Here is a 531,217-nt window from a genome sequence, read left to right on the forward strand (position 1 = left end):
GTGTCTTGGTCGCAGGCACATACCGTGTAGGCAGCCTAGTAGAGCGAGCAGCTGGGAAGATGGGGCTGGCCAGGGGGAGATGTCTGGAGCCCCAGGGAATGGGGGTTCTAGGGTGGGTTTGGCCCTGGAGCCAGCCTGGGTTGGGGATTTAGGGACTGAGGGGGTTCATTCTCATTATCACTTGTCCCCCCAAGTTATGTCCCCAAGGCTGTGGGTCAAGGCTGCCCCACTAGGGCCTGGGGCCACTTAGCCCCAGGGCCTCTGTCTGGTGGGTGGCCTGGGCCTCCTGCCATCAGCCAGAGCTCGCCCTGAGCCAGCAGGGCCTGCCACCGCCCACACCCTTGTCCCCACACTGGGTCTCCGTAAGGGCAGCCTTGGCCCTGAGGGACCAGCTCCCCTGGTCTCTACAGCTTCCCTCAGAGGACACCCCCTTATTAGTTGTCCTCTTCCCTCCATCTCAACCAGGTTGGAGAGATTTATATACCCCACATAAACCATACTTCTAAAGGAATAATTCATGTACTCTCTTTGCCATTAATCTAACGATAATCAGAACAGGGTCAACGAGGCCCGCGGAACTGCTGGAATTTCAGCCCAAAGCAGATATTGTTCCATCATGGCATCCTTGTCAAGAGACCGCGTGGATCCTGCCGGACTTTTTGAAAGAAGAAAACCAACGCAGGGACTCAGCATCCTGGATGGAAGTCTCTGAACTCAGAATTTTTGAGTTGGGCCCAGTTGCCCACTTAGCCTTTTAGGGGTGTGGGGTAAACACGCATTTCTTGAATAGTTAAGATAGTCCAAGCGCTGTGCTGAGTGACTTACATACATTACCTTTATTAACTGTCACAACATACTGAAGGGGTGGGTACCATAATTAGTTCCTATTTTATTTTATAAGTGAGGAAACAGGCTCATGACTTGCCCAATATCTAAGCCAAGGTGAGAAAGCAGATTTCTGTAACTCCAAAGCCCTCGGCCCTGAGCCCTGAGTGGCTCCAATGTGCTTCCTCAGCTCTCCAGCCTGTGCAGGGCCCTCTTGTAGCAACTGTTCTCCAGGGATCCCTTTGCTACTCTTAAGAGGCAGAGAGGTCTACGCAGGCTGGGAAAGTGGGGAGCCTGGGAGCAGAGGTAGCTTTCCACTGGCGTTTGTGGGGACCCTCACTCCCGCAGCAAAAACATGTCACTGTGCCCACAAGTCCAGGGGTCGAGGCCTGGTTCCAGCCGTTATTAAGTACGGACGGTGCATCCTTACTTTGCTGGTGTCCGCAGCAGACCTGGGAGACACACTGGGCTCCTGCGTCTCACTTTACAGATGTAGTCTTTCCAGACAAGATTCTCACTTTACAGAAAAGGAAGTGACTTCCTCAGGGTCCTACAGTGAGCAAGAGGCAGGTTAGAACTTTTCCCTTACACTGCTACGGGATCTACAGCTTATATCACATATAACCAATGATCCCCATCCATCCATCATCCATCCACCCGTCCATCCACCCGGTCAACTTCCCAGGTCCACATCCATTCACCTACCCTTCCTCCCTCCCTCCTTCCCTCCCTCCCTCCCTTCCTTCCTCCCTCCCTCCCTCCCGCCCTCCCTTCCTTCCTTCCTTCCATCCTTCCTTCCATTATCTAACCTTTTATCCATCCTTCTATTCATCCATCCACACAACCAGCCTCCCACGTACCCATCTTTCTTCGTGGCAGATGGGATTGGAGAGATTAGAATGCCCAACGTGTGAAGAGCTTTGAGTGGCATGTTATACTTACCCTAAAAACATTTGGTTATTTCCAGGGGACAGATCTGTTGATGAGCTCGGCGAGTCATGGTCTTCCCCGGAATCGCCACCCCAGGGCCCAGCCAGCACAGGCCTGGGTCCATGGTCCACGTCCAACGCTGGAAAGTACAAGATGGCTTCTCTCCCCAGACACAGCCTGCCTTCGCCCAGACAGGTCTTCTGATGAGGGAGCGCTAGGTCCCATTTTGTGCCTGACACCATCTTCAAAAGGCTCTAAGGAGGAAGAGTTGAGATAATCTTTAAGGAAAAAAAATCAGGCAGCCAGAGAAAGGAGGACCCTTGGCCTAGAGCTGGGTGAGCAACACAAGGTCCATGGGAGAGGAAGAGGCTTCCAGAGGCTGCCTTGACAGGCCTGGATCGGAGAAACCCAGAATGCCTGGACTCTTCTCTCTCCGAGGCCTAGGCCCCTGCACATGGAAGGGCTTCACCCCTAACCTTCTCTTCCATCCCACCGCCACCGCCAGCTAAGACATGCAGCTGGTGGTGTTTTAGTCACACCCACTCTGTTGCCTAGAACCCATGTTTTCTGAGGCACACCCAGCGCCCCACCAGGAGGCCGCCTTTCCCCTCTGGGAAGGGGTGAGCCACCAGGAGGCCGGGCCATGCAGAAGCACTGTATTTTGTTCTAGAAGTAAGTGTCAGCTCAAAATAAGTGCCTGGTGTCTAGATCATCAGAGTAACTTGGTGCCCAGCAGGCAGGCAAAGCCCTGGGTTCCCGAGTGATTCCAGGCTGACATTCCTGAGCAGAAGTATACCTGGGATACTACTTGGCCTACAGGCCTTGACCTTCCCACCCGGTTCTGGGGAATCTTGAGCCAGGAATAGCCTGGGGCGGGGCACAGCTTGGTTCTGGTAGGCGGAAAGAGGTCAGGAGCCGAAGCCGTTGCCTGGAGCTGGCTTGGGGTGTGGGGGTGAGTCAGGGGCCAGCCCACCCCTGGAACCTCTGAGGCTTGGTGGATCCAGCTGCCAGCTTCAAAGCCCTGTGACTCAAGCTCGAATCCCACCCCCACCCCATCCTCCCGTGGACGAGTGCCCAGCACTGTACCAGGCCAGGAGTAGCAGAGGGCAGGGATGGGCCCATCTGGGGTCTGGTTCTGTTGCTCCCTGGCCATGTTGACCAAGGGCACACCTTGGTTTAACCTTCCTGAATGTCAGAGGTCACATCTGTCAGAGGCATCAGAGAGGAAAAACCCCACCTTACAGCTGCTCCGTGGCTTTGGGGGCAGGAACAACAGAAGGTCTGGCTGTTGTTGGGCTTGGGAGGGCTCTGCTGGTCAGCCTCTGTCCTCCTTCCCTCACCCCGGGTTGCAGGCATGCACAGACGGGGACACACTTCTGGGAAGGAGTGGTGTGGGGGCGCTCACTGGGACCCCACACTCTGCCTCTTGAGCACAGTGGGATACCCTAAAGGCAAGTGTTTCATGGGCTGGTGGCGGCACAGCTCAGGTCTTCCTGTCCAAGGAAATCTCGGGCGCCGCTGTGTTTGGGATGAGTTCGGGAAACTGGGTTTCCAGCAGGGCTTCACGGAGCCTCCAGTGGGCGGTGAGCTCTGTGAGTCCCCCGGAGTGCTGTCTGAGACTGGCAGGTGAAGGTAACCGGGATCCAGGGACGCAGCTCCCAGGCTGGGAGTGGAGAGATGTGGGGTGCTGGCCTGGGTTCTGCCTCCAGCTGGGAGGCTGCAGGAAAGCCCCTTCTTTTGCCGGAGCATTGGCTTTGTCCTCCACGAAACGAGGGGCTCTGTGGGGGCCCTGGGGACTGGAAAGTGTAAGATCAGCTGCAGCCCAGAAAAACCCCTTTAGAGAGAGCCTTCTGGACTCACCCAGGGAAGTTTGGAGTTCAGCCTGCAGAGAGGGTACCCTGGGGCTTAAGGGCCCAAGGAACTCTCCCCTGATGCTACTCTCTCATTAAAGGAAGAGCCAGCATATCTACAGCCATCTCCCCATCATTCACTGAAACCATCCTGGGCTCACCAAGTGCCTGGCACTTTAAGAATTAATCTGAGAGGACTCATGGACATGGGCGACAGTGTGGTGATTGCTGGGGGGAAGTGGATATGAGGGGACTAAAAGGCAATGTGAAAAAAAATACAATAAAGATAAAAAAAAGAATTGACCTCAGTTACTATTTAGCCATGCCTGGTCCCTGGTGCCAGACTCCGCGCAAACCCGTTATGTCCTCTAGTGCCGTTAACAGCCACAGCAAGGGGTCACTTGTCTTATTATCCCCATTTTACAGATGGGGAGCAAGGACACGCAGCCCTGCGAATCCAGGTCTGCCTGCCGCACGGGCTGCCTTCGAAGCTCTATGCTGGGAATGTGATCTCATGTAGAATCCTCATGGGATGCGGCTTATTATTATTACCCTCTTTTCTTCAGATGGGGAAACTGAGGTAGCTTGTCTGAGGTCATCCATTTAGCAAGGACGGAGCTGGGATTTGAAGCCAGGTCAGTCTGAACCCTTAGTCTGAGCTCTCAACTTCAATTCTAGATTTTCCTGTCAGGGCCAGAGACTCCCCAAAAGCAGGCCCTGGGGGTCGAGTCCAAGGGCAGCAGTGGAAGTCCCCCTGTTCCTCAGCCTGGTTCCGGGGCCCTTAGCAGCAGGAACTCAGAGAACTTTAGGAGAAACTGCTTACGCGCTGCGCAGGGTGCCTACTGGTGAGGTGAGTGGTGACTCAGGGTGGGAGGCCCTGAGCAGGCAGTGGGGACAGCCCAGGCCAGGCCAGGCCAGGCCAGGTTATTGCTGGGGTCCCCTGGAGGAAGAGGTTTGGGTAAGGCGGGGCTGAGTCACAGTAGTGAGATCACACAGGGAGCTGGGATGGCCCAATGACCTCACGCTTTCATCTGAGCCTGGCCAGGAGCCTTGGGCCCAGGCAGGCCCGGTGGGCCCACCCTGGCAGGGAGGACACATTCCCTCTTTGTCCACCTGTAGCCATGGGGTATCTGTGAGACCAGAGGGTCTTCCTGCAGGTTCCCTGAGGCCTGGTGGTGCTGGAACCTTGCAACCCTGTCAGACTGGGAAGCAGCTGGGATAGCGCCCAGAGCAGGGATACAGGGAACAGAATCTCGCTCATCTCTTGGGCTATGTGACCTGAACCAAGCAATGCCAGCTCTCTGAACGCTGACTTCCTCCTCTGTCCTGTGGATTCATGTGAGGTCCTCACAGGCTGATAATTCTTGTCTAATCCCCGGCACTCAGCCGGTGTCCCAAGTGGGCTGGGGAGGGAGGGAGCCAGCCATCGGCAGCCAGGACCCCACAACAGAATGGAGGGCTGCAGCAGACAGGCCCTGACCACCCTGGCTGCAGACTCGCTCACCAGTGTCCTGGCTGTGTGGCCTTGAATGAGGGCTTTTTGAACTCTGGGTCTCAGTTTCCACATGTGTCAAATACAAATAATAACCCCAGACTTTCAGGGGGATGAGGTCACAGGGTTGCTGAGAGCTCACACCACCGGCTCAGGCTGATACCGAGGAGGAAGAACGTAGGACCCAATCCTCTGGGGCCCAGAAGCGGGGGGTCAACCCCCTCCCCCACCATCATGCCTGCCTGGAAGGCATGCCTGGGAGCCTCGTGAGGCCACTGCCTGCCCCCCACCCAGCACTCCCCAAGGTTGGTCCAGAGAGGCAGAGGATTGCCAAGGTCACACAGCAGCCAGTTGAATGGATCCACCATCTGAGGGGAGGGGGCCTTTATCTCTCCAGATAAGAAGCCCTGAATGGGCCCAGAAGGCCCATGGCCTCAGATTTGGGTGAATCCTGGGGGTGGGGAGAGGAGGGCCAGAGCTGGCCTGGCTCAGGCTGATCATAAAGCAACCATTTCTCCCAATGCCATTTCAGCCTGAGTCAGTCAGGGGCTGCGGCAGCTTCTGAGTTCATTGCCTGCCTGCCCACCCAGCCTTGGAACCCAGGCCTCAGGCACAAGGCAGGTTCATAATAATGACCCGGTGATAATGACAGCTGTGTGGGGAGCTGTGCTCACGTGCCAAACATTCTCTCTGTCTTCATTCATTTGATTTTCCAAACAGGCCTGGAAAGCAGTCGGGGCAGGGCAGGACAGGGCAGGGCCAGGGAGTAAGGTTCAGAGAGGCTGAATGAGCTGGTCAAGGTCACACAGCCAGGGACAGAAGAGAAGGGTCTTCAGGGTGCAAAGCCGTGCCCTATGCCACCATGCAGCAAGCATCCTAAGCCTGCTCTGTGTCAGACCTGGACTGCGTCTGTGGATCCCTGGCCCATTTGGGGTTTGGGGAGAGGGCCCCAGAGGCATCAGTATTTGCCTGGGTAGGGATTTGGGAGCATGGATGGCCTGTAATGAAGGCTCTGGGCCAAGGATCAATGTGTGCTCTTGCACCTGGCTCTGTGTTGGCTGAAAGGGAAGGACAGACAGAGAGCTCCAGGACCCCAGAGGAGGGGTCCTTGCCTCTGTCGTGAGGATCAGGAGGGCTTTCCGGCGGAAGAGACTACTGAGCCAGGCTGTGAAGGCAGAGAAAGCCTTCCAGGCATTGGGAGCAGCATGGGTAAAGGCTGGTAGGCTGGGAGGAGTGTGACTCGTCTTCGAAGCTGGAGCGAACAATGTGAGGGAGTAAGTGATGAGACGGAGCTAGGGGGACAGACCACAGGCCTTGGATGTCCGGCTGGGAGCTGGCTTTCTCCTGAGGCTGAAAGGAGTCAGCTCACATCTGTGCTGTGGAGATCCAGGCCGGGGGGCACCCAAAGCAGTCCTGGGTGAGGGGTGGGGGAAACTCCCTTCAGGGCCTTCCCTGGGCTCTCAGATGAGCCCTTGGTCCACGATGCCATGGTCTGGAGAAGTACTGCCTCGTCTATCTGGACACCTGAGAACAAGTCCACCTGCTGGCCTCCTCACTTCTGCAAACTCAGGGCAGGCCTCTGACCCCAACACCCTACAGCTCTAAAGATGTCCGCCCTCTCTGAAACCAGGCTGCAATGTGGAAAGAGGCCAAGCTGGCAGAGGGATCATGGTAGAGACCCTCCTGCCTGCTTTTCTAACTCGGTGCTCCCCAGTCTCCTGGCTGCCCTGAGGAGGGCCTTCCCAGCGTAGCCTGGCCTGGCTGGTGACCTCCTGCTTTGCTTGGCTCCTCTCTGTACTTCGGTGTTGGTGCAGATGACCCGGGAGGAAGGTTTGTTGAACCAAATCTGCCTGTTCTTCCTTCCACTAGTCACATGGGGATCCTCTCTTGTAATTTCTCCGACAAACCCTGGAGGGCGCCCTTCCCCATATAGGTAAGTGAATGGAGGTTTAGTGAGAGGAAGTCGGGGACCTACTGTCAACCACCAAGGGGTAGGGGGAAGGGGGGCACACACAGTTGCCAGTCTCTGCACTGCGCACAGTAGCATATAAGGGATGCATGCAGATTCTGGAAACTTAAAAAACCCCTTTCAAACCCTAGCTCTGCCGCTCACTAGTATGTGACCTCCAGGAAATCAGTGTCTAAGCCTCATCTGTAAAATATGATCAAAATAGTACCTTCCTTATAGGGTTAGTGTAAGAATTGGGGGAGATAACTCATACCAAGGGCTGATAACCGTGCCCTGCACTTCCCATTTGGCAGAGGAGGAAACCGAGGAGAAAGAGAAGCGGTGCTCCCAGGCCTGGATTCACCACCCAGCCAGCCCCCTGCACCCTGCCCACCCTCCCACCCTCACCTCGGGGCCCCTCCGCCTGACCCTCCTTGGCCCAGGTGGGGAGAAGATGGGGTCCCCACTGTCTCTTCCTCTTATGCCTGTTTCGGGAAATCCTCAGGCTGGGGGCCCAGAGTAAGGCAGCTGCAGCAGAGCATGAAGAGGGAAACCTGCGGCAGACCTGCTGGCTGCCGCTCGGCCCGCCCTTGCCTCGCGACCAATTTTGGGCAAAGCTGCGTGAGGCCGGCATGCTACGTGACAGCCGTGAGTCAGCGCGCAGGAATGCGCAGGACGCTTTGTTCCCAGTTCTGCGAACGAACGAACGAACGTGCTGAGACCGGGGCGCGGCGGGGGCCTGACATCACTGCGCAGGCAGCAAGGCCACGTGCGCCCCCCCCTTCCCTCCCCACCCTACCACGGCTCCTGGACCCTGGTCTAAGGTCCTGCTCTGGGGACTCCGAGAGACCTCCGGAGGCCCCGCACCTCCCCCTCCCCCGCCCCCAAGCCTCAGGGGCTCTGGCTGTAAATGGTCCTGGCAGCCCAAGACCGCCCCCCCCCTACCCCGCCCCCATGTGGGTCCCAGGGAAAAAACTCTGGGAAGGGCTTCCCAGGAAGAGAAAGGCAGCTGCCCTGGAAGGGCCAGTGGGTGGTACCCAGAGGCCAAGCAGTCACAGCAAGACCCTAAGGCTGCCTGGGTGACACTTTTGGGGGCCTGTGGCTCCTTCTCCACATTGAGGCTGGTGTGGGAGAAGAAAGTAGAGCAGAGCCCTCCAAGTTGGGCCTCCAGCTTGCTGTGTGTTTCCCCCAAGTCTCTCCCTGTCTCTGGGCCTGGGTCTGGCCAGCGACAAATGGGGTGGCGCTGGCTGTCCTGTGCTTCCCCAGAGTCCTGTGTTGGGTAATGAGGTCTCAAGCCTAGAAGCCCTTTGGAGAGTGCAGGGGCCTCGGGAAGTCTTTGGAAACTAGAGATGGCCACACTGAGGCCTGCTGTGTTCCAGGCTGTGCCGGGTCTTTCTGCATGGGTGCCATCTAATGGTCAGAGCAGCCCTGAGTGGTGGCATTGCTGCTTGTGGAAACCAAGGCTCAGAGAGTGCAGTCATCTGCCCCAGGCCACATTCTAGCACTGGCAGAGCGGGTGGGACTGGGGCCCCGTGACTGGGTCCCCCTTCTTCCCGGGTTGAGGGGCAGGCTGGGCACCACAAGATGCCGGGTGCTGCTGACGTGGCCGGCCCTGGCCAGTGCAGCAGGAGTTCTGAGGCCACTTTGGGTTGTCCTCAAAAGGGGCAGCGGTGCCTGGAGTCAGAACACTTCTTGCCCTGGGCAGCTTTGGGCGAGTCGCTTACTTCCTGGGTCTTCCCATGACTGCACTGGGGTTTTCCCATTTTAGCCTCCCTGGAACTAAATGGCCAAGTCTATGGGTAGAACCTATAGGGGGCAAGGCAGGGCGGCCTGCGGGGTATAGGAGGGGTCCTGTGGGTGGGAATCTTTCATTCACTCTCTTCATCCCCCCTTCCCTCATCCACAAGGTCCTGGATACAAAGTGCCCCCACACCCCCCCAGTCCCATCCAGTAACCAGATAGCACTGGAGCATTGGGGTCGCAGTAGGCCCAGTGGCCTTTGACAGGAGGCCACCTGTGTCAATCCTGGTTTCGGGGACTTTGCAATTGATGGGTCCTCACTAGTCCCTCCCCCTGCTCAGTCTGTTCTGGAACTCTTTGGCTTCTGTCCTTCTTAGGCCATATGTTCTAAGCAGGGGAGGTAGTGATAACCTCTCCCCACCCCAGGGCTGACCTGGCAGAGGCCTTGTTCCCATCTTAGTACCTGCCCTCTCTTGGCACCCCAACATGGCCCCTGCCCAGTCTCAGGTGGTCCCCAGGGATGGGCACTGGCAGAAGAGGTCGAAATCCCCAGATGGCTCTGAGCCTGACTTCTTCCTGTGGACAGGTCTTACACATTGGTAGCACAGCTGTGACCTGAAGAAGGCTGATGATGCAGGGGCCCCAGAAGGCCCACAGTCACCTGGGGCCAGAGATTCCTGCATCTGGGATAGTGCTGTTCGTGCTGCCCACTGTGCTCGGGCCTCACTTGCAAACCCCTTTCCTGTGGCAGAGGCTACACTGCTCAGTGGTTAGACACTGGGCTCTGGACTCGGCACGCCCTGGGACCTGGGTAGGGTCCCCACCTTTGCCCCTCAGATCCCACATCTATACACGGGGAGCAGGGTCCCCTTTGTGAGGGTCCAGGGAGTTACTAGGCACAAGCACCTGAGTGCGCGGTGGTTGCTGGGTTGGCATGAGCGCTCCTGAGTTGCAGTCACTTCCACTTATGTCTGTCGTCTCCCCTGACCGGAGTCAGTGACAGCGCAGCTCCTCCTGTCCATCTCTGTGGTGGCTCTGTGGTTATAGATTCTCCTGTTTCCCCAGCAGGAAGGCCGCCTGGTGCGGCCCGTCACAGCTCAGACCAGGCCACTGCGCCTCAGAGGGAGACAGGGCCCTGCCACCTGGTAAGGCAGAACCTGCTCGTGGCCTCAGGTAGAGGACAACGGTCTGTGAGACTCTTTGGCCTTCAAGTCCCAGAGACTCCAAGGTGTTGGGAAACTGGAGAGCAAGTGTCTGCACATGCCCCCTCAGCACAATTCTTGGCACCTGAGAGCCCCGCCTCAGCCTGGCTCGCCTGCCCGGATTCCTGCTGTGTGGTTTCCCCTGTGCCTCTCCCTCACGTCCGCTGGCAGAGCATCCCCAGCTGTTTGCATTCCTCTACTGTGAAGACGGTCACCTTAGGGCCGGGCCGGGCCTGGCTAGGACACCGCTGAGTGTGGGAACGTGCTGGCGAGGATGTGCAGGGGCACACCTGCAGCCACGTGTCTCTCTGTGCCCACGCATGGCTGTGCCCTCTGTGTCCCCGTGTGCATGCGAGGCACCGGCACTTGTGTGGGCATGCACGAGTCCATTAGGGGTGCAGGGGGCTATTGTGCAGGAGAGAACTTAAGATTCCCTAGGGGTCCTACAGGCCAGAGGACCTGTGCTCACACTCAGTATGGGGGGTGGTGTGTGTTTCCCACAGCCGAGGGAAAGTCACGTACTGAGTGTGGCCTCATTTGGGCCAAGTTAACAGCCATTGGAGGAAGCAAGAGAAGGGGGTCAGCATGAGACTGAGTGTGGAGAGCCCGTTTGCCTGGTGGAGCTGGATGTTTCCCACAGACTCCCCGGTTTAACCGGTGTAGTAATCCCGGGAGGGATAACAGTGAGATCCGAGGCTTGGAAAGGGCCCATCACTTGCCCAAGGTCCCACAGCCTGTAAGCGGTGGGGCCAGCCTTCAAATGTATGTCTGCCTGACTCTAGAAGCTGTCAGGCAGGGCAAAGAGGGAAGGGAAGTGCTGCAGGGGCCACAGCACAGTGGAGACCTGTGCCCTGCAGAGCCCAGGCCAGGCCATTCCCGGGCAGGGCGGGAGTCTCGGAGCTGCCCATCCAGGCCCCTGGTATCTCAGCCCCCACCTGCTTTGGCTGGATGATCATAACAAACGTGCGTGGATCCGCTGCTCTGTGCCAGGTGCTTGTGTAAGAGCTTTGCGTGTAGTAACTCATCTAGTCCTCCGGACCGTCTAGAAAGCCAGTGCCATTATCAGGCTATTATTATTACACTATATGTATATAATAAATATTATACCAGGTATAATATTTATATCCTATCATACAGAGGATACTAATAACAATTATTCTCCCTTTAGAGATGAGGAAACTGGGGCACAAATGTGTTAAGTAACTTGCCCAAAGTCCCGCAGCTGAAACGTGGCGCACGCAGTGTGGCTGCAGAGTCCGAATGCCTAAGCTGTACCCCTGCTGCTGGGGCCAACTTCTCCCGGTGCACGAGACCCCAGCCTCACACCCCTTCTGCTGGGTGGTCACCAACTCCATCCTCCATGCAGGGCCAAGGAAATCGAAGGCTGGGCGCACCTGGCCCCCATCTCACAGATGGGGAAACTGAGTCTGGACTGGTGTAATGCCCAGGCCTGAAAAGATGACTTCTAATGCCGGTGCTGCTCCAGCTTTCCCCACTTCTATCTTGCTGTGGGACGCAAAGCAAGCACCCTGCTCTCTCTGGGCCTCAGTTTCTGCTCTGCCCCAGAGAGCAGGTAGGAAGGGCTGTCCCGAAGTTTCCAGCTGGGGAGTCCCGGGAGGAGGCGGGCAGGCCTGGCAGCAGCGCGGAGTGGGCAGGCCAGGGAAGGTGAGATTGGGCCAGGGCCGAAGCTGAGGCCCAGAGCAGGTTTTCCCAGGCCGTGTCTGAGTAATCCTGTGTCTATATTTATCTCCTCCTTCCTTGGGCGAGCAAACAGAGCCCGATGCCAGCCCAGCCTGCCACCTCCCGTGCCGGCACCTTTCTCTCGCCTGCCCGGTGGCCCTGGAGAGCACTAAAGTCTTGGGCCCAAGTTCAGCTTGGCCCACGTAGGACACACAAGGCTGCTGGACCCCTATGGTTTCCGTGGCAAATTTCATTGTCAGTGGCAGCTGTGGCCACAGCCTGGGCAATGGTGCATTGGGGGCCAGGGGAAGCCCTGCCCCACTCAGGAACAGGGGCTCCTCTTATCTACGACAGTGACTTTCATTTCTCCATTCACGCTTTGGCCTAAATGGCAGTTGCCCGTCCCTCCAGGAGCTGAAATTCCTAGGGGAAGATGTCTGCGTGGTGCAGCAGTCTGGAGTCAGACTGCTCTGGGGTTGAACCTGGTGCCCTGGCCTTGGGCAAATAACCTCTCTGTGACTCAGTTTCCTTACTTCTCAAATGGGCCAAGACTTCCGACTTCCCAGGGATCTCGTGAGCATGAAGTCAGAGGCCTTAGGTGCCAACACACGGGATGAGCCCTGCTGGGGGGGTGCTGCCTGTCCCCACCTGCATCTACCATCCCAGGCCCTGATCCACAGCGGCGACGGTGGCCCACACAGGGCCCACACAAGGCCCACACAGGACACATATGTACACAATTTCTGCAAAAGGCACACACTGATGGGCATCCCTGATTCGGAGCAGTGTGTGCAGCCACAGACCCAGGATGGGATAGATATGCAGGGGCTTGGGCCCCAGGAAGAACCAAGACCCGAGAAGGGAGCAGAAACTAACTTTGCTGAGACTGTTCCCAGAGGTGGAGGCGGCAGGACAGCTGGCCAGGCAGGCCAGAGGGGCATCTTGTCAAGACATGGCTGGGCCCGGACCAGGCCTGGCTCTGTTGCCCCCTGACCCCAGCAGAGCTCCCCGCTGCTGGTTGGGCCCTTGACCTCATTCTGGCCTCTGCCCTGGCAGTGCCACTTTCCTGACCTCTGGGAGCCCTGGGCCTGGTGCACGTGCACCACAGCCCTCCCTGCTCCCAGGCTGGATTAGGCAGAGTCCGAGGACGTGCCGGGCTGGCAGGCTCACGGGCGGGGCAGGTGCCGGCCCTGGGGCTGCCCTATGCCGGCTCAGGACTGGGCTGCAGCAAGGCCTTGTATGGCTCTGGCAGGGGAGCTCGGTCGGCAACACCCATCAGCTGGGCTGGCACTCCCAGCCAGGCTGCCCGGGCCCCAAACCACGGTAACCAGAGCTGCCGGGAGTTGGTGGATTAGCATGGCTGCCTGCCCACCCACCTGCCCATCACCAGGGCTGCTCTTTTCCTTTCCTAAAAAGGCAGCCGGGCAGAAGAGCTGGGCAGGTGAACTAGGGCCTGGGGCAGAGGAGCACTGGGTGGGGTGGCACAGGTGGCTTTGCCAAGGGTTTGGGAATCTTAGCCCTGGCCTTGGGCCAAACTCTTCCTGGCTCTGGAAATCAGTTTTCTCATTTATAAAAAGGGGTGGTAGGCAGCTGTGTGTCCCTTAAGTGGCTTTGATGGGATTGGGGGATATGTATCCTGAGGTCACCCATCCCTGACCCAGGTTGGAGGGCTGCTGGGCAGCAAAGAGGCCCAGATTCTCTCTCCATGGGAAGCCAACCCCTTCCCAAATGCAAGGGCTCAGTTTTAAACCCCGGAGCTGCCACTTACCACTATGACTTTGGGAAGCAGCCTCACCTGAGCTGTCTTCCTCCTCTATAAAGGTGTGAGGCGGTAAGTGAGCCCCCACCCAGGAGCTCATGACCCCAAGATGACCCCTTACGGTGCAGCCCCAGTGTGCTCCCCTTCAGCCCCTCTCCATCCTCCCCTGACTCTTTCTTCCTCCTGTTTCTCTCTGTTAATGCCCATTTTGGGCTGGCCTGACTTCCGAGGCTGGCCCGCCTGCAGTCACCTGGCCCCAGGAGTTTCTAGGACAGAGCACGGACTCCAGGTCCTGAGCTCCGAGAGAGTCCAGGTCTGGGAGTGAGGGCGGGACCTTTGAGCCCTGAAGGTGCAGCGCAGCCCTGGACTGGGAGGCAGGCAAAGCTTGCCAGACCTCAATGCCAGACAGCAGCCCAAGCCCCCCTGAGGCTCTGGGTCAAGTGTGACTGGGGTCGGTCACCCTGCCACTTGCCAGAGTGTGATCTTGGCCTCTACCCTTCACCTGCAAAATAGGGGTGTGTGCCCCATTCTGTTCCACTGCAAAAGTGAAAACTGCTTCTAGAACTCTAGAGAACGGCTATGGGAGGCCCTGTGGCAGGTGGAAGGGGGCAGGTGGCTGGTCCTTCGGACAATCCACACGCACTTTGCGTGCTGTTGAGAATGGGAATCAAAGCTCTGAAGCTCTCTAGGGTTTGTTAAATGCTGAACACAGGGCCTGGCACAGAAACAGGGCTGCTTGTTTCTGTAGCATGACAGCATCTGTCCTGACTGATGCACCCTGGCTCGGAGCCTGGGTCTCCACCCGAGTGTCACAGTCATCAGAGGTGACTGCACTTTCCCCCTGCAGGACCCACTCGCCACAGTGAACACGCACGTCCGGCCTCTTCCTCTCCAGTGGCATCTCCTTTCCTCCGCCTCGTCACACACACCTGTGGTCAACACTGGCTTTGTCCACAACCGTCCCAGCTAAACGTGTAAAGACAACTAACTCAAAACCTGTTTTTCTGTTTTTATCCAAATCTGTCAGTTGACCACTGCCCTTTTTCCATTTGCCTCCTTCCCAGCCCGTAAGTTCAGTGGTCTGGGACCTCACATCTTCATTTGCCAATGCTCTCACCTCCCATACCCCACTGTCTGTCCGTCCCATGACCTGGCACAACCCCCACTCTGGATGCATCTCCCAGTCGCTTCCTCCCTGCGGCTGGGGGGGGGGGCAGGCTTCCTCCCTGAGGGGGGCAGGCTGCTGAGCGTTGTTGGAGGAAGGGCCTGGGTGACCAGAAGCGGAAGCCAGCCCTGGCTTTCACTGGTGCCCTTCTTGGCTTTCTCCTGCTCCCTTCCAAGGTCATTCACACCTGCTCAAACCTCCAAGTCTCTTTCCCCAGCAGCTTCCTCCTTCCCACTTAGCAGGTGACTTCACTCCATCTCAAAGAGGAAATTCCTCTGCAGGAGTGCCCTCAACAGCAGATGCACTGACTTCCCCTGCACCTCTTCTCTTGGGTCACCACTGGAGGAGCGGCTGCCTTTCCTCTGAATCTAGCAGGCTTGAGTCTCACATCTCCGTCACACCAGCCCTTAAACACATTCAAGTCTTTCTTCCCTGGACCCCATGCCCCCTTCCAGCTGCTGTCCCAGGTCTCTACTGCCTTCCACCCCAGGCCCCTAGATCCGCTCCCTCACCTCCTCACCTTCTCCTCAGTCCTCAGCCACCATCAGCTGCCTCCACCATTTATTCGACACCCAACAGTATTTACAGGGGGCCTGCTGTGAGCCGGGCACTGTGCTAGGCCAGCGTTTCCCGTAGTCAGTAATGATCCCCTTGGTGCCGAAACACACAGACCCTCAAAGGTTCTTAGTGCTAAACTTCCAGGCAGCATTTTGTGTGATACAGCAGGCGGTTAGACAGAAATGGGCAGAGTAGGAATGATGGGCCAGGTACAGAAGGTCACCAGAGTGGAAAGCCCCGGTTGCCTAGCAGGAAGCAAACCTGGGAAAACAAGTAAGGTGGGACCTCAACCCCAGGGTGACCTTTCCTCCTCTAGCATATCCATGGTCATCCAGTTTAGCCCCCTGACCTTTCATGTTGCTGGACATATAGTTTGAACCCTCCCCTGACTTTTCCTCCCCTTAGAGCAGGAACAAGGGGGTCGGGGAATAGCCTCATATGACTCCCATACAAGCCCTTGCAGGACCGCTCCCTTAAGCACTAAGCCCCCAGGACAATGAGGTTCTGACCCGCATCAAATAATCCTAGGAACAAAGTCTCAGGTCTGTTGATTACAGAGACAAAGGTGACATCTAGGCCTCAGCTGTGTTTCATCTCCAGGCCCAGAAAAGCAGCAAAATCAGACAAATCGACACCATAACTGACATAAGGACCAGCTGCAGTGACTAATGGCCCCCTGCCTTGGTGCTGACCAATCAGCAGAGACCACGACCCTGAAAGGTCACACCTGGAAAGCCGATGAATATTCTATTGAGATCCTCCCCTAAACTCCCAGCCTTAGGAAACCAGATAAAACCCCTCAAGACCAAGGACCCAGTGCTCTCTCTCTCCCCCCCTGCATTTTTAAAAACGCAGGACAGGGTTCAGAGAGCTTCCAGGCTGGCGAACATGTGGAGGTGCTGGGGGACTGGTGTGCTCAGAGAAAGTATGAAATCCTCTTACCCTTAGAGAATAAACCAGTAAGTGTAAGCAAATGTTTCTCTGAGTTCCCTGAGCCGCTCTGGCAAATTAGTTGAACTCAGGGAGGGGGCGGCGGGAACCTCTGATCTATAGCTGGCTCCTCAGAAGCACAGGGGCGCAACCTGTGTCTGCGACTGCCCTTGAAGTGGGGGTGTGGGGGCAGTCTTGTGAGACTGAGTCCTTAACCTGTGGGATCTGCTGCTATTTCGGGGTAGAGATAGTGTCAAAATTGAATTAATTGCTAGGTGATGTGGAAAAAAAAAACCCACTCTGGAGAACCAATCCCTCCTGTTTGCCCGTCAACCTCTTCGGGGCTCCTTCCCCTCCTTAAGGAGTTTTCCAGGAAAGGTTTTTAGGGTGACTCAGACTCGTTGGACTACAGCTTTTGTTCTCGCTGCCACAGCAATTATGGCCCCATGTGATTGAGTAATTAATGATGTCATTATTTGCTTAAGGATGGCCTTTCCTGTTAGAATGTAAGCTCTTTGGGGGCGGGACCATTTGTTGTAATCCGTGATTGGTCCCTTACTCTGGTGCTCAGCAAATCGTTGTTGAGTACAAAAGGTGGGGACCCATACCTATCTTTTTCATCCTTGTGACCCCAGGACCCCGCGCAAGGCCTGCTCAGAGGGTATTTGCTGAAGGCTCACTATGTTCAGGGATGATGAGACGCTGTGTACGCCACCTCACTTACCTCACGATAACCCTCCGCGTTACAGAGTAGGAAACCGAGGCCCGCCGAGGTTGGGTAGCTTGCCCAAGGTCGCACGGGCAGCGAGTGACTGTGCCATGATCTTATTCCATGTCCATAGTGAGTTGAATGGTGACCCCTCAAAATTTAGTCCCCTGTTTTAATCCCCAGAACCTATGAGTGTGAATTTACTTGGAAAAAAGGTCTTTGCAAATGTATTTAATTTAAGGATCTCAAGATGAGGTCATCTTGGATTAGGGTTGGCCCCCCATCCAATGATGAGCGTCCTTAGAAGAGATGGGGGTTGGGGGGGGGAACCAAAGCATGTCAGGGACTGCCTGCCACCACCAGGCGCCAGGAGAGAAGCACAGAACAGGTTGTCTGTCCCTCGCCTCCAGAAGAAACCCACCCTGCGACACCTTGATTTCAGACTTCCGGCCTCCAGAACTGAGGACACGGTTCTGTTGTTTTTAGCCACCTCATTTGTGGCAGTTTGTCACGGCAGCCCTGGGAAACTAATATAGACCCCAAACCGCACGGCGATGGCCCTAGGGTCTCCTCGCTGGGCCTGGAAGCGAGGGGTCACAGAGTCGCCAGCTGTGTGACTGTGGTCTGGTCACTTACCTTCTCTGGGCCTGATTGCTCTGTGGCAAATCGAGCCCTTGAGACACCAGTGTCCCTCCGACCCTGGCATTCTACATTCAGCTCTCAAGGAAGACCATGAGCCAGGCAAGCAGGGCTATGTTGGGATTTTCAAATTTATTCCAACATGCTGTCTTTTTCTTTTTTTAAAAAATATCCTCAGGCTGAACACTCAGCCAGAGCTGTAATAAAGGCAATTATTATACGTGTAAAAACTTCTCATTCACAGTACAGATGTAATTTACAACAAAGGTCACGCACATCAATGCTGAGTGTTTGCTTCCTCTTGTACGTCAGACTGTGCTTTAGACCTGCGTGGACTGTTTTTGTGGAGTTTTTTTTTTCTTTTGCACTGATATATACCATACCAACATTGCAAGATGCAAGTATAGAAACTGGAGATTAAATAAAATTACAGGCAAAACTACCCCATCCCCATGTGGTGGCTGTACATATCTACAGTATGATTTTTAGAATGTATTGCCATTTAAGAACATAGAAACTCTCTACAGACAATTTCACGGACAGAATACATACACCTTTCAGAGAAAAAAGGCAAATATTTATCTTACAGCATGTATCTTACATTTGCCGACACGTTTCCTTTTTCTGTTTCTTTTCTTTCTGTTTCACACTAAATTGAGTAAAGTGATCATGCGTGCTGAAGCAGTTTTCTAATGGAAAGTGAACTGGACTCACGACACAGAAGCAGAATTTGTGGGACAGGCCTCAGGAACCGTCTCCCCTTGGTCAATGCTGTGGGCTCGTCCCCAAGGACAGCTGCCCAGGCAGGACTTTTGCTTAAGCAGGATTTGTCCAAAGAAAGGTGGAGAGAGTAGTTCAGCTCAGACATACTGCTGGTTCCCGCGTCAAAGGGCCAGGTGGGAATGGAGTAGGGGTGAGAGGGATCAGGAAGTTAATTCTCTCAGACTTTTCCCCACGGAGCACCTTGAGGGTCTGGAAGGTGGAGGTGGGAGAGTGAGCAGTTCACTGCCTCAGGCTGGGGGCAGGGGTGGCTTAGGGGATCTCCTCGGGTGGGGAGGGGGCCTGGGGAAATGTGTCTCAGAGAGAACTGGGGTTAGGATCCCGAGTGACTTTGAGCTTGCTGAGGGTGAAGGGTGTTCTGGAGGGTGGGCCTGGGGCCAATCGCTTAGAATCCCCAACAGAAGTCAAGGGATGTCTGCGAAACCTCAGCAGCGTGCTCCTCCCCCGCCGGCCAGCACCACCTGAGGCCCAAACCTGGCCTGTGCCAAGGAGGGACCGTCCCCACATTTTAACAGAGCATGCAACAGGTGCCTGTGCCAACCAGCCAGCACTGTGCCCCCCACCGCCCCCCAGCATGGACAGCAGTGTCACAGGCAAACCGGAATCGTGGGTGTGGTCGGGAGCAGGGCAGGGGCCTGGGATCGGCATGCAGCAAGAGTCTCTTTCCAAGTTGTGAGGGTGTGCGGGGGCCAGGCTCTGTGCTCAGGGAGTGGGAAGAGAGTCTGGCAGAGGGGTTAGAGCTATAGCCAGTGACACACAACCCAGACTGGTGGCATTGGCTCCACCTCTCTGAGCACCTGTGTGGGCAGCAGCCCTTAGCCCAGATTCTGTTTGTGGAATGTGTCTCTGTTATTGAGAAATGGGTCTCCGGTGACTCCTGGTCTCGGTCCCCTCTACCTATGCCTGTGGCCTGAGTGACCATGAGGACTCTCCCCTGCTGGCCACACCGTCCATGTCTGCACCTTCCAGGAGGGAAACCTTGTGGGTGGGCTGTCTGAGTACAGAGGGGACAATGCCCGGGGGAGCTGGAGGTGCAGAGCAGGTGAGTGGTGTGACCACCCCAAAGTCAGGAGCTAATCCAGCAGAGCACCCGGTCTGCGGCTTTGTGGTTCTGGGGCTGGAAGATCAGGCCCTGGAAGATTTCAAGCCCGGGCTGAAATGGTGCCTTTATCCAGCTCCCAGGCCTCAGCACTTGAAATCTCTAGTCCAGGGGTAGAACTGAAAGGCAAGGGTGAGAAAGGGCCTGGCCTTGGCCTGGGCTGAGTGATGCCCGGTTCCTTCCTACTTCCTGCCAGGCCGGAACAGTGCCAATATGATCAGGGCCCGGCTTGTTGGTCTGCTCCCAGGGTGGGCGAGAGTCCCAAATACTAGGTCAGGCAGCCGAGAATTGCTGAGAACTGCTTGCTAATCCCACTCCCAGCACCTTGGAGCCCATTGGCCCCCAGGAGACCCTTTCCCTCTTTCCCCCTTTTTGTCTTAGCTCTGAGCGAGGTCAAAGGAAAATGAACCCGTTGGTGTGGTGGAGGCCGGACCAGTGACTGGTGTGTGTACCCAGCAGGGGCCAAGCAAGGCAAGGGCCTGGACTGGAGGAAGAGGGGGTTATGGCTGAGTCTGGGGTGCTCACAGCAGTGCAACCCTCTCTCCCTTCCGGTGTCCGTCTGAGTACCGGCCCGGGAGTGCTCTGCAGCTGTAGCACCCCCACTGCCTGGCTGGGGGCTGAGCCGGCCAGGGGAGCCCCTGCCCTGCCACGTGGCCTCGGCACCCAGCCTGGGTGGCGGGGGGAGGCATGTGCTCTCTCCCCCTTGAAGAAACTAAAGAAAATTTCTGGAGGGTTGAGGGAAAATGCCCCTCTTCCAGAGCAGGGGAAATATGCTGGAGTTCAAATTCCACATTTCAATTTGAGACTTTAATTTCTGGCCACGTTATTTTTCTTACAAAGCAGGCTTTTGCCCCAGCAAAGGCAGGGCAGCTTCTTGGAGGAGGACGTGGCGACGAGGATGGAGGCACTAGCTAGAACTGACTGCTTTGAAAAAGGACTGAAGTGACTCAGGACAGTTAAAAGAAAGGTCAAGAGAGTCTGGGGAGCGTGGGGGAAGAACCCAACAGCACCCTCTCTTCCCACCACCCTGAGGGGGGCGGCGGCGCGGCAGCGTGGGGCTCAGATGCAGGAACCAGTCCTGCAGACTTCCTGTGCCGAGCCCTGGAAAAACCCAGCCGTGAAGGAAAAGGGCCCTTTGTACCCCACGGACCATTTGTGAAACGAAACCCAAGCCCCAGTTTCTGGAGTAGCAAGGCTATGCACCTTGGATCTTGACCCCTAGGGTCTGGGCCCTGCCACTCCAGCCTTGAGAGTAGTTTCTAGAACAAGGAAGGCAACCTGTGCCCAGCGCCCTGAGAGCAAGGCCTAGGTCAGGTGCTCAGGAACCAGGAGATGGATGGTCAGAGCTCCCTTCCCAGCTCAGGGTGTGGGGGTGGGGCTGTGGGTGGGGAGGTTGTAGGGGTCCATTGCTCAAAGGCCAGGATGGGCCCAGGACTCAAACCACCTGGGCATCTGGGAGCCCTGGCCTGGAGGAACCAACCAGCTCCTTCCTACCTCCTGCCTGCTATTACTGTGTGTTGAAATCCTAGGAAAAGAAAGTTTCTTTTTCTTGGGAAAAAGAAAGTTGGAATTTTCTGGGCTTGCCCATGGAGGCTGAGTGGCGACTCCATGCCTGCGTCTGTCCCTCAGTCTGGGGCCACTGGCCCCTCTGCTGGCAGTGAGGGGTGACCGCCAGCTGGGGCGGGCTAAAGTGGCAATAAACAGGACATAAACATCTGGACGTAGGAGTGCTTGTTTTTCCATTTAATTATATATTTTTAAAAGTTTTTTTCTCCCTCAGTGCATCCCTTATCCCTCAGCAAATGGCTGCCTCTCGCCAGCCTTGCGGGGTGGCTGCTGACCCCCGCAGTGGAGCGTGAGGCCCCACGTATACCCTTTCTGAAAAAAGCACAAAATATTCACAGCCTCAAACTCCTCGTGGGTTTTTTTATGTGTGTGTATGTTTTGTTTGTTTCTTTTCAAGCAACGAAAGGTACAGAAAAAGGCACAGGTAACTGCATACATGAAAAGGTACAACCGAGGGGGCTAAGCAGAGGCTGCTGGGACACAGGGACAGACAGGAGGGGCAGCCCACGAGAGTAAGATGATCGAGGAAGCTGGCTGGAAGCGTCTGTTGCCGAACACTGGAAGCCAGATGCCGAAGCTGTCAGAGAGAGGCTAAGTGCTCGGAGGGCCCCTGTCCGTGGGCTGGTGTGCCGGCGCCCCGGGCCCCCCATTTCCTAAGGGCTCGGAGGGGCCCTGACTGGTCCTGGGTTCCCCAGAGAGGGTCCTCCTCTGGGCTGGGAAGCAAGTGATGGCCTCTGCCAGGCAGCCCACGGAACTGCTGCTGTCCAGTGGTGGGGCAGCGGAGGTGGGGGGGCTGGCCAACGTGTGCGGTGACTCCACGCGGGGGCTCCAGGACTCTGCCTGGCGGCCCTGGGGTGGCTGGAGCGAGGCCTCGGGCAGGGTGTGGGGGCTGTGCGTGGGTGCAGGCTCTGCAGACACGCCAGCCTCACGGGCCTCCCAGTCGGGAGGTCTGCCTGGGCCACCGCTCGTCCTCTCCCTCTCCTTGGGGTAGTCCTTGCCCTCCAGCTCTGAGGACAGTGTGAACTTGGAGACCTTAGCCACGGGGGACACGGAGGCTGACGAGCTCTCGGTGGGACTCCAGCGGCCTCGCTCCTGGGCCTCCCTGGCCCCTGTCAGGTCGCTGCCACCCCCTGAGAAGCCACTGACCCAGGTGGGCCCTGGCAGCAGGGTGGGTTGGGCCCCAGGCCGGGCCTGCACCATCTGGATCCCGCCGATGGGAATCAGGGGGCACGGGGCACGGGCCAAATGCTGCGAGTGCAGAGGGAGGTGGCTGAAGACGTTCTCTGTCCGGGCTGGGACGTGGCCGTGGAAGTCATGGGGGGCGGAGAAGGGTCGGGAGGAGATAGGATGAGCAGGGCCAGGTGAGCAGGAGGGACTTCGGGACTCGGCCTTCTGCTGGGGTCAGAAAACAAGACAAGGTAAGGCCAGGTTATATGCTAGGCCCATGGACACCTCAAGGCCTAGAAGAGAAGGGGGCCTTGCCTGAGGTCACAGAGCAAGTCCCAGCGGAGCTCCCCACCCAGGAGCCCGCCTGTGTGGGCGCCCTCTCTGCAATGGGTGGCCCCCAGATGTGCACTGGCCCGGAGCTGGGCCCCACGCTTGTCACACCTGCGGCCCGCGCATGTGCCTGTGGGAGCTGGGGGTGCTCTGGGGGGATGGGGTGCCATGGCCCCCATGCGCCAGCCCTCTATCTTGGTTCGGTGGTATCTCCTATTCCTAAAATGTCCTTGACCCAACTTTACCCCTGGACATGAGTTCCCAGTCAAGGCTCCTGACCTTTACCCACCACCAGGGATTTTAACGTGACCCCGAATTAAAAACCAAGGAGAGACTTCTACATCATGCTCTTCCAGCAGCTTGAATCCCTGGTGAGGGTGTCGACGCTGCTGGAGGTGAAGGGTGGTGTAGGGCCACGGCACACGGTGATGGGAGGGATGCAGGGGGCAGAGGGAAGTTAACAACGGTGGTGCCATTAGGGCTGGGGATCTCGAGGAGGTGGCGATAATGGTGTGCTGGAGTGCCATGACGGCTGAGAGGGTGTTGGCGATGGTGACAGTGACGGTGCTGAGGGTGTGATGGGGATGGTGTTGGCTGTGGCATCTCTGAGGATGCTGGTGACACTGATGCTGAGATGTGACAATTTAGGTTAAGCTCTGCCATCTGCTCAAAGAACATGTGGGATGGGGATGGGGACGGAGTGGGAAGACACGGGCATAGGACTAGCTCCCGAGTCCACTCTTTGCTGTTTCTGAGGCTAGATCAACTGGTTTCAGGCACCCGGCATGGCGCCTGGCACAGACGGTGCCCCATGAACCTTTGCTGAGTTATCAGGGACCACTGTGCTGGCAGGGCTGTTTAGCTCCAGGCCTGGCACCTCAGGGGAGAGTGACTCTGCAGCCCCCAACCCACCAGGAGGAGTGAGAGGCCCAGCCACTCCGGGGCAGGAACTCACCCATGTGGAGGCACAGGTCTCGGGGCTTCTGCCAAGAAGCTTGTGAGGTAGAGGCGCGGGCTGGTAGAGAGCCCGTGGGGCCAGCCCTGAACTTGGGCCACACTCGCCCGCCGAGGGGCTGCCCGGCCCAGCCAAGGCCCACTTCCCTGGCAGCACTGACCGTGGTGGTGACTCAGCCTGGCTTGGTAACCGTCTCCTGGTGGGTGAGTGTCGGGGGGTGCCTGGGTCTGCGGCGCCCTCATGTTCGGGGGGCAGATGCACTCGAGGGGGCAGCTCCCTTCCCAGGGGGTGGAGGGTGAGAGGAGACAGCTCAAGTCTTGGAGACCCACAAGGGAGAGGGCCAGTCTGGGAGCCAGGCGGGCTCCGGGCTGAGGCCTGTGGCTCTCTGGACGGTGAATGTTGCTGGGGAGACGAGTCGCTTTTGGTTAGTGGGTGTTTGTGGGCAAGTGGTGAGCGGCTGCTTGCTTCTTTGCCCGGGGACCACGGCCTTCTCGGGGACAAGGCCTTAGAGCTCAGGGCTGAGCTTGTGTCCTTCTCCACGGGGCCTGAAAGGGCCGGTCCCAGCCGGGGGAGGCACAGAATGCTTTGGCTGGACGTGGAGCAACTGCCTGCTTCCGCGACTGAGCCACCCTGCGTGGCCTGGCTGCCAGAGGTGGCGTCTGGGGGCCGGGGACCCCGAACAGGTGAGGAGTCTGTGGGCAGCGTGGCGGGCGGGCGGGGCAGGGGTGCCTCTGAGGACGGTCCTGATGGCTCGTCCTGGCTCTCATCCTCATCCTCATCCTCATCTTCATCCAGGTCTGAGTCCGAGTCCGAGTCCTCCAGGTCCGAAAACTGGTGCTCCGCCACCGCCTCTGAGCCCTCCTGCCCTTCCGAGTCCTGGAATGGGTCGTCACTGGTTCCTGCAGGGCGAGCACAGGAGGCCCGGGGTCACAGCTGGCCCCATGGCTCCTCCTCACTACGCCCTGGGGTCCTGTCTGCAAACTGAGCCCGAGAGCCACGGCAATGGCACAGGATCATGGAGAGGATGAGGGACACCGCAGACAAGGGAACACTTTGTAAATAATCACAGGGAGCAAGTTACCTTGTATCGACCCTGTGCCGGGTCTAGTTCTAAGGGCTTCATGGACATTAATTCCTTCAGTGCCAACAGCCCTGCGAGGGGGCACGATTCTTATCTTCCTGTTCCAGGTGGGGAAACTGAGGTAAAGGAGATTAAGTGACCAGCCGGAGTAAGGTAAGTAGTGAGGCTGGGACTGAAGCACAGTAAGGAAGACAGGCCTCTTTTCGTTGTTCTGATTTTTTCGTTAATATGTCAGTGCTGGCTCTACCTCGAGCAGGTTAGTGCCCTTGCTGTGCCTCAGGCTCCCCTTAGTCAAATGAGAGTGACAGTCTCACCTCACAGGATCTGAGAGTAAATGCATACCTAACCACAGCGAGGGCTCCAATAATTATGGTCGCTGTTAATATGGTCACGAAGAAACCGATTGTTCTGGGACACAGCGGCCACGCTGGCCAGCCCAGCGGCACAGGGCCTCAGTTTGTCTAAGCGTGCATTTGACGCAATGGCCAGGCTGCCGCTACGATGGCCTCTGGCCGGTGGCAGGCCCCAACCTCTGGGGGGTTGGCCCAGTGGGCCTCAGGTGGCAGAGCAGGGCCCTGACCTGCAGTTCCTGCCCAGAGGACCTGCTGCCCTTGTAGAAACCTAAGCTGCTCCCAGTCAGGGTGGGGGTTGGGAGGGGAGCTTCAAAATATCAGCCTCCTGGTCTGGCTTCTGGTATAGCACAGCCCCAGCCAGCGGAGTCACCTCTAACATGACACAGGTGTCACTGGGGCATTAATGAAGCTGGCAGCAATCAGGACTCTGGGGGAGCTTCACTAACATCGGGCCCGCCTGGCAGGCTCCTGAAGGTTTGGGTTCTGCTGGCCCATCTCTAGGCTCCTCGCCTGTCCTGCCACCCCATGAGGACATACGAGCACCCATTCCACTACCGACAGAGAACTGGACACACACACGGACTCAGGCCACCTGTGCACCCGGGCTTCTGAGCCCCACCATGCCAAGATGCCCAGGGGCCAGAAAGCGCAGCATTCACGCATTCAAATAGTTCAACATGCAACAGTAAGATGCATGAAATGGGCGACAGTGGGCATTCAGGAGGATGTAGGTCAGAAAGCTCTGGGGTGGAGCTGGGGCTGGCAGGTGAAGGGAGCAGGTGATGGGACGGGGGAGACACCTGGGACTGGGAAGGAAGCAGGGATGTGGGAGTGAGTTGGGGTGCAAAACACGCTTTGCAGTTTTGCTCCCCACAGGCATTGCCTTGTCTGCCTAAGACTTGAGTGGAGGCCTGCTTCACCAAGCCACTTGGGGAAACCCAGGCCCACAGGGAGGCAAGCGGGGCTTCTCCAGGGTCACCCCACGGGTAGTGGCCGAGTCCAAACTAAGGTTTACAACTCTTGTGTTATTATACTGCCAGTTTAAAAATGATTTTATGCCTCAAGAAGTAGAAAATGGTCTGGGTTTGAGTCTCAGCTCCACCTCGTCCTTGCTGTATGATGTTGGATAACTTACTTTCTCTCTATGTTCAGCTCTCTCATCTGAAAAAGGGGGTACGAGTAATAGAAGCCCCCACGTGAAGCTGTGGGGAGGACTGCAAGGGTCTGACACAGTAAGTACCCGATAGACCTCAGCTATTATCTGTCTCAGGGACCCAGGGCTCAGCAGCCAGCCAGCACTACAAGCATTTTGCAGTTTAGGTCAGAGGGAGAGTCGGGACCAGGGTCTCCTGACATCCAGCAGGGAAGGCCCCTAAAGACCCCCTTTAAGGATGAGGAAGTTGAGGCTCAGAGTCGGGCAGTGGTCTGCCCTAGACACCTGTTGCTGGGTGATGGAAGTCAAGGGTCCTCTGCCCAGAGCAAGTTTCGCCAGGACCCCCACATGTGGGCTTCTGCAGGTCTCTATGGAATGCCCCTATCCTGGGGGTCCATTCCTAACGCCCCAGGGCACAGTGGGCCACTGCTGGGATTCCTGCCTGCTCATGGGCCTGGGAGGGCAGAGGAGACCAAATGAAGAGCGCACGGGAGCTCAGAGTTTCGGCCACACGGTGGCGCTAGTGCTCAACCTCTTTCCACCAGGGTGGGGCTGCGGCATTGGCTCGGGGCACCCGGAGGCAGTGGATCCCCAGCTATACTCCTGATAGATACTCGGTGACCAACAGACAAGCTCCTCCTGGAATCTCCCCACGTGGGGAGTGGCAACTCCATCCTTTCAGCTTCTTAGGCTACAAACCTTGGACTCATCCTTGGCTCCTTTTTTTCTGATGCACGCTCCCCCCCACCCGCCCCTCCCCCGTGTCAGCAAAACCTGTTGACTCTACCTGCAGAATGCGTGCAGAATCTGACCACTTCTCCCTACCTCCACTAAGCTCACCTGGTCCAAGCCGACCAGTACTCAGCCTGGGTCACTGCCTCCAGCCGCACCCCCTACCGGCTGCCTTTGGCACACAGCCAGAGTCATGGAAAATCAGGGAAGGTCACTTTCAGGGATAGCCAAGTCTGGCCCTTGACCTTCACCACCTTAGCTCTTTCTGACCTCACCTCCCCCAAACTCTGATCCTCATGGGCTCTGTACCTGATGATCCCTCAGCAAGGAGAGGACCCTTCCCAGACCCCACGTCATTCTGTCTCCCCTGCGGTCCCAGGCCCGGGAGCCAGCAGGGATCTGTGGAGCCTTGGCGGGGATCCCAGCAGTGGCCCGCTGCTCCCTGTGGGGCATTAGGAATGGCCCCCCAGGATAGGGGCATGCCATAGAACCCTGCAGGAGCCTAGATGTGGGGGGTCCTGGCAAAACTTGCTCTGGGCAGAGGACCCTTGACTTCCATCACCCAGCAACAGGTGTCTAGGGCAGACCACTGCCCAGCTCTGAGCTTCAACTTCCTCATCCTTAAAGGGGGTCTTCAGGGGCCTTCCCTGCTGGATGTCAGCAGGCCCTGGTCCTGACATTCCCTCTGACCTCAACTGCAAAATGCTTGCAATACTGGCTGGCTTCACACCATCCTAACAGAGAGAGGCCCCTCCCCACACTTCCAAGTCCCTCCCTCACAGTTTTTGCTTCATGCTCATTGCTCCTGCCCAGTACACATGTTCATTGCCCGTCTCCCCTCCAGAATGTAAGCCCCTTGAGGGCAGACTTTCCAGCACCTAGAAGAGGGCTATAACAGGGCTGCTGCTCAGTACTAGTCCCATAGATTTCATCCTCAGATAAGGTGGGTATGGTCATCCTTTCTGTCACATTGGGAAAACGAGGCTGAGAGAGAGTCAGGGGCCTGCCCAGGGTCCCACAGCCAACTCCTGGTGCGGTGCCAGTCATCACCTCTCGGCTCCCACCCAGGGAGGGCTCAGGGGCTCCCGCCCAGCCCCCAGGCAGTGGGGTTGACATGGAGCCAACATTTCTGTGTGACTTTGGGCATTGATTGCTTTTTATCTGTCTGAGCTTTCCTTTCCTCTGCTTACAATGGGCAATACAAGTTTCCACCACCAGTCACGGGGACTCAGTGAGACTCCTGTAAATAGCCTGACAGACATTCTTGATAAGAATGGTAACCTCATTCCCTGTTTTGGGGGAGCAGTCCCCAGGTCATTCAATAATGGTTATTTACTTCACCTAAAAGAGAGTATGATCTCATTTGTGAGACTGCAAATATATCCCCAAATCAAACAAAAGCAGAACACACATGAGCGCACGTGCGCGCACACACACACACTCACACACACACACACTCTAAGTCCTGATTCTGATTTTAGGAAATCTGGTCAAAGGTTTGCCAGGTGCAGGAGGAATGCCTACAGTCTCCCCCCTACTGGGGGGACTGCCAGTCCACTTGCCAAAGCCCCTCTGGCCTCCTCCTTGGGTGCGGAGGCTGGGCAGTGTCCAGCCAGACCCATTGCCTTCCACTCACCTTTTCCTCTGCCTTTCTCCCCAGAAACTGGCTCTGATAATATGCCTCTTGCTGGTGAAAGACTACGACCGGGATGTGGTGCTGGGGTGTGGGATGGGAAGGGGAGGAGACAGGTCTGGCTTTGACTCTCTTCAAGCCACCAGCTCTAAAGGGCGCGGGGCTCAGTCCCCTGCCCAGAGTGTGTAGCTGTGAGTGTGGGCATGGAATGTATGTGTGTACCTTATAGTGTCACGGTGAGGGTTTGCTGAGATAATAATGGCATATGCTTAGAACATGCCTGACATGTAGCGGGTGCTGTTAATGTTGACGAGGATTACTCATGTATGAATTCCCTCAACACACATTCACGGAGCACCCTCGAGTGCGAGACCATAACGCACAATAGTTATGGCTGCACAGAATGTATTCTCAGTGTGTGGAGAGGGCGGTGATCCTTCTGTGAATTTAACCTTGTCTCCCCGTAATTGGGAGGACTGGAGGAAAGGGCATGGAAGGGGGAGGGGAGGGAGAGGTACACAGAAAGAAAGGGGAAGATGGGGAGAGGGACAGGTAGAGGAGCAGGCGGTGGAGGAGGAGGGAGCGTTGGGGAGGACACGGTAAAGAAAGTTGGCAATTCGTTACCTTCTTCGGCTTCCAGCTCCTCCAGCACCCCCGTCTCTTGGCACTTTTTGCTGTGGGCTTTCGACTTCATGTGCTTAGTCAGATTCCCTGGAAAGGAATGAGAGCAGACTCAGGCATGGCTGGAGGACGGGGGCCAAGGCAGGCCCAGGGCACCCAGAGGCAGCACCTGGCTGGTGGGCCGTGGCTTCTCAGTCTGGCTGAGGCCCTGCCAGCCTCGGGCGCTGGGCAGGGGCCTGTGCTCAGGCTGGGATGTGCAGCCACAGCCACCGTTCAGAGCTGTACATGGGAGCTGGGGGCTGGGGGGTGCTGTGAGGGGACACAGTGCATAATGAGAAAGTATGAGATGCTGGTTAAAAAACAAACAAAAAAGAAATTAAAAGACATCTCATGTGCAATAGGCTTTCCTGCTTTTGCTTTAACTCTGGGCCCGGGAACCAGTGACACTCTTCAAACAGGGCGACTGGCTTGGGCACTGAGGGTGCCCTTCCGCCTGAGGGGACCTCTGGGGCAGGCCACAGGGGGCCACGGGGCTGGGGCCCAAGCCCTGACTTCCTTAGAGAAGTAATGCCCTGGGCCTCAGTTTCCCTCAGGCCACTTCCTGCTCCATGCCTGTGGAGTCCTCAGGGGGTGGCTAACTGCCCCAAGTACTCAGTTCAGCCCCACAGCAGATGGGTGGGGGCCACTGCTCGGTGAAATCAGGACACAGGTACCAACACCTTCAACTCCCCCTCCCCCCAACATATGCTCAGCACTTCAAAGGCCACAGAGCCCCGTGGGCAGCAGCGCTCTGTGAAGGAGAAGCAGAGCACACCAGCCCCGGCCTGGCCGGCCCCAGGAGGATGCAGGCCCGATGCCTCACAGTGTTCCTCTGGGCCCGTCCACACTGTGCCGTGCGCACTGCTTCTCTGTGGACTGGTATGCTCCCATGTGGTTGTTCATGCTATAAACCGTAAGTTCTCTGAGTTAGGTGCTCTGTCTCACTAATCTCAGTAATTGGTAAGTTTGAACGGATGGATGGATGGAAGAAAAATGGACACTTGAACAGAGGAGTAAGAGACTGGTGGGTGGGTGGATGGATAGATGGATAAGACGAAATGTAAAGTGAAAGAAGGACAGATGGATGGGATACTGGATGATCAGATATGCAGATGGAGAGAGATGAGGATAAATTATTACGTGAAAAAGTAAACAAGAGGATAGATGGAAAATGGGTCAACAAGCAGATGGGAGGCTGGAGAACTGGATAGGAGGATGGAAATGTGAGTACATGGGGGATGGCTGGTGGGACGGGTGAAGAGATACACAGTCCCATACACACATATGCACGCACACATGTGCGCACACGTGTATACACATGCGTGCACACATGCACATGTGTGTGCATGGGAGGCCGACAGGCAGGAGGACGAGGGAATGTGGGAGGGTGCGTGGAAGGGAGGACTGGTGGGAGGCCAAATGTGCGATGAGGAGGAACAGAGAGGACAAGCATACGATGGGAGGACATATTAGGTGTGAGGATGGGAGCAGTGGGTGAATGGGAGGGTAGACGATGGATAGGTGAACGGGGAGAGAGCCCATGACGGACCAAAGGGTGATTCTTAATCATTCTGAGAATTTTAAGGAACCTTCAGGGTTTTGCCGAGAGGGTAATGGGATTGTCAATCTGAGATTTCCTGTGGGGTACAGGCCCAGGGCAGCAGGGATGGGAGAGGAGCTGCTTCTCTTTCCCCATAGTCCATGATTATCCCTTTGCCATCTCTGATTTTCCTCCTATAACTGGACAGAAACCTGGATCTTTCATTGCTGGCCAGAGGGGGAGCAGAGTCACAGCTTCCAGGGTCGTCCTGGGGCCAAGGGTTTCCAACAGTCGCTACCCAACATCATAGGCCTCATCCTCACGGCCACGAGCAGGCCAAGCCGGAGGAGAGTGTCAGGGGCAGTAAAGGCAGTGGGGTCTTCCATGGGCCCGAGACACGAACTGTCTCCTGAGGTTTGGGGACCCACCTGCCATCCCCTGACTTCCCCAGACCACAGAGGACTGTGAGCACTGCTCATTCAGGCTGTGACATGATTGCCGTGCATGTTCTGCCTGGAAGGTCTGGGTCTCTTTCCGACCAAGTTAGACGCCGAGCACGCAATGGGTGCACAACAGCCACGTGTAGGAAATGCTCTTTTCATCACAGAAGCGAAATCTTGGAAGGAATCTCACAGACCATGTAACCCAATCCCCACCAGGCCCAGGGTTCTCTGCTTTCGTCCTAACTCCTGGTCCTCATGCTGACGGCACCATTAGACAAGGCTATGGACGGTCTCAGCTGCTGGGCTGCCACATGAGGGCCCCTGGTGACCCACACAGTGAACCAACCAGCCAAGGCCACGCTGCCAGTTAGTGCAGAGCCCCATCTGGAACCAGGTCTCAGGACTCCAGGGGCCTTGCTGCTCCACATGGCTGCATGGGACCCGGATGGTCTAGGAGCTCGATGGCTTTGAGTTTGGCCTCTGCCCCTTGCTCACTGAGTGCTCCTGGGCAAGTTTCTTAACCTTCTCGGCCCCAGTTTCTGCAACTCTAAAGTAATCCCCACCTCTCAGGGTTGCTGGCCAGTTGATGAGAGAGCATATGCAAAGCGGAGTGTGCCTGGCAGAGAACAGACGCCCACCGCACGAGACCACCTTCCTCTTCACGCCATATACCACCTCCCCTGCCGCCCGAGACAATCACTCTTTACTGAGCACCAGGGGACTGCACCACATGCCACCCTGAATGTGGAGGACAGAGATGCTGAGATGATGCTGGTGATGCAAATGGCTCTGCCCTTCAGTCCGGGCTCCGGCGCTCTCAGGAAAAGGTACCAGGCAGCCCCAGGAGGACAGCTTTCCTCCACCCCTGCCGCTGGGGTCTGTAGGGGGAGTCAGGGAGTCCAAGGCGGCTTTGCCTGGAGAGGCTGTGTGGGTTCCAGGAGCAAACTCTGGATTAGCAGCCCTGCATGTTATCAGCACTCTCCCTGACTTCCCCTCCCAGCCAGTCTCCTCCTCTGAACTGAGGGAGGTGTACCCAATGGCCGCAGGTGTCTTTTGAAGCCTGGACATCGCTTCTCTGTCAAGAGGCAGAGCCTTGCCATGCAGAGTCCTCAGCTTCTCCTAGTCATCTCAGGCCCCTCCCACCCCACGCCCTCCACCAAAAGTCTGGCAGTCCTGGAGTGAAGGAGGAAAGGCGGGTGGAGGGAAAATGATGGGTGTCTGGAAGAGAGGCAGAACCTCCACTAGCAGTATTAGCTGATGACCCTGTATGCCTGGTTTGGCTCTGACCAGCCACCCTCCCTCTGCCCTGCAGCCTGATGGACACGAGGCCTTCCCACAACTGTCAGCTCTGTCCCCTGAGGCGATTGGTGCAAGCCACCTCCTTGGCCTCGGGAACCATCTGAGAAGAGGAAATGGGGCCCCCAGACCTCCACAGGGACATCCTGGTGGGCCTTTGCCACCTCACCCACTGAGACCCCCCTCAGCTAGTGCCCAGGGGCCCGAGCTGCCACCACAACGTCTGACACAGAGACGGAGACAGAGACAGGCAGACAGAGACGAACAAGAGGGGCTCTCCAGGCCTGGGAGCAGTCAGGTGGTGGGGACGGAGGGCTCTGAGGACCACCAGGCCTAGCCTCAGCCCTCCTGCAGCCTGGCTGGGCCAGAGGCCCAGGGGTAGGGGGAGGGGGAGGGAGATAGAGGCCGCCCAGTGGAGGCTGTGAGCGGTAAGAGAAGGGGACCCGTGGCATCTCAGTGATGGTTGAAGGAGGGCACATGGCCCAGCGAGGAGCAGGAGCCTCGGTGTCCTGTCCCTTCCCTCACCACCCCATGTGCAGAGAGAGCCAAGGGTGAGCTTTCTCTGCATCGACCCACTCCCAACCAGCCCCTCTGTGGTCAGAGTTTGAGATTCCACTGTTTATGATTTGCTCACTGCTTAGGCTCTAGAAGGTGCTGTCTTCTGGAAGCCTCTGTAAGCATTTAAGAGCACTCAGCATATCCCCTGATCAGTAGTTGGAGTGAAGCCTCAGGGCCAGGCCTGCAGGGCAGTGGGGACGCGGTCTGCACGCCCACATATCTGCCCCCAGGGCACATGGAGGGTCTGCCATCCCTCTGCTCAGGTTACACACTCTGGACCCTACAGGCCTCCGTCCTGGCAAACAGGGACCATCGAAAGGGTCTGGTAGGCTCAGCATGGCTTCCAATGCAGGCATTGCTCAGAAAGAGGTGTTCCGGCCAGGGCCCCAGGCCTGTCTCACACCTGACACAAAGAAAACCTGGCCTTTACTCTCAAAAGAGGCAGAGACTACTCTGACCAGGAACTCAACCGGGTGGGCTTTCCAGGTGTCACATGCAAGGTGATGGCTCCCCAAGGCGGTGGCAGCTCCGCATGCCCCAGGGCTGGGAGGTACTCTCAGGACTGGGTTCCTCATACTGAGGATAGAACAGTGTGGTCCCCTGGACACGCCCTGGGAACAGGTGCAGCAGTTATGACCCACTCTGTAGGCACCTGATTGGCCACCTGATGTTGCCACTCTGTCCAGAGAAGGGGGGACACACTCACAGAGAGGAACACGGTGGGGTAATGCCCACAAGGCAGGGGTCTGGTTACAGCTCTAGCTTTCACAGCTCCTTCTGTTTTTTAGACTCACTTTCTTCACCTGCAAGGGGCACTTAGACAAGTGATTTTTGACATTCAGAGTCAAAGACTGTTATTCAAGTCATCAGCCACTTATTCCCATCTTTCTTCTCCATAAAGTCCCACCTGGCTGCTAAGGCCAGACGAAGTGGGATTATAGGGGACGCATGGGGACGGAGCCCATGTCCAGGGCTGGGACATGCTAGATTGAGCTACCCTGGATGTGGCAGGGCTTCAGGGCTGGATGCACCATGGGGCAGGGGGCAGGCCTACAGGCCTATCTGCCCTCTCCACGTACCCTTTGGAACACTGTTTATAAGACACTCAAGAGAGAAGAGGGTGAGGACAAGGAAGGAGGGGGTGCCCCTATTCAAATCAAAACCTTGGCAAGAAAGTTTGAGGGCCACTGAGGATGATGGCAAGAGGAGGGAGGGGGGCTGGAGCTAATTAATTACTGGGGTTAGGAGACCAGAGACGGGCACCCCACCAGAGATCAGGCCATGGCCAGGGGCTGTGATAAACTCCTCCCCCTGACTGATACAGAGAGAACCCAAGGGCTGAGAGAGGAGGAGGAAGTGAGGAAGGCTTCATGGGCCCTCAAAGCTGCTGCTCAACCTCTCTCACTGGGAGCAGCTTTACCGACAGTAGGAAGGTCAACAACTGGCAAAGGGAAATCAGCTCTTGAGTTTCAGTTTCCACTGAAAAACCATAGGACTCCAGTGGGGCCGGCGGGAAGGCGGAAGCAGGGCCCTTGTGCTCAAACCCTGACCCAAGGATCTGAAGCACAAGAGGCTGAGGCCACCGGGGGTGTCAAGAGCTGCAGGCCTTTCTTCCTTCACCTCTGTCTGCTCAGCAACTGGGAAGCAAAGAGCAAGCTCCTGCTCCTGCAGGAGCAGCCAGTGGGAGGAGCGGACGAAAGCTGGGCTCTCGGACTCAGCGCCGCTCATCCACACCAGGCTCCTGGGTGCCATGCGGCCAGGCCACAGGCCGTCTCCCCTCGCAGCTGTGGGATGCCTATCCTCAACAGTCAGTCCTTCTTCCTTTCGCAGGTGACTGCCAGAGCCTGAGCTGGCTCTGCTGAGGAGCGTGGCGGAGGGCCGGGATGACAGGGCTGCCAGTCTGGGTGGGGGAGGGCCAGGCCCTGTACCGAGAGCTGCAGAGAAGCTGGGCAGAGCGGGGACACGGTCTGAGTGGTGAGGTGGTTGGAGGCAGGGGTGAACTCTGGAATGACAAGTGACTATGCGAGTGTGTTAAGTGGCTGGGAGTGGGATGGATTTCCAAACGCAGGAGTGGCGGTGACAAGTGTGGATGCTGGCGTTCACCAGGCCAGTGGATAAAGGGCTACGGAGACATGCAAAGGAAGGGGTGATGAGATCACAGCAAACCAGGAACGGTGCGGGAGTGCCGCCAGGTAATGGGGGAGTGCGCAGGGGCAGGGCCGTGTGAAATCCAAGAGGACAGGCTGGGGCCGCCGGGGTGCCACTGCCCAGTCTGCAGCAGGCTGCTCTGCCACTGGGGAACCCAGGAAGTGGGGGTGCCCAGGCCCTGGGCAGAGAGGTCTGGGCCCCTGAGCTCTGCGCTGGGGCTCCCAGAGGGGAGCCCCTGCAGTGGGCGGGGGTGGCGCCCCAGCTGACTGTCTCTTACCTTTGGTTTTAAAAGCAAAGTGACAGTGCTTGCACACATAGGGCCGGACGTCAGTGTGGGTGCGGATGTGTTTCTTCAGCATGCTGGGCTTCTTGCAGCGAATTCCACACTCCTCACAAACATATTTCCCTCGGCCGCGGCCTCGCACATATACATACTCTTCGTTTGATTTGTACCTATGAGCAACAGGCGTCATGGTAAAGGAAAAAAAAGGAGGAGAAGAGGCAGGTCCCCACCTCAGAAGATGCACGTGCCTCGTAGCGGCATCCTGCCCGGTACAGAAGTTGGGAGAGGAGGACGCGGAACCAGAGGAAACCACGGTGGGTGACGGGGGACAAGTCACCCCGGGGGATCCAGCACGGACCCCCACACCTGCCCTGCTCCTCAGACTGGGGGGCTGCCTCCTCTGTGCCCCACAGCAGCAGCAGACCCTGGTGCTTCCTGTGGGGGCAGTGAAACCACAGCTTTGCAGGGGGATTTTGGTTCCAGAGCCAGCCTGGCACCAGCTTCTGCCCACAAAGAACAGCCACTCTGTGCCACCAGAGGAACAAAGAGTAACAAAAAGGTAACATCCACAGCTCTAGCAGCTACCATTTACGTCTAGCTCAGTCTGTGCTGGGTACTTTACCCGAATTGGGTACCACAATTGCGAGGAAGAACCCTTAAGAGCCCGAGGCTCCCGCAGCCAGAAAAAGATAGAACTGGGATCTGAACCCGCCTGCCCACAAGCCTGTCCGCCTCCCACGGGGCACAAGTGCTAATCAGTCTGCTAGGAAGCCACCCAGATGCTTTTGTGAGGGGAGGGATGAGGGGTGGCCATCATTTCTCTGTCCTTGGAAGTTGGAAACCAGGCGCCCTGCACTCTCTCCCCCACCTCATCTCCGAGAGCCAGAAGCTCTCAGCACCCAGATTTTAGCCTCCAGGGATCACGTGGAATCACAGTGGGAAATGCTAGAGGCTTTCAGGAGCCTCCTGAGGTGGCCGGCCCACCTGCTGGGCCTCAGGGACACCGACTACGATGATGACACCATTGGACCTGAACCAGATGCTCTGATGTCCACTGAGAAGGAAACCCCCGGAGCTCACTCAGCACCACCCTTACCAAAACGCCTTCTTTTCTCATGCTACAGGCTTGCGAGTCCCCTGAGTGCGAGGGGAGGGCTGCAGTGGCAGAAGGGCCCAGGGAGGGGATCCAGCCCAATTCCAGAAGAGCTTCCTGATGCGTGAGGCCTGGAGGTGCAGGACACAGCTGCCTGGAGGGAGGGGTGGCCTCTCCTCCCACTGAGCGTGCCTCCAATGTCCAGCCAGAGGCCTGCCTGGGTCCTCACTCACCCCTGCCACACGCCCCCAGGTGGTCGGAAGTTCAAGCTCCGGGGACAGGAGCAGAGGGGCAGGCAGGTGGCTGGGGGATGATGAGGGAGTGACAGCAGCTAGGGAGTGACAGTCCTGCTCTGCTGGGGCCATTAGTTTACCCTGAGAAGACATCACAGGGGACCCTGGAGCAGGGAGCTGACAAGCAGCGACACAGAGGTCACCATCACAGACACACTCCCATGCTCACACATACCACCTCCCACTCTCACACTCAGACACACACGCTGTCACTCACTACACACCCTGACATGAACTCATACACACCCACATGCCGTCACGCTCACAAACACACGCTCACACACACACATTCACACATAGACTGCTGTCCATGAGTACAGGTGGATCCTGTTTTTGTCACCTCAGCTTCGGCCGACTGACCAATGCCTCTCCCGTTGTCTAACCCTCTTTCTTCCCCTCACAGGCCCTGTCTGGCTGGTTAGAGTGTCCAGTCCTCAGGTTGGGGGCCAGCTTTCCCCCTGATCCAGGGCAAAGCACCACCTCGTGTTCAAGGGGAGGAATTGAAGGCCTTGGGGGTGGGGGTGGTGGTGGGGAGAAATGATTCTTTTTGCTCTTATGAAGAGCACCGTAGGGGCCCACACGGGACATCTACCTCCCAGAGACAGCACTTCACCCTTTGTGGCAGGTTTCCCAGGCCCAAACCTGCTCCCCACACCTGGATTTAACTCCCGTGTCCTTCTGTGCCTGGGGGCCCAGTCTGGGGCGGGGCACATTTTCCCAGCTGCAGAAGAAAGAAGTGACAATGGCTCGGCCTCTTCTTTGCACTGGAGGTTCTGCTCCTACCTGGGCACCTCCGCTCGGCCCTGCTCGGCGGGTCCATGACATCCTGTTCCCTCCAACCTCCAGCGCGATGGCGTCCTGTAGCGTTCCCCTTCCCTTCACTGCACAGCTGTAGTGCACTTCATGAGGCCCCTCCCACACTGGCCCCCAGCCCCCTGACTTCTACCATATTTCGGCTTCGCTCTGTAAAACAGCCAACCTGGAAGCAGGCACCAGAGCCCACCTAGGACAGCTGCTCTGGCACCCCTCATCTCTTCCCCATAGCAAGCCTATGCCACCCAGTCCTCCCAAAAGGAGACACACGCACCCAGAGAAGGGACTCCGAGCCTTAAGGGTGGCGGCCTGACTTGGTGGCGGAGACCTATACACCATGAAAAGTGTGCTCAACCTGTTGGGGAGCTCGAGGGAGGAGCCTGGGCTGGGAGGGACATGGGAGGACAGTGAGAGGTAGTGGCAGCAAGGGGGGACCCCAGGCGGGGACCCCAGAAGCAAAGGCAGGGGGATCTGAAGGCTTGGAAGGTTTGATGGGTGAGAGAGGATGAGGTCGGACAGGCAGGGTCATTGTTGGCCTCGAGTGCCACGCAGAGAAGTTTAGACTTGATTCAAGTCACCCCCAATTCTCTCTTGACTGGGTCTCCTTTTCAAGCTCCTTCTTTGTCCCTTCTTTCCCATGCTGGCACTCCCCAGGCTCCAGCCTGCACCCTCTGCCCTCATACCTCCCCCTAGGGGAGCTCCCCCTGCACAAGGCCTGACTTTCCACCTGGACCTTGACAGCTCCCAATCTTCTCTCCAGCTCTGACCCCTCTGCTGTACATCCACCCGCCCCTTCAGCATCTCCGCTGGTGGTCTTAAGGCACCTCATACTCCACGTGCTCAGAACCACGTTTCCATGTCCCCCCACCTGTACCACCTGTAATACTTCTGGGTCCCTGTCTCAACAAGTAGCACCCCCACCCCATGGTTGGCCAGGGCAACATCTTTGGTGCCTCCATTTCCTTCACTCATCACCACACCTGCCGATGTGCACGCCAAGGTGCCGGCCTCCCTGCCCCCGCTAGCCAAGGCCATTACTCCGTCCTACACCACTGCATCCTTTCTGCACAGAATGGCCAGGGGGCCTTCCCTGAATACACTGACCCTGCCAATCTTCCCAGACCCTGCCCACTCTCTCAGAATAAAGCTCTGTCCACCCCCCCACAGGGGGTACAGAAGGCCCAGGACGCCACCTGGCCCAGCAACCCCTCCAGCTAATCTTTCACCAATCCTCAAGATCCCCACCCCCCGCTGCACTTCCCCACCCACCACACCACACTCGCCCAGTGCCTCAGAGGCGTTTCCCACTGGTCTGCCACCTGCCCCGGCACCACCACCACCCTCTTCCATCTGACCAGCTCCTCTGCTCCTCCAGGGCTTTGCCAAAGGCCCTTCCTTCTGAGCTCTCTCCCACGCCTCTAGGCCCGTGGCCAGCACACACCCATCGGGCAGTGTGTACTGTGATGGCCTTTCCAGAAGTGTGTCCCCGCTGGCCCCATGAGGAGGGCCCCGCGTACCGCACTTGCGGGTGTGTCCCCAGGGCCTGGTGCAGGGATGAACCCAGCGAGTGCGCAGTGCTTGTCGGCTGCATAGAAGAAAGCCAAGCCAGGGCCTTCTTTCCCCAGATCTGCTGCAGTCAGTTTCTCAGCCTTGACATTCCCAGTCCCTCAGCGCCCGACACTGTGGGCTTTCCAGGGACATAGCACAAAGCCAGCCCCTCCTACCCAGGGTGGCCTGGTGGAACACTCCCCACTGTCTGGTAGAAATGGCTCTGCTCACTGGGTAGCAGTCAGCATGGGACCTGGGCTGGAGTTCTAGCTTCTGCATGAACTCACTGTTGACCTTGGGCAAGTCACTTCCCCTCCCTGGAAGTAGTCAATCTTCGTTCCTTTTAAACACACCAAGTGCCTCCCACACCTGATGCCATTCAGTGCTCCCATCAACGCTTTACTGTTGTCCCCATTTTCCACAAAAGGGGACCAAGGCCCAAAGAGTTTAAGTGATGTGGCCAAGATCACCCAGTCAGCCATGTCTGCACCTAGCACCTTGTCGCCACACAGACTTGCTGCAGAAATGCTTTTCGGAGATGCAGACCGAGGTTTCCTTAGCACTTTCCTTCTACAGAATCCCCAAAGTGAGGCCTGTAACACCACAGGCCAGCAGGAGCTGCATCGCTCTCCACCCAGCCCTTCCTGAAAGGCCACCAGCTCTGGGTGGGACCCGCAGGTGTTGACAGCCACAGAGAAATGCCCTGCAAAGAGCCGGGGCAGGAAACCAGAAAACCATGGTGGGGCCCCTAGGGTGCGGCCCTGCTTCCCTGCCTGTTTCAGGGCTGCGGGACAGCCCAGTGCTGTGAGGCCTGAACGCTGCCGATTCCCAGGACAGGAGCCATCTCTCGGAGCCCTACCACCTGCCTGTCTTCTGCTGCCCTGACAAGCCAGGGGTTTCAGCCAGTCTAGGAAACAGCGTTTTGGTTTTGTTTTTAAAGAAAAAGAGCTGTTTCTGTGGACTCCAGAAGGTCTGAGAGGGACCACAAGGCTAGACAGCTCGGCTGCCTGAGGTGCAGGGCTATGAGGCCAGAGGCCAGTGTAGCAAAGGGGCTTGGCAGAGGGGGCCAGAGCTTGTGTCCTGGTCATGGCCACGGCAACAGGTGTCCCAGTCCCCCACCTGGAAGCAGCTTTCTGTTCTGCTGACTTGGGTGATGAGTGGGGCTGCCTGGGGCACCGTGGAGCTGCCCAGATCTTCTGGATCTGTTTTCATTCTTACACTGCAGCTCCAAGGCTCATGGACTCAAAGGAAAAGAAAAAGAATCTCAACCCCCTGATCAGGAGGAGTTGTTTCCTTCTGATCTAACAGAGAAGGAAACAGAAACAGGGAGTTGAGTGTTTTGCCCTAAGTTACAAGGCTGCTAGACAGTTATAAGCAGGAACCAGAACGCACACTGGGCCCCAGTGCTCGTGGGCGTGACCTAGTGCAACCTCCTGCCTTCAGCAGCATCTCCAGTCCCGCAGCTGGGGATGCTGGGCTGCCTGACTCTGAATATTCAGCACGTGATGACTTGGGTTGTGGCTCTACACTCTCGGGAGGCACTTCTCAAAGCTGCAGCTTCCACTAAGCCCAAAGGGATAGCACCTCGCTCTGCTCCAGATTCCAGAAGAGGGGATGCGTTGGAAATTAAATGGATTTCAGGCAAGGTGATGGGTGAGTTGTTGTTCTTGGACTCTACATATGACAAAGACTCAACAGCGAAGCTGCTCTGTGAGGTAGTGAGCTCCCCGTCACTAGTGCTGTTCACCAAGAGGCCAGACCCCAAAGCAGGAGAGAATAATGGTTATTTCAGGCCTATGACATGTCCAGCCTGCTGATAGAGGAGGCTTTAGGTGGATTAGCTTGTTTACTCTTCTAACAAGGCCATAAAGTGGATATATTTATCCTTTAAATATTCCATGTTTATTCCAATAAATATAAATAGATATATTTATTTATTTCTGACCAAATGGAGGGCGAAGGCACAATGGGGGTGGGATAGCAACACGACGGAGCAGGTGGGCTGTGGTGAGCTGGAAGACAGGCCCCGCCCTCCCTGAGGGTATCACCATACCCCCCAGTGGGTCTTCCTGGGTGTGAAGGGCTATTTTAAAGACTTTACATGCATTGCCTCATTTAAATGGCACGGCAGCCCTATGAGACAGCGTCTCTAATCATCCTCAGTTACACAAAGAAAAATCAAGTCATAGAGTTAAGTAACTTGCCTAAGGTCATACCGCCGGTAAGGTGACAGAGCTAGAATTTGAACCCAGGTTACCTGTTAAAAATACAGAGTTCAGGCGCTCAACTGCGTGCTTTGAAAAACACTATTTAAGTCAAATAAAATAGAAGGAGTAGTAGACTCAGTCCAGAGCTAAACCTCTATCTCAGAGTAATTTTCCCAAGGTCATACGGCCGATAGGGGCATGTCTCACCTTCAAGCCCATGACTTTTCTCTCTGCCAAGATACATTTTTCTCTTAAATGAGGGGAGGAACTCAGTGGCTTCCATGGTACCTTCCCAATCTGAGATTCTGTGAGGCTATTTGGCACATATATTATTCACTTATCCACATGTAATTAATATTTTATTACAAAACTTTCCCCTCTCTCCCAAATTTGGATATTGTGAAGGCTCACCAAACTTCTGATTTTATCATGGTCTTGTTGCTAAGCATGCCTCTCCCTGGGGACTCGCCTTGGGTGTGATCACACAAAGCCAGAGGCAGATGCCGTGAGAACCGCACACGCTTTTGCAGGCAGCCAGTGTCCTGTGCAGCGAGGCTCAGGGTCGGTTCCCAGTGGCCGCTGCGCCCTGGGAGGTCCGGCCACAGCGAGCCCGTCAGCTTGTCCGCAGGGATGGCTGCTTTCTTGGTGAAGCTTGAAAAGGAAGGGGCGTCTATGGGGAGAGAAGCAAGGGCTAGCTGGCACAGCTGACTGAGCTGTACATTTGCTAAAAATACTCAGTTGTTAAGAAGTAGGGGGAACACGTCTCTCTTGGTGAAAACTGAACCAGGGAGGCTGAGCTGCGGGTCTCAGGGGACATTCACACTGGGGTCTGGGCACACCCCAGATTCTCCTTTCATCAGGATTCTACAGAATCATACCATGTCCCAACATCCGGGATGGGGGCATTTAACCTGTAGCCCAGGCACAGGCCGGCCGTGCCAGGAATTCCACGGCACACGGGTAATACCAGCACAGGCGCCCAGCCCACCAGTGGCGTGTCTATTTTAAGCAGTTTTCTGTGTATTTACGCAACAACACTTACTAAGGCCTAGTCTGAGCCTGGGGCTGGGCCAAGGTTAGAACTACAACTAAATAAGGTCCTGACCAAGCATGAGTAACAGGTACTTTGAAGACCGTGAAACAGAGAGAAACGGTAAAGGAGACAATGCACCAAGTGCCCTGGACAGTCAGGGGAGGCGATGCCTCTCATCCAGGTCTCTGAGGGTGAGTTGGCCCTCACCTGTGAGGGCTGGAGGAAAGAGGTCACAGACGCAAGAGGTCAAGGACCTTCTTTTATACCTCCCCCACCATCCCCACTGTGGCTCGCCCCTTGTCCATTTTGCAGGCTTGCATTTGTGCCGTTTGGGCCATTTCCTCGGTTTTTCTGTTGTGATTTTTTATTCTAGGAGAACAGCACTGCTCACAGTCTGAGACCTAGCACAACTCTAAAACTAGGAGGTGCCTTTTATTCTAAAGAAATTGGTACTGCAAGTGCAGATGCTGTGGAGTGAATGGCCAAAGGCAGACTCTTAAGGACCGCCAAGCAGGCACTAGGCCTGGGGTGAATGAAGCAAGCTCGGGTCAGAGGAATGCAGCCAGGGCCCTGCTTCTGGCCACTCAGGGAGGTTGGGAGGGAGCTGGGTCTCTCGTGTTCAGAGAGGTGAAGTTGCCAAAGAGGAGTGGACTCCTTAAATGTGCACGTTACAGGGAGTTGCTCCAGCCTTCAGGGGGCCCTGCCGGTTCTCGAACCATAACTTCAGCTCATGCTTGGAAGCAGAGAGGTGGGAGGCTGAGCAGCAGGGATCTGGGCCCCTCCCTGGCCCCACCCTCTTAGTGAGTCATTTTTTTTTCAGAGTAGGCACTGATGTAAACTTAACTTTGTAAAAGAGAGTTCTGTGAATTTAAAAACAATTTGAATATTACTGTTAAAGAACATTCATGCTTGGAAACTCCTTAAAATGTCTGACTTCCAGAGTGGGTGGGGCTTCGTGCATCCTCTGAGTTGGTCGTTTTTACTCAGATCCTGGAACCAGGGTCTCAGAGTTTCCCAGGTTGCTCCTTCCCCCTTGAGACAGCTCTCGACTATTAGGCTAAAGTCGTCAGTCTGTGTTCCCACCGTGGTCTGAGCTCTGGCCAGTGCGATGCCTCTTCCACGTGACCTCTCCAACGATGGATGCCACACTACCCAAGATTCCTTTCCTCTAGACCCAACATTTCCACGTGCTCAAACAATTCCACTCAGGATGGATTCCTGATTCCTCCCCAGATGGTCTCGGATGCCACAGCAGCCAGAGGCCCTCAGGTGGGGCCGGAGCCAGTCCAGCCTGAAGTAGGACCACGGCCTCCTCTCTCCAGTGTGCTTCCAGCCTCACCTCCTTGTTCCCAGGCAGGAAGCAGTCCCAGAATAGGGAAGTGACCAGATCCTGCAGATTGAATTACATGTCTTCTTCTTTACTAAAAACCACTAAAAAGAACACAAGCCAAGGTCAGTGTAATTTTTGATCATGGAAAAAGAAACAGGTACCATTTGTTGGGTGCTTATTCTGTGTAGGCACTTTATACAGGAATTATATTGTGGAAGCCCTGGCTCAATTCTACATGACAAGTAGCAGGAATTGAGGTTGGAAGGTCAAGTGGAGCCTGACCTAGAAGAGCCTCAGATGCCAGCCCAAAAGCCCAGCCTGTGTCTTGTCAGCGGTGGGGGATGGGGAAGGTGTTTGGGTAGGTCTGTGCTCCAGAAGCACCCCTCTGGGCTGTGCGCAGCGGCAGCAGGAGGGGGCGATGCCCAAGGCCGTCTACAGAAATAGCTGATGAAATATGTGTATACACTAGGCGCCTGACCAGTGCTGGTGGGCCAGTGGCTGCGAGTTGCTTAGTTTTTAGTTCTGTACCAGAGGCGCAGCAGACCTCAATAGATAGTGGCTACTGTCACTACAGATGGGGGATGAAGGGTACCAGTAGGGTGGGGGGACTGCCAGATGGGACAGGACTCAGTCCAGGGAACGGTGGCTGCATCTCCATCGTGGCCACCAGAGGTTAAGTTGCCAGAGGTCCCTTATGAGTGTGCAGGATAAAGGCTGCTGGGCAGAAGGCAGGTGGGCTGAAGCACCGCTAAATGGAGGGCGTGAGTGGAACTACCTCCTTTCACCCTATCTGTACTAAGAAAAGGCTCCCTCAGGGCCTGAGAGCAGTAAATCCAGCCCACAGAAAAGCAAGCAGTGCCCCCCTCATTGAGCAGGGAGCTGAAGGAGACGGGCTCCAGAGGCAGAGCAGAAGCAGCCCTCGGGAGGGCCCAGCTCCATTCTCAGAACAGACGCAGCGGCAGGTTTTCAGTAAGGACGCCCCAGGCATCAGAGCACCTGTGTTCATCCTCTGAAGCCTGGCGGCCTTGCAGGGTCAACAAGGTGGCTGGAGCCCAGAGAGGGCAAGGGCCTTGCCCAAGGCCACACAGGTGCTGACAGCAGAGCCAGGATTACGACCTGAGGCTCCTGTCTCCCAAAGCAGGGCCGGGGCAGCCGTGACTGGGCGTGACCTCAGTACCGAGGACCACTCACTCCCCACGCATGTCCCTGCATCTGGCCCAGTGCCCAGTCGAGAAGTGAGTCAACAGAGAAGTGTCTCCAGAAAGCCTGTGGGAGACGCTCCAGCAGCTGGCCCTGGACAAAGTGTTACAACTGCTATTTACAGCATGTCTAGTGTGTCTAGTGCCATTTGGAGCAACCACGGCAAGAAGGCAACCCCGCGGCTGGAAAGTGGTCCAGAGATGCAGAATCAGCCCTCATCGGCTGCAGGAGAATGGGTCCTGCTCACATTTCCTGCAGACCTGCGTGTGCTGGCTGAGAGGGGCGGGAGACACTGAAGGGTCCTCCAGCCTCCTGGCTTCACAACAGCGTGTGAGGTGGAGATAGTTGTCCCTGCTCCAGAGATGCAGAAACTAAACTCAGAGAGGTGCAGGGCCTTGCCCTCAGCCACACAGCTGGCAAGTGGCACCACATCACCCCTAAGATCATGCTGATCTGGCCCACTTTGACATTTTTAAACTTTCATATTTTAAACCAGATGTGGATTTTATTAAATGGATTTCCCCTGCCTGTGGACTCTAAGGCTGGACATTATCCGAACCAGATAGAGTGATAAGTGTCAGGGTGAGGTGGGACAACAGGTCCTGGGAGTTTGGAAGGAGACGTGGTGTGTGTCAGGCAGTGGCAGGTGGGAGAAGGTCGGGGAGCTCCAGGGAAGGGGGGCACTCGACCAGGGCTGTGGAGGACAGGTTGACAGTGGGGTCTTGGGTTGGAGAGGAGGAGAGGGGGAGAGGGCTCTCCCTGGAGGGAGCAGCACGAGCAAAGGCACGGAGGCGGAGAAGCATGGGATGCACAGAGGCAACAGTTTGGGGCAGAGAGAGGCACCTGAGGAGGTGGCTGTGGCCTAATCAACATGGGGAGCTTGGGAGGGTGCTGGGGAGCCAGCAAGGCTCTATCTGAGCCAGACTTTAGGGTCAACTGTGCGGTTATAGGAATACCAGGCTTCAGGGATTTAAAAATAGCCCCAAATGCAAGGAGTGTTTGCAATGTACAGTGATTTTCATTTGTTCATTCCCACTCTTCCCTCGAAAAGATGAGATGCGTGATATGGCCTCTTCCTTTTGATAGAAAAGAGACAGCGGCCCTTCCCCATCCCCCACTGACATCTGTGACCCCACTGCAGGCTCCTTCCTGGCCCACCCACCTTCCTCCTCCTGCCTGGCCACTTCCACTCAGTGACACCCACTTCCTTCTCCACAACAGCCTCACCAGCACCCTGCTCCTCCTCCAGCCTCAGGAGGAGGACTTTGCCCTCACCAGTTCATTCCTCTGGAACAACTCCCCCCACCTCCAGGTCTTTGCGGACTGCCTGTCATCCCAGGACTCAGCTCGAACACTGTCCTCACACATGCTTCCTGAGCGCTGCCCCGCCCTCCTGGCCAACGGCCACACACGCAAAGCCACCCAGCAGGTGCCAGGAGTGGGGCTGCAGGACTCAGACGAGCAAGCGTTTCCTGGGGTTCACAGGAGCCAGGTGCTGTGCCGAGCACAGTGCCCACGCCAACTCCTTCAGTTCTCAGAACTGGCCTTCGCTGTGTCCCTCTCCCCACTTTACAGACGAGAAAGGGAGGCACAGAGGGGTTTGTGACCTGCCCAAGGTCACCCACCAGCTGGTGGCGGGGCAAGAACTCAAACCCTGGTTGGCTGGTCCCAGAGGCCATGCTCCTGACCGCCACCCAGTCCTGCCTTTATCCTGCCTGCCAGCTTCCTCTGCCGCTCCCTCTCCAGTTTCTAAGCCACCGCCAGGAGTGATATTCTCGTGAATTACTTAAAGGACTTCAGTGACGCTCCTGGGAGCGGTGCTCCCGACCCACCTCAGGGACCCACAGCTCTGAGCTCAGAGACAGGCCTGCCTGAGCACGTGTCCGTGGTTCCCGCCCCACTGCAGCCTCCTCCACAGGGCGCACAGTCACAAAATCGCAGGTTGGCCACACTTCTCTAAGACATTAAAATAGAACATGACAATGAAATCTGTCTAGGTGCCGCCTAAACCCACCCTGATGATTTGCGTCACAGCCTGTGGGAGGCTGTTGCCCAGGTAGCTGCCAACACAAAGAGCCCGTGAAGCAGGCCCAGGCGGGGAGCAGCCAAGTGCCCAGAGAGGGAAAGAGAGTGCGAGGGATTCCTGGAAGGAGGAGCCAGCATTCGAAGCACGGCGTGTGCATGCACACGATGAGCTCTCGAGAGGAGACAGCCAATGTCCCACAGGCCCCCTGTTAACAGTGTTGAGAACATGACCAGGTCCCATGGGAGCCTGCTGGAACCCCAACTGTCTCTCACTCTGGGCCTTGTGGGGGGCCCTGGTGCTTGATCCAAACACCTTGGTCTCGTCATCAGACAAGGAAGAAAGAGGAGGAGCTGAGTCCTCTGCCAGAGCCCCTCTGAACCCGGGGAGCCTGTGGGGGCCCAGCTTGCTGCTCTTGGTGTGCTGTCCCCAGCTGGGAGGGCCCTTCCTGGCGTGCTGGGCAGGGGGCCCCGGGAAGGGAGGGGAAGGGCATCTCCACTTCCGTGAGACTTGAGCAAGCGTGATGTCCTATTCTTCTGGACCCCAGAAAAAGTCTCACTGTGTTTGCAACAGCCTTTCCCCTGCCTTGGGTACGGGCGGACCTTTGGGGGTCCCTGAGGAGGATGGGGCAGACAAAAGGCACATTAGCCCTACAAGGGGGAAGAAGAGAGCCTGGAGCAGGGCGGCGACATCCGTGGGCCTCTGCTCTGCTCTGTCCAGCACCAGACCCTGAAAACACCCCGTGGGAGTCCAAGCAGGGAATGTCCTCCTGCTGGTAGAGACCACAGGTGGCCCCAGTCCATGCCGCTGCCACCTCCTTCCAGCCCCAATGGGAGCTCCTGGGTCACTGCTCAACCTGTGGCTGGCTGCCCAGGAGCAACTTGGTTCCTTTGGTCCAGACCCATTCAAGCCACCACCTCCCACTCTGCCCCACGGGGGCTCCTCCCTCCCACTGCTGACCACAGAGGAGGATGCAAGTCCCCAGCTGCATCCTCCTTCTCATGGGAAAGGTTTGGCCACTCACTGGAGGATGAAAATTCAGAGTCAACAGAGTCCACCAGCAACAGGACTCAAACCTCAGGAAAGTCACAGCTCTTCAGAGCCTGGTCCTGAGCTTGCAAGCTAAGCAGTCCCAGAAACTTCTGAGAGAGATTTGAGGCAGCCCAACCGCTAGATCTGCTGACGTTCTGAAGGTCTGCGGGAACTGGCCTCCTCCTCTGTGCTAGGGGGTGAGACCCTTCCTTCTGAATCAGCCTGCACACAGCCTGGCCCCACTGGACAAACGCTTTCCTCCCTGCCCCTGAAGATCCTGCCCTAGGCGGAACAGCACAGCCTCTGGACAAGCCCCCTTAGCCCTTGCAGCCCCTGCCAGCTGCCTCCTGTCTTTGCCACCTTCCCTGGGGAGGTGCCCTGCCTGCTCCTGGCTCCAGTTCCCAGAAGTTCTGCTCAGCCTCTGGCTGACTGCCTTCTGGCCCCAGTCTGCCAGCCTCACTCGCCAGTGGGTCATAAGGCCTCGTTCACAGCCCGGCTGCCTTAGGCTCATTTTGGCTCCCGTGTTGGGCCCTGTCTGCTGCCACTGTGTTCCTGGGAGCCTGCCTGCCTGGCATGCCAGGCCCCTGCTGCCCTGCTCCAGCCCAATCTGTCTTCTGCTGGCTGCTGGGTCCCAGGACACGCCTCCCCCAACTCTCCTGCCAGCTGGGCCGTCCTTTGGTCGGCAAGCCACCCTGGTGACAGATGACACCTGTCCACTGCGCAGATCCAAAATTCTGCTTGGAGTTCAGGCCCCGCTCCTTCTATGGTCTGACGCCTTTAGCTCCCTTTCTTGGCCGTGGCAAATCCCCTTGTCCAGAAAACGCCCTGACAGCATCTGTGCCTTTTAAGCTCCGTCCTTGGTTCCTGGCGTCCCTGTCCCCTTTCTGCCAAGCCAAACCGGTTCTCTCTTTTTAAAGTTTTTATTTTGCAACAATCCCAACGTACAGAAAAACTGAAAATCCAGTGAAAAAATTATTTTTTCCTGAACGTTTAAGAGCAAGTTGCCAACACCACGTCCCATCACCCCTGAACTCTTCAGCGTGTGTGTCTTCCGGCCAAGGCCATGACAGGCGCACTGCCTGGTCAGACTCCAACTCCCCATGCCTGGGCCACCTTGAGTGGGGGGCCTCTCCAACCTACTTGGCTAAGCACCCTCCCCCCAACCAGTTCATCCTGTGCTACCTCCTGAGCCAAAGGAACCCCCTGGGGTCGACCACACTCACACACACTTATCACCCAGCCCTCCCTCCCTTCCGCCTGTTGGCACATTTGGAGTCGGTGTCAAGAGGCTGGTTTCTTTGGTTAACGGGCTGTGTTAATGCTTCTGTGGACAACGGTCTGCTTATTAGCAAAGTGAGGAGTTTGGAGCAAGTGATTTCTAGAGACTCTTTCATAGTAACAGTAACTGTAGATACTTATTGAGTAATTATTACGCACCAAGCATTACAAGTTCCTTACGTGTAGTTGCTTAGTTAGTCCCCATGAAGACCCTTTGAGATGTGATTATTATTATTGTCTCCGTCTTACAGATGAGGAAACTGAGGCACAGAGCAGTTATGTAACTTATTTCAGATCACTTGGATGGATCCAGGATTCCCATGCAGGTGGTCTGGCTTTAGAGTCGACACTCTGCCACCAAGTGCTCGTCAAAGGGGAGACCTGGGCACGTGCCCTTCACTAGCAGAGGCGACCACAGGGTCGATACTGACAACTCACGGCAGCGTAAGAGGCCAGCTTACTATGCGCCAGGTGCTGTGCCAGGTACATACAAACATGTTTTCTTTTTTCTCACCAACTTGGATAAACAGGTACTATTACCATTCTCATTTTCCAGATGAGAAGCCTCAGCCACAGAGAGGCTAAGTGATTTTCTAATCAGTGGCTGAGCCAGGATTTGAACCCAGGTCTCGCTCTATTGCTAGACTGAGACAGGTGCTCCCCTCAGAGGGCAGGGAGGGAAGGATGCCGCTCCTTCCCTCTGACTGGCAGTGGGGTGGGATGGAGCGTGCCAAGCTCCAGGCAAGTGTTTCAACGTGCCTGACTCTATTCAACGTTCATCACAGTCCCGAGAGGCGCCTGCACCTCCAGGCTGAGGAAAGGCACCCCCGGAGCACCAAAGACTATGACTGAAGGTGACGAGGCTGGCAAGCGCAGGTGGCAGGATATGGTGGGCTGGGCCTTCATCCTGTGGACAGCAAGGAGCCGCTGATGCTCGGGGAGAACAGACCACAGCTGGGACCCTCATCCAAGAGACTCCAGACCATGGGGAAAGAACAACTCGCTCTTTACCCTAAGTTGCAGGGCCCGAGGATCCTCTAGAGACTGTTATCTCCTTCACCTTGCTCAGCCCCTCCCCTGTGTTCAGACAAGTCAATACACAATACCGGACTCTGGGCTCCAAAAGGAACTTCTTTCCTATTCTTCCCCGAGCTATCTCGTCTCAGGCTGGGGCACATTGTCAAAGGCTCCCACCCAAGAAACGAGCTTGGATTAGGTTCTCTGACCTTTAGAAAAGGCCAGCGTCTCCTCAGGGAGAGACAAGGGCTTGCCATAGCCCGCGCAGCTCCCCTGCCCAGGCCTTTCCTGCGGACCGTTCCTGAGCGACGTCTCCCAATACTGAGTGCAGAGCGGCCATAGCTCATCGGCTGACAGGGCCTGGCAAGTTCCTGGCAATGTGTCACATCAGAGACGGTGCGCCTAAACCACATGGCAGATGAGAAACCGAGGTTCAGGAAAAGCCCCAGTCTCAGAGGTAGTAATGGCAGAGTCAGGCCTCAGACCCAGGCCTGGACTCCAAGGTCAAGTGCTTTTCCACATCCTCCAAGCGAATGAGGAAACAAGAGACCCAGACAGGAAATGCCACATGCCCAAGTCTCCAGCTCCAGGCATCACACCACGGCACCTCCCTCCCTAGGGGAGGCCTCACTTCAAACGATGCCCCAAGGTGGAAAAGGTGCGTGTGCCATGATTTGCTGCTAATAAGATTCCAGTGGACTCATGCTCAGCCTCACTGCCAGGCCTTCATCTGCTCAGCAGCCCACGTGCCATTTTCTCTTTTGTTTTTGTTTTTGCTGTCAATGGATTCCTAGGTACAGAGTTGGAGCTCACCCTTAACTCTCTCCCTTCTGAACTGCTGTCCACGCCTGGCCATCAAAGACACACTCCGGCTTACAGCTTCCGGTGGCTCTCTGCTGCCTGGGCAGAAAGGCCACCTGCCTGCAACGGGACAGGGTTGGAAGGGATTGCATCATGGAGCTCAGCACAAGGGAGCCATGCCTCCAAAACCTGACGGAAAATCATTCCCAACCCGGAATTCTACACTTTATTCAACTGACAAACAGAAGGCATTCCCAACACTGCCAGTCACATGAAATGCCAAAAAACCTCTCAGGGACCCTTTTTCAAGAAGTCCATACTGATGGACGGTCTCAGTGAAAATGAGGATGTAAACTGAGGAAGAAGAAGACATATGTTTCCAGAAAGAGGAGTCTCACCATAGGAGGTAAAAGGATGTCCAGGGTGGGGTGGAGACCCCCAGACGGCAGCTGTGTGCTAGGCAGAGGGCAGAGGGAGACCCCGTGCAGCCTGGAGCCGTCTGGGTGACCCAGGGAGGTTCTAGTAAGAAAACTGACTTCACGTAGTTTTCTGTAAGTTAGTTTTGGGGAAGTCCTTTGAGCACTCAGGAGAATGGTGCTAGGCTAGTACAGAGAGTCAACCTATCTAGACTATTTAACATTTGATACTTTTTAAAAAAAGATTTTATGTATTTATTTTTAGAGAGGGGAAGGGTGGGAGAAAGAGAGGGAGAGAAATATCAATGAGTGTTTGCCTCTTGAGCACCACCTACTGGGGACCTGGCCCGGAACCCAGGCATGTGCCCTGACTGGGAATCCAACCCATGATCCTTTGGTTGGCAGGCCAGTGCTCAATCCACTGAGCCACACCAGCCAGGGCTCACATTTGATACTTTTACTTGGGAGATAATCTTTATAAAGAAATAGCTTTTCCAAGAACACACACACAATTATCATCCACAGTGAAAATGGAAAACTTGTATGGGAAAGAAAAAGGAACCACAGGTTGTGATGTGACTGGGCTGTGAGTTATATCTGGCAGCACTCTAAGGAGAGGATGGGGGGACGGGGAACAGGGGGCAGATGTGGAAGGTGGAACGGCTCTTGTGTCATTCATTAATGGAACACTGAGAAGCTGAGTCGTAGCAGCCCAGGCACATTATTTAGAGACACGGAGGTAAGCCCAGGGGAGCAGCCACAAGGGATGAAGGTCACTGTTCCTGAGGCTGGGGAGGAGGCAGTGTGCGGAAAGGGAAAGGGTACTGCTGCTCTCCATAGCAAAGTGTACGGGACTATGGGATGGCCCAGCTCTGTGCGTGTGTAATTTTTATGAAAATGAAAACTGAGAGAGAGAGACAGAGATTTCTATGAAGCTGCTTCCCCCACAGGAGAGACAGGGAGAAGCCAGCCAGCCTCCTCCGGGGTGCCGGCCTGACTCCCCAGGGTGGGAAGAAGCCGGGACTCAGGCACAGGCTATCCAGGCCCAGTGGAGGCCTTGGGGAGGCCCTGGCTGCAGCCGTGGCTCCCAGGGGCCAGCACACGCTGGGGTGAGGGCTTCACTTCCTGCACTCCCTCCTCTGAACATGAGCCCCCTGCTGCCTCAGACCCCCTACAGGAACCAGGGCCAGCGCCTGCTGGGGAAATGGATCCTCCTTTAAATTTTAATAGGATGCATTTAGGTCTTCCCTGACAGTCCTCAGGGCTCCGGGGACTCTGGCCCCAGCATACTCAGACACTCAGTCTGCCCCACGATCAATACGTCTTTTTCTTTTCCATTTTGCTTTTCACGTTGTCTTTTTTTTTTCTGTTTGACTGACTTGGGTTTCTTAGTGACATAATCAGCTTTCTCTAATGTCTGGAGTGGGCGTTCCCTGGGAAGTCCTTTGAGAACTCAGGAGAAAGATGCTACGTTGGTGCAGAGTCAACCTAACCAGACTACTTAACATCTGATGTTTTTATTTGGGGATAATGTCTACAAAGGAATAATGTTTCCAAGAACCGAAGTGGTTTCCTGGGAACAGAAATTTCCTGCGCTTGTTTTCAAAATAGCCACTCACAGGTCTGTGTTGCTGCAGAACTCCAGCCCACAGGTGGCCTGGACCCTCGAGAAGAGGCCTGCGTTGGGCTGACAGAACCCCGCCTGCCTCATGCCCAGCCGTCAATTCTGCCTGCATCACACCTGGCACTTCTCTTCCATGCTGTTCCTGTGGGAGAGCTGCCCTTCTCCCCTGCGTTGGCCCCGCCCCTCGCACCTTCCCTGTGCCTCTGCTCTGCCGTCTGTCCATCTGTCCCTCCTGGCAGCGGTGTCACCTGCCCCTGCTATAAACCGCTCCTAGCAGCCTGTGCATACACAAGAGGATCTCTCGGTTTAAACACCCGCCTGCTCGACCTCACACTCCTTCCAGCTCCTCCCTGCACTCCCCGTTTTCCCTGCTTCCCCCCAACAGCCAGCCCCTTGAGCCAGAGGCTTACATGGTCTGTTGCCGTAGCTCATTTCAACCCATGCCGTCGGGATTCCATCTCCACCCAAACAGCTCCGTCATGGTCATCAGGGACCCCCATGTGGCCACCCCCATGGACACTGGCCTGTCTTTACCTTCCTGGGCCTTGTCTTTTCTCTCTTCTCCATCTCCCCATCCAGCAAACCCCACCCCCTGCCAAACAGTATCCACGTATTGACAAATGCATCCATGAAAGGGAGATTTCCAGCTCAGGCCTGTGTCCTCTGAGTGCCAGGCTCATGCATCTATCCAACCCTCGGCTGCGTGGCTGGTGTCTCGGCATTAACACGCCCACCGAGTTTTAGTCTCCCCTTCCCCAAACCTCTTCCTGACTCTCCTCTCCCATCCCTCAGGAAATGGCGCCTCCACCCATCGGCTGCTGCCTCAGGCGGAAAAGGGGGAGTCATTCTGGACTCTACGCCTCTCTTTCTCACCCTCCATGTTCAATCCATCAGAAGCCCTATGGTTCTGTCCGCCATCTTCTCTGCCATCTCCCTGCTCCAAGCCACTGAACCTCTCACCAGGACTCTGCCACATCCCGCCCCTGCTGCCCCACTGCCAGCCCCTTCCTAAAGTCCAGGTCATCTTTCCTAGGAGACATGGAACGACAGGATTTGGGGGGAAGGAAAGAGAACAAAAGCCACTGTGGGCACATGTGATGGGGGTTGGACAACTCACTCCCCAGCCCACCAGGGCCACGCACAGAGCAGTGTGGCGGCACTTCTGGGGAGAAGCCTAAGAATTACAGACAGAGCAAGAGACTGGGTCTCTCTCAGTAACAGGACAGGACCCGGGCAGCTTGGACTCACCCAGGAAGAAGAACAGCCCCTATCCTGAGCTTGGTGCCCAGGACCACTCCTCTCTGGCCCCCTAGGACACAGCAAATGACCTTGGCTCCCGACCCCTGACACTTGCCCCATCACTGAAACCACCTGGCTTCACAGTCCCCACACCACGCCTGACTCCAGGAGGGCGGGTTGGTCCTGCCCAGCCTGGTTCAGCCCTGACTCTGGGTCCTTGCTCCTTCCTGAGACCCAGAGCCTCGATCCCGCTCTCGGATTGTAAGAGCTGCTGCATTCAGAGACCTGCTGCCTCCCCTGAGGCCTCAGTCAATCCTGATCATGTTGAACAGACTCCTCTATTTAATAAACACCCTTTAGCATTGCCTTGGTGCCAGGCACCGCTCCCAGCACTGGGGAAATGGCAATGAGCAGAACAGAATTCCTGCCCTTTCACTAGTGCTCATGTTCTGGTGGAGGACATAGAGACAAACTAGTAATGCATGAAAAAAAAAATAAAGCAGGGCAGGGGGAACCAGACATTCCAGAGGAAGGTACAAGTGGGTGGATGGTCTGGAAAGGCCTCACCGAAGGGTATGAGGGAGCCATGGGGCTCCCTGGAAAACGTGTTCCCGGCAGAGGGCACAGCAAGTGCAAAGGCCCTGAGGCAGAAACTTGTCTGACAAGGAGCCAGGAGACCACTGGCTGGAGCACAGGGGCCGAGGTCAGAGTGGAGCTTACGCTGCACACGCAGGCCGCGCGAGGGCTGGGGAGGGCGCAGAGCAGGAGCGGCAGGGTCTGTTGACCTGCAACACGGTCACTCTGGTTGCTGAGTTATAATACAGCGTGGTGGAAAAGGACAGACGCGGGAGATTATGAGAGGGCCCTGGGGTCATCCAGATGCAAGATGCCTTTGGCTTGACCCAGCAGATGGGGAAAAAAGTGGGCAAATTCTGGATAGGGTTCAAGGGTTGACAAGAATGGTTCTGCTGATGGATGTGAGACAGAATAGTTTTGGGGCTGAATATCTGGACAAATAAAGTGGCCTGTGCAGAATCGGAATACATGTTTTGTTCCTCACTGTCAAAAGACGTCCCCCTTTGGCTACTTAAAGACTTACAAAGAGACACTGAGCAAGTGTGTGGTGACGCACACGGCTTCTCTGCCTGTCACACATGTCACAACTTTCATCACCAGCCCCTCAGTGGTACACATTGCTTTGTTCCACTTTGGATGTTAAGTGGCTTCCTGAGGGGTTTAGTCTTTATACCGACCCACACAGCTCCAACTTATCTCTATTTATTTAACTCACAATTTCATCAACTTCTTCCCTGATATGTATTCAGACGTAGCAAGGATTAGCAAACACAAATTCAGCATCCTCCTTGATCTGAAGTACCCAGTGAGACGGGACTAGACGGAGTGGAAGTTTAGAAATTTGGGATTAAGAAATATACCACACTTGTAGGTTTCAAAGCCCAAGAAGAAACAGGTTTGAAAAGAGTTATTAGAAAAGAAATAGACTTCACATTTTCAAAGTTAGAACTTCCCTCCAAGCTGCCATTTCGTACACACACACTCACAGTTAAAACTGCAGACACACCGTGCAACAACATGGATTTTTACTGTGCCAAACCTAGCGTGTAAACTCTTCGACCTGAACAAAAATAAGCCCGGCGACTTTTAAAGTGCACAAGACAGAAAAACACACCTGTTAAAAAATAACTCCTTCAAGTGGAACAAGATAGAATTAAGTAAACTCTCAAAATAATTTCTTTAACAAATGTAGCAAAGCCCTATGAGTCATCCTGGTTCTTCAGCATCTGCCGTGCTGTGCTCACCGGACGCCCAGGTGCCTGGACACCTGGAGGGGGGCCAGTGGAGACCTGACCCTGGGAGTCATCCACCTATAGATGGTCTATAGGGTCCCCTTAGACAGAGAAGAGGGGAGGCCCAGGTGCTGGGCCCCGAGGGCCCTGAAGTTTAGAGATCAGAAGGTGAGGTAAACTCACCAAAGACGTGAGGAAGTGCCACCGGCAAAGGAGGAGGAGGTCAAGAAAGATGCAGCCCTGGAAATCAAGAGAGTAACAGGGAGGGGGCAGGGACCACCTGTGTCCAGTGCTGCCGGCAGGTCAGGAAAGAGAAGAAGTGAGCACTGACCTCAGAGTTCTGCAGGGCAGAGGTCGCTGCTGGCCTGGATAGGAGCAGTTTCTGGGGTGATGTAGGCCCTCTGCCAAAGAAGCGTGTTGAAGGTGGGAAACTTGAGGTTTGGGTGTGCGGAACCGAAGGGGTCGCAGAGGGGCAGTGGCTGCAGAGACGTGTTGGGCGTGTGCGGTGGGTGAGAAGAGATGTGTCCAGTGCCCTCTGCAAACAGCACAGATGGCCCTCCCTCAGCTCAGACCAGCGTCCTGCAGTGGGCAGGTCTGGCACAGACTCTCTCTGCCAAAGGCTGCAGGTCTTAGGGGCGATCCTGGGCAGCCCCCTGCCCCTGAGTCACGCCACCCCACACTCACTGGCCCAGCCCACATCTGGGCTTCTGTTTCCCCTGCCCTGTATTCCAGTCCTGAGTTGAGGCTGGGCTGCCACTCAAAACCCAACCCACTCCTGCCCCTGCCCGTGGCCACCTTTCTGAGTATGCCCCACCCTAGCTGGGCCTGCCGTACCTGTCTCTAACCCAGCACCTTGCACCCCCTAGCTGGACTTGGATGACCACTTTTGGAAGCCAGGCAGTTCCTATCAATTTTACTCTCTTCCTCTTCCATACCAGCCCTTCAAGCTGAGCGCTCATCTTTCTTTGCAACAAATGAACTTGAGTTAGGACAATATAGCATCACCCTCAATGAACAATGTAACTTTGTACGTGTGAAAACAACATTCCGTAACAAAGGAGCCCTTGTAGAATGACCAAGGCAAATGCACAGGTGCTGGGTGACAGAGCCAGCACATTCCTGAAGGGGCACTCCCAGAGGCTGCCCGAAAAAGCAGGCTTTGTCCAGGCGTGGAAGTGACGGGGAATGCAGACAGGGTGTGTACCGGGAAATCAATCTGACGAGTAGGAATTGACACAGGGCGAGCACAGAGCATGGCCCTCAGATCCAAGTCAAGAGGTGTTGTGGGGGGAGACAGGACTGGATTTCAGCACCAGTGTTCTTCCAAAGGTAACACAAAAATCTAGGGGGAGTGGAAGAACCTGGGAGGTCGGTCAGAAGAGAGGGTCCATGACTGCCCCTTGGAGGCTGAGTAGGATATGGCAATGGACGGACCCCAGCAGGCACAGAAGGGATGCACCCCAGGGGCCGGCCAGACTGCGAGGCCAGGAAGGTTGGGCTGTTTCCACCAGATCCTGGAGGTAAGGCAGCCGCAGAAGACACTGGAGCAGAGGAGTGACAGGCAGAACCATGATCAAAGACACTCAGTGGCACCCACACAGGGCCCTAGAGAGAGGGCGGCCAGAGCCCTGAAGAGAAACCACATCTGAGTCACGGACCACTTTGTGTGGACATCAGTATTTGGGGACCCATTGGAAGGGGAAGGATCAGGGAGAAGAAAGCATCCAAGATGACAGCAAGGCTTTGGGTGCAAAGAGCGGGGTGCATTGTCTGAGCTCTAGATGTGGACGGAGATGCTGTTGGTGGCAAGTGGAAGACTTGGACGGCACACGCTGAGTTTAAGGTGCCCTGAGTCTCCTAGTCAAAGGTGCCCAGGAGGCATGAGAAGCAAGGCTCCATAGCCAGAAGTGAGGTCCTCGCTGGAGACCCAGATTTAGTGTCCTTGGCATGGTGACAAGGAGATCAATGACAAGGGAGATCACTCAAGGCCAGGAGAAATCAGTCCAAAGGGCCAGACACGGGAGTCTCCACTACACCCAGACTGCTGACCAACCGCCTTTTCCTCTCCCCCTGTCTCCGCATCACCCAGCCTTTCAGGCCTGGCTCCGCCCCCTCCAGGAAGCTCTCCCTGACTACTGCAGCCCAGCGGGGTCCCTTCCTGCTGTAAGCATCTCAACACTGGCAGTCCATGCCTCAGGCTCATGACATCCCTGGCACAGAGCACCCATAAGGCACTGAATAAATAGCTCCTCGATGAATTGCTCAGTAGATCAATTGCTGGGTTGGAGGTCAAGAAGAAGAGTAAGGGGACTAGTGAGTAGTTGACAAGCAATAAAAAGCCTCATGATGTTGGACTCATACAGCATCCACTCTGCGTCTCATCACGATGAATTAGATCTATAATATATGGATCAACATGGAAATGTCTTGAAAACACTGTTGAGTAAAAATAACAAGTTGCAGCTGTGTGTGAAACCTGCTGGAGTAGTAAGCACTCTCTACGAAATCGCCCCGGGGTCGCCCTGGCACACAGAAGGACTGCACTTCCCCACCCCCTCGGAGGTGGGGGAGGCCTGTGGCTTGCTCTGGCCCACCGAATGGAGCAGAAGCTTTGGGACGGAAGCTTTAGGACCCCACGCACAATTCACCATTTTCCCTTCTTCTTCTCTCAGCCCCCGTCAGTCTAGGTCTCTCAGTGATTCCAGGGAACAGAACACCACTGCGCACCCTTGTCAAACATGTACTGGACTGAAACATAAACGCTCGCCGTGTTTAAAAAAAAAAAAAAAAAGCAAGAAAGGAAAAAGGAATAATGAGCCTCAGTGAAACACTGGTGATCTCAGATGGGCGTGACTGAAGGATTTATTGTGTGTTTCTGAGTGCGGGACACCTTCGGCGTGTGGATGGGGAGGCAGGTGGCTCTGTGGTTGGCTGTGTGGAGGGCTGTATGCCCGGCCCCATCCATGAAATGCCAGCCACGCCCCTTGTTATGTGATAACTAAAAACACTCTCACCCCCACCTTCCCAAACACTCCTGGGGGTGATGCCGACCCCCAAGTGAACCATAAATGTAAAGGGGTCACTGGAGGCAGGGCTGGGAGGCACACTCGGGCCCAGACAGGACAGCGGGGCTGCGGGAGTGGAGGGTCTGACCGGCGATACCACAAAGTCCCCCAAAGTGCTGAAACTGGACGTGGCCAGTTGAGAGTGGAAGGATATTCTTCGCAGTGGACAGAACGGAGGGAGGTGTGCTGGAGGGAGACAGGAGAGATGGATGTCATAGTGGTAAAATTCCCCAATGCCCGTGAACTCCGGCCTTTTGACGAGTCACACAGCATCCTCTGATGATCTACAGTGTGTGATTATCCCCTTCTGCAGGTGAGGGAACAGCTGGAGACGGAGCAGACAGTCTGAGTGGAACAGAGGCGAGCGGGAGAGCTGCTCTTAAAGGGCACAGATTAATGACCTTGAAAGAGAGGGGCATTCTGAAACAGAGCAAGTGGGACTAAGTGACAACCTGGATGGGGTTAGGGTGGGGTGGGGAGGAGTGGCGACCGATGCCCAGACTGTAGGAGGAGGAGAAGGGGACTCAGGCGTAACTTTTCACCTTTCAGTTGCTGAAGGCAGACCATGTGGCCGGGACTCCAGCCAGTAGCTGGAGCTATGAGCCAACCAGGATGGGAGAGGCCCCTGCCAGCTGCCCTCCCAGAGCCCAGAGCCCAGGCTTCCTGGGGCACGAGGTCGCAGGGAGCCGCCTGGGAACCAGACGTTTGGAGGCTGCTGCCTCTCAGGGCAGAAGCAAACTTCGTCCCACACACCAGCACCCCCTGGGCCCCAGGGTCAGTCTGAAGCAAGAGGGAAGAAGGCAAGTCCAGATGCACCAATTGGTGAATTCTTGCGTGGCCTTTAAAGGGCCCAATGATATGGGGACCCAGGGACACACGAGGGCGCTCTAACCAAATAGAGGGGAGGAAACCAGTCCATCCCCCACAGGCAAAGGGGCTCAGGCAGTACTTTGAAAACCCTTCGGTCCAGTGTTTCTCAACGGAGCTGCTATTAGAACTCTGAGCAGGTGGCTTCTACCCCCCAGGGACAGTGTCCCTGCCACTTCAGGGTATTTGCCATCCCAGACCCCCTCCCCGTCACTGAGAACACCCAACTCCCCAAGTTTCATTTCCAAACACCCCTTCTCCAGACAGTCCCTGCTGCTCAGGGCCACTGCAGGGTGCCCACTGGTAGCCTTGGGCCGTGTGGCGGCCTCTGCTCTCCCCACCCTTACAGAGGAGCCCGGCACCTCCCTCTTTGACTGTGTGAGTTAGGCACCCACAGGGGCTGGGGAACTGCAGGCCCAGGGACAGCTTGTGTGGATGGGGACTGCCGTCCTTGGGAGGTCAGCTTTCCTTCGTGCTGTCATCCTTCAGGACAGGGAAGGATGAAGGCTGCGTTAATAACACTGGGGACACAGACACAGGACCCTGAGACAGACACCACGGGACCTGACACCGATGTCCCTGGGAGCAAACACAGGGCCACACAGAACACAGCTTGCACGAAACTTCCACAGAGTGAACCTGAGACAAGGCAGCCCCCTGGAGCCCAGAGGGCCCACCGTCGTGAGTTCCAAGATGTTTACATTGTTAGGTTCCCAGAGACGAGCACCAAGGTGCAAACCCAGGGATGAGAGGCAGTAGGTATTTACCACCCAACAAGCCCTGGGCCCCGGCCAGTCAGGACGAAGACAGGTGTAAACAGCTCGCCCATGCCAACTAGGCTATTGGCCCAGCAAACAGCCTAGTTGGCAGCGTGTGAGTCCCCTGTGGGACAGCAGGCATGCCGAGGTGGCTGCTTGGGTAGACAGAGGTAACTTTTGGGGAGCACACTCCGAGGTAAATGGCAGTCTGGAGAGAGCCTGGGAGACTTGCTATCAAGCCCACTGCAGGACTGGAAACCCGCCAGCGCCTGAGGAGTGAGGGATGGATGAAGACCCAGACCAGCCCACCCACAGCTCCCAGTGTCCCCGCCCCCACTGAGGAGCGCGGTGTTCCGAAACAGAGGTGGCCTGTGCATCCCACAATGGTGGTGTCTGCTGGAAGGCACAGCTGGAACCCCAGGGTCCCTGGGCATGGCCCTGCCAGTTGAGACGCTCACCACATCTGAACACAGATGGGCCCATCCCAGCCCGCTGGCCAGGTGCGAGTTCTTCCTCCGCGGGAAGCAGACATTGCAAACCGAACATGATTCTTACCCTCCTTCGAAGATTTTGATCCTCGCTGGCTCCCCTCTCTTGGAGGCAGGAGTGTCCTCCTCCGGCTTCCCTCGCTTCTCTTCTTCCTTCTCCACTCTAGCTATATCTTTCTGGCCTTCCGGGGAAACCAGCGAAGGGAGGTGAACCTGGCCCACCGCAGGAGGGACAAAATCATTGCTGGTTACATGGCAGTAGTGGAACGATGCCTTCAATGGCATTGCATGCTTACACTCAATTGTGGCTCACTTCATCTCCACGCTACCCTGTGGAGAGGTGCTGTGACCCTACTTTACAGAAAGAAGGAAGCTGACCCCCTGAGAGGTGAAGGGCCTTTTTCAAGGACACGTGGTTAGTTGGTGTCAAAACTAGGACTCGGACCAGGGCTTTTGCAGGGGAAGACCAGGCCTTCCCATGACAGCTGTGTTTGCTCTTTCTTTTGCACTAGTCAGGGAGCTGCTGGGGACAGGTCCTCATCTTGGTCTCCCCGGTCAGGCCAGCACGAAAACAAGACTCCACCTGTGGAGATTAACTCGTCCAATTCTGTTTTACAGATCAGAGAGTCAAGGTCACCCAGCAGGTTAAGGGCACTGCTGAGAGCAGAGTGCAGGTTTCCTGAGAGCACCAACCAATGGGACCTCCCAGAGCCAGGCACATGGAGGCTGTGCCGGCCCACTGATGGGCATGCCCCCCGAGGGTGCGCTGGCTCTGGGCTGTTTGTCTGAGGGAAACAATTCTTTTCACAGGCCCCCGTGGGGAGAGCTGGCTTCATGAGGGTGAGTCTTTTAGACCCCCTGATGGCAGCAGGGGGTGGGCACGCCCATGAATAGGGAGCAGTGATGCTGGGCTAGTGGCTGGAGCCAGCAGCACTGGGAATAAGATTCTCATCCTACTTCATGACACTGTCACAAAGACACTGCTGCTCGTGGCCAGCAGGACAAGCAACTGTGTGTCCTGATGCTGGGACAGCCTAAGAATTGCAGCCCCCTGTGCCTGCCACCAACAAGGAGGTGCCGGTTGAGAATCTGGGAACCTGAGTTCTAGCACCACACAGGCCACTGCATGCTGGGACGGAACATGCCAGGGAGTCAACTGGCGTCATTCCAAGAAAAAGTTTGCAGGTTTCAGCTCATTTTAAGAATTTCAAATTTCAAAGCAATGACTGCCAACCGCAATGAAGCCGAATTAATCCTTTTTTATTAAATGGCCTTTTAAGTATGCAGTCAATACAACGGAGAGGCAGTCCGGATCATCTGAGAGGGCTCCGGAGTGAGAGCCAGTTTGGAACCCACGCTCTGCCGCTTACTGTGCAGCCGGGTACAAACTACCCAACTGCTCCGTCCTCTGCCTTCTCATTCACAGAGTGGCCGTGGAGTACCCTAACTTCCCAGGTGGTTGTGGGATAAAAGTAGAGTGTAGCTGTAAGTACGAATGGAATTACAACAGCATCTGGGGTGTAACTGCAGCCAGTAAGACACACCAGGGCATGAACCGGTAATGCTGTTCATTGCGAAAGTGGAAATCTCGTTTAGGGATGTCTGTAGACTGACAAGAATATTTACAGAAAAAATTTGGGAAGCAGTTCTGCGAAGAATATCCAGCGGAGCTAAGGACAAATTCAGTGCCCAAATGATAGAGGAGGATGTGACTATAGGAAAGTTAGAGAACACCGTTTTGTTCATTTGTCTCTAAAGTGAATTTAGTTTGGGAGATTTATGCCTGATTGGGTTAAAGCACCTAGTCTGAAGAATTACTTTAAGGTTTTCTTTCCTTAAATGATTAAAAGAAGAAAAACAGAGTTTCTGGAGTCAGACAGGTCTGGGTTTGCCAAATATTTGCCATGGGACCTTGCCTTCTCTCATGCTCTGGTTCTCAGTTCCCTCATCTGTAGAATGGAGGTGGTCCCGCCCTCTCCCCCCACCCCCCGCCCCACATGGAGACAAGCGTTGGCTGGGCTCCAGGGCCAGGCACGGTGCCTGGCACAGTGAGGCTGCTAAGCAACAGACCAATCGTTAGTCCACAAATGCTAAGTCATCATCATACGTCATGGCCTGAATCCTCAGGCTGGCCTTGTCAGGGTATGGAGGTGTCATTTTCCAAATTTCAAACTTCCTGAACCTGCAGGGACCTGTTGATTTTATAGTGTTCCTGATGCAGCCTTGGGTCAGAGGCAATGGAAGAGTAAATGTGAGCCTGTAGTTGGGCCAGGTGCTACACACAGCATAGCTAGGTCACGCTGTGAGTGATATTGCCACCTACTGGTAAAGAGGGATATTGCAGCCCAGCTCTATCTGCTCTCCTACTCAACAGAAAAGAATCTCTGGAAATGAGATTTGCGGTGGTACCAGAGAACGGAAAGAACAGGTGTGAGAAGAAGGAAAGCAGGAAACAACTAACAGGGCAGGAAGAATCATATGATGGAGTGGTATAAAGTTCAAAAATTGCTGTAGGCCAAGTTTTCCAGACAGTCTTTTGGAGACTTTTCTTTTCCTGGCTGAGGGTGTGTCTTTGATTTTACAATAACAGCTAATGGGAAAGCAGGATCACTTTCAAGCTCATTTTACTGAAATGTATCTATTCCAATGGCATGAGGGACACACTGACAAAGGAAACCAATGAATGTTTCCTGGTAAGGTGGCCAATCCAGCTGACAGAGAGGAACTCTGCCCACTCATCTGGCTCTACTTTTGCCGATGGAACCTGAGGAGACTGTGGCTTTAAAAACTCAGCAAAGTTTTTAAAAAAAATCAACAGGGAGAAGAAAAATAAGACTGAACTTACCTCTGTCATGCGGGGCTTGCGGGAGCTGGATGGCACGAGCCTTCCCGTCTCAGGATGCGGAGCTGTGGCCATGGTGTATGTCTCTTTGCTCACCTTCTGCTTAGACCTCAGGAGGGACAAAGCAGCTTTAGTGGAAACCCCTGGAAGGTTGGGGTTGTACAAACTTATGCACCAACCAGCGTAAACAGAGGACCTCCTATCTGCGTGCTGGATGTGATTTGGCTTAATGTAGTTTAAATAGCACCAACTGACATTAGTGGTTGTGTGGAGGCTGGGGAACTGCAGTACCTTCTTTGAGTCCGTACCTTCTTGAGACTTGGCTGGTTTGGGGGACGTTTCTGACAGAGGAAGCTGGGAGCTGGGAGGTGCCAGCGAAGGGAGGTCAGGTTGTTCCTTGGAATCTTCTTTCTTCACACTCAGAGAGGGCAGCCCTCTTCGGTGAGGTTTGCCAGATGGCTGCGCATGCTCTTTCAAAGCCTCTGAGCCTGGAGCTGTCCCGATGGGTCGTGTGGGGTGAGGAAGGGGAGGAATTTCCTTCGGGTCAGATGGATCCGTGGGCAGGCTGGACAGCAACTCTAGCTCCCTCCTGCCCTGGCTGCCCAAGGGGGATTTCTCTGGCCTCTTGCCATCCTCAGGGCTGGTAAGCACCACGCTGCATGGTTTTACCAGTTCTAGTTTTTCATCTGCCTTGGAAGCCTCCTCTTCCTTCACCCGTTTTTGCTGCTGGGTTTCCATGGTAAGTTCAAGGCTGCCAGCCGGCGAAAGCACACGTTTGCTTCCCCCCACTGTCGATGAACTCCCCTCCAGGCTCAAGATACTCTCTGAGGACAGGGAAGTGCCTTTTCTGTCAGGTAATGTCACAGGCACTCGCAGGTATGGAGTCTGGAAACCTCTGCTCAGCTCCTCACTTACCCCAGCCGGTCCGGGCCCAGTCTCGTACACATCTGCCCCACACACTGCCGTCCCTTTGCACGAGGGCTCCTCAAACTTGGGAGGAGCTACAGTCGCTGAGCTGCCTTGGGACTGGGTGACCAGGATCTGGGACAGGGTGGTGTACATGGCGCTCCCGTAGGATGGCATGTTGGTCTGAATTCGGACCGGCACAACCAGGGACACCATGGTATCTGGACAGGTGGGCAGGGCCAACGGAGGGGCTGACGTGGGCAATGAGGAGCTGGCTGCGGGAGCCACGGGGGGCAGCTGGATGTCACCGCTGTACTCTGTGCTGGGGGAGAGGCCGGCAGTTCCAGTGGCCAGTGGGGCCGGGCTGGTTTTGATCTGCGGCAGACGGCTTTCCACATCGCCGGGGAGCTGAAGGGCAAACTGGGATTGCAGAGGCAGGTAAAACCCAGAAGAGAGTGCTGAGGAGGACGGGTACGACATGGGGAGAAATGAAGGGGGCTGCCGGAAGGGGATGCTGGCTGGGTGAGGCATGAGCTGGGGCAGGTGGAGTGGGCCTGGGTGCAAAACGGTAGGCTGGAGAGGAAGTGGCGGGGCTTGAAATAAAGAGGGAGGAATGGGGGGCATGGAGTATGGTGAGGAGAGGAGGCTGGACATGGCCTGGGTGGAGAAGAATTCTGAAGACTGCCCAGGCTCATGCTGCAGGAGGTGCTGGAAGGAGAAAAGGGAGACAGGCGGGGGCAGGCACGGCTTCTCATGCAGGGGGAGCTGGGCACCGGGGTGCTGGAACACCTGCAGGGCTTCCGTGTAGGGCGGAGTGGACCCCAGCGGTGGCCTGTCCTGCACCTGGCTCTTGCCTCCCGAGTGCCCAGTGTGTGAGGTGGCTGTTGAGGAAATCTGGGGCAGCGAGCTTTTGGCCAAAGTTTTACTGGACGAGGGCTTTGGTTCCTCACTCTCCTGTCTTCCCTTGGGGGCGGCCTCAGGCTCTGTTTCTGGAAACCTGCTCAGAGAGGCCTGTCTCACCAAAAAGCATTTTCTTCTCTCTGGAGGGGCCGCTGGGGCTGCTGGGGCTGCTGGGGCTGCGGGAGCCACTGGCGCTGGTGCAGCAGGGCCCGCCAAGGACAAGCTGCCATAGTCGAATGATTTGCTGCGCCTCTCCGTCATGTGGGCAGAGTGGGAGACGTTGGGACTCTGCTCTGAGGCTGACCTCCGCATCTCCCGGGTGTGTGGGTGGTGGCTGGGGACAGTCAGCATGTGCGTACCCAACGGTTTGGACCGAGTGTCGGACGAGGGCCCGGGGGCCTCCCCTTTTCCGTGGTCATCCCTCTCAAAGGAGGCGGAGCGGCTAGACCCGCTCAGGGAGACACTGCTTTCCTGGCTTGGGCTGCGGGACAGAGGCACAGAGGACTCAAAGCTGGACTCCCCTGATGACTGAGCCATCTCCGCCAGGCGCAGTCTCTTCTTCTTGGGTGGCAGCTTCTCGGCTGGGAGCTGGGCAAGAGTCTGGCTGCGCTGGGGCCACTGGAACTCCTCTGTCTTCTCCGGCTCCTTGGGGGGCGGCTCTGGCTCTGTGTCCTGCCGGTCGGGCTCCTCAGTTACCAGGATCTCAGGAACCTGAATGTTGGGCTGGCGGACCAGCTTAGGCTGCAGGGAGTGAGCCGAGCGTCCATGCGGGGTGGGTGGGGGTGATGAGAACGGGGCCGGGGCCGGAGACTTGTCTTCCCCTTCCAAGCCACTGGGCTGCTCCAGAGAGTCTGACTTCTCGAAGGAGCTGGTGTGCTGGATGACAGAAATTTCTTTGGACGTTGCTCTCCTCTCCTTTCCTGATTCCGAACCGGACCCTGGCTTGGGCGTCCTTGGCTGGAAGCTCGAGGGTCCCTCCAGGGAGGGTGCTGCTTTACTTGGTTCTGCTGGTGACTTGGTGGACTCTGGGGGAATATTCCGAGCAGCATCGGATGGCCTGGGGCTGCCGAACTGAGTTTTTGTCGACTCAAAGGCAGGTGGCTCCTCCTCGTCCCCGAGGCTCTTCTCTTTCCTCCTCTTCCTCAGCGGAGTGAGCTCCAAGGTGGTCCCCAGTTTATAATGCATCATCTGGGACCAGGGCTCGTGCTCGGCCTGACTCTTCTCGGCCTCCAGAGACACGTGAGCACCTGCAGAGATGGGCTTTGTGATCTGAAGCTCTGAGCAGTAGTATTTCTTGTGGGCTTCGTAGTTGTCCCTTTTCTTGTACCGAGCACCACAGATGTTACATTCATAGATTACCCCTTTTGTTTTCAAGCCCTTCTTGGTCTTTTTGGTGAGTTCGCTTTCCTTGGGTTCCGGCTCCTCTGCGGGTTTGGGGGCTGTGTCCTTGCTACTTGGCCCTGCCTCCTCGGAACTGTACTCCCCTCCCAAAGGTAGTTCAATGGCCGGCTGGCGCTTGAGCATCCGCGGGTGGGAGGTAAACACTTGACTGCTGCGGCTCAGGGCTTCGGAGTCGGCGATGTGGTCGTCGAAGGAGTAGCTACCGCGGAAAGTGTGGTGGGGGGTACCGAGGGTGCAGGGCGCAGAAGGCATTGAGTGGCTTCTCAGCAGAGGCACAGGGGGGGTGGTGCTGGGCGGGTGCTGGAGGCTCAGCAGTGATTGTTCAGGCTTGGTTTTCTCACTGTGGGACGCGAGGGGCTCCCGGTAGAGGCTGGATTTGGGAGACTCCATGCTGCTGCGCCGCGACAGCGAGCTCCTCCTGGGCTTCACGCTGTCTATCTCGCTGGTGTCCACCACGGCCTCATTGATGGTGATGAGCTTGGTGATGTGCTCGATGACCTGTGTCCGGGGCACAGACAAGGGCACCAGGCTGGGCTTGTCTTCGGTGGACAGCGGCAGGAGGGGCTGGGTGGAGGTGGCCGTCAGCATGGTGGTCCGCTGCCCGATCCGCCCGCACTTGCCGAAGATGATCTCTGCGTAGGACCTGGCGTTGGTGTTTGGGGGGCTGACCTGCTGCTCGGCGCTCTCCGAGCGGGAGAAATACCCAGATTCAGTACTGCCTTTGCTGCCGGGGCTCAGGAACGCCTGCTCGTCGATCACCTTTTTCCTCTCACTCAAGCGGAGGGCCAACTTCTGCTTTATGGTGTGGGTGTCTTCAGGTTTATGGCTCAGGGGGTGTTCGGATGAGGGCTCCGCGAATGGAGTGGGGTCCTCGAGCGACTGGGCCGAGCTGGACTGGGACAAGGAACAGCGTTCGTGGCTAGAACCCTGGCTCCCAGAGCTGTACAAACCGCTGGACAGGAGGGGGTGCTTAGGCCTAGGGGAGAGCTCTGCATGGTGAGTGGACGTGGTACCCGTTTCCTCTTCTGAATCGGTGCTTTCTCCCTCGGTGGGCTCCTCAAACTCTTCCCCTGGGATCCTCTCCATCTCCAGCCCCGGGGGGTACATCTCGCTGCCCACTCCCGAGGCCAGGCCAGCTTTGATGCGGTGGGCATGGGACTTCCTGTGCTTGTAGAGGTTACTCTTGGTCTTGAAGGAGAAGCCACAGGGGCCGCAGGGATAGGGCCTCTCACCCGTGTGTGAGCGGATGTGTTTCTGGAGCACGCTGGGCTTGGCACAGGGCCGGCTGCAGTACTGGCAGATGTACTTGCCCGGTTTCTGGGGTTTCCTCTCCTTCTTGTGTGCCTCTTCCGTGGGCTTCAAGGGAACCTGGGAGGGACGGGGCACAAAGACTTTGGGGATGCCAGGCAGGTCTTCTGGGGGGATGATGGAAGCATGGGAAGGGAGGAGCTGGCTCTGAGGATGGAGCCCAGGGCTCAGGAAGGAGCTTGAGGGTCCAGGTCTCATGGGGTCGACCAGCTGCCACGTGGACCCCTCCAGGAGGTGCTCAGGTTTGCCAGGCGACATGAATGCTGGTGTCAGAGGGTGCTGCGGAAGCTGCGAGATGTGGACAGAGGCTTCGATGGAGGGCCTCTTGGAGGGCTTCTGCTGCTGGCCCGTTTTCTCCTGAGAGCCTTCCCTAAGAACCGGCGAGGGGCCTGGGAAGGGCTGTGGGGCTAGGAGCTCTTGCACGGGGCCTTCGGGGGCGGCAGCTGTGCTGCTGCCTGGGTACGGCACACTGGCCGAGACACTGGTCTGCACGGCCTCTCCTTTGGTCAGCCGCTTCCGGGGACTTCCCTCAGCCTTCTTGGTGCCCTTGACACTTTGTTCAGGATCCATGACCTCCACAGAGACTTCAGATGCTATTCAGGGAGGGTCAGGGCAGGCTGCATTTATGGGTGATCCAAGTGTCCCGAGAAGGCGTCTGGCTTTGGCCACATGGGTCAAGAGTGGAGGAAGCCAAATCCAGGACGGCTTTGGGAGTTTTTTGCAAGTGTCACTGGCTGTGAGTGGACTCAGAGCAAGTCATCAGGGCATGAGCTAGTCACTTCGGTGAGGCATGGCCCTTTACTTTGCAGACAGAAAATGCACCAGCACTTTCTGCCTGAATGTCTGTCGTGGAAACGTCATGAAGGACGTCAGTGTTGCCATCGTGTTGTCTCAGTTGGCAGTGACAAGTGGCCCCCCATGAGTCCCCTGTGTGCTATGCGAACTGCTGAAGGCTAGAGACGCCTGTGTGCGTGGCCCAGTCATCCCTGGTCCCAGCACGAGAGAAGCCACGCTGGATGCTGCAAGTGGCTCCGTCTTCTTTTTTTTCCCTTTAGTCCCGTGTTGGAGATCAACAGCTGTGGAGGGGAGTTCACGCTCTTCTATGTGACAAAAACACACACACAGAAACACACACACAAGAGAAGAGAGAGTTACTGCGACTGGTCCACAGCCTGGCCATCTCTGGCTCTGCGAAAGCCAGTGAGATCCCTAAGAGCTTAACCAGGGAGATGGAAGCAGAACCCACGGCCCTGGCTCTATACATCGGGGCACTGCCTATCCCTCCCTCAACCACATTCACAGGGCTGTTGGGTGACTCCAATTCCAGCTGTGCTTCTGAGGACTGCAGCTGTGTGGGGCATCAGGAGCAGTTAGGGACAAGAGGCCCGGACTCCAGTCTCTGCTCTGCGAGCCCCTCTGAGTGGGTTTTAGCTCCCTGAGCATCAGTTGCCTAACCTAGAAAATTGATAACAGAAATTCCTGCCTCAACTGTGCTGTGGGGCTACAGTGGGCCTGAGGACGTGGATGCCACTGGACATGGATGCCACTGGACAAGGCTGGCTGGTGCAGGAGGAGGTGCTGGTGGGGTATTCAAGGATAAGCTTTCCAAGGGGTAGGTTGTTCTCAGGTATCATGCTCTCCTGGGCCCTGGATGCTGAAGGTGTCCAGGATGGGCATCACTCGTGGCTCTTCCTCCTTTGCTAACCCACCTCTCTAGCCATGTTTCATGGTGAAGCTAGAGCCACTGCCCTAGTCTGGGGAAGCTCATGGTCTAACACAGTCATGACCACCTGATCTGCCAAGCAAGAGCTGAGAGGCTCATTCTGGCGGGTTCTTCCAGTTTTGCAGCCGTTCCTTCCCCAGTCAGTGTCCCAGGGGTACCCTGGAAGTGGTTCAGAATGGCAGTCCTTTCCAAGCTGAGGGGCAAAGTTGTTCCGGGTGGACCCCCAAGTGCGTGCATCCTCCCGGGGCCAGCCGGAAGTCAGGCAGTCTAGGCTCCTTGGGCTCCGAGTGCTTCTCAGGGCCCCCGTCCCCAGCAGCATGGTCAACATTTCAAAGTTGGTTGAGACAGAAGTCTGGACTCTAGTCTCAACCACCACTTTTCTTTCCAGTGGAGAAAACAGGACCACAGTGGGAAGGGGGTCTGCTAAGGAATCATGTTCCTAAGAGGCAGGGCTGGCACTGAACCCAGGTTCCTGTGGCTGGAGCTCATTCCCCAGCCACTTGCAGGTGATGGTCCCCTGGGTGAGGGCCTGAGTGCATGCCTGGTTCCTCCCTGGCCTTCTTCCCTCTCCTGCAAGCAGGCTCCGCCCCCAGCACCCTGACGTCGGGCTCCCTTCGTGCCCTTGCCCTGCTTTTCACCAGATATTTTCTGATGCAGACTTGAAGGGTTAGCTCTTTGTACTTTCACAGGGTGTTGAGAAAGTTGACAAGTCTGAGAGACTCGAATAATTGTCTCACTAATGGCAGGGCCTCAGACAGAATGACATGCCGTGGAGAGGCATGTGGTTCAACCTGTTAGCTACACATTATACACTATAAATTTATTCCTTTTGTGTTTCCTTTCCATCTTTGTTCTACAAAGAATTCAAGAAAACTATAGCAAAATTGTATAAATATTTATAAAAAATGACAAGCTATAAATAAATATAACTATAAATAAGAATAACAAATCAGAACACAGGAAAATGTAAATAAGGCAGGAAGTCAGGGTTGGAGGGATGGAACTAACACTGGAATACCAATCATAAGGGCTCACCATGTTTCTATAGCTGAGCTATACAATTGTATCTGAGCTTCCCAGCAGCCGAGGAGAAAAGAGAGATGTGGTCCATTACAGAGCCCTTACAAGATAGAGATGAAGAAATATCTCAGTTCCTTGCAGGAAGCAAAGGATTGCTTGAGAAGAACCTACTGTGTGGTGCAGGGGCAGTGAATGATTATGCGATCACCTGTGTCTCCAAATGACATTCCTCCCACAAATGCAGTGACCAATGTTTGTCATGGAAGGTCACAACTCAACAAAGGCTATTACGTGAGCCATCAAAGCCCTCCTTTGACTCAGGCAGAGAAGGCATCCTCCCAAAGCAGGGCCAGTGTAGGTATGGCAGCAAAACATCATTTCATCATATAACCATCAGTAGGGGGACCATGGAAGGTATCCTTCAACCTTGGGCATGCTTGAGAGTGAAAGAGGCATTACCAGGATTATGGCGGAGCAACAGGAATAAACCAGGGCTGTCCCAGGCGAATTGAGATAAATGGTTACCCTTATAATCAATATTTACCTGGGACCCAAACCAGGCACAAGTGTTCACTGTGGATATCTGTTATAAACTTTTGATCTTGCTATGAGGACTGAAATTACACCATGGCCTCCTAATGGATTCTTAGAGATTGGTTATCTAGGCCAATCCTCCCCCTTGACAGATGAGGAGACTGAGGCCTAGCAGGATGATGTGATTTTGCCTAAAAATTGCACAGCAATGGTGGCAGAACTAGACTGTCCTATGCCTCTGGCCAGGGATCATCTCCTGCCTCAGTGAGCCAATGCCCTCTCTGACTTCAGTGGTACGGTGGGCACAGCAGCCTGTGGCTCTCTGCTCTATGGGAGCACTGGCTTAGCCCTGGGGACATGGCTACATCTCTAGTGAGGAGTGTCAGCAGGTGTCTAGGGGGTTAATAGCAAAGGCGGCCTGCTGGACAGGAGAAATGGGGAGCCTGGTTAATGGTGGGAAGTTCTTCATGGCGGTATCATACCAGGCCTTGATTATCCAAACTAAGAGGGGTGGAAGTGCTGAGTCACCTAAAAGTCAGACAAGACAGGCGTCATCTGTAGTGTGGACAGAGCACTGTTCTCCATGCTGGTCTGGGACTCCTGGGCCTGGCTGCACCTGCATGTGGGGAGGCCCGCAGGTGCTGTGAGTGGATGATAAAGCATTGCCCATTCTTACTATTTCTACTGACCCTTTCATGCAAGGATGTCAAAGCACCACCCCGCCCCCACAACATTAGCTAGAATCAAGCTTTGTTTATTCTGATGGATGGGTGGGACACTGCCACATGACTAGGCGGTAAATTAACAGTCTGAGTGGGGGTCAGCTGGCCAAGGAGGGCCCTACATTGTCCAGTCCCACAGTTGTCCCTTCACTGAGCCACCAGGCTCTCCAGAGGCAGGTTGGGAAATGCATGCCAATGGCTGGGGTTTGGGGCAATTCCTAAGCCAGGTGGGAGCCGTGGGTGGATGACAGAAACAGTCAGGAGACTACTGTGTCATCAGGTGACTCACCGGGCCAGCACCACGTGCCTAGGGTCAGCATCCGGCCTACACCTGTGAGCTGGCCTGGGGCTCCCCGGGGGGGGCCTCCCTACTTGCATGCTCTGAGAGAGGTGCAGCCAGTACCACCAGCTCCCCAGGTTATGGAGTCAGGGAAGCCTGGGAGGCAGAAAGCCCACCCCTTTGATCTGCAGGAAGGGTACCTGAGCCACGGTGCCACACGGGTCCTCAGCCTCCTGGGTCAGTGCTCTCAGCTGCCCTGCTCTACACCTCATGACAGGTCTGAGGTTCTTAACACAAGAGGAGTTGGGGGGCAGCTGGGACTGTGGGTGCAGATGTGGATCAAAACTACAGGAACTAAGAGGGCCTCAGCCTTAGAGAGGATTACAATTCAGGTTGGCATAAGCTTTTTCTCACTTAACTCCTCTAGAAGGGAGGTTTCTAATCACTTGGAGCACACCAAGAAAAAGACTTTTCTACCTTCTATTCTTCTGAGAACTGGTGAAGGCGCCTGTAAAAGCCACCAGTGACATGAGGTCAGAGGTAGAGGGTTTCCCTGCCAGGGCCCAGCGGGGCCTGAGCCTCAGGCCACAGGGGGATAGACGTCCTCTGCTGGTGGTGGGACAATGGCCATGAGGCCCACACTGTCTGCCACTGAGGCCACAGCCCTGGGAGCTCTGGCTCAGAAACCAGCGTAGAACCATGAGGAAAATCTGAACTTCAAGAGCCAGTTAGCTAACATCAGACAACTCAGCTCCCACTTCTGGAAGCTTCCATATGTCTAGCTGTTAAGACAGCCCAACAGGAAAGAGAGCAGGGTGCTGGAGCTGCAGCCACGAAGGCCTCAGGGGAGTTAGAAGAGATGGAAGAGCCACCAGGGCCCAGGCAAGACGGCTTGAAGCTTTGAAATCAAACAAGAAAGCAACTTCCACACCCCAGGCATCAGGACAGCATGGCCGTAGCCCAGAGGGGATACGCCAGAGGGCTCTGCCAGAGGAGAGATGGGAGGCGGGCTCTTTCAGGAGGCTGCTTCCCCCCATCCGGGCAGGAGGCCAGCGTGAATCTGCCTTGGGCTCTAGACTGTGGAGCTTGGCTCACCAGCCGAGTTAGATAAGACTGAGGCAGGACAGGGACAGGGGCCAGATGCCCAGGTTCTATTTGGTCAATCAAACTCCAAATTTGTGTGGCTTGATAAAATTCTTTGCTTGTAATTTAGTTATACACGCACAAACATATGCCTGCGTGCAGGCTAATACGCTAAAATCTGGTCAAAATTTTACAGACGGTAATAAAACACTGATCTTAAAAACACCAGGAAAGCAGGACTTCCTCCTCATTTTAAAAGCTGAAACCTAGTGCAGAAGGTTGCAGGTAATAACACAGACTAGGGTTTAGGCCTGAAGGACAAGATGGGGACCTGCTGTGAAAAGCATCCTGTCGCTAAGCCCCCCCCCCCCCCACACAGCACAACACCGCACAGCGACTCCAAAGGCAGCTTTGAAGCGCGTGTGCGAACCCTGACTCCACAGCTCCTAACTGGAAATTCTCGGAACCTCTCTACTCTCCAGTCTCCCCACCTGTACAATGGAGACAATAAAAGTACCACAGGTCTGGTTGGTTCTGCTTTCCCCGTCTCCTCTGGGCTGACTCTAGCAGCTCTGGTCCGCACCAGATTTGTCTAGACCAGAAGTTCCAAAGATTGGCTGCAGAACAGAAAGCCTATGCAGCTTTTTCCTTCTTTACATTATTAAACAATGAAAATGTACTTGAGCAATTGTAAGCCATTGTAGAATTGTACTATCTCCTGCATCCCCCTGCCCCCCACATGCCCTTCCTCACAGAAGCTACGGTTAGTTTCCTATGTTCTTCCGACATTCTGAGGCATTTTGAAGGAACTGCCTCCTGATTTGCTTTGTTTAACTTACACATGGACATCCAGGTTCACCTCACTCTTTCTAGGGGCAGCTAGTATTTCATTCGGCGCTGTATTCATGTTCAGCCAGTCCTTTATTAAAGCATACGAAGGCTGTTTTCAGCTTGTTCTATTCCAGGAAACGCTACAAAGAACACCCTCTGCATACTAGAGTGAGCACAGCCACAGGATAAATTCCAAGAAGGGGAAATGCTTGGCCAAAGGGAGTGCACCGTGCAGCTTCTGATAGGTACTGACAAATAGCTCCTCCAAAAGCACAAATGTACATTCCGATTCTGCGTGTGAACTGCTTCTCCAAACTTTATTTTTCTACCCGGAATATAACCAATGTCTTTAATATTTACTAACATGAAATCACTGTACTAGCTTCCTATTGCTACTGGAACGAATTGCCACGGACTTAGTGGGTAAAAACAGCATAATTTAGTATCACCCATTTCTAGGGGCCAGAAGTCCGAAATGGGTCTCATTGGGCTAAAATTGAGGTGGGGCCGTTTACCTTTCCGCAGGCTCCAGTGGTACACCCCAGCTTCAAAGCCAGCCGCGGCCTGCCTCATCCTCCCCACCATGAACGGACTAACTTCGACTGCACTGCCTCCTTCTTTCCCTTGTAAAAACTCTTGTGATTACGTTGGGCTCTCCTGGATAATCCAGGACAACCTCCCCATCTCCAGATCCTTAATGTAATCACAGCTACAGAGTCCCTTTTGTCATGAAAGACAACATATTCACAAGGTCTCAGGGATTAGAACGTGGACCTCTTTGGGGCCATTATTCTGCCGACCATAATGGCATCTTATTGTTTAAAAATCTGTATTTCTTGATCTCTAGGGAGGCTTAGAACTTTACATGAATGTATTAATTATTTCATTCAGGCAATTGTTTTTTAAATTTTTTGCTTCTGTGTCTAATGAACTATATTTTTCTTACTTGTTTATATAAACTCTTTGATATTGGGGATATTGATCCTTTATGCAGGGTGGGGCAAAAGTAGGTTAACAGTTTTGAGTACATGAAACAGATTATTCTTGTACTATTACTTATTAATTATTGTGTTATATTAACGACTGTAAACCTACTTTTGCCTCACCCTGTAAATAAATTGCAAATATTTCTACCTATTTATTATTAGTATTTAACTTGGCTACAGAGAAAAATTTTGTTTCTATGTGGTCAATGAAACAAAAAGTCAATCTTTCCCTTTATGACTTTTAGGTTTCACGTCCAAGATTATCTTTTAGCATGTCACCGAATCTTCTTCTGGTTCCTTTATGGTTTATTTATGTTCTTCCCTCCTTTTGCCCCTCCGCTCCTCTGCCATTCCGCTCCTCCCTTTCAATCACCGTCTTGACTGCATCTGGCATTTACCTTTGTGTGCAGCGTGAGGTAAAGATAAAGCTTGATTTTTTTCCAACATAGCTAGCCAGTTGTTCTAACATCACTATTGAATAGTCCCCCATCACCCCACCAAAATTTCCTGGGGTGTCTTCTAAAAGCACAGGTTCTAGCTCCATTCTAGATTCACCGAAACAGGTATGTGGGCATCTAAGAATCTAAGCTTTACAAGATTCCCCATGCAGATCCCACATATGCTTTTCTACAGCCGGGCATTTGCAGAAACTGATGACATTCTTCCACCTTGCCTCCAGGTTCCCAACCTTCCCCCACCTCACGCCACCCCACTCCACCATTCCTCGTGGTGAGAGAAATCTCTTCAACTGCCAACCTCACCGGACTTCTCCCTTTGTAAAGAACCCTAATGGCTCCCCACTGCAGGGATTCAACTAATGGCATTTCAGCCCCACTATCATCAGCCTTCCCGACCTCCTCGCCCACCCTGTGCTTTTACATCAGATCTAACCCATGCGGTCTACGGCTCTGTGTTTGCACATCGCTGTTCCCTAGGGATCGGGCAGAGCAAGGAGTCTGGAGGCTAATTCCACAAAGGAGTCAGGGAATGCTTCCCAGCAGATGTGTTTGAGCTGGTCCTTCAAAGATGGGGAAAATGACGATAGATTCGGAAGAAAGAGATTCTAGTCTAGATGGGAGGTACAACCTATGCAGAGTGCAGGAGGCTAGAATGTGTCCACAAAGGATGCTGAGTTTTCTGCCTTTCCCTTGGCCAGGGCTTTGGGGCTCCTGAGCCCATATGTCCTGGCAGGGGTCCCACATTTCGCTAAGGTGGGTTCAGCGCATAGTCAGGTATTTCTACATGTTCCCTTGTAGGCACTAGGACAAGAAAAAGTCCCAAACAAAAAAGTTGTACCAGACAGGTCTAACAGCTGGGGTCAATACCGATCTTCAGAAAGCAAGTAAAAGGCAAAATCTGGCCCCATGTGGTGGCCAGGGCTGTGCTACTGGGCTGGGTCAGGCTTCTGGGATGACCAGCCCCTCACACCGTCTGGCCTGGATTCACTCGTGGACAATAGGCCTCCCTAGGGTCTGATGGATTGCCTATGTTGGGAAGAAGTTTCCCACTAACCCCGAGAATCCCGAGATTTCTGGTGTGGGTCAGATCTGTGGGTTTACCAGTTCATGAGCACTTCCCGGCAAACCACGCTTCTCCTGGAATGGGCAGAGACTGGGCCTTATTCAACTTTGGATTTGCAATGCCTGGCACTGGACCCAGCACTGAGTCAAATGCTGAAAATATTTTAAAAATGCTTAAACGATCATCTACCATGTGCCCAAAGTATACTAAACATTCACATATTAATGCTCATACATGTCCCCTTTTTGCATATGGAAGACTGAAGCTCAAAGAGGCGAGGCTGAGTGCTTGACACGACACAAGGAAAGGTGGAGGTAGGATATGAACCCCAAGTGCAGGCCACTGTCTAGAAAGCCCCCAAGAGTGCTGACCTGAGCCAGAATGGCCCAGACGGATTGTGCCTTTTTTCCTCCAGGAAGTCTTCCCAGTTAACTATGTCCTTCTCCACTTGCACCAAAGTCTCCCCCTCAAGCACAAATCACTCGGCGTGACCCTGCTCAGAACTGAGTTTTTTGATAAATGCTTCTCCCCGCTGACAATGAGTGGTGGATTAGTCACTGTCTGGGAGGCTCCCAAATCACTTCCCTTGGGTGACTGTGGTTTCTGCCTTCCTACTTTTCCTTCTTCTCCTTCCCAACCCTAAGACCCAGCCAGGGCTTAGAATTTCTGCACACTGGTCAAAAAGCAAACTCTATTCATAGCGAAGAGAGAGCAATAGGCAATACCCAGTGAGTTATATCTGGCTAGTGTTTGTCTTCCTGTTGGACAGGCCAGGGACTACGGTGGAACTGACATTCCCAGGGAGGACAAGGTTTCCAGTGACATCCCCGAGGAAAGCAGGAACACGTTTCACAGTCAAGACCAGGCAATAATGCAGCCAGAACTCCACGCTGCTAGACCTTTGAAAGCCCAGACATAGCCCTGATTGTTTGTGGTTGTGATAACTCAGGCAAAGATGGTTCAAACCAATGTCCTGTGTCTAGTCCGAACAACTGAACTCTTAATATGTGTTGGGGCTGTTCTTAGTGTTTACACAGTAACTATCAGGCAGGGACTATTATCATCCTCATTTTACAGATGAGGAAACTGAAGCACAAAATCACACCGCTGGCAATGGCAGAGCAGGAACTTGAACCTGGGCCATCAGATGACCTCCACAGTGCAGAGCCTCAAGGCAGCTGGGGCCAAGCCAGCCTTGCAGACAGGACTAAGATTTAAATCATAGTCCTAACACTTTGGGTCACCAGACCTTGTTCCTAGCAGCCTTCCTTCCCATCATGTGGCTGGTCTTGTGAAGAGCTTTTATTTTTCTTTCACCTAGAAAAGTAGTGACAGTGTTTAACTTTTGTTCCCATTGAGATGGAAGATGAACTGAGACCAGGAACTGTAGTCTTGGCTCAACAAGGGTCTGATGAAACCCAGATGCTTGCAGTTTATTAATCTACTAAGTTATCTATGGTTACAAATCTAGTTACTTACGCACCTACTCATCTCATCATTTATTATATCCACCTGGTTACAGTAAAGATTAAAAAAAGCTTCCAGATACCCCTGAGAACTTGGCAAGCATCTGAACTCAGCCCGCTTAATCTTACATGGTCCAGGAACTACCTGTGGGCGAAAGAGCTTAAGAAAGAACAAAGCCTGAAATGAGGGGTGCACAGGGCCAGGCGACTTGTCTCTGGCTATTTGCATTCTGCCAGTCTTGCATCAATGTCACCTAAGAAAGACCTGTACTCCACATTTGTCACGGTGGCCTACGCTCTCATCAGTTCCTTTCATGACATTTTGTTTCTGCACAAATGACCGTGGTACAAAAGCCATACCTGCCTAAAAGCTTCCTAGGTAGTTAAGGCTCCTCTGTCTACTATGAAGGGAAATACACGGAACACACTATAACACACACATGCACACACACTGTAGAATAAACTATGTAAGGACTAATGACCGGGGAGACTAGGTGATATATACAGTGTATTCAAAAAAGTAAACAATGACAAAAGTAGGGACTGCCTGTGGTCTCTACCATTCTTACCCATGCGACAGGATGGATATAACTGTACTGGTAGCGGGACAGTAGTTACAATGATCACTTTGAATTCACTTCACTCAATCTTCAAGCATTGCGCGGACCTTCTTGATGCCAGGCCAACAACAGGAAAACAGAAAAATTATAGACCTTACTATAAAGTGGACCATGTAGTACCAACACAAGGAAAGATAAAAAACAAAAACAAAAACAAAACCCCAATGGAAACAATAGAGTAAGGAAACAGACTACATACATAGTCGCCTGATTTATAATTAAGGTGTTACCACATTGGGTGAGAAATGATAATCCTTCCAATAACTAGTGCTGAAGCAATCAGGCATCCATAAGGTAAAAAAGGAAGTAGGTTTCTACCTCACACCATACACAAATATTAATGTGAAATGGACGATTGGCCTCCATATAAAAGATTAAACAATAAACCGTGCAGGACAAAACACAAGAACATAGCTTCACGAGCTTGGATCCAGCTGAGATTTCTTACACAGTTCACAAGAAGCATAATCACCTAACTATAAAGGAAAGAATTGATAAATTGGGCTTCATTAAAATAAAAAAGTATGCTTATCAGAAAATACCAATAACAGAATAAAAAGACAAACTACAGGCTAGAAGAAGATATTTGCATACATATCTGACAAAGGACTCATCCAGAATATTAAATATCCCTAAAAATGAATTTTAAAGAGGCAGAAAACCTAATTAACTTTTGGCAAAATTTAACTTAAAATGGATAAAGACCTAAACATAAGAGCAAAAACGATAAAACTCTTAGAAGAAAACACAGGAGAAAAGCTTCATGACATGGGGTTTAGCAAGTAACTGCTTCGATCTGACAGTAAAAGCACAAGCCACCAGCGTAAAGACAGATACACTGGATTTCATCAAAATGTAACATGTTTGAGTGTCAAAGGACACAATGAACAGAGGGAAAAGGCAACCTTCACAACAGGAGAAAATATTTGCAAGTCACATGTGTAATAAGAAGTTAATACCCAAAATATAAAAAGAACTCCTACCACTCAAAAACAAAGACCAAACAAGCAGGTTAAAAAATGATGAAAGGACTCGAATAGACATTTCCCCAGAGAAGATATGCAAATGGCAACCAACACATGAAAAGATGCTCAACATTATTATTCATTAAGGAAATACAAATCAAAACCATGAGAGATACCCCTTCGTGAGCTCTGGGATGGCTACCACAGAAACGACCCCAGAAAACAAGTGTGGGGGAGAACGTGGCGGCATCGGAACCGTGGCGTCTGCTGGTGGAGATGCAAAATGGCGCCGTCTCTACGGAAAACAGCATGATGGTTTCTTAAAAGAATTAAAAATAGAATTCCCCTATGATCCAGCAATTTTACTTCTGGGTATACAGTCCGAAGAATGGAAAGCAGAGTCTCAAAGAGATGTCTGTACTCCCATGCTTCCAGCAGCATTAGTCCCAATAGCCAAAAAGGTGGAAGCAAACCAAATGTTCATTGATAGACAAATAAACAAACCAAATGTGGTATCCACATGCAATGGAATATTGTCCACCCTTAAAAAAGGAAAAAACTTCAGACACAGTCTACAACATGGATCAACCTTTAGGACATTTTACTAAGTGAAATCAGCAAGTCACAGAAAGACAAATACTAAATGATTCCAATCACAGGTACCTATAGAAGAGTCAGACTCAGAAAGACAGGTGGTTGCCCGGGGCGGGGGGAGAGGGAAAGGGGGTGGTCATGTCACGTGTGTAGAGTTCCCGTTTTGCAAGATGGAAAGAGTTTTGGAGATTCATTCACATTGCAGAACAGTGTGAAAATAACACTACTGAACTTAGAAATGGTTAAGATGGTAAATTATATATTATGTGTATTTTACCACAATTTTTAAAAAGGACAAAAGATTTGAATAAGTATTTTTTAAAAGATGTTATATAAATGGTCCATAAGCATATGAAAAGGTGATCAACATTATCACTCACCAGGAAAGTACAAATTAAATCCACCACACACTCACCAGACTGGCAAAGATAAAACAAACAAAATGATACCAAATGTTGGCAAGGAAGTGGGGCAACTGGAACTCTTCTTGTACATTGTTGGTGGGAAGGTAGGTGCAAGCATTTGGACATCTGATGGGCAAAATCTTCAAAGCTAAACACTCACCTACCCTATGACCCCCAAACTAAGAACATGTTCTACAGAAATGCACATATATGTCTGCCAAAAACCACCAACAAAAACGTCCACAGTAGCTTCATTCACGGCAGCAAAAAGCAGGCAACAGCCCAAATGCTACCAACAAATAGAACGGGTGAATCGAACTGTGGTGTATTTATACAAGAACTATTAAATAGTAATAAAAAGAACAAGGTGCTGCTACAGACAAAAATATGGAGGGATCTCCCAGACATAGTAAGAGAATTCAGGTACAACAGACCGTTTACTGTGTGATTCCACTTAACTGAAGTTTAAGAACAGACCAAATTAATGTTATGGTATTAGAAATCAGAATAGTGATTTGTTCTGGTGGGGCAGGCAGGTATTGACTAGGAAGGGGAAAGCAGGAGCTTTTAGGGGGGACGGAAATGTTATTCATTAGGGAAATGCACATCAAAACCATGCATATTATACAGGTGTATATATGTAAAAAGTATTTAAGTTGTATATGCAACTTATGACATGTGTACACTTATGCTGTGTGCATACTTATGATATGTGTACATAATTGTATGTGTGTTATTCCTTAATTTAAAAAAAGATATGGAGTTTTCCCTTGAAAAGTGCAAAGCCTCTAAGGACACCAACAGAAACGGGTGACAAAAGGTGGCAGAGGCCATGACAGAAACGGTTCCAAGTACAGGCTGCGGGGCAGGGAGTGCTCAGAAGGGCAGGCTTAGGGAGGGTGCCTGGGGCTCCCAAAGACAAATGGGATCTCACCAAGCAGAAGAGGGGACTAACGTGGGCAAAGGCACGGCGAGGCTGGGGAAATACTGTGTGTGGGAAGGCAGGTAACACAGTAGGGTCAGAGGGTCGGACGTGCCCAGCACAGCCGGCGGGGGGGGGGGGCGGTGAGGAGGCTGAGGACATGAACCAATCAGGCTTCAGATTTGTTTCCTTACATGAGTTCCCTGTAAACATTTGCTGAGTGAATGAACAAGCCTTCCCTCAGTCATGAAGCATCCGATGCCTGGAGTCACAAGACAGGTGCACTTGCGTGGCAGCAAGTGCGGATGAGATACGGCATTGGTGGGGTCGTGGAGCCCACTTCGTATAAAATTGTTCACCTCCCCAAAGTCGACTGTCTTCCAGTCTGCAAAATTCAAAACCATCTTCACTCCTTCACAGTACTGACTCTGATATAAAGCTGAGGGTTTTTTTTTCCATATTTACTCTTTCCTCCCACTTCCTTCTACTCCATCTCACCATTTTTGATAGTCTAACATTTTTGGTTATTCTAGTAGCCTTTAACATCTTCAGATAATATACTTAAATTGCTCTCTCCTGGTCTGTCAACTTTAGCTGTACCCGCTCCCTTCCTGCTATGAACAATGAGGAAATTTGTGCACATTCTCTTCTTTCCGCTTCCTTTTCCCACCCATCTTCAATAATTTGTTACTTATACATTATTACTCTTACATTGTCAAATTTCATAACATTTATATTTTCCTCTATAATTATAGAGTCTATAGGTTAACTCTACAAATTGAAACTAGTCAACAAGAAGATTGTGAAGATATTATTTCCTGGCGAACTACTTAGTATGAACGGACCAAAGAGAAAGAGATATAATTCCACAGGACTGAAAATTTGTCACGAGAAAAAAAGTCAACCGATCAATTTTCCGACAAAGAGTTTATGGCTTCTTCTACTTCCTTTTGAATCCTATGCCATCATCTTTTTGGATTCCTTTTTTGATTGACAGAAGGAACTCCAGGAGAGTTTTTTTTCTACCAGAAAATATAGATGACTGAGTGAAAAACTTTATGAATTCTTACATTAAAAAGTCTTTATTTTGCTTTCAACATTAGAGGGGATAGGATTCTTTTTTTTTTTAATTGGACCATTTATTTTTTATTTTTTTAATATTTATTGATTATGCTATTACAGTTGTCCCATTTCCCGCCCCCCTCACTCCACTCCACCCTACCCACTCCCTCCCTCCCACATTCCTCCCCTATATTTCATGTCCATGGGTCATACTTATAAGTTCTTTGGATAGGTGGAAAATAGACAGGGGGAGGGTAAGGGATAGGATTCTTATTTCGAAATCATTGTCCTGCAGACTTTGGAAAGCGCTGCTCCAGGTCCTGGGCGTCTTGTGTTACTGATGAGAAATTCTGATGTAAGTCTTAGCTCTCTCTGGAAGCTTTTTGTTTTTTATACTTGATGTTCTGAAATTTCAACAAAAGGGGTCTAAATTTTCTTTTTGCTAATCCTGTCCTAAATTTAGTGTGCTCTTTTAATTTTAAAATCGGTGTGTGTTTCTTCAACTGAGGGAAAATATCTTTTGCTGTATTTTTGCCTGTTGCTGTCTCCCTCGGCTATTGTCTGTTGCCTGCTTCCAGATCTCCTGCTGGACGGGCACTAGCCCTCCTGGACCTGCCCTCCATGGGCATTCATTTTCTTCTCCTCGATGTTTTACTCTACATTCTGGGCTATATTCTTAGTTTCAACATCTAGATCCCCAACCTGTCTTCATCCTTATTTATTCGGTCATTCAGTGCACCCACGGAATTTTTCTCAGGAGCCATATTTTAAATTTTCAATAATTATTTTCTTTTCTCTCATTACTCTGTCTTCATAGTGACTTCATTCTAGTACATGAAATAATCTCAATTATTGTTGAAGATAATAATGATAATTTATTTTAGGGTTTTTGTATATTTGAACTGTTTCCTTTAGAGTAAATTTTCTTGTTCTTTTTTCCTATCTTAGGCCTTCTCTTTCTGCTACTGGTTTTCTCCTAATGTTTGGTGATCTCGATTGTCCATATGTACTTATGAATGAAGGACGATATCGTGAAGTCAGTGTATGTGTCCGTGTTAGGATGCAGGTTCTAGTTCCTGTAACAAGGACCCAACTGCAAGGGTGGCTTGGACAGATGCTCATTTCTGTCTTGTGCAACAGTCTGAGTGCCAGTGGCCTTGGGCTGACACGGTGGCTTCACAGTGTGGGAATCTTTGATCTTACTCTTCTGTCATCTACGACATTCGGCTTCCATCTCGCACCATCACACCCACATCCCAGTCAGCAGGAAAGAGAAAGGGGAGAGCAAGACTGGGAGTCGTGTATATATGATTTGGGTTCACAACAGCTACAGACCACACCTAGCTGTTAGGAAGCTGAGGGAGTGTAGTCTTTAGCTGGGTGGCATGTGTCCAGCTAACAATTCCATCACTACAGAAGAAGGGAAAAAAGGATACTGATGAAACAATGAACTGGACAGGGCTTCCCATGAGGTCTTTGGTCTGTTTTTCTGAAAGGCTCACCCTTGAATGTGATGGCGGGGTTGTGAACCAATCCTGTGGGAGGGCTCCACGTACAAGGGTGAAGCATTACAATGGTGAGTCTCCCTCTAAGGACTGTGAGAGGAAGCTGGCCAGGGGGCTCCTGCCATTGCCAAAAGAAGGGCTTTACTCCTTCTTTCACTCCTTGGTGGACATAGTGGTAGACTGCACCCAAGGCAGAACTCCCAGAGCTTCCCTGCTTGCACCCTGGGAGGTCTGGCTCTCCCTCAGCTGGGCTCCTTTCTCAGACCTGTGCCCCTGTTACTTTCCTTAGCATTTACTGGGACTTGGCCTGCCACTGGCTGCCTGCCTGCAGAAAGTGAGAGGGGTAGAACTGTACTTGCTGTAGGGAAAAGTTCTTTAAGAGACTGTAACCCTGGCAGCCCCTGCTTGTTCTTTGTTTTGTTGGCTCTCAGTCTGAACTGTGCTTAGAGGTCACTTAGGCCTCTGGGGCCAGACACTGGGCTGCAATGGCTTCTGCTCCGATTTCCCCGTCGATGCGGTGTCATGGGCTTCCTTACTTCCTAAGACTTTCTAACATTTTTGGTCCAGAGAAGGCTCTCTCTGTCATCTGACAGTTCCCAGGAAAGACAAGGAGGTGGACGTTGTGCTCTGCAGTTGGGAAATCATTGCACTGTGACTCATTGACAGAGAGGCCAACATCCCTCCCGGGATCCTGCCACGTAGGAGGGGAGATGGGCCCTTTGGTCTGAGGGCCATCGTCTGCAGGCTCCACAGGGCCCACGCTTGTGGAGAGCCCATTTGACAGAAGAGGCAACTAGGGCACAGAAGAGTGCGCAGCTTGCCCAAGGACACACATTCAATAAAGAGCGGGGCTGGGAGCCAGGCACGCAGGTGGCTCCAGAGAGTGTGCTCCTGACTACCTCCTCCAGGAACTTGCAAGGGTGGCGCCTGCATAATTAATCAAGGAAACATGAGAATTTTGCTCCAGGTGTAGGGGGCGGGACCCAAGCTTGGGGATCTAGCAACTTGGCTTGACACCCACTTTACTGGGCTACCTGGGCAAGCCGAACCCACTCTGTGCTACTTGCTCCCATATTTGAAAAAGGAGGGTACTGACCACAGTTGGGCTCTGGAGATGTTACCCACACTGATTCTGGATGCTTCTGCTACCTAGGCCGGGTCCACCAGCTGCCCCAAGAATAATCCCCTCAGGTGGCCTGATGCCAGTCCTCACTGAACCTTCCAACTCATTCTCTGTGGAAATGGGCTCCTGTTTCCTGACATTCCAGGCTTTTCCTCCAGGACATGACTGGACCTCACCCTCGGGCCTGGCTGAGATATTCCACCTTGTGCCCCCTGCACACTTCCCTAGCCTCCAACCTGCTTTTTCCCATTTGGTCCCACCTTAGCCCTAAGGCCTCCCCGCCCTTCCTGCCTCTGGGCCTTGGAGCAAGCCCCTCCCTTGGCCCTGCTATCTGATCCCTCTTCTCTTCTTTGTCCAGTCAAATCCTGTTTGTCACCCTGCCAAATTCTGCCCTCCTAACCTGGCCTCCAAGGTCCCAGACAGAACCAATTCCCCTTTACTCTGGGCTGTGGGTAAACCTCTGTGCAGACAATAGTAACAACACTAGTCATGGCAGCTTGCGTGGGAGCCATGAGTGGAGCTCACCAAAGGCTTTCACAGTCACCATCTCATCTAATGGACCAGGTTCTTCCCTGCAGAGCCAACCTACTGTTTAGGCTCCATCTCCCTGTCCCCCACCCCCTTGGGCTGTAAATACTTTGTCTGAACATTGCTTCACTATTGAATAGTTCCTCAAGGGAACAGCCCTCTGGGAAGGGCCTTAATATATTGTTTTGCAGATGAGGATACAGAGGTTCAGAGAGGTTGTGGGACCAGGCTGGAAAGTGGTTGGGCTGACCCTACGGGCCAGGCCTTCTTATTCCTAGTGGCATGCTTCTCGAGGCGACCTTGCTCCCTGAGTCTGCACCCAGGATCTGACTCATTTCTGACTTCCTGCTCCATCCTTAGCCCTGGCAAATATGGTGTCGTGAACTCAGGAACCAGGAGAGATATGTTGACACAAAAAAATGAATTCTTGATTTATTGATGACAGCCATTCTGAAAGGTGTGAGATGGTATCTCATTGTGGTTTTTACTTGCATTTCTCTGATGATTAGTGACGTTGAGCATCTTTTCATATGTCTATAGGCCATCTGTACGTCCTCTTTGGAGAAGTGTCTATTCAGGTCCTTTGCCCATTTTTTAATTGGGTTGTTTGTTTTTTTGGTGTTGAGTTTTATAAATACATCATAAATTTTGGATATTAACCCCTTATCAGATGTATTGGCAAATATGTTCTCCCATTCTGTGGGCTGTCTTTTTATTTTGTTGATGATTTCTTTTGCCGTGCAAAAACTTTTTAGTTTTATGAAGCCCATTTATTTATTTTTTCTTTTGTTTCCCTTGCCTGGGGAGACATGTCCAATAAAAAATTTCTACGAGCAATGTCTGAGATTTTTCCACCTATGTTTTCTTCTAGAATTTTTATGGTTTCAGGTCCTACATTTAAGTCTTTGATCCATTTTGAATTATTCTTGTGTGCAGAGTAGGAAGGTGGTCTAGTTTCATTGTTCTGCATGTATCTGTCCAATTTTCCCAACACCATTTATTGAATAAACTATCTTTAGCCCATTGTATGTGCTTGCTCCCTCTGTTGAATATTAACTGACTATAAAGGTGTGGGTTTATTTCTGGGGTCTCTATTCTGTTCCCTTGATCTATGTGTCTGTTTTTATGCTAGTACCAGGCTGTTTTGATTACTATGGCCTTGCAGTACAGTTTGATATTAGGTAGCATGATTCCTCCAACTTTGTTCTTCTTTCTCAGGATTACTCTTGCTATTCGGGGCCTTTTGTCATTCTATATATATATTGGAAATGTTTGTTCTAGTTCAGTGAAATACATCATTGGAATTTTGACAGGAATTGCATTGAATCTATGGATTGCTTTGGGTACTATGGACATAAAAACAACAAGTGCTGGAGAGGATGTGGAGAAAGGAGAACCCTTTTGCACTGTTGGTGGGAATGCAGATTGGTGCAGCCACTGTGGAAAGCAGTACAGTGATACCTCAAAAAATTAAAAATGGATCTGCCTTTTGACCCAGCAACCCCACTTCTGGCAATATATCCGAAGGAACCCAAAACACTAATTCAAAAGAACATAAGCACCCCTATGCTCATTGTAGCATTCTTTACGATTACCAAGATATGGAAGCAGCCCAAGTGTCCATCAGTACATGAGTGGATAAAACAACTATGGGACAGTTACACAATGGAATTCTACGCAGATGTAAAAAAGAATAAAGTTGTACCCTTTGGTAGAGTGTAGAGGGACCTGGAGAACATTATGCTAAGTGAAATAAGCCAGTCGGACAAAGATAAATACCATATGATTTCACTCATATGTGGAATCTAATGAACAAACTGAACTAACAAGCAAAACAGACACAGATTCATAGATGGAGAACAGATGACAGCTAGTAGGGGAGGAGGTTGGGGTGGAGGGATTGAGCAAAAAGGAAAAGGACTCATGGACATGGACAGCACTGTAGTAGTTGTTGGAGCAGGCAGGAGGTGGTATAAGGGGGCTAAATGGTAACAGAAAAAAATATAACAAAGATTAAATTAAAAACAATAACAAAAAAAATGAATTCCCCAAGGCCTGGAATCACTGTCCTAGAGCACCTCCCTCCAGAGCACCACGATGCCAGCCCCCACCCCCACCCTTCATCTTCACACTTGAGAAGAGGGGCAGAGGTAGGATCTTGAGAGCCTGAAATCCTGAAGCCTTTTTCCTTCACCCAGAACTGCAGAAAACCCAATGGCACTTCTTCTTTGTCCTGAAGAAATAGGACAGCCTCTGCTAGTTGTCGTCCTTGCCTATCCAGCAGGGTAAATGCAGCACACCTCCTCCCAGGATACAGCCCCCCAGGAGGCTCTGAAGCAGTTAGAAGTGGGGGGCTGCAGGGCTGCCCTGCAGAGTGCTGGGCACTGAGTCATCTCCCCGGAGGCCAGGCCAGGCACAGCCCTGCTCATTGGCCCACAGGGACTCCCACTCCCTTCCCAAGAATTCTAAATCCTTCTAACAAGTGACAGTCCTCTCCAAGTGGGTTTCCCGGTAGGTTTTGGCCCAAGTGAGTGATTTCTCTTTCCCAAAGGGGATCACACCCCTGCTTGTCAGCCCGGGCCACTCATAGCTCCTCTCTCTTGCGGCAGTGACAGCTGCCAATTCTGGATTGCTCACTGTGTGCACAGGACCGGGCTCCAGATGCTGTACTAATGGTTTCACATGTCATATCTTCCTCGACAGAGTTTAGACAGCACAGGCTCTGTTTTCACCTTTCGTCCCCTTTATGTTTTCTGTGCCTGCTCCATAGTAGGCACTCATGGGTGTTGGTGAGTGAGCGAATGGAGCTTTAATTGTGAAAAACCTTACTTTGTGGATAGTTTACAGAAGTCACTTTAATCCCTTTCTGGAAAAGGGGGATATATTAATTTCCAAAACTAGAGAGTATATTAGTCTGTTAATGAATAGAATTTTCTAAATTTTGAGTGTCTCCTAAAACTAACTTTGGGAACCTGCGACATTAGATGGCATCTAGTATAATTCACATACCATAAAATTCACTCTTTGAAATGGATAATTAAGTGGTTTTGAGAATATTGACAAGGCTGTGCAACCATCATCACCATCTCATTCCAGAACGTCTTATCACTCTACAAAGAAGCCTGGTGCCCATTAGCAGTCGCTCCACATTCCCTTTCCCTAGTCCCTGGCAACAACTCATTTATCTACTTTCTGTCTCTATGGATTTGCCTGTTCTGGCCATTTTATATAAATGTAATCATATACTATGTGGTCCTTTGTGTCTGGCTTCTTTCACTTAGTGTATAATGTTTTTAGTCATTTACTTTTAAAAATCAGCATTTCATGTTTCTCAGAGCACCCGGACTCCCAGGGGTTCTGTGGCCATAATGCCTGTGAGATCACAAGCAGCCACGGACCCCTGGGGCCGCATGGGGTCTGGGTGGTGCGGGAGGCAGATGGGAGAGCCCTGTCACAGCAAGGGCAGTCTGAGGCCAGCCACAGAACTAGTGGTCAGGAACCAACCAATCACATGTGGGGACTGCACTAGAATGTTCCTTGGTGGAGGAGAAAGCCCAAAACCCGATTCTCTGGTGGAGAGAGAGGAGGGTTAAGGCTGCCAGCCCTAGGTCTGCCATTCTGAGCCTGAAGGGACAATCGCATTTCTGAGGTGGCCTCCAAGCTCAACAGGAGGCGCAGGGCTCCAGGGCTTGACTGGATCAGACCTGGACGTGCAGAGCAGGCAAGAGCCACCCATCCTCTTTGCCACCACCTTCTGCATCCTACCCAGGCATCCTTCGAGCTGGGGAGCAGCTCCTGGCAGGAAATCCCACAGGCCGAATAGAACCAAAAAAGAATGCTTTGGTTTTAGGTTGTGTACACTTGAGTTGATTACTTAATTAATGAGTTATCTCCCCCCCCTTTTTTTTTAAATTTAACTTGCTTTATTCCATAGAGGATCTAAGGTGGTTTACAAACACAAAATTAGGCATAAGAATTAAAAAGAAAAAAAAAAAAAAAGACAAATCCGCCCAGGGAGATGGCAGACAGAAGGTGTGGACCAAAGGGACGGACAATCGTGGGTAAGTAGATTAGAAGGCCACACGTGTGGCCCTGTACAGGCCCTGGGATCAGGGCACAGCTTCCTGGCAGCCAGAGAAGAAAGGACAACACAGCTCATCGCACATCCTCAGTGTCCTGGGACAGACACACCTGCTCCTCAGGAGAAGCAAAGCTCTCCTTGGCACGCAGATCTGAAGGGGATTTCTCTCGTGCTGTTTTCAATAGTGAGCCACTCATGAAGTCATTCCTCCGGTGCTTCTGGGGCTCCGACCTGCCAGCGCTGGGCGGGCTCTGCTGGCGTCTGAGATGCCAGGTGGGCCCCACCCTTCACACCATTACTCTTGTTTGGGAAACACGGTGCCATTTGGGGACCACGGTTCCAAGTTTTGCCAAAAACACATACCGTCTGCACTGTTATTTATGTAGTGCTTTAACTTATACTGACTTGTTAAAACATTGCCTCATCCTAAGCCATAAGGATCACAGGTATAACTGCCAATTCTAGGCTTTTATTGAATTAAAGAGATTATTATTATAATAAAGAACCTCACCCATGTTTTCATCTAAAATCACCTCATGTTCTATTGATCACAGAGCTGGAAAGGCCCTTGAACAGCATCCGGTTTAAAGCCCACATGTGACAGAGGAAGATGCTAGAGCCTGGGGAGCAGAAGGGACTTGCCCCAAACAACAAGGCTAGTGACAGGGCAGGTGCCAAGACTCCTCCCAGACGTGCTTCAGTCACAGCCACAGATGGATCCGTGAACATTCACGTAACCAGAGCCCGGAACTCACCGGGGGAGTCGCGAGCGGGACTGGGGACTTGCCTAACCCTGCAGCGAGCCCTGGGAGGGCAGGGACCTGGTCCGTTTTGCTCACCAGGGTAAATCTAGTTGGTGCTCAGAAAACAACTATGGGACATGAACCCCAAGCTCAGGACAATGGTCTCCTCTGGAGGTGGGGGGAGGGACTTTCGACTGTGGAGGGCTATGCAGGCTTCTACTGTATTTGTTGAAGTCTTCTTTTTTTAAAATTTGTCGATGACAGTTGACACTTAATATTATTTTACATTAGTTTTGGGTGTACAACATAGTGATTAGACATTTACACAATTTATGGAGTGGTTCCCCTGATAAGTCTAGTACCCACCTTGTACCATTATTATAATATAATTGGCTATATCCCCTCTGCTGTACTTTACATCCCTGTGTATTGAAGCCTTTTTAAAGTGGGTGATAGGTTTACTACTGTTTGTTATATTACTGTCTATTTTGGTGTTGCTGTTTGGTTGAAATATTTTGAAAATTTAAAAGTGCTTATTAAATAGATGAATAAATCTAGTATCCCCAACGAGTGTATACAATTTCTCTCTGCTAATATGACTCTCTGCTATATGACACTCTGCCCCATCTCAAGTGGCTTTAACTGAAGTGGAAGAAATGGCTCTGATTTCCATGGCAGGCACACCCGGTGGGGGTCTTCTCAGCTCGTCACCTCTCCCTCTACTCCCAAAGCCTGTGGCACTTGGGTGGGGAATCTGAGCATAACTGTGGCCAGCGGAGGCAGAGTCCATCTCAAATGGGCCACGACATCACTGGTTGGCTCACGCAAACCCGACCAGGTCTAGAGAAGCCGCTGGGAGAACCCCGGCAGGCCCCTCGAGGACTCTGCGGGTGAGCGCCACATCAGAGCAGTGGGTGTCTCTGTAAAACCAAGACACCAACCAATGTCTTTGCTCCCCACCTGCAAAGAGCGCCGGTCTTGGCATATGCAATTTGTGAACATCAGACTATCTTGGGTCAAACGCCAGGCTCAGATGCACTTTGAGGTTGGCATGACGGATCCACAAAGTCTCAGAATCCCGGGATTGGAAGGGACTTCCAAGGTCAGTGCCACAAGCTCCCGTGGAAGCCTCACACCTCCCGTTGGGGCTGCTCTCCAGAGGCTACACAAGTCCTGGGGGAGCAGCACTCATTCTTCTTTCTTTTGCAAGAAGGTGGGGAGGCATTTTTTGTTTTTATAAAAGTGGAATCATCCTTGCTTTTCTTCTCTGCACCTTGCTTTTCTCATGGAAAATCTTTCTAGGTCAAAGGCCAACATTTTTTGAGCAGGTAGAACACACCAGGCACAATGCTAAGCACCTCATGTACATCAAGCCTATAGGGCAGACACTATTATAACCCCCACATTACCAAAAAAAAAAAAAGACTGAGCGTCAGAGATGTTCTATAAAACAGTTTTGTAAGACGCGGGACCCAGAGCTGAACCCTGGAAGTCCGTCTCCAGACCTGTGCTCCTAACCACTGCATTCTACTGCCTTTCTAAACACACACAGGGCCTGTCTCATTCATTTTTTTTGACACTATTACAGATTTCCCCCATTTTCCCCTCCTTTGCCCCCCTCCATCCAGCCCCCTTCCCGGCCTTCACCACACTGTTACCTCTGTCCATGGGCTATGCATACAGGCATACATGTCCTTTGGCTAATCTATTCCAGTTCCCCTCCCTCCCTCCCCTACGAGATCGGTCAGTCTGTTCCAGATATCCATGCCTCTGGTCCAATTTTATTCATCACTTTATTTTGCTCATTAGATTCTGCACATAAGTGACAGCATATGGTATTTGTCTTTCTCTGACTGGCTTATTTCTCTTAGCATTACAATCTCCAGGTCCATCTAATAGCTGAATGATGGGCCATGGTTTAGATACAACAGTTCCAAACTTTCCTGACCGTGCAGTTTTCCGATTTTTTCTAACTTTATTTTTGCCACTAAAAATTTTCAGCAAACACCCTTTGTACACATAACTGAGCAGACTGGTGCTATTGTCCCATCGGCCAGATTACCGGAAGTGACACCAAGGGTCACAGGGCGTGTGTGTTTTGGGTTGAAGTAACTCTCGGGGCCCGTTGTTTGTGGCATTTTCCGAAGGCTGAGCCACGTGATTCTCACTCACTAGTGTTGATTCTGTCCTGAGGACACCTCTGACCCCTCTTCTCTTTCTCAGTTTCTTCAAATGGTCCTCTGACATCATGGTTGGCTGTCCCTATGGGTGCCTGGTCCAGACACCTCTTAAAATGCAGCACCCTCTGGGGTGACCTTCTCCCCAATGAAAGACACATGCAGAGGGGGACAGTATCTATTCTGATGTCAGTGGTGCACTAGGAGAGATTGGAGTAGGTAGGGTTCAGAGTTCTTATCTTCAGCTGTTCCCCAAATTACACGCATGCTTTCCTGAGCAGAAGACCCTTGGCAGGGTGTTAAAGACCAGCCAAATTCTACCCTCACACAATAAAGAAAAAGGAAGCTCATTCTTCACTTAGAGAGAATACCGAAGATTTTGGAGCCAGATGGATCTTCGCGAATCTTCTAGCTCAATGCCTGTTTGCAAAAGAGTTCTGGAGGGCAATGACCAACCCAGGTTCATGCACTGGGTGTACGGCAGCATTTACATGAGCGGGGAGGAGGGTCATGGGGAGGGGGGTACTTTTCTCCAGCTCCCTCTGCCTGCTGGTTCCTAGAAACTGTCTTACTAGAAAGGCATAGTGTAAATATTTTGCTAAGCAGCCAAGAGAGGAAACTTACCCAGGCTGAGCTGCCCTGTGCTGGGCGCTGGCCGTGGACACAATGCTCAATGAGGGCCATTATCTAGGAAGGGAGGGCTGTTTGTTCCGCTGCGGGTCGGTGCCAGAGCCCGGAGCCACCAGGCTTGCCACCCTGGCTGCCACACAGAAGAGTCTCCTTGCGCTCAGCAGACTCTGTGGTTATGCAATGCCGGGCCAGGAGGTTAACTCTCCCCGGACAGGAGCCAAGTCTTGTTCCTTCCTGCCTGAGTATGTCCATTTGAAAATGCTCAAAATTGAGGGCCTCAGTGTTTGCAAAAATGCTTGGGCCCCGAACATGCTAGTTTATTCCAAAGGGCATAGTGTGCCCATCCCTGCAGCTCCTGGCACACTCCCACCGAGGCCCTGGGCCCGGGCCACGGTGTCTGCCCACTGCTCCTCCGGTATCGCTCACAAGCCTTGCAGTCCTGCCTCCCAGTCTGTGCGTCTGCCGTTTCCTCTGCCTGGAACGTTCTTCTCCCCTTCTTTCTCCAGTTGTGTCTAGTCCAAGTCCCCTCTTTCTTAAGCACAAGTTCCATTCCATAATCTCAAAGTCTTCCTTGACCACCCCAACCACGAGTGAGCCGTTTTCCAGATGAGAAAACTGAGGCTTAGAGAGGTTGACTAGCCCGAGAGCAGAGTGAATAAGTAGATCGGCAGGGCCTCTCTAAACTCTTTCTCTTACATCTTGTGTCCCATCTGTCAGTGGGTCACATCAGCTCTGCCTACACTGTACCCAGAATCCAACCAGCTCCCACCATCTAGTCTGCAACACTGTCCCCTCCTGATGGCAGCCCCAGCCTCCCAGCTGGTCTCTGGTGCTGCCCTGGCCTCCTGCGGAGTGGTCTCCACACACAGCCATGGGGACAGGGAGGGGCTCTCAGAGCACCTGGCAGGCCAGGCACTCTTGCACTTCTCAATGGCTGCACCCCTCTGCCTGTCCCCACTCTAGCCTCCTCTTCTCTGAACCCCCACACCCCCCCAGCCACACTCGCCTCCTCGCCGTCCCTGTGAATGAGCCACCTCTGCTCCTCACCAGATGACACAGTGCTCACCCCCTCACCCGTCAGGTTTGCTCAGACGTCGCCTTCCCACCAGGCCCCTCCTGACCACCAGGAGCCTTTTCTTTCCTGTCATCTTGGCAAGTAATACACATTTTACGTAAGGAAAAGGTAATATCTTTTTTTTAAAAAAGACTTTATTTATTTATTTTTAGAGAGAGGGGAAGGGAGGGAGAAAGAGAGGGAGAGACACATGGATATGCGACAGAAACATCCATCAGTTACCTCCTGTACGAGCCCCGAAACCCAGGCATGTGCTCTGACCAGGAATCGAACTGGTGACCTTTCAGTTTGTGAGATGACGCCCAACCCACTGAGCCACGTCAGTCAGGGTTGAGAGGTAATATCTTTATTTTAGTGATGACTTGTTCATATCTTTACTACCTCCCAAAATATACAGTATGTGATAAGGTGATAATCAGGGGTGGTCAAAGTAGGTTTACAGTTGTAACAGAAATATCTAATTAGTAAATAACAATAATACAAGAATAAACCCTGTGTTTCATGAAATCACAACTGTAAGCCTGCTTTTGCCCACCCCTGTAAGTTTGTCTATTTTCCCCTGTTAGCATGTGACTCCAAGAGGCAGGAATTTTTGCTTTGTCACCTAGAAGGCATGCGGTGCCTGCTGTTTAGGCAGGGCTGACTGTAAGGATCCACCTCATGGAGGACAGGTGATGGTGATGATGGTCCCGGTGTCCCTGTGACATAGTGGGTGTGTAGTAGGGGACAAGTGTGGTGGCACATGCAGGATCAATGGCAGGACAGGCTCTGAAGGCCCCCGGGAGGCCAGCGGGGAGGCTGCCCGGATGCTATATTTTTAAGGCCTTATAGGGGAAACATCCAGACCTAGGCCCCAGCGCCTCCCGGCCCAGCCCACGCAGAACTGCTCTGGAGCAGAAATTCACAGAGGCGGCCACAGAGGCTGCTCGGATGTGGCTTCAAGAGCCCAGGTGTGGTGGGCCCCTCCCTGCTTTTAGGCACATGGAATCTGCAAGTCCAGGAATGTATACTTTAAAAAGCTCTCCAGTGGGTGACTTGTAGATGCCACTGGGCTTGGGGACCTCAGCTGAGTTCCTCTGCACAGAGCTTTGTCCCCGATAAATATCTGGTGAATGACTAAAGAGAGAGATGGAAGGGAAGGGGTGGGAGGAGCTAAGATGGTCACAGGGGAGGAAGAAGAAGGCTCCCAGGGACAACAAGATCCCAGGATGCCTGCCAACCAGAACCCTGCGGAGACAGAAAGGCAAGGCTTGTCCTAACAGGCGGGGTGGGTGGATCCAGTTCTCACTGGCTCTCCCACACCTGCAGCCAAGCTGGCGGGAGCACAAATCTCAATCAAACAGAAACTCGTGATTTCGCTTTTACTTGGATTGACATTTTTATTTACCCAGGGCACAATTTCGTTGAGGTCGGCTGGTTTTCTACAGAGGGGCCCCACCTGTGTTACCTGGGTGACTGACTGTTCAAATCTATTTTCTTAGTCTGCTCCAGCCCATCTGGACTCCACTCTCATCTCTGCACACTCTTCTCCTTTCCCTGAGCCTTGTCTTCAGGGTGCCTGTGCGCATTCCTCAGGCTTTGACTCTTAATTCCCTGCTGTCTCTGTCTGCATTTCTCACCTTGTCGAATTAGCCGCTCCTGCTGCTGCACACACCACTGGCCCTGCCCCGGAGATCCCCCCTCCCTGGAGATCCTCGGTCCTGCATTCCAGCTGCCCCACGTCTTGGTGTGGCCATCCCGCCAGCCTCTCAGGTTCAGTAGGCTTGGTACCAAGCTCATCTTTTCTCTTCCTCTGCCTTTGGTGCCATCATTCTTCTAAGTCCCCCAGGATTGCAACATCAGCTCGACCTGGGAACCCTGCTCCCCTGCCGCTGCATTACCCCTCTATCCATCCACCCCACCCACTCCCTCATTTGCTCAACACCTACTGACCAAGCATCACTGGGTACCAGGCTGTGCTGGGCTCTGGGACCAGTCACCATGCCTGTCCCTCTTCCCTCTGTGGGACCTCCAGGACCACCCCAGGCCCTCAGATTGTGAGGAAGCCTGTTCCGCCCTAGGCAGTCCCACATCTGCAAGTAACCCACAGCATGACCTTGGGAAAGTCACTTGCCAGGTCTGAGCTTGACTGTCCTTGTCTGCTCTTTGAAAGGATTATTTATTCCTGCCTCACCTCTGCCCAGCCTGGCTGTGACACCCACAGGTGACATCAGTCTGAAGGATACCTAAGATCACCACCCCCAACCATGCTGTAGCCTTCTTCATTCCTACAGACCACAGCGTTACCCTCCCTGCAGCCTCCCGGCCTCCAGTCTGAGACGAGCCCCAGATTTACATTTTCAAGAAACACCCCAGACAATTCCGCTGCAGGGTGTGTGTGTGTGTGTGTGTGTATTTGTATACACCACACTTTGAGAAATTCTGGGTCACAGGATGAAGTCCAAATTCCTTCCCCCTGCGGTCCCCGGTCAGACCCTAGCCAGATCCTAGCCCTGCTTTCCAGACGTGGGTCCGTCCCATCAGCTGCCCTCAGGAGGATACTCAGAGCTCACCAGGCTAGTCTGCCCACTCACCACCCTGAACCCAAAACCAAGTCTGCCCTCCTGCCAGTTCTGCAACACAGAAAGCCTCCCTGACCTCCCTCCTCTCTCCGAAAGTCGCTTTCCCACCAAGCAAGGTCCAATTTGAGTGCCTTCCCCTTCCTCTCTACAGGTCAGAAACACCACGTGCCACTGGTCATGAGTAGACACAGGCGCCGCGGTCACCTGCCCGGGGCCCTGGGTGGCTCACATTCTAGCTCCCTAACTAGACCCTGAAGGCCACCACCCCTCTCACAGCGCTCTGTTCAGCAACAAATGCTAACTGCGCACCTGCGAAAACCTGAACACCTACGGAGGCAGAACTCCTGCCTGGAGGGGTGTCCGCTCTAAAGGCAAAGGGTACGTGCATAATTGGTCAGAGGGGAAATAAAGATAGGAAACCACAGCATCTCAGAGCGAAGGTTCCTGAAGCCACAGGCAAGGGGCACACAGGGGGCAGGGAAGAAAACCGAGGAAGAAGGAACAGCATGTGCAAAGGATTAAAGTGTGAGGAATTCCGGGGGAAGACAGAACGGCTGGATTGGGAAAGCTGGGCCGAGGAGCTAGACCCACCCTGTAGGTCAGGGGTCAGCAAATCCAGCCCGCTGCCTGTTTTGGTGCACACAGTTTTACTGGAACACGGCCACGCCCATTCTCCTCCACACTGCCCAAGGCTACTTTCACGCAACAACAGCAGAGATAAGTAGCAGCGAGAGAGACTACCTGTCCAGCCAAACTTAAACTATTTACTAGCCGGCTATTGAGAGAAAAGTTCTACCGATTCCTGCCATAGGCTTTGGAAGACACTGGCAAGTGTTAGGCAGCGGACAGCGTGGTCAGATGTGTGTGTTATCTTTCTGTCACTCTGGGACAAGGTAGCCGCGGGCTGGAGCAGACACGCCAGTGGGATGGGAAGGTGGCTGGGAGGCCAGTACAACTGTCCAGCTGGGGTATGGGTATCGACGACAGCTGTTGTCTGTTGAGAGCTTTATGAAGAGTTGTTGCGTGCCCTCATTGGGGGAAGCCCTTTACAGCTATCCCCTCATTTCCTCTGCACAGCTACTGCAGGTACTGTTGTTATCTCCTTCTTACAGTGGGGCACAGAGAGGTGAGGCAGCTTGCCCGAGGTCACACAGCTGGTATGCACCAGAGCCAGGACGCAAACCCAGTGTCAAGCTCAAGGTCTTTGGGGTCGGGCATGTTTGCTTGTTGACAGATGCCTTCCAGCTTCCCTGAGAATTCTCAGAACACAGTCCTCTACAGGAGAAAACCTACCCTGAGTTGAGTCAGGCAGGAAGTGGGAGGCAAGAGGGTGGCTATTTTAGAAAAGCGACATGAAAAACCACGAAACTTCCTACCTGTCCCGTTTTGCTCCCATCTGTCCTCGGAAACAAGGCTGTCCCTCTCTTAGATAAAAAGGTGTTTCTCCCCACACAGCGGCTCTGCTGCTGGTGGTGGGAGAGAGCGCTAAGCTTAGCACACGTTCGCTATTTTTAAAGACTATATAAACAAACAGGGCTACGTAAATAAGAAAAAAAATGAGGTCATCCTTTTAAAATCTAAAAATGTCCCTTTTCTATGGGGTGAGCAGCAAATACTCAGAAAGAACTGGTGCTTTTTTTTTTTTTTTTCATCCCCAAGAGACCTTCTGCAGCCCACAGCCTCTCAAAGCCAGCAGGCCTGCCCCTCCCTTCCTTGCACCCACAGAAGGGGGGCAGGAGGCCTAGGAAGAGGGACCCCTGGGTTTTATTCCTGGCTCTGTAGGCTTTGCCTCTAATGATGCCCAATGCCATTGCCCAACCCCAGCCACCACCTGCGTGGGGCCCTGGCAGTTTACTCACAAGCTCTGCCCATGTTCATGTGCCTTCTTCCTGCCCAAGGCTGGCTCGGCATGCTGACCCAGCCAACCCCGCTGCCATCCCTCTCCTCTCCCATGCCCTCCCCCAACCTTGATCTGCTGAGTGGCCTCAAAGGCCCTTTGCATACTGAACAGAAGCCATTTGAAGGCTCGTTCCTCCCCCACCTCCATTTTAAACTTTGCCCATGTTCTTTGGGACCTCTTCTTCCAAGCGGCTGGCTGGAACTCATCAGAGCAGCCCCCAAGAGCTGCGTTGAAGTCATCGACGATAGTTAGGAGACACCTGAAGCTTCGGCAGAAGCTCACGAGGAGGCTTCTGTGTGTTTCCTGAGCACTTTTTCTACTCCTGAGCCCTCTCCCCTCCGGTTCCCTGGCTTCTCTCCTCCACCATCTTTTACTACTTCCTCCCAGCTCTCAGCATCTATGGCTCCTCTGTTATCCTTCAGCAGAGAAATGAGAACCACCAATATTTGCCGAAGGAGCAGTTTTCAAATTGTGTTCTGTGGAAGTGTTTCAGAGGCTCTTTCAGCGTCACATGAGAATTTTATTCCAAAAATATACTTTGACCCCCATTAAAACCTTTATGGAAGATGGACCTGCCCCTTAGAACGCGGTCTGTCACACACTGTAACACACTGCTGAGCACAGCCAACGGGCATGGCCAGCTTGACTTGGTTTGGGCCTTGGAGGAAGGCCTGGGTAGATCTTGAACTTCAGGATTGAACTATGCCATCAACTAGAAAGATTGGAGCTCTTCACTGGGCATCTTTAGGTTGTTGTTTGAGTTCAGGGCTATACGTGCTTAATAGGCCCCACCAACAAGTACACTTGAAAGCTTTCAGCGATGCGGGAACGTATTACATGATTATCACAAAAATGCCATAAACGATCGTGCACTTCCTGTCTGAGTGTTGTAATAAGAAGGAATTCAAGCAGTTGTTTGAAACCGTCAGTGATGCAAACCAGAATTCCCTCTTCCTTCCCGAACGTCCACATGACGCAGGACCCATCCAGGGCTGCAAGGTACGCCGTTAGAAATCTGCTACCAGTCACAGCCTCTTCCTGATACGACTTATTTCCCTCAACGCTGCAAAACCCAGCCAAACAAACAAACAAACCAACAAAGGAAAAGGGCAACACTGGACGTCGCAGCTGATACAGTGATACAAAGATCATCTGGAGCACAGGCCGCAAACTTCTATAAAGAGCCAAATAGTAAATATTTTTGTCCTTGTGGGACAGACGATCTCTGTCCCAGCACCTCAGCTCTGCCATCGGAGTGGGAGAGCGGCCACAGATACCGAGTAGATGAATGGCGTGGCTGTGCTCCAGTGCCGTTTTACCTGCAGTCACCAGGCGGCGGCCTGCACGAGGCCCTCTGGTTGTACTGCGCCCACCTCCGATCCTGACCCTGAAGCTCCCAAGCCTTTATGCATCAGAGTCGTGGTTCCACTGATGGGCTTTGATACTAAAGAGGTATTAAATTTTTTTATTTCAAGATTAATGTGTATTAATAAGCTACCGCTTTCACCTGTTTTGTATTATTGCCATTCCATACGGGATTTGACTTTTAAAAATGGCTTCTAAGATGATAAAAGTCTGCAAACTACCAGCAGAGCGCTTTGCTGCTGTGAAAATTCTTTCACACCCATTTTCAAACAAGGTTCGCCCTCTAGTCACTTACTGGGAAATCACATTTATTCTGAAAGGAGCCCCAGCCCAGGTGCCTGCTGAATGGGGGGGAGGCTCTGACTCCATATCTCCCCGCCCTCAAATCATCCCACACATAGCTGCTCCCAGGCCTCGGATGGTGTTAATGAGCCTCTCCAGCACAGGGGCGTCTGCGATGCCACCAAAGGCTGGCACGCGGCAGGCTCCTGCCTGGCACGCCCGCCGGCCTGGACCCGAGCCTTCCGCCTTATTCAGATGCCATGTATTCCAGCCCTTCCCTGATGGCTGGGGAGATGTGCCAGCAGTGGGCATGAGCGCCGGGACACTCCAGAAGCACTGAGTCAGCACCCCATTAATCATAGATGCTTTTATCCCCTAGGAAGAGCACGGGAAGGGGTGGGGACCAGACTTCTTGCTGGAACTGACAGCTCATTTCCCTCTGAGCCGGTCCCATCCTCTACAGAGCCTTCCACACAGCTGGCAGAGCCCACGTGGATAAAAAGAGAGTCTGGCAGGGAAGTAGGGGGAGGGCACACGCCAGGGAGGTCTGGGGAGGCCTCCTCACTCCACGCTCCCCGTATCTCTGCTTGCACCCCTCAGAGGTTTCTGTTTCCGGCCTAGTTCAAGTACCCACTGTACCCCTGGCTGAATAAATCCAGACTGCCCTGAGACTGCCGGGGGGAGACCCACGATCAGCTCACTGTGACACGTGCAGAAGGAAACAAATGCTCAACTGAGCACCCTGAGGTGTCAGCCCAGGAAGCCAAGGAAGGCGGACCCATCCGTTATGGCTCTATGGATTCCTATGAAAATGTAGACATTCCTGGGGGAGGGGCATCCTCGAAGCTGTCGCTGCCTTTCTTCAGGAAGCACCTTGGTGGAAAAGAAAGTACAAGGTCTTTTGGAACAGGAGGAGTCTCTGTTCCTTACTGGCTGTGTGACTGTCTTTAAATTACTGAACCTCTTCATGCTGTTTCCTTATTTTCACAAGAGGGGCAAGAGAACCAGCTTCACTGGGTTTCCTTCAGGTCCCGGTCTAGTATGTAAAGTTTCAGGGCCCATGTACACTGCCAGGCCCGTTTTACAGCCTGATTCTTAGGGACTCATGCACTGGGACCTGATGGCAGTGCGGTTGGATGGCAGAGCATGGCAGATGTGTCCCAGCACTGGCCCGGGGGGACAGAGTGGTGGCTGTGCTGCCTGTTTGAGTAAGAGGGGCTGCTCATGTTGGGGAGCCCTTGCTGTGGGTACAGCATCATTCCAGGAGCCTTACCTGGATTTTCGCAGCAGCCCTGTGAGGTAGGTACCACTGCTTTCCCATTTTACAAGTGAGAAAGATGGGGCAGAGAGCCTGAGCAACTGCTGGAGCTGGGATTTGAGCTTGGGAAGACCCAGAGCCTTCACTAGTAAGCACCACGTCAACCATCCCTGTCTAAACGAGGCTCAAGTGCCTAGCCCGTCCTCAGAGTCTGGAGGATGATTCTTCCACCTCCGCTGAGAACCTTGGTCATGGCCTGGGCCTGGTGGGCCTGTGTGGTGTGGCCCAGCTATGGGCAGAGGCCTGGGCCGAGCCACCCCGCGGTTCAGCAGCTACTGTGATGCCATCTCTGAAGTTTACCTAAGGCCCACTTTCCTCTCCGCGAGAAGACTTTTGCATGGAGGGAACGGGATGGGGAACTGCTCACTGTACACCAGGCTGGGAAGCACCCCTGGGACCCAGAGCCAAGCCCACAGACCAAGCAGAAGACGAGCGCTTCTGGAGCTCCAAGTATGAGGCCTCAGAGCACCCAGACCTTGGCTATATCAGAATCAAGACACAAACCCCTGCAGCCCCACCCCCTAGGAGTCTGATTCAAAGAGCATGGGCCAGGGAATCTACCTTTTTGGGGGTTTTCACTAGGCACTCTTGCTCCATCCCTGGTGATTCTGACGCATCCACAGCCGGACGAAACGCCCAAGACGTATTCCCGACCCAGTAAGTTTCTAACACCACACTCCTAACCTGAATTGCAAGCTGAACTTCTAACCTAAAGCCACAACACATACCTGCAGAACAAAAAGGAGATCACACCCCCCCACACACACACCATAATGCTGGGGCACCTCCCCAGGACAATTCGGTAAGTACCATTGGAGCTGGGGCCCTGCTCCCGGAATGTCAGAATTCTAAGGTGCAGGCCATGGCCCGGAACCTGACATTCTTTCAATTCTTAATGAAGGGGAGGGCTCTGAGGAGACGGTGCTCAGTCTCCGGCATTCACTGTGCTCCTCAGACCAGGCAGTGGATGGACAAGAGCTTTCCTGGGGCAGGGGTGGGTAGGGCAGTGTGGGGGCAGAGAAGAAGGTGGAACTCCCAAAGGCAGGACAGCACAGCGGAGCTGGTGGGTGGGGAGGCTGTAGTCCCTCCAGAGGAGTGGCTGCCAGGGACAGAATGGAAACTGAGGGAGTGGGGACACAGGACTACATTTGGGGGAGACAGTATGGGGCAGTGAAAGAGTTGCTGGCCCTCGAGGTCTCTACTCCTGGCCAAGGAAGTCTGTAGAACATCCAGCTTTCACAGGGGCTCAAAGAAGGCAATAACAACAACAATAATACTACATTTAAAGAGGAAGAACACTAGCAAGCTTATGCAAGAGAAGCCAGAGTGGCGCCCCCAGCAGGCATAGTCAGTAACGGCCCATTTCTTACCTGTGCTGCAGGCACCACTTTCGATGACCAAAACTAAAACGCTGTTCTCTCTGAAAACCAGCGTTCATGTCCACTCCTGCTGCAGCTGCCCTCCTCTCACACTCGGCTCTTCCCTCCGGAAGGGGGAGCTTGCCTGGTCAGTACCTCTTGAGGCTCCTCCATGAACTAGGTCAAGGCTGCGGGTTTGGTTCTCAAATCCTGCAGGGGACAGTTGAAAACCATGGTCAAGGAGTTTTCTTGGTCAACTTTGGGTTGCTTGTCTCGGTGCAGGGCTAGAACCCCACGTTCTCCAGGGAGGTCGGTGGCCACCTTGTACCCAGCTCCTAACCTCTCTGAGGCTCCACTTCTTCACCAGCACAGCGGACAGGTTCTGAGACGGCCCTCAAGGCTTCCTGCCCCTTTGGTGTGCACGTCCTGCATTATCCCCAGGACTGTAAATACGATAGATTTTACTCCCACGATTAGGTTATATTACAGGGCACAGGTGACCTTAAATTAGGGAGACTATACTGTGGGCTTGACCTAGTTGACAAAGTCCTTCAAAAGCAGAGTGTCCTCTGGCTGGTCACGGAAGAGGAGGTCACAGAGATGAACGAGGAGGAGACTTTGACGCGCACTCGCTGCCTTGAAGGTGGATGGGGTGTGTGGAGAGGGGCTGAGGGCAGCCTCTGGGAACTGGAGTCCCCACCGCTGGCAACCAGGGAAAAAAACAGAACTTCAGCCCTCCAGCCACAGGCCCTGGATTCCATCAACAACCCAAATGAGCCTGGAAAAGGGGAATTTCCCCCAGAGCCAGCAGGCATGAACTCAGCCTAGAAACACCTACATTTCAGCCCTAGCAGAGAATCCAGCCACTTAGAACTGTGTGCCAACGTGAGTATTGTTTTAAGCCGCTAAGTTTGAAGTAATATGTTATACAGCAAGAGAAAACCAATACAATCTGCCAAAGTGACTCACAGTCGGGCAGGAGTGAGAATTAAATACGAGACATGGGAGCACACTGCATTCCCCAAATCACTAAACAAAACAGCGTTTCAGGCCAACGGAGGCCTGGTTCAGGGCAGGAGCTGGACAGTGATTGCCAGATGAACGGACGAATGAGTGAACTTCAGTTTTCAGTAATCAACCTGCCAGGCTGTTGAAGGGTCAAATGAGAAAATACGAGGAAAGCGCTTTATGATCTAGAAAGCCTGAGCTGTTTTACCTGAGTGTGGTGCGGTGTGGCATCCACCTGCTGACTTGGGACCATGCTCTGGTTTATCTGCTGGAGGCAGAGCGGTGTGATGGTGAGAATGTGGCTTCTGGGGCCAGGATTCCTGGGTTCAAGTCCCAGCCCATCTGCTCATTACCTTGTGTCTTTGGGAGGTTTCCTAGCCTTGCTGTGTCTGAAAAAGGGGGGCTGAGAATGGCAAGTACCTCCGAGGTTTTAATGATTCACTACCTGTAGAACAGGGGTGTCAGACTCAGTTTCACCGGGGGCCACATCAGCCTTGCTGTTGCCTTCAAAGGGTGGAATGTAATTTTAGGACTGCATAAATGTAACTACTCATTAATAGTTAAGCGAGAGCTTGGCGCTGCTGCCGGGTAGAAACAAGGTGTTGGGACAGATAAAACAAGGTGGAGGGCCAGATTCGGTCCACGGGCCTTGTGTCTGCCACCTGTGCTGTAAAGGGTCTGGACCAATGTCTGGCACGTGGAATGGCCACTGTAATTGCTATGGATATTGTCACTATACCAGAGTAGACCCAGTAATCTATTTCTGGAGTAACCTGCACGCAGGCCTGGGGCATTGCCACCTTCCTCCTCTTGGGCACCCTACTTTTTACCAGCCTGACAATGGTTAGTGTTTTGGCAGCAACATCCCACTGCTGATTCCTACAGAATATTCCGGTGACCCTTTTGCTGCCTGCCCCATACTTGCCGCTCTCAAATCCAGCCAGCCATGTCCCGCCCACATGCCAGAACAGCACCACACCACCACACAGTGTAGTTGAACTTGCTCTGTGGCTCCTGATCATTTCCTGACCCTGTTGTCCAAGTTCTTCACCGCTCCATGGTTTTCCATCATCCCCAGATCTGACCTCACACGCTCCAGTAGATCCTGGTTCTTACTGAACATGTCTGTGCTCGATCTCGCCCAGTGTGGAAACACTGCTTCCTCGGAGCACACGATTCTATGAACGTGGTCCACGATTTCCCACCTCTGAGCCTTCGAGCACGTCTACAGGCCAAATCCTGCCCAGCCTCCTTCGAGACTCACTCAGCTTTCCCACTGGGAAATTCAGTCCTGCCTTCCCAGAGGACCCGCAGCACATCCGCTGTGCGGTGTCTTCTGAGACGGATCACAGTTCCACGTGCACAGAGGCTCGAGGAGTCCTGCACCCCTCCTGGACTGCAGGAACCGCGGCGGGGTCAGTCTGACTCATCCCCCACGCCCAGGATCTGGCATGCTGTCTTACACACAATCAGTGTGCGACAATTTTCTTTTGACCCTAATTCAGTTGTTCATTCATTTAACAGATGTACAGTCAGCGCCTATTTGGGCTCATGCCTCGCGGTAACTGCTGGGGATACAAAATTCAGTCCCTACCTTCAAGGGGATCACATTTCAGTCAAGGGCTCAAAGGAATGCCTTCTCCCTTCTACCATTTCTAAGCTACCACATGGTGAAGGCAGAAAGAAGAGAGTAGTCAATTCGGATGATGTCTGAACATGTGACAGAAAGAGAAAGAGGCTGTTTTGAACTAAGGAAGTAGTGTGAGTAGGTAGGAGACCCCAAACTGGCCAATGTTCAAGAAATTGCATGCTGTCCACAGGGCTGGCGGTGAGGGGCAGTAATAGCTCATGAGCAAAGAACTTGTTATATGAGATAGCCTGCACTTGACCTTATGATGGAGGGAGGCCACTGAGTTGTTTTAGTGAGTGAGGTGATGGTCAGACCAGGGACATGGCTTGAGAAGATGGGATGAGGTGGAGGGAGGGTGCTCTCCCACCCTCGCGTGAGGCCAGCACCACCTGACTGCCACTCCTGGCTCCAGTGGCCGGCGGGAGAGGTAGTGGACATGCTGTAACCCGCCACCGTGGGAAGCTACACACACCTGAGGTTCTACATGGCAAACTGAGCCCATTTGTTTACCACTTCTCCCCCAAACACTGCTGAAATAAAGGGAGAAATGTGTGAATAAGAACAGACCCATAGTAGCACCAGCTGGTCAGCAAGTCTGAGGAAAAGCAGACGAGTGGGAGTGACAGAAAATCTAATCAGAGCGAAGCCAGCCTCGCCCAACAAGGGCAGGGAAAGGCCCATGTGCCAAATACCCGGACACTCGCAGAGGCGGTGGGAGCGAGGGCACAGCAGGGTGGGCTGGATGAATTCCTGGAATCCAAGGGTGATGAGTGGATCCTTCAGGTTTCCAAAGAGGCTAAAGTGGGGCTGGGGAGGGGAGAAGGGCAACCACCCGCCCCTACACTGTCTTTATTAGCATGCCATTCTTCCTCCAGGAGACTCTAGGGCTGGCAAATGGCTTGACTGTATATTACAGAAACCTCCTGAAGACCCATCGGTTTTTCAATCGATAGTGCCCTAAGGTTGATTGAATCCCGTGATTTACCTCAAAATTCCTGTTGCCTATTTCCACCCATCCCACACACCCCATTTCAGGGACTGCCCATCCTTAGCAAATCCCCATCTCGCCCTGTCCCTCCGCACATGTCAAGGCTCTGGGGAGAGCAATAAACGTAGCTTTGTCTCTGACGGGCTCTACAAGAATTTTGAGAATCAAATTGACATTGGACTTGACACCCACATCATCCACTGCTAGAGGGCAACAGAGCGAAGACGACAGAGCTCTGAGGAAAAAGAGTTAAAATCCTGAGATCGAAGACGACAGAGCTCTGAGGAAAAAAGAGTTAAAACCCTGAGATCTGTTACTCACCCAAGTCTCAAAGCCAAAGAGAGAAGGACTAAAAATAGTGCGCCGCCCACTTATCTTTACTGAACGAAATTACTCAAGGAATTACTCCAACCAAATAGAAGCTGTACCAGAATAAGTAATTCAAGAAAGAGCAAGACAGAATGCACAGGAAACAGTGATGAACAATAAAAGTAGAAAAATGTACAGTCAGATCTAAACAAATGTTGACAATAAGTCTCCTCTTGTTGGAAAGTAAACACCATTTAATTCTTGACATTAATAGAGAAGTGTGGGCTTTCATTTTTTATTTAAGGGTAACTATTTCTAGAAGAAGAAGAAGTTGCAGACCTTTTAAACCACTGTGTGTGGAGGGGGGAGAGGAGAAACAAAGAAAATTCAATTAATTGTGCAATTAAAAGGGAAAATTAGACAGGAGTGAAAAAAGTATCATAAAAATGACAAAATAAGATACATAAAGTTAGACCAAGCACATCAATAAATACAAGAATGTGAATAAATTAAATCACTCTAAAAAACCCAGCCATAGGCTGTTTGGGAGCAACACACTTAAATTGACAAAGAAAAGTTAAAAGCAAAGAAAAGGCAAGAAGCCATAATAGGCAACACAGCAACAGAAAGAATGCAGGAAGGTCAATGTTAATATCAGCCACAATGCAAAAATGTGAAGCAGAACGAAACAGGGCGTTTCATATTGCTAGGTCTATTTCTCCAGGAAGAAACAAATAGCATCAGCCTTTACCTTCACCCTGAACAAGAGACCCATACAACATGCGAAATAATACATTCTTAAAACCACAAGAAGGCGGCAAAACAACAGTGATGGCTGGTACTTACAATTTTATGGTACAAGGAACCTCCAGTGAAAACTAGGAGGATGTGAAGATAGTTAGAAGCCTAAATTCATACACACTCAAGAAACACAGAAGAGGCCTTTTTTCCACAAATGTCCTTGTACTAGATGACAAGATCTCAGATCCCAACACCACAGTCTCAGCTCTTGGGGCAATGGATTAGAAATTAACAAGTAGCAAAAAAAATAAAACAGTAACCTATGCCCATGACGACTTAAAAATGCTTTTCTAAATCACTTGAGTCAAAAGGGACAGCAAGCCTGAAATTGTAGAATATGTATAATAAATGTCCAACACTGAGAACGCTACTTTTAAAAAGCTGTGGAATGTAACCAAAGCTGCATAAAGAGAAAGATACAAACCTTAAATGCCTTTATGATAAAATAAGAAAGGTTGAAACTCAATGAGTTAAGCACCTAACCTGAGAAGCTGAAAAAGGAAAAAGTAAACCAAAATGATCTAGACGGCAGAAATGAATGAAGTTGGAAACAAAAACACACGCATGGGAAAGTACAGCAGCTGCCGTGACAGAAGTATAGAGCTGCGGACTGGTTCTCGGAGACCAACCGCACGGACAGACAGACCTCTGGCTCACTGGACTAGCGGCAAAGAGCAAAATCACAAATAAGTGTTAAGAAAGGTAATATAAACATGTATATCAATATTTTTTAAAGTTTAAGAGCATTGGATACACAATCTGATGTCAGTGATTTGAAACTTGATGATGTTCTAGAAAATTATAAAGCATAAAAACTGAAGAGGGAGATATCCTAAATAGACCAATAGTGACAGAAGAAATACAAAAGGCTGTCAAAGGTGGAATTCCAAATTAAGAGAAAGACTGGATTATTTAACCGGGAGAGCTGCGGCCACTCTCTGACTGCCTCCTCATTCAACGAGTATTTATTAAGTGCCTGCTGTGTGTGAGACACTGTTCTGTGCCCAGGAGACTGAGCAGTAAACGAAACAGGAGAGGACCCTGCCTTGCGGAGCGGAGGATCTAGCCAGGGTAGGGGAGTAGCAGGCAGACGAGCAGATGAAATAAACGGCGTGACAGACCAGGATACAGAGTGAGAGGGTGGAGAACTCTGTTGTAAAACAGTGTGTGCACCACACTCAAACAGAAATTTATTTGGATTGAAGACAAAAATGAGACAGAGAAGCAAATCCACGAAAATGTCAGAACTATTAGAATATTATTATAATTTAATCTTGGGAAATAACTGTGAAAACCTGAGCTGGACCTCACTGTTCTAACAAAAGGAGACTAACAAATTTCATTACATAAAAATGTTAAGCACCACGTATATCAAAAGGCCCCACCAATAGTTACAAAGCAAACGACAGACTATGTAAAATATTTGCAACGTATATAAAACAGGGGCAGTACCCACAGTATGTAACAGGCACCCACAAAACAAGAAAAGCCACAGAGCTAATAAATGAAGAAAGGAAATAGACAGATCATTATTCAAGAAATGAAAATGTCTCACACAGACACGCAAAGATGCTGGGCCTCAGTGGTAATGAAAGGGCACACGTTGAAAGCCTTTCCCCCATTTGATTGGCACACAGCAAAATGACCGCTACCATCCAGGGTTAGGGAGGAGTGGCCAAAACCTATGTTGACCCAGCAGCTTTACACACACACACCATCACCTTACACAAGCCTACACACAGGTGCACACGCACACGTGCCCACTGCAGCACTATTTTTAACAGTGAACACAGAAGCCACATAATATCCATCAGCAGGGGACTTGTTTAATAAGTAAATGATGATAAATCCTCCAAATGGAACAGTAATGGGACAGTAACTTTTCTTAATTAAAAATAAATGTACACTATCACTAACAGAGATTCACTGTGACTTTATGTGTCGAACCTGGGGTTTGACGCTCCTCATGGGCATCCCCCCTTGCTCCTCACAGCCTGCTGGGGGAAGGCATGACTGCTGGCCCCAGCACCCACACGGGACTCAGCTCAGAGACCTGACGGGGGGCGAACTTGGGGCTGTGTGGCTCCGGAGCCGCATGCCTCACGGCTGCACACAGTCCCTTTCGCTGAGACGGTGTGAAGAAAGGGGAAACGCAGCGTCACAGGCGTGTGCCTCAAAGGCCCCCGGGGGACAAACACCACGCTGTGAGCTCGTCCTCTGGGTGGGACTGTGGAGTGGGTGGGGTTTGGAGCATGCATTTTCTTCCTCATACAGGTCTATCCCGTTCATTTCTTTTTACAATAGGTAGGTATCACTTCTATAATTTATAAATGATATAAAAGTGTCTTATTTTTCAAAAGCAGCTGAGCAGGGAAGGCCTACTAGGGCAAGAGGGGCCCATCTCCAAGGTGGCTCCCTCCCAGGGCAGGAAGCACCAGGGCCAGCTCCTCTGCAGGCCCCACCCAAAACCACAGGGAGGGCTCCCCCACTCCCTCCTCCCCTCTTCCCGCTCCCTGTGAAACCACAGCATCCCAGCTTGTCCTCTGCTGGCAGTGGGTCAGTGCCCCACATCCTGCCTGGGCACTGGGGACTGTCATGACTTCAGGGCAGGCTCAGCAGATGAAGGGTTAAAGAAAAACCCAGATGCCCTCTGGGACTCACTTCACAGATCGCAGCACGAGGCTTTCCAAGGGCTGGCAAGGAAGCCAGTGGCCTCACACCCTGAGCCTGGGGAAGGTGGGTGAGGCTGGTTCTGAGGCCAGGGCTGCCCTCCTGACATTGTGAATGGGACATCGGGGGAAGCCGAGTTTGACCTGCTTGGGGTGGGAACGCGGGTAAGCTGAGTTTGATCTGCTATGGGTAGGAAATTGTGGAACTTATCTTTCTATTTTAACTTTTCTTTCTGCTATTGTGGTCTGCGGATCAATAGAAAAACAAGAAAAACCAAGCCATGAAGCACACACAGCACAGCCACAGGGAGCAATCTCTGTGGATCCTGCTGGGCTACTTAGCAACTGGGGGGGGGGGGGGGATGGAGAGAGTTACTGGCATACCTACCGGACAGCGACACCGGGGTGGCAGCCTGGACAGCACAGGGAGCCAGCCCTGACACCAGAGAGCTTGGGCTCAGATGCTGGCTTCGCCAGATGCTCAGCTACATTCCCTCACCTCTCTGAGCCTCACTCCCCTTGTGAGTAAAAAGTGAAGGTCATCCCTCCCTGGGCCTGCTGTGTGGATCGGATGAGGCCAAGTGTGGGAGTGATCTAGCACGGACCCAGCGTACAAGAGGTACTCAAAACTTGATCTTCTTCAGTTACGGAGGAAGCCCTTCCAGGTCACCCTCCCTCTGCCACTCTCTCCTCTTCCTGGCTGCACTTGAGGGACTGGCTCTGCAAGCTCTCTTGCCTCCCTCCCTGTGGTCAAGGCTCAGGGTCTCACTTTCGTGGGGTGCTGTGTTTGCTTCAAATGCCTGCACTTCAGGCTGGGGACGCTGCCACGTGCATTAGGCAGCTGCTTCTGGATCTTTCCCGGTTCCTGGCCCTGCTCTCCATGGAGCAGTGTGTCCCAAACAAGGGAGGTGAGCAGAGAGAAAGGCAGCGGAGCTCGGAGCCCTTGGTGTGGACAGGGCATGCTTTGCAAATACCTTGGAAATGTTTTTCAGTAAAAGCAGATTTTTTAAAAACAGAGGATGCTGCTACACTTCCATTTTTATTTAGAATTTAAAAAGAGGAACTTCAAGTGCAGGGTAATGGATTCCATTCAGTGAGAGGCAGAAATATCCAGTCCCCTAAACTCTGTGTTGGGATTAGGCATTGAAAGTACTCGTGGTTTTCAGGCACTGCTGGGGAAGGGGAGAGAGGCACTGAAAGAGCCGCAGGAAGAGGAGGTGCAGATGAACCCCCAGGGGCTGCGTGAGAGGTGGAGGTGCTGCAAGCTGCCGGGCCCAGGGAGGCTCCAGGAGTGGTTTCCTGCTATACCAGGCCACACCTCACTGCGGCCCTCTCTCACCAGAAGCCGCCTGAAGCCAGGTGTGAGACAAAGCCCACAGGACTGGCCCACACCTGAGGTCCCGCTGCCTCCAGCTCGGCAACGTGGGACAAGACACTCCCTGTCACTGGGCTAGACCCCAGGGTGCAAAGGTCCCTGCCTCAGGGGGCAACAGATCTGGAAGGGAAAGTGGGTCAGAAAATCAGCAATTACGGCCCTTTCTTCCAAGGCGCCCCAAACTTGGGCTGCTTTCCCCCAGGAAGGCTCAGAACATCTCCCCAGTTCACAGAGATGGAGGGGCGGGGAGGGAGGGAAACCAACATTTCCTGAGTGCCTACCATCCACCACGCCGCCCCTATGCTATCGCATGGTCACACTGATGCTGCGGGCAGGTGAGCAGGTCTGCTCACCGTCCGACGGCTGAGGACTTGAAGGCCTGGAAAGCAGAGATGCAGAGATGTGTGGGGCCCTGTGGAGCAGGAGTGCCCCAGGCTTTGGCGGTAGATAAAACCAGGCACCACTAGTCTCTGTTGTTGTGTGACCTCAGGGGAGTCGTTTAACACTTCGAGTCTCAGTTTCTCCCCCCCTAAAGTGGCAGCAATCATGCAAATGCTGGGTTGGTACAAGAATCAAATAATAGAGTCAAAGTTCCAAAAAATGACCTTTGCCCCCTTCCTCTTTTGGCTATTTCTGATCTTTTAGCTTTGCTTATATTCACAATGATTTTGTCTTCTAAAACAAGATGATTGCAGATCCCACGATAAGACTGCTGCAACTTATTTACAGGGAAGACACAAATAAAAGTGGGTTGAGCCCTGGCTGGTGTGGCTCAGTGGATGGAACGCCGGCCTGAGAACCAAAGGGTCGTGAGTTTGATTCCCAGTCAGAGCTCAAGCCTGGCTTGTGGGCCAGGTCCCCAGCAGGGGGCACATGAGAGGCAATCACACGATGTTTCTCTCCCTCTGTTTCTCCCTCCCTTTCCATCTGTCTAAAATAAATACATAAAATCTTTAAAAAACAAAAAAAGTGGGTTGAGACTCAGGAGACCCCAGAACTGCAGAACCTCAACCACTGCCCACAGTGGGGATGGAGAGATTGTGAAACCAGGTGTGTGTTTGAGGGAGAATTATTTTCTGCCCCCACATGACTGCCTCCTTAGCTCAGAGGGGAAGCCAGTAGCCCAGGGCCCTCCAGGGACCCAGACAAGCTCCTGGTCTGCATTCCAGCCTGCCCCACTGTGCCCAGTGCCCGCCCCCCACCAGGTCAGCCTCGGTCAGGTAGGAAGGGCTATGCCAAAGGAAACTGCGCTACTGAGCCTCTGGGTCTGCTCTGCTGTTCCTTTTTTTGGACTTTGTGGCTGTTCTAGTGGGTACCTTTTTCCATAGAAAGTTTCCATTGCATCAGTTATTTACATTGTCACCACCTATATGTAGGCTGTTTGGAATCAGTGAGCCAAATCGGGCCCTGTGGGGCCCCTCACAACTTACAGGGGTGAGGAGTGCCTGGGGCAGCCTCAGAGGCAGACAGCCCCACGTTCTGGGTTGTTTGACGGGTGGCAGGAATGGCCCCAACCCTGGCAGAGCCACTTGCATATGCTCAGTCCCTTTGGGAGGCCGTTTTTTAGATGGGATTTAAGAGCACAGGCTCCTGGGTTCGAACCCTGACTCTTTCATGTCTTAGTTGTGTGACCAGGGGCAGGTCGCTAACCTAACGTCTCTGTGCCTCAGTGAACTGATTTGTAAAGTGGGAATTACAGTAGCACCTTCCTGGACGTGGGGGCGACTCCATCAGTTAATCCATATAAAGTGCTTGGAACAGTCCCTGGCCTAAAGCCTCAGTAGATGTTAATCAGTATGGATGGAGTCCTCCTTCCCTATCACTCTTGCTAAGACCCCAGTGGCCCGCCCCCTCTCTGGACCAACGCACAACAGCGTCTGTACTCCCTCTCTCCATAAGGCCGGATAGACTATCCTGACACGCAGCCCTCACCACGGCCCTTCCGTGGTTCCTCCTGGAAAGTAGTCTACCCTTGGGATGTCCTTCACGAATTCGCCAAGCTGCGTCTGACATCAAAAGCCCTGCTCTTGTCAAACTCGCTTGCTCCGAGTTTTCACGCTGCCCTGCAGCTCTCTCTGTCCTGAATGCTTTCCCCCTTTCACTGCGGCCTGGTGTATCCAACCACAGCCGCCCTGTGAGCCCAGCTCATATGCCACCTCCTCCACAAAGCCCTCCCTGCCCTCTGCTCTCAGGCCAGAAACGATCTCTCATTTACAGCACTTGGTCTCTTTATTGTGGCATTTCCCTTTTCTCCCCGGTGAGTGGAATATAGTGCACACGAATGCTCGTCGGCATCAGAGACAAACCACACGGTCTTTGAGGACAGGATTGGGGTGTGTGTGATTCATCTCTGTATCAGTCACAGAGCCTTGAACACCACTGGCAGCAATAAATGAGTGAATAAACACTGAGTTCTCTCAATTTACTACCCTGGGACAGGGGAAAACATCAGTAGGTGTGTTGGTGAAGATGAATCAGCTGCCCAACAGCATCCACATGCTCTCATTGGTTCTTGAAGGAGCCAGTGGACTGGGTGTCAGCCAGAGCCTGCCACCCCAAAGGGCTCACAGTCCCGTCCCGGCCAGGGTCCCATGGCTGAATCCCAGGTGAGCAGCCCACAGCTGAGGGTCAGACTCAGAATCTGGGCGTGGGGGCCTTGAAAGTCATGCCAGGAATCCTGAGGAGCCCAAGAGCCATTGCTGACCTCTGCCTCTCCCTCTTCTATGTCACTAGGTTCTCAGTGAATTGGCTCTAAGCTCCTCTCCGCCCCACCGCCACGGGGCCCACTCCCCATGCCTCACAGAGTGGTGTTTCTGCATCACGGAATAAGCGCCTCTCACGGTGCTCCACTTCCCGTGCTTGCTGACCGCCACCAGAAATCCAGGTTCCATAGTCTCTTCCCCAGTGTCTCTTCCCTAGTCTCTTCCAGACTCACCCATCTCCTGACACTGCCCCTCACCCCTTGCCCTCCAACGACTTGATAATACCAAACGTGCTTCCTTGTTCCCAGGCTCCAAACCCTTCTTCATACTCTCCCCACTCTCAGGGATTCCTCCTCCCCTCTCCGCCTGGCAAACTCCCACCCACCTCTGTGAGCTCAGCTCTGGCTGCCCCAGCCCCGTCACACCGGGGCCACACTGGTATCCCTGTCTCTCCTGGCCCTTCATCCAGAGCTTTGCTGTAACGCTGACCACAGCGCCCTGTGACAGCATCCTGCACGCCCATCCTCCCCACAGACGGCGAGCACCTTCGGGGCAAGAACAACATGTACCGTCTGTGTACCTCCAGTGCTTATTAGCACAGTGCTTGGCATGTGGAATGAATGAGTGGTGAATAACAATGAATAAACACACCACCACTGGCCTGCCTGCCATGTTCCAGGGTGTGGTCCCTGACATCACCACGTTCAGGAACTCACTTTCCAGGACAAGCAGCGGGACAATTTGCCAGACTGGCAGGTCCCCAGTCCACCTAGACCAAAGGGTTTTCCTGGGGGACCTGCAGTCTCACTTTGCGCTGCAGCCCCAGGACCCTGAACAGTCTGATGCTGTGTGGCCTGGGAACCTGGACATTGGCTGAGGCTTTGGGGCGGTCAGAGAGGAAGAGAATCTGAAGGGCGTTTCACCTTCCACACTGTTGCCTTCCTCCCTTCCACTCTGCTCACACCTGGCGCAGACTGTGCTCACCTTCCTATCGCCTCCCCCTCCCCCAGCCACACTCCTGCCTCCTTACCAGGCCATCCCTCCCTGCCGTCCTCTAAACAGCGAAGCTCCCAGAACAGCGTGGGATGGCAGGACACAGGCAGGACCTGGGTGGGGTCTGACCCAGCTCTGGCCATGTGACTGACAATAAATCATGTTCCCCTCCAAGCCTTGGTTTCCCTTTCTGTCAAACCAAAGACTAGAATATGTCCATCTGTAAGGACCCCTTCTATCCAAACTCTGGAGGAGTTGATTTATTTACCAGCCACAATAATCCTTCCCAATTGAAGAAAAACAAACAGAGAGAACCACGTGTCTTTCTCAGTTCCTCCTGAAAGCCAGGATGGGTCTCCAGCTCTGGAAATATGCTAGGTGCCCCTTTGGTCCTGGTAGGAATGCCTTCATTTGGTGGCAATTTCTATGTCCTGTGAGCCAGGGATTTCAAATACACTTGCATAGGCATTTCTTTTATTCGATTTTAACATTCAGTAACATAGGTCTTTCCCACTCTCATTTTTGACAAAGAGGGGCTCAGGGAGGTGAGTGGCTTGTTCAAGTCCCCAGCTAGTGTGTGGGAGAGGTGGAACTGGTCCCCTGAGGCCCCACCACATCTGCCCAGGAGCTGGCCTCTCCTGCAGGCAGGATGCCTGGGTCAAACAGCAGCACCCCCATCTCCCTGTGCCTTTCCATGTGCTTTTTTCATGCATAGGGAAGCACCTAGAGAGCCAAGAGGCACAAAGCCACCCAGTGGCTGGTGGGAGATGCCTGATTCCTAGAAGCCAGGTTCCTCCTAGGCCCAATATTCCAGAGAATAGGCGGTGCCAAGAGCTGGGCTCTGCCCAGGCAGACGAGCCTTCTTTATTCCGAATACTCCAGCCCCTCTGCCATCACAGGCTGCATGCCTTTGAACCCAGTCCAAAAGAACAGAAGCTCTGCCCCCCAAGACAGGGCAATACCTCATTCCTCCTGGCCTCCCAGGCCATTCTGACTTCAGGGATCCTCCTTGGAGACTCCCAGTGAGGACTGACTGCATAGGGTCTGGAGGGAGAGAAGGGGAGAGCCCAGAGCCCTACAGGGAAGGAGCCAGGGCTGCAGTCCTGGGCCCTCCTTCCAGCCTGGCTCTCCCCAGTTGTTAACCATGGTCTTGTGTTGTTACTTTGAGGACACTGGTCCTATCTTCGAAATTACACTGTAAACTCTTCAATGGAGGACCCACCACAGGACCCCTGTGCAGCCACTCGCAGCCCGTGACTCCCGGCCATGCCCTGCATGGCATTTGTCACCACTGCAGTTAAAGAACTAATACGTAATGGCTTATCCTCTGCATAAAGAATATGACTTCTCAACGAAGGACGAGGCCCTGTCAGTCTTGTTACCAAGCTGTAGTCCAGCCGCTACCATAGTATCAACACAAAATACATACTCAACAACCATGTTTTAGAGAAATAGACTCATTCAGCCACTCACTCATGCATTTAATTGGCAGGAAAGTGGACCAGCCCCAGAGCTGAAGGTGAGAGAGCTGTGTTCTGATTCCACCTCACCCCTAGGTCCCCATGTGCCCTGAGCAAGGCATTTCCACTCTCTAGGCCTCAGTTTCCTCATCTATAAGGTGGAGAGTGGGGTCAGATTTTCCATGCCACACTTGCATGATGCTGAGGTGGACGATCTCCTTATATTTTGCACGCTGGGCACCTCATTCAGCTCACCCATGTTCTGACCCTACTTTTCCACATTTCCTCTCGGTTTCACCCAGGTGTAGGCATATGGGTAAGTGCCCAGTAAAGGGGAGAAGGGCTCCCAGGTGGGGTGGTGACATATGTCACAGCTGGGGGAGGAGTTGTTGCTCCCAGCTGCATCTCTGGGAGAGAAAAGTAACAGTGGCAGTGATGCTTACCCTGGACAGCAGTGCGGTCCGAGGGCTTTTACATCAATGTCTTTGATCAGAGTTACCAGGTGCCACAGCCAGGCTGACCCCCGGGCACCCTGTGTTCAGGTCTAGGCCCTTTCAGCACATGACAGAGTGTGGCTCCTACTAGTCTGGGACACAACTAGCTCCAACCGGCAGAAGTCACTCACTTTCCATCTGGGTTCTGTCAGTGCCCCGGTGTGTGGCTCTGTTCTTTTTCTCTTGGGTTCCTCTTCTCATGGGGCTGCTGGGGGGCGGGGGGAGTGAGGCAGCTTACTGGTAGTTAAAACACAGCCAATGCAAGGTCTCCAGAGTGACAAATGGCTCAAGAGTGGCACAGAGTATCAGGGAAGAAAGAATGTACTTAGAGGCGATGGGTGGAAGAATTGAAGAAGCAAAGGGCTTTGGAGGGAGATGGGGGGTGGGTAGCATTCCAGGATGAGGAGCTGGCCTGTACAGGAGACCCTCCGCTGGGCTCTAAAGAGCTGGGTGCTCATTGAGGGAGAGGTCACATTCCCACGGGGGCAGGGTGCTGGCCAGAGGGGATCTGTGTCCAGAATGAGCCACAATCAGATCTCAGGAAAATAAAGAACACATCTGCAACTCTCTTCTCCCCATTACGTCCCGGCCTCCCTGGCACACTGCCTGCTGCTGCCCTAACACATTTCCACCCAACTCAGTGGCTTAAAGCAACACAAATGTATTAAGTCAGAAATGGGTCTCATCGGGCTGGAATCAAGGTGGCGGCTGGGCCCCATTCCTTCTGGAAGCTCTAGAGAGAATCCATTTCCTTGCCTTTCCCAGCTTCTAGAGGCTGCCCACATTCCTTGGTTCATGGCTCCTTCCTCCATCTTCAAAGCCAGAACGGCGGTGGCGCTGTCCTCACAACGCATCCCTGACACTGAGTCTCCGTCATCGTCCCCTTCCACGCTCAGAGGCCCTTGGGATAGCATTGGGCTCAAGTGGATACTCCGGGACAGTCTGTCTATTTTAAGGTCAGCTGATGAGCAACTGTAATTCCATCTGCTACCTTAATTCCTTCTGCCACGTAAAATCACGTATGCACAGGCTCTAGGAACGAAGGTGGGGACATCTTGCCGAGGCCATTATTCTGCCTACCATGCTGCATGGAACACATCTCCCCACACACAGCTTCAGGAGAAAGGCAGAGAGGGAGAGGAGACAGGGGTGGTGGGGTGGGTGGGGAGACAGGCAGGCAGACACACACCCACACCCTGCTAGCGGCGGTGGCGGCGGCGGCAGCTTCCTGGCTGCCTGCTTAATGTACATCTCTCTTGGAAAACTCGTCATGTTTCCACACTGAACCGGGCACGTGCAGTTTCCACAGTGACTGCAGGAGCAGAGCCAGAAATAATCTCACTGAAACGGAAAACATCCCTTCTGCGGTGTTCCTCTTGCTCTCACACACTCACTCTCCCTGTCACTGTGCATTGTGGGCGGGGGAGGCTTAGGTGGGTTCCAAGTTGGAGGCCCTTTCAGGGTTTGGGGATGACTTGGGGCTCCTCCCCTGGCTCCAGGTGGGGGAACACAGGTGCTGGGGTTTGCCCCCAGGGATTTAACTGCTAGGCTGGGCTGAGCGCCCTCACTTCCCACCATTCTTGGTGGGCTGGGATTCTCCTCTCCTCCTCATCCTCACTGCCCCTGAGCTGCAGGTCCATACAGTGTCCCAACCCTTCTCTGACCTCATGCCATCAAGCACTGGCACCCAATGGGCACCCCCTTGGGCCAAAAGCCTATTCTCATTTTTATCCCCTCCTTGGGCCTCCAGGGTGTGACTGGGCCCTGCCCTGTGGCAGCTGAGCCCACAGAGGGAAGCGGCCAGAGGCCCACTCTCCCGAGTCCGTCCGTTCCCCTCCCCCTCGCCTTCCCCCATCACCCGCCCCCCCTTTTGCTTAGGGCAAGCCCCTGTTGGCTGCTCTGCATTCCTGCCCTGGGACCCCCACCAGGGAAGCTCAGTCCAAACCCTGCCTCTTCCCAAAGCCCCCTCACCCTACAGGGAGTTTTCCTCTTAGAACAAGATCTTGGCCCTTGTAGGGGCCAAAAAATTTGCTAAAATATGTAGACCACCAAATGTCCATGCCCCTCACTCCTATGACATAGTGTCTTCAGGGTCTGGGGAAATCTCTGCCATAATTTCTCCCGTTTAGATCCTATTCTGTCAAAGGAAAACAAGAGTCAATACACCTTCTACACGCTAGGCACTGTGCTAAATATTTTGCATGCACTAGTTTATTTAATCCTCACTTAAACTTAACTGCTATTACCCCCTTTTACAGAGAAAAAACAGAGACTCAGAGAAGGCCAACACCTTGCCCGAGGCCACACAGCCAGAAGGTGGTTGAGCCCGACTGGACTCGAATGTGCCAGACTGCAAAGCTGAGGCTGTAGCCACGGCGCCACGTTGCGGGTGGACGGTGGAGGGAGGCACACAAATGATCTGTGCTAAATTCGAGGTAACGTGTTTCCAAAGTGCCTCCCAGAAAGCACTGAGGCGCGCAGGGCGTCTCCACTTTTGTCTCTTTGTACATATCACGATTCAGTGTAAGATTTTACTTGGGTTGAAAAGGAGTGAGGATTGGGGGGGCTTCCACTACTTAGAACGTTTGGAAATCACAGTACTGATAACAAGCCCAAGGCTCAACAGCAGACGTGGCCTGCTCAAAGGCCAGACCCTTGGTGCCGAAGCCAGAGGGCTCGGCTTGTTTCTCCTGCTCCTTGTGGGAACTTCCATTTACTCTCCATCCAGCCTGGCACAGAGCTTAGGATCAGATGCAGTGTGGGTCCTGGCTCCTGCCTTCCCGGGGCCGCACGCCTGACAGCTTGCTGGGGAAGCCCCAGTCTCTGTTTCCTCCTGTGTAGAGGGGCGCCTGTGTGGGCATCCCACAGCAGACGTGCCGTGCGCCGGTCAGGAGCAATGTGTCGTGTTCACGGGCAACAGCGCTCAACCCCCGAGTCGCTGTGACAGAGAGGGAAAGCGCCCTATATTTTAAATCAAAAGCCTCCAGCAAGTTCCAGCTTCTATCTCAACACTCCACCCATGTGACTTACTGTGAGTCTTGCTCTTTGAGATTAAAAAAACGCCTCTGTAAGGGATTGGTATGAGTTTGAAATGAGGTAATCCACAGAAATCCCAGAGGCACAAGCATCCCTGGGGCTGTGGAATTCCAGGCTCCACCCTGTCCTGTTGTCTGATTCTATAGCTGAGGGCAGAGCCCAGGAATCTGCATTTTACCAAGTGCCCCACCCTCCCCATAACTCCATGGCAGGCAGGCAGCAGACCAGGCTTTAAGACATCACTCTAGGAAGTGCTCAATGTGTGTTTATTAAACAGAAGAGTGCTTGAACATCTGCTGAGCTACACACGGCTGCAGGGAGACATGGGCCAGAGGAAATAAGTAATTTTCTCCAAATACATTTCCTGTGAAGTCCAAAGGATGGGAATTGGGTTGGGGCTTCTAGGACTGGGAGGATGATGCAATAGCAGCTCCCTTCCCCGAGGAGCAGAGCGTGAGCTCTTCCCATTAAAACACATAGAGACCTGGCTGGGGGGTCATGCCCAGTGGCTCAGGATCACAGGTGGGGAGGGATGTTCAGGGAGCCCCCCAAAAACTAGTTCCAGACCCTGTTCTCTTCAGCATCTTCATGCAGACAAGAAAGAAAGAACTGAAAATATGCTCATTAAATCTGCATCTGGCACCCAATTTGGCAGGGTTGCCAAAATTCTGTAAGACTAGAATTAAATTAGCAAATTGGAAGTAAAATGATTTTAAGCAGACACGATGGAATTCATCAGGGCCAGGTGGAAGCTAGTGGGGGAGGGGACCCAGGAAAGCCCACATGCCGGGAGTGGGAAAGCACGGCCAGGAGCAGAAATAGCAAAGGAACAAGTCCGGGAGCAGGCTGGACCCAAGGATGAAGATTCGCCCTGGGAATGTGCCGGCACAAAGCCGGCCCCACCCCGTGAGGTGGAGAGGCTCCTTGGGGAGACCGGAGGCATGGCTGAGAACCAGTGCAGGCCGCCATTTCAAAGGGACCAAGAAGAAAGGATGCAGTGAGCTGCAGGGAAATGAGGCGGGGTGGCTTCTCCAGACTGGGCCAGCAGTTGGTATATTGATGGGGCTGTAAACACCACAGCATGTTTATTGAGGGGGTAGTTGGGGAGTAGGGCTGGGGGAGAGGAACACAGGAATGGACACGGCAGGGGCGGGGGCACAAAGGCTATGGAGAGGAAGAAGAGGGTGGAAACGTTTAGGGGGCCCTTATTCACCATCAGACACTGTGTGAGGTGTTTGTCAAGTATTATCTCATTTAATCTTCTCAGTAACCCTGTGCTGTAGAGATTAGTCTGCTTTGCATTGTTGGGCTTTCTTTTTTGTTCCCTTTGTATAAAAAAATATGTTTTATATTTTTTAAATATATAGGTATTTAACGTAAAAAGTGGACAAGCCCCCTTCACCATCCCAAATTCCACTCCCCAGATGAAACTGCCCCTAACAGCTCCCTGTTATGTTCCCACACTGTTTCCAGGGGCACACAAATGTGTCTACATGTGCACACACATGCATAATCCTTGCACTGTGCGCATAAAAATAGGGTTGTATTGCACATAGCACAGACGGAGCCTTTTCCCAGGTGAAAATACGTTGCGAATGTCCCTCCCATGTCAAGATCTGTAGGTTCACTTCTTTCTCTTTAAATGGCTACAAAGTAGCCCACAGGAGAAATGCACTGTCAGTCTTTCCTGCACTGCCACTGCTGGACATGAGGGTCATTTCTAATTTCTCCCTACTGCACACAATGCTGCAAGGGAACACCCTTTTGCATATTTAGTCTTGTGTACATGCGTTTTTCTATCGCTGGGGAATTGCTGGATCAAAGCAGGCACGCGCAGTTATAATTTTCACCCATACCCATCCAGGCTTGCACGCCCCCCGGACCCTTGCCAGCATCAGATCTTCGCTATCTTTTTCCATTTTTGCTGTCTATAAGCATTTTAACTTACAATCCTTTGGTTTTTAGTAGCTAGAGTATTAGTCATACATTTATGGGCTTTCTCACTTCTGCGAGCTACCTGTTTATGTCTTTTGCGCATTTAAAAAAAAATTGGCTGTTGTTTTAGTTGGTCGATGAAATTCTCATAAATTATAATGACTAACAGGTAGCCTTCAAATAACTTGTCTGAAGTCACACATGTCGGATGACAGGCTAGGGACCAGCTGAGCCAACCACGGCATACTCAAATGTTTGTGATGCTTCCTGCCTCCCCCCACCTAACCCAGAGAGAAAGAAAGTCCCTCTTCCATTTCCCCCTCTTCCTGTTACTTATCCTTTATCTATGGGTTCTTCAGGAGCACACTGTTCTCCTACGCCAGATAAGGAAACTGGAGTTCAGTTTCTGACCATGGCAGTCACCAAACAGAACGGACCCTGCCTCTGAGATGGCACACCCCCATGCTTGAGGACACGCCCAGAGGAGTGAGGAGCAGGATTTGGCGGGTAGGATTTATGCATGGTGGTAAGAGTCAGGAAGGGAAATGTGTAGGCTGAGGTGGGTTCCAGTCTGTGAAGGGCTTCAAAGGGCAGGCAGGTGGTTTACAGGGCTCTCCCCAGGGGCAGCATGGGGCAGGGCCAGGCCAGGCCCAGGCAGGGGGGGCGAAGGTCGGCCTATTTAGAAATTGTCATCAAATCAAAGGGTGCTCTGGGCCTGACTGGGCATGTCCAGCGACCACGCACACGGAGAGTAAAGATGCTCGCCTTGTAGGGTGACAAACACACCGAGGATAAGGAAGTGCCGGGAGGCCCCTCGTGTGGAAGCCACACTTGACAAAGGCAGACTTTTGGCCGTTAGTGGCATTTTTCAATGAGGTTCCTTTTTAGCTCCAAAAAAACCAGTGTCACATGTGGGTTTCTGGGTTGGAGACCCGCCACTGAGTTGTCACATGAGCTCGGTAACACTTCTTGGTAACACTCCCGCGAGCACGGCGCACGGGGTAGGGGGAGGGTCATTTGCATGCCATTTTCCATTTTTCTTCTTAGAAAAAAGAAATTAAGTTAACAAAGTAGGAAAAAAATGTGAGAAATTGACATGCTGAAACGGACGTGCAGAAATAAATTTCAGAGTCACAAGTGAGCATTCATTTTTTTTTTCCCCAGCTTTGACCTCAGATCACTTCAGTGTTTCCCAAAATGTTTTTCTGTGGAACACTGCTCCTGCTGTTCTTTTCACATGCGCATGCGCCTACACACTCATGCGCATGCACCCTGTGCATTATTAATATGTATACATACTCTATCATGTATATACGTGCATATGCTCCAATCCAGATCGGAGAGCTGCACACGAGATCTACCTCTACACACACACACACACACACACACACACACTTTTTTGGAGATTTCCTACGCACTTTCACATATTAAAGCTCCAGACGTCCTGCAGCATAAAGGCCTTTAAACTTTCTCACATTACTTGGTGGTACCACTCTTATTTTCTTCTGTAACAACACATCTTTCTACCCTGTGGCACCTGTGTTCTATGGAACACGCCATGCGAAACGCTAGCTTTCTGTACTTCACAAGAGCAGAGCCTGCTTAAAATAAAGAGCCCATCCCACCTTGGAGTGGCTACCCTACTCTTAAATATTCAATGCTCTCTAACAGACCACGATGATGGCTTCCTCTCCATCTGAGCCTCTTTACCTCTCCCATATTTCAAGGTGACACCCAATGCCCATGTGCCAAGGTGACGCATGGAGTGAGTGGCACAAGCCCTCTGGAAACTGTGAGGAGACCGGGTCACCCAGACAGGCTAAGCTGTGCCACTCAGCAGTTGCAAGGTGAACCTGGGCCAATCACTTGCTCTGGGCTTAGTGGTTTTCAGCCAGAGGGTCCCCAGAGACTTACCTAAGGCAGCTCACTTGTTTAGTGAATGGGGAATCACTGCAAGGAAGGACCAAATCTTGGAATCCCTTGACCTTGCCTCTTTTCCTTCATTCCTTGAGACACCCCCCAACCCCCGGCTCTCAATATTTTCTAGCATAAAAGAAAACCAGGTTACTGTTCATGCCTTCCCAGGCCTCTCATTGTGTTCTCACTACTTCGTAATCCTCCTTCGTAGCCACGAGTCACCACAAATTCACACAGTCACAGAGTACAGCTCTAGGGATAAAACTTGGTTTCCAACTGCCTGCTAGAGCCTCAAGTGAAAATGATTTGGTGAACTTGCCTCACAGGGAAAGGGTGTACTTGGTGTAGCCTAAAATATAGGTTATATGGTATACTAGAAACTCGCTGGGGACAGTCTCCTGGGGAGACACTTCCAAGAGCACATTCCTCCTCCAGTGTGCTTACAAGCGTTGGTTTATAATTTTGCTCCTTCTCACACAGGCAACTCTAGATAGCACGCTTGGGATGACTAGAAGCCGCAGGGATTCAATGACTCAATGACTGCTTACGGCTTTTCTAAGTAATCCTGAGGAGGCCAGCTAGTCAGAGTGTATGTGGATTATTGATTTATTTTTAAATACATTTTTCACTTTGGAATAATCTTATATGGGCAGAGAAGTTGCAAAGTTAATAAGGGGAGTTCTCATAGACACTTCACCCAGCTTCCTTGAATGTTCACATCTTACATCACTAAGTTTTGACATTTGTCAAAACTAAGAAATTGATTTTGGCATATCGCATTAACTAAACTACAAAATTCATAAGTATTTCATTGGTTCTTCCACTGGTACTTTTTTCCTGTTCCAGGATCCAATCCAGAATCCCATATTGTATTTTGTCACCGTATCTCCTTAGTCTATGGAGTTATGTTTTCAAGAAATAAATATCACCCTTGTCATCAGGCAGTGTGGTATGCTGAGTGCCCAGCTACCCTGTAAGAGCAGCAGAGTCTGGGTCTGGGTGTCTACTCTGCCCCTCACTTGGGATATAGTCCCGGGCTTGTCCTCCAGGTATAGAATTCTCAGATTCCACATCTGCCACGTGGAGATGATACCTTGTCCCTTGTTAGAGGGCTAACTGAGACAGTCTCGATGGACAGGCATTTTGAAGGCTCAAAGCCAAATTCACTCAGAGCCCTTTGGAGCTCACTGTTATTATTATTAATGTAGCGGTAACGATGTCATGAATTAGACTCACTATCCTGTATCAAACCAGCGTCTGAGCTGCCTGGCTGAGCTGACCATTTCAGCCTCAAATAGATCTTGCCACAGACTCCCATGGACGCCGTAGAGAAAGAAACGTCTGCCTAAATTGCTCTCAGTTCTATACTTCCTTCATGGCTCTGCTCAAATGTCACCTTATCACTCCAACCATCCCAACATTCAAGAGCCCCCTGAATCCCTCTAACTTCTTACCCTGCTTTCTTTTCTTCCACAGCACTCACCCCATTTGCCGTGTTGCACGCTTACATGCTCCTTTGCTCATGGCGCGCCTCCCTCCATGCGTTCATCAGCTCCAGGGGAGAGCTGACTGCTGTCTGTGTAGGCCACTGCTGGATCCCTATGCCTGGAACAGTGCCTGACACTTGGTAAGTGTTCAAGACATTTGGGAAATGAATGACCTGACCCTCGGCTTTACTTTGCAACCTCTTGCCTCCATCCTAATAACCTAAAAACAAACTCTTCCTAACCAAAAATACTGATGAATTCAAGTAAGAGGGAAGCCATTTGAGAAGCAGGTGACTCTAAGCCTTCTGGGTCTTCTTGGAGAAAAAAGAAGGGAGTATTGCCCTTCTTTGAGTTTGATTTAATGCCATTAATATCCCTTCACCTGCCTTTGCTCCCATGAGCAGCTCTGCCAATTAGAAACCACAGTCTCTTCCGTGTCCAGGCTGCCTGCTGGCCTCTCCACACAATCAATTCCAGCAGAGCCCAGGCTGGAAAAAGCTGGTGAAATCTCCACACCCAGCTGGCCCTCTCCCTTACTGTGGCCACTCAGCACTCGCACATCAAAGGCCCACAGGCTCCTCAGAGCAGGAAGAAAGCCAGGGAGGGGGCCCTGCAGACTGGCCTAAGTCAGGACACCGATGCAGAGACGGCAGGGAACTGGCAAGTGTACAGTGACCTAGTGGCACGTCTGGGACTCCCGGCTCCCCACCTGGTCCTGACTCCTCTTGGGCTGGAGCCACTTCCCTACACCCACCTTTCAGCCAGGGGCATGTGCTTATTTCTTTGAGCACCCATCTGGCCGTCTGCCTACCTGGCCCATTCTGGGCACTTGAGAAACTTGGGCAGAGATGGATGAAGGTGATTCTCCACAAAGCAGCAACCCACAGGACAGCAGAGCCAAGAGGCAGACAGAAAGGAAATGGGGGTCACATTCGTTGACAGCCGGGTCCTCCCTATCATCTCACCTAACGCTCACAGCACCCTGCGACGGAGGTGCCGTAACCACATTATCTAAGTGAGGAAAAGGAAACAGACAAATTAAGAAATGCAACAAATCACACAGCAAGCCGTGGCAGAGCCAGCAGTAAGTGGAGCTCCTCCTGGCTCCAAAGCCCTTCTCTGCCCAAGCACTCTGGTAGAGACCCTAAAACCCAGACAGCGCCCCAGAGTGGGACAGGTCCTTAAAACCACAAAATATTGCTCTGGTGGCGGAGCCGGAATACCCCCATTCTGATGATGAGAAAACTGAGATCTGGAGAGGAAATGCCGCTTGTTCATGACCACGTAGCTGCTGAGTGGTTGCATCTGCTAGCTTCTGACCTTGCTCCTCGTGCTCAGCCCAGAGCTAAGTCCGCGGAAGGACTCCGGGCACTGTTGATGAATAAATGAATGCACAACAGAGTAAGGTAGAAGTACAACCTCCTGTGACTCCCACGAGCCAGGTGTTTCCCCTGTAACTGCCCTGTATTAGGAATGGGAGACCAGGCTGACGCAGTTGAGCACAAGCCTGCACTCAACACTAGTCTCCACACCTCGCGCCCCCTCGCCCAGTCCACGGGTCTGTCCGTATGGAAAGTGCCATTGGCTCTGCTCCCTGTCCAGCCATCAGCTCTCCTCAGCGCTGGAGTGATGTCATGAAGAGGTATTCTTTGGCCCCCGGACTGCTGTTTACAGTTTGGAGGGTACCCTCTTCTCAAAAGTCTAGTGTTTGGAGTGAACTGGTCTGTTTTTATTTAGTAGCAGCTAACTCACAAATACTGCAGTTGTCGTCATTATTGTTCATTTTTCATAATAACCACTGAAACTGTTGTTTACTGTTCACCTACCCTGTGCCAGCCCCAGATATTTCATAAGAAAACTGATACAGATGGTCACCTGTAATCCATCTAGCCACCTTATAGGGAAGTGTGAGCTTCCCATATTACAGACAAGAAAGTTGAGGCTTATGGGAGCTAAAGGAACTGGGCCAAGGTACATGCTAGAAAGCAGGAGATGCAAACTCAGGTATGTGGGGTTTCATAGCCTGTGCTCCCGCCATGGGGCTGGTGTGGGCCTGGGACAAGAAACTGGAGGCAGGGGAAGGGCCTGCTGGAATTTCCAGGCATCCAGCTGGTGGAGCTCTCACCCCCAGCCTGAACTTCTAGCACCAGGTGCGTCTCCACATGCCCAGATGCCGTCCCCAGAAGCTCTGAATCAGATCGTTGGGGTAGACTAGGAACTCTCCTATTAAAAGCCCTCAGGTGACAGCAGAGAACATCCTCGGTTAAGAGTCACTGCTCTCAGTTCTCAGGAGGTCATTTTCTCACATCTACACAGTCTTCTAGAAGGTTCCAAAACATTTCTTAAGAAATTCACGTATTGGTTTACAAAGAATACCATGACTTTGTAATTCTAGGATTCTCAAAAAAGCAGTGATAATTCTGATCATCCACAAATGGGGTGTGAAGGTCTGTCTTTATTAACAGTGACAATCATTCCCAAACAGTGTGCTGTTTGTGAAAAAGACTTTGGAGCCCAACATCCTGGGTTGCAGTCCTAGCTCTGCCCTTTAACAGCTGTGCAACCTTAAGGCAAGTCAATTCAACAAAAATAGTTGTTCAAAGCCTACTATGTACCCACAAGCCCTGGGCTGGGAACACTGAAGATTCAGAAGTGGACCAGAAAAAGCCATGATCTCTCTTAGCTCTGAGTTCCTCATCTGTAAAATGTGCACGAGCAGCTCCTAAATGCCTAGATGTGCCAGGCACCTGACATGCAGGTTCTCACTTCACACCCCCAGGGCTTCAGGAGGTAGGTTCCCCAATATCCTGCTTTGCAGCAGAGGAAGCAGGGACCCAGGAGGTGAAGCAGCTTGGGCGAGCCTGCAGCCTCATGTGGCAGTGGCTGAGCTCTCTCCACCTCCACCATTCCCCTCTTCTCGCACCCTCCCCCACTTGGCAGATGAGTCCACAGAGTGTACGGAATAATAGGAGAGAGTGCTCTGCAGCCGATCAGGAACCACACAGATGTATGACATCATGGTTATTAATAATGGAAACAGCACAACTAATTCACGACCCCTCCAGATGGACCACCTGAACTGTTGCAAACCTCCTGCAAATAGAGCATCAGATTGTATATGGTAGAATTGGGAGGGGCCTTAGGAGTCCAACCTTTTCCTTGTTTATAGGGATGGGGGTAGACAAGATGGGGAGGACAGCCGTGTGAGGTAGCAGAGGCAGCCCTGCCCCCTCCAAACCCAGGATGTACTCAGTCTGGCTTTAGTGATTGAACCATGAAGATAATTAGGTCCCAGGTTAAACACCAGTACTCTCCCCACCTCCAAAGGACACTAGTAAGGGAATCAACAGTGAACTGCATGTATGGCCTCTCTATGTGCCCTCAGCCCAGCTCCTTCCAGCCCTAGGGTCTTCATACCTGCTTCTGCTAGGAATACTCTTTTTCCAAATCTTTGCACGTATTTATTATTCAGGTCTCAGGATAAATGTCAACTCGTTAGAGAGAACCCCGTAGGCCCCATCTTTAGCTCCCCCTATTCCTCACTAATGTTCACACTGCCTTGTTTGAGTTTCTTCATAGTGCGTGACATTACCATTATCTTGTCCATTGCTATTCACGCTCTCCCTTCCCCCTGGAATGCAGGCTCCATGAACAGAGGATTAAAAAGCTTTGATTGCTAGAATCCCCAGAAAGGTGTCTAGGACCCAGCAGATACTCCACAAACATGTTCAGCGAATCTCCTTGGATGCTTGCCTGGGTCACAGCCATCCTAGAAGCCAGCAGTCTCTCACTCACTCATTCATTCACTCATTCAATAAGTGCTTATTGCACCTCTCCTCTGTGCCAGGCGTTCTGCTAGGCACTGGGGATTCATTCCAACCACACAAAGGAGACCAAGCCCCTGCCCTGAGAGAGCTCTGATGGCTGATTAAAACAAACACAGTAGAAGCCAGCGCTATAGCAGTCACCTCCCGTGTGATCAAACAATAGCTGACCAATAAGGGTAGGGGGATAGTTAAGGCATAAAAGAGGAGAAATGGGGAAACACTGAGGAAATGCAAACATCAGATTGGACCTGCAAGCGTTTCCCACATGCTCAATACTTATCTCCAGGAGCTGGTGCCAGGCACAAGCTCTGTGGATCTGGGGACAGGGGGACATACGCATTGCCACGAGTGCCTCCTGGCTGCAGCCTAGAGCACAACAGGCGAGATGGATGTGTGAGAGAGTGTGAACAGGAGTAGATGTGTGCATGTACAGGAGCAGGTGAGCGAGCATGTGTGCATATGTAGGAGCATGCGTACGAATGAGTGTACAGGATGGAGTGCGTGAACATGTGTAAGAGTGTAGGGAGAGAGGCATTTGTGTGTAGAGGTGGGTGTGTGTGTCAGAGTCTACCTGTGTGTTTGTTCACATCTGTGATGACGCTGGTACTGTTACTCTTCAACACAGATTCCACATCTGGTTGAACTGGACATGCTAAAGTCCCCACAACAAGTGGCGCATAGTGGGTACCCCATCATCATTGAATCCATTCAAGAAGAAATCGTTCAATTCCTATGTTTGTCAGATTCATTCTGCAGAGTGTCCACATAAAGCAGCAAGACTGGTTCCAAGAAGAGAATTCTCAACTTCCGAATGTAGTTGACTGGTGGGAGCAGTGGATGAGGACCCTGGGTCCTGGTCCCTGTTTTACCACTAACTATTGAGTGTCTTTGGGTCACTGTTTAGCTGTGTGATCTCATGTGAACTACTCAACTTCTCTGGGCTTCGGCCCACTCTTCATTAGAGAAGGCAGTTACAGCTTAGCTCTCAAAGCTTGGTTGCAGGTCTCTACCACCACATCATCGGTAGCCCCTGGAGCACTGTTTCCTGGGACAGCCAGCATGCGTAACTCGAAAAGAGGCTGGGTCACCTAGGGGAAACGTTGGGTTTGACAAAGGCAACCGTGTTCTTTACTGACTACTTCTCAGAGCCTTTAGTTTGCCAATATTGATTGTGATTGGCCAAAAGTATAATAGGGAGCTTGCAGAATTTGCCAGACTAACTAGAACAGGGCAACCTTATCTCGTGGCACAGCCTTCAGAACTAATGTTCCACGGAACACGCTTTGGGCTCACGGGCTCCTTTTCTAGCGGATGACTGCGCAGAACTGGTGTTCGGTCTCCCTAAGTCACAGAGCAGAGCCATGGCAAATACCAGCCCCAAATCACCCAAACCACAGCAACTGGCACGTGCACAGGGCTCTACACTTACTAAGCAGTTCCACTTATATGATCCCAAGTCTCCCTGAAACACTGCTCTAAAGACGCTCCTCCCATTTTCAGATGATAAAACACAGCCTGAAAGGAATTAAGGAATCTGCCCAGAGCCACCAAATGATGGGCCCATAATTTGCCTTTATCAGTTTCCCCTGTGTCTTTGATCAAATCGTCAATAAACACATGATATGTTTTATAGATACAAGCAATTGCAGCCACTGAACAGAGCCCCTGAAAGACGCTGAGGCTGAGGACACCTGCACTTGTTCGGAAGCCCCCACCACTGCGGTGGGCGCCTAGGAACCCTGCGCTGGGTGTGAGAAGGGGAGGGGAGGGCGCTCAGAGAAATGCCAGTGGAGTAGCAGCCGCTCTGGAAACACCCAGGCTGTGAGGCTGGGAGTAGCTCCCTGCCAGTCGCCACACCCTCCCAACCGTGCCAGCCAGGTACAGCGCCCCAGGCTGGACCCCCAGTACCAGGCGCCCCGCTGCAAGGAGGGGTGCGGCGGGAAGAACCAGAGCACTGCTAGTTCAACTCACTCCCAGTAAGCCCCACGGTTGGTGGTTCTGACAGTCCGAAACTGCCACCTCCAGGGGGAAGCATGACCAGGGCTGCCAAACCCATTCAGCAGTTCCCACCAGCGCGCTGTGTCCCACGGTGCAGGGACTGCGAGGCCTGGGAAGAGTGGCGGCCGAGGGTCTGCTCTTGGAAGGCTGTGCCCACCAACGGCAAGTGGGGCTGTGCCAGGTGTGAGTGCGTCGAGAGAAGTGTTAACGCGGGGATGCTAGTGTCACCCCGGGACGGTAACCCAACGAGTGTTGGGGAGACGCAGGCGGACAGCGCGTGCACCGGACAACCCCAGGCGCCAGAGGAGTCCCGGAGGTCCCGGGACTTGGCACCGACACGCTCCAGCACTCGAGCCCTCGCCCTCCCACCCAGCTCCCGCCAGTTCCTCGGCTGCCGCCTCAGCCGGGGCTGCTTGTCTGCTTGGAGGTGCCGGGCTCTCGGGGCTGTCAGGCCGCTGCGGAGGCGCGGTGCGCCGGCGCTCGCTGCTTACCTGCGGGCAGCCGCTGCTCCGCGGCTCTGGGCTGGACTGCGCTGCGCTCGACTGGGCTGCGATGGGCTGCGCGCCCGGCCTCCGCGCGCCTCAGCTGCGCCCGCTCGCTCTCTCGGCTCCGCCCGGCTCGGCTCCGCCCGGCGGTGCCCCGGGCGCTCGCTGGCGGCCCACGCGGCGCGGGGTGGGCGCGGGGCGGGCTGGCGCCGGCGGCAGGCGCGGCTCCCGGCCGCCCCACGGCCGCTTGGAAGCTCCTTATTTGGGCAGTGATGTCAGGGGAAGTCGCAGGGGCCGGACCACCCACTTCTTTCCATTCACTCCCTAGAGTTTCCTGTTGCCCAGCCCGGGGGACCCCGGCGCCCGCACGCCTGGGGCTCCTCTCCTCCCGCTCGGCCTCCGCAAGCCTTGCCTCGCCGCCAGCCGCTCCACAGTCGCTGCGCGCCGGGGTCTCGCTGGGCTGGGGCGCGGCGGACGGGCTGCAGCCGGGGAGGGTCTGTATTTGGGGAATCCCCGAGTCCTAGCGGCCCTGGGCCGGGAGGGTCTGAGCTGCGGCCTCCACGGTGACAAGCCGTGTCACTCTGGGCGCCGCCCCTCCCTTCTCGCCGGCCTAGGCTCCCGGGCTGTCATTTCCTCCCCAGCTCTCCGGGGAGGGCAATCAGGGAAGCCCCGGTAGCTGCCGCCGCCGGGGCCCTGCCTCGCGGAGCCCCGCCTCGGCCGCACCCAGGCCCGGCGGGTGTCCATCCTCGTCTCCAAAGTGCGCGCTCCCCGCCTTGCTCCCGAGGGCCAGCTCCGCTCCAGGAAGCCCTGGACTCCCAAGGCGGGAATTCGCCTTAATGAGCACTGGGCGGGGCGGGCCTGGCTGGGCTTCCCTGGGCTCCAGCTTGGGGGTTGGGGGTGGAGGGCAGCCCGGGGCTTCCCATTGGCCTGAGTTTACCAGAAGCTGCCGGATCCCAGGTCTTGGGACCTGAGTCACACCAGCTTGCACACTTGGGCCAGCCCCAATCAGGCCCCCATCTGCCTGCCTCTTTAGAGGGCAGAACAGAACTGTATTGTAGAGGTTCTATACACTGAGGCTTACAAATGGCAGGTGATTTGCCCGAGGTCAGGTCTCTGCAGAACCAGAGCTGACCCTGGCTTTGGCTGACTCCAGGACTGGCCTCTCCTGGCCAGTAACGGCCTCAGGAGGTTATGAGGCCTGGGGCCAAAGTCAGGACTAGACTTAGGCAAACTAGATGCCCAGGGTGCCACTCCCTCTGCCGGTCAGGAAAGTTCAAGGACCCACAGAGTGACTGACCACTATGCTGACAAGGGCTTCTAAGAAGGTTTCTTGGAGGCCCTGGGCTTCCTCTGGCTCCAAAGTGATGGCCTCAAATTCAAGGCCATGCCTGTCACAGGAAGTGGGTTCCCTCTGACCAGAGGCCATCTGGGCCCAGGGCACATGGCTAGTGGCCCTGGAGATTTCTGTGCTTTCTCCATAAAACAGCTTCCAGCGGAGCCTCCTCCCTACCCCCAAAGCAAAGTCAGAGCAAATAAACCCCTTCCAGACCGATAGCTTTAATGGAAGGAATCCTGACTTCCTAGGGCACCACACTCCTAGGTGCTGGTGGAGGAAGCCGTAGCTCCAGAGCTTGCAAGGAGTGGTGGGAGGTGTAATTGTGGCTGGACAGGGGGCTGCATATTCCTCTGCACAGTTGCACACTGGCCAGTCACCAAGCCTCCAGTTGTTCTGTTGATCACCAACCCCCATTCTCCCCCATCTTCCATCAGAGCCCAATCCCAGCTCTCCCTGGGTCATCCTCTTTCCAACAAAGCCCCAAGGAGAAGGACCACACTCCCTGATCTGGCATGCAAGGCCCCACTGACTAGCTGCATCTCTTGCAGCTCAGCTGCCTGTGTGCCCTCTGCCCAGCCGCCTCACCCCAACACAACCTTTCACCAGCTTTTACTCTGTGGGGTCTCTGCATAGACTCTCTTCTGTCCAATATACTTCTACTGTCCTTCACACCCCAAATCAAGCCTGCTCTTGATACAGGTCCTTCCCTTGATCAGGGCAACTGGGACAGGGTGAGACCTGGGACAGGTCTGTGCCCCTCACTGCAGTCCTGCCCTACCCTGCCCCCACTGTCCTGCTTACTGTGCCTGGCTGGGAGCAGCTCCAGGCAGGAGAAAGTGGGTGTCATGTTATAATTCATATGCCCCGAGGGGTGACTTTCTGTCATTTGTACAAAGGCTCAAATGACAGCCATGCTCCTGCACCAGGATGAGTTCCCTCCCCGGGTTCCAAGAGGTGGTCACGGAACTTCCAAAGGGTTCCTCACCTTCCCGTGCTGCCCCAAACAGCTCAGTAGTTTCTTCCTCTAGAGACACGCTCATTACCCCAAATTGCAATCAGCTGGGAAAAACAGCCCTTCTCTCAGACTGGGAGTTGAACTTCCTTGGTTCTTCTCTCCTGCCTGGACTGATAAGTTCACAAACATTTATTAAGGTAATGAATGATCCTGGGGGGCAAATGAAAGACAAACTAACCACAGGAGAAGCAGGATGGTCCCACTCAGAGCTGTGGCAGAGGTTCCCAAAGGCCTGACAAGGGCCTGGGATGAATGGCGGCGTTTTCTGCCAGACAAGATTGAATGAATGCTCAGGAACCTGGGCCAAGGTGCATTCCCTGGATGGCTGCCCTGCTGAGGCTCATTCCTTGGGCTGTTCCTTTGTCCCAACTTTCTGTGGCTTGGGGTTGTCTCCCCCTCCCTTCTCATGGCAAAGCCCTGTGCAACCCCATCCAGGCAGCCTGGCACATCCCCACCCCTAAACTCACAGTCCTGAACTGGCCATAGCAAAGTGGGAGGGAAGGGATCAAGTGCAATTTATCAAGCACCGACACTGTGCCAGACGTAACCACACTGGATTCCCCTAAACCCTCCAAAGGTCCTCAAGCCGCACAGGCCCCATCAACCTGTGCCCATCCTCCAGCCCAGGAGTGTCAGCCCAGGAGCCTTCACCCAGCTCCTTCCACAACCGAAGCTGTGTCCACCTTGAGACTCAGCCTCCAACCCCATTCTGGTGCCAGTTCTCACTGGAGGCCAGAAGATCTCAGGACCCCAGCCTCAGACTCAGGGACACAGGGTGGAAGCTGGCAGCCCTACTTCCAGGCTGATGGCCTGAGCCTGACTCTGTTCGTGAGTTGTCACCCCTCCTCTGGACCCAGGGCACCTTTCCCACCCAGCGGCTGGAGGGGCCCCAGGTGGGAAAGCAGGTGGTGCCAGGTGTTTCCTATCAGCCCATCCCCTGCATATAACTGGGCCAGGTCTTGAGAAATTCCCAGAGCTTGGCCCTGGGGGCCTTCCTACATTCCTTCATTCCTCAGACATGAATCAGGCCCCTTCCCTGTTCTGGGAACATGCAACACACACACCTGTGGTCTGCGAGCTCCATCCGAGGATGGAGACTGGCAGGTAAATGGATTGTCCCAGAGCGACTACAGAGCTCTGCGGCTCTTAGCCAGGCGTGGGGCAAGGCAGAGGGCACACACACAAGGTGGGAGATAAGATTCATTCTACTTCTGGGGCTCCAATTCAGAGACAGTCTGTGGTCCAGGTGTCCCAGGCTAATTGGGTAATTGCTAAATGCTTGTTTCCATGGAAACACACACACACTCACACACACATTGGGCTTGGTTTTGCTCTAAAGTCAACATCCAGCTGTAGGGACTTTACAGGATAAGAAAGATTAGAGCTGAGGGCAGGGCTGGCATCTGATCTGTCATCTAGGAGGCTGTCTGTGAAAATTTGTTTCTAGCTCCTAACAAGTAAATTACAGATCCAGTTTGGGAACACACTGTCGTTCCTAAGGAACTGGGGACTGCCACAGTATTCTCAGGAAAGCTTTAAAGAAGGCGCTAAGCAACCACCCTGCAGGCCCTCCAGGTTACTTGCTTAAATCTTATACTTACTTACCAGCCACCCCCCTCTCCACCCTGCCTCCCATCGCTGTGATTTCCTGGCCTCGGATGCACTGCGTAGTTTTACTATTTGTGAGTACGCACTGCATGTGTGTGTGTGCGTGCGTGTGTGTGGTGGGTACTCTCCCAATAGACCTGTTCCATGCATGCAATTGCATTTCTCACGGAGGCAGCTATATCTCTCCTGGGACAGAGGCCTGGGACTCTTACGGTTTATGGAGTTTACCTCTCTAGGGTGGGGGGGGGGTCTCAGCCCCAACCTCTCTCCCCAGATTGAGGGCTGTGTTTCCAGCTTCCTGACTCAGTCTGGTACTACTTTATCCTTAACTCACTTCAACCTGATTCTGTGGGTAACAGTGTGGGCCTTGGAGCCACACTGGGCTCCAAGAAGCTGGGTTCATATCCCAGCCCCGCACTCACTGTGTGACCTTGGGCATGTTATGTGGTATCACTGATCTTGGCTTCTTCATCTCAAAAGGCTGCTGTGAAGATTTAGCAAGAAACAGCCATAGATTCCTTGATAGAGTACCTAGTATCTAGCAGGTACTCAACAACAATTGTTACTTTGTTCCCATGTTGTGACCCAGAATCCTGTTCCTCTCCTACTGTTTGTCTTCATTGATGGGGGCACCCACATCCAAGCCTGAAGCCATCGTCTCCCGGTTACAACAGCCTTCTCCTCGGTTCCCCCATATCTCCAATCCATTCTCTGAGAAGGTGGAACTCTCCAAAACAAATTCAACTGGTTCCCTGCCCAGCTGAACTATCCTGTCTATCAGTGCATTTTACAACCGAGCCTCAGCTTACCTGTCTAAGCTTCCCTTTCTCTGCACCATCCCTATCCACCCAATGCTCCCACCATACAGAATCACTGTTTCTGAGCCTGCCAAGTGCCTTTTGCACATGCAGTTCCCTATACTGTTCCCTTTACTCATATCTGCTTGGCTGGCTCCGTTCAGCCTTCCAGGTCAGCTCAGAGGACACTTCCCTTATGAAGCCCTCCCTGGTCCCCCAGGTGGCCCTATCTGCTTCCTTCTCCATGAACCTCCAGCTCTTGGTACAGACTGTCCTGGCTTGTGTCCCACAGTTGTCATTTTATTCATGTATCTGTTGTCCCTTTAGATTCTGAAGCTCGGTGCACAACCACAGCTTGCTCAGTGCTGGGAACCCCACAGGTATTCAGAGCGTGTTAAGGAGAGACTTCTGCTCCTCTGGCCTTCCTGTCTAGTAAACAGTTACAAGAGGCCAGTTGGCCTCAAGCCCATTGACTAGTTTCCCCCAAATGACAAAAGCGTCCTCTATTCCCACACTTCAGACGGAGGCTTTGGCTCAGCCCGAGTCCTGTGTCTGCCTCATTCTGGCTTTTTACCAGCATTTCTGGGGACTCCCGCAGAGCCTTCAGGCCCCAGGTGGGAAGGGCGGGGCCTTTGCTTCCAGGAAATCAGAAGGTACACACTCCCCTGGCAGCTGTGAGAACAGGTTTCCTCCACGCCAAGGGACCAGCTTGCAAGATCATCAATAACAACAAATGTTGACTCTGCTCATGGTTTCGTGCTTGCTGATGGGAGGTGCCGCAGACAGCATCAACTTCCAGGGCCTGGGCTGAGACAGTCTGGGGGCGAGTCCCAGCTCTGGCTCTCATCAGCCACCTCACTTCTCTGAGCCTCAGTTTTTACAGCTGCAGAATGGGGAGGACAACACATCTCAGGGAAGGATTGTGAAGATTAAATAAGAGTTAATAAAATTAAAGGAGAAAATGCATTTAAGTATGAAGAACAGAAGCTGGCATGCAGTAGATGCTCGGTAAAGGAAGCCCCCCCAACTCCACCGGAGCTCTTGTGGGAGACTCTGATGCAGGGGAGAATGAGAATGTAATCACATAAACATTAAGATAAGGAAAACAGTAGTAGGTATGACAAGAAAGAGAATTTTGGGAGCAGCAAGAGGGAGAGGGAAATTCTGGGATGGCCTTAAAACCCTTTTCTCTTGTGTGACTTTGATTTGACAGTATTGCTACCACCCATGCAGCCAGCCCAGGGCCAGGGGCAGGGGATGGGCAAGGGGCTGTCAGGAAGGAGTCCTGAGTGAGATCAATGAGGCACGCTGGGGCCTGTGCATCAGACAGCCTGGTTGCCGAGAGGACCCGCACACTTGGAAAATTACTTTAATAACAGTGAAGTAATTTTCATCACTCAAGACAAGAATGATGCAGAAGATACAGAAAAAGGGGTGAACATGGGAAGGGGTGGGCCCGGTTGGAAGGCTACCTTTTGGAACCCCCATCTAACAACAAGGAGGAAATCGGGAATGGTCTGGCTCCACCCGTTCTCATGCTCACTCCCTTGCAGACCTTCTCATCTCTCCAGGCAGAAGATGAGGTCACCAATCTTCCACCCTTCAGCTTTGGAACCTCCTGCAAGGAGGGCCTGGTCTGGGCAGGATCACCTGCTAGTTCCCTCGATACAATATGAATTTTCATATCACATGCCTTTGCTTGTGCTGTCCCTTCTACCTAGAAACCCTTCCTTCTCCCCCATCCCTCCATGCACCCTTCTCTTCAGCTCCTCTAGTAACTCTCCTTGACTACGTTGTGACTCATTCTGCAAAGTCTCCTTTAAACATCCTGCTTTTCTTCTGTATTGCTGACCACCCCCACCCTCAGTGGAGCTAAATGCCTTCTTCTCATTGTTCCTGTAACTTGCTTGGCATACATCATCGGAGAGTTAACCACATGATAGTAAAGTGTTTGTGTCTGATGCCCCCCAACCCCCTCCCCACTAGGTTGGGAGAAATCTGAGGGTCTATGCCTGGCACATAGTAGGTATTCTTCCAGAACACCAGGAAGGCTTTCTTCCATGCTTCCCATAGCTGGGGAATACAGCAGCCTCTGTCACTCCACCTGGAGTGCACAGGAAGCTCCCATTGACCCCTGAAGAACCCCACGCACTGAGCACAGTAGCTATGCTTTTTCTAGCCTGAAAACCAACCCTCTGACATATGTCTTCTGCAGGCCCTCCAGCTTAGCTCCTGGACTGGCTCCTCACACCAGCGAGCATCCTGGGGCACCTAGTGGGTACCACTTAGGAAGGGCTGGGTCAGAGGAACTTGGGAACAGAGGCAGGGGTGGCTGACTGGAAGAGCTGGGGACCTGGGGAGGGAAATGCAGGCACGTGGATTTGGTGGCTGGGTTTGGGCTTGGTGGCAAAGGATCAACAGCAGTTTGGGGGTGGGGCAGAGGGTGTGGCATTTAATTTTATGTATCCACTTGACTGGGCCGCAGGGTGCCCAGATATTTGGCCACACGTTATTCTGGGTGTGTCTCTGAGGGTGTTTCTGGTGAGATTAGCATTCAGATTGGTCGCCTGGCAGATGGCCTCCTTGATGTGGTGGGCCTCGTCCAATCTGCTGAAGACCTGAATTGAACATAAAGGCAGAGTAACTGGGGACTCCTCAGCCTGACTGTTGAACTGGGACAGTGTTGTTTTTTGTTTTTTGTTTTTTTTTCCCAGCCTTTACACTCAAACTGAAACATCAGCTCTTTCCACATCTCAAGCCTATGGGCTTTTAGCCTGGAACTCACACCATCGACTCCCCTGGTTCTCAGGCCCTGGACTCAGACTGGAGGGACACCACTGGGTCTCATGGGTCTCCAGCTTGCCAGCTGCAGATCTTGGGGCCTCTCAGCCTCTGTAATCATGTGAGCCACTTCCTTACAGTAAGTCTCTGGGTCTCTCCCTCTTTCTCTCTTTGCACACATGCATGCATGCAAGCAGGATATGTGGATATAAACATATAGATCTATCTATCATCTATCTATCTATCTATCTATCTATCTAATTGGTTCTATTTCTCTGGAGAACACTGACTAGTACGGAGGGCTAAGGTATGACTCCCCAAGATCTCAGGAGAGTCCCACATTCCTTATTTGGAGTCCCATTTGTCCAGCGACTACACACAGTGAGTAGGGATGTTCCACATCCTCATTAGAGCTGGCCCCACTCACCCTGGAGAGCCTCTTTGCAGGTGGGCACAAGTTGTCACTCCTCTGTGGACCCCTGGCACTCTGTAGGGAGCCTAGTACCTAGTAGGTGCTCAGTGATGCTGACTGAACAAACAGATATCTCACACTTATTTGGGTAGCCTTTATAGTTTGGGACTTGATCACACATGTAAACTCATGTTAGCTCCAAGGCTGTATGTGAAGCAGGACAGGGACCGTTGGCCCCAGTTACCAAATGAGAAAATGGAGCCCAAAGAGGACCTAGAGGTGGTCCCAACAGCAGGGACCCACCTCCGAAAGGTGCAAGAAAGAGTGTTTCCCTGGGTCCAGGTGCCTCTACCTCGCCTGCTTACAAACGTTCTCTAACAAATGGTCAGCGAACCCCTCGGACAGTCTAGGCCCCATTCTGGGGGCTTAGGGAAGTACATCAGTGAACCAAATGGACAAAAGTCCCTATCCTTGTAGAGCTTACATTCTGGAGGGAGGACACAGATAACAAATGAGAAAAAATATATGTAAGTGAATTATATAACATCTTAGAAGGAAGTGTACATGCTAGAAATATGAAGTGAAATAGAGTAAAGGAATAAGGAAAGTGGGGTGGGAGGCAGGTCACAAACTTAAACAGGGTAGTTAGGGTCAGCCTCCCGGAGCAGGCGTGGCATCTGAGCAAAGACTTGAAGCAGACGAGGACTTGAGTAATGTGGATTTTGGAGAAAGATCTTTACAGTCAGAGGACAGCCAGTGCAAAGGCCCTGAGGTGAGAATGTGCCAGGCAAATTCCTTGGGCCTGTAGGCGATTGTGAGAACTATAGTTTCAGGAGGAACAGATGAAGGCCATGGCTGGGGGTGGGCCCCCACAGTAGGCGTCCCATGGATACCACTCTTCCCAAAGAGCAGGACCACACTTGGGCAGGCCATGGGAGGGTCCAGGGATGTCTGAACAGTGGACAAAGAACAGGTGGGAAGAGATTTTCCTTGACTGCCATTCTCCTCAACTTCGGCCAGACACCCCCTAGCTCCCACCTGCATCACTCTATGTTCCTGTGTTCTTGATGCCTGAATTTAGAGTTGGGCCCCAGACCTGCTCGGACCCTTAGCGGTGGGGGTGATGTTGGACAGGTCATTTAACCACCTAGGGGAAGCCTTCAGTGCCAAAGTCACATGCATCCCACTCCTGAGGGGGAGAGGGGCGGTGAGGCCCTCAGGGGATTTGCGAGGAGTCCACCAGGTAAAGAGCAGAAAAGCTCTTTAGACTGCAGAGTGCTGGACCCCTGGCTGGCTGTCATATCATCACTCAGCCTCTACAGGGAGGCAGGGGCTCCTCTGCTACACAATGACAGATGTAAGAGGCAGATCAGTTCCCGCAGCCTAGATGAAGTCACAGTCAGCAGACTAATTTTAGATTGAGCATCTGCTCTTCCGTCCCAGAGATTCAGCTCTGTCTGGGATTCGCTCCGTCTGGAATTGCCAGGGAAACAAGCCCTGCTCTATGGGTGCAGACACTGCGATGCCCTGGTCAGAGCAGGCCGACGGGCCCTGCCGTGGGAGGCCCCCAGGAGCCAGGCCACACTGGGACATCTGCGCCCTCCTCACTGGTCTCCTGTCTCGCAGCTAGCAGCCCTGGGTTGTGGTGGGCGCCATCTTTGCGTTCCATTCGGCCTCTCGCGAAAGCGGTGAGTCAGAAGTGGACATCTCCATCAGAACAGGAGGACCTCTTGGAAATGTGTGACTCTTAGCCACCCCACACCCACAGCTCCCAACACAGGCCCTGAGGAGTTTATTCCAGACAAGGAAGGCCCAGTAAGCCCAAGACCAGGAAAAGCACACAGGAAAGGCCCACTGTTTGCAAATCTTCCCAGAAAGGCTTCTCAGAAGAGGTGACTTTTTTGAGTTGGACTTTGAAGAGTGGGTAGATAGGTGTTTATTAATGGAAAGACAAGAAAAGATCACCATGACAGGGGAAATAGGTGAAGAAACAAAAGCCTAAAAAGGCATTGAGTGTTTAAGAATGGCCTAAAGGGAGGGAGAGCGGAGAAAATGGGAATTCTCTGTGTGTGGGGAGGTCACTGGGCCTTGGCTCTAGGCTAAGGGGTTGGGCTTCTGCCTGCAGGTGGGAGCACCTATGAAGGGGCCTTTGAGGCCCCTGCTCTGACAGATGAGTGTGGTGGCTTCCTGGTGTGAAACCCAGCTCCCTGGAATCTGAGAGGGCAGCCTTCCTTGTGGCCCCCTCCAGGTCCTGTCTGGTCCTACAGGCCCTTCTCCTACCTCCCCAGCACGCAGGGTGGGCAGCAAGCGTGGAGTTGCCCCTGAAGGCTGGGGCATGCATCTCCTGACATCCGGCCGCTCACAGCCACCCTCCTGGCCAGTATGGTCCCTTCTGCGTCCTCGCCTCAATCCTCACTTCCCATGGTCAGAATCCCCTTTTGCTTCCCTGGATTCAGTTTCTCCACCCCCTACTGTCTCGAGATTCCTCAAGAATGACCCTGCATTCATCACTTCCTACCTCTCAGCACTGCCCCATGGCATATAGGAAGGCTTCATTTGAGGAAGGCAAATCGTGTTCTCTGGGTTACAGGATTCTACCTTTTCTTGTTGAATTCCTCTAACAACCCTTTGAGGCATTTTGCATCCCTTTTTACAGGGGAGGAAAAAGGGTTTGATGAGGTGAACTGGAGGCTGCTGACTCAGCCAGGAGGTAATGGAGCTGGCGTATGGACCCCAGGGTGCCTTCCACCAGTCCCCCAACCCCTGAAGAGAGCATCTGAGCAGCTGGTGCCCAGAGTGCAAGCAGTCAAGATCTCTGGCCAGCTTTGGTGGGGTGTGGGGAACTGGAAGAGGAGGAGGCCTGCACAGAGGCCCTACCTGGATGCCCTGGAGAAAGAAGGAGTTAAAAGCTTATGTAAAGAGATTTGCAAATAGATTCTCCAAAACAACATTTGGATGATTTAAGTGTTAAGGAATCAGAACCATATGGATTAAATGTCCCTGATGTTACGTATAGTTTTAAAAATTAGAAGGAAATGTACTGGGAACACACACACACATAAAATATGTAAGGCCAGACCACAGTTTTAGCTTCGTGAACGTGGAGTTATTTGAAAACACGACAGAGCATTCACCCAACTTCTCCCAGGCTGGCCCTCCCACCCCACCCCCTGGCTTCTCCCCACCAAATGGGGCTCAGCTCCCTCCCTCAAGACCCAGCCTGAGAAAGAGACTTCCCAGAACAGCAGGCCTGCGGCTGTAACCACAGGACAGTTGGAGCCAAACAGCTGGGTCAGGAACGCTGGCTGGGGCTCCCAGAGGCCAGATGGGTAGTCACAGGTGGAAGGAGACAGTGGGAATGCCAGTTCCCCAAGAGGGTCTGCAAGTACTTTAAGAGAAGAGGTTGAGTAGCTTCAGGTAGGCCATCACTTTGAGGTGTAGTGATGTCCGTTTATAATTGCTTTTGTACTTCACTCAACAATCCCAGCAACCTGGGAGGGGAGAGTTACCAGCCCCACTTCATGGGGGAGGGGGGGAGCAGGCTCGAAAGGGCTGGGTGCCCTGCACAGCTAGCAGGCAAGGGACCAGACCACACAGCCTTGATTTCCTTGTCACCCACCTGGGGCTAATCCTACTCTACCTCGCTGCTTGAAGCAAACCAAAAATGTGAGCCTTTGTCCATTTTAATTCTGAGCATTAAAAAAGAAATTGTTGGCTCCTCCAAGTTGAAGGCTTATCTGGCAAGTTGTTCCTGAAGACTCCCTGAATGCAAAGATATCAGGTTTGGTTGTGAGTCTCACTTGCACATGTTGAGCTGGGGGCAGGGGAATATGAGGCTTAGCTTGGGAAAAATTAGACCAAAAGTTGCATGGTCAAGTCCTGGTGGGGAAGATAGAAGATAAGAACAAAAGCCACCACATGCAAGGTGTCTTTCGGGTGCCAGGAGCGTGGTACCTCTCTGAACCCTCACCCCAGCCTATGCAGCGGGTGGAGTTGCCTCTTTTCTACCCAAAGGGAAACAGGTGCCCGGAGCCTGGGTAACTTTCCCAAGAGTACACAGCTGCATCTCTAACCCAGGAGCCCCCAGCACCAGGCCAGTACACTTCTCCTAAACCCAGCTGGCTGGAGCCAACCCTCTCCAAAGGCTTGGCTAGAAGCAATTTATCAGGAGAATTAATACCACAAAGAAGTACACCCAGCCCAGTATCAGGAGGGCTAGCACTGTCTCCTGCACAGCCAGGTTCCCTGTGTTTTGTCCAGTACCTGATGCTTGTTAAATGATCATTATATAAGTCAGTGGGTGGAGAGAAAAGAAGCATTCCCTCCCCTTCTCTCTTCCCCATCCCTCACTAGTGCCATTGTTTTGTGGACACAAGTGAAGGCTTTCACACTGATGTATTTATCCTGGCGACACTGTCCTGTTCAATGGCATGCAGTTTAGCCCCCGTCCAGACCTCTTGCGTGCTGAATCTGAGCCTGAGATATTCCAAGGATGTGGAAATCTCCAGGCAGGACTCAGGGAGAGAAGGAAAATGGGCTCAGGGGTGGGGACAGAGGGTGAGACTCCATCTCTGGAGCATCTTCCCCGTCCTCCACCCAGGACGTCAACTGAAAGTCTGCGGCAGTCTGATCATTGATGGCCTTCTTGTAAAGACCTATTAACAGGGCACCCTTATGTCTAGTCTTATCCCAGGCTGACCTGGCCACAGGCCCTCAAAAATAGTGTCCTCATATTGGGATCAGATCAAGTCACTTTTCAACAGCATTTCTCATGGTCAAATGTGTTGGGAAACACAGATTATTACACAGACCATTTGGAGGTTCCCAATGGGCATTTGCAGATGAAAGACAGCGGCTCGTCTTGAATTTATACTTATTGGAAAAGGACAAAGCCCTCCCCGCCCCACCCCGCCAGCCAGGGGTTCCATCCCCTGAATCCAATTTTCAAGCACACAGAATTCTTGCAATTCTGGCCACAAGCAGCACATATGGTGACCTTTGCCTGGAATGCTCTTCCTTACCCACTTAACTCCTCTCCACTCTTGAATTTCACCTTGTACCTCACCTCCTCAAAAAAAAGCTCTCCCTGACCCCCAGCCAAACCTACATATACTCTCTCTATACTCTCTCAACACCATATACTTTGTCTCCAGAGCCCAAGAATGGACATTTATAACTTCTTTTATTGTGTGTCATTTGTTGGCCTGATGATTGGCTCCCTCCTGGAAAACGAGCTCCATGACCGGGGTGAAGTGTGCACTTTGCTCACCAGCTTCATCTCTAGAACCTGCCACAGTGGCTACTGGCCCACGGGTTTTTCCCTTTCTGAGAGGCAGGCCCAGGGTGAGACAGAAGACGGCAGGAAGGTCCCCTGTGACCTCACTTTCCTCCCCGGGGGAGCAGGGGGAGGTGGAATGAGCAGGGGACTCAGACTCCAGCCTTGGGTGTCTCAGAAACTCATCGTCTGAACAGGACAAGGTCACATGACACTTCTGAGCCTCGAGACTGAAAGGACGTGCCGGTACAGGACGGCTTACGTTTCTGCATCATATTATTGACTCGGCCCACTCTTCCAGTCCCGGGGCAACGGGCAGCACTACCTTCTGTCTGTCCGGCACCCTCCCTTCCCATTCTTCTGGTAAGAGTACTCAGGCCACTGTCTCCCCCAGGCATGCCCCTGGCTGGGCTGCCCATCGCAGTCCCACCACCAAGTCCGTTGCAGTGGGCAGGCCACCTGCTTGGTCAAACACTACAGTCCCGGGCCCGGAGTAGTCATGTGACCCAAGCTGGGCCCATCAGAGCACCTCCCTGAGATATTTCTCAGGGTAACAACTGGGAGGAAGAGTGCTTTTCTATCCCGAGTCACTAGCTGGGATGGCGAAGGCCAGGAGCCACCAGTGCCCATGGCCTTTCTTCACTCCCTCCAGCCAAGGTGTCATGCTATGGGGAAGAAGAAGCCCAAAGGCAACAGCTGAGACTGAGGTCAAAACAAAAATGAGTAAAGATGAGAAATGAAAGGCTGATAAGAGTCCGATGACCTAATGACATTGCATCACTTCCTGGATTCGGCCACGCCTGAGGTTCACCCACTCCCCCATCCCAGTAAAATGAGACCCTGAGACAAAACTCAAGTGCTGTCTCCCCCTCCCCTACTCTCTTCTTAAACCAGAGAGAACTCAGTTTCTTGCCTTTGCATTTAAAAGAATGCTGCCTAATTCCCTCAGGTCCGAAGACAACCCACAGCACTCAGTAACGGAGGACGGCCGTAATGACCGTGAGCATGCAGGGGCTACTCTCACCTGTGTGCATGTGTCGCCCTGTCTAACATCACGACCAGCCCACACAGGAACAGAGACACATGATGGTCACATGACGGAAGGTAAGGAACGCTAGAGGAGGGTGTTAAAGACCCGGGCTCTAGTATTGGCTCTGCCATGCACTAGCTGTGTGATGCTGAGCTGGTTTCTGAACTTCTCTGGGCTTACCCGTCCTCCTCTGTGAAAAGAGGTGGCTGTGCCTACCTCAACAGCTGCCATGAGGAGTGCTGAGACAAGACCAACAAAAGAGCCTGGCGGTGTTCCTGGCTAGGAGGGCCTTCACCAACATCAGCTGAGCCTGCCAGATCTAGAGGTCCTTTCTAGAAAGATAGTTTTATACATCTTGTTTCTGCGTTAGTGTTGGCCACAGGTAAAAGAGGAGAGGAGTGTGTAAGAACCTCCCAGCTAGAGTTTGACACTTGGCCATTGGCTGCCAACTCCACAGGGACACTGGTTAGCTGGTGGGCCTGCTTCCCCACATGCTGGGTAGTCAGGTGTGTCCACAGGGATGGCAGCTCCAGCTGAGTGCTGATGGGTCACCGAGGCAAGGAGTCTGTTTATAGTTTCCAGACGAGTTTAAGCTGCTTCCTGTCTGCCCTGGACAGTGTTGAAAGGATGGGCCAGGCCTTCACAGAGGCTGACTTGACCCTGAGTCCCTATCTCATGGGTTGTTGGCTTTATTGGGGTGAGGGCTGGGTGTGTTTCCCCGCGCTGTGTTCACTGGGAAATTGGACAGTTGTGTCACCTTCCAAAGAGCAGTTCTGAAAACTGCTGCACAGAACCAATATTTTGGTTGCATTTTGCGATGCAGCTGTCAGGGAGATTTCCATTGAGTGCTGTTTACAGGGCGATTCTCCTCTGTTGTTTACTCCCTGCCATCCCCTCTGCGTGTTCCTGGCAGGCGTCTGCGTCTGCTGCACTCCAGGGCCGCTGGGACCTGGATGCTCCACTCCAGAGGAGGCTGAGCCGCTGGCCCTTCATGGGGGCCTCATTGTGACAACACATTAGGCAGTGGGCCACCAGACACTCCCCACTTCTCAGCTCAACTTTGCCCCCCTTAGCCAACCCTGGCCATGGCTGTGCTCTCTTAGGGGCCTCATTCCCACCAACTCAGGGGAAACTGTAATTAGCTGAGCTGCTCTAGGCCAGGGACTTGGCTTTCCTGTGGGCCTAGAGCTGTGGCCATGTCCATTTCCTCTTCCCAGGGTGGCCTCCTGCTCCCCTTCCTCTCCACCCACTCGCCTCTTCCTCAGAGCCACACAAGCACTGTGCAGGCAGAGCAAGACCACTGTCTCCCACCCATCCCCCACCATCAGAGCACCCTCTTGAGACAAACCCTAATCCCGTGGGGCCCAAGCATACCATGCCTCCTGGTTACGGTGACTGTGACTACTGCCCTACCCCCTCGAGGCCAGGTTCCTAGGCCTGCCAGAGCTCCACACACCCAGTGTTTGTGCCTGCTCACATCGTGACAGGCTTCCAGACACAGGACAACCCCAATCTCAGAGAGAAGGTGATAGAGATGAGGGCACCCAGCAGGCTTCGGAGGCAGCTCACCCTAGAGTCTTCGCCCTCATCCCTATTGCTGTGGCCAGGATTCCAGGGAGGAAGGGATTCCTGAGAGCAGGGTCTGGTAATCAAGGCAGAGAAGCAACAAAAAACAGGGGTGGGGGGTGATGTCTTCAGCCACGGAGTTAGGTGTTTGCAGGATGGTAACCATGGCCCAGGGAGAAGATGCTCTGCCGGAGATGGACCATGGGGATCCTGGTTAGGGAAGCTGACGTGATGACCAGGCCTTTGGGGTGTTAAAGACCCTTGCTATGGGGACCCCTTGAGGCTGGGTAAATATTGTTCCTTCTCCTGTTTTTTTTCCACCTCCCCAAAGCTACTCCCTAGCTCCTTTGACATACATCTAAGTCTGGTGGGTCCCAGAGTTACCACCATGTGGGCTTCTGGAAACCCACCCCATTTTGTGGGGGAGGGGGTTGGAGCCCCCAGAGGCCGTGGTCCATGCCAGGGTGACAGAGCTGGGTGAGACAGAGCGTGGATTTGGACTCACTGGTCAGAACACAAGTTCAGGACTCGCTCCTTGGCACTATGACTGCTGTCGAACACCAAAAGGATAGACTCTGCCCCCGCCAATCCCTGCTGGGTGTTTGGGGACTCTTTTTTGACTCTACCTGCAATGGAAGCTGCCAGTCTTCCCCCACCCTCTCCTAGTGGCCCAGAGCCCAGCTGCATGCATTTGGGAAGGGGGCTATTGGCAGAACTGAAAGGACAGTCTGCACCCCTGGAGTGTAAAAGAGCTGGCCAACCCACAAGGCACCCATGTCCAGCTGTGGCTCCAGCAGCACTGTGCAAACCAGGAGTGTCACTCCTTCCCCCAGGCTCTGGGCTCAGCAGCTAAAGGTTCAGCCCCACCCATCACTGAGCTCATCCTGCCCAGGCCTGGGAGGATGTGGGAAACCCAGTTCCATCTAGGGCTAGAATTAATTTTCTCACCATAAGCCACATGCCTTGTGGGTGCCTGGGGCTTGCCTCTCCTTACCTGTCACGGTCTTATTCTAGTGCCCTTGGGGGGCAGGGCACCCCCCTGTGGGTCTGAGCTGAGGCCAGTCCTGCTGCCGTCATCAGAACTTCAGGTTCAGCTCACTTTGCTGAGAGTCTGGTACCTGCCTGACCTCATGGCCATTCCCTCTGTGGGCTGGGCCTTGTGCCTCATATTCATAGTAACCACATCTGGGCCCTGCCAAGAAGGGAGATGGACTGGGACCACTGAGTCCCTTTCTCAGAGACTCTGGCGTCATACCTGAAGCACACACAAAGGCATGGGCAGCCACAGCTGTGACACCGTCAGTTCTCTGAGGGGAGCAGGCCTGAGACTGGGCCTTTCTCCAGGCTGAGCTGCTGAGATCCCCCCACCCCTCCCCCTCCACCTCCACCAGTTCCCCTCAGTGCTGACAAAGGGGTCACTCTGGCCTTGGCCATACACTCCGATTCCCTTCTCCCCAACCCCAGTCCCGCAGGGTGTCCCTCAGAGTGCCAAAACAGTAGCCAGGCATATACTTTATAGGTTCTCAGCCTCGTCACAGAGTCCAGCCTGGCCTGGCTCAGCCTATAGACCCAAGGCTGAATCGCCCCCTGCTTCTCCTTGACCTGATGGCAGGGCTGTCTCAGTCCCAGCCTGGGGAGAAGGGACGTCTTCTCTGCTGGTGCTGGAGGTACAACTCACCCTTCTGCCCAGAAACTGCTTTGTGCCACCTGATTCTCTTGCCACTTACTTAACCCCTGGAGGTTACCCCCAATCTTTTCCTATTGTATATGAAATATAAGTCAGAAAGGACACCCCTGAGGAAGCTTGTCTTCTATGCAAATAGTCATAGCTACCAAGTATTAAACACTTACTGTGTGCCAAGCTCCAGGCTACACATTTCACGTGTATTTAACCCTCACAATAATACTCCTAGGAGGTGGTCCTAATATTGTCCCCACTTTACAGATGAGAAAAAGGAGGCTCAAAGTCCACCTTGCTCTAAGGCCCTTCTCATCCCCCAGAAGCTGAGACTGATCAACGGTGTGTTTTATTAACGAGCTTCAAGATCTGGTTCTGGGGGTCCAGGCGCGACTCGCAGTTGAACTAAAGTGCAATGTGCTCTCTCCCCAGCAAGCAATACAAAAGTGCTCGGCTGCACTCACACGGCTTCAGGCCTCCTGTCCCCTGACCCTGAGGTCAGTTTATGAGCCACAGGAGACTAGTTGCCTTTGCACTACATTCCTTCATGGACACAGTCCACCCAGCACATGTCCTCTGGGCCAGCACCATGCAGAGCTGGCCTGTCCCAACCCATCCATCCCCAGGGACTACCCTAATAGGGTGGGCGGGTGCTCCAGCTGGCTGGTGCTACCCGAGGGAGGGAGGAGCCAGGAGAGAGACCTTGTGTCTGGCAGCACGCAAATCTAACTGCCACAATCTTGCAACCGATGAGTCCGCTCTTCCTAACCTGGGCTGGCTGCCCAGCGTTCACATTCTCTCTGATTATCTGTGAATCTGGTTCTTTTACCAATCTGCTCCCAGCTCACTGCTGGGAGTGGTGGAGCCCTGCTTAGACACACCGGCCTCCCTCGAATGCTCTCCCAGACGACATTTCCCCCGCTATTACATAATCCAGGGAGCCCAGCCCCCACCAGCCAGGCCTTTAATTGGAAAGCTCTTTCCCAAGGGCCTCGTGGATGTAACTTGTGCCAGCCCAGGCCCTCCTACCACTCCTGCCCCTCTGTGGGCTCTCTGTCTGTCTCACACACAGACACACCCAAGCACACAGATTTACATACCCCAGCACACTGGAGCGGCTGAGGCCACATCTCTGTCCATGCCACTGGCCACACCCGGCGTTCACTCTACAGTATGCTGCCTCAGGCCTTTCAGGCCTGTCCCCACCAGGAAGTCCTCTCTGACCACCGCCACAGGCCACATCAGGGTTGGCCTCCTCTGGGTCCCATAGCACTGAGCACTCGCTGTGCCGCGGGGGACATGCGTGTCTCCCTAACTAGGCTGTGACCTCTCCAGGGAAGGCACCCAGTCTGTCTGACCCCTCCCTGTGCACCCAGCACCCAAGTTGGCCTGGCCCTGCGTGGGAAGGTTGATGAAACAGGTCAGTGAGTTAAAGAAAGTATCGCACCGAATGCCCTGCGGTTGGTGACTTGGGACACTCTGCTAAAGTAGATTTATAGACTTCCCAGAATGTCAGCTGCAGAGAGAAGAGACCTGAGAAATTAGTCCATTTTTCAGAAGGAAATCTGAAGGCCAGCTGGGAACAGGTGGCACTCAAGGATGCACAGCCGTTGGTGGCGGAGCCAAGCATTCACGCGAGCTCCCAGGCCTCTCCCTACCATCACGCTGCCTCGGAACCTTGGTTACAGGCTCTGGGGCATTCGTTCCTCAGGAATGAATCCACCACCTTCCAGGACCTGGGTTCAGCCTGGGACACAAATGCCACCAAGACACAGTCCTGGTGCTCAAGGGATTGAACAGGCATGGGCCCCAAGAGCTGTAAAGTGGGGTGAAAAGAAAATAACAAAAATGTTACAGAGGTGCCACCCAGGTAGACAGGAGGGGTCCGGAGAGACATCTTGGAAGAAGTAACATCCAATCCGGGTCTTAAATGAAGGTTTGTGAGGAGGACTAAGTTGGAGATGGCAAAGGAGAGGAAGCGGTGGTTTGGTTAAAGAGGAATGTCAGAGACACAGAAACACGAAATGATACGGCAGAACGGGGAACTGCACAAGCCAAGTGCTGAGGCTGAAGCCCTAAGTGCAGTGGGAACGTGCACTGTGAGGTTGGCTCAGCGGCAAGGCCACATCAGGTGGGGCTCAAAAGTCACACTAACCCCCGTGGACTCCAGCTTATAGGTAAAGACCTGGCATGTGGAGTCCAGCTGCCTGCTAATTCCCTTCCTTCGTGCTCCCATCATCCCCAGAGGGGAAGAAAGCAAAGGTGGTGCTGTGACCCCACCCAGTCATTTAGCCAGGTGATTCCCCCACGGCCTGGAACAAAGTCTTCTCAACTCACAGGAACTCCTCCTGGCCACAGGTATTTTTGGGTCTTGGAGCCGTGACACACGAAGAACCGATCTTTCAGAAATGAGTACACGTGGACTTAGGAATGCGGCATCCTTAGGGTAAGTCCTACAAACAGGGGTGGAACTTTGTGTAGCCAAAGCAGCTTTCTGGGCATCTGAGAGAATAAGAGGGTTATTACATGGCCCAGGGCTCCAAGTGGACATTGCTGGGAGCTGAGAGAAGGCACACATCGGCTGTACATTTTCCTGCAGGATTGTACCTGCACAGAGAATCCTAGAGCTTCTACTCAGACCCTCACCAGGGCCCAGAACTTAGTAAACCTTCAGAAACACAAATCACAGGAGGCTGGCAGAGGGTGGAGCTAAGTCAGAAGAGGCTTAGGCCAGGGAAGCAGGGGGAGGCCACTGCCTTTGCACCCACCTCCATTCCAGCACTTAGAGGGTCTGCCCTCTACTGCCCTCCTGGTCCCCTCGCCAGATGGTGACATCAGGACTCATGGAAGAACCCAGCAAGTTGTGTGGGAGCACAGGGGAGCCCGATGACCATTAAATCCCTGTCTTACTACCAGCTGAGTGGTCCTTTGTTCTGACCTCTCTTCCAGGAGGCACTGCCCTCTGACAAAGCCCCTGGGCTGACCTCGGAGATCTAGTCAGGCCTCTGGTGTGACAGATGTAGAAACTGACCCGGCAAGGGGCAGTGGCTGACTGAGGGTCACACATGAGGCAACAGCAAGAGCAAGGAGGACCCAGGGCTCCTCATTCTCTGCCTTACCACCAGACATCCTGGAGGTGACTCAGAGAGACAGTCGGCACAGGAAGGAAGTGGGAAAGGGAAGCCCAGCCCGCTGGATTCCAGGTCACCACTTGGTTAGTCCAAAGCCACCAACCACCTTAGCCATGAGGCTCTGCCTGGTGCCTGTGACCTTGCAGCCCTTCCTCCCCAAGGCCACAGCTGCTGATCGTTTCCTCCAGGGTCAGGCTCACTTGGCCTCAGTGGGGTCTCCAGGGACTCTCTGCTGCACAGTCCCATGGTGCTTCCAACCAGCTGGGTCAGGGGGTCACCTCCATGGACTTGGCCAGTGGCCGAGCCTGTGTGGGCCAAAGGTTCATAAGTGAAATGAGATGAGGCGTAATTATAGCCTCATATTTAATAACTGGGGTGTGTGGCCAGTGTTCAGTGTTTATCATCTGCTGGCTATGGGTGCTTTGGTTAACTCGGTTTCCTTGTAAATCTGTAAAATGAGGTGATATTATCTACTTTCTAGGTTGCCTGGAGGATTGGGTAATACATGTAAAGCCAGCCACAAACTAAGCCATACACGATGGCTCTGCCATTGCTTACTTTGCTAGGTAGATGTATATACACCATTTCACTTAATTCTCACAACAAGCCTGCAAAGTAGATACGATTCTGCTCCTTAGACACCTGAAACTCAGGGAGGCGAGGGCACACAGCTCATGGCTAGTGGAGGCAGGATTTGAACCTGGGTCAATCTATTCCAGAGCCCAAGCATTTTCCATCAGGTGTAGCACCTTACATAGTCTGTGCTGGTGTTTGCCCTAGATGCTGCCTGCTTGTGTGGCAGGGTCTCTGTCCTTTCCCCCTGGATTCCTATGCTGGTTCTGCCACTTCCTGCAAGTGAGACTTGGAGTCTCTGAGCCTCTGGGGTCCCATCCGTCCCCCGGAAAATCGGCACTCGCTGGCCATCTTCCAGGAGGAACAGCTGAGGTGATGTGTGCAGCGGGGCTTGCTGCTGCTCTGTGTGGTCTGAACGCGAGATGTCCTCCTGTGGCTGGAAGCACTATGGGACTGTGATCAGCGCAGCCTGTAGTGGGGGATCCAGAAAACTGAGCCTGTAGGAGTATCTGCCTCAGCCACCACAGGAAATGCCACCGGCTCCTTTAGCACTGGGCTTTCCAAAAGCTGAGAACTGGCCTCCGAGAGCAAGGAGGGTGCGGCTGTAGACACAGTAGTCTGCCCCGCAATCCAGCCACATGGGCCTCCTGCTGAGTCACCATGGGGGCCAGACAGCTCCCCCCAGTGCCCCTCCCCTGATTGTTCAGGGAGAAGAGACCATCCCTTCCTTTGTCAGCCTGAGTCCCCACCTCAACTACTGCATGTGACTATAACGTATTTCCAATTTCTACCTTGAATCCTTGGTGGAACAAGATGAGGGTTTCTGTCTGTATCTCTTGCTGGGTTGTAAGTTCCGTAAAAGCCTGTGTCATCCTCTTTGTGATTCTCAGTAACCAGAACAGGGCACCTGTGGGGTTTTGTGGCGAGGTTCTCTCTCTGTCCACGCAGCCCATGTCCTGTCTCACCATATTCCCATCCCCCATGTCACAGGCTGGGCATGCGTTAGAATTGTGCAAAACAGCAAAGGGGAGGAGCAACGGCGGATTCCACTCTAAGCAAGTGAACTCATTTATGTTTATGGAAGTTGCCTCATGTCAGGCTATCTTGGCGCATCCTGGACTTACTTTTGGGTTCTGGGCCGTATCAAACAGCCAAGTCCTTGTTTACATAATTTCTTCCAGAAAAGAGAGATGATGTTTAAGATACAACATGGGGGTGATCAGGCGTAGGAATCCATCAAAAGCCTCATAAAATTGTCTTCTTTTCTCCTTACATGGCTTCTGATGAGTGCATGTGACTGGCTACTCCCAGGGCACAGAAAACACTGTCTGATCTGGACACAGCTGGATCTTTTAACTACTTGCTGGATCCCTGTACAAACCCAGCCTCTCATCTGGCCTGAGGAGCCCTGGCGAAGGCGGATTCAAAGCCTTCCCGGAGTGGGGGTGGGGGACAGACAGAGAGCAGGAGTTTCTGAACCCTGAGAACCCAGGGAGTGGTTCTAGCTGCTATAAGCCTCTGGCTTTCATCTATGAAAAGGGAGAATAAAACCTGCCCTGCAGAGTTATTACAGGATCAGTATGAGGTTATAGCATGTTAAAACAATTAGCTCAGAGCAGGGTAAGAATCTATTCATTCACACCACAAATGTTAATTTAGCACCTGCTATTGGCCAGACACTATTCCAGGCAACGGGAATCGTGTGCAGACGATGGCATAGTAGACGGTGGTGAGTGCTATTCAGAGAAGCCAGGCAGGGGACGGGGTGGTGGTAGTAGGGTGCTTTACCATGTTAAATAGGGGCCAGAGAAAGCTTCACCGAGAAGGAGACATTCAAACAAAGACCTGAAGGGAGTGAGGAAGTGAACCGTGCGTGCTTTCCCAGCAGAAAAAACAGCAAGTGCAAAGGCCCTGAGGCCAGAGTTTGAGGAACTGTATGAAGGTCAGAGGATCTGGTGTGTAAGAAGTCATTTGTGGCCACGTCATTGGGACTGTAAAGGCATTTATAAGACCTTCGGCTTTTACTCAGAGACAGGAAGCCCCTGGAAGCTTTCCAGACAAGTGTTGACACAACCTGACTTCTATAACGGACCAATAAGCTTTAGCTGCCCCTTCCCTTCAAAGCCTACTCCATACCCAGGCCTCTGCAATGGCAGCTCACGTGCTTTCTCCTTGCTGAGATTTCTGCCAGCTTTCTAAATCTCTCCCATCCGGGAGAGCCGCCTCACTCTCTGCCAAGTGCAGGCTGGAAAGGTGCCTTGAAGAGAGGCTGTGGTTGGGATGAGAGAGAAACACAGGAGTCTTAGGCTGAAGACCTTGCGCTTCCTTGATGCTCAGAAGACCTCTGGGCCTGGCTAGGCTGCAGTGCACATGTGTGTGCACACATGTGCATGTGTACAGGTGCACAGTGATGCTGGGGACACTAACAGAGTCCCTGGTTCTACTTCATCACCTGAGACAGCTCCATGCAGAACTGGGAATTTCATTCGGCATTCCCTCACCCTGCCTGTCTACCAAAAGGTGAAGTCATTTGTTTTAAAATAAAACAATTCCCATCTCTAGCAGAGCTTCTTAACCTTTTTTGGGTCACCTGCCCCTTTGAGGATCTGCTGAAAGCTATGTGATACCTCTTCAGAAAACCAACACAGGATATGCGCTCATCCTCTTGGAATTTCAGGGTTTCAGAGATCCCTGAAAATTCAGTGCAGAAACCATTATCTATGCCAATGATTTCCTAATCTGTAGCTCCAACTGAATGAGTGAATGAATGAGTGAATGAATGAAGAATAACGAAGGCGTCCATAGATGGAGGAACAGCAGGAGCTGAACAGGACAGACAGATGCAGCCTCCTTTGGGCACCAGGATTTTAGACGATGGTTTCTGCCGTCTTTAAAGAAGTCTTGTTTGACAGGCGTCCTGTGCAGAGGCGCAGCTCACCACCCCCTTAAGCTTCGTCTTGTCCAATCCCTCTGAGTGAGCCTCTTTTTAAAAGGTAGTACCCACTTCCCTGCTGTTCTCAGGGTGCCCTGAACAAAACAAAGCCGAATCTTTTCAGGGAGACTACTGGGCAACAGTGTGAATATACATTCAGACACATGAAAGTAAACAATGTGTTCTTTTTGACGTATAGCTGAGCCAGCTGCTGCCCAGGGCTCTAAGTCAGTCCTCCAGGCTTCCAGCCTCCTTGTTCATCTTGTATATCTGATACATCTCTTGAGAAGCTAGAACAAACTTTTAACTCATTCTTATTGTCACACCTCTCACTGTGAAGCTTTTAACCTAATCTTACCTGTTTCCAGCCACTGTTCTATATTATAACACATGGACACCTCCGGATGTGACGGGTGGGTAGGCGCCTGCCCAGACTCCCAGTAGCCGCAGAGAGCTCTCCTGACAGAGCAGAACCTCCGAGGCCCATGAGGAAACGGGTACTGAGGGACTCTGCAGCCTCCTTGCTCATCATTCTACCTCCTCCTGGGCACCACGCTCCAGCCACCCTGCGTGGGACTTCCCCAAAGGGACCCACTGTTTCTCACCTCTGTCCCCTTGCATGTGCTGTGCCTGCCACCTGGAACACAGGCCACCACCTGCTTGTCTGACAAGAAAGCCCTTATCTCTGGCGGAGCCTCGCCTCCCCAACCTCCTCAGACAGACCTGCTTCCTTCCCTTCGGATTCCTGCGTCCGCCCTTCAACACAGCACTTCCTCCGTGGTCTGTCCAACTTTCTGCTTTTGTTACACTGTCCTTGCAGCTTCTTATTTTGAATCTTTTTTGGGGGAACAAAGTTAGAGCTTAGATAAATACCCTTATGGTTGTTTATTTACATGTCATTTCCTGGCCTATGTCTTATTTACCTTTATTTCCCCAGACAAGAACGCAGCAGGAGACATATTGATATTTTAGCGCTTACTTGTTAATAAAGGGTCCTTCATAGAGGTGCTCTCTCTCCACCCATACAGTTGGATTGCCTGTCGTTACCTCAACCCCCCAGCTCTTAGGGCCCCATCTCTCATGGCCCTCCAGGGCCCCCACTTCCGATCTGCAGGGAGCCTGTTAGAACTGTGAGTAAACCATGAGGGAAAGGGCACCAAGGGACTCTCAGAGGCACACTATTCGACTGGCGTGATGGACTCACGTCACTGCGTGTCAGGTTCTGACTGCCCTGGTGCGGTTGTGCTTTCTGAGATCCCTGGTAGGTGAGGTCACTGGATGGGAAAACTCCAGTGAGTTGTCATAGTAACCAGGACTTTCAATTTCATGCAAGAGAGTTCCTGAGAGGAAAACACACCAAGGGGTGGGGGAGGAGTGGTAGGAATCCATCAAAGGCTTCCTCACATTGTCCTCCTGTTCCCTTTTCTTTGCTTCTTGCTGGTTTACACGCTCAAGGTAGATGCCATTATGTGTGGGCATCTGAGTAGAAGCTGCTGAAAATAGCCACCCGACTATTTCAGGAGCAGCTGAATATGCATGAGGCTATTTTAGAAGAGATGTCCCTGGCCCAGCCAATCCAAACCCCATCTTTTCCCTTGGAAATGCCAAGAGAAGCTGAATGGGACCTTTCTTAGTCTTTCCCACCGGGGCGGGGGTTTTCAGAAGCCACAGAAACAACACTCCAGCTAATGTTGGTTCTGCAGCTCGGTCAGTACTGCCTCCTGATCCTGTGGTCACGGTGGCTCCCGACCAGGCAGCTCAGCCCTCAGAGTCCTGCAGAGCCTGGGCAGCCTTCAACAACAGCCATGCCACAATCCAGTGGGCCTGGATCTTTGGGGTGGGGTGGGGGTGGTTAAAATCTTAGGTATTTCCATTTGCTTGTTCATTTATTCATTCAACACATGTTTAGTGCTAGATAAAATGTGTGAAGAATGTGTTGGGTGCTGGAGATTCAAAATTAGAGGAAGTAGATAGGAAAGTGAGTAGAAATAATGGTCGTATAGTTCAGAACCAGAGGGGGAATCAGGAGAAGGAGCCCTCCTTCTTTCTGATGGCTTGAGAAAGAAGAAGAGTTTTTAGCAGAGCCGTGGGGGACGAGCAGAAGGCCTGTAAGTAGGAAGAGGCCTGGCAGGCTCAAGGAGGGGCGGTGGTTTTGTGTGGCTGGGGTGGGATGCCCCGGTGGGAAGGACCGTGTGCCTGTGAGTCAGATAAGCTTCCTTCAAGCATGAGTTACGGTGCTGTTGGCCATGAGTTCAATGTTAATGAATCAACAATGCCTGTTAGATAAAGTATTTTTGACAGAAACACACAAGAAACAAGGTTCTGTATTGATCGGTTGACAAGAGGGTTGTGACCAGAGGCTCATGGGAACCTAATGCTATATTTCACCCAGGAGTAATGGTCCAGTAATCACTACTTCAGTGTTTGTGGGGACTGTATACAACACGGTCGCCGTGAATAGTGAGAATCGACTATCCTTTTCTAGATACACAACTGTACACTTTCATACAATTTGGAACATACCTTCCATACTCTTTTGACACCTTTAAAAAATCATACCTTAATATGTCAAAGGTATCTTTCCATGTCCCCACTTGCAGGTCCCCAGATGGCTGTACCTCTGTGAACATTTCTTCAATTATTAACCAGCAGTTCCCTACTAATGGACAATTTGGTTGCTTCCTATTATTTGCTAATTCTAAACAATACTGTGATGAACATGCCTATTGGTAATAATAATATAGCTAACATGTATTCAGTACTTACTATGGGCCCAGCCTTCTGTTAAGGGTTTTATTAAGTGGGATCTCACTTAAGCCTCACAACAAGCCTGTGAGGGCGATATTACTAGTATTATCATGCCCACATTAAAGATGAAGACTCTCATGCTTAGAGATGTTAAGTAACTTTTCCAGGGTCACACAGCTTAAAACCAGGTCTTTCTGCCTCTGATGCCTCATTCTTAACCAAAGTGCTCTGCTGCTTCTCACACACACAGTTCCAGGTACTTTTTGATTGGTTCTTTGGGGTGTCTGCTTAGAAGTGAACTACTAAGTTGAAAGGTATGCGTATTTGAACATGTGAGCACATTTTGTTAAGCCCACCCCCAGCAAATGTGTATCAACTCACAGCCCACTAACAGGGCTCTGCTCAAGTGTCCCTGTTCTTACTCCTTATTTCCCAGGAACTCCCGGTCTTTGAAATAGGCCCCCAGACGTGTATCTTGATTCTTTAATGAGCACCCTTCGATTCCTGGTGACCTACCCTTTTCAGAGGCTCACTATGCTGTGTGTTTTGTCCTTTGCAGATTGTTTGTTTGCATCCATCTTTTGCCTGTTTTTCTACTGAAAATGTGTCTTTACTTCATTTATGAACTCTTTCCACACTAGTGCCATTGGCTCCGAACCCACCGTGCATATGTCGAAATACTTTTCTTAGTTCATCACCCTTTAACCTTGATTATTGTGTTTTTGGCCCATGAGGTTTTAAATAATTTTCTTTCATGATCTCTAGATTTGGTTTTATACTGACGGAGGCATTCTCCATCCCAATAGTCCCTCATTGTTTTTCCTTTAGTACCTTTATGGTTTCATGCTTTCTCATCATTTAGCAATTTATTTTGGTGTAAGAACTGAGGTGTGGATCCGGTTTTCTTCTTTTTTTTTCTTCTCCCACAAATAGCCAGCTGGTTGTCTTTATAATATGTTAGAAATCACCTGCCTTTTTGTCTCTGATTTGAAATGCCACACTCACTTATATCTCCTTCTGGGTGCTCTGCTCCAGCCCAGTGGGCTGTGGGCTTTTCCCTTTACCAACATTGAATTTTTCTAAGCTATTCACCCATGTTTATCTTTCCCAATGTACTTTATAATCATTTTATTTAAAAAAATCATTGGGATTTTATTTAATTTATAGATCAATTCACAATACTTTCTTAAGGTTATTCTTGGATATGTTATGCTTCTCTGTCTTTGGAGAGTAAGGGCCTTTCCCCTCTATGCTTTCTCACTGGCTCACCTTGGTGCTATCTTCTTCACAAAACCTTTTCCAACCAGCTCTGCAGGAAACGATCACTCGCTCCTGACACCATGCCTTGCCCACATTGCTCCTTACTTTTGATCTTGAATTACAATTATTGGTTAGATGGCAGGCTCTTTAAAGGCAGGGTCCCTGCAGGACCTATTTGTGTGCTCTTGCCACATCTGGTAGGTGGTTGAGGCCATGGAGATATTTGTAGGATGAATGAATAAACAAATGAACAAATAAAAGATTTTTTCCTAGAAAGCTGAAAGTGAAGTGAACCAACTCTATTATAAAAATCTGCTTTCCCTCAGGCTTTCATTAGAAAACAAGAGTTCTATTTCTCCTCCTTTTTGTCCTTGGCTAAACCCCCAAGACCCTGTCAGAAGCAGAGACATGGTTACTGCAAGACTAACGCGCCATGTGCAACGTGCCAAAGAACCTCTTCACGGAGCCCACCTCCCTCTCTGGGACATCCCCACCCTGCTCAGGGAGGCTCTGGAGGCCTTGAAAGCCCTCCAGAGGAAGGAATGCAGGCACTCACTGTGTGCCTGCCTCTCTCTTAGACTTTTTGACAAGCACTTTTCCTTAAGGTACAATAATCCTGAAAAGTTGGTATCACTAGTCCCATTTTGCAGATGAGGAAACTGAGGCTCAAAGAGATGGAGTCCCTGGCTAGAAAGTGGCAGGACTAGCGGGAGCTGAGGCTGTGGCACTGTAAAGTCCTTGCCTCTCCCCACAAAACACCCAGAGAAGTAGAGTCTGGGAGGCCGAGGGGCCGTGGCCCAGAGAGGAGTCCCGTATGGAGTCGGAGAGAGAGGGTCCTGCCCTCACTAAGCCAAAGTAGTCCCTAGAGAACTTTCCTTCCCCCAGAGAAGCATGTGATGCTTACAGATTGTTCCTGAAGAGCATCAGACGTGGGTCAAAGAGCCACCAGGCTGAGGACGTGTTACATAGGTCGTACTGTCATCACGAAACTGGGGAGGGGAGGGATGGGAGAGGTGGGAGATGTGCCATGGGGGAAGAGGGTTGGTCTCCAGCACACATTTAGGGACATTCTTCTGCTTTCCTCCCAGCCTGTTCAGGGTCAGGGTTTCCTGACTTGGCCCTGCAGGCCACTCTTGGGAGTCCAGCCAAGGAGCCACTTCCTTATTGGTCTGGCAGCTGCTGGATAGGCCTTGGCTTATATCTAACCCTGGATTAAAGCTCCAGTTTCTTATGAAGAGCCGTGGGTTGGGGACCAATTCATTTACTGGTTTTGACACTGTGTCTGGCCCAGTGCAGGCCCCAGGGACATAGAGATGAGCAGCCCATGGGTCCCCTGCCTTGTGGCACTGTGTTCTGGTCAGAAAGCAGATCATAAGTAAAATGTCCCAGCCCTACCTAAGTGCTGGGGAGCCTAGACAGGGGCTGTGTGTGTGTGTGTGTGTGTGTGTGGCAGGGGGTGGGGGGAGGGGGAGGTAGCAAGCTATGGAGGTTGGCTGTGGGGCTGAGGCATGGGGATTTCCTCCTGTGGGCAAAGGGAGACTTCCTGCATTTTGAAGAAAGAGTCTTCCCATGATCAGATTTGCGCTTTAGAAACAACTAGGTATATTTATTTTCAATACATTGATTTTTAAAGTGAAAATGAAAGTGTCTCCATTTTGGAAAAACAGTACCAAACACGAGGACACAGAGCAGAGGGCTACCAACCTGGCTGACCTGCTGACCGATACAGTGCTGATGAGTGACAGGAGCCCTGGACATGGAGCGAGACAGACTCATGTTCATGTTCAAGTCCCTGCTACAGACTTGAGCAAATTATGCCCCTATCTCATCCTCAGCTCCCATGCTTGTCAAATGGGACTACTGTTACCCGATACGTAGGGCTCTGCCATCAGGACAAAATGGGATGTCAAAGGACTCTGTACCATTTGTCCACACTTGACAAAGGTAAAGCATTAAGGTGAGGTTCCAGAAGGCTCTATATACACAGCTGAGGACATTTCAGTCATCCAGCTGTCCAGCAGCAAACGCATTACCCAGCACTTTCTTGGGAAGTCTCCCTCAGCTGTTCCAGCTCAAATCCGAGCCTGTCCTATAAAAATACGGCGCTGTCCAGAGGAGCAACTGCTCGTGTGTTTGGTGGGCCACCTGCCCGCTGGGTCCGGCCTGCTGGGCCATGAACATCAACAACAGCCCCTTCCTGCTGGGAGGAGGAACAGGGAGCCGGCTTGTTCTCTGACAGCAGAGGACTGGCGGGTGACGGGGAACATTTTAAGGTGGGACACTTCTTCCTGCACTGTTGGCAACCATCTACATAAGGCGTCCATTATACGCGGGTCCCAAGCCAGCGGGCCTGAGCGGTTAAGCTAAAATTAGTGTAAAATGTGCCCCCGCCAGAGACAGAGAACATCCGAAGGTCAGATGCCTCCAGTCCGCCACCCAGGCAGCAGGGGGGGGCGGGCACCCAACAGCTGTGGCAGCAGCTGCCTCCGGTTCCTCTAGGGCCTGCCCAGAGACCCGGTTCAATGGCTCAGCGTGAGTTAAAAAATAGAAGGCAGAGTATAATTCGAAATATGTTTATTAAAAAGTCTGTGTATGGGCACAGCGAAAAGGTGAGAGGTGATGCCACTGAATACCTAAAAGGCTATCTCAAGTTTCGAACATGGAAATAGCGGGTAAATGCTTTTCCCATGCTTTCCAAAGGTTCCTCAATAAATATTTATTTCTTTTGTAATCAGAAGAAAAGATAATAAAGGGTTCTGTAAATGATATATTTACCTTAAATTAATTTAATGTGTATTTTAAACTTATAAAAATGATTATATGCTCATAGACATAGAGTATGATGTGTGTGCAAATGTTTTCATATTATCTAGTCCACCAGTGGTGGCAGCTTTGAGTCCTGGAATGTCAGGGCTGACTGGCGCTGAAGATCAACATTCTCCAACTCTTTATTTTATGGAGAAAAACGAGGCCCTAGAAGTAAAGCAATAAGCTCAGAAGCTACTTTTCACTGAGCCTGGTCCTGCTCTGGAGTTTCTCCAAACCTTGCCCCCTTTAATTCTAGAGTTAGAATTGTATTCTAGAGTCGTACTCTCATTTTATGGAGGCGGAAGCTGAGGTACAAAAGAAGTGACCTGATTCATTCAAGGACGCCCCACTAGGAAGCCACAGAGCTCAGTCCCAATCTTAGTTTTCCATCCATAGCCCAATGAGCTTGAAGAAAGAAAGTAAATCTTTGAAAAGTATCTGCTCCCCGAAGTCTCAAACATTCAGGAAGCCACCCCTTCAGGAAAGTTTTGAATTGTCTTTTCTGAGCCTGTCTTGGGTGTTGCAGACCTTCCCTGCCTCTGGGGACTTGTGTTCCTGTTGCCAGACCAGCCCCCAGGTGCCTTTGAGGGATGGGTGACAAATAGTGGTGTGGGGACCCAAAGGACACAGCGCCATTTCTTTCCCGATGTGGGGCAGGGTGGGTGAGTAGGACTTGCAGGAGAAGGTGGGCAGATGTCAGGCCTTAGGGACAGGAAGGGCTGGCCAGAGAGGCTGCCATGGACGCACTCCCTTCTCTGGTCCCTTCCAGCCTTCCAGTGAGTGCCCCAGACCTGACCATGCCTCCAGGCCGCCCCAGGTGCTCAGAGCAGAAGCCTTTGCTCCAGCTGCAACCTCTGCCTGCAGGGCCTGTCCCTCTCCCCGTTTGCTTCCTCGACTCTTCCGGGGCCCAATCCATCCATGCACGTGGGTATTGTCGCCAGTGAACACATTTCTATCGAGCGCCCACAATGCACCAGAGCAAGACTGACACAGTCCCAGCCCTGTCAGCTCTTCGAGAGGGTTCGGCGCTTAGGCTGCCTCGGCCTTGCGCACATGGACGCTGAGGCCAGAATGCCTGGGTTCAGCCTGGCTGCGCCATTTGCCTGCCATGTGTGCTCAGAACAATTACTCAGCCCCTGTGTGCATCCGTTCTCCTCATCTTTAAAAGAGGACGATCATAGCACCTGCTTCATAGAGTTGTGCAGGTAGAGTGAAAATCCACACAAAGCTCTTAGAACAATGCCTGGCATGTATAGGTCCTCAACGATCATCAGCTATTATAATCATTCTTCTTATTACCATCTGGCTTGGATTTCCTCCTTAGGATGCCCCTTACCCTCTGGCTGGCCCCTCCTCTGTGGTCCTGTGACACTTTGAATGTCTTCCCAGTAAAGCATCAGTGGTTATGTAGTGTGAGCAGTCGAGGGCCTGCCCACCTCCCTCTCTGTACTTGGGGCAGGAACCAAGTTTTAGTCACCTTGAGACAGGAAAGTAAGATGCTAGGAGGAAAATTCCTTGGCAAGTGGAATAGGGGAAACTGAGACAGAGAGCTGAACAAACTTGCCAAGCAATTTATGGCCAGATACAAATGGCCACCTCGAGGGAGATAACCTCCAGGCCTCAGTTGTATTTCAGCTCCAGGCCCAGGAAAGCAGCAAAACCAGGTGGGGGAGGCCAGAACCAACTGCAGTGACTAAAGACCCCCTGCCTTGCCACTGACCAATCAGTGGAGATCGCAGCCCTGAAAGGGCACACCTGCAGAACTGATGAACAGTCTGCTGAAACCTCCCCTGAGCCCTCCGCTAAGATTCCCCCTGCGAGAGAGAGAGAGAGAGAGAGAGAGAGAGAGAGAGAGAGAGAGAGAGAGAAGTGAAGGCAAAGGACCCAGTGCCCCAGCTCTCCCTCTGGGGAGCAGCCTGTGCCTTTCCCTTCTTCCTTGCGCACAGGCATGCACCTCCTCAACTCTAGCTGGGGTGTCCGACAGCGGCCCGCAGGCCACATGTGGCCCAGGATGGCTATGAATGTGGCCCAACACAAAATCACAAATTTACTTAAAACCCTTTTTTTTTTTTGCTCATCAGTTTTTGTTAATGATTGTGTATTTAATGTGTGGCCCCAGACAACTCTTCTTCTCGGTGTGGCCCAGGGACGCCAAAAGGTTAGACACCCCTGCTAGGGCAATGGGCAGCTGGCAGCTTGTCCCAGGCTAATCCCCTGAACCTGTCCCCAAGGCCCCCTTTTCTCTACTAAGCCCTTTCCTATTTTACTGTCCCCAGCTTTTGTAAATGTGTCCTCATAGTCATCCAGACTTGTGCTGTAAAGTCTTTTCTATACAAAATCAAGAGCCCACACACTACCGGCTGGCCCTAGGCAGGCCCGCTCAGGGCCAGGCCCCCTGCGCGGCGACAATCTCTGTCCCGGCCCCCAGCACAAACACAGAGATCATGCCTCCAGGATGACTTCAAAGCTTACGGATAACCTGCGCCCCCAACTCTAACCAAGAAAAGCCTTAGAAGCTCCTGGCCGCCTGGACACTGGAGGGGCAGGAGAAGCTCCTGCCCTTATCACAGAGCTCACTGATGTTCCCTTCAGCCTGGCCCGAGCTGGCAAAGCAGCTGGGTACCGGGCTCCCTTGAATGCTTCTCTGTGACGGGGAGCTCTGGCAGGCAGGTCATTCTTAACACCAACACCGCTGCCCTACCACACCAGGATGTTTCCCCCCCGGCTACACCTCTGCGCCTGCTGGGCCCTCCACCCAGAATGCCCTCTCTCCCTTCCCAAGTCTCCAGGTCTGAAAAACCCCCGCAGACCCTTCAGTGGCAGCTCACACGCGCCCTCCTCCACATCATGGCTCTCTATAGAGTCTGTGGCTCTCTCTCTGCTCCGCTTCTCTCGTGTTGTGTGTGTGCTTCTGCTGCCACTCTTTCTCACAGTGGATTGATATTCACTTGTTTATGTGTCCCGTCCCCCCCAGGGTCCACATTGCCTGGAACAGAGGCGTCTCAAGAAAGTGCTGCTGAATAAATTTTTAAAGGAAAGTCAAGTCAACTGTCTGCCTTCCTGCTAAGGCATATATGCTAACTTCTCATGCTACCTTTTGAAGCCAAACTCTCACAGGCCTGTCTAGGCCATCACTGCCCACCAGTAGCCACTGCCCATCACAGGGGTGTACGTTGACAGAGGAACGTGGAATGCAAGTGCCAACTACAAGACGGGCTCTGAGCTGGCCTTTCACAGGTGCTCTGGCCTGGGAGCCTGGAACCACCTGAGGAAGTAGGTATTTTAGAGATGAAGACCCTGAGGCTCAGATCAGACACACTGCTCCCCAAGTGGGTGACAGGGCAGTGCTGGCGTCCAGCTCTCTCGAGCCCCAGAACCTACTTTTGCTACTGTCCCATGGGATGACAGATGTGAAAGCATTTTGAGTTCCGCCAAGAGAGGAAACTGTGAACGCATGAAATAGCGAAGGATCACCCGCCACACAGAAAGCTCCCGGAGGGAGCTGCCTTGTCATTATCTAGACCCAAGGGGGCCTAAGAATGGCACCAAATTCTTAAAGGTGGCTGCCCCGGGAGGCAGACTGTTGTTCTTCAGGGACAGGGGAGGAAGAGAGCTGGGCGGGGTGGGAAGACGGCGGGGTGGGAATACAGCGTGGTGGGGAAGCCAACAACTGAGCCAGGGAGGCGGAAGTGATGGTGGAGGCGGGTACTGTGTGCTGAGCCCAGCTGGATGGTCAGCAGAGGCTCCCCAGAGAACCAAGTTTAAGGTCCAGGTGAGCCCACCGGTCTGGATGCAGGACAGAGGAGGGCCCCGGGAAGAGCATGGGCAAAAATAAGGAGGGGTGAAATGCTGCTCCATTTGGGGACCGCCACAGGGCTGGAGAGCAGGGGCGGGTGTAACAGAGAGCTGGGGGTGGAGGGGGTTAGGCTGGAGAGGGGCAGCGCCAGGTCACAGAGGATCCCTCCAGGCTGTCTCACCTGCTTTTAGCTTCCTCCTAGTCCCTAGCCCCCCAAGTTCCCATGCTTTGCAGCTGAGCCAGCCAAGCAGTGGTATATGCCTAGGAGCCTCTGAGGCTAGGTCTCCCTGCTGAGGAAACAGACACGTCCATCCCATCCCAAACACCCACACACCTATCCTCAAACCACCTCCTCCCTCAGAGGCCAGGCCTGGACCAGACTCAGGCAGCAGCCTGGAGGCAGGCTGGGGACAGAGTGTTGAGTTCCTGGCATGTATCCCCTGAGCCTTGATCAAGACTGAGAGTGGCATGGTGGAGGGGCAGCCTCCCGCCCACCAGAGAGCTCCAACTGTTGGACAAAGGGCCTCTGCATACTGTCCAGGCCTCATCTCCTAGGCAGCTCCCCCAGCCTGCCCTGCTGATCTGCCTGTGCGCTTTGGCCCTATACCCACTTCTGCTCTAGATGAGGGCCTCACTGTTAGGTTAACCTGGCCTCCTGGCCTGAATTGCCCCTCACTCAGCTTGCTCTTCACCCCCACATTCTGCTTCGGGCCTGCCCAGCTGTCTGTGTGCAGGCAGTCTCCGCCCTTCCCATCCGGGCCCAGGCAGCCTATAGTGTCTGTGGTGTGCTGCCCAGGCGTGGAAAGGCGAGGGCAGGTGTGTGGCTGGTGACCATCTGCGTCTGAGTCTGACATTAAGCAGAGTTTGCAGGAAGGAACACAGGCCCCTGAACGCACGTGGCATATACACAGCCTGGCCCAGGCTCCCTGTGGATGTGAGGCCCGAGTCCCAGGGAAGTGGCAGACTGCTTCTGTTCCCACCACCCCTCCCCCACCCCATGGCCTGGAACAGCCCGAGGCCTGAGGACCGCCCAGTTCACTGCGTCCGGCTCCCTCCCTGTTCATAGAAGGAAACAGAGACTAGAAAGGCAGGCTCTTGCTTGAGACTTTCCCGAGCAGGGTCAGACCCAGTTCCCTGGCTTCCATCCCAGGATGTGTGCCCATCTCCATGTGCTGCGTTTGCGGAAATGTCAGCTGAAGGGCTTTGGACATTTAGCAGCTTTTTCCTGGAGTCTCAGTAAAGCATGGGGATCCGTTCTCCTGGGGCGGATGAAGTCAGCTCCACCCACCTGCTGGCCACAAACGTGGCCCTGTGACCTTTGGGCTGTGCTGAAATTGCTGTGTGTCCTGTGGTGTGAGGAAGAGATGGCGGGCAGAGGCTTACCTGCCAAAAGCCAGCCGTGGTCTCATGGTTGAGATGTGTCAGAGGTTTCTTAGAGCTTGAAGGACTGTGTTGGAGGGAGACCTGTGGGCAGGAGAGAAAGTGAGACCATTACACCAGCACCATCTGTCAACCTCCACTTGAGTTTGAAAGATGCACCCAAAAGTGAGGAGCACAGCCTTGGTGAGAGTGGCCTCACAGCCAAGCCCCAGCCACCACCTCTTCCACACCACGGTCCACACAGGGCCAAGGTCAGGCTCCCCCAGGGACGCAGCCATAGCTGCATCACCCGCTCAGAGCCGACAGTCCTGTCACCAGCCCCTGCAGAACCCCTTACATTCTATTCCTTCGCTCAGGATGAGAAGCCGTCACTTTCAAGCACTCTTTGGTGCTCCCTCATCACCGTTGACCCTAATTCCTTCATTCTTCCCTCATCATTCATTCACATAAGCACTCCATAGCCACTCGGGAAAGCTGTTAGATGCTACCGTCAGGTCTCACAGAGATAAAGTCACTGGGAGTGATAGCACAGGTCTAGCAAGAAAGTCACTTGGCGAGACAGGACCAATGCCGTGGGCTCTCAACACTCGGCTTGCTGAGTTTCCTCACTCCTCTGAGCCATCCCTGTGCCAGACACTGGGCGAGGCGTCTCACATATGCCATGCAGAACGGCACGGTGCTTCTCACCATGTTCTGCACAAGGACTCCTTGTTGTGTGAAAGTATTTCTCAAAACTCCTGCTGATGGTAACTCTACACTTAGTATCTTTTCATTGGGAAAATAAAGAACAACACAAAAGCCACAATGAACATAATGCTTTACAATTAACTTGTATTTTAGTAATCACAGCACCACCACATATATTTAAATAATGGCTCCACATACTCATTTGAGACGTGTTATTTATGTCTTCTGGGCGTAAGGCTTTGACCTCTAGGGGATCCAGCCATTCAATATTCATTCAGGAGGTACTTATGGTGCACTTCTGAGATGCCTGGCCCCGTGGCCCGCAGGTTGGGGACCCTGGTAGGAGGAAGGGAGGTGGCTCTACAATGAGGCATGCTTAAATGCCAGCTCATTGTGTTTCTGCTCCCCAAAAACTGGTAATATTTTCATCTATGCCTCTCTGGGTTTTTGTTTATATACAGTTTCCTGTAGGTTTTTTTTCTTTTTTACTTAGGTGAAATCATCCTGCATATAAAACTTTGTAGCTTGCTTTTCTCAACCTTTCTTAATCTAAAGTTACCACATTCTTAAAGGGTATATAATATTCCATCAAGTAAATCAGAGGTCAGCCAGCTTGTTCGGTTAAAGGTAGGATAGTAAATACTTTAGGCTTTTTGGGTCATACTCTCTGTCCCCATTGCTCCACTCTGCAGCCGTAGCACGGAAGCAGCCATAGGCAATATGTAAATGAGCGGGCCCGTTTGTGTTCCAATAAAACTTTATTTATAAAAACAGGCTGTCAGTGGGATTTGGCCTGCAGGCTACAGTTTACCAATCCCTGACAGAGATGTACGCTAGTTTTTATTCCCATGTGTTAGCACTGAGATTTGCTTCCAGTACTCAGCGCTTCAGTATTATAGATAGGGCTGAGTGGAAGTTCCGTAGACTTTTTTTTGCTTAGGCTATATTCCTGGAAATTGGGGTGGCTGTCCCCCAAAGCATGGATATCTGAGGCGAAGCTGTTGGTGCATGCAATGAAATTGCTCCCCCAAAACAACCCACCAGCAGCGATGCGACAGCACTCGTTTCCCCAAACCCGGTGCACAGTGGGTGTTGTCCTCCAAGACACTCCCAGCCTCCCCTGCTTCTCTGTGTCTGCACTTTGCTTTTGTCTGATGTTTAAAGCTTTGGTCTGCACTTATTCTTTAATCTTCCTCATGTCCTTTTTGAAAGCAGGGGTCAAATTCAGGGGACGGGGGAGCCAGGGAGGCCCAGAGTCCTGAAGGCCCAGTGCAGATGGCACTGGCCAAGGAGGCTGACAGCTGCCCCTCTCTGTTGGGCAAAGAACTTGGGGTATGGACAGTAGCTGGAATGTCCAGAGCCTGTGTCACTGTGGGCCAGGTAGGGGTGGGGAGAGGAGAGCATCACAGAGAGAAAGGAGCAACACGGTGGGAAGGGAAGGAAGGGGTTTTGGGGTTTATGATGCCGGCTTCTATCAGGTTCCACGTGTGTGAGCTTGGGCAAGTTCTCTCACCTCTCGGAATGTCCCTTTTGTCATCTGTAAAGTGGTAAAACAATCAACCGTGCAGGGTTGTCATGAGGATTCAACATTGTCCTCAACACCAGATCTCACGCAGTGCCTGACATGCAGAAAGGACTTACTGTGTCTTTGTGAAGTCGAATTGGCTTGCATGCTAGGGTCTTAGGAGTGAATATTTTTTTAAAAGAAAGAGTACGGATCCAGTGCATACCACATGGTGGGCCTTCAAGAAGTAGTTGATGGATGAACGAATGAATGGAACTTTGAACCCAAACGGCTCCAGCTTTGTCACTTGTTAGTTACACAATCTTGAACAATAAACCTCCCTCTTTATACCCCAGCTTCCTTCTCTGCAAAATGGGTTTACTGAATAAGGATATTTACCTCGTGCTCACAGATGAGGAAACTGAGGCATGGGTTTCAGGGTCTCACAGCTGGTACATGGGGAGATCAGGGTGCCCACCCACAGGCTTGTTGTGAGGATGAAATGAGACAAGGAGTAGAAAGTTTCTGGCTCAATACATGTTCATTCTTTTCCATCAGCAGGACGGTCTGCCAGCCTGGGGGTGCTGGCCAGGGAAACTGAGCACAGGGGTGTCTGCAGCCACGACAGGGACCGGGACTGCCTTTGAGGCAGCTGTGCACCAGCTGGGAGGTGTGCTGGCACCAACACTTGGGAGGAAACTTCCAAGAGAATTCTCTGGAGACCACCCTTTCCAGGGGCTCTTTCCCAAGGCGAGGAGGGTACGTGGTGGGTGGATAAGCCTAGAGGACAAATGCATGAACGAAGGTCCTGCCCCATCCCTCCTCCCAGTAGGTAGAACAAGAAGCCTACTATTAGCAGTAGGGTGAAGTGATTGAGAAGGGACTCTGGGTCAGCTTCAAATCCCGGCCTGCTACTTATTAGCTGTGACCATGGGACAAATCACTGATTCTTCCCAAGCCTCAGATTCCTCATCCATAGACGAGGAAAATGAGAGCTGTATGACAGGGTTGCTGGGAGGATTGAATGAGAAGCTGCAGGCCAAGCACCCAGCACCTTACCTGCCCCATAGTTGGTGCTCAACCATGGTTTCTTATCTGCAGCAAAAGACCTGTTCCAGCCTGAAACCCACCCTGCCAGGGGGTGGTAAGCCTGGGAATTGACCTTTATCTTGAAGGTCTTGACTTCAACGTGACTTTCATCTTGAAGACTCACGAATTGTCTGGGGCTGTCACAAGTTTCCTGTAACTGGTGAACAGAAGACACGCTGATAGGGTTTCTAGAGCGGCTGGGAGAAGCCAGGAGGGGCCACCCCCTAAGTGAGCAGCTCCAGGAGCCTCTAGAGAGATTTGACAGAATCCTCTGCCCATGAGAGTGACACCAGAGGGGGCTGCCTTTGTGGGAACTAGGCAGAGTGCTAACATGTCTCCTGTGCCAACTGGCCGTTCCCATGCAGTTAAGGTTGTGGACCTTTTACCCACTGTGAGGGACGTGTACCATGCCAATGTCTGTTGTGTCTTTGGGTCAGGCACATGCTACTATTGCTGGTTTTGGGCCACTCAGCACCTTTTCTCCCTACTTCTGCAATAGCACCCTGACTCCATTTTGGGGAATTAGCTCCCCTGGTCTTAGTGGAGCGAAGGTTCCCTGCTTTCCTGCAGCCCAGGGGAGGGCACGAGGCTGAGCTAGGCATATTGAATGTTCTCTTCCAGGCCCTGGGTCTTCTATTTCTGTGGCCATGACAGGACAGCCACTGATCAGTTTGTTTTCTGTTTCCCTGGGGGGTCCTGGATCCTTTTCTGAGCCTGGTTCTCCAGCCTTCCTGTCAGATCTGTGAGATTCTTATTATCCTTCCCATTTAATTCTCTCTTGCTGAAGTTGCCCTAGCAGCAGCTTCTGTTGCTTCCACCAAAGAGTCTGGATGGGTGCAGAGAGGAAGAAGTCAAAAGGGCTTTGGTACAAAGGGCTGCGACCAGGTACTCTGGCACCAAATGCAAAGAGGGAAAGTTCAAGTTGAATATTAGGAGCTACTCAGTAAAGCTATTCCTCCCTGTTTTTTCTCTGCTGGAGGAGGCCTGCTTTTTGGGGGGGACAGTGCGGGGGGTAGACCTTCCACAGGCCCAGGGAGTAAACCATGATTAATCCAATCTGGCAGAGGTGGTATGGTTCCTTGTCAGCGACTGGTTCAGGCATGGGCATGTGACTCAATTCTGGCTAATGGGACATATTACTCGTACTTCACAGCTAAGGGAAGTCTTTCTCTGAGTCTCTGGGAAAGGACTCCTTTGCTAATAAAAAAAAAAGTTTCAGGGACAATGTTCCTCTTCTGTACCACCCACCACCCTATCTGCAAGCGGCCACCAAGACTATCTCATGACCTTGGGTGAGATGATGCTGACTGTGGTTAGGTTGGCAGAAGGAGGAAGCTAGAAAGAGTGGGAATCCTTGACGTCACTGGGCTGCTGAGTTACTCAGCTTGGGAACTGCCTCTGCCTTCAGGCTCTCAGAGTTAATAAAACCCTATTGTCCAAGCCACTTGTAGTTAGGTTTCTGTTACCTGCAGCCCACAGCATCAGAACACCCAGCCAGAGTTTCAGACTTGGGAGTGTGTATCCCAATAGCAGGCTGGCACTGCAGCATCAAGGGCCAGAGGCAGGAAGGGGCTCGAAGAAGGGAGCACCTGGAGGTTGGAGTAAGCTTGTGATGGGTTCAAACAGGGCCACTCACGGCAGTCTCCAACAGTGGCAATCTCTGAAGCTGGAAGAACGGCAGCACCATTTTCTGGAAATCTTCCTTGTTTAGAGCGAGAAGCACGCCAGCACCTTGAGGGCATGGGGAAGGGAATCTAGCCAAAAGTGGGGTTTGGGTGGAATGGTAATAGCTAGTCAGGGTCTCAGGGTGTGGAGTTCATGTGTGGCTCTGACTCTTGTGGAGAACTGGAGTCCAAGGCAGGAGAACAGAGGCAGAAAGGAGCAAACCCAGTTCTGTAGAGTCACCAACCCAGCAGGGTTTGAGGGAGGCTGTAGCCCAGTGGGCAACCCACCACCACCCATAGGAATGCCAGGTACAGAGTTCAGGGCAACCAGGCCAATGCCAGGCCCTGCCAGCCCCTTGGGCACTGATGAAATTTGGACCACTTTAGCTCAGGTGTTGGACAGGCATGCTGGAGGGATGGTGCCTTCGGTGGAGCTGGGAGGTCAGAACTAACAGGGGCTTAAGTAAGGAAACACTTTCCATCAGGATCTCTGGTGAGATTTCCAGCTTATGCCAACCTGAGTCTGATGGTGTGCAAGCAACCCAAGTGCCTTGGGGAGACAGCCCTGTTCAAGTCCAAGGGGACAGCTGCTGAACCAGTACTCCCTCCATCCTGTTCTTCATGCATCAGCCCTGGGATCAGGTGCTTCCTCCTGCTACATTCTCATTTGCGTGCTCCCCCTCTTCAGAGCACCCACCGCCCTTCTCCTAACACCCAACAGACCCCATAAATTGTCCCAAGGGGTCATCTTCAGGCCAGAATGATCCCAAAAGGTCATCTAATGTACCAACCTCATGTGACCAAAAGGAAAACAGAGGTACAGAGAAGTGCAGGGGAGTGCTCTTAACCTGTTGTGAGCCCAGGCAGTCTCATCCTCTCTAAGGTCCGGCCAATTCTGACATTCCAGGGCTCTGCTTCAAAAGGACCAACATGTGAGCAGGAAATGAATTCTTCAGAGCCCCCTGGAATGGCTCCAATTTAATCCTGGAGTAAGGGTCTGTCTCTTTCCCTCATCTCTCTTCTTCTAACACCTGGGTCCCCTGCACTCACCTGCAAGCTGCACCCAACTTCTTGTTCCCAAACCAACCTTCCCTCTTACAATCATTAGAATCATGTAAAGAACCTCCAGCCCAGGCTCTCCTCTAATATTGTGCCCTGTTTCTGGAAACTGCTGCTGTCCTGTTCCCGAGGTCCAGCACTGCCTTATTGCTCAGTCCTGGTCCACGGTCCAGCTGCGGTCCCACACCCCAAGCCTGAGTCCCCAGTGGCTGGGCTGTGCAGCATGGTGGTGATATGGTGGCAGCCAAGAGTGGCTTCCGAAGCAGGTGCTCGTCTGAGAGTTATGCATGAATTACTTTATCAAATCCCGAAGAGGGCCATACCAGGCAGTTACTATCATTATTCCCATTTTACAGATGAGGCAGCGGAAGGCCCTGTTGCCAAAGGTCACTGGACTGGTAAGTGGCAGTGCCCAATAGCGCCCTGACAGCCGCATGTCAGCCATTTCTCTGGCCTCTGCTCTGCTGCGGGCCTGGACTGGATTCCTCCCACTGCTGTCCCCTGGGCTGGCCTTGAGCAACGGCTCTCCCTGTGGGCAAGGGCAGTCGCCAGTCCCTGGCCTCTCTCACTCGCTACCACTCTAGGCTTCTGTCATGTCCTTCAGAGAGGACGCGACAGGACCTGGTTATTTGCAAACGTAGACCCTATGACAGCATCCGTGGAGCTGGCTCCCTCTCACTCGCTCACTGGCTGTTGCTGGACTATGGCTTCAGGGGCCGACGGTGCCAAGCATCACCCACCACCCAGGGGAAGCTTAGTGGCACAGTGAAAAAGCCTGACAGTCCTGTGCTTAGATCCCAGCCCTGTCCCACAAGGCAGTTCCACGGGAAGAGTGGCTTCTTACAGCCTCCAGCCCCCCAGCTGTGAAACGGGGTAATGACACCGATCTTGAGTGGCCTCGGTGAGTACACATGAAACACCTCCGTCCAGTGCCTGGCTTTCTGTGAAGGCTGGTTCCCTCCCCGGCCTTGCCCTCACTGGCTCCTGCTCCTCTTGGTGTGCACTGTCTCCTGGTGCCAGAGAGAGCCTCTCGGGGTGAGGAACCTGAGCAGTCCCGATGATGCCCACCACGTGGCTGGCAGGGACCTAAGCACACTCAGCATGCTCGAGATAAATATAGGGTCCAGGCACCTGATTCTAAACAATGGGCTATTCTGGGGCTTTAATTGCTCATCAAGGGGAAGGCAGGCTCTGGGCAGTGACCAACCCTGGAGGACCAGGACAAGCATTGGGGTGGAAAACAGACAAAGGTGCAGGTGCGGCAATGCCAGCCAACAAGTTAAAAATCCCAGACTGTCACGGAGGGAGGATGATTAAAAAGCCTCTGGGATGACCACTCTCACAGTGTGCAAGTGGGGAAACTGAGGATAGGGAGGAGAGTGCTTCAACAAACGTGCAACAAGCATCTCCTCCAGGCTGGCTCTATGCTCAGCTAAACAGTGTGTGAAGAGACAGATGGGACACATGCCATCACACTACCTGTGACAAGGGCCAGGAGGAGGTACGGACAGGCTGTGGGAGCAAGAAGGAGACACACCATCCTAATCACATGGGTCATTCTCTAGTTCACCGATGTGCCTGGTGCTCACACGTGCGAGGCACTGTTCAGGGGCTAGAGACACTGCCCTGAACAAAGTCCAGTCTGGCCTTCCTGGGGCTTGTGTTCTCGTGACAGAGAAAGGCAGTCACAGGTAAAGGAAGCTGTGTGTGACAGACTGCCAGGGTGTGTAACGCTATGAAGAGAAATACAGGAGAGGAACCTGTCACTGGATGACATTTCAGGCAGCAAGGTTGATGCTAAATTACAAATTCTCTTTATTGCGCGAGATAGGCAGGCAGTGAATGTTCTTCTGAGTGTAGAGGGAAACGAGGCCCTGGGATGGCCTGCCTCGGGGGTCACAGAGAACCAGCAAGAGTCAGGACTGCCCCAGCTGTCTTGTCTCACAGGCCAGATCTAACCCCTGCATGGTGCGACAGCCCCTTGTCCCGTCACCACCACCCCTCCCTCCATCCTCTCCAGGGATGGGGTGGGGGTGCAAGATGCAGCGTTGCCAGGTTGGGGGCCAGAGCCAGGCCCCTTCAGCCACCACCACCTCCTGGCTCACCAGTTGCCCACGCTGGCCTCAGTCTGTGGAGACAGACAGACCGTCCGTCATCCAGACGTGGCAGACTTCTCCCGACCCTCTGCTACCTCCCATAGATGTCAGTGATGCTTTGGTGTCAGACACACGTGGTCCCTCCACTTCTGAGCTGTCTGACCTTGACAAGCTCAGCAGAGCATCTGTCAAAGCTGGATGTGGTGCCACTCTCGTAGAGCTGTGGGAAGATCACGTAAAGTGAGTGTAAAATGCCCCCAAGTCTGTGGCCCACTGTGGGTCTGAGAAGCTCAGGCACCTCCTGCATCGCCTCCCTCCCCCTAGGCCTGGCCAAAATTGAGCCTGGCCGAAGGCCCAGAGCATCTTCCCTCTGCAGGGCTCCCACAGCTTTGAGAGCGCTGGTGTTCTCTGCCTGTGTCTGTCTGGTTCCTGAACAAGATTGACAGCTCCCAGGGAGCAGCCTCTGGCTCCTGCACAGCCCCGAGCCACCAGCCTGGGGCTCAGCATAGAGTCACACTCAGTCTCAGCCGCTGCTCTGTAAATGTCCCCACGCAGCTTCCAGCCAGGAAAGCTGAACTTGAAAAATAATGAGGAAGGTAAAACCACGGATTCAGAGTCAGCTTCTTTACCAGCCTAATAACCCTGGACAAGTTTTCTTCTCTTTTTTTTGGTAAATGAAGATAATCAGTACCTAAGTCTCTGCAAAATTACATGGTGATTTTAATATTATTGTTCCATTATATAATCATAGGTTAAGACAAGAGTTTATTCAATTTGTAACCTGGTACTGTAATCCCTTCTGCCATGTCCAGCCCTCAGAGAGTGAAACTCTCCAGCGACAGGGAGTTATACCTGCCGGGCCGCCATGCCCTGTGTTGACCGCTTCTGAGCATTGGAACCTTTGCTGCCTGTTGCTTGAAGGCCTGCCATGCTGAGCTCTGGAATGCAGAGAAGTAAGTGGGGGGCGAGTGTGAGGGAGGGTCTGGGAGAGGTGCAGGATGTTGGGAGGGTGCTGGGAGCTGGCACCTGGAAAGGACACCTCCAGTCACTGGGCCAGGGAGCGCTTCCTGATATGTCCCTCCACCGGCTGTCAGCCCCCCTTCCCAGATAAACTCATACTAATGCGCCCACTCCGCCCTAGGCTTCAGAGCCAGCCCAGCCCTTCCCGAAGAAGACATCCTGCCCCGCTGCATCCTGCCTGGGGCTGCTCAGCGGCTGGGCCACAGGGGCCTGGGTTCTCAAGCCGTGATGTATGATTAATGACTCTGATGAGCTCACCAGCCCAGGGAGGGAGGGCCATCCAAGGGGAGGCCAGAGGAAGGCTGGTTATGGATTTTAACCCTCTGATGTTACTGGCTGGGAATTTAACATCAATAATTCAAGGCAGTAGGGAGAAGAGGGTGAGAAAAATGCAAAAGAGAGAGGGAGGTAAAGACAAAAAGGATGAGGAAGGGAAGGAGTGGGGGAGGGGAAAGAGAAAGGACAGCAGCACAGATGCACTTACTGAGTTTCCCATGTGCCACTTTTGCCTCCTTTAGCTCCTTTAAGCCTTCTCTCCATCTGTGAAGCGGAGACTGTCACCCTCATTGACCAGATAAAGAAACCGAGGTTCAGAAAGGAAAAGCAAGGGCTTCAGGGGCGGGGGGGTGGGGGGAGCTATTGATCCAGGGCTGCTGACTGCACAACCCAGGGTGTTTCTACCACACCTTGACTCTGGAGTGTAGCCAGGTCAAGGAGCCCAGAGGGTCTCTTCCGCCTCAGGACATTCAGCCCCAGCTCGCACTCTGGGGCCACGGGCTGTGAGGAGTTGGGAGGGCTTTGTCCCCAGGGAAGAAGCCAGTCTCTGGCCTTCTGGACAGCACCAGAACTTTGTTGCTGGAGCTGAAAAAATTAACTGCTATATTTAAAAGCATTGTTCAGTTGCTATGGTAACAGAGGGGCTAAGAATAATATAAAAAGAAGACGATATGCCAGGTTGTCACTGGCAACCCAATTTTAAGGGTGTGTGTATATGTTTTAAAGGGAGTAGGGGGGGAGGTGGTGAGGTTCAGACTGTCTTCCCTGCTTCCTCCGGCACCATCTGGCCTGCGACATGTCCCAAACACAACCAGGGCTGGGATCCGACGGGTCTGCCCGAGTCAGGGGAGAGCTGGCACATCCTGGCCTTGAGCCCAAAGATAAAGGTGACTCTCATTCCCTAATTGCTGCCCCCTCCTGACAGCCACCCACTGCCTGGACAGCCTCCCTCAGTGGTGGAACCCCAGCCGGAGGCACCTCTCAAACAGATGGTCCCAAAATAGCTTCCTTTCTCTGACCTGGGAGCTTGAAGCCAGCCTGGCAGACTCCCTGGGGACCACCAGGGAGAACAGATGGTCGAGAGAGAAGAGCTGGAGACAGATTTATTGATCTGCGGCCTGGGTGTCAGGGCTGGGAGGAGGCTTGGGACAGTCGTGGGCACAGGGTGACCCTGGCTCTCTGAGGGGTCCTGGACAGAAGGACTAGGTCTAACTTTATTGTGGAGCCTGGGCCCAGGTGACCTGGAGGGGACCCATAGCAGGCCTAAGGAGGGACAGGGAGGTGGATGAAGACTGTAGTCCCTTGTACACCAACCAGCTGCTTGTTGGGGATGAGAGGGAAGCACCCATGGAGGCATGGAGAGCTGGGCAGGAAAAAAGACAGACAAAATCCCTAAGAAGGTTTATTAACAGTCATGTTTTGGAAAGAGATTTGGTGTCCTTAACTCTGTCATAGGCATGCAATCTGGAGGAAAGCTGTGAAATCAACCTGACCAGGGTCCCCAGGCCGGCCAGCTCTGTCACATACTGCTGCGTGACCTTCAGCAAGGTCCTTAGCATCTCTGAGTCTTGGTCCTGCCATAAGGAAGAAGACCTTTCTATTTTTCTAGGACTGTAGTTGGCTCTCGATAAACTGAAGTATAAAAAGCGCCAGGCCTGCACATAGAACATCCACAGTAGACAGCACCATCTACCAGGAAAAACCATCCACTAGGAGAAGGCTGATTTCTCTATGCCAAGCCAACCCCAGGGAGGCACCTGTGCAAATAAATAAGGACTGAGAGATAGCTGGGGAGGTGCCGTTGCACAGAGATGGCTAGCAAGGGCACCCAGAGTGGCCAGATGTACCTGGGGGCCAGGTAATGCCAAAGGAAGAGGGAGGTCTAATGGAATGAGGACACGAGGGAGAGGGAAAGACATTCCAGGCAGAAGGAACGGCTTGAGCAAAGGCAGCAAGGTGGAAAAGCATGAGGAGGGTCTGAGGCCTGCGGACAGGCTCGCTGGGCTGGAACCTCCCAGCAAGGAAAGGTTGCTAGAGAAGGGAACTGATCGGATCCATGTTTCATGAAGACCCCTGTGGTGCTCGGCAGGGAAGCTAGATGGGCCTGGCGAACTAGAGGCAGGGAGGCCCATGGGGATGCTGGTGCAAGAGTCCAGGCCAGACTTAAAGGTGCCTGGGCTGAGGCAGAACAGGGCTTTGTAGTTTACAAGGCACATCCATGTGTTTTACCTCATTTGGTCAAGCCAGGATAGGCAGAGGGTACTGCCCCTCCCAAGCTCTGCCCCATCCCTGCTGACATGGCTTCCCACTCATCACATACACACATAAGTTCTCAAGCATCCCCTAGAAGTGGGCAAGTCCAGGAGAGCTGAGGGGGGCCCAGATTAAGGAGAGGCCTCATGAGTCAGTGTGATCAGGGAGGGCTTCCTGGGAGAGGAGTGGTGGAGGCATTCTGGGCAGACAGTGTAGTGCAAGTAAAGCTTGGCTAGGGGACTGGTCACAGTGCACTGGGGAAATTGCTCCTGGAGCCTGCTGCAGCTGAGACCTTCTGCAGGAGAGCTGGGAGAAAGCAGGTAGGAGGTGTGGGCAGGGCTGGGTCCCAGACAACCACGAATTCCAGACTGAGGGGCTGCATTCTCTTGTGAGCAGTGAAGACCTCTGGGGAACCAAGAGGGGTGGAGGCAGGATGAGGACGTGTGAGCAAAGCAGTCTTAGGGAGCCAGCTGGGTCAGGCACATAATAGCCTGCTCCTCTCCCCAGCTCTCAGACACAGGATCCTCTTTCTTGTCTGGCTGTGGGGGCACCAGCAGCACACACCAAACATCAACAGCCTGTCATGGAAAATGGGTATGTTTATTTAGCAACTATTCTTATGTCAACAGGACACTGCCAGCTTCCCCATGCCTCCGCCTCGCTGTCTTCCCCTTTTGGGGAAAGCGAGTGGCCTTAGGTCCTGCTCTCTCAGAGCACACACTTCTGGTCTCACTTTCCCATGGCGGAGGTGCCCAGACTTGTGTCTGCGCCCCATGGGAGGTCAGGCTGAGTCAACCCATGGGCAGAGAGCTGCCCCAAATGTCTCAATGTCTGGGGACGAGATACTAGGTGGAGGAGTCTAGGCCAGGGCAGCCCATTCAGCTTTCACCCTTCTGCCTCCTTCAATAAATATTTTTGAGCACCTACTAGGCACTGGGCTAGGCACTGAATCAGACTATAAAACCCCTGTCTCCTTGGAGTTTAAATTCTAATTGGGAAAACAGATAACAGTGAACAAGTAAACATTGTCCGGTAGTAAGGAGTACTACGACAGAAATGAACAACTTGGAGAGGGGAAAGGAACATGACCAGAGGAGATGTTTGAGTTGAGGTGGTCAAAGAGGGCTTCTCTAAGGAGGTGACACTTCAGCAGAGGTCTGAATGAAGTGAGGGAGCAGTAGAAAGAGAATTTTGGAGAAGAGTATTTCAGACAGAGGGAATGGTACGTGCAAAGGTCCTAAGGCAGGAATGAGCTTTGTATATTTCTTTGACTTCTCATCTAGTGCTCTTGGGGAAAAAAGAAGCTCAGAGAGGTTAAGTGACTTGCCTAGAGTCACATTGCTGATTAGTGGCCAAGCAGGGCCAGAGGGCAAGTGGGCTGCTTGCTGGGTCAGGGCTCGTCTGCCACTATGTGGGCAACCGGCCACATTTCAGGACCCAGGCTCCAGCCAGAGTGTGGGTGCTGGCTGCTAACTGTGGGCAGAGGCAGAAGGGAGGGTGTGTCAGTTATTCAGTAAACAAATATCGACTGAGCGCCTACCACACGCCAAGCACTGGCTGCGATGGGCCCTGGCATAGAGCAGGGCACACTTGGACAGAAAGCTCATGCCCTCCTGGAGCCCACACTCCAGTGAAGATCAGAGAGTATGGGGATCACGGGATTCCAGGACGCTCGAGTCTGTGGGCAGAGTCTGGGAAACTCAGAGTGCAACTGGTTGCATGCTAGCCTCAGAGAGTTCAGAGTCACCCAAGCACAACTTCTTGGCATAGGACAGTGGACAAGGCCCTTCAGCAGCATCTGGTCAATGTGAAAGAGGCCAGACCTAAGGCCTGGTGCACTGAATGTCCCACGTATGGCAGCCAGTGGCAGAGCCAAGATTGTAACACCCAGGAGCCCAGGTTCCGGAGCCAGTGGGACGCTCTTGGGTAATGGAGATGAGTGTGGGCGTGGGGGCCAGACAGACTGGCTGTGGATCTGCACCCCGTGCTTGCAATGACATGGAATCTTTCTGAGCCTCAGTTTTCTCATCTGTAAAATGGGACTCATATGGCATCTACCTCAAATAGTTGTGAGGATTAAGATAACGTATGTAGAGTGCTTAGCAGGGCAAATGCTCCAAATGCTTGAAGTTGTTATAATGATTAGCGAAACTTCAAGGACACTGGTATCTTTCTTTGAAGGTGACAAAGATTGAACCCAGCTGGGATCCGAACAGCTGACCCACCCCAGCTAGCAGGCTTAGCATCCCACAGAGGGTCTGCCCCGGGTGTTAGCTGAAGGGGAATAAGGGTTGTCTCACTCTCATCTTAAAATAGCAACATGGCGTGCGTGGCCTGGCCCAAGCCCTCTCCCCTCCCCTTCTTCCCACTCCCTCCTCTGTCTCTGTCTCTCGTTGTCTCTGTCTCTGTCTCTGTCTCTGCCTCTCTCTCTCTCTCTCTCTCTCTCACACACACACACACACACACACACACACAGGCATGTGCTGCAATTATGGCCACAAGACCTTGACCTACCCCAGGGCAGTGGGAGACAAACAAGAGCGAAAGGAAGCAGAAGAATTTCCAGATTTTAACTAGAGGTTAAGGTACATGTTTTAATCCTCTCTTGGCTGGCCTAAAACTAGCCATGATGAAACTAGGGCCTACCCAGAGGTCAGGAGAGCTAGAGCCCGTGACCAAGTGACATTGATAAGAAACACACCCTTGATAGCGGCGAGGGACTAAGGCCAGAAGGCTGGAATGAAGGGATCAGACTGTGCTGTAGCGGCCATGGACAGAAGCTGCACAAAGGGCTACCAGGCACCCCAGAGGACTTCCTGGAGGAGGAGTAGGGTGTCTGTCATTTGAGCTTTGAAGGATGGGGAGAATTTGGCCAAACAGAATTTGTTGCTCAGTATGAGAACTGTACTCCAAGCAGAAAACAAAACAGAACAAAAAAGTTAAGGCATGGAGGTTGGGACTTTTAGGATGCAGAATAACAGTGAGGTTCCATCGACAATTTAGGCTTTTTCTAAGTTGGAAGACATGAGTAGGGAGGTGGAGCAAGAAGCCCTTTTTGCCTTCAGTTTTCACCTTTACCTTGAGCAAACAGCAGCTCCTTCATGCATGTGAATAACTCTAAAAAAAGTTGAGGCAGCCTAAGCAAGTCATTTTTCTTTCCTGTGCCTCACTTTTTCCATCTCCCAGACGGGTGTGTCCTGCACATGGGAGGGGGCTGCCCCAGAGCAGATGTTCCTGACCAACGGCAGTCATCGGCAGCCCACACTGCTCAGGGAGGTCTGTGGCCAATTTCTCTGTCCCGGCCAGGACATCCGTCTTTCTGGGGCAAAAGCCACAAAATGAGAAGGATGACATGGTGACCAGGCTCAGGAGAGACACACAGAGCCTCACCTTCCATCTCACCCCAAATTCACAGCAGCCCCAGGTGGGTATCTGAACCTTGAAGAGGTGCAGTGTCTTGCCTGAGACTTGTAGCTGGTTAAGTAGCAGAGTCTGGATTTGAACCCAGGACTGCTTGGCTCCCAGACTCTAAATCTTCTCCATCAGGCCAGGCCATCTCTTTTTCTAAGTGGCACAGGCCAAGAATGTAAATTGAGATGGAAAGCAATTCATTCTCAGTCCCACAAGGACTCAGACTTGGGAGGGCAATGAGGCTCAGCTACACCTGCCACCCAGGTGGGCAGACTCTCAGAGACGGAAGACTCAGCTCTGGTTTCAGCCAAGTGTCCCTTCTAAGCCATCATGGCCCTCCTATGTCTCCCCTGCCCTTCTTCCTCAAACATCCTCCCAGGCCTCCATCCCAGCTACTGAGAAGTCTTCAGAGCAGCCAGGGAATTCCATAATCAGCAAGATGTACCTGATGTGCCTGCAGCCCCAACCCTGATCAGGCCCTTGGCACTGCTCGCAGGCCCCAGACAGCAACTCTTGAAGGGACCAAAGAGGAAGGGAGATGCTGCAGTTGTCTCCACTGGGACATCCCACAGATTGGATGACTCATTCACAGGTTGGTTCTGTTTGGACATAGTCAGGACAGCTTGGGTTCTTCTAGAAAGAAATGTGTTCATCCAGTTCTGGCTCATCCAATTCAAGCACTGACCACCCCACGTTCTTTATTATTCCATCTTTTCAAAGCCTATTGTGCAAGGTGTGAGGGAGCTATAGGTGGAACCATGAATGTGCCTGCCAGTCAGGGGGAGGGAGAGCTTTCTGGGAAGAAGGAACCACACCTGCAAAGGCCCGGGGGCACAGAACGGCAGCACAGTCTGGGGTGACTGGAACACGGAGGTGGAGAGGGAGACAAGGAAGAGTGGGGGGTAGATCCCAGGGGGCTCTGTAAGCCATTCTAAAGGAACTTCGCACTGAAGCCTGGAGACCACAAGGCGCTATTAAAGGATTTTTTGCAAGAGATGATGTGACCAGATTTGTGGCTTTGCAAGACCGCCCTGGTGGGGTGTGGAGGGCAGACTGCAGAGCCATAGGGTGCAGGCAGAAGCAGCTACAGACATCCAGGTAAGGTGGCGTTGTTAGCAGTGGAAGACAGAGGAAGGGGACACACCTGAAAGGTTTCCAGTCAACAGGCCTCGATTGCCTTGGATGGGGGTGGGAGTGGTATGTCAGAAATGAGGCCTGAGTTTGGGGCACCCCATCCCTTCTGGGGTCCTTTGCTTTGCCACCATCTCTGTCCTCATCCCACTGACATAACTGGGAGTCACGGAATAGAATCCTAGGGGGAACTCCGTGAACTACTAAACTTCTGGCTCTATCACATGAACTGGGAATGATTTTACTAGCAGAAAATTTGCACCATGAAATCATAACCACACACGTACATCCGATATAAAAAAATATGCTGTGAAACGCAACAGAATTGGCCGATTCTGATACTTCTTACTAATATTTTTTTTCCAGTTGAACATTTCATTTTTCTGCCTGGAGGACTCATGAGCAGCCGCACAGTAGCCAGTTCCAAGAGCTTAAATAAAGCCAATGGGAGAAAATGTAAAATGAGGTAATTCTAAGTAATAATTTTGTTCTTTACTAACAACCGGGAAGAGACAGATACCAATCTAGCTTCGCAGTGAAACATCTCAGCACAGCTTTCAGAGCACGGGGGACAGCATCCCTACAGGTCTCTCCCAGTCAAGGTTGGAGAGAAATCAGATTAGGTATTTCACGCTAAGGAATGAATGACCACCAGGGTGCTCTGACCCCTCCTGGAGCTTGGCTGTGGACCTGGAGAGTAAGTAGCTCTCCCCACTGCCTTTGGACATCATCACCCACCTCTGCACCCAGAGAATACAGCTGCTAGTTTTGCCTGGGATCACAGCGGCCTCCAGGCAGCCTAAACACAGATCAACCTCTCCGGGTCTGCGAGAGTGGCATTAAGTAGTGTCTTGGGGTAGACTTTTGTGTCCCCTTCCACCACCATCCACTGTCGCCTTCCAAAGCTACTCTAAGTAAGCAAACTCTCTGAGTCCATTCGGACTGCTGTGATAGAAATTCATGGACTGCATGGCTTGTAAACAACAGAAGCTTCTCTCTCGCAGTTCTAGAGGCCAGGAAGTCCGAGATCGGGGGACTGACAGATTCAGTGTCTGGTAAGGACCCACCTCCTTGTTCATAGATGGCTGTCTCCGCCCTGTGTCCTCGCAGGGTAGAAGGAACAAGGCAGCTCTTGGAGTCCCTTTTACAAAGGCACTAATCCCATTTATGAGGGCTCCACTCTCATGAGTTAATAACCTCCCACAGGTCCCACTCCCTAATGCCATCACACGTATTAGGTGAGTTTGGGGGAACACATTTAGTTTACAGCACAGACATAAATTTGGGTAAAAAGCGTGCTCGCCTGCAAATGCAGCTTCAATGTAAGTCTTCTAAATGCTCTCATGCCCACCAGGACACCGCCCCCGAGACGCCCCTCAGAGGACAGCTGGGGAGGCTGGTTCCCCTGGGGGTGGGGGTTGCCTTCTCATGCAATGCCTAGGACTGAATGAACTGTAGAATGGGCTTTTCCTCAGGAGGGACTACTGTTCTCGCCAACGAAAGTGAATACGAAGGCCCATCAAGAGCACCATTCTGCAGATGGGGAAACTGAGGACCTGAGAGCAGAGCCTTGCCCTGGAACACACACTCAGCAGGTTCCTGAACATCTGGCCATACCCACCCTCCCTGGCCCTTTCAGGAACGCTACGCAGACTGGAGGTGTCCTGCTCCAAGCTGATGTCCCAGTCTGGGAGCAGGTAACAGGCAAAGGGGGCAGAACCCGGGCAGTAAGGTGTGGAGCATTGAGGCATCTGGTGTCATGTAAAGAATCAGAGGTCTGAGCCCTGGCCCCAGCTCCATACACACACCCTGCGCAAGCTTGGGCAAGTCACGGAACCTTGTGGTTTCGGTTGGCAAAGGCTGGGCTGCACGGGATCATTTCAAAGGACTTCTCTGGTTTAATGAATCCCTGTCTTTGATTACGGGCATGTGCGGTGGGTGATGAGGGAACAGTAGAAATGACTGTTTTTATCTAATCTGTGAGGTGCATTTTTTTCCTAGTGATAATTCAATTTTGTTTTATTCTACTTCTGAAGACTTCTCTGCAGGGATGGGGGGAGCTACTGGGCGTATGAGTGTAAATAGGGGTGCTGACACCTGGTCTGCACTGAGTGCACCTGCTGGGTCCTATCTGAGGCCAGGCTCTATCCCAGTGGGACAGCTCTGTGCCCTGATGGGGGTGACTCCCAGGTCTGGGCCAGGCTGGGGTGGGAGTCAGGCAGGGGCCAGCAGGAGTCAGTGAAGGACTCCAGGTAGGTCCTCACACCAAGACAAAGAGCGCGGCCATCTCCACCTGCAGCTTCACCATGATGGTCCCCAGAACCTTCCCGCCCACAGCCTCACACCAGCCCAGAGAAGGGTGGGCCAGCCGTTTGTTTCCCAGGTCACAGAGGGTGGTCAAGTGACTTGTCCAAAGTCCCACAGCAAGTGGATGACAAAGGCAGAACTGAAACTCAGGACTCAACGTTTTCCACCCTCTTTGAATGAAGCAGCCCACCCTGGGCAGGGTGGGCATCTGTGAAAGCACCTCTCCAGTGTGAATAGCACCCCTGGACTAAGAAGGCTTCAGGAGGGGCAGAAATGCACCATCTGTAAACGCTGGTGTTTCCCCACCTCTGCCACCAGCCTCTCCCAATAACAAGGGGTGATGGCTCCTTATAAGAAAAAGCTGTGCAGAGGTGAGGGCGCGGAGACATATCTTCCTGCTGAATCCTGCTACTATGGGGGGTGGGGGGATGTCCAACTTTAAGGGCTTGTGTGGAACCGCCTGATGCAGCAGCCCAGGAATAACTGAGAATCTCTCAGCAGCACCCAAATGATTGCCTGCTGCTGATGCACTGCCCTCTTCCAGTCCGGATGGGTGGCTGGCCGGATGAAAGACCCGGATCTGTAGGACTGGTACATAAAGCTAATGAGCCAGAGTCCGCATGGAAACTGCACGGGAAACCAGGGTCACCCGTCCTCTGTCCCTTCCCCTAACAGTCCCTGAAAGACAGGCAGGCACCACAAGAGACCAGGCTAGGTTCGACAACCCTGGGAAGCAGCTGTATTGTCCCCATCTTGCAGGTGAAGAGCTGATGACTCAGAGACAAAGTGGCCTGCCTGAAGGCCATTTTACGACCCACGTGCCGTTACCTTTGAGGGCCTCTCCCACATCATATAAAACATGTAGCATTCTGAATACATTCTTTGGAAAGAAAAAATTGAAAAGAAAACTCTGAAATTTTAAAATAATTTTGCTGTTGAAATTGCAGCGAGTAGCTCGTATGTTTAGCGACAGGCTCTGATGTCTCAGCAGTCGTCTGTAACCAGGGACCTTGGCAAAGCAGGACGCCGGGGCCTCACAGGGAGGGCCGCTCTTACAAACACCAAGCACACAGTTGATCTCGTTGGAATATATTACCTAAACATAATCAACCTGATCTCTTGTTTTCATATTTTGAAATAGAAACTTTTCCTTTCCATGTCTCCAACGGGAGCACGCGTTTCATACTGCAGCTGAGGCTCTTTCCTCGGTGAGGCGCTGCCTGCGGGAGCGTCGGCACCTTCTCCACATTGGCAGAGGGAAAGTGCCAAGGAGGACCCGGCAGACGGCAGACGGCACGGCTGGGACGGGATCTGGGGCTGAGGGTGTTTGAGGAGCTGCTAACAACTCTGAGGGGTGGGGCCTGGGAACATGGATGAAGACAGTCAGAAGGTACAAAATCCCCAGTTACCCCAGATACGTCCTGGGAGGTAACAGACAGCACGGCGACTGAAGGTAACGATACTGTATTGTATCCTTCGGAGTTGCTAAGAGAGTAGAGCTTTCAAGTTCTCATCACAAGAAAAAAACTTGTATGTCGGTATGGTGACGATGTTAATTAGACTTATACTGTGGCGGTCATGTCTCAATATACACAAATATTGAACCATGTTGTACACCTGAAATTTAAAGAATTTACCTCGATTAAAGAAAGAGTCGTGGATGTCTGGTCTTACACAAGAATAATGGTAGCAGGCCAAATGGATCGGGTGTTCACAGCATGCTGGTGTGGTATACACACCAGCTCATGGAGGTCCAGCAGTTGTCCTATTTTGGGCACAATGTCACATAGGTAGCAAGGGACCATGCCAGGATTTGAACTGGGGCAGCTGGGCCCTAGAGTCCAAGAGCTTAACCAGTCTGCTATGCTGCCCCTCAGGCTGGGGCAGAGGGACTAGGGCGAGTCTGGCGGCCCAGGCAGGCCAGGCCCCTATTCAAATGTCTGGAACTGCGGTGCCTTTGGAGATGGCTACAGGTCTCCATGGAGTGAAGGCGCACAGGTCTCAGCTGACTAGGAAAAAGAACTTTCTAAGTAGCAGAGCTGCCTGACGGCAGATGGGCTGCCCTGGGCAGTACCAAGCCACATGCCATTGGCAGTCTGTAAGGAAGGAGGCCCGTGTGCTGGGCACAAGGAAGGAGATTCCTGCTCTGGGTAGCAGCCGTTCTGACCCAGAGGGCATAACTGATAACACACCCTTCCTTTCTCAGACCTGTCTCTGTGCAGGCTTTGGTGGCTCAGGACAGGAAGCACAGAGGGCAATTTCTGCCTCTGGCCAGGTACCGGCCCAGTGAAGACGGGTTGGGGATGACCACAGACTTAGGAGCCTGGACTCGAGGCAGCCTGGAGACAGGAACTGGTATTTGCTGAGTTTTTTCTAAATGCTAGTTATTTGAGCTCTATGTGTGTTGTCTCATTTTCTCCGTACATCCTCTGAGGCTGATTTCTTAGTTCACAAATAAGAAGCCTGAGGCCAGAGAGGCTAAGCAGAGGGCCTGGGGGACTAGCAACCCCTGACTAGCCTCTCAGGACTATCTGAGAGCTGCCTTGGCTCTCCCACTGTGGGGAAGAGGTAGGGTGCTGCTGCCTTCCCATCTCTGACCCCCACCCCAGCCAGAACCCCAACCAGGAACCAAGGCCCAGGCAGGCCAGGCCCCTGGGGATCCCGAGGCAGTAGGAGGGGAATGAGGGGGGTGGGGGGGGCAAGCGGAAACGGGTGAGGGTGGGTTGGGGAAGACACTGACAGACGGAAATGAAAGTGGCCTTGAAAAAAAGGAACGAGGGAAGAAAAGCAGAAACTAAAACAAGTGACAAAGAAAATGAGAGTGTCCAGAGGAAGTGGCCGAGGGGTGCGGCGCCGGTGGAGGAATCCCCCACAGCCTGGTGTTTCCTCTCTTCTCAGAGACAGAGTGGGAGGCAGTGGCAGTTGGCCAAGTGCCCCATGCCACTGTCACCTCCTCACCTCGGGCCAGAGGCAGCCGGTGGCTTTGGTAAGGAAGACCTCCTCCATCTGAGCACCGATGCAGAGCCCAGGACCCCTAGGCTAGAGGCTGGGTGGACCACTTCCTGCTGGGTGCTGCTAAGACATTGATTCCACCTCACTGGGCTCCAGGGTCCTTTGGATAAACCCCATAACACTGCTGGGAGGAGTGTTCCTGAGCCAAAGCCCCGTGCAGGGTGAATGACCCCTGGAAGCCCTGGCTTGTGCGGGGGAGCACATAGGAGGTCAGGAGGGGCTGTGCCCCGAGCTGCAGTGCGCCTGCAGGGCGACATCACTGCCTTCTTCCCTGAGCAAACATTCATCTGACATTTACTGGTCTTAACCACTCTGTGCTCCATTGGCCATAGTAAGAGGCTAAAGAAGAGCCAGTCTTATTTCCAATTACAGGCTCTGCAAACAGACTCCCAGCTCCTCATCCCAACTTTCCCACTTGGAGCTGTGTCACCTCAGGCAAGTTACTCGACCTCTCTGAGTACCTTCCTTCATCTGTAAAGTGAAAACAAGAAGCACCCCTACCTCCTAGGTTGTGAGGATTCAATGAGACTGTGTATGTAAAGCACTCAGTCCAGAGCCAGGCACAAATCCATCAACCTCGGCCCGGGCAGCACCCAGCCTGGCGTGGAGCTGGACACTCTCCAGGGGCAGAAGCAGTATTGTAATGACAGGGAACACTAAGGGATGGGCCACTCAGTGCTGGGCAGGGATGTGGGGCTGGCTCTGCAGAGGCGTCAGCACAGGTGGAGAGGGGAAGGGGTGAAGGGAGCAGCAGGAGCAAAGGCACCGAGGCAGGGCAGGGGGTTCAGTGTCCGGGCATAGCGGTGATGGGTAAGGCTGGACTTGTCTTTATAGAGCAAGGGGCTGTCTCATCCAAGGCTCCACTGACGGGGTTCAGACTAAGCCCCGCAGCGATACAGGCTAGTTGCTGAGGGTGCTCTGTTAGCACCTGACCGCAGGGCTGGCTTCTGGGGCCAGCCCTTTTTAGCCTTCCTCCGCCAGGCTTTTGCTAGGGCAGCAACTGCCTCCAGATGGACTCAGGAAATTCACCCAGGGCATGGGCGTGGCTCTCGTGAACGAGTCTGGCCTGGGACTCAAGGACTAGAGTGAGGGCAGCTGCTGCGGTAAAGGTGTCACAAGGCACAATTTGGGGGTCACAGGAAGGGGAAGAAGGGGGTTTCTCTGCCAGGTTTGCTGTGTGCTGAAGACCTCATTTGCATAGAGGTCAGCTGCTGCTGCGGGTGGCATCACCTGCCTCTGTGTGGCTACAGTCTCGCTTTCAGTAACAGCCCCCAAGGCTGACTGGAGGCTACTCAGCCCGCCACAGCCACACAGCCCTCCACACAGCCGTCCAGGAGCAGCCAGGAATTGGATCACTGGCTCCATCACCCTCAGGGCTTCTGCTCACTTGCCTACAAGTCAGTGTCTCCATCTGTGAAATGGAGAAAATAAATGTACCAACCTCCCAGGAGGATTGTGGGAAGGAAATGAGATCCTGGAGGGGATGCACTTTGCAGAGGACCCACAGAGGTCAGACGTGAACGACCATGGGCAGCCCCTTTCCCTTCCTTGCCCATCTACTTCCTACATTACATTGGAGGGACTGGGTGGACCTGGGCCCATTTTATCCCTCACCCTAATTCTGTGACCTGAGGCCGCTCACTCTGCTCGTTATAGATCAGCTTATTTGTCTGCAAAATGGGGAAGATGCTGGCCCTCAGGAAAGGAGTGACAGTTGGCAAAGCTTATCCTCACTGCCTTCATCCCCACCTTTCACCTCCAGGTTCCTAGGACTTGATGTTAGAAAAGGACCTTATTTTAGTCATTTACCATTTAGTCTGAATGAGCCCCTGATGACCTTAGAGCTGGGATATTCTTGGATTCTTGGAGGAGTTCTAAGCTCCTCCCTCCCAACTCCCTACACGTTTTTACGGAAGGAGAAAGTGAGAAGCGAGGGAGAAGAAGGGCCATGGCCGAGGTCACTAGCTTGTAAGTAGCAGGGCTGGACTGAGAGCAGGGCTTCTTGAACACTATGACCCTGGGCCTCACAATTACTGTCCCTGTTCCTCTCATTATTTCAAGTTAACTAAAGGTCAGCCAGCCCAACAGCTGATTCTCCATTGTAAGGTGCCAGGTGCTGGAGATGAGGAAAGTGGTGTGTTCTTGCTTTCGACCTATGATTGAAAAGTCCCCATGTGAGTTTCCAGTCTCCCTCTCAGCCACACTGCTCTTGAGCCTCCCCCCAGCCTGCGGAGGGAGGAGGGGGCAGGCACTAGGGTACCCATGTTCCATATGATGTCCTATGGCCCTTCAGGCATGAATGGCTTTAACCTTAGGAAATGCAGCTGCAGGATAAGGAGCTCTCATCTTACCTTCTCCTGGGGCCTCTCAGGAGGCCACCACTGCCCAGAATTCCCCTCTGTCCACCTGGGGAGGCCTTGCCTAAGGCCTCAGAGCTGACAAGGCTCAGCTTAAGGAGGACTCAGTGGTGGGGGGAGCACCGGCAGCCTGGGCCTCTGCCCTCCTCACTGTGACCTTGAACATCTAGTCCTTCCCTCCTTGAGCCTTGGCCTCCTTCCCTGCAGAGTGAGGAGTAGGTGAGCTGACCCGTCCCTGCCCTGAGTGTGCCAGGCCCGCCCAGTGTGACACCCCTGGCGTCAGTGCTACTGGCCCCTCCTGCCACAGGTGCCCGGTGCCAGGAGGGCTGGCCCCCCGGGCAGAGCTCACACCCAGGGCAGAGTGGGGGCATGCTACAAATGGGCCACCAGTGGGATGCTACAAATGCTACAAATGAATCCACGGGGGACAAGGGGGGTGAAGTACATCCAAGCAGTTCTCTCATGCTCTCTGCACGTTAATAATGCATGGGCAGCCGGCGCAGGGCCCATCACAGGCCTGAGGTCAGGTGGCATCAGGAGGCCTCTAATGGTCCTGATTATCGGGGGAAGGCTCTCTGGTGGGATGTGGGCAGCACGGGCGGGAAGCCAGGATTCCGGGCACTTAGACCCTACAGGTGGAGAGTTCCGGGGGCGGGGGAGGGGGGCAAGAGGACGGCTTGCATAGATCAGACCCCTATTCGGGGGATTACATAGGGTGAGCTGAGGCTTCTTGCAGGGGGGCTGTGCATACTTGTGAAGAGGAGCAAGGGCCCAACCCCTGCAGACAGGTCACAAAGACAGCAGGGCATCATAGAGACTCAGGGCTGAGAGACATCCTGTCAGAATCTCCCCTGGGTGGCACTTCTGCCAGGGGCTGCGCAGCAAGCACCTGCACACCTGCAGGGCCGGAGCACTCATTACCTCCTAGAATGACAAGCAGCCCATCTTTAAACGGGTCTGACTGTGGAACCAGATGCAGCCACGCACAGCAGTCCAAAGAGCAGGAAGGTGCCACTGAGTGTTGGTTGAGTGAGCAAGGAAGGTGGATAAAAGGGCTGATGTGAGAGACCTGGTCCTGGGTCTTAATCTTGAGGGTCCTCTTTGTCTTCAAGAAGCCCCAGGCCACCAACCTGGCCAGCATTCCGGCTTCCTGCAGTGGCAGATGCTCTGCCAGAAGCCCTGAGCCCACTCAGGGTCCCATGAGCCTCAGTGAGCCTCTCAGCTCTGCAGCCCTGGGCTCGGCCCATGGGGTGAACAGTACAGAAGAATGGTAGGTGCTGGTGGTGGCCAGACTTTCAGATACTGCCCTGTAACCCTCATCTCCAAGTGTTCAGACTCTGGGCGGTTCTCCCACACTAAACGGAGCTGACATGAGTAACTAAGAGGATGCCTTGGAAATGACTTCTGTGGCTCAGCCATAAAAGGCATGCTTCCACCTTGCTCTCTCTGGGATCACTCTCTTGGGGGAGCCAACTGCCGTACCCTGTGGGTACTTGAGCAGCCTGTGGAGATGCCCATGTGGAGGGGAACTTGGCATGCCAGGCATGTGAGGAGCCATCTCAGAGGTGGGTCCTCCAGCCCCTGGCGAGTCCTCAGATGACCCCAGCCCTGGCCATCATCTTGACCGCTGCCTCAGGAGCGACTTTGAGCCAGAACCGCCCAGCTAAGCTGCTTCTGAATTCCCGACCCATGGAAATGTTTAATGTTTTAAGTGCTAAGTTTTGGGGTAATGTATCACGAGCAATAGACAGATGACAAAACCATTCTCAATAAATGCTGGTCAGACAAGGGAACGACTCCTCTGGCCAAGAGTGTTTCTCTGTGGGAGGGTCCAGCACTGAACTAGGCACTCTGGGAGTCTGTGGGGGACAGAGAAGAAACAGATGATGTGGCCCTGGCTCTCTCGGAGGCCTGACGGTGTGGTGGAGACTGACAGCCATAAGCAGCAGGAGCAGTGGGAGAATTCTGGATGGGGCTAGGCTGTGCAGAGGAGACAATGAAGGAAGGTGGAGAAAGGGAACCAAAGGACTGGGGCAGGGCTCTGGCTGGGTCATGGAAGACAGGAAGCATGTGGAGAAGCGATGCTTTCCAATGCTCCTATGCTGACTGCTGTATCCCTAACGGTACCCTCTGAGATAGGAGCTATTATCTCCCCTCTTCTGTGGATGTGAAACCTGAGGTTAAGCAACTTGCTCTGGGTCACAATGCCAGGAAGTGAAGGATCTGGGATTTGAACTGTGGAACCCATGGAGCAGAAAGCTAGCAGGGGACAGCATGCCCTAAGACAAGGAAGTGAGAGGTGCTGGTGCACACAGGACCATGCAAAAGCAGGGGACAGCAGCTTTGTGGGGTGGGGTGGGACATGCCAGGAGTTAGGGGCCACATGGCTTTGTGCAACCTCACCCCTGTCTGAGCCCCACCTCTTTGTAGGGTGCTCACAATTTGCCTCTGCTGAGCTTTTTGCCAGGGCCAAACAAGTTCCTTCTACAGCTCTGCTCACCCCCCATCACCCAGCACCTGGACCAGGAATCACCTCGTTCTAGGACCAGACCCTCTGCTCAGGCCTAGTTGCCCCGCCCCCCAGAACTGCTGCTGTCAAACACAACAAGTTACATTGTCAGGCACCTGCCTTCTCCAGAGAGCCCCTGCTGGGACCAGGTGAGGCAGGGGGTGAGCAGGGGGGCACAGGGCTTTCAGGTTTCCAGCCCCCACAGAAGGCAAGTGTGCCTTGAGTCACCAGAGTCACCAGAGTCACCAGGACCCAGCCCTGGGCCTGGTGCAGACGACATAGCCAGTACCTGTTCACAGAACAAACTGGCAGAAGCAAAGCTTCATTCTGCAAATACAAAGCAGTCTGGAGCATTCTGGGAAATCACACAGAGGAAATGTCGTGGTAATGAGTTTTCATGTTGGTACCCGAAGATCCAGGCCTTTGCTGTCATCACCTGCAGGGACTGCTAGGCAGGCCACACAAGGCAGTGCTGGGACCAGACGATGAGAGCCAGACAGGGGAGGATGAGGACACAAGCCAAGGGAGAGCCAGGGGATGGGATGCCCTTGGGGGCTGAAACTCCAGCACTGAGAGTCAACTGCCCAACGCCCAGGCACTAAGTGGCCATTACTGTAAAAAGCAAAGAGCTTGACACTGGAGGGTGGAGATTCTACCCATGGCCTAACTCTTGGTCTCTGTCCACCTCACCCTTGTCCTTACCTCCTCCAGCCACTCCAGTCCGTCTTGACCCCAGCCCCCTCTCCTCACCTCACACAGCGCATCTGGCTCTCAGTGGCTGCCGAACCCACCCTGGCCGCACTCTCCACCCCTGGCCCAGACTCTCCCCTCCCTCACAGCTGGCTGAGATACAGTTTTGCCCCTGCTGTCTCCAGCTCTGTTCTTCACTCCTGATCCAACCGCAGCTCCCACATCGCCCCTCATTGTCCCTCTGGGCAGGGAACAGAGTCTGCACCCACCAGACCCACTGGGGCTCTCTGTCTCCTGCATTAGTGAGTGGACAGCGCCTTTGGCCTCAGAGACCATGGCATCAAAATCGAGGGTCTACCACTCATACTGCCTTTGTGGCCTTGGCCAGCCAGTGGGCCTCTCAGGACTTCAATTTCTCATGTGCAGAATGGAAGAGTGACATCTGCCTCACAGGTAGGACCAGTGAGCCTGCTGGCATGTGCCTGGCACAGGTTTGGCTCAGAGAAGGCAAATGACAAACATTCATTCAGTGATACAAGGAGTGGCCTCTTGGCAAGTATTCCCAGCCATCCGCTCCTGTGCGCAGGGCTGGGGCTGGTGTGGGACACAGCCAATGGCCACTGAGCATTTTGATGATTGATCACTTGTTTTCACTGAAGGGTGGTCAGCAGAAGAGGCACGGGTTATATCTGTGACTCAGAAAGACCCATTGGGCCACCAGGGTAGAGGCAAGCTTGGGAAGGAGGAGGCAGAAGCAACGAGGCTAGGGAGGAGGGGGCCCTGAGGGAGGCTGGGCAGGAGGGACAGACAGCAGAGAGACTCTTAGGGGCAAAAGCAATGGTGCTGGTGCTCCTCGACTGGGAGGGGTGTCACGGGCAGGGGGGAGAATAGAGCAAAATGAGCATCGCAGCAGCCCCCGTCTACTGCCATGGGTGGTGCCTGATGCCGCTGGGTGAGATGCGGAATGCAGAGTAAAGGCCAACTTACGGCTGTGGGCAGTAAAATGACAAAATGATGCGTTTGGTTTTTGGGACGCAAATATATGATGATGGAAGGAGTTGTGACTTTGGGTGGCAAACACACAATATAATATACAGATAATGTATGATACAATTGTACACTTGAAACCTATATAGTTTTATTCACCAATGTCACTTCAATAAAGTTAATAAACATTTTTTAAAAAGAAGGTGATTATAGGGAATTCAGGGCAAGCTGTCGTGGGTAGAAAGTTTGCCACATCAGATGCATCCTTTCCGGTATCAAGACATCGCGCGCCAACATGCTTCAACAACGCTAGTAAATAGTTTGTTTCCACACACTGAAACCTCCAACAACCTTTTGCAGAAAGTACTATTATCCACTTGACAGGTGGAGAAACTGAGGCCCAGAGAGGCGATGTCACCTTGCCCAAGAAGATATCAACAAAGCAGAAAGAGTCCGTCACAAATCATTACTATCGGGCACCTACTCTCTGGGGGATCCCTTCCCATTTATAAGCACTTTAACAGCATCTGACACACAGCAGGTGATACAAAAATGCCTGCAATGATGGTGATGACGATGAGGAAGATGGCGGTGCTGACTGGGGTGGCACTGAGGATTCACTTCTCTAGTTTGATTTAGTCCATTTGGCAGCGTGAGGAGGAAGGGGTGAGCGTCCCTTAAAGTGTTGGGAAATTGAGCGGCAATGGTGTGGGAGTCTGGGGCACCGTGAGGCATGGAGCCCATGCAGGCCGGCATCATACCACACTCCAGCTCACTGGTTTAAGATAGAAGCATCCAGACCCTGCTCACAGCCCTTCTCCCAACTAGCCACTGCCACCACTCTGCCCTTGTCCCACAGGGGTCGCGTGCTAAGGCGCTCTTTGTAGTCCGTGATTTGGGACCCAGGCATTGCCAGAAGATTAAACCCATCTCATCTTCTCCTCCACCACAAGGCAAGCTCCGTGACAGGTGGATGAAGGAAGTCTGCACACTCCTGCCACCCACACGCTATCTAAATTCACCGCCAGACAAAGCCTTCTCTTTGTCTCCGCGCCTCCCTCCCTCCCTGCCATTCATGCGCTGATATTGTTTCCAGTAAGTGGAGGCTGGAGAGAAAGAAAGCAAGCAGGAGAGGACAAAAAACAGAGATGGGGGCAGGCAACAACACTGAATCGGGACCAAGACTTAGCCCCATTGTCCAAGTGACAACTCATTAAAAAATGATTTGTAGGCTGTTCGGGGGTCCACAGCCTCCAAAGAGACCCCTTCCCCTGTTCAGTGAGGTGGCATTGCAGCCAGCGCCACCCCCACCCCCCGATCAGTGTGTCTGGGAGCCCATGGTTATCACAATAGCCCTTCATGCTCCCACATAGGAGGTTATCTGAAGGTCCCCAAATTCTGATCCCACCCTGCTAGAAGCAAGGAGTACCCAGGCTGAAGGCCTCCACAGCAGCCATTTCAGGGAATCAGACAGGAGTCCACCCTCCAGTTCTCAGCTGGGTCCCCATTGGTGCTCAAAGAGCCTCTCCTTCCTACTGAGCCTTGGGAGGTGTGTCTCTGGTGCAGGAGGTAACAGCCCAGCAAAATGCCAAGTGCTCAGCTTCCCCTGGAAGGGGTGGATGGCAAGGCTTCCTGGCTTCAAGAAGGGGGGCGGGGACAGACTGCTGACCCAACTCCTTCTCGCCCATGGAAACAGGGCAACTCAGGAGCACTGTGTAATCTGAACAGGGTTCTTGAGAAAATTAGTCTTTCTAGACCCCTCTTTCTCATCTGTGAAATGAGAGGCTAAACTACATGCCACTCTTCCATGCCCCGAACACTTGGGGGGGCATTTGCTATGGGCAAAGGCGGCACTAGGACCCAGGACACACGTTTTTGGCTTCCTGCAGCAAACATTTATTGACTCTGAGACACTGAAGATCCAGGGGAAAGACACGGGAAGACCACGTGTGTGCTCTGGAGCAGCTCAGAGTCTAAAGGAAGAAACAGACTGGAAGCAGTGGCCCCATGCGAGATTAGGGCGTTCTAACCCTGTCAGAAGGCCTCAAGGCAAGTATTGAAGGACCAGAAGGGGTTCTGGCTCTTTCTCAATACAGGTAGGCCAACCTGGTGGCTGGCTGAGGCCCTTTGTCCCCTCAGGGCTGACTCCTCCAGGATCTAGCCACCCCCCACTTCTCAGACCCTGCCGCCCCCCACCCCCCGCCCCCACCACCACCACTCAGCCTCCAGGCACCAACTACGAAGCAAGGCCTTCTCCACCCTTGCCTGTACCCTCTGAGAAACATGGCCCCTCGTTCCCAGCTCAAGAGTGTGGGTGCCCACCTCTGAGCATAGACTCTGGGATCTGATTGGCCCAGATGAGCCACTTACAAGCCAGGTGGCCTCAGGCAAGCTGCTTAATGAATTTCAGTTCAGTCTCTTCATCTCCAGAGTGGGGTGAACTGTAACTCCTTGTGGGGTTGTCTGGAACCTGAGACACTGTGTGCCCTGGGAAGAGGAGCTCAGCGAGGCACCCGGGCCCACCTTCCTTCTTTCCCACTGCCAGCAATGTTCCCCGCAGCCCCATTTTTCTTGGCCAATTCCTGCCATCCTTCATGTCTCAGATGAGACCCCTGATGTCTGCCGTGAAAGGTCTCTGACTTTCCAAGCCTGCATTGGTGCATCTTGGGCCCCCCCAAAGGGCCTGTGACAGACTCGTGTCATTGGGCTTAGTGTCCAGGGTTACAATGACCCATTGACCGTCTGTTGTCCCCTAACCTTTGAGTGCCTTGAAAAGAGTCCTGTTTATGGACACGCATCTGCTTTAGCACCTTCCATTTAGAGACGAAGAGACATAGACTCAAAGGGGAGGGATGACTCGCTAATCAAGCAGGAGGCAGGCACAGAACTCAGCCCCAGCACTCCTGTGAAACAGCTGCATTTTAATAAGGGCCATCGGTGCCCTATCCCAAGGCTGTGGTTTGTGAAAAAACAGGAGACGAGGATATTTTTGGAAAAGGGTTTATTTTTATTTTTATTTTCATGGGGGAATAGTTTACAGATTTGTGAGGCTCCGTGGTCCTAAACTAGAGCAGGTGTCATTAACCTGCTCTGGCTTGTCCCTCATGCAGGCCCCGTGTGGGGGCCTTTCCTCCCCCTGCTCTCTTTCCTGTCACCATAATCTGTGAAGAAGGTCTAGATTCATGCCCATATCTATAGAGGACCAGGAGCTCAGGCATGTGATTTGTTCAAGCTGGTAACATGAACACTCAAATTTGGCACTGGCCACCTTTCAGGAAGGCAGGGTCCTCTTCCACCCTGCTCGGGCCCAGGCCTGAGTCGCAGGCTGCCAATGGAAGTGATGCCCCGTTTGGAGCAGGCCTGTCCCTGGCATTTCCCTCTAGGAAGGAAGAGCCCCCAGCCCAGGTCGGGGACTGGCACTGTCCCAGGGGAACGTGGCATATCTTTTCAGCGCATGGAGGCTGCTTGGAGATTTAGGGGATAAAAAAACATTCTTTTGTTTCAAAACTTAAAACGAACCCTCACAAAATCATGGAAAAGAATATACAATGTTTTAAGAATGCTATAGGGAAAAACATGAAACTCCCAAGAAATTCATTTCACCTTCTCTGTGGAAAGGGTTGAGAAATACTGAGCTAGTCCAACCCTCTCGCAGGGCAGCGAAAGAAACCGGAGCCCCGAGGCATCGGGTCACACAGTTAGCTCCCAGCACCCGGACTAGGACCTAGCAGAGAAGCACCAACAAGCCCAGGCTGAGACCTGCAGCTCTGCGGCCGGACAGCCCTGGATTCCAGCTAAGGTGCTGCCGCTTATGAACAGTACTGCCTGGTGCTGGTCATTTCTCCCCCTGTGCCTTATCAGTAGTAAAATGTGGCAAAGTTCTTGGCAGCATGTGAGCTAGTAGATTCACAGTCACCCCGCAAACAGGCAGCGCCCTGCCGTCCTTTTTTCCTGCAAACGGAATAAAGCAGCCTGTGAGCAGCAGACTGCCCCATCTGCACTCGGGTCCACCAGACAGTGGATTCTAGCATCTTTGCTCGGTTTGTGATGGACCACGGTGCCATTCAACCACAACGTTTCATGCGCTTCCCCAAATAGAGCATCCAAATGATGGCATGTGCTTGGAATAATCTCACAGCCACCGGAAGCCTGAATTCCCTCCGCCACCCACTACTCCTTGGAGAGGAAACGGAACATCTAAAAAGAGAACCCGAATAGATGGCTATGTGGCAAGAGCCAGGGAGATCTTGCTGTCCCTGTCCCTGCCCAGCCTCAGCCGTCGGGGCTTTCCGGGCAGCCTGGAGTAGGATTTCAACATCTAGAGCTGGAGATCACGTGTGCAGGGCAGTCGTGGTGACCGGGGAACTCCAGGAAGCCAGCCTGTTTCAGAGAAGTGCTTGGAGCTGGGGAGCACTTTGGTAGGAGCTGAGTGAGGTCAGAGAGGCTCTCTTGTCCTCAAGTCTTGGTGGCCCAGAGAGGGAGGCCCCATCTCTGTGGGACGCTCCTGTTAGTAGCAGAGACAACCGAATGACAGGCTGTCCCAGGGACTGCCCACTGAGCGCTGGGTGCTGTGCGTAAGTAACTGTTCAGACAGGCACACCGAGGCTCGGGGAGAGTGGGCAGTGTGCCCTCAGCTCATAGGACAAAGAACAGGGTTTCTCCACCTGCCATTTGCCTCTCTTGGAAGGAATTCTGGGCTTCTTCAGACTCTCTCCACAATTGCACCCAAATCCACCTACTATTCACAAAGTGCTTCTCAACCACAGACTCCTGATTTTATCTGATATGCTTACAGATGACCCTAGAAGGGCAGACAGGGAAATCACACCCACTTTATGGATGAGAAATATGGAGGTTCTCAGAGACCATGTGACCTGCTTAAGGCCAGGACTCAAGTCCAGCTTTTTTGTCCAGCCTCTCCAGGTTGCTCCAGAAGAGAGAACACAGCAGCGGTGACTCCGCATTCCCACACAACCGCGACTCAACTGTTTCCGACGTGTCTTCACAACCACCCTAACATCCAGTCATGGACAGCCCTTCCCACCCACAACCACAGTGTCAGCAGGAAGTCATCTATTCTCATTTCAAAGATGACAAGAGGGAATCTGAGAGTTAAAGTAACGCTTAAGGTCACACCGCTGAAAAGTGGCAGATCTAGGACCCAAACCCAGATCTTACAATTCCCACACACTGTCCATCACACCATACTGCTGGCCAGGGGACAGGATGAAGCCATGGGCACTGTGACTCTGCGTGCCCCATCCCCCGCATACCCGGGCTGCGGCTCTAAGGCCATCCAGAAAGCAGCGATTGCAAGACCTGTGGGGATGGGGTGGCCAGGAAGCAGGCGAGTGCACTAAGGTGGGGCAGGACCATTGAGGACATTCTCAGCTCCACCACTGCCTGCACGCAGCCGTACCTAGTGAGCCTGGTGTGGTCAGAAGAGGAGGGAACAGGCCTTGGGAAGCCTGCCAAGGTTCTGGAATGACACTGCCCACCTCTCTTTCCAGTCCTGGCAGAGGGAGCCCACAATAGCATTTTTGGGTGCAAAGAGTAGGGAGGAAGGAGAAAACCAACATATACAGAGAACCTGGCTCTGGGTGAGGTGTCATTTCTATTCATATGTTCAGTCTACAAATATTACTAAACATGCCCTCATTCCACAGGCTTGAGCTCTCACATTTCCTTCTTCACTGATTCCTACAAACGACATTCGGGAAGCCCCGACTCTGTGCACAGCACCACACAGATGCCAAGGAGGCAGAGAGGCAGGAGAAACCCACATGGGCGCTACAGGAGGAGCCCGCAGTCCTGGGGGCTGGTCCTGGCTCTGCCATTCATTCCCAGCCACGTGGCCCATGTAAAACCTTGTGCCCTTGTGGGACCTTGGTCTCCTCATCTCTGAGGATTCTAGAGGGTCCACCTTCAGAGTCCATGAAGCAGCCCCTGCTCAGACTACTGGTCTGCTCATGACCAGCTTCTACTGGTCATGACTTGTGGTCCCTGCCCTTGGGAAGCACCTCGGTGAGGGCAGCCAGGCCCAAAAGAAGGCAGGAAGGAACGGGGCAGCTGGCCAGGAGTGAGGGCTCAGTCCCCCTCTGCCTGGCCAGAGGCTGCTGCTTTTCTCTCCTCTCATCAGGCTCAACTAGGGAGGGTAAGAGAAGAGAGGAGCCAATTCCTGGGCACCTCCCACGTGCCCACCCTGACCAAGCATTTGCACATATGGAATCTTGTCTAATTTGTAAGACAACTCAGTGAGGCAAAAACTGAGGCTCAGAGAGGGAAAGTGACTTGCCCCAGATCACACAGCTAGGACAGGGAGGAGCTACGTAAGAATGCAGATCTGTTTGCCTTCAAAGAAAGAAGGCAGCTTCCTCTTCTCTCCCCTTCTTCCTTGTCCCCATCATCTTCCCTCCACCCTCCTCCCCGCAGCTAAAACGTGTTAGGCCTGGAGGAGCAATGGAACAACCAGATGTAGGAGAAGGGGAGCCCACCCATTCCCCCACCCCTGCACTCTCCCAGCAGAGTCTGGGGCCCTAGCTGTCTTTCCATGGTGGGAGTTTACTCACTCCCACAGCCCTGGCCCATCCCCACACTCCCATCCACCCTGCTGCAGTGACTAACTGCCCTACTGCTGACGAAGCTGCCCTCTCTCAGTTCCACAGCAGAAACCAACCCAGGCTCCTTCCTCTTGAATCCCCTCCGCTGTCTTCTTGACCTGGGGTCTTTTGTCAGCCCTGCATCACACCATGAGATAACCCACAGTACAAGTGAGTCACACTGTGGCTGCAGCCACACGGATCTGCTCCCTGAAAACACACTGTCCTACCTGCCTGCTCTCCGTGCTTGCCAGGGGAGGGCCCAGGGCTGTGGAAACAGACTGCCCGTGTTTGGATTTCCAGCTCAGCCACTGGTGGTGCGACCTTGTGCCCATTGCTTCACCTATCTGAGCAGCCTAAACTTCTCGACTTGTCAAATGCAGGGCTATTTTGAAAACTAAAAGCCATAATGTCTATTGAATGCCAGACACACAGGAGGTTCTCAACAAATCTTCCCTCTTCTCTTCAATTGTCTAAGATGTACTAAGAGGACTGAGGGCCCAGGGCATTTGTTTACATTGGTGAGTCAAGAAAAATGATAGAAAATGCTCTCCGTATTCTTGACTTGATTTGAGAAAAGATAAACAAACGTTTTTTAGAATTGATACTGATGTGTAATTCAGCTCTTAATTCTATATCATCTAGAATTGGTCCCTGAATATACCTGGCCCCTGTAACTGGAAGTTCCACATGGAGCTGGCACCAAATTTTATCTGTTCATTTGCCCATCCTTAGTCCATATATCCACCCAGTCATCCATCCATCCATCCATCCACCTATGCATCCATCCATCCATCCATCCACCTATGCATGCATGCATGCATCCATCCATCCATCACTTTGAATACCTAGTATATGCCAGTTGCAATGGGGGCTCAAAAAAAGAGGAGCTTCCACAGCTTCCCCACTACTGTTGGCTCAGACCCACAGCACAGGGAGTCAATAATCATTTTTCCACTGGTTGAATGTGGAGAGAGAAAGCGGGCTGCCTCCCTTCCCAGAATCTGGCTTGCTCCACATGGCCTTTCCTCTGTTCCACAGGTGAGCCTCCTAGTGAGTGACTTTCACATAAATAATTATTCCTCAATAAGCAGAGTATTCCCTGTCAGGGTAGAGGGCTTCACTAAAGTACATATCACTGTGTGCACCCCCACAAGAGAACTTCAGTGCTGTGTCCAGAGTGCCTGTGTGTAAAGCACTGTGAGGGGCCCGCAGTTGATCCTCACTACTCTCTCTTTTCTTCCTGCTGGGTCAGTAGAATACTTTACACATATGAAATGTCATCTTCATTTATTTTTGGTACAGCATCCCTCCCTGCCTAGAATTTCCAGTCTCTGTGCTTGTTTGAGAGGCTGTGATAGAGCAGTGAAGAGCCCTGTCCCTGAAGCCAGGGTCCTGAGGTTCAAATCCATCACTCCAGCTGCATGGCCTTGAAGAAGTTGCTGAACATCTCTGGGCTTCAGTTTCACTACCTGTAAAATGGGAATCGGTAACAGAACAAATTTCACAGGGTTGTTGTGAGAATTAAATGAGATCATGTCGTGTTTCTAATGGGGGACAGTGCCACATCCTACTGGGGCATTTTTAAATGTTAGCGCTCCAACGTCCAGAGTGGGGCATGGGAAAGCGTGCCCTTGACACTAGGGTGCAGGAACCAGAGGCGCTAAATCTTACAACAGGCCGTACATCCTGCAGAACAAAGAACTTCCCCTCAAAATATGAACTGCACCCCCACTTAGAGATCCTGTCTGAAAAGTACTTCAACAGGGCCCAGCACATGGTGGAGGCCTGCCAACCGTGAGCTGTGACTTGCTGACTGCCCTCTGCCATGTGAGCTCTGTAAGAGCAGGAGAGGGCTATGTCTGTGTTGCTCGGTGCCACCAAGTCTCCAGCACCCAGGACAGGGCCCAGCATGTGGCAGGCAATGGATGAATGAATGAATGAGCAAAGAAACAAATGAATGGATGGACGAATGGTATGTGTTCTATCAATGATTGTTGAGTGCCCATTTGATGAAACATGCCCATTATAAACACTGCTAATGTTCTCTGAGCAGCTCCAAACCACAGGAAAACAGGGGAAGGTGGAGGAACAGCTGTCTATCTCTGCAAGTCCAGTCGCACCCTGCCTTCAAGGCCCGAGTCAACTGGAGGTGATCCCCAGGGGCTAGTCGCTGTCTTTCTCTGCTGAGTACTGCTTACTCCTAAGCGCTTCTCTCTTCTCTCCCACCAGAACGTGGGGTAGTCCCCCTTGCTTCCCTCTCTGTTCCTAGGGACAGGGGACCTGGCCTGGCCCTTAGTTGAGCACGGCAGGTATCCAGTGATTGCATTTCTCCCCTTCCTTGCATGTCTGCCATCAGGAACCTTCACATGAATGTTGACACACCCGATCAAGCAGCGTGCTTGGGAAACAGAAAAGAAAGGGGAGAGGAGAGGGCCTTCTGAATGTTCTGAGCAGGAGTGGATTAACCAGAAAACCCTTACTTCAACCCTTGTCAAACACTTTCCCATCCTTTTTCTTTTAAGTCCTCACCCCAACTGGGGATCAAACCTGCAAACTTCTGATGTATGGGATGACACTCCAAGCAACTGAGCCACCTGGCCAGGGCACGTTTTCCCATCTTGAATCCCCCTCCTTCTTGCTAAGACATACATTCCTTCCCTACTGTGTGGAGCTCAGAGACCAGCCAGCCTTTTTGAAATGTGTGTCACTGAACCTTTACTGAGAGGACCTACAGAGCCACCTGCATGTAGGGGAAGGTCTGAATCAAACCAGGTCCCTGATAGTGGAGGCTCCCAGGCTTTATGGAGATGGCCATTTTCCACGTAAGGCCATGCAGGATCGTGCGTGCTGGCCAGATGGGCAGGATGCAGAAATTCTGGGAGATCACATCACATGGAGCTGAGGTCCTGTCACTCCTTGAAAGCTATGTTTTAAGGATCAAATATCTACGAAGAGCTGATGTTCTTGCATTTAGCTGTTTTCTTGTTTGTTTTGGTTTTGGATTTCTGCAAATTCTGTTCAATAGATGGTATTGGCCAGTAAGACTCTGACTAAGCACGGATTTATAGGGTGTGTTTATGCGAGGAGTGGACAGAAAGACAGCCCATGCTCTCACAGAGCTTATAGTCCCACACAGGCATATCTGACCTGTCAGGTGCTGCCAAGCGCTGTGAAGATGGCCAAGCTCTGCTTGAGGATAACGGAGCAGAAGGTGGGGCAGAGGGTCAAAGGGTGGCCAGGGGAGTTCCTTCTAATCAGGTGCCTGAAGGAAGTGAAGAAGCCAGCCGCACAGATCTCTGAGGAGCTTAGACGTTAGCCAGAGTCTCATGAATCCTGGTTCTGGAAAGCGTTGGGCTCTGGTCAAAAGTTGGGGGCCCAGCACCACCGAGGGAGGGAGATGCTTTCTTTTCCTAAGTTTCTCTTCTCTGTGGACATTCAACCCAAATGACCTGGAGACAGTGATTTCCTTCAGTCCTCTGACAATCCTCATGGTCAAAAAATTCTTCCTTATGTCTAACTTAAGTGTGGCATGTGTCAGTTTAGCCCTCTCTTCATACTCGCCCCACTGAGAAGGTAGAACACAGGGCATCGCCATCACCTGGTATCACCGTGGTGAAGTTCTCAAACTTTTCCACCAAAGTAACCTGAAGGGGTGAGGATACAGGATGTTTCCCCTCGGAAGGTCCAAGGGCATTGCCCAAAGCAGGCCTCATAAGCCAAATTGCCTATAGTCTCCTGTTTTATCTTTAAGTTCCATGCACATGTAAAATTCTACTCCATAATCCATGCATGTGTATCTATGTGATTACATATCCATGGATTCCACTCTCCAAAGAAAGATGAGCCAATTCTATGCTGTGGTTCCCTAGGCCTCGGGCACTCTGCATGGACCCCTGGGGACATGGCCACTCACAACTGAGAAGCACAGAGCAGAGGAAACCCCAGACATGGGGCTCTTATCATAACTTGCTCTGGATGCACCAGGTGTCTTTCCTTGAACAAAAGGAGGGGACATTGTGAGGTCTGGTTTAATCTTTCCAGGCAGCTCATGTCTCCGAGGACCTCAGTGGAGGGCAGCCTGGTGTGGATGGCTAAAAGCCTGAATTAGACTGGAGGTGCAAGAGTGGGGTTATGGGAAGAAGGGTCTGGTCAGAGGCTATCCCCCCTCCCCCCAAGAAGGGGGATATGGCAACTGTGTCACAGGCCTCCTGCCTGGGGCTTCAACAACTTCCAATAGCTTCTAAGAGACCTGGTACCAACATGGTGCTTGGCACATAATAATTCTCAATCAATATTTGTTCAATGAGTAAATGAATTAATAGTGAATGAATGAATGAGTGCCTAAGTTATAAAGAACTAATGAATGTCCTGAGCCTGGATGATTCTAAGGCCCTTTCTGATCCTAAATAGCATATTTGAGGAGGCTACACCACCCTTTCTGTTCCCACTCTACATAAATAACTTGATGTACTGCCTGCTGGCCCTATGGTTTCTCTCTGTGGCTAATGCAGTAAAAAGAGCCATAGATTATAAACCACTAATTGTATTTAGATGGAAATTATCTTCCATAAAAACAACAGTAATAATGGGTACCAAATGCCTGGGCTTCTACTAATCACTTCACAACCATTATCCATTTACTCCTTACACCAACTCTTCATCAACCCCATCTTCAGATTACAAACTAGGGACTTTGCAGAGTGACGTGTTTGTTAAGGAAACAGGGCCTGGGACTGTGGCTCTGAAGTTCTCACTCTTTGTCCTCTGCTTGGCTATGGGAAGCCAGAGCAAAGGAAAGGGAAGGGAAGGGGAGGGGAGGGGAGGGGAGTGGAGGGAATAAGATAAGAAGCTACACTGTGGTGTTCAGACCTCAGGGTTAGGAAGAGGAGAGGGGAGGAGAAAGGGGAGAAGATGAAATGACAGGAAGCTCCTCTATAGCTCCCGAGCTGCCATCCCTGCTCATGAGAACCAGGACCAAGAAGGGGAGGGGACTCTGGGCCAGGAAGGCATCTGATACTGAGAACACCCTGGGCCTCGGGGGCACTGCTGCAGGGCACCCCGACTCCCAGACCTGCATCTGCCAGCTTGCACCACGCACCCATGTGCTGTTGGCTGTCTAGGACGTAGTGTGGTCGCTGCCCACCTCCAAGGCTGCTGGTAACTGCCACCCACATTTCTGGCAGGGGGATGAGGAAAAGAGAAAGAGGCAACATTTTCAAAAAATAATACATATTGTGAATATTTCAGAAAGTGTAAAAAGAAAATCAAAATGCCATAACCCCATCCTAGCGATTTCCAGTGTTCATGAGTGTGTCCTTCCTGGTAGGCCCTTTTCTATGCATGTATGCAGTTTGGCTTTATTTTTTATGTCTATTAGATGTATTACATTTTTATTTTATTGATATCAGTGCCTCTTCGAGTCGTTGGAATGTCCAGCTATGTCACCACCTTTAAACTGGCATGATATTGTGTTGTGTAGATATACATTTCATGTAAATCATCCCTTACTGGTAGATGATTGCTGGGTATACAAAAAGCAATGCTGGAGTTGACATCATTAGGATAATGTCTTTCTGGAGACCAATTAAGAATATGGATCAAAAGTCTTTCAAAGGCACCATTTCCTTTGACCCATGATTTCACTTAGAAGCATTTGCTCATCTTAAGGAAGTAAGCAGGTGAGGAAGGCCACTGGCCCAGAGGACCCAGAGAACCTGGAGAACCAGGCATGGTATCAACACAGGGACCAAGGCAGCAATGGAAATGTATTCCATCGTTAAAGCTGGGGCCAGGGCAGGAATATGGCTTCTGTGTAAATAGTGTTTGTCTTTTGTCCTGAGTGCCAGCCATGGAGTTGGCACTTAACAAATGCCAAGTAAAGGGTGATTTGGTCTCAAAAGCAAGGTGGGAGCCTAGTTAGAGCCATTACAAAGGCTGGCTTGAGGCTAAGACTCCAGCATACTGGTCTTAGATTCCTCTGGGTGAGGCCAAGGGGCCCTCAGTTTCAAGGAGAGCAAACAAAGAGGCCAGGGACCAGGCAGGTGACTGGAATCTCCGGTTTTATGAAAAAAATGACACATCTAAACTGGATGTATCCTTGCTTTGTCCCTGATACAGAGAAGCCATCCCCTTCGCTCTTCCCCAATTCCTTCCACTATTGAATGAGAAACTGTGGTCTACCCACTGTTAAAAAGTGACCAGAGAGGTAAGATTTAAGTAGACTTTAGAGTAACACCGCCATCATCATCATCACCATCATCACAGCAACAGTAGGAGGGCAGTTAACATTACTGAGCATTTGTTTCCTGCCAGGTACTACTCCAGGTACCTCACTCGCCTACATCTTCACACTAACTATGGCGTTGATGCTGTCATAATCACCATTGTGGGGTAGGGGAGGAGAGAGGGACAACTTGAGGGCTACCCCTGCCCAACCAGAACGCCTCTGGCTTTCACAGGACCCGCATGAGATGTTATGCAAATCAATGGCTCTGTAGCTTAGAGCCAAAGTTAAACCAAAGCCCTGCTACAGCTGCTGGCTCAAGTCCGTTCTGGCTTGGAGTCCAGGCTCTGTCTGGGTCACACTGTTCTGATTCTTTGATCCTCAGAGATGGCCGAGCCTCCTGGTCAAGGGCTGGACCCCTGGGTGGGTCCTGACTCTACTACCACTTACTAAGTGCCACTTCCCGGCCTGCTTCATCTATAAAGTGCATATACCGACCTCATAGGGTGGTCGTGATGTTAAACAAATTAATAAACCCAAAACAGCTTGCCAGACACACAGTCAATGCTTATGAGTGTTAGCAGCTATTTTCTGTCCCAGATTCTAGCACAAGGCCTCAAACATGGAGGTTAATCAATAAATGGCAGTAAAATAAATGAGGGAGTGAAGGAACAAATTTCTGGAATATGAAATTCCATTAACTGACTAAGTGAGCACCACTCAGAGCATTAGGCTAGTGCAGTGACTTTCAACCGTGTGCCACAAAAATTTTTAAAACATGCAATACCTGACTATTTAGTCAGGGGCACTGACATCTTTTCCCTTAGATTGTCAAATAAAAAATGACAAGACCCAACACAACAATAGCCATCTGATGTGAATGAATCAAAATACACTTATTTTTTGGTCAGATCAGCAAAAAATATTTGTTGGTGTGCTGCAGAATTTTAGTAATTTACGTGTGCTATGAGATGAAAAAGGTTGAAAATCACAGGGCTAGTGCTTCCAAAGCTTACATATGTCCCCAGGTTACCTGGAAACCTTATTAAAATATAGAATCTATTAAGGAGGTCTGGGGTGGGGCTGGGCCTCGGCATTTCTAAGTTCCCAGGTGAGTCCATGGCTGCTGGGCTGTAGACCACACTTTGAGCAACAAGGTTTTGGTCCATCACTGGTCGTACTTTTGAGTGTGCAGGCTTTTCACCTGTAGTTAGCAAACCACTCGGGGCGCCAGGAAACATCCATACAACAGGTACCATTTATCAGCCACTGCGCTACCCGACCCAGAGTCCTCCCGTCCAGGGTTCTCAGGAACTGGTATGGGTGGGAGTCAATATGAAACCCTGAACTTCTGTCTGGGCTCTACCCCGTGATGTTGTTGGGCAAGTCCCTCAGCCTCTTTGGGGCTCAGTGTCTTCATTTATAAAGTGACATCAGCAACACCTCAATGCCCAGCTCTCAGAACGGCTCTGAGGGTAAAAAGTGATAGCAGATGTGACCATCCAGGGGGAGGGGCCATGATGAACTGGCAGGCTTCATTTCCAAGTTCTCTTCTTCACCCTTTGAAGTCTTCCTCAGAGGGAAACTGATAAGCATTGTTGTTTGCATAATGGCATGTAAGGGGACAGGAGAGGAAGTTAGGCTGCTAAATTTAGCAGGTGCTTACGCCCCCTCACCCAAGGCTCAGCCCACGCATTTCACCATGAGTAGGTGCCTTCTATATTTAACTTCTGCCTGCACCTTCCACTTGAGCTCTGACACTGAAAACCCCAGGAGGATGTGGTGAGGAGAGAAGGGAAGTTCACAAAATGTGATCAGAGGCTGACATCACATGAGGTGCCATCTGCACCTTCAGGTGTGTGTTCTTCCTGGAAGAAACTGTAGAGGTTCTTCAGCTTCTCCCCCTTTCTTCCTCTTGGAGCATAAGACCCACTGGGCCAGAGACCACAATGCACTTTAGAACCACTGCCCCGAGGAGGGGGCAAGGAACTGGGAAGTCCAGCAGAAGTCATGTGAAGCAGGATGGTTTTAAATGCCCTCCATTTACCAGGCATGGTGCTAAGGCATTCACACAGGTGATCTTGTTTAATCCTGCAAAAGCATCAGTTGGTACCCTACTTAGGCTACAGGTGAGCAAGTAGAGGCTCAGAGCCAAAGGGAGGTATCCAAAGCCTGTGATGGGTGGAGAACCTAGGTCAGTTTCCAAGTCTATGCTCTGAGTCCATACCACACTCGTCTCCTTAGCTACCTCCTCTGCAGGAGGCTGTTGGGGAGGCCAGAAGTTCAAGTCTCACCTGTGTCATCACTCAGGTTTGTGACCTTGAGATAGTCACTCCCCATCTTGGGTCTCAATTTCCTCACCTGTAAAACAAGCCCCCTGGGCTGGTTTTCTGTTTCTTTCCTGAATGTCTTCCTGATGGCATCAGAATCTGATGGTCCGAGGAAGTGAGAATAGGTCCTGGGATAGTTCTCCAAGTTTCAAACCACAGGCGACCTCTACCCTTTGCTTCTTTGCTGGTCAGCACACACGATTCTGATGCAATCACCAGTGGAGCTCACTCAGTCATTGCTCATTCCTCTGGGGAACTTTCATTGAAGGCCTCTGTGTTGGGAAGTTCAAAGGACACTGAAGGGACTGAGATAAACGGTGGTCCCTTACCAAGGTCCACCTCCAAAAAAAGGAGAAAGACATGGGAAAAGATGGCATAGCCCTACAGTGTAACTGATGAGGGGATGGAGAGCCCATAGGGCACAGAGGCTGGTGCCTAACCTAACCTGAAAGGGTTGGGGGAAAAGAACTGGTGGGAAAAAGACAAAATAAACATCAAAACTCTAGACCCAAAAAGTAAAAACCCTCTAGGCCAGCAGTTCTCAAAGTGTGGTTCCCGGACCTGTGGCATCAGCATCCTCTGGAAACTTGTTAAAAATGCAAATTCTTGGGCCCCATCCCAGACCTACTGAATCAGCACTCTGTGTTCTAACAAGCCCTCTAGGTGAGTCTGAGGCTCTGTTGGTTTGAGAACCATTAGTAGGGCAGGTCTTTGGAAGACAACAAAACCTTGATCTGTCAGCTCTCCAGGTCCTATTCAGAGCCTGTCTGAGAAAAGTAGCAATTCAGAGAAGTGATCTAAGAAATATGCCCTCCTTTTTCTCCCCCGGACACCCTAAGTGCCTCCTTTACTACGGGTCAGACTCCTGGAAGCTCCGTGTCAGGACGCCTTGCCACGCCTCTGCCCTTGGCTGTTATTAAGAACAGCTACAAGAAGCATCCATAGGGAGATGATCTCTGAATTGCTGTACAATGATTGTTGTTGATCCAGTTACACAAAGTTCCTTCTGTAAAATTCACATTGAGAACACAGTGGCAAGTAACAACTTGGTAAAGACTTTCTAAAAATGACAAAACCCAGTGCTGGTGAGTGTGTAGGGAAAGGACACGCTCCCACAATACTGGTGAGCATGGCAATTGATACTGCCTTTCTGGAGACATAACCGTCAAAAAGCGTTTAAAAATGTACCTCCCCTTGACCCAGCAATTCAATTTTAGAAATTAATCCTAAGGAAATAATCATGGTTATGCATGAGCATGTTACTGCAAAAATATTTATGCTAGCATTGTTTGTTGTAAATTTAGAAACAACCTAAATGTTTAAATACAGGGTTGATTACTCAGTGGCTGTTCATTCATCAGATGTGTATTGAATAGTCACTATATTCCAGGCAGTGTGTTAGATGCTAATGATATAGCTGTAGGTAAATAAATTAACAAAATCTATATCCTCCTAGGAGAGAAGACAAACAATGAACAAATAAGCAAGTATAATATATGAGTCTGTCTGGAAAAAGTCCAGCCATTATTAACATAATGAGAATGGTTTGCACAACATTGATGGAACCTGGCAGCCAAGGCGAATGGACTGGAATGAGCATGCGTGAACAATGACAACTTCACTGTGCTGGTCACTGGGGGCAGTAGACACTGTTGAGTGAGCATGTGTACTGTGTGGCCATCGCATTCAAAATGACTGAGCAAGTAGAGCAACGAATCTGCATCAAAGTTTTCATTAAGCTTGAGTGTTCCTCTGTGGAAAGTATTTGGATGATTCAGAAGGCTGCAGCTATGGGCAACTGGGAGTTGGCAGCTTCATCATGACAATGCTCTCATTCACGCATCACGTGGCACGCAGGCAGAGTTTTTGGTGAAACATGAAATCGCCCAGGTGACTCAGCCCCACTACAGTCCCAATTTGGTGCCCTGTGACTTCTGGCTTTTCCCAAAACTAAAATCACCTTTGAAAGGGAAGAGATTTCAGACCATCAATAAGACTCATGAAAATACAAGGGGGCAGCTGATGGTGATTGGGAGGACTGTGTGAAGTCCCAAGGTGCCTACTCTGAAGGGGACTGAGGCATTATTGTCCTGTGTACAATGTTTCTTATATCTTGTGTCTGCTTCAATAAATGTCTCTATTTTTCATAGTAATTGGCTGGGTACCTTCTGGACAGACCTCATACGGTGTGTGTCCTTTGGTGATGGGTGCTCTGAGTAACAAGGACATGCTGGGGTGGGAGTTCCAATGTGGAAAAGGGAGAAGGTGAAGGAATGAGCTGTGGAGATACCCAGGGATCCGCTGAAGGCAGCGGGAACTGTCTTCAGGCAGATGGAAATAGCAAAGGAGACCAAGATTGTGCAGCCCTCTGGGTGCATGTGAGGAGGAACAGGGATGCCTGGATGGCTAAAGCAGAGTGACTGAGCAGGGACTGTGGGGACATGAGCATGATGAATAGGCAGGCCATCGGCAACTTTGGCTTTCACTCTGGGTGAGAAGGCAGGGTATGGAGCCTAGGAGAGACTCCGGCTTGTGTATGAGACATAATCTTATGGCTTCTGGCTTGAGAACAAGTCCTAGGGGACAAGTGTAGAAGTCAGGACACTGATAGATAGGATGCTATTACAATGCTACACATGGCAGCATGAGGACTGGGGTAGTGACAATCGACTTCTGAATGTATTTCAAAGGTAAATTTGGGATTTTCTGTGGAAAGATGCCTGCCTGGGGTGAGCACATGTGGCTTCCTGAATAGATAATTTCACCTCTAGAAGCTAGAAGAACAAGCAAGGAAGAACAGGAGTCATCAACAGACTCCATACAAACCCATCTGCTTCCTCTGTTGGACATTTCTGAAACCTTAAGAGTTACCAAATTTTTATACCTACGATCTGGGAGCTCTGGCTGCCTGCCTAGACTCAAAGGCAACCAAAGAAATGCAACTTAAAATAAGAATGTGATTTAATTTTTCAGTTATCAGATAGGCAAAGATTTAAAAAGAATGATAACAGTCAGTGTTCGTGTGGGTGTGTGGAAACAGCACCCGTACACTGAGCGGAAGCTTAACTCAGCACCACCTTTTGGGGCACTTTGGTAATATGTTGTCACCGCCCTTTCAAAGGGACATGCCAAAGGGACTTCAACAGCTGAAACAATTCTGAAAAAATAAACAAGGTGAAAGGACTCACTCAATCTGATTTTAGGGCTTATTACACCATCAGAGTAACCAAGGTGTGGAATTAGCAGAAGGATAGATACACAAATTACTGGAACAGAATAATGGGCCCAGAAAGATTCCACACAAGGACTGGTGCCTAACAAAGGTGTAGAAGCAATTCCATAACGGAAGGGTCTTTTTTTCAACAAGTCCTGCCGGAACAATAGACTAGCCATAGGCAAGAGCAATGGAACTCAACATAAACCGGGTTGACCCAAAATGGGTTATAGATTTAAACATAAAACAAAAAACTATAAAACTCTTAGAGATAACATAGGAGAAGATCTTTAGGACCTAGAGGTGAGTAAAGAGTTCTTAGGCATGACCTTAAAAGCACAATCCATAAAAGAAGGGGGAAAAAAAATCAACAAATTGGACCTCGTCAAAGTGAAAAACATGTGCTCCACAAAAGACCGAACTGAGAGGAGACCAGCTACAGACAGGGAGAAAATCTTTGCAAACCACCTATCTGATGAAGGACTGTATTTAGAATATACGAAGAACTGTCAACACCCAACAGTAAAATAGATAAATAAACAATCCGATTAAAAAATGAGCGAAGGACATTAACAAACATTTCACCAAAGAGGATATGTAGAAGGCAAACAAACACACGAACAAAATTCAGTTTTATTAGCAATTAGCCGAAAGCAAATTAAAGCCACAATGATATACCATTGCACAGCTATTACAAGAGCTAAAATTAAAATAAAAAAATACGGACTATATCACATACGACGAGGATTTGGAGAGACTGGTCTCTCGTGCACTGCTGGTGGAATGGAAAATGGCACAGCTACTCTGAAAAACAGTTGGGCAGTTGCTTAAAAAACTAAATATATACTTAGCATAGGATCCAACCACAGTGCCCCTTGGCATTTATCTCAGAGAAACGCAAGCGTTTGCCTGCATAACCTGTATACAAATGTCCGTAAGAGCCCTATTTGTAGAAAATGAACGGCTGCCCTCCAGCAGGCGACTACTTAGACAAACTGCAGTGCGCGCATGCCGCGGGGCACTACCCAGCAATAAAAAGGAACAGGCTATCGATACTCACAACTTGGATGGATCTCAAGGGCAAAATGCTGAGTTAAAAAAAGAAAAACATTTTCAAAAGGTCATATAATGTGTGATTCAGTTTGCATAACATTCTCGAAATGACTGGATTACAGAGATGGAGAACAAATGAATGGTTGGCAGCGGCTGGGAATGACCAGGGGACGGGCTGAGTGTGACCGCAAGGGGTTAGCACAAGGGAGATCTTCTGGGGGATGGAGTAGTTCTGTATCTTGGTTTGGGTGGTGGTTATATGAATCTCCACATGTGATAAAGTGACATGGGGCTGTATGCGCACATTCGTAATGATGTCAGCTCCTGGTTTGGGTATTGTACTGTAGTTACATAAGATGCAACCATTGGGGAAAACCGGGTGAAAAGTACATGGGACCTCCCTGTAGTATTTTTGCAACTTCTTGTGAATCCATAATTATATTTCAAAATAAAAAGGCTTAAAAATCACATTGAAAACAAAAAAAGAAGCACATGCTCTTTGACCCCAAAATTCCACTTTTACAAGTTTATCCTAAGGTAATATCAAAAAGGCATCAAAAATCACTAGATAAAGATGATTATCTCAAACTTGCTTATAATAGTGAAAAATTAAACCAAATTACTTTATGCCATAATTGGTTAAATAGATTATTATAAATATATGCAATAGAATAGTACATAATCATTAAAATCGTGGTGATGATGTAGGTTTATATTCATTGATATAGAGAGACAGTCATAATATACTAAGGGGAAAATCGCCTACAAGTAGCATATAGTTTTTTCTTTAAGTTCATACAAATGTATAGACTGTAAGTGCCATAAGGGCCCAGATTTATGTCTGTATCATTTCCTCCAGATTCCTAGCTCCTGGTACACTGCTTGATACACAGTAGGTGCTTAGTAAGTATTTGTTGAATAAACATACCACACACACACACACACACACACACAGGAAAAAGTCTAGAAACTTATACACCAAAATATTGACAATGGTTATCTCAGAGTATGTGGATTTAGATTAATTAATCATATCATCTTTAGTTTATTTGTGTTTTCTATTCTTTAATGACAATTATGTATTATTCATGAGGTGTATTTTTAGAGTATGAATTCACAAAGTGTGGAACGTTCTGTGGAGCCCTCCAGTCTAAACTGCACAAATCTGAGGTTGATACAGTTGGGCCAAACCCAACCAAGGCTACCTGTCCCCGGTAGACAGATTTCGTGGGGCCCCAGGACCATTCCTAAGGGCAGAATTTCCAGGACTTTGGTCGGAGGGGCATTATGTTTAAAGTGAGAAACCTCGTAAGAGATTTAGACAACAGTGAGGACCCCTAAGAGCTAGAGAGTTGATGGGATGCTGTTCAGAGTGGGAGCAGTGCTGGATCTGGGGTCCATGGGGAATGGGTGGGATAGGGCAACCCTGGTGCACATCTGCCCTGGAGACAGGCCGAGGGTGGGCGCAGGACGGAAATCTGCAAACACATCTATCACCCAGGGTCTTCCTTACGCACGGCCTGCAGTACTGCGGTGGGCCAGGGCCACGGTTCCCAAGGCCCTTCTGCAGACAGGCTGCAGCACAATTCCCAGGGACCTTCGTGAAATACAGGTCCCTGACCTCAGCCCACTGAACCTGCATCCCTGTGAATGAGGCCCAGGAATCTGTCATTTTACAAAATGTCCAGAGTGATTGTGATAGAGTTGGGGAGAGTCCAGGCTGGGGGCAGAAATCCAACAGTATCACGTTAGTAGTTTTTATGCCATTTGTGATGAAGTGACATGGCTAACAATTATTGATTTGTAAGAAGCCTTTCCTCTAAAGAGTTCAGGGAATTTTAAGGACATTCCTGGGCTTTTAGACACGTCCCTTTAAGAGAACCAGGGGCACTGTCCCCATTACTTCCCCTTAGCATACTGTGACCCTCTGCTTTCTCAAAAAGAAGTACCTGGTGAGTCCCCAGGACACCCCACTCCCTATTTACTGATAAAATACACCTAACATGAAAGCTTAAACCACATTAAAGTGTACAATTCAGGGGCATCAAGTAATTCAGTGTTGTCCAGCCGTCACCACTATCTCGTTCCACAACTTTCTCATCACCCCAAATGGAAACTCTAATCATTAGCAGCCACTTCCTACGTCCCCCTTCCCTGAGTCCCTGGAAACCTCCAGTCTGCTTTCTATCTCTATGGACTTCAATCTCTATGGATTTCTATCTCTATCTCTCTGGGCATCTCATATGCCCAGAATAGTACAATATGGGCCTCTTTGGTGACTGGCTTCTTCCACTTAGCATCATATTTTTCAGGTTCGTCCCTATTGTAGCATGTGTCAGCACTTCCTTCTTTTTATGGCTGAATCATGTTCCACTGTATGAATATGCCACATTTTGTTTGCACACTCATCTGTTGATAGATATTTGGGGTGTGTCCACCTTTTGGCTTTTGTGAATAATGCTGCTATGAGCATTGATATACAACTTTTTGTTCGAACAACTGTTTTCCAGTCTGTGGGGTCCATACCTAGGGCAGGAGTTGCTAGATCACAGGTAACTATGTTTTTCTTATTCAGAAATCTGCAAACTGTTTTCTACCTGGCTCTCTAGCCCGTGCTCTGGCATCTTGGGAGTCTGTGGCAGAGTAGGAAGATTTGGGCAGCTAAGAGACCTGGGTGTAGGCCAGACTATGACTCCTAAGAGCTGTGAGACCATGTGCTTCTTTGTACCTCGGCTCCCCTGAAGATCTTATGGGGTGTTCTGAATATCAGACCAGTTATTCATTGAGATTAAAGGTGAGAGGAAGTGTCAGAGTAGCAGAGGGGAGATCTCTGCCCATCCCCATCACTCAGTGCTTGTAAATCCTCGGGCAATTACTTAGCCTCTTGGAGCCTCGGTTTCATCACCTATAAAATGGGGTGAATAGGAGTACCTGCTGCATAGCACTAGTGTGTTAAATTACTCAACTCATGAAAAACAGTAACTGCAAAGCCCTACCAATTTAGCTACTGTTATAAAATGCTGCCACCCATAGCAATAGTGGTGGTAAGGGGGCATGTGCTCACTTTCTCAGCTGGCGCCCATCCATGCCCTCCCCTCCTAACCTTCTCTCCTTCTCCCTCTAGTCTTCTTTGCTGGGACTCTTCTCTCTCACATGGACAAGTCAAAGTACAACTTCTGGATCAACCCGTCCTCTACGCTCCATGCCTTTTTGTGCAAACTTTCCTACATTCAACTGAGTGTAGACCTTAGCGTGGGTCACTGTGTGTGTGTGCATCTTCTCTAGGGCCTATTATACAGAGGACACTCAATAAATGCTTGTTGATTGAATAAATGAAAGAATAAATGTTCTTTCCATTGGGGCATTGGCCCCTGGGGCTGATCATGGCATGGGGACCTGGAGTTGGGGGTCCTCTCCCGTGGTGGCACCAGGAACATGCCAGAATCCTCCCACCATGCCTCTCCCCAGTCATGCAGTCTGGTGAACAGCATAGTCAGAGGTCACATCTGAGTCCAGGAGAGAGCAGAGCAGTGACAAGGCCCAGGCACTTGGTCACCACAAGTTTCTGCGGCTCTCTTGTGGCTCAGAAAGTGGTGAGGGGCAGGCACAGGCCCTCTTGCCCCAGCCTTCAACCCTGACCTCTCTGTCTCCCCACTCAAAATTAGACCACACTCTTTACTGAAAATAAAAGATGCTCTGGGAGGAAGCGTTTGTGGCCAGACATGGAGGCAGTGATGCCTGCCTCTCTGCCACTCTGGTGAAGGAGGTGACAGGGCAGAGAGGTTACAGGGACACTTGCTAGTGAAGGGATTCTAACAGAGAGAGGTCCCACTGGTGGGCGTGTGTGTGTACCTGTGAGTACATGGGTGTGCGCATGTGCATGTGTATGTGTGTGCCTGTGTGCACGTATGTGTTGGGGGCTGGGGCATTAGTGGATTCTGCCTCTCCTTCCCAGAGCCCCGCCACCTCAATGATACAGGGGCAGCCCGGTCTGGGCGGCCGGTCCATATGCCCCCAGAATGGTGCAGGGGTTCCTGAAAGTGTGAACACTAACATACAAACTAGAGGCCAAATTCAAGGAGAGTTCACACATCAATAGTGCCATGGTCACCTTGGGCATCTTCCCTTGGGCTTTAGTTTCCCATCCATCAAACATCATGGGAGTCAGAACCCTCCCTTTCACATCGCATTAGTGTCTCTGCTGTGAGCTGCCACTGTTGGTTGAGATGCACACTCAAGGTGACATACTGCTGACAGCTGCCCCATTGCCCTGAAGCCTCTGTTCCCTGAGGACACAGCTTGGTGCCTGAAGAGAGCCTGGAATCCTGGAGCAGCCACCTACCCAGCTGTTCTGTGCCTGCTGTCCAGGGGTCCCCCGAATCATCCCCCAGCTGCCACGCTTGGTCTGGCTTGCTGTGCCCTTCCCTGGATCCAGGGGGCAGGGGCAGCCATCCAGGGTGGGGGGAGGCTCCTCTCCCAGGCTTGCTTGGCCCTCCTGCCTGCTTTCCCTTCCAGCTGGATGCCCCCGCCCCACCACAAGCTGCCCAACTTCATGCCCCCCTGCAGCCTGAGCACCTGTCACTCACTAGACCAGTGGTCTCCAAAGCACAGGACACAAGGCTGTTCTTTGGGCATGAGAAGAAAATACCAGGGCTTCTATTTCTATGTATATCACATCATCCTATAAATTCCCATTTTTGTATCTTCAAAATCTATTAGTATGGTAGTTCAAATTATATATAAGTGTATATACACACACACACATGCTGGAGTGTGTTCTCAAAAACACTTTTGCTAGAGGAGCATACAATCAATGAAGTTTAGAGCCCACTTTAGGTGAGGGAAGATACATACAATGATAATGATAATTTGGTACTTGGTGATAAATGCCATGAGAGAAGTTTAAATGTCGTGCAAGTCCAAGGAGGATGTGATTGCTACCAACAGAAGGCAGAAGGAGAGTCAGGAAGGGCTTCTCAGGAGGAGTGGCTTTGGGGCTGAGTGCCAGAGGAAAGGGCTTACCCAGCAGAGGACTCCACAGGAGCAAAGGTGCAGGGGCTGGAAAGCAGAGTGGGCGCTGGGCCCAGGGCCTCAGTGCCTGGGGTACCCATGGGAAAGGCAGTAGGAGATGAGATGGGAAGGGTGGGCTGGAGACAGATGACACATGAGAAATGTTCAGGGATTGTGCACAAATAAGGAAAACAAGGGGGAGCCGATGGAGGCTGCCGAGGAGGGAAGAGCCAGAGCCCGACAGGGCTCTGGGGATTTGACTGTGGGAGGGAGTGTAAGATTGGCTGGGGGAGACTAGCTAACCAGCTGGAAGATGGAAGGTGATCATCCTACCCTCCCAAGAGGGCCTGAATTAAATCAGAAGACAAGAGAAAGGAAAGGAGGAGGCAGGTGTGGGAAATAGCAGAGAAGCTGATTCAACTAAACACTGTAACTGATAGGACAAGGTGGGGGTACTGTGAGGACAGGAGGAGCCAGAGAAGACTCAGCCTTCAATGCTGAGTAAACCAGAGGGCAGACACAGGTAGGGCCCCTGAAAGGAAGTGTGGGTGGAGAAGTACAGCCTCTGTTGTCTGGAGTGACGATTCCAGCCTTGGAGGGTCTGGGTTGCTGGGTTGGTTGGTGCTTTGTATTCAGAAGATGAATTCTCCAAGGGCTAAAGCTTTTGGTCTGAACCTTTCTGATGGAAATAGGTCTCTGCCTTCATTCTACAAATCCTTTGCATCCCTCTATGGGAAAGACATCATAACCAGGTACTGGAGACATAGAGAAGAACCAGAAATTCTGTCCCTGTCCTCAGAGGTGGGCAGTCCAGTGGGGAGACAACCATGTAGGGGAGTTTTTGACAATCTGTCAGCTGAGAACTCTAATAGGAGGCCAGAGGAGGCTGCAAAGAGGTAATGTTTTACACTTGTCTCTGGCTCAGTGGACTGGCTCATGTCTTCGGAACAATTCCAACCTTTTCCTCCTGACTCGCGGTCATCATAAAACCAGTTTTTAGGCCATCATTCCAGGCGTGGGTGGCATGGGACAGTGGCATGAGTGCTGGGTGCCCATGACCTTGCATCTTCAGAGAAACCATGACATCAACTGTGTCACCCTCTGCGAAACAAGCCAACCTCAGAGGGTGCAGCATTGTGGCTTTGAGATTTTGCCTCCCCCTCCACTCTTGCCTCTCAGGCTTCTTAGATAACCCTTTATTTCTGGAAGTAGGGAGCTCCCAGAAATTTGGGGGAGGAAGGTTCTAGCCTTCTGAGTGCTAGAAAAGCATGACTGCGTGGTTTGGCTTATTTCAATTAATTAATCTTTCCCTCCCTGGTTCCACCAACCCTTGTTCCTTTTTCAGCCTTCCTCTTCTTTCCCAGCTATTTATAAACCCCTCTTTCCTCAGTCTACAGCTCTGTTCCTTTCTCACTCTTAGTCCTGCTGTAAGGTCTCCCCAGGGAGGGAGGACACATTGACTGACCCTGAGCTCATCACCTGCTGCTTATTCCTGACGTTTCCTGAAACTTAGCCCAGTGGAAACAGCGCAAGCTGTTGAGTCAGCCAGCTGTCTGTCAATACCTGGCTCCTCCACCTATCAGCTGAGTATCTCTGGGCAGGTCTCTGAGCCTTGCTCCCTTAAGAACAATATGCTTTGCCATCATAGTCTTTGGAAGTTAATATTTAGTGTTGAATCATTTTGTAATTCAGGTACCAAATACTATGTTGGTCAATTTAAGGCAAGAAGCAAACTGAAATTGGACTTCTAGCTCTAGACTTCAGCTCTCACTGGCCACCCTACAGACAATCATAACTCTACACCTTCCTAGGCCCCTCCTCCACCTTCCCCAGGGTGCTTTACACATATGACAGGCTGCACGTCAAGCTTATTTTCTTCTGAGTGTTATCTGTCTCTCCCCCTAGAATGTAAGCTCCATGAGGGCAGGGAGGTTTTCTGTTTTGTTCCCCCCCCCACCTCTATATCCTCAGCATGCTGGACCATTCCTCACATATACTAGATATTTGGTAAATATTTATTGGTGATGGTATAAATGAGTAAATGTAATGGGGCTGTTTGAAAAGTCTATGAGATAAGGCTTGTAGAGCGCCTGGCATAGCATAGAGTAGGTGCTCAGTGATGCTGACCCCCTCCCATTTTACCATTCCATTGTCTTTCCCCGCCTGTTTACTGAAGTCCTCGGCAGTAAGGACTTCATGTTATGACATCTTCCCAAGTGTCCCTCCGAGCCCACCCTGACCCATGCTGGCTGAGCTATGCCTCCTGGACAGGTGACAGTTTGTTCCTGTCTTCACTACTGGCTTCTGCCTTATCAGCCTGTGTCTTGCCGCCCCATGGTGGCTTCCTGTGATGGGTCCCTTAGCCCGTGCCAGCTGGATCCAGGGCCTAAGCAGGCCTGAGCAGCCCTGAGCAGGGCAGACATGGTGTGTTCTCTGGCTGCAGCCCCACCTGCAGGGAAAATACTCATGATCTGAAGACCAGCACCTGGCGGGCCTGGAGCTAGTGCAGTGGTCACCAAGTGCGGCGTGGTTCTGCCCCATCTACTAACACGCCAGGAGATGTTTGAAAATGTCTGAAGACATTTTTGGTTTTTATAGCTATTCCCCCAATCAACTGCACAATATGAAAGTCTCCCCCAAATTGTTCTGCCCAATGGACACTCTGTACCATCCCCCACATTAGCCTTAAATGTGGCTGTAGCTTTGGCATCTGGCTGCAATCCCAGCCTCAGTCCCACTAGACGCAGGTCCCATCTGGCCTCTGAGGTTCACGATGGCTCTCACTCAAGCCCTCGTGTCTCTGGCCTGTCTGACACCCACTTCTCATCTGCACATTCTCGCGTACCCGGATTCCATCTCCAATATGTGGTCCTCCCTCCAGATTCAGCTTCTTTCAAGACTCAATGTTCAGTTCCACAAAGTTCTACTGAGCCTTTGCTAGGAAGGAAGCTTTGTGATGAGTGTCTTGGAGAACACAGAAACAAAGCAGACACAGTCCTTCCACCCCCAAGAAGCTTCGGTTTTGTGAGGGCAGTGGATTTTCAACAAGGAGACTATAGTACAGCAAGCCCTTCACTGCCTCCTCGGGGACTGGGCACAGAAAGCAATGAGAGGTGAGCAACCCGAGCACAGGAGAGGCTTCCCAGGGGAGGGGACACTTTGCATTTGTCCCCCAGCTTGAGAAGGATTGGGGGTGTGGGCCCTACCAGCTCTGATAACACAGAATTCCATGGAATAGCTCTTTGTCTGCCCTCCTATATCCTGTGGTCCCAAGCTGTCCCCAGGCTCTGCCTCAGGACCCAGAATCTTAGGCTCACTTCTGCTGAGCTTCCCAGAGCTGAAGGAATAGATATCAAAGCACCCAGTTCCTTGGATGTACAGACCCTTGTTAATCAGCTCCCCTTCTTGTGAAGTGAAAGTCCCCTTCTTTGGGATGAAAGGAACTCGTCTTAGGGCGAGGAGGAAAGCTACCAGTCCAGAAGGAACAGTTGTTGCTCCATCTAAGCTGAGGAGCTGCTGCTGCTGCTGAGAGTCAGCAGAGAGGAAGCTGTGAGGGTTTCACCTATGCTCTTCCAAATGCAACTTGAACAGTTCACTGAACGTCTACCAGGGTGTCCGACCTCTTGGCATCTCTGGGCCACACTGGAAGAAGAAGAGTTGTCTTGGGCCACACATTAAATACACAAACACTAACGAAAACTGATGAGCAAGAAAAAAGTTTTAAGTAAATTTATGATTTTGTGTTGGGCCACATTCACAGTCATCCTGGGCCGCAGGTTGGACACCCCTGGAACCTTGCCCTGCTGGCTTTGCTGAGCCCAACCAGAAAGGTTCCAGTGAAATCTGACTTCTGGGCTCAGCGCTTTTCCTCAAGCCTTGGGCCAGCAGCATGGTCAGGTGTCCAGGAGTTTTCCCCCCACGACTCCTTATTCCAGCCTTTACAGGAAAGAACAGTCGTGCAATGTCAGGAAATCCTGCTGACCTCATGTCCACTCTGCTGCAGAAGGACTTGGCCAGGGTGCTGCAATGCAAACCCTTTCCGATCAGTATCTCTCATCTTCAGGCCCCGAGAGGCTGAAAATCACACACAAAATGGACTTCCAGGAATCTCAGGCCCTGAAACAAGTATCCAAAGCTGGCCATAGGAACCAGCCTTTGCACTCAGAAAGCTGTGTTCCCTTTCCAAAGCATGTCACATCCCTCAGCCCATCTGGTCAACCCTACAAGGAAGTAGTGACACAGGGTTACTGTCAAACTGAGCAAGGGACCACTTACTATAGCATCAAAAAGCAATTGCTTTTTAATCTCCCATTGTCCCATTAATCTACCCTGAAGAGCCGGTGTCCTCTGCCCTTTGGCAGAAATCAAGAGCACATCCCATGACATTTCTGGTCACTCTTGGGTAATTAAAAGCTTCGAAGACTCAGGGCTCCTTGGAGAAATGGCTATTCTAAGGGTGTCAAAGGTTGTTGGGCAGAAAACCATCATAGTGATTACAGTCACTACATGATTACAATGGAGTGTGGCCCTCTGAAGGGCCCCAGTACACAAATAAATACACAGCCTGTCTGTGGTGCTAAAATGTCGTAGGAGAGCAGTTCCAGAAGCCAGCATCTAAAAAGGCTCCTGGGGCAGGGCTGGAGCAACAGTGAAATAAGGGATTGAGAAATGCTGCTCTAGAGGTACTACTCTTTGCAACTCTTTTGGAAACATAAGGGCATTTAAATTTTTTTTAAAAAATAATGTTCCTAATGGCTTGTGAAGGCCTTGCCTAAACAAACAAGCAATCCTCTGGCACTTGTACTCATAAAACAGTTTCAATTAAGTAATTAAGACTAACCTGGAGTAATAATAATAGAAGAAAATTAACCAACTTAGAGCTTCTCCCCTCCCCAGGTCAGGCCTGCTTCAGGACGGCCACGGGCCATGCGAGAGCAGTCTGCTTGTCATCTCCTTTCCCCTCTCTCCAGTGTGTCCATCCTCCTTGCCAGGCTGCCTCTGGCTCCTTCTTGGTTTGGGTGGGGGAGGTTGGATGAGGTAAGGGGCAGAAAAGGTTGGGTCTGTCTGATGCTCTTCTCAGGAGCTGGTGGTGCTCCCCTAGGGGCTTGGCAGGTATTTAAGGAGACTCCTGGGATGGTTTGGGTTCTTAAGTGACTTCCACCTGTCATCAGGGGCCTCTTTCTGCAGCCCCTTGCGTGGAATGCTGCCATCTCAGTCTGGGCACATGTAACCCCCTGGTTCTCACTGGTTGCTCCCCTGGGCCATACCCTTGGAGGAAGCTGTTAAAAATGACTCAAGCTTGTACTTTCTTTCCCTGCCAATATCTATCCACACCTGGGCATGAATGGGAAACATTTAGCTCCAGCTGCTAAATGGCATTCTCCTTTTGATTACAAGGGTAACTTTGCAGCAGGAGGGGGGAGATGGGTTGAACCACATGTCTTTATGGCTGATTGGACCTCTGAGCTCCCTGCTTCCCTCTGCGTGATGGTGCACATTTCCACGTCAGCTAAATTAGCTTGAGGGGGTTTCTGTTACTTGCAGCCAAACACATCCCAACTCTCAAAGCCAATCCCATGCTGTGCAGGAGAAGTGGAAGGGAAAGGAACAAGCCAAAAACAATAGAGAATGAAAGAATAAAAAAGAAGGAAGAATATGGCAGCCATTAGAAGCAAAATATATCAGAAATGGCAGGAAAGGGAGGGGAGAAGCAGTGATGGGGATGGGTTGAGCAAACTAACACAGAGGTCATAACAACGGAGGGTAAAAATAAGATTTATTTGTGTACCTACTAAATACCAGGCGACACTGTTCTGAACACATTGTATGCATCATTCATTTGCCCCATAGATTGACCCATTTTATGGAATTTACAGGAAACAAGTATTCACAGAATTAGTGTAAGGTAGAAACAGGTGTTCACAGAATTAGTGTATGGTAGAATTGGAACCCAAACTCAGGTCACGGCATGATCAGGTTTAGATGCAGATTCAGGAAGCACCTATTGGTGAGCCGGTGCTATACTGGACACCTTACTCACATTCCCCCATTTCATCCTTGTAAGGTAGAGAGGCTGTTTCCTGAATTTCACAGATAGAGAAACTGGGCACATAAGAGTTAAGTAACTTGCTAAGTAACTGGTAGAACTAAGCCTAGAACTCATGTCTTGTGATTCCTAATTTAACACTCTTTCTACTTGGCAACCCTGCCTTTTTTCATCTGTGGGAATATGAAAAAAAAATCACACAGGGCTGGCATGCCTCTGGGGTGTGCTGCAATGACCGTGCCAGTGGCTAGAATGCTGACACTCCCCTGTACCAGGCACCGCTCTGAGCATCCTCAAACACTGCCCTTCCTCCTCCTGCCCAGACCCCCACCCAGTCCAGCACAGGCCTCAGGATGCTGCTGTGGTCCATGGCCTGTATCAGTCCTGACGAACCATTAAACACGGTTCTTAAGTGACACTTTGAATGCAGCCTCTACCAACCATATATTTCTTTGGTGCTTTCTTCTCTCCTTACTACTCCTGTAATCATTACCTCTGATGTGCACAGATGAGAAAGCTGAGGCCTGGAGAAGGATGCCTGGCTAGCTAAGAGTTGAGCCAGACTTAAGCTTAAGTCCTTGAACTTCCAGTCAAGTACTTTCTACATCATATGGCCTTTAGTCACCCAAATAGAAAATTTTACATTATGTAGATTCAAGAACTTTAAAGTAGAATGAGAAAGTGTCACAGATCAAGGATGACTCTTTGTGAAAGAGACTTGTCAGTTAAAGACAAATTCAATGCTATCAACAAAGAATTTGGAATTTAACCAAAAGACCAAGAACTCATTACACAAACAGACGGGTGTGGTGGACTGAATTAACATTCCTCACTGTTCACTCCCTCCTGCAATTTGGTTCTACATCCCTGTGACTGTCATGTATCTGCCTGAGTGTCCTGGAAGCATGGATTTCTGCCTCGTTGGCTCTGGGCTTGGCCCTGTGATGAGATTTCTCAATGAAATGACAGAGGATGTGATGTTTGCCAGGTCTTAGCAGAAGCTTTTCTGATGAGTGGGAGACTGGCTAGGATGCTCATGAGCCTTTCCTCTGCAACAAGAAAATGGCGTGTCTCAGGTTCCACTGCTCCTTCAGCTGGGGCACTAGAACAGGAACACGCAGACACCTTCAGAGCCCAGAGGTGCCACAGGCCTCATGTAAAGTGAGCAAGAAATAATCATTTACTTTTGTAAGTTATTAATATTTGGGGTTGTTTGTCAGTGCAGCATAAGCTGACTGATACAATGGGAGTAAAGGATGCTTTGAAAAGAATAAAAATGAATTGAACTTTAGATCCTACAGGGCTATTAATTCTAATCAAACATCATTTTTAAAGAGAATTCAAGCATATAATGGGCATGTACTTAGTAGCTATTTGGATCTTCCAGAAATATTTTTATATAAACTTTTCAAAAAGGCTTATAATCAATAAACCTTTGACTGAATGTATTGGGTTGGCCAGAGGTCATTTGTTTTTTTTCCATAAGATAGCTCTAGCAGCGATCAGTTGTCTTTAACGTCATTCAAATCAATTTTGTTAGATTGTATCGTGAAAGCGGTCACATCAGTGTGCATTTTTAAAAGACTTACCAAAATTGGTGAATTTTTGTGTAGCCATTTTAATATTGAAGATGGAAGAAAATAAGCAAAATTTTTGCCATATTGTGCTTTATTATTTCAAGAAAGGTAAAAAAGCAACAGAAACACACAAAAAAGATTTGTGCAGTGTATGGAGAAGGTGCTGTGACTGATCAAACGTGTCAAAATTGGTTTGCGAAGTTCCGTGCTGGAGATTTCTTGCTGGGTGATGCTCCACAGTCGGGTAGACCAGTTGAAGTTGCTAGGGATCAAACTGAGACATTAACTGAGAACAGTCAATGTTATACCACATGGGAGCTAGCCGACATACTCACAGTATCCAAATCAATAAAGTTATTGGTGAAAATGAAAAATGTGTCTTCTATTTTACAGAAAAAACTAAATGGACTTTTTGGCTAGCCCAGTATTAGAGAACTCCCATGGTTTCTGGGTAACTTATTCGGAAATAGAAAAAAATCATATTTGCCCCATAAGAGGAATTATTCAATCCAGAGTATGAGTACATAACATAGCTTAGGGTGATGTGGGACCTCAGGAACTGTGCATCCAACTCAGATTGCGTGTGCACGTTCGGGTGAGGTTCTACGACTACTGTTTTTGGGAAATAGAATAACTAAACCTTATTCTCTTCTCAGGTGTTCAAGCGTGAAACCTGAGACAAACTCATTCACTCACTCACTTACTCACTCCACCTCTTTCCACTCATCCATACACCCACCCACCCACCATGTTCTTGATATAAAACAAACATCGAAAGCCTTCTCTTTCAGTACTCATTGTGGGAGAAGACACGTCTAGAGAGCATATAAACCTGAATCAAAATAGATTCCCTTAAGAGGAGCTTCAGATATTACTTTGTTCTTTCTAGTGGAGCTGTTGGCTTCACAATCGAAATGAAAGCCGCAAGGTACCAAAACCAGTCTGGTATTCTTTCAGATCACCTCAGGGCCGCATGGGGGTGAAAGGGGCGGTTGGGCAGTGGAGCTTCCAATACAGATTCCATGATTTGATGGATCCACTAAGTGGCAAAATAGGCCACATTTTCCTGACATCAAACCACCAGAAGGGTCATTACTCTGCAGAGAACCCAGCGTCCCAGGGTTCTGTTTGCTCAGCTATGGAGAGTTCTGGAATCATCCCAGGAGCTGCCCATGGACCCAGTTGTAAGCCCCTACACCCATTTCTATGTGTTCTCTGTCCATGATGAATAGATCATAGAAGTGCAAGGGGAAATCTGCAAATGTTCGGGCTTCCTGCAGTTGAAATAACAACAATAATAAAGGGATGAGTCCCTTGGCATTTAAACAAAGCCCTCAGTCAGAGTGTGCACACAGGGAAAGAGGCTGCCCAAGCAGGCCTTGCCTGTCCAGTCCAGAGAAGAAAATCTGAAGGACTTTAGAGTTTCACAGAGGCAAGAAACCCGTTCTTGTCCCTCATGGCCGGGGCTCAGAACTTAAATGCCTGCTGAGTGTCCATGGAGAAAAATGAGAGTCTTTTCTTGAGAGAGAGAGGCTGCAAGTTCAGCTGCTCAGACATTTCCTGGGCAGGCCCTTTGTGCCAGGCACCACTGGGCAGCGCCCACACGCGAGCCAGCGTTCAGGGCAATGGTGTGCAAGTATGGGTGTGTGAGCGTGCTCCGGGGCCAGGGTCAGGCCAACGGGGCACCCCAGGGGGTCTCCTCCCACTGCTGGCCCTGGAGGACCTGAGTCTGTCTTCCTGTCTGTTTAGGAAAGGTGGCCCTGTCCTTTAGCAGGTGAAGAAGGAGCGGCTGCAGATGAGTCTGTGACAGCCATCTGGGCTGGTGCTGGCTTTTGGGAGCCCTCTTCATTTCACCCGGATTTCACCGTTTCACACTCTCTCTGGGGCTGGGGCACAAAGCTGCGGCTACCGTCTGCTCTCAGTGAAGAAGGCATTTCCTTCTTCGTTTCTGACTCTTGCTCATTTGGAGAGCTTCAGAGAACGGAGCTCTGGAAACAGGCACTCACTCTCTGCCGTCTTTATCGAAACCCTTTCAGCTGCTTTATGTGTTTAGGGAACACCTGCTACTCCCCCCAACCCTCCCCTTCTTCCTTATGCTGATCTTTATTGTGTGTGGCACATACACTAGACGGCAGATGTGGGACTAGGTTCTTCCTTGCTGGGCAGAAGGAAGGTGACCTGCCCCGGGCCACACAGACATTGAGCAGTAGCACTGGCACAGCAGCTGGGACTGGGAATCCTGGTCCAGGGTCTCTTTCCCCAGTGGGCAGGAGGGCTGTGGAAGTGAAGAGGCCTGGCCCAGGCCAGGCAGCCCTGGTCGCCTGCCAGCCTCAGTGCAGAAGCCGATCTGGGGCTCTCCCAGCGGCTCTCCTTGGACAGCAAGCAGAAAACTCCAAATCCTGGGCTGTGGCCCAGAGAGAAAGGAAAGGGGCTTCTCTATGCTTCTGATTGTCCCCATGACCAGCCAGGAACAAAGCAGGGACTCACACTGCCTCCTGCCACCAGCCTCCACCCAGCTGTTCTGGCCTCGCAGCCCCATCTCTCCAGCCTGTCTGTGGGAACACTGGGCGTTTGTTAGCTTTCAGAATCATGAGAATCATGGCCGTGTGACGAGGGATCTCTGACCCAGCACCCCGCACTCTCCGCCCCCCCTCCCCGGCTGAGTGAGGCAGGCCAACAGAGCCACAGGCCCTCTTGCAAATCCCAAACCCATCACCCAGTGAAGCCAAAACTCTGGGCCATGATATTTAACTATTACGTAGCCTAACACCCCATGGGAAAGGTTTACACTCTTCCCTGATCTGATCAAGCGAGTTCAAATGACAGAAGACCAGTTTCAAAAGTGTGACTTTCTGAGCACACAGAGAAAAGAGCTTCAGTCTAAAGATCAAGGCAGGTTACTAGACCTCACCAAAGCTGAATGCCATCATCGGCCAAAAGGGAACAGCAGCAGCTCACTATAAGAGCTGATGACTGTGTCAGGCGCCATCCTACATACTACACGTATCAGTCATGTAAACCTCACAACCGCGCACCTGGCCCAGCCGCCTGCCGTCTGTGAAGACACCAGGAGACACGGGTGTGAATTCACCAGAAAGGGTGTAAGGCAGCCCCACAACAGCAGCAGGCAGTGGGGTTCCCGAGTGCTTCTTGCTGGACTCTGTCACACGACTGACAGCTTATTTCCCTCTCACAGTGGCCTAGACACTCGGTGAGGTGCAGCAGACCCTGCAGGCCCCAGGACAGAGTCTCAGATGCCTGCCACTCAGCCCCATGAGCCCATCCGAGGCCAGCACACCATGGTCCTCTGGAAGCAGAGGGCCCCTGCTGAGAGTACCTGAAGTGACAGTGACTCTCTGAAAGTACAGCTGGGCCCCTCTGGTCCCCAGCTATAGGCTGAGCCTTACCCCAGGCAATTACCAATCACATTGCTGGGGGTGGGGCAGGTCAGCCTGGCAGCTGGTCCTGCTGTGACATTGCATCTCACTTCTTGGGACTGGGCTCTTGCCTTATTCATTCATTCATTCACTCAGTTGTACAAGAAATGTTGATTGCGCAGGAGCAGGACTACGATGAGCCAGGAACTGTCCCAGGGGCTGGGTGTATTCCAGGAAGTAAAACAGGCAAGTCCCTGCCCTTAGAAAGCTTACATTCTAGTAGTTCAGACAAATCAATATGCAATATATCCACTGGTGGTATTTAGTAAAAATAAAAATACAACAAGGAAAGGGGATGGAATGTGATGAGGATACTATTAAATTAGAGTGCTAAGGAAGACCCCTCAGAGAAGGAGATATCTGAGCAGACAGGGGAAGGGGAGAAAGAGTGAGGCAGGGGAAGAGCATCACAAGCAGAAGGAACAGCCTAGGCATATGGCCCTGAGGCAAGAGTATGCTTGGCATGTTCAAGGACTGGTGAGGAGGCCAGTGTGGCTGGAACAGCCAGCCCCACACCTCTGTTGCCTGGGCCTCTGCTCCCTGCTTCAGACCCCAGATGGTGCCTGCCTCCTGGATGGCTCTGGTCATGGCTCATCCCCCACTGCCTGGCTTGCCTTTCTCCTACCCCCACCTCAGGAAGGGCCCAGCTGCCCAGAAGCATCTGTCTGTTCTCCATGTCCCTGTGCTCTCCTAGTGCCAGTGGGAGGTGGCTGCAGCACAGTGAGGAGACTGCTGGCTTTGGAGTTAGACTGCCTGGACCTGAGTCTCAGCTCTGCCATTTCCTGCTTGGGGAAGCCTGGGTGAATTGTCCTTTGTGATTCTCAGCTTCTTCAAATGGAAAACAGGGATACAGGAGCTGTTGTAAGAGCAAATGAGTTACGTGCAACATGAGCACGGAATAATGCTCAGCAAATGTTAGTGGAAAATATGAAGGTAACGCAAGTCCTTTCTCCCAGCCCTGTCACCAGGGAGCCAGCAGTGGGTGCTAGATGCATGGGAAGTGCAGGCGTTGGGGTCAGACCAATGTGGATTTGAGCCCCAGCTGGGTGTTCTTAAGCAAATAACTTAACCTCTCTGATCTTGATGTTCTTCGCCTAAATATGGAGATGGCAATCTGTCTCTCTCAGGGTTTGGAAAAGAGTAAATAAAATGATATAACAGGCCCAGAGACAGGCTTAGGATAAATGGTTTCACTTGTGGTGGAACTAGAACGACCATGGAGCTAGTGAGGAGGTTTCAGAATGGATGAGCAGGACCAGGACAAAACAACTCAGAGGCAGTGAGGGGCCAGAGATGCGGCAGCCAGCTCACACTGTGCAGAGGCCCACTGTGCCATGGAGAGAGCTGGAGCCATTGCAGGACCTGGAGCAGCAGGACCTGGAGCGGGCGTGCGGATGAGTGGGGCAGGCCAGGTCGCTGTCTGCCAAGTGGAGGCGTGTGCCAAAGAAAAAACCAGGTGCTCAAGGCTAGTGCCATGGGGGAGTGGCAGCCCCTGGAAATTCCCAGGAAGGAGCGCCAGGGCACCCGTGACAGAATGCGGATAAGCCAGGCCTTAGCCGGGTAAAGGCTGAACTAGGGGAGGGGGCAGGAAACAGGAAGTTCTGAGACTGACTCTGGAGCTATTCCCTATCTGTCTTAAAGTGGCAATGGTCAGGGGTCACCTTCTAATCCTCCAGATCAGAGCATGTCTTTTTGATACCCTTACAGGAAGCTCTGGGGGCAGACGAGGGAGGGACCTTCCTCCTGAACAGGCTCAAACCAACTCTGTCTGGGGCTCGGGACCCTGGCAGCCCAGACTAGCTGCCAGGTCAGTCCTACAAACAGGCATCTAGAGGTTTCTCTCATGAGCAAGGGGGAGCTCTGTGTTGAGCCAGGCTAACTTCCTTGCCAGTGTGGGGGGTGCTCTCCCCAGAGAATGCCAAGGCAAGTGTCTGAGAAAGAAGAGCATGCTGAGTGGCTGAGCCCCACCAACATTTAAATGAAGAGCAAGAATAACAGAAACTGAGAATCTTCATTACAAGTTCTTGCTTCCCCACTGTTTGTGATTTTGTTTACATCTCTAGATCTCCGACTGGTGACTTGACAATAAAAATCTCTTAAAACTGAAGGGTTACATAGCGAGTAGAGGAATTTCATTTGGCTTTATAGCCGACCTAAGGAAGGAGAGGAATTGGCTGTGTGTGTTTGGTAGATCATGCACCTCTCTGAGCTTCTCTACCCTCTTCTGTAAACTCAGACCAGACCGTGCATAAGGGCCATGGGGGCCGCTGTCTGGCGAGCCTATGCAACTAGGTGGGGAAAGTCATCGTGAAAAAGGTGCGGGGTCGTCCAAGTTAGACACCTCTAAGTCACTCCCGACTCCTCCCTCTCCTTGTCGTTCCACACTAAACGGGCAGATGCCATTTCTAAGTGACCTCACCCAGCTCGGTAAGTAGTTGCTGAAATGAAATGAACCCGCCGCATCTGAAAGGCTCCTGGGTTCTGTCTATTCTCCCTCCTAAAGAGCTCCCAGAATGGCCGCGTCTTGTCCACTGAGCCACCTCCGCTCAGCACTGTTTCTCACTAGGCGATGGCGGCCATCTCGCTTCCAAACTGCAATGTCTTGCCTCCAGCTCCCCAATGCCTTTCTTGCTCTAAGACCTCCACACAGCCACAGGGTGAGCGCTTCCACCTGGTAAGGGCTCCTTCAAACTCTTCAGTGGTGTCCGAGGGTCAGCCGGATGGAGAGAGGTGTGCCAGCCCCTATGATGGGCCTCTGCTGCCACCCCCTCCCCCACCTCCGCTGCTCCCCAGCATTCCCACTTGCCTGAAGTAGGCCCCATACATGCAGGTTTGGAAGGAACCAAGTTTTCCCTGCCTCTGAGTATTTGCCCATGCTGCTCCTTTCACTGCAATGTCCTCCTGTCACTTGTCATCCTTCCAGTGTCAGTTCTGTTGTCACTTCCTGCTGTTGTCAGCCTTCGTGCTCTGACACCCCAGGGCAGAGCTAAGCAGCTCTCCTTGGGTCACACGGTGACCTCCTGCGCAGTGCTCTTCCTGGCCATCCGACGTCAGTCTTCCTCCCCTAGACCGGAAACCCCTTAAGGGCAAAGAATGTCTGTGCACCTGTATGTGCCCAGTACCAAGAACAATGTGACCTAACCACAGGTGGGAGCAAGCCATGTGTCCATCGACAGATGGAAGGGTGAACAAAAGTACACCTATCCATACAACGGAACCTTATTCAGCCTTAAAATGGAAGGAAATTCTGACACATGCTACCACATGGATGAACCTTCAGGACATCATGCTAAGTAAAATGAGCCAGTTAGGAAAGGACAAACACTATACAATTCTACTTATGTGAGGCCCCTGAAGTCATCAAACGCAGGGACGGAGAGGAGAAGGAGGCTGCCTGGGGCTGGGGGTGAGGGAGGTGGGGCGTCGTCGAGGGGACAGAGCTGCAGTTTTGCGCGATGGCAGGCACCCTGGAGATGGCGGTGGTGCGGCTGCACCTCCAGGTGAATTCAGTTCGTGCCGCTGAACTGTGCATTCAAAGCAGTGAAAACTGTAAATTTTAGGTTGTGTACACTTTATCACATTAAAAAAAAAAACAGTGTGAGCACAGAGAGGAGTTTAATGACCATTTATTGAGTGAATGAATGGGTGAGCAGTTAAGCAAGGGAAACCCCTGGAGCCTCTGAAGGAATGTAGGAGATAGGTAAGCGGGTCAGAACTGAAAAGCCCGGAGGCTGGGGCAGGATGAGGGTGGCCTCCCTCTCCATCACTATCCCTCCCAGCAGGAGGTCTTTACAGGGCGCCTGGGGCCAGTTTTCAAACCTAGACTCCCCACTACACTGAATCTTTGGGGCTGCAGCTGAACCTGAGCCAGCAGCTGTCCCCAGGGGCCCAGCACCTTCTCCTGGGAACTTGGTATAAAATAACTCCCTGGACAGACTCACGGGAGGAAAAGTCGAGCCCTCTGGCAGAGGCTGCCACAGGCTGGGTTTTTTTCAGGCGTGGGTGTCGGGGCCAGGAAGAGTGGTGAGAAGCCAGGGGCAGGCCGGCAGAAAGGGCTCATTCCATACTCATTCCCCGAGTGAGCCACACGCTTCGGAAGTATCACATTAAAGAGATGACTCACACGTTGACTCAAAGAGAAGAGGTTGCAGGGTTGTAAATCAGAGGAATGGCTTTTATTTGTCAGAATTCTACAATAAACGACATCTTCATGTGCCACTTAACAAAAGGAGAGTGGGAAGGAGGGAGGGTAGGAGAGGCAGGCCCGAGGGGCTCGTGGAGTCATACGTGAGGGGGTGGTGGGCAGGACGCTTTCAGGATACTCTGTTCCTACACACACTCATCTTTTCCCCAAACTTCCTGAGAGAGCTGGGTCCTGAAAATAACAGCATGAGGACCGCCAGAGATAGAGGAGAACTTCAAGGTCATCGGCTTTACCCCCTTTTTATGAGGATAGCAGGTTGCCTTGCAGGAGATGACATTTATGGGTGTTCTTCAGAATGAAGGGGCCTGAAAATCATCCAGGGCCCAGTGAGGGCGGAGCCCCCTTTAGAAAGGTGGGGGAAGGTAAGGCCCCCTATTGTCGATGAAGGTTGATGTCCTTAAATAGGGGCACTCAGGGCAAGTGGCCGAGGCCAGACTCACAGGCAGAAGCTCTTGCCCAAAGAGGGGTAGGGCAGGGCAAGTGGTCCATTTTCTGGGGAAGGATATAGAACCTGATCCTTCGGGCTTCCAGGACTTAAAAACAAAAAGCTGCCTAGCTCGGCAGGGACCACGCTGAGGGAGAAGGATGCGTATTTGGGTTTGCAGAGGGGCAGGAGACACGTGACCGAGTCAGGCTGGGTTGCTCTGGGCACCCGCAGCGGTATTTCCAGATAGCATCATTCCAGGGGAAGCCCAGGACCCTGCCCACTTGGGATAGCTCCTGGGGAAGGTGGGCTCCAGGCTCTAGGGCTATGCACTGGGCATGGAAGCCACAGCCGCCTGTGGGTGGGGAAAGGTGGCTAGTCCACCTTGAGATTTGCTACAAAGGTAAACACACACTGGATTATGAAGATGTAATACAAAAATAAGTCAAATATGCTATAAATTATATTAATTACATGTTGAAAAGATAGTGATACGCTGTGTTAAAGAAAATGCATAATTAAAGTTCATTTCGACTGTTTCTTTTGATTTATTTTTTAATGTGGTGCCTGGAAAAGTGTAAAGATACATGTGATGCACGTTGGGGGCTGGTGTCGTGTTTCTGTCGGAGGGCGCTGCTCTGCGGAATCCTCAGACTCAGTGCCGAGGGAGAGGCTGCTCCTGACTGACCGCTCCGATGCCTAGGGGGGTGGGGCTTCCATGTACCCCCTCTGGGATGCTCCAGGGTACAGCAGCAACACCCCAAACTGAGAAGGGTTGGGTCAGGCCATCTGGTTACATAAGTAATGGGACAGAGACCCAAGTGTTTTCATGACTTGTTCAAGCAGATGAATAAGATCTTGGCTTAGGATCAAACCTTGTAAATTCTAGTGTAATCTGACTATCGCATCCCAGTTTCAATAGAAAACACCCTTTTAAAATTATTAGTCACAATTATGGTTTTGAGGGTGCCACAAAGCATGGCTCTGTTTTGGAGTGTAAGTTCTTAGATTTTTTTTCCTGGCACGTAACTCAATAATCCCTATTAAAACCTTGTAGCCCATATAAAACTGGACCTCAATGCCTGTCTCAGCATCACGGTACATCCAAAAGAAACACATATTGGGTCCTCCTGAGTGTATTTATTTTTTAGAGAGAGGGGAGGAGAGGGGGAAAGAGACAGAGAGAGAAACATCAACACTACATAGAAACCTCGATTGGCCACCTCCCATACACGCACCAGCTGGGACTAAACCCACAACCCAGGCATGTGCCCCAACCAGGAACCAAACCAGCAGCCCCTCGGTCCGCAGGATGATGCCCGACCAACCGAGCCACACCAGCCAGGGCTCTCCTGAATTTTGAAAATTATGATTAATTCCTGACTGAAGTCTCCCAAGGAGGTAGGCAAAGGGGAATTGCTCGGTACAAGTTATAGCCACGCCCCCTAAACATCCTCAGCCATTGTTCTCTCCTCTACAAGTATCACTCCACAGGACAGCTGCTCAGACCACGCTCCCCACCTTCTCCAACCTGCCCTGACTTCCTTCTGCAGAACCCCTCTGCTGTCTGGCTGCGCTCTTCTCAGCCCTCCCTCCCTCTGGGATCTCCCTCTTCTTGCCGGGCCCTCCTTCCGCATGAGGACCAGTCCAGCTTCTCTCGCTGCTTTCAATTCTCCTCTCTGCCTGTCATCTGATCAGCTCAAGAGGCCCTAAAGCTGACTGAGGGGGCCAGCATGGGGGAGGGGTCCACATTCAGAATTTTATGTACTTGGAACAAGTCATTCCACTCCTAGGAATCTAGAATAGTTCAGGAAAGCAACAGATCAACAACTTAGGTACAAAGATGTTTATCGAAGCATTGTTTATCACAGCAAAAAATTCAAAATAACCTACACATCCCACAAGGATTAGTGGTGAAAGGAATCATGACAACTGTAAAGTAGAATATTGGGAAGACACTGTAACTTCTGGTTTTGAAAATATTTATTAGTGTGGAAAGTTGCCCACAATGACATTAAATGAGAGAAAAAATATATATATAATGCTGTATATAAATTATGAGACCAATTTTGCTTCAGTCTATACATGTGCATAGGAAAATGCTTCTCTGGTGTCCCCCGTTCCATGCTTTTTGCAGCCTCCCTGGGTCAGTGGAAACCCAGTGGAAGATAAGTGAAAAGCACAAAATTGAGTGACTTTTTCAAGTGGGGTATCAAGGTGCTACCTTCTTTTCTTTGGCCTGTGATGAGAAGAGGGGGTGACACAGAGGCCCTGAGTCCAGCCCAGCCCCCAGCATCCTAGGGCCTCCCACCAGCATCCACAAGGAGCAGGGAGAGCACCTGGTCCCACTCCAAATGACATCGCCATTGCCACACGTGCCAGGGAGTCAACGCCCAGAACAAGGAGGCATCAAGACCGGCTTCACGATCAAGAACATTCCCTGCAAGAAGACATGCAGCAGAAGGAGAACTTGCTTGGAAGGCAGGTGACTTAGGATCAAGGGCAGGCTCAGGGACCAGATGTGGGCTCAGGCAAGTTCTTATCGCCCCTGTGCCGCAGGTGTTCATCTGTGAAATTAGGTTACTGACACCCACCTGGTAAAAGTTGAGACATGCAGTGAGGAAGGGAGGCGGTGCAGGAAGGGAAGGGAGAGCATGCAGGCTTGGGGCCAGGCTGCCTGAGCGGGAATCCTGGCTCCTCGGCTAGGAAATGGGGCCAATGATGGTACCTGTATCTACTCTATAGGTTTGTTGAGAAAATTAAAGGCGTTGATACAAGTAAAATACGTTAAAAAAGCCTGGCACACATTAAGCACTCAGTAAATATGAGTTTCCTCTCTCCCTGTCATCACTGTGGAGGATCTTTCTTACCCCATCACCCTCTCAGGGACTGCCCTGGCCTTCCAGCTGCTCATTTAATCCTCTTCAGTTCCTAGTTCACATTCCGGAGTTAACTGTGGGTTGCTCACTGTTACTCTGACCAGGAGTCTGCAAACAAGAGCTCACAGGTCACATGCAACCTGCCACCTGTTTTTGTAAATAAAGCTTTATTGGAGCACACCCTCGCACATTCATTTCTGTCTTGTTTACGGCCGTTTCAGCATTTTCAGTGAAGAGCTGAGTAGCCGAGACAGAGAGTTTGTCCCACAAAGCCTATGGCACTCACTACCTGGCCTCTTACAGGAAAAGCTCTCTGACTTCTGCTTCACACCAACGTTTTCCAATCAAGGTGAGTGAGATGCGTCATTTTCTCGTAGCTACATTAAAAATGAAAAAAAAAACCAAGGTGAAATTCATTTTAGTTATGTATTTCATTTAACTCAGTATATGCAAATACGATCATTTCATTGAGGAGTAAACATAAAAAGAGCACTAACGAGGTACTGGAGACAATGCCGGCATCTCACACGCGCTACAATACAGTAAGTTCTTAATGTCATCGATCGGTTCTGCAACTTGAAGCAAAACAAGGTATATTGAAGCCAGGTTACCGCAGGCTGATGGACATAAGCAAGAGTTAAGTTCCCACAGCGTCTCGGCCACATTACAACGGAGTGACGCTGAGCGAAACGCTGTTATTCGAGGACCTGCCGAACTGCAGTGAGATCTCTAGGAGGCGAAGGTTCAAGTGAACTGTAGCATCTGAAAACAAGAAAGTGTGTTGGATGGAGAGTGTTCCACAGTGCCTGTGTTTTTAAATTTACACTTAAATAAAAAGTAAAAAATAAAGAAGTTCCTTGGTTGTCTGGTTACATTTTAAGTGACTGCCATAGTGAACAGCACAGACCTGGACAATGACCCCCCCACCCCCCCCATGTACACTTGTGCCCCTCTGCGCACACACAGCGGGCCACTTTGCACCACCTCCAGTCATGTGTTTTTCAAACTGGGAGAGAAGACTTTTAGGTAAGGAGTGAGACAGAGGTAGTGAGAAATAAGTAAGGACCGGGGCAAATGTCCCCAGGCCCCCTGGCTAGTTCTGAGCCCCAGTAAAGAGAGAGATCAGAGACAGAAGCCTAGGGAGTTACTTAAGATAGGCTACCTAGGGTTTGGGGCCCATGCAAGCTGCTTTGGGGCTCAGGTGGCAAAGTTCTACCCTATCACCACCCCACCCTCCCATCCAGAGTCTGCCCTGTGCCTGAGAACTGTTGGCCTTGGAACCACCCGGGCAGAGCCCCCTGGCAAGGTGTGGCTGCCACCTGGTAAGTAGAGGCAGGAGCAAAGCTTCTCCAAGCAGCACAGGTGGGAGCCAGAGCAGGAAGGCAGGAAGCGATCGCATGCCTGTGCTGACCACAGCTGATGGGTGGGGTTGTGGTAATATCAGGGACCCCTTGCAGGGTGTCTCCAAATTACTCAAGGGCAGTTTGGGCTGTATCCAAGTGAGTACAGACCCAGAGAGACAAAGTGGCCATGAAGGCCACACAGCCAGTAACCCCCAGCAGAAGCCCAGGAGCCAGGGCCCCCCGAGGAAGAAGGAGAGAGGGCCTAAATAGGAAGAAGTGGCTGGGCGGTCCCCCTCCCAACTGGGAACAAAGCAAAGAGGATCCTGCTGCTCTGATGTGTTCTGGGGCCCAGCCAAGTCCTTTGTCACCAGGAAACACAGGTGAGTCACCCGGCATCCCCCTAGCCAGCCACAGAGTCCTGGGATGTGGTCCAGGTAATTAGAGCCCTGGGCACAAGAGTTTCTTGATATGACATCTCATCCAGGGGAGTGAAATCTGGAGAAAGCTGGGAATGGTGTTAATCATTCTGCTAGAAATGAATGCCTAATGGAATAAGAAAAACTCCAAATAAGTGTCTATTAACTTGCCCTTGGAAAGGAGGGCACATCAGCCAGCTGATCTACTTGCTGGGCAGCCAAGTTCAGCCCTCTTCCCACTGAAGCAGAACCTCACAGCTCCTGCCAATCCCCATGTCTCTTCCTGGCAAGGGTCTCCCCAGCTCCCTGTTCCTCATCCCTCCTCCCACATGGTACTCATGGAGTCAGCACCACCCTTACAGTCCCATCTGCTCCTAGTGGCTGCTGCAGGTCCCCTCCTGTAGCACCACTGTCCTCCCTGGTCCGGCGTCACAGCAGGTTAGCTCACATTGCCACCCCTCTAGCTGAATCCGTCGTAGGACTGTGGCACATCAGACAGAGCCAGGACCTGCACTGTGCTCCCCAAAGTGGAGCAGGTGCTGCTGGCAGGTTATAAGATTTCTTAAAAAAAGATTTTATTTACTTTTAGCAAGAGGGTAAGGGAGGGAGAAAGACAGGGAGAGCAACATCAACGTGTGAGAGATATATGGATCGGTTGCATCTCGACTGCATCTCGCAACCCCGCTACTGGGGACCTGGCCTACAACCCAGGCATGTGCCCTGACTGGGGATCGAACCAGTGACCCTTTGGTTCACAGGCTGGCGCTCAATCCCCTGAGCCACACCAGCCAGCGCAAGTTATGAGATTCTTTAAGGTGAATCTAGTTGTGTGATCTTGGGCATGTCATGTAATCACTCTGTCATTTAGTCTCCTCATCGGTAAAATGAGGAAAGTAAAGTAACTACCTCATAAAGTTATTGCCAAGATAAAATGAATTCACATCTGTGCAATACCTAGGAAAGTGCTCAGTGTGACGTTTGTTAGCTATTATCATTGCTATGAAGACAAACTTCAGCATCTTCTTTATAGTTATGAACTTATTTTAATGTGACTTAGAGAAAATCAAACCCATGATTATATAGACCTTATTATTTAGGTAGTAGCTGAGTCAAAGGTAATTAAATAAAGGTACACATATTTAAAGAAGAATTTAAATAAATAATAGCATAGGGATGAGTGAGTGTGGCATGAATTGTGAAGAGGGAACCCACAGGCTATTTGGAGAATTTTTAGCTAGTCTGAACTCTCTGGTTCTCTGAGGAGAACACGCTGAACAGGAAGTAAGGGGCCAGGACTTTGGCCACCAGTATGGCCACCAGCTGGGCTGCGACCAGACAGATGGTCTCCCAGTCCCCAGCCCATGCCGTGTCCTCCCGTCCTGCTGCCTCAGTGAAAGACTCCTTTAGGGCTTCATTGGAATAAGTACAAGTTAAAGAAGCTCATGAATACATGGTTTGTCACCAGACAGCATCACACACAACACTGGGGTCAAATCCCAGGTCATACAAAACAAAACAATCCCACAGAGTAAAAGCAACCAGCTTGTGAAGCAGGGCCAGGTATTGTCTCTGACTGCAGGGTCAGAGTGACTGGTGGAACTGGTTGCTCTGGTTCTGCCACTTCCTAGCTGTGTGATTGTGGACTTGTTGCTTAACCTCTCTGTGCTTTCATTTTCAGATCTGCAGAATGAGATAAGAGGCAGTATGCCTGCTATTGAATATGTAGAAGGTGATCAGTAAAAGTGAGTGTCCTTTTTTCTTCCTCCAAAACCAAGAGCAAAGATAGGTACCCACTGGCCATGGAAGAGCCCATAGTCAGGAAAGCCTACTACGAAACCTTCAGAAAGTGGCTCCCTCTTTCTTAGCACAGCAAGTCTCCAGGCCTCGACAATGAGGCCCCTTCCCACCCAGCCAACCTCACTCCCCTGATCCGAACACCCACACAGTATGTGTTATGCTCCCTCACTGCCCTGTGAACAAGATATATCCATTCTAACACCAGCACCCCTCCCGGCATCCTCCTCCTGACCTCAGTGTTCAGACGGATCTTCCAAAAACCCATGTCTGATCAACTCAGCCCTGAAAGTCTCTGCATGATTCTTGCTTTCCTGTAGAACAATGTCCAAACTCCCTACTGCTGCATTCACGGTCTCTCATAGTAAAACCCCATCCCCCATCCCCCAGACACATATATGTATGCACACGTGCACGCATGCACACATACATACACACGCAGTCTACACTTGAGCCAGTCGGATCCACTCACTGCTCCTCCAATAGCCCATTCTCCTTTACACCTGCACCCCTTTGTAACTGCTGCTACTTCTCGGAACACCCTATTCCCTTTATTTGATGGGCCAATTCCTTCTGACCTTTTAACACCTGGCTGAAATGAGGCATTTTGTTTTGCAAACTCCCACCTCCCTTTATTTCTGGCAGCTAGGTGATTAAGCCCTAGCCAATAAGATATAGGTGCAAATCACTGGGTAGAACTACCAAGAAGGTTCTTTGAAAAGAGCACATGGTAGCTGCATGGCCCTTCTGCCTTTCTCTATATTTAAAGTGGATGCGATGGCTGGTGCTCTGGCAGCCATTTTGGAACATGAGGATGGACCCTTGGAACCTTCAGGATGGCAACCATGCTCTATGGATGGAGTAAATGAAAGAGAGGAAGAGCTTGAGATATTGCTTATATTGTAGAATTGCCATATACCAAGTGTACGCCAGCTACCTTTGATTCTTTTGTGATAAAAGCAAATACACCTTTATGTGTTTAAGCCACTGTTATTTTAGTTGGTTGCTGTTGTTGTTATATACAGAAAATCTAATCCTGTCCAATGTGACAGACATACAAGCCATTTCCTGATTCGGCTTCTACTCATTTCTCCAGACACATATTTCCCCTCCCTATTCCCAACCCTCATGCTCCAAACCTACTTACTTATTTTTAGTTTCCTTGAGTGTCATGCTTTTCTCAGGCATCACACTCTCTGCTGTCTCCACTCCATGGACTGCCTGGGAACACTTTCTTAGCTTTCCAGATCCAGCTGGAGGGACACCCCCCCTCCAGTTAGACTTTCCAGATACATTCACCACACCTTTACCAGGCAGAAGTAACGGCTCCCCCTGTCCTGCACGCCCCAGATATCTACCACGGCTCCTCTGCCATGTCATCATTTCCTTGTCTATCTGCACCTTGCTTGAGGCAGGAGCTAGGGCATTCATCTAGGTCTCCAGCATCTGGGCATCTGTGAATCTGTGAAATTGTTCAGGGAACACTCCCCTGAGAATGGGCTTTGTCTCCTTGGGCCTGGGAGTCTGGCCTAGGGCCAGGGCCATGTCCCTAGGGGAGGATGGGGCTCCTGTAGGGCAACAGAGTCTGCTCTTCAGCACACCGTGCCCTGGAAGCCCCAGGAAATGTCTGCTGAGTGAATGAATGAATGAATGAATGAGTAACTCACCTCCCTCCAGCTTCTCTGGTGCTCACAGAAACCTTCCCCTGGACTCTGACTTCCATGGCCCCTGCCTGTCATCATCTGCCCCTCCCTAATTCCCTTCCCTCAGTAGGCACACCTGCCCCGAGGCAGAAGGCTCGCGAAGTGAAGGAGAAAACCCTCAGCTGCCAGCCTGAAACCTGCTCTCCAGGCAGCTACCTAGTGCCAGGAGAGTAGAAGCAACAGCTGCAAGGGGACCAGGGAGCAGGAGGGAGCAGGCAGCCTCGCAGACACCATCCTGGCAGGGACCTTCCCTCCTGCCATGACTTTGACCTAGCAAAAGGACACCTTTCATGCGATTCAAATCTACACCATGGCAATTCCCCTCAAGCTCATCACATACGCTGAAGCTATCTGGACAGAAAATAGAGAAAAATGGGAGAACGATCAGAACTGCACCAGGAGATGCAAAGTAACGGAAAGTAGCTCTGTGTGACTGCAGCACAGAAGCGGTGTCCTTGAGGGACGGAGAGATGAAGAGCCAGGAGAGAAGGGTCAGGGAACCTGGATTCTGTTTTCCAGGTGTGGATGGCCAGCATATGGCAGGATGGTTGGACCATTCCCGCAGAAGGCTAATGATCAGTGGGAATTGTAGGGAGGAGGATTTCAGTTCAACCTCAGGATGAACTTCCCATGCATCAGAATTGGCCCACAAAGGAGTGGGCTGCCCTGGGAAGCTCCTGCCCTGTGTGCCGTGAAGCCACTGGACATACCCAGAATCACGTGTCACCACAGAGACCTCAGGTCTCTTTGGGAACTTTGGACCTGTTACCCTCTGAGGCTTCCCAGGACATCCAATCTGTCCCCAGCAATGCCAGTAGCTCCTGACACCTCGCCCGGTTTTCTGGGCTTCCTCTGCCTCATCAGGGAGGCTCCCTGTCTGCAGAGCAGCCCTTCTAGTGGCTTGAGCCTGGCATCCTGACAGCTGACAGGCCCTTCTCGAATCTGGCCGCTCCCCTGGTCCTTCACTCTCTGCCCACTGTTTGGGTTTCACTGTCCCGTGACCTTGGTCACGCACACAGAGGGGCAGAGAAGCTGCGCTGCTGGTGATGTTAACTTTGATCTCCTGGTTAAGGTGGTGTCTCCCAGGATTACGAACTGTGAAGTCACTATTTTCCCTCCCCATACTCTATTCTTTGGAAGTGAATTGCCGGATCTAGCCCGCCCTCCAGGGGAGAGGAATTAAGCTCCATCTGCCGGAAGGGGAGCAGTGTACAGGGGTGGGCAAAAGTAGGCTTACAGTTGTTGGTATGGAAAGTAATACAATAATTAATAAATAATAATACAAGAATAAACTCTGTTTCGCCTACTCACAACTATAAACCTACCTTTGCCCACCTCTGTATATGAACTGGAATTCTTCTGTAAGGAAGATTTGTGTCTTCTTCCCTGTTTATTTATTTAGTCAATTATTTATTTGTAATAAACGTACTCACGGGTTCTTTGGGTTATAATTCAAAACTATATTTAATTGCTCCAGTTGCTTCCGCTTTGGCCACCGAGAGCTCTTTCTAGCTGACCCTGTGTCCTTTGGACACGCTCTCACCTTTTGCCTTGTCTTCAAGCACTTCCTTACTTTCTAGAACTATAAAACGTGTTAGGCTCATGCTGTATTTTCCCTGCCCGGCCCCAGAATCAACCATTTCTCCAAGGGTCTCTGGTTTCTTTTAGTGGGAGATGGTCTGTGCAAACTAAAAGCTGGCACTGGGTGTGTGCATTTCCGCAGGCGTGCCATGGCGAGCGGGCAGAGCTAGGAAACAGATGAGTGTGCGCCGACCCGCGCACGAACACACATCCACATTTACGTCTTTACCTACCGGTCTACACTTACACTGAAAATACCTCCCGGCCCACCACTACCTTTGCGTCCTGACAGATTCTTTTCTCGGAAAACGAAATCAGATGGAGTGGTCTAGGAAACACAGAAAGCCGTCAGTCTGTGTTGCTCCAGCGGATGAATGAGCGGATGAAGAGGGGAGCCGGGCACATGCTGCGGCCTCTCTGGTTCGAATCCACACTCTGTAACTTGCCAACTGCACAGGCGATTTACGCTTACCGGGTCTCAGCATTTTAAAATTATCTTCTTGGTACATTTCTATATATTCTAAATCTTCTAAAATAAACATGTGATCTTATAATTAATTAAAAAGAAATGTAAAAAACAAACACAAAACGGCATACCCCATCCTCCCCCCCCCCGTGATTATTATTTATTAATAAGTACTCCCTCGGCGCGCACTGAGGACCCGGGTGCTCACGTGCATGAAAACGCACGCAAGTGGCAAGCTCCTGGCGTAAAGGAGGAATAATAGGTATTGGCTTCCATCCTCCTCTTTTTCTTCCTCTGATCCTTCCAGAAATGAAGCTGTGAAATTAAAGACAAAGGCCTTCCTCTCCCTTCTCCCCAGGTATGAGTAGAAATGGTCACAGCAGAAAAAGTCACCGTCCAATGAAGTCCTTTCTTTGTCACCCGGAGCCCTGCTACCTAGTGTCCTCTTGTGACAGATGTCTCTTTGCAGGAATATTCTTGAGTTACATGGAGCACCCACTACCAACGCCCATGCCTGGGCAAGGGTCTCCCAGCCTGGCACAAAGCCACACCAAGGCTCCAGGCCCCTCTGCTCGTTTAACTAGGGCCCCGCTGCACCTTCACGCTCTGAACCTTCCCTCCCCTGCACCTTCATGCTCTGCACTGGGAGCTTCATTGTCTTGGAACCCTGAGACCACCATGCTGTGAAGAAGGGGGGTCTGGTCTGCTGGAGGATGAGAGGCCACATGGAGGAGTAACCCCAGGACCATGACCCTAGTCTTGTGAGTCGAGTCTCTCCTGGACCTTCCAGCCCAGCCTGGCCCAGCGCAGCCCAGCCACCAGCTGAATGTGGCTATAGGAGTAAGCCCGTCCAGCTCAGCAGAGAACTACCCTGCCAGAATTGTGAGAAATAATAAATCATTGCCTTAAGTAACTAAGTTTTGGGGAAGGTTGTTAGGCAGCAATAAATAGCAAGAACAGAATTAAAGAGGGAGCTCAAATGTGGCTAGTTATGGAGTCAAAGGGGCAAAAGTAAGGCAGGAGCCCCTTCCACAAAGTCTGCAAAATATGGGGGTATTAGGAGCCCAAGTAACAAGATGCCTCCTGTACAGAGAGATGACAGGCCCAGGGTGAGAGGGTGGGCTTGATCTGGGACATACCCGCCATTCCCACAATGCCCCTGCCAGGGCCTCCCCTGAGACAAAGGAAGGAATTAGCTACCTACCCACCTGACCTCCCTTTTCCCTTTCTTGAACATGATCAGGCCCTGAACCATGATGTGGCGAGAACAAACTATAATTAATGCTATCTTCACACTTAAGGAGCTACAATTACCAGGTGGAGTTGAATCCAGTCACAAAGAATTTAAAAGCAGGTACAGCGAAGGCAGGTCAGAGGAGAGGCAGTGAAGCTGAGGGCTGATGAGGGCTGGGAGGAGGGAGAAGGTGCTGGGCTCTTCAGCAGAGGGTCATCTGCTCTAATCCTCAAAGAGAGGGAGGGCCTCAGCAGCAAGAGATAGGGCAAGGGCATCATCCAAGGCAAAAGGAATAGAAGGAGAGAGCAAAGTAGGGGACACGGGGGTGGGTGAGAGCCAAATCATTCTTCCCCTAAAGCTGGTCTCCCTTCTTCCCCTCTCCAAGGTCTCTCAAGGTGAGGCCACCTAGGCTGATGGAGTTTTCTAACCCACTACCCACCCTGTGTCCAGCCCTGGGGTGGGTTAATCTGGGAAACTACTTACTTAAGAAGAGCTACTAAGACCTGAGAATGCCCCCAGGTAGTGGTTCCAGCCTGAGGAATTTAAGGACCCCTGCAACAAATTAGTGACAACTTTCAGCATCTGTCGATTGAGAAAACACACACGTGAACATAGATTTCAGATGTCTCTACATTAATGCCCCAGGGGTCCAGGAGCAGGTTGAAAACCAGCAGTAAAAGAGAATAACAAGCCAGTAAGACAGACGTAGGCTTTTGGAAGGGCTTTCAATATTTGGACCCCAAAAGACAAGAGGCGAGTTGTAGGGCCTGAAAGGGCCTGAAAGGGAAGGAGTGAAGGCAAGGGGTGGGGAGAGGCAGAACCCTAAGACCCAGAGGTCCAGCTTGGAAGTCACCATCCAGTTGCTCTGAGAGAGAGGCGATGTTTGCCAATGTAGGCCCACACACTGGCTGGGCGGGTGGGCGGGCTCGGGGATCCAACTCTGTCCATGCCAGACCGGCATCATTTCCCTGCCAGTTTAGAGAGCATCTAAGGCAGTTTGGAAACCATTAGACTAGAAACCACTCATTAACTAACTTTCTGATTCTACTACTAACTAGCTGTGTGAGTTCCTGCAAGCTTTTTTTTTTTTTTTTGCCTCCTGAAGCTTCAGTGAAAAGGTAGTGGGAGGAATGTTGAACTTGCTCTCCAAGATTTGTCAAAGTGCCAACACCCTGGGCACATGACTCTAGTCAAATGTTCCTGATCCTCAGGCTCCTTATCTGTGAACGGGAATAATATGTAACCATTAAATACGATAGGAGTTGTGAAAATGACAGTCTCGTAGCAAGTATCAATTTATCAATGAACGTCAATTGTTTTGTTTCTTCCCTCATCCCATCCGACGATGGATGGCTTGTTCTTCTGAGTCCTGCCCTCCTGCTGTTACAGAGTCTTGAGTATGAAATGTCCCCATTTTGTGACATGGAGCTAGTTTTCCCAGAGGGGGCACTGCAGCGCAGAGTGTGGTGACTTCAAACACCGGGCATCCTGGGAAGCGGCTGGCGGGCTGCCCCGGCTCGGCGCCCCGGCAATCCCGGGTTCCTCTTTGGCCCCTGCACAGACGGGAACTGGCTTAAGGCAGAACAACGGGAGCTGGTGAGGCCACCTCCCTTTCAGCCAGGCACAGACAGTGACAACCACCCATTTTGTAACAAACAGGAAACCAGTTTACCAGCCTCAAAAATAGAACAGACAAAAACCCCAAAATATGAGACTCTGACAGCAGGACAGCTCAGGTTTCTCACATTGCTTCCTAACAGGCTGCAGAGTATGTGTTTTTGTTTTTGTTTCAAATTTCATATGAGAAAATGGCTTGCAATGTCTTTATAAAGGTGAGCAGCCTTGCGGGGGCGGGGGGGGGGGGGAGCAGGCAAGGCCAGAGGCAGCCCAGCCAATCAGGCTTTTAGCAGCCCCGAGGGCCTGCCTTCTCAGTCTCCAACCAGCTACAAATGGTCCAAGAACAAGGGCCCTGACCCCTGTCTCGTCCCAACTCAAAACAGGTCCCTCACACCCCAGCACTGCCCTTCCTGTGTCCTTCCATCTCACGCAATGCCCTTCACCACCAGACTGCTTCCACGGGTACCCAGAGGCTCCAATGGGTTACCCCATCCAAGAACCATGCTGATGATAGGCCTATAGGCATTCCCTGCACTGAACCCCTAATAAAGACTTGGAGCTGGGCTCATGCTGTTCCCTCTACCAAGAACACTGTTCCCTGCATGGCACACTCCCCCTCAGAAGCATTCACTTTGGGATGACATGATTATTGCAGTGATGGCACGAAGAACTCTGTCACACAGAGTCCCCTTGTTGAGGGGTCGTTGGGAGAATATGTCTTGGCCCTCAGCTTCAGGGGCAGCAAAGGCCTGGGCACACGATTCGGTTTTACCCCATGGACACGTTGACCGAGGACTGCCAACCTGATCATGTTCCCTTGTTTTCATTGCTAAGAAGCTTCGTTCCAAATACGTGAATCACCTCCAGCAGTTTTATGTCCTAACCTGACCCATGGCTTCATTTTAGTTTCCTCCCCTTACCTTTCGCACTTTCATTTGGAATAAGGGAGGGTATGTGTACATAACTGAGCAAACAGCTCCTAGTTACTCTGTAAACCCCCCTGAAACAGATTGTCCCCACCTCTGAGTTCCCCTGAAGCACTCACTCCATGAAGGCGGGCCTCCCCTCCCCAGCCCCACAGCCCCCGCGCGAGTGTTCCTGGGGCAGCTCTCCCCGGCAGCTCTGTCCTGTATCTCTCTCACAGTGCTCTCCACCCTCAGATATAAAAGGTTCTGGGGAAAATTGAAGAGCACCTTCTGCCAAGATCTGCCTCCAGTGCTTCACATACATCAATTTGTTTAATTTCAAGACAAACCGGCCAGATAAAGATGCCTGTGCCCCTTTCACCGCTCAGCAACCGAGGTGCAGCCATACTAGACGCTTACCCAAGGCCGCGTACTAGTGAGCGGCATAACCGGCACAGACCCTGGCTCCTAGCCTAGTCTTGGGCTCATTTCCCTCAGATGACTCAACATGTGAAAAAGAGCTTTTTCACATGTGAAAGAAAGTAAGAGAGAAAGTGAGAGAGGGAGGGAGAGAGAAGGAGAAAGAGGGATGGAAATTAGATGTCCTTAGATAATGAAATACTCTTCTATGAATGTCAAATTCATCCACACCACTTGAGGCACTTAAAATATGGCCTGAATTATAGAAATCCATTCTCTGCAACTGTCCAGGAAAAGTTTTACATGCATTTAATTGTGGTGCCTTCATGCTTCCCCTCCCCCAGGCTGGTGAGAGCAAATAGGTGAGAGAACTTAGCTCCTCATAAGCTTGACTGTTTTATAGCATCTTTGTACACACACATTTTTTCATTCTGTTAAGTGGTGACATCATAAAATACAACCAGAAGGCAAGAGCTAATTCTGCAAGAAGATTCCAGAAGAAAGGAAGGCCAACTTTCCTGGTGAGCAAGCGCACAAGAAGCATGAGGCCATTCCTTCCCAGCCCCACAGTGTCCAGACAATTAAACTACACGAAAGAATTTTAAATATTTAATAATATTCCAACTGGGAACCTAATTGGTCTGATGACTTTAAATTAAAATGCCCCGTGCACTTCTGCTCAGTGAGGGAGGCAGAAGGCTGCTGGATCCAAACGACCCCGGGCAAGTCCGGGACCCTCCCTCTAAGCCTCAGTTTACCCTTGTGTAACGGGGGGATGGTATAGTACCACCTCCGAGGGTTGTGCTGAGGACAGGCTGGCCCAGGGGGAATAATGTTCATTAAATCACTACCATCCCAGGTGAGAGGATATGCAAGCAAGAGCAGGGGTCCTCTTTCCAGACCTTGTGTTCCCCTTGTTCAAAATGAGAGAGGAGTTGGGGGACTAAAGGAACAGCATGTGAGCAGAAGGAAAGGCAAAGGTTTTCTGAGCCACCACTTCTGGAAAAGCCCCTCCTGTGTCTCAGTGGAGACCATCTTATTCATAGGGTCTGCTTTTTCCTCTCTCAGCTACATCATGCCTTATGTTGTATTGTGTGTGTGTATTTGTGCCCCTCTCCTCTGTAGAGCTGCGAGATTGTAGAGCTAGGCACATCCAGAAGCTGTGCCTAACTCACCCCAGAATCCCCCCAGCATCTGGCACATGGTTGAGAGCAGTACTTTTTGAGTGAATAAATGCAAGTAGTCATAAAAACGGCTACTCAGAACTGGTAAAAACAACAAGCCTGGCAGAGCCCAGAGACTGGACCCTCGCGGCCGTGGGAGCCTCTGAGGTCAGCTGTGTGACCTGGGAAACTTATTCTCTCTGTGCCTCCATTACTCATCTTATGTTTCAGCAGAAGACATCTGCCTGGCAGGCAGAGCACTGAGCCTAGTGTCTGGCACAGGCCCATGTGGCCCGTGTGCGTTGTCCCTGTGTCCATCTTCAGGACCCTGGGCCGCGCTGCTCTGCCTTTTCTCTGGTTGTCACCTAGGAGGGGGAGCCGTGGGTGGCTGGTGCCACCTGTGCCATCTAGATTCCCGGGTTCCATGTGGCAGCTGGGCTTGAGGGGTAGCTGTTAGCAGGCCTCGCATCTCGTACCCTCGTGACTGGGTGTCCCCGCCTTCTAACAGCCCCAGCCCCGCTTGTTCTTCTCCCACACAGACTCACTTCTCTGAATGCCCATCTAAGTATTTAGCTAAGTCACTCTTAGTTTCACCCTGCAGTGGTCCAGGAGCCACTGGACAACCCCATGGCGCTTCCCGACTGGACCCTGCTTATCCCTCCAGCTGCTCCTTCCAGAGTCCCAGCCTGTCTGTCTTCCATCTCCCTGCCTTCCCTGGGCGCAGGCCCTGCTCCCTGGCATGCTTCCCCACACTGCCTCCATCAGGCTGCCTGGTGAACAACCACTTGCCATTCAACACCTCTCAAATGGAAATCCTTCTCTCACTGCCCCCCACATCCACCAGAGCATCTTACACATGTGTCTCTGGTACAGCACATGACATTATATGGCCAATATTGATCCAGTCACCTGTCTCCCCACTCCACTGAGCTTCTCCAGGCAAAACCTCAGCCTCATTCTGAGCTGGGTCCCCGCTCTTGGCATAAGGCCTAGTACACGGCCGGTATCACCAGGATGTCAGCTGTCTCTGTCCTCCCCGACAGGTAAAGCCTCAAGCCTGCCCTCTGCCTACCTCCCTGAAGGTTCAGGGTCCTCTGGCTGCTCACCACTGTCCTCTGGGCCAACATCCTCACTGTCCCACCAAGGCTCCTTCTAGCCTAGACCAGCTGCCATCCCCAAAACTGTCCCCATTCATGTCTCCCCTCTTCCTGTTGATAGCCTTGGGTGTCATAACCTCAGGAAACCCAGCCAGGTGACCAACCTGACCACACAGGGAACGAGGGATGATCCTGACATCTCCTTGGCCTCATCCTTCCTTGCTCGGCTTCCTCATCCCCTCTCTGAGAGAATGTCCCATCGCGGTGACCGAGTGCTTCGCAGCCCACAGCCCTGGGGATGAGCTACCTCACTCACACACTTTCAGGCCTTGGGCAAATAATGTCACCTTTGTGAACCTCGATTTCCTTATGTGTTAAATGGGGTGAGAGAAGCACCCACCTCGGAAGGTGGTGGTGAGAATGTGAGGTGCTTCTTGGGCACCTGGCGCACAGCCAGAGGCTAGTGAGGGGTGGCTTCTCTCACAGCTTTGGATGAGTAACAGCTGAGCAGGAAGGGACACCTTCGTGCTTCCTTTCCGCAGAACCTCAGAGGGGGAGGCACCCAGCAGGGACTGAGACCGAGTGGCAGCACCGCTCAGGCCTGACTCAGACTCCAGGGCATTTCAGGGGAGCTCCAGTGGGCTGGGGGCTCCCAGCTCAATGTCTTCCCTGCTTTTCCCAGGAAAGGTCAAGGGACAGAACCCAGACTGTGACATGCTCGCCACCTCCACCTTACCCCCACACAACCTACAGCCCCTCAGGAGGACAGGATGAATCATTTCCAGGTCTCAGTCATGGTCATGGTCACAGAGCTTAATTTCCTCTCCTCCAGCCTTCCCCACCCCCTGTTCTCCACCCACTCTCCAACCCCACCACTTTCCTGGGCTCTGATGTGGGAGGGATCGTGCCCACTGACGTGCTTCAAATGTAAAAGGAGAGCATACTTGGTTCTCCTGTGGTAGAGCAAGGCTGAACCCAGGAGAGGGCCCAGGCTGACCCCGGAACCCTCTCCCACGTGGCTTTGGGCCCCATGCACTCCCCCTATTCATCCTTACACCGAGGAACCCCTCCCCGCAGCTGACAGCCCTGTGCTAGGGAATGAAGGTACGGAATGAGGATGGGAGGAGGGAGGGAGACACAAACATACATTGACCCCCAGCATGTGTTAGGCCTTGTGGTGGATCCCAGAAACCCAGAGGACAGGAGAAGAAGGCACTCAGGAACTCATGTGTCTGACATCTCTGGATGGCCAGACCTCATGCCAGGTCAAGGAGACAAAGTGAGGGGAGAGGGAGGGAGGAAAGAGTACAACCTTCATTGAAACTCAATAACGGGCCAGACACAGTCTCTATACAACCCTGCCAGGTGGTGGTGCCGTTTGTAAACAGGAGAGGTGAGGGGAGGTGATTTCCCAGTGTCTCACCTCTAGCAAGTTAGGAGCAGAGCAACATCCAGGTTGGCCAGCCTCCAGCAGGGCAGACGAGAGAGACGCACAAGGGACCAGACCACCCGAGCAGTGCAGAAAGAGCTACAGTTGCCAGGTGGAAGGTGCTCTGGGAGGTCAAGAGAAAGGTGATTGGCCCTGTCTGGGAGAGGCTGAAGACCAGGAAAGATGTCATGAAGGATGTTTGGCCTGGTCTCAGATGGTGCAGGCGTGGGAATACGTCAGGAGGTCAAAGGGGACAAAGAGCAGGTGCAAAGGCACGAGGTGTCCAGCAGTAAGGGGCCAGTGAGGAGGCTCCAGGGACCTTGGAGGAGGCACCTAATAGTACCTGTCATCTCCCTGATAACTTGGACCCAGAAGTCATTCTCTTTTCAGATAACCCAGTAATAATGTCAAACAATTATACCACGTGCAGACATTTCCCTGCTAAATCCTCACAGCAACCCTAGGAGCTAAGTACTATGATTATCCCCATCTTATACATAAAGAAACTGGGCCCAAAGAGGTTCAGTTGCTTGCCCAAGGCACGCACCACCATCAGCGCTGGGCCTGGCTTTGAACCGGGGCAGGCAGGCTCTGCTAAGCAGTAGGCTTGGCTGCCTTGCCTCTCCCTAACAGGCCCATCTCTGCTGGTCTCACCCACCAGACTGCAGATGCCTCTGGAACAGAGGCTGCATCTTACCCTGCTCCTGCCTCCGGAAAGGAGTTTGACTGGCACGCCAAGACCCATGAGAAAGCCCTGGTCGCCAACCAGTTTGGGCTGGGAACCAACAATTTGTTGACTTAATCAGGCTGTAGCAGAAAGGTGTTGTCATGGCGGCAAGGTTTCTATTCCAGGCGGCCAGGCCGTAATTAAATGTCCCGACCTGCACACCTCCAATTATTGCGCAAGAGCTGGTTTCCCAGGCCCCTTAACTAGCAATTACAGAACCTTCCACTGGAATTCCAAATCACTTAGTAAAGGTCACTTCCTTTATTTATTTTGGGGGCTTGGGGGTTGCAGTGGAGTGGAATTATTTCCCAAAGTATAAGCGACACCCATTATTTCAAACGGGTTTATTCAAATAGCCACGCTGGAGCAAGGAATACAGTCCTCCATCCTTACAAGTTGTTGAAAGGGCTCCTGTTTATGGAGCACCTACTATGTGCCAGGCACCACTACAAGCACTTTAAATGTGCTTGATGATTTAATTATTATAATAAATGTGAGAGGTATGTATTATTATTTCAATTTTGTAGAGCAATGAACTGAAGAACCGAAAAGTTAAGTAACCTTCCTAGGTCACACAGCACATCTGGAGCATTCAGGATTCGCAGCCAAATACAGGTTCTCCCCATGGAACTAGGTGGGCTTCAGCTGAGAACCTAGTCTGAGTTCCGAACAGGGCTGACGATGTGCGGTGTAAGGAGTGGTAAGAAGTCCTCACATACTTCCTTTCCCTGGCCTGTTTCTGACGGCTCGTGAGGCATGCGTACATAGGTCTGTCTCTCAGCCTCTGGACGGCTTCACCACGTTCGGGCAGTAATCCTTCGCCTCTGGTGACGTGACAGATCTGTACTTTCATTAGACTCTAGAGCCCTAGTTCTTAGTCCCACTAAGAACTTAAAAAATTTTTTTACTACGTTGTCTACTTAAAAGAAAACCTTTTTATTATTTTTTTAAAATGTCTACTTTGAAATAACTTTAGACTTACAGAAATGCTTTAAAAACAGCAGAGTCCCTGCGTGTCTTCAGCCCTGCTGCCCCAGGGTTGGCGTCCTCCACAGCCGCAGCGGTGTCACAGGCAGGCAACTGACAGGACGCTGCACTTGTGACGAAATGAGAGCCCCTGTTTGGGTTTCACCAGTTTTCCCACCAAGGTCCTTTTTCTCCTGTTCCGGGGCCTGGCCCAGGACCCCAGAGTCCCCTTTGTCCCCCCCCCCCCCCCGCTAGCTTCCCCACGTCTTTCAGCATCTGGGTGCTTTTGAAAATATCGTCCACTTTTTTAAAGTGCCATTCAACTTGCACTTTTCTAATATTTTCTTATTGTTAGATTGCAATGATGTATTTTGGCAAGAATACCACAGAGGAACCACATGATCTATGCTGTCAGTGGTGGCGGTAACCTTTGATGCTTGGTTCAGATGGCTCCTGCCGGGCTCCTCCATTGTAAAGTTACTATTCTGCCCTTTGTAATTAATAAGTATCTTAAAAGAGATAGTTTGAGTCTATGCAAGTATCCTGTTTCTTCTCAAAGGTTTGGTTTTGTTTTTAATTGTGGAAAAACATAACTAATGAAATAAAATTTACCATTTTTACCCATTTTTAAATACTTGTTTGTTTGTTTGTTTGTTTATTATCTTCACCCAAGGACGTGCTTATTGATTTTATAGAGAGGGAAAGGAAGGGAAAGAGTGAAGGAGAGAAACATCGATGTGAGAGAGAAACACCGATCAGTTACCTCTTGTATGTGCCCAGACCGCTTTTAATTTGCACCCCGACCAGGGCCAAACCCACAACCAGACATGTGCCCTGACCAGAAGCCAAACCTACAAGCTTTCGGTTTATAGGACAACGCTCCAACCACCTGGGACACACTGACCGGGGCTCCTTTTGCCCACTTTTAAATGTGCAGCTCTGTGTCATTATGTGCATTTGCACGGCTCTGCCACCATCACCGACACCAATCTCTAAAACTTCTTTCATTTTTTTAGGGCTGACATAAACTTTTCTTTTTTTATTGAAGTATAATTGGCATACAACATTTTGTTAGTTTCAGGTGTACAACGTAATGATTTCATACATATTTGTATACACTGCAAAATGATCGCCACAGTAAGTCAGCATCTGTCACTGTACATAAGTTACAAACTTTCTTCTTGTCCTAAGAACTTTTGAGATCTACTCTCTTAGCCATTTGCAAACATGCAATACAGTTTTGTTAACTGTAGTCACTGCACTGTACATTGTATCCCCAGGAGTTATTTTATAACTGAAAGTTTGTACCTTTTGATTCTCTTCACCCTTTTCACCCACTCCCCATGTAACATATTAACAAGAGGGACTTGGCACAGCTTGAGGACGGTGGGACCTTGGAACAGAAATGGCTGGTCCCAAAGACAGTCCACACACCACGAGTGGCTGTATGATGCTCACGGCAGATGTCACAGATGCGTCATGACCCTCCCTCCCACCAAAGCGAGTGCCGTCTCAGGCTCCTTCTCAACACAGGTGAGTCCTCCAGTGGATTAAACTGGTCCAGGGTATGAAAATTCTTTTCTCTCTGCCTTAAATATAGGATGACCATATTCCCTACATGCAAGATTCAGATGTGTGTTTTGGCTGAAGATTAATATCCTGATTTATGAATCTATGTTTTACAAACGCATAAAGTCAAATCACATTCAGTCACCCACTTATGACTGATCACTTTTAATGAACAGAATGACAGTGCCCATAATCAGAAATGCGCCCTGAAAATCTAGGGCACAGGGTGACCATGGGTGCATATGCCAGGCCTGCGCAGAAAAGACATTCAAGTGCATGGGGGCACCAGTGGGTGGAAGAACTGAGATAGAATAAAAAGGGGAAGTGGAGGAGACCTGTGGATAAAATCTGCTGACGGCATCATCTCGGCAGAGTTCACACCTGGCTGGGGACTTTCCTGAACTTACAAATTACTTTTTACACGCCTTGTTCCAAAAGAGAAATATGCAACCCAAACAGCCATCTGATGGGGAAGAACGCAGTGCGTGCACATGCCAGATGCACGCAGGTGCACCTCCCAAACTGCAGGTGGTCAGGCTTCATACCAGACCCATTCAGAGCCCACTGATCGGGGCCGAAAGCCAACCACAAACACTTCAACGCCCGGCTTCACCCTGAGTCTCACAGACAGACCCCCAGCCACCCACCGGAACTGGGTGTATTGCATAATCAGAGAAATCCACATATCCATGAGGCTGAAATAGCAGAACTGCTGCTGAGCTTGTCCCAGTTCTTTTGGTTCTGCCTTCGGGCTGCAACAACCCTTTTAATTTCTTATCTGAAATAATGAAGTCACTGTGCTTAGAAAAGAAATGCTGCCGACCACCTTTCAGACAATAAAACTCCACACACACCCAGTCACACAGCTTGCTAGGTAACCCCAGCATCGGTACACAGATCTCTCTTGGGGACCAGGAAGAGTGCATCCAAGGAGAGGACAGATACTCCATCTCCATCCTGGGCTCTTGGTCTCCATCTGCCGCCACCTCTCTCCGGGCTCCGCCTCAGAGAAGCACAGGCCTTCGCAATGATGCCCACAGCAGATGGTGGCTGGCACCTTGCTGGTCCATGCAGCAGGCTCTGCCTCACAGCTGCACTAGTTGCCTGCCTCAGCTATTTGGAACCCCCTTGGAGCTCTCCAAGGTACTGACCCTCATTCCGGCTGGGCCCCTAGAAACACTGCTGTGGTGAACAGTGGCTACTCAGAGTTTCTTTATATGATTGTGTTCTTTTAAAAAGGAGGCGATTTGAAATAAATTTAGCTTCATTGCTGTGCTACGTGTGCAAAAAAAAGGTAGGTTCTATTTTTCTAATAGATATGGAAAGCATATATACTCATCACTTTGAGAAGTAGCTTTCTAACACCCCTCAACCCCACTTACAGCGTGGGTCTTTTTGAGAAGCCAGAAGACCTATGTGGTGTGCAGGCCACAGGTTTCTCTGCAATGGCCTGAAACTTTGATATCTCTGATTTCTCACTCCCTTGCGTCTCCCTTGTTCTACATCTTGGCCTGAGGTACTTCCCAACCCCTCCCTAGCTACTCAAGACTCCTGGGATGCCCCTTTTTCAGTCCTGAAAGGGCACTATGACTGCTTATTGACCTGTTTATCTCTCCCACTGGTCTTAGTCCTCCAATGGTGGGATCTTTTTTTTTTTTTAGTCCTCACCTGAGGACATTTTTTCATTGCTTTTTAGAGAGAGAGGAAGGGACAGAGAGAAATATCGACGCGACAGAGAAACACCGATTGGTTGCCCTCTGTATGTGCCTATACTGGGGATCATATGTGCCCGGACTGGGGATTGTACATGTCCAGACTGAGGACCAAATCCACAACCCAGGTTATATGCCCTGACCAGGAATCGAACCTACAACCTTTCAGTTTTGGGACAACTCTCCAACCAACTGAACCGCACAGGCCAGGGCTGGATCCTTCTTTATACCTGCTTCAGGGTATGGTCCCTGAGGTCCTTAGTGTTTATTGGACAGAAATAAATAACTTCCTGGCTATGACCCTTGACTTGACCTGCTCTGTGTGGCCATCTGTGGCCATTCTGCCTGCCGACCAGCTGAACTTTTCTCCTGAGGATGGGGACAGTGGTGTGTGCTGGTCCCACTAAGAACCAGCATCACTGGGAACCTCAGGAGCCACACTTCTGCTTGTTTGCTTGCTTGCTTGTTGTGTTTCCTAAAGGAGGAGAGTCCAGGGCTGACCCTGGGTTTCACTTGCCCCCTCACCCATGAAAATAGAACAATAAGAATGAATGGTTCTTTAAAACACTATTTTGCATTATTCTAAGCACTTTACATGTATTTGCCTATAAGGCAGTTGCTGGCACTATTCCCCTTTTTCAAATAGTGGGGCAGACATGGGGAGGTTATGTGACTCACCCAAGGTCACACAGCTAGTCAGTGGTGGACCCAGACCACACGCCCAGGCTGGGCCCCTCCGGAGACCCTGCCCTTAAGCATTGTGCTATGCCGCTTCCTGCTGAACTTTAGATTAGGTGGGCAGGGAATGGCAACACGTCAGGGGAAGGTGAGAAATAGAAATTTGGAGGCATAAAGTCAGGGGAAAAGATGCATTTTTAGGGCCACAATAAATTCCTAGAGGAGGGGCAACAATCACAAAAACGGTAGCTATTGAAGTTGTAAAGACAGGTCCTAGCTAGCTTCCAAAGAGTCATGTAATTTAGAACTGGAAAAATTGCCTTATTTTAAAGATGAGCAATTGCCCACATAATAAAGAAGAGCACCCAGAGGCACTTGCTTAAGAAGACAGATAGGTACTCACTCAAACCTTTGTTACAATGATATGAAAAGATCCCAAGATGATATTTTAATAAACAAAACCACCCAGGTCATTAAACTACCTGCTGCCTTAAGACAGACACAGCCACCCATGGCCACCAGGGTATGGGAGGCTGTTTAAGCCCAGACAGCTCTCCTCAAGGGGGCGCCAAAGTCAGTACTTGTCTTGAAATAGAGCTTTCTTTACGCAAAATTGCGAACACAAGAAACACAAACATAAAACTCTATCTTGGCCTGAAATGGACAGATGCCTATTGGATTTGGCTCAAACAAAGGATAAGGGCAGCTGGGGAGATGTCTGAATTCTAGACACTCCTCAGCAGCTTTCAAGCATCCCCTGTCTAAGAGCTGGGTCACTCCTGTATTGTGTTCCCATCTGGACGCCTCGTTTTAAGAGAAACAGTGACAAGTTTGTGCAGGGAAGGGAAACTCACAAATATCAAGCTTGAAGGACCCAGGGCTCCTCGGCCCAGAGAAGGTGAACCACTAGGCTGAAAACCCACTGTTCAGTTGTTCCATCTACGACGTGAGAAATGTTCCCCTCCATGGGACAGATGAGGCAGAGCAGTGGAGGCACTCTGCTCCACAGGCACAGCCTGTTAGGATGGGGCAGGGGAGTGCAGCAGACTTCCGGACCTGGGTAAACCCAGCGGTGCCCCCATGGGCCTGTGCTCTGTGGGGCCTCAGAGCCACTTAGAGCAGGCGCAAGCCTTAGCTGTCTCCAGATCCTGGTCCATGGCCTTCATATTAGTGGTGAGGACTCTAAGGCCCCAGATCCCAGGAATCCAGTCATTTAGACCCCCCACTCTAGCACTCATTCTAGTTGGCCTGCAGCCTCCACCAGCAGGGGGCACCACTATGTGCCAAACACGTCTTGTCTTTCTGGTGATGGGAAAGCAGTGCTGGCATGGCAGCCAGAAAACAGTGACGCTCGCCCTTGCCAGGCAGTCACCATCAGCTGGTCCTCTTCCCAAACACACTGGCAAGACTCAGGGACATAGAGGGAGCCTGAGACTGTGAGTCCACGTGCTTTCTTCCCGTTGTCTCTCTCCGGCCTTTCACAGAGGGGCTGTTTCTCTACCCGGGACCACAGTGAATAGAAATTACTGTGGAAATCTCCTCTTTGCCTCTGGCCATAGGGAACACATCTTCCAGGCAAAATGAAGATGCCTCAGAGTCATGGAGCCAGCAAATAGGAAAGGCCATTAGAAGTCATCAAGTGCCCTCTGACCCCATGTATCAGGTCCAAAACGTAGTTCTAACACATGAGACACCATTAAAATAGGAAAGCTGAGGAACCCCACAGCATGCCACATAACACCTTTCCTTGAATTCTAGCTCAGAGCAGCAGGTCTGAACACTAGGTCTTTCCTAGCCCTCCGACCCCACACCCCTATCCCCACCCCAAAGAGGCACATATAGAAAGAACCGTGACGGCATCTGTCTCAAAGATTCAGGGCAACATCTTGTGGAGGAGGTTAGGTGCTTCCCCAGCCATTTGGCATGGCGCCCTGGACCTCCCCACTTAAAGGGATGTTGGGGCTCCAGCGCCTTCCTGCAGCTATCTGCAGCAGCCCCTCCTGGCCCCACACCACCCATCCTCTATGGCAGGGGCTCCATTTCTTGACATTCTTGACCTTGACCATGGTTTATTCTGCTGTCTTAAAGAAATCCTCAGAAGACGCTGAGTAGTGAGGGCCAAGAAGACAAGGACAAAAAAAATTTTTTTGTTGGTCCAGGGATGAAATTCAAGCTCCAATACGTCATGTCTGTGAGGCTTGTGGAAAGCTGGCTTCTGACCACAGAGGTTAAAGAAGAGTGAGTGTCCCTCCGCCGGCACTCAGCAGACATTTATCTGAGCATGCGCTGCCTGGGCCAGACTGCCCGGAGAGCAGGGTCACATGACGACGACCCCTGCTCCCTCCCCTCTCGCACCGAGCGCACCTTCGTCTCACGTGCGCAGTCATCCCTCATAACCACCATGGAGGTCAGTGTGCTCCCATTTCATAGACGGAGAAACACAGGCCCATAAAGGCTAAGGGACATGCCCAAGGCCATACAGCTAAGAAGATGCGGAACCAGAACTTGAGCTCAGGCCTTGCTTCTCCAAGGCCAGTGCTTCCCACCACATGACAGCCGTGGAGCTTATAGACCCTGGGTGAAACGCTTTCTCAAACCCTATTTCAGAATCAAGAGTTGGACTAAAATATGCTAGGCTCAGTCTCCAGTGCCTCCCGCAGCACCTTAATCTTGTAATTATTACTCCTTTATGATCACTCTCCATGATGCTGTCAGCCAAAAGCTTTATTATGCATTACTATGTTTTAGTCCCACAGATATCAATATTTCAATTCCCCAGGTATTTCTAGGTACCAAAGGAGTCAGTTTACCCATTTTTCAATGGACAGCTGCTTCTTCTTCATAGTAAAGCCATTTATCCCAATGGCCCATTGACTCAAATGCATTTATTGAGCGTGTAGTGTACACACGGCACTGTCTGGGTTCCGGGGATACAACAGTGATCGGACGGATAAGGTCCCCACTGAGACAGAGCTTACATTCTAGCAGAGGCGACAGATGGTAAGCAAGTGAATAAAGAAATAAGACAATTTCAGGCAATAAGCGCTGTGAAGAAAATAAAAGGTGACGTTTTTAAAAGTTTACAATAATTTGCATGGTTGGTTAAATTATAACTACTTATAACGATTTCTACAAAATATCAGTTGACTAATTGAAAGCCTAGTTTAGCTTAGTCTTTAGCTTTAGTTTATTTGCAGCTGCTTCAGTGAAGTTATCTTGCCGTGGTTGGCCGAAGGTCAGTATATTCTCAGTTTTCCCTTGCGCTGAATCTGTGACTTTTGGAAGGTGACAAGAGGTGACATTTAAACTGATGCCTGAGAAGAAGCCAGTCATATAAAAATCAGGTGGAAGGCAGTTCTAAGGAGAAGGAACAGCAAGTGCAACGTCCCTGAGGTGGCAATGATCTTGGCCAGTGTCAGTGGGACTTAGCTCAAGGAAAGCAGGAGGAGGTGAGAAAAGCTAATTCACACAGGCTGCTTAGGCCAAGGAGGGAGGTTTGGATTTTATTCTAGTTACATGTAGAATGCGTCCCCAGACTTTAGGATTAAAATAGCCCTCAGAATTAATCCACTAACACCCACACATCGCTGCTGCAGTTAACCCCCATGGTTCCTAGAGTGAGTGTCCAAAGCACAGTGAAGCACCGCAGACTAATGAAGGTGGCCTTGGAGACAGGGCCAGAATTAGTAAGCAGTAACTGGCAGACCCAGCATTTGAACCGAGGTCAGTCTTACTCCACAACCCTGAGTCTTTCTCCACTCCAGCCTCCCAGGAGCTCCCACATAAAGCTTAGACAAGGAGGAAGAGTGAACCCTACCTTTTAACCCAAAGCACGGACTTTTGCAGAGATTTGCTCATGGCAAAAGGCAGCCACAGGAGTAAGCCACCCAAACCTGGTGAGACAAGAAGGCCAGCATTTCTCCGACTTCTGATCAAATCCAGAAGGCACATTTTAAATCAGATAACAACTAATAGCATCCCTCCCTACAGCACTTGTTGCCAATCCGCAATGTGCGTTTTCACGTGGTTCTCACAGGCCCATGAGGAAGATGGGGTAGAAACCTGTGTTCCTAACAATGCCAACTCGCCTCCTCGCTGTGCCTTTGTCCTCCACCGGCATGACCCAGCTGCAAAGTTCATCCCGATCCTTCCGGCTCCAACTCCAGTATCTGCTCCTCTAAGAGGTCTTCCCTGACCATCTCTACCCCCTTTTAGGCCAAGTTAATCACTAAACACATCTTTTTTTTTTTTTTCCTAATCACACCACACTGTATGCATCTGATGGCTTGTCTGTCTGCCCCCTACTAAACTGTGAGCAAATTGAGGGCAGGGATTCTCATTCACTCTCAAACTGCTGGTGCCCATTATAGAGCTTAACAGAGGGTAGACCTTTATTGAATGCTCTTTGATGAATCCACTGATGCCTGGGAAAGGGTTTCTTGCCAGCGCTGATGAGTAGCAAGGCTGAGACCCATGTTCAGGCCTCAGGTCACATTTTCAAACATGAGAAATAGCCATATCGTAGTAGGTCCTGACAACCACGGTGGAGACGTGAGAGGGACAATGGAGGGAAGTGATGCTGGAGAGGAGAGGCTGGGTCAGAGGAATTGTTAGGAAACTCAACACGGCAGAGAGGAAACAGCGTGGAAGTGAGTCAGAGGTGAATTACCTTTGGTCCTTAAGTGGGATGCTGGGGAAATGAGGATGCTGCCTGCTGGGATGTCAAGGCTGAGCAGGGAACAGGAAGACTGGGGCAGCTTTGCATATTCAGCTTGGCTTATCAGTGGGATCCCAGGTCACCAAGAGGACCTGTGGTTCGATGCTCCATTTAGAGCTGTACTTAGTGCCTGACAATTACAACGAGGGTGTGATGGTTACCCCATGCCGAGGTAGGCAAAGGGAAATTGGAGCTGCCCCAAGCTTCAGAAAAGGCCTTTGAAAATCATGAAACCTCATACTTCATACACAGCTTCTGCAGCACTAGTGGGACTCCCCCTCATGTGATGTGTGGGGATGCACTGCTACCTGCCTTTCCAAATACCACCTCCCAAAACCCCCCAAATATCCAAATGCTGCCTTGACCAAGCAGGGAACTTGCTCTCTTTGGAGAAAGCGAAGAGCAGTGGGGTGTGCTAGGGAAAGAGCATGGACTTGGGAGGGAGACTGGTCTGGGTTCTAATGCTGACTCTGCCTGCTTGGGTGGAATGACTACAGGCCAGCAGTTCTACTGTCCAAGGAAGGACAGCACAGCAAAGTCACAGACGCATGAAGACTGGGAGAAGAACCTGTGATGTCTTAACACCACAGATGGTCAATTTCTAGAATATACAAAGAACTCCTGAGGACCAATCAGAAGAGAAAGGAAACTCAATAGAAAAATGACAAAGCATGTGAGTATGAAACCAAAGGGGAATTCACAGAAGAGGAAATCCAAGAGACCTCCAAATTTATTAGTAATTAGAAAAGTGTCAAAACGAACACAGTGAGATACTGTGGAGTTCCCATGTGGTAAACATCGGCAGTGCCTGTGTTAGCGAGCACGTGGGAAAATGGGAATCTTCGTGCCCTGTTTGTTGATGGGATTGCAGATGGGGATCCCATCCCTCCACCTCCTCATAGGTGGAGTCTAGGGCGCCAACACGGCTTCCCAAGGTTTCCCGGGTAGTTTAAACAGTCCCGTCTAAAGGTGAGGGAGATGGATAAAGTGATTTTAGGGCAAACGAGTCTAGAGAGAGAGTTTTAAACATCAGGCCCAATGAAACCTTGCACCTAAAACCCCAGTGCCTCGTGAAGGAGGGAGTGTGATGCCGATGGGCCAGATGGTCGTGTTATCTCCATGTTACAGACAGGGAACAGAAGCGCACAGAGAATTTAAGTAACATCCCCCAAGGCACTCACTGATGAATAGTGGAGCCCGTATTAAAGCCCAGGCCCTTAGAACCCAGAGCCCGGTTTCTTGTTTTGTGTGCACGTTTTATTTTATGTGTGTGTGTGTGTGTGTGTGTGTGATGAAATCTTCGGAACACAGAGAAGTGCGCAGAGACGAAGAAAAGGCACACTTTGTGCCTGCCGCCCAGCTCTACCCCGTTCATTGCCGCTTAACCGCAAAGCAGCTTCACTCTCCACAGTGCTTATTTGCTCCTTTTGTATTTTTTTTTCTTGGTCTGTCTTGCTAAAGGATTCTTTATCTTTTGTTTTCTGATTTAATTGGTTCTTTTTCTACTGGTTCTTTATTTTCTGTTTCATTAATTCCGTCTTTAGCGTTCCTTCCTTCTACTGTCTTTGAGTTTACTTTTGTTCTTTTTCTGACTTTTGGAATGGATTCTCCTAGTCAAATATAAACATTTGTGGCTCTCCGTTTCCCCTCGGAGTGGTTCTAGCCATTTCCCACTAGTTTTGAAGTGTCCAGTTTTAATTATCATTCAATTCAAATATATAATTTTCATTAAGATTTCTTTGCTGATCTATTAATTATTTAGAAGACTTTTTAAGATTTTCTAAGTTATGGGGTTATTGGTCGTCTTTCGGTTACTTACTTCTGAGTTAATTCTTTGTGGTCATATGAATACATGACCTTGGGGTTTTTTTTCTGTAGAGATGTATGTGATGTTGGTTGTTTTTTATGACTTGATATTTGCTACATTATCAATTTTTACAAAGTGTTCATATGGACTGTTCAAGTGCTAGAGGCAGGGATTTTGCAAAAATGCTGTAGAGCAGGGCCAACAAATGTCCTATCAGGTCCAGGTGGTAAATATCTTCAGCTCTGCAGATACGGCCTGTCTATGCGATGCTGCTGCTGTAGCACAAAAGCAGCCATAGTTGGGACTAAATAAGTGAGCGTGGCTGTGTTCCAATAAAACTTTATTTACAGAAATAGGCAGTGGGCTGGACTTGGACCACGGGCTCTAGTTTTCCAGTCTCTCCTTTAGATCAAGCTTGTCCACTTATGACAGGTGGGAACTTGAGTGCAGGGAAGGGCGATATGGTGAGTTTCTTTTCCTTTCACTCTCTTGCCTCTAGTTTATTAAACAGTGTTGTCAAAATACTCTGTATCCCTAATAACTTCTTTTTGTCTGTTTGCTCTATCACTTGTAGAGAGAATTATGTTTAAATTTCCCTGTATAATAATGGATTTCTCTCTCTTTGTCATTCTGCCCATTTTTGCTTTATGTATTTTGAAGTTATTGGGTACAAACAACTTCAGAATTGTTACAGCTTCATGAACCCTTTTTAAAAATGCTTAACAACATTCTTTGTTAACATGCTATTCTCTGATGATAATATAGTTAAACCAGCTTTCTTTTGGTGGTATTTGTCTAGTAAATAGTCATCCATTAAAGTTCAAATGTTTTAAATATTTAGTTTATATTTATTTGCCCCTGAATTTTCTACTCTCTCTTCAGTAACAGACAGTCCTATGGTCACTTTAAGTGACAACATAAAATATCTACTTAAAAATACCTAATCCTGTCGAGGTGGGGGGGGGAGGGGTGTGAAGGGATTGAGCAAAAAAGAAAAAAAACCTCATGAACATGGAAAAAAAATCCAGTCCTAGATATTAATCCATAAAAATGTTAGCTTCATGAAGAAAGATATTTTAATGTCAATAACAACCTAATAGAAAAGGAAATTAAGAAAACAATCCCATTCACAATTGCCTCAAAAAGAATAACATACCTAGGAATAAGCCTAGCCAAGGATGTAAACTGTAGTCAGAAAATTATGAAACTGAAGAAGATACAAATAAGTGGAAGCACATACTATGTTCATGGATAGGAAGAATTAACATCATTAAAATGTCTATACTACCCAAAGCAATCTATAGATTCAATGCCACTCCTCTCAAGATTCCAATGACGTATTTCACAGAACTAGATCAAATATTTCAAACATTTATATTGAACCACAAAAGGCCCCACATAACAACAGTGATCCTGAGAAAGAAGAACAAAGTTGGAGAAATTACACTACCTAATATCAAACTATACTACAAGGCCATAGTAATTGAAACAGCCTGATACCAGCATAAAAACAGACACATAGATCAATGGAACAGAATATAGTGCCCAGAAGCAAAGCCACATCTTTATAGTCAATTAATATGCATTTTGCACACACTGCTAAATCCCCAGTGTTGAACCATCCCCGGCACAGAATAGTCCCTCAACACAGCTTTATTGCATGAATGCATACTTGGCTCTTCATTTCAAGATAAGATGTCACCTGTTCCTAAATAGACAGGTTGCGGGTGGTTTCTCCCCTCCTTAGCTAGGGCTTATGACAGGTGGGAACTTGAGTGCAGGGAAGGGCGATATGGTGAGTTTCTTTTCCTTTCACTCTCTTGCCCCTAGTTTATTAAACAGGGCAATCCCTTCAGGCCCCGAAGGGATTGGGAGAGGAACCAGGGGCAGTGAAGATCTTACTTGTCTGCTGATCCTATTGGCTCTGCACTCTCTGAGCCCAGCAGAAGGTACAGTGGACTCCAGCTTCAAGATTCCCCAGCTGGACTCCTCTGGCTGCCAGTCCCCTGAGGCAGAGGCTGCAACCTATCCCTGTGGCTGCCCCGCCCTGCAGCCCCCAGTTCTCCAGAGGTCCACGTCACAGGGACTCACCCTCTCTTCTCAGGCAGGTCTTAAATGGGAAGGCTCCCACGTGACTTCTGTCTGCACGATCTCCAGCTCATCCATGGAAACCTGTCATTCATCCTGTGTCCTGCCGTAGTGGAAATGTGGGTACTTCCCAAATAAATACTCTACCCACTCTTCCCTGCCAAAGGCCACTTGAGCACCTCAGTTCTTTGTCAAACATCTGAGTTTGACTCCCAGCTGCAGGAGACAAAACCAGGCTCTGAGTAGTTGAGCTTTTCCCCCACCCCATGCCAGCACCACACATACTTAGGCTGAGTTGAGAGGGTCGGCACTCCCACCTCTCCATCCTTAGGGGTCTGGACTTCAGTGACTTTCCAAAAATCCTCTTGACAAGATCCTCTCTTCAAAATCCACCCCAGATCCCCTTTTACGTACTGGATCCTGCCTTAGAGTCAGGGAACTGGGAGTCAAATATTTCCTGTGGAAATCCTGCATTTTGACCTAGCACCTCATCTTGGTGCCCCTGTCAAACTCCACTTAACTTCCTATGTTCTTTGTACATCCTGATGCTTTTATGTATTGTTTAAACATAGCAATTTTTAATGCAAAATTTTGCATACAAAGTCTCAGGTTATTTCTAGTTTTCAGTTGAATATTACAGAACTTTAGAACGCTTAAATGCCCCCCAAACTTTTCACCTTAAAATTATATTAATATTTTAGTTCTACCTGGTTTTTATACCCTAAAATTTGTGATTTGTTTTTAAATAAATGTGTGTTGTCTTAAAAAGAAAATGCTTATTGATACCGATTCACACATTTACTAGTTTCTTTGCTCAGTGTTATTTTCTCTTTCTCCTTCCTGGGTATAACGTCCCTCTTCTTGAAGTTTGTTCTGCAGCGTATCTTCTTTTATCTTTATTCTTGAATGATAGTATAGCAAGGTATAATAGTCTAGTTATTTTCTCTCCACAATGAAAGTACAATTGCATGGGAGTAGTGGATGTGGGGCTTCTGTTGTTATGGTGGCGTCTATAAATCTAATCATTTTTCTCTTGTAGATGATTTGATCCTCCCCAGTCATTTTGAGATCGTTTTTTATCTTTTATACTCTTCAGTTTCATATACAGAGTACAGTTATAGTTTCATTTACCCCTGGGGGGTCATTGTGATTCCTTTATCAATACCCTAATGTCTTCGGTTAGAAAAAGCTCTCAGCCATTATTCATTTGTTTGTTGCTTCTTCTCCATTCTCTCAAGTCTCTCCTTTTGGAATTCTTCTTAGACATACTCTGGACTTTCTCCTTTCTTTCATATTTTTTAAAATATTTTCATCCCTCTGTGCTACATTTGTGATAACTTGGTAATTTCCTCAGTTCTGCTTTACAAATGCATTTTTCTTCTGTTTTACCAGTTCTTAACCCATCTACTGATTTTTAAAATCAGTAACTACTCTGCAAAGTCAGTAACTACACTGACTGAGTTGCTGGTGCCACCGAGTAAGTTCCTACTGGACAACCCTCCTTCACAGAACCACCTTGTGTCACAAACAACAGTGACAGCCACCACAAACCGTGACCCACAGGCACTGGAGAGCGAAAGCCTAAGAAGCAGACTCTGGAGGGGAGCTGGCACTTGGAAAAGGGAGCTGCATGGAGGCAGTTTCCCATTTTTGCAGCTTTTAGCCCAATGTCATGCCACACCAACCTGGGGTGGGGGCTAACACTCCAATATTAGCAACAACAGGAAGTGAGAGGCAGAATCCCAGAAAAGAGAGATCCAGACATGTAGCCCCAGAGTTTGTGTAAAACTTCCACCCAAATCTCTGGACCGTGCCAGCAGCCCGATCTTGCACGTTTGCTTCCAGGATGGTGAGAAAATGAAATGCCTGCCGTTTCAGCCCCCCAGTCTGTGGGGTTTCGCTGTGGCAGCCCGAGCTGGTGGGTGCATCGAAGACTGCTTACATCTCCTCATAAGAACTCGAAGAAGCAGATATCACAGCGCCCTCTCACATAGGAGAACCAAGACTCAGCCTTAGTTAAAATAACCGGACCAAGGTCACACAGTGAGTGACATATTGGAACCCGCCCTTCATGCCAGGAGCCTCCCTGATAATTCCTGGTAACTTGCAGTTTGGGAAGGAGGCGGAACCCCGACTACATCCTAACCCGTGGCTGGTTGTTCCTGGCTCTGCCTGGTACCTCATTCATACTCCCCTAAGGCACAAGCCACCCAGAGTAGGGGGACAGAGAGAAGAATTCCGCCTAGGCTGCACATTCCTCCCCTGCCTTTGGGGAGGGCAACAAAGAAACCCCGTCAGCACTGAGGATGTAGGTGGGTGGGGTGGGGGAGACAGCCGCTTTTGTCTTCCCCACCCCCCCGGGGGGCCCTGGGAGCACCCACAGCCCCGTTCCTGGGCCCGGCCCTTCCAAGGGGGCACTAAGGCACCAGCAAACTCCTGTCAGCGACTCAAAAGCTCTGCAAACAAATATTTAAAAAATCCATTTATTTCTCTCTTGGCACATAAAAGTCTGGTTTCTTGCTATTTCAAAGTGGGCAGCAGAAGCAAAGAAGCGGACTGTGGACTGTAGTAACAGATTTAATCTGTAGTAAAACCCACCATTGTACAGGATTTCTCAGCGTTCAGGGCACGTTTATGCCAAAACCTAGCTTTGTCTTCACATCCGGCTCCGTAGGGTGAGTATTTGAACATTATTACCCTTATTTCAGAGGTGAGGAGGTGAAGACACACGGAACATAAGAAACTAGCTCAAGGGAACACGAAGATCCCGCCCCGGGGCTTCTTATTCTGAATGCCATGCTCTTTCCTCCAGGAAGGCCCCATAATACAGGGGATGCTATCCATTTCCCAGCTAATCAGATAAAAATTTCCATCATTTACTTTTCACTAATCGTTGTTTTGCTTTTTGCTAATCATTTTTTCACTAATCATTTTTTGCTAATCAAAAGTACTATCTATCACCTTATAACTTAATAACAATGTGGTAGAGTAGGAAAGGTAATACCCACTGTGTGACTGAGGACGGAATCACACAGCCAGTGTTATAAGTGGCCTAGACCCTCGTCTTGGCATTTTTCCTTGCAACCACACAGCCCACCTGCCCACGCACAACCCGCCATGCCAATCTCCACGGAATAAAGCGCTAATACTCAAGACACTAGCAAATATGTTTGTGCGTCTGGTCAGTCAGGGTTGGTTTTCACAAGCTAGTCTTTCCCATGAACCTTACGAATATTAACTCACACAAATAAGGATCAGAGTTAACATTTATTGGTGATCACCAAATTCCAGGCTCTGTTCTAAGCGCTGCATGTGTAATAGCTCCCTCAGTCCTCACGACTTAGGACCTGACCTTCAGAGAGCCCTTGGTTCCACAAGCAGCTCCACCCCGCTGCAGCCCTGAGCGAAAAGGGCCCTCTCAGGAATACACTGAGCACCAGAGCTGTGCAGCGCTCAACCTGGGCAATGGCAGGGCGCCCCTGGGCTCTGCCACTGCTACCCCTGCTCTCTCACAAGTGCCCGCGCCCCTTCCCCTTCCAGAATCTGTGAGCTGTCTGCTCTTTCATCACTTATGGGTCAACACTTTATAAAAGGCTTATCTCTCCTTCCCACAGTTGCTTCCCCAGGTCATTGTCCCAGAGGTGAGAGGCTGAAACCTGTCCTGCCGCGGGAGGGGCAGAGTGAGGAATTTAGGGACTCTAAGAGATGGAAGAACTTAAACAGAATCTGTAGTCTTCACCAGTAGCAGCACGTATTCGGGTCTCCAAGTCTGCGTGCGTGGGTGGGAGGCACCCTCAGACTTTCAAGGAGCACGGAGTGACAAGGTGGTTTAACGCATGAAACAACGGGGCTGAGCGACAGAGAAGGTAAAGGGAGAAGCGCAGGAGGTGCTGGGCCAGGGGCTTCACCACTCAGGTGCACAAAGCCACTCAGCATGAAGGAAACTTTGTCACCTTCTACCACTGTCTTCATTTTACAGAACGGGAAATGTGACCTCAGAAATTGCTCATCCCTCCACACCCGGCTCAGGGTGTTAACTGATACAAGGTTTTTGTTTGGCAATAAACATCAGGAGCCTTGTATTCCCTTTGACCTAGTAACGCATTTATTCCAAAGAAATAATCAGAGATGGGCCTGGAGAATAGGTAGAGGGGTGTTCATTGCAACATTGGTAACTGATATTATTAATTATAATTAAGGAGTAATAAATAAGGAATATATTACATGATCGCTAGGGAAATGGCTAAGTAAATTATGGTGGGTCCAAATACTAGAATATCAGGCAGCCACTAATAATCATGTTTTTAAAAGTAACTGTGGGAAATGGCATGGAAAAGTGTTCATGATATGCTAAGAGAAAAATAAGATTCCAAAGTTACATATATAGTAAAAATCATTTCTAAGTATATGTGTATATACACATAGGCAATAAGACTGGAAGGAAATACACCAAAACATTAACAGTAGTTGTCGCTAGGTAGTGGAATAACAGGGTATTTTTCTTCTATATACTTGTGTATCTTTTTCAAATGCCCTATAATGACCACGTATTACTTTAACAGTCAGGGAGCAATGTCACTGACTGCGACACCTGCTCAGGCCATGGCAGACAGACTAGGGATGGCAGAGGGTCTCCGTGCGCTGGGCGCCAGGCAGGCCCCAGGAACTCCTTCATTTCTCAGGGGAGAACTTACTACCTCCGTTTGACAGATGAAGAAAGTGAGCCTCCAAGAGCTGCGGTGTCTCCCCGGGTCACACGGAACCCACGTTCATCTGTTTGTCTCCAAAGTCCTAGCTGTGTCCTGTACTGAAGCTCTTTCCTACTCCTACTGTGTTGGGCAGGAGAGGCAGCTACCCAGAGAAGGCAGCCGCCAGGCTGTCCAAAGCTCAGGGCGCTACTGACAGCAAAGACCAGGGAATCCTTCCTGAAACGGGGAAGAGACATGAGCCTGGACCAATGGGAACGTGCTTTCTTGTTGTGCCACAGACCCACGGATTATATCCCCCTTTTCCACAAGTCACCAGGGGCGCCCTACTGGATGTCCTCACTGGCAACACCTGGAATCTCAACACAACCTGGTTTTTTGTTCTCTGAATCACTGTCCATTCCTCACCCCACTGGCTGACCTGCTCACACCTCTTCCTGCTATTTGCCAGCTTTACTCCTTCACCATCGCCTGCAAATGAATGCCCTCTTGCCCTAACTTTAGAAGAGTCGATTTTCACATTGTTTCAGGGCACCTGAGGTGCTGCTGGTGAGGAGGGGCAGGGACAGTGAAGAAGGGGCCCCAGGCAGGGCCTGTCCTCCCCTCCCGACTGAACCAGAGCAGCTCTATCCACCTTTGGGTGACTGCTAGGCTTTGTTTGACAAAGAGACCCAAGGGTGATCGGAGGCCACAGATCGCGATCATTCACAAATACATCATTCACTCCAGTAACTAAACGATTCCTGTAGAACCAAATCGCAGTGCGGAACACGAAGAAGTTTCCTGTCGAGGCTACACTCACATCTCATTCATTTTAATTCCCCGGGCAATTCCAGCAGGGCCTGCCTTTTCTAAAAGGGGGTTGGGGGCTAGATAGGGAAAAGGAGGCAGCAGCAGGGAGAGGGACAGGAGAGAGGGAAAGAGGGAGAGGACGGGCAGGAAAGTCTTGGGACTCTTAGGGCAGCCCTTTGGCTTCTTAAACACAGACATTAAAGGTCCCCTTTGACAAGCATGTTATTTTATTTGTAGTTTCCCAGCAAGTCATGGCTCTGCCCCCCTGCATTTGTAAGTGCTATTTCCTCTGCCTGGAAAGCCCTGCCTGCACCGGTTCAGCCAGCAAACTCCCCAAACCTCATCCAGGACACCGCCACCCCCTCTGGGAACTGCAGGCTTCTGGGATGATGCCCAGCTCCCTGTGCCAACCCCAGCGGAAGCGATCAGTGTCCCGAGTAAGCCAGATTCCCCTCTGCTTGTCCCTTTTCACACCAGGCTGAACTCTCCTGCCACCTCTATCTCCTAGTCCCAGCTCCAGGCCTGACACCTGGCCACAAGTCTTTCTCACGGACTCAAGTGGCCATGAGTTTGAGTCTGGGCTCAGTCACTTAATAGCTGCAGGACCTTGGGAAGGTACTTGTGGCCCCCCCAGCACAGGCAAACTCACTAGAAGACTGAGGAGGCCAGCAGAACCATTAGAGGCAAGCCACGTGAAAGTGGAACCCCTTGCACACGGTTGGCAGGAATGTAAATTGGTGCAGCTGCTATGGAAAACAGTATGGAGGTTCCGCCCCCAAATTTAAAAATAGAACTTATGACCCAGTGACCCCACTTGTGACTATATACTCTAAAGAGTTGGAAACAGGACCACCTTGAAGAGATATTAGCACTCCACATTCGTCGCAGCATTGTTCACAACAGCCAAGATAGGAAACAACCTAAGTGTCCGTCCGTGAAAAACCAGATAGACAAAATGTGGTATGTACATACAAGGGAATATTATTCAGCCTATGGAGGAAGTCCTGCCATACGCAACAACATAGATGAACGTTGAGGACACTGTACTATGGGAAATAAGCCAGGCGCAGGAGGACAGACACTGCGTGATTCCATGTATGCGAGGTAGCTAATGCAGTCAAACTCACAGAACCAAGCCAAGGGTGGGGGAGGGAGAAATGAGCGGTTGCCGTTCAAGGGGCATAAAGTCTCAGTCAAGCAAGATGAGTAAGCTCTAGGGATGTGCTGTACAACCCTGTGCCGCAGCCAACGGTACCGCATCGTGCCGAGAAACATGTCAGAAGGTAGATCTCATGTAATGTGTTCTTAGAATAATACAACAGAACACAATAAAAAAGAAGTGAGCCATGAATAGCATTCTCCAGACTCACTGTTTCTTCAACCACATCACCTGGCCAGTTCCCATGTCTTGGAAACACTACTGAGCTGCTTGTATCCTCTTGGCAGTGCCGTTGCCTAGAGGGGCAGGGGGAGGTAGGCAGCCCCATGCAGACAGTAATTCTGAAGAGAGAGTCCTCACCAACACATGGTCTTGGCACACCTCAACCATCTGGCAAGACTGCTCAGAGCTGGGAGAGACAGAGGCCCAGGGCTATAAAGGCAGTGAAAAGAGATGGGGAGGGGGTGGATGGACGCAGAGGAGGCGATCCCTATTCAAAATGATGCACACTATCCACACAATGTACTCCTTGAGATCACAGATTCGCTTTTTACAAAGTTCTTTCCACGACACAAAATGTGTCCACATTCAGCTCTCACACCAGCTGTATACTACAGAAAAGAATGACTTTGATTCTGTCAAGTGCACTCTGGCCTCTGGTAAAGAGAGCTGCTGTGTTGTGGAGTTCAGAGGGGTCAGGGCACTGGGTGGCCACTGGCAGCGCCCCACCTCCACCCCGGACTTTGGGACTGCCCAGTGTCCCCGCCTGCTACCCCGTCACACCTGCAGCCCTTGGGTGCCCACAACTGCCCTTGTCAAAGCCAATTCCTAACCACACAGCGGACTTATTCTCCTTATTTAGAAGAGATCCTAACTCACTTTTTGAAACATCCAAGTGGCATTACCAATTTGATTTGATGGCCTTTTGCCTTTTGATTATGTCCAAAATGTAATCCCTCCTTACAAGATGATGAGTGGCCTTCCCTGGGGAATTCTAGAAATGGCCCGTGGGCTCCAGAGGCATTTCTGAGAGAATTAATACTTTAAGGCAGTGGTTCTCCACCTTGACCACCACTGGAATCAACTGGGAAAACTGAAAACAAAATACAGGTCCCAAATATCGCTCTCAGAGACTCTGGTGTTAGAAGTCTAAGGTACAGCCTGGAGGGGGTATTTTGCTCCCCAGGTGCAGCCTAGGTGGAGAACCGCTGCCAGACACTGGTGGAATACCATAAACACACGCATGGGTACCCCACTCCAGGGGTGGTAGGTGCCTACCTGCACATTATGAGTTCTGTAAATTTGCCAAAGCTTCATTGTACGGATGGAGAACATCAGGCTGATCAAGAATATGTGGCTTGTGCTAGCTGGTGTGGCTCAGTGGATTGAGTACCAGCCTGCAGGCCAAAATGTTGCTGGTTCGATTCCCAGTCAGGGCACATGCCTGGTTTGTGGGTCAGGCCCCAGTTAGGGGTGTGAGAGAGGCAACCAATTGCTGTTTCTCTCACACATCATGTTTCTCTCCCTCTCTTTCTCCCTCCTTTGCCCTCTCGCTAAAAATAAATGAATAAAATCTCTTTAAAAAAGAGAATATATGGCCCGTCCAGGATCTTACAGCTCAAAGTACCAACTCAGGCTCCTTCAGTGACATTTGTCGAGCACCCTGTGCCCTGGCCAGTCTCCTTGTACGCCACCCAGAACCTTTTCCCCAGTGCCAAAGCTTGCATTTAGTGCAGCCTTCCATCTGGTCTGCGAGTATGTTTTATTCGGCATACACAGTCTTTTACAAAAATGTGAATTAGTTGGCTAAGAATTAAGATTTTACATTAAAAATCTGGATTTTGGGCCAATGCTGTGCAACATTCCCACAGGCAGAGCTCCCCTGGAGCCAGCTCAGTGGTGCCCTCCCTGGGATCCCCAGACTCTGCGGGGGCCCTTCTCCATCCTGCATGGCCTGTTGACCTTACCTGTCTGGCCAAGTCTCATCCACTTTTTGACCCCTGCATTATACCATGAATAGAGGTGAAGCCTTACAAAATGGGAACAACATCCACTTAAATATACCATGCCTCCTGGACAAATCAGTCCGCTTTTATCAAAAGAAACTGGAATCAGATCTGATACAAAATTACAGAAATCCAGATGATGCCAGAATGAAAATATCACATTCACACAAGGTTTTCTCGTTCTCAAATGCTCTCATATACTTTAATGTATTTGAGTTAGAAAACCCACGGCCTGCCCTCTCTGTCTCCACCCTAACCCTGCTGCTTGTCCCGGGTCCTGACAGCAACCTGAATATACTGGGTTGGCCAAAATGCCCCTTTAGTTTTTTCTGTAAAATAAAAGACACATTTTTTTTTCACCAATAACTTTATTGATTTGGATATTTTGAGTATGTTGGCCATCTCCCACATGTATAATGTTGATTGTTCTCAATTAGTGTCTCAGTTTGATCTCTATGAACTTCAACTGGTCTACCCGACCATGGAGCATCATTCAGCAAAAAATCTTCAGCACAAAACTTCGCAAACCATTTTGACACATTCTATCAGTTGCAGCACCTTCTCCATACACTGCACAAATCTTTTTTTTTGCGTTTCTGTTGCATTTTTACCGTTCTTGAAATAATAAAGCATAATATGCCAAAAATGTTGCTTATTTTCTTCCATCTTCAACATTAAAATAGCCACACAAAAATTCACCAGTTTTGGTTTTTTTAAAATGCATGCTGATATGAGAGCTGTCACAATACAATCTAACAAATTGTTTCCAATGAAGTTAGAGACAACTAAGCACTCCTAGAGCCATCTTATGGAAAAAACCAAACAAATTTTTTGCTTTTATCAAAAGAAACTGGGATCAGACGCGACACACAATTACAGAAATCCAGATGACAACAGAACGAAAATATCACATCGCCACAGGGTCTTACCGTCCTCAAATGCTCTCACGTGCTCTAACATACTCAAGTTCGCAAGCCCAGGGCCTGCCCTCTCTGTCTCCGCCCCAACCCTGCTGCTAGTCCCGGGTCCTGACAGCGGCCTGAATGCAAGTCCAGATCAGCGGCCACTGGACAGTCAAAACAAAAACCTCTGGGCACAGAAAGCCATCGCTCCTAGTGATCCTCAGACATGCAGAAATAAGGGGAGGAAATGTGACCCCAACATATAATAAAACTATCAAGGCACGATGTAATCTAGCACATATGAATTGAGAGAAGTATCAAATATATTTATATACATTCAAAGGTCAGAAGGAAATCGGAGGGGTCCGCCTTATTTTAGATTTACTAATTATCCTCTTTCAAATGTTGCCTTTACATTTCTAATTTTTAAAAAATAACTCAAGAATCCCTACAGTTCTGTGATTTCCTCATCTGTAAAATAAAATAACAACAGCATGTGAGATGCTGGGAGGACTGTAAGAATTCATTCATATAGAGCTCAGAACAGTACCTGGCACAGAGTAAGGGATTCACAAATATGTCCGGTATTTATTATTATTTAGGTGCACAAGCATCTCTTCCTTCCCTCCGTCATTTCCCCCCCAAAAGCTAGTCATATGGGTTTATGAAATTCCCATGACCTCTGTGCATTAAATAAGGGTGAACTTACTCAGATGTGACATACTTTATGTAAAGCTCTCATTGGCCCCATGGATTTGAATGTTTAAGTGACTACAGTGTGTATTACAGAAGTATTTTTGTACAATTCACTGGCTGGAAGAGCTATAAGGAGATACTCACTTAACTATTTTTCTGTCAACTGTTTTCTCTCCCCTAAATCCCTGTAAATTCCAGGATGGAATAGGTGCCTAATTCATTTCTGCCCCTTCAGTGCCCAGCCCATTAATTGGTAGTCAGTAAACATCAACAATTACGTGATAAATAAATGTACATTCAGACAAGACAAACATAAATCAAGATAAAGATGTCCTTATTTCCTTCAGTGGGACAGTCCTGCCAGCCAAAAAAATCTTTGGCGCCTTCGTGACAGGCTGTGGTTGAGGCTGTGGCTCTGCCTGGATCCCCCTTCTCGCAGCTGCAAGGATGTGGCCGGCTGAAGGCTCACAGTTGAATCCCTCCCCAGGAATACCTGAACTGTATCAACAAAGGGAGCTACATCAGTTGCATGGGGACCAAGGTCCAGCCCCTTTGCCTCAATATGGGACAACTCCGAAGAGCTGAAGCTCTATAGAACTGAGCCTTGTTACAGCTGCATCACCCACACCTTTCCTCTCCAACAGCCTTCTCCCCTCTCTCCCGGGGAAGCCTCCTGCACACAGATCTCCAGCTCCCAGTCTGTTTGCTGGGGAACCTGACCTGTGACAGCTGGTACCAGGATTAAGAGCCCAGGAGGTAGGAGAAGTTTGGCTCTTCCTGGAAGTTTCATATCACCACAGTGGCACGACTCACCCCCTCACTTTATTCCTGGCTCATCTCAAATGTACCCCATCAGAGAGGACTTCTCTGACAGTCCTGTCTAATGTTTCTCTGCCCAAATCAGCTGCCAGCATGTCATGATTTTTCCCCCTTCTATGCAGTCATCAATATCCAAAATTGTCTTGGTCTTTGCTTTCTTGCTTGTTTGTGGCCTTTCCCCCTGCTCTCCCACCAGGACGTAAGCACCAGAGGAAAGATACCTTGCTATGCAGCTCACCACTGTGTCCTTAGCTTCTAAGCATCACCCAGCATTGTGCAAGCCCTTAAGAAATATTTGTTGAATGAGTGAAGGAGAAGATGACCCTTCATTCACAGTGGAAAGCACGGGGCTGGGAGTTAGGAGCCCTCACCTCTAGCTTTGTTTCTGCTGTTGACCACCTGTGTGACTTTAGACAAGTCTCTTGACCTTCCTGGGCCTCAGTTTTCTCATCTGCAGAGTGAGGGGACCATAGTAGTGGTCACTAGGGGTTCTGAGAGCTCCAGCATGCTATAATTTTACATGGTTATGCAGCTCAAAATTAGTGTCTCTATAAACCACACGGGAATCATAGAATTTTGGAGCTGGGAAGGAGCTTCCCAGAGCATTTCACAATACCCAGTGAGTGCGGGCTTTCGGATGCCAACTTCATGATTATATAAACGCTGCAAACACTCTCGTGTGTGACCCTGTATTTAAGGATACGTTGAATGTGGGGTCATCAAAGCTCTAGAGCACTACGAAATAATCCTTCTCCTCTTTCCATAAACACCATGAAAAGTGCTAAGTCTCTTTCTCAAGTCCTATGAGGTAATGATGAAAGTTAACACTGGGTGAGGCTGCCGGCTCAAGTCCATGGTCGTGTGAACACTGAGAGCAATGCCTGCCCCGGGCAAGCCCTCAGGAAGGTCAGCTCTCAACAGCCACCTCATTTAATGCAAGCAACTGTCATTTTGAGGTGGTATTCTCCTCACCCACCTTGGACGTGGAGTTATGGGGACTAGAGCAAGAAAAGATCACATCTTGTACCATGAATATCATTTAGCTGAAGGAGCCAGTGGTGGAGCCAGCGTTTGGACCTGACAGGCTAGGTCCAGGGCTTTGCCTTTTAGCCACCATACTGTGCTGCTATCCAACACGGTTATACTCTGTGTTTTAAAGACTAGCATCCTAGAATGGGGACAAGTTACCATTTGATGCCTCAGCTATGAGTATGGTCTCGAGTCAAGTTTCTCAGACTTTAATGTGCACGCGAATCACCTGAGCAATCTTCTTAAAACATAGGCTCTGATCAGAAGAGCAGGGCTTGGGCCAGAGATGGGCATTCCTAACTGTTTCTGGTGCTGCAGAGGCTGCCGGTCTGTGGCTCGGGCTCTGAGTTGCAAAGGTACAGAAGAAGGACTCCTGCAGAGTCAGAGACTAGCCGCTGGCCCAACACTGGCAAACCATGGAGACAAGAGCCTGACCGAGTTACTTGTCACCTCTGGGACCAATCAACGTCCTTGTCCACGGTATGAAGATGCCCTCGTCTTCGAACATGGCACCCAGGATGGTGATGGTGACCAACTCACAGAGTGCGTTCGTCAGCACCTCATTCACCAGAAGACTCATGAGCGAAGGGACAGGGCCTTTCTGGGTCTTCAGGGGGTCTCCAGCACAGTGATGGGCCCTGGTAGGTGACTAGTAAGTGTTCAGTCAAAGCACTAAACTCTCTCAGTGCCATTTAATTTAACCTCAGAACCATTTCAGATTCCCGTTTCACAGAGAAGGAAACTGAGACATTACCACCCACTCAGAAAATGCTGGGGCCTGGATCCAAACCGAGACCCATCTGGTTCCCAAACTGAGACCTGTCTGGCTCTCCAACCAAGGCTGTTTATATCCTTTGTTCTTACTGTCCCTCCAGCTGAGAGTCCTGGCCGACCTCTACAACTGGATGCACGTTTTGCACCTGAACCTGTCTCGTGGGCACTGGGAGTCCACCCCCTCTTAGATCAAATGAGGACCCTGAACTGTGGGCTCTGGTTCGGGGGTGGATCCTACAAATGCAAGTGGAGCCTTTTCATTTTAAAGATGGAAGAGGCACAGAAACAATAATCCAGCTGAAAACAAGCTCTTCAACTATTTTGCCATGAAAAGTAATGTCCAGGGCTACTATTATGGGGGTCCCCAAGCCAGTGTCCAGACTGAGTGGGTTTAACAAGTGAACAGGACCAAATGCCGAGAACAGTGGTTTTTTAAGAAGGGTCCATCAGGGTCTCCAGATGGCCCTGTTGACCACAAAATTGTGTTCTTGTCACTGATTTAGAGCTCCAGCACTGGCAGGAAATAGAGGCCACCAAGTCCAGCTTCCCACGCCATGCAACACCACATGGGAGGACTGGTTTTTGAGGCCTTTCATCCACTGGCCAACTATATCTGAGGCCCACTGGCTTGGAGAGGGAAAGAAGAGGGAAGAAACTAAAGTGACAGGATGACATTATTCCTAACTTAGAGGCAAGGAAATGATGCTCGGAGAAGCTAAGGAGCTTAGTCCAGAGCACAGAGGTACGAATGGTACAGGAGAGACTTGAATCCAGAGCCACTTGACTCCAAAGTCTGTGCCCTTTCCTCTGCCTCCCCAGATTTGTAATTACCATCAACAAAAGAACAGCGGGTCCCTGGGGCTCAGAAAAGAGCTAGGTGGTGCCCAGAGCCTCCCCCAGTCACTGCTGGCTTTGAGCATCACAGGAGATACAAGTACCTCACCTGAGGCCACAGAGAAAAGGTGCCCCCCTTTCATGAGTCCTGCTGTTGGTAGCCAGGTCATCTGGACAATGACTGAACACAGGTGGGTCATGGAGAGAAATCCAAGACCTGATAAACTCTCAGAGGACACTGCTGCGGAGGAGATGTTTTTAACCCACTCAGCCTGGGAGCCTCCAGCTTGTGAAACTATGAGGCCACAGGCCCTGGAATAGGGAAGAAGAGGGGGAGAAGGAGGTGACATGGCAACCCCATAAAGGACCCGCTGCCAGGGGTCTGTTTTCCCGTCTGTTAGTGGTGTGGCCAGATGCCCTGGCACAGTCACAGAATAAGAAAGGTCAAGAGGCTAGAAAGGCCTCATGAGACCAGCTGGCCCTGTTCCCTCTAGGCCTGTGGCTGGACCCTGCATAACATGCCCGCACTGGTTCTGCCTCACAAAAGGACTGGAGAAGCGTGAAGCCATGGAGGACAGACCGGTGGTGGCCATCTGGGAGCCCCATCAACTTTTACAGATACTATCAGAAGCTCTCTGTTCCACCTAGAGTCAATTTCTTGCTCAGGTCTCTGCAGCGAGGGGACACCTTCATTAGGCCTCCCACTGACCACTCTGAGTGGACAGCTCCGTGGGGTGGGGGGCACATGTACAAGCCCTTCCCCAGACTTGTGGAAGGGGAAGAGCCTTGTCACTGAGGCTGTGTGGGCTCTTCCTGGCTGACCCTTTCCCTACACAATGCTAGGGACTGAAATACGCTTCTCATCAACATCTAATGATTCTCTCACACATCCAGTGTTCAGTAAATGTTGGCTGTAACTGGTAATGATGGTGTGAAGGGTCTGACTCAGGCAGAACATTAAGGAGGAAATAGATCTCTGGTTCTCTTAGATTATAACAGCAAAGTGAGGGCTTCTCCACTAAGGCATGATCAGAATTCTAGTGGTGTGGTTCATTCATTCAGTATTTATTTATTGAGCATCTACTTTGTTGAGCACCTACTAAGTGCCAGGCACTGTGTGGGAATTTGAAAATCTACAAAACAGACACCAGTCCCTGCCCTCACAGAGCTTTCATTCTAGTGAAAGAGATAGACATAATGTAGTGACAGGTAGTGCTAAAGCTCCCCCAAAAATAATAAAGGAAGGCAAGAGAATAAAGAGTGTTAGGGAATACTGTTTGATATGAGATGGCCAGAGAAGGCATTCCAGGCAGAGAGAACAGCAAGTGCAAAGGCCCTGAGGTGGGACTGTGCTCAGGGTCAAAAAGCAGTGATATAAGATGAAGGGTTGTTAGGTGAACCTGGAGCAGCAGGCAGGGGCCAGATTACAACAGTCATGGTGAGGACTCTGGATTTCACTCTAAGTGCTATGGGAAGCCATTGGAGGATTCTGAGCACATCAGTGATACCATCTGATCTACATGGTCTGTAGGCCAGAATAACTGACCCCCAGCAGGTAAGCTCCAAAAAATCTAGAGACATTATTGAAAGCAAAGGACATAGAAAACAACTTGTGAAAATATTATTATCTTAGCCTACTCAGGCTCTCACAACAAAATACCAGTCTTGGGTAGCTTAAACAACAGAAATTTATTTTCTCACAGTTTTAGAGGCTAGGAAGACCAAGATAAAGGTGCCAGCTGATATAGTTTCTGGAGAGACTTCTCTTTCTGGCTTGCAGAGGGCCACCTTCTCACTGGGTCCTTACAGGGCTTCTCAGTGCATGCACTTGATGGAGATAGAGAACAAGCACTCTGGTGCCTCTCCCTTTAAAGACACTAATCCTTTTGGATCAGGGCCCCACACTTATGACCTCATTTCACTTTATTAATTCCTAAAGGCCCCATTTCCAAAAAGAGCCACATTGGGGGTTAGGCTTCAATATATGAATTTTGAGGGGGATACAATTCAGTCCATAGCAACTACAGTACTAAAAAATTTATGAAAAAAATACATTTCTACTCCTCCATGGTAAGTCTCAGAGGGACTGATGGAGAAAATCAATGGTCAATTCAGAGTCAGCCACTGTGAAGGGAAAGGAAGAAGATCACCCCAACATTCCTAGGGCAGCGTTTCTCCACCCTGGAATGATCCTGGTTCAGAAGCACCGGGTGGGGCCCAGACGGTGCACTTTAATAGGCACGCTCGGTGAACTGATAGGCAATGGATGAATGCAGTGCTCTCTGGGCCACGCTAAGAAGAGCACCAAACATAAAGTTAATTCTGTGTCCCTAGAGATAAAGTATTATGAGATAAGAGATGATGACTTTGTGTTCTTCATGCTTTCACCAAAAGAAGATGTTAACCTAACCTGCCATGTTATCTCCTGCTCTTCCACCTGACAGTCATCTTTCTGGATTTCATGACTTACATGTGCAGGACAGTCCACAAACCAGTGAGTTCATGAACCCTGATGCCCTTGGGGACCACAGCTGGCCCTCAGCATCTGCACTGCCACATTTGGTGTCCCTCAAGTCTCTAGCCATGGTAGGTCAAGAATATGTGCACAAGCCAAAGACAATGACCTTAGGGGAGATGTCAAGGACTCCAGCTGCTCCAGCTGCTCTAGCCTGAGCCTGGCCTGAGCTCTCTGGTCTGCAGACATGCCCTGTGGTGGCCCAGCCAATCCAGGCCACATGTCCCTATTGGGAGCTGAGAGCGAGTCCCAGAGAGTGAAGAATGAGGCAGACATGGCTGCAGGAAAGTGAGGACAGCTGGGTCGGAACCAGGGCGAAGTCACCTGTACCCACAAATGCCCTGGTCTTGAGAGTGGCCTATGGCCCTGGTGGTGAGGAACACGCCACAGTTCTTTTTGGCATTCAAGGGGCAGCTCCCAGGATGGCTTCTGGAACTCCCTTACCACCTGCCTCAATGTCCTTATATTTGAGCCCATCAACAAGACAACACGAGTGTGCTCCCTGCTCCCTGCAGCAAGAACGAGCCTAAGGACCCAGATCAGTGAGATTGTTAACTGGATTCCCAACTGGTAACCACCCCAACTTACTGGTTCTCTCATTTACTTCTAGTCTTGTGCCCTGAAGGAAGCTCACAAGGTTCAAAAAGAATCTGACCCGCCTCCTAGAGTCAGCTGTGGTAGGATGCAACTGGCAAACCTAGGTTCATCCTGGCTTTTCTCCCTCTGCCCACCTATGCTCAAACTACAGTAAATCCTTATGGCTCTACTTCAAAGTATACCCTATGCCAGCAACTCTCTCCACTCCCATGGACAAAGCCCTAGTCACACCACCACCATCTTTGCCCGGACTATTGTAGTAGTAGATCATGGTCCCATTTTTTCTACTCTCGCCCCTCTAAATATACCCTCCACACAGAATATCTGACCTTCCAGGGAGACTTCCCAATACCAACTCCTTAGCAAAGTCCACAGAGCTTGTAGGATCTGGCCCTTGACCATGTCTTCAGCCTTATCTTCCTCTACCCTCCAGTTTCTCACCACCCAGCAATGTCCTTTGATTTTCTTCTAACACAAGCTCATCTGAATCAGGGACTTTGCACCTGCTCTCCCTACATATCTACCTCCTCTCATCTTCCTCAAATGTCACCTCCTCAGAGAAGCCCTCTCTGACCACTCCAGTTCACTCTTGTCACATTTTGCTCTTCTGTCTTCATAGCACCTGTTGGTACCAGACATGCCCTATTTGCTTTTTTCTTCTGTTTTCACTCCCTGTCTCCTCTTCTACAACACAAGAACTATGGACAGGCGTGTGGCTTTCTTACCTCTGAGTCCTTAGCCCTGGAATGGTCTCTGGTACCCGGTAGGTACTCAAGTGTTTGTCACTTGTCTGACTGACCAGAATTGATCTGACATCCCACAACCTTTGGGGATTCTGATGGCCCTCTATCGCTCTCTGCCTCCTCATTGCTTCTACCTTAGCAGCTCCAGGCAGGGTGGCCCTCTTGGCTCTGCAGGACCTGATGCTGAGCCTAAATGCCTCTACTACGGACACGTGAACATATCCATGCTGCAGAAGACAATGTTCAAGCTCCCCTTTCAGTGCATGAAAAGAACTGGAATTCTGCCCTTTAAATACAGATGGCCCCATGAACTCCTTGCTTTTTTTTTTCAGGGTTTAAATATATTTGTAATTGAACTTGTTGAGATAATTATAGATTCATATACAGTTATAAGAAAAATATAGAGAGTCCTGTGTACCCTTTACCCAGTTTTCCCCAATGATAACATCCCACAAAACTATACTGGAATATCACATGATCAAACTCGGATATTGTCATCAATACAGGAAAGATACGGAGCTCTTCCATCTCCACAAGGACCCTTCACATTGCCCTTTTATATGCACCCCCATGGACCCCCCACCCTGATAACTGCTGAGCAGTCCTCTCTTTCTGTAGTTCTGTCATTTCACTCCTTGTTTTCTTTCCACACTTTCGGACCCCACAGCATTGCTGCTGGACGCTTGGCTGACTCACATCCGCTTGTGGTCAGCCTCAGGTCTGGCCTCCCCTTCCCTCCTGAGTCGTATTGTCTGATCTTGGCCCTTAAATGACATTCTGATTTTTTAGGACCCTATTTCCAGTTCATCCAGGGTATTGCACATTTATCCCCATCTTCTTAAGGGGGCAGCGTCTGCCTGTGCAGAGCGCACAGGCTTTGAATCCTGTCTCCACTTCTGTGAGCCTGTTTCCTCCTCTATACAATAGAGTCAGTAATACCAACGTGGTCAAGCTGTGAAGATTAAATGACACAATGAGGTGACCTTGCCCAGTACCTGGCATGTGTGGGCATTCAATGCTTGGTAGCTGGGAGGGGTAACCATGCATAACTTAGAACCACCTACAAACCTCAGCCAGTCTGCAACACAGAAATAGCAACTAAGCCAAACACCATCCCCTGATGGGATTAAAGTCAGAAAGGGCATCTGATCCTAGAGTAGAAATCCCAGTTTGTTCATCACAGCTAACAACTAGACCAAGTTATTGTCTCTCATAAAGGGTGTCAGGCATTCGGGGAGGACCCAGGAATGGGTCATCAGAAATCTGCCAATTGACAACATTCATCACACAACTCTGTGCGACCTTGCCAAGTTTTCCTACCTCTCTGGGCCTCCACTCTGTGGTCAGCCACAGGGGAACCAAGCCTCAACCGGTGGTTTCCTCACCCCAGGTTTCAGGCTCCACAGGGGAGGGCAAGGTGGCGCCGCTTCCTCCCCTCACTCGCCAACCCGAAACGGCCCCTGTTATTGGTTCTATATATCAAGAGTCCAAAGGAGTTTTCCTTTGAAGAGGCTCTGATGCTTCAAGAACCTCTGAGACCACGTCCTGATAATTGCTGAGGTTCCCCGGCTCTAAAGGTCTGTGATCCCAAGTGCTCACTCCTGCGTACAAACACTGTTTGGGCTCTCTATAGCAGAAACAGGGCTCAGCCAAAGCCCCCCACCCCACCCCACCTCCAGGAAGCCTTCTTTGATGCTGGAGATGAGGGGAGGGCCACCTATGGGTACTTCTATGGCACCTCCTTCCTAACTTGCCCATGGGAGCATTCAGGGAAATGGAACTAAAGAATTGGGGAGCCCAGGGCATGAGCACCCGGCAGCAGGGTGGTGGGAACTCTGTGAGTGTGAGAAAACCCGTGAGTGAGGGCGCCGACTTGGCCCTCACGGGTACCACTCAGGAGTGGCAGGACCCCAAAGGAGTTGCAGCGTGGCAGACTGCGACACACAGTTCCAGCAGAGGGTTTCATGGGACATCCTTCTCCTCATCGGGAGGGCGAGGGAGCAGCAGTCCACCTTGCTCAGCTCTATAACCCTCTGGCAACCACCCTGGATGCCAAGGACTCTATCTACACATTGGAGACATTCGCCCCCTTGCTTCTCTCATTTCCATCTTGGGAAGGTCTAGAGCTGCACTGCCACGTGTGACCATTTAAAATCCAGCTCCCCAGCTGCACCGGCCAAATGCCTAGTGTGGCTACCGCCGTGGACAACACAGCTACAGAACACTCCCATCGTCACAGAAAGTTCGACTGGACAGGGTCACCTAGAATTGTTTGGGAGGCCTGAGCCCAGCCCTCCCCACACCTCCTTCTATGAATCAGTGCACCAGGGTCCCCACGTCATTTTCACTTGTTCCTAAAGGACCTGGACTGGAGTGAATGGTGCCCCTCTCCCCAAAATTCATGTCTATCCAGACCTCACACTACGACCTTATTTGGAAATAGGGTCTTTGCAGATGGAATTAGTCAAGATGAGGTCATACTGGATTAGGGTGGACCCCAAATCCAACATGACCAGTGTCCTTATAAGAGAAGGAGACACAGAGATTCACACAGGGAGAAGGCCACGGGATGACAGAGGCAGGGACTGCAGTGACACCTTTGCCTGACAAGGAACGCCACGCACACTGGCAGCCACCAGAAGCTAGGAAGAGGTGAGAAAGGATTTTCCCCCAGAGCCCTTCGCAGAAGAGTGGCTCTAATGACACCTTGATCTGGGACTTCTGGCCTCCAGAACTGTGACAGAATAAATTTGTTTTAAGCCACTCAGTCTATGGTAAAGTGTCTCAGCAGCCCCAGGAACCTACAGGGGACTCAAATGAAAACGCCCACATGCTCGTACAACTCCCTCCCTCCTTCTCTCCCACACAGCTCATCAGGTCCTTCAGATATTAAGCTCTAGGCATGGCACCCCCTGAGCTGATCGGGTCCCTCAGATCCCGGGACCAGAACACCCAGCAGAGGCCTGGCCCTGGAGGGGTGCGGGCATGCTGGGCTGGTGGGGCTGCCCAGGAAGGAGCTAGCTGGAGACTCGGGAGACTCGCCTGCAAATCCCACAACTTTCTCTCAATTCTAAAATAATATCAGAAGGTTCTCAGAAAGCAACAAGCCCCAGGCAATCCAGTCAGTGGTTAAACAGTGGAGCCTGATAGCTTACTTTATTAACTAGCTAAATCAAAGAGCTCTTATGGCCTCTGTCCGGTAATAAAATGCAGGAAGCAGCTGAATCACCCACCTATTAGCATGGTTCCAGCCCAGTTAATAGATGTGGCCTTCCTGAGCCCAGGCTGGACCACAACAAAGCCAGCCGGTGTTCCACCTACAACCCTGCCACCTCCTCTGCCCGTCCCAGCACCGCATAGGGCGCCTGCCCATATCCACCTGCCTGTGGATGGAGGCTGCATCGGAATATGTCTGTGGTGGCCTGCTTTGTAAATACACCCAGAATTATCCCTCTCAAATACATTCCCACCCAACTCCTCCAGGACCCCAAACAAGAACCAAGAAACCAAACGTCAGAAACCCGGGGTTTATTGAATCAATTTTTAAAGGGAGCCCCCAGCACTGAGTTTTACAATGTTCCATAAACAGGTGCAAAGCTCCCAAATTCAAACACTGCACAGCACTGAGGAGCCAGCCCTGAGCCAGCATCCCCATCTGGCCACACAGAGTCAGAAAACACCCTATTTTTTGGCCCTGTACCCCACTTCTTGCTGTTCCTAAGGCACTTTCTCCTGCTGCTTTAAAATGGGAAAGAAGGGCACAGATGTAGAGACAGGCATAAAATTGTAAAATCGCTACCTTCCTACAGGCAGCTTACCAGTGGAGCCACTTTGAACCAGTTATCTAATGCTCCGAGCCTCAGTTTCTTCACGTGAAAGTGAAAACTCCAACGGGAGCTTTGTTCTAGGACCTAGTAAGATAGTATCTAAAGTGCTTAAGAGCTTGGTATATCATAAATGCTCCATTAATGTTACTTGTTAATGATGTTGATAAATAGTGTGCCTAGCAGATAGTAAGGGCTCAACGAAAAATAACAAATATTATTTCTAAAGCAACATCTAGCAAAACCAAGCTCCAAATGCAATAAAACTCGTTGTGAAAAGTTAATGGTAAAACTCAGTTCCACAACCATCCAAATTACATCCCTCAGAAAAGACTGAGGACACCCAGAAAAGAGTCGGAGTCCCCCAATGATGCGAAAAGCAGGACCCACAAAGATCCACGAAGTCACATGGAGCCAGGTTCGGCAGTGTACTCCCTGCTGTGCCCTTAGTGGCACTTCCTGAAGGCCACTGGGTTTATTACTACACCAGGCCTGAACTCTTCCAACGGGAGGTCTGCTCCATTATGCTCCATTACTTCGGGCCATGTTCGCGGCAGCCTCTGGACCTTCGTCCACTTCCATCAGGAAGCCTTGCTGGGAAGAGCTCCATGTGCCCCCGTGGTAATGTGATTTGGACCCCCAAACTCAAGTCCATTGAGAATCCTGAAGAACGAACCCAGCATGAGTGCGTTCTCCTTCCCAAGAGAAAAGTGAGCAGGAAGAAGGAAAAGGGAGAGGGAGTCTCGCTTGTCCTTGCCTGAGATGGTGACTTTCCTTTTCATTTGCTTCCGTGGTCTGCCAGTCAGAGGGTGATTTTAGCCCCAGCCTTCTTGCCCGAGTGTTTGGAAGGCACTGAGGCCAGCAGCCTCTTCTTGGCCTGTGATTAGATCTACAACTGGGATCCGTCCACCTGGCACTGACCTGGGCTGACCTCAGATACCATCTCTGCAGCTACCCAGAACGGGCATTTGGTGTGCGGACGGGTTTTCATTTCAAGGCTTTTCTTACACTCAAAAGCAGTTTACCCTGGAAATTGTTGCTATGAAGACAGGGATGAAGGATGCACGCATTCAGCTACAAAGTCAGGCCTCCGTTCTCTCTGACAAACCACCTCTACTTCCTCCCAGAGCAAAGATCTGATAAAACGCAGCGAGTCCCAAATTTCACGGCATATGTGCCGTTCCAGATGACTGCATGGATGCACTCCACAACACATTGTTAGAGTGATAATTAGCGATAGACTTGTTATGAATATTCCAAATAAAATTTCTCTCCACAACAGTTGATGGAGACAAAGGGCATCACACAAAGTGGAAGAAGGAACACAGAGCTTTTGAAACATATACATATATTTTAAAAGGTCTCGGGAATACATCAGAAATTGATTGCAACAAATGGAACACCTCAGGATCCATTTTCAGTGGAAGGCACATGAGGCTGTGTATTTCTCCCACGGCACTGAGGGAATATAGTGCCCCCTTCACAAACAACAACAACAACAACAACAACAACAACAACAACAACAACACTCCAGGAAGGAAAGAGAAACCCAGTTCGGGAAGCCACCCATCTGTTGCCCTGTTTAACAGCAGCTAAGGATACCAAACATGGATGGTGAAACGCACACACATGCACACGCACACACACACAGGAAACACTGAGGAAAAAGCATAAAGTAACCCCAACCAAGGTGACTCACACTTTAACAGTGAAAGAGAAAAGCCTTCTATTCATGTTCCACAGTTTCCCCTAAATGAAACTGCTGAAGACTCCAGCTCTGCCCCCACAACCTTTTACACACAATCCCATTTTTAAATTCACAGTGACTGCTCCACATGGAGCAAGGGTGATGCCAACGACACGCTCCCTCCCCTCTCCACTGCCTAATTCACGAGGGCAGATAAAAGACTCCAGGCATCCAAAATGATGGTAGTAAGGAAGGGAGGGAACCTCTGAAGCCAAAGAACAAAAGAAGGGGCCCCCAACCCCACCACAGCTGTGGCCACTACAGACTGAGAACCAGAGCACCTCAGGGGCAGGAAGAAAACCAGCCCTATGGGGCTTAAAGAGAGCTAGGAGAGGAATGCATTTAGCAGTGTTGCCGTGTCTCCTCTGGCAGCATCAGCGATTCTGCACTTACTTAGGTAGAATATCCTGTTTGAAGGGTGAAGCTGAGCTCTAGTTCAAGGGGGAAAGTCGGTGGCAGCATGCACTTGCGCACAGTCCTCCGTAAACGGAAGCCCCCGCTGCCTCCCTGCAGTACGGCCAGTACGGCCAGACAGCACCCAACACCACTTCCTGTCTGAACTGGTTATGGGGTCCAAGAACAGTCCTGAAGCCATCTATACCCCCTTCAAGTTCTAAATGAAGAAACTGAAGACCAGCTTGAAAACCAACGGCAGGATGGGCTTCAGATCTAGGAACCCTGAGTTTCAATCTTGCTTTTTCTATTAAAACAACGCTACTCCCTTCTTTCCTTCCTTGGACTACATTGACATCCAAACCACAGAATCATCTTGGAAAGAGTAAAATTAAATATTTAGATCAAAACTTGGAGACAGGAAAAACTACCATCTGGGATAGGACAATCTCAGCACTGCAGATAGATCCCAGCAGGCTGACCCTGTGGCTTCTTCGGGACCGAGGGAAGCCAGCCTCCGCGCAGAGGGCCAGGGGCAGCCTGGGGGCAGGCTTCTGCTGCGGAGCCTTTGCACGGCCTCTTCCTTCTGCAGGCGCGCCTTCCCGCATAACCGCAGGGCTTACTTTCTCACCGCCTTCAAGTCTGTGGTCTTATACCTCCTTCTCAATGAAGCACACACTGACTTACATTCTTTAAAATTTCCTCGAGACTCCCCATCTCCCACACTCTACTTAATTTTTTCCATACCACTTATCACATTCTCATAGATTATACAATTTACTTATATTATGTTTTTTGTCTACCACCTTCAACTCTTTAAACATTTCCATGAGGACAAGGAATTTTGTCTTTTTGGCTCACTCTAGATTCTCCTGGGTCTAGAATAGAATCTGGCATATAATAGCTGCTCAGTAAATACTGCTCGAATAAATGAATGAATGAACAATTGCTCTTTCCCTTTGCTTCTCATTCCTTACCTCTCTTCCTCAGCAACAACCATCCACATCCCTCCGACATACACACACACACGCACACACGCACACACGCACACACGCACACACACAGAGCTCTTTGCCCTTTCCTCTCTTCTTCTCTACTTGCATCCCAGGTCGGCCACTAAGATCAACAGATAATTTAGGCTAAACTTAGCAATCAGTAATAATAATGCCCAGCCCTCCATTAAGCACTCATATTTTATATACATATATAATTTTTTATATGCATGGAAAAAGTCTGGAAGGATACACGGGAAACTAAAGAAACTGACACCACTGGGTGTGTCCGGAGACCCAAATGGCTGGACCAGGCAGACTTCTCACTCTCTGTGCTCTTCTTATACCATTTGAATTTTGAACTATGTGAATGTGATTAACTATTGAACATGTTTAATTAAAAATAAGAATTGGACAAAACACATATTCCTCCACTCTTGTCCTCAACACCATTTTAATACAAATTTTTTTCGGGGTGAAGGGCACCAAAATGCTATCGGCCCTGGGTTAGGATGGTGAGACAGGGTGACCGTTCTCCTTTTCTCTAGTTCCCGCATTTTCTTAAATGAGATTGTTACTTTTATAAAAATAAAATATTTGAAAAAGTTTCCACCAAGCAGAAGGATATGAATTAATGCAAATTTCCCTACATACATAAAACATTGCGACTTTGTTTCAATTCATGAATCCCTGTACCTTTAGTTTTGCTCACTTCCACTCGGGTTGCAATCTAACAGATTTCCGGGCAAGTCACAGAAGATGGTGCCAGGGTCTCTGGAGAACAATGAAGGGCACAGACAATGCCTTGAAAGGCAATGTCTCCTTGAAAGGAAGCTGCATCCAGGGAGATGGCCACAAGCAAGCAAGTCTCACTGCCTAACGACACTCAGAAATGACAGCTGAGAGGAATGGGCCAGTGGATTATGCGTGATTTTCATGATTTTCCTTTGGGACTTTCAGATTGGTCCAAATCTTCTGCCCTGAGATGTATAACTGCACTTACTCCGCTATGGACTACATGTGGGTTATTAGTCATTGGCCCTGTCTAGGCTATGATTTTCCTGAGGATGGAGTCCCTGTTTAATTCATCTTTGTCTTCTCAGCCTCCAGCTTGGCACCTTGCTACAGCTGCTGCTCCATAAATGGCTTGTGAATGAATGAGTATTTGTCAGTATCCAATGAGGAATCACAAGATCCACCCCAATACCAAACTCAAACAGACACCACCACTCCCTCATTCACCATCTGCTTAACTCCACCGTCTTTCACAGCTATGCTCCGTTCTGGGCAAGGGAAAGGAGGCCAGAGTTCCCCAAGCGTGGACATAGGAAGTCATCCAAGAAAAGGCACAGGTTTCCCTCCCAGTGGCCGAGTCTCTAATACATTCGGGGCACAAAGCAGTTAATGCTGGCTCCACACCTTGAGGTCTTTGTAACCTTCATTAATTGTCCTTTGCTCTCCTGGGGAACTACCTCACGGAAATAACTGCGCAAAGATTAAACTAGAACCATGGTCATTCATGCTCCTTTCAAACAGAGGACAGCTGGAAACAAGCTAAACGTCCAGCCGTACTCGAGGAGGGAAACGCGGGACGGGGTCTCTCTGTAACCGAGAAGAGTACTCTTACATTACGATGGCGGCAGACTCGTGCAATTCACAGCAAGAAAAAGGAAAATGGGGATGTGCATTCTTTGAGCCGTATCCACGTGGCTTTATTCCCTTTACTAAATGATTTAGCACTCTCATCGTTTTACACTTGGCCTGAGTTTTCTCTCCTGTAATTAAAGGTATTTTGTGATCATTTAAAAAAACATGTTGACATAAAAAAGCTGTTTATGATAAAACATTCAATAATGATGAGTGTTATCAAAGAATATATGTGGTATTATGCTGTTACGTAGTATATAGGATGCCATGTTCCTACAAAGGGACCTGGACGGCTCTTCAATAGCGTCTCAGTAGTTATCTTTGGGGGAAGTAGGATTAGGGAATTTTTCTTCTTTTATTTGTCTATTGTTCTGATGCTTTTATCATAAGCATGTGCTTCTTTACAATAATGAAGATAGCAACCAAAGTTACTTTTAAGTGAAGAAAGAAAAGAACATCGCGAGAAAGCTGGCCTCCTCTACGCCACTCTCTCCGGGGGGCCGGGGGGGAGCTGTGCTCCAGTCACCTCCAAATCTACAAAGACTACACTTCCTCTCACACATCCAGCCACAGCACATCTGCCAAATACAGGGTCCCCAGCAGGAGAGGCAGAGTTGTCACTGGGTGAGTCTCACCTGGGACACGGGAGGGGAGAAAGGCACCAGGGAGCCGATGGGAGACACACTGACCAGGAGAGGCAGCATCTGTCAGAGTGGACCCTGTTCACAGATGAAACAGGTATGACATGAACTTGGGAACTTCTGAACAACAGCAATGACTAGCAGTACTTCTAATCTAAAAAGACCCAGCTTCAGGTAAAACCGTTTAATCCAGAACTCAAAGGGAGCAAACATTAACACCTTCTCATAGAGAAGGTTAACCAGAACTCCCAGAGCTGAAGCAAGAAGAGCCTACTGAAAGGTGGATATGAGATCCTCAAAGTCCATGGGGAATGGCATCCAGGTTGATAGAATCCAATGCAGGAGGAAAGGTCTCTTCTCAGGATATCCATTGGCAAAACTGGTTGTAACTCAACAGACAATTTTCTCGGGGTTACTCAAAAAGCATCGGGAATAGGGCTGCTTCTTTGGCTTCTCTGGTCTCTGTTCCAGTGATCACAACTGCAAGGTGAGAAAGACCTGCTGTGTGTGCTCCATTCAGTGGGTCCTGGACAGACAGCTCGGGACCTGCCGTGGGTGGCTCTTGGTCATTGCTGGTATCTGCAAACAGGGAGAGCGCTTATCACAATGGGACTCCACCATTCGCCTGCTTTCATCATGTCAACAGCGGACAGAAATGAAACAAGCAGCTGGAGTAGGCAGTGTGCGGGACGCAGCGGGAGCTTGGGGAGGGAGGCAGTGCAAGAGGTTAACAAGAATAGCAGGGCCCATAGCGAAGCAGGAGGAAGGAAGGACCCAGGGATGGAATGGCAGGGTCAGAGAGGAAGAATGCAGAAAGAGGGGCAGAAGGTGTGAGCAGAGAGGCAAGGCCAGCTTGGGCTGAAGTGCTCACATTCCTCGCCATGCCCTGTCACCTCCTGCTTTACCATCTGCCTCCCATTCTTTGCCTTCTGGCCCAGTAGGGGTCAACCCAGCCCCACCTCCCAATTCCTACCAACTACTAACCCTCCTCAAAGCCCTGCCGGAGAAACAGACTTACCTCCTCCGTGCTTGGGCCCACACATCTCCAGTTCCAGCTGTCCTGGGGCTCCTGCTGGTATGGGGCAATCCTTCAGCTGTTGGTTTCCTCGGTATTGCACTCTGTGCTTTCAGAATCTCCTTTCTTCCCATTCTTCAGGAAGATGTCAGGATGCTTTGTCCCTCGACTGGACAAGATCCAGCAGGAGTAGGCAACGCAGGGCCAAATCCGAGACACCAGACTGAGAGGGACAGGAAGGGGAAACACGGGACAGTCCTGGGTGATCTGGACTATCTGGTCAGCTCATTCTAGTTTTATGAGTGGACATTTAGACAAGGAGACCAAACTGGATCCGAACTCTAAATGCGGCGTACGGCAGTCATGAGATTACTCTCTATTCGGGACCCACAACCGTCTGTCACCACGGATATTCAAAACAAGGTGCAAGCAGCCCTGCCTACCAAAGACTTACAAACCCAGGACAGTTTAATCCTTTAAACATGTGTGAGCAGTAAGCACAATCAACAACCTGCTCCACTTAAAGCAGCACCCATAAAGCACATCTGTTGCACCCTACATCTCGGCTCCCGCCAGGAGGAGAGTGTCCCCTTGTTAACACCTCCTCTAAGCAGGTGCTCACCTGGAATAGTGGACAAGACTTGATGCCAACTGGAAGAACTTGGGCCCAGTCCCAGCAGGAGCCAGGAGCTGGCCTTCTGCTTTACGGTCACAGGACTGTTCGCCAAGCCCAGGTGGATAAACATCTTACAAAGGCAACCATTTCCTGTGGTGTGGCCACAAGAATGACTGAAACGTAAGAATCCGTCACTGGCAGCCCCACATCTTAAAGCGCATACTCTACACCAGTCGTTCTCCAACTTTAGTGCACAGTAGAGTCATCTGGGGGCCTTGTTCAAACAGATTTGGGGTTCACACCCCAGGGTTTCTGATTCAGTAGGTCTGGGGTAGAGGCTGAGAATTTGTACTTCCAACAAGTTCCCAGGCACCGCTGCTGCCGCTGGTCCAGGGACTGCACTTTGGGAACCACTGGTCTACACCAAGAGAGGTTAATAGTGGACCTGTCTTACATTAGGGAACCACCACCATTACGAATGACTCACTTTCACTTAGCACTCTAGCCTCACCCAAAGCAGAGGCACAGAAAAGGCTGCAACACAAAGAAAACGGTTGATAAACGCATTTACTCTAAGGCCTTAAAAGAAAAAGTCCCTTCCATTTTATCTAGTCTAACTCCCTCACTTAGTATAATATTACTAAGTTTAGCGAGGTTATTACTAAGTTTAGCGAGGTTAAGTGACTTGTTCAAAAGAAAAAAGAAAAAGAAATCCAGATAACAGAAGATAGCAGAACCCAAACAGAAAACCCCAGCAGAACTATTTAAAATCATACACAGGGACTCAGAAATCCTTCTGACTTCTGCCATTACCAGGAATCACAGGGGTAAAGAGTTCCTGCAGTTGGCGAATGTAAGCTTTTTCTTCCTGTTCTCCATGCCAAAGCACTCATCCCATACCACGGCCAGTTCTTAGTAAGCCTATGATGGAAGCAGCTCCTGGTTCTCTAAGTTCAACTGTGCATCCACTGCCTGGAACTTGGAACTGGTTTTCACACAGAAATCCCATTACATACATTCAGGGTCCCCAGATAAGCTATCCCAGGAGGCACAGAGTTGCTGAACCCTGTGACCATAGCACACAGAATCTAACCACCACGAAGAATAGTATTTCCTTAAAAAATCTCATTCTGAGTTTCCACTCGGACCCTTGCTCTTCCTGGTCCCTCATCCTGGAAAACTGCTGCCTCTGGTTTTCTCCTGTCAGGTTCCTTCTGTTACCCAAGTTGTAGCTGGTATGTTTCCTCTCTAAGCGTCTCTGCTGAGCACCACACTGGAGCAGCCCTCACTCCCACATCCTACCAATCCTCTCTATCCCATGACCCTTCCTCATTTTCTTTACAGTGCCCCAGCTCCATCTACAACATTTTGTTCTTCATTTACTGGCTTATTACCACCTGACACTAGGAGGGGAGCTCCCAGAGAGCAGGGACTGCGTGTGTTTCATTCAGCACTGTAAACCCAGCACCGTAACCCCAGCACCTAGAACAGTGCCTGGTGCCTAACAGCTTCTCCCCACGTATCTGTTGAACGAACAAATGAACGTACCAAAGAATTAAACAGCCTATGACAGCAGGAGCAGCTTCTTCCAACATGGTTGGGTTTTGAGACTTTCCTTCCAGTTTCTTTCCCTTTCAACCATAGGAGATGGACTCCTCGAGCTTCCCCGGATGTGAAGGATAAAATGCACCTTAGGCTGGTGTTCTCAATGACAGAAGAAAGAAGACAGAAAGTTCCAGGACTGGGGGTGGCACGGAATCACCTCCCAGCTCTGGTGCCGTTTCACATAGAAAGGATGCTGATAAGTCAGCTCTACCTGGATATAGGACTTTGGAGGCAACAGATAAGTAGAATGATATGATGTTGTAGAATGAAGACATTTGGGTTCAAGCCCTAGGTAAGTCACTTAAATCTCCCTGAGTCTCAGTTTCCTCATCTGTAAATGGAGATGGTGAAAATACCCAAGGCGCAGTGTACTTGTGAGGATCAAGAAAGTTAGAATAGATGAAAACTCTTGGTAAACAGTAAAAGACTGTAACTTGCTATTAAATGGCTAGAAATAAGACCACATAGCCTCTGGAGGGCTCCAAACCAGTGACATGTGTCAGGACGTGCACCTCCACTTAGCCCTGCTCTGCTGCCTCTCTCAGTCCTCCCCAGCACACCCAGACCCCAGGCTGCTGCGCGGCTCCCAGCCCGGCAGCAACAACCTGCACTGCTGGCTCTGGCCACTCGGAGCCCCAGGGGAGCTGCCAGCAGCATGGCAGCCAGCAGCCACAGCCATAGGCAACGCGGCCAGGAGGAGGCCCAGGAGAAGACCACTGTGGGAAGCCGCAGAGAACATGGGGAAACTGTCTGTGGAACTGAACCAGGACAAGTGGTAGGAAACAAGCTGATATCCCTTGACCTCTGGCCAAACTTCTCTGGATAATCCAGAGTCCCAGAGATGAGAGCTTGAGAGAAACCAACGTTCCCCCTTGCCAGCAGGCCCAGGTCCTGCGGGAGGTCTACTACACTCCTTCCCTACCTGAGATCCCCTTTACCAACCCTGCATTAACCGGCAGGCTGCATTAACCAATATCCCATTAACCAAATTTTAACGTTCCAGGCAAAGAGGCTCTTGGCCACAGGTGCCCTCGTGTCGCCTCTTCTAGCCCAGTCACTGCCAAACTGCTTCCACTCTTCCTTAAGTGATAACCTTAATGACAAAGCTGAAAGCAAAGAGTAATTTTCATGCCCTTGGCCAAGAGTTCACCTCACTCAGGCAACTAAGCACATAGAGCTGGGCACCGTCTTCCTGCGGCATGCCACGTCCTTGGGAGGACAGGCACGGCCCCCGGTCCCTGCCCTGAACAGCGTGCGATCCGGTTGAAGGCACAGAACTCATTACCACCACCAGGAACTGCTATGTCCACTGCAGAAAGGAAACACATGGGGTGGGGAGTAAAGGCATCTTTATTAGGTCATCTTCAGTGGTTGAGTTCTCTCCTAACTTCGAAATGCTGTATTGATTGGGGCGTCTGGACCACAGGCAAGGGCTTTGATTTCTGGCAGCGTTGTGATGTGACTGCGGCTGGCGGTTGTCCGAATCAGGGAAGTTCAGGGAGGTGTCATGCATCAGGGGGCTTAAAGAACGGAAGAATTTCCACATGCAGAAAGGGCAAGAAAGGGAGCAGCAGGTGAGGGAAGAGAGTGAGGCAGAAGCCAGGATGTGGGGCATGGAAGAGATGAAAGCTGGTAGGGTTTAGGACACCCGTGAACTCTTCAAGGTGAATTGTTCGAAAGCTACAGGTCCCCACATGCCACCCCTCAGCCCCGGGTTTACACCAGCCCACAAATGATGATGAATGTGTGAGTGTGCCGAGGGAGAGGACCAGGAAAACGCACATGTTGAGGGCTGCTGGCTTTCAAGGGATGAGGAGAGAAAGGTGCCAGAGAGGCAGGGGGACCATGGAGCCTCACTCAGCCTGTCCACTCGCTGGGCCTGTGCCCAGATCCACCTATTGCCCTCTGATCCTCTCCCTCTGCCCTAACACCTGGGCTCTGGGCTGGGTTGGGGAGGGACAGCAGGCCTCTGTTACTCCAGGCAAATCTTGGCAGACAGGTAGCACCTGCATACAAGGGCCACCCAGCTGCCGGGGCAAGAGCTGAAGAAGGCATATCGGCTAGCCAGAAACTGGTGTGAAGGGCCCGTGGTCTTTGGTTTCAGGTTGGGCAGGGTTGGCTGTGGAGTGCCCCACTGAAGAGAGAATAGCCTCACTCCTACCTCTGTGCAGGTTTGCCCCGTCCCTTTCCCACTGGACCTCTCTGTGCGTTCACCCCTCTGAGCTTCTGTACAGACCGAGCCCTTTGTCTGGGCTGCACTTCACAGCTTCATCCTGTCGTGTCCTCACTGCATTTCCAGAACCTGACTTCAGACTCGCCTTCTCCACGAAGCCCCTGACTCTTTTTGTTAGTATCGGTCTTTTCCTCCCATAGCCTCCCAAAGTACACTGTTCTCATAGCACTTTTCTTGGACTAAAATTACCTACGGCTCTGTCTGTCTTCTGCACCACAAAAGCCCCCAGATTGGGGTCTTCATCAGGGGTCACAGATTCAAGTGCAAGCAGGGCCAGGCAGGTCATATAAATGTGTGAAGAAGCTCATTTATGGGACCTAGACGGTAGCTGTCTTGGTGTGACCCAGACAATTGGGAGTCTCGGGATCTCTGTTGAGTCAGAGGGACCAGTCTTCCCTAAAGGGGAAAATAACACCATGCGGGAACTTGGGCCAGTATCACCAGAACTTCACATTTGGTGGGGAGAAGCCCAGCATCAGTATTCTCCCATTAAATCACCCTATCCTTATATGTGAGAGGCAAATTCAAATTTAAGACATCACATTGTGAGTCAAATACAATGCATTTGCAGGCCAGACCAGCTCAAGAGTCACTGGTTTGCAGCCTCTAGATTTATTTCTGCATCACCTGTGCCTGGCACATTGGAGATACTCAATGGATGCTTGTTGATTGACAAGCAAATGAACAAATGAATGAAGGGATAGAAAAGCAGAGCAGATGGGTGGAAGAGGGGAAACAGGATGGATGGCCAAGTGTCATGATGCCAAGTGGTGGGTCGGGCAGCTCAAGGTGACCCCACTGCCAAGCTGTCAGTGTGTACATCATCGTAGTCTTGCTTGCTGGCTGAGGGGGGATGACAGACTAGGGGGTCTGCGAACCCACAGTCAGCAAGGGTCTTCTCAGAAGGTACTACAGTAGGAAGCTCTTGCTGCAGCCAAAACACACATGCTGAAATCAAGCTGGTGTGCACATGTGACACGAACAAGGTGTGCGAATGCTGGAGGCTGAGCATGGCACAGTTCCACACTCTCAGTGAGGTTCACCTTTTGCAACCTGTTACAGACCTGTTCAGGAAGGAGAGAAGGGACAATTTTGCAATTTGGAGGGTGCAGGGGAAGAGAAAGGAGTCACCCAGCCAGAATTCTCTTTCTCTAGCCAGAAACTCACCCCCTCTCTGCTGCCTCGTTGAGTGCTCTAAAGCTTCGGGGAGGGCATGAGTGAGCCTGGCGCGGACCCACGGCCTCCAGGAACACTATCAGGAGGGAGTGGCATGCAAGCAGCCCATGTGGAATGCCTGGGGTTGCAAAAGAAAAGTTATTTCAGGTTCAACCGAGTTATAATTTATTTTTTCTAACTGATCATTACTGCTGCTGACTCTATAAATAACCACCTAGGGAGTCTGCTTTTCTGCTCCCAAATCCTCAAAAAGCATTGCCAGGTTCTCTGCGGTTTCTGGCCTGCCAAGCACACAGCACATTTCTTTTCTGTGCAGTCCTTCAGGGAATCCTCCTGCGGTGCACGCCAAGGAATCTGCTGAGTTCTGCCCAATTCAGTCCTCCCCTTCCTGATCCAATTCCTCTCCTCCAAACAGGCCACCCAGCCCTCCTCCCCCACTCCATGAGAGGTCTCCTTCCCCGGACACAGGTGGCTCCCAGGCTGAGGTCCTGGTTCTCTCTGTCTGCTCTGCTACAACCCAACTACAGTGCCCCATGCTCAGAGGATAAGAGTTATTTCAGTGCAGAAATCCAGCTGCAACATTACTCAAGCTTGAGCCTGGGGAAGGAAAGAGTATCACCGACATAGTATCAAGGGTCAATTCAGGCCCAGCAAGGATGGCTGTGGTTTACATGAAATCAATGGAGATTATTTAAAGAAGAATATATTCAAGCATGACTCAGTTCAATCAAGTACAAAAAGAAAAAGTATGTTCTTCATGGTGTTCAGAAGGATGTATGTTTAGGTTTTTTCTAAGTGGCATGGAGTTTTCTCTTTAAAGAGAGGAATTAGGTAGGAACCAACATGCAGAGAGACCCACCATGTACCAAGCACGGTGCTGAGCCCTTCAGGTGCAACGTCTCTTTTGCCTTTGCAACACGATGCCTCTGAGGCAGGGGTCCACAGGCTCATTTTGTAGGTGAGGGATCCAAGACAAGGGACTTGCTCAAAGTCACATGCAGAAAGAAGAGGGAGGAGTGAGGCTCAAGGCCAAGTTCATCAGATTCCAAAGCCTAAGTTCTTTCCCTGCTACATCCTACTGACTCTCTAGCTAGAAGACCAGAGTTTAAAGACATAGTTATTTTCCATTTTTCAGGTTAAAATGCAGTTCAGAAAGCAAGGACACTTGGATACTTCACCACGTCATTAACAGCCATATCTGAACTCTTTGAAAATTAGCCTCCCTAACTGGTCAACTATGAAATCGTAAGTGCTTTCTCTTTCACCGTTTATTAGGAAAATGACGATGAAGGCTAGGGTCATTTACCTGGCTTTAATGATCTACATATAAAATCTTGTGTATTTTGGATAGTTTTAAAAACAATAATTACTAATATTAACAAAACAATTTAAAATGTTAAGTCTTCACAATTATTCAACTCCCCCGAGGCAGGTTAGGTAGCCCCCGGTACACGTGCGTTCTGCCTCACCTGGCTGGAGGCCCCTGTAATAGCACCTTCGAGTGGCCTGCTTCCTCCCTGTCTCTCCTTTGAGGACTGTGATCTCCACGGGGTTATTTTTGGTCATGTGCCCTGGCAATGAACATTTGCATACACCCACATGTGTGTACACCCGTTTCTTGATAACTTACATTCATACTCTTGTCATTCACAAAAATGGAAAGAGAGGATGATATCTGTGTGTTTCTTTCCCTATGTATGCATCTGTCTATTGTGTTTTCTTCCTGCCTCATAGTGGATCAACCCACCTCCCATAGCCTCCCACACGCACATCTCGCCTTAGAGGCCACGGCTCCGTGCTGTGTTCACCCTCCTTCACTTATTCCTCCACCTCCCATTTCCAGTAGCACCTACTCTGTCCGGGGACCATGCTAGGCACTGGGGATACCACAGTGAACAGGAGGACAAGGATTGTGTGTTCCGCGGAGTTTACAGTCTAGTAGGTGAAACAACGGCAGATAATGTCAGAGAGTAGTAATGGCCACACGGAAAATAAAACAAGGCCATGTGACAGAATGCGATGGAGAGTGACTGTGGAAGTGGGAGGGGAGCCAGGCTGGATGAGGAGCTCAGTGGCGGCCTCTGTGAGCTGCATGATGCGGGGGCTGCAGGCTTAGGTCTAGTGGGAGCACGTGTGCTCTGGGCAGAGAGAAAGTCAAGGGCAATGGTCCTGAGGCAGGAAAGAAGGCCAGTGTGGCTGGACTGTAATGAGTTCATAGTAGGACAGGCTGGAGAAGTTAGAAGTTCAGGCTGGGGAATCCCTGCCAGAAATGAATTCTAGCCCCACTGCCTACTGACTGGTGACCTTGGGGCTTAATGCTGCAAGCTGCCCAGGGCTATAAAGGAGTTCTGTGAAGGACTAAAAGTGTAAATGTAGGAAACTTCAACATCAGTTAGAAGAAAGCTCAGCACATACTTTGCATCAGTAAAGGGCAGCCCTCAGGGTCTGTTTACTTGTTCATCCTTCCCCGGGGCCGAAGTTCGGGCCCAGCTGGGCGTGGTCAGACTTCTACCCTGCTGATCCAGAGCGGCAGTCCATGCCCACCTAGCAGGAGAGTTCAGTGAAACTCAGGTAAATGGATGAGTTTAAAAATGGGTAAAACCTAAAGAAAATCAAAGTTTGGTTGACTATAAAAGATAGATTTTTTAACCAGCTTTTTTTCTAATTTTAAAAGTAATGCCATGTATATTCTGGGAGTCTTTGATATTTTAAACAAAAATGGAATCAGACTCTACATACCACTTAGTACGTATTTTCCACTCCACACGTGTGTTATAAGAGGCGGTGGAGCAACATACGGGTTAAGAATATGGGCTGGAGACAGACCGCCTGGGTGCACGTCCCGTCTCCACCACTGGCCGCCTGTATCACCCGCCCCCCTCACGGCAGTTACTTTATCTGTAAAATTGTCGAAAAAACCCCGGTCCTACCTCACAGAAGTACTGTGCGGATTGAGTTAATTCACATCCAATGCCTGGGATGTGCTAAGGACATGGTGCCTTACTGATCCCCCATCGTTAGAGACTCGGTCCTTTTCTGGTTTCGGTGTAAGCACCACCACTAGGAATACCCTACCCTTACACACAAATAGGACTGTTTCCTTAAGAGAAAGCACTAGGAATGGCGTCACCAAACAAAAGGACATATATCTTTTGAGGCTTATAATACGTATTGCCGAACAGTCCTCTAAAAACAAATGGGGGCCCATTTCTCAAATCTTCATCTACACTGAGTACCAACCTTTGAGGAAATCTTGGCCTGAGTGGATAAAACAACGACGGGGCACTTACATAATGGAATACTACTCAGCTGTAAAAAAAGACAGCATTTCACTTTTTGTGATAGCATGGAGGGACCTGGAGAACATTATGCTAAGTGAAATAAGCCAGGCAGAGAAAGACAAATATCATATTATTTCACTCATATGTGGAATCTAAGGAACAAACTGAACTAACAAGTAAAACAGACACAGACTCACAGATAACAGGATGACCGCCAAGGGGGGCGGGCCTAGGGGGTGGAGGGAGTGAGCAAAAAGGAAAAAGGACTCATGGATGTGGACAACAGTGTGGTGGTTGTGGGGGGAGGAGGTATAAGGGGACTAAATGGTAATAAAAATGCAATAAAAATTATTAAATGAAAAACAGAGAGGAAATCTTGGCCAATCTTTTTCCTCCTTGTCGGAGGAAAAAGTGGCATCTCATTGTTTTACTTTGCCTTTCTTTAATTACTACACATTTTTGTCAAACAGTTTCCATTTGTATTGCTTCTCTTGTGAATTGCCTGTTTGTGTTTTAGAAGAAAGTCCATTTTAGTCATTAGAGGCAGCAGACTAGGCAGCTCAAAGCCGACACCTACCGCTGGGAAGGGTCATGCAGGGCCAAGTGATCACACATCACAGAACTGGGCATCCCTTTACCTTGTGGAAAGTTGAACTAGGTGAGTTCTAAGGTCCTTTCTAAGGCTGGGCTTATTTACTGCTTGTTCAGACCAGTGAAAGCAGTAAGCAAACAAGCCCTGCAAATCAGCAGCTGGCCTCCAAAGCCCATCGATACCAGTTTCCCCCAAGTGTTCCCCAGATGAATCTGATGCCTGAGCATCTTTCACGAGACCCTGCATGAGGACACCCGAATTACATCAGGAGGAAGTCAAGCTGACAATGCCGTGCCTCTAGTAGACAGGAACAGGCCACAGCGGGGGTTCTCCTTAACCTCCCCTTTGACAAGATGGAAAAATCTTTGAGGATCACAGGCCAAATCTTGTTAGAACAAACCACCTTCACGGTCAAAGTCAATGCAGCACAAAGACTTCCAAGGTGTGGCCAGGGCCTGTTTACCTCAAGCCACATTTGTAAAACTTTCTCCCTTGCTTTGAATTTGGCTTTGGTACAATAATTTGACATATAACACCCTCCTTATCCCACTGTCCCACAACTATTTACACAGCAATTTTCTCCCGAGCTGGTCAGAAGCCTGCTAGGACTTGGAGAATTCCACTGTGTTTGTAGTAAGCAGACACCTGGGTCCAGATTTGCTGGTTTTCTGCTCTCAGAGAATAAACTGTTCTTGGACTAGAAATGGGTCTGGTATCTGGCTCCTTCAGCCAGAAGTTTGTGGTGTTTTCAGAGAAGCATCTATGTTTTCACTAGGGGATTTTTCTCCTAAAATCTCCCACATTTCGGCTCTCACAGTTGGAGTTTCTCTCTGGGTTTGGCCCCAAAGCCCTAACAGCAGCTGGCAACAGAATGCTGATCTCTCTTCAATAACTGGTCTCAGGAAGAACTCACATGTGCGGTGAGCGTCCTGGCGGGTTTTCCTGTGGGCACACCTTAAGCACACAAACCTGAAAGCAGCTGAGCAGCAAAACCGGCAGCCAAAGTAAAGCAGAAAGAAGAGCATCCTCCAGGAGGGAGGTGGAGTCAGATTGAGGCAAAGCCAGGGCTAGGTTCTTGGCAACACGAGTGAAATCCTAAACTAAGAGGGAGGAGGCTGTTATTGCCAGCCCCCGAGCACGCCCTCAGATGGGGAGTGAGGTGGGGGAGCCGTGTGCTGTGTGGGACCTGCGGCTCTGCACGGGACCCTCAGTTATGGGCAGACTGGCCAATGCATCCAGGGAAAACTCATACGCCACCTCAACCTGGGGGCCACATTATAGCTGAATACAGTCACTTTGTCACTTGCTGGAGCAGTGACTTCAATCACTCCAGAAGAATGTGTAGAGGCCTGTGTGCACACTGCACGGGGCCAAGCACCGGGGTCTATCAAAAAGAAATGCAAGATCTAGTTGCTCGACTCTAAGGGCTTATGATTTAATAATCGAGGAGATGATACAATAGCAGCTGACAACACAGCAAATCAGGACCAAGAAAGAGATCCCGGCAGTGAGTGTCACTGCAGGCCCAAGGGGGCAGCAGCCACACTGAGGAGGAGACAAGCCAGCCTTTATGGGAACATGGGCTGTGTTTAACCTTGCAGCATGGGGAAAGTTCAAGCAGGTGGGCTAGAAGTGAGCTGGCATCTGGGGAAGAGGGGAGGCTGTGAGAGCAGCCTGGGAAAGGCCGAGGCCGGTGCATGCTGCCTGCACTCCTGGTCCGGGAGGAGGATGTGTGGAAGGGAGGCAGAGACGAAGAGAATTTGATAGGGAGGAAGGAGGCCAGATTTCACAGAGGTCTGAATCCCACACAGAGAAGTCTGGGCTTTAGCCAATAAGTGGTAGGGAGCAGTTGGAGCCTTGTGAACAGCAGATTAACATAATTAAAGGAGAATTGTACAGACTTCAGCTTTGTGTGGGGATGCAGAATAGGCTAGGGGTGCCGAGAACACGAGAACACTTTTACAAAGGCCCAGGCCGACAGTGACCAGGGTTGAACCACGGTGCTGGCAATGGGAGAGCAGAGATCTGGGTGATACTACAAAGCAAATATCTAAGGTGCTTGGAGAAGAATCGGTAATCGGGCTTATGGAGGAGTCGGAGGCCATCCTACGTTTTACAACTTGGCGGCTGTGAGGTGGAAGTAGCATTGTCAAAGGTAAAGAAACAGACTGAAGCTGAGAAGGTAAGAAGTGATGAGTTCAGATTTGGTTAGGGCAGATTCACCAAAAAACAAACAAAAAAACAAAAAAACCCTTTAAACAGCCAAAACATGCAAAGGCAGCCATGAACTATAAGCAGGAGGCCACAGGCGATGCTTTGTCATTTCTGTTAAAGGGAATAAAAAAAAACCATAGTTGAAGTTTTATCCAGCGTCAGCGAAACATCTGTCTGTCCAAACAAAATGGCCAGCTTGTGTGGGTCCTACACACCCTCTGCCTCTCCTGTCTGCCCCCCGCCCCCCAACAGTTCATCAGACCATCGTTGAGATCAGCCACTGAGAAAAGAAACAGAAACACAATTCCTCACCCACTCTGCTGCCGAAGGACCGTAGGACTTAATCATTTTCACACTTGTCCACATGCTTACAGTATAGTGTGTAAGTATTGAGTCATCTCTTTTTCCCCTTCCCTTCCCTCCCCCCCTCATTCCCTCTCACCAGCACCACCTCCTCCTCCTCCACCACCCCCCAAACTGCTGCTAACACCCTGGCATGCGTTTTTCTCCATCACATTACCGTGTGACTCTCCGTCTTTCCCCTTCCCTCCCAGCTTTCTCCTACTTCTTTAGAAACGCTGGGAGCCCAGGAAATGAACCACAGGTTCAAGAGGACAGAGGACCACAGATTTCAACAAAGACAGGCAGCTTTCTGTGAAAGGAGCATTGAAGACAAGTCAGGAGACTTGGGTTTTCAGAGTCAAGCGAGGGAATCAGATAAAGATCCTTAGAGACAGGGGCTCATGATTACCCAGCTTTGCTGACGTAGAGACATGCTTTCTCACTCCACAGATACAGCTGGAAGATAAGCAGCTCCCTTTCAGACAGAGGCAACCCCAAGTGCAGTGCTCACAGCTGCCTGACTCTGAAGAACAGTGGAAGGGAAGGAAACAATAAATGCAGAGAGAGAGAAACAAGAAGGAGGAGGAGGAAGAGAAATGCTTAGGTGGAATGGAGTGAACAGTCTGAAACGCACACCTCTTCCAGTTCCTGGAAAACACAGATGAGTCAAACAGAAGCTCAATTTCGCACGCATTTCTTCTCCACTTGTCACACAGATTCCCAGACACAGAGTCATCTGTCCCCACGTCACCCAGCATCTATAGCAACTAGTTGGAGGGTCACATCCACTTAAGCTGGGGAGCTGAAAGCAAACTGGGCCATGTGGGGAAGGTTCCAGCGGCCTGAGGGCAGGTGAGTACAGTGGAAAGAGCAGAGAAGGCCAGTACAAAGATGGCAGGATTACGTGGCTCTGAGGAAGGAGCGCAGCACCATCCAGTCCGATCCGTACAGCCTAGATTCTGCCATTATTTCTAGTTTCCTAGATGACCCAGCCTAAACCAGGTAGAAATCTGAACTCCATCTCAAAGAATAATACAGTTGGGACAAAACAGGAAAGGCAAAGGGGTTGATACCATGCTTCACTTAAGGGAATGGGGACAAGCAGGGAGCTGGAGGTCTCTCTAAGTAGAAGCTGGAATCCAATTAGGCTCTGTGCTTTCAGTAATCTTGCATTTGTGGCCAAGAAATGAGTCTAATTCCAGCTCTCTGATGGGAGTGTGGGTCCCACAGGAGCATGGATTTGTCAAAACTGATATGTACATTTCACTGTATAAAAGTTAGACATCAGTGATTCTGGCTCCCGTTAATTCATTGTGTGACTTTGGGCAAGTCATTTAACCTTTTGTAGTCCAGGGTTCTCCATCTGTCAAGTCAAAACTAAGAAGCCAGCCTCTAAGTGTCTCATTGGCTTTAAAATTTACCATTCTAGGAACTGAGTGTGGTGGGAAATGGGCAAGTACATCCAGATTAAGAAGGGCCATGATCTTCAATAGACACTAGGAAAAGTTTCTGAGTAGGATTAGCTGCCTGCACAATTTTCCCCAAATTATTTGGTTCCTCTCTAGAACCAAATTCAGAGAGAGGCAAAGATACCACATCAAAAAGTGAGTGGCCAACAGTCTCTCATTTTGTGGTGTTGGCCACCCTGTAGGTTCTCTAAGCTCTTCCACTTGAGATGGCTCAATACTGGGGCATGCAGTCTTCTTCCTTTCCTTCCAAACCCCCTTTGAGTTGGTATCACACTGGTCAGGTAGCAGGAGCAGAGAGGAGAGGAGAAGGAGGAAATGGCTCAACTTGGGTGCACGCAGCGTGCACAGAGAGCTGGGTGGTCGCAAAGACTTCGAGGGTGTGAGAGCCAGCCAGACCTTGCCCCCACCCCACTTCTTGAGAACAAGAAGCCAAAGATCTAGAATAGTAGGGTGACTTCTCACTGTTTCTAAAGCCCAAAAGGAACAAGGAGGTGGCCTGTGGCTTTCTTCAGGCTGGTGCTCTTGTACTGACGTGCACCTGCTTGCTCCATAAATCAGTTTCTTATGGGTGATTTTGGGCAGAGGGACTGGATCTACCATAAGCAGACAATGAAGCTTCGTGTCTCAGGTGGGCTTTATGTCTCACCTGCTTCTCGTCTCAGAGGGGCTTTGAGACATGAGGGAAACTTTGCCTATGCAGAATGGAGCCATTGCCTCCATCAGGACAGAAAGGAATTCACAGGGGATGTCTCGTTAGCAGCTACCCAGTGACCCAGCTGAGTGGTAGCTGGCCTGTGGACCAACTGGATAAGAAAGACTATCAGAGGAGCATCAGTTCCAGACTGCAAACTGCTTTAGCAGCTAAAACAGGCATAGAGATCGAGCAACTTCCTCTAATCCAAGGAGTTTACGATTCAGCACTGGCTGCCTCTGACTCTCACCCTTGGCCCAGCCGATTCATCCGTATTTTGATAAGCAGATTGGCTTCACAGAGCTACTTAATCTGGGTTCCCAGAGATGTCCTGCAGAGATTAATGAGAGCACTGTGCTTCCTGCCATTTTTTGAGGCTAGGACAGTTACACAGCAAAGGGGAAGGGACATGTCATGAGGAGCGCACACTTTCCCATCATTGGACTTGACCTCACTAGGGGTCAGCTCAAGCATATTTTCAGTTGAGATACTTGGATCTATTTTTTAAATCTACTCTCTCCTTGGTATTCAGGAAAATTGAAGCCCCGGCTCATATCGTCCTTGATGCCAGCTTTTAGTCAGAGTCACAACAGCATCTGGAGCTAAACAAAGATTAGGGGCAAAGGGGACAGGAATTATGGGGACAGAGTAGGGATCTGCTTCTACCAAGGGGCACCACCCGTGGGCTACACCCGCTCTGCAGCCCTCCCGTCAGGTGCCCTCTGCCTACACACCATAGGCGGTGGTGGTAGGGGAAGCTGGGGCCGGAACCCCAGAGCCTGAGGCCTCACAGATGTGCAGCCAGCTCCTGTTATCCCGCCCTGGCCCTCAGAGGGTGCTCTGGGGAGTTGCCACATCCCAAACTGCAGGGACAACCCCTGGCCTGGGCTTTGCCACTGTCTCCTCCAACTGTCTTTAAAGAAGGGCAATGCTGGGCACCGTGTCCCCTGTTAGAAGTGATTTGGGGAAATGGTCTGGATCGTACTCTGGAGAGATGAGAATTATTTTAAAGCAAAGTAAGAAATGGCCAGAGAACTCTAGACTTGAATTCAGTTTGTGAATGATTAGGTCGGAGGAGTCAACTCAGGTTTAGCTCATTGGCAGGCTCTTACAGTTGCTACGTAGTAAGAAAAAAGTCTTATAGTTTACAGCTCTAATGAGGGGGAAGAGCAGCAGCAGGAGTTTGAACGATGGCTGGTACCCAGTTAGCACCATTTGTTTATTACAGGTAGCTTCAGGATTTGGCAAAAAATAAAAATAAAATAAAAATATAACATAGGGTGGGGTGGAGGGATGGGGAGAAAATGCAGACAACTGTAATTGAATAACAATAAAAAATTAAAAATAAAAAAGAAACAAAATGATAAATGAAAAAAAATAACATGGAGCTTTGAGCCCATAACAGGCAGGAGGAGCTGACGTGCCAACTAACAAGGCTTTCATGATAGAGAACACCCAAATCCGGACTCCCCTGTGCCTTCCCTCCCCGCACGGCGACAGCAGCTGCTGTCCCCACCTTGTTGCCATGAACAAGACAGAGATGGATAAGTACCCAGCTGAGTTGAAGTTCACCACCCGAGGCAGATCTGAGGCAGGTTTTCTAAGATCTGCCTCTCGTTTACACGGCAGTTTTCAGAGTGAGGGGTGCAGATTTCCTTGGTCTGTGGGCTGTGGACTGGGAAGGTGGGGGATGGACGTGTTTGCAGATGGGGCCCAGGCGCCAGCCCCTCTTCTTCCCCCAGCCCCGGGAGCTTGTGTGGAAACCACTGCTGCTGCATTGGCAGCAGTAGGTGCAGAAGACCCTCCCTTCTTCGGCCCAACCTGGAAGCCAGAGGCTGGGCCAGCCTGCAGCCCAGGGTCACCCCTGCTGCCTGGCCCGCCTGCTGGGCCTCGGTACACAGTGCAGCCTGCTCTGCGGCTGGCTGCTCACCAAGGATTCACAGCGAGCTTGGTTGCTCCCTGGGGGATTTGCTGGGTCTGGACCCAGAACCAGCCTGGCTTGCCCCAGCGTAGAAGGTCAAACAGGTTCAACAAAGTAACCCTGTCCCTACCTCTTCCTTTCTTCCCTCCTCCCCTGCTACCTTCTCTTCTCCAAATCGGCCTACTCTTGGATCAGTTTCTCTCTGACCTTGGCTAACTTCTCGTTTGCTGGGTGTTTTTCCAAGGAACACAGCTGGCCCATCAGGCACTCAGAGGAGCACGAGGCTGGTTTCTTCCCCCAACAAACCACCCTGTACCGTCGGCAACACCAGAGTATAGAGTCACTGATGTGCTCAAGGTCATTCACAGATGCCTCGAAGACACCCCTTCCTACCCAAGGAAGACTCTGAATGTCCCAACTCACCACACACGTCCTGCCTTCAACCCAGACTCTGTGTCAAGGGTGCACAATGCCAGGATGTCCATGACAGGAAAGGCAACCTCTGAGCATTTCAGACACAACAGGAAAAACCATCATCTTCAAAGTTTACAAAACATATGACTCTCATCCCCCAGGATCCTCGCAGCCACCATGCTGCAGAGCCAGGGCAGGTCTTCCCAAGCATTCAGTCTTTATATGGCTACTGAGAACCTTCCCTCTGGGGGAGGGGCATGTTCTACAGGAGCATTCCCGAACCAGGGGCCCTCCCCCTGCCACCCAGCAGGATACTCCAGCACAAGCTTCAGGAAGCAGCATGAGGTGGGATGAATGGGGTGTCCTTCTTTTCTTGGCCCCAGTTTCTCCAAGCCATCTAGCTCTTTCTGTAAAGGGTCAGATAGGAAATATTTGAGGCTTTGCAGGGTCATATACAGTCTCTGTTGCATATTCTAGTCTTCTTTGACATTTTTGACAACCTTTGAAAATGTGAGAACCATCCTTAGCTTGAAGGGCTGAACAAAAACAGGTGGCGGGTGGATCTGGCTCACAGTCAGGCCACTGTTCGCAGACCCCTGGCCTAAGGAGGAAACTGCAGCATTTGGACTGGCCCCACCGAGCAGCCCCTCGCCACCTTCCTTCCCTGCGCTGACACTTCCAGAACCTCCCCCAACGCTGCTGCAGCTGCACGTGGCCCCTGTGCTCAGAAGCCAGGTGGCCTTCCTGAAGCACACATTTCACTGAAAAGCAGGCTGTGCAGACCGTGAGCTATTGTCTCCCTGTGCTTAACCTGAGATGCACAGGGAGGCCCCACCTCAAATTATGAGGTCTCACTTGACCCTATGCATGTAGTCATGTCCACCCATCCCCCTGCCATGGGCGTGCCAATGATAAATGGTTTAACTCCCGTTCTTCTTTTTCTACCTCCTGGGCAGGTACAGGGCAGGCAGACCAAGAGCGTGGCAAATCCCATCAGCTCCATCCTGAGGCACAGCAGGGATCCAGTCACTTCCCACCTCTCCACTGCTGTCACCCAGGTCCCGCCACTTCTCCCTGCACCACTGCCACAGCCTCCCATCCAGACTCCCTGCTTCTGTGTCTGCCCTCCTCCCTCTCCCTTTCTCAAAGCCCCAGAGGCTTCCCATCTTGTAGGAAGTAAAAGCCAATATCTCTGACAGTGAAAACATCAAGGTCCTCCCACTGGCCCACTAGGTGCCCTGCGTCTGTACTGGCCACCTGCCTGGCTCCACCTCCCACCACTCTCCTGGTTAATGCCAACTCTAGCCACACTGGCCTCCTTCCTTGCCCAGCTGTCTTTTTCTTAGCACTGATCACCACCAATCCTTAATGTAATTTTTCATGGTTTTTTTTTGTCTTGTTTTCGTGTTTCTCACTAGACTATAAGCTCCACCAGGAAAAGCTTTAAGTTCTTCAGTGTTATACCCCACAGCACAGCACCCAGTGGCGCTCACAAAGAACACGGGGATTTGGAGAACGCTGGAGGACAGGGCCCCTGCTGATGGGTGAGAGGCAGCAGCTGCCAGGACACTGTACATTCATTTGCATGTGGATACCTTTATGCAAATAAACATTGTTTTCTTATGGCCCCTGGGTAGCCAGGTGGACTGACAGAACAGGGAAAACAGGTATACCCTGGAGCCGGGAGTCACAAACTGTTTATATTCAGTCCTGAAGCAGCAACAACAAACTCAGATTTCAGCCAAACTAACAAATTACCCATGAGAAAAAAAGCAACAACAATCGATTGCTTTAAGATTCAGAGCGCACCTGCTCTTGGGGCTCTTTGGCACTCACCACAAGCTGCAGGGAGAGAGGCGGGAAAGGGACAGTGTGGATTTTAGTGGCAGGTCTGGGTTTCAAATCCTTGCGCCGCCTTTCCAAGTGCTCTGCTCCTGGGTGTGGAAGCAGCACCCCAGGCCCCAGCTTTCTCATCTTCACACAGAGGCACTGATGCTTATTCTATAAGGTTGTTGTAAAACTTAAGTGAATAAATAAAAAAATAGACAGCTCCCAGCATAATGACTGTGCATAATCATTATTCAATGAACTATCATTTCTCCCTTTTGTAAATGACGAAGCTGAGATTCAGAATGTCACATGCCTTGCCTAAGGTCAAGGCTTGCTCCACAGCAAAGCTGGGGTTCAGACCAGTGGTTTTTGTTGGTGTATGTTTCCCCTAGCGCCCAGCCCCCCTCCTGTTCACGTTCCACACCAGCAACTGTTGGCTCTCCCATCGACCTGCTTGGTGAGGACTTTCGGACAGGGCCTCCTAGACCAAAGATGACACCCTTAAGGAGGTCACATGGCAATGCTGGAAAACACCAGTGTTTTAAACAAGAGGTCAAAGAGCTAAGAGACTTCACCTGCCCCAGTTGCTAATTGTACCTAAGATATGCAAACAGCTGACTGACTTCCTTTCACCAAGAGATGAATAGAAACCACACCCAGTGTGAGGAGGGCGCACCACCGAGGCCCAAGGCCAGCACCTACACATCAGCACCTGATGTGGTCGCACCTGAGACCTGACACCTAAGCTCAAAAGCCACATTCAACCCGAACGCTTGCACAGAAGGACTTGTTCTTTGTGTACGCGGGAATCTTCTTGATGGACCACACGCATTCAGTAATCCTGTGTAAGGTACATTTCTGCACAGTGAGAGTGCTTCTTCCGATAGCTTTCATCATGAAGCTGAAAATGTGTTCCTCCTGGGGAAAAAAAATCGACCTTGGACATCCTAAAAATGTAAATTACTAGGGAGAAAACCTCTTAGGTAACACGTTTAGAGGACACACAATGAGGAGACAGCCTAAACAACGTCTACACAGATTTGAAAAGAAGCAGGACATGAGCGTGTGTGGCTGCCAGAGGGGAAATCTTTTCTCAGGATGTGAGACCCGAGTCAAGGACCTGAGGCAAATGACGTATCACACTTCGAGACCCGGCTACTCCGAGAAGGGAGGGCGGGGCCATCCTGACCCTCACGCCCCAGCTCCCCCTCCTCACCTGGCTGGCCCCCATTCATGCCTCAGAGCCTAGCCAAAATGTCACTTTTTCAAAGAAGGACTGCATCACTCACTCATTCATAAATTCATTCATTCAACAAATGAATTTTGAGCTCCTACTATGGGTCAGATTCTCCTTATGACTCCATTTTCCACTTTATAATTAAATAATTACATGCACAAGACCGTACATCTCCCTCGCTAGACTGACAGCTACCTAAGGACCAAGGTCATCCCGGATGTGTTTGTCTTTTCATCCCCAGCACCTGACACGGCGCCTGGAACCTGGTAGGTACTCGGCAAATATTTGTGGGATGACTGTGTCAATGAATGAATCGAAGCATTCAAAAGCTCAATTTACATTCCAGAATTCCAGAATGCACCCTGCTGCCTATGTTACATAGCTATAATTGATGTCACGATCAAGAGGACTTTTAAATTCAATAAAGGAGATTTATTAATTTATTTAAAGATTTGTTAACAAAGGGAAACAATAAGAGGTAAAGCAACAGGTAGAAAGGTACTGTCCCAGAGGGGCAGCCTCACACTGTAGACTAGAGGACAGACCTCAGGTGGCATAGGTAGTAGAGAGTAGTGGTTAAGGGAGCGGGTGCATGGAGCCAAACTGCCCTTGTTAGGGTCTTGACCCCACCACTCACTAGCTGTGTGACTCTGGGCAAGCTACTTAACCTCTCTGTCCTGTAGTTTCCAAATCTGTAAACTGGGAACAATAAGAATATTACCTTCAGATGGTTGCATTAATGATTGAATGAGTTAGTGCATATGTACTGCTTAGAATAGTGCCTTGAACATGCTGAGTACTCACTAAATGTTAGCTCTTTTTATTTTCTGGAAGAATGAGAACAAAGAGGGTAAAACCAAGACAGTTTGCTATGTGTTCACCAGCTTCATAAACCACTCAGAGTGAATCTCCAAGATTTCCTGTTACTGAAATGAAGTAACTCAAGGGCAGGTGGACAGGTTATCCACTGTGACTTTCCAGCCTCGGTTGCTGAATAAGGCTTGGCTGGCTGGATAGAAATTGGTAAAGAAAACAGCCTTTCTCTTCCTCGGCCTAGTGGATCTACCACCGGGGCCTCAGACACACGGTTTTCTAGGACCAGACTGCCACACAGTGATACACACTTGAGACGAGGCGTCGTCAGCCAAGCAACTGCCAACTGCTTTCCTGCTCCTGGGGAAAGCAAGAACCAGACTCACCTTCACCTCCCTCACCGTGGCTTTTCTGTCCCAGGGTCAGGGTGGGGCGGGGAGAGGAGGACTGGATTCTAGAAAACTTGAAGAGCTTCTATGTGAGAAACACTCAAAGCCCTCCATAGGATGAGCTAGGAAAACAACTGGAAGAAACTGCTGAGGCCACTCAGTCCACTGCTGATTTTACAGATGAAAACTCAGAGCCCTGGGTGATTCAGCCAGTGGTTCCCAAACACCAGTCCATGGGGAAAGGAGAGGCTGGCCTCTTGACCCTTCCCAGCATATGTTCCTCTCCCGGTCTTTCCCTTTCCACCCGGAGGGAAAGGGCCTCCGTCCACCTATCTGCTCCATCCACCTATCTGACTCAGAGGGCCAGTCCCCTCTCAGGCTGTCCCTTAGTCAGGACTGATTTTTGAAGCTCTGACAATTCTGAGTTTGGGCTTGGACAAAGACACCATTCTTCCTCAGAGAGATTCAAGCAATTTCAACTACATTCTATTTCCTTTCAACAGAAGGCTATCTGAAGATTCAAAAACTATCTGTGAATGAATTCTATCATTTTATGTGCAGAGTCCATTCCGCTGAATTCCGTGCTCTATTCCAGGTGTACCTAGACTTTCTGAGGCTCAGGGCTGTTCTCCCCACCCTCAACAATATCAAACACCCCCCCAATAAACAAATGCACATGAGCTATACAGTCAATGCTTCCTGTGGAAGGGGACCCATGTTAAACAGTAGATATCAATAAGGCTGAGAATAAAGGATGGGGAAATGAATGCGCTTCTTTTTAGCTTTCTAATGCTGTTCATTACCCAGAATCTGGAAATCAAATCAATGCATTTTCTGACTACAGAGTCAACAAGAGCATCTGATTTCTAAAGTAGTCCTGGGGTACTCTTACAAATAAATAGCACAGTTATATAGGAAGGATGAACACATGATTAAAGACAGGAAGCCAAACTGGATTCAGAAATATTATTCTTACACTGGAGATTTAAAGAAACATATATCCATATATAAATTTCCAGCTTCCACAAAGCTTAATTTCATTTGTAAAATACACCAGGGAACTGTAGCAGCTTCTGTGGCACCCTGTAACTAGGAGTCCTTTTGAATTAATTGTACACCTAGCCATCCACAAATATGAATGAAGCACCCTGAGTTAGTTGGCACTGTTGGGTCTCTGCCCCCACAGCGCAAGCAATTTGCCAAACTTCGCTCTAAGACACATGAAAACCCTGGCCCTAGCTCCCACTTTAAGGACGTTCTTTTCAGCAGGAGTTCATCTTCATTCTCTCCAAAAATGTATCAGCGTCCTGCTGTGTTTCAATGGAGCCAAACCCCTAAGGCTCAGGAAAATAATTTTTTCTTTCTTTTAAACATTTATTATTTATTTTTTAATTGAATTTATTGGGGTGACATTGGCTAACAAAATTATATAGGTTTCAGAGATACGAATCTATAACACATCTGTACACATTGTGTTGTGTGTTCGCCACCCCAAGTCAAGTCTCCTTCCATCACCATCTATCCCCCTTTACACTTTCCTACCTCCCCACCCCCTTTCCCTCTGGCAATCACCGCACTGTTGTCTGTGTCTGTGAGGTTTATTTTTGTCGTTGTTGCTGCTGTTGTTTGCTTAATCCGTTTACCTTTTCCACCCAGCCCCCCTCCACACCCACCCCCGACAGCTGTCAGTTTGTTCTCTGTACCTATGAGTTTGTTCCTATTTTGTTTGTGAGATTATTTTCTTTATTATCAGGGAAATAATTATACAAACAAAAGGGGTGAGATTCTCTCCGAGCAGTCACTTCATCAGCATAAATCTGAATGTGGAGTAGTTGGGCATTTTGTTTTAGTTTACAACTACCTTCACACGTGGTAAAATTTAAATCGATGGTGGGGAGAGGGTGGGACAGGGAAACACCACACACGTCACATCCATCACACGCACACATATTATAGGATGGAAATTCAGCAGAGGTGAAAACAGAACTGGTCTAACCTGAACATTTACACAAAAACTACTAGTGCCTTCCTCCCTTCCTTCCTTCCTTCCTTCACTTCCTTCCTTCCTTTGCTTCCTTCCTTTGCTTCCTTCCTTCCTTCCTTCTTGTCCTACCTTTTCTATTCCATCCACAAGGCCACGTGACAGAAGAAGCACCTCATACTCACCTTGTTCCGAAGAACAAGGGGAAGTCCGTGAAAGAATGTACGTGACATGACCCTTCTAAGGTCGGAAATGTGTCCCCAGCATTGGTCCCTTTCTGAGTCTCACTTCCTGGGTCATCCTGTTGTCCGTGGGAATTAGGCTCTTTCACGGGATCACAGGGAAAGCACGCCAAGGACCCGTGCATGGGACACTGTGGAGTGGCATGGTTCATTCATGTGGAGATAGAAGCTGCCCCCTGGGTTTCCAGTGTCCCATCTCCCTCTGTCCCACCATGGAAAAAGTCCAGCCCTGACCTCAGCAAGGCCTAGACAAAAACCGGTGCCCAGAGTTTCTCCTTCATATTAAAGCTCAGTCCTTCGGAGCCTACAGGCAGCTGCTAGGCAGTCTCAGTCAGCACCCAGGTAGCTCAGCTTGTTCCCCACTGCTCTGGTGGTGCAGTTCCCATGGGATTATTTTAGCTTCAGCCTGTGACAGACCAGATACTTTTCAAAAGAACCAATTAACTTCCCAAGTTTTCGTGGGCTTTGGACAGGCCCACCTCCCAATCAATCCCTTCTTTCCCCAGGCTAGACCAACAGCCCTCTTTGGTCAAGCACCTGCTGCTGTGCCATTTTGACTTCGGTTGAATGTTTGCGTTCCTTCCCCTGCTCCCACCAGGCAATCAGGCACCAGAGCGGGAAGGGAGGAGTGTTAACCCCTTTGGCAGGGCAATGCTGTGTGCTGTGATCCCCAGGAGTGTGAGAAGCTGTAGCTTCCTGGTGAAGCAAATAGGCTCCTGCTCCCCAGTTTACTAAGCTCAATGTCTAGCCTCCTTTGCTCTCTTTCTCTTACCAGTATCTAGTTAAATACCATGCATAATACAGGCTCCTAAGCATTTCTTGAGCCCTTCCTGGCAATGAATAAGGCCCAGCCTCCGCCCTCAAGTCCTCAAGGAATGGGCGGCGTGCCTGGAAAGAAAGAGCTCTGGGGTTAAGGTGGGATTGCAGTTGGCTTGCATGCGGTCCTCTGTGTCTGAAGGTGTCTAGAGGAGGTCTCCCTTCCAGCACAGTCACCCTCGACAATGGGCTGCCTCTCCTGGTGGGGCAGTGGGATATGCAGTTCACCACAGGAATCCTAGGCCTCCCTTCTCATCATTGGGGCAGATCTTGAGGAAGACACTCGAGCCCTGAAAGGCTTGGTTTCCCCTCGGTGGGTCACACACACAGATCCCAACCTTCCTAGTGTGTACTCACCCTAGGACGGTTTGTTTCACACTGTCTCCTCTTCCCCTCCTCCTGAAAACACCATGAGTTTCTGAACGGAAGTAAGTCAAAACCAATGCTGCTTTACTGTATTGGGAGCACTACCCAGCATGCCTTAAATTAAGCAGGAACAGCCTGGTCTCAGGATCACAGCCTCACAGGCAAACCTCCCTTCGCTCCTGGGCTCCAGCAAACAGCCCAGTCTCTCCAGCCCATCTCTAGCTGTTTCACTCTGGTTTCCTCTACCTGGAAAAGTACCTCTGACAGATTTCAGATGGAGGGGCATCACACTGTGAAACTTCTGCTTCTATGCCTTTTTCTACAGCTTACATTTGAGGAACATCTGGGCTTTGTATTTTTTTGTTTTTTTAATTAAAGGAGCTCATGGCCCAAGTAGTTACTTGGAAAAGTAAAAGGCAAAGCCAACTACAACAGCACACCCTACACAGCCCTCATTGTGCTCCTGCTGCCATTGCAAGTAGTTCACACATACCAACCACCAACCGCCTCCACTGCCCATGATGTTAGTGCTCTTACTATCCCCATCTTACAGGTCATGAAAGAGAGGCCCAAAGAGGTTAATTAACTCGCCCAGGCCATCCAATTAATCAGCGGTAGAGCTGGGATCTGAACCTCAGTGCTCTAGTTGGTGGTGCAGCTCACCAGGAAGAGAACGCTGTTAGCAGGACAATGAAGGCACTTCGGTGCTGCCTTAAATGCAACCCAGTGAGCCAGCAATCTGCGTAGATCAACTACATTTGTGCATACTGAGTCCACATTTACATGTCACCTTCAGGAAGAGCTGGGTTTGCTGGGGTGAGGAGAGGGACAAAAAGAGGAGATTTCTGCCCTTGAGAGAATCTATTTTAATTTTTTAAAAAATCCTGAACAGACCAAGCCCTGGATTTCAAGATCAGTTTTCAAGGTCTCCAGACCGGAGACGGTCGTCTCAAAAGGCGAGCATGACAGGAGTCTGCCCTCTGCGTGGCCTCCCCACTCCCGCTGGAGTGCTTTCGGTTGCAAGCAGACAGGACGGCACAGGAGACCAGCGTCCTGGGAGCCAAAATCTTCCTCATCTCGGCTCAGGTATCAATACCAGTGGGCGCTGGATGGTTGCGAAAGCAGATGTCACATTCTCTGGTGCTAACACAGTAGCATGGATCTAAATGTACTGATAACTGAACTAAGCCATAAAAGGTCAATTAGCTATTTCTACAAGTGCCAATGTAAACTCAAGAATTTGCCTTGTTGTCCTAGCCTAACTTCCTAGAAACACTGACTCACAACACCCCACAGAGCAAGTTCCTCAAACTCAAGCCTCTCTTTGGAGAAAGAAGTTGGCTGCAGCCAAGGCCCTGGGGACGGTGGATCAGGAAGGTAGTGATGACAACGGTGACGATGGAGAGGGTATCGGCAGCGGTGACCGCGCAAGCGAGCTTTCCTGCAACCCGTGATGTGGTCAGGGATGCATAGTCTTATGTAATCTTCACAACCACCGAGGGAGGCAGGGACTGTCCCAACACCCAATGGAACCACGCGGAATTAGGTGAGCGAGGCCAAGTATCTGAGTCAGCGGGCTATGGTAGGAGTCGCAACACAAACCCGGCCAGTCTGAATCCACAGTTTCACATTCTTACCCAATGCTTGACTGCCTCTTCCTGTAAGAAAATCTTATTATAGAGAGTTCTGGAAACAGGGTATGCTTGAAAATCTTCTAAAATGTCCACAATCCTCTTTCCTTTCTTAGTATATAGCATACTACATATAAATCTACCTCTGCTTTACTAATAATTGCACTCGGGCTGTCTCCTAGCTATTTGCCATGATAATTAGACCTAATGGTAGAGTATTTCAGGTATAGATAAAGGACTAGAGGATGATTATTTTAATATATAGCCCTGCGTGTGTGTGATATAACATATACTGATATAAAACTTATTTTATGTACTTAATATGCATTTTGTTTTTAAATAATTTATATTATGTCTTATTAAGTATCCTTAGGGATGTTCTGAAGTGGGATATTAAAACATAAGACCTAAGAAACTTTATTTTATTTGCCTGTGTCTTATAAAAGTTCAGTTAAATTATTTTGGTTGGTAAGTAGAAGGTTCGTTGTTGAGAACTGTACCAATGACTGCCTGCCCGTGATGTGTTTAGAGCATAAAGAGATGTTCTGAGTAACAGGAAGGGGGCAAATAAAACTTCAAAACAATAAAACCCAGCACAAAAACAGAAAAGAACAGCCCCCTAATCCTAAAGAAAGTCCGGTTTCTCATAAGGGGCAGTCAGTGTATTTTTGGCTTGTGGCTGATTGCTTTTGCAGACACATTAAATCATGAAAATCCAAGAAGCCATACCTTACCCCCAAACCACACAATGTATTTTAAGGAATGTAACCCTCTTCTAAGAAACTGCTTGATTTGCAGGAAGTGGCAAAGTGGCAGGTGTGTTCCCATGATCAGCCAAAGAAACCAAACAAACGTTCCACTGGGCAAACCTGTTTCTCTCAGATAAACAGCTGCCTGCTGCATTAGGAGGGAAGGGAACCAGAGGGCTGCCCCTGGGCTGGCCTGGCCCTTCCACTGTTCTGTTTAAATTGAAAGGAAGATGGCAGCCCGCAGTGCTCTGCAGCCAGGCCAATCCCAGGCCCCGCATGGGCTAGGAGTTGGGGGTGGGGGATGTTTCCAAAACCCCAGCTCTGGACAGAGGCCTTGGACAGAGGTCTCTTCTCCTCTGGATAAGCAAGGAAAAGGATGGCTCAACCAGGAGTTGCAGGAAAAGCAGATTTCACATGAAAAAGAGATTACTATGCAATGAGTTACGTTATGCAATAGCTAGGCTCAGGAGGAGTAGGGGATGTGGGGAAGAGTGTCCATCTTCACTGGCACCCAAGGCAGCCCATACCTTCCCTCTCATACCACTCACCACCCCGTAAATAACTGCCTGCCTGTCTAAATTCCCAGTAGACGGTTTGCTTCTGGAAGTCAGGGGCTATCCACCCTGGGCACATAATGAGCACCCCACACATGATCTTTGTTGCTACAGTGTGTGCTCAAGAAATATCTATTGAATGAATGGGGTACAGGAAGGAATAAAAAATATGACTTTTCACTTGGCTATATCTCTTGCTAAATGCTTGGCGTTGGAGTTTGGTACCTGGAATAGGATTCACTATACTACAGCTTTGGTTTGTTGTAAGTAGGGTTAAGTAAAAGCAAATTTTAAAACATGCCGAAAAGGAGCCGAGCTGAATTGGCCTGCTGGAAGCTCCAGATTCAAAGAGGGGCTGTTAGGAAAAGACAGCCAGACCGCTGCTTAGGAGGCATAGAGGTTGAAGCAAAGTCCTAATGGGAAGGGTATGAGGGACACCCCCCAAAGCTCCCTCGCCGCACGGACAACAGTGGGACAGTTTGCAGACTACGGAGGAGCTCTGAGGCCTCCGAGACGGGCTAGGATCGGGCCGAAGGGAAATGCTACATCCAGCTGGGCCAGCTTCACAGCGGTCTTGACAGCAAAGACCCTTCAGGAAAACTGTCCCGGGCAGTGAAGGGCTGTTGTGAAGGTGGCTGAAGCAGGCAATCGGACCACAGCACCGTAAGCACGGCTGTGTCACTTCCCATTGGCAAGAGGTCTCTCCATCGGCCCTTCTCTCCGGCAGCCACAGGGTGAGAAGGGGCGGACAGCTGATGCTCATGACCTCTTGCCATGGACCATTTCACTCTCCCGTGAAATGCCTGTGAGGTGGGCGACATCATTTACATTACACAAAACTGAGGCTGAGAACTGTAACTCAAAATCACACAGAACTTTTATTTTGGGCCAGTTGTTCCAGGGCCAGAAAAGAACCTCTGGCCCCAGCCTGCCCTCCCAGGCCTATTGGAGGCAGCCTGGAGGGGCACAAGATCGGACAGCACGTTGCTGTGGGCACAGCCTGCTCTTGGGAATACTCTGCGGGTTATTTCCCCCAACTCACTGCCTAGGGCTTTGTCCTGTCTGTCCTGAAGCCACCTTTGTCTAGAGACATAATTTTGTGGGAGTCTCAGCTTGACCTGCTTGCTGAATTCTGGCTCACCTGCCTGTTCCAAGCTAGATCTCTCCCGACACTTCTGCTAACCCAGCTCCAAACAAACAAAGAGTCCCCATGCCCAATGTTCCCCAAGGGGTGGTTCCTAGGATGTTTGCATGGCAGCAGATTCTGGACCACAACTTCAGAATCTCTGGGAGTGGAGCTCAGGAACCTGCAGTCTGACAAGCTCACTTTGTAACCCTTATGCCAGCTAATATGGGCCAGCCTCTGACCTAGGTCCTCCTGGGAAGAAAGGGGCCCCGAAGCCCCTCCGTATGAACATCTCCCACCCATTCTCCAACTCCGAAATTGCAGTAGTACCTAGTTAAGATAGAAAATTTGGGGGAGAAAACTGAAAAGAATGAAGAAAAAAAATCAGTGATCTATTGTTTTACCATGTAACTGTTAACATTCCTTCCAAAACTTTTCTTTGCGTATCAACACAAATATGGTTTCCCTGTTTTAAAAAACAGCGTCACACCAGACTGGAGAGAGGCCTGCCTCTCTCACTCAGCAGAGCACCAACACAGGCAACCCTGCCACCTGGAAGCATGTTCTGGCATACAGTTCTCCCGGGGTGGCAGGCAGTGGTGCTGATGCAGAAGGACAATGGGGAATTGCAATCAACACACCAAGGGTTTAAAAATTTCTACAGACACTGCCCAACTCTCCAGCTTCAGAAGGTGGCCACCTGGAGGTGGGTCAATTCCAGCATGCTCAAATATTTTAAATCCTAAAAGGTGAGCACGGAAGAAACTTTAGAGGTTATCAGGACCAATCACCTCACTTGGAGGTGAGGAAACAGAGTTGGCCTCCACTGGAGTCTCATGGTATTTTCTTGCCAAGCCCAGAGTCCTCCGGGTCTGCCCTCTGTGCTTGGACTCTGCCCACCAGTCCCCCTCCCTGCAGCGGCCTGCCCTGCTTGACAGAGGGCAGCCACATAAGGCAGGTCCAAGTGGGCATCTGGGTCTCAGGACATGCCTTTCGGATTGCAAGGATCTCGCGTTACCTTCACCACAGCTCTTGGCCCAACAACCACTTTTCAGATCCAAGTGTATCTAAGACTGGCTGTGGAATGCTGTGGACAGTGCGCTGCTCACAGCGATCGAATTCAAAGGCATCTGGTCCCCACACTCTCAGCAGAGCCGTCTCTTATACAGAGGGGGCTCTGAACCAGCTAAGAACCATGTTTCAGTCTCATGCTGCTCGAGAATCTTCTCTGGTCTTCCGTGGACACCTCAGGCACAACCCACCGAATCACAGCACATGGGAGAGTCACGAGCAGCAAGACCTGATTGGAGAAAAATTACCAAGTTCTGCCCACTCAAAATTCCCTGCAGCATCCCCACTCATGTGGGCTTGGTTTCACTTCTGGCTCTCCACCCCATTTTTGGTTTGCGGAAGGGCTCCCCAAGGACTGCTCAGCCATCTGGGGGACATGTGAATTCAAAGCACGCCCCTGGACTTGAAGCAGACGTCTAACACGAACTCATTCATTCATTTATTCTTCAGCCCTCTGAGCACCTCTTCCCCAGCCACGATGTTAATGGGTTTTCTAATACAGCTCATTTCATACCCATGAGGACTCTGTGAAATGGACCTTATTCTTCCCGGGTTAAAGAGGAAGACCCTGAGGCTCTGGGCTGTGAACAGATCGGACTGACTGCAGGTTAACAGAGAAAGCTTCAAGTCTCTCTTACATGGGCCCCTTTCGAGGCCCTAGCAATGTGTTTACAGAATCATATATTGTTTTTTAAATTTACAAAAATAAGATATTTTAGCTGCAGTTGGTTAAGAGTGCTGTCTCTTTCCACTCTGATGTCTCCTCCTCTTGCATTTTCCTTTGTGTTAGAGGCATTTTGAGGGCTAAGAGGGAGTAGATTTGGGGGTAAATTTAGTTCAGGTGCAGAGAAATTTATGTCTGCGGTTCACGTCACTTTAACGCAGAGGCAGGTATTATGTGCTGTCCCCGTAGCTGTCCCCATGCTGCCAGGAATATGCATACCACCCACTGGGTTGACTCACTGTCACCGAGACTCAAAGGTGCAACACCTGGCACCTGAGATATGTGGGAAGTGAAGGAACAACAAGGATTGACACGCACAGAGCCAGAAGCTAGTCTGTGGAAATTTCTCTGAGGCATCAGACATGTGAAATAGTAGGAGGAGAATTTAGTTCTCACTGGTGCCTACTCCAAAAGGGAAGTTGTCTCCTCTCAGAACATATTTGATAATACAATGAATACAGTTATAAACATACCAGGCACTTCCCCCCTTTTTGATGGGAATTATGTAAAACAGATTTTATCAAAATTCCTTAATAGGCCCCAAATCTGTAGCCATAGAACAAAAAATGGACGTCAGTGTATGAAGTCACATTTTACACATTGTGACTATCAATAATAAAAAACCCCAATTTTGTCAACCATGCCAGAAGAAAAACTAAGTGATTTTTCCAGCCTCCCTTTAGAAAAATTACAAAATCATTATCATACAAAGAGGTGATCAAAGAGTATTCAGCCAAAAGTTGTTAAGGGGGAGAACCGTATTTTAGAGGGCTGGTAAGTAAATAATTCATAAAATATTTTATTTTTCTGGATTCTGTAAAGTTTGCAATACATGTCATGTTTTTAAAACTTATGTTGGATGTGATTTCTTAATCCGAGTAAAATTTTCACTGTTGTATCTAATTTTATATTTGTAAGTTTATATTATTTTTCTCAAAGAGGTCCCCAAAATTGCAGAAGCTTCAAGTCCTACAAAATCTCGATCCATCTCTGGAGGTAAAATAACTTCCCCAGACAGGAAGTGGCAGACCCTGGACCGGAAAGCTCAGTGCCTGACTCTGGGTACCCTGCATCTCACCCCATGCTCACAGGTTATCCAGCAGTCTGGGCTACAAGGGGCAGGGTGCTAGTGCAGAAGGGTGAAAGCTGGCAAGTTAGCCAACAGGCTCCCTCATCACGGCCAGTACATTAGGCTTCCACCTTATCTGGGTGGGCACACAATAGTCTTTTGAGGGCCTGAGTATGCAATCAAAAATCAATTCTGTTAGAACCAAGCGCCCAGATCAAGGATAAATAAGCTAGAATAAGGATAATAAGACTTGCCCCACACAATGTAATTGAATGGGGCAAGTCTGATTTGATTCTTCCAGGTGCCATATTCCCTAGACTTGCAATATCCAAAATGGCTAGCCACGTGTTGCTATTTAAATATAGTTAGAGTTAAATAGAATTAAAAATCCAGTTCCTCAGTTACACTACCTGCATTTCAAAAACTCAGTAACCTCATGTGGTTGGGGGCTATCATATTAGACAGTGCCGATTTGGGATGTTTCCATCATCCTCCAGAATCCTATTGCTCAGCTCAACTGACTTAAATATTCATTACTAAGACACATCTAAGCTCTTCTTTTCAAGCAGAGGGCATTCTCAGGTCAGTGTGGCAGACGTGAGAGGAGAGAGGAAGAAATAGGAGAAAGGAAGATCTGTCCAGGGGAAGAAAGCGGAGCAGCCCGGCAACAGGGAAGGGCAGAAAGAGAGCCAGACAGGAAATGGAGCTCAGGCTGGCTGAACCATGGAGCCTTCCAGAGCATAAGGGTATCAGAAACATGAGCCAATAAAATGATTCAAATCACACCCAAGAAAGAGTAAGGAGTGGAAGTATTAGCTCCAGAATCAAGATCACCTGTCTCTCCCCCTCTCTCTATACATACACACACATTAACACACACATTCACACATGTGTGCACCTACACTCTTCTCCCACACATTTTAAAGTGCACTTTGCACTCTGAGTCTTTGCTGGGGAATCTTCGTTACAGCTTTGTGCCCTGGAATATCTGTAAGTACGAATTGGGGAGTTACTGGTGGCAGCATCGTCCACTTCCTCAGGCTTCCCCGCCATGGCCACTCTATCCCCCAGAGTCACTGCCAACTCCACACCTCCTCTAAGCTCTGAAGGGCCACACCCCTTTCCTCCTGAGGCTGGCAGGACACTTGGCCACAACTCTCCTGCTAGGCCTGGCTCAGGGGATAATCCTGCACCCAAGCTCTCCTATTAGGAGATTAAAGGGCAGCTCAGGGACCTCCAGTTACTTTCATGGGCTGCCAGGGCAGAAGTTCAGTGAATTCTAGAGCAAGAAGTCCCAGCAATGAGCCAGCAAGCTGGAAATGTGGGCTAACACGTACCTTTCTTCACCCAGAGGCTCCGGGCCCCCCAGACTGCCACCGCCATCTGGTCTCACAGAGGCAATCAGCTGGAAGGACTGCCTCTGCTTTTGACCCAACCTGGTCTTTTTCCAGGAAACTTGTCTGGTATACAGTGTATGTGTCCAAATTTGGTATACCTCCCTTCAACTCTAGGCTAACAGGGACACGAATCCCCCAACAAGTGCAGGATCACAGAGAACACCAAGGAAACAGCAGGCAGGCCATACACCAAAAGCCCCCAACACACCTCCCAACCCTGGGTTTCACTTATATCTACCCACAGAAGAGAGTTCACGTCCAAGTGAAGGGATTCAGAGTTTTAATTAAATATGTCAAAACACAAAACTCATTTCCCCTTAACTGTGCTTCCCAACCATCATATGATGGCATCAGGGGACGGAAGGAATGATGGCAGGTGTCGCCATGCTGAGGGCCACGCCCGGCTGTGGGGTTGCCCTCTCCTGCTCTGGGTATTAATTCTACTTGGGCCCACTGGACCAGGAGCTCCTAGAGGCTGTCATCGGTGTGTCCCCCGCACTGTGCCTGGCTGGGACTCAGCAAATATTGGTTGAACAAATGAGACTCCCTCCAGTGAGGGAGGAAAACTCCTGTTCACAGCACGCGCCAGAAGCCCCTGGCGATTCGCTTTCTCTCTGTTCCGAGCGTCCATTTGGGCTTGCTCACGAGGCAGCCCTCCAGAGAAGAGCAGGGGTTGGTTGTGTCTACTGGCAGCTGTCTTCCGCAACACACCCTCCAGTCACATCGCGCAGCTTGTAAAACTTGATGGCCTTCTAGTGGGAAGGGGGGGGAGTTGAACTCACAAAAAGGAAGTGTCCATGAGGGACACCCATGTGAATGGCACCTCCAGACCTGTTGGCACTAAGAACTGATCATTTCCCAACCACAGTTAAACTCCAGGGCGAATATCACCTTTCTGTAGAACCGCATGCTAGGAAAACAGCTTAGGATAAAGCAAGATCTGCACCAGAACTAAACATTTTAGACACCCAAGCTGTCAATGCTGATTTAAAGCCATTAACCTACAAAAAAAAAAAATTGAATAGGTAGGACCCAGCATAGCTCTCTTTAAGTGGGGCCAAACACTAGGGCTTTACCTTCAAAAAAATCTATCTCCCCCACAACCCCACCCCCACCACAGCCCTCCAAGAGCAGCACATGCTGCTAACTCTGAGAGCTGTGTAAGAACCTGGTCAGAGATGAGAGTGGCTGGGCTGACATGCTTCTTGCAAATGGGGCTTAAAGTGGGGAGTTAGCAGCTGGGTGCCAAGAACACAGGAGCTCTGCTTATGTCCCACATCTGCCCTGACACTGAACCACAGCCCATCATTGCCACAAGTTCAAGTTTGTGAAACTGAAAGAGAACACAGGAGAGGGTAGGAAGTAAAGAGAAAGACTTCTAGAAGCAAATGAGAACAGGTTCTTAGGGAGGTGGCATCAAGATACAGTAATGATGAATAATGGCTTTTCTCTTGTTTGCTGGCCTCTGCTGTCCTGGGCCCCTCACACTTTGACTCCAATTAAACCTACCAGCTGTGCTTCCAAAACAAAACAACAACAAAAAAAACCCTGTCTGGACTGGTCTGTCTGCACAGACACTGCTGCTGACAGCCACAGGGAGAGACAAACCCGGCACCTGGCTTGGCCTACCTTATAGTCTGGTGAAAACACACCTAGCCAAAGGAAGAAAAGAAAACATCTCAAACACATGGCTGAGACCCCACTGGCCTGGGCCCAGGTGCAGAGGATTCTTGGCTGCTGTGTATACAGACGCCAGACACCAGGGTCCTGGCCTCCTCTAACCTCCGGTCTGTAAAGAGAAAAGGTGATAACTGGGAATTGGGCTTATAACCTTGGGACTGAGAAGCCAGACAGCTGCTCCATTCCCTGGAGTGTTAAACTCTCTAGCTTAGTGGGTCTCAGCCAGGAATGATTTTGCCCCCCAAGGGGCGTTTGGCAATATCTGGAGACATTTGGGGCTGTCCCAGCTGGGGATGGGCTGTTGTTACTGGTATGTAGTCGACAGAGGCCAGAGATGCTGCTAACCACCCTACACTGCACAGGACTGCCCCCCAAGACAAAGAACTAGCTCATCCAAAATGTCGATGGCGCCCAGGTCGAAAAACCTCACTCTAACGCCAGAGAGCTGGGTTCAAATGCCAACTCCACTACTCACCAGCTCAGGAGCTTCAGGCAAGTGACTTCTCCTCTCAGAGCCCCAGGTCCCTTTTACATATTTACCAAAACTGTTGGAGCAGTTTCTAAGTGTGCAGAATACTTCAAAGCACTTTGCACATACTAATTCATTTAATCTTACTGAGCACCCGATGCCATAGTACTATCCTTATCCCCATTTCACAGATGAGGAAACTAAGGCACACAGAAGTGACGTAAATTGCCGAAGATTACCCAGCTAGTGAACAGAGAAACCAGGATTCACACCCTGTAATCTGGGCCACACTCCTACATTACCTCATTCTTAGGGTCACCTGAGGGTACAGCCTACGTTTCTTACCTAACCTAGTGTCTGATATAAAGGCGAGCAGCAGCAGGTGGGTCTCCTCATCCTTTATTCAGCATTAACCCTATACTGTTTGCATTAATCTTGAGCACAGGGATCAGGGATAGTGCCTCTTACTTTTTCTCCTTCCCTTCTGACACATAGAAAAGGGCAAATGTTCCAACACTCCCGGTCCCAAAACGTGAAGCAACAGCAAAGTCTCTATTCGGGAATTCAAAATAAGCTCTACTGAGGCTTGTGTTAGTGCATTTCAACACAGCGGTGGTTCCCAAACGCCGCGGCTCAGTGAAGATGACCACGGCAGGGTTCCTGAGAAGGACGCCCTTGACCGGACATTGCTCTCAGCTGTAACCCTCTCCAAAGGCCTGCTGCATGTTGGCCCTGGGAGGTCCCAAGTGGGTCTGCTGGGAAATAAATTGTAAAATGCTGTCTAAATTTCACAGATAAGTGGGCCTTCCCGAGCAATCTGAGAAACAGAGGGTCACTGTGAGAGCGCCCGCCCTGGCTGGCCACTTTGCAATGGCAGAAACTACCGCTGCACCAGCAAGGCAGGACAAAAAGGAAACCCCCCACCAGTTTAGTGCGGTTGTATCTAGAAGCACAAGCAAGTAAGTAATTAGGCAAGCCAAACATTGGAAAACTTGACACTTGTATGGAAGCGCAGCCTGAACTGACTCATGTGGGGAAGAAATCCAAGTGTCGATAGGGTGCAACCACTGAAGCACGAGGCCCCTGCCCCCACGCGTGCAGGCCGCTTCCTCCCGAGCAGGCTCGCCTGTCTCCACAGTTAGGCCAAGGGAAGGATGCTCGTGGGACCGTATCACTTTCTCCTCAGCACCCCGCTTTCCTCCCATCTGCTCCTCTTACTGTCCTGCACATAATCTCATTTTCCAACACACATCCTATGCTGTCTGGTTCACGCTTTTGTTTTACCCCCTTTATCGAGATGTCCCCACCGACTGGAGTAGCTCAGTGAGTTGGGCAATGCCCCACAAACCAAAAGGTCACTGTTTGGATTCTGGGTCAGGGCACATGCCTGGTTTGTGGGCCAGGTCCCCGGTGGCGGGTGTGTGAGAGGCAACCTATCGACATTTCTCTCACACATCGATGTTTCTCTCCCTCTCTTTCTCTCTCCATCTCTCTAAAAACAAATAAATAAAATATTTAAAAATAAAACCAGAAAAGAATGTTTCGGCACTGGACTGTGCAGACCTGTAGAGCCCCGTGGTTGTATTGGATATTTCAAAGGGTCCAACATTTACCAGCAGTGAAGATGCCCAGGTGGACCAGAGCGTAGGCTGGTCGGTTGGCAGCCCCGATGTGCTAGCGCAGGCCAGCCCAGGCCGATCAGAAATGCTGACTGGCAGCATGGCACATTTCTGCCTAAATAATATATTTTTAAATTTTTTATTTATTTTTAGAGAGAGGGGAAGGGAGGGACAAGGAGAAGGAGAGAAACATCAATGTATGGTTGCCTCTCTCGTGCCCCCTACTACGGACCTGGCCCACAACCCAGGTGTGTGCCCTGACTGGGAATCGAACCGGGGACCCTTTGGTTCACAGGCTGGCACTCAATCCACTGAGCCACTCCAGCTAGGGCTATTTTAAAAAATTACTTAAGATTGCAATTGGTTTAGAGGTATAAGTGGATGAGGATCTTTCAATCTGGGGCACAGAAATGGAGATGTGGTTTATAAACAGGGCTGGAGGCCACTGCCCTTCCCAGGTGACACATGACTCTGGCCTACAATGCTAAAGGTGCCAGCCAACACGAGCACGGCAGCTGATTTCCACCAGGTCCCTGGGGGCCCCACGAGCAGCGAGTGGTCCTAAGGGAAGGCATTCTGCCTAACAGTAAGGAGGGTGGTAGAAGGCCAGGCTGAGGAGGGCCTGGGGGCGGGGGGGGGGGGGGGGGGGGGGGGCGGGTGAGGAGTGGAAAGTTAGGTGGCAGGGCAGGGCTGTGGCCATCCTCCAGTGACACTGTCAGTGTGTACCAAACACGTATTTGTTCTCTATTAGGAGAACGAGAACTTGCGTATAGAAGAATGGAAATGCTGGGGGCAGGGAAAGGCTGAGAGACAGAGACTCTGTGCTTGGGCAACGTGAGAAAGGCAGGCAGGAAAGCAAAGTGGGACCTTTCTCACTGTCTCAGAGCCTTAGAAAACACGCCCGACTCTGACACGATCCTTCTAGAAGTCAGGAAGAGCAGCAGGCAAAATTCCAAAAGAAAGACCCTCAGTTGTTGGAGTAATATACAGCATACCATGAGTCACAGCACTGCCTCAGTGAATATTAATTATATTGAATAATAGTCGCTTCCTATGCATATTAACACATTTAACAGATGTGACAATCGGGTGTGGTAGAAGCGGCTTTGCCCTGGAACCGGGCTCCCCGGGTGCAGGTTCCAGCTCTGTTGTATATGAGCAGTGTGACATTTGGCGAATTGCTCAGCCTCTCTGGGAAGCACTTTCCCCTCTGTGACATGGGAATAAAAACATGCCTATCTCAAAGGGAACTCTCAATAAATGTTAGTTTTTATTCCTTTTTTATTTTTTAATTTTTATTGTTATTCAATTACAGTTGTATGCCTTTTCTCCCCATCCCTCCACCCCACCCCAAGTGAACCCACCTCCCTCCCCCACCTCCACCCTCCCCCTTGGTTTTGTCCATATGTCCTTTATAGTAGTTCCTGTAATCCCCTCTTCCCACTGTCCCCGCCCCCCCCCCCCCCCCCCCGCTGGCTATTGTTAGATTGTTCTTAACTTCAATGACTCTAGTTTTTATTCTTAAAAAGACTCTGGGTTAAAATGAATGAGGGGAAGACCTGGGGCATCGGCCAGTTTATGGACATTCCTTTCTTTCAGAAGTCGGTGCCACATCATCTCCTCCTTCCTCAATCACCGTGAGTTCGGGTCGCTCCAGAGAAGAGCCTTTCCTGTCTGTCTGTCTGTGTGTCTGTCTGTGCAGGCAACAGCACCAGGTGCTTGGCCCACTCTTTCTCTGATCTGTTCTGCCATGAAATGCCACTGGAGTCTGTGAAGCCATCTCATTTCCACCTCCCCTGAGTCCTCCTCAGAAAGTCAGGCCTTTCCATTCAGCCCTACTCTCCTGTCCACAGCGCCCCTCACAGGGCCTTCAGGGAGAGGCGGCCCCACCACGAGAGATCCTGACGGCAGCCTCGGGTGGGCCCGTAGGAGAAAGGCTGACTCCGTGACGTTTGTCAAAGTCTGGTGGTGCGGGCATCGTTCCGGGGACCACTGCAGTGGGGCTTTGCAGTGCGGGGGAGATCGAGCTCAACTCCAGACACTGTAAGGAAAGGGAGGACGTTATAGCCAAGGAGCAGGCGGGGTCAGCGGATGAAAATTACTGAGGGGAAGCATCAGGGTAAGGGAGGAGCCGACCTAAGAGGATTCTGGCTGAAGATGGGGGTCTTCATCGGACACCACCTGGGGGTTGGTGCAGGATGGGGCACCCAATCAGATATTGAGGGTGATCGAATATGGAGGGTGGAGGGTTCTGGCTAAACCAACCTATCAGGATTATTGCTAAAACTGGAAAATGCAGAAAGAAACACATAAGCTAAAAAGTTGAGGTCTAATTGACAAAAGCGTGAAGCGCCTGGCTGGAGTTTGGTCATGGAGAGAATCGTCGTCAAGCCCAGCCTCCAGGCCAGGTGAGGCGCCCCTGTGCGGGGGAGGGGGTTCTTCTGTCCTGGGAGGAGGACTCAGGGGCTGGAAAAGGGCAACAGCAGCGTGTTTGTGGGGGTGGCGGGGGGAGGAAGAGGGAGAGAGCCTAAGTGCTTCCATCACCAATGACATCATTTTTTGTCAGATGGCCCCTGTGTGCCATAGGATAAAGCAGTCACCTAGTCTTCTGGCACCCTAGGGGCAGGAAATGCTGGTTTCATCTGCTTTTTTTGTTTATTTGTTCGCTTCTCAGAACCAAAGTTCTCACTGTATGCATACAAAACTACTTCAGGCCGTTTCCGTCCAACATGAAAAATAAAAACTTGGTTTCCAGTAAGCAACCGCTGTTGGACAAGAAACAAACAGGGGAGATGGGAAGGCCTCTCCTTCCCGGGCAGTCCTTCTATGAGGTGGGGGTGGACCACGGTGAGGGAGAGGAAGGAAGTGATCCAGCCCCACAAGAACTGCTGACATCACATCAGCAAAAGCCTCGTCTTACCCCCAGCTTGACAGCGCTTTCCCAGGAGCCTCAAGGAAAGGCTCAGAACCTCTGTCTGTCGGAGTCTCTGCTATTTCCCCTACTTCCCAGTCCTGGCCCAGAGGACGACCCTCAGGGCCTCAGGGCTAAGATGTATCTTCACACATGTGTACACACCTCCTGCAAGCCAGAGATACCCGGGAGAAGGAGCGGTTTCTCTCTAAGGTTTGATGAAGGCACCTGACGCCATCAGCTGGGGCGAACAGAGCCGCACCCACCATCTGACTTTCGGAAGGCAGCAGTGTCTCCGCAGGTAGGGAGACAGTCAAAGGAAGCTTCCTTCCAGCTGAAGCAAACAGAGGCTTTGTTTTCTCACTGGAGTGTTGTAAGAATCGATTGTTTTGGAGAAAAAAACATAAAATCTAAGAGCTCTGGTTCCCAGGCTAGAAGACAGACCAGATCTATTCATTCAGCAAGCATTAAAACCCCACTGCTTAATTAATACACCAACGGCTCTCTCTTTGCAAAAAGGAAGCGCGGTGCAATCCCAAGGGCTGGAACGCTGGCATGGAGGCCCGTGCATGGTGTTGAGGTGAACACACAGCCGCTGCCACTTCGCATGTTTCCTTCTCACATCGATAAAATTAAACTATTAAAAATCAAACCTCTGACATGATGTCTTGAATTGTATCATTAAATTCCTTTTTAACAAGGTGTTGACTTCAGGAAACATCGATTTACTGATTGCTCCTGAAGGCAGGCCTTCTCTCCACCAGGAAACCTCTTCAACCAGGAACCTGTTTTCCCCTTTGGTGTGGTTTGCACCCCTCTGGGTATTTTTAGTGCCCTCTTGTCTGTTCTGTGGACCCCACTGAAGAGTGCAGGGTGTCTCCCCCAAAACCAGTAATGTTGACACTCCTCTTGATGAGCTTCGTGTGCAAGGAAACGGTGTTTGTCACGTATCTATCACACGCCATTTACTCTGCCTCGAGCTTAATAAACATTATAGAATTTAATATTTAATGAGCACAGGGATAATGGTTTCACATTTGCTGAATCATGCACTGTCCCAAGAGCTTTATGAAGTATGTACTATTATTATCCCCATTTTAAAGACAAGGAAACTGAGCCTCTGAGAATAATCTCCCCAAGGTGCTGCAACTGGTAGGTCTAGGCTCAAATCCAGCCTGAGTCTTCTCCAAATTTACATTCTTGTCCCTGCACCCAAATGCACCCAGGCCACGGTCTTCTCCCGTCAGAAACAACCTCGGCATTCCAGCAAGGCCAGACCATGGTGGGACTGCTTCTGGGCTAGTTCTGGATTGGTTCTGCCTCAGAACCAACTGCCATGCTCAGGGCTTCCCCGCCAGCCACTCCAGATGTGCCTCTTGGTCTCGGTTTCCGTTACAGTGGGTACGATGATGCCTGTGCCACGGGGCTGCTGTGTGCAGTTATGTAAGAGTGCTCACACATCCAACAGGGCACCCGGAACATGGAGGTCAGTAAACGGCGGTCACTGCTACTATTCCTCAGTGGATCCCAGCCGTTATTCCTAGATCCCATTGAGGGGAGAGGCGGGGAGCAGTCCTCCCCTTTGGGAAGGGATTTCGTCAGCAGCATTTTTAGAATTTCTGGTGCATGGTGACAGTAAAATGCGAACAGACTTTTCATTGGTTTTATTTTCACTTTTAAATTTTCTATAGACCATGTGTCCCCATATGGCTTGCACCTGTGGTAGACACCCCCCACCTCATCCTTCCCTACTCTGTGTCCCTTCCCCAGCTGACGCCACAGCCTAGATCTCTCCCCAGCTTCCCAACAGAGACAAAAATAGAAAGGCAGTAGTGGTCTCAGCCATCCTGTGTCCCCATGGCGATCACCACCCTCAGGGAAAAAGCAAGCAGCCCCTCCACAAACAATATGGGCCTAGCCACAGAAGGCCTCCCCGAAAAGCTTTCCAAGGAGAAGGAGATGCATGTGCAAAGCTCCTAAATGGGAAAGAGCATGCTGTTTAGGGAGCTGGCAGAGGGAGTAAGGGAGCATGGCTGAGATGAGGCTGCAGAAGTGGGCAGGGGTGACCCTCTAGGGCCATGCAGGCCATGTGAAGAATGTTCAGTTATCTTCTGCTCAGCAAGAAGCCACTGACTTGACCAAGGCAAAGAGCAGCCTGGAAGGGTCAAGGCAGGGCGTCAGGGAGCAGTCAGGAAGGTTCTGCAGCTGCCAACCCAGGACAGAGAAAGTAGAAATCAGAATGGACAAGCAGGTAGATTCAAACCCACATCCTCAGGAGGAGGAATTGATAGGACTTGGTGATGGATTAGAGGTGATGGGTAGTGAAGAGAAGAGGAAGAAGTCTGGTGTCTGGCCCAAGCCACTGGGGAGACAGGGTGACCTTTACTGAGACTGAGGACATCTGAAAAGGAGACACCCAAAAGCCAAGGGTAGGATCTGGGTGAAGAGTGGTTGGGGGGAGGGGGGTGTGAGCAGACACTGAGCCAAGTGGGACACGTGTTGACTCACCCAAGTGGAGATATGGAGAAGACGGCTGTCTTTACAGCCCCAATAACAACTGGGACCCGAAACACGAGGTGGAGCGTTCACCAGGGGAGAGTCCCCAGGAAGAAGAGCATTCTGGGCACTCAGACCCTTAATGGCCAGCAGAGGGGGAAGAGGAAGCAACAACAGGGACTGGCCAGGAGTAGGTAGAAAAGTAGGAAGAAACCCAGCAGAGGGTGGTGCCTCAGAATCCAGAAAAAAAGATTTAAAGTTTTAATTAAACTTAATAAAATGCATCTCGGAGGGTGAGAGAAATGAAGTCTGAACAATGTCATTGGCATTAAGAGATGTGCTAGTCAGAAGTGTTCTTCCTGGAGCAGGTGTGGTTGGGAACCAGCAGATAGTCCTGAAGGGTGAGCAGGAGGTGAGACACGGGCTTGTATCTCGACTAGCTTCCCCCCCACTGTCCTGTCTCATCACTGAGCGTACCTTCTTCACAGCCTTTATCCGATATGGGATTATCCTGCTTACTTACTGTTTACTTGTTTACGGTCTCTCCTCCCTAGAAATGTAAGATTTGTTAGGACAAGCACCTTGTCTGTTTTATGCACAGCTCTACCCCGCAGAATGCTCGGCACAGAATAGAGACTCGAGAACTACCTGTTGGATGTTGAATGAATGAAACAGAAACAGCGAATAGAGGTCAGCGGGTTAATAAGCAGGGTGAGAGGGAGCTGGAAACAGAAACTACTGATGGAAATGCACCAGGGGTGAGGAGAAGAAACATGGGCTGGTGCTCCTGAGCAGTGGGGTGGAGGGGGTGTCCCCAGGCTTACGTGGAGGGTTAAGGCAGATGCAGGACACTAACACAGAAGCTTAAAAGAGAGAGACTTAGAGGTATTGTCTGGTCTAATTGACATCCAGGCCACAGGTGCTGGCCTTGTTACCCGCAAAGGAAGCCCTAAGACCAGGATTCCTGGGCAGGTGATTCATTGAAGAAATAGTCCCAGGAATGTCACCAAGGGAGTGGGGGAGCGGACAGAGAAGGCGAGAAGCCAGGCCTGGGACTGATCTCAGGTGAAGTCCCTGCCTCAGCCACGGAGACTTCTGGAGTGTAAAGTGCACCTCCCCCAGAGTGTGTCCCCTCCTCCCCAAGGCAAGGCAGCTGAGCTTTTGCATTCCCCCACACCAGTAAGCACTGGCTACTGCCACTCCAGCTCTCCTGGCAGGAGGGCAGTCCTGGGAAGAAGGGGACGGAGCAAAGGCCACAGGAGCTGCGAAGTGGGCAGACAGCACTGGTCAGCGTGGTACAAGGGTGTCTGGGCAGAAGGCCAACAGTGTTTGCTGCTAAATCGACACAGAGTTTTGCGTGGATTCTGCTGGAAGAGCTCAGTAACTTCATTCACGGGCAACGCATGGTGCAGGGGGAGTTACCATTTAGAGTCATTTTTGTTCTGGCAAATAATTCTTTAAAGGAACTATCAAGGCCCCTAAAGCACACAGAAGCACTCTTCTTGGAAAAATATAAGGATGTGAGTTTAGTAGAGCTACTAATACTGAATGTGAGATGCAACTATTAAGAAAGTGCTCAGACTATTTAGAAATACTTTAAAGTCAAGAAACAGAAAACTGATTAACCTGTGCTACCTTCCTGGAGCATGCTTTATTATTATCCCAGTATTGTGATATGGTGGAACCCTCCAAAATAAAATCAATTGAAATGAAATAAAATAAATCAACCAACTAATATTTACTGAACACCTGCTATGAATCCAGCTCTCTGCTGTAAGTTTACCATCGGGCTGGGGACCAGATGATATTCTTGAAACAATTAAAGAACAAGGCACAGTAGGATCCATGAGAGGCAGCAGATTTGATGGTTAGGAGTTGATCCCCAGAGTCAGACTACCCAGGATTACCCTCATTTCTGCCACTGGCTCCTCTGTGCCTCAGTTTCCCTATTTGAAAAATGGAGTAATAATAGTGCTTATTACTCCACAGGCTTCCTGTGAGGATACAGGGGGTAACTGGTAGAAGGCCCTGAGAGCAGTGCCTGATGCATGCAGGAGGCGCTGGCTCCCTGGGAGTCCCATTGTTGCGGGTATCATTGGCGGGGAGGGCTGGAAAAGACCACTACACACCCAACTCGTCCCCTCTCCTGCTGCACTCAGAAGGACTGAGACATTCACGCCTGGCTATACACTAGAAAAAGAAATCAAGTAACGGCCGCACTTGTTTCCTTGGACCCAGATGCAACCAAGCTGAGCGTGGACCAAGAGCTGAAGGGCGTTCGGCCTGCCCCTCTGCTCAGCTGGCCAGGAGCCGAGGCTTCTGCCCTGGGAGCCTTTCAGACTCAGAGCACTCACGTGCCCGGACTCTGAAGAGTGTAAGGTCAGCAGGGAAGCGCTGGGAACGCCAGCGGCATATATGTATCCCTACTGACCGTTTCCTGCCCAGCACCCAGGAGCCAGTGTGGACCCCCTAACCAGCAGCACAAAGAAGGGGTGCTCAGGCCCAAGTGATGCTGCCCCACAGGCCTGCGCTCCTATCCTGCACCGCCACTCACAGCTGTGTGACCTTGAGCCACTGACTTTGACCTCTGAATGCTTAATTCCCTTCTCTGTAAAACAGTTCCTGGACTTGGCTGTACATTAAAATCACTGGGGCTGGGTTTAAAAGCCCAAATGCCCAGGCCTCACCTCAGACCAAGAAAATCAGAAACCCCCCTAGGATAGAGCCACTACTGGAAAGACAGAGGGTCACCTTCTACTCAGCAGACTGAATTAACTGAGATTATCCACGGAAATCGCTTAGCATCATGCTTTACACAGAGAGCCTCATTAAAGATGGTTGCCACACTGTTCCCAGTTTCCAGACTCCACAAACACTCCCCACAGTTGCACAGAGGATCACGCTTTGGAAGCTCCATTCTGTCCATAGGAAGCTTCTGCTCAGCTGCCTCACATTGGTGAACATCAAGGACCAACCCGCATTTTGATTTCTCTAGTTCTTTTGATCACCCTCGCCCTGAACTGTCTTCTGCTGAGAGAGAGAAAAAGGACGGTTTCAGAAAGTGCTCCTCTCTCTGAATGTAGGGCTGTGAGGCTAAATTCTTGTTTCTAACTTCATACTCAGTGGGCCTCGTAGCCCGCACCCTAAAAAGAGAGTCTCCACGCAAAGGAAGCCTCAGCCCTCGGCCTTCAGAGGGGATGGGGCATGGTGACGGGCACCTACAACCCTCACTACCATGGAGGCAGCCCTGACAGCAACATCCTGGATAGGACTGTAGGACAAATACTTCTGGGCCTGGGAACCCCCTGCCATGTCCCCAATCAGCTTAGGACTCCAAACCCTGTGACACATGAAGATTCGTGCAAACCAGGGTGTGGGGACTTCAGAGTGTGGGAGCAGCTCCTCCAGGCCTTGCTTCCGACATGGGTGGAACTATGGCAGGTCTGGACGCAGGGCTGAGAAGAGGAACAGGGACAAGACAAGTGGGTCCCTCGCAACTCGTGGTTACAGTTTTCGAGGAGTAACGCTCTTTGACATAAACACTCGGGAGAAAGGAAACCGAGCTACAATTCGAGGAGTAAAAGGGGCAGCTAGCCCCCCACTGGAAGAAGCGCTGGTAGGTGACAAGGGCAGAACACGCCATCCCCAGGGCAGCGGCAGTGCTTGGTGTCAGTGGGAGCTCAGGTGCCAGGGTGCCGGGCACCAGAACAGTTGGTGGAGAAGGTTCCAGTCCCATTGTGAGCCACGAAGAGGACATCTGTACATTCCAGGCCCTGATATTCCTTTCTGTCCAGTCCTTCAGCAGCATAGTATTTGCTATGGGATAAGCATAAGGGCGGGGCAAAAGCAGGGCTACAGTTGTGAGTGTGCGAAGCCCTGAGATTATTCTTCTATTATTTATTAATTATTGTATTATTTTCCTTGTGAACAAATGTAAATCTACTTCCGCCCCACCCTGTATCTATCTACCTACCTCCCTATCCAGCTGTGGATATTTCACAGCCCCATTCGGTACATACTCTTATTATCCCCATTTTGCAGATGAGGAAACGGAGGCTCACAGAGGTCAAGTAACTCATTCGTGATCGCACAGTCAGCGTGTGACTGAGTTGGAATACAAACCCGTGTGGTGGCAGCTGCCCCACCTGTGCTCTCAGTTCCTGTGCCATATCACTTCTACCCCAGGTGGAGCATCAGACACATTGACAGTCAGGATATAGAGTCTGAAGGATGGACCGGGGACTAGCTCCAGGGGTGGCGTCCAGAATCCCATTATTATTTGATGCACACCCGTGAAACAAGAAATGGAAGCGGCCGCCTGGTGACATGACAGGCACAGACATAAAAGAGGGCATTCCAATCGCTGGAGAGACAAAGAAAAGAAACCCGATTAGGTGTTTACCCAAGAACGTGGGAAGATGTGTGCATGCAAAGACCTGTACATAAACGCTCGGGAACAACCCACAATGCCATCAACAAGTGAAATGCTAAGCAAACCGTGGCGCATCTGTGCAATGGAACACCAGCCCGCGATGCAGAGAACGGACCGCTGCTGCGCACATTTGAGAGTGGGTCTCAAAAGCATCATGCTGAGTGGGAGAGTCAGGAGCAAAAACAGTATATGCGTATGATTCCGTCTGCCCATGGGGAGCCCCGGAAAAGGCGAAGCTCTAGTTTCAGAAAACAGACCCGCGGCTGATGGAGGCCGGGGTGCGAGGGCTGCAGTGGGCACGGGGATCTTTCAGGGACGATGAAAATGTTACATGTGTTGCTTCTGGTGTGGCTGTATTGCTGCAGATGTTTGTCCAAACTCATTGAATTGTAGTCTTTGTTTATAAGGGGAATCCATTATATGTACATTACACTCAATTTTATAAGAGAGACTGCAGGTCACGCAGCCTGGCCTGAGAGGGGCTGGGCTCTGAAACCTGGAGCCAGAGCTGGGCATGCTCTGCTTCCTCCGCTGCTTCTCCTCTGGTTTCCCTACTTCCTTCCTTCCCTCCTTCCTTCTTCCCTCCCCTCCTTTCTCTCTACCTTTCTCCCTTTTTTCACCCTCCCTACCTTCCTCTCTCTCCCCTCAAAGCCCACTCTCTCCCTTTCCAAGCCAAGCCACCCCAAGCATTTCCAGAACTGCCATTACAAATTAGTGGAAATGACCAGATAGCCAGGTCGACTGAACCCCAGCTTACTTCAGGGAGCAGATGTTGTGCAGAACGGGTCAGTGACCCACAGAGAAGGCTGGCAAGACCACAAGGTTCTCGTTGGGCCCCTCTGAGGCTTCTGCCATCCAGGTAAAAACAACACATATATAACTTGAAAAGAGGAAATGCCTTTTCAAGAATTACTTGGCCTTGGGAAGGAGGGAAGTCATTAGTCTCTGTCCAAGAAAACTGTTCATTTACCCTAGAATTGTTCTCTTGAAGGCATATGGGGGTGGGGGCAGGGGGAAGGTTGCAGCAGGGGAGAAAGGGAGGTAGAGAGAACAGGGGGAGCAAATGCCACACGGCTTTGAGGTAGCAGAAACCCTGGAGAGAGAGACCCCTTCACCTAATCTGTTCCCACCTGGCTGCCTACATAAGACAGCTCCCCCAGCAGGGGCACCCCTGCCCTGGCTGGAGGAGAAGTGAACAGGGCAGGTGGGCAGCAGGAAAGGGACAGAACATGAGATTGGCATGATTCCCTCCCCTGGGCCTGTAGGAGGCCCACGGCAGCCGGAATGTCCATCTGCTACACCCGACCACAAGTAGGCTCACAGAGAGGGAAGGGGACAATGGTGACCCATAGCCCCTTGTTCAGAAGTCACAACAGGAAGTGAGCAATGGGGCATGTCTGCCTGGGAGTGAACCACACCAGTATCATCAGTCAGGGCTGTCCTGGACAAACCCCTCATAGCAGCAGAGAGTTATAAAGTCCCCCAGACAAAAGGCACGGAAGTTGAGTTCAGCCAAGTCACATGGGCAATGGGAGGGGCTGGGGATGCCAGCTGCCATCCAAGTCCTGTTTGCTGGAAGCTGAGAAAGCCAGTCTTACACAACTGGATGCCTGCACTTTTTTTCTCCAGAGAGAGCTGGTCTCCAGGTGGTAAGGCCTATCATTGAATAAGAAACTAAGAACAAAGAGTAAGGGTAGAACTCTGGCCCAAGACAGGAAAACAAAACAAGACAAAACAAAAACAAGCATCCGTAAGAGAAAAACTGAGTAACTCTGGGCATCTAGTTCTTAGTCAGTGGAAGAGGAATCTCTAAAAAGCTACATTCCTGGAGAAATGTCCTATCAAAACAGGCAACCAATGTGTGAAACTGAAAATCAGCCAAACCCACCCGTTCTCCCAAGTTACCAAGAAAGAAGAACTAACTCCCTAGCGGCTGATGCACGTCTACAGTTTAAAGTCTAACCATCTCTTATGTGCTCAATTTCATTCATTTCTGTTCTGGTAAAACTCTTATTAGCAGGTTTAAAACATCATACCCCGTCCGCTAGTACCAACTAGTCTTCTACCTTAGCCTGGAAAGAGCCCGTATGAGTTCCATTACTAAGAACATACTATTGTATCTATTGAAAGAATTATGGAATATACTAACCATTATAATAAATACATAAAAATACTCAGATGTTTGGAAATTAAGAAGCACAGGTACAGAAAATTTATGAGTCAAAGAGTAAATCAGAGTTGAAGAGGTCTCATGGGAGTCCTGGTGGGGAAGGAAAGGGAGCAGAGTGAGGTAAGAAGCAATTGACCTCCAACTGGTATGGAAATATATCTGCTGTTTGTCCACAAGGGCAGCCTTACTGGTGTGCATGGGTTAACTCCGAGCACAAGAACACAACCCGTACAATTCCATCTACAGGAAGTTCACAACATACACAACTAAACAACATATTGTTTAGGGATGCAAATAGAAGAGGGTAAGACAATGAAGAAAAGCATGGGGAAGAGAAACAGAAATGTCCAGGAAACGGGAGGGGATGGGATGGGATGGAGAGGAGTACCACTCCTCAAAGGTAAGGGTGACGTTCTTTTTCTTAAACTGACTGGTGAGAATACCAGTGCCGTCACATTCTCTACACCTCTATATACAATAAATAAGTGTTCTTTTATATCTAGTCACTACTAAAAGTAAAGAAAAAGTTCTTTAAAAGAAGATCGTAAAGAAACATTTAATAAGAAACACATCAGATTACTGTGGTTCCTGTCATGCCTTCTCTAGATGCTTCACAGAGAGACCGACTCAACTAGAGCTGATAGACTCTTGAAGCCACTTCACTCCTAAGAGCTTCTACCCAACTCACTCCAGAAACGTTCTCCCCAGAATCTCTCCCAGTAAGATGCAGCAAGGCCCAGCCTGCACAGCACATTCTGATCTGCCTAATTTAGTATAATCATGAGCACAGTGTTTTATTTTACTTTTTAAGCTTCTGGAATCATCTCACATTTTGAAATTGTTAAAATAAGGGCGTGGGGCAAATGACTACATGCTGTTTCTCCTGCCTGGGTTTCAGTGGTGATGCTCTCTCACTTGAGTCCTCGATCGTATGCTTCAGCTGTGTGACGCCTCCATGCGCTTCGCTGAGATTTGCTGACAGTCAGGGCAAGTCTCTAAGAGTGCAGTAAGGGTACGTCGAGGGCCAGGGAGTGGGGGAGCTTGGGAGGTTGCTCGCACGTGCAACTTTGTTAGCAACTGCCACAGATGCTTGGCATTTATAGATTCGACATTCACTTTTTCAGTTATGTGTGAACAACCCCTAAGAGCCACGCCATGTGGCAACAGTCCCTTTCCTGAAGCATCGGTGTGAACTCTGTGTGGCAAAGCTACAGCACAAGAGCAAGTCACTCGCGAGCCTTGTCAAAGCTCTTCACCCCAAGACACCCCCAGGGAAACAGAAACTCTCTGGAAGAAATTGTATTTCCTTGAGTGCATGTTGAAAAGGCAAATAATGGTGGCCTGTGGATAATCATGGGAACCTCTCCTCTCTGGACAGAAATGTGATTCAGAAGGAAGTCAAGGGCCTATGCAAATGCCTGCATTTTCAAACTGGGGGAGGTGCCAAGGGTTGGAGATGCATCCTCAGAGAATGTTAAGGGTCTACTGTGTTAAATCTTGATTAAGGAGGTGTTCAGAACTCCTCTTTTATTAAAGTTAAATCAGTTCATTCTTATCAGGGGTCCTCAGATCTGAAGACAGCTTCAGCACCAAACGCCAAGCCTGGGAGTCCAATGGATGACTGAACAGACCGACTTTGGTGGCGGAGGCTCAGCAGAGCATGTCATATATGTATAACACTGCTTTTGTTTTTTTCCTTCTATTATTCATTTATCAGTTTTTCTTTGGATCCCAGTCATACATAACATTACTCATATTTTTAAAGTTGGTCCTGAACCCCAACTCAAGGACCCAAGGACATTCAGAGAGTTGTCAAGATTCCTGAGACTAACTTCTGTATGCTTCTCCATGGCTGTGCTCCCCCCATCTGAGGGGTGTTCTCAGCTCATCTCTACTGCACATCTGATGTAAAGCCCCACCCTTCTCCTTTTCCCACAAGGATGCCAGCTACACCTGGCATTTTGAAATGCTTGGTAAGGAGGAGAGGAATCCCATTTCTCACATGCGCATGGTTTTCATCACTGGGCAGGATGTATGGCCCAAGCACATGTTCCCAAGCTTGACCCCCCCAAAAAAGACAGCCATCTGGAGAGTGTGGTTCCATCACCTCCCCCCACCAACCTGTGCCTTCCAAGCCTGCTGGGAGCTCAGAGAATACCCTTTCTCCATCGTATTACCCCAGGATCCCTTTGGTCATACACACAGACACTTTGGACGGTTCTAAGCATTTTCACTCATATTCAATGACCTGTTATTGATGGTTTTGGAAATCAAGTTCAAAAATGTCTTCCAGTAATTTACCAAAAATTTATGTGCATCTACAAAGTGAGCAATACTCTTTGGCTACTTTTAATTATGGTCTTCACATTTTTGACATATGCATTGAGTTTAAAAGGCATCGGGAATCATTTTCTTCTACTTTTATTTTTCCTGGTGCCTTTGTTTTGGAGTAAATTGTAACCAAAATAATTGGGAGTGGGTCAGGCAAAGCTAAACACTGCTCCTGTAACCCCTTCTAGTTTTGAGCACGATGTCTGAATTGAGTAAACACCACAGCTTAGCATTAGGGTGTTGCCATGACGGCTGCTTTATTTTTATTTTTATTTATTAATTGAGAGAGAGAGAGGATGATCGGGGTGGGTAGAGAAAGAGAAAGACAGACATCTGCTTGCTGCTCCACCCACCTATGCATTCACTGGTTATTCCTACACATGCGTTAACCGAGGATCAAACCCACAGCCTTGGTGCACGGTGGCCAGGACATCTTTAACTTGTTTTCCTGATGAGCATTTTAACAGCACACTGGTGGTGAGGAGCCCACGTTCCCCCCGCTGATGTCAGAAGTGCACGCCACCAGGGTGGGCCTCTCATCTTTTTTTGTCATCGGATCACTTCTAACTGCAGCCGTGGAGTCACCAAGTCGGAAAGCTCTAAGTATGTCGCCTGTCGCAACGAGACACGTTCACATGCTTACTTCCTTCTTAGTATTTTCTGTAGCAGCAAATGTTAGAACATAAGCACTACTAATACCAGCATAACAGTTCTCTGCTAAAATTCAGCAAAAGATCATAAAGTTCTCAATTAATTTCAGCAGGCATTATAGCTTTCATTTTGATCACTAAGCCCCTGGCTGTCCAGAAACCTTGGGGGTTCTGTAACCCTGCATAAATGCAGTTTTTCTTTTAAGCATTGTGCTGAAAATCATTTGGGGTATATTTCAAATTCTAATTCCTTTTAAATTGGACACAAAAATATCATTTAAACTTCTCTTGATATCTATGGGTCATTATGAGCACCAGTTATTATGGGTCCTGAAGACCTATCAAAATATATAAAATTTCATTGACTTGCTTATATTAAATACTCACATTAAACAGTTTTACAATTCTGGGCTTTAAAGCTCTGTGTCTTTTAAATTTATTTAAAGTCTTTTTTTAGTTTTTCTGTTTCTTACATTACTAGTACTTCTTACAGACATATGCCAAAAGAGGAAAAAACCTTAATAACCCTTGTACAGTATGTTCTCAATCTCTTCCAATTTGCTAGGTGTGTTTGGCAAATGAATAACCAAGCCTCTCAGAAGTTCACATAAAAAAAGAGTCCTAAAACAGGGTATGAAATTCTCTCAACGGTCATAAAGCAGGAACTGTAGCTCACGGACTTACGGCATCTTTCTTAGTTTGTGACTTTGGTCCCAACTGGGTAAACGAGATTACGTAATGTGAGGTCCAGATTGTTGCAGTATTAGCTTAATACCCATCAGCTACAAGCACATGTCACTTTTTAGCACATCTCACTTTCTTCTCAAGATGTTCCAGTGGGTTTGGAAAGGCTATGATGATTACACCCACTTTACAGATGAAGAACAACATGGGCTATGGCTTCGGCCAAGTCTGGCTGGAAACACCAGCGCTGCCTGTTCCTCCAGCTAGTGTTTCTCGCCCTGCCTGCCCAGGATATCCATAGATTTGTAAATAGGTTTTGATTCCCCTGGAAAGGCCAAGAAGAACAGCATGCCAGGGCCTCCTTGACTGGCAGTGTGGGGAGCAGAAAAGAACCTGAAAGATATCAGGGAACTCACAGAGTGGGAAGTGAGCAACAAGTTAAAAACTATCTAGTTGTCACACAGCTTTCTTAACGTTACCTTCCATCAAGTCAGGGCCTGGGATCTGCCAGGATTTCAGACTAAGTGCATCTTCTCCTTGCCTGCAACTTTCACACACCAAATGCCCCAGTGGCTCACTCGGCAAGGACCCAAAGTCAGCCCACAAGTCCCTACTGCCACTGAAACACACGGGCAAAGAGAGCTCAGCAACAGTGCCAGCTGAGCACATCTTGATCCACGCCCTGGTACACACCTACCTTAGAAGTTGGCCCTTAAAGAGAACCTCGGGGGTATTAAGGAAAAAAAATATCTCAGCCCGAAGGGGCCAGACTTCCCCACCATATTAATAAATCTGCCCAGCAGCCCTAGGCTGAGGCACTAAGGGGCGTGATAAAGGGCCCATGTCACAATCCTGTCCTGTGAGTGCCATAGCGAAGCAGAGGGGGGAAAGAGAGAGAGAGAACCAAACGTTACATACACCTTCCTGCCAGCAGATATCTCAGTGCGACAGCTGTTCTCCTACCTTACAAAAAAAATCCCACAAAATTTTAAGTCAAGAACGTACAGGGCTCCAGCTTCTGCAAGTCAGCACAGCTTTAAAGAGCACATGTCACACATCTCAGCCAGCATGTGAAGTCTGCTCGCAGACCCCCAGTGCAGCCCAACCCCGGAGCAAAACTGAAACCCCAGTGGGGCAGAAACTCTTCCCTCAGTGGGAAGCACAGACAACAGCTGGGACCTAAAACAAGGGAACCGGGCGGGCACCCTGGATTCAGATTTCATGTCAGTTAGGAACCTAGGGGCTCCTGCAGGAGCGATTCCAACCTTCGCCCTGCAGGGGTAAAATGACCACAGGACAGTTCAGACAGGCCATGACTGGGTGAAAGGGATGTGGGAGGGTCGTCAGATCAACAGCAACCCAAAGCCAGCTCCACCTGGTCCCCAATGGACATGTGCTTTTTGCCTCCCTTCTTCACATAAGCTGCTCCAATGATCCTTCCTCCTCTCCACACTCTCCCTGCCCCCAGCATACACATAGTTACATAAAAACATCTTACACGTGGGGAGCCAACTTCCTCAGTCCGGGGGAGGACCGGGAGATGATGAGGAGCTGCTGGGGCACATGGCCTGATCATCACTGAGGCTAATCACACAAACAAGGGCTGAAGAACTTGCAGATCAGTGCAGCTCACACCTCACTCCCCCCCCACTCCTCCCCCAACCCCAGAAAGCAGGCCGGTTTTAACACTAGGGAAGCACACCGCCTGCTTGGGTGGCTCCTGGCTGCTGCTGGTTACCATGACAAGGGCTGCCAGGAACTTGAGGCTGTGCAGCAGAAAGAAGACCCACACGCTGCTCATCCAGGGCCCGGACCCCGCAGACCGTCCTGCCTGCAACCACTGCCCGCAAAGTTCAAGGGACGGTCTGCCGAGCCACCGAAGTCCACCGGACCGCTGCAGTGCAACCGCCGCCTGGCCTCCGAGCCCCGCTACACCACCGCTGTCCACGGCTACGCGGGTTCGGGCTGTCCACCACGCTCAAGAGTCCTCGGACAGCCCGTACAATCCCCTCAGGGGCCCTGCAGCGCCAGCAGTGTTTCTAATTTTAAAAGATGGTAAAATATGGGGCAAAACAACTTGGAGAGGGGGCACCCGCTTTGTCTGGTGGTAAAGCAAGAACCCCCAAGAGAATAAGAGTTTGGTTTTTGTTTTGTTTTCTTTGGAGAGGAGGGAGGTTGTGATGTTGCTTTAGAATATTTGGGGGTGGGGATAGGATTAAGGGGAGAAGGGAAGAGCTTCCTTCTGCTTTGACACACAGCATTCTCCGAATCTCACTCCCCACCCATTGGGCCAGAGACCGCAGGTGGACCTGAGCAATCCCGGAGCAGGAGCCAGGCTAGCAGCAGAAAACGCAGGTGCTGCGGGGAGCGAGGCATTTGCGCGACCAGCTGAGGCTCCCTGGAGCCGGTCGCCAGTGCGCCGGTGCGGAGAAGGGCTGCCAGCGAGCCGGCGAGGAGCGCGCGGCGCGCACAGGGTTACAGCCGCCGCCGCCGCCGCCGCCGCTGCCGGTGATTGACGCGCGGGGTCACTTGAGGCTCGCGCCGGTCCCCCAGCACCAGGCCAAGCAGCCCGCTCAGCCCACCGAGGGCAACGCACGCCGCGCAGCTGCCCACCGAGCGGGCCCCTTCGCCTCAGCACCCAACTGTGCCTAAGAAAGGCAACGACAAAATGGACTCGCAGCTAGCTATTTCATTTCCCCTGGGCGACCGCGGGCAAAACCACAATAAATACAATCAAGCACAAGGAATTCATCCGCCGAATAAAAATCCAGAGTCCCCTACCTTGGGCCTTGGGATGGCAAACTGGTCCTGTGTTCTCTGACCCACGGATCCAGCCCCTTCTTCATGAATTATTCCGGTCAGTCAGGATTGTGTGCGTTTTTTTCATGAACACCTGTTTCAAGTAAGGGGTAAAGACCTCATTGAAAGAATTGTCCTTAGAGCAGAGCCTGTGCCCAGATCTGTCCGCCCAGGCATGCATGCGTGTTTGTGTACACACATATGCACACGGAATATGCATGTACATTGAAGCACCAAACTAGGCAGTTGGATAATGGGAGAGTCGGCTGGTTGTGAGCATGCTCGCGCCGGGAACAGATCCACCCTCTGTTATTCCTCTGAATAAATATAAATCACGATCAGAAAGCCAAACAGTAGCATCCCTCTCGAATTCCTGCTGCTGAAAAAACACGGAATAAATTCCGTCCACAGACACAGAATCTAATCAGCAGCTGTTTTCTGAGTCCGGAGCCAACCCATGCCCCGCTTGCCTTCTCCACTATGAGTCCAGACCTTTTCTGAAAGGGGTTTTAACCTTTTAAAGATACAGTACACCAATTATCACTTCTGAACAGCTATTACTCCCAGCACAGGAAGTCAGTCCCGTGCCTAAAGCCACAGAGCAGGCTTGCACACAGTGGTAATGGTTTCATTTATCGATGACTTTTAAAAATTTGTCATATGTATAAATATATATATGTATACATATATGGAGAGAGAAATGCAAGACAAAACTAGACACATTTATTGCAGTGATGAGCTCCTCAGCGACTAATCAGTATGTTATGTAAACACTATGACGCTTCACTCCTGAACATACATGTTCTTGGGATCAGACAATGCAGGTGTCACCCCTCAGGAGCCCCTAACTGCTGATAAAGGACCCGGAGGCTGGCCTAGCCGGCCGAAGGAAGCAGGGATTTCTACCACCTCAGAGATAACTATAGGGCCCCTCACCTGTCGTGCCCTGAAGCCTCAGGTGCCACGTCCTCCAACCAGAGAACACTTATGGCCACTACTTCGAAACTGTAATGTAATCTAGGACCAGATCTTGTTTCAAGACACATTAAAAAAATACCAACAAAACAGAATCTGGAATCAAAACTACCACCTGACCCTTTAGTCCCTAAGGTACAGACTCATGCCCTTCTTTAAGATTTTGTTAACAAGATCTTTTTTAACTTTATTTTTTTAGGGCTAGGTTGAGCATGGGTAGGAAAATGGGCTGAGGTCAGGAATAAATAACCCTCAGCCCAAATGTTTTTTTAAAATAAATTTTTGTCAAGCATTTCAGCCACCCAGATAATGTTTTCTCTAGTTTTATTTTGGCTTTTAAAGAGGCAGCAATGAGGCATTTATGTTTGGAAGGGACAAAAATGCCTTTTATAGTTTTGGGGTTTTTTTTCCCCTTCCTGGGTGGCCTGACCTTCAGAATGGCAGTGGGTGCTTCTGCTCTGGCTCCCAGCTCACCTGAAGAGCAACCCCTGTTCTTCTATGGCCACTCCCCAGGGCATGCCCCTCTAGCCCTAGCATCAGAGCCAGTGCACTGTCACCGTGCCACCTTGTCACAGGTGCTGCCTGCACCACCCCCCTCCCAGACACACACACACACACACACACTCTCTCTCTCTCTCTCTCTCTCTCTCTCTCTCTCTCTTCCCCCGTCCAGGCTCTTTAGCAGAAACATTATCATATTTCATGTGTCATCGCTCTAGCTAGCTGGGCCTGTCACTGATTGGCTGGGCACTGGCAGCCGGAAATGTCACCAGCCATACAGGTTGGAACTGTCTCTCCCACGGCCACCACAGGCCAGAACCCAGGAGGCTGTGTGACAGGCACAGGCCTATCACAGGGAGCCTGTCACTCCTCTCCCTGGTCCAGCCCATACCCTCTCCCTGCTTCTCTCTCCACCCAGCCCTGGGGGAGGGGACAGGGAGGAAGTGCCCATTTGTGCTGAGAGCTCCAGCTGCCTCCAACCGCAGAGACAGAGGGAGCCACTGAAAGTCCTGTCCTTCCCAGCATAGGAGGGAAAACTAAAGGTGTCTCCACTCGCTTTTAAAGACATGGAACAAGTGTTCTTGACAAAAATAGTGTCTCCTCACTTTTAAAAAAATTATCAGTAAGGCTGAGTGAAAACAAGCGTTTTTACTCTCAGCAGTATTCTGCTGCTGTGTATTTCACCTCTAACAGCACAGGCCCCGGGATATCATAATCACAATATCCTCAGGGTGGCAGGCAATCCAGAAGGTAATTCAGTCCGTCCTCTGCCCTTAAAGAGAACAGCTCTTAACCCTTCAGAAAACTAACCAGAGGAGTCTTTCTAACTGGGCCACACAAGTTTCGAAGAGCTAAATAGTCTTAGTAGTGACCAACCCGAGTCACTTTGGCTGTAATTTAAGCTTCGTCCCTCCTGCAGGTTTCATGTGACTCACCACGTAAGTCTCATCTCATTCTGTGCTCCTAACTAAGGTAAAAACCTTGCTCTCTGGACCTTTCTGTAAAAGTTGTTTTTCCAACCTTTCCTCGTGCTGCTTTATTCTTTAGACTTTGAAAGACAAGCCTTCCCCGAGCCAGACGAGGCTGCAAGATCATTTGGTCCAGCTATCCATAGGATGTTTCAATCCCTGCAACTGGGGTTTGGGGTTTTGGGGATGGATTATTGGACCCATACATTTACCTCTTCCTACTCCTCTAAAGCAACAAAAATCATTTGAGCAAAACATCAGTGGCAGTGCTGGGAACCATCATAAAAAGCCATCAAAAGCCAACGGTTTGAAGACTATGGCAAAGATATTGAGTAGATGTCTTTGTGAGGAGGAACACTGATTAGTGCTGACAGGCTCATGCTTCTGCACAGACCCCCTAAGAAGAAAGTGCACAGGTTTCCAGAAAAAAGATCCTGAAAAAGTCCAAACTCAGAGGACCAGAGATTGGATGAGGGTCAAGGGCATCAGTTCAGCAGCAAATTAAAGGACATCAGGAACTAGGGTGTTTCCCTCCACACAGAATGGCAGTCATTTCAGTGTCTTTGCAAAGTGGGAAATTTGTCCCCAGTATGGGTGGAAGTCTGAGACTGAATAGGGGCAGGACCCCAGCTCATTTGAGGATACCAAAAAGAAAAAAAAAACAGAAGAAGAAAAAGAGATTAAATAACAAGATAAGACATAAGATATAACTGAGAGATTCAGAAAATCCAATATTAGTTTTCTAGGAGTTCCAGAAGGAGACAACATAGTTAATGGGAGGAAAAGCAATAATCCAGGAAGAACTAGAAGAATATTTCCTTGAGCTGAAGAAAGACTTCCGGCCTTAGATCACAGGGGTCTATTGAGGGTGGGGCAGCAGGGTTACTGAAAAACACACAATTCCAGATGTAATCTGAATCTCCAAGAACAGAGACACAACTGCAAGCTCCAGGATGGGGGAGAAAAATTGAGCCACTTAAAAGAAAAATAATTGGACACATCAGCAATGCTAAACGATAGTGACACTACTTTCATAGAATTCTAAGGGAATATTATTGTAACTCAAGAATTCTACTGCTGCCAAACTAATTTCTCTCATAGGTGATGACAAAAAAAAGGCATGTTCAAAGACATAGAAATTATATCACCCAAATACTCTTTGTTTTAAAAATATGATTACTTGACATTCTATTCTAGCCAAGAAAAAAAAAATAAGCTGAAATAGGGAACTCAAGAAAGGAGAAGACATATAAGAAAATATAATAAGAACTAAAGCCAATAATTTATAATGTGATTGTGAAGTTTAATTATAAAGAAGTTTTAAAAGATAACTTCCATATGATTTCAATGGATGAGTTAGTAAAATCACCAGAATAAAAAAATAAGGTGAGAATTATTATGGAAGGCAGACAATTACAATTCCATCTGTCTCATCTCTTTCCAAGATGACATTAAAATGATAATAAGGACTTTTTAAGTTGAAAGACAAAATGAAAAAACAGTAGAAGAATAGAGGGGCTAAATTTATCAACTATAAATACATCCTTTAAAGCTACAGTAAATGAAACAGCATAGCACAATTTCAGAAACCTACAAAATGGACTGATGGCACTGACGAAGTGAAGACACAGATTCAGTATTTACTGTGTGATAGGTAGGTGATAAAAACTGAATTTTAAGTCAGTAGGGGAAAGAATGGATTATTCAATAAATGATGTTGGATCGTGATTATTGGAAAGCAATTAAGTATTACTTCTAACTAATACCTTATACAAAATATATTCCATTTTCACAAATAAAAACAACAAGGAAAAATAGACCAATACATCACAAAACTTATAAAGTTTTTTTTCTAATAGTGGAAAGAAAACATATGGTTATCTAGTCTACATTTAAATCCATTGTGGTAAGCTAAATAATGATCCCCAAAAGATACCCAATTCCTAATCTCTGGAAACTATAAATATTACCTTACATGGCAAAAGGTGTGATTCCTTTAAGGATCTTGAGATGGAAAGATTATCCTGAATTATTTGGGAGGACCCTAAGGGAAATCACAAGTATCCTATTAGAGGCAGAGGGTAGACAAGGAGGTAGCAATCTGACCACAGAGTGATGTGGCCACAAGCCATGGAAACCTGGAAGCCACCAGAAGATGGGAGAGGCAAGCAACACATTCTGCCCTAGAGCCTCTGCAGGGAGCCCAGCCCTGCTGACACCCTGATCTCAGCCCTGTGACACTTGTATCAGATTCCTGGCCTCCAGAATTTATTTGCTTATTCTAAGTAAATAAATATGTTGTTTTAAGCCACAGAGTTTGTGGTCATTTCTTACAGTAGCCATAGAAAACTAATACAAGCACCATAATGAGAAACATAATATGTCCTAGGGATTGTAATTATTATTACCAGCAACAATAGTTATTATGTGCCTGGCACTGCTAAATTATTTATAAAACTACTCTTATTTGCATGCAAGCAGGCAGTGGAGAGAGTTGCAGCTACTGTGGCTCCACTACTTAGTAGCATATATCCCTGAGCAAGTTTTTTAACCTTCTAATGCTGCTTTGTCTCATCTGTAGAGATAAGAACGGTACTTACTTGATGGGGTTGTTGACGATAAAGTGAGATCATCTATATAAAATGCTTGTAACAGCGCAGCAATAAGGGTTCCCTAACTGATAACTAATAATGAGACGGCCTTCCTTATTTATGCTGGCTGCAGTCTGTCTCCAGAGAATCCTCTGAGTCTAGTTCTTCCCTGTGGACGCATACTGAAAAAGGGTCTCTCCTAACAACCCTACTGCCCCCAAATCTGAAGACAATGATCATGTCATGAAGAGTCTTAGCTTCTGCAGACTAAAAGTAACCAAAGCTTTTAACTGTTGCTCCTGGGAATTCTTCTGGAGCCCCGTCCCCATCCAGATCACCTCCCCTTAACGCATTCTTGTGTGTCTTACAGCATGATCCCGGACCCGTCACCATCCTTGTTCTAGAGCAGGGTGACAAACTATGTATATATGGTCTCAGTGCAGCCCCCTTGTTTGCAATTACAGTTTACTCTCAATATTATTTTGTATTGGTTTCAGGTGTACAGCACAGTGGTTAGACAATCACATACTTTACACAGTGTGCCCCCCACCCGGTATTTCCAGTACCCACCTGACACCATACACAGTTATCACAATATTGTTGACTATATTCCTTATGCTGTACTTTAATTCCCCATGACTATTTTGTAACTATCAATTTGTACTTCTCAATCCCTTTACCTTTTTTACCCATCCCCCCACCACCCTCCCCACTGGCAACCACCAGTCCTCTCTGTCTGTGTCTATGAGTCTGTTTTAATTTTGCCTGATTGTATATTTTATTCTTTATACTCCACATATAAGTGAAACAATATGGTATTTGCCTTTCATTGACTGGCTGATTTCACTTAGCATGATACCTTTTAGGTCCATCTGTGCTGTTGCAAATGGTAAGATTTCATTCTTTTTTATGGCCAAGTAATATTCCATTGTGTATATGTACCACAGCCTCTTCATCCATTCGTCTATCGGTGGACACTCAGGTTGCTTCCAAAGCTTGACTATTGTAAATAACAGTGCAATGAACACAGGACTGCATACATTCTTTCAAATTAGCACATTCGGTTTCTTCGACATATATCCAGAAGTGAAATTACTGGGTCATAAGGAAGTTGCATTTTTAATTTTTTGAGGCCCCTCCATACTGTTTTCCATACTGGATAGTGCAGCCTATTTCTTATAGTCCATGAGCTAGCAGTGATTTTTACATTTTTAAAGAACTGTAAAACACTAAAACAAAAAAGAATTTTTAACAAAGACCATGTATGGCCTGAAAAGTCTAAAATATTTACTATTTGACCCTTTTCAGAAAGAGTTTGCCAGTTTATTTTCTAGAAGCTACTATATTTCTATAAATGTAATATAATATTGCCCAATATATTTTGCAAATAAATTGAACTATTGTTCATAATACATTTACTGGAAGGCTGCTAATTGTTCAATCAATGGGAGGGGAGAGTACCCATTCTCCCCTTCCCTTCTTATCGAGTCATAAAATTCATCTTTGTGTGTTTTTGTTTGTTTTGTTTTTCACCCATCACTGCACTTCCCTCCCCTTTGGCCAAACATCGGTCCATTCTCTGTATCTATGGCTCTGCTTCTGTTTTATTTTGTTTATATGTTTCTCTCTCTCTCTCTTTTTAATATCTACCTGTAAGTAATTTCAAAATGGTATTTGTCCTTCTCTGACTTATTTCACTTAGCATAATACCCTCTAAGTCCATCCATATTGTTGTAAATGGCAAGATTTCATTCTTTCTTATTGCTGAGTAATATTCATTGTGAGTAGGTATATGTGCATGTCAAACAGAGTGGGGCAAAAGCAGGATTACAGTTACAAGTCCATGAAACAATTTATTCTTGCATTATTATTATTATTAATTATTACATTATTTTCCCCACGAACAACTGTTACCCTGCTTTTGCCCACCCTGTATATAATATCAGCATCGCATCTTTACCCACTCACCTATTGATGGACACCTATTGCTTCCATATCTTCACTACTGCCAATAACAGTGCAATGAACACAGAGGTATATAGACATCTTTTCAGATTAGTGCTTGGTTTTCTTTGTATAAATACCCATGAGTAGTATTGCTGGGTCATATTGCAGCTCTATTTTTAATTTTTTGAGGGATCTCCATACTGTTTTCCATAGTGGTTGTACCAACTTACAATCCCAACAGTGCATGAGGGTTCCCTTTTCTCCACATCCTCACCAACACTTGTTATTTGATCATTTTTTTAATGATGGTCATTCTGACAGGTGTGAGGTGGCATCTTGTGGTTTGGGTTTGCATTTCTCTGATAATTAGTGATGTGAAGCATTTTTTTAATATGGCTGTTGGCAATCTGTGTGTTCTCTTTGAAGAATTGTCTATTCAGGTCCTCTGCCTACTTTTCAATTGGATTGTTTGGGGTTTTTGGATTTTTTTTTGATGTTATATTGTGTGGGTTTCTTACATATTTTGGAGATTAACCCCTTATTGGATCCATCATTTGCAAATATCATTTCCCATTCGGTAGGTTGTATTTTCATTTTGTTGATAGTTTCTTTCCCTATGCAAAAACTCTTTAGTTTGGTGTAGTCCCATTTACTTTTTTCTGTTGTTGCCCTTGCCTAGGGAGACATAGCCAAGAAGGTATTGCTAAGAGCACTGTCAAAGAACTTACTGTCTATGTTTTTTCCTAGTTTTATGTTTTTCAGGTCTTATATTTAAATCTTTAATCCATTCTGAATTTATTTTTGTATATGGTGTAAGAAAGTGGTACAGTTCATTTTTTTTATCTACCTCTCCCATTTTCCCAACACTACCTATTAAAGAGACTGTCTTTAACCCATTGTATAATCTTGCCTCCATTGTCATAGATTAATTGAAAATAGAAGCAAGGATCTATTTCTGGGCTCTCTATTCCATTGAAATATGTGTCTGGTTTTATGTCAGTATTATACTGTTTTGATTATTGTAGCTTTGTAGTATAGTTTGCATCCAAGAAGCATGACATCTCCCACTTTGTTCTTTGTCAAGACTGCTTTAGCTATTCGGGGTCTCTTGTGGTACCATACAAATTTTATGAATAGTTGTTCTAGTTTTGAGAAGAACGTCATTTGTATTTTAATAGGGATTGCATTGAATCTGTACATTGCTTTGGGTAGTAAGAACATTTTATTGTAACAATATTAATCCTTCCAATCCATGAGTATAGTATAAAGTTCTTAGCTAGGAATATGGCTACCAGCTAAAAACTACATTTTCCAGCCACTCTTCCAACTCGCGAGTGTTTTTTAGTTTTAAGTATTTTTGAAATATTTTTGGCTTCCAAGCCACACATCTTCCCAGTTCTGCACTCATGAAGTTTATTTTCTGGACCCCATCACAAGACCTTACATTTATCCCCATTACACTTCATGGTGTAAGAATTAGTCCATCATTTTATTTTTTTATTATTATTATATTTTTAATCCTCACCCAAGGACACATTTTATTGATCTTTGAGAGAGAGACAGAGACAGACAGACAGACATCTATCAGTTGCCTCACTTGCCCACCCAAGCAGAGATCAAACCTGCAACCTAGTTATGTGCCCTGACTGGGGATCAAGCCCATAACCTTTCAGTGCATGGAAAACGCTCTAGCCAACTGAGCCTCCCGGCCAGGAGTTGCCCATCATTTTAACCTGACATCTAGAACCCAATTCTGTCATCCAAAGTAGTTTCTATCCTTTCTAATTTCATATCACTCCTTAAAAGGCACTTTAGTTGTAGCACTCAAACTCAATAGTGTTCATCGAAACACCTGATCGATATCAAGGATAATGTAATGGAGAAGACTGTGACCTCAGTTTGTAGAAAAGGAAGTAACAGATCAAACTAAGGTGAAATGAAGGATAAAGTAGAGAGAACAGAGACACGCAGTTATAGAGAGCTTACTATGTCCCAGGCACTCGACTGGGAACCTCCCCAAGGTTATCTCACTTATTAAATATTTCACCTATTCAGGCATTTGTTTTTAAAAGAGTAATTTTAATTTTTTGAAACAGAAACTACAGATACCTCCTGTTGGGGCAGAAACCCATTATCCAGAAACGCTGATGAAAACACAGCCCATGCAAATCTCTCTTTGCCTGAGTCCACGTGCACCCACCTCTCTCCTGGCACCTGAAAAGTGTACTGACAGCATTCTTTGCAAGCCTTAGGGCCAAAGATAAAAATACTCCAAGCACCTGACTCAAGGACTGTACGATGCAGGATGCTGGACAGGAATTTCAGAAAACTCTACACTCGGCTGTCTTGAAACAGACGAGAAATACGTGCTGACCCTCAGGCTCAGCACAGCTCTATGGCAGAAGGACTGAGGGCGCAGGCTCTGAACAGTGTCGGACAATCTGGGTTCAAAGCCTGTGGGACCTTGAAACGACCGCTTACTCCTTCGCTGCCTCCGTTTCCTTACCTGGAAAATAGGGACATGTTATCTTTACCACAACACCTAAGGGAGATCTCCCCCTAGTTTGCAGATGATGAGTATGAGGCTTGCATCCCTTGTGTGAGGGCAGACCACCCAGTAAACGTCAGCATGAGGGGGAAACCCTCGGATCGTTTGATTCCCACTTCACGTGCTTTCCTCTTCCAAAGATGGAGAAAGCATCATGACCACGGTAGAAAATAAGCTATCAGTCATGCCAGAAAGGATAACCTCTGCACCAGAGGGAAGGTCAGATGACTTTTAACGTGTTGCTCAAGATGAGAGCCAAAAGAGGTTAGCGGTGGTTTGCTTCTAACTTCTTAGAGAAGCTTTCATTGGTTAGCAGGCTAGGATGGTGTTTAAGAAAAAAGATCTGGCTCCAGTCCCGCTCTCTCCCTACAGTCATTCAGCCTGTCAGGGGCCTTGGTTGGCTGGTTTTTAATGCAGAAAAAAAATTGGCCAATCCCTCTTTTTGCTTTTGGTCACCTAAAGTAAATAATTTGGAATTCAAAGTCAAATACACACATGGGCATGCGTGCACATACCAAGCAAAACCTTAGAATATTGGTTCTTAACCTTTCCCCCCCTTCTTCTACCCCCTTACACCTCAGATATGAGGAGGCCTATCAGGGACCTCAGGGACCCATGGCAGATGGTGTCACCAGGAGGCACGTAGACTCTCTGGCAGAAGTGTTTCTGTGATTGGAAAAATCCGTATCCCTGTTTAGAATCAGTGCCCTACGTGGAACAGTCGTCAATTTATGAACAACAAAAAGGAATATTAAGAGACATTCGGAAAACACGTAAGCCAAAGTCCCTGGCAGCCTGGGCGTCTTATGTGAGATAGCATATCAAAATCCCAGCGGAGCTTTGGAAACATCCAGGTGCCTCCAAGTTTCCACAGGGGGGTCTTGGCATGCGCACCTCTCTAACGCCCCCCAGGTCATTCTGACAAGCCTGGTGAGGAACCCTGGCTGGTTCCAGCTGCATGAGCTCTCCTTCTATAACATGTTGCCGGGTCCAGATACCAATCGAATAAATGTGATGAGGGAAATTCTAACAGATGAAGCAGTCTAAAAGCCACATACATTGATTCAGTCTGTTAAAAGCATGACATGAATGCAATTGGCAGGAAAAAAAGGAGTTGAGGGCACAGAAATAGGGGATTTCTAGTATGCCAGAAAGTTGGTGGTAGAGCTCTACTTTATTACCAGCTCCCTGAGAACAAGTCTGCTTTTTTTCTCTCAGACGAGGCTGTGATTTTGTCAGGCTGAGTTTGGGTTCAAGACCCAGGAGAGTCTCACCTGGTAAGAATTCCCTTCTAAGGAAGCATTAAGCCAAGTGATTGGAGAAGGTCCTCCCTGGTTGGAAGTTTCTTGTGCAAAGGAAGTGTGGCTCATCATGAAGCAAGCTTCTCAGACCCTACATGGGCAGCCAGTGGCATGGCAGTCAAGTGCCCCAAATGGACACTCTGGTGCCAACCGCTCCTACACCGAAACAGGCCACTCGGCCCCTGTTCCCTGTGACCACCTGGCTTTTGGGTAGTTTGCATGTCCTGGCTAAATAAACTCTGTGTGTGTTTGGGTGGGGTGGGGAGGGGGGCTGCAAGGAGAAGGTTCTCTTCCGGCAATCTACAGCCCAACCAAAAACGCTGCAAGGACACACTTGGAAGAACCATAAAAAGCGAATCCGAGGCCATAACACCAAAAACAATGATCATAAAGCTAAAGAACTAGAAATTTCAGTCAGATGGGAAAAGAACTCTGATTAGCTAAGAACATGAATAAACAGTACAAATTATGTGTAATTTATAACATTTACCCAGGGTCAAAAATTCACTTACTTTCAGGTGCCCAGCAAGTAATGTAAGGGTGTGAAACAGCATGGAATAAGCAAAAGAGAATGGGAGTGGTCAGCCTTCCCTGAAAATCCAATTTTTAGATAGATAGATAGATAGATAGATAGATAGATAGATAGATAGATAGATAGATGATAGATAGATGATTGATAGAGAGCCAGGGAGCTGTGCAGGCTGGGAACTGTTGTTATCAGAACACAGACTGTCAGTCTGCACAACCACCCCCTCTCTTCCTTGATCGTAACTAGTTAAAGAAGAAGGGAGAGGGAAAAAAAATCATCCTTCTCTTAGGATAAAGAAAATTAGCTTTAAAAAACAGGCAGTTTTTTTAAAAAAGGATTTTAAGGTCATCATCACTTCCCAGACCTAGTTGAGATGGGATAAAAAGATAAAGTAAGATATAGAAAGAGTTAAAGAATAGAAAGAGTTGAAGAATGTCCCTACAAACAAACAGATGTCTTCACCTGAGCTGGTCAGGAGGCCCCATCAGGAACTCTCACACTGTGAGCCCAAGAGCCCAGTGAATCACAGCGGGGCCCAGGTAGTGGGCAAGATGTTCTTCTACAAGTCTCACTTACAGTCTAAAGGTATCCATACTATTCCCTTACAACACAGAGAAGACTTCTCCCCCTCAGGACTACTTGATCACAAACTCTCCTGACTTAGTTTCTTTCCGTTTTGAAATAATTTTAGAGTTACGGAAGAAAAGTTGCAAAGGCTGACAAAGAACTCCCACCTACCTCCACCTACCTTTGCCTGATGTCAACATTTCATATAACCATAGTACAACTATCACAACTAGGAATTGATATTGCTACAATACTATTAACTACACTACAGTTTTTCCCAACTTTACCAGTTTGCCCACTAATGCCCCTTTTCCATTCCAGCATCCCTTGCGGGATCCCACATTGGATTTGGTTGTCATTTCTCCTGGTTTTCCTCTGATCTGATCTATTCCTTGGTCTTTCCTTGTCTTTCATGCCCTTGATACTTCTGAAGAGCAGGGTCAGGTATTTTGTGGACTACCCTTCAATTTGCATTTGTCTGATCTTTCCTCATGATTAGATTGGGGTTGCGTTTGGGGCAAGAATACCACAGAAATGATGTGTCTTCTCGGTACATGACATTGGGGAAGGGAGCATGATGTCAGTGTGTCTTACTACCGGTGATGTTACGCTCAATTCCCCTTGGTTCAGATGGTGTCTGCCAGGTTTCTTCACTGTAAAGATGCTATTTTTTTCCCTCTGTAGTTGATGAATATTGGGGGAGGGTACTCTGAGATTATGCAAATGTCTTGTTTCTTCTTGAACTTTCACCTAATTTTAGCATTCATCGGGGGACCTGTCTGCAGCAATTGCAGCTGTAGTGTGCCAGTGGTGATTCCTGTTTCCCTTACTCCTCCATGGTCATTAATTGGGATTCTTCTATAAGGATTAGTTGTCCTTCCTCCCATTAAATGGTCAGTTTATTTAACTTTTATTTTTATCCATATGGACTCAGATATTAATTTTATTCTCTGAGAATAAATTCTTTTATCTATGTATTGGCTAAAATTGATCCAGCTTTGGCCGTTGAGAGCTCTTCTAAGACGGTTCCTGTATCTGCCCAAATCCCACTGTTGTGTTGTCGTTGATGATGAGAACTTCCTCACTGGTGGCACCAGAAGATGCTCCAGGGTCACCTTGCATTTTCCATGCCCAGTCTTGGAGCCTACTTTCCCAGGGAGTCCTGGTTCTCTTTATTGGAATGACATTTAGGAACCAAGATCTGGACACCGGCTGTGCTCGCTGCTCCTGGATGCGCTGTTTCTACTGTAGGTCACAGCTGTAGCTGATCAGTCTGTCTGGAGGTTTATTAAGCTCATTGGTCTTTTCAAAGAACCAGCTTTTAGTTTGACCGATATTTCTGAATTGCTTTTCTGTTTCAAATTCATTGATTTTTGCTCTTATCTTTATGATTTCTTTTCTTCTACTAGCCTTAGTTTAACTTGCTCCCTTTTCTCTAGTGTTTTTTTTAAAGTGAATGCTTCTATTACTTATTGGAGACCTTTCTTCTATTCAAATATATTAGCATTTAATGCTATAACTTTCCCCCTATGTACTGATTTAGCTGCGCCTCACAAATTTGATATGTTGTATTTTCTTTTCATTCAGTTCAAAGTATTTTTTAATTCCCTTGAGACTTTCTCTTTGACACATGGGTTATTTAGATGTGGGTTGTTTAATTTCCATATATTTGAGGATTTTCCAGATATCTTTCTGTTACTGCTTTCTGGTTTAATTCCATTATGGTTCATGAAGATACTTTCTGTCTTTCTATTTAAAGTGGGTTTCTAATAGTGCACAGTTTGGTCTTATTTGTTTTATCCCATCTGACCCTCTCGGTCTTTTCACTGCTTTGGTTAGACCACACACATTTAATGTGATCATTGATATGACTGAATTCAAGATCTACTAATCTTGCTAGCTGTATTTTTTTATTTGTTTCATCTGTTCTTTTTGTTTTATGCTTTTATTTTTATGCCTTCTTTTGTTAGCCTGTTTTTGGGGGTGGAGGGAGAGAGGAAATGTTCTTGGTGTTGTAATTAAGCCTCAATTTTAAACAAGCACCATATCACTGAGTTTCGAAATTGTAGTCTTCTCAGTGACCTCACCCCTCCTCTGGGTTAATTCTCAATCCAGTATGTATACCTGCCCATTCCTCAGAGGTCAGGAGTCTTTCCTGGTCCCTTGCTCCAGAAACAATAGGGTTTTGCCAGTCCCCAAAGGTGTAAGAGTGCCCATCCCTCTTCCCCCAACACCCCACAAATTACAGATTTTGTGCATAGGGCAGAAGGGCCCAGATGGAGTGTCTTCTCCCTTCCAGAGCAGCTTCTGCTGCTCTCCTCCAGGAGTGCACCTCAAAGGAGACTCTCTATAGAGTTTCCCAACCATTTCCATGAGCTAATGGTGCAGTTCATGGAAAAATGCCTACCAGAGGGCAGGGACCCCCCTTTATTTGGGGACCCTTACTTCACCTTCTTTTGCCAGTGTGTACTCACCCAGACCCAGCCCATTTGACAACACCCTGACTGAATTCTCACAGGTGTCTGGCTGCTTGTTGCCCAGGGAATTCAGTGCTCACATCTCTTCCTACAGTTTGGGCCTGCTGTTTCCCCAGCTACCTCTATACTCCCCTAGCTCAAGAAAAGTTCTGAACTTGCTGTTTGGCAAGATTTGTTTTCACTGTAAGTTTGGGGTAATTCTCTCTCTAGTTCTCTACATCTTTCAATAGGAAATAGAGATCTACTTGTTTTTAATGAAGTACAAATGCATCTTTGCAACAGCAAGCATCGAGAAGGTGTAGCAGGTGGTCAGGGTAATCTTTGTCCTCTTGCAAACTTCCCTAAGGGCTTTTAGGAATAACAGATGTCCCAGAAACACCTCTATCGATTGTTTTTTGAGAAATGTAAGGTATGGAAATAAAATCCCATAGGATTTAAGCAAAATACAAACGATGCCCTGATTTTTCATAAAGTGTAAGGCAGAACCTAAATAAACTATAGAGCTGTTGGCTGTCACCCAGGACAATTATCTGGCTGAAAGCACCTACAAACAGCAATTGCCTGGCAAAGAATGTGATGCTACACAGTAAACATTGTAGATTCCTAAGAATAAAATAACTCCAGAGGATTTCTAACCCATTTAAGTCAATTTCCAAATTTCTTATACATGTCATTATTTAGAGAGAAATATGACAGCTAACTAAGGATGCAAAATTGGGCCAATGACAAAAACATCATACTTATGTTTTATTATTTGTTATGTTTTCTCCAAAGTTAAGTCTGCCATTAACCATTAAGGATTTCACACATTATTATTATTATTAACAACAACAATGGAAGAATACCACTTACTGCAAGTCAGAGACTATAAGCCAAAGACATTACAAACATTTTCTCATTTTCTCATCACAGAAAAACAGTGAGAAATCTGGGGCTTAGAGGAGTCAAGAAACGTACCCAATGCACAGAGCTAGCTAGTCATATGTGCTAGAACCAAAATTCAACACTAGGTCAGACTCTGAAGATGTTAATTAAGACCTCATGTGACCTATTGAGTATTTCCCTCTGTCATTTACAATGCTGGAAGAGGTCCACTCTTGCATAAGAACACAAAAGCATCAGTAATGCCTTATTGGCTAACACCAGTTGTGACCGGAAGGACATTCAGTTTCAGAATAGTAACAAGGGGCCATTTGTTTTAAAACTTCTCTCCCTCTTTCTGTCAGTATGCACTTACATGTATATGTGCATATGTGTATACCAAATAGTCTTTCATGCCCTATAATACTGCATTATGATGCTCTCACCTAGTGATTTATTTATAATCTTTTTAAAACTATAAATACACATATGTTTTACCACAACTAACTCTTAACAATGAAGAACTTTCTGTGAGAGAGATTTCTGCCATCCCCAATGAGGAGGTATGACGTGACATTCTAAGATTATCTTAGACATATGGATTATAGCAACAGGGCAGAAAAGAGTTAAAAAGACAATGATGCAAACAGCCACTGCTAAATCTTCAGCTAGAGGAGGCAAGCTGTGCTCAAGCATAGTTCACCTTACCTAACAAGCCAATGTAAAATACGATGGCCAATGAAGAGCAGAGACAACAAGAAGCAATGGCCATCATCAAAGCAGAGAGGAAAGAGTGCTACAAAGAGCAAAGCATAGTAATCCTCTGGGGAAATTCGGTTCAAGGGTAAATGGAAAGTACCGTCTTTATCCCCAAGAAGGCCCTGCCAGGGAGCCCTGCCAGAATCTCTGAATTATTATAACACAAAGCAATAACTAGTGCTTCCTGATCTTTTACAAGTCAAAATGCACTTAGAAAATGAGCCTATTTAAATGACAATGTGAAAACTAGTCAGAGGCAACTGATCCAGGGGCCTCTGTCACCCCAAACCCCACCTGGCTCCCCTAAGTGGTAGAGATAAGGGATCCTATCTGCACACACCTGTAATCCCTTCACAACACACACATGAGTGGCTGCCCACCCAGTGGAAAGCTCTGCAATAGCTTATATCAACAAGTAGTTCAATTAGGTTTGGCTTACTCTACTTAAAAGTTGTGGGGGAGAGGGGGGAATCCAAACACACACACACACACATCCACAGGTCTGTCTGGAAAAAGTCCAGCCATTGAAGACTGGCTTGCCCAACATCAATGGAATCTGGCAGCCAAAGCGAGTGGACTGGAATGCACATTCATGAACAATGATGACTTTACTATACTAGTCAGTGGGGGCATAGACACCACTGACTGAGCATGTGCACTGTGTGGCTGTCCCATTCAAAATGACTGAGTGAGTAGAACAACGAATCTGTGTCATATTTTGCGTTAATCTTGAACATTCCTCCGTGGAAACTTTTGGATGATCCGAATACTTTTGGGGATGGTTCAATGAGTGCACTGCAAATAAAAATGTGGCACAAACCCTTCAAAGATGGTCAAGAATCTATAGAAAGTGATCCATGTTCTGGAAGGCCTGCAACAAGCAGAGCACCTGAGAATGTTGAACGTGTACGGGCTGCAATCAACAAAGATCGGTGACTGACAGTGTGAGAACGAGAAGCTGATCTGGGGATTCCAAAAACTGCTGTGTTCCAGATTTTAACGCAGAATCTTGGCATGAAATGTGTTGTGGCAAAATTAGTTCCACAATTTCTGCTACCAGAGGAGAAGCAACATTGTACGGCAATTGCTAATGATGCTGGGAGAACTGTGTGAGGTCCCAAGGTGCCTACTTTGAAGGGCACTTGAGGCATCATTGTCCTGTGTACAATGTTTCTTGCATCTTGTACATTCTTCAGTAAATGTCTCTATATTTCATAGTATGTGGCTGGATACTTTCTGGACAGACCTTGATATATATCAGAGCAATATCTTCATTAAAAAATTTTTAATGCTGAAACATTTTAGTGCTTGAAGGGTAAGTTTCAGATATTAGAAAAGTTAACTCTTGGAACACCTCCCTTCTTGTTGATGCAGAAACATACAATGTGACTACTCTGCCTTTTAATGGGTTTCAAGGTGTTTGTATCAAATCATGCTAATACCTCAAAATATTGTCTTGATGTCTGAATTAACTTTATCAATATACATCATGGATTTAAAGTATTAGGTTGGGTATCCATAGGCTCCAATGCTGGAACACGTTGGAGGCTAAGGGAGTTTTAATAATTACACTGTAATAATAGGTATAAGCTAGGATTGTCCCGGTGAGATATTTGTTCACCCTAATATTAGACCATTCCCCCACTTGGTCTTAACCTTTTAAGAACAAGAAAACCTAAATCTACTGAGCCTCTTCTTTAAAAGAAAAAATTAAAATAAAACAGTACATGCTAGCAACAGGAAACTGAAAACTAAAGTATATAGAAAATAAAATAAAAGGGCTACCTTTTACAACCCAGAAATCTCATTTCCAAGATGTAACTTCCATTAAAACTCTGCCTTCTATTCTCTTCTATGTGGAGCAGGCAGAATCCCCAAACACTACTACTCCAGGTCTGACAAATGAACGCCAAATGGCCAAAAATAGCAAATGTCTATCCCATATATTAAGTTCAGATGGGGCCACCCCTCTCTACACTTCTGGGGTATAGCATGAGATTTAGGACTAAATCACTGAGTGTACTCCTTTTTTCCTGGTCATGATAGTGGTTCAACATGGTCACATGACTCTTTAAGCACCAATGAGACAGAAAGTAACTTCTGCTCAGACCTCTAAGAAGACCATCTACATTATTCCCACAAGTATTGAAATTGAGAAAATCTCAGGCCTTGGCCTGCACTGTCCAAGCTGGCCACCGCTGGCCACATGTAGCTTCAACTGTGACTAGTACAAATTAAGACGTGAGACATAAAAGAAACACTGGATTTCAGAGACTTAGTATAAACAGGAATGTAAAATATTTCACTAATAATTTTCACGTGATTACATGTTGAAGTGATGATGCATGCGGCCTATATTATGTCTCTGTTAGACAGTACTGGTCTAGAACATTTGAACCCCTGATAAATCCAGGCCTGAGGGTAGCCCTACCCGTGGCTTTTCAGATATGTGAACTCAAAATTCTTACTGTGTCCCAGCAAGTTCTGACTGGGCTTTGTAGGACTTGCACCCGAAAGTCCTAACCGATGCAATGTACAGTCACGTGGAATGATACTACACACTCAGGATAGAACTCTTTCATTGAGCAACATGTCGTGCGCATTTTCCACAGCCGTAAACCTACTAATAGTGTGGCCAGATCTGCACAAAGCATGCCCTATGTGGACAAATCAACTTTTTTTTTTTCTGTTAACACCAGCTTTCTCTCAGGTCCTCCAGGGCCAATGGTCTTTTCTTGTCTCAGGCCTTTGCACACACCTTACCTTCAACCTGGAACTCTGCCCTCTCTTTCCACTTGCCCATTCCCTGAGGTCACAATTTAAAGGCCACATCCTCAAAGCTTTGCTCCCTGACCACTCAATTTAGAGTAGGTGGCCCTGTTATTGCCCCTCAGAGCACTTCATCCTCTCTAAATGTGTGGAACTAAATATATATTAATTTTTAGATGTCTGTTTGATGCCTGCCTGTCTGCACCCCATTAGAGCATAACCTGCATTAGTGCGGACCATGGTTCAGTCCTTTATTCCCAGCACCTGGAACAGTGCCTGACACATAGTAGGTGCTCGGTAAACATCTCCTAAATGCCAGGAATGAGTGAGAAAGGGTCAGGAGAAAAGGGAAGCCCAGGAGAAGGTGAAATAATGAGGTAAGGGAACCAGATAATCTAGAGTAACCAAGCAACCGAAGAGGGTCAGCTGACACTGTCTGGCAGAACCATAAAGAAAACAGGAATGAGAACTGATAAATGAAGAGCAGGTATGAAGGATTTGAACAGCCAGTGACTCCCTGGACCCTCTCCCACGCATGAAGGTAAATGATCAGAAATGCAAATGGTGAGGTCCGTAGTTCAAAGCGTTTCTGAACTTCACACAATAAAACTCCTGCCTCAAGTTTTGTTTTGTTAGTAACAATGTGGCTCTTAAACTCACTTTCATCACATGAATGTAAAAATACAGGAGGATCTGGGTCCACTCTAGGAGTTCTCATCTGACTGCTCTAAGACAAGATACACTCTTGACCCCTGCTTTTTGGGACTTCTCACAAATCTGGTTGAAACACTGCCCTGGTCATATCCCAGCCAGCCTTCGGGGCTCCATAAAAGTGGACAATACCTGCTATTTCTAATTCACATTCTCATTCTCACACGGGATCTTTGCCACTACCTTGCTGGCCAGTACTCATCTTACTTTTACGGGAGGGTGGTGTGGGCAGGAAGGTTTGTTACTGAAACTCTGTGGATATATAACAGTCTCTTAATTATTCCCCTGGATGTGAGGCCTTTCTTTAAAGGAGAATGTCTCTTCACTTGTTTTAATGTGGTATGCATTTTTAATCCATTACTTTTATCATGGAAATTTTGTTGCTATGACAGAATCTGTATAGTGTATGTTATGATATAAAACACAAGAGAAAAAGGGCGTCTTTGAACCAAGCCCCCATTCAAGATCTAGAGTATTATCTCTGGAGCCCTCTGTGTGGCCCTCCCTGGTTTCATTTTATTTTCTAAAGAATGCAAACCACTTGATCAGTGAACTGCAGGAACCAGAGCTTAGAGGGGAGAAACTTGAGAGGAGATGTGGTGCTGTCCACTGGGCAGGTGCTGACAAGCCTTGAGACCAGTGGGAGAGCCGCCACCATCTCTCAGAGGATGGGGGGAGTGCTAGCCCTTTCTCTTCCTTTCCTCTTTGATCTCTCTCCCTTTCTCCCTTTAAAAACAAAAAACTACCACATCTTCCCTCTCTGCTGTAAGGACCAAGGATGTCTACCTATAGAGAAAGCAGGTACAAAGAGCCATACAAAGCCACCTCCTTCCTTTTCTACCAGATGGTTTCCATCAGGATTTACCAGATACTTCTTCTTAATAGAATCAGACAAGCATTGGAAAAGCAAACATCAGGATCACAAGCCTGGCAGTCATTTACTTATTACAGAAATACAGAGATTTGACAGCTGGAAAATACCTTAAAGATAATTAAATCCAATCTTCTTGCTTTAGACCTGAAAAAAACCTAGGACTTGACAAAGGTCATTTGGCTACTTAATGTCTTCAGTCTCTAAATCATTATTTTTATTTCCCATTATTCAATTCTCATTATTGGTAGATTGTCATTATTAAAAATTCAGAAGATGGTGGCATAGGCAGACATGGCTCTCCTCTTCACACAACTACACCAAAATCACAACTAAGATGTAGAACAACCGTCACTCAGAACTGTCAGAAATCAAGTTGAATGGAAGTCTGACAACTATGGAATTAAAGAAACCACATTCATCCAGGGTGGTAGGAGGGGTGCAGATGCAGAAGGGGCCAGTCCCTCACCCACATGTGGTAGATAAAAATTCAGGAAGGATATCTCAGAAGCAAGGAGTCCCAGCCCCACAACAGGCCCCCCTGCCCAGGTTACCAGAGACAGGAAGGTAAGTCCCCACAACTCCTGGATGCAAAGAACCAGTAGGGATTAAGTAGGTGGAAGAAACGGCTGGAGCCCCAAGCAATTCCTTTTAAAGAACCCACACACAGACTCACCTGCTCAGACTCACTCCCTCTGAGCTCCAGCACTGGTGTAGCAGCTTGAAAGGCACCAGTGACATATAGAGAGAAACTGAAGTGTTTGGCATCAAGGTGAGCAGAGGCCATTGTCCCTTTTCTAAACCCTCCCCACACAGAGCCTGTAAGTTGGTCCCATGTCTGAGACTCCACCAACCTGGCTAACACTATTTGACCTGCATTGAAGATTTCCAGAGACTCCACCCCATCCAACTTATGGGCCCACCCAAGCTGCTTTCCTATATGAATGGCTGGTCTTGGTGTATGCTTCATGACTTTCCTAATCCTATCAAACAAGAAGAGTTGACTTCAGTGAGTCCCAGGCCTGGCACTAGCAGCAGCCAGCCTAGTTTCACAGCTTGGCTTTACTTAGGAATCTCCAAGTCCAGCACAAGTAGCAGTAAACTCAGATAGCTCAGGAAGGGCAGCCTGGGCAAAACGCAAGGGGCAGGGGGGCTGAACTTGGCCTGCACCACCTGGGTAACTCCTGGGCCAGGCACCCAGTAGACAGCTATAGACCATGTCAGAGCACCACCACCTTGCCCCTGCACAACTGATCCACAAGGGAGGGTGAAGGTTAGTGGTTAGTGGTCACAGCCAATCCTTGCAACTGACTGGCCTGGGTAAATCCCTCCCATTAACCTGCTAACAGCAACCAAGGCTCATCTACAACAGGAGGGTATACTCAGCCCACACAAAGGGTGCACCTCGAGTATCCAGGATGGGTAATGGGGAGGCTGTGTCACTGGACCCTATAGGACACCTACTACATTAGGCCACACTACCAAGACACAGAATCAAAGCAGCTCTACCTAATACACAGAACAAACACAAGGAGACTGCCAAAATGAGAAGACAGAAACATGGCCCAAATAAAAGAACAGATCAAATCTCCAGAAAAAGAGCTAAATGAAAGGGAGATAAGCAATCTATCAGATGCAGAATTCAAAACACTGGTTATAAGGATGCTCAAGGAACTTAGTAAATATCTCGATAACATAAAAATGATCCAGTCAGAGACAAAGGATACACTAATTGAAAAAAAAGAACAATTTATAGGGAAACAACAGCAGAGTGGATGAGGCCAAGAATAAAATCAATGATTTGGAAGATAAGGAAGCAAAAAACAACCAATCAGAACAACAAGAATAAAGAATCCAAAACAAAATGAGGACAGTATAAGCAGCCTCTGAGACAACTTCAAGAGGTCCAACATTCACATCATAGGGTTGCCAGAAGGAGTAGAGGAAGAGCAAGAAATTGGAAATCTGTTTGAAAAAATAATGAATAAAACTTCCCTAATTTCTTCCTTAATGAAGGAAACACACATGCAAGTCCAGGAAGCACAGAGAGTCCCAAAGAAGAAGGAGGCAAAGAGGCCCACTCCAAAACACATCATAATTAAAATGTCAAAGGTTAAAGATAAAGACAGAATCTCAAAAGCAGCAAGAGAAAAGAAGTTACCTACAAGGGAGTTCCTGTAAGACTGTCAGCTGATCTCTCTAAAGAAACTTTGCAGGCTAGAAGGGGTTGGCAAGAAATATTCAAAGTCATGAAAAGCAAAGCGAGGACCTACTCCAAGATTACTCTACCCAGCAAAGCTCATTTAGAGTCAAAGGGCAGATAAAAAGCTTCCAGACAAGAAAAAACTAAAGGAGTTCACCATCACCAAACCATTATTATATGAAATGTTAAAGGGATTTATGAACAATAAAATGGCAATAAATACAAATCTATCAACAATGGAGTTTTAAAAATCATCTAAGCTAACAAGAAGAACAGAGACAGAACTATGGATACAGAGAGTATTTTGATGGTTGCCAGATGGGAGAGGAGTGTGGGGGAATGGGTGAAGAGCTGGGGAGATTAAGAAGTATAAATAGGTAGTTACAGAATAGCCACGGGATGTAAAGTACAGTATAGGAAATGGAGTAGCCAAAGAACTTAAAGGCATGAACAATGGTGGGGGGACTGCCTGAGGGAGTGAAGGTTGTTGGGTAGAGGGGGCAAAGGGGCAAAGATCAGGACAACTGTAACAGCATAATCAATAAAATATAATTTGAAAGATTTAATCACATTATTGATCAGTTTACTTTAGTCTGAGGTACCTATCCTGACCTAGAGTATTTTCAGTATTTTCATTTAGCAATACTAATAAAAATGATTTTTGAGTCATACCTCAAAAGGGAATATATATTCATCTCAATGAAAAACAATTTATTTTAATCATAACCTGATTTCTGCTTTCAATCAAAACTCAGTAAAATTTTAATACACTTTTCTGATATCCTGACATTCTTTGCCTCTTATTTTTACCTCTAATAAAATAAATAACTGAGCTAAATCCTTCAAGTACAGATATTGCAGCACACTTTCAAACGGTGGGATGATAGTCACTACAGGCACACCTCTTTCTATTGCGCCTCGCTTCACTGCACTTCCCACACACGGCGTCTTTTACAAGCTGAAGTTTGTGGCGACCCTGAAAGTCTGCCAGCGCCATTTTTCCGACAGCAGCTGCTCTCCTCGTGTCTCTGTGTCACATTTTGGTAATTCTCACAGTACTCCAAACTTTTTCATTATTATATTTGTGACGGTGCTCTGTGAGCAGCAACCTTTGATGTTACTGTGGTGATTGTTTTTGTGGCACTACAAACCACAACCTCATAAGACAGCAAACTTATTTGACAAATATCGTGTGTGTTCTCATTGCTCCACCAACCAGCTCTTTTCTCATCTCTCTATCTCTCCTTGGTGTCCCTATTCCCAGAGACATGGCGATATTGAAATTGGGCCAGCTAATAACCTGATAATGGCCTCTACGTGTTCAAGTGAAAGGAAGAGTCACATATCCCTCACTTTAAACCAAAAGCCAAAAATAATTAATATTAGTGAAGAAGACATGTTGAAAGCCAAGACTGGCAGAAAGCTGGGTCTCCTGCACCGAACACTGAGCTAAGTTGTGAATGCAAAGGAAAAAGGTCTTGAATGAAATTAGAACTAACTCCAGTGAACACACAAATAAGAAAGCAAAACAGCCTTGTTGCTGATACGGAGAAAGTCTGAATGGTCTGGATAGATGATCAAAGGGACTGAGCAAAAAGGAAAAAGGACTCGTGGACATAGACAACAGTGTGCTGATGGGAGGGGCGTAAATGGTAGTGGGAAAAACTGTTTGACCAAACACGACGCGACCCCTGTGCCCCACCCTCCCTATTCACATGATCTCACCTGAGTGCCATTTTTTGTTTCCCCAGGTGAAAAAAGTCCTCAAAGGGAAACGGTTTGCCAATGTGGAAGAGGTAAAACAAAAAATGGCAGAAGCACTAAATGGCATCAAAATTGGTAAGTTCGAAAACTGTTTTGAGCAGTGGAAAAAATGTTTTGTTGGATGTACTGTATCAAATGGAGAGTATTTTGAAGGTGACTTAAGTTTAAACATATATAAGAATAAATACATAATATTTTATAAATAAATTATGTTTTGGGGCCCCCCCTGTACACCTATTCACTGAGCACAATTTATAATAGCAAATGACTGAAAACCACCACCAAATATCCATCAAGAAATAACTGCTGCATAAATTATGATACACTCATATAATGCAGAATTATGCAGACATAAAAAGGAATGAAGAAAATACACACTGAAACAAAAGAATTTCAATTAAAATGCAAGATGTGGAAGAATGCACATAGTGTTCCATTTTTAACAAAAAGAGGAAGAAGACCGATACATATACATATTTGCTTATGTTTTCAAAAAGAATGGAAGGACAAGCCAAAACCTAACAAGAGTGGGCTGCCTACAAGAAAAAGGAAGGGACAGTGGGGAGAGAATAAGCATGGAAGCAAGGTCTCTCTGAATGTAGCACCCTTGTAGTTTTAACTGTGAAAGCATGTGTTAGTACATAATTTTTAAAATTAAATTTTAAAAAAAGTAATCTACAAATATTGAAAGTGATCCGAAATCTCCAGCATCTTCCCAGTACCTACGCACTGAGTCTGATCTCCTCAGACTGGTTTCAGTGTTCTCTGGAGTCTGCCCCAGCCAAGCAGTCCCCTCTGACTTCCTGACCCCCACCCCACCCCCTTCTCCACTCACATACAAACAATTAACACTAATTGAATACCCAGTTTATTTCCCCAGCTAGACCAAAAACCTCTTGAAAATTGAACCCACCTCTAACCCATTTTGGAAATCCATCGTGCTCAATCTCTAGAGTTAGCATAACATAAGTTGGTGACAATTCTGGCATCTAAAAGCTGTTGACTGAACATTTTACATTAATATTGAAGAATTAAAGGAAGCCAGAGCTCCTTGATGTCATAATATATCAAACATCTGGCTAAAGAGTAACCTTATAGTTACAAAACGAAGAACAATGGAAGCGACCCAAGTGTCCTATGGATGAATGGATGAACAAATGTGGTCTATCCATACAGTGGATTGCTATTCAGTCTTGAAAAGTAAATTCTGATACCTGCCACAACATAGACATTATATTAAGTAAAATAAGTTCATCGCAAAATGACAAACACTGAGTGATTCTATATATATGAGGCTCCTAAAGTGGTCAAACTCATAGACACAGAAAGTAGAATGGTGATTACTAGGGGCTGGAGGTGGGGTGAGTAGGAAATTATTGTTTAGTGGCAAAAGTTCTGGAAATGGATTCTGGTGATGGCTGGAATGTACTTAATGCCACTGAACTCTATCCTTAAAATGGTTTAATTGGTAAATGTTATGTTATGGATGCACAGTACGTCTGGACAACATCCAGCCATTAATATAACAAGAACAGTTTGTACGATATCAATGTAACCTGGCAGCCAAGGAGAGTCATGTAATGCACGTGCGTGAACAATGATGACTCCACTGTACTAGTCAGTGGAGGCAGTAGATGCCATTGAGCAAGTATGTGTACCTTGTGACCATCGCATTCAAAATGACTGAGCAAGCAGAGCAATGAATCTGCATCACACTTTGCATTAAGCTTAAATATTCCTCTGCGGAAGCTATTTGGATGATTCAGAAGGTGGCAGCTATGGGCAACTCGTGATTGGCAGCTTCATTACAACAATGTGCCCACTCATGCACCACGTCTCATGCAGTTTTTTGGCGAAACATCAAATCACCCAGGTAACTCAACCCCCCTACAGCTCAGATTTGGCACTCTGTGAATTATGGCTTTTCCCAAAATTAAAACCGCCTTTGAAAGGGAAGAGATTTCAGACCATTGATGAGATTCAGGAAAATGCGACGGGGCAGCTGATGGTGACTGGGAGAACTGTGTGAGGTCCCAAGTTGCCTACTTTGCAGGGGACTGAGCCATCATTTTCCTGTGTACAATGTTTCTTGTACCTTCTTCAATAAATGTCTCTATTTTTCATATTACATGGCTAGATACTTTCTGGACAGACCTTGTATATTTATGATTTGTGTGATTTGGTATGCTTACGATATACTTAAATAAAAAGAAGCCAAAACAAGTAGCTAGAAGTAAGTGATTTGGATAACTAAGCACTCCCTAACAATGGGGGCAGAGGGCACCTGCCTTGGAAGGTTTGAAGGCAACTTTGCGCTGTGACTCAGTCACCCGTGCTCAGAGCAGCAGCTCTGCTTCAGGGCTGTCTTCCACTCCCTCTCCAGTCCATCTGTCTACCACGTCCAGGTTGGATTTTGCAGCAAGTGTTTACATTTCTTTTACCAATTCCACCCCAAGTCAATATATTCAGCATCAAACTCTTCGACATCTCTCGCTTCTCTCTTTATACATTTCTTCCCATATTCTATTATGGGAAGAAATTATCCAGAAAAGAGGATAATCAACTTCCTGCTGCTTAAGATAGAAGCCTCATCCCTATGGCACCATTCTGTGGTTCCTGGAGGTTCTCCCTCAGAAATCTTAACTTTAAGTCCATGCCCTCTTCTCCAACCACATTGCTTTCATTTTTCCTCTTTTGTTTATTCATTCATTCATGCATTCATTGACCTAGTGTTCAGGTGTGAAATGTGTAGTACCTGCTACACCCCATGAGAGGGGCTGAGGATGGTGCAGGCATGTCTGATTCAGCCTCTGCCAACCAAAGCCCTTGACTTTCACCTGGACTCTCCAACTGCTTCCTCCGCAGTCTCATCGACAAACTTCCTCCCCACCCACTTCACTCCTCCCCCTGCACTGCCACCAACTCACAACTCTCTTCCAACACACATATCTTTTACACGTGTGTGAACAGACACACACATATAAAGTACATATGCATTATGTAATTATGCAAGACAAGCTCATTACAGAATTTGGGAAACATATACAAAATATAAAGGGAAAAGACCCTATGATTCATATTCCTAACACTCAAAGATTTTTAATAATGTGACTATTTTCTTCAGCATTTTTAAATGATGGCTGTCCTTTTAGTATACTAGTCTGATCATTTCCCTCTCTTCTTAGAAGGTGTCAAGTTGTCCCACTGCCTAGGGGACAGTGGTGCCGGCTGTAGACACCAGGTATTCCGCACCACCGTGTCTGCTCACGCTGTTCCCTGTGCCTCCAGTGCACTTCTCTCATCTCTCCAGCCTCGAAAGCTCCCACTCACCTCTCAAAGTCAAATTCAAATTTCACTTCTGTTAGACCCTACTTACGTGACACCTGTCACAATGTGCTGCAATCATATGGAAAGCAGCAGAGACACTGATGATGCTGACTTGCCGGAGTTCAAGTCAGATCTGTGTGACCATGGACGAATTATTTAATCTGTCTTTGCCTTAGTCTCAGACATAAAAGGATAAAATGCTAGAATTCCCCTCAGACTATTTCTATGAGGACTAAATGAGATGATCTAGTTGAAGGGTCACTTAGCACAGTGCCAGGCATATGATAAGTCCTCAGAACATGTTACTTATTGTAATGGTCACATGTCAGTCTCTTTCTCCTACCAGGGGTGTCCAACCCGTGGCCCATGGGCACATGAGGCCCAGGATGGCTATGAATGCAGCCCAACACAAAATCGTAAATTTACTTAAAACCTTTTGTTGTTTTTTTGCTCATCAGTTTTTGTTAGTGTTTGTGTATTTAATGTGTAATCCAAGACAACTCTTCTTCTAGTGTGGCCCAGAGATGCCAAAAGGTTGGACACCCCTAGACCATGCACATCCCACAGGAGGGGTTCCTTTTTAATCTTTGTACCCCTTACCTTGTGCTCAATAAAGAGCTCTATAAATGTTTGAGAAATGAATGAATGAATGATCTGCCAAATCTTTTTAACATAATCTCTTGCTATATACAAGGGGAGACCCAAAAACTTGCAATTTACTTATAAAAATGGGTGGATCAAAAAACTGTGGTACATTTACACAATGGAATACTACACAGCAGAAAGAAAGAAGGAGCTCCTGCCCTTTGTGGCATCATGGATGGAACTGGAGAGCTTTATGCTAAGTGAAGTAAACCAGGTGGTAAAAGACAAATACCCTATGATTATGCCTATAAGTGGAACTTAATCAACAAAACAAACAAGCCAGTAAGATAGAACCAGAGACATGGAAATAAAGAACTGACAGTGACCAGAGGAGAGGGAGCAGGGGGATAATGGGGGAAGGAAGGTGAAGGGTCAATTCGAGGAACATGTATAAAGGACCATGGACAAAGACAAGGGGGAGAGGATTGAATGTGGGAGGTGAGGGGTGGGTAGGGCAGGAGAGACTAATGGGGGACAAAGACAACTGTAATTGAACAACAGTTTAAAAATGTGTATTTATTCTACATGTTTACCCTTTAGTCACCTTCAAAGTACTCTCCATTTGATGCAATACGCGTATCTAGACTTTTTTCTACTGCTCAAAAGTTTTTGAACTCATCAATGTTGATGCTTTTTAGTGCTTCTGCCATTTTCTGTTTCACTTCTTCCACGTCAGCAAAACCTTTCCCTTTGAGGACTTTTTTTCATTGGGGAAACAAAAAAAAGTTGCTCGGGGTGAGATCAAGTGACCAGGGAAGGCGGGACTAGGGAGGGCGGGGCATACATGTCTTGCCGTCTCAGCGCCTTGTGGGCAGGTACACTTGTAAATTACCCATCATGAAATGAGCAAACGCATTAAAAGAGTCTTCAAACAAATTAACTGAACCCAAATGCAGCCTCTCACAACACCAGCTGGTGCACTGATACAGATGGACTCCTCGACACTCACCTAGCGGGGGAAGCCTGTACTACATGGGGCCTACCCTCCAGAAGATAATTCTGGTTGTTTTTTTTTGGGGGGGGCCCACCTTGTGTATTCTTATAGTGGGGAAAAAAGAAGGAGGAAGGTGGAGAAAAAGAGGAAGATGAAAGAGGAGAAGAAGGCAGAGGAAGAGGAGAATAGCATTCAGTTGCCACTACTATTGATGGCATTTGACTCTCGTGTGCACAGAAAACAGCATGGGCCACACTACCCCAGCCTACAACAGCCTCTCTTCCTACTCTCTCTTTGGAACCCGGCAATACATTGGCCCTTACACTTGCTGCAAAGCATTACATTCTGGCCCCTGGGGCAATGAGTTGTGTAACTAGGACTCTGTCCAGAGACAGGGCCCTCCGATGAGCCCTGGAGACGAGTCTGCCGGGCTACATGGGGCCTACCCAGGAAATTCCAGGTCACCAGGGTGGAAGAATGCATACTGGGAATCCTACACTGGGTATCATCGCCTCATCCTCAAATCCCACAAGACAGGTGCAGCACTGGAAGTGTGGAATAGTTGAAGGTTCCCTCGCAGCTGTTTTTACTGACTCCAGATATACTGGCTTCTACTTCTAGCCTCGAGTCAGTGATGAATCCCCAAGAACTCATTAGTGGTTTCTAGCATACATAAAAGTACAGAAAGCCTTTACTTTGCTGATTAGGGAGGCTACATAAATTTTTAACTGGTTATTAAGAAATAAATGCCTACTTTTGCAGAAAAATAAATTTTTCTGTCTTCAAGTGAACACCAAGGAGACCTTCAGGACCTTCACCTTTGCAGGAGCCTGGTGGCTTCACCCCAGCTGTGGGTGTTGGTTCTACCCCAGCAGCTGTTTCCAAGGACAATTCACTTATCACCAGAGGACCCAAGTCTCTGAGGGGGGGTCTCGGCCCTCAGGGGTCACAAACCCACACAGACAACACGTGGCTGGCAGCACCACCAGCTTGCAGATTGTTGCAAAGCCATTAAACCATAGACTTGGAGGTTAGTCAGGCTTGTGTGTAAATTCTACATCCTCCAACTAGGAAGACATGTGGCCTAGGGCAAGTTGCTTCATCTCCCTAAGTCTGAGTCTCCTCATTTGTGAAATGGGGATTAAGCAGCATCTACCCCTCAGGGCTGTGGTAAGGAGGAAACAGACCCTGTAGAGAAAGGATTCAGGAAGGCACTTGGTATACTGGGTCATGCTCAGTAAACAATAGCTATTGTACTATTACTTTAGAATAATTTTCTCAGAGTTCATATTTCTCCCTCTAGTGTTTCCACTGAAAGGGGAAAATCAAAATTGAGGCTAAGGATGCTGAATTGAAAATTATAACAACAGCTAACCTTTAGGAGCATTTATAATGTTCCTGGCATTGCATAGGAGGGATTTACCTATTTTATCTCAGTTAATCCTCACAACAAGGCATTAGCCAGGCACCACCATGAGCCTCACTTTAGAGAGGAGGGTACGAGGAGTAAAATACTTACCTTAGGGAGGAGGTGGGGAAAGAAGGAAATAGCTTGGTGAGCTGTGTGGTGGGAAGGGGAGTAGTTTTGGAGAAATGGTGGAGAAAAGAAAAGAGAATATTCAAAAGTGTCTCTGTGGGTTATAAATTGATTCCCTGTAATGCTCCTTTCTGAGACACAAGTTAAGATTAGAACTTTTTAATTAGTAGCTCCATTGTTGTTTTGAGACCACCTAAGTTCAGAGGGCACAGTTAAGTAGGAGGAAAGCCCTTGCAGCAGAACTGGAAGTCAGTCCCTCCTGCAACAGCAAGAAGTCACGTTAAAACCCACCAGGATGAGTGAACTCATTGCATTCAGAATGGCGACCTGCAAGGCAGGGCACGGCCCAGCCAGGGAGAGGAACTAACAGCCTCCGGAGAGTCAGCCACACTTAAACACAGGGATCCACCCCCGAGTTTCTCCCCGGGCACAGCTCCTTCTTGTTCTTTTTTTTCTCCCTCTCTTTAATAATGAATGTGTGACTCAGAGGTTTAATGAGTTAGCAGTAAAAGTTAACCAGAAGGGAAGCCCATTGAGTAAATGCATAATTAAAATTGGGAATGGACAAAGGAATACAATCATTGTGGGAGATGGGGAGCACACAGGAATGACTCAGGGGTTAGGCTGGTTAGAGAAGAGCCTCTGGGACTTAAATTATTTCTGGTGGTGATCTAGAAACTACAAGAAAATTCTGGAACCCTTCCACAGTCAAAAGAGACAGGCTACCTGAGACCTCTCCTTTCCCTCCAGGAATAATCTAGACCAGTAGCCAGGAGTCACTCCCAGCAGGAGCTGAGTAACAGCAAAGCTGAATTCACAAAGGGAGTGTTACCCCCAAAGCTAACACCACAAGGCTCTCTCTAATGTCAATTACCTCCCTGGTGTACATCAGTTTCTTGTGTATAACAGTTAGGAGAAGGTGACAAGCAAAGGCAGCATCACACTGGATTTTCACTCCTAAGCCCAAACCCAGAAATATTTTGCATCATCGAAGCCTGGCTGGAGAGAGGGACTAAGGAAGATGAGCGTACACGGCCTCTAAGGGAAGAAGGCTGGGCTATTATAGTTTACAGAAGTCCTGTAGCCAATTCCTTCTTCACATGTGGTCAGGATTAGAAGTGAAACAGTCCAGGGGGCTGTGAGTTTTTAGGAGAAATGTAGGCTAATCCTAAACAAGAAATATAACATACCCTGTGCCAGGATCTCCATAAAGTGGCAGCAACAGAAAGCATTTTTTGCCTATGAATCTGTTCCAGGAGTTGCTGTAACTATAGCCACTCCAGGTCCGCCATGCTAATGGACCAGCGGCACAAATGCATGGTAAACGTCAAATGGTCTAAATATGATGACTTGTCATCTTATTCCCATAAGAGCACGTTTGGCGTTCAAAGAGGGCCAAGGCTATCACTTTCCCCCTAGAAAACAGGAGCATACCTCGGGCAATATGGAGGGGCATGTACAACTCAAGAGTATTTCAGCTAATGGAAATAGAAAAGAGGGTGTGGGACCAAAAGTTATGGAGTTTGAAGTTCATTTTTTAATTTTTGTTTGAATATAAATTGATAGTTTCTGAAACTTATGGAGTTTGAAATTCATTTTGTAATTTTTGTTTGAATATAAATTGATACAGTTTCTGAAAGTTATGGATGGAGTTTGAAATTCATTTTTTAATTTTTGTTTGGATATAAATTGATACAGTTTCTGAACAACCGAGGAAACAAATTGCTGAAACTACAATAGCAACTATGAAGGAGAGAGGACTAGAAGGTGCTCCTGCTTTTGGGTCCTATTCGTTCACAGCTCTCCCAACTCCTTCCCCTGTATTCAGGGCTGATCCAGAGTGATCGTGTGAGAGGTCTAAAAAGCCTTACAGGGGATGGGAAGTGGCCTAAAATGTTCTTTTAGTCAAAATTTTATACTGATTTTGTAAAAGAAAAAAAGTATGCATGCACACTTATGAGAGAAATTAATTATTTAACACGAGAGGATCCCATGATTTATTTTTCATATTTACTCAATAAAATAAGGGGATTTATTTAAGTTTTTACTATACTTTCTAAAAACCTAACTCCCAGTAATCTGTAAGCCACTATAAACAAAAGTTCCAAGAACTGTCCTGTGTCCCAACAAGTTTTTCCAGAATAATCTTTATGCAATTAATAAAAGTTCATTTTATAAAATAAAATGAAATACCATCCAAAATTGTTACTATGTTAATCTTGATCCAATCCCCAAATAGTTGTTAATTTCCTAAGATACTGCTAAACAAGCAGGTGTTAGTTTCTCATCAATAATTGTCAATAACTATAAACAGCCTTTGTCCGCCACTGTAAAACAGAGCGTGAGCTGTGGAGCTGAGCCACTTGGGGTCAAGGCCCGGCTCCCACATAAATAGCTTATGCAAGTGAATTTCCTTCTCTGAGCCAACAATGTCCTTAATGTTCCAGGCAATCCAAAAGCACCTGGGAGACCGCCATCACCCAAGGACAAACTGGACAGAAGAGACAAAAAGAAAAGCTCAAAATGCAGTGGTCCCTACTGTTTAGACAGGACACAGAAAGAACCCTCCGAATGCTAGTGAGGGAGGATAATTTCAGAAAGGGTTATTCATTGTTCACATCTATTCTTAGCTAAGGGGTAAGATGAACTCCTAAAAGGTGATAATGCAGTGCAAAATTTCTCCTAGATTTAGCCAGGTCTTGGTCTGAATCACTCCCTGAGTCAGGGCAGGATCCGGCACCAGCTCCCGTCCTTGAACAGTACAGTTACCTGAGTCAGAGCCTATTTTGAAAAACTAAAGCTCATCTACATCTGGCATTTCATGGGTGAGTCAATTCACCCACATGCAGTCAACCACAGGTGACTTTTTCTTCTATTCATAGATATCCTGGAAATAGGTCTGAGAGCATAGAAGAGGCAACATGGTGTGGCGGAAATGGAACTTATAAACTTCTGAAATACCCTCACAAGCTCTGAGGCCTTAATTAATTAACCCCTCTGCAATGACCCTTCTCATCTGTAGAATGGGCGGCATAGAAGGTGCACAGAGCAAGAATGTGCTGCAGCAGGTTCGTGAATGGAGCAGCTGCGGTGGAGGGATAGATGCCACACGTGGGCCCCACGCCAGGGACTCCTGCTCTCCAAGGCTTCTCTAGCTACAGCTGTGGCTGATTGTTCAACTGGCCTGCCACAAAAGCCCATCCTGAGCCCCCAATATGGTTCCATCCTTAGGAGACCAACCAGCTAGTTGGCAACAAGTTGATTCTCTTCCACGTTGAAAAGGGCAATATTTCATCCTGTTTAGGACTGACAAATATTCAAGTATGGATTCATCCTTCCTGCCTGTAGGCTTCAGCCACCCCCACCATCCATGGACTCACAGAGTATCCAATTGGCTGCTGCTCCTGAAAGTCTGCTCCTGCATAAATTCACTTCGAACAAAGAAATCCTTTGCAGGAACTTTGCAGGAAAGGTGTCTGTGGGCACATGACCATATGATTCACTGGTCCTACTACTTAGCACACCATTCAGAACCTGCTGGATTGACAGAACATTGGAACGACTTCTTGAAAGCACAGCTGAGTTGCGAGCTTGGACACAACACCTTGTGCAGGGAAGACACTGTCCTTTGGGAGGACATATACTTTAAATCAAGAGCCAGTACATGGGGCTGACTCCTGATAGATAGAATGCACGGGTCTGGGAACCAGGGGGTGTGGGAGTAGGAGTAGCCCCACTCACTGCTACTCCCAGTGCTACTTGGGAAACTTGTGTTTCCTATGCTTAATACTTCTGACTCTGTGGGTCTAGAGATGTTCCTTCCAGCATGGGACACAGTTTTTACTAAAATGACAGCTGTAACCACTGCCTCCTCGGTTACTCTAGGTCCCTCATTCCTCTAACAGGCGAAGAAATGGAGCTGTCCTACTGGCAAGGGGGGTGAACAGTGACCATCATGAGGACGTGGGGATGCCGCTCATAATGGGGCAGGGAGGAACGCAGATGTCATGTGGTGGACACGGCAGGCAACCTACCAGGGTGTGCCTTGGTCCTTCAATGCCCAGTTTTAACTGTAAGTCATCAGGTACATCAACCACATCCTGAAAAGAGCATGGTAACCAATGGCTCAGGCCCCTCAGGGATGAAAGTCTGGGTCACTCCACCAGACAAGCCACCTTGACCAGCAGAGGGGCTGGCCGGCCAAGGGAGGGGATTCTAGAAAGGGTAGTAGACAAGGTTGACAAGCATCAGCTAGGACCTCAGGACCAACTGCAACAACAGGGGCTGTAGATTGTCCCATTAACCCAAAAAATTCTGACCAACAAGAATCCTAGAGAAGCTGTGAGAGAATACAGTAAGCTTAAAGTGAGAAACAAGTGGATCTGAGGGGCACAAGGGCTGGCCTGTCGCGATGCCATTGGTGTCCCACTCAGAGCTCCACTTAGCAGGCAGGTGCACCCATCCTCCTGCTGCTGCAGGTGTTGGCTGCTTATTGCTCACACCTGCACCCCTCGCTGGAAGACTCTGCTTACCTTATGGGAGCTACCTTTTTTAGAGAGGTTTCTCCCGCCTCCCCCAAGGGACACCTGTGACCAACAGATGCAAGGGAATAAAAGTTGGACCCCTTGCCTCAAGGCAGTAAACCTCTGGTATGATCCGCACTCCAGAGTCCCTCATGGAGTTAGGGTGTCTTCATCAGTTTGGGCTACTCTAACAAGGTGCCACAGGCAAGAGAGCTTATCAACAACAGAAATGTATTTCTCACAGTTCTAGAAGTCCGAGATCAGGGTGCCAGCATGGTCCTTTCTGATGAGAGCTCTCTTCCAAGTGGCAGACTACTGTCTTGCCATATCCTCACATGGTAGGAAAAGGGCTAGAGAACTCTCTGGGGTCTCCTTTATAGGGGCTTCCCATTCATGAGTTTTCTGCACTGGTGATTTGATTACCTCCCCAAACCCCATGTCCTGATACCATCGCACAGAGGTTAAGATTTCAACATATCGATTTTGAGGGACACAAGCATTCAGTCCATAACATAGGATAAAGCCAGACCTCCTAAAGCCACATCTTTGCCTGGTTTCTTCCTGCCCTGTTCTGCTTCTCTCACCCCCTTTGGAGTTTTCATAAGAGCAGTCCCTCAATAAATACCTTGCACTTGTTTCCCATGCAGGCCATGTTTCTAGGCACTCAACCTAATAGAATTATCCAGTATTTTTGTGTATCCACTGTATTTACAGCCTCGTGCAAAAGCTAAGGGCCTATGATAGTTTGTGCTTAGCTAAGATTCACTCTCCTCCCTCCTCACTGTGGCAGACTGTGTTTTCCCCGAATGGTCACAACCACCATCTCCCATTCATCATGCACTTCTCACAATGTTCCCATCAAGAATTTACATCTGTGTCTCTTCCCCTTGAAAGGGGGCAGGCTTTTGTGACTGTTTCATCCAAAAGAGAGAGGCAGAAGTGATGCTAGGTGACTTCCATGGCTGGTCTTAAAAGACAATGTAGCTCCCACTAGGTTCTCTGGAGCAATTGTGCTGAAGTTCTAATCTGCCTTGCAAGTAGTCCGACAACTGTACCACAACCAAGCCAAGGGAAAGCCCAACTGGCCCACGCAGATAGACCGCATGGAGAAGCCTGAGAACATTGGTCATCCCCTTCCTATGCCAGCTCCAGTCATTGTCTGATGGCGGTTGAACAACAGATCCTGAGCCAGGACCACCCAGCAGAGCCCTTCCTTAATGCCTGACCCCTGGAACCCATCAGAGATAATACAATGATTCTTAGTCTTAAGCCACGAAGTGTTGGGGAAATTGTTTCCAGAGCAACAAAACCAGGAGCCCCACTGACGCTGAGCCTAGTCACATCACTTGTGTTGGCCAATGGGGTTTGCATCTTGTATTTCTGTCCCCACAATGAGAAAAGCATGCCTTGGGTCCAAGCATGCCTCTGATACAAGAAAGGCAAGAAATGTGTGTAGCAGACCTAAACAAAACCTGAAACCTGGGGCCCTCCCATCCCCCAAGCCTCTCATGGGATCAGCAGAGGCCTTCGTTTTAATTGCATCACAGCTCAACTTCCCCATCTACCCAATCCTGTCCTCCTCATTCCCTCATCCATGGATCCAAAGAGCATTCCTACATTCCTCATTAAAACTCCTACCTGCAAATCACCATCACAGAGTCTGTGTCCCAGGGAACTTGACCTGAGACAGGTGGATAAACAGAATATCTTGTGCCAATCACTCTGCAACACAAGAATAATATGTGTAGATCAGCCCCCGTGGTAGCACACACTGGGCCTGCAGTGGACATCGGATGGATGGATCGATCTGGTCACTCTGTCCTTGAATTCTTCTGCTGACTCTCACCACACACTAGGTGAATCTGGTTCAAATTACTACATTTCTTTGGAAGTAAGAAAAATCAATTTATAAAATTTTTATAGTTCCTTTGGTTGGTCTCAGTTACAATGCAGCTATCCAAGCACAGTGTAAGTGAACTCTGCTGCTAGCTATCGCTAGAAATGGAAGCACATACCAGTGCTGCTCTCTGAGGATATTTCTTTAGACCGAGAGCCAAGATTGAAGGCAGAGGTGTTTCTAAACACTGATGACGTGGACCAGGCGCCTGGTGTTGCTCATCTTGCTAGCGGGCACATAAAAAGATTCTGTAACAGCAAGTGTCCACCCAGGGGCATGCTTCTGAGGAACAGAGCCTCCAATAGTTAATGAACCGTCAAGGTCATGTTCGGAGATCAAGGGCCCTACTGTGAGCTCACCAAGCGGCATAGAGTGCAGAACAGTTCAGGAGCAGGAGCAGAGCCAGCCAGCACTCATGGCAGGGCAAACAGTCCTCATGCCAGAATCTGAACAGCATGTAGCACACTCAGAAATTTCTCTCAAGACTGGTGACTTCATCCACCTGGTCGATTGTCTCTTTGATCTTCCTTACAGGTCAGCCATGCTCACCTCTAGACCTGTGATTGCAGGTATGACCCACGGAGATAAATGGAGAAGAAAAGGGAAGATTATTTTTTGTCTCTATTCCAAGTGGTAATTGAAAATTTACCACTGATCTTGTAGTGCCTTTCATTTGAGGATCTCCTAAACACATTTACAGCATAATTTATTCCTTCTTATTGCTTCTCTCTTAGGTAGTATTATTCTGCCTCCCAAGATGGAGTCATCTAAGATTTAGAGATGATGATTGATTGGCTCAGGCAGAGGCATTTGATGCCAGAAACCCAACTCGAAGCTTCCAATTCTTAGCCTCACTTACTGGGCTTGCTTGGTCCAGAAGGCTGCCCAAAACAGGGAACTAAAGGTTCAGTAAACCTGCCCTCTGTTCTAATTTTGCCTCCACGAATTTGCAGCTGCCAATGTCACTGCCCCTCTGTTTCCTACTTTGTATAAAATGCAATTTCCATCTCCTGCTATCTTAAAAGTAGGTGTGTCATAGAAATATGGTACAGCATTTGTTTACAAGTATATTCTTAGAAACCCCAATTCAAACTATATCTCATGCTATGTCTCATAGCAAGTCACGATTACTGTTATGACCATAGAGTCACCGAAGATGTAACGGTCAAATTCAGATGAGACTATAGTGCCGCAGAGTGGTCCTTAATCCAACAGGACTGGTGTCCTCATCAAAAGGGGAAACTTGAACACCGACACACACAGGGAGAAAGCCACGTGAACGCTGGAGTTGTGCTGCCAGAATCCAAGGAATTACCAGAAGCCAAGAGAGAGGCCTGGAACAGATCCTTCCCTGGTGCCTTCAGGGAGAGCAGAGCCCTGTCAACACTTGGCCCCCAGAACACAGACAATAAAATTTCCATGTTCTAAGCAAAGCCACCCAGCATGTGGTACTTTGTTACTGCAGCCCTAGCAAATTAATACGACCACAGTACTCAACACATCTCCAGAGGTTAAAACCTTGAAACCCTTACAATGCTCACAGCCCACCCGCTTAGAACCAAAGCAGGAAGAGAGCATGTGAGCTGAGTAACGGGAAGAAGGAGTTGGGCATATGAACTATGTTAAACTAGGGTGAGTGCTCCAAGGTGGGGGGAGAGGGAGAGAGAGAGAGAGATGGGTCAAACAAAAATCAGACAGGGGGCAGAATAGGACCTGGCAGGGACAGCATGAAGGGACAGGATGAAAATAATTACCTTCCATGGCTCCTCCAACTCCACAACCCAGAGGCTCCAGCCAGTTATTTCCTGTGTGAACTGTCACCTGCTGCTACTCCCAAATGAGGGGCCCCCAAGAAAGGGTTGTACCCCCACGTTCCCCCACCTCCCAGCTGCCTGCCTGCCTTCCTCTCCTAGCCTCAGGAGGTGCAGGCCTGCCAGCTGGGGAGGAAGCAGGAACAGGTAACGAGGGGAGCCCCATCTCTCCTGCAGCTCCCAGACTGACTGATGCTCCCGCCTGAGCACAAACAGGAGGAGGACCAGGCAGTCCCACTGGTGATATCAAGTCATTAATAACAACATTTGCAAACAAAGTGGAGGTCTCGGGTGTAATGGATTCACGGAGAGCCTGCAATGCATTACACGGACTGTGCAGTGGTGGGGCTAGATGCTGAGGGGCTCAAAGCACAAGTGACAAATTCCATGCTTCCTCCCGCCACAGCCAAAGGCAACTAGCAAGAACGCCTGCTGCGTCTGTGTGTCCCACCTTCCTATTCCTCCAGCAATCCTGGTGCCCCGCCCCCTTCAGCGCAGCACACCTCAAGCAGATGCTTCCGCTCTAGAGTCCAATTTTAGAAACGTGGGAAGATTTAGGGCTCTGAACAACTGTAGCTGAGGAATAACTTCACACAGTTTCATGCTGTATTGTACAGAAAAAATTAATCATACTAATAGGCAATGGCTCTGGAATAAAACAAATGAATAGTTCCTCTTCAAAACTGTGCCTGTCAGTACTTGTATTCCTTTTTTTTCCATTAGGGCCCAAGTCTGTGTCTGCCCTCCGCCTTTCAGTGAGGCGCAAAGGAGCCTACGAGATGAGGGGTTATAGATCTTCCCAGAGCCCACCTGAGAAAAATGGTTCTCTGCAATAGCGTTATGAACGAAACTGTGCTTCCCCCAAGACTGACATTTGAAGCCCTACCCCCCAGCATAATTATATTTAGAGATAAGGACTTGAAAGAGGTAATGAAGGTTAAATGAAATCATGGGGGGGGGATCTAACCCAATAGGACCGGCGTCTGTACAAGAAGAGGAAATTTGGACAGAGACACATACCAGGGACATGCAAGCACACAGAGGAAAGGCCAGTGAGGACACAATGAGAGGACACATCCCATCTGCAAGCCGAGGAGAGAGGTACCAGGAGAAACCAAGCTTGCTGGCACCTTGATCTCGGACTTCCAGCCTCCAGAATCATGAGAAAATGAATTTTTGTTATTTATACCACCCAGTCTGCAGTATTTCATTATGGCAGCCCTAGCAAATAAATGCAAATGATAATTCTCAACCTCCATTTATCTACTCAACAAATACTTACTGAGCACCTACTGAGTGTCAGGCACTCTTCTGGTTACCAAGAATACAGCAATAAATGCAAGAGACAAGGCCATCAGGGAAGGGAGGATGCGGGGAGCCCTCCTAAAATGCAACATTAGACTCTCCTGCTGGGGACAGGTAGAGTTTGAAAAGGCCCCTGTGCAGGATCTAATATGGACACCCTGAGCCACCTTGCCAGTCCTCCCCCAACCCTCCAAGAATCACTGCACTAGACAGACACGTTGAGGACAGGGACCTCAACTTTTCAAGCAGAGTCTCCGGAGTGCAGAAGGCATCAAGGAGGCATCACCTCCTCCCCGTGGCATGAGCCTGGCTCCCCATCGGTTCATCTCTTCTACACCTGTGGCTCTCAAAGCACCACCGGCACCAGCTGCAGCAGCACCACCTGGGAACTTGTTAGAAATGCACATTTCAGGCCCCACCCCCCTGCCTAGATCATAAATTCTGGGGGTGCAGCCTGGGCTTCCAGGTAACTCTCAGAGGAAAGCATGAGAACCACTGCTCTACATTCTGCAGCGTTCACCCTGCAGAACATGGCTCTCGAGGCCTCCTCCCCAGTCTTTCTCCATCTCCCCACCTTTTTTTTTTTAATTTTTATTGTTATTCAATTACAGTTGTGTGCCTTTTCTCCCCATCCCTCCACCCCACCCCAGCTGAACCCCCCTCCCTCCCCCACCTCCACCCTCCCCCTTGATTTTGTCCATGTGTCCTTTATAGTAGTTCCTGTAATCCCCTCTTCCCACTGTCCCCACCCCACTCCCCCCTGGCTATTGTTAGATTGTTCATAACTTCAATGTCTCTGGTTATATTTTGTTTGCTTTTTTCTTCTATTGATTATGTTCCAGTTAAAGGTGAGATCATATGGCATCTCCCCACCTTTTAAGTGACAGGTCCTGTGCGAGGCAGTCCGCACTCTGGCTGGAGGCCGTCCATGCCCACAAAGCTGACACAGCCAGTCCCGGCTAACTGAGGGGGAATCTGAGATTCCGGGAAGCTTACAGCCTTCCCAGAGACACACAGCTAGTAATGGGATTCTGATTCAAAAGGTCGACCTGCATACTTTCTCCTCAGGCCCTTCACAACCCTCTTCTCTCCCTTATTACCGTTAGTCTCTCTCTCTTTTTTCTTTTTTTCTTAGTCCCGTGCACGCACACAATCAGATCCCACCTGGCCTAGTGGGACTCAGCTCACCTTTCCCTGGCTCAGCAATGTCTGCCTTTTGAAAGTAACACTTACTGATTTCTACGTACTCAGAATGCCCATTTACCATTTAACATGAATACATCCTTCCTGGTGCGTGGTATATTAGTAAGTTTGCCGTCATCATTTAGGGGTGATGGGCTACTCCTCCCTTCCTTGTAGGAGAAAAAGTACCTACCACAAATTTAAAAAGCCCACCACCAATTAGGAGAGCAGGAACATGACTGTTGTGAAATTATATTTTCTATAGCCACTTAGACCTGCTTTTAGGGAGCAGGAATGCCTGCCCGGGTGGATCTGCAGACCCCCCGTGAAGGGTGGAGGTGCAGCGCCTAGAAAAGGACCAGGCAGAGCAGAGGAGCTTTGAGAACACGTCTGCTCTAAGCAACCTCGAGAAAGTAAGAGAACGACACCTGGGCAAGGGTGTGGAGAAGCACGAGCCCTCGCACACTGCTGAGAGGAACGTAAAATAGTGCAGTTTCTTCCAAGGTTAAACATAAGTTTCACAGGATGCAGCAATTCCCCCTCCTAGGTATCTACTCGGGAGAAATGAAAATATTTGTCTCTAGCCTAAAGACTTGCACATGAATGGTCACGGCAGCATTATTCAGAACAGTCCAAAGGTGAAAACAGCCCAAATGCCCATCAGCTGGTGAACAGACAGACGGAAGGTGGGATCCCCATTCACTGGAACGCCATTTGGCAATGCAAAGAAAACAAACTACTGATACGCACAACATGGAAGAACTTCAAAAACATTACACTAAGCAAAAGAAGCCGGATGCCAAAGATTACGTATTATATGATTGCATTCACATGAACTGCCCAGAAAGGAGATGAGTGGTTGGGCGGGGCTGGGGTAGGATGGGGTATAACTGAAAACGGGCACAACAGATCTTTTGGGGACGATGGAAATATTCTAAAACTGGCTGTTGTCACACAGCTCTGAAGTTATTATATTGTGCATTGAAAATTGGTGAATTTGATGATATGTAAATGACACCTCCATAAAGCTGTTTTTGAAAAGGGCTGCCGGGAAGGGAACCACTCGGCAGGCGTGAGCTGTTTGATCTGGTACAACTAGGGCTTATTAACCCTAACACACAGGTAAGCCAAGGAGAGGAGAGCACATGTCACTTTGTTTTCTTCTGGGGGAAATACCCTGAAAGACAACCCCGGGGACAGTTCCTGTGGGGCAATGTTCTGCCGCTGAGGAAATTCTCCCCAAGGGAACACGAGGCAGGGAGTGGCCTGCCGTGTCTCAGCCAGGGGCAGAGAGCCTGAGACCAGGCCAGGGCCAGCCGTGGCCAACAGGGCTCCAGTGCATATCGGTCCGTGGCTGAGGATGTCTGAGAGAAGCCTGGGTCAGAAACATACTCCAGGGACCACTGCCCTGAAAGGGAGTGCTTTACAAGGTGCGGGTGGGCTCCGGCGAGCTGGGCCCAGGAGTAAGGAGAGAAGGGAAGCCTTTCCCTCACAGGAGCAGCCAAGAGGGTGGAAAGCAAAGAATGGGAAGCAGAAGGCACACCGTCCCCAAGGCAGCAAGCTCTTACTAGTAGCATGGCATCACCTCAGCGTTCACCTCAGTCTGGGAAGATGTCGAAAGACCACCACCTGGAAAAAGCCTTATAGAAGCCTCATCAGAAAATCAAACCACAGACTCTTCCTCCCCGTGGAACTGGGGAACGATGGGGGAAGGCAAACCCATTTATAGGATCAGGTCTGGAGGACACTGGACTAGCGAGGAGTAGGAAGAAAGTGACAAGGAGGAGGCAGAGACTCAACTATGTCACATCTGTTAGGCTGGGTGTGGGGATAGGTGTGGCTGGACTCAGAGGGCCTGACACTGGGTCCTTCTCTACACCTCACAAGTTCTGTGATTGTCTACAACATATGTGACCGCCAGGTGACCTCCCCACCCCATCGCCACCTATGTAAGATGGAAATTTTTAGCTGCTACCAAAAGTTCTGTGAGGATTAGAGAGTACAGAAGGCACTACAGGAAAAGGAAATCGTACGTTGTTGTATGTGTAAATGTTTCTCACTGCTCCATTACGGGAGTCACCAGTGTGGAATTCCCTCCCTCCTACATACTCTCAAAGGTGACAGGAGAGCACGGAAATCATGAAAGAAAATATTCTACTGCACATTATACCGACAGTATAACAAACCAGTATCCAGCAACTATTAGAAAAGTGAGCATGGCCACAGAAAGCTAGGTGGTCCGATAAAGTGGCCATGATACTTCCAGATAAGTCTCAATTACTCTGGAAAAAAAATAGCTGACTTGGCCAGGTTTCATTCTTAGGCCAATACTCTAGTTAAGGTAAAGCCCACTGTGTGTGGCTACAAAAACATGCTGACCATTTTGTATTTCTTGTTCAGAAAGTATACCTATCTGAGCTGGCTTTGCACAGTCTCTAGCAGTATAAGGCATTCCCTGTTGGAATTATATTTTAAAAACTTAAATACCTTAATTTTAGCAGAGTCCCAAAATATGCATTTACTGTAACCCATCCTTTAATTCTGCACTGGGAATTAAATGCATGTGAACTAGCCCTTATAAAGGAGGTCCTGGAATCCTATTTCAACCAATAAGACTGAGACTTTTCCTATCCAGTTGTAACTGTGCAGCTATAACTTCACCAACCAAGCAGAGCAGCTCCACTCTAACCAATCAGGGCAGTGCTTTTTGAACCAATCAAACTGCAAGGATTTGTAGTCCTCGTTTGCATGAGGACAGACCAATCAGGGACCAGGGGCAAAGACTCTTGTCTATATAAGTCAGATTCCCTCTAACTCAAGAGGACACTTTCCCTTTCCACTGAAAACTGAAGATTGCATTTCCCCAACTGGAGCTGAAACACCAAAGACTTCTCACCAGAGCAGAGCTGTCCAGCCTGAGAGGGGCCTCATCCCAGGGCCTCCTCACTCCAGGGCCTCCTCACTCCAGGGTCTTCTCACAGCCTTACCATATCATGATCGAGCTGTTTGCACTGAATAAAGTTTCCTTCCTCACCACCCCCCAACCTAGGGATTCCTGTTGGTGTTTAGTTGGCACCATCAACCCCTGGTTGTTGGCAACCTAAAGGCATTAATGGAACTAAGCCCCTCGCCTACTACTGCACTCAAAGTCTAAAAACCACGAAAGCCAGGCCTAGCTTATTGTAGTAAGGAACTACAGGCAGGCTAAACATCGACATGGCTTGGAGGATAATTCTAATGATTCTTCACCTTCAAGGAGAGGACTTTATTCAATGGTGTAGGTTTTATTTTGTACGGCCTGCCCATCACGAACCTGGGAAACTAATTTATGTAACCAGTGAATACAAAATTGATTAACGGGTCAATGCAAAATGTCGGCTTGGGGGAATTTAATAAACGTAGTTCCACAAGGGTCAGTGCTTGCCCAGTACTATTTAACACTTTTATTAATTACATGCTGACAGAATAGATGATAGAACTGGAGGTATATCATTAAACCTGCCACTTTAGAAAAAAAATAGTTAAAATACAAATAGGTCTTGACAATTTGGAAGACAGAAGGACCATCTGGTATTCTCAGGGCTCTGCTTGGCACAAAATAGGAGCCCCCAAAATGTTGGCTGAACCAAATAAACACCAACAAAACAAAAGACCTGCTTGGATGACTCCCTAAAGGATGAAAAGCTACTCATAAACAACAGTTCTCATCACTACCTACTATGCATTTAAAACCCAATCTAAAATTTCTTATAACAATGTGAACATGACCCACCAGAAACAATATCTAGATATCAATAATGCACAATATATCACATTCGACTGACAAAAGCAAATGTTGTAAAGCAGGGAACACACTCAATAGTTCACTTTGTTACCCTTTTTCTTAATTACAGACACATACACACATTTGGGTGCATATATCTAGAGAGCGAGAGAGAGAGAGAGTTATGCACCACTTAACCATGAGGATGTGTTCTGAGAAATGCATCATTAAGCGATTTTGTCATTATGCAAACATCATAGAGTGAACTTACACAAACCTAGATGGTATAGCCTACCATACACCTCGGCTAGATGGACCGTCGTATATGTGGTCTGCAGTTGACCGAAACGTCATTATGCAGCACATGACTGTGTGTGTGCATCCCACACCCCGATATATATATGCGCCCCTTCCCAATGTGAATGAGAACACAGAAAAGAGATGGGACAATAACCACCAAAAATTAACTGTCTTAGCAGACAACAACAACAGCAAACAAAGGTGCAGTGGGTGCAGAAAAGGACAGTCACACCTGAGCCAGCCCCCGGAACCACATTCCAAACTCGCCCCAAGCTAAAGAAGTACTGGGGTACCAGACCCACCTCCCTCTGAGTGACCCAGTGGCTCCTAGAGGTTTCGTTTTTAGCTAGAAAGAGAAACAAAGAAATTGTGTTTCCTGATGATGACAACACTGCTGAATGTCTCGGCCCGTGACCCACCCTCCACAGGCAATGAAAGCACTTAACAAAACGTGCAGAGCTGATGTGCACGGGGGAGGGTTCGAGCACAGCCCGATCAGGAAGTGGAGGAATCAATAAAAAAATTTCATATCTTCTTTGACCAAATAATAGTCCCAGCTAGAAGTTTATTTGGTTAAAAAAAAAAAAAAGGAGCAAACAGACAAGAAGTAAGAGCTTTTCAACAATAAGAAAAAAATATGGGGAAGAATTTAAACAATATTCTGTTCTCTTCAGGAAACTTGAAATAATATGATCTGCATAGAAAAGAAGAACAAAGATTGAAGTTGTCAGATCAAAGTCGACATGATGAGCTAAGGGAGAAATGAGGAGAAAAGCAAAACCAATTCAGAACTTTAAGATGCATGAGAAATATTCAGAAGCAGAATTCACATTGTAGAAAGTGAAATCTATGGAAAGGAATCCTGACTTAAGAGGAGGAAAAAGCATCACCCAAAGGGCAGAAGGAAAGGATAAAGAGATAAAAGATAAAGAGAAACCAGGAGAAGGAAGGGCAGAGAAGTTTCATTTATTGCAGAAAAGTACATTAAGCTCTAATAGAATGATCTGATTTCACTAATGAATAGATACTAGTGCAAGCCATGGGGTAGAGAGGTCAGAAGTAACCCTGAGAGGTTATTTCCTTATCTATTCATCATGGAGCAGATGGCTACTGCCTGTCTTCTGTATGCAAGGCGCCCCATAGGCCAACTGGGCCAGACAAAGGCGTTTCCTGCCCTGCTAGAGCATACAATCTAGTAAAGAAGCCGAGAATAAACAAATGACTTGAACCAATTACAAACTGTCACGGGCGCAAGGTAAGAAATAAACAAGGTGCTGAGATGGTAAATGAAAAGAGGATCTGGTTTAGACAGAGTAACAGAGAAGGCCCTTCCAAGAAGACCTTAAACTGAGATATGAAGGGTGGGAAGGAGCCACCATGGGAAGAATGGAAAGTTCACTCCAGGCTGAGGAATATGAACTATGAAAAATATGGTGAGGTAAGGAGAGGATGGATTATATTAAGGTGATATCCAATGAGTAGGCAGGTGCAAATCACCCAGAATCTTGCAGGCCATAGTAAAGAACCTGAATGGTCTACTAAATACTTCTTCTAAATCTGAAAAATGCTGAGTTCCCTCTGCTTGTCAGATTGGGGGAAGGGCAGTCAAGGGAGACATCAGTAGCTAGGAGAGAATGCCAGTGCCATCCTACTTAGCCACAAAGGACAGTGGCTCAAAGGAGACCCATGTCCAATGTTTGCTCATGTCCAGTCAGCCACAGGGTAGATTTGCCCCCTAACACATTAGCGAAGCCATCGGCGCGGCACTCAAGGACCAACTCTCTTCTGTGAATACAAGTCTGTTTAGAGAGCAATCCGTTCATGCTAAACTCGTCCCAGATGCTGTCTTGCTTGTTCAAAGTTAAGGTCTTTATAAAATAGGAAGTCAGCTGAGTCAAGACCTGGATCCCTTATCCAATTTTGTTACAAGACCTGGCTCAAGTCATGCTCTCTGTGCCTCAGTTTCCTCATTTGTAAAGTGCAGGGGAGAGAACAACCTACTATCCAATACCACCTCAGAATTTAGAATGTGAGAAATCTCTGAGAGAGGAGACTCTATTTGTATCAACATCAAATTATTGAATGTTCAGAAGTGGAGGACAATTTTTAAGCCAAACTGAAATAATCTGCTTAGGTTTTCCTTGCACACGATATGAAATACTGCCCTGGCCAGGAGGCTCAGTTTGTTGCGGTGTCATCTTGTATACCAAAAGGTCTCAGGTTCAAACCCCGGTCAGGACGCACACGTAAATCACAAGCTGACCCTCAGTCAGGACACACGCAGGAGGCAACTGACCAATGTTTCTCTCAGATTGATGTTTCTCCCTCTCTCTCCCCCTTCCTCTCTCTAAAATCAATAAATATATCCTTGGGTGATGATTTTAAAAAATAAAGATATGGAATATTATTTTAACTAAAGTATTATGACATTCATTTCCATAAGAGCAAGGCCTCCATACTTAATACTAAAGTTCTGTAAGTATTTATCGAACAAGTAGCACAGCTTTGCCAACATGGATGCAATTTTTTATAATGAATAGGAACTTCTTAGCACAAATGTATTTATTAATCACTGTCCATTTAACAAACTGCTTATTAAGACACTGCCTTTCTGGCAGAGTGTTAAATGAATACTATTTATCAAATATATTTAAAATATGATGTTTTAAAAAATGAGTTAGTGTTGAGGAGAGAGAGGTTTATTCTTTTACTACACAGACCTCTAAAGGGTAATAGATTAAGCTAGATGCTGCTGTATATAGATGCTACTTCCCACATCTCTGGTCAACAAAAATCTGTCTGCTGCACTATATTAAATCATGTCCAAAGAATTCTAAGTATCCGAGATAGTATTCATTCATTCACACATTCAACCAATTGAGTGCCTACAATGAGCTAGGCATTCTATGTAGTAAAAAGTACTAGGACCAAAATAAGGTAGCACAGAAAGACGGAGCCACACAGGCACTGTGTTTTATATCGAATGGTCAGGGAAGGCTGCACTGCTAAGGTGATACTTGAGCAGGGACCTGCAGAGAGTGAAGAAATGGATATGAAGGAGCACGAGAGAAAGAGGACAGTCAGCCCTTGCAAGAACTTGCTGCCTGAATTTATTTCACCCATGTAGGCAAACAGAGGTCAAGATTTTACTTTATTTTATTCATTTTAAGCTTTAAATTTATTTTAAATTGACATTAGAGCAGGAATGATCCTAGGCACCTGGCAGAAAAAAAAAATCCTCTCTAGAGAAAGGCACCTTCATCTTAGGCCTCAAAGAATTCCCACAGGTTATTTTTTAAAGACAATGAGTAACTGACAGAGGAAAAATACCCAAGTATTCTAAAAAACATTATATTATAAGCAGAAACAACATCAGTAAAATCAGGTAAGCCAAGGCTAGCATTACTGCAATTATGAAATGCAAATAATAAAACAGTCAGGCTTACTTTGTTTAAAGAAATGAAGTACAAGCCTGGCAATATCTACAGGAAACAAGAATCTGGAAAAGACAGCAGAGATTAAAAAATATAACCAGATAACCTCCAGAATAATCACCTCACACCTGTCAGAATGGCTGTCATCAATAAATCAACAAACAAGTGCTGGTGAGGATGTGAAGAAGGGGGAGCCCTTGTGCACTGTTGGTGGGAATGCAGATTGGTGCAGCCACTGTGGAAAGCAGTATGGAGATATCTCAAAAAATTAAAAATGGATCTGCCTTTTGACCCAGCAATCCCACTTCTGGGAATATATCCAAAGAAACCCAAGACACTAATTTGAAAGAACGTAAGCACTCCTATGCTCATTGCAGCGTTCTTTATAATTGCCAAGATATGGAAGCAGCCCAAGTGTCCATCAGTACATGAGTGGATAAAACAACTATGGGACATCACACAATGGGATACCATTCAGCTATTAAAAAAAGAAGAAAATTTTACCTTTGTGACAGCATGGATGGACCTGAAGAACATTATGCTAAGTGAAATCAGCCAATCAGAGAAAGACAAATACCATATGACTTCACTCATATGTGGAATCTAATGAACAAACTGAAATAACAAGCAAAATAGAGACAGACTCACAGATAGAGAGCAGGATGGCAACTGTTGGGGGGAGGGTGGGGATGAAGAGATTGAGCAAAAAGGAAAAAGAACTCATGGACATGGACAACAGTGTGGCGATTGCTGGGGGGAAGAAGGGATAAGAGAGCTAAAAGGTAATGGATGAAACAATAAAAAAAATTTTAAAGGACAAAAGAGCAATGGTTGGGTTTAATAACAGATTAGACATTGTTGAGAGAGAATTAATAAAAAAAGTCCAAAGAAATTACCCAAAATACTTGCAAAGAAAGACAATATCCAATAAAGTAAAAAAGATAGATTAAATACAGAAAAGATAAGGTCCAAATACACTTATTCCGGGTTCCAGAAAGAGAAGAGACAGAGAATTGGGTAGAAACAATATTTTAAGAGATAATCACTGAGAATTTTCCAGAACAAATGAAAAATGCCAATCACAGATTCAAAAGGCCCAGTGAAGCCCAATCACAGTAAGTGAAAAGAAGCCCACCTCCAGACACATCACAGTGACACTTCACAAAATTAAGACAAAGAGGACATCCTAAAGGCATCCAGAAAGAACACTGATTGCCTTTAACTGGCAGTTGTCTTCCTGACAGCAACAGTGGGCATCAAAGGCAATAGAATATCTTCAGTGTAGTAAGAGAAAACAATTGCCAATCTGGCATTATATTTTCGGTGAAAATAGCTTTTTTAAAAAAAAAGATTTTATTTCTTGATTTTATAGACAGAGGGGAAGGGAGGGAGAATGAGAGGGAGAGAAACATCAATGGGTGGCTACCTCTCATACACCACCTACTAGGGACCTGACCTGCAACCCAGGCATGTGACCTGAGTGGGAATTGAACCAGTGACCCTTTGGTTTGCAGACCAGCACTCAATCCATTGAGCCACACCAGCTAGGGTGATAACAGCTTTTAAAATGGGAGCAAAGCCCTGACCGGTGTGGTTCATTTGGTTGGGTATCATCCCACAGAACTAAGGGTGGCCAGTTTGACTCCTATTGGGGCACATGCCTGGGTGGTGGGTTTGGTCCCCAGCTGGGGCACATGCGAGAGGCAACCAATCGTTGTTTCTCTTTCACATTGATGTTTCCCTCTCTTGCTCCCTCCATTCCCCTCTCTCTAAAAATAAATAAATAAAACCTTTAAAAAAATAAAATAAGGTGGGAGTAAAATAAAGGCCTTTTTAAACAAAAAACTAAGAGAATTTACTACCAGGGGACACCCACTAAAAGAAATTCTAAAAGATGTCCTTTGAGAAGAAGAAAGGTAATCCCAGATGAAGGACCGGAGATACAAGAAGGAAGAATAGCAGAGAAAGTAACAAGGATGTGGATAAATCTAAATTAACACTATTTGTACAAAACAGCAAAAGTGTCTTCTGATTAAAAAAAGGAATACAATGCATGGCAACAGTAATTTATAATCAGGAGGAAGGTAGATGAGTGAAAGGGTTCTGAGGTCTATGTATCATTCAGGAGCGGGTGAAGAAATTTATCAGAGTAACAACTAAAGAACATAAACAGAGCGCATAAATTCGGAACCAGGAAAGAAAACAAGATGAAATAACATGAAAAAAACAATAAGGTGGCAAAAAAACCCAAAAAACATAGAAGTAGGCAGAACAAATAGCAAGCCCAAATAAGAGTCAACCCAAATGATTAGAGTTAACATTGAATATAAAGGAACTAAATATTCCAGCTAAAAGTCAGACTGTAAGACTAAATAGAAAACAAAATCCAGCCATATATATGCCGTTTGCAAAAGACCCATGTAAAATATAAATATATAGGAAGTTGGAAAAGATACATAATGCAAATGCCAAAAGAAAGGTTATATATTTCAGATACATGTGTATGTATGGTAAACATCAGGTATACATCATAACATACATATAGATACAGTTGACTCTTGAACAACATGAGGGTTAGAAGCGCCAACCCTCCATGCAGTCAGAAAAACACACGTAACTTCTGAGTCCCCAACACTTGACTACAGTCATCCCTCTGTATCTGTGGGGGATTGGTTCCAGGACCCACCCCCCACCCCCCACCAATATCAAAATCCACCATGCTCAAGTTACTTATATAAAATGGTGTAGACAACGCATACTGTTGGCCTACCTATTCTTTGGATTCCACCAACTATGGATAGAAAACACTGGCTTTGATCCACAGTTGGTAGAATTGGTGATTGCAAAACCCAGGGATACGGAGAGCTGACTGCACATCTGCTCAAAAAGATAAGTGAACCTGCACAATTCAAACTTGTGTTGTTCAAGGCTCAACTGAGTATACACACATCGTACAAAATGTTTTCATTAAGGCACAAAAGGCTGTATTCTGCGCAAAAGGAAAGATGGAGGCAAGTTTGAGAGAGATTAAGATGGAAGAAATTACAGCATATTTGTATGTTGAGAAGAATAATCCAGTAGGTGGATTACCGATGATCCAAGAGGGAAAGGATGCAATGTTCTTGAGTGGGTGACAGGGGCTCGGATCTGGTGCCCAAGAGGAGGGACTGACCTCAGACAAGAACACAGCCAGGTCATGCACAGTCAGGAAGGCATGGAGGTGGGGGGGAGGGCAGGGTATGGGTGCAGATGTTATAAGATATGGTGGTGAGGAAGTTCTCTTCTGATTGCTTCTTTGCTCTCAGAAAATAGGAAACAAGGTCATCATCCAAGACTGAGGGCAAGAAGGTTGGAGATGTGTGGAGAAAGAAGAAAATGAGAGACAGTCACCTGGCCTAACAGGTGCTCAATCAACATTTGCCAGGTAAAAGAATGCATGGAGAGTAAATGGGCTAGAAAACAGTGTAAAATTCTCAGACAGTATAAAGGTTCACCTGAGGTTAGTGGTCATACACTTAAAGTGTCTGTATGTTTTTCTCCAATCATGTCTTTTTGGGCTTATCATTGTGAGGGGACCAGCCTGGGGACAAACCAACACGCTAAGGATGGCGGAGTGGAAGGATACCGTTAAGCTGCTGAACCTGCCCTCTCTTGGCTTCCTCTCCCACTTGGCTTCTTACACATAGATGGAAAACATCCTCATATTTTCAGCCACTGCTCTCCAGGGTATCTGTTGCTTGCTGCTGGTGTCATCCTAACTGATGTAATGTGACACAGGCTCCCAACCCTTAAATTCTCAATACAAAGGCCTTGTATCAGTGTGGTGTTTTGGGGATGCAAGGTTCACACCAAGCCATTCATCCCTTTTTTTATTCATCTCTTTTTCCTTCAGCCCCATCAGAGCATCAGTCCAAACTAGCCTGTTACACTAACCTATGCCCAAAGGCCAACCCACACTGGCCTCTTGGCAAATAGGTATTTTGCTTTGGCTCACATATCCTCACCTTCTCCTTTGCCCCAACAAATCAACCCAAACTTAGTGGGGTTAAGTAACAGCCGTTTTATTAAGCACATGGACTCTGTAGGTCAGGAATGTAGAGAACAACAGACATAGCTACTCTTGTGCCACTGTGTCTGGGGTCTCAGCTGGGAAGACTCAAACGGCTGGGGAGAACTCAAATGGCGGGGTGGGGACAGGGCGGATCATATGAAGATTTCTTCACCTACATATCTGACACCGGGGCTGGAGGGCTCCAAGTCTGGGCTCCTGTGGAGCTGTAGACCAGAGCTCCACATGTGGATTCTTCTTATGATTTGGGTTGCTCACAGCACGGCTGCTGGATTCCAAGAGAAAGTGTCCTGACAGGGAGCCTCTGGAGAGTGAATGTTCTAACAGAACCAAGCCTTCCTAGTCTTGTTTATAATAGTTTCCTGTGGCTGCTACAGCAAATTACTACAAACTTAGTACTTCCAAACAACACAAATTTTGGAGGTCAGAAGTCCAGACTCTAGAGGAGAATTTGTTTCCTTGCCTTTTCCAACTTCTAGAGGCCACCGGCATTCCTTGGCCCATGGCCCCTTCCACTATGTTCAAAACCAGCAGCATAACATCTTCAAATCTTTCTTTGCCTCTAACACTCTTGCCTCCCTCTTATAAAGCCGCTTATGATTACATTGGGCCAACCTGGACAATCAATCTTCCCATCTCAAAATCCTTAACTTAATCACCACAGCAAGTCCATTTTGCCACGTCAGGTAACATAGTCACAGGCTCTGGGGATTAAAATATGGACATCTACAGAGGGGTAGGGAGAGGACATTATTCTGCCCAGCACACCTTGGAAGTCACACAGCCTCGCTGCCACCACACACCACTGGTCAGAGCAATCTCGGCCAGTCCCGATTCAAAAGGAAGGCGTGCCGATGAATTTGTGGCCGGGTTTTTAGAGCTGTCCCTCCACCATCCTCTTGTGGCTGCTCCATGCCTACCATTCAGAAAGGAGCTCCACGCCCTTTCTGGACTCAGCAGCATGAACACACAGAGAGATGGACAACTTCACGGTTCCGCAGACGCGGGATGAGGCAAGAGCGCACAGTGCGGTCGCATTCTGTGCCAGTTTGAGACAGTGTCATATAAAACAGTTAATGCGTATTTTCTTCATATGCACAGTTGAGTCAAGCAAATCTGGGTTTTGTCTTTATTCCTCAGTGAAAATTCAGCTTGAACTGTGGGAGTTTTGGATTATGTGAGTGTTTTGAGAATGCATCCCTTGCATAAATTGTGAGCACTCTGCACTTGTTTTAATGCTGTACGGATCCGAAACATAACAAAACACGAAGAAAGAAAACTGAGGATATGTGAAAATTACATCCAACTTTTAGCATAAGGATTAAAGAGTCACCAAATGATTAACTTCCCTTAAAATACAAGTGTCCCATGCTGTTTGAATCAAAGGCAGGCTTTTTCTGTTGAAATCAAGCATTATTAGTAAACAGCAGTTGTGAGAACAGGAAGTGGCTAAATTGTAGGCTTTGTTGGAAACAGGCCTGAATGGAACATATTAGCATAAGTTGTATTTCTTATGGTTAAGCTGCAGTGTTAAGTATCAAACTGTGCTGAACGATCGCTCTCCATACGACGGCTAAACTGAACTACCTGTTATATCAGTTCAGTAAATTGTCAAAACTGGAGAAGTCAGCAATTTCAATGGATGTGTTTGTAAAATATCCTAAGGTACTCTGGCTTAACATCAATGAACAAAACACCCCTTATAGCGTTAAAAGCCTGCCTATTAAAAATAAGGATTAGCAAGGGGATAAATAGAAGATTAACTTCAAAAAGGAAAGCCAATATACTGTAAAAGTAAACACAATACAATCAGTTCACATTTCATATCAAAAAAGTTTGTATTCTGTCTTAATTTTCTCAAAATCCAGTACCATGTGAAATAGTTTTTGTCTTACTATTGTACATTCAGAAGACTGGACATTGAATTTTGCCCAGTTAAACTCACCATCTGTATTTGTTTCATGCTACCTTTGACCCTGAATGTTTGGCACAGTTTATTAATTAGGGGGGCAGAGGGAATTAAGTAAATGTATATGCGCATGACTTCATAATTTTGGCTCAGGTTGATATATTCCTTAAGAATACATGAACATTCCAGACAGGCTTCTGCCTTCTGTCTTAAATGGATGTTTGCACGTCACACAGCAGGTATTTAAAATCCTGAGAATATGTGGTTTGTGTGTGGCTTAGTTCTGTCCAAGGTAAAATCAAGCATATAGATTAGGTTCGATGCCAATTCTAATTGTTAAAAGTCAGATCATAAACCCTTATTTCAGATCGGATCATTCTTGAAACAATTTGAAATGGTCATGCATTCATCGATAAATGGTTTGCTCGTATCTTCTATAATAGAAGAAGATTGCTTAAAAAATCAAAATGAGCTGCCACAGCACTTCCGTCATGCTACTTTGCCACTTTTATTTTGATCCCATCTACACCATTGGAAATCAGTTTTATTTTTAATACTTGTGTTAATTACAAAAGCAACAAATGCTCATTGTGGAAATTTAGAAAATATAAACCAACTAAATTAAAACTCCTTCATAATAGTTTACTCCACACCCTTGAATTAGATCACCTTCTCACTCTGTATATCAAGAGATTTAAGAATTGAAACAAAGAGATAAACATAGAAATTAACCCGTCCAAGTGCTAGAGGGAGATACATGGGAATTTTTTAGAGCACTTCCACGACAGTCCACCCCAGGACCCTAACCAGGAGAAGGCTGGCTCTGCACCTCACAGCAACGGGCTTTCGAGCCAGTGCCGTCAAAACCGCACAGCCAGGATAACTCCAGAGGACAAACGGGTCACAGGGACAGTGAGTTATAACATAATGCAAGCCGAGATAAATAGAGAAAAATGAAAGTGCCGTGGGAACCCAGAGAAGAGAGAGAAGGAATGGAAACAAAGTACTCTGCAACAGAACAAGTAGGCAGAGGTAATAGCATAATCTAGACACCGAGCTCAGAGTCTGCACCTGGCAATGTAGCCCCAACACGGGCCAGGATGCCAGCACACGTTGTCTAAGAGGCCGTGAGTGATCTGGTCTAACTAATCCATGTTAAGGACGCCCTCCATGATAGTGGAGGAAAACATCCTCTCCCTCCCGCTGATGCTGTGCCCACAAACACCCTGGCGTGCGGGGATAGCCTGCCCACAGAGGACCCGCTGCAGTGTCGACACCTGGTCACATTCAGTAGTGTTGCTTTGGGGCGTCCAAACTTTGGGCATTGCTGGGCCACACTGGAAGAAGAGTTGTCTTGGGCCACACATTAAATACACAAACACTAATGAAACTGATGAGCAAAAAAAGATTTTAAGTAAATTTACGGTTTTGTGTTGGGCTGCATTCATAGCCATCCTGGGCCGCATGTAGCCATGGGTTGGACACCCCTGGCGGGGCCACCTGCTTTTAGAAGAGTCAAAAAGTCATAAAGGCTGTTCTTAGGTTTTGTGACCAAGTATTTATCGAGCACCTACTGTGTGCTCAGCCCTGGACTAGGCCACGAGGACACGCACAGCAATGACTAGACAGACGCTGGCTTGCCTGCACAGTATTTTCCACCTAGACCTGGCCTGTCTCGCACTCTAGTTGAGGTTAACCAGAATTTTTAGCATCTTTTATAAGTAGATCTGGTATCTGGACAGTATGCACCTCTATGGTAAAATGCTGACTTGTTTGTTTGTTTGTTTGTTTGTTTTTTACTGTTAAGTAAATTACCACTGCCTAAGTGTCTCTTGAGGGTCCCACCACTGCCCCTCCTGCCCTGGCCCCTCTCCCAGGACTCCCAGAACATCACCACAATCTATCAACGGGAGGGAAAAGCCGGGCTGGGCAGAGGCCTCCAGGACCCTGCTCCAGCACGCAGCCTGCATCTGTTCTGATCGGTGGGGGCCACGCCCCTGCTCACATGCACAAGTGGCCGAACTACAAAAAATGTCTTCCCCGCTTTAAACAAGCTTTAAACTCACACTTTTATGGGTGATTGCCAGTTCTCTTTAGAAACAGTAGGTCTTTATTTTTAAAAAAGGGAAAAGCATCAGACACACAATGTGACAATCAGCAACTGTCTGAGCACAGCCCGTTGACGCAGGGGACATCTTGCCAAGTCGGGACCAAATTACCTCCTCTCCCCTGCCACCCACCGCAGTGCCTATCAACAGTCACCTTCAGAACAGAGGCTCCAGTGAGACAGACCCAGATGGCCCAGCAGCCACGGTAACTAGAGGGGCCTTGTCACCTCCTCTGGCCTCTCCTAGGCTCAGACTCCTACTGGCTGCGTCAGGCACAAAGAAACGGCAAATAACACGGGTCAGGGAGTTTCACCCACGGGCTCCCATGACAGCCTCACTTGCTGGGAAATCCCTCTACCGGCCCAGGTGCCAGGGAAGATTAAGACTGGCCCTGACAGATCTGGAAAAGTAGGCTCAGAGGCAGTTGGGTTCCCCGTTAATACTGTGTTCTCAACCCTGGCTGCCCCTTAGAATAACCCAGGGGCACTTGTTGTATAATCCTCACCCTAGGCTATGTTCATGGTTTGCTTTGTTGTTGTTGTTGTTGCTGTTGTTGTTGTTTTGAGAGAGAGAAGCACCGATGTGAGAGGGAAACATTGATCGGCTGACTCCAATACACAGCCGCCTGGGGATCAAACCCACAGCCTAGGTAGGTGCCATGACCAGAAGCTGAACCCGGAACCATGTGGTGTACAGGATGATACTCCAACTGACTGAGCCCCCTGCCAGGGCTACCCAGGGCACTTTAAAATACAGATGCCAAGCCCCAGCCAGGCAGCGACAGTGTTGACCCCTGGTCCAGGGGGCCTGCCCTGGTTTTAGGGGACTCCAAATCGGTGACCTGCCTCCATGGACCAGTAGGACAGACCCCGAGGGTTCCACTTTCCTACATACAAGTCTACAACCCAGGAGGAGAATGTCCGGGTGTCATTCTGACCACAGGTTCTCCCGCCCATCCTGCCCAGGTGTTCATGCAGCAGCCCAAGCCATGAGAGGTGTCCCCCTTCTGCCTGGAGCAAGGTCCCAAAGATAAACAGTTCTGACATTTTGCCCACACCTGATGGCGGGGCAGTGAGGACAAGAAAGTCATTTATCCAGATCCTAATATGAGACTGCAAATTTTAATAATGTCATTCATTATGGCCTTCCAGGATTTCTGGGGTTTCCTCTAACTGCTCATTTTTTTAAATATTAGTGACCTATCTTGAAATTCAGATTTAAAAGCTGGCTTCTCAAAGATAATATTATACAAAAAGTAATAATACATATGCCTCCTTGTTGTTTTCTGAGACCCTTTACAAAAAGAGCCTTGTCCTTAATTCAGCAAAGGGTGTCCTTGTCCACACATTCTAATGCCACTGGGGCCAGAAGGAGGGCAGTGGCGATGGAAGATAAATTGCTTTGGGAAGCAAGTCCTTCAGACACTCTTGCTGGCACACACCCTGAAATCTTGCCCCTCCCATGAGGCTGCCCGGATTGGCAGGGAACCAGGCCGTGGAGCCCCAGCACCTCCAAAGGTCTTCTTTCTAAAAGATGGATAGTGTTTCCTGCGTTGCTGACAAGGAAACTAAGGTGCAGGGAGGTAAAGGGACCAATTCAATGGACAAATGTCTTTTTAGGGCAAAATATGTCTCATTGTCTCAAGAGTGCAGAAAAGAGGAACACCCCAAATGTGCCATTGGGGAGACATAAACTTGAGATTTCAGTTAAATTAAGCTGCTGTTAAACGTGTAGTTTATCATCTCACAAATCTTACCACCAAAAAAGAAACAAATCAATGCAAATGTCCCATGTTGGGCCCTAAATCTGGGCAGACTGACAAGGCCCAGTGCTGTAGTCCCCTATCGCACTGCCACTGCTGGTGAGGCAAGAGCACACAAACCAGGTGAGAGTGCAGGCCCCGGGCTGCCCAAGGAGAGCAAGAAGAGACTAAGGAAACATCAGAGGTCTGAGGCTGAAATCCAAAGCACACAAGTTCAGCACAGGCGAGCCCAGTGTACATTCCAGGCCTAGAACTATGGCAAAGATAGAGTAGGGGCTTGTGAGTTCTTATCTTCTCAGTTAAAATCAAAATGTGTCCCCGCCAATTAAAAAGGAAGATTTAAGTAGGTTTGCCTGTCTGGTGGTTCTAGAAACAAGGAAAAGAGGGGCTTTATTTTCACTGCTCTTGCACAGCAGCATGTTCTCAAAAACTTAAGTGTTGTGACTTGGACAAGCTGGAACTGCTCTTGGTGTCAACCTGCCCCATTAATAAAAACAGGGCTAAAATGGTAAAATGGTATAAATAAATATACATATACATATACCATTTTATATATATAAATACACCATATTATATATATATATATGTGTATATATATATATATATATATAATTGCCCACAGTCTTCCTTCTGAGGACATCCAAATGGCTAACAATCTTGTTTTGTAACCAATATTCGCAAAAAAGTGGGACCAATGGAAAGGTGTTGGATATAGAAATCTTAGCCATCAATTGATGGTACCATTCATCTGCCGATAGTTTCTCAAAGCTTTCTCCAATGTTTAAAAGTTAAGACTATCGATTAAACTGCACAACCATCAGAGTTAACTAAAATTCAGTACTTTTGCTTCTAGCTTCAAGTGGGAAATACAAAACTGTGCCAAACGCCTCTGATGTTTTCTTGGCTGGTTCAACAGATATGATTTGGATGTAAGGTATCCAGTATTTCATAACTGGTTTCTTTTTCATGATTTTCCTGGGAATTTCCAGTTTCAGATATTTTTCTATGAAACAATTCTACACAGATAACTTTAAGGTCACAACAGGGCAAAAGTGAACGCTCACCACTGGAAATGATTATTGGATCACGGCTAGATGCTTACACACAGTCTCCCTACTCCCCATTTCTACCCAATGAAAAACCACGTTGAAGCAAATTTTGCAAAATGGAATTTAGTTAGGAATTTGAGATCTGGTGGATGACCAAGCTAAAAACAGCAGGTTTGTCTTTCAGAGTGTGGGTGGAGGGTGTGGCGGGGTGAGGGAGAGGAAAGGGACCCGTGAAAAATGTGTGGGAAAGTACCCTGCTAACTGCAAAGCACTAGTCCAGTAATTCTGAAACTCTTTGGTGTCAGGGCTACTTATATTCTTAAAAATTGTTGAGGACCCCAAAGAGCTTTTTTTCATGTGGGTTGTATCTATTGTTATTTGTTATATTTGAAAGTAAACAAAAATTATTACAGTATTTATTTCACTAAAATAACATTAATAATCCTATTCCTTGTTAACGTAAGTAATATATTTTATGAAAAATAACTGTATTTTCCAAAACAAAAACAATTTTGAGACGAGTGGTGCTGAGTCACACCTTTGCAAGTCTCGTTAATATCTGACTTAATAAAAGACAATTGGTTTCTAAAGTCTGCTCCTGCCTCAACTCTGCTGCAATATCACACATCCTGAGGCCTACGGAAAACTCCCTGGTGCGCTCGTGAGAGAATCCAAGTGAAAAAGGCAAATAACTTTGTAGTGCTATTATGAAAGTAGCTTTGACTTCACAGACACCCTAAAAGGGAGGGCCCTGGAGATCCCGGACCACACTTTGAGATTGTCTGCACTAGCCAATTATGAATCCATCCCCCGCTTAGAGATAGTCAGAGAGGGGAGGCTGTGTGATTTGCCAAAAATCACACAGAATGTGAAGAAGAAAGCAGCAGAACTTAAATTGTGTTTCTTTTGTAACTTGTGGCTGAGTGCTCTTCCCATTAGACTGTATGTTTCCATGTGTACAATAGTTTCGACCTAATCTTTTTCTGAGTAATGGACACAATTATGAAATACAGTGGAGTTCAGTCAGTCAAATAGCCAACTTACATGGACAAAAGCCTAGGCACCCTGTCCCTCCCAACTCCATCACAACAGAGAGGGGATTTTTTTAAATAAAGGTGATATTTTTATTTTTTATTTTTTTAAATTTAATCTTTATAGTATTTTCTTTCCATTACCATTTAGTCCCCTTCTACACCCCTCCCCCCAGCAATCACCACACTGTCATCCATGTCCATGAGACCTTTTTCCTTTTTGCTCAATCCCTCCACCCCCTAACCTCTCCACCATGGAATTCCACTCAGTCATAAAAAAGAAGATTTTACCCTTTGCAACAGCATGGATGGACCTAGAGAACATTTTGCCTAAGTGAAATAAGCCAGTCGAATACCATATGATTTCACTCATATGTGGGATCTAACGAACAACCTGAACTAACAAGCAAAACAGAGACAGACTCCTAGATGAACAGAGAAGGGATTTTTAAGCCCCATCAATTGCCTGTGCCATTTCTTTCCAAAAGCACATGAGCTAGAGGGATAGTTGCATAGGGAGTGTGAATCCCTGTTCTTTCTCCTGGCTCAGCTACCACAGTTCTCTCCAAGTATAAGAATTTCTGCTTGTTGAGTGGGATTCTGGAGATCAAGATACTATTGTTTTGTTTGGTTGTTATGGAAATGATGGAAAACTTCCCTAATTTGACGAGAGAAGAAGTCACACACATCCAGGAAGTACAGAGGGTCCCAATCAAGAGGAACCCAAAGAGGCACACTCCAAGACACATCATAATTAAAATGGCAAAAAAATAAAAATGAGATAAATTTACTTTCCATTCAGTGATTTCTTTCCTGTGCTTTGTCTTTATATTGATTCTAAATAATAAAAATTATTAAATAGCATTGAAAATATGGTTCAAGGTGCAAAACCAAGAATTGCAACTGGACCCAAAAGAAGGAAATGCGATTGCGTGTCATAAAACCCATGCCACTTGAAGAAGGATGTTTCACATGTAAAGAGCACGGGGAATCTCTGTCCCCTCTCACCACCAATTGCTGAGAACCAAGACACATTTTTGTTTCCTTCGTATTTGGACAATGATTTTGTATTTCTCCCCAGAATTTCTAAGAAGGGGAATAAAGGAAAGGCATAGGCCAGCATCAGCCCATCACCAGCTTGCGTAATGGAATCCACTTTCTTCCTGAAGACATTCTTGATTTCTCCTGATTGACACGAGCTGCTTTCTAGATCTGATCCCAGTGGTTACACAAGGATTTATTTTCATTGCCCTAGTGGTTATTACCATGGCTTCTTGAGTCCAATATTTTCATCATTTCCTGATCATTTATTGTCTGGCTAGAAAATGTGCTCCAGTAATTGTTCTTTTCTGGAAAGGCTATGTAGGATGCAGATTTCCTGAGTCCCTGCATATCTGAAAGTATGTTTATTGTATTCTCACATTTAATTAGTCATATGGCTGGAAGAGCCAACACTATGACATGTCATGACATTCCTCTATTCCCACTCCTAATACTTATTATAATAGCATCTGCTTTTTACAGGTATTCTCCCTCTCCATGTGTCCATGGTAGATAATTCCTGACGGATCTAAGTCAATCAAGGCTATCTTTTAACTTTCCAATGACTAGTTTAGAAATAAGCATGTGATAAAATTTTGGTCAAAACACATGAAGAAAAGTCTGTCAGAGCTTCTGAATAAGAGGCATTCTCATTGTCCTCTAAAGACTGCTATTTCTAGACGTGGTGCCTAGAGCCACTGTGAACACCTTGTCACCAGAGAGAAACTAGCCTGAGTGCAGAGCCAAGCTACCGATGAGACGGCGGAATGACAGGGAATCGCAAACCTTGACTGTTGTCATTATTAAGCTGATGAATTTAACAATTGCTGATGCCTTACCTCTGAATTTCATATAATGTGAACTAATACATTTCCTTCTTGTTTAAGTCATCTCAGGTTGGCTTCTGTTCCTTGCAGTCAAAAGTACCCTAATCAATACAGCTGGGTATAGAATTCTTGATTTACTTTCCTTTAGAACTTTGAAACTATTAATCAATCCATTGTCTACCAGTATCTACTGTTGTTGATTGTTGAAGTGATATGAGAATCTATTTCCCTTTTCCTTGAGAATAATCTGGGGGTTTCTTTTCCGCTCTAGCTAATAGCTTTCATAGCATTTCCCTTCATTTCCAGGGCAGTGAAATTTCATCAGAGTGTATCTTGGTTTGGATCTTTTCTCTTTAACTCTTCTTAGCACTCAGTGGGCTGCTTTTAATCAGAAAATATGATTCTTTAGCTCAGAAAAAGCTTATTCTTTTATTATTTCCTTTGTGTCTATTATAAAGATATTGGACTTTCTCAAACTATATCTACTGTCTTTTTACAAATCTCTTATACTTGCCATCTTTTTACACTAAGTTCTGAAAGATTTTTTCAACTTTATCTTTCCGTTCACTTACTTGGAATTTATTAGTGTTCTTTCTGTGTTGTTCAGACATTTTACTGCATGTTTATAATTTCAATCATTGTATTTTAATTTCTGAGAATTCTTATCTTCTAATCATATATTTTTTATAGCAGTATGTTATTGTTTCATCTATGTGAAAATCTCAGAATTGCTTTTAATATCTCCATATCCTCTCAGGTGACTTGTTGTTTATTTTGGTCTTTGTCTTTTATGATGTTGATTTCCCTCAAATGTCAGGTGGTCCTTAGTTAACCATTTATATTTACTGACGAAGGACTTTGTAGATTAGTATAGGTAGCTCATGTGAGTTTCCTTTGCAGTTAAGAAGGCACATTGCTCTGAGTGTGAGGGCATACTATAGTGCCTTTGTGTGGAGACGCCCCTCTCTTTGGTATACCAACATAGAGAGCAGGCAGAAAGATTAGGATCCCCCACCACTGTCAAAGAAAAGCAGGGCACTTAAATGTATTTCCTTCCTAGTGTGAGATGACTTTTCCTTTACCCTCTCCAGCTCAACCCCAGGATTCTCACTGCATCATCGGGGTCTACTTCAAACACTATTCTGCTTTGTTCCCTTGCTCTAACTTCGTACCTTGGGCTGTCCTTTGGCAAATCTTTCTTGAGTTTAGAGAACAATTCTGAAAATTCAAACTGCTCTGTACATATCTTAAGAAGGTAGTAGTTACTTAGCCAAAATGTCCTGAGTACTTATTTGCAGTTAACCACCCAGATTGCTGCCTCAAAGCTCGCTCCTGCCCTCTGTACGTCCTAATTCCAAGCTTGGAGCATATCTAAAGAAAGTCTCTCACCTCCAGTACAATTCCCCATTTGAGCTCGAGGCCATGGTTTCCTATTATATATTGAACTCTTGAAAGAATAGAATGCAAGTGCACCAAATTTTCATCTACCCGCACTCCTTCCTACTTCAGAGCTGTCATTAATTCATTTTTTCTACATATCTTTAACCATTGTTTCAGTGGGTTCTAGGAAGGCAGAGGAGGCAAATGAATATACTTAAGTCTGTCATACTGAACCAAAATTTTTAATACATTTCTATTAACACAAGTCAAATTTTTTATTTCCATTTTTGACAATGTGAGGGTTTTCAGAATATCTGGAGGTCCCTGAAATCATATGCCAAATTGGGTAATGTTTGTGCATATCTGCATTTTTCTAGGGAAAGTAATCATAGTTCTGATCAGATTCTCAAGTGGTCTGTAACCCAAAGCAGGTTAGGAAACCATGGGGAAATGTTTAAGACAAACACCTGAGTGTTTTGGGTGTAAGTGAAATGCATATAATGTGGGAGGCAATGGGTTAGAATTAAAATTTTGTGTACTGAGTAAAAACAAATAAATCTAGACTCAAGTATATGAAGATAAATATACTTTCCTCAAATTAATTTTAACCAGAACTAGTTTGTCTTGACCTCTTCCCCACCTAATTCCCTCCAAAGTCAGAAATTTAGTCTAACTTATTTCCAGGTAAACCCAGTCACTCCTGGATATCAGTAATAATTGCAAGCTTCAACTTAGTCAGTTCAAAATATCGCACCACTGTCATCCTTCTTGCCAGAGTTCTATCCAACGTGGCTCGGGCATTTTAGCACATGGGGCCTGCCCGGGCCTCCAGCACACTGCCTTCCTCCCACTGGGTCTTTGTCGCTGGTCTTGGTCCCCACCCAATCCTTTATTGATGTCCTCGGTCCTCATGCTGGCCTCCAAGCAACAGGTCCGTACCCTTTTCATCTCAGCCATCTCAAGTTCCTTCAGGTTCACTGGCTCACTTGCTGTCAATCTCTTCCGTAAAGACAAGGAGTTTTGGGGCACTGTCATGTGCTATTCTATAATCTCAAACTTTGACCTGTCACCCTTGGCCTTTTGCTCTTTTCCTGATGGTGTAGCATGATGACACAAAGAACTTCTCTACAGGGCTTCACCCTGGGAACAATGGGAGTGGGACGTGACATGGTCATGTCCCCACTGCGGGATTTGCCTCACGCCACCCTCCAGGCTCAGCCTACTGCATAAAGATAGGACACCGGATCTCTTTCCATAAACCTACAGCAGTATCATCTCTAGCGCAGCTCCTCTGGTTCCTCCCCATCTCTGGCTTGGGCCACGTTTAGCCAGTTTATAGAAAAAGGCAATTTTGCTCATCCTCACTGCCATATTTTGATTCTAAGAGATACATTTCTTTTCATGTAGACAGCCTTCAAATTGGGGGTTGAAACCCTTAACTTACAACCGATAATGTCTTAGATTTGATGAAATGTGATATTTTCAATCTGCTGCTCTCTGATACAATTTCATACCCTGTGTATTAGTTTACTAGGGCTACCATAAACTGTGGCTTAAACGACAAAAACTTATTGTCTACAGTTCTGGAAGCTGAAGTTGGAGATCAAGGTTTTGATGAGATTGGTTTCTACCAAGGGCTTACAAAAGGATCTGTCTCAGACCTTTCTCTTTAGCTTAGAGAAGGCGGTCTTCTCCCTATGTCTCTTCACTTCATGCAAGTCTGTCTCTGTGTCCAAATGTTCCCCTTCTATAAGCAGGTTTTGGGATGAGAGCCCATCCTAAAGGTCTCATTTTAACTCAATCATCTTTGGAAATACCAAAGGCCACATTCTCAAGAACTGGAGCTTAGGACATGAACATAAGAATTCAGGGCGGGGGGTAGGAAGGGAACACAATTCAACCCATAACACTTTGACTCCTTCAAAGATTTGCTTTTGATGTTCAGACCCCAACTCTTACAAATCAAGAGACTTGCTTTCTCTGTTGTAGAATATAAATATAAACACATATATATTATATATATATTACATATATATATATATAAAATCTCAATAGGCACCCTGTTTCTTTACCTTTACATTCCTTCTATAACAATCCAAATGTTCCCCAGGCAATGAATTAATAACACAATAAGGGGGTGGGAGCATAGTGAAACTTCAAGAGGCAGGGAGAAATCTCTATTAATATTTCAATATTTTCTCCAACTGCATTAAATCAGCCCACAGTGCAACTTCATTGGGCCAAACCTGTGGCAATATGCGACTTCCAAGGAATACTTTATGTGTTGCTCGGAATGCTCCACTGAAGTACTTCCTAACAGCAGTGGAGTGGAAAGACCCCAGGAATTTTGAAGACATAACCCAAAGCAGCGTACCAGAAGCATGAAATTTTTACAGCTCCTATTTAATCATTAAATACCACATGAATTTTATGTCGCCTTCTGTAATATTCCTCAACCCATATGTGGCAAGAGTTTTTACAAGGAAGAAAAATTCAAAACAACTTTCCCCCAAAGTTTCAAGTAACATCCGGAAGCCATGCCCTGTGGATCCCATGATCTCATGTGCCCCTGGCCTAACGCCCCATGTTTGAGCAGCCACCTTCCAGCAGAGGAAACAGGAAGTTCCACAGATAAAGGGGTTTTGTTTGTTGCAGGCAGAGGAGGATCTTCATTCTGGCACTACCAGGAAACCAGTCCTTTTTCATCCAAAGGACAGCATTTCCTGAAGAGCAGATACGTGTTCCTTCCCCCACTGGCGGACGGTCTGCCAGGTGGAGAGAAAGGCACGTCGCAAAATTCACAACAGAGCTGCACTTGAGAAGGATGCGCACATTGTGAGGGAAGAAAGGGGCCAGGGGCAAATGGGGCGAGAGTCCAGGGAGGAGAAGAAAAACCAAAACCACAGCCCAGAGCCAAGAAGTTAGCAGACTATACAAAACGTACATAGAAAGGCAGAAAGGAAAAGACAGAGATAGGGAGAAATGAATAAATACGCATTTGTGGCAAAGGTCAGCAAAGTTGGACGTGATGGTGGACCAACACAGCACAATAAAGCCGGGTTGACCAAAAACACCTACATCCTAAGCTCCGTGGAGGACCTAGAACTGCCACCGAGAAACAACGTTCTCTCCTGCATATCCAATGATGCCACTCTATCCTCTCATTCCCATCAGCTTATTTTCTTGTGACATCTACTCAAGTGAAGTTTCTGGGCACTGATGGAGCTGACATTGCCAGGTGGTTTCCAGAATGAACTGTAAATTCTATGAATCAATGATAAATGTAGGTCGGAAAATTACTTAACAACCCTTAACTTACTTCAAGGCATTATCAACAAGCATTTTCCTTCCAATTGAATGAGCAGGGTTTTTTTTAATGGTTGGTTTTCATTTGCATCTCTTGAATTACGTAGCATCAACTTTGAGTGCATTCTGTGCTGGGTTCCTGTACACTCTTGTCCAGAAAGGTCTGGTTCTGCCGATTTCTTCTTTCCCTTCCCTGCTCACGCACAGATGTGACTGCAAACACATCTGTGACCGCCAGGCCTGTGCTGACCTCCACAGGTCCATGGGAGTCCCACAAAGCAGCAAAGCCGGGTGCAGTGGGTGAGACAGCTCACACAGATCATACTTAAGAAAAGCCCTGAGCTCGTGCCCATTCACTTCAAAGCCCAGCAGCACCACCACCAACACAAAGAAATAAAAGTGAACTCTTCTATTTGTATTGGGGCCGATTTTCAGCTCTCAAACTCAGGGATGTAAGGAATGCAAAAATACTGTTCCCTAATAATCTAATTTATAGTGAAATCCTCCATTTGATAATTCCATGCAATTCAAAGTCACCACCCAATCTCCCCAGGGCTATATCTAAATTTCATGTCCTCCCTCAGTGAGAGTCAGGTGCCAGAGTTATCCTCCACCCCCAGCCTTTGCCACACCCCCTTCCCCCGCTCCAGGCTGGGATCACTAGTCCACTCCTGAGAACCTCCCCTCCCAACCACAAGGCTGCCTCCACCACTCTCTAAGCCAACCTCCAAGCCTTCCCTGCCCTACTCAGGAACACTCTGTGTGCTCCATGCTGAGCAAGGGCTCTGAGAAGTGTGTGGGGCTTCTCTGCCTCCATGGGGCAAGAAGCCATTACTACTTGAATGCCCCAGTGTTATATTAGTGATGGGAACTGGAGTCATACCACTCCCCTGGGCTTTGCCTAAACAGAGGCACAGGTCGCCTCTGCTCTCCAGTTCCCCGACTTGTGAAGGGTTTGCATAGTGCTGCCCTTCAGGATTCAGCCTGGACATGGCACAGCCTGCCTCCTTGGGGGTGGCAACTGTCTGCCTCTCCTCCTTCCCCTCTAACTCTTCCCTGCCCCCACCAAGGGCACCATCACCCCACTGGGAAGGAGAGGAGGGGGTAAGGGGTGCCAGAGGAGCCTTCTCTAACTTTACTCATCAGACATCCATCTAAATCTTTTGTCCATGCACTGAGCTCTTTGGTGTCCCCATGAAGACCAGGCTTTGGAAAATCAAAAGCCAAGCATTGATTCCTGAATTCTGCTATGTCACTTGTCCCCTGAGGCAATGAATGTGGACCATCCTAGCTGCCTAGGCAGGGGGATGTGCCACAACTAAAAGGAACCAGAGGGACAAAAACTTCAGTGAATAACTGGAAATAGTATCCTGCCACACTCTCCATTGTCCTTCTGCTGCCTACATGCTATGGCTGTGTCTGCCTTCCTTTCATGCTTTGTCCCTTTTGAACTTCTCCCATCCAAAATCCTTAGAAAAACATCAAATAATTAGATGCTGTAATTGCTGGTTGCACAGGGACCAGAGGAAAGGACAAAAGGGGCTTTTGGCTAGTCACGCAGGGGCGAAACAACATAAACAGTTCAAGGAACAGCAAGTTACAGAATGTGGTTAAGTAGGTGACAAGTATCCCACTTATGTTTTAAAAAAATAATATTTGTGTATGGACACACCGATGTGAGCAAATGTACAGGAAAACATCTTGGGAGGGCAGGAGAATCAGGAAGGAGACTTGAACATTTTTCTCTGTGTGCTCTGTTATTTCCAGTGAGAATATATCTGTGTTCTACAGAAAAAGAAAGGCAGGGTGCAGGTGGAAGGTAAGCAGCACACAGAGATGAATAGACAGGCAAGAAAGATGGAAAGAAATGTCTTCACTAGGAGACAGACAAATTTAATAGTCCTAATTAGTCTATTTTGATTATTAAATCAACACACACTTGTGGCAGGGAATTTGGAAAAGACAAAGAAATACAAACATGAAAATCACTGGTAATCCCATCACAAAGATAGCCAAATGTTGACATTTTGGCATATTTTGTACTGATTTTAATATGTGTACCATGAATAATTTTACTTATGTGGGATCACTCAGTGTAAATATTTCATTTTGCTTTTGTGTCATTTTTATTTTCATTGTTTTTCTTCTTACAAAAGCCTGCTTAATAAACTACTTAATATATTTTTGTAAAAAAAAAAATTCAAACAGCTTAGAAAGTAAAATTTCTCACAATCTCATCATCATAGTTAATAGCTTGGTGTATATTTTCCCACAATTTTCCAATGATGTGTAAATACATTTAAATAGGACCACACTACACACATGTTCATCGACTTGTTCTTTTCATTTAACAATCTCTCCTGGTCACCTGATTTTTTTTTATTGATATAGGTCAACCTCATTCTTTTTACCAGACATTGTATATTTTATTGAGATACTAAATAATATGTACCTTATTTAGCCATGTCCTAGTAAGAGACATTTAAAATATTTCCAGTTCTATTACCAAAAAGTGTCTGAATAAATATTTAACTCTGATTGGGATATATATAATTACATATTATACAATGTATTATCATATCTCAATATATAAATATATTTATAATTTATACATTATATAAATATTTCTGGAGATAAAATTCCTGGAAATTGATTGTTAGGTCAAATAGAATATACATTTTAAATTTTAAAGGATGTTGCCAAACTCCTCTAAAATACACTGTAGAAACAGTTCCAACAACAAGGTGTGAGAACTCTCTGCAAACATTAGCAACACTTGGTATTATCCATTTCTTTCTGATTTTATTTATTTATATTTTTAGAGAGAGAGGAAGGAAGGGAGAAAGAGAGGGAAAGAAACATCGACGTGAGAGAAAAACACTGATCAGTTGCCTCTCATACGTGCCCTGACTGGGGACCAAACCCACAACCCAGGCTTGTGCCCTGACCAAGAATCGAACCGGCAACCTTTCGCTTTGCAGAACAATACCCAACCAACTGAGCCACGTCAGTCAGAGTGGTATAATCCATCTGTTAATACTCGATACTATGATTGGCAACACATAATATATTACTGTTTTACAAATATTTTCCTCAGGTTGACATTTACCTTTGGATTGAATTATAATTTTAATATTGCTTTTCAAATAAATTTTTAATTTTATGCAGTTTCATTTATGATTCCAGGATTATAAAAATGTTGACTCATATTTCATTGTAGGCCTTTTATTTTATATTTAAACAGTGACTATAGCTGTAACTTTCTTTGGCTTAAGAACTGAAGTAAAGATTCCAGTCTTTTAAAGAAAATCTTTAATGACCTGTAAGACCCAGAGACGCGCACAAAGCACAGATGTTCAAGGTGATGCATTTTCACAAAGTAAACTCCACGTGCCACAACAGCCAGTGAAAGAAGTATCGTAGACCATGATCCACACCCGAAAACTCCCCTTAGTTTCCCCTCCCATTCATTACCTTACCCAGTAACGACTGTTCCTGATTTGTGTCAGCAGATATTAATTAGTTGTGCCTATTTTGGTGTCTGACTTCTTCTTTCTCAATAATATGCTCATGAGATTCACTCACATTTTTGTGTGCAGTTATGGATTAATTATTCACTTTCTTGCACATATTCCAATATATGAATTTATATCCATTTCTTTATCCATTCTAGAGTCTTTGGACATTTGGGTTGCTTCCAGTTTGAGGCTATTATGAATATGCTATGAACATTCTTTTTTCCTTTTAAATTATATTTTATTTATTATGCTGTTCCAATTGCCCCAAATTTACCCCCTTTGTCCCCCCCACCCAGCCCTCCCCACTCCGTTAGTCATTCCCCAGCCCTTTGTTCATATACATGGGTCATGCATATAAGTTCTTTGGCTACTCCATTTCCTCTATTGTACTTTACAACCCCAAGGCTATTCTGTGACTACCAATTTGAACTTCTTAATCCCTTAATTCCCTCACCTCTTCACCTATTCCCCCACACTGTCCTCCCATCAGGCCACCATCAAAATGCTCTCCGAATCCATGATTCTGTCTCTGTTCTTCTTGTTTGCTTAGTTTGTTTTTTAGATTAAATTTTTCATAGAAATGTATTCTTTGCCATTTTATTGTTCATAGTTTTGATCTCCTTCTTTTACTTAAATAAGTCCTTTTAACACTTTATATAATAATGATTTGGTGATGATGAACTCCTTTACTTTTTTCTTGTCTGGGAAGCCTTGTATCTGCCTTTCAATTCTAAATGATAGCTTTGCTGGGTAGAGTAATCTTGGCTGTTGGTCTCTGATTTTCATGACTTTGAATATTTCTTGCCAACCCCTTCTAGCCTGCAAAGTTTCTTTTTGATAAATCAGCTGACAGTCTTAGGGAAACTCCTTTGTAGGTTACTAACTGCTTTTCTCTTGCTGCTTTAAAGACTCTCTCTTTATCTTTAACCTTTGGCATTTTAATTATGATGTGTCTTGAAGTGGGCCTCTTTGCATCCACCTTGTTTGGGACTCTCTATGCTTCCTGGACTTGCGTGTCTAGTTCCTTCACAAAATTAGGGAATTTTTCTTTCATTATTTTTCAAACAGATTTCCAATTTCTTGCTCTTTCTCTTCTCCTGGCACACCTGTGAATGTGAATGTTGGACCTCTTGAAGTTGTCCAGAGGCTCCTTATACTAACCTCATTTTTTTGGATTCTTTTTTCTTCTTGATGTTCTGATTGGTTATGTTTTTGTTTCCTTATCTTCCGTATCATTTCTTTGATTCTCAGCTTCATCCATTCTACTGTTGACTCCCTATAAATTGTTCCTTATTTCCATTAGTATATCCTTCCTCTCTGCCTGGGTGTATTTTATGCTGTTGAGGTCCTCACTAAGTTCCTTGAGCATCCTTATAACCAGTGTTCTGAATCCTGCAGCTGATAGATTTCTTATTTCCATTTCATTTAGTTCTTTTCCAGGAATTTTTATCTGTTCTTTCATTTGGCCCATGTTTCTTAGTCTCCTCATTTTGGCAGCCTCCCTGCTTGTATTTGTTTCTATGTATTAGGTACAAACATGACTGCTATGACTCCCTGTCTTGGTAGCATGATCTAATATAGTAAGTGTTCTGTAGAATCCAGTGGCACAGTCTCCCCTATCATCCAAGCTGGTACTTGAGGTGCACCCTCTGTGTGGGCTGAGTACACCCTTCTCTTTTAGTGGAGACTTGATTGCTGTTGACAGGTCAATGGGAAAGATTTAGCCAGGCCAGTCAGCTGCAAGGACTGGCTGTGACCACTGACAACCAACCTCCACCCCCCATGGAGGATCAGCTGTGTAGATGCAGGGTGGTGGTGTTTCTCCATAGTCTGTAGCTGTCCACTATGTGTACAGCCTCTGGGGTTTCCTGGGTGGTGAAGGCCAGGGTCAGCCACCACCCGTGTTCCACCCTGCATGAGCTACAAAGCAATCTGCAGATGGCTGTTACTTGTGCTGGGCTTGGAGTTTCCCAGGTGAAGCTGAACTGTGATCCAAAGCTGGCTGCTGGTAGTGCCAGGTTGTCACCCCTTAGCCAGGGGTGTAAGGGATAGGGGTTTACTGAGGCTGGTTGTTGCTTGTTTGAGAGGATGTAGGAAGATGTGAAGCCTGAGCCAAGACCAGCCACTCTTATGGGCAGCCACTGTTAACAGCTTGGGTGGGCTGTAAGTTGGGTGGGGCAGAGCCTCAGCAATTCCCCAGGGCAGAGCAAACCATGTGAGCCAGATTGATGGAGTCTCAGATAGGGCACCTGCCTGCTGGCTCTGTGATTATGGGAAGAAGGCTCTGAAAAGGAACAATGGCCTCTGCCCACCTTTCTGTCTGAGAGAAAGCTATTCCCCAACTCTTTCCCCAATGCCAGACACTTAAGTTCCTCCCTCTATGCCACTGGTGCCTTTCAAGCTGCTACCCCAGTGCTGGAGCTCAGAGGGAGTGAGTCTGAGTAAGTCCATGTGTGGGCCCTTTAAGAGGCACTTCTTAGAAATCTAGTAATTTCTTTCACCAATTCAAACTCCACTGGTTTTTACAGCCAGAAGTTATAGGGGCTTATCTTCCTGGTACTGGAACCCTGGGCTGGGGGGCCTGGTGTGGGGCTGGGACCCCTCACTCCTGAAACATCCCTCCCAAATTTTTATTTACCACAGATGGGTGAGGGACCAACCTGTTCCATGTCTCCATGTCTCCACATCTCCTACCAGTCTGGATGGATGTGGTTTCTTTAGTTCTGTAGGTGTGTTCCTGTCAGAAATCAAGTTGACTTCCATTCAACTTGATTTCTGACAGTTCTGAGTGATGGCCGTTCTGTAGTTGAGTTGTAATTTTGATGTGGTTGTGCAAGTAGGTGAGCCATGTTTACCTATGCCTCCATCTTGAACATTCTCATACATGGTTTTTGGTAACAATGTATACACAATTCCATTGGGTATATACGTAGGAGTAGAATTTGAGGTATAGAGTGTTCAGCTTCAGTAGATACTACCAAACAGTTTTCCAAAGCAGTTGTACAAGTTTACACTCCCACCAACAATATATGAAAGTCTAATGTTCCATGTTCTTGATAACACTTGGCATTCTCTGGCTTTTTAATTTTAGCCACTCTGGTGGATATGTAAAGATACTTACTGTAGTTTTAATTTTCATTTCCCTGAGAACCAGTGGAGTGCCGTTTAATGTATTTATTGACCATCTGAACATCTTCTGTGTGAAGTGTTTATTCAAGTTTTTTGTCTGATTTTTCTACGGGACTACTTGCCTTTCTCTCATCGATTTGTAGTTCTTTACAATATCTTCTACCCTGTGGCTTGGTCTTTCATTCTCTTAATGGTGTCTTTTGATGATCATAAATTCTTGGTTTTAATATAATCAAGTTTATCAATATTTTCCCTAATAGTTATTGCTTTTGTATATTGTTTAAAAGTGTTTTGCCTATTCTAAGATTACACAGATATTCTCTTGTTTTCCTCTAAGAGCTTTAGTCTTACCTACCATATTTATATCTACAATGCAACTGGAATTTATTTTTCTAAATGGTTTGAGGAAGGGATCAACACTTTTTTTTTCATATGGATATTAAATTAAATCAGCACTTTTTATTGAAAAGACATTCTTTTCCTACTGCATTGCAGTGTCACCCTTGTTGTAAATCAAGTGATCATATGAGGGTGTCTTCCTAATATCCCTAATCTGTCCCATTGGGCCATTTGTTTCTTCTGACATAAATGCCACTCTGTCTTAACTACCATAGCTTTACAGTAAGTCTAGATGTCTTGTAGTGGAAGTTCTCCCAGCTTTGTTATTACTCTTTATAACTGTCATGGCCAATTTTGGCTCTTTTCCTTCCATACAAATTTTATAATCAGTTTGTTAGTGTCCATTTTAAAAGCCTGTTAGAATTCTGAATGGTTTGCATAATGTACAGATAAATTTAGGGGAAGTTGACATCTTTATCATATTGAGCCATCCCATCTACGGACATGGTATATCTCTCCATCTACTTGTCTTATTTAATTTCTGTCAATACATCTTCTTGTTTTCAGTACAGATACCTTGTACATCTTGATATTTATTCCTATGATTTTGATGTTTTTTTGAGGCTACTGTAAATGGTATAATTTTTTAAATTTTGTTTTCTACTATTTGTTGCTAGTATATAGAAATACAATTGATTTTTATATACTGGCCTTGCATCCAGCAGCCTTGTTAAATTGACTTGTTAGTTCTAAAAGTTTGTCTATAGATTCTTTTGGATTTAATATATATACAATCATGTTATCCCCTAATAATGACAGCTTTATTTCTTACTTTCCAATCCATATGCCTTGTATTTCTTTCTCTGGCCTTCCTGCAATGACTAGGACTTCTAATATAATGTTAAATAGAAGCAGTTATAGCAAACATCCTAGGAGAAGGTTTTCAACATTTTACCATTAAGTATGTTTGCTGTAAGTTATTTGTAGGTACTAATTATCAGGTTAAGAAATTTCCCTTGCTAAAACTTTTTTAAAGTCATTAATCAACATTGAATTTTATCAACTTTTTATGCATCTACTTGGATTATTGTATATTTTTCTTTTTTCTGTTATTGTCGGGAATTACCTTGACTTATTTTCAAATGTTAAACTACTCTTAAATTCCTGATTCCTGAAAACTACCCCACTTAGTTATGATGCATAATCCTTTGTATGTATTGTTGAATTCATTTTGATTATATTTGGATTAGGATTTCTGTATCTATCCATGAGTTTGATTTTTAATTTTGTTTGCTTGTAATGTCCTTGTCAGGTTTGGGTATAAAGGTTTTTCTTAAGAATAAGATGGGACATGTTATTTCTTTTTCTGTTCTCTCAAATAATGTGTAAGATTGATGTTACTTCTTTAATTTTTTATTGGATTTAGTGGGGTGACATTGGTTAATAAAATCATATCGGTTTTTAGGGTACGGTTCTATAATACATCATCTGCACATTGTATTGTGTGTTCACCAACCCAAGTCAAGTCTCTTTTCATCACCATTTATCCCCCTTCTACCTTCTCCTACCTCTCCATACCACCCTTTCCCTCTGGGAATCACTGTACTACTGTCTGTCTATGATGTTATAACTTCTTGTAAATATTTGGAAGACTTTTCTTGAAGAGACCATATGGGCCTAGAGAGTTTGTTTGTTTTTTTGTTTGTTTATTTGTTTGGTGACAAGGTCTTTAATAATGAATTCAATTCTTTAATAGATAAAGTTATTCACACTTTCTATTTCTTCTTGTGTTAGCTTTGGTATGTGAGTTTTTCAAGGAATTTGTGTATTTCATCTAAATTGTCAAAAAGTTTGCATAAAACTGTCTATAATATCCTTTATTAATAATTTATTTTATCTCTGAATGTCTAACCAGTTTTCTCAAAACCTGTTGAATAATAAATCTCTTATAAAATATGATACGCTATCTATATCATATATGAATTTAATTTCATCAGTCACTCAGAAATATGTATTGGTTCAAACTATGATCCAAGAACTATTCCAGTCCTAGGAATACAGCATTAAATAAGAAAACATTCTTGCTTCATGAAGCTTGCATTTAGTAAAGAACAGAGACAATAAACAAGATAGTGATAAATGTTCTGAAGAATATAGTAGGGTGAGTCTGGGATGGAGGAAATGGGAGGACTATTTTTTATACAATAGTCAGAGAAGGCCACTTTGAGGAGATCATATCTACATAATCTAATTATAATTATTAATCATACTCCCCTCTCAGGTAATAAAAGGACCCTAGAATCCTTTCGATTACTTCTACCTCCTTTTTTAACTTACATGCTATTGTCTTATTTTCAATTCCATATATTTTAACCCATAAGATATTAAAAATTTTGTTTTACACTTCATTGTTCATCTACATTTATATTTACCCACATATCCACCTCTTTTTAAAACCCTTCATGTCTGCTCTGGCTGGTATGGCTCAGTGGATTGAGCACTGGCCTGTGAAGGAAAATGTCCCAGGTTTGATTCCTGGTCAGGGCACATTCCTGGGCTGTGGGCCAAGCAGCTAATCAATGTTTCTCTCACACATCAGTGTGTCTGTCCTTCTCTTTCTCCCTCTCTCCCCCATCTCCAAAAATAAATAAATAAAAGTCTTGTTTTAAAAAAATCCTTCATTCCTTATTGTGTCTCAGCTTTTTCAATCTGGAATCACTTTCCTTCTGCCTAAAGTGTATCAGTTAAGATTTCCATTAGTGAAGCAAACTCACTAGTGGTGGCAAACTCCATCTTCTCTCTATGAGAATGTCTCCATGTTGCCATTTTCTCTGTGCATAGAATTCTAGGTTGTCGGTTATTTCATTACAGATATCATTCCACTGTCTCCTGGCTCCTATTGTGGGTGTTGAGATGTGTGCAAATCACTCTTTTCAAAGTAATTTGTCTCTTTTTCTGGTTGGTTTTAGGATCTTCTCTTTGCCTTTGGTGCTCTCAGCTTGCCTTCAATTCTAGAAAAAATCTAAGTCATTATATCTTCAGATAATTGCTTCTGACCCTTTCCTTCTTTCCTTTCCTTTTTGAACTCCAATTAGATGCATGTTAGTTAGACCTTCTACTCCATCCTCTGTCTTTTCACTGCTCTTCCATAGTTTCTGTCTTTTTGATTCCCTGTGCAGCATTGTGGATAATTTCTGAAAACTTATCATCCAATTCACTAGTCTCTCTTTGATTTTGTCTTATAGGCTGTCTAAAGGTAAACATTTAAATTTTTAAATTTCAATTTTGTATTTTTATTTTTAGAATATCTATTTGGTCTTTTTCAAATCTGCCAAGCCACTTTTAATTGTTACCCATTGTCTGAAGATATTTACAAGCTTGCCTTTATGTTCTATGAACATCAGAGACATATGCATTTGTCTCTGATATTTAAATACATAAAGAATTTGTGAATCTGTCTCTTTCTTTCTATTACTTGCTTCTGCTGGTTCTCTCATCCTGTTTTGTTTCCTCCTCTGCTCTGTTCATTCTGACTGTACTGCTCATTGGCCCTGGAAAATTAGGAAGATGCTTTCTTCCAGAGAAGATTCATCTTTGATTCTGCCAAGTATTGGGGGAGGGGAGAGCAGGGTGCAGTAGCAACCTGGAAGTACCTAAAACCCAATTCATGGCTTGAGGTTCTCTAGATCAAGATGTTATAAAACCACCCAGTGACCACAACTTGCCTTTCTTTTTCCTCTCACTCCACTCAGTACCTGAGTGACCTCCCCTCTGTCCCTTAGGGGTGGGGAATCATAGTTTTACTTCTGGTTCACCTTTACCCTGAGTAGTTCTAGCTTTATACAGAGAGAATCCCTTATGAGACTTTCCAACTTGGGCAAGCCATGAACTTTGACTTCTAACCTCCTTGTCTTGCAAGGCTGCCAAAACCAAATCCCGTGTTTTGGGGATCAACAAATGCTGCTTGGGCAAAAGCAACGTAAGTGTTCTAGAGATCTGCACGTCTCTCTAGTTTCCCCTTGACCACAGATTTTGAGCTGAGAGTTCTTTTTCTCTTCTAAGGTGTTTAGTGTACTTAAGGAAATTTAAAAATATATATCCAACCTTTTGGTATTTTTCAGTGGGAACTTTGGTCCACATAACCTCGCCTACCATTATCAGAAAGAGGAGTTTACTGTTTCCTTTCTTCATTATCATAGAATGAATTTGTTTTCCTTGCAGCTGCTTGCATGAGGTTCCTCTTGGCAGGCGAGGGGAGAATGGCCACGATACTCTTATGGTTTTCATGACCCAGAGGTTCTCTTTCTCCCAGCTAGCACAGAGACAGAACACTTCCTACAAATACGGCAGCTTGCCTGTGAGTCTTTAGATGACCCCTCTTCTTTTGCTTCTTTGAATCAAACTGCATCCAGGAGGGTTTCTTCCCCCAGATGTACATCCAGTTCCCTCACTTTTCCCCTTAAATAATATGGATTTTCTGGTACTTTCTGAGCCCTGCTGCTGCTGGGCTCTCTCACCATCTCTGTGCTGCTTCTCTCCATTTGTACCGTGTGGCTTCCACCTGATCGCATTTATTTGGGACAGTCTTTACAAACATTTTGATGTCTATGGATTACATTTACTGCTTAATTTTGTTGGAAATTGAGTTTGCAAGGTTTTTGTTAATTTTTTTTACCTTCCTTGTTGCTTTTGAATGTTTTCCAGGAAGAGAATGGGAAATGCTAACTACTGCAGCAATGTTTATGCACATACTCAAGGGTTGGAATTATCCTGATTCTTCTCTCTGTTTTTAAATCTTCACCTGAGGATATGATTATTAATTTTAGAGAGAGAGGAAGTAGGGGGAGGGAAGAGAGAGAAGTATCGATGTGAGAGAGAAACATCAATCAGTTGCCTCCCATATGCACCCCTACTGGGGATCTTTTGGGGTACAAGATGATGCTCCAACTGGCTGAGCCACTGGCCTGGGCTTGATTCATCTCCTTCTCTCACATCCAATATCAAATGCATCATCAAATCCTGTCAATGCTATATTTAAAATATATTCAGAACTTGTCCACTTCCCACCACCTCCACCTCTGCCCTAATCTAAGTCACCACTGACTTTTATAAGGACTATTACATAGCCTCTGAGTTACTTGTCCTACATACCTGTGAGCCACCTTAAAGTGTATTCTCCATACAGCATTTACATTTTTTTAAAAAGAAGCCAGATCATGTCACCTATGCTCAAAATCTTCCAGATTTCCTATCTCACTAGAACAAAATGCAAAGTCTTTAACACAGTCTTGAGGTCCTATATTCCTTCCTCCTCCCTCTCTTGCATTGCATTCCAGCCACAGCATCCTTGCTGCTCTTCAAACAGGTCAAGCATATTCCACTTCAGGGCCTTTGCACTTGTTAAACCCTCTGTAGGGAATGCTATACCCCTAGGTTTCTTCATGGCTCACTCCTCACTTCATTCACATCTCTGCTCAACTGTAATTTTATCAAGAGGCATTCCTTAAATTACCTCTCTAACATAACATCACTACCCCACACATCCACTCTGTGTCTCCTTCCCCAGTTTATTTTTCTTCTTGGCATTTATCACCACTTTACATATTTTATGTTCATTTGCTTTTTTGTCTGGAGTTGCCTGTTTTCCCCCACCAAAGTATAAGCTCTGCAAGAAGAGAACCTTTGTCTGTTTTTGTTCGCTGATGTATCACAGCACCTAGCATTACAGCAAGCACACAATAAAGTCACTGAATGAATGCTGTGGCTACAGAGGAGCCCAACTGCAGGAAGCACAGCAAAAGGAGAGGCTAGGCAGAGCCCTCCCTCTCTGCTGCTATGTGGTCTCTCACCTACCTGCTGCTGCCCAGCTTCTTTCTGTCACCGCCATCATCAGCCTTAGTCTACAGTCCTTCCTGCCTGAGACTCCTCAGCTCACTAATTCGGTGTCCAACTCCCAAGCATCAGGTTGTTCTGCCTTAGCCCAGGAACCCATCCAAAGTCCAAACCGCCATTGCTGGGGGCTAGAAGTGGGTAATGTGGATGTCTTTTCACATGCCAAGTAGAGTCTCCAGGCTCTCTACAAAGGAAAAAGTACTGGAGAGCTTTAATTTAAATACAGAACAAGCCTTCATTAATACATCTCTGACACTGGCAGAAAGAATATGTATAACTCCTGTGAGGGTACCTCTCACTCAAATGCCTTCAGAGACCTGGCAAGTCATATGAATGAATGAAGAGGGCAGAGAAGTAAAGACAGAAAACAAGGAGTCTCTCCCTTAGCCACTCGCTGAGTGCTGCCAAGCAAGAATGCGGGCCGTGTTGCACAATCTTCTCATGGTTGAAGAGGAGCCAAGAAATTTGAAAATTTGGAAATTTTAGTGTGAAATCTCCCACTTTTAAAATGATGGCAACTCATGGACAACAGGGTGGTGACTGCTGGGGGAGGGGGTGTAAGGGAACTAAATGGCAAGAGGAAAAATATAACAAATATTATATATTTAAAAAATAACAAAATTAAAAAGTTAAAAAATAAAATGATGACAACTCATACAATTTTTTAAAAGAACAAAATACTGCACAGATCAAATATAATACATCTGCTGACCAAATTTGGCTCGGCGCTACCAATGTGCAATTCTGTTCCATACAGTCAGCTCAAAAACAGGACACAGGTAACGTATCACACTCAAAAGCAATGTTTCCCAGGGGCTTCAATATGAACATTTCATTAGCTGGAGTAACCAGAACTCCCAGGCCCCTTTCATGGCACCTGCCCCCATCTGCTCTACCAGTCCTAGTACAAACCCCCACCAACTTTTAACCATGCTAGACAAGTCTTCGTGGAAAGCACTTGGGCTTTGCAATCAAACAAATCTGGGTCAAAAACCAACGGTACCACTTAGCATTCCTTAATCTCCCTAAACCTCAGTTTCCTCATCTGCAAAATGGGAATACAGCAGGTTCTTAAATAACATTGCTTAATTCAGCGTTGTTTGGCTATATTGTTGATGAAGGGAAAAGTCAATTCCCAGCCGGGGCCACTGTCTGTGTGTGGAGTTGGCACATTCTCCTCATGTCTGTGTGGGTTTTCTCTGGGTGCTCGGGTTTCCTCCCACATCCCAAAGATGTGCACACGAGGTGAATTGGCATGTCTACCTTGCCCCAAGCTGAGTGAGTGTGGGTGTAGGTGTGAGCGTACCCTGAGATGGAAGGATATCCTCTCCAGGGTAGGGCTCCACCTTGTGCCATGAAATCTCAGGATAGGCTCTGTCACACGTGACCTTGACCCGGAATAAGCGGGTTGGAAAATTATCGTCTTACTTATTTTTATCAATCTTTTTAAAGTGTATGTAGAGCTCACATTTATTTCAATGCTTAATATTAGAAGTGTTAGGGGTCTTTATTTAGAAGTCTGGTGATATTTTTGTGACCAGAAATATGCTGCACAAACCTAACTCTTGTTTATATCAATTAGCCTATGATAAAACTGGTTTCATTATACATGGTTTCTCATGAAGTCGCAGCTTCCAAGAACCTCTCGAAGTACTTACTGTACAAATTCCTACCCAGAAGGGCTCTAGGGAATAGAGTTAATGTAAATGAAGTGTCTGGTGCATAACAGAGGCACAGAGTAGCCAGCTATACTGAGCGGATGAGGAGCTGCTCTCCCCCACTGAAAGGCCTGATACCTGAAAATCTAAGAGTGTGATACAGGATGTTCATGGCAAGCTAATGCCACCTAAAGCTCTTTGTGGAATAAGGGGAAGAGAAAAAAAGCATTTAATAAATAAAATACAGATGGGAAGTACAGCCATTCAGGAGCCCAGGTCTTCACACAAATGCAATTGCTTGTGAGCTTAGTCCAGAATGTCTCTGTTTGTAGAAATCAGCACTAATTAATATTCATAGACATCAATAATCTGATTATTCAAGAAATCGTTCAACTTTTGAAGCCACTTTTTGTATGCATATTTTGACACAACACTGAGTCAAGAAAATGCATCCCAATTCTCCAGTGGCCTAAAATAAATTAGTCCCGGGGCTCAAGGGACACAGGTGGGAAAAGAAAGCCCTCTTTGCAAAGAGCAGACTGCAGTGCCATCTCTGTCTGCTGTGGGCTGCCAGTGGTGACAGGAGGACGGCCCTGCCTCCTCTAACAGAAGCAGGGGAGCAACCGCTGCAGAAGAGAATCCACAATCACTGGCAGCAATGCCTCTCTCCCACCCCTCCCTGTGCTTTCCAGGGAGGAGGCAATCAGAGAAGACCCATCAGACCTGCGCCAGGAGGCCACACAGAACACTTGGCTTCTCACCACACAGCACACACCTAGAGGGTCTTGAAACAGGAAAGGGGTCATGGTCAAAGGAAACTCATGAACAATGCTGCCTCCTGGAACTGAGAGGACCCTGCACTGCAGAGCCCAGAAACACATTTCTACTAGCAGACAACTTTAAGTAGGCTTTTCTACCTGTGAGACTTAAAAAAAAAAAAAAAAAAAGGAAATAAGGAAAGAAAAAGAAACTTGTCTCTGATCCCCTATACTTTCCCACCAAGAGGAAGGGCTGAGCCCCCAATCCCAGATCTGCCCAGGCCTGTTCTTATTTCTCAGGCCCTTGTGGCTGTTACAATCATCCATGCCCGATACCAGTTTTCCTCCGGGGAGACCCAAGCATGAGAAAATCACATATCTCCTTCACTGCCAAGCCTCTCCTACTTGGCAGGCAATTGGTAATTATTTAAGCTATTTTCTAGGTTTAAAAAGAGGGGAGGGAGCCTAAGATGAGCAGGGTACAGAACAAGATCAGCCAGGAGTTGACAATCATTGAAGCTGGGCATTGGGTAAATAAAGGTTCGTTAAACTCTTCTTGATTTTTGTATATGTTCAAATTTTTCCATAATAAAAAAGCTCTTAAAGAAGGTCTGGGGAGGACACCGATACAACCTGAATATAAGACCAAGTGTTCTTCACTCTCCACTCTGTGCATGGACTCAGAAGAATCTGGAAAGTGCTCCGCTCAACAGCCGAGAAGGTTCCTGCACTCCCACGGCAGAGATTGCATCTTCTAAGCACGACGCTCAACGTCCCCAACAAAATCACCTTTGAAAAATTCCCTAGAACTTTGCAAAATTATTCTGGCAGGACCAAACTTCCCTTCTTGGCCTATAAACCCTTCTGCCTCCACAAATTACCCTACAGCCTCGTCCCACTACTCGGACCTCAACTTCCTGTTCCAAACTACTGTATTGAGCAATCCAGTTATTGAAATAGCTCCTGGGTGGCAGCTGTGCTCAGCAGCTTGTGGGGTCTTCCTGCTGGGTGTCAGAAGTGAGGGGGCTGTTCTCACTTTCAAGGAGTCAAAAAATACTTTAGATTTCCTTCTTCTTCCTCTTCCCTTAAACTTCACTTTGCTCCTAATAACAATTTGTTTTATCATCTAAAGTGGAGTTTTCAGCCTCAACACTACTAACTTTGGGCTGAACAGCTCCTTGCTGTGGGAGCTGTCCTGTGCATTGTGGGATGTTCAGAATCATCCTTAGTCTCTACACAACCAGATGCCAGTAGCATGTACCCCACCCCAAGCTGTGAAAACCCCCGAAGTCTCCAAACACTGCCAAACGTGCCCTAGGAAGGAAAATTTCCTGTTTCAGAAGCACTGGCCTATAAGATATTAAAAAATCAAGATCAATATTGTCCTGGCAAAAAACAAACAAACAAACAAACAAACAAAAAAGCCTGAGGTTATACAGTTTATTTCCCTATATACTATTAGATAATATATTTCAACTTATAAATTTATACATATTAATATTAAGAAATGTTGCATCCTAAGCCAGAAACACATAAAATAACAAAAGAAAAATGAAGTTACAATACTTGCAACTTTTTTTCTGTCTTTGCGGTTTCCTGGGTAAGTCTTGTTTCCTTCAAATTATCCTGTTTTCCTGTCAGTGGGGTAATCATTGCAGCCCAGGCCCTCTTTGAAGAGCCACACAATCTGCATTGGAAGGAAAAACTTCTAATGACTTGCCAAGCACTCCCCATGAAGGGTGCTGGCCCTCCGGTGCTTATATAACAGGCGTCACTGGGAAACAGAATCCCCCAAAAGATTTCCCAGCAAAACCAGAAGAAAAGCATTGCCAAGGTGTCCTCCTGGTACAATTTCAAATAACACCAGATTCCCCACGTGATGAAGAAGCTTAATACAGGCTAAAGGAGCCAGTGTAAGAGGTTGCAACACCCCAGGGAAAATACTCTTACATTTCTTCATAAGGCAAAGGGAATTTCCTGCTATATTTAAATGCTTCATTCCCTTCTTGAGAAGAAACAAATTTTGCTTTCCGGCCTGCAGAGGCCTTACATTAGCCACAGTCTATTATCGGCTCTGGGGGATAGACATACATAACTGACTCTCTTCCCACCCCGTCAGACAGACCCTCAGCTCTACACGGTGGTGCTCCCAACACTCCTCTCACCCCAGGGAGATGCTGACTCTCGTCCCTCCTCTCTGATGCTTGCAGACAGGGGTCCAGGGGAGTCTATCTTTTGGGTGCGTTCCTTCCTCCGCAATTCCATGCCACCACCTCTCTCAGTCTACATCACCTCAATCCTAGATTCTGGCCAAGGCCTCCTAACTGGTCTCCATGGTTCAGGGATTCCTCTTTAATCCAGGTTTCACGTCGATCGTGATCTTTGAAGAGAACAAGCCTAAAGGGCTCAGAATCCTTCTGCAGTTTCCCATTCCCTATCGCCGGGTACAACCCCAGCTTCTTTGGTGCACAGATATGGGAAGCACACCAAACATTTGGTCCAGAAGGTGTTCCAGCAAGAGTAGGATGAGTGCTGAGTGGGACAGGTGCATACACGGGGGATTTATTTACTGGAAAGATGGTAGAGGGAGAAAAGAGAGAGAGGGTGCTGAATCTAATGACCTTAAAATTTCCTTTCAACCTTGACTTTCCATGACTCTTGGAACTCCTGGGTCTGCCATTCAGATCCTGCCATCCTTTCACCCCTAGCCTTCTGCAAAATGATGCCAATCGGTCCCTCACAAATGCTCCTCACATAGTCCTGCACGTGGTCACCCCACTTTTATAGGATGACTTCTTTTTGGGTTGTCTTTTATTATTTTTAATTACAAAAGGAACAATGCTGGTGGCAAGAGAATAAAACAATACTGAAGTGTTTAAGATGATATCTCTCAGCCACCACACTCCCAAAGTCCTGATTGGCAGTATAGGGTGCATGGCTTCTCGTCCTTCTCCATGACACATGTGCAAGGCTGTGTGTGCACACACCCCACTCATTTGACACTTGATCTTATCCTGTACCTTAGGGAGGAGGACAATTAATTTTTACATGCACTGACTCATCTCTCCAGCTCCCCAGGAGGTAAAGCCTAGTTGGTTAATCTGCTTCGATTGCTGTTATTCCACCAACCAGGAAATGGAAGGTAGGGAGATCAGGTATCTCGCTCAAAACCACGGATTAGCTTCTGGCAGAGGTAAGACCCGAACAAAAGCTCCTAACCCAGTGTTTGTTATTACACTGTAAAGCGCTCTTCTCCTCCTCACAGTGCAGAATGCAATGCTGTACAGGCAGCAGGTAGAAATAAAATACCTGTTGAAATAATAACTTACAGCGACAGGATAGCACAGTCGTTAGGGACTTGGACTCAACTCGGGCTGCCGTGGCTAGAGTCTGGTTATTATTTACTTAAGTGTGACCCCTGGCTCAAGCAACTGTGCCTCAGTTTCATCATCTGAAACATGGGGTAATTATAACAACTGTCCTTCAAGCGTTGTTAGGAAAATTAGTGTCTGTAAAACATCAAAAACAGTGTCTGGTACATGTGCTAATAATAACACCATCATAGCTCTAATATATACCCCCAAATACAATCCTTCTTAAAACTTAGGCTGGCAAACCAAACTAAATCTTGTTATCTCTGGACCCTGTCCAAAAAGAAATCGGCATGGGGGAAAATCTTTTACAGTATTAGTCCAAAAATATTTAAGTGACATAGTGACTGGAACCATTACTCCCAGGGAGGAATGACCTCATAATGACCTCACAGATCAAAAGCATTGTAACACCTACTGCACCAAAGAATAAAAAAACCCTAACAGCCTCTAGTAGTAATTATCTAAGTAAAGTGAGCTGCAAATCTGTTGGAGAATTGCTTTTACCATGATAATATTTCTAGTAAATTGCTGCTTCTATACTAAAAGTACTGGTGTTGCAGAACTGGCATACTAATAGAAAGATGATTATAGAAACACTATTAAAATGAATCAGATATTATTAAAGATTCAACACTGCAACGGAGCCTGATTACAAGAGAGTTCAAGCTGTATTGCTTAATGGGCAGATAAAAGTGCTAATTAAGCTCACTCTTAGAGGATGTCCCTAGGCAGGTCTATAAACTTCAGGTAGCAAGAGGTCTATGGACTAAATGAGGAACCAGTAATTCCTACCCAGTTGGATAGTACTACCGGGATGATGGAGAAAACAGGAAGAGTCAAGATTTTCTGCCCAGGAGGGGTAACCTGGTAAAGCATACAAGTATCCAAAGTTATTTGAACCTCAGTATTTTTTTCCTTGACTGCTTCAGCAGAAACACTTTTTATCCCCCCCCTTTGCTTAAGTGAAGAAAACCAAAATAACCCACTATAAACTGGCGACCCTCAATAAACAGCAGAAGCAGAAGCAGAGAACACCTTGTCATGGCCAAAGCCTGCTCAGGCAACCAGAAGACACTGAATAGCTCTCCCAGCAGCACCTTGGCCAGAAGCATCTATAAAGTTGCTAAAGGCATTAGCCTTGCATTTCAGGGTCTATTTTGCTTTCGCGCCTTGTAAATTAACTAATCAGGGATGGCAAAGCACCTCACAAATATAAAGTGTCAGGGAAATGCTAAGTAAATTCGCCTACCTGGTCTAAATGTCAATACTAAATTAGGAAAGGAGGAAGAGCGAAGAGCTGTCCCCAGATTGCAGCAATCCAGGGGCCACAGCTCCCTAGCGGAGAGGCGGCAAGACCCGGTGTGCCCTGCAGCAACCTCCGAGCCGGAGCAGGGCTCTCGGCAGGACTTCTGGAAAGGAAACCTGGACCAGGGCCACCCCGGGGCAAAGAGAACACTACTCATGTAGGCGCATCCTCGCTGCTCAGCCTCCATCTCCCTGCATCTCTGGATGTCAACAAACCCAGATCATAAGTGAAACTTTCCCGCCCCCGCTGTCGCGTTGGGTCTCTGCCCTCTGCCTGGGAGCATGTCACGAGAACAGGTGTGGGACCGAGGCGCGAAAGGGGACCCCCCGCCTCTAGACCCAGGGATTGTGTAATCAGCGCGGGAGGGGTGAGGGGGAGCTTGGACCTCAACCACACGGGAATGAGGAGGCTTGGCCCCAGGACCCCGGAGACAGGCGTGGTGCTTGGAAGGGAGGGGGGGGGATGGGAAGACTGTCGTCCCGCCCCCCGGGACCGCCCCCAGGCGGCCAGGGGAGCAGTGGGGCTGACACAGCCCGGAGGGGGCGCCCGCGCGACTGAAAGATGCCGAGGAGGACGCGAGGTCTCAGCAGCGCGGCCAGCCTTACCTGCGCGCCAGGCCAGCGCGACGGGAGGTGGCTTGGGATGCCAGGGCGGCAGGCAGCGAGCAGCAGCGCTGGCAGCCACCGGGGCCACAGAAGGCAAAGGACCGTGGCGGCGGCAGCTGTAGAGGCAGCGGCCAGCGCGGGACTGACAGCCCTAGGCTCCGCCTCCAGGCCCCAGGCCCCGCCCCCTCCGCTGCCGTCTGACTGGCCCCGCCTCCTCCGCCCACTGCCGGGGTCAAGCTGGGTCCACCGACCTGGAGGCGGGGGGCGCTCGCTTTCGATTGGCCCTCGAGACCCAAGCCCCGCCCACTCCCCCCCCACTCACTGCTCGGCAGAGGATCAGCGCGTGCGCGGTGGCTGTGACAGGGAACGTAAAAAGCTGACTGTTGGAGTTCTTGGTGTCCGACTGCTGATATCTGTCCTCCTCCTTTAACCTGGATGTCTGGAGCCTAGAATGACCTGAGGAACCAGGTATTAGATTCAAGCTCCACGGTGAGTTGTTCTTATTCGCCTGTGAATGAATCTACGGGAGAAAACAAAACCGGAATGTGCCAGGCTCTAACCAGAAGAGATCCCAAAACTACGAACTGCAACAGAAACCCAGAAGGACGCATCTGCAAAGGGTCTAACCGTGCTTTATCCACGCACTGGATTCACCCCCTGGTCAGCAAGTGTGGTGTATGTGCGAAGAGTCTAGAATCTGTGAAATGAAGTGAGGACGTTAGGGTGTGTCAACAGAGAAAGTGAGTGACCCTGAAGAAAATTGCTCTTCTCCAGCCCCTACCTCTTCCTCCCCTGACCCTCTCTGTATCTCCCTCCCCTCCCTCTTCACTGGTCCCCACGGAACTCTCAGCTTGTAAACAAGATCAAGTCTCTCCAAACTGAGACCCGGCAATTCCACTCCTGAGTATATACCCAAGGGAATTAGAAACACATATCTACACCAAAATTTGTACAAATGTTCATAGCATATTCCTAATAGCCAAAAGTGGAAACAATTGGAATATTCATTGCTTGAAGAATGGATAAACAAATTATGGTTTAACTTTACAAAGGAATATTACTGGACAATAAAAATGAATGAGGTACTGCTACATGCTATAGTATGAATGAATGTTGGTAAACGAAAGCCAGACACAAAAGATCACAATAGTGTATAAGGCCAATTATGAAATGCCCAGGATAGGCGAGTCTAAAGACAAAAAGTAGATTAGCAATTGCCAGGGCTGGGGAAATGGGGAAATGGGGAGTGGCTGCTAACGAGTATGGGTTTCTTGTGGGGGGAGAGGGCGATGAAAATATTCTGGGGTTAGATAGGAGTGATAATTGAACAACTTTGTTAATATACTAAAAGCCACCGAATGAAATACTTCAAAAGAGTGAATTTTATGGTATGTGAATTATATCTTGATTTTTAAAAAGTCAAATTACAAAAAAAAAAAAAACCCTAACTCCCTTAACATTGTACCCCTTCCAGCTACTATGCGGCTTCCCAGCCCTTCTCTTCCAAGATTCTTACGAGAGTGGCCTACACATTTTTACCAGTACTCTCTCATCTCTCACGTACACGTATTAGTTCCCTAGAATGTGGCTTCTACCCACAACAGAACTCGGAACTGCTCTCTCCTTGAATCCTGTGGCTTTCTATGACCCTGAACATTCCTTATTCCCCTCCTCTTCATTTTCTTCTGTTGTTTCACTTCCTTTTCCTTGGCAAGCCAATTTTAAATAGTGATGTTTTCCATGTCCCCTTGCATGGAAAACAGCTTCAAATTCTAACAGCCACCTGATGGCTTGAGTGGGTTTCTCAAACTCACTGTGTCCTAAGCAATTTGTCATCCCCCCTCTACTTCCTCTCCAGTAGTGATATCTATTATTGTGTGCTCGGACCTGGGAGTCACCCTTAATTCTTCCCTCTTCTTTCTTCTAGTTTCAACCACTGATTTTTATCCCATAAATGTTCTTAAATCCCAGTTCTTTTATATTCATTCTACCACAGCCATATTCCACAACTCCGTCATCTTTTGCCTTTTAATTCCTTCATCTTTTGTCCCCTTCAAATCTAGCTTCCAACCAGCTGGTGAAGTAGACACCCATTGCTTTAGGTGACATGGCTGGCATTCCTCTTTCTTATGGTAGCAACACCCTGACGTTGTTTTCAGAATCCACCCTCCCCCAGGAGATCTAGTCTTGATGAGACTGTCAATCAAGATACTGACTTTATCCAACCCAGGTTGGGTGTGCCCTCAAGCTGTGGCAATACAACATCCTTCATCTGGAATTTGAATCCTGGGCAGAACAACATAAAAACTGCATGTGCTTGGACACGATTCTTACAGACCAAGGAGATTGTCAATCAGCTCCTGCTATTTCTGCCCCCAGAAGCTCTGTTCAGAGCCTGGGTTCTGCAGCTTTTCCTTTCGTTTCCTGATTGATCCCCTATCTCTCCAATGTATTCCCTTTTTTGGAAGTTAACCAGAGTTGCCTAAAACCATAGAACCTAACTGATACAGAAATATGTGTAAGGCACCAACCCTGTCTGTCCCTACTTAAAACTGTTTAGAGGCTTCCTCTCACCCATCAGATATCCTACAAGCTCTATGACCCAGCCCATGCCTGCCTCTCCTGCGTCTTCTCCCCTCATTCCCTGCCCTTACATTCTGAATTATTTGGCGTTTCATGGAAACTCACTGTAGGATGTTATGCCTCATTGTTCATGAGTCCCCTGTGTAGAATATCCTTCCCTGTTTTTTCCCTGCCAACTTCCACCATCCTTTAAGGAATTCTCCTTCTTCTGAAAGCCTTCCCTGGCTCTTCCCTGCTCCCAACATTCTGTCTTCCTCTGTGTTCTCAAAGCGCTCTATTCTTCCACCTGTTATTGAGCTTAATGCTATAATATTTTACCTATTTATCTACCTGTCCTCTAAACTTGTATGTTGTTTCTCAAGGACTATAACCTTCTTTTTCTTACCTATAGTGCTTAGCACCCTGCCAGCAGGTGCTCAGAACCCTTCCTTTCTTCTTCTTTGCCTCTGTAATTCCTGAATAAGAAAAAGAGCTCTCATGAAGAGACATTGACCAGCATTTTTCAGAGATATGAAAAACAAAAATTCACATCTAAGGTATCTCATACAGTTTGTCCAAAAACTGTATTCCAATTCCAGAAAATGTCCCAGAAGACTGACGGCTAAAACCTCAGTCAGACTAAAGGGCACTTATAAATAATATAATTCTCATCTCTAAAATTACTCAATTTCTCCTGAAAGCCTTCATGGTTTAATGAGATGCAAAATTAGGTAACGCAGACAATTGTACTCATTGTGACTACATGGCAAGGTGCGTTTTGGGTTCCCCCCTAGAATATGCCTGGAAGTTTTGTGTTATTTCAAGATATTAAAATTTGGTTTTAGAGTTTAGAATTGTTTCATATATATCTGTGTGTGTGTGTTTACAATTGACATATTTGTTTCAGGTACATAACATAGTGATTAGACATTCATGTACCTTATGAAATGATCGCCCCGATAAGTCTAGTACGCATCTGACACTGTACATAGCTATTTCAATATTATTGACAATATTCTCTATGCTGAACATTACATCCTGGTGACCGTGTTCGTGACTGGTAATTCGTACTTCTTCACACCTTTCACAGGGCATGCTTTTGTACTTATTTATAACCATGGCTGAAGAACAATCTGAACATGAGCAAATCTATTGTTCCCTTTTGGTGTCTAATGCATATAGGGTAGGCAAAAGTAGGTTTACAGTTGTGAGTAATTAAACAGTTTATTCTTGGGTTATTTATTAATTATTGTATTATTTTCCATGTGAACGACTGTAAACCTACGTTTGCTCAGCCCTGTGTATTACTTTAAATGGGATTATGTAGCCATCCATTAGATAGCTATTCAAATATTGAGTGAGGAGAGCTGGATTTTAGCCCCAGCTTGGTCATAACCAACTGCTTGACCTTGAGTAAGTCATTGCCCTTGGACAACTGCAGTCAGCCTCCCCAGTATCTATTCCTCCCTTGTCCCACCATCAGAACCCCAACCTTTCTTTGGGAAACCACTTTTTCTCTATTCTAACCCATGTGGTCTTCTATAACCTGACCCCAAATTCCAGGAGCTGAGCCTGATGGGTTTAAAGCAATCATTCTACCCTATTTCTTTGGTTATAGAAATTAGTTCAAAGGCATACATGAAACCCAGTCAAAGCAATGAGATTTAAGAAGACATTTACAAGGGCTTCTGACAAAAAGAGGATTCCTCTCCCTGCTATAGCCCCTATCAATGATATAAGGTCTAGAATTCATGCAGCCACACATGACCACAGAGATAGAGACTAGGTTGCCAGGCACTGGATGAATCCTAATGAAAAACAAATGGAAAATAAACAGAACCTCAGTTACATTGTTGAGCAGTGAGCAGATAGATCAAGCCACACCTGAAGCTGTTGCCCACTATTTTACAGTTATATTAGCCAATAAATTTTCTTCATTATTAGAGTTTAGATTATGGCCTGTAGTATAAACACTATTAACAATAATACTTAACAACGTCTGAGCCTCCACTTTCTCACAAATGAAATAGAGGTAATACGAATAATTTCTAAGAATTCTGCCAGGTCTCACATCCTGAGAGTCTCTGAAGTATAAATGTACTCATAAAATGTAAATGCATTATCATTTACTAGTAAGAACTAGGGAAATAGTAGTAAGGGAAATACGACTCTCTGGTTTAATCCAACAAAAGATAGCCGAGACTGGAAGTGCAAACAGAAATCCTTAATCTTTGGCCTATACCAGGATCTCTACCCTCTCCCCCTGTACTTCTGACAGTTGTCTTACTCTCTGAGTGGGGGGGAGGGGTGCTCTGAAAGAAGCATTAAGATGGCCCTGCTTTAGAAGACCTTGGATTCTTGTTGTCCATGGCCTTAGATGCCTTGTTCAGATTCTGACCTCTTCCCCCCAAACTCTCTGACCTGAACACTCCCCTGTGCCTTCTGTCTCTCCCCAATCTGACCTCTGAATCACATATTTAACTTGCCCTGCGTCCCCTCGTGTCTGCATTCCCAGCACTGACCACCTTCAATCAGCTGGAAGTGATGATACATTAGCCAGCAACTCCAGAGCACAGATTTGTTTATCTGTAGTAGCAGGGCCTAGAGGAAGGAGACAGGGATGCTTATTTAGCGGAGAGTCACTTAATAAGAGAGATTAAGCACCTTAGAAGCCTGAAGGGTTGAGCAAATTGTTAGATATACTGTACTGGCAATTATGTGTGAAAGGTTTCACATACAGGGATATGTAGTCCATTAAAATAATGCATTTGGACATGCAATTGTAATCAACATCCTAATTTGCAAAAGCATTGCCTGTGTCTCCCTGCCAGGTATTACACAGGGACACTGGGGCCATACCTGAAGGCTCTGAGAACTGCAGGAAGAAGCAATGTGGAAAGAATCTGGACCGCTTTCCTGAAAATAGAGAGTAAGAGCAGGCTGCTGGTTAAATTTGCTCTTGGTTCTAGCTTTGCGAGATTCGGAAGACAGATCTTCAGCAGTGTTTTGATTAATTCACTTAATATTTTATGTCCAGACAATCTTTGCATACAGAAATAACTAAGACAATGTTCCTATTTTTCAGGAGTTCAGGAGATGGGAGAGGAAATGGACCTAGACATGTCAGATTACAGCAGGAAGTAGAGCTTGCTTCATTTGGCTCAAGTGAAGAGACTTCAACGAAAAGACTACTTGCAGAAATGCGGGTAGGGGTGGTGAGGCACCGCAGCAGAAAACCATTACCACCCCATAGAATGAAGGGACAAGCAGAGGAAACTGGAGAGTGGGAACCGAGGGGAAAGGCTGCCTGGCCACAGGGGTAGTCAGGCAGAGATTCTGCCAGAAGAATGGCTTCAGAGCAGAGGAGTGGGGGGAAAGCACCTTCACCTCTAAAATGCCTCCAGCCCTTCTCCAGTCTCCTGCAAATGCCTATCACTGGCTGACCTGAACAGAAAACCCACGAGCAATGAAGCCCAGATGATGCAATCGGCAGGGATCAGCCTCCCAGGGAAACAGTGGAGAATGGATATGGCAGCACAAACAAAGAACAATCAGTTCACTCCACCCCATTTGCCCTCTGGCTTCCGTTTTTGCCCTTCATTTGAGTGATGAAAATCCCATCCTAAACACAAGGAGATGCAAGTGTCATTAGCTACCGTATGATTGCTGGTATGTCATTTCAAGTGTCACCCCACCTGGAATCTAAATTTCGAGGCTAGCTACCACAAGTACTCTTCATATAAAGTGGTAGAAGAAAGGGAGGGAGAATGAAGAATCAATTAGTATAATGTAAATTTGGCTGCTATAGTTTCCCCTTCTGTATCCTGTCATGAGGCCAGAGCTAATAGATTCTTCTTTCACTGTCCCTTCTATGTTCACCTTACCTTCTACCAGCACCTCAGCTGGTGGAGAGACCCAAACCCTCATCTCAAAATAACTGAGCCCCTACAAGTCCTCTCTGTTTCAGTTTCCTGCTTCCCACTGAACTTTATTATTGAAATGGAAGTCCTAAGAAGTGGTCCCATGAGTCCCCTGGGTTTAGAACATTGTTTTCTCAGCCCTGGTGCACAGCAGCAACCCAGTTTCCCTTTGGTAGTCAGTTCAGTGATGCCCTTCTTTTCCTGTCGATTCAATGGTGTAAGGAATCCCAGAATGGCCAGGGACAAGCTCAGCTTCCAATTCATCAGAAGCATGGCTGTGTTCCTTGGTAGGAACATTCCTCTTAGGAATCAACACCCAAAACTGTCAAGCCCACAATCATAGAGGTAGAAACAAAAGTCCTATTACGTGGAGTACTAATTGTAATAGAAGGGCCACTTCTAACTTTTGTCTTTGGTTCCTGGCCCATGTGTTCTCACTATGGAGACAACACCAGACATTGCCTGCTGGTTTAAAGCAAACACTACACCCTGCAGGAGAGCTCAAAGCCCTGCATGGCATCAGATCCCAGCTGGCCCCCTGAACCTTAACTGTAGACACCTGAGAAGCCCTGTGTTAAGATGACAGAGATGCTGTCATTCTTTATCCCTAAGTGATGATATAAAGCAGAGCTACCCACAGATTTTGGAATTATTATGTATGAGAGAAACACATGCCTGTATTTCTTAAGCCATTCTCATTTGGGGTCTCTTTGTGACATCACTTTAACATTAACTGAGATAGCAGTGATGGCTACTAGCACAGCCCCAACTTGTGCTCTTTCTCTCTGAGTTGCTGGGAGGGGTCGGGGTGAGGAGTGAGGGGAAAAGAGAGCCTCTGGCACTCTACCCTGGGCTCAAATACACCCACACACTGCACATTCCCGGCCAGGCAGCCCTGTGCCTTGGAAAGCCACCCTGTGCTTCAATTCCAGGCACTGCTCTTGCTCAGGTGTTCTCTCCCGATGGTGGAGGGGAGAGTGGAGGAAAGAAGAGACACGCGGAGGCCAGTAGGACTGCATGAACCTGCTTTGAATCGCTCCCTGCCCCGTGCAGTCCCTCTTGGCCCTGACGCAGCCTGCCATCCCCAGTCAGCACTAACGTGCCCCTGCTCTGTCTGTGCCTTGAAGAGATGAAGAGGTTGGCAGTGATCTGCCCAGGGAGAGGGAAATAATTTAACTCAACGAAAAAGCTTTCCCCTAGGCTCCTCCCCCATCTCCTCCGCAGCCCTCTACTCTTCTGTATTGTTGTTAATCACACACAGACCCCAAATATGTTGTCAGCGCAGGGGATTCTCACCAACTTTCTGATGGTTTCCCAGATCCATCAACCTCCCTCCCCTTTCTCGGGCTTTGTCAGGGAAGGGCCGGGAGAGCAGTGCCTGTTCCCTGCCCTGCGCTGAGATGAGGTTTCAGAGGTAGGGACAGTGCAGAGCATGGAGAACCTGTGGCAGGAGGAGGCGAAGGATAAACAATAGGCAGGCAGGTACATAGTGTATGACTCCACTTACATGCAGTTTCCAGAACAGGCCAATCCATAGAGACAGAATGGTTCCTAACTAACGGTTTCCAGGGGCGGGGGGGGGGGGGGGAGGCAGGTTGGGGAGTGACTGCTTAATGGGTATGGAGTTTCCTTTTAGGGTGGTGAGAATGTTCTGGAGCTAGATAGTGGCGATGATTGTACAACATTGTAAGTGTATGAAATGTCACTGAATTGTAGACTTTAAAAATCGCTAAAATGGTGAACTATATGTTATGTGAGTTTTATCCCAATAAAAAAAAATAGGCAGTCAGATTTTATTCTAATTGGAGAGATAAGACGCTCAAGGGTTCCAGGGTGAATCTGGCAGTAACTGAAGCAAACAGAGCTGTAAGAGAATCATTTGACCTTGGAGTCCTTCTTGGAGCATCTGTTCCCTCCAGCGTGGGGAAGTGAAGGGGATGAAAGCAAGCAGGAGAGAGAGCAGGCCGAGGAGAGGGTGCTGATTGCAGAAAGGGGAGAAGGCAGACACCTGGGCAATACACCTTTCCTAGATTTTCCTGATGTCATGGATTTTCTCTTATTTGTGTTCATTTGTTTTCAACTACTCAGCAATCTATCACCTTCCAGAAAGGGGGGAGGGGGTCCTCCTTTGTAACTCTTGTTTATAGGAAGGGCCTTTCTTCCCAATCCAGTGTCTGAGGAGGCCAGAGACTTTCTCTCCATACCCTGCACCCCCATCTGCCAGCCACGCTGGATCTCAGACATGTGACCAGCTATGGGGCATTCCCTCTGGGACATCAAATCGTGGAGAGTGACACAAAGACAGAGAAGCAGGTGAGAGACCGCTCGTGACAGCCAAGCCCAAGGATGCGAGTCCACTGGCAGTGGCAGCGAGCAGAGTGTGGGGCTTTGGCATTGCGTGTCCAGAGGCATCTTCACCACACTGACCCCGGGGGAGAGCCTGGCTGTGTAGCCGCTGCCTAGCCTCTTGTTCTGATTATCTTCCCAACCTGGTTTGCTGATTTCCCTTCAATTCTCAAACTAGCTTTCCCATAAATTCCTTGATTGCTCAAGTTAGCCAGAACTTGATTCTGATACTTGTAACTAAGAGCCCTAAAATCAGAAAACGTGGTGCATTCCAATGAGATGCCCATGGCTTTCTGTGAAATTGAAGTACTGTCTCTACCTTGATCTTCTGTTTGTGTGTATTTCACACAAACATTGCAGGTGTGGCAACAAATGCATTGCCATGTGCTGAGTTATTGTAACTATGGTGACGGGGAGAAAAAGCACTGCTCTAGCAATTGGGAGGCCAGGCCACACTCACTGTGCAACCTTGGGCGAGTCAGTTTCTTCTCCATTCAGGCTGAGATGAACCATGAGCCCTTTTCCAGTCCTTAGGATTCTGTGATTCAGGAATTGCAAAGAAATTTCTGAATCACAAAGAAATATTTTTATATTAGCACCGTGCTTTGGAAAAGAAACTGCTCTCTCTCACAAAGAGGCTCCCTCCGATTCGGTGTCATACAACTAAGACAACTCCAGGTGTCAGTCTATACTTCATCTATTCGATAATGCACAGTCTTGTAGACAAGCAACAAACCTTAACACCAGCCTCAGCTCCCTGTGGGGTAGCCATCTGCACTAGTACTAATGGGGGTTCACACTTGGATAGCACTTACTACACACCAAATACTGTTCTAGGAGCTCTACATATATGAGCTTATTTAATCTTTACAACAACCCCATGACGTAAAGACTATTATTACCCCTGTTTTACAAATGAGGAAACAGAGGCAAAGAGAGATCAGGTAACTTGCCCAAGGTCACACAGCTATCAGGTGCCAGAGTCAATATTCAAACTCAAATTATCTGGCTCCAGAATCCAACTGCCTTGCCTGTGTGTGTGTGTGTGTGTGTGTGTGTGTGTGTGTGAAAATTTACATAACATAAAATTCACTATATTAAAGTATACAATTCAGTGGTATTTAATATACTCACAGAATCCATGCTTTTCATGATATACTATATTGCCAAAACTATATATGTCATTAAATAAATAAACCCAACTTAACCACCAGTTTTACAGACCGAGAGGCAGTGAGATGGAGTGGTCATTTCTTTCATCCATTCTCCTGCATTGAAAGGTAGCAATGTAGTTTCCCCATGAAGAGTATAGAATATGATGTGATCCATTTTACTAGATAGCTTCTAGTTCGAGTCCACTCTATGCCTCCACATAGGCTGCGTCTAATCCTAATCATCCTACAAAGATGCATGTCCATCACATTTTAACACTCCAGTGGAGGATCTAGCAAGGGAATCCCACATTTCCTCCGAGGTCTGGTCCCACTGTGTAATGACATCTCATCTCCAGAAAGTCCTGGACTGCATCCTTTTTCACACGTGAAAGCTTTCGACTTCGGGGGCAGAGGGGAAGGTGTAGGAAACATATTGTCAACATTTCTTCTGTGAGGACCATTCACGTTGAGTGCCTGGAATACCGATGCCTGACTGTATGGGGCCTTGGGCAAATTATTTCTACTTCTGAGTAGTCTCCCTGTAACATTTATTCACTCAGCAACAATTGGTGGTCCCTGTTGCGTGGCAGCTGCAGAGCTGAGCCCTGGAAGCCTGGAGGATTGGAGGAGGAGCTGGTGGGTAGGTCAGTGGTTCTCAGCCTTGTTGGGCAGGAATCCACTTAATGAAGCTTTTCTTTTTTTAATTGAATATTTTATTATTGTTCTATTACAGTTGTCCCAATTTTCCCCCTTTGCTCTCCTCCACTCAGCCCACCCCACCCCCACTCCTGCTGTCAATCCTCACCCTGTTGTCCATGTCCATGGGTCATTCATTCATGATCCTTGGCTAGACCCTTCCCCTCCTTTCCACCCTTATTCCCCTCCCCCATCCCCACCAGTCAAGTTCCCTCTGTTCCTTGTTTCCATGCCTCTGCTTCTATTTTGCTCACTTGTTTGCTTTGTTCATTAGGTTCCTGTTATAGGTGAGATCATATGGTCTTTATATTTTACCTCCTGGCTTATTTCATGTAGCATAATATTCTCCAGTTCCATCCATGCTGTTGTAAAAGGTAGAAATTCCTTCTTTCTTTCTGCTGCATAGAATTCCATTGTGTAAATGTACCACAGTTCTTTGATCCACTCATTCACTGATGGGCACTTAGGCTGTTTCCAGCACTTGGCTAATATAAATAACTCTGCTATGAACATAGAGGAGCATAGGTTCTTTTGAATTGGTGGTTTGGGATTCTTAGGATATAATCCCAGCAGTGAAATCACTGGGTCAAAAGACAGTTCCATATTACAATTTTTAAGGAATTCCATACTATTTTCAGCAGTGGCTGCACCAGTCTGCATCCCCACCAACAGTGCACTGGGGTTCCCTTTTCTCCACATCCTCACCTGCACTTATTGTTTGTTGATTTATTAATGATGGCCATTCTGACCAGTGTGAGGTGGTATCTCATTGTGGTTTTAATTTGCATCTCTCTTATGCTGAGCATCCTTTCATATGTCTATGAGCCATCAGTACATCCTCCTTGGAGAAATGCCTATTCAGGTCTTTTGCCCATTTTTTAATTGGATTGTTTGTCTTCCTGGTGTTGAGTCATATGAAATCTTTATATATTTTGAAGATCAAACCCTTGTCCAAGGTATCATTGGCAAATATGTTTTCCCATATGGTTTGTTCCCTTTTCATTTTAATAATGGTTTCTTTAGCCATGCAGAAGCTTTTTAATTTGATGTAGTCCATTTGTTTATTTTTTTTTCCTTTATTTCCCTTGCCCTAGGAGATATATTGGCAAAAATATTACTGCGTGGGGTATCTGATACTTTACTGCCTATGTTTTCCTCTATGACTTTTATGGTGTCACAACTTATATTTAAGTCTTTTATCATTTTGAGTTTATTCTGGTGTAAGGTGTAAGTTGGTGGTCTAGTTTCATTTTTTTGCATGTAGCTAGATCTCCCAACACTGTTTGTTGAAGAGGCTATTTTTACTTGATTGTATGCTTTTGTCCCCTTTGTCAAATATTAATTGACCATAGAGGTGAGACATGGGTTTATTTCTGGGCCCTCTATTCTGTTCCATTGATCTGTGTGTCTGCTCTTATGCCAGTACCAGACTATTTTGGTTACAGTGGCCTTGTAGTATATTTCGATAACTGGTACTGTGATCCCTCCTACTTTGTTCTTCTTTCTCAAGATTGCTGAGACTATTTCAGGGTCATTTTACTGGTTCCATATAAAGTTTGGAAATATTTGTTCTAGGTCTGTATAATATGCCATTAGTATTTTAATAGGGACTGTATTGAATCCATAGATTGCTTTAGGTAGTATGCATATTTTAAAATGATGTTAATTCTTCCAATCCATGAACACGGTATATGCTTTGCATTTATTTGAATCTTCCTTAATTTCTTTCTTCAGTGTTCTATAGTTTTCTGAGTACACATTATTTACCTCCTTGGTTAAGTTTATTCCCAGGTACTTTATTTTTCTTGTTGTTATAGTAAATAGGATATTTTTCCTACTTTCTCTTCCTGATAGCTCATTGTTGGCGTACAAAAATGCTTTTGATTTCTGAATATTGACTTTGTATCCTGCTATTTTGCCAAATTCACTTATTAGGTCGAGTAGTTTCTTAGTGGGAACTATATAGGGTTTTCTATGTACACTATCATGTCATCTGCAAATATTTGTTGTTCTTCCTCTAGTTCTTGTATTTGTAGAGTTAGATTCTTTATTTGAGATTTTTCTATCTTTTTTAGGTAGCCCTGTACTGCTATGAACTTCTCTCTTAAGACTGCCTTTGCTGTGTCTCATAGGTTTGAGGCTGTTGTGTGTTCATTTTCATTTGTTTCCAGATACTTTTTTGATTTCTTCCTTGATCTCGTTGTTGACCCATTTGTTATTTAATAACATGTTATTCAGGCTCCATGTATTTGAATGTTTTGGAGTTTTTTCTTTGAGGTTGGTTTCTAGTTTCAAGCCACTGTGATCCAAGAAGCTGCTTGATATGATTTCAATTTTCTTGAACTTGTTGAGGCTTGTTTTGTATCCTACCATGTTGTCTATCTTTGAAAATGTTTCATGTGCATTTGAAAAGAATGTATATTTTGCTTCTTTGGGGTAGAAGTTTCTGTATATATCAATGAAGCCCATTTACTCTAGAGAGTTGTTCAATGCCACAATATTTTTGTCGATTCTTTTCTTGGAAGGTCTGTCCACTGTTGACAATGTGGTGTTAAAATCCCCCACAATGAGTGTGTTGCCATTGATATCTTTCTTGAAGCCCTCTAAGATTTTGTTTATATATTTAAGTGCTCCGATGTTGGGTGCATATATCTTTACAAGGGTTATATCTTCTTGACTACTCCCTTAAGTATTATGTAGTGACCTTCTTTGTTTCTTTCTGTGGCTTTTGTTTTGAAGCCTATTTTGTCTGATACAAGTATTGCTACACCAAATTTTTTTTCAGGTCTGTTTGGAATATGTTTTTCCATCCCTTCACTTTCAATCTGTGTAAATCTTTTGTTCTGAGGTCGGTCTCTTATAGACAGCATATATGTGGGTCACATTTTCTTTTTTTTTTTCTTTTTTTTAAGGTATTTTATTTTATTTTTTTAATATATTTATTGATTATGCTATTACAGTTGTCCCATTCCCCCCCCAACTCCTCTCCATCCTGCCCACCCCCTCCCTCGCACATTCCCCCCCCTATAGTTCATGTCCATGGGTCATACTTATAAGTTCTTTGGCTTCTACATTTCCTACACTAATCTTACCCTCCCCCTGTCTATTTTCTACCTACCATTTATGCTACTTATTCTCTGTACCTTTCCCCCCTCTCCCGCTCCCACTCCCTATTGACAACCCTCCATGTGATCTCCATTTCTGTGGTTCTGTTTCTGTTCTAGTTGTTTGCTTAGTTTTCTTTTCTTTTGGTTTTAGGTGTGGTCGTTAATAACTATGAGTTTGCTCTCATTTTTACTGTTCCTATTTTTTATCTTCTTATTCTTAGGTAAGTCCCTTTAACATTTCATATAATAAGGGCTTGGTGATGATGAACTTCTTTAACTTGACCTTATCTGAGAAGCACTTTATCTTCCCTTCCATTCTAAATGATAGCTTTGCTGGATACAGTAATCTTGGATGTAGGTCCTTGCGTTTAATCTTGGGTAATGTAATTATGATGTGCCTTGGTGTGTTCCTCCTTGGGTCCAGCTTCTTTGGGACTCTCTGAGCTTCCTGGACTTCCTGGAAGTCTGTTTCCTTTGCCAGATTAGGGAAGTTCTCCTTCATTATTTGTTCAAATAAGTTTTCAATTTTTTGTTCTTCCTCTTCTCCTGGCACCCCTATAATTCGGATGTTGGAATGTTTCAAGATGTCCTGGAGGTTCCTAAGCCTCTCCTCATTTTTCCAAATTCTTGTTTCTTCATTCTTTTCTGGTTGGATGTTCCTTTCTTCCTTCTGGTCCACACCGTTGATTTAAGTCCCAGTTTCCTTCGCATCACTATTGGTTCCCTGTACATTTTCCTTTGTTTCTCTTAGCATAGGCTTCATTTTTTCATCTACTTTTTGAACAGATTCAACCAATTCTGTGAGCATATTGATAACCAGTGCTTTGAACTGTGCATCCGATAGGTTGGCTCTCTCTTCCTCGCTTAGTTGTATTTTTTCTGGAGCTTTGAAGTGTTCTGTCATTTGGGCCACTTTTTTTTCTTTTTTTGTCTTGGCGCGTCTGTTACTTTAAGGGGCGGAGCCTTAGGTGTTCACCGGGTCGGGGTAACGCTGGTTGCTGTGCTGTGACACTGTATGTGGGGGAGGGGCCGAGAGGGAGGAATGGCGCCCGCCTCACTCTCCTCCGGATTTCAGTCTTTCACTCCAATACCCACAATCAAACTGGGCCCCTCTGGTGCTGGTTCCCAAGTGGGTGGGCTTGTGCACACTCTAGGCCCCTGTGGGTCTCTCCAACGACCTCTCCCATGAGGTTGGGAGTCTCTCCTGCTGCAAACCTCCACGGGCAACCCCCACGGGCGTTTTCAATCAGACGTTTGAGGCTTTATTTCCCGGAGCTGGAGCCCTGGGTTGTGCAGTCTGCTTCGCTGCCCGCCATTCATCCGGTTTATCTGTGTGCGAATGTGGGGCCCCAGGGTGCTACCCACTGCTCTGCCTGCCCCGCTCTCCGCCACCCTGAGTCCGGCCCTCTCGGTTTATCTGCACAAATGTAGGGTTGCAGGGTCTGCTAGTGCTCGGACTGCCTGCCCCTTTCGTCCCACACTCCACCAGTCTCGGTCCTGCCACAGCCACTCGAGTCCTCTCCACCCTGGTGCCCGTCTCCGCCCCTCCTAACGGTCTAGATGAATGTTTATTTTTTATTTCCTTGGTGTCGGACCCCCTTGCCATTGGATTCTCTGTCAGTTCTGGTTGTGCGAGGAGGCGCAGTGTGTCTACCTACGCCGCCATCTTAGTTCTCTCCTGGGTCACATTTTCTTATCTATTCAGCTACCCTATGTCTTTTTTGCTTGGAGCATTTAATCCATTTACATTTAAGGTTATTGTTGATAGGTACTTATTCATTGCCATTTTTCCCTTTGTACCTGTGTGCCTCTCTTTCTTTCTTTTTCTTTATCTTCTTAAAGCAGTCCTTTTATCATCTCTTACAATGTTGGTTTGGTGGAGATGTATTCCTTAGCCTATTTTTGTCTGGGTAACTCCTTATTTCACCTTCCATTTTAATTGAGAGGTTTTCTGGCTAGAGTAGTCTTGGTTGTAGGTCTTTGCTTTTCATTACTTGGAATATTTCTTGCCATTCCCTTCTGGCTTGTAGTATTACTGTTGAGAAGTCAGCTGCTAGTCTTATCAGAGTGCCTTGTATGTTACTAACTGTTTCTCCCTTGCTGCCTTTAAGATTCTCCCTTTGTCTTTAAATTTTGCCATTTTAATTATGGTATGTCTTGGAGTGGGCCTCTTTTAGTTCATCTTGATTGGGACCCTCTGTGCTTCCTGGATTTGTGTGACTTTTCCCCTCATCAAGTTAGGGAAGTGTTCTGTCATTACATTTTCAAAGAGATTTTCTATCCCTTGCTCTTCTTCTTCTACTTCTGGTATCCCTATGATACAAATATTATTATGTTTCATGTTGTCCTTCAGCTCCCTTAAACCCTCTTCATTCTTTTTTAGTCTTTTTTACATTTTGTTGCTCTGTCTGGGAGGTTTTTTTCTACCTTGTCCTTCAGCTTGCTGATTCAATCTTATGCTTCATCTAGCCTGCTTTTAATTCCTTCTTGTGTATTCTTCATTTCAAATATTGTATTCTTCATTTCCTCCTGGCTCTTACTGATAGTTTCTATGTCCTTTTTCATGCTGATGTAGTTCCCAGTAAGTTCCTTGCAGTTTCCATAGAGTTCCTTTTGGTTCTCACTGAGCTTCTTGAGCATCCTCATAACCATTATATTGAACTCAGTATCTGATAAATTGCTTGCCTCAATTTTATTTAGCACTCTTTCTAGGGATTCTTCCTTTCTTTTCTCTTGGGGGTTGTTTCTTTGTCTCCTCATTTTAGGTAACTGTTCTTTTTTGTTTCTGAGTATTAGATTGATCTGCTTTGACTCCTTGTCTTTGTGGTGTGACCCTCTGTGATAGGAGACTTGTGGGACTCAGTGGTGCAGGCTCCTTGACCTCCCAAGCTGGGTGCTCTTGGGATGCCCTTTATGTCATTTATGTGGGCTCTCTTGTTGTAATTGGATTTTGGTTGTTTTGGGTTGTTCTTTGGTGGATTTTTCCCTCCAGCTAACTGTCTGAGAGTCACACCACCCACCACCTCTTGTATCCTGTTGTACAGGTGCAGCCAGAACAAAACAACCCAGGAAACAAAACCCACACTCATGGTAATAACCCCCACCCACAACCACATTACCAACAGCAAATGAGCAAATATTAATAAAGGTGTAAAGAGATTAAGACTATTATAAGAAAGGAAAAATGAATATGAGATGACTAACTGAAAGAAAAATGATTTTGAGAAGGTAGAGGGAGGAGATGTAATAAGAGTAGGAAATAGAAATCAGGTGAAGACAGAAAAAAAATAGAATTTACATCATAATTTTAAAAGGGGGAAGAAGGCAAAATTGAATAAGAAAAGGGAAGAGTATAGTATGAGGTTTAAAAAAAACTTTTTAACAATAGTGAAAAAAATAGGAACCAAATTGGAGAAAAAGATCGACCACAGCAATATCAACAACAAATGAGCAAAGATTAATACAAGTAGAGTGGGAATAAGAAGGAAAAAAGAAAGAAAAAAGCTTATAAGATGTCTAGGGGAAAGAAAAGTGATTTTGAGGGGATAGAGGGAGAAGAAATGCTAAGAATAAAAACAAGGCTAAGACAGGGAAAAAGTAAAATTTAAAAAGGCAGAAGGAAGGCAAAATAGACTGGGAGAGGAGAACGGTAAAATTTGAGATTTGAAATACAAAAATAGTTGATTATGTCATAATCAACAAAAGAAAAAAAACAAACAAAATATAACTAGAGACATTGAAATTAAGGACAATGTAACAATAGCCAGAGGGGAGTGGGGAGGGGATAGTGGGGAAAGGGGTCTATAGGAGCTACTATAAAGGACACAAAGACAAAATCAAGGGGGAGGGTGGAGGTGGGAGAGGGAGGTGGGACTGGCTGGGGTGGGTCGGAGGGATGGGGAGAAAATGCAGACAATTGTAACTGAATAAAAATTTTAAAATCTTAAACAAAGAAATACAAAAATACTGAAGATCTAGGAATAAAACTGAAGAAATGCAACATATCTACAACCAAAGAGCAAAGACTGATAAAGGTAGAAAGACAATAATGGTATTTTAAGAATGAGAAAAAGACTGTGAGATGACTAATGACAAGAAAAATGGTTCTGAGAAGCTGGAGGGGGAGAAATAGTAAGAGTGTGGAATAGAAACAAATCATAGCCAGAGAAAAAATAAAATTTAAAACAAAAATAAGAAGAAGGAGGAAGAAGGTAAAATGGAGTAAGAGAAGAGAGGAACAAAATATAAGATTGGAAATAAACTAAAATTTAAAAACTAGTGAAATAATAGGCACAAACTTGAAAGAAAAGAAATGAATGTTAAAAAGCTATGCAGGAGACCTGGCTGGCGTGGCTCAGTGGATTGAGCACCAGCCTATAAACCGAAAGGTCTCAGGTTTAATTCCCAGTCAGAGCACATGCCTGGGTTGTGGGCCAGGTTCCCCAGTTGGGGGCGTGCGAGAGGCAACCAATCGATGTATCTCTCCTTCTCTTTCTCCCTCCCTTCCCTTCTCTCTAAAAGTAAATAAAATCTTCAAAAAAAATTTTTTAAGCTATGCAGGAGAGAAAATCATGCACATAATGAAGAAGACTGCGGTGGAATTAGTCTCTGTAGAATCCAGTGTTTACCACTGTCTTCTCTTTCTGGATCTGCCCATGGTAATGTCAAATGGCATCCTAGCCTGGGCCTATGCAGCCTGTTCAAGACTACAAGCAATCCACAGTCTGTGGCTGTCTGTCTCCTTCAGATTTGGCTGGTCCCCACTGTTCTGCCCTGCTGGCTTTCCATCAGCTCAGCGCCCAGGAGTAGTTCATTTCATGACCCAAGAGGACTCCCAATACCTTCTCCACCTGTCTCTCCAGAGAGGGCCCCTGGTGCAATCAGGAGGTTGGGAACCCTGGGTCACCTCCAGGGGGCACTGTTCAGTTTTCAGGAAAGATGGTGGATGTGTTTCCCTGCCCCCTTGCCATATACGTCTTGGTCTGTGACAGATACTTTCCAATAATGTATAGTTTCTGGTAAATTAGCTGTCCGTTTTCTGTGAGAGGCCAGCCTGTGTAAAAGGGGCAGCTTCTTCCTGCTTGGCGCAGACAGCAATTCTGTCTAGGCACTGAGGCTGGGCAGGGTTCTGACCTGCCCTTGTTGTGCCTGTCTCTATTCTCTCTGCTGTGCCACTTTCAGTTGATCAGGGCCCATGAAACAGTGTAGCTCATAGTATCTGGTAGAAAGGGCCCTTTCAGAGCTTTTAGCTTTCCCCTGTGGATATGCACCCAGCAGGGAACTCCTGAGCCTGGCCTTACTGATCTGCAGAGCCTGTAATCCCACAGGTGGGGGTTGGGCACACCTGCCTGTGAGGGGACCTGCCTGGCTGCGGTGAATCTCAGGTGTTCAGCTCCTGGCTGTCCAGTCCCTAGCCTGCTGCTCTCTGAAGAGACTCAGTCCTGAACTCTCCACTCTGCGCGGTCCCTGTTGACCAGCCATGTTGGGTCGGATCCCACAGTCTCCTCTATTATACTGAGTTCTTTGTTGGCAGAGCTGCTGCACACTCGCAAGCACACGTGAGCACCGGGTCCCTGCCGAGTCTCCAGTCCCACCTCAGTTCCTCTTTTAAAAGAGTTTCTGTGTGGCCCCCACCCTGAAGCATGGAGCTCTGGGGGGCCTGTTTTCCACGTGCTCCCTCTCCCCAGAAAGCACCGTCTCTCTCGGTCAGGGCTGGCCACAACCTGCCAGAGCGTCAGGCAGTTTTAGATAAAGTTTCTCTCTAGATCTCTCCCGGATGGCACTGGGAACAGTCCTGCGGCCACACTATAATAACATGGGGCAGTGGCAGGGTGCTCTCCCCGCTCCTTCCAGTGATTCTCAGCCTTGGCGGGCCTGCCCCTTCCTCTCTGTTTCTGCAGCCAGCACCACCCCAGCTGTCTCTCTCCACCCCCAGGGCTCATGGCTCCTGAGGCCAACCACAGCCTCTGGAGTGCCCAGGGTCAGGGAGGCGACAGTGTCTTCCCCAGTAAGTACCACAGTCCCCAGATCCTGGGCCCTGGCGGCAGTGTGGATGCGAAACCATGCTAGGGTGGAAGGCACACAGACATGTCTGGGCACCAAGGTGCAGGCACTCCAGAGGCTTCTTCCTGAGGAGGATATTTTAAATTCCTCAGAATGGCTCCTGCCACAAATCTGCGCAGCCAGAAGTGCCATGTTGGGCAGTGGCAACGGCAGCTGCTCTGCAGGGAGAGCCGGGGCCACCTACTCCCGAGTGCCCTACAGATGGGCAGGCTCTTGCCCACTCATGCCTTGCACACTCGTCTGCATACACAGTCACACACACGCCCTCTCTCACTCTCAGCTGGAGTTTCAGGTTGATTGCTCTGTGGTTTAGCTACAAGACAGGCCTGGGTCTGGGAGCAAGTGGACCGAGCTTCCAGCTACTCTGAAGCCCTCTTAGATCCCTCATGAAGCTTTTCAAAATACAGTATTCACTCCTGATAGCCATGCAGATGCTACACTGGCCAGTGGCTTTGGGGAGCATGTGTTTTTTAAACTCTCTCCCAGGTACATCTCATGTTTCTTGTTCTCCCACCACAACCACCACCACTGCCCAACCCCTCATTCCAAACACGCTTTTTCTTTCAGAACCATTGAAATTGGTGATTTCTGAGGCAACTTTGTCTAAAATTCTGTGGTTCATTCATTAGTACATTTTTCAACTTAATATTTATTGACAACCTACTCTGTACCAAGCACTGGAGACAAAGGGTAAACAAGACCTAGGTAGACACAGGCTCTGCCTCCTGGAAGCTCTCGATGTGGCTGGGGCACACAGACAAGCAAACCAACAGCATCCAACAAGAGGAGCCCGGGATGCATGGGAGCATTTTATGAACTAACTGTCCCTCGGTGACAGTTCAACTTTCCCTTCTTCAGAATACATGGTTCCCCTGCTTCCTTTTCAAAACTCCTTTTTGTATTGGTCGAACACAGCAATATAATAAACATCTGACAAGTTCTCAACCTAATTTGCCTACCTTCCTTCCAGTTTCAAATGCAAAGCATGTTCTTTGCAGCACCTCACACCACCCCCAAGTCCTGCATGCTAACACTTCTCCACCAAAAGGCCATTTTAATGAGGAACTTGGTTCAGGCATCAGTGATAGAACATTAATATTCATGGTTAGTCATTGTAAAAACCTTTGTTTCAGTCTTTTGTTTCTGTAGAGGAGGAAGCTTAAAATGGCCAGAAATTCCCAATTCCTGTTTATTCTGTCTACGCCTCTATTTTCAGAGGATTTTCTTTTTGGCTCAGAGCGTCGCAAGGTTTTCATCAGGGTTGGCAAGGAAAGTTAGTTCTGCTCCTGTCCAAGTGTTAAATGGATGCTCATGTGTCTTTTTGCCACATTGGTATAATTAATTTTATTGCAAATAAGATTTTTCTTTTTTCCCCTTTGCATGCAAATGTGGTACGCTTTCAGTGTTTGCATAATAGCATTAATTCTTTCCTTTGTAAAAAAGGACGTGCATTATTTTGGCAGATCAATGGAGCTTTGATGGAGAGATTATTACATTTCCAAAAGCAAAGAGAATAAATCAGAATTTATCTAGACGCTGACTAAACATCCCCATCCCCCAATTGCGCTGATCGTGGGCCAAGTGTCTAACATACTACATTTTCCTCCCAGAGAATAAACGTTGCAGAACAGTAGGGTCTTGCTGTCTAGTCTCCGTTCTCTGCCCTGTTCTGTGGATTGTCTCACCTGAGCTTCCTTGCCCTCTGGCTTCTGGTTGGGTTTGGCCAATGGGAAGGACCAGCATGAAAATGGAGGGTGGGAGTAAAGAGAGGCTGTATTTTCTCCCCCTGTTCCCTCCCTGCTTGCCTTGGGCCATGCAGTGGTTGTGATCTTCCTAGGCCATATCTCCCATCAGTAGGCCCTCTTTCCCAAAGCCAGGTCTCCCTGGACTCTGGTAATCCCCTTCCTTCTCCTTGCTACTCCAGGCTAGACCCTGGGAGCTTCAGTACCACAGGTGGCTAGCCCTGCCCACATCTGTGTGAATAGTCTTTATCTTCAACCCCTTTGAATGTGCCATCTCTTTCCCTCCCCCACACAGGGAGAACCACCACATTCCTAAAACAGCTTAGCTCACTAGCACCTCCCACCAAAACAAAACAAAAGTAAATCCATAATTGGGAAGGTACGAAGGAAGCCTAAAACTACTGAGTATTTAGAAGTTCCACAAAGCAGAAGAGAAGTTTGCTCCAGGCATGGCCAGCTTCACTGCAGTCAGGCAAATGACTGACACCTATTGGTTTTGCTCTTCATTTGGTCACTTGCTTCTGGTCACAGCCCCCTGGTTTTCCTTGAGAAGCCATCTCTTCCCTTTTCTTGGTGTATGTGGATTGGGTGAACTATCGTCACCCTCAGCTCAGAGGAACTAGGAGACTCTGGCAAGATGGTCACTAAGGGCATCAGTTCCCCAGGCCACAGTGTTGGTTCAGGGGTGGGCGTGTGATCAATGAAAACCTCCTAGATGAAGTTCTGAGACTGGCTGGAGCAGCAGGGGAAAAGGTGCTTTCCTTCCCCTGAGGTTGCTGAGAACACAAACGGGAGATTTGGTGGCCATCTGCCATGAGGAGCAGAGCCTGCCTAACTGAACAATCACACAGGAAGCAGAGCTAAGAAATGGAGAAAGGAAAACTGAGTTTTGATCACATCATTTGAGCCCTGGATCAAGCCTTGCTTTGCCGTTGCAGTTACATGAGTCAAACATTCTGGTTTTTTGTTTACTTACGCTGGGCTTCTGTCACTAGCAACTGAAATAACCCTAGCTAATACACAGAAGATGGGAGCCCCTTCTAAACTGAGAACCACTAGGGACTGGGTAACGGGGAGACAGGAAAGAAAACAGAATTTACTATTTCTGCAGCATCTATCGTGTGCTCTAGAATGCAGTACATCTAATGTAAGTTAATTTATTTCATTCTCGAACCTTTATCAGGTGATCTTGAGGAACTCACCAAGTGCTACACAATTAGCAAATGGCAGGGTTAAGTTCAAACCAAGGGCAGTCTACTTGCAAAGTCATATTTGCTCCACTTTGATGGGCTGTCATCACCATCAAGATCTTCGTCATCTTCCCCTCACTATCACAGTCATCATCTTCTTCGGGAAGCTCACGGAGAATCTAGAGCAGGAAGCTGAGTTCCCTAGCCACCAGCAAACACAGACCCTGACACATATGTGTGCGTGTGCAAATAACTATAACACGAAGCACAGAGTGAACAGTACCAACAAAGAGGTGCATCACTTCCATTTGAGACGCTGGAAGAATTCAGACCTTTAGAGATGGTGGGAGAGAATCTGAAGATGAGGGAAGAATCTGAGCAAAGACACAAAGGTTGGGAATGTCAGACCACAGAAAGACTCTGCACATTTACGAACTTCAGTAGTTCTCCCAGTTCTCCAAGGTCCTCTCCTTGGCTTCCTTCTCTATTTTCTGTATTGTGTTGTGTTCTGGTAAGGACATGTAACATGAGATACACTCAACAAATGTTTAATTGTCCAATATAGTACTGTTGACCAGGTACAACGTTGTACAACAGGTCTTTCCAACTTAGTCATCTTGCTTAGCTGAAATTTATGCGCATTGATCAGTACCTCCCCATCTCTCCCTCCTTCCCGCCTCTGGCAATCACCACTTCCCTCTTTGATCCTATAAATTTGACTGTTTTAGAGACTTCATTTAAATGGAATCATGCAGAATTTGTCTTTGTGTGACTGGCTTGCTTCCCACAGCATAATGTCCTCACGGTTCATCCACATCGTTGCATATGGCAGAATTTCCTTCTTGTTTGAGGCTGAGTGGTATTCCGTTGTGCATATATGCACACGTGTCCTTTATCCATTCACCTGTTGATGGATATTTAAGGTTGTGTCCACACCTTGACTATTGTGGGTAATGCTTCAGTGAACGTGGGAGTGCTGATATGTCTGAGATCCTCCGGATTTCTTTTGGATAAATATCCAGAAGTAGAATTGCTTGGTCATATCATAGTTCCATTTTTAATTTTTTGAAGAACCTCCATACTATTTCCCATAGCAGCTGTACCAATTCATTTTTAAGAGAGTAAATTCTAAGAGTTCTTATCACAAATATTTTTTCTTCTTTTTTATTTATGTAAGAAGTGGGATGTTAACTGAACCTGTTGTGGTAATCATTTCACAATGCCTGTACATCAAAGTATCATGTGGTGTTCCTTGAACTTATATAGTGATGCACATCAATTATTTTTCAATACCACTGGGAAAAAGAAAGATATGTCATAGTCAAACACTGACACTTGTCCTAAATATGGTGTGAATTCGGCACTAGAGACACAGTCCTCTTTTTCTCTGGAGCCGAAACTCTGCTCTTGACCTCTTCTTTCCCCGGCGGCTGTAAAACACATACAAATATGAGGCGCTATTTTTAAAAGCAAGTTAAATAAGGTGCCCTTACAGTTGAGTCTCCTGGGATTGTATTGAGTCCCTAGGTCCTTGGTTTTGTGAGCCCGAGGGATCAGGCAGGTTAGCTTTCATTGTTTAACTAGGCCACTCACGCCGCTGAGCCCCTGTCTAACAGGACAGTATTTATAGGCATTGCGTCACCCTGTAGTGGAATTGTTCTTCCCCAACTGAGATCATTCTTCAGTTTGTTGGAATTTTTTTAACTCAGGAGGGAAGAAATATACTCTTTCTTTATTAATAGAAACTACTGGTAAAAACAGAAGAGTAGAAAAACTTTGAGATGCTAACTTTTTATTGGCACGAAAGGCAAATTCTCTCCCGACGAGATTTTGACTCATAGCTATGAAAAATTTGAAGGTGATATTTTGGTCACTGAAGGTGAAGGCAAATTTCATTAACATTACTACTCTGGGGAATTCAATTCAGTCAAATTTTTTCCATAAAACACAGGGTAACAGGTTAATAACTTTATTGTTCATATGGTAGAGATTGACTGGTCTTTGTTGTCTGAACTGCGCATGACACATGGTAAAAGAGTGAGTTTATTTTGCTGTTATTTTTTCTTATGACTTTCCATCTATATCTTAACCTCATGATTTTATTTATCAAAACTAATTGACATATATACTCATGATTTAATCATAATGATTACAGTGGTTAACTACTCATTGGGCATTTACTATGTACTGGGTGCTGTATGTAAACACATCAGCTGTATAATGTCATTTGATCCTCAAGCAATACTATTAGTTATTTAATAAAATATATTATTTTAAGAATGTAGCTGCAACATGTAGCTTTCCAAAAGTAAAATTAAATGGATCTTAAAACAAAATGAAAAACTTTACAGTGTAGATTGGACTTCCGATCAAGACGAAACATCAAATATGAATCCTTTGATCCACCTACTTTGCTCCAAACAAACTGCAATGATTGATCAAATATAAAAAGAGAGAGGAAAAAAGATAAATGTCTCCATTGACCAGAGATGGCAGTGAATTACAAAGCAGTGAGTGGGTTTAAAGCCACAGGTCTGTTATGTTCCAAGTCTGCAAGCACATAGTCGCATCAAATTTTGGCTCCTACTATGTAATGGGAACTAAAAGTGCTTCATGCACCATAGTGGATTGGAACTAGGCTTACTGCTTGAAACCAGAGGCTGGGATAGGGTTCCTCCCCCTACAGAAAGGAGTCTATTGAGAAAAGGTAATTATCAACTCACTTCCTGAAATACACAGGGGAGTCTTGACTTAGGAAAGCAGACTGTAGATACAACTTCCTAGCCATAAACTGAGCTAGCCACCTGCTGCCCCAGGACCGGATCTGTGATAGCTCAACATCACACAGAGCAAATCCCGCCAGGTGCTGTGCTGAGGACGTAAGGGAGGGTCAGATGGAGGCAAGCACAACTCTCCAAAGTTGCTAGACAAACAGGATGGGAGAAACACATTTACACACATCAAAATGAAGGAATCTAATAAGAAAGGAGACATCCTACAAAGCATGAACTGACCTAGAAATAAGTTAATTCTCTGAATCAGTCTTACAAGGACTTTAAAATTAGTATATCTAGAATATTCAAAGGCATAGTCCATTCAAGGCATCAAGTCCATTAATAGTAAGAGACATAAATGAAACAAAACCAGGTGGGTATGAAGAACACTCAAATATATATTTGAACTAAGAAAATGTAGTTACCGAAGTTTTTAAAAACTATAGATTGGATCCAGAGAATAATGAATTAGAAAATAGTTTTGAGACATACACACAGAACTTAGGCCTGAGTGATGAGATGATTGTTAACAGACATGGAAGATGCCTTAAGGGGCTCCAACATCTATCTGGTATCTTCCAAAAGAAGAGGATGTGGGGAATGATGGAGAAGTGATATTTGAAGAGATTACAGCTGAGAATTTTAATAACTGCAAAAGACATGTGTCTTCTGATAGAAAGGACTCTGTGGAGAGCGCGGGAAAGTGCAGATCACCAGTCATAACAAAAGTCTCCTAAAATCTACTGGAGAGAAAAGACTAAAAATACAAAATATCTGGAAGGAACCATTAGGCTGACAACAACTGATTTTCAGCAAAAATATGGCCAGAAGACAATGTACTAACATTCTTAACATACTAAAATAAAATAGTTGTCAACCTAGAATTTTAAATTCAGCTAAATTATTATTTAAGAGTGAGGGCAAAGAAAAGACACTTTCAAAAGTGCAAAAACTAAATAAGACCTCCCACAGACAGATCCCCATTTACATATTTAGTAAAGTATATTATTCAGTAAAAAGAAATGTGAGATCATAGCAAAGATGAAGGATAGAAGAAACACTGAAATAATGGTAAGAAAAAATTAAATGTTTTAGGCTCAATTAAATATCGATTGTGCATATGCTGTGTTTAGAAGGGTAGAAATGTTAACAATACATTCATCAGAATTTTTTAATTTGAATAGGATATGTTAAAAATTTTAGGGAAATCACTAAAAGAATATTATAATGCTATAATAGTCCAGGTGCCTTGACAGTATTAGTTAGAATGATTAGTAATGAAATTCTGCATAAAGTTTTTCAGAGAACCTTGCCCAGCCCCTCCAGCCCTCTGTTGCTGAAGTCACTTTCCCCTTGTACGGGGAAGGATCAGGACCATCTTCTCTAACGCGGGCCTGGGCATCTTAAAGGGTAATCGCTGCTGCAGCTATTCACACGTTGGGAGCGTTTCCAAAGTAGTGCAAATTCTGAGCAGCCTTCGGAGGAAGGAGCCTGCTGTGCTCGCTCGATTAAGTTGCGGGTGGATATCCCCAAGATAGCCCTTCATGAGGCCTTCAGTTCGGTCACAAATTTTTCACCTAAAATAAACACTTTGAGAGTGCTTGGTCCAGCCCCTAATTCCTCCTGCCCGTTCTCTTGGAACTGCCTCTGATCCCCCAGAACAGGCGGTTGGGCAGCCACGTTTGTACCGTGTGACAGTACATAAGATTGAGCCAGGGTGAACACCTGTCCCAGAGGCGATCAGATTCTCTCTGACACAGAGAAACCCAGCAAATGAGTGTCTGCCTATAACTAACAGTCGGGAGCCATGATTCTCCCCTGAGAGTGGAAGAAATAGGGGAAGTTTGTCTCCAGTGACAAAGACTACAACAGAGGTGAGAGGTGGAGTGCAAGAACACCTGGACTCTGCAGCTCCTGGCTCGTTTCTGAGGTGCCTGTTGAGTTCCATGAGATGCCCCTATATTTTTATAATAAAGGCCTTTTTTCTTGGTTAATGCTTATTTAACTGGATTTCTGTTCTTCACAAACAAAAGCATTCTACTGAATTTTCCAACCCATGAAGAGCAAGAGTAGAAAATCTCCAGGAGTCCTGACTTAACTGGGCAAAGGAGCTGGGTACACAAGCACCCTCGCTTTCTCCCCTGAGCAACTAAACAGGGAAGGGGGAGGACGGAATAACTGGCAGGAGCCTCCTTGATTTCTTAGCTTCACTGGACAAACCTGACACATATCCCTGTCATCTCATTGTGCTTCAATTTTTCCAACCTGTGCAGTGAAGGTAATGTTTGCTGAACCTTCTCAACATAAGTGATCGGAAGCTTAAGTAATAAATGTTTGCTGTGCTTGTTGAATTTCTCAGATTAAAAAAAAATGACAAATGGTACTGAGTATTACTTGGAAACTTACCATTCAGTGAAATATGTTTTCCAGTGACACCTTCCCTGAGCACTTGGAAAGCTCAGCTACATATTTTACCTAAATATAAACTAAAAATCTGGGCCAGCGTGACCCCTTGACCTCCAGTTTTTCCACTTGCAAAATCAACAATAGGCACTTGTCATACATTCTGAGCCACCCACAATAATACCAGAGAGGAGGGAGAAATGAATTCGCACAATTTACATATTTTCTAGAGTTTTTTGTTTCAGACCAAACCATTGACCTCTCTCTAGCACATGCTAGTTTCCATTTCCCTTCTTCTTCCAGGGAAAGCAGGAAAGGAATAAAAACCTCTCCTTTAAGACTACAGAGTAGCGCACAAGCAAGATAAGCCTACAAGAATTCATAGAGTAATCACCATCCGATAATTTTACCACCGGAGAGTCTAAGAATTAACCAGGAGAAAACTTGAAGAGATTGGCCGTGAGGAAGACAATTGGCCAGAGCGGAGTTACCATGAAGCTAATGAAACTTAAGTTTCAGGATCCCTCACATGGGTATATGCCTGTGAGCGTGGGAGGCGTTGGAAATAGTAGAGGGCTCCAGAAGTGGGGTGGGGAGGGAAGACAAGTGGTAATCAGAAACAATTTAAAGGTATTTCTGGTCAATACCTGAAGAACTCTCAGAAGAAATGGCCCTAGAGCTCCTGGACCCAGCAATTTGTCATGATTTCTTTTTTTCCTTCTAAAAAAATACTTTAGTTCTTAATTTTGTATTCGTAAGTTATTTTTCTTACAGAGGGAACCCTGTGTTGTGTAACTTCAGGCCTCACCACTTCTGGATGTGCACTGGAGATTGGGACTTGCCATCCACGAAACTGTGAAGTTCTTCTTCCACCCCTCCCATCTGCCCCTTTCTACTCCATGCCTCCATTATCCTGATTTCCAACTGCTCAGACCTTGCTAAGTCCAAGCTCCACGCTGTCTCTACAGCCAACCCTGCAATCTTCTTCATTTCTCCTCATCAAAACCAACCTATCCTGTCTAGTGCTCTTAGACCACGCTGTCCCACTTACATGTTTCCAAAGTGACAATTAGTTATTGAGTAGATAGAGCTCTACCAAGGTGTTACAGTCTAGAATATAATAGGACACTAAATTAATAATAATTACTAATAATTTTTAAAGACAACTTCCATAAAGAAAAGCACAGGCCCAGATGACTTTCCTGGCTAAATCGACCAAACGTTTAAAGAAGACAATACCAATTTGCCTCAAAATTTCCCAAAAAAATTGAAGAGGAGGGAACTTCCTAACTCATTCTATAAAACCAGCATTACCCCGATACCAAAGCCAGATAAAGACATCACAAAAAAAGAAAATTATAGACCAATACCGCTGGACACTACAGGTGCAAAATCTTCAACAAAATGTAGCAAATCCAATTCTACAGCATAGCAAAAGGATCATTCACTATGACCAAGTAAGATTGATCCCAGGATTGCAAGCGTAGTTCAACATAAGAAAATTAATCAATGTAACACATTGATACAACAAAGGGGGAGAAGCAATGATCATCTCAGTTGACACAGAAAAGGCATTTGACAAAATCCAACACCTTTTCATGATTTTAAAAAAAAAATACTCCCAGAACACTAGAAATAGAGAAAAATTCCCCAACACGATAAAGGATATTTATGAAAAATCCACAAGTAACATTGTACTCAATGGTGAAAGACAGAAAACCTTCCACCTAAGGTGAGAAATGAGACAAGGATGCCCACTTTCACTGCTGCTTCTCAGCACTGTCCTGGAAGTTCTAGCCACAGCTATCAGACAAGATAAAGAAATAAGAGGCATTCAAACTGGAAAGTCAGAGGCAAAATTATCTGCATTCACAGATGACATGATCCCTTAGATAGAAAACCCCAAAGAATACAGAAGAAAATTACTAGAGCTAACAAACAAATATAGCAAAGTTGCCAGGTATAACACCAACACACAAAAGTTAGTTGGGTTTCTGTATACCAATAGTGAACAACCACATAAGAAATTGAGAAAGTAATTCCATTTAAAATAGAATCTAGCTTTCCCTGCCTGATGTCGCCAAGATGTACCATGTTGCCTCCTACTGGCCCCTCTCTGGAGTAGTGCCTCCTCCAGAGCCAAAGACATCAAAAAGATTCTGGACAGTGTGGGCACCGAGACAGACCACAACTGGCTCAACAAGGTCATCAGTGAGCTGAACAGAAAAGCCATGGAAGATGTCATTGCCCAGGGTATTGGCAAGTTGGCCAGCATTCCTGCTGACAGGGCTGTGGCCGTCTCTGCCACCCCAAGTCCTGAAATTCCTGCTGCTGGTTCTGCTCCAGCTTCAGCATAGAAGATGAAAGATGAGAAGCAGTCAGACAGTATGAGATTTGGCTTGTTGATTAGAGTCTCATGCTCCTGCACCTAAAACCCTTTTGTGTAAAAAAAATAATAAAATAAAATATCACCTAAGCAATTAAATTATATTAGATCTAAAATCATCTTAACAATAAATCTAACAAGAAGGTAAAAAACTGTGTGCTGGAAAATACAGACCATTGCTGAAAAAACTAAAGAACACCCCCCAAATGGAAAGATATCCCAGATTTATGGCTGGGAAGACTTAATATTGTTAAGATGCCAATACTATGCAAAAATGATCTCCAGGTTCAACACAATCCTTATAAAAATTTCAACAGCCTTTTTCACAGAAATGGAAAAACCAATGCTCAAATTCATATGCAATTGTAAGGGGGCCCAAATAACCCAAACAATCTTTAAAAAGAAGAATAAAAATGGAGGACTAACATTTCCTGACTTTGACACTTACTAGAAAGCTACAATAGTTGAAACAGTATGGTACTGACATAAGAACAGACATAAATATACCAAAAGAACCCAGAATAAAGAACCCAGAAATTAGATCTCAAGATGTGAAGAAACTGATCAGTGGATTTTTGACATGGGTGCTAAGGCCATTCAGTGGGAAAAGGACAATATTTTCAACAAATATTACTGGCAAACAATATCTACATGCAAGACAATGAAGTTGGACTCTTACCTTACACCATATATAAAAATTAACTAAAGTAGGCAAGTATTTAAATATAAAAGCTAAAAAAAACTGTTAGAAAACATATTGGAGAAATCTTCATGGCATTGGATTTGGCAATGATTTCATAAATATGACACCAAAAGTACAGGCAACCAAAGTAAAAATAGACAAATGGGACTTTGTCAAAATGAAGAGCTTTTGTGCATCAGAAGATACTATAAAGAAAGCAAAAAGACAACCTATAAAATGAAAGTATTTACAAATGATGTCACTGATAAGAGACTAATATCCAGCATATATAAAGGACTCCTAAAACTAACAACAAAACGACGACCCAATTCAAAAATGGACAAAGGACTTGAATAGGCCTTTCTTCTAAGAAGATACACAAATAGTAAGCACATGAAAAGATGCTCAACATCATTTTCATTTGGCAAATGAAAATCAAAACCACAATAATATATTGATATACCACTTCACACATACTAGGGTGATTATAACAAAAAATAAAAAGAGAAAGAAGGAGGAGGAGAAGACAAGCATTGGTGAGAATGTGGAGAAAATTGGACCCTCGTGCATTGCTGGTAGGAATGTAACATGGTAGAGCCACCGTGGAAAACAATCCAACCTCAAAAGGTTGGACCTAGATACCAAACAGTCCAGCAGGTCCCAGCAATTCTACTCCTAGGTGTATATGCAAAGGCCTTGAAAGCAAGGACTTGAACAGACACTTATACACCAATGTTTACAGCAGTATTTTTCAAAATAGCAAAAGGTAGAAACAACCCAAATGTCCATCAACAGATTAATGGATACACAAGATATAACATGTATACATACAATGGAATATTTATTAAGCCATTAAAAAGAGTGAAATTTTGATACATGCTACAACATAAAAGACCTTGAATTCTAGGTGAATTCATGGAGGAATAGGTGAATTCATGGACACAGAAAGTAGAATAGAGGTTGCTGAGGGAAAGGGAAAGGGGAGTTACTGTTTAATGAGCACAGAGTTTTGTTAGAGATGATAAAACAGTGTTTGGTATAGACGGTGGTGATGGTTACACAACGTGGCAAATGCATTTAATGCCACTGAATTATACACTTACGATGGTTAAAATGATAAATATGATACATACATATTTTACCAAAATAAAAAATATTTTTAAATTAGTAACTTTTATTCCTCAAAAGTCACCATTAAGAGAACAAAAAGTTAAGCCACAGAGTGGGAGAAGATAGTTACAGAACACAGAACTGACAAAGAGCTCACATCCATATTATCTTAAGAACACTGACAAATCAATAAGGAGAAAAGAAAACAAGAAAAAGATGGGTAATGGACTTGAACAGGCACCTCATAAGATAAGAACCAAATGGCCCCCAAGAAACCTTTGAAGAGATGCTCAACTGCTCCAGTCATCTGAGAAGGGCGCATTACACGCTCGCTGAGGTTCCTGGACAGGCTCATCAGCATAGCTAAAACGAAAAGGACTATTTCCAAGTACTGGTGGAGACACGAAGGAACTGGAACTCTCGTACCCTGGCCAATGGGGTGTGTAAATTGGTATAATCACTTTAGAAAACTGCGTAGCTGTATCTAGTAAAATTGAACATATGCATAGGCTAGGACCCAAAAATTTCATTCTTAGGCATACACAGTGGAAACATATGTGCACAAGAATGTCTATAGCATCATTATTTGGCATGGCCCCAAAATGGAAAAACACACGTCTATTTATAGAATTTAAAAAAACTAAACTGTGCTAAAGTCCTGCGGCGGAATAATATAAAGCAATGAAAAGGAGTACACTACGCACAACAGTTAGATGAATCTCAGAGACACGTGATGAACAGAAGCAGCTAGTCGCACAAGACACATACACTGTGTGATTCCATGTGTTTGACTTTGCAAGCAAACCAAAGCTAGTGGTGGGGCTAGAAAGCAGAGTAGTGGTTGCCTGTGGGGTGAGGGATTGGGGCCCGCCAGGAGAGACAGGGCTGGGGGTCTAGGGCACTCTTTATGTTCTGTTTCTTGCCCTGTGGGGTAGCCACACACGCACATTTACTTTGGGACAAGTCACTGAAATGTACACTTATTGCTTGTGCTTTCATGGGGTATATTATATTTCGATTTTTTTTAAAGCTTGAGAAATAAAAGTAGATGCATTTGACTACAATGGCATTTTCATCTTCAGTCCATCACAGCGTTGTGGTCCTGGTATTCACTGACATGCATTCTCAGGTCTAGAGAAACCATTACCCAGCTCCTGAAAACCCACAGAGAAGCAAATACACTGTGGGCTTTGGCTCCTGGTCCTGGGTCTAGCTGCCCAGCAGGCTGCAGTACCTGCCTGCAAAGGCAGGTGAGTGGCTGATGTTTCTGCTTTGCCACGTGATTCCTCTCCTCAGCCCCAGTGTACTCCAAACGTAGGCCCCTTGCCTCTCAAAACCTGCCTCCTTCAGGTTTCTTCCCAAAACCATATGAACTTTTTGACCCTTGTACCTGAAAAATCTTCCTACCTCATTCGTAAGGAGAGATGATCATAGAATCCATACCCCATCTTCCTATGAAGAAACATCCTGTATTTGAATCCCATCTTGGGGAATTACCAGCTAGGGCAGTGGCCTTGGGTAAATCACTTAACCTTTCTGAGGTTAAGGATTAAAATAATGCCTGCTTTTCAGGTTTGTCCCAAGGATAAGAGAAAATATGTGTAAACACCAAGCACAGAGATTTGCACTTTGCTTGCTAATTTTATTTTTGTGAAAAAGCAACATTAGACACACACACACACACACACACACTTTCTGAAATCCTGACTTATCCCGGGTTTAGGTGTTAACTCCTTACTGGCAAGGTAGGGAAGCTGTGCCAGAACTCAGAACCAGGAAAACAGAGGACAGGAAAGAAACACAGGTGCCATCTGGCACCGACAAAGCCAGACCCCTCTGCAAGTCCACCTCAGGGACAACCTGCCTCCATTCTTCCTGTCACCAGAAACTCACCCCTTCACAATGCAGCCTTCTCAGTTTTATTAATATTTACTCATTAACTCAACAAATATCTATGGACTTGTGGTATATGCCAGATCCTGTGTCGGGTATGGAAGATGCAGTGATGAGCAAGACAGACGCCAACCCTGTCCTCCGGCACTTAGTCCCAGTCACGTAAAGAGCTCTCACTTTCATGAAGTTCTTTCCCCAGCAGCGTGTTGAACAAGCAGGACTTGTCCAAAGCAACGTTCCTGCAAGTTCCACTGTTCCTGCAATTCTGGTCACTCTTGAGTAATATGAGGTTCCCCATTCAGTCATTAGGGTGACCGTGTGGGTATCCAACCTCCCAAATCCACTCAGCGTTGAACAACTACTCATTCCCCCTCCGCTGAGCTCACAGCACGTGCAGGTAGAAAGCCTCAGGCCAGCTTTTTTCCTCTTTCTCCCTCCCCCACTTGCTAGCTGCTAATATCAACAAAGTCAATGATGCCTCTTAGATCTCTCTTCCCGAAGCAATTTAGAATCTTCTTCTCTAAATTTATCAAGGTGAAGTACTTTGCCAGCATTACAGAATCTACCACGATCTCCCAAAGGCAGAGTTGTACGCTGTGTTGCTTTGAGGTTAATAATAGCTTCAACTGGAGTCAGTGCATCCCACACACAACCTAAGAGAAAGGCAGAGTTGGGAAGAAATCCATGAATGTGGCAGCAACCACATGTGGCAGGTCATTGTGATTCTTGTAGAGGGAGCACACCTCTTTAAGAGCTAATTGTAGTTACAGTTGTGGTTTGGAATCTCCCTCAGCTTACCTCCATGCCCAAGACCCCTTTCTCAGTCATAACTGCACTTTAACTTAGAGCTTGAATTCACTAAAATACAAGTATGTCATAAAAACTAAACACATGCCCCTAAGACGGACCCCACCCCCCGCTCAAGAGACAAATGTACAGACGGACGATGATCACAGAAGCAAACAAAGAGCTTCACCGATATTAACTCAAATCCATCAGCTTTTCTCTTCTATCTGGAGGCTGCATGGTCCACGCTTCAATGAAGCCTATAACTGAATCATTAACCTCGATCCTATCATGTTTCGCTGGAGGAAACAGAACCAGAGAGGCTAGGTGATTTTCCGGAGCTGCACAGCCCTTGCGTGGTCGCATGGGGCACAGAGGTGAGCTCTCCTGTGTTCCCTTCACTGGCTCTCTCTGGTCAGCATGCTGCTTGCCACAACCTCAGTGTGTTTTCCCTGGGATGCCTGTAGTGTCTTAGTAAAGGAAACTGTAGCCACTACTTCCTTTCTTCTTGCTCCCAAAAACCTTCAGTGACATGATCTGCTGCAAAGTCCTAGGTTCTACTATGACAGTCATTTAAAAACCATACATTTCCATTCCTGTTGACTTTATATTATGTGCCTACATAGAATAAGGAATGCATGCTAATTAGAGGAAAACCTGGCAAAGAACTGACCGTGGATATGTTGAGATTACATAACATTACATCAAAAGTGTGCAAGCAAATAAGGAGAGGTTAAGGAGAAAAACCCTCAAAATCAGATATTCCCAGTAGTGAGCTGGGAAATGTTTAACAACAGATGGAATGGGGGGCAGGAGTCAGGGCAAAGGAGGTCTGGCTTGTAGCATTCGCTGATTCCTATTGTGGAAACACTGCCATCGGGGTTGATTTCAAGCTATGGTGACATCACTGAATGCAGAGTTGGGAACAGATGTGCAGAAGCAGCTCCCCAAGTGGGCATGGGGCAACGCCAGCACACTGCGGATGTACCACGTTAGGCTTATGCTCCCTTTTTATTTACTTACTCTTTTTTCTTATATCAAGTGTCTACTATAAGTCAGGCATTGGGCTAGATTCTGTGGATAAATAAGAAGGAAAAGAAAACTTGATCCTCATTTTCTTAAAGCTCACAATCTAGTGGTGAGATAGGCGATTAATTATAAAGGCACGAAAACCATATAAACTAGTCACTGTGCTCAATGTTCAGGAAGGGGCGTGTATGTTGCCAGGAGGCCAAGGAAGGGGGAGGGGGGGCGGTGCAGGGCCAGCTTGCCTGAGGGAGTGATCACTAGGATGAGGCCTGAAGGGAGCTTTGGAGCATCATCATGCAGAGAAGGGAGAGAAGTGCTCAAGCCAGAGGCCAGAGCACGTGCAGAAGTCCTGTGGTAAAGAGGAAGTTGCCCATCACGTGCTAATATCCAGACATAATTACATTTGCCCTTTTCTTGTCCATAGTTCCTTCCTGTAAAGGTATCAAAAATCAATCAAAAGCATCTGGTTGCTGCAGATATAATTAAGGTGTTTATATTAGGAATGCAAAGACAAATAAATATTTAATGCTCTATTTTGTAACTTCTTAAAATAGGCTTCTGTGCTGAAACTTATAGCGTAAATAGTTTTGAATTTACAAGAATTAGGTTTTAGTGGAAGGAAAAAAGTAGCTCTTGAGACTCCACAAAGGGAGAGGATATAGAATTTAAGCCCTAGCTGTAGAAAAGAGAGAGAAGAAAAGAGATCAATTGCATGCTTCCCGGGGCACTGGGTGGAGGAAGGGAGCTGGATGAGGGGTGATCCTCCCTGAAGAAAGTTGGCATGCCCTGGCCAGGGCAGCAGCAAGGATAAGGGGCACCGTCTCTCTCCTTCACAGGAGGCCAAGCCAATTCTCACAGACCCTCATTGAGCCCCAGGTCATTTCCTGGTGAGAAGCCACATAAGCAGTGCCATCACCACACTGTGGAAAGGGCCTTTTATTGACAGTTGCCTACCAATCACCCATGATGAACCAAAAATGTGACACTCTCCTGGACCCCACAGTTGCGCTGAGTGTCATTGGAGCTCCCCTTTGGTCAACAACCCAGGACACTCATAAACCCTCAAACACAGGGTGGTGCTCCCGACACCCACCAGTGATGGGACAGGTGTAAAGCCAGAGCCCCTCACCACACAGGGATGGGACTGGGAAGTGATAAAACCTGCCCCTGGGCACCCATTTGAGAAACAGAAAGGTAAACCATGTGGCTGGAGTATGGTGCAAAGTAAGGACAGAGGAGCAGTGACCACCTTAGAGGGCTTTGCAAACCCTGCTAAGAATGTGTCTTTATGTAAAACAACATGAGTTTGAAGCAGGAGAGAGCCATGAGTTGCTGTGTGAGAAGAATCTAGAACTGGAGTGCTTCTGGCCTGGCATAAAAGTGTGACCTCAGTCAAACCTTCTCCTGCTGTGAGAAAGATGTAACTTTAAGACAATATACTCAAGCTACAAAAATTTTCTATACTTCTATTTGTCCAACTTCAGGAATTCAAATGAAATATTAATTCATGATTCTTCCCTTAAAACAATTTTGCAATCTAATACAGAACTTGGAGAAAGGAAGAATTCTTATTTCATCAACTTAAAAGAATGCTTCTTTTCAGCCTTTTTATCTAACAAAAATGTGATGTTTTTCTATGATAGAAGATCTTGTCAAGATCTTCTGGGGTGGGATATGAGTATCATGCTAAGCAAAATAAGTCAGATGGAAAAGGACAAGAATATAATTTCATTCATATTTGGGATATAAAACGGAAAGCAACAAACAAACAAAACAAAATCATAGACACAGAAGGGAGGGAATGAGGGGAGGAGGTGAAGGGGGTCACATACATGGCGACAGAAGGAGACTGGACTTTGGGAGGTGAGCTCACAGTGTGGCTACAGCTGCTGCGTTATGGAACTGCACACTTGAAACTCATATGATGTTATTAACCAATGTCACCCCAATAAATTCAATTGAAAAACATATATAAATGTTCAACTACTGTACTGTACACCTGGAACTAATACAGGTGATATAATATTATATACCACTTAGACTTAAAAATAAATATTAACATGTTACTTTTCTAAATTAAATTACATTAAAATGTAAAACCAAAGCCGCTAGCATTCCCTCAGTCACGCACGACTCACAAAACACAAATCATCCCTGATGGTTTTATCAAAGGAGGTTTCCCCAAACATGAGAACACTGGTCACTACCTTACTTCATTATTCTTCCGGTGTTACGATCACAGCTGTCACGATCGTATCAGGTTTCCTTAGATACTGAAAACACCACAACGTGTAAAATCTGATTGATAATGTTATATTTTAAAAACCATTTAAAACTACTAATACCGCTGACTTAAATTTAAATAATGCTACCCTTTTCTGGGGTTAACTCCTAAAATGGTAGACATTTTACGAGAAAGGATATCCATACCTTCTTAATCCAATAGGGTAGCCAGTAGTCATGCATGGCGATTTAAATTTAAGTTATTTAATTTAAAATTTAGTTCCCACTAGCCACATTTAAAGAACTAAGTAGCTACACATAGCTGGTGGCTACCATCAGGATCAAATAGATAAAGAGTATTTCTACCACTATAGATGTTTCTTTTGGACAAAGCTGGTCTACACCTTCTTTCGGTTGTAGTCATCTTATTTGACTCAAAAAAAGAAACAACAGCTGCCTCAGAGAAGCTAACTTTGCAACATAGGGAAGTCTACTTATTTGCACCTGGTTGAGACACAGGACCTGTTTGCTCTGTTAAGAAGAATAAAACCTGAAACCCCAGTTATTGACCAGAGGTTTTGTTAGGAGAAAATTTTACTTATTACACCAGAGGAATTGATTTCACGTAAAATTCAGATTTTTGACATTTCTTCTTTTCCCCAGATATGATGCCCTCTTTATTCCACAAGCTCAGAATTACCTAATGAATTGATTACCATTGTGATCTATTGATCTACTCTTGTCAGTATCACTGAAATTTTAAGTGGACCTTGTCAGAATTTCATTATAATTGGCAAGAACATCTAACTGAGAGCTAGAGTCTGTGTGGTCTCTTCTCCTCTTTGGGAGCCTTGGGCAATTTATCGTCTTAGAACTCACGTTGTCCTTCCAGCATAGATGACCACTGGTGCAGAACAATCACTGACCCCCAATCAACCTGGTCCTTTCGATCGACCCCTGGTTTCAAACAGTCCTTCTCATTCTTGGTACCTTTCTGATTTTTTTCCAGGATTCTTGGCTTACTTGCATGTTTGTGTTTGTTCTTCCTTGCTTACAAGATTAAAACACTAAATGTATTTAATAGCCCACCATGTGTTTAAAAAACACCAAACATTCTAAATATTAAGGTTCTTCTGCTTATATAAAGTCACAAAAATTAGGAAATTAAAAATGGAACTTCCTATGATCCAGCAATTCCACTTCTGGGAATATATCCAAAGAAAACTGAAACACTAATTCAAAAGAATATATAAGAAAAATATATATATATATATATAAAAAGGTCTGTCCGTAAAGTATCCAGCCATGTACTATGAAAAATGGAGACATTTATTGAAGATGCAAGATACAAGAAACATTGTACAAAGGACAATGGCACCTCAGTCCCCTTCAAAGTAGGCACCTTGGGACCTCACACAGTTCTTCCAGCATCTCTTCCACTGTTCAAAAACACTCTGCAAAATCCTTTGTTGGAATCGCCAGCAGCTGCTCCCATCATATTCTGAAATCTCTTCCCTTCCAAAGGTGATTTTAGCTTTGGGAAAAGCTAGAAGTTGCAGGTTGCCAAATCTGGGCTGTGGCAGGGCTCAGTCACCTGGGTGATTTGATGTTATGCCAAAACCTCTGCCTGAGACATGATACATGAGCAGGCGTGTTGTCTGATGAAGCTGCTAATCACCCGTTGCCAAGAGCTGCAGCCGTTTTCATTGCATCGCATCTCTCAACAGATGAAGAACACTGAGGTAGTATTCTTTATTAACTGTTTGGCCTGGAGGAGGGGACTCATGGTAGGCAACACCTTCCCATCGAGTTAACGTGGTCTTGATCTTGCTGTGAATTTGCCACGCCTTATCCGGGCATAGAGAACCAGGTGACTTCCATTGGGGTGACTGGACCTTTGTTTCCAGATCATAGCCATAGACCCATGACTCATCTCCAGTTATGACCTTCTTGAGGAAATCTGGTTCATTCATAGTGGTTTGAATCAAGTCATTAGTGCCTACAGCAAGATGTTCCTTCTCCTCTGGTAGTAAAAGCCATGGAACAAATTCTGCCACCACACATTTCATGCCAAGATCCTGCGTCAAAATCTCAGACACAGTAGTTTTTGGAATCCCCAGATCAGCTTCTCGTTCTTGCACTGTCAGTCAATGACCTTTACTGATTGCAGCCCATACACATTCAACATGCTCAGGTGTTCTGCTTGTTGCAGGCCTTCCAGGACATGGATCACTTTCAACAGATTCTTGACCATCTTTGAAGCATTTGTATCACACTTTTATTTGCACTGTCCTCACTGCATTGGTCCCAAAAGCCTTCTGAATCATCTCAGTAGTTTCCACAGAGAAACATTCAAGCTTAACACAAAATTTGATGCAGATTTGTTGCTCTACTTGCTCAGCCATTTTTAATGCAACAGCCACACAGTACACGTGCTCACTCAATGGCATCTACTGCTCTCACTGACTAGCACAGTGAAGTCGTCATTGTTCATACATGTGCATACATACTAGTCCACTCTCCTTGGCTGCCAGGTTACATTGATGTTGTGCAAACTGGTCTCATTATATTAACAATGGCTGGACTTTTTCTGGACAAACCGCTTATGTTCATTGCAGCATCATTTATAGAAGCCAATATTTGGAAGCAGCTCAAGTGCCCATCAGTAGATGAGTGGATAAAAACACTGTGGCACATTTACACACTGCAACACTACTTGGCCATAAAAAAGGAAGAAAATCTTATCCTTTGTGACAGCATTGAATGGACCTGGATAGTATTATGCTAAGTGAAATAAGCCAGTCAGCGAAAGACAATTACCATATTATTTAATTCATATATGGAATCTAAGGAACAAGATAACTTAACAAACAAAATAGAAATAGACTCACAGATAGAAAACAGACTGACAGCTATCGGAGAGGTGGAAGGCTATGGAACTGAGGGGGAAAGGATGAAGGGATTAAGAAAAAAACTCATAGACACAGATAACAGTATGGTGATTAGCAGAGAATAAAGGGGGTGGAGGGATGCAGAAGAGGGTAAACGGGGAATAAATAGTGATGGAAGGATACTTGACTTTGAGTGGAGAACACACAGTATAATACATATAATTTTCTTAATCAATGTCACCCCAATAAACCAATAAAAAAATAAATAAAAATAAAAATTAGGGATCTTCAATTACATCCATCATTTCTTTTGCATTACAACTACTTTCTGTACATTTTATATTAACTTTTCTCTTTTGAGTATTATTAGGAACTTACGGGCTTCTGTGTATTTAATTTATTCCAAATAATTACAGTGATAATTCTTTGTATTCTTTGTGCTCAAATTGTCACAACTTGATGAATAGTCCTTTCAGCCCAGACATATTTGATATTATCCTTGCTTCTGGAAAACAATAAAGTTTTCTAGAACCCTTCTGATTTTTTCTACTTCTTTAAATAAAGAACGATACCAGATACCAAAATCTGGGTGCTAGGTTGAGATTTCTTAGTGGTGAAAGTGCTTTTTGCAAGTTAGGCCACTTTAATTAGCAGAGCTTGAAATATATGTCTTACTAAGGTCATAAATTCACATTGATTTTTTTCTACTGAGCATTCACTTGCTATAATCTATTCTCCTAATAATAGGATGTTTCATCTACCACTAGGACTTACTAACATAAATAAACAAAACAAATTTAAATTGTCTCTCAGAAGGTCACTTTCCTTCATAAAGGCAATTTGATATAATTTTTAGAAGAAAATAAAATCCTTTTCTCCAACACTCCTGCTTTTATTATAGAAAGCTAAGTTATTTGGACTATCCTTCTTGCTATAAACAACTAAAAGTAATGAGTAAGATATTTCTAAACACTTCTTAAAAGCCTTGTAGAGCCACCAAGACAAGTAAGGAATTACCGGGCCAAAGCAAAAGGAGGTTCAGGAGTCCACTGAAGTGAAGCACTGAAGCCACTGCTGCCCGAAGGCATTTTCAAATCCTGGCAAACTTGGGCTTTGGTTTCGACAGCTTCGCTGGCAAGAGCTCAGAAACAAATGTAGAGGTGTCCGATCAGAGACCCTCCACACACCCAGCGGGACTCAAGACAAGGGTGAACCTAAAGTAAATGGTCTTCATGTACTAGAAGCCCTAACTCACATCACCTATGTGGTCCAATAAACAATAAAATATATGAAGCCCAGGCTCAAAACCTAAAAAATTTTCTTTAAAAACCTACAAAACTCTTTGAAAAAAGACAAGCTAAGCCAAAGGTTAGCAAACATAGCCCACAGGCCAAATCCATCCCACTACCTGTTTTTGTAAGACCCACAAAATAAAAGAAGTTGTCATATATGTTTAAAGGCTTGCCTGAAGAAAGAGAAGGAGGAGGAGGAAGGGGAAAAGGAGTGACAGGGAATGTATGTGGGCAGCAAAGCCTAAGCTACTTATTATTTTACACTCCTTTAGAGAAAATGTTTGCCAATCTCTGCCTATGCCTTCACGTTAGGACACTGAGCAACACGTAATCACAGATAAACAAGAGCACAAAGAATCTACGTGCCGTGAGTAAAATCAGCAGGCACCAGATAGCAAAACAACATCCACAAATACTTCTGGACTTGGAATTATCAGAAAACTCTAAGAAATTATAATTAATATTTTTAAATAAAATATAAGGTTTATAATATATAATGGTAACAAAGAAAGTATAGTAACTTGCAGGAACAATAAAAATATACAGTGACTTAAAGATATGAAAGAGACTTCAGGTCAAGATGGAGGTGTAGGTAGACATGCTTCACCTCCTCACACAACCACAGAAAGAATTACAACTTGATCTCAAAACAAATAACACCCAGAACCATCAGAAAATCAAATTGCATGGAAGTCCAACAGACCAAGGATTTAAAGAAGTCACATTCATCCAGATGGAGAGGAGGGGTGGAGTCACAGAGATGAGTAGAGAGGAACAGAGCAGAGAGGTTCAGAGAGGTGTGGTGCAGAGAGGCAGCCACACGGCAGAACGGATGGTCTCACATTCACATATGTTGGATAGAAATTGGAAGGGATACCTTGGGAGTGAACAATCCAAGCCCCAGGTTACACTGCACAGCCCAAGTTTCCAGCATGGATAAGATAAATCCCCATAACTTCTGGCTATAAAAACCAGTAGGGGTTGGAGTGGCAGAAGAAATTGCTGGATTTTCAAGAGACTCCATTTAAAGGGCCCACATGGACTTAGAACATATGCAAACCCACCCACTGTAGGATTCAGCACCAGGGCAACAGCCACTAGGGCACCAGTTGCCTAGGGAAGTGGGTGAAGTGACTGGAAATGGGGCAAGGGCTGGGCAAACCTTCCGAAGCCAGGCAGCAGCATTGTCCCCTCTCTGAGCCCTCCCCCACCACAAGGCCACAGAGTGGTGAAGGGGGTTGCCCTGCTGTGGTGATTACCTAAGGCTCAGTCCCACACAATTTACAGGTGCCTTTTCTACAACAGGCCACACTTACAAAACAGAGTCAAAGCAGTTCTACCTAATACACAGAAACAAACACAGAGTGGCTGCCAAATTGAAGAGACAACGAAATATGGCCCAAATGAAAGAACAGAATAAAACCCCAGAGAAAGAACTAAATGAAATGGAGATAAGCAACCTATCAGATGCAGAGTTCCAAACACTGGTGATCAGAATGCTCAAAGAACTCATTGTATATGGCAACAACATAAAGGAAGAAGTGAGGGTTACACTAGGTGAAATGAAAAATCTACATGGAACCAACAGTGAAGGGGAGGAAACCAGGATTCTAATCAATGGTTTGGAACACAAGGAAGAAATAAGCATTCAAACAGAACTGCAAAAAGAAAAAAGAATTAAAAAAAACAAGGAGAGGCTTAGGAACCTCTGGGACATCTCCAAATGTACTAACATCCAAATCACAACAGGGATGCCAGAAAGAGAAGAGGAAGAGTTAAACATTGAAAACTTATTTGAAAAAATAATGAAAGAAAACTTACCTAATTTGGCAAAGGAAATAGACATACAAGTGCAGGAAGCACGGAGAGTCCAAAACAAGTTGGACCAAAGAGGACCACACCAAGACACATCATAATTAAAATGCCAAAGGTTAAAGATAGAGAATCTTAAAAGCAGCAAGAGAAAAGGAGTTATCTACAAAGGAGTTCCCATAAGATTACCAGCTGATTTCTCAAAAGAAACTTTGCAAGCAAGAAGGAACTGGCAAGAAGTATTCAAAGTGATGAAAAGCAAGGACCTATAACCTAAATTACTCTATTGGGTAAAGCTCTCATTTAGAATCAAAGAGCAAATAAACTGCTTCCCAGACAAGGTAAAGCTAAAGAAGTTCATCATCACCAAGCCATTACTACATGAAATGTTAAAGGGACTTATTTAAGAAAAAGAAAAATTAAAATATCAAAACTATGAACATTAAAATGACAACAAAATCACAACTATTAACAAATGAATCTAAAAAAACAAACTAAGCAAACAAGCAGAACAGGGATAGGATCATAGATATGGAGATCATTTGGAGGGTTATCAGCTAGGAGGGGGAAGGGGGAGCATGGGGGAAAGGTGTGGGGAATAAGAAGCATAATTGGTAGGTACAAAATAGACAGGGGGATGTTATAAATAGTATAGGAAATGTAGAAGCCAAAGAACTTATATGCATGACCCAAGGACATGAACTAAGGGGAGGATTACTGGAGGAAAGGGGGGTACTGGGCAAAGCAGGCAAAGGGGGGAAATTTGGGACAACTGTAATAGCATAATCTATAAAATATATTTAAAAATAAAAATATTAAGATAAAAAATATGAAAAAGGACCAAATAGAACTTCTGAGAAATAAAATACAACTAAAATTAACATCACAACAAATGGGTTTAGACACAATAAGATTTGACATATTCAAATGAGAAAGTAGATTAGAAGATAAGCCAGAAGAGATTATCCACATTGCAACGTACAAAGACAAAAACGTGGACAATAGGTTGAGCTATGGAACCTAAAGTGAGAAGGTCTATTATATATTTAATGTTTCCTAATTCAGAAAGAGATAGAAAGAGAAAATGGGTCAGAAAAATATTTCAAGAGGAGATGGTTGCCCTGGCCAGATGGCTCAGTTGATTAGAGCATCGTCCCAATTTGCCAAGGTTGGGTTCTATCTCTGGTCAGGGCACGCACAGGAAGCAACAAATGAATGCATCTAAGTGGAAAAATAAATCAGTATTTCTCTTTCTTTCTCTTTCTCTCTCTCTCTCTCTCAAGTCAATAAACTAAAAAAGAGGAAATGGTTGATAATTTTCCAGAACTGAATGAATTGCAAGCAGGATAAATATAAATAAATATACAAATAGATACATCACAAGAAAACTGCCAAACACCAAAGACAAAGAAAAAATCTTAGAAGCAAACAGAGAAAAAAGACTTATTGCCTAAAAAAGATCCTCGAATCGAGCTGACTTCTAAACATCAACAATGAAAACCGGAAGACAATAAAATCATATCATTAACAGCATGAAAATATATTGTCAAAGCAGAATTATATAGCTTGTCATAATGTGTTTCAAGAATTAAGGCAAAATATATTTCCAAATAAAAACAGAGAGAACTTGCCACCAGTGAACCCACGCTAAGGGAAATTCCACAGGTTTACTTCAAGCAGATGAAAAGTGATCCTAGGTGAGTAAGATTCAAGAAAGAACAAGAAAACTGACAATACCCAGTGATGGTGAAGAGGCGGAACAACGGGAACTCGCATACATTGCTAGCGGGGCTGTAAAATGATGCAACTACTTTGGAAAACAGTTTGCTACTTTACTATACAATTAAATGTATACTTACCATACAACCCAGTAATTCTAGTCCTCATTATTTATTCAATAGAAATGCAAACATATAACATTTATAGCCAAATGTTCTAACAGCTTTATTCAAAATAAACTGGAAACAGCCCTATCCAACTCAATGACCCATCATTTGGAGACGAGATAAACAAACTGTGGCATATCCGTACAGTGCTGCTCATCGATAAAATGTAGTAAAACTTCAGTCACCGTATATTTAACCCCATTTATTCTCTTCCTGCTCCTCCCCCATCCCGCTTCTCTCTGTTAACCACAATTCTGCTGTCTGTAGCTGTGAGCTTTTCCTTTTTGTTTTGTTTGTTCATTTGTTTTTTGCTTTATATCCTGCAGGAATAAAATTACAATAAGTGAATAAGAGTGAATTAAACAATGTAAAATAGTAATGAACTGCTGACACATGCACTAAGACAAATGCATCTCAAAAATATTGTCCTGAGCAAAGAAAACAGACACAAAAGAGGATACATTATGTTATTACATTTATATAAAGTTTCAAACGGCAAAAATAACCTACAGGAATAGAAAGCAGATTAGTGACTGCTCGGGGCCAAAGGTAGAAGGGGACATGAAGGGGTATGAGGGATATTTGGGGTGACATAAATGTTCTTCATCTTAATTGTGTGGTGGTTAAATGGGTGTAAGCATCTGTCAAAACCCATCAAACTGTACACTTGACATGGGTGTATTTCACGGTATATAAATTATACTACAATAAGTTACTTTGAAAAAGAAAAAATGATACGTGATAGCATCAAAAATCATCAGATACCTAGAAATAAATCTAAAAAGCACATTCCTCTATACAGAAAACTATGTGATAAAACTTTAAGTCTTTACTTAATTAAAAGAATAATGTGGGATATTAAATATTTCTCAAATTCTTACAGCTCATCCCACTAGGAAGTAGATTCTTTCCCTACTCCTTGAATCTAGGTGCCCTTGTGATTTTCCTTGACCAACAGAGAAAAGATAGAAATGATATTGCGTGAGTTCCAAAGTACAGGCCTCGAGAGGCCGCCTTTGGCTACTAGGAGCCTCCCCTGGGACTGCCGTGTCAAAAGCAAGCAAGCAGACAAGCAAGCAACCTGTGCTGTACTAGAGGTGAGAGGCCGCAGGGGGCAACACCAAGGCCCGTCAGCCTTCGCCACCTGTTGGATGTTTGAGCGAGGCCATCCTGGACCTCCCAGCCCAGCCAGCCCACAGAACCATGAACAATAATTAATTATTGCTGTTTTAAGCCACTAAGTTTTAGGGTAGTTTGTTACACAGAAATAGATCAATAATAGAAGTTACATACTATGTGCATGTATTGAAGACTAGGTATTTTAAAGATGTCAATTATCACCAAACTGATCTATAGAATAAATACAACTCCAATAAAAAATACCAATGGGTTAATGTTGTGGCAAGCTAATTCTAAAAATAATTTGAGAATGTCAAGGGCCCAAAATGTGTCCCCTGTAAAGAACAAATAACCCTACACTAATGAAGAGAGTGTGGTGTGGGTACAAGATTAGATAAACCAATGGAAAAGATTAGGGAGCCCAGAGATACACACGTACACATAAATGATTGATGACCACTGCAGAGACAATGATGTCAAAGAGAACTGGGAAAGAATGGTTTTTAAATAAATGGTGCTCGATTAATTGGGTATTCATATAGAAAAAAATCAAACTTGAGCCCTACCTCATAACATACACAAACATGAATTCCAAATGGATTTGGATCTAAAGGCAAAGAAACTATAGCACTTTTAGAAAATAATTTAAGAGAAGATCTTCACAATATCAGAGTGAAGAAAAACTTCATAAACAGGACATGAAAAGTACTAACCATAAGAGAAAAGATTTGTAATCTGACTACATTAATTTAAGACCATCTCTTCCAGAGCGAAAAAGACAAACCACAGGATGGGAGAAAATATTTGCAACACTATAACTGACAAAGGGCTTGTATTCAGAACATCTACAAATCAATAAGAGAAAGACTGTGAATAGAAAAGAGGGCAAAAATTTGAACAGACGCATCACAAGAGGGCGAAAAGAAATGAGCAACAACAGCATGTGAAACAATGCTCAATATCATTGGTAACCAGGAAGATACAAATTAAAATTATGAAATGCCACACATGCTATATAACCCAACGGTTCTACTCCTGGACACAGTGTCTCCCACAGAAAGTACGTATGGGTGGGTGTGCCAGTGTTCCTGGCAGCTCTGCCTATGATGACAAACTGGAGGTAACCTAAATGTCCATCAACAATAGAATGCACACATTCATTGGGGCACATTCAAGCAATGAAATGTTACATACAAGATGATAATCTCACAAACATAATGTTGAGTGAAAGAAGTTATACCCCAAAGAAAACATTCTTTTCTTCCAGATATTTAAGTTTTAAAAAGAGGCAAAACTAAACGACAGGATTCAGGGATATGAGCTTAAGTGGTAAAGTTATAAAGAAAAGTGCCCTGGCTGGTGTGGCTCAGTGGATTGAGCACAGGCCTGCGAACCAAATGGTTGCTGGTTCAATTCTCAGTCAGGGTACATGCCTGGGTTGCAGGCCAGGTCCCCAGCAAGGGGCACATGAAAGGTAACCACACATTGACATTTCTCTCCCTCTCTTTCTCCTTCCCTTCCCCTCTCTCTAAAAATAAAAATAAACTCTTTAAAAAGAAAAAAGAAAGAAAGAAAAGAAAAGACATGATTACCATTAAAGTTAGGATAACAGTTACCTTTGGGGGAAGGGGAAGAGTAGTTATTTGGAGGAGGTACAGCAGGGGGCTTGGGGTGGGGGTGGGATGCTAGGAATCTTTTGTTTTCTTGATGAGGCCCATAGTTACACGTGTTTGCTTTGTGACAAATCACTGAGTTCTACATTTATATGTACTTTTCTGCACATGCATTATATTCCATAATAAACTGTGTCAAGTAAAATAAAGAGAGACATTAGACTTTTCACCAGCAATTCTGGGTGATGGAATATAATAGAAAAATGCCTTCAAAATTCTAAGAGATCATTATTTTCAACATAGATTATGACATTGTTACAGACAAGCTATTTATCAAATGTATGGTAAAAAACTCAGAACTGGCAGAAATGTATGGGTTGTATAAAAATATTTTCAGACATATGTGAAGAAAAAACAATTTACCTTCCACAACTCTTTCTCAGGAAGTTTCTTGAAGATATGCTTCAACGAGATAGGAGTAGTAAACCAAGAAAGAATTGTCATCAACTCTTCCCTGCCACCAATCTAATGCCAATAGAAGTCCCCAATCTAGGATGTGGTACAAGGAGAAACTTTATTCAGATAAACAGTTCACAAAGCAACCTCCAGTAGAAAATGAAAGTTCACTTCCAAGTGACAAAGGGAAGGCCCACTTTTATAGAGAAAGTTCCTTCCTCATCCCTGATTGGTCCAGTTCCATGCAAATGAGGAATTTAAATCTACACAGTCTGATTGGTCCAAATGGCACTGTCCTGACTGGTGAGAGTTGCATGTCATGATTGATCATTTTGGAGCTGCTCTGATGGGTCAGTAAAAATGCAAATGAGGCTACAGCTGTGCATTTCTGATTGGACAGGACAGATCTCAGCCTATTGGTTGAAAAACCATTCCAGGAACTCCCATATAGGTGTTGACTCAGATGGCAGGAACACAGTGCAAGAGGCTGGCAGGTCAGTCTGAGGCTTGTTCCCTGAAATGCAGTGTGTACAGGAGGCCTCTGCAGCAATGGCTGGTAGATTCTGGTTATGCTTTTGAGCCCAATTAATCACAAGGAGCCCTTGGCAGGTTATTCCTTCTCAGGATCAACAAAACACTGGTTTCTAGAAATAGCTATGTAATCCATAAATACAGTAAAGAGAAGTTGCAGACAGACATCTGAACAAACAATCTAAATTGGAGCAGGGGGCTCAGGTCCCAGGAGGAAATTCTCCACGGAAACATTTTTCTCACTAGAAGTTCTGATATTGTAAGTAGTTTAGAAAAAAATAGAGTAAAAGAAGGAGAAAATCATTTTTTAATTTAAATTCATGTGAGAAAATTAAAATCATAGTACATCCCTTATCTGTGCAGGAAATGAGGTCTTTGTCATAATATAAATAGTCTTGATAATGTAAACACTTTATCTTTAATCCCTAGAATTATCCTGGATCTAAAGTACAACCATCATTGACTTTGGCAATATAAAAGTTAAAGAACATAAATGACAGAACTTGGGGTGTGGAAAAGGAGTGAAAACACAGACACTAATATCCTCATCATACATGGAGGAGAATCAAAAGATAGTGCCTCTCTTTGACAGAACAGGAGAAACAAAGGCATGGCCCGCTATGGTCTAGTTTCTGTCTGCCTTCCTAATCTAGTCTTAAACCCTCTCACTTTGCCTCCTGTTGACTCTGTGGACTCCCTTTAGTGCCTCAGATGTCCTTGCTGTCTCTGCTCAAAGATGAGTCCTTGACAACTGGAATGCTCCGGGCTCTTTTTTCTCATTTAACAATTTTCATCCAGTGTTTGAAGATAACACTTCAAACATCAAGTCCTCAAGGAAGCCTTTCCTTACTCTCCAGATCAGATCAGGTTATCCTGTTAAATACTCCTACAGTGCTCTGCCCCTTCTTTTTCATTGCTCTGATTATAGTAACTCATATACGTGTGTCAGTCACATTTGCCACAATAATGCTACATAACAACCATCACCAAAGTACTATGCAACAATTAATATTTATTCTCAAAAGTCCATGGGTCTTTTGGAAAGTTCAACTGACATGAACTAGGCTTGGTGGGAGTCATTCACGCATATGTGATCAGCTGCCGTGGGGTAGGCAGTTTTGCTGACTTTGGCTGGACTCTTTCCCAAGCCTGAGGCCTTGGCTGGGATAGTCTTTCTCCAACAGAATAGCCCAGAATTGTCCTTAGTGCCAGCATTCCAAGAGAATGAGTATATAGACACAAGGTCTTTGGAGATCTGGACTCAGAACTGGCACAACCTTCATTTCTGCCTCATTCAATTGGCCAAAGCATATGCAGAGCTAGCTCAGATTTGAGGGCTGGGCAATTGCAGACTGCACCTGTTCTTGGGAGGCTGCAAATTTACACCACAAAGAGTGTGAATATAGGAAAGGGTTGGAACTGGACCCATTTGCTTTGCCTTTTTGTTGTGTTAAAATACATATAACATAAAGTTTACCATCTTAATGATTTTTCAGTGTTCAGTTCAATGATGTTAAATATTCACATTGTTGCATAGCCATCACCACCACTCATCCCCATCACTCTTTTTAGCTGGTAAAACTGAAAGTCTACACCTATTAAACAGCAACTTCCCTCTCTCCTCTCCTATCCCTGGCAACCACGGTTATAGTACTGTCCTTATGATTCAGAATACTCGTATCATTGGAATCATGCAGTGTTTGTCTTTCTGTGACCAGCTTACTCCACTTGACTTGATGTTTTCAAGTTTAGTCCATGTTGCAGCACCTATCAGAATTTCCTCCCTTTCTAATGCTGGATAATATTCTGTTGTATGTATACACCACGTCTTGCTTACCCATTCATTTGCAGATGGTACTTGGGCTGCTTCTTCTTTTGGCTATTGAGAATAATGCTGTTATAAACATGTGTGTACAAATATCTCTTTAAGACCCTGCTTTCGAATCTTTGGGGTCTACACCCAGAAGTGGAATCGCTGGGTCATATATCGATTCTATTTTTAATTCTTTGAGAAACTTCCATACTGTTTCCACAGCCATGGTACCAATTTACATTCAGAACTGGGTCCATTTTTGCAACCTACTACAGGATGATTTATTTCATTAATGCCTGTTTCTCCCAGGAGACTATAAAGCTCTATAAAGGCAGGAATTATGTTTTGTTTGTTCACTATTTTATCCTCAATGGCTACCATAAGTGCCTGGCATATAATAGGTACTCAAAACTATTTTTAAAATGTGTCTGGTAACTAATATCTGAGCTCCTCTATATCTATTATCTGTCTTTTATAAGTATCCATCATATTATCGTGTTTACTCCTATACCTGGCTTACTTTGACTTGACATTGGATGTTGTATTAGAAAAATTGTTTATAGGCATAACTTGAGGTCTCAGTAGAGACATCTCCCACTACAGATTTGTGTCAGCTTTTGCTTGATGTTAGGGGGTAGGGGTGGTTGGGAGGGGGGACCCTAAAAATCTGGGATCATCTTAACCCAGGTGCAGGAACTGAGATTTTTCTGGGCCACGAAGATGAGTGGGACCTGGGCTGCAGCCTGGGCCGAGAGCTGGCTGAGCTCTCAGACACAACAGACTGTTTTTAATATGCCCAGCTTTTCTCATTGCCTTCAGCAAAAGGATTTACCCTCTATTACTAGAGGTCAAAATTCTCCCTCAATAAATATTTGTTCAATGAGGCCCTAGATAAATCTAATGGTCCCCATTCTTGGCCTTTTTGCAATATTGAACACTATGGTAGGAATGAAAACGTTGCAGTTTTCAAAGATGCCTGCAGCTGTTTCTACATTCTAGGGGTGACAGCAAAATTCATCTTTAGGAGAAGACTGTTCTTTTGTTTGGGAAAATGCTTTAATGAGCCTCTTGAGTAGCAAAGGTGAGGCCGAGAAATTAGTCTGGAAGGAGACGTCGAGACAATGAACTGCACTGACAGAAAAGGTAAAATGTACCTGATGTGCAGAAGTTGTAATGATGCAAACAAAATTATTGCTTTCTTGGGTAGGAGTACATGGGAACGTGGACTGGGGAGAAGAGGGTTCTGGGTTTTGCAGGTTCTGCCACAGGAAGGGCTTTCCCCTCCCTGTGAGAGACCACAGGTAATCTGCACTCTAATTCCTCTGTGTTACATTCAGGTATCTGCCTCTTTGTTATTTCTGTGGCTTGTTGTCTGTGGTACTGAACCGGCCCACAACTGGACAGCATCTCAGTGGGGGACTAGTCCTCACATTACACATGCCTAGAGCTGCAGTTCAGAGCTGGCTCCCGCAAATGCCACCCAAGCTATATTGCCTCCGTCATTGACAACTGTCACTCCCTCTATATCCAAATGCTCCCTCAGTCCTGGTCATTTTACTCCTTAAGTAACTCCTAAATCTTTTCCCTCCTTTCCAGCCCACGGCTCCTGCCCGTCAGGTGTCACCAGGTCCGACCCGGACAATTGCAGTAGCCCTAAGCCAGCCTGCAGGTTCCTCTGCTCCACCTCATCATCCCAGCTGCCTAGGCAATTTTTCCAAAGCACAGATCCGGTGGCGAACTTTCCTATGCAGAATCTTCTGCTACAGGGTAAACTCTCAGCTCCAGCAAATGGCAGGCAATGCTTCCCACCATTCAGCCCTAACATGCATGTACACAGCTTCCGCCCACCCCTATGTCACATGCGCAGGGCACATGATGACAGAGTGTAGTGGTGAAGGGCACAAACCTCAGAGCCAGGCTGTGAAGGTCTGAACCCAGCTATCACTAATTAATACCGTGATCATGGATGAGTGACCTCATCTCCTCTGTGCATAAGGCTGTTGTGAGGACTAAGTGAGCCAGAATAGCTGAAGTCTAAGGACGGTGCCTGGTGATGGTGCTCTGCAGCACTGCATGCTGGTATTATCATCAGAACATGAGAGCACCCTGACACTCACTCCGCATTTGGCATCTCCGCTCTTTTCACATGGCTGTCTCCCCGTCAAGTGATGGGCTACCGGTGAACAGGACCCCCATCTTATTCTCTGTTTCCCTAGTGCCTGGCACATGGTAGAGGCGCAATAAATATTTCTCAAATTAATGTCCATCTTGCATCCTAAGCTGTAGTGTGCTCCAAATGGGGCCATGCCTCAGTCATCTTTGTGGTCCTCGGTTCTTAACCCAGCCAACCCTGTGAGGGCCCCGGGTCTCCAGCCAGTCTCTAAGTAATCATTTTAGACACTGCTTCTTGCCTGGGGCATGTCGTCCACTGCTATGTGCCAACCCCGATGCTCTTTTGCCAGTAGTGTGCAGCCATAGGCAGAGAATTCAGAGAGCGTTAGAGGGTTGCGGCAAGGAGAAAATGGGCAGCTTCCGTAGTGGCCCCAGTTCCCACAGAATGCCTATATGCATCTGACTTATTAAAATAGGGCCTGGGTTAGCAAGAGTCTGGAGAATTTGATGGGGGCATGGAGACAGGAGACAGAGCCAAATGATCTTTAGCAACAGAATGCTTCATTGCAAAAGAAAATATCCACTTAATAGAAGATGAAACAAAACATTATGCCAACTTTATGACCTTGAGTATATCTTATTTCATGATACATACATTGGCATTAAAGTGCTATGTACAATCTCAAAAGGATGGTTAAAAATATCCATTTCTAATACATATGTTCTTGGTCCTATTGAAACTGAGGAGAGAGGTAAGTTCAGCAGACATTAAAAAGAGTGACTGTTCTGTCCCACCAAATGGTCTGACTGTAACACTCAGTCAGTCCCCACCGGCGAGTCTGTGGGACGCACGATGCCCACCCCCTCCCAGAGGGTGACTTACTGCTGGTAACCAGGATTGGCCTGTGTTTTCTATCACCTAAGATTCAGATTCTGATTACCCTGGCTTTGCTTAAAACCAACAGCTCAGTATTTCAAATCTCTCTTACCTGCATAGGACCTGGATGGGGGAGAACTGGGGTGCTTTGAAAGGCACTCATTAAAGAGAGACAGGCACCACGAGAGGCCACGGAGAGAGGAGAGTTGGATGTTCACAGCGGTTGAGAGGACATGACACTTTAGAGGGGTCACTCCATTCCTGGGTCTGGTCCTCTGTGGGGACTCTCTTGTCTGAGCACTGGCTCCAAAGTGGGCTTTAGGGAAACAAAACCCACAGGACCCCAGAACACCCATGGACTTGTTTCCTGTGGGTGCTCAGAGCTTCTAGAATTCAGGCTTACTGAAACAGTGGTTCGTGTAAAGGTGCCTTCACCCTGAATTGGGAGACATATTTTAGGGTCCCCTCACACTTTAGCCACACAGTCTATGATCCTAGGACCCTTGCGGCTAAGCCCCTCCATCTTTCCTCACTGTTAAGCCGGGCCACCCAGTAACGCCTTCACGTCCTTACCTGTCCTTCCTTGCACTTTGCAGTTACACAAAACTTTTCCACTTTAAAAAATGAAAGAATAAAACCCATCTGTACTACCATGAACGGAAGAAAACTCCTGAGCCAGTGTAGAGGGCTGTCTGTGCCAGCTTTTGGGAGAACCCACGTAAAGGAAGCGGCACGGCAGAGTGGTTGGGAGTGCTGAAATCAGGGCCATCTAGAACTGTGTCCTGGTCTGATCGATTCCTGGACTCAGGATTGGGCAAATTATTGGACTTTCCAGGACCTCAGTTTTTTAAATTACAAGCTGGGGCCAATCATGGTACTTATCCCCTGGAATGCAAGCTCCATGAGGGCAGGGACCGGTCTCTCTTGTGTCCTGCGTGTCTCGGGGCCTGGGCAATGCCTGGTACTGACAGGTGCGCAGAGCACGGTTTTTGAATGAACAGTGAGCGACGACTATCTCATAGGGTCATTGTCAGGATTAAACCAGAAAATGCCCGTCGGATTAGCGAGCATCTGGCTCCTGTCGAACACCAAACATGTTGCCTTTTATTGTCGTTACTGATTTGGATAACAACTTGTCAAGGTTATTTTCTTTTTTCTTTCTCGTTTTATAACTTGCTAATGAAGTATGCCATGCATACATAAAAGCACAAAAGTATGTGGATGTTTGGCCACATCCCCAGCCCACTTCGTCTAAGACCCTTCTGCCAGACCGTCCCTCCCACCACATACAGCTCCTGTCCAGCAGAGCAGTGACCACACCAGGCTGGTCAGTTAAATGGTGGCCAGTTGGCTGCACTGCTCCAACTAAGAAACTGACGTGGAAAAGTCTCTGTTCCCTTGAGATGCCAGCAACAGCCTTCTGGAGACTCTGGTATCAATGTAGACATGAATGTCAAGGACACATCGTAGCTCTAGGGCCTTCTGTGGTTTCTGAGTGCGGACTGCAAATGCAGCACAAAGCTGATGGTTTCCTCATCTCCTTTCTTAAATGGGGATCCTGCCTGTCATAATGACGGTGCTAGGAGCTACTAGACAATAAAATACCAAAGAGATGGGGGTAAACTAGGGAGTGGTCTTTCGAGGTATTCATTCATTCATTCATTCATTCATCAGACATCCACTTCACTCGGTGTTATCACTGAATTACACGATAAAATAAAACTATAAACAAGTTATGGTCCCTGCATCGTAGAATTAATAATCCGGTAAGCTAAACAGATACTGAATGAATAATTATGGGTAAAATGAGTGTTATAAGAGGGGAAATCTGGGCTTCTTTGTAAATATATAAAGGGGCAGCTAACTTCATGGAATGAGGATGGGAAACAGGCAAGGCTGTCTTAAAGTGTCGAAATCGTCCACGCAGAGTCTAGCGTGTGCGGGACAGGTGAGGCCGCTCCCCGGCTCCCCTCTGCAAGGAGTCCTCCTCAGCCGCCATGGCTCTGCTATTACTGACCCACACTGGAGCCGCCCCGAGAGTTCCCCGAGTGTGCCGAAGGGCAGCTGGGGTTCTGACTCTGAAGGGGAAGCCAGGACATTCACATGAAAAGCCAACCCTGCCTTACCTGTCTCAGCACGGGACGGACGATCCCCAATCTTGTGTGGCCAACACTTCCATCGCGACAGGTCCTCATTCTCCCGACTCTATTGCAAGTCTTCAAGCTTTCGGTCTTGACATACAAAACTTCAGCTTCAGATGTTCCAAGAAAACGCCTCCTCTCTGCAAAGTCTGCCTTGCACGACTAGGACTGACACATTCTTTTAATAAAGGGCCACACGGTAAATATTCCAGGCTTCCTGAGCCGCACAGCCCCGCTCACAGCTCCTCGGTTAGCACTGCTGTAGCGCCAAAGCGGCCCATGAGCACAGCTGGCTCCACTAAAACTTTATTTACTGGGCACGTGGTTGCCCCACATGCCTAGTTTGCTGACTCCTGTTCTAGGCTGTTGTCTTTCTGTGGATTTAGAAAGTCTAGACCGAAACTTAAGAGTAGCAATGATTTCTTTGTTATAGATTGTGTCTCCCGTCTCTTTGCTGGGCAATGAGCTCTCCGAACTCAACTCTAGGCATTTTCATGGAGGTTTTATCACAGAGGAGTAATCAATTACTAACTCATTGCCAGCCCCTCTCCCCTCCCTGGAGGACAGGGTGGGGCACCGAAAGTTCCAACCTTCTAAGCCTGGCTTGATCTTTCTTTGACTCCTGAAGCTCTCTCATCTCTGAGCATACAAAAGATACTCATCGCTCAGAGATTACAAGAGTATTAGAAGCTCTTGAGTTAGGAACCAGGGTTAAAAACTAAATATTAGAATACAAGATGCTCTTAGTATGCCTACCACTCAGAAAATTACAAGGGTTTTAGAAGCTCTGTGCCAGGAACCAGAGACAAAAGCAAACATATCTCTCATTATACCTCCGCATGAGATGCCCAGAGCTGCAGCAACACACTGGACCACCCACTGGACCACCCACTGGACCACCCACTGGACCATAGTACCCCCAGGCTGCACCTTAGAGAGGATGAAATTAATCCAGAGTCTTTTGGGACTTCTGAAGGCTCAAGCGCCCAAGCTCTGTCCTAGGGTGAACAAAGTTTCTTTTATTTTTAATTTTTTAATTTATTTTTAGAAAGAGAGGAAGGGAGGGAGAAAGAGAGAGAAAGATCAATCTTTGGTTGCCTCTCGCATGCCCCATACTGGGGACCTGGCCCGCAACCCAGGCATATGTCCCAAATGGGAATAGAACCGGTGACCCTGTGGTTCGCAGGCCGGCACTCAATCCACTGAGCCACAGCAGCCAAGGTGTAGGGTGAGCAGTTTCTAAGAAAGGCTGGACCAAATTCAGCTCTTAATTGTGCGGGAAGCAGGAAAATGAACACGCCAGCCCAGGTCTCCCTGGGGCGTAGTGGACAGGAGCCTGCCTCTCTTCCCCACCGCTGGTGCACACGGCCTGCACGTTATCCTCCTAGGAGACAAACGCAATGGATCGTCACCGGAAGCTGTCCACTGATGGCGAGTCAGGCTCATGGCTAAGCACTGTTATGAAATTGCTGGTTGAGTTCACAGGCAGAGCTGCAGAAGTGCTTGGTTTTATTTACCCAGCTCAGTACCCAGATGGATTTTCAAGATGTTGAGCTCTTATGTATACAAACCACGCTGCCAAAGTTGCTATAAACCTCTGGGCAATTTGCCACGTATCCTAGACCGGTCTTGGCTCTCAGGGGTCATCCTCCAAGGAGGCACTACTGGGTCCTTGGAATGTGGTCAGAGAGCTCAACAGTCAAGGACTTTTCCAAACATGTATATGAGGTTGTGAATGCCTTCTCCCTGCCTCGGCCCAGCAGCCTAGGGTGCTCCCCTGGGCAAACGCCAAAGGAAGCTCATTTTTCTTTTCCGTTCTGCTAGGATAACACCTCTTTTCCGGAGTGTATTTAAAAGGAAGCAACTTTGGGAGAAACTGTAAGGAACCTGCTGTGAGAGGGAAGCTGGACACGAGGGCCTCATGGGGCTCACTCTCTGTGTCCTTTGACTGCCTTCCAGCTCCTTCCTTTGTGTTCTCTGGGTTCACGTGGAACAGGAGGCAAGCATCCCACCTGGGCTGGGGCTTCCTCCTGGGACAGGAAAAAGTCTAAGGGGAAAGAGAAACACACATGCAAGGCATATTCGTATGTGCACCCGGAATGAGGAAAGCCAAGATTTCTAAGATCGAGTCTCCCCGCCTCAGGAAGTCCTAGGGACAACACCGAGCGGTTACTATGTGTCTAGCCCTGTTCCACGTGTTCTTCACTTAACGACTTAGTCATCGCAACACCCCTATGAAGACCGTGCTATTACTACCATCATCCCCATTTTACAGATGTAAACACTGAGGCACTGAGAGTTTAAGTTACTTGCCCAAAGACTGCAGACTTAGTGACAGAGCTCTGATTTGGACCCAGCAGTCCCATTCCAGAGCCCTCTAAGACCTCTCAGGCCCCCGAAGCCCTGGGTGGTCAGGCCCCTGCACCCCACCTTGGAGCCTGCTACCTGTGTCTCAGGTCCCAGGTTCGCTCCCACCACAGCTTTGGCATTAGCTGCCTCCTCTGCACAAATGGCTTTGCCTTCCTCCCTCTAGCATTACTTCCCCAGGTAAGCCTCCCCTGACCCCTGACCCCTGGCCCTTGACCGTGTCCAGTCCATACTCTTACCTGCCTAGCACTTCTCTTGTCAGTGTGTTATCATGCTGATTGGGAGATTCTTAAATTACCATTTGTCCCTTCTCTGCACCGACACGAATAGAAATACGGCGTGAGGTACAGAGATCACTTCAGATTTCCTCGTAGCCCCATTTAAAGAAGTAAAAAGGAACTGGTGAGATTAATTTAAATACTGAATTTCATGTAGCCCAGCATATCCAAAATATCCTCATTCCAACCTGTACGCAAACTAAAAATTATTACTGACATATCTTTCATGATTTTCATCCTACTCAGTCTCCGAACTCCAGTCTGTACTTCACACCACAGCACGTCCTCAGTTCAGACCGGCCGCAGTCCAGGTGTTCGGTGGCCACATGCAACTGTGGCCACTGCACTGGACAGTGCAGGTCGCGTCCAGTTGACCGTTTCGAAGGGATGCAACTGAGACCCAAAGTGGGTAGCGCAGAGGGGCTCAGTCGGGGGGCACCTCCCAGGGGGCACATGGCAACTCCCGGAGACGGTGTTGGTTGTCATGATTCTGAGTGGGGAGAGGGTGGTGAACGCCACTGGCACCTGCTGGGTGGAGGCCGGGGGTGCTGCTGAAAGTCCTCCAGCGCACGGGGCAGCCTCTCACAACAAAGAGCGGTTCGGCCAAAGCTGCCCGTGGTACCCAGCGCAAGACAACAGACCCCGGCTCACGCATGCACTCACTCGCTGAGGGCACACCCTCATCTTGTCCTGCTTCCGGAGCCTGTTCCTTCTGGCGTCTACCCTGACAGCTGTGCCAGTTCAAGACTCTCCACCTTGGGTTTGTGTCCTCCCCACCCGCACCCCCAAAACGTGCACACCAAGAAGGAGCCTGCGGTGATTTCCGTTGCAAACCATTTCTGAGCATCGTTAAAAATCTTCACTTGAGTTTGTGGACAGAGGGCAGGAGCACCAGACCCTGGCCTCGCCCTGTCTGCCTGTGGAGTTTGCCTCCCCTAGAGACAAGCTGGGATGTGCGTGAGATAGCCCACATCCCCAGGGGAGCCTGACAATGACGAACACGCATCCTGGGGCAGAGAAAACAGCCAGGGCCCTGCCCTCGGAGACTCCCCTGCCCTCCCTTAGCTCCCTTAGCTGGTGCTGCCAACTGACAGCATCACTGAAACACATGGACCCTTCAGCTCCCTCCCACACGCCACGCCATCACGTGGGAAGGAGGTTTAAGGAACACAGCTCCACAGAACTTGTTTCCTAAAAGGGCCAAGACGACACGTTTGTAAAGCAGGGAAAACTGACTGAAATTAACCGGGGTTTTCCCCCAGCCTCCCTCCCATGTTTTCTGAGCAGGCCCCAGCAACATGCCATGCACCGGAAAAGTGCCACAGCACCCCTGTGGGTGCCCCCCCCCCCGCCCCCGGAGGAGGCTCTTCTCTAGAGCAGAAATGACCCAGCTCCTAGGGCCGCTTGGATACATAGTAGACAAACAGGCTCTTAAGAATAAGAAGGAACTTTCAGGGTCACCCCGCTCAGCTTTTTGCTAACACAAAACACCCCCAGAGCCCCAGGAGGGAACCCCCGCCTCACCAGGCAACGTCTCTGCTCCTCCCTGTCCGACTGCTAGCCACCGTCCTGCCTCCACGGAGCTTCCTGGGACAACGGAGGCACGCGGCAAATGATTCCTGAAATAAATGGTGTCCCAGTGGAGGTTCTCCGGGGCAGCGTTTGCCAAGCCTTTTCAGCATGACACCTGTGGTCCCCCAGGAGACGCCATTCCCGTCCCACACTGTGCTCTCGCGTCAGGGACCCTGGCATTGCTGGCTCCTGGCTGTGCCGCTGCGGACACGTGGTCTCTCAGAGCCTCCGTCCTCTGTCTCAGAAGTGAATGCCTGTGAAACCCTGACGACCGCCTGCACAGGGAAGTGCCCCACCACTGCTGAGAGCGGGCAGGACGGTGACAATCCCCATAAAGGTCACGACACCCCAACAGCCTTCCCAGTCTGTTTCCAAATCACAGTGAAGAAGAACTGGAACAACGGGGGGGACGTGTGTGTCAACAGCACAGTGGATTTTTAGATAAATCCATCAGGACACACACCCATAATGCTGCCCCTCGGATGTGCCTCCTTCGGCGACACAACAATGCTTGAGAATTTTCGGAGTCGCTGCAGATTCCTGGGCCTTTTCTTCAGGAGCCCCAGGAGTGGCCGACCTTCCAGGGAAGGAAGCTGGGGACAAGCTGGTGTGCCATTCAGGGTCCGAATAAGACACAAAAGAAACACCATTTTCATTTGAGCAATGAAAACACGGAACGTGTGGACTATGTCACGCCTTTGAAGTTGAATAGCTATTTCAACATGTTCGTCCTGGCCCTTTCCCCATACTGTTTCCACGGCTTCTCTGATTCACTCATTCAAAATCCACATTGCCTTTCAGACAGACCGCACCGTCTTCCAGTAATTCGCCAAAATGGCCAACCCAAAGGGAAAGAAGGGAGACGTGTGTTGTGTGTTCTCTGGGCCTTTGAGAAAACGTACAATTGTCCCAGGTATGGATTTGTTACATGCAAGTCTATGAGGAAGGAGAAACTACAGACATCGAGGGGATGGGCACTGTTCAAAAAGGAATACCCCATAAGTGTCGCTGTGGCCAAACTGGAAGAGTTCCCGCGTAACCCAGCCTGCCACTGGCTTTGCTCTAATCAAGTCAAGGGCAAGATCCTTGCCAAGCAGATGAATGCACCTGTTGAGCATACTAATCGCTCTAAGTGTCGAGACAGGTTCCTGAGATGGGTGAAGGAGAATGATCAGAAACAGAAGGGTTCAACAGAAGCACCAGCCTGCTCCATCCAGAGAGCTCACCTCGCGAGAACCAATGGAAAGAAGCTTAGGAACCCTAAATTGGAAACGGTCGCCTATATCAATCAGCCCTTTATTCAAGAAATACTGAAGGAGCATGTACAGCGCACATTGTACACTGTGCCAGGCGTGTGCCGGACGGGAGAACATGACTGTGAGCCCCAGACAGGGTTTCCTCCTCCCAAAGGGGAAGACGCACCTGGCTGGGAGTCTCACAGGTGTTGAGTGCCAGGAGCAAGTACAGAGAGGTCTGGGGACCACTGTAACTGCTGTGTGGGGACGAGGGGCGTCCAAACAGAGGGGAGCACAAGATAAGGTCACGATGTCAGACTGCCTGGAGTGCTCGAGGACTTGAGGGAAATCCAGGCACCTCGTGGGTAGAGGGGAGGGGGGGACATGCTGGGGCGGCTGGAGAGGGTTCAGGGGCAGGCATGTCCGGATCCTTTATCCTGCAGCAGTGGGGGAGCCGCAGTGGTGCGACGTCGTTAGGGTCAGTTAAACTGCCATAACCAATCAACTCCCAAATATACAACCGTCAGTCACCACAGAGCTTTCTCCCTCACTCTCATCGCTCCCCAAGGCGCAGATTCATTCCTGGCTGGTAGGCTGCTGTGTCGGTTCCTCCTGCCCTAATGGAACAAACCGCCCCAGAATCTCGGAGGCACATGACAGGGTTTATGACACAGGCATCTGGGGTCCTATGGGGCTCAGCTAGATAGCTCTGCTGGTCTCTCCAGGCTCATCCACACGGCATGGGGTGCAGCTTGAAGGCTGGTGTAGGCTGGCCCTGGCCGAACAAGTAGGTGACTTAGTTCGCTGCGTGTGTCTCCTCTCCTCCAGCAGACCGGGCAGGAGTATTCATAGGCAGATGGCAGAGAGGCAAACACATAAGCTCAAACATGGAGGATTTCTTAAGACTTTGGCCTGGAACTGGCACACCATTACTGCTGCTTCATTTTACTGGCAAAAGCAATAGGATATATACTCAACCTTTAAGGGGGGAGCCCTGAGCTTACATAACGGTGGCACCGATGCGGGGAGGGACAAGAAGTGGGAGCATTTAATCTACTCCATCTACCACATCCCCTCTCCCTAATGTGTTGATTCTTGAGATGGAGCCAACCCCCAAAGCTTTGTCGTCATCTGAAACTCATCAGGAAAAGGGGAAATAACAGCAGAGGCGGCATACGACCACTGAAGAGCCTTGAACTACAAGTGGCCCACATCACTTCCTCTCACATTCCAGTGATGAGAGCCAGTTATGTGACGAAGCCTAGCTGCAAGTCCCCAGCCAGACAGCTGCTCTCCAGTCTGTCATAGTATGGGAGGGGACAGGGAACTTTGACGTGACCAGCCATCTCTGCCACAGGAAGTGACTCAGCACTGTGCTACCTTAAGTCCCTAAGGGAATGAGAATGAGTAGATTCCTGCCTCATAGCCCGGCCCCAGGTAGAAGTGATGGCAATCCCCCTACGGTAGCCCAAATCACCCAGCCAGATGTTTCCCAGGGGCACCAGAGAGCAGGGCATGAGCTCCAGCATCACCCTACCAGCACTGCGGTGAAGCTAGAGTCTTTGCAGGCCCGACGCAGCAGATAGAGAGGTAGAGGCTGGACACATTTCATTGCCCCCTGGGCTCCACGCAGCCTCCTGAAGTCACACCCAAGCTCCCAGAGGGGCTCATGCGAAGGGATCCACCTCCCTCACTGCAAGTGCCCTCCTCCATGAACAGACTGTCACAAATGCATGGGGACACCCAGCCAGCATCAAGCTCAGGGACTCAGCCACCAGGGCAAGAGGAATCCCGGCACCCTCTGCCTGCTCCCTCTCTGAATGACGGCTCGGGAACATGTGCCTCTGGGTCGTCTTGTCAAGTGTCTCCCCAGACAGCCAAGACAGGAAGTGAATGCCAACGATTCCCCACAGCAGTGAGAAGGGGGACGCAATTAGAGCAAATTCTGCTTACAGTTCAGATTCAATATTTGGAAGGGATAAATCCTGAAATAAGAGATTGCCTGATTTCTCTCCCAAGCCTATGAATGGTTCATTAGCTCCTATTTGACATTTGATGGTTGAGTCTGATTGGCTTTATTGTGGAGTTGGACTTCAAGAAGTCCCCAAGACAGAGCAATCAAGTTCCACAATGGCCCCCAACTGCAAAATTAAAACCATAAATGGCAGCTGTGCCTTGGACCTCAATCCCACGCATGCTGCGGGGGAATTTGTATCTAACCCCCACTTAATGAACCTCAACCCTGCCTGGCGAAGCAGGGCCCCTGACTCAGCAGTCAGGGTTTCCTCAGCGGCTCAGCCTGGGTGCTGCACACGAAGAACCCCCAGGCCGGAGCGTCATAAAGATGAGTGTGTCCCTGTCTTGTGTGGGGCCGCTGAGGCACTGGAGGAGTGTGAGGTGGAGGTCAGGTCATGCCCCGGATGGGATGCAGACTAACTGTGCAGGTGGGTCCTTTGCACCAAAAACAGAAGCGATAAAGATGGCAGATGCTCTGCTCCCCCATGAGAGCATAAGGGCTGCTGGAGTCCCCAAGAAGAGGAGAGTGGGAAGGCCCATGGTCAGGGCTGGCTTCCTGGAAAAAAGGGCTTGAGCAGGACATAGGAGAGGGTAGGGGGAGGCATCCTGGGCCAGAGATATGAGCAAAGGGCTGGAGGAGCCCCAGAGCTCCCCCACTTCCTCGCTGGAGGCAGGCGGTGCTACCTGGACTTCCCTCCACGCAGCACAGGGCTCCTGATCAGCCACGGGCCCTTTGAGGGTCGGGACTATCTTACCCGTTTCTGAGCCCTGGCCCCCAACAAACGTTTGTTGGCCAAATGAAGAACAGCACCTGGCCCACCGAACCCTGTGACACGCTCTCCGGACGTCGTTGCTGTTGTTACTATTGCTAACAACAGCAATGGTGTAGTTACGAACCAGCATTTGTGTCATTTTTTTGTGAGATCGGGATTCCAGGAATCCAGGAACCTCTGTAGGGTTGCGTTTATGGGGGAAAGTGGGAAAGGCTCACTTTCTCCCTCAGTTGCTCCCTTTACTCCTAGAAGGAACACTCAGAGGATAGGGGGGACAAAGGGACACCTAGTGAGGGTCTATAATGTGTCCAGTACTGTGAGGGGTGCCTTACATCCACTTTCTGCTCACGCAGGCCAAGGCTTACGACGCCCGCTCGGGAGCTCTGCCAGGCAGGCTAATGAACCTCTCTGTGCCCCGATGTTCTCTGCAAAGGGGGTTTTCTACAGCCGAGGGGTGCGTCGGCATCTGTGTGTTGTACTGGTAGAGCCCTTAGCTCGGGGCCTGACCCACCACCGCTGCCAGTGAACGCTGGGGCATTCCCGCGCTCTCCTTTTGTCCCTGTGGTCCCCACCATGCGGCCAAGGTGTGTCACTTCCACCTCACAGCTGGGAGCTCTGGCACGCAGAGGAGTGAATGCTTTGCATCTAGATGGGTGCTGGAGGGAGGTGGGGGAGATGAAGAAGAGAGAACACTCCAGTCTGGCTGCCGAGGGCTGGACGCCTTCCCGGGTCCTCCATTTATTCCCCAGAGTCCAGACAGCTGCACTACAGCCTGCCTCCCCCAGCTGCCCGCCCCATCTGCCCACACCCTGCGCTCTGCTCCCACCCCGGCCCCGAACCACCAGGCCTCCTGCCTCAGACACGACCCTTGACACCACCCCGCCGCTTGTCACAGCCAAGCATGTGTGGTCTTTCTTCCAGCACCCAACACACACTCTCACACCATCCCACACTCACACTCACATTCACACAGGCACGTGCTGTCATGTCCTACTCAGGCACGTATTTGCTCACGTGCACATGTGTTCACATGCATGTCCTACACACACTCATACACACACCTACCCATGTACAGGTATGCATGGACACAAAAGCATGCCGCACACGCATGCTCACACACACCAACACACCATTCTCACTCATGTATGCACATGCTCACACACGCACTATCAGACATATGGGGTCTGTCCGGAAAAAGTCCAGCTACTGCTAACAGAATGAGGACAGTTTGTGCAACATCAATGTCAGCTGGCAGCCAAAGACAGTGGGCTGGAATGCGCATGCGTGAACAGTGATGCCTTCACTGTGCTAGTCAGTGGGGGCGGTAGATGCCAATGAGTGAGCATGGGTACTTTGTGGCTGTTGCATTCAAAATAACTGAGCGAGTAAAGCAACAAATCAGTATCAGGTTTTGTGTTAAGCTTGAACATTCCTCCGTGGAAACTATTTGGATGGTTCAGAAGGCCGCAGCTATGGGCACCTGGTGATTGGCAGCTTCATCACGACAATGATCCTGCTCACGCATCACGTCTCATGCAGAGTTTTTTGGCGAAACATCAAATCACCCAGGTGACTCAGCCCCCATACAGCCTAGATTTGGCGCCCTGCAACTTCTGGCTTTTCCCAAAACTAAAGTCATCTTTGAAAGGGAAGAGATTTCAGACCATCGATGAGACTCAGGAAAATATGACGGGGCAGCCAATGGCGACTAGGAGAACTGTGTGAGGTCCCAAGGTGCCTACTTTGAAGAGGACTGAGGTGTCCTTGTCCTGTGTACAGTGTTTCTTGTATCTTGTATCTTCTTCAATAAATATCTCCATTTTTCATAGTAATTGGCTGGACACTTTCTGGACAGGTCCATACACCAGTTCACATTCACGCACACGCCCTCACTTATAGACACTGAGAGCACACACACATACATACATGTTCCCATCACATGCTCATAGGCATGTAGGCATGTACACACATGCTTACACACAGATACAAACACAGACACACCCAGGCCTCACCTGCCTTTGACCACCAGGGGAGGAGGGCAGAACTGCCAGCAGGAGCTGGGTCAGAGGCACACACCACCTCCTCCCAACAGAACAGCCCCAGGCAGGAACATGATCTCCGGAGGCCCTGGTCTCGTCCTCGCTCTGGTTCTCCCACTGCCTCTGCTGACCGTTGGCTGCCCCCAGACCTGATTTCAGTACCAGGCCCCGCCTGTGGCCTGAACTCTTTCCTTCATCTCCTCCCCATTTCAGCCTGGTTGTTCCCCTCAGTCTCTGCTATCTGGGGCCCGAGGACCCAGGCAGCTGTCAGCAAGTGAAGACTTTCCCCAGTGACCTCACTCATTGCCCTCCTCGCAGCTCCGAGGAGCATCACTAGCTGACTATCATGGTCACGTCGGTAGGACTCCCTCAGGCGTAGGCAAGGGGATAGAGAGGTTTCCCATTGCCCCTCGAATCAGGCAGCATAAATATCTTCTCAACCTGTAACTTTCAAGTGCGGCCCCAGAGAGATACGCATTCATCTCTCCCTGCCTGCAGTGTTCCCTGCCCTTCACCAGGGGGCAGCCCTGATTCACTTACATGTGTTAAAACATAACAGCCAACCCTCAGCCCAGAAAGAGGCTGGAGAGAAGGTAAACAAGCCTGTAGATCAGCACAATATGGGTAGACTGGGTAAATGATGCAAAGAGAAGACAGATTGAATGAGATTCAGTTACTAATATTGGGGCACAAATTTGGTTCTGAGTTTCCTGTTGGTCAAAACAAAAATAAAACCATTCACGGAGTCGTGCACTTCACCAGGGAAAAGCCAAAATTACATTTGGAAGCTGCTGGGAAATCCACCACACCTTGGTCTATACAACTCTCCCTACAGCGTCCCCCAGATTGATTCTGCTCCTGTGTTGGGCCCAATGTGCTGATCCTTCTTTAGATTTATCGTCTCTCCACTTTACTCAAATGAAAATGACAGTTCAGAGCTCTAGCTCTGCAGCCGGGTCTCCATTCTCACTGGGTCCACTCCCTCTCCTCCTTCCACCTCAGCCTCACTCCAATCAGATTTTCATACACTGCTTTCCTGAAACCGATCTCGTCAAAGTCACCCGCAGCTCCATGTTGCCAAACCCAGGGGCAGTTCTCAGCCTCCAGCGTAGTAGAGCTAACCAAGTGAGAGAGTTCGGGTTCCTAAAAACACTTCCTTCAGTGGTCTCCACCTAGTGCTCCTTCTCCGCCTGCTTTACTGATCCCTCCTGTTCTGTCTTAGCTTCAAATGCTGCGGTGCCCTTTGATGCTTCGGTCCTGGGACTTCTCTTCCTCTCTATTCAATCGCTCCCTCAATCCCGTTTCGGATACTCCCTGATGACCACAGCGCGTGTACCTGTGGCCTACATCTCTGCTCACATGTCAGACAGGCATTGCAAACTTAACATGGCCAGTCTTTTGGTCCCCTCACCTGACATTTCTCATCTCACCATTTGACTTGGAACAAGGTTAGAGTTGCCCTTGACTCCTTTTTTCCCTCACTCCTTCTGTCCTGGGAAGCAGAGAATCCTGTGGGCTGTGACTTCAGTGAATCTCAAGAAGCCAACCCTTTCTCACCATCTCTATTCTGATGCCCTGTTCAAGCCACTGGCACCGCTGTGTGGGCAGTGGCTTTGCCTGGTTTGTTGGTTGCTGTGTCCCTTGTGCCTAAAATTGTTCTTGGCACGTAGTCGGCCATAGGTAAATTTTTGTTAAGTTATCAAATACCCTAGAGTTTGCCATGCACAGAAGACACAGAAAGGATTCTGTATTTTGATAAATAAATGATTTCACAACTATAAAAGGGGCACCAGAAAGGAGCAGCCCAAACACCCACACAGGCCAACTGTCACTCACTGCAGTTGAGGCTTCCACACAGAGACCTGAGCCACAGGCACTTCCCACGTTCCTACAGAAGGGAGTGCCCTGAGAAACATCAGTTTGCAGTGGCTCCGTGGGTGCAGCAGCGAGGGTTTGCATCTGGATTTGATGGATGGTGGGTCATTCATGAAGCAATTAAGAGGTGTGAGTTGAAATAGGAATTTGCGTCATGTTAGGTAGATAAGAAAATCACACCTGTTCCCAGGAAAAGATGACACATGATAAGCCCTGGTGAGAGGGGCTGGAAGGTGAAGAAGAGAAAGAGACCGTAGGCACCAGGGGCCTCCAAACCCTGCAAGTCCGTTTCCTGTCCCTTGGCGTGGAGCCAATGGGACTGAGCTTGCTCTGGTGGAAAGAGCAAGGATTTGGGGTATCAAGCGGCCTCATGACACACTCAAAAGCTAGAAATTGATCATCTTTCCACAGACGAGAACATGAGATCGCAGAGGTGATGCCACTTGCCCACAGTCATACATTTGGTCAAACCCAGTTCTGGACAGATGGCACCTCATGGTGATTGGGCTCTGCAGGACTAAGATCAGAACAGTTCCAGCTGTGGAGTCCAAGATGGGGTTTGTCAGGGGGGACCCCATGGTGAAGAAGAGGCAGGACCACCAACCATCGCTTACTCCGGGGCCCTGCAGGCCAGGCTCACGCTGGTCACCCGTCCTGGGCTCCGCTGGGACGGGGTTTCCTTGTTTGTCCTCACAACGGCCACTAGGAGGTTGTTCATTGTTTCTTCTCCTTACTGATGAATACAGAGGCTCAAAGAAGCTAAGTAACGTATCATACAGCCGGAAAGTCATTCAAACCCAGAGCTTCTTCCCTCATAAACTGAGCAGAGGCAAGAAATCCAAGTATAAAACCCATTCACCCCTCTGCCTCTCACAGTAACTGTAAAAAAATAACATAAATGGAGCCACTTTAAAATGGAGCCAGAGCTGCCATCCCAGAAGAACCACCTGACATGTCTTCCACCTCCAACCTTTGGAACGGAAAACAGGGCCCAATAAACCATGGACCGGGCCTCCGGCAACACCATGTCCCAAAGAACTGTTTGCAAAGATAACAAGAAAGCAGATAATTATGCCTACCAGGCAGATGGCTACCAGACTGAATGTTAAAAACATTGTTTGGAATTTACATCTCTGTGGTATGTTATCTGCACTGACAGAAATATGCCTTCCTTCTGTTGATGTCATTGTCCCCTTCTCTTTCTCATAAACACCCCTGGCCTTTGTCTCCTAATCCGAACATTATTTGGGCTACTATGTGAGTCAGCGCTTCCTAAACAACTATTCTTTGGTCTCCAATAATTGGTTGTTGTCTCCCACTTTGAAAGGCCTTTCATTGGTAGGGGCACATGAGATCAGACATGGTACTTAAGCTGGTTGGCCTTCAGTCACTCATCTGTGAAGTGAAGACAACTGTCACACCCATCCTATGGAATGAAACAGGAGTACGCTTGTAAAAATAGCATCGTGCCCGGCACACAGAGCAGGTTCAAGGAGTGGGAGCTGTGGTGACTGATGGCGATTTCCAGCTCATAGATGGTAAAGCACGTAAGAGTCCATTAATGTCTTCATAATCTCAGGAGTGAAGGCTGAAGTCTGGATTCAAAGCAAGACATAGGAAGCACCCAAGGAAAGAAAGGAGACGAGCATCGCAGGCCGGTGGAATGTGTGCGTGAGAGCACGAGCTGAGATTAGTTAGGCCTGTGAGAGGAGAGTCGGTCTGAGGGGTGATGAGACGTGAGGCACAGGTTGGAGAGTGGGCCTTCCCTACCATGTACAAGGCTCATGCCCAGCAGACCTGGGGCCTGGCGGGTACTGTTTATAGCTGCGTGGGCAGGCAGTGGTGATAACACCTTGTGGACTTTACCCTTTTGTCCCTGACCCAACCTTCAACCATGGAGGCATGGGCTACACATTGCCTGGAAAGTGGCTGTGAGCTTATGGGCCCTGCTACAGCGCGTGTTGCCTGGGAGAAGAGGGCGAGCTCAGGCAGCCCCATCACATTCCCAGCAACCTCACGCAGTGGGCCCCATCACTCTGCTCATTTGACAGAACAGGAAACTAAGGCTCAGTAAGAGTTGAAGTGACTTGTCCAAGATGACACAGCTGCAGCAGACTTTGAACCTGGGTCAATCTGTCTCCAAGGCCAGGCTCTTTCCTCCGCCCTGGGAGAGGCTATTGGTTTCTGAAAGGCATGGACAGATGAGATGAGTCAAACACGACCTGTGGCACCAGTGGGAGATGCCGGCAGAGGCAGGCTGAGAGCCTGGGCCCAGACTAATCAGAAGGAAGGTCCTTAAATAGAGCTGGGAAGAGGAGGTGGAAGAGATGAGGACCTAGGGGCACGAAGAGTTCTGTTTCTGCCCACCTCTCCTGGGGCCAGACTGTCTCCATCTTCTCCCCAGAGAATCATGGACTGACCTGGTCAAAGAAACCCACGTCCCCGCTTTGCCATTGACTAGTGCCATGGCCTGGGGCATGTCACTTAACTCCCTGTTTGTAAATGGTCTCCCTGTCATTTCACACGGTCGGGTATCTGGAAAAGTGAAGGAAATTGGTGTGGTCGGTCCAAGGCCCTCCCACACGGCACGCACTTGAGCCCTGGGCCTCCCTGCCTTCAGTCCCTTCCTGTGAATAGACTCTAAGCTTGTCACAAAGCCAGCTAGGTGCCAACCCCACCCCAGCTGGCCAGTTAATGAGTTACCAGGGTGCCGGAGCATGGCTTATAAAAGCTGCTGGCCAGGGAAGCAGGTGGCAGTTGGGCGGGTGGCTTTGGTGGGCTACAGTGGGGGCCAGATGGGTGGCAGGACTATGTCAGGGCTTCTCTCTGGAGTGGCTGCAGTCCTCCTGGTGGTCCTACAGAGCACACAGTCAGTCTACATCCAGGTGAGTCCTTCCGGCCAGGATGGCCTTTGACTAAAAGTTCCCATGGTGGGAGGCTGGATGGAGAGGGGATACTGGGAATTCATGGGGTCCAGGGATGCACAGGGCCTAGGATTCAGCCCAATTCCCAGTCACAGCCCAGGGACTAAGACACTGGTGGGTGTGGGCAGCTATCATGCCTATGACTATGGTGATGGTAACGACACCAACGCAATAAACTGCTGTTATTCATCATTGCTCTCCTTAAAGACCCATCCTGGTCAGAGGTCAGAGCGTGGAACAAGACGTGCTGCCTGTCCTTGAGATGCCCAGAAGGGGGAGAGGAGGCCCCGGTGAGCTCCCATAGCTCTTCACATGCACCCATGTAGGGGTTCAGGGCAGGTGATCACCAGAAAATGTTTCTTTGGTGGGCTACTTGAGCTCACGTGGCCTGAGGGGCAGGAGGTAGCCAGGCACAAAGGACGTGGGCTACTCCAGACAGAGGGCACAGCATAAGCAAAGCCCAGAGAGAAGACAGCGGGGAAGAGGAAGGGGAAGGGAGGACCGGGCTGGGCACAGCGGGAGCTGCCTGTAAGGCTCGAAGGAGTCACAGAAGCGGCGCTTGTCTGTGGTGTGACAGGGTGCCACTGGCCTCCCCGGCACGGCCAGGGACATCTGTAGCTCAGGCGTCTCACACTGCTGACTGGGCAGGGCCTTCTGAGAGGGGGTCCTGCAGAGGGATGCAAGAGAGCCTCAACCTCCCCTTCCAGCCCTGGCCTGGCGCCCAGCCAGCTTGGGGTTGCCGTCATTTTGTCACGTTGGTTCGGGGGAAGTCGCTCAGTTAGGAGTGTGCCAGGCACTGGGGAGGAGGGGCCATGATTACCTCCATTTGTCGATGAGGCTCAGAGACAGAAAGAGACAGGCACCTGGTCGAGAAGAGCTGGGATTTGAACCGGGGTCCACTGATCTCCAAAGCCTGTGCAGTGAAGCACTGTGCTCCACAGCCTTGCTGTGACCTCAACTAGCAGTTACAGGGGCCTGTGGCACAGCAGTGCGATGGGTCAGACACCACCTCGCCCCTCCCAGGCTTTCAGATGTGCCAGATCCAGCAGATTTGGCCCTGGGAGGGTGGCAATGACTGAGAACCGGACAGACTCGCAGGCTCTGAGGAACTCTGGTCTCCCAGACTAGGGTCTGATACCCTCCCATCTCCTCTCCATTCTGCCCCCAGTACCAGGGCTTCCAGGTCCACCTGGAGTCTGTGAAGAACATGAGTAACCTGGAGAGGCAGTGGGTGTTCAGCCCCCGCCTGCAGGCCCAGAGCCCCCTGCCCATCCCCTGCTATCACCTGGCCCTGCCAGCAGACCTCCAGCCCATCTGCACCTCCAAGGAAGCCGCCAGCATCTTCCAGGCCTTGAGTGAGTGTCCCCACCCCTACGGGGCTTCCTGCCCCTATTCTGTACCTCGTCTCAGGCTCATGTTCATTCATCTCGTGGCACTTCTATTAAGACAGTGGTTGAAGATAGGGAGATCCAAGAAACTCAATCCCTTACCCCCCACACACATTTTGGCATCAAAATTGGGGCATGAGGAAGCCTCTCACTCCCAACAGTCTGGACCAGTTGGTCGTCCTATGTCAAAGACTTTGCAGATGGGAGGGAAGGAGCCCTGGGAAAGGGGCCCATAAACAATGACAGAAATGCAGAGTGATAATGGGGGAGCACAGTGGGGACACAGGGGAGAGATGACTCATGTCTGGGGTGGTGTAGTCTTAAAGGCTTCCAAGAGGAGGTGACATCTAAGCCGAAATATAAGGGATGGAGCAGAGCTGGTCAGGAGAATATAGTGACTAGCTGCTTTTTATTGAGCACCTACTCGGGGCTAGGCCCCATGCTAGTCCTTTTGCCTGCGTTCCTTTCCCACAATCACCCTGTCGGCTGATGTAGGAGACAAGAAAGCTCAGGCAGAGGGTAAGTGACTTGCCCAGGCATGGCCAGGAAGGAAAGGACCTGGAACTTAAGCCCAGGATGCTCCCTCTGCTTCTAAGCTTTCCTGCTCTTAATCTATGAGAAAGGTGGCAGCCCCGTCCCAGGCCCTCTCCTCAGCAGGCCTTCCCTGGCCACCTGGCCAGCAGCTCCCTGGACCACACATGCCTCGGGTTCAGGTTCAGCTGACCGGTCTTCTCCCCCTGCCCAGAGAACATCGCTGGTGACGACTGTGAGCTGTGTGTCAATGTCGCCTGCACCGGCTGCTTCTCAGATGGCCCTGGACACCATGAGCCCACCACGGACACCTCGGCCGCCCAAACCACTGCCATCACAGCCCCATCCCCATCCAAGCCCTGGCGGTGCCCTGGCCACCTCAGTCATTGCCGCCCTCCAAGGGCCAAATTGGTCGGACCTGGCACAAAGCAGCTGGACCCACAGTTGGAGGAGCCTTTGATCCCTTAACCATCCCTGCTGGTGAATAAAGATTCTCCACTCACACACGGAACCAGTCTGTTCGTTCATCCCCAGGAGCCATGGGAGAGCTTCTTGGGAAGCTGGGTGGGTGTGGACAAAGTTTGGACTAGAGTCAGGAATTACCCTGGTTTCCAGCACCCAAGGAGTTGGCTCACTAAAGCCCTACTTGGTACAGAAGGGAATGAGGCTTGAGGGGTAATGAGGCACCCAAAGTCACAGAGCTAAGAAGCCACAGAGCACCCAAACCCATTTACCCCAAACCTGAGCTCAAAGCCTGGCCCAGCTGCAGAGCCAGAGCTTCTGCTCTCCTGCTGGAGTGGGGTGGGGTGGGGGTGGTGCAGGATGGAGGAGCTTCCTCTGGTAGTTAGGACAGGAGTGGTGGAGCGAAGGATCACGTGGTGCCCGTCTCCAGGCCCATCATAGGGCTGACTCCCCAGGGTGCCTGAGAAGATGGGCCTTTACCTTTCACCCTTCTGTGCCTGAGCAACCCCCTCCTCGGGCTCCCCAGGACAGTCTGCCCAGCTCCAAATAGATCTTTCCTCTCTCTCTCCATCCTGATGGCCCTGAAGAATATTAATAATAGCCATTTTTTATTGAGCTTTTGCTACACCCTAGGCACTATTCTAAACCCTTTGCCAGTATTAACTCACTAAGCCCTACAACATTCTAATGAAGCAGGTACTGTTATTATCACCATCTCCACATTATGAATAAGGAGACCCAGGTATGGAGATGACTAGTCCTGGGTCACAGGCTGAGCAAAGCCGCAGAGCAGGATTCTTCCTGGGATGTCTGGGCCAGAATCCGTGCTCTGAAACACGACATTACTCCCTCCCTGTGATGCCTGGCCGTGGGGCCCAGTGCCACCGCATTCTTGCAGTGGCCTTCAGGGCCTTAACTCCAGGCCGAGAACCATGCTGAAGCAGGGCCTTTCCACAGCATGGGCTCCTCCCCAGCCTCTGTGTGGGGCAGTCAGAGAGGAGGAAAGCCAGGTACAAAGGGGCCCAGCCCTCTGAACTGAGCTCACACAGGGCCAGGGCCAAGGCCAGGATGAATTCCCCCTGACCAACGGCCCCTGCTGACTACCCAGTTCTGCTCGTGAGTCCTGCAGTCTCCTGGTCCCCCGGGCCAGACTGCAGAGCTCCAGCCCCTTTCTCCTCCTGCCCCCACAAGCCAGACTGGCTGGGGCCTTTGCAGTGCGTCCTGAGTCCCTCCTGGCTCCTCCTACCCCTTTACCGTCACTCCAGCTGGGCCCTGAGCACAGGGCAGGCTTCAGAGCAGGGCAGAGCTTCCTCTCTGCCCTGCTTTCCCTCCCCACCACACCGGAGGGACATCCCATGCTGCTCTGTAGGTGCCCATAGCCCTTCCCCGGCTCCCCGATGCCGCCTCTCAAGTCTAAACTGAGTGCATCAGCTGTCTGGCCTCATCTCTTACTGGTCCCTGCAGCTATCCTGAGCTCCCACCTGCCTGGGGAGGAGGCAGGGAAGAAAACTGCCACTGGCCAAGCATCTTCTATGTGCCAGACAGGAGGCTGAGCCACCCACACAGAAATAATAATAATAATAATAATAATAATAATAATAATAATAGCAGCATCGACAAAGTGCTCACCATGGGTGCAACTGGCGTAGCTCTGACAGCTTTGCCTGTATTACCTCATTTAATACTCACTCAACTACATTTTATTTAATAAAAGCTTTTTTAAGGGGTAAAAATAAAAGCTTTAAAACATTTCTTAAAGTTCTAAAAGTGGAATCTCTCCTTCCATCTCTCCTCATTTTGTCATCCCCATTTTACAGATGAGGAAAATGAGGAAACAGGCTGAGTGACCTGCCCAAAGTCTCACAGCTGGTAACAGGTGGAGCCAGGCTCACACGCAGGGGGCTCCAGAGTGGAGCATGGAATGATTCTGCTCCCCCACCCATCTCATCACATACCCCCGCCACCCTGGGAGGCAGGCTCTGTTATCATCCCCATTTTTGGTGGAGGAAACTGAGTCTCAGAGAGGGGTGCACAGCTTAGAAATGACATGTTCAGGCTCAGACTCAACCCGTGTGCCCCGCCCCACCAGCTCTGCCTGTCCATGTTAGCAAGTACAAGCATCCATCCACTCCGCGCTAGCAGAGCCCAACACTAAGCACCAAGATTTGCACCGGCCAGTTTTTTACCAATGGCACTACCCTGGACAGGAGAGGCTACTGCTCGGAAGCCTGAACCCCCAATGCCATGTAGGTTACAGATTATATAGGACCAAAATCACCAGGTCCTGTGGGTTTGGTGGTCTGGGGTCACTTGAGGGCTCTGTGGTCCACGCTGGCGTCTCTCTGTCTAGTTTCTTGAAAAAGTAGCCAGGAGGTCGGTCCCCCTAAGGGCTCGGGAGCTAAAACCTAACTTAGCTTAGCAGAAAACCAGATCTCGTGACCCTCACCCAAGGAATGGCCATTGTTCCTGGCTGCCTGAGGGGGTTAATGATTAGTAAGGAAAAGGGCTAAGGCTCAGAGCAAGCTGGGGACGCAGTGCTTGGGTTACACAGCAAACAGAAATTACACATTGAATCAGGACCCCCGGTTTCACCCAGCTGAAACATTCCAGTGCCTTGGGCCTTCCTGCTTCTGTGGGCGTCCTTACCAGCCCCACTTCTAGAAGGGAGGCATGCGGAAATAGGGGTCCGCATCCCTATTTCCACACAGGTTTTGAAACTCCACCCATCCCAATGCAAATCCCAAGGGCTAATGTTAATGCCTGCCTCCCCCGCTTCACAAAACCTTCCCTGACTAGGAGGGCTACAACTCACCCTCTGAATTCTGCAGCCCAAGGAATCCTGCTTGGGTCACCCCGTGGCACTTCCTCTCTGCTCCACTCCCCAAGAAGCTTACGTCCTCTTTCCTCTTTCCCTCTACGGTTGCAAACAGGCCTCCCTCCTTGCCTCACCTCCTCACCCCAGTCTGAACCATTTTCAGCTTCCCCTGGCTCCCCTTTCTTTGGTTTATTTGTTTCTACCACTTATTGAATTCTCCTATGTTTGCACATAGCCAGAACTTTACATACGTTACACACACATTTGCATGCAGTATTTCCCCTAGTGTCGGAAGCAGGTACTATGCCTATCCCGGTTTTACAGAGGGGAAGACTAAGACCCAGAGAGGGAAAGCAACTTTCCTAACATCACACAGCACATGGAAGACCGGGGACTGGAACTGTGTAGGCCTTGCTTTCCCCTGCTCTCCGTTACAGTCTCAAGCCATCCTCCACATGGCGGGCCACACCCGCTCTGGTGGTCACAGAGACTTCCTCAGGCACAGAAGCCATTATACTTCAGGGAGGCTAGAGCTGTGCAAGGGGTGTGAGTGACCAAGATGCCCTGGGAGCACCCAGGACAGAGTGGGAGCATGGAGACCCTTCCTGGGAGCGGGGAGAAGCTTCTGAGGAGAGGCCCTGGGAGCATGGGTGCCTGAGTGGGAGCCAACCTGGCCGGGAGTGTGGGAAGAGGAGCAGCGCAGAGGTGACAGGGCCAGAGCAGAGAGCTGTAGCCAGGGGTGGGCCCAGGGTGGGGGAGGGCAGGAAGCAGCGCTGAAGTGGTCAGCAGGGGCCAGGTCCTGAGGCACCCTGACTGTTCTGGAGCTCAGGGCCAGTCTCATAGGCCCCCGTGATGCCTGTGCTCCTGTGCAGCTGAGTGACTTCGGTGAGTCCAGGAGATGTGAAAGGAAAGCAGAGGCTCCACCTCCTCCTCGGGTGGTGTGCAGATTCAGGTCCCTCCATGCCCATGTGTGGTGGTTGGTAGCTTAGCAGGGAGAGTGGGGTCCTTGCACTCAGCACAGTAAGCCCTGAGGGCAGGGAGGGCTTTCCTGAAACTGCATGATGAGTAGACTGAGGGATGAAGGAATGAATGAATGAATGAAAGCAACACCAGGAGTACGCAGGAATCTGGTTTATTAGATGCAGGTTGGAAAAGCTGCCGGCAGCTCGGATGGGGTTAGGAGCTGGGTCTCCCCAGGCTGCTCTCTCCTCAATCCTCCAACGGGAACAGGGTAGATTAAGCTGCCAGAGTGGGAGGGTTCTGTGGGGGACAGCGAGCCCCTGCTGTTCTAGCATCCAGCACAGGCAGCGTAGGCACAGATTTCACATGTACTCGGGTCCTCAGCAATGGCCTCTGGACAGGAGAGATAGGGCCCCATGAGAGCCAGCTTCTCTTCCCCAAATCCCCCATCCTCCCTTGAGCCAAAGCTCGGACATCTGCCACCCAGTCCCCAGGAGAAACCCGGGCCTGTGCTCTATGACCAACTGGGCTTTCTGCCCCAAACCAAGACACAGGTACCACTCAAGCCAGCCAATCAGAGCAGAGATTCTACCCAGAAAAGAGCTACAGCTAAGACTAGATGAACCATGCATGACATAGTGCCACTTATGCATCAGCTCCAGCCAGGCCCTTCCTAAAGTAAGCCTTGCCAATCACAGCTGAGAAGAGGGCTTCATATGACCACCAATCAGAGCAGAGCCCCCTAGTCCCACCAATCAGAGCAGAGCCCCCTAGTCTCACCAATCAGAGCAGAGCCCCCTGGTCTCACCAGTCAGAGCACATCTCTCCCTCCTGTGCCATCAGTCAGGGAATTCCCAAGCCCCACCCATCAGAGAGGAAGCTACTCACCCAGCCTCTGAAGGATCTCCCTGGCATTGCGCTCCTTGCAGAGAGGCCTGAGTTCTTTGGGAAAGTTGGGATGGTTACAGAGGGTGGGAACCACACCAGAGCTCCTGCGGCTGAGCTCCTGGGGATCTCCGAGATCCTTGAGCTTCTTCACAGACTCCAAAGAAAAGGAGAACTTTCCATCCTGAGAGAGATATGTCCAGAGCATGAGGCCAGGCTGCAGCCTGCTCCCTGACCATTTCCTCCAGGACGGCCCCTCTCCAGCCCCAGTGGCTCAAGCAGTGTTTTTGGCAAATGGGAACCAGACACTCCACTGCAGGGCAGCGTGAGGTGGTTAGAACTCAGGACTCATGGCCAGACCCTGGGCTGAAATCCTGGTTTTGCTCTGTGGCCATGCACAGGTCGTTACACTCGGAGAGCCTTATACTCTGCACGTTGTGAGGAATGGAGAAAACGGACAGAATGTGTCAGATAAAACAGGTGCCCAATATGTGGAGCCGTAGCGCTGATTTTTAGGAAGCAGTACAGAGCTGGGACCAGGGCCAGGTTCCACATGGCCGAGCCCTGCCTGACAGCTGTGTGGGCTGACTACTCGGCCCCCAGCTCCAGCCTGCAGCCTGGTTGAGGTTGGAGAAGCAATAAAAGGCCTCCTGGGGCCTGGCTGTGATAGAGAGGGGGCCCCCTACTGGGTGCCAGACGGGCCTGTCACCGGCACCCACACCAGTGAGCACAAGGTTCCTCCAGGATGACCATGTGTCCTGAGATCCAGGCTGCTGCTCTGGCTGAGAACAGGACTGAGAAGTAAGATCTGGAATTGAATCTGAGGCCGGATCGTAAGAAGCTAGGAAAATCCCTTGGCAAGTGGCATGGGGAAACTGAGGCAGAGAGCTAACCACGCTGGCCGAGCAATTTACAGCCAGATGCAGGTCGCCAGGGCAGAAAGCCCCGGTGCCTGGCAGTGGGCCCCCAGGTGGCCTTTCCTCCCCGGGCATATCGCTGGTCACACGGTTCAGACCCTCTGACCTTTCATATCGCTGGTCATGCAGTTTAGACCCCCTGAATTCTCCTCCCTAGGGTTATCATCCAGGCCTCAGTCGTATTTCACTTCCAGGCCCAGAAAAGCAGCCCAACCAGGTGGGCGATGCTCAGACCAGCTGCAATGACTAATGACCCCCTGGCGCTGACCAATCAATAGAGACCACAACCCTGAAAGGGCACACCTGGAAAACTGAGGAATATTCTGCTGAACCGCCCCCTGAGCCCTCCCCTAAGATTCCCACCTACAAGAGAGAGATAAAGCCCTCAAAACAAAGGTCCTAGCTCACTCTCCCTCTGGGGAGGATGCTCGCATCTTTCCTTTCTCCCTCCTCTTCCCCCCCGAGGCGGGCATCTCCTAAACTCCAAGGGACCCAAGGAGACTTGCAACCAGGGGAGCAGTGGGCAATAGCGGCTGGTCCCAGGCTGACCCCCGGAACCTGCCTCCAAGTCTCCCTTTTCTCTGGCTCTCCAGTGAGCTGACAGCAGCCCCACTTAGCCTGTTGCGTTTTCTACCCTAGGCCCTTCCTTGTTTCACCGTCCCCAGCTTTAATAAACATCCTCTCTAAATCACCTGGACTTGCATTGTGAAATCTTTCCTGCATGAAGTCAAGAACATACCCACCACCAGCTGGCCCTAGGCAGACCCGCTCTGGGCCTGGTCCTTTCTGGTAACAAATCCAGGCCCTTCACTTCCCAGCCATGCACCCATAGCCAGTTCTAGAACCTCTCTGAGGATCAGTTTTCCTCCTCTGAAAAATGGAACTGATAATCCCTTCTTCCCAGAGTGATCTGGGGACCACACTGAGGTACGGGAGGGGCCTGGCCCATGGCTAGCCCTCAGTAAACTGCCTAATCACCTGCCTCTCCCAAGTCGCTATTTCTCTTCTCCCTACCTGATATACGTTGTCTTTCAAGTTTAAAGGAGGACTGAGGAGGGGGACCCTGAGGAAGAGCCAAGACTTAGACGCACACCCCCACTCCAGGCCCAAAGAGGGGGTGCTCTGCCAGAGCACAGGCTCCGTGCACTGGGGGCAGAGAGCCAGCTGGGCCAGAGCAGGGCAGGACTTACCTGCACAGTGACCCCCCCGGCCAGGGCGGCCCAGGATCCCAGGAGGCACAGTGCGGCGAGCAGAAAGGAGTCCATGGTAGCAGTGCCTGAGACGGGGTGGCTGGTTCTGGACACCAAAGGGAAACAGTGGGACTTTTAAAGAAGGCAGGGTTACTGAGTAACCCGGGAGCTTTTGTCAGGGCCTCAGCTTTTGTCAGGGCTCACCTGTAAATTAGGGCTAGTCGGTTAAGGCTCAAGATAACCCTAGCAGATAAGAGATCAGTCCCCTCCCTGGGCACTCAATTTGACACACAGACAGCTGGGTCCTGACCAACCACCCACACAGCTGCTCTGGGGAGGGCCCTGTGCTGGGGAGGGTCTGCAGCCCCGCCCAGCCCTGGAGAAGGGGTTCCAGACAGTAGCCATGCAGGGTTGTTAGGGGAGTGCAGGGAGAACAGAGTGGAGAATGGAGGGGGCACCTCACCCAGGCCAGGGTTAGAACGGTTCAGGAAGGTTGCCCAAAGGAGGTCATGCCAACCCCCAGTTCTGGAGAATGGGTGGACATTTTCTTAGAGAAGGGATTGGGAGGAGAGACCATTTCTTGCAGATGATGCTACATTTATGACAGCCAGGAGGTGAGGTAGGCCTGGAATATTCAGGGAAATGTGAGAAATTCAGCCCGAGGGGAGGAGGGGGTTTTGAGAGGGCTTCGAATCATGTACTAGGTGTGGCCACTATGGCTTGGAGGAAGGGCTCAGCTCTGCCGTCCCACAGGCTTGGGTTCGAGTCTTATCTACCTCGTCCAGTTTCAGTGTGTGTGAACTTGGGCAAATTGCTCCCCCTCTCTGAGCCTCAGTGTCCCTTGTGTCTTCTGTGGGGACTAATAACAATACCTGCCTCAGGGGGTTATTTTGAGGATTAAATGAGGCTACAACAATGTTTAGCTCAATGTCAGACACACCGAAAGCACTCAGTAAAGGGTAATTCAGTTATTATTATTCGCATCAAAAGCAGCATCCACTTCTGGTCCCCATTGGCCTCTCTAGTGACCTGCCCATCTGAGCCACAGCATGTCCACACCCTGTGCTGATTCCACTGTCCTGCCTGTCCTCCAGCCTCCGATTGTCCTTGGATGAGCTCCTTCCCTCTTCCTCCCAATTCCCTTCCCCCTGGGCCCCCAAGCTCCTCCTCTTCACTCCTGCTGTTTCTGCCTGCTGACCATTCCCCCACGTGCGCCCTCGCCCCCAATAAGCCCAGCCTAATCTCCCCACCCTGGCCTTTGCTGCCAGGCTCACCTTCCCAGCCCTTCCTGAACATGCTTCCTCACCTTTAAACATAATGTTCCATCTGCCTGGAAGAGTTTCCCTTTCCTGTCTCTAGATGAACTCCTACTCAAACTTTGAGGCCCAGGTCAAATAACCCCCACCACATCCCGAGCTAAATAACCTCTCTTCGTCCCCAGAGAACCACGTACATTCCCCTGCCAGGGATCTTGCTGGGTGGGATTGCCTGGCTGCGAGTCTCTCCCCCAGTAGACTCTGGCCCCCGTGAGGACTGGCATGGTGTGCTCATTGTGCTCTGTTGTGAGCAGGGCCCCGGGGCGGGGAGGACGGGAGGTCCCGGGAGCTCCGTGGCTCTCACCTACTAACAAGCCTGGCCGGAAGCCTGGAAGGGGCCCAGGGTGGAAATCCCTGGGTGGGGAGAGTCAATATTGAAGGAGGAATTGGAGGAAGCAGAGCCTGACAAAGAGGGAACTTCAAAGGGGTCCAGCCCAAGGGAAGGGCAGCAAACACCTGCTCTATCCACCTTCCCAGGAACCCTCAGAACTAGACGGGACTCCTCCCCTCACTGGTGTGTGTGTATGTGCTGAGGTGTGTGTGCACTGAGTGTGTGTACACTGAGGTAGGTGTGTATGCGTGCGTACTGAGGTATGTATGTGCATGCTGAGGGACGTGTGAGTGTGTTTACACAGGTCTACACGTCCAGTCCAGCCATGTGGGAGCCTGTGCTGAGAGCTGGGCGTCAGTGAGCCCCGGGAGAGGGTCAGGGGTGAGGCAGAGAACATCGGGTTATAGATGGAATCTGGGTTGAAGGTGAGGCTCAAGATACACCTCAGGGTAGAATTTCGAGGGGATGAGGTGATCACCAGGCACACAGCTGGAGTGCTGCTGAGCGTGGAGATGGGTTGGAGTTGAGGTTAAATTGGGAAAGATGTCACCGCAGTGATAGGAGTTTGAGTTGGGATCCAAGATGAGGTGTGGGTTAGGGTCAGGTGTGGTGGGAGCTGAGGTTGGGGATGTCAAAGTGTCAGGATTAGGTTCAGAATCGGGGGTGCGGTGAGGGCTGGGCTGCTGTGGGACTGTAACTGACATGGAGGTTTGGGGGCTCCGTGGTAGGGTTGGGGCTGAGTCGAGTCTGAAGGTGAAGATGTGTTTGGGTTGACTGTGAGGGGTGCTGTTTCTGGGACTAAGTGGGGCTCACGCTGGGTCTGGGTTTGGTTTTGCACAAAGATTGGGGGGGATGGGGTGGGGCCACTGGGGGCTGAGGGAGCCCTGTTTCTGGCTGGCTTTGGCTTTTCAGTCTTTCCTTTCCTAAGGTGCAGCAGGGTTGGGTGTACAGGCAAGGGGCTTTGGTTCCTGGAGCCTCTTTCTTCCCGAGAGCGCTGGCCAAGGCTTACCTGGTGCAAGGCCGGGCTGGGGGGGGGGGGGGGGGGGGGGCGGGGGGAGGTTGTGGGAGTGATGTAGATCCACACTGCGGGAAAGAGGAAATGGCTCCTAGGCCTCAGCCCTTTGGGCCCCGCGCTTCCCAGCCCCACTGCTGACATCTGCCCTGAGAAATGGGAATAACTCCCCTTCCCTTACCGCCCTTACCCCACCCTCAATTCCCCAGCTTGGCCTGCGCCCAGGTGTGAATTCCGGCTCCCACCCTCTCCTTCTGCACTGAAGCTGCTGGGCACTGGATCTTGGGTCCTCCCAGTACCCCAGGCTTCCTGGCCTCTGGGCGCACCCCTGAGTTCTGGGGCATTGGTCCCCAGCACACCCTCCCCAACCCTTCATCATTCCTTATTGGTAGCAGGTGGGTCTGAGGTCATTTGGGCTTCACACTTCCAAGGCCACCTCTTCTGGCAAACTCTCCCTCCTCCGTAGTCCTCCGGGCTATGCCACCTCTACGACCTGTCTCTCCACCTGAAAACCCGTCACGGCTGCTCGAAACCTCCAGAAGAAAATTGGATTCAGGGCCCTTCATGATCAAGCCCCTGCTCACCCTTCAACCTGGACCCCCAGGAGGGGACCAGGAAGAAGGGGTCCAGACCCGCGATGCTGTGGGTGAGCAAGCCCTGGCTCCGGCCAGGCGGCCCTCGGTCAGACAGAGTCCAGCCTCCTCAGTGAACAGCTGCGTGACCTTTCCAAGCCTCGGTTTCTGCATCTGAAAAGTGGAGACGATAACAACTACAGTGTGGATTTCAGAGTGCCTAGAAAACCTTCCTCACTGATGCCCAGCCCCAGCACGCCTGGGTCAGGACCGTCTCCCATCTCCACTGGCTACACTCTCCGTGATAAAACTTAGCAACTACCTGTCTTGCCCAGCGTCCTGCCAGCTCCTGAAAGCAGAGCCCTGTTTCACTGCATCATGGCCCCAGAGCTCCCACAAGGCCTGGCCCTCAGTGGGTGCTCTGAGCGCTCCGGGGATCGGGACGGCTGTGGAATGTGAACAATCAGAACAGCAGCCCAGGCAGTGAACCTGCGCTCGCTCTGGGCTGAGTGCTTTACAGGTGTGGAAACCCAGCCCCGCAGTCCAGGCCCCCCTCACCCATCTGCCAGCAGCTGCTGAAGGCTCCCCGCTGCCGGCCGCCCTTGGGTGCTGCTGAGGAGGCCAATGCTATGCCTTTAGGCCCAGAGGTTGTTTAACTCTTGGGTTTGGGTGATCGCAACACGGTTCCAATGTCCACTAAGGGCCAGTCCTCCCAGGCCTGGCTCTCTTCCCTGCTGATCCCAGTAGTCTGGAACAGAGCCCAGCTGGGAGCCCGTACGGATCTGTGTGACCTTGAACAGGGTGTGGCCCCCATCCCACAGCCCTGCCCGTTGTGTTAGTGGACACGTCCTGGAGGCTGTAACAATCTCCTGTTCCTCTGAGAGCAGAACTGCCCGAGGGAGACACTATAATGTTTGTGAATCTCCTAACAGCTCTGGGACTACCTAAGAAATAACTGTAGAACCCCACTTTGTGGATGTGTAAACTGCAGTTCGAGGCCCAGAGAGAGGCCAAGAAACACGGCTTCCCCAGGGGTGCATACAGAAGTGCCTGGACCATGGTATGGGTTGCACACTGCACAAGGGCACCGTGGGCCAAGCACGGGACTACCTTCGCCAAGGGGAAGGCACAACTTTCAGACTCATTGCCAGGGGGATGTGGTGGCGGCTGCGGCCACCAAGCCATAAATTCCAGAACAGAAGCGGGTTCTCACAAACGCCAAAGAAGAGCCTCTCCTCAGTCCTTACCTTGTGCGCTGTCTCCCTAGCCCCAGACTCCCACCTTCAGGGAGGGGGAAGAAGACAGGAGCCGCCGCTACTGTGTCAGACCCCCTGGGGTAGGTCAGTGATGCCCATGTACAGAAGAGGAAACTCAGGTCTTCAGAACAGGGTACCCAATGTCACGCAGAAAGCGGGTGGCTGAGGTAGAGTTTGAAGCCTCTTGGCTTGAGCCAGGCTGGGGTGCAGGGCTCCTTCACCTCCCCCAGGCCCTGGGCTGAGCTGGTTCTTTCCCTTGATGCTCACGGGGCAGCTGGGGAGTGCACAGAGGGTGTGCCTGGCTGTTTGCTCTGCAGTGTCATCTCACGTCCCCGAGGCCTGGCCAGGATGAAGCTGTAGGGGAGCTCCATTCACCATCTGCTCCCCACACAGCGGGTCAGCAGTGGCCTCTCCCTCCCACCCCAGCCTGCTCTGGGCATTGGCCTCAGAGACAACCTTCCACACCTGAAGGCTGTCAGGGAAGGACAGAGACACAGCTGGAGCTCCCGCCCCGTGCCCCAGCGCTCACAGGCTGGAAGGAGAAGGGCAGAACGAAGGGTAGAACGTGGGCACAGATTTCATGGGGCTCCGTAGGGTGCTGTGAGAGAGGATCCCCCTGCAGACAGTTTCAAGAATGCCTGACAGATGAGGTGGGGGTGCATCTGAACTGGGCCTCAAATAATGGGAAGATTCAGATCCACAGAGGTGGGGCCTGTAGGTCAAAGGCCCGGTGGGGCCGCAGGAAGCACAGACAGGAAGGGCGGATGGACAGGGCTGAACCAGGGAGTGTGTCCAGAGGTGCTGTCGGTGAGCAGGCACAGGAGGCTTCAAATGCCAGGCTAAGGTGTTTGCCCTTAATCAGGTGAGAGTGGGAAGCCATGGGAGATTTCAGAGCGGGGGAGGCCACGAGAGGGGCTGGGGTTTAAAGACCACCATGGCACTTGGCAGAGAGAGCGGGCTGTGCAGGTACGGCTTCTGTCCCGGAGGGAGAGGTGCACTCTGCCCCCGGCAGCGCTCCGGAAGGGGGTGATGGGAAAGACAGTGTGCGGGAGAATCAGCCGGTCTTGGCCACACGGCAACAGATGGCATGTGGAAGAAAAGTGAGGGAGGGGGGCGGACAGAGAAGGGAGGACCAGTCCCTGGGACCTACGGGGTGCAGGGCCCACGCTGGCTGCTTTCTGACTGCCGACCATCTCTCACGGATGGTCTCGACAGCACTTTGAGGTAAAGCATTCCATCCCATTTTACAAATGAGGAAACTGAGGCTCAGAGAGGGCAATGTCTTGCCCAGATGAAGTTCTAGGTTATTCTGACTGCAGAGTGGGTGTTCTTCCCATTGCTTCGTGTATCACTCTGGCCTTTGGGGCCTGCAGGGCACAGGCTCACCCACAGGCCAGCAGCTCACCGTGGAGCAGCTGCTGGCCCGGCTGAGAAGCGGGGGCTGCCGGGGGGTAGGGAGCAGTTGTAAACAGGTCAGGGATCCAGCTCGAAGGGCTACAACAGCAGTGACAGGGGCAAGGCAGGGAAGTGATGGGAAGGGGGAGAATTCATTTGTATGGTACTCGCAGGGCCCAACGCTGACAGCGCCTAGAAACCCAGCTCTAACCCAGCAAGTGTCTCTGGGGACCTGGGCTCTTGGGGGAGGCTGGAATGGCTCCTAAGGCACAGAAGGGAGGAGGGAGCCAGAGCTTGAGTGAAGAGCCATCTCCCTCCCCCTGGGCGGCATGCTTTCTCTCCTGTCTGCAGCTGAAAAGCACACACAGGTACACCAAAGCACACAGCCACAATCACACGGGCTACATACATGCCCAGCCACGGATACCTGATCACACAAGCACACCCATTCAAGGACTCAACTCACATGGAGCCTCACACATACACCAGGCCGCCTGGGCACAGTCACACAACCACCTGCAGTGGCCCTGACTGACAATCACTCAGGCACAGGACTTACACACACACCAGTCACACAGCATGTGCACTCACACACTGTCACACAGAACCAGAGGACGGTTCCCAGGAAGGTCTCTGCCTAGGAGTGTTACTCAGGCATGGGAAGGGTGGGAAGTGTCCTCAGATGTCTTTATTGCCATTGGTTAGGACAGGAAGTTGCCCCTCTGACCTCCTGGGGGCCTCGCTGTGAGAGGCGGAATTCACCCAAAGGCTGCTGATGGAGTAGGGTGGGTGGGAAGGGGTGTGGGAACTGGCCCTGAGAGAGGTCAAGGGCAGCTGCGGATTGTTGTGGAGGAGCAATTTGCCTCATTGTCAAGAGCAGACAGGAATAAGGCAGACCTGGGTGCCAGTCCTCTGGGCAACCTCTCCCTGGCTGTGACCTTGGGTAAATGACTTTACCTCTCTGAGTGGCAACAACGTCCAGCAGTAAAAGGACTTAATAACACTAATCCCACAAGACATTTAGGGGTGCTGAGAGAATGGCTGCCAAGCACTGGCAGAGGGCCTGGCACATAGTGGCCACAGTCCCAAGTCAATGAGTGTGTGGGGACACTGAGGCTCGCCGAGGCTCAGAGGCAGGGCTCGGAGAGCAAGGGTCAACAATGCCAGTCCCAGGATCGACTAGTCCCAGAAAAGCAGCACCTCAGGAGACTCAGAGTTTGGGATGATGGTGGGCTGACCTTCCCCACCCTAATGTTGGAGTAGGGGGGCAATGGGCATCAGCAGGGCTGGGCGGGACAGCAGGCTCAGAGGCAGCTCTGAAGGGGCCCCACCAGTATGTTTATTGCTGAGAACTAGGAGTGCCTTGGCTCTCTCCAGCAAGCTGTGATTCAGAAGAAGATTCTGAGAGTTGGCCATTGGGGTCCCTACCAGTCTTTAGGAACACCCAACTCTGGGCTACAGAGAAAGGAGCGTAGCCCCAAAGCTGAAGAACTTCCAACAGAGGAAAGGCACACAGCCGGCAGCCCTCTGCCCTCTGCTGGCCGCCAGTGCTCACTGCAGCCTCATTGCTTTGGTCTAAGGCCCTCGTTTGGCCTGCTAGCTCAGACAACAGAGCCAAGGAACTGACAGCAGTGTGGCGAACAATGTAGACAGTGAGGCTGGAAGGCCAAGGTTTGAAATCCCAGCTCTACTGCTGCTGCTAGGGTGACTCTGGGCCAGTGACTTCATCTCTTTGCGGCTCAGATTCTTCATTTGCAAAACGAGGTTGATAGTAATAGTATCTACCACACAGTTGTTTTGAGGAGTAACTATATAATCTACAAGTGTTTGGAATGAGTGAACTGAGTAAAGTCATAAATGGTAACTAGCTGCCCCATTCTGTACTTCTGGGGTCAGCATGGCTTAGGGGCACTGCTTGCGAGTTGGGAGTCAGAGACAGCCCTGACCTGGGGTTGCATTAGATTCTGGCTCCAGTGCATCCACTTGCCAGGTCTGTGCTTTGCAGTGTTGACTAGTCACATGTCACACGGAGGGCGAGATAACAGGGGTAAGTTTGAAGTCACTCTCGAAATATCTTTTAGGAAAGCACCGTGTTGGGGATAAATATGCCATGTTTGAAAGCCCGACGTGGCCAGTTTCTCTTAATTCTTGGTTACAGTCTGCCTTTCAAGCAGCTGGCTTGCATGCAAGGGCCATGGTGCACAGACCGCATTTATCTTCACCCACTGGACTCATACTCAGCGGTGAGATGCTCATGCAGAGAAGCACATGGAAGCAGATACCTGTTAAGAGTCTCAGGTCCAAATCTCCCATCTCGCAGTCACTGAGGGGCGCATTTCATCACAGGCAGGTACTCACTTCAGCATTACTTAAGACTTCCATTCTCGCCCTGGATGACGTGGCTCAGTGGGTTAAGCACTGGCTGGCCTGTGAACCAAAAGGTCGCCAGCTTGATTCCCATTCAGGGAACATGCCTGGGCCGCAGGCCAGGTCCCCGGTTGGGGGCGTGCGAGAGGCAGCCAATTGATGTCTCTCTCCCTCTTTCTCTAAAAATAAATAAAGTCTTAAAAACAAACAAACAAAAGATTCCATTCTCTCTGTTTTTGGCCAAGTGTATAATTCAGTTCGTGTGCACTCAGGACGCAGCTGCTTTGTGCCTTCCCTCCCCGAAGCCGTTTCCTCTCCTGTAAAATGGGGCAGTAACAGTGTACACTGCAGCCTCAGGTTCTTGTGTAGATCAAGGAAGACTGTGTGTGTAGGAATTTTAAATGCCTGCCCTTCCCCCAATTTCCCTCTCTGGGTCTCAATGTTCTCAACACAAAACGTGGAGGGCTTTATCATTATTAGATGATTTCAAAGGCCCCTTCTAGCTTGAAACTTGCAAGCCAGTCCGGTGATTCTAAGGCATTTAGCGTGTAGTCAACGCTTCTACGAATGCTGAGGTTCACATGTTTTTCCCAGGACTGATTTGTCCAACTGGTAAAGGTGCATCTAAATATAGAAGCCCTCTGCACACTGGAGCACGCTAAAGCCTTGACAATTAAACACGCGTCTCAGGGATCTTGTTTACTTTTTTCATGCGATCAGCACAAAGGTGTACTTCATCTGTGCCTGAATCAGCCCATAGTGACATTTAACTGTGCCCCCCCCCCCCCCGCTACAGTCCTTCAGAGGCACTGCTGATGACCACGATTTACCTGTGATCGGAGAAAAAGGGCTCCCCCTGTAAGCGACGTGCACTGGGCAGCTAGGCACCAGCCCTGGCTTTGGGAAAACCCCTTTGGGGAGGGCAGTAGGGGAAAGGGAAATGAACTTTACGGTCAGGCCCCAACCGAGCCCGTTTCCCCACCTATAAAACTGCAGTGGACCACTTTCCTGGCAGCATTGTATGGATTAAGAGTAACACGAGGCCTCAGGCAGGATCCGGATTGGTGGGCAGCACTCTCCTTAAGTGAGACAGACTGCAGTTTCAAGTACACTTCCACCGTGTCGCTGGTATCCCCATTGCTGAGCCTATTTCCACATCAGTCCAACTGGGACATGGCCACTCAAAGGATTTCTGTGCCTGGTTCTTCACTAGCAACCCATCCCTTCTTCTGCTTCAGTCCCCACCCCACACCAATCTGGCTGCCAGGCCTGGCCCAGCGCAGTGGTATTAATGGAAACACCTTTCTGTTCTGTCTGGGACCCTATGAAGACTCAAATTGCTCATGCCCAGCCCTGAGGCTTTCCTAAACCAGTGCCCCAGACCCTGCATGGCCTAACTCCTCACCCCAAAATCTTGTCTTGCCAGGGCATATACCTTCAGAGTAGCCTCCCTGGGTACTTTCCCTGGATTGGCAATTGCTGCCTGTACAGGGTTAAGTCTGCATACCCTGAAGACAGGAACTATGGTTTCCTTATCTCTGGTACAGTGTGCTCCACAAATGTTAAGAAGCTGCACTTCCCCTTTTTGGAAATAGCTCTCTGGAAAGGTAGTGCTGGGGCAAGATTGAGGTCAAGGGTAGGGCTAGGGATGGGGACTTGCCTTGGAATAAAGAATGATATGGAAGAACATGACAATGAAGTCAAAAGACCTGGATTCAAACCTCAGTTCTGCCACTTGCCAACAAAGAATCTGGGTGGGCCACTGGACCTCTGAGTTGTTCTAGGCTGAAGATAACACTGTCTACTTAGCACAGTGCCTGGCACATACTAGTACTTTTTTAGGTCCTAGGTGCT

The 531,217-nt window shown here is 48.9% G+C and overlaps 3 protein-coding genes and 1 long non-coding RNA gene across 10 annotated transcripts; 2 read left to right on the forward strand and 2 right to left on the reverse strand.

Moving 5' to 3' along the window:
* Positions 1-21,218: 21,218 nt before the first annotated feature.
* On the reverse strand, positions 21,219-440,476 carry HIVEP3 (HIVEP zinc finger 3). 6 transcript variants are annotated; one of them, XM_024554653.4, is made up of 10 exons: positions 440,279-440,476; positions 352,200-352,311; positions 169,117-169,197; positions 103,886-104,083; positions 63,983-69,594; positions 61,205-61,350; positions 35,199-35,374; positions 28,901-28,987; positions 23,325-24,223; positions 21,219-22,264 (listed from the first exon to the last, which is right to left on the reverse strand). In XM_024554653.4, the coding sequence occupies exons 5-10, from the start codon at positions 69,062-69,064 to the stop codon at positions 21,464-21,466; spliced, it is 7,191 nt and encodes a 2,396-aa protein (XP_024410421.2). In that variant the 5' UTR covers positions 69,065-69,594; positions 103,886-104,083; positions 169,117-169,197; positions 352,200-352,311; positions 440,279-440,476; the 3' UTR covers positions 21,219-21,463. The 6 variants fall into 6 exon arrangements, with proteins under 6 accessions (XP_024410421.2, XP_045046850.2, XP_024410419.2 ...); XM_045190915.3 differs by having other exon boundaries at positions 21,219-22,267; positions 63,983-69,591; positions 440,279-440,475; XM_024554651.4 differs by having other exon boundaries at positions 21,219-22,267; positions 440,279-440,475.
* Positions 440,477-440,640: 164 nt separating this feature from the next.
* LOC123479168 (uncharacterized) lies at positions 440,641-450,903 on the forward strand. Of its 2 annotated transcripts, XR_011650966.1 has the most exons (4): positions 440,641-441,018; positions 445,926-446,046; positions 448,932-449,073; positions 450,821-450,903. It is a non-coding gene; the product is annotated as an uncharacterized lncRNA (long non-coding RNA). The 2 variants fall into 2 exon arrangements; XR_006654702.3 differs by lacking the exons at positions 448,932-449,073; positions 450,821-450,903 and adding an exon at positions 445,672-445,769 and having other exon boundaries at positions 445,926-448,310.
* A 60,882-nt stretch (positions 450,904-511,785) lies between these two features.
* On the forward strand, positions 511,786-514,389 carry GUCA2B (guanylate cyclase activator 2B). The gene is made up of 3 exons (XM_024554679.3): positions 511,786-511,927; positions 513,135-513,321; positions 514,100-514,389. The coding sequence occupies exons 1-3, from the start codon at positions 511,838-511,840 to the stop codon at positions 514,351-514,353; spliced, it is 531 nt and encodes a 176-aa protein (XP_024410447.1). The 5' UTR covers positions 511,786-511,837; the 3' UTR covers positions 514,354-514,389.
* Positions 514,390-518,278: 3,889 nt separating this feature from the next.
* GUCA2A (guanylate cyclase activator 2A) lies at positions 518,279-521,270 on the reverse strand. Its single transcript, XM_024554672.4, has 3 exons — positions 521,115-521,270; positions 519,011-519,191; positions 518,279-518,515 (listed from the first exon to the last, which is right to left on the reverse strand). Exons 1-3 carry the CDS (start codon positions 521,187-521,189, stop codon positions 518,451-518,453), a joined length of 321 nt encoding a protein of 106 aa, XP_024410440.2. The 5' UTR covers positions 521,190-521,270; the 3' UTR covers positions 518,279-518,450.
* Between the last annotated feature and the right edge of the window lie 9,947 nt (positions 521,271-531,217).

The sequence above is a fragment of the Desmodus rotundus genome, chromosome 3 (assembly GCF_022682495.2).
Source record: "Desmodus rotundus isolate HL8 chromosome 3, HLdesRot8A.1, whole genome shotgun sequence".
Lineage (NCBI taxonomy): Eukaryota > Metazoa > Chordata > Mammalia > Chiroptera > Phyllostomidae > Desmodus > Desmodus rotundus.

Bases quoted from the DNA above. Each gene is read 5' to 3' on its own strand.
- GUCA2A (XM_024554672.4), bottom strand. From the start codon at position 521,189: ATGGACTCCTTTCTGCTCGCCGCACTGTGCCTCCTGGGATCCTGGGCC. The intron at 519,192-521,114 runs GTAAGTCCTGCC...TATCTCTCTCAG, and splicing joins CCGGGGGGGTCACTGTGCAG to GATGGAAAGTTCTCCTTTTC. The intron at 518,516-519,010 runs GTGAGTAGCTTC...TCTCCTGTCCAG, and splicing joins GGAGATCCTTCAGAGGCTGG to AGGCCATTGCTGAGGACCCG.
- GUCA2B (XM_024554679.3), top strand. From the start codon at position 511,838: ATGGGTGGCAGGACTATGTCAGGGCTTCTCTCTGGAGTGGCTGCAGTC. The intron at 511,928-513,134 runs GTGAGTCCTTCC...TTCTGCCCCCAG, and splicing joins CACAGTCAGTCTACATCCAG to TACCAGGGCTTCCAGGTCCA. The intron at 513,322-514,099 runs GTGAGTGTCCCC...CCCCCTGCCCAG, and splicing joins CAGCATCTTCCAGGCCTTGA to AGAACATCGCTGGTGACGAC.
- HIVEP3 (XM_045190915.3), bottom strand. From the start codon at position 69,064: ATGGATCCTGAACAAAGTGTCAAGGGCACCAAGAAGGCTGAGGGAAGT. The intron at 28,988-35,198 runs GTAAGAGACAGT...ATTCCTTTCCAG, and splicing joins CTTTGCTTTTAAAACCAAAG to GGAATCTGACTAAGCACATG. The intron at 22,268-23,324 runs GTGAGTTCCTGC...TTCTGACCCCAG, and splicing joins AGACCTGTGCCTCCACATGG to CAGAAGGCCGAGTCCCGAAG.